General features: G+C 37.5%; 1 protein-coding gene and 1 non-coding gene across 2 annotated transcripts; one reads left to right on the forward strand and one right to left on the reverse strand.

Moving 5' to 3' along the window:
- Nucleotides 1-142,685: 142,685 nt before the first annotated feature.
- Aff2 (AF4/FMR2 family member 2) lies at nt 142,686-463,900 on the reverse strand. Its single transcript, XM_042680414.1, has 21 exons — nt 463,869-463,900; nt 463,441-463,561; nt 452,475-453,338; nt 327,898-327,942; nt 298,345-298,431; nt 290,174-290,210; nt 289,870-289,903; nt 244,573-244,669; nt 231,765-231,802; nt 183,123-183,282; nt 180,343-181,347; nt 178,631-178,752; nt 174,492-174,711; nt 169,321-169,610; nt 168,703-168,766; nt 164,621-164,757; nt 159,486-159,557; nt 159,064-159,157; nt 156,833-156,885; nt 147,587-147,777; nt 142,686-143,110 (listed from the first exon to the last, which is right to left on the reverse strand). Exons 1-21 carry the CDS (start codon nt 463,898-463,900, stop codon nt 142,989-142,991), a joined length of 3,885 nt encoding a protein of 1,294 aa, XP_042536348.1. The 3' UTR covers nt 142,686-142,988.
- LOC122108495 lies at nt 360,976-361,107 on the forward strand. The gene has a single exon (XR_006147580.1). It is a non-coding gene; the product is annotated as a small nucleolar RNA SNORA68 (small nucleolar RNA).
- Nucleotides 463,901-576,716: the final 112,816 nt, after the last annotated feature.

Raw genomic sequence — 576,716 nt, forward strand, 5'->3', positions numbered from 1 at the left:
ATAGAATTCCATTGTGTATATATACCACATTTTCTTGATCCATTCATCTACTGAGGGGCATCTGGGTTGGATCCCTATCTTAGGTATGGTAAATAATGCTGCAATAAACATAGTCGTGCTGGTAGATTTAGTGTGGCCGTGTTTGTGATCATTTGGGTAAATGCCCAAAAGTGGGATTGCTGGGTCATAGGGGAGCTCTATGTGGAGTCTTTTGAGGAACCTCCATACTGCTTTCCAAAGTGGTTGAACAAGTTTACACTCCCACCAACAATACAATAAGGTTCCCTTCTGTCCACATCCCCTCCAGGAATTGTTGTTATTAGAGTTCTTGATTATAGCCATTCTAACTGGGGTGAGGTGGTATATCTCAATGTGGTTTTGAGTTGCATTTCTTTTATGGCTAGAGAGGTTGAGCATTTCTTCATGTGTCTATTGGTCATCCTTCTTTCCTCTTCAGAGAAGTTTCTCTTTAAGTCTTTAGCCCACTTATTTATTGGGCAGTTGTTTCTTTGAGGATTTGTTGTTGGGGGATTTAATTTTTTGAGTTCCAGGTATATTTTAGATATGAGATCCTTGTCCATTGTATGGCTAGTGAAGATCTTCTTCCAATCCACAGGCTTTCTATTGATCTTGCTAGCTATGTCCTTTGCCATGCAGAAGCTCTGCAATTTCATGCGATCCCATTTGTCCAACATTTCTTTGATTTTTTTGTGTTTCTGGGTCTCTATTAAGAAAATTTCAGCCTGTGCCAAGGAGACCTTGGGTTTCTCCTATTCCATCCTGTCATGTTTTCAGTGTCTGCTTTGACTCCGAGGTCTCTGATCCATTTGGAGTTGATTCTGCTGCAGGGTGATATATAAGGATCTAGCTTTAGTTTTCTACAAGTGATTAACCAATTTTACCAGCACCATTTACTGAAGAGGCTGTCTTTCTTCCATTCTATTTCTTTTAGCTCCCTTATCAAAGGTTAGATGGCTATAGGTCTGTGGGTTCATTTCTGGGTTTTCAATTCTATTCCATTGGTCCTGAGGTCTGTTCTTGTGCCAGTACCAAGCTGTTTTGATTACTATGGCTTTATAATAGAGTTTGAAATTTAGTATTGATATTCCTCCAACACTGTTCTTTCTGTTAAGGATTGTTTTTGCTATTCAGGGTCTTTTATTGTTCCATATGAATTTTTGGATTGCCTCTTCTATTTCCTTGAAGAATGAGATTGGAATATTGATAGGTATCACATTGAATTTGTAGACAGCCTTGGAAGTATTGCCATTTTCACGATGTTGATCTTTCTAATCCAGGAGCATGGGAGTGTTTGCCACTTTCTAAGTTCTGTTTTGAATTCCTTTTTCAGGTTTTTAAAGTTTTCATCATAGAGTTCCTTCACTTCTTTGATTAAGTTAAGTTAAGGTATTTTATTTTTTGTGGGGCTATTACAAATGGAGTTCTGATTTTCCTGTGGCTTGATTGGTTACTTAAGTCAGTTTGTTTGAGCAGGCAGAAAAATGCTCTGCTTTACCCAGGATTTTGTAATCCTCTTCCCAGGCTAGTTCAGTGGGAGGGAGATCTGCTTTGAGTATCACAAAAGAGGGAGTTGGCTGTTTCCTCTAGTTTGGAGATGCTGTGATGAGGCTAGGTTCTGGGTAGAGTTGAGGCCTTTCAGCAAACAGTAGCTTTTCCCTGAGGGGCTAGCTTTGGAGACACTCACAGAGCCCAGCCTGGAGCCTTTCTCAGGGTTTATGTTTACTGAATTTCAATTGATTGTCTAGGCTGCTGTAGGGAGGGGCAGCTTCTGGCTCTGTTTACCCAGTGAAGAAAGCCACTCCTCTGCCTGGGCTGGGGGACTATTCCCTGGGTGGAGCTGAGCCTGGCAGGTCAGGTTAGGTTCCTGTGACCTGCTAAATGAATCTTATTTTCTTCCAAGGTCTATGTTGGAGCTAGCTGCTCATCCAGGCCTTTGTCAGTATCAAAGATGAAGATCTCTGGTAGTGGGGGGGGGGGAGGGGGTGGCCTTCCCTCCTCTGCTCCCTGAGAAGGAGTGAGGATGTCAGGCTTCTACTCATGCTGCCAGAATGTTGGTTCCTGGGTCATCTCTGGTCTGCGATCTGCAGGATGAAGATGTCTGCTCCTTGTCAGTTCTTGCTGGTGTTGACTAGAATCTGCTCCCCCGCTGGGTCTGGCGCCTTTGTCCTGGACTCTCTGTGTTGTAGGTATGGAGGCTAAGGCCGCTGCCTCCACTGCAATTGCAGCCATGGATACTGGCAAGTGCTCAGATCTGTCTCCTTGCCTGGATTTTCCCTCTCTGGCCTAACTCTCTGTAATGTGATGGCCCACTTGGTGTAATTCTCTGGCCTAGGACTGTTCACTGGAACACTAAAACTGCTTTCTACGTGAGAGCTTGTTTAGCCTCCAGCTTGTCCTCTATCATCTTCCTGGAACTTGTAATCTAACTTTCAAAAGGCAAAAGCATGTTAATTTAAAAGCAGGAAGAGAAAAGCAACTTGTCATATATTAGAACATTCCCTTAGAAAAAAATGTATTTCTCAGCAAAAACAGTACAAATCACAAGAAATTGGAAAGAAGAAAAAGTCCTACTCCTAAAAAAAATAGTGATCAGCCAAAATTATCCTAAGAAAAATATAGTAGCCAGGTGTTGGTGGCTTCTGCCTAGAATCCTAGGTTCCCTGTGAGACTAGGCAGCTAAGATTGTGAGTCTCAATTCCAATTAAAAACCCAAACATCAGGAAGTGGAGTTGTGCCTCAAGCATCAGACTTGAAGAAAGTATCTCAGGGACAGTGCCCAGGCCCTGAGTTCAAGCCCCAGTACAGGCACCAAAAAAATGTTGAAGTCAGATATATACACGGCTATAATTCCAGCACTGAAAGGACTAAAGCAGTAGAATCCCATATTTGATGCCAACTTGGGAAACTTATCAAGATCTTGTCTCAAAGCAAAGCAAATAAAGACTGAGGATGTTAGCTGTAAAGTGTTTAGCATGTTCAGGACCTCAGGTTTAATACTCAGTAGCAAAATTATGAATTATTTTTTATGAAAGTAACTATTTAGAGTAGTACAGAATCTTGTAACTATATAATTTATCCAAGTACAGAAAGCAAAAGGAAAAAGCACAAGTAACTACAATTATAAAACTGTTAATAGATATAAAATCTAAAATTATATAAGTTGATGTCAGGTCTTCATCAGTCCCATGAAAGATGGATGGGGTCCAAGGAAAGGTAAGTGTGGCAGCTCGCCCATTCCCCAGCCTCCCTTAGCCCAGGAGACAATCAGATGCAGCCGGGAGTCAAGTCAAGCAGGAAAACTCATTTATTAACACAGAGCAAGCACTTTTTAAAGCAAAAGACTGCGTGGGAGGGGAGGAAATGGAACCAACCAATCACTGTAAAGGCCACACCCTATCATGCACCTAAGCTTCCACGAGTTGTTTACACACTGAACCTAAACAAATCAAGCTCTGCCCCCTCAACTTCCTCTCATGGCCATCTTTGCTGCCTGTGTGCCCCACAATTTGACATTGATAATATAAGGTGGGAGGGGACCTTAAAAAAGTACATTTACTGTATGTATATGCTGTCAAATCATTAGCAACTAAAAATAAATTAGTACTCTTTATGTAATCCTCATGTTAACCCAAAAGAGCACACTTGTAGGAAATAGATAAAAGAAAATAAGAAAGAATCCAGTGCAAGTCACTATAAAAAAATAAATGAAAGCCAGCAAACTATAAAACTCACAGAAAACAAAATAGTAACTCTTCCCTCCTGTCAGGCACTCTAAATGTAAATGAATTAAAATCTCTGTTATGGACTGAATTTTATCCCTTCTCTACATTCATATGTATTTGGGGAGGTAATGTGTATTTTAGGGAAGTAATGAAGGTCCTATTAGGTGATAAGGGTGAACTCTTAATCCAAAAGGACCATGGATTTCTAACCTTCATAACACTGGAAAAAGAATTTAGGTTGTTTTCTCTTGTGGTATGTTATAGCAGCACTTAGTAGAGTAATGCATTTCTCAATGAAAATATGCAGATTGCCTAAATAGATTAAAAAATAAGATTAAAAATAAAAATATAAAATAATGTAAAATAATCTATTGCTGTCTATAGAAGACTAATTTTAGATGTAAGATATGCATAAACTTATAAGGATGGAAAGAATATTCTGTATATTATGCAAAAGAGAAAATGTTGAGTTATAGTTGTATCAAGTCTTTCTATAAGAGATAAAGACAAAATGATTAGCTCAGCAAGAAGATACAATGGTATTGATAAGTTCTTCTAGAAACAAACATTGAGAAGAGATAGCTTGTGTGGGTAAGGATTTAGGGGAAATAGGAATTTTAGACACTTAGAGGAAAAGCAAACAGCACAGCCATTATGTGAAACAATATGAAATTTCCTAGAAAAATAAGAAAGGAACTACTATAGTCTAACAATCCTGCTGCTGGGTATACATGCAAAAGAAACTGATTCAGTCTATCAAAGACATATAGGTACCCACAGGTTTATTTCCACTTCTATTCACAATAATCAAGCAATGGAGATAACTTAAATGTCCATCAACTGGTGAATGAATAAAGAAATAAAGAAAATGTGATACAAGCACACAATGGACATGTACCCATAACATTTAACCATATAACATTTAACCACAAAAAGAAGAAATTCTGTGGTTTCTTTTGGACAACATGGATGAATTTGGAGATTATAACATTTTTTTAAGCCAGATACATAAAATCAAGTAGTTCTTGACCCCGGATATGTGTGGTATTTTTAAAAAGTTGATCTCAAGAGAGTAGAATAGTGGTTAACAGAGCCTGAGAGTGTAGGGTAAAGGAGGAGAAGGATAGGTTAATCAATGGATATGAAGCTAATTGTTGGAAGGGGAAAAATCATCCCCTGATACCACAAAGCTGTCACTGAGATTTGAATGTCCTCTTGTTGAATATAAATAATTTCACAGCACATCAACATTGCACAAGACTATCAGTAGCCATAGTGCATCAAGACAAGAACCAAAGGAAGGTACTCATATTCAAGTCTGAGTACAGGCAAAACAAAAAAACGTTGCCCAAACCACAAAACTGACCAAGCATTCTATTCTCCTGGCTAGTATCAATGAGTACCTAACAGATTTGTTTTTATTTGTAACGTAGTACAGCCTTATTCTATTGTTCTCATATTCTATATAACAATGAAGATATCAAAATATTAGAATACCTATATACCTCGAGAGCATTAAATCCACTGCAAAGAGCTTCACTTCCAGGAAATCTCCCTGTCCCATAATGCAACTCCAAATCCCTATATGATGTTGCTATACACCTGTTCTTGTAACACCAATCCATTTCCTCTAGTATGTTATTACCTCCATTGTAATGAATCAATAACCTTGATGCTCCTGATGGTTGCTGGCTTGAGGAAATTGACAGTGTAGTTCCTGCCAGATAGAGCTTGGTATCTAATGTTGCCCTTAGAAACAGTGATGGCATCTAGAGTCAGCCCTGTAGTAAGAGTGTACACATCTCCTCCTTCTGGATTTTCTCAGTGGGAGACAGTTCCTGACTTCCTTGTACTTAAAGTGCATTTCTTTTTAAATTTGGATTTCATTGTAAAGGTGCTGTACAGTGGGGTTACAGTTACATAAATCAGGCCATAAGTACATTTCTTTTTTGAGCAGTGTGACCTCCTTTAAAGTGCATTTCATTACAACCCTAGTCTTCCTCTCCCTGAAGCAAATATGGTAGATAGCAGAGGTGAATAGGGAAGGTATCAGCCCCAGAGTTATAGGGCTGTGGGTTTGAATCTCAAAACTTTCCATTCAGAGCTGTATAGTTTTAGGTAAGTTACTATGAAATGTTCTTTTTATCCCTAAAGAGTTTTAGACTTCATGTTGATTTTAAAAACAGAACAAGAGAATGGAAATCCCAGATCATGTTTAAGTCCTGTCTAGGTTGATCTAGGGCTGTGGAGGCTGTCCTTTCTACAATAACAATCAGCCTGGATTATTCCTGAACTCCATACCACAGTGCTACAAGCAGTTTCCCTGTTCGTGCAACACACATAGTCTTGGCTGACCTTGGCTTTAGTGTGGGATAATAGCAAGGTCAAAATACACTGATTTAGGTCTTAATTTTGCTGAAACTTCTTTTGGTTCTTCCCACGCATCGTCATGAGTCTTAGCTTCTTCTCAGCCCTTTACATCCCTTTTCTTCCCAAATGGATTGGGTAGAATGTTATGTGAGTTATCATGACCGGGGAGAGCTAACTGTTATGTACAATGGTAGATGGATTATGTTCTCAAAATTATTCACACAAATTGCCATAGGAGTGGCCAGACAAGTGCAGGGTTTAAGGGTTCGTGAAAACTGCGCAGAGAAAGCCTTCAACAATAGGACAGATGAACAGAAAAGACCCCAGACTGGAGTCCTGGAGATCCTTTAGAAGGCTCCTCAGATAGTCAAGTTGAAAAGTACTGTGACACTCATTTAGGAAAGGGAGCATAGGCAAAAAAATGAAGGGATGAGTATGAAAGATGTGCCACACAAAATCCATTGAAATCTCTCTGTCTCTGTCTCTGTCTGTCTGTCTGTCTCTCTCTCTCTCTCTCTGTCCCCCTCTTCTCCCTCCCTCTCCCTCTCCCTCCCTCTCCCTCTCCCTCCCTCTCTTCCTCTCTCTGTCTCTCTGTCTCTCTTTCTCTCTCTCTCAATATATATCTCATGTGCATGGGAGTACAGAGCGTATAAATCAGCTCAGATCTGATGCCTGTGGATCTGTACCTTTATATCCTTGGTGCTTGTAAGCATGTCACTTCCCTTTGCCTCAGTTTACTATTAAAGTTAGTGGTGACAATAACAATAGACAATATCTATCAGTCCCTTTAAAGTGCTATGGTAATGATGAAATGGCAAGCCATTTCTTTTGATTTGATAAAATAATTCTGTAACCTTGCAAATATTAGCAGGAGACAAAGCTAATGTGAGAATTGGAGACTGCAATAGTCAAAACATTTGGCCCACTTGGAGGTATATCTTCCAATTTTTTCAGTACCATTCTGGGCATTTTGTACTCAATATGTTGTTGTTGTATTTAATGTACTATGCAATTTTCTTTTGTTTCTTTGTATGTTTTTCCCCTTATGGTATATCCCCTGTTGTCACTGTATTTAATTTTGGTACCCTGCATATTGTATATACATTTATCTAATTTGGGGAGGGGAAAGGGAATAACAAAATGCTGAAACAAGGACATAGGATGACCCACTGCAACAATGATACTCACAAGAAACTATGTTGGAAATAAAATTTACAACTTTGAGGGGGGGGAAGAGTGAAAAAGGTGAGGGAGATGGGGAGGGAAGGGATAGTAGGAGAAAAATAAAGGAGGAAGTAACAATGCTACACAAGAAATGTATTCATTACCTTACTCATTTAACTGCATCTTTACAATAAAATTTTAAAAAGAGTAGAATGTTCTTTCCTTGGTGAGAGATCTTTACCTTCCTAGAGCATGCTCATCTGAGAGCAATGGTAAAACTAAAAGACTTGGTGGGGAACTCCTTGCTATGTGGCCATAGCAAAAGTGAGGCCTGAAATTTCATTAACAGCCCTTTATCACAACAGCCATGTTATAGCAACATCCCAGATGCCCAACAATAGACAGTGGATAAAAAATGTGGTACTTATACACAATGGAATTGCACTCATTAGAAGGAATAAGATTGTATCATTTGCAGGGAAATGGATGAACCTAGAACAAATCATGTTAAGTGAAGTAAGCCAAGCTCAGAGACAAATGGCACATGTATTTTCTCATATGTGGAAGGAACATCTAAAATACAACTGGACATGGTAACATCCACACAACTCTAGGCATTCACACACAGTTAGACCAAAAGAGGAGACCAGTTGGGGAGGAACTCAAAAGAATAACTCTCCTGAATATGTAAAATACTGTTTGTTAAAATGAATTCCTGGAATTGGAAACAGGGATAATTTATGTTGTTGTTGGGTATGTTTTTTCTTTTTCTCTTCCTGCTTCTTGGGCAGGATATGAGGGGTACAAAATGGGAAGGAGGAAGAGTGAATAAATGAGATCATGGTATTTAGTGTACACTATGTGGAAAAGAAACTATAGAACTTGTGGGCAGGTTTGGGAGGGGCAAAAGAAGAAGGGAAAAGAAGGGGTGCCATTGTTCAAGAAAGAAATGTATGAATTACCTAAATTGAATTGTAACACCTCTGGACAACAACTTAATAATAACAATGAAATTACATTTGCAAAAATCAGGCGTTCAGTCTGCCCTCTCCTTTGTGTTTGGAATTCATGGGGGAAGTTGATTTTCCTATGGACTTGTGAGGGAGTTTCCTCACAAATCTCTCTTCAATCTCTTTGATTTTTTTTTTTTTTTGTCAGTCGTGGGGCTTGACTCTGTGCCTGGGCACTGTCCCTCAGCTCTTCAGCTCAAGGTGAGCACTCTACCACTTGAGCCACAGTGCCACTTCCTTCTTTGACTTCTTAAGGAAAGCATTCACACATAGCACTGAAAAATTACCCTTGTAGCTAGTTCATAATGGGCAAGGCATATGTCTGCTTTATTTTGTGTTCCTTTTGCTTCCTAATTGGAACTGGAGGGCAGCATTTGGGCACCACACATATTTCATCTACTATAGGGATTTCTGCTCTCCTGAGAACATTTCCCGGGCATAAAAAGGAGAAATGTGAAAAACATCATTAGCAACTACTTATCGGTTCCTTTTAGCATGTCAGCATGGTAAAGCATGTGCTAGAAGTTTAAAATGGGATTAAAAAAGGTTTTTTTTTGTAAATTGCTATGACCTGGGGGTTTTAACTTCTTCAACATTGTATTGAATATATCACAATATAATTCTTCAACAATTAATACAAATAACTCACCACACACACCTTATGAAATAGAACATTATCAGTAACTTAGGAGATATCTATATTCTTTCTGCCTCTCCTTTCTCAACCCCAGTGAAGATCTTATCCCCTGATCAGTTCTTTTTCCTTCTGTTCAGTTTTAGTACACACATCCCAGAGTAGTGTAGTGTGTAGTTTTGTCACTTTTTGTGGTATATACAATGAATTCTTTTTTATTTATTTTTTTTGCCAGTCATGAAGCTTGAACTAAGGGCCTGAGCACTGTCCCTGAACTTCTTTTGCTCAAGGCTAGCACTCTACCTATTGAGCCTCAGTGCCACTTCTGGCTTTTTTTCTGTTTATGTGGTACTGAGGAATTGAACCCAGGGCTTCATACATGCCAGGCAAGCACTCTACCACTAAGCCACATTCCCAGCATCTACCTGCCGTCTCCTCCCTACACCCTTCATTTGTCTAACCTTCTTCCCTTAGCCCCTCCTCTTGCATGTACTTATTTCCTGATATGGATTTTTGTTGCACTTTGACCTAGTCTTTCTAAAAGATTATAGTATTTGAACTTTCAATTGAGTCAGTTAATTCATTTGTAACCACTTGCATACCACCCAACGTGTTTACTTACAGATTTATATAACAAAAATGATGGAAACTATGCAACCTTTGTTTCTCTGGGGTCTGGCTTACTTTACTTAATATAAGTCTTCCAAGTCCTTTCTTATAGTAAAATACCATTCTTTCTAATGGCTGAGTAGAATTCCATAGTGTGTGTGTGTGTGTGTGTGTGTGTGTGTGTGTGTGTGTGTGTGTGTGTGTGTGTGTGTATGCATATCATATTTTCTTGATCCATTTGTCCATTGAGGGGCATCTGGGCTGATACCATATCTTGACTTTATTTCTTTTAATAAAGAGAATCAATCTATCTCTGGGACTCAGATATTCTAGAAGAGCATTCTATCACTTAGCTACATTTCAAGATCCACCGATATGTATTCTGACACTATTCACAACACCAAAGTTATGGTATCAATTTAGGTGCCCATCAACAGATGAATGGGTAAATAAAATGCAATATTTATGCACAATGAGGTATATTTAACCATGAAGCAGAATTATATCCTTTGTAGGAGAACGGATAGACCTAGTGATTATCATGTTTAGTAAAATAAGTCAGAAACAAAGACAAGTATCACATATCCTCCCTAATATGTAGAAAAATATTTTTTAAATCACTGAAAGTAAGAATGACATTGCTCCATTTGTTAGGAAATGGAAAGACTTGGAAAATTATATTAAGTGAAGTAAGCCAAGCCCAAAGAAACATAGGTCCCATGGTTTCTCTTATTTGCAATAACTAGTATATGTCTGAATCAAGCAGAAAAGGTCAGATATATTGATGTTAGGGAAATGAACCCTAAGATACGTATTCAAATGTTTTTTTTTCTTTCATACGATTGTTTCTAACACATTTATAAGATTATTTCTTTGTTGCTTTGTATGTCCCTCCCCCACAGTATGACCCCTGCTTTCACTGTATTTGATGTCGGTATAATTTGTGGAAGGGAAGGGAAAAAAACAAATCGCTTAAATAAGGATAGAGGTGGACCCATTGCAACAATGAGAAGTACAAGTCGTTATGTCGAAAACGAACTTTACAACTTTGGTGGGAGGGGGGAGAGGAATCGGTGGGGGGAGGAGGGTGGGAAAGGATGGTAAGGGGAAACAAAGGAGGAGGCTACAATGCTTGATAAGAAATGTGCTCATTATCTTGCCCATGTAATTGTAACCCCTCTGTACAGTATTTTCACAATTAAAAAAAATAATCCCTGAAAGTACAAATAGAACTATTAGGGACTGAGAAGGGGTTGTGGGAGAAGAGGAAGCAGTGAATACAGGGAAGAGGGGTTAGAAGAAAGATGGTTGGACATAATCAATGGGCAATAGATGCCTGTACACATATGTAGTGCGAATCATCAATTTGTATGACAAATGCATTTTAATTGTAATATGTTTATTTATTTTGGTGACACTGGGTTAAAACATCGGGGTCAGGTACTTCCTAGGCAGGTGTTCATTCACTTGAGCCTTATTTCTTGTTTTGTTTATTTATGACAGAATAAAAGCAATTTGCTATAATGAAAACATTGTTTTATGAAAAATAATATATTTTCCAAGATTAAACAATTTAATCACAAGAATTGCATTGTTTTCAAGTTTTACTTGTCTCTTTAATATGTGATTTAATGAAAAATAGAGTCTCATATTTGCTTTTTTTATTCAGTCTATTGCATTCCAGTGTTTGGATTGAAGTAGATGAAGTAAATCTGGCCTCGTATAGAGAAATAGTACATGAGGTGTACTGTAATAGAATTTGTATGTAATTGTGGATGTTTTTCTTAATATTACACCAAAGCCAAAAAATATTAGTTTCAGGGCTGGGAAGGTGGCTCAGTGGTAGAGCGCTTGCCTTGCATGCATGAGGCCCTGGGTTTGATTCCTCAGCACCCATAAGCAAAAAAATAAAAGCCAGGGGACTCTGTGGCTCAAGTGGTAGAGCGCTAGCCTTGAGCTGAAGAGCTGAGGGGCAGTACCCAGGCTCAGAGTTCAGGCCCACGTCCAGACCCCCCCAAAAAATTAGTTTCTTTAAAATTAGAACTGTATAATAAATATTTCATAATCAGTTAGATTTAAATATATTGGTCTTGCTTCAAAAAGATCTTTCTTCATGATTTTTTTTAATATTGTAAGAGGCTATTTTGGTAAAAATACTGGTTAATGAGATATAAATTTCAATGAGTTGATAAATTTCAATGTGCAATGTCATAAATTGGCATGTATTAATATCACTACTCAAAACATTAGGAACATTCTTTATAAAACAAATTGCCAAGTTTACTGTGACAGATTCAAATTTCTCAAAAATTCAATTTTCACCTAATAGCTGGAATTTTTCATAAGTAAAAATATTGTAAGTTTGCAATTGTCTTGTGCTCATTTTCAAGGCCATCTTTACTGAATACCAAAATCTGAGTAACCACAGTGTGTCTCTTAAGTTATTCCATGAGTCAAATAGCTGGTTCATTTTACATTAGGTTCAGATACCCATTGGACTTGCAGCCCAAGTACTTTCATATTTACTTGTCATTTTGAAAAATAGCATGTTGTGAAAGATATATATTCAGGGGTTAAGACAATACAATTAATTTTTAATGATTCACCATGGATATTCTTAAGTGAAATTGACTTTTTCTTACTGTAACTATGTCACAGGGAAAAAATGCAATGGCTATGTTAAGTTCACTAAAATTACCCTAAAACACTATAAAAAGTGGTATTTTGAAATTAAAATTTCAGATAAAGATATATTCAGGAAATTAGTCTGCCCCGACTTTTATGTCACAAAGTATGATATAAAACAAAACTCCATTGTGCATTAAGTTTCAATGAAAGAAACATTTTGCTTGGCACACATATGGCAAGTAAGAGGGAATCGGACTTCCCTTCAGTCTGTTGTTCAAAAGCACTATTGCATATAGTCCAGTATTGTCTAATTTCTTGCCCTGTTGTTTTTTCTAATGATTTTCAGTTCTACAACCTTTTCAAATTATTTTTTAAGTACTTGTACAAATGGGTTACCATTCAACAGGTCAATTTATGAATACAGTGCATGTTGATTGGTATCACCCCTTCCAACATTTTCCCTCATCTTTCCCAAACCCACATCTTCCCTCAAATTTTCTAATTTCATAGGATATACATTGATATTTGTAAAGGCAATGTGAGTATAGTTTGACCATAAACCCCGCCTAAAAATCAGCAATGAAAATAGATGAAGAGAATGTATAAAGAAGAACACACAGAAACGTTAGGACAAAGGGTAAACCAACTCAGCAGTATTACTCACTGGACACTATGTTGGAAATGAACTATATAACTTGTGGGTGGGGAAGGGAGTCTGGAGGAGAAAAACTGGGAGCGAATTAGGAAGGGGATGACACAGTTCAACCAAAATATACTCATTACCTGACATGTACTGTATATCACATTTACAATAACATTTTAAAAAAGAAGTAAAGAACAGTATAATCAATCTTTATTACTTTGATTTATGTTCAAGCTATATGTTCATATTATTTAGCTCCTACATTTTATTTATACACACTTGTTTCACTGCTTAATTTTATTATTCAATCTCTGTGATAATTTAGGGTATCTTGGATTGGGATGAATTTATAATATTTTTTATCATTAACATTAACGAGCCTTAGTCTAGAGCACATTCTTAATTTGCTCAAGGCCCTGAATGTAATCTCTAGCACCAAAAGTATTTAAAACTTAGAAAATAAATTTAATGGCAAAAATTGCTTTTCACTTATAGCAGGACTTCAGGGGAAAAAATTAAATTTATGAAGTTGGGGATGCCTGTGTTCATTCTAGTATTTTAACTATGTTCATCAGGAATATCATCCAGGATATTTAATACATGGTTTTACTGGAAACAAAAATCTCCTAAATTTTCTTTAGACAAAAGCGATCACTTGATACATCAATGTAAGGGAGACCGTATATTAATTGTAATCTTATTGCTCATCATAAAGTTTCATCCTCACATGGTGATCAATCCTTCCTGACATGGACATACACAAGGTTTACCCTTATGGATTCCCAAAAGATTTTCAAGAAGATTACAATGACTTTATCTATAACACTAAATAAAAGTCTACCTGGAAAATCACAATAACTCAGTAAATGTTTTCTGTTACTCAGCCAGGCTGGAGGTATATTTCTACAGCAAGCAAAATACATTAGGCCACATATAAAATTTTCTAAGAATCTAAATTAATAAAAGTTAGAGTTAAATTGCACAAGCTTCTCTAATTGCAACACTTCCATTTTAAAGTTTTGCCATATTCTTACATATAGGATTTACCAAGTATCTGACACTATTCTAAGTGATTTACAACCACAAATTCACTTAATCTGCATGCTAACAGGGTCAAGTACTACAAATTTCCTTCATATTTTTAGAGATGAGGAAATTAAATCACATTCTTTTTTAAGTCGAATATTTTTTATTGTCATTGTGATGTACAGAGGGGTTTCAGTTACATAAGTAAGGTAATGAGTACATTTCTTGTCAACAAATTCTTTTTTTTTTTAATTGTGAAAATACCATACAGCGGGGTTACAATTACATGGTGAAGGTAGTGAGTACATTTCTTATCCAGCATTGTTGCCTCCTCCTTTGTTTCCCCTTCCAGTCCCTTCCCATCTCCCCCCACTCCACTTCCCCCACTCCCTCCTGCCCCCCACGCCAAAGTTGTAAAATTCGGTTTTTGACATAACATCTCGTATATTTCGTTGTTGCAATGGGTCCACCTGTATCCCTATTTAAACAATTTGTTTTTTCCCTTCCCCTCCACAAAGCATACCAACATCAAATACAGTGAAAACAGGGGTTATATCGTGGGGAGGGACATACAAAACAACAAAGAAATAGCTTATAAAGATGTTAGAAACAATAGCAAGCAAGAAAAAACCATTTGAGTCTTATCTTGGGGTTCATTTCACCTAACATCAACTTATCTAACCGTTTCTGCTTGTCTCAGACATACTAGTTATTGCCAATAAGGGAAATCATGGGACCTATGTTTCTTTGGGCTGGGCTTACTTCACTTAATATAATTTTTTCCAAGTCTTTCCATTTCCTAACCAATGGGGCAATGTCATTCTTTCTGATGGAGGCATAGAATTCCATTGTGTATATATCCCACATTTTCTTGATCCATTCATCTACTGAGGGGCATCTGGGTTGGTTCCATATCTTAGGTATGGTAAATAATGCTGCAATAAACATGGTTGTCCTGGTAACTTTAATATGGTCTTGTTTGTGATCATTTGGGTAAATGCCCAAAAGTGGGATGCTGGGTCATATGGGAGCTCTATGTTGAGTCTTTTGAGGAACCTCCATATTACTTTCCAAAGTGGTTGAATAAATTTACACTCCCATCAACAATGCAGTAGGGTTCCCTTCTGTCCACATCCCCTCCAGGAATTGTTATTAGAGTTCTTGATTATAGCCATTCTAACTGGGATGAGGTGTAATTTCAATGTTGTTTTGATTTGCATTTCTTTTATGGCTAGAGAGGTTGAACATTTCTTCACGTGTCTATTGGCCATCCTTCTTTCCTCTTCAGAGAAGTTTTCTTTAAGTGTTTAGCCACTTATTTATTGGGCAGTTGTTTCTTTGAGGATTTGTTGTTGGGGGATTTAATTTTTTGACCCTACATATGGTAACATAGTCTACAAGTAACAACTAAGGATTGAATTCCAGCAGTAAGTCTTTAAAGCTATACCACAACCCTGATGTTATGCTGTTATCTGGACAAATATTTCATTGAGATTCTGCAGTTCCACAACCTAAATAAACTTTGAAGTTATCTTTATCTACAATGCTTGATAAGAAATGTACTCATTACCTTGCCCATGTAATTGTAACCCCTCTGTACAGTATTTTCACAATAAAAAAAGAATTTCAGAGTGGTTTTTCTTATAACCATAGAAGATACTTATCCCTGGATTTTCCTCCCTAGATAGGTTGGTTGTTAAATATAGCCAGGATAAACTGACATTGATCAGTGACCTTCTGAATGTTTCAACGACTCAGTGAATGTATAGAAGGTCTATTAGGTTCTATATTTTAGTTCTGACTAGATTCCCTTGCATCTGAACATCTCTCAAATTAAGAAAAGGTGTATAATACTGCTATTTCATCTCCCCAAAAAAGGAAATTAACAATCCTGCTAATATAAAAAAAACCTATAGGAATATTTTTGACAAAACATGTGAAACCAATTTGGGGAATATTGTTCTCTTAACAGGATTAAATCTTCCGATTGTTTAATTTGAGATATCTTTGCATTTACTAAGTTCTTTATTTTTTATGCCTGTGTTGTCAGATGTTTTTATGTTGATGACTCTCCAAACTTATATCTGGCTTGAATTTTCTCCACTCAATTGCAATGCTGCTATTCAATGTTCATGGCCTTAAGCCTCATGTGTAGTACATGTGTAGTACATCCTGAACGATATGGTTTGCCCAGTATTGATTGCAGGCTTCACGGAGGCAGAAAGCCTGGCGCAGGACGTGGCCTGGGAATCACTGTTATAGTGCTATGTGGGGCTAAATATAGAAGCCTCATATCCTCTGGCTTCACTCACAGCCCCATGGACCCCTTTAGTCAACTAGAAGAGCTGTCGAACCACCCAAAGAGCAAGATGCAAGTAAATATTTGCTAAATAAACAAATACATAAATACATTAATAGTGATGTTTGGCAAAGTCAAATATTGTTCTTAGTTAATGAAACTCACACTGCTAAATAAAGTACTATAATTTTTATTACTCTAGCTAGCACAATGTTTCTCTTTTTTTTTTTTTTAGTAATTTTTTTTTTTTTTTTTGTGAAAATACCCTGTGGCGGGGTTACAATTACATGAGCTCAAGGCTAGCACTGTACCACTTGAGCCCTGCTTTGGGCTTTTTTGATAGTTAATTGGAGATACATGGACTTTCTTCCTTGGGCTGCTTTCAAAACCCACTCCTCAGATCTCAGCCTCCAGAGTAGCTAGGATTATAGGCATGCCACCAGTGCCCAACTTGTTTTTGTATTTTAGAAAGTAAAATCATATAACATGCACTTTTACACAAATGAAATTTTGGGCAGTGCTAGAATTTGAGCTCAGAGACTTGAGTGTTGTACCACTTGAGCCACATATACCATCCCTTTTGCTTAAATTTATATTTTTTAGCTAAGGCTTCATATTTTGACTAAAGTCAGCCTGAAACCATGATCTTTTTATAACTTTTACTTAGCTGGAATTACAGCTGTTTACTACTGTGCCTGGATTGTTCGTTGACATTGGATCTTGCTAACTTTTTTTTTTTTTAATTTTATTTGAGAACATACTGTACAGAGGGGTTACAATTACATGGGCAGGATAATGCATACATTTCTTACCAAGCATTGCAGCCTCCTCCTTTGTTTACCCTTCACCTCCCTTCCCAGCCTCCCCCCTCCCCCCCACCCAATCCTACCCCCCCTCCTCCCCCCACACCGACATTGTAAAGCTCGTTTTTGACATGACATTTTGTACTTCTCATTGTTGCAACAGGTCCACCTGAATCCTTAAACGACTTGTTTGTCCCCATCTCCTCCACAAGTTATACTGACATCAAATATAGTGAAAGCGGGGGTTACACTGTGGGGGAGGGACATACAAAGCAACAAAGAAATAATCTTATAAATGCGTTAGAAACACATGCATGAAAGAAAAAAAAACATTAAAATACATATTTAAGGGATCGTTTTCCTAACATCACATTATCTGACCTTTTCCGCTTGACTCATACATATACTAGATATTGCATACAAGGGAAACCATGGGACCTATGTTTCTTTGGGCCTGGCTTACTTCACTTAATATAATTTTTTCCAAGCCTTTCCATTTCCTAACAAATGGGGAAATGTCATTCTTTCTGATGGAAGCATAGAATTCCATTGTGTATATATACCACATTTTCTTGATCCATTCATCTACTGAGGGGCATCTGGGTTGGTTCCATATCTTAGCTATGGTAAATAATGCTGCAATAAACATAGTTGTGCTGGTAGCTTTAGTGTGGTCTTGTTTGTAAACATTTGGGTAAATGCCCAAAAGTGGGATTGCTGGGTCATAGGGGAGTTCTATGTGTAGTCTTTTGAGGAACCTCCATACTGCTTTCCAAAGTGGTTGAACAAGTTTACATTCCCACCAACAATGAAGTAAGGTTCCTTTCTGTCCACATCCCCGCCAGCATCTGTTGTTTTTAGAGTTCTTGATTTTTGCCGTTCTAACTGGAGTGAGGTGATATCTCAATGTTGTTTTGATTTGCATTTCTTTTATGGCTAGGGATGTTGAACATTTCTTCATGTGTCTATTGGCCATCCTTCTTTCTTCTTCAGAGAAGTTTCTCTTTAAGTCTTTCGCCCACTTATTTATTGGGCAGTTGTTTCTTTGAGGATTTGTTGTTGGGGGGTTTAATTTTTTGAGTTCCAAGTATATTTTAGATATGAGACCCTTGTCCGTTGTATGGCTAGTAAAGATCTTCTCCCAATCCGTGGGCTTTCTATTGATCTTGCTAGCTATGTCATTTGCCCTGCAGAAGCTCTGCAACTTTATGCAATCCCATTTGTCCAACCTTTCTTTGATTTGTTGTGTTTCCGGGTCTCTATTCAAAAAATTTCGGCCTGAGCCAAGGAGACCTAGGGATTCTCCTATTCCATCCTGTAATGTTTTCAGAGTGTCTGTTTTGAGTTCAAGGTCTTTGGATCTTGCTAACTTTTAACCCTTGCTAGTCTTGAACGCCAATCCTTCTATTGCCTCAGTACCTGGGAATACCAATATGAGATACTATGCCCAGTCATATCTGACTTCTTTCAGTAAATATTTATATTTGCAAGATTCATCTCTGTTTTTGAATCAGCTTGTAATTTGTTCATTCTCATTATTGTATAAAAGTGTTTATGTAACTTACCAGTTTATTTGTTCATCCTACTATTGATGGACATTTTGATAATTTTCAATTTGTACTTGTGACAAATAGTGTTATGAACATTCTAGTATTTGTCTAAAAATAACAAGTTGGTTATGAACAATAAATGTTGATGTTCTATAACATACCAGGGGTAAATGATTGCAAAATTTGGTTGACTATTTTATAATAGCTAATACAATACTTTTAAATGATTCCAACAAAAAGAAATGAGGTGATAAATATCACCAATTACCCTACTCAGATGGTTACATATCATATACATGTGGTGGAATGTCACACTGTACTCATGAATATGTACAAATATTATGTATGTGTCAGTTAAAAATAATACATTGAGGCATAAATATTTTAAAGCACATTGTAGGAATGTATGGAAATAGTAAAATAAAACTTCCCCCTACTATAAATGTATGTTAACTCAAAAATAGAAAGTACTAAAAATAAATATAAACTTCTTCATTGATAGCAGGATTATATAGCAGTTGTAAATTTTTCTCAAGAGTTAGAATGCTTAAGTAAAATAAAATACAGGTAAACCAGCTTCAGAAGTGTGTGTATTGTTTACAATTTGGAATGTTCTATATAAGAAATATATTATTTCTCTAGTAATTATTTACCAATTATGTACAAATTGAATTAGAAAGATGAATAATCTTTCTAATGGCTCAACTTACGTCACGCTGTGTGTGTGAAATAGATATTTCAAGAGGATTAGTAGAAGTAGTGCCTTATAGAGTTGGCTGTGAACATGGAATAAGATACATTTCATAGTGTTAGTATTGTATTATTGTTTAAATCAAAGGTAATTGGCACGGGGTTATCACTACTTCAACTCTCTAAGGATAGTTTTTGTCCTGTAACCTAAATATACCTGTTTTTGAGTATAAACTGAAAAGATTGTAGCAATTAAAATATTTCAATTTAATCACTGCTCATATAGGTCAGCTCTGAGCACTGGAGTTATTTCTGATATTTGGTATTTGTAATTTACTTTTATCCTGAAGGTCAGATTTTCCAAATTTTTTGTCATCCACACTATGAAAAAGGCAAATTTTCAGAACTAATTTCATGCAATCTTGACTCTAAAGAAAAAATTGCTATTGCTTAAATAGACATTTTATACTCTTTTAAAATTAATTTATGCTTTAAAGTGTTTTCTCTCCATTTTTTTTAGAACTTTTTAGTTGAGAACTTTAGTTTTTTTTTCAGAAGTTCTTAGCCTGAATGATGCATAGGATAATAGCAGGTGAAACATTGAATTAAGTTATATCTCTCTTGTCCATTTGTGGAATTTGTGTTGTAGGATAGGTTGACTTACCCATTTGCAAATGGAACGTAGTATTTGTGTAACTGAGCACTACATTTAATCTGTGAAGGTTTTCACTTCTAAGATACCATCATCAGACTAGTGTATTCAGCATTGGTAGTAAGACATGAGAGAAGTTAAGTTGGTATTTGACTAGACCATATTGATAAAGCAAGATCAAACTTAAATCTTTCTACCATAAAAGCAAATACACCTTCAGAGAACAGAAGCACTATTTAACCAGCAAATATCTTCTGGATTATATAATGGCTGTCCCAGTGTGTACTCTGAAAAATCATTGCTCTATCAGGAATTTCTGGAATTGTCTTTCTTTTATAGTTATAGTAAATTGTGGCATCTTTGGCAGAGAAAGAAATCACTTCTATCACACATAGTTTTAGCAAATGTAAGGTTTTGATAGTTGACCATGTTAAAATTTTTTGGAAATATTAAATTATTTTAGCATGGTAAACTTTTGCTCTAGGTCTTGAACTGAATTCCTTACTTCATTCATCTGTCTGATGGTCATTGAGGTCATTTTGAATGATCCTTGTTTTGTTTTTAAATGATATCAGTCATTTTGACTGAGATTTTTACTAAAAAAATACAAAGGGAAACATCAGCTATTCCCATAGTAATGTTAAACAATAAGGATATATTAGAAATACAAAAATTATTAAGGTTAAATATTAAAATTATATCACAAAAAGGAAGAAAAGAGAAAAAGAAAAGCAAATTAGGAAAGAAATAAAAGTGTGTGGAATGAAGTTATAGACAATAATAGAATAATGTTGAGAAATGACAGAATAAAATAAGTACAAAACCACCAGTCAAGTAAAAGGTGGTAAATTTCCATACCATAGTCTTGTCTAGCAATCTGTTTCATGGGAAGGCATCTTTTTTTTCTCTCTCTGAATTCCAAATGTAAGATCAAGCGTATTTGTAAACTAAGTCCTACCCTGTTGTCTGTACTATCCAGTGAACTCTCCAGCCTTCTGGAAGTGTACAAAACAACCAAATCAAATCAGTTTGTACTGGATGGGAAAGGCTTTGGAGACTCTAACTGATCCTGAGTGGTCTACTGTGACCCATCTGAATCTGAGCACTTCTGTCAGTATTCATACACCTTTGTCTTCTCTCCTTTTAGCAGAATTCAGTACCCTTTCTCAGTGTTTTCATTCTTCGATTAAGTGCTGGGTCCACACTGAATGTCAGGGTGGACCCTTGCGTGGCACTGAGGGGAAGTCTTTGGGGTTTGGAAATATGTAAAAGCAGAGTTTTCTTAGCTTCCCAGCTGAAAGACTTGATGAAATTTTCTAGGATTAATCACCTCCACTTCACCAGTAAATGATCTAGGAAGTGTAAGAGCTTCTTCACTGGTGCTTGCTATATGGTGTGTAATCTCTTGTCTTTCACTTTATTTTTCTTTCAGATTCACAGAGGTAGCAGGAAAGGTGGGTATCAGGAATCTGCCATCTACAATGAAGACATTTCTTTGAACTAGAGGGAAGAGCTAGGATAATTTCTTAAAGACATGGAAACCAGCTTCTGAAGAAAAGTAGGTGAGAGTAAGATTAAAATGGGTAATGATTAGAGAGAACTGAAGGCAAGCAATGCTTGAGAGTAAAGGAATGTCTGTGTGTGTGTGTGTGTGTGTGTGTGTGTGTGTGTGTGTGTGCTCACACATACATACTTTCATGGAAAGTAACATAGAAGTAGAAGATGATTTTCTTTTAATGTGGACAAGGGTATGATCACAGGAGACATTAAACATTTACTTTATGTATCTTTGGATACTTTCACTTACTCTGACAAATTTGTATGATATTTATGATAAAATACGTACTTGTGAAATTGTTTATTTAAACTCCATAAGCCCAAAGAAAGAGCATAGAAGTGAGGAAGCCTAGGCCCTAGGAGGGGGTGGGATGGAGGAGGTGGGAAGGGATGGTAAGGGGAAACAAAGGAGGAGGCAACAATGCTTGATAAGAAATATACTCATTATCTTGCCCATGTAATTGTAACCCCTCTGTACAGTATTTTCACAGTTAAAAAAAAAAAGAAAAAGCATGGGGCCAGATTGTGGAAATGCCAGAAGAGTACCTGGTTTTCTCTACCTGGGATTGAAGGTATTTTCATCTGGGATGTTTTGATTGAGCATCTCAAGTAAACTCTCCCATCTGGTTTCTTGATATTGAAATTCAACTTTTGAATAAGGGTTTTATTTTTAGTAAGTCCTGGTGCTGATTCAACTCAGGGCCTTAAGATTACCATTCTACCACTTTGAACCACAGCACCACTTCCTGTTTTTGAGTAGTTAATTGGAGATCAGAGTTTCATGGGCACTTTTCTGCTTGGGTTGGCTTTGAACCATGATCCTCAAATCTCAGCCTTCTGAGTAGTTAGGATTACAGGTGTGAGCCACCAGCACCTGGCTTGAATGAGTTGTTCACATGTTGCCACATCCATCAGACTTCAAGGTATGTGAAGACAGGGATTATGCCATTTTTATTCCTGAAGTACCTTCCAACTTCTTACTACTGCCTCAGGGTCTAACTAAGAGGAGCTGACTTTTATGACAGATGTTGTGTACTTCATTCATGGAACCATTTCTTTCCCTTAGCCTATAAATTTAGGAAGGTAGACTCTACAGTTATGATTACTTCTTAACTTGTGAAAATGTAGGAAAATTACCAATATTACCTGTAAGCAGCAGCCTTCTAAGTTATAATGATAATATAAATGCAATGATTTGTCATCCTACAAGCCATTCCCACAGCCATGGAGGCCTTCTTAGAATTCTGATCTTGCTCTAAAACCCACAGAGAAGGGGTCTAAGCCTATATTAGAATGCTCTAGTGTAACTTCAACTTCATCAGTTATGATTTTAAAGCCTCTTATCTATTAACATAATTTAATTGTACATAAGTTTATTGTGATAGATACATAAATATAATGTAATTGAATGAAATTTACCTATCCATATTGTAATTTTTCTCCATCTCCCCCCCACCTGCCCACTAAGTTTTTAGTAGATTTCATTATTCTGTTTTCATGTATATATAAATCTATATGATACAGCCCTATAACCTTTTCCTTGGCCCTTCTCCAAACCTGTTGGCACCCCCTCCAAGTAATCCCCCTTTCATAATCATGGAATTATTATTATTATTTTAATGTGTAGACTGCATATAAATGGAAATATGTGATATTTGTCTTTCTGAGCTTGGATTATCTCACTATATTATCTGAATATAATCTCTAGTTCTATCTGTTTTCCTCCAAGTGGCAATTTCATTCTTTGTCTGAATAATACTCTATAGGTATATGTACCACATTTTCTTTATTCAGTCATCAGTTATTGGGCAACTAGGCTGGTTACAAATCTTGGCTATTGCAAATAGTGCTGCTATAAATATGGGTGCTCAGGTGTCACTCTTGGATAGTCAGCGTACAGGCACAAAGGAGACAAAGCCTAATCTGCAACTGAAACTTTTTCAGAATTAAGTAGTGTTTGTTCTCAAATGTCTATTGTCCAATAGTCATCCTAATTCTCAAAGTATTAATGTGAATTATTGTTAATGATACTCCTATTAGAATCTGTCATTTTTCAGATCAACATGTTTGAAAGCTTAGTGAGCCATTGTCCTGGATCTGAATTTCACCAGGCATTTTGGGGGGATGAATTAAACATGGACGATTTTTAAGCCAGGAACTTTTCCCTCCACAATGCCAGTTGTGATATTTCACAGACTGTGTGGTCAAATCCATTTATCAACAGATGTCTAATGATCTTGACAGCCACTTGCTCTGCTAAGCATAAGGAAGCTGTGTGTGACGATGTACCGAGGGAAATAATGAATGTCTCCAAATGAGGCCTTTGTATTTTTGCAACCTAGGGATCTTCAGGCAAATTCTGTCTTTGTTAATAGTCATATATTGGCAATTTTTATGTGGAAGGCGCTGTGCACACACTATGCAATATGCCTGGCTCTTTGATTAGTTAGAAAAGAACCCAAAGCTAGGGTTTCAACATGGTAATGGTGTTTCCTCCTGTGTCAACAACACCCCTGGCAGGTGATCCAGAGCATTGATTGGAGCAAATGGGGAATCAAGACATTGGTTTCCATTTCTCTAGGAGGAGAAAAACTATTACATGCCAAGCTAAAGGAGAGCCACTTTACACGAATTATTCAATAAAACTCTTACAATGACATACAAGATGTGCATATATGTATACATATATATATTTCTATTTACTGACTTTAAAACAATAAACAATTATCACATCAATATACTAAAGAAAAATATGTAATTACATGAATAGATACAGAAAATGAATTTGACATAACTCAATCCTCATTTATGGTTTAAAAAACTTGGCATACTAAGAATAAAGAACTCACTAAACTTAAGAATATCTACAAAATGGGGCTGGGAAGGTGGCTCAGTGGTAGAGCGCCTACCTTGCATGCATGAGGCCCTGGGTTCGATTCCTCAGCACCACATAAGCAAAAAAAAAGCCGGAAGTGGTGCTGTGGCTCAAGTGGTAGAGCACTAGCCTTGAGCTGAAGAGCTGAGGGACAGCACCCAGGCCCAGAGTTCAGGCCCCACAACTGGACCCCCCCCCCAAAAAAAAAGAATATCTACAAAATGCCTATAACTAACATCGTACTTAGTGCTGAGAAATTTCAAACTTTTGCATTAAAATCAGGAAGAAGGATGTCTTTTCTTACTGCATCTTTTGAACATTGTACTAGAAGTGTGAGCTAATGCAATAAAGTAGGGCAAAAAAGTAAACTATATATTTACAGAGAAGGAAGCAGTAAACTTTCTTCACAAAGGGCATAATTATCTATATGCTAAAAGAATTGGTCAAAATGACTGTAACTAATAAGCAGCCTCAATAAGGATACAAAATTTCTATCAATAATGAAGAGTGGAATTTGATATTAAAGTACATCGCTGTTCACTGTAACATGCATAATGAAATAGTTATACATAAATCTAATTAATCATATGTAATATGTTCTTTATTAGGAAAACTACAGAATTCAGGTAGAAGAAATAAAAGAACTAAATAAATAGATATTTTATGAATAGGACAACAGTATTGTTAAATATAAATTTCTCCCAATGTTGGTGATTTAGCATGATCTTAATAAAATTCCAATGAGTTATTTTGTGGATATCAACTTATTAACTCTAAATTTTCTATGGAGGGACAAAACTCACAGGATAATATAAATAGACAATATTGACCATTGGAATCAAAGATCCAGAAATAAACTCATGCTGTTATGGCATCTGACTTTTTACAACTGAGCTCAAATTAGACATTGACAAATAGACAGTTTTCTTAAAATATTATTTAACTATTCTTTGGATTCAATTATTACTTTCAGAGGTTACTTTGCTCATTTTATTTTTTTGCCTTTTTTCTTGTATTATTTATTTCACTGAACTACAACATGAAGAAATTCAAAAGTAACTACATTAAAAGATTTTTCTTGAATATATATAAAACTCAATGTTGCTATATTTTACCTGTCTGCATGAAAGCTTATTTGACTGACAATTAGACTGTAGGCTCCAAATAATTTTCATTTTCTCTGTCTCATTATTTTTGGGAACATCTAATATGAATCTGTATGCAATCTGTTTGTATATTTTTGTTACCTTTGGAGTTCTAAAATTCCACATGAAATGTGTGTGTGTGTGTGTGTGTGTGTGTGTGTGTGTGTGTGTGTGTGTATGGTTGGTTGGTTGGTTGGTTGGTTGATTCATTGCTGTTAGCTCTTAGTAGCCCCCTGCAACCAAAAGGTCATGTGTTTGTCACTACCAACTTTTTCTTCTATTATTATTTTTTACTTTTTTAAACTTTTTTTATTGTGAAAATGCTATACAGAGGGGTTACAATTACATGAGCAAGGTAATGAGTACATTTCTTATCAAGCATTGTTGCCTCCTCCTTTGTTTCCCCTTACCATCCTTTCCTATCTCCCCCCACCCCCAGCTCCACGCCAAAGTTGTAAAGTTCATTTTTTGACATAACGTCTTGTACATCTCATTGTTGCAATGGGTCCACCTATATCCCTATTTAAACAATTGATTTTTCCCTTCCCCTCCCCAAATTATACCAACATCAAATACAGTGAAAACAGGGGTTATACCTTGGGGGAGGGACATACAAAGCAACAAAGAAATCATCTTATAAATGTGTTAGAAACAATCACAAGAAAGAAAAGCCATTTGACTCCTTATCTTGGGGTTCATTTCGCCTAACATCAACTTATCTGACCATTTCTGCTTGACTCAGACGTATACTAGTTATTTCAAATAAGGGAAACCATGGGACCTATGTTTCTTTGGGCCTGGCTTACTTCACTTAATATAATTTTTTCCAAGTCTTTCCATTTCCTAACAAATGGGGTGATGTCATTCTTTCTGATGGAGGCATAGAATTCCATTGGTACTGGCACAAGAACAGACCTCAGGACCAATGGAATAGAATTGAAAACCCAGAAATGAACCCACAGACCTATAGCCATCTAACCTTTGATAAGGGAGCTAAAAGAAATAGAATGGAAGAAAGACAGCCTCTTCAGTAAATGGTGCTGGCAAATTGGTTAATCACTTGTAGAAAACTAAAGCTAGATCCTTAGATATCACCCTGTACCAGAATCAACTCCAAATGGATCAAAGACCTTGGAGTCAAAGCAGACACCCTGAAAACATTACAGAACGAAATAGGAGAAACCCTAGGTCTCCTTGGCACAGGCCGAAATTTTTTTAATAGAGACCCAGAAATATAAAAAATCAAAGAAAGGTTGGACAAATGGGATTGAATGAAATTGCAGAGCTTCTGTATGACAAAGGACATAGCTAGCAAGATGAATAGAAAGCCCATGGATTGAGAGAAGATCTGCACTAGCCATACAACAGACAAGGGTCTCATATCTAAAATATGCCTGGAACTCAAAAAATTAAATCCCCCAACAACAAATCCTCAAAGAAACAATTGCCCAATAAATAAGTGGGCTAAAGACTTAAAGAGAAACTTCTCTGAAGAGGAAAGAAAGATGGCCAATAGACACATGAAGAAACGCTCAACCTCTCTAGCCATAAAAGAAATGCAAATCAAAACAACATTGAGATACCACCTCACCCCAGTTAGAATGGCTATAATCAAGAACTCTAATAACAACAGATACTGGAAGGGATGTGGACAGAATGGAACCTTACTACATTGTTGGTGGGAGCGTAAACTTGTTCAACCACTTTGAAAGTAGTATGGAGTTTCCTCAAACGTCTCCACATAGACCTCCCCTATGACCCTGTAATCCCACTTTTGTGCATTTACCCGAATGATCACAAACAAGACCATACTAAAGCTACCAGCACAACTGTGTTTATTGCTGCATTATTTAGCATAGCTAGGATATGGAACCAATCCAGTTGCCCCTCAGTAGATGAATTGATCAAGAAAATGTGGAATATATCTTCTATTATTTTTAAAATATTTTCTCCTCTTCTCATCATCCCCCTGTCTTTTTCTACAATGTCTATTGGAAAGAGTTCTGCAATTAATTATCTAATTATTTTTCTGGAGTCCTTGAAGCCACTTGTACCTTTCCCTCATAAGCTTGAAGAGATCTTTCAAGGTCCAATGTAATCTGTTTTCTGTTTTCCTATTTTGTCCAGGAATGCTAAATAATTCTGAAAAGTAACAACATTCCTGGTTTCCTGATAATAATCTTCCTTTAAAAAAATCAGTACTGCTTTACATTTTCCTTTCCTCTAAAACATACGTTTCTGTTTTTTTTTGTTGTTGTTGTTTTTTTTAATGATGTCGGTCTGAGAGGGTTGAAGATATATGTTCTTAATATGCTATCTTGAGCCAAGTTTCCACATTTATTTTTGCCTTGCAGTAGAGTACATCATTTATTTTGCCTCCCAATCTTTGTGGAACAATTCCAGCTAAAGATAACTAATGCATCCACATAAATTAACATCACAGAAATTATCAAGCTACCACCCATTCATTTTCATGCAAATATTTACCACAAATTCTGTAATTGTGAAAGCAACTGATAATGTGTTATTTTGCAGTAAGCTGGAGAATTTTGTCCTAAACCCTAATAGCTCCAAGGGAAGAAATGTAGTGGGAACAGTACATCCCAGGTCTCTCACACCCACAAGTGAGAGGAGGAGGTAGATTGTAAGGACTGCGTATTCAGGGACAATATTAATTTCTGTCAATTACTCTCTTCCTTGTGACAAGCTATATATGAATATTAATAAATGGATGTGAATAAAGGACTTATTGCCCAGTAAGGTGCAGCTTTTGCTCTCAAGCTTTACCTATTATATAGATGGCAGTGTATGATTTTAGCCACCGGCGCTGTGTGGATTCAATTTTAACTTCATTATTGCTTAAGAATATTCCCTTTACCTGTCAACCCAAACAGAAACTAATAGTCAGTTACTCTACCATTCTTGGAAGTGCTTAACAATTATAATCTCCTTTCATCTTGAACACAACAGAAAAGAAACTGAAGCTTAGAAGCATTAAGTTGTTCAAATTCATATAACTGCTTATAATAGAGCTAGAATTTGAACCCAGGATCCTAAGGTTCACCTGTTGAACCACTATGGCTCAATATTTCCATGCTGCCTCTTTTTTGACAGACTCTATAGTATCTTTTTTTAAAAAAATATATCTTGAAGCCTTTTTCTGAAGAGCAGCAAGTTGATTCCAGAGTTCTTTGGAGACATGGATTTTAACTTTGTTATCCTGATCTTTTCTCAGCCAGACCCATGAAGTCAGATCTAGGCCAACGCTTTCTGGCTCAAAACTCTGTTTGCTCCAGTAAAGGTGTATTGCGTGAAACATTATATGGATTTGGTTGTAAATTCTCCCCATAAAAATCTGTAATGGGTAGAAGCAATTTCTGAAGTTAATATCATTAGTAAGGAAATAGTCCTTTAACCGATACTGTACTGTCCTTTCGAAATGATATGGCTACCTTTATATATTGATTTATGGACCACACATTTATGCATTAACTATTTTTAACTCTGTCACACACCTCATAAAATGAGCAGGACCAATTCACAAATGATGTAACAGTTCCCTTCTCTTCCCAGAGGGGTCTTTTCCTGCTTAAGACACGCAGTGCCTTAAATCTAGCAGCCAGACTTTTACACATTCATTTTTTGGTTTTGACCATTTTTCCAGGTTACATTCAAAGATTTTAGCCCTGTTTCGAGGAAATGAAGTATTATACTAACCAATGGGTTGATGCAATGTTTATAAATGATACATTCATTGCCTGTTTAGCTTCATTTTGCCATGTTTTGGCCAGGTACACATATGTCAATGGCAGACACTTGAAGTTTTCTACGTTTCATGCTGATTTTATGCTAGTTCATTTTTCTTTCCGTTTTTGTGGATCCTTCTACTTGAGTGTCTTTAACACTTTAAAATAGCAGTATTATATGCTCTAAGAAGTAGTGAATAATCTCATAGGCAAGTCTTTTTTAAATTTAACAAAAATTTACTCTGTGTCTGTGTGTGTGTGTGTGTGTGTGTGTGTGTGTGTGTGTGTGTGTGTGTGTGTGTGTGTGTGTGTGATCAGCGAAGGAAGACGGAACCCTGTAAATAAGGTCATCATCTTGGTCAAGATTGAATGAAAATACAATCACCTTTATACTTTAATAATCTGAAGATGACTATCCCTGTGCATTTTTTATATTTATATACTTTGCAGTATATAGTCCTTGCCTGGAAAAGTTTAAAATAGATTTGTAACCAAAGGAATATGTCCACAACTCTTTTTCCCCTCTGAGACTTAAATAAACTGCAAAAATCCTGCCTTTCACTTAAACGGATTGAGTCCAGGTTTTTCTCTTTTTTAAAAAAGAAATTGGAGACCTTCACCTCAAATAGCAAAGGTCTCTTATATTGAGCCCTGTGTAGGTGGGATCAGGTTTCTCTACTTACAAACAAGATTGAATTGGAAACCAGCCTGAACTGATCTCCCATTCCCACTCCACTCCCCTACCCCCTGCCTCAAACCTGGAACTGACCCAAAGTAGTAATTTCAATGTCTCAAACCTTAAGTGTAACCAAAGTACAATAACCTTCCCCCAACCAGACAAAAGCAGGGTACTTCTAATACTTTTCAAAACAGAACTAGGTAAAATTATCTTGGATCTATATTTGTTCGATCTAAATAGAAGGAAGATTGTATCATTTTCAACTCAAAAGAAAATTTTGCATGTGGATTGCTTGGGTGTATTTTTTTAAATCTATCTGGAGCCGACTAAAAACAATTCAAATTTTAAAACAAGTATAAACTTTCTTCAGCCCAGTGGGGTAAGAAAACTTACTCTAAATGAAATCTACATGATATATGTGTACGTGTGTGTTGAGGAAATGATGTATATAGAAGAGCATAATGTGATTTGTGATCTGTGTTAAGTCTCTCAAAATAATGCTAAAATTGACAACAAGATAATGTGTCACTCAGCTTTTAATTCCAGCAGAAACTAATTATACAGTGGATGGTCTTGGTCTATTGTGTCTTACTGTCCTCACTGTACAAACTCTGCATTTTAAAACCTTCCGAGCCAACACAAAATCTTCATCTATGTAGCACTCATAGCCACTGCAAAAACCACTCTGGTGAGAAATTTCCTGAGGGACACTCATTCCCCTCCTCCCAGCAGACATCATAGTTACTGCTTCATGTTCTCGGCATCTGGAAGGCACATGAGGAATTTCCAAGATGAAACAAGCCTTGGGATTTTGGTACAATACGTGAATTGCTAAGTGACTTTCCTTGTTCAATCCAAATAACTAAGATGTAGATATAATAAATACAATTGTCTGCCAAGTGAGACTCTACTGCTACCTACCTATTGCTCTTAGTAACTTCAGGGTGGCCATGGGTGTTGTTGAGAATAGAGATCTGTTCTTATTTCCAATTTTTATTAATCTGCCTTCAAAAGCTTGGGATTTCTTTTACAGAGGGTAGAAGTCTTAGCAAGAGAAGTACAAAAGGCAATGGATAGATAAATGCATGCTTCTGCCGTACAGAACAAAAGGATTCAGGTTGAGAATGAGAAAAAAATTGAATCCCATTTGAAAGCAGAATTTGCAATACTAGGTAGCAGCTGCCTGCGAATGTCTGTGGGGAATTTAGTTCCTACAAGTTACAAATTAAAAAAGGGTTCTTGGGATAAAGAAAGGTTTGAGGGAAAACAAACTCAAACTGCCATAAATCCGAGACAAAAATATTCTGTGTAGTAATGAGAGACATTTGGATGTAATAGCATTATATGCCTCCTGAGTGATTGCTTGATTTTTAAGGAAACAATCCTTTCTCTTTTATTTTTCCTCAAAGAAAAACCTTTTGAACTTTTAGAACTCCATTCATTTGTGTTGATCCAATTCTCTTTTCAAAGCTGAAATGTCTGTGTGGGCGAAATTGACACCCATTTGTAGGCGTATGTGATATGTCATAATCAGATTACTGTTTTCCTGATTCCTTTCCACTGTTCTTCCTCACTGATGAGTCATTGCATGGTTGCGGGTTGCCACCTCAGGTTACCAAAGGAGGTCTCTAGACATCATTATGGCTTGAATCTGTCACTTTTGAGTGGCCCTTGTTTTGAAGCCAGGGATCTAGTGTTAGGGTAGTGGGCACCCCTTGACCTTCCTGGTGTAACTCCTTGCACACACTGCTTGTATAGCTTTTAGAGCCTTCAGGTTGATTAGTCAGAGTGATTAAATCTCCCGGATATGTTCACTTACATTTAATGTTCTTGGACATTAATTTTAATGCCCACTAAATGACTTGGCTTGATAAGGTGTTAAGTGATCTAAATGGATAGAAAACAGCTCAGGGACCTCCAACAGGTTTTCCCCCATCTGGGTGAGGGGGATGTGGAATTGTCATCATACTATCAGCTGCTAACCACTTGATTCTTGGAGAGGCCACAGCGACAGCTGAATGTGCAAGTATCATTCACAGTGGCACCCTCAGAAATTATTAGGAGAAACATTTTGTTTCTGAAAATAAATCTGGTTTAGCTCCTAAAGTACAAAAGCAATCCCCCAAAGCAAAGCAATTCCATACATGACTATTTTCATAACTAGCCCCAAAGAAAGCAATAGACCACTTTTACTCTCCAAAAAGGGTCTGAGTTGTGTGACTTGCCTTTCAGAATCAGGTATTTCCCATTCAGCTCATGACCGTTACCCAGTTAGAGCTGAAAATCACATCGCAAGATGAACATGTCATTTGACCTTTGGCAATTGGCATTAGGGGAAAATGATTTTTAATCTGTGGTGGCCCTGCTGCCTGTGGTACTCATCAGAATTCTATCAATACACATTAAAATGTATGCTAAAATAAAGATTATCAGGACGATATTTTAATTCCTATTTAATGATAGTTAGATCGTACACATATGATTGAGTAATGAGTGGTGGTGTGGTCTAACTAATGACATCTTTACTAATTTAAAAGATCTTAGAGAAGCATTCCTAGCTAATGATGATGGACTTTCTTTCTCTTCATAAGTAAAACTGTTTTCAGGGGAAAAAAAAGTCCCTGGAGCACTCCTGTTTTCCAGTTACAGTCATCTATTTGATCTGTGAACACATTTTAAGGTTTTTAAAAATCTTACATTAAATAAAATGACATTTGGCCTTGTTAGGGTGGGTATTAGATAAAAACATGGGAACAACATGTGATTATCTAGGAGGCTGACACATGTAGCAATCATGCTAATTATAATTTTATAAGATGCAGTGAATGAATGTAATTATAGAAGTGCACACAGGGTTATAAGAGACTAGTGGTTGAAGCAACTCATTCTATGGTAAAGGTGACATTAGAGCTTGGTACAGACTGTAGTATTACAATGTCAGGGGGCCAAGATGATGAAGAGAGGTACAGAAGTGACCACGTTGAACAAAGACTTGAAAGATGAAAGCTGATGAGTGTATTTGGAATAAATGAGATAGTCCAGTGCAACCCACACACCAAAGGGGTGCTGTAAGCAAGGCTGGAAAAGCTGTTTGGAAGCCACTTTCAGGACAAACCTGAATTTCCAACTAAGATGAAAGTTGACTGTAATTCTTCCAGAGACTCCTCAAGCTATAGTCAAATATTATAACCTAGAGTTAAGGAAAGTAATAGGTCTGGAAGACTAAATTCTCTAATGTGCCTTTTTAGAATATTAATTGTATGAAGAGGTTCATTGTGATAGTTCCAGACATGTGTATAATAGTCTTTGATTAAACTTGCCCTCTCTGTTATTCTTTCTCACCCTCTTGTGTCCCTTTTAAGGTATCTTAACAAGTACAAGTTTTATTATTCTAGTTTCATACACACACAAAATATTTTGAGCATATTTACCCCTTCATCTTTTCCTTTTATCCTCCCCCCCATTCCTAATGGACTAACTTTAAGAGAGTCCCTATTTTATATTCCTGTCACGAATGTCCATTTGTGAGGTAGACGTGAAGGGGAACTAAGGTTACTAAGGTCGGAGACAGCCTGCAAAGCAACTCTGTGAATTTTCTAGTTACTATCTAACACAAGTAGATCTGTTCCTAAAACACGTTTCTGCTTTGGGTTATATTGTGTAGGAAAGACGGAAATTATGATTAGTTTATTATTAGTCTATAAGAAAAAATAGTGGCCAAGGGAGAGAGAGTTGAATTTTTTCATAGTAAACAATATACCATATACATAGTATACATAGTATAAAATATTCACTCAATCTAGGGGGTTACTCCATGCTTTATTTGCTAGGCACTGGGATAAAAGCTACAGATAGAGAGAGTAGTAAAAAGCATGTCTTTGTCCTTGGTACATCACAGAGCTGAGGTTAAGTGATGAGCAATTCATTCTACCTGAAGTGTCAGTGTAGTGAGGCTCCAGGGTAATAACAAGGTGGCAGTAGGAAAGCAAAGGACAAAAATCTGTTTGGGTTAGGCCAGGAAATCTCCCAAGGGAAGAGAAGTGTCAGCTAAACAATTTTCTGTGAAGAACAGTGCTTTGTCAAAGATAGGAGTTTGAAAAATCTTGAAGTTGTCATGGTGAGAAAGCCTAAGGTAACTGTCCAGCACCACTCAGTAAAGATGTAGGTAGTAAGAAGAGAACTAGATATTAATGAGTGCTTTTCTGAGGGTTGGGAGCAAAAGATCATGGAAGGCCATGCTTATTGACAGCACTGTTAAATGGGTTTCAAATAGACATCAACTTCCTCAACTACTGCTAAAAGCTCTGTAGAAGAATAGAAAAAGTGACTCATTTCTTAGCTCATGGTGCATGTGACTGCAGAAGAAGACCTAACATCTGAGAAACCCATAGAAATGGTCAGAGGAGGTATTCTGAATGTAACATACTTCCCATTTCCCTTTTTCAATCCACCCATCAGAGCTATCAGACTCCATGTATTCTATTTCTCTAACCAGGTTTCTGCAGCCCTCCCTATGGGAACTCCTGCCGGTGCCTGTTCAGTGTTTGCCTACAGTTCTAACTAATTGCAACTGGCAGTGCTGAGATTGGGTCTTGATTGCCCAGAAACACATAGGTTATTTGATGAAGCAGGTAGAATTAAGTGTTGGGCATCTGTGACATAGTCCACAGGGATGTTTGTAAGGACAGGCCTTGTATCTGTTGGTGAGAGAAGTCACAACGCTTTGGTTCTTGGAGCAGCTGCTATTGACCTAGATTAAAGATGGGGCAGCAATTAGCGCCATTTACAGCCCTACTGAAGTGAACTTTTACAGGTTGGGACTGAGGCTTGCTGATATAAAAAAAAAGGAGGTAATCTCCAAGATGTCAAACAAACCTAAGAACATAGGAAGGGTCACTGTGTTGTTTATTCAGGTGTCACCCTGAAAACACAGTTTGGAAATAACAATGTTTGTCTGTGAAATGGAATTAAAACATTTTCCTTGAAAATTAATAAGTATGATTGCATACTAAATCAAATATACAAATCAGTTTGTTGTAGGGTTATAGTTCAGTGCCAACTTCTGAATTGAAGTAAGCATACACTACTCAATCAAAACACTTTAAACGGTTTAAATCATCAGTAAAGAAGTTGCTCAAACAACTTGATCTTTGTAGTAGAGGATGCAAGGTATGTACCATGTGACTCATATTCATCCAACACCTACTAAGTTTACATAGCTCTGCATGATTTCATTTAATTATCCCAACAGCATTTCAAGGTCGGCATTATCTTTCTATTTTCACTACGGGGGAAAAATGAGAAAGCCAGTGATATAACTTCTCTGTAGTCACGCTGCCAGGAATTCAACTTCCCACTCTATGCCTGGCTATGCTTTTCCTCGTAGCCTTATTGCAGTGTGGCCAGAGAAAGAGACCAACCTGGCAGTTATACATGGTTCTATATATTGCTTCCAGTGTTAGTTGCCTTCTAGAAGTCTCATGCCTTCTTGATCTGGCTTTTTAGTAAAATTAAGCTTTACTCAAGGAAAAAGCAGTGGAAGTAGACCTTAAAACATTTTGGAATCCAGGCAATGTTTTATTTCTTGACCTAAGTAGAATTTCAAGGGCGGGGTGGTGGGGAGGTGGGGGACGGAGGGGAGGGTGGTGGTGATAGTGGGAGAGTTTCACTTTGAAAAATCATTAGTTTTTATACTTTCCTGTATGTATGATCTATTTTTTAAAAGATCACACCCTGTTTGGCCCTGATCTCTGTCTTTATTATCTATTTCCACTTTTAATCAATAATTCAGTCTCCTGGTAACTGGCTGGAAGAAAAAGACCTCTGAAAAGTAAGCTGAAGTCCAGACAGGATGAAAGGACCAAACTATCCACCCATAGAAAAATCTGGAACCTTTAGTATATTGAGCACTGTGCAGTGGCCAATTGCTGTAAATCAGTCTAGTGACCACAAAGACACTCTTTCACAAATTTGTCTTTTGCATCAAACAATGATTATTTTTACCTCCAAATGATTGGTTCCCATCCTTGTATGTGCTCTGGGCAGAGCTATGGGCAAAGCAGGATCAGAGATTAAATGCCTTACCGTTTGTGGGAAGCTGCTTTTGAAAAATAAAACTGACTCATCAGGGTATCTCTGAGCACATCTTATTTAGAAAAGGTCAGAAAACAGTTTGCTCCATTGATCTGTCCTAGAACAGAGGTCAGGTAAAAGTTGATGATAGTGGTAGGGGTATTTGTTTTCTCATGCCCTAAAGCCAGGGAATGTCCAGAGAACATAAGTAAAAGGTAACTTGTGATGTTTGTTAAATACTTCATTTGTGAACACATTGTCCTTGTAATGTTAGCTAAATGAAATTAAAGTTTATGAGAGGCCACAGCTTTGGCTTTGGACTAGCCTCCAACACTAAGCCCCAGAAGATCTGATCAAACCAAAATGGAGCAACTCATGCTAACTGCTAAAAGGGAAACATAAACAAATTTGAATTTGTATAAATTTGTAATATAAATGAATTTCATTGTAATTTTTCCACACATGCCCACTTTGAACAAAAATGCATATTCTACTCTCTGTAGCATACTCCCATTCTTTCTCTCCATGCTGTCCCTATTTCAAACAGCAATTAATGAGATTCTTTCTTCTGTATTCATGTGTGTGTTTGTGTGTGTGTTTATAACATCTTTCCACCCACTTCCCCTCACTCTTTCCTTCCCCTTTCCCATTGACCCCTACCTGACAGATTTACCTACATCTTCCAGCATTTCCCTGATATTTCCTGTCATAATTTAAAGTTTCAGGTCTTTAGAGTTGATTTTTGTAGAAGGTAGTGGATAGGGGTCTAATTATAGTCTTCTGCCTATATATAACCATTTATCTAGCGCTATTTGTTACAGGGGCTATATTGTTGACTATACATACTTTTGGCATGTTTGTCAAAGGTCAAATGGCTGGATTTGTTCCATTATCATTCTATTTTTATTATTAATACTTGGTAAGAGAATTGCAAATCTAGTATTGTGATATTTCCAGTTTTAGCTCATAATCGTTTTTGCTTTCTAGGGTCTTTTACACTTTTATACCAATTTTGGTATTGATTTTTCTTTTTTTATATACAAAGATTTAATTTCTACTTAATTAATTTCTGTTTATTATTACCTTTGTGCAAAAGAGTTGCCATTTAGTAAAGCAATTTATGTATATATCCTTTTTAATTTTTATTTTATTATAAAGGTGATGTACAGAAGGGTTACAATTGCATAACTAATGTAATGAGAGTACATTTCTTTTCGAACAGTGTTATCCCCTCCCTCATCTTCTCCTGCTTTCCCTCCCCCCAACTCTCCTCCCACTGAAGTCTTAAGGTTCATTTCCAACAAGTTTCTAGTGAGTATCTCTGGTGCATTTGTCCCACTGTTTCTGTGATTTTTTTTCTATTTATGTGAAGAATAACAATGGAATTTTGGTGGAGATTCCATTAAATCTATAAAGTTTTAGCATGATGATCATTTTCATGAACATAGGTTATCTTCCTATTTCTTGATATCTTCTTCATTTTATTCCTTCAGTATTTTATGGTTTTTATGGTAGAGGTCTTTTCCCTCATTGGTTGAGTTTATACCTAAGTATATGTTTTTAGAGGTTATTCTAAATGGGATTGTTTTCCCATCTCTTTTTTAGCTTGTTTATGGTTAGTGTACAGAAAAGCTACTGATAATGTATGTTTATTTTATATCCTGCTATGTTATTGAAAGTGTCCATCAGATCAAGGAATTTTTTTATGGAATCTTGGGGCATTTTAACTATAGGTTTATATGACCTATAAATACAGATAATTTGACTTCTTTTGGATTCCTTTTATTTCTTTCTCTTGTCTTATTGGTCTGGTTACAATTTCCAGTATTATATTGATTAACAGCAGAAAGTGGACACTGTTGTCTTGTTGCAGACATTAGAAGAAACGATTTCCCAATTTTCTCCCAGTTTTGGCTGCAGGTTTGTGGTATACAGCCTTTATTATATAAAGATACTTTTTATTCCAAACTTCAGAACTTTTGTCATAAGAGGATATAATTTTGTCAAAGGCTTTTTTTGCATCAATTGAGATACTATGATAAACCAGAACTTTAATAAAGTAGTTAGATCCTTAGATAGACCAGTTATTTCTCTGAAAATGAGATTCACAACAATTAGTCAAAAAAGAGATCCCTTTACTAAATCCGTATAATTAATTTTCCTCTACTTTAACCCAAGAATGTAAGTGGCCTGTAGTAACGTCATCTTAACCAAACTGCTTTTTAATTTATTTATTTCCCTGTTCCCACCTTCCCAAAAACATTCTGTTATATTCAGAAAAACTCATTTTATTTTGAACTATGTGTTATCATCTGAATATAGAATTGTGAATAAAACCAATTATATCTGTAAACTAAATATGTTGTAATTTTGGTTGAGTAAACATAATTATGACTACTTTACAGACCAGAACTGTGAAGACAAAAACATAGAAGTGATTTGCCAAGAACATAAAGTTGAGGATGGCAGAATATAGGTTATAGAATATAGGTTACATAGAAAATAGGTTATGACCTTCTATTATCTTAAAATATCTGTGTACCCAAACCACTGCACTTTGTTTGTACTTTGGTTGAAACAACCCAGACACATAGATTGGATGGAGTTTCAGAAATGTACAGACTCTCCATTTATTATATATTCCTACCCTAGGTAAGGAGGTGCTCAGTGGGGGTAGTTACAGAGAGAAAGAACAAGATTCAAATGTCTGTAAGAAAAAGGTAATAGGGCAGTAACTGAAAAGCATGGAGAAACAGAAAGGCTACACAGAGAAAAGTAGGATACAATCCTCAGCAACAGTTTTGGATTCCCTGTGGAAAGAGAAGGCTGAGCCACAACACAAGTTAAGCTAGCCAGTCCTGGTGGCAACAGGCTGGCAGTCCTACCTACAGGATATGCCCACAGGTCTTTCCAGCCTTAAATTCAGTTTATGAGTACTATATGCATTTTGAATGTGTGTTGAGTGTGTGTTGGTGTGGCAGTCATTCTTCATGTGTGGTAGGCCAGCACTGGAGAACAAATCCATCTTGTTGCGCCCCATATCACAGAATGCTACAACAAGGTGCCATGTTGTAAAGAAAGAAATTGTTGAAATTGTTTGAGATACACCTATTATGGGGATGTGCAAACAAAGAACAAGTGTGACTCAGGTAGCTGGCAGCCTCCGTGCCGCAATGTGGGTTGAAAACAGCCATAAGAGGCAGTCTGGGGTGGGGGAAGACCACTGAAATGTTTAAGCAGCATGGATTTGGAGCTATGGAGAGTACAGTGGTTGATATGTTTGCATTGTGTAAGAAACACTGAGCTCTAATACCTGTGGATTACTCCAGATTCTGAGAGGTCCAAGCTCAAGGCCATTTGTGATTACCAGGCCTCCAGAGAAGCAGCCTGGCAATCATAAATAGGCTGGTGCCCAGTGTGACTAACAGCTCTTAGCCCTGAGCAAGGAGACTGCTGGGTTTCTCTTATCTACTTGCCGCTGCAGGGTGATTTCTTACTGGAAATGTTATAAAGATGTTGAGCTAGAGTGCCAATTCCCTCAGTCCACCTGCTTGAGTGCACAACTCAATGTCCTGCTTGTATCTCCCACTCTCTGATTCACTTGGAGAATACTCAGGATTCAATGTTTGAAGCCTCTATTGTATAAGCTGAGGATGTGTGTGGAGAAAGTAAAACTTGCCCAGCCTACAGGCCACAGAGCTCAGTGAGGCCATCAGTGGCTCTTGGTACACAAAGAAAATAGAGCTGAGGGCTAAACCTGGAATGGTCTGACCCTTAACCTACACACAGTTGCAGCCTGGACAGTAGAAAGTATAAGAGACACAAGATAAGATTCAGTGATGTCATTCCTTGCAAATTCCAATATTAGAAGAGTGAAAAATTCCTTCATTTCTTACTTTTCTTTTTAATATAATTGTTAACTTATTTTATTTAAAAAAAGTCTTTCATCAAAGACTTGGAAAAATTATAGTAAGTGAAGTAAGCCAGGCCCAAAGAAACATAGGTCCCATGATTTCCCTTATTTGCTAGTATACACCTAGGATAATCTTATCAGACAAGCAGAAAAGGTCAAAAGCTATGTACATATGACCATATAAGATGAGGTTAAGCGAAATGAACCCCAGGATAGGGACACAAGTGTTTTGTTCCTTCCTTGCTATGGTTTTTAACGTATTTATAATGTACTATGTGATTTTTTTTTTGTTTCTTTTGTATGTTCTAACGCCTGTTGTCAATGTATTTGATTCTGGTGCCCTGCATCTTGTATATACATTTTTCTAATATGGGGAGGGTAAGGGAAATAACAAAATGCTGAAACAAGAATACAGGTTGACCCATTGTAACAATGACATGTAAAGACAGTATGTTGAAAATGAACTTTACAATTTCAGCAGAGGAAAGGGAGGAATTGGGGAGTGGGGGAGGGAAGGGATGGTAGGGGAAAACAGAGTAATGGGCAACAAGGCTCAAGAGGAAATGTGCTCATTACCTTATTCATATAACTGTAACCCGTCTGTATGGTATCTTTACAATAAAAATATATATTAAAATCTTTCATCATATTTTTATTATTCCTCATATTTTTCTAATTTTATTCACATTTCTTAATTTTCTAAAGACTTTTTTATCTTGCTTCTTCTTCCTCAGAGTCTTTTCTGGTTTTCTTCTTCCTGTCTGATTTTGTTTCTGCTAAGTAGTTCATTTACACCTCACTAAATTGTACTGGGGACTGAGCTCTCAAGAGAAGAATCCCAGATAAAACTAAGAAATATCCATCACCACAAATGTGCATATCACAACTTAGAAACACAAGAAATATGAAAAGCCAATGCATCATGACTTTCCAGAAGTTAACCACCTCTGAATAATTGAATCCAAGAGTAATGGTTGAAATTTGAAACAAACAATTCAAAAGTCTAATTTTAGTAATGATCCCTGACATTAAAGAAGATTCAAATGAAAGGATGAATGAAGTAAATAAGTCAATTCAAGAGCTAGATATGAAGTTCAACCATTTGGATGACAAATTCAGCAAAGACAGTAATATTGATTAAAACAGGAATCAGTTGGCTCATTGAGAAATTCAATAAATCAAATTAGAATCTCAATGGTAAAGCTTGGCATCAGTGGCTCACACCTGTAACTCTAGCTACTCATGAGGCTGACATCTAAGAATCACTGTTCAAAGTCAGCCTCGTCAGACAAACTGTGAGACTCCTATCACCAATTAGCCAGTAAAAAGCCAGAAATGGGGGTGTGATTCAAGTGGTACAGCACAACCTATGAGTGAGTCAGCATACAATACACACACTTGTACACTCATGTTCATTATAGCATTGTTTGTAATAACCAAGTTATAGAACAAGCCTAGGTACTCATCAGTAGGAGAATGGTTAACGAAAATGAGTTATAAATCCACAATGAGATTGTTTTTCAGCAGCAATGGAGATAAAATTTATGTCGTTTGCAGGGAAATGAGTGGAACTGGAGAACATGTTAAGTAAAAGAAACCAGATTCGGAAAAATAAATATTACATGTTTTCTCTCATATGCTCACAGTTTCTGTTTGAAATGGTGCTGTGTTTTGATTGTGGTCCTAAAATTTGATGTTCTACCTGGCTCTTTTCTCCCATGGATTTCTCACCATTCAAACATGATAGATTTGGTGAAATACTGGTCACATTGAGTCTAGCCTGTACTTAGTTACCTTTGGATGTTCCCTATGATCATGGAGTTTTGTTTTGGCTGTTGTTTGCTTTTCTTAGCTTTTAAAAATGATCATTAAGCGATGTTTATGAAGTGAGTGAGTACTTTGGACTGTGTCACTCACAAGCTACCTAGACTGAAAATGCACTTCCTTACATAGCTGAGTCAGTATTGTCTTTTGGGTCCTTGGCTGAAAAAGTAGAATAAAGTCTCAAATAGTACCTTTTAACCTGTATACTTTAGCATTCAACATATAGTGTAGGATTGTATCTAATATAAACTATCTTTTGCCTACTTTATAATACAAAATAGTGACTTTGTCAGAGCTCTTTTTAATAATGTTACTTTAGAATGTTTCTTTTGGGATGATGATTAGAAGCTAACAAAAATAGTCTCAGCGACAATAATTTTTACCTTTTAAAATGAAATATATGTGCTGGATATAATTTTGTTAAGATGGCTGAAGAATCTGTGTGTGTGTGTGTGTGTGTGTGTGTATTGAATTTTTGGGAAACAAGTCGTGCTATCAGCTAAAAACTTTTCAGTTTATTCTGTCTATGTGGCATTGTACAGAAGTTAAAAGCCACATCAGACTAGAAACATTACACTTACTTTTTTCCCTTTGGACTGACATAATTCATTGTATTAAGCATGGAAAGTCTTACCTGTATGATTTGATTAGAAGAACCAATTTTTAATAAGCTTTTTATTGTGAAAATACTGTACAGAGGGGTTACAGTTACATGAGCAAGGTAATGAGTACATTTCATCTTAAGTATGCTCTAAATAGTAAAATAAGTCTGTAAGACAGAGGGGCATGTGGCTGTAGCAACTGAAGAAAACACAGAACAAGGAAGAATGAGGCAAATATCCTTTGAAGGCTTCGGCCTATAGAAAGGGCAAAGTAATAATGGAGTAGAACACAAATGACCTTCGCCACTCATGAGAGTAGTGCTAGTATCTAGAGTATTGGCTTTCTCAAGTGTGGATCCTGGCTATGTCTGCTTGCAGTACTTCATGGGGACAAGTAGACAGCTATTCAAGCTTGGGTTGAATGAAGTCACGGAGGAAGGATAGGTCATCTTTCATTTGGCTGCTAATAATATTATAGACTAATAGAGTTCCAATAATACATTTGCCTCTCCACAATCCCAAAGTTGTTTCAGCACCGGTAATATTTTAAGTAGCATGCACAATAGGCAATTTCTCTCTGGATTTAAGAGGCTATGAATCTGCTTCTGTATCTTTAAATGAACATGAAGCATTTACTCAGACCTCTGGCCTTGTCTTGGTCCTATTGTTAATAGGCTAGACTCAGCCAAATGCTATCAGAGCAGTATGATTTATACATGAAAGATATTGTCAGAAACGGTTGAGGCAAATGTATGAAGGACAGGGGCATTTCATTTGTCTTCATGTAACACTTTAAAACCAGTGAGAGCAGAGAGATGACTGTATTCTTCAATAAACCTTTGATAAGGCATTAGGAGGCTGACATGGTGTCTCTGTATCGGCCATTACTATCTGCTTTGGATGCCAAGGACTTTCATCCAGGGCAGAAGTATATTAATGAGGCAGGAAAGGCGTATCTGGGAAATAAAATCATCATCTAAGCATGGCTTTTCTTCTTTGCTAATCATCTCTTCTTTTCTTTTTTTCTCCTTTGCATTTCAAAAGGTGGTCTGGGTACAGTGAAGCCTGCTGGGGTTTTAGGAATAAGAAACACACGCTATTGGCTCCCACTGGGTTTCACTGATTTTTTTTCCCCTAACACATGCAGGGTGCAGGCATTTTGATGTTTGCTCCTGGGCGGCTTTTCCCAGGTGCTTTCCTCCCTCCAATTTCCCCTTTTTGCTGCGCTTCAAAGGGGTAAATGAGGAGTCAGTGGCCACATTTAGTAGTTGAAATAGAAACAATGGCTTTTCAAAGGGGTGCCACAGAGGCGGAGGTTTAAAAGGTGGCTCCAGTGGCATTTCTGGTAGCAAGGAGAGTTCAGCAGTGCGTGGCAAGTTGTTTCGTTCAACAGAGCTTTGCTGCATTCAGAAGACTTTTAACTCCAAGCTTCTGCATTTATTTTATTTTAAAGGGGCAAGAAAAGAAATGAGGAGCATTCTTCAGATGCGAGTCACTAGGAACCCTGCCTGTCTTCTGCACGGAAGCCTGTGTTAATCCGTAAAAAATTGATTTATGTCACTGCCAGTTATGTGCTCGTGTGGAGACAAGAGCAGGCCCCATGGAGATGAAGGGACGCCCTGCATGCCATATTCCTATGAGAACTTAGCAACAGAATTGCCCTCATCTTTTCCCTGGCTCTCTTCTTCTGGGAGAGACAGATTCTGGGTGTGTTCAAGAATAGTGTTTGCTTAATGATGCACTTAATGAAAGTCCTTGATCAATGATAATTTGTGCCTTTCGAGTAGGGGAGGCTTGAAAAGCACAATCATTTAGCTAGTAACTATTTTCTCAGGCAAAAGGGGGGAAATCGATGCTTCATGTCTGGCAATCTGCAAGAATATTGCAGAAAGATGTGGATGGCTAAATACTAGATAGACAAAAGCTGCAGATGAGGCTGGGAGAGAGGGTGTAAAGCAAAGTGATAATTGGTGAAGTGGAGATGAAAAGTGGTGAGAGAAAGCAGCCGTATCTGGGGAAATGAGAGATGAACTCAAGAGAGGATTGTGCAGGAAGGACATGTTTGCCGGAATCAACAAGTTGGGAGACCACAAAGGAAAAGGAGCAATATAGAGATCAAAACCAAAATTAAATTATCTATAAAGGAAACCAGAGGAAACAAGGGAAATGGTTGATAACTAGTCAGCCACTAGACATGTAGTAGGCAGTAATTGAATTGTTAATTGAATCAAGGAGAGGACTTGCTGCAGCAGAAGCCCCCATCTACAACGACAGACAGGACTGAAGAACAGAACAGTAATAGCAGGTAACCCAGGAAGGGCTCCCTAGGGTCATGGGGAACTATGATGCTTAGTTAGGAACCTTGCCTGGCACTGCTGCTCACTTAGTAGAGGTAGAACATCTCTGCTTCTCAATCCCTATGGTAAACAGATAGTGACCTACCTCTATTGTTCCAACAATTGTACTAACTCCACCGTTGCATTTATGGTGTCTGATCTGAGAGGGCTACCTTCAGTTTTCATTCTGAAGTTTGCAACATAAAAACCACCCTTTCCTTTCTTTTCTTTGAAATACAAAATAATATTCAAAGACCCTGGTCAAATTATATAGAGTTAGAGATTCTGATACATTTCCACTTTGACAAATGTTACACCCCATCTGAGAATGACTGACTTAGCTTATCGTTAAAAGGATAGTAAAAGGTAATTAATGTGAGTCCTTATAAGCAGATTTAAAAATTATATTTAATTAATATAATATCTTTATTTGTTTATAAGTCACAGTGTGACATCTTATCACATGTAAACAATGTTTAACAATGGTCAGTATCAACATTGTCAGTATACCTATTACCTCAAACATTTAGTCATGCTGGGAACTCTCAAACCTCTTTACTAGTTTTTTAAAATATACAATTAAGTATTGTCAGCCATAGTTATCTTATTGTGCTATAGGACATCAATGGTTCTTTTCGTTATCTAATTGATTTTTTATACATATCTTATCGTTTTCTATACATTATTAAAAATTAGCTTTAAAAAAATAGTACAAAACAGTTGCCATTTAATAAATCAGCTTATTAATACAATGTATCTTGATCAGTGTCAACCCTTTCAATATTTTCATCTCCCATTTATTCTTTTTTTTTTTTTTTGTCGGTTGTGGGTCCTGAACTCTGGGCCTGGGTGCCATCTTTCAGCTCTTCAGTTCAAGGCTAGCGCTCTACCACTTGAGCCATAATGCCTTTTCTGCTTATGCGGTGCTGAGGAATCAAACCCAGGGCCTCATGCATGCAAGGTAAGCACTCTACCATCCAGCCACCTTCCCAGCCCCTCCCATTGATTCTTAAAGCCATCAGTCCCCTAGTCTAATTCATTCCTTTAAAAATGGAGAAACTACGGATACAGGTGGACCCATTGCAACAATGAGATGTACAAGTTGTTATGTTGAAAAAAACTTTACAACTTTGGTGGGAGGGAAGTGGGGGGATGGGAAGGGATGGGAAGGGGAAACAAAGGAGGAGGCAACAATGCTTGATAAGAAATGTACTCATTACCTTGCCCATGTAATTGTAACCCTTCTGTACGGTATTTTCACAATTAAAAAATGTAAAAAAGTGTGAAAAATGGTGAAACTGAGGCTCTGAAAGAGGAGAAAGGAGATGACTAATGTGAAATTTAGAGTTCAAGAATGATCAGTGTGTCTTGATTTTCGATGCAGTGCTGTTTAGGCATCTCTCTCTCTCTCTCTCTCTCTCTCTTTTTTATGGTTGGTCATGGCGCTTGAACTCTGGGCCTGAACATTGTCCCTCAGCTCTTCAAGGCGAGCGCTCTAATGCTTGAGCCATAGCACCACTTCTGGTTTTCTAGTGGTTAATTGGAGATAAAAGTCTCACAGACTTTCTTTGCCCGGGCTGGCTTTGAACTATGATCCTCAGATCTCAGCCTCCTGAGTAGCTAAGATTACAGGCGTGAGCCACTGGCACCTGGCTAGGCATCTCTTTATTCATTGCTAATTTGACTTGGTCCATGTGGAAATATTGTTAGACTTGATCTGGAAATCAAATGCTGCGTACAAGAAGTTTATCACCCAAATTCTAAAATATGATGTTCTATTTGTCTAAGTGCTTGGGAGCAACATGAGGGCAAGAATTAAGTTCTAGCAAAAAAAAAACCTGGCACATCATTAGTTCAGAAGCCATTTGTTGAATAAATAAATTAATGTGTAAATTAAAAAAATGATCATGCCAAGTTCAGTGCCTCTTGGGTGAACTTGAGTTTTGAAATCTGTTGAAGAAGGGTAATGAAGCTCACTGTCTTAAGTAATCTTTGTGAGGTTCAAACATATACCAATGTGATTTGTAAGCAGAGAAATGCAAATATTATACAGAAAAGCCTGTGAATTGGTTTGATAAGAAGCCCTAAGCATGGAGATAAACTTCCCAAAGAAAAAACAGAATTATACAAATCCTTTCCCCACTGTGAGATTCCCCTAAGCAGAATTCTTGCGCATGTAGCTTTATCTCTGTATACTTGGCCAGAAACAAATCCCCATGTGAGTATATGTGAGTCGATCCTGATAGGGATAATTAGAGAAGGAAGGAGTTGAGGTAGATAAGGGGCGAAGAGTTGAGTCAATGTTCAAGCAGGAATGGAGAGTTTAAAGTAGTGAAGAGGGCCTGTAGAGGAGATGGAAAGCTACAAACCACAGCAAACATTTCTAAAAAGCAATGCAAAATATAAGGGACAAATGATAAATCACAATGCCTTAGCTTTCTGATAATACCACGCACGTGTGCGCGCACACACACACACACACACACACACACACACACACATTTATATTTTTGGGGGTCCTGGGGCTTGAACTTGGGGCCTGGTTGCTGTCCCTGAGTTAGCATTCTACCACTTGAACCACAGCTCCACTTCTGGCTTTTTGGGTCGTTAATTGGAGATAAGAATGTTATAGACTTTGCTGCCTGGGCATTCTTTGAACCACGATCCTCAGATTTCGGCCTCCTCAGTAGCTAGGATTACAGGTGTGAGCCATCAGAGCCCAGTCATACCTTGTATATTTACATGGTAATTAAAAAAAACCCACCAGAGTTAGTTCTATTGAATATTAAAAGCAAGGACTAGCAGAGTGGTTCAAGGGGTAGAGCAATGTCTAGAAGCTGTGTGGTCCTAAGTTCAAAACCCAGTATTATAAAAATAAATACAAATACATGCATGAGTGAATAAATAAGCAATAAAGTAAAAAGGAAGAAGAACCTTTAGGAAATCAAGCAAAATGAAGCCGACAAGATTCTCAGAAAATAATATGGAATATGAGTGAATGATTTGTTTTTTCTTCCTTTAGCTCAGATATATTTATTTTAATTACATGCATACATATATACTAACATGTTGGTTGTGGCATTTGCAGTTCAATATCCAGTATTGTAGTTTTATTCTATTCTATTTTATTCTATAGCTTTATTCCATTATAGTTTTATTTTTATTATAGTTTTATTCTATGATAGAGTTATACATATGAAAACAAGAAACTTGGAGGGGAGCGACCAGAAATTAACATGTGACTTGAGGTGAATTTCTGGATGTTTGGGAGAGATCCAGAAGGTAGGAATTTACCACAGGACTATAAAATTGCAATGGCTTTCAATAAAGAAGCAGACACAGAAAAATAAAATAGTCCTTTCCTTATATCATGTGTAACAACGTAAAAACAATATGTAAAACCTCTCATTGAGATTAATGATGTTATGAGTTTCAGGGAAGTTTCTACTCAATAAAAGTTTGTATGATCAGTGAATTGGAAAAATTCTGTGATATATAAAATGTAATTAAAATGTATATTTAATGTTGGCATACTATTTTTGTGCAAGTAGAAGGAATTTGTGTTTTAAATGGTTAACTTCATCCCATGAAGTTATTTTGGGTGTAAGAGTTCTGATTTCAAGCATGTGTGCGCACACACACATACACACACACACACACACACACACACACACACACACAATCTATGATAGTTAATTTTATGTGGTGTCTTGAGTGCAAGAAAGGATGACCAGAAGAAAGGAAAAATATTATCTCTGTTGTGTCTGAGTGTTAGCAGAAGAGATTAATCTGAGCCAGTAAATTGAGTAGTAAGATAACCCTTTTCAATATTGGTGGGTACCCTCAAATCCATAGAGGTCTTACATAGAACACTATACATGTGCAGAAAATAAGAATTTGTATTTACTTGAGCTGGAGCATCTAAGTTTTTGTAACCTTAGATATCAGAGGTTGAGGATCTTAGTTCTTTGTAATCAAATCAACTTTAGCATCTCCTCTCCAATTTTTGAAATTTTCATGGGATTATGACTATACCATCAATTTTCCTGAGCCAATAACTTTCAGACAGCAAATTATGGAACATCTCAGGTTCTGTAATTGCATTAGCTAATCTCTCATAAGAGATCTTTATTATTTCTCAGTCTCTCTATATTTATATATCTTAGTGTTGTTTCTCTGAGTTCTCTAATGTGCATATCATAATAATGTGTTGATTGAGCAACATGCTTACATGGTAAGAAACATGTATCAGTAATGTCAAAAAAAGTAGGTCAAGAGTGATATGTATATAATTATAATATATAATTAATAATATATATGCCTTACATTATATATGTCATATTATAGGTCTCATATATATGTATATATATATATATGTATATATATATATAATTTGAGAGACTGAATTAAAGTCGATCATCCAGTGTTAGTACATTATTAGGGATGAAATAATTTATGATACATTAAAAGCCTGGAATCAGTTGAGGTAAAGTTTGAAGCAAGACTTAAAGAATAACAGTCATACCAAAAGTTCATCAAATTACTATAATTTTGAGAAGGGGTCTATTATCCTGATGATGATAATAGGCACTTGAGTGTTGTTTTATCCAAATGTATGAATTTACAGGAAGTTATTGAAGTAATAAAAATTCATACAATTTTATCTTTCTGGATAGAACTTCCTGGAGTTGTAAGACCATGTTATTAATCTAATTAAGCTGTGCTGCTGTATATTGTTTCAATCCTCAGGTCAGAAAATTGAGGCTGAGTATCTATGCCTCAATTTTTTTTCTCTCTGTATGTTCCTTTCTTATACTGAATGTAGCTAGAAAATTTACACAGAATATATAGGGGGACATATTCGATGATTTCAAAAAGTAAATTGTAGCAAAGAAAAACACCAGAATTCAGTGTACTTGTCTTTCTGATAAGTATTCTCTTTAAGTCATTAAGGTCATTGGTTATTGTTTCTTTGAGAGTTTATTTTTTGGGTGTTAAGTGGTTTGAGCTGTAAGCATATCTTGGATATTAAGCCTTTGTCTGGAATGGCCAATAGACACACAGAACAGAGAATGTTCAATCTCTCTAGCCATAAAGGAATGCAAATAAAAACAATACTGAGATTTCAGTTCACCCCCGTTAGAATGGCCATTATCAAGAAAACAAACAATAACAAATGGTGGTAAGGATGTGACCAAAACTGTTAAGCTGTTGGTAGGAAGGTAAGCTCCTTCACCCACTCTGGAAAGCAGCATGGAGATTCCTCAAAAATCTCAACATAGAAGTCCCTATGGACCAGCAATCTCTCTTAAGCATTTAACCAATAGACCACAAACAAGGCTACAGTAAAGTCACTAGCAGAGCTATGTTACTTGTAGTATTATTTACCATAGCTAAGATATAGACTAGTCCCAGATGCCTCTCAATGGATGAATGGATGAAATAACACACACACACACACACACACACACACACACACACAAATGGAATACTATGCATCTATCAGTAAGAATGATATTGTGACAGTCTTAAGGCAGCCCAGAATCCAGGCTTAGCCTCCAGAAACCAGGTTCTGCCTGAAGATAATTGCAAAGTTGCAGTGGTTGTAACAATATCACTGATGGCAACAAGGCCTCCAGGTGTTGAAAACTATAATAAAAGGGAATCCATTTATCTTAAAAGAGAGGATGGGGTTATCTGTGTCCAATAAATGGAAGAAAAAATATGATTCAGGTAAACTCCGAGGACATTATGGTGAAAAAAGGCATAAACCTACAGAAAGTATAGACCTATAGATCTGAGAAACTCAGTAAGATCTATGCAAGTTTAAACCAAGGCAATTTATATCCAGATGTCTCATAACAAAACTACTTAAAAACTCAACTTGGTGGGAGTGTAAACTTGTTCAACCACTTTGGAAAGTAGTATGGCAGTTCCTCAAAAGACTCCACATTGAGCTCCCCTATGACCCAGCAATCCTACTTTTGGGCATTTACCCAAATGATCACAAAGAAGACAATACTAAAGCTACCAGGACAACCATGTTTATTGCAGCATTATTCACCATACCTAAGATATGGAACCAACCCAGATGCCCCTCAGTAGATAAATGGATCAAGAAAATGTGGTATATATACACAATGGAATTCTATGCCTCCATCAGAAAGAATGACATTGCACCATTTGTTAAAAAATGGAAAGACTTGGAAAAAATTATATTAAGTGAATTAAGCCAGGCCTAAAGAAACATAGGTCCCATGGTTTCCCTTATTTGCAGTTATTAGTATATGTCTGAGACAAGCATAAGCGGTTAGATAAGTTGATGTTAGGCAAAGTGAACCCCAAGATAAGGATTCAAAATGTTTTTTCTTTCTTGCGATTGTTTCTAACACATTTATAAGATGATTTCTGTGTTGCTTTGTATGTCCCTCCCCTCCCTCATGGTATAACCCCTGTTTTCACTGTATTTGATATTGGTATACTTTGTGGAGGGGAAAGTAAAAAACAAATGTTTAAATAGGGATACAGGTGGACCCATTGCAACAATGAGATGTACAAGACATTATGTCAAAAAACGAACTTTACAACTTGGGAGGGGGGGGATGGGAAGGGATGGTAAGGGGAAACAAAGGAGGAGGCAACAATGCTTGATAAGAAATCTACTCATTACCTTGTCCATATAATTGTAACCCCTATGTAAGGTATTTTCACAATAAAAATTAAAAAAGAAATGGAAACAAATAAACAGAAAATGTTTTTCTCAAAAAAATAATAAATAGGGATACAGATGGACCCATTGTAACAATGAGATGTACAAGACATTATATCGAAAAATGAACTTTGCAACTTTGGGGGAGGGAACCAGGGAGGATGGAGGGGTGGAGGGGGGAATGGGGGGACGGGGAGATGAAAGGGATGGGAAGGGGAAACAAAGGAGAAGGCTCCAATGCTTGATAAGAAATGTACTCATTATCTTGCCCATGTAATTGTAACCCCTCTGTACAGTATTTTCACAATTAAAATAATAATAATAATAATAAAAGAAAAATCTTGACTATAGCCCTCCCTCATAAGGCAACAATCAGAGTAACATCATCACTCTGTCACTTTGCATATATTCACCTAGATCACACAAGCAAGTTTAAGCCATAGCTTGACTTAAGCTTTGTCTTAGGTTCTTTATTATCTGTAGGCCAAGGTCACACACCAGTTCCCAGGGTAGAACCCCAGTTAGTGGGGTTGTGGGGCCCTTTTGAGACAGGACGTAACTACCGATCTCTTCCCCCACCTCTATCTACAGCCTGACTTAAAACCTCCTGCACAACAACCTGTTAATAGACTTTAATGGCAGGCATTACTTGCTTAGAGGAGAAATAAAAAGAATCACTTACAGCTAATTTTAAGGCAAATTAATAATATCAGCAATAACAATTAGTAATATGCACCACTATCCTTTTAACTCAAATTATATGTTGCTATAAACCAGAGCTAAAATATGACTTTCTCGCCTAGTGAAAGTCTTAATTAAAATGATGCATTTTAACATACTTTTGCTACATGACATAAATTATTTCTCAGTCCCTCAGTTTTTGTATTCTTCTCTTTAATAATCTTTCCTGTGCAGTGTTAAAGAAGAAAATTGATTAATAAAAGAGTGAACAGGTGGCTACATTTCTTCTAAAAGATCAGCAGGGTAATAATTTCTTAATTATTATTATACCATGTAAGGGTTTTTAAACACTTGATGATATATTTCCATCTTCTAGTTGTGGCACCCTGTAGCTAGTGGCATTATATTTCATTTTGGATCATAATGAATGAGAAATGAGGTATCTCTATACATTTTATTCCTCCTGTTTTACTGTTTTAGTCTCTTAAGTAACTATCCTGTCACATTTGTTATGCAAATGATGCAGGAGCCCTGCATGTAATTTCAGCAATATGGGAGACTGCCTCCCTCTCCGAATGCCTCCAAGTGCTTTTTTGGAATTAACATTTTTATTCCTGAAAGCAGAATTTTCCATATGCCTTTGAAAGAAGCAGATGAAAGCTGCATAATTGCTCTGTTTGCATCCAGGTGAAGAACCAATGAAATCTTAAAAGTACCAGACAATGGAGGAAAAATAAGCTTGTCTTTCCTCTGGCACACTGGTGTCTGTGAAAGGGTGCTAAATGTACAATTAGACATAGAGTACCTGCCATCTCCTTAATAACCACCCACTTGGTGGGATAAGTACCCTGCCTGTCCAGATAAGGCCTGTGTTTGATTAAGGGAAATCATTCAATGTAAATGCTGGCCTCTGTAGCCAATCAAAGGCAGAGTCAGTCTGTCTATTATGGATCTGTCAGTCTTGTCTGTTTGCTTATTAAAGTTTCTTTAGGAAGCCCAGTGGCTTCCCTTTGGTATGCTAAGCAGGCCGAAACCTTGCTAACGTTTGAAGAGTGAAGTCACCGGCCTTTGAATGACTCTGGGAGAGTCCACAGGCCTTCCCTAATTTACCAATGCATTTTGTTCCAAAAGTTTGTAAATCAGTTGTTTGGAACTTGAGAAGCATTTTTCCCATGGACACAATGTTACAAATGGTGGGAAGGTTCCCAGAGCAGTCCACAAAAGCCTATTTAACGGAGACTATGGCTGGACTATAGGCCTGTGGCACTAGGGAGCCCGCAGCCATTAAGATGATTGTTTCTATGGGAAAATGTGCTCCCAGGCTAATTGTGGATGCCAGGAGCAATTCCCCAGACCTGCCTAGCCTCTGGTGGCTGGATCCTGGCCGCCCTAGGTCCTTCTTTGCTTCAGTCTCGGGAGATGGGGCGGTAGCAAGTCCTGGAGGAATCACAGTTTCGGGCATAGGAGGTGTGTGGGGGTCGCAGGTTAGGATGGCAGGAGAGGTTTGGTAGGGATCGGGTGGCCAGATTAACGAAAGTATGGAGTAGCTACTTAGAGTAAATGTTCAGAGAATCCCTGAGTATTTTTTTAACAAATGTTCCATGTAATTTTTGGACTATAGCCCTTGAAAAGTATACGCTGGTTTTCTGAAATACTAATTTCACTAGCATCCTGAACTGTGCTTTATCTCAGCACCCTACATAGGGACTGCAGGTTTGGTGGGTTGCCATGGTTACAGGGCATTTGGAGCAGAAAGGCAGGGGTTTCAGAAGGAGGGATGGACTCTTCATAGGTCCTAGAATGCCTCTTCAGGGAGGCAGCAGAACACTGCTGTTCCATATAATGAAACATTTCAGATCACTAAAGTTTCTAGCCTTCAGCTCAACACTGTCTTTCATTCAATGTCCTTCATGGAGAAATCTTTCTCAGACATAGTTTGCTTTCCATTACTTTGTTCTTTGGCCTCTTTCAAGAGTAAATTTAATATTCAATGCATATCCTATGCAATTAAGAAAATAAAAGGGCAGGGTTGAGTTGGGAGGGATGGGGGAAAATGACAAAAGGGCTAACATTGATCAAGATACATTGTACTTAACTGGGGTGAGGTGGAATCTCAATGTTGTTTTGATTTGCATTTCTTTTATGGCTAGAGAAGTTGAGCATTTCTTCATGTGTCTATTGGCCATTCTTATTTCTTCTTCTCTTTAAGTCTTTAGCCCACTGATTAATTGGGTTGTTATTTCTTTGAGGATTTGTTTTTTGGGGGGATTTTTTTGTGCTCTGAGTATATTTTAGATACAAGGCCTTTGTCTGATGTATAGCTAGCAAAGATCTTCTCCCAATCTGTGTACTATCTATTTATCTTGCTAGCTATGTCCTTTGTCACACAGAAATTCTTCACTTTGATGTGATCCCATTTATCCAGTCTTTCTTTATTTGTTGTGATTACTTAAGAAGTTTTGACCCATGCCAAAGAGCCCTAGTGTTTCCATTATCCCTTCCTGTAACATTTGCAGGGTATCTTACAATGAGGTCTTTGATCCATTTGGAATTGATTCTGGTTCAGGGTGATATATACAGATCTAACTTCAGCTTTCTACATGTGTATTGCCAATTCTGCCAGCACCATTTGTCGAAGAGGCTGTCTTTCTTCTATCCTGTGTTTTTGTTTCCTTATCAAATATTAGGTGGCTATAAGTCTGTGGGTTCATTTCTGGAAACAACAACCCCATTAATAAGTGAGCTAAAGATTTAAAGAGACTACTTGGAAGAATAAGAATGGCCAATAGAAATGTTCAACATCTCTGGACATAAAAGAAATGCAAATCAAAACAATATTGAGATTCTACTTCACCCTAGTTAGAATGACCATTGTCAAGAAAGCTAACACTAACAAATGCTGGTGAGGATGTGGCCAAAAGGGAAAGTTACTACACTGTTGGGGAGAATGTAAGCTGGTTCAACCACTCTGGAAAGCAGTATGGAGGTTCCTCAGAAGACTAAACCTAGAGCTCCCCTATGACGCAGCAATCCCACTCCTGGGCATTTATCCAAATGATCACAAACAAGACCACACTAAAGCCACCAGCACAACGATGCTCATTGTTTACCCTAGCTGTAGATATGGAATCAACCCAGATGCCCCTCAGTGGATGAATGGATCAAGATAATGTGATATATATATATATCACATTATCTTGATATATATATATATATGTATATATATATATATATATATATATATATTCAATGGAATTCTATGCTTCCATCAGAAAAAATGACATTGCCCCATTCGTAAGGAAATGGAAATACTTGGAAAAATTCATATTAAGTGAAGTAAACCAGACCCAATAGTTTCCCTCATTTGTAATCACTAGAATATGTCTATAAATCTACAAGTTAATCCAATGGATAGTAAAAGACAAATAATTACATTTGGATATGATTAATTAAGCAGTCCTCATTAAAAGAAGTTTTTTTTTATTGTACTGTTTTCATTCATTTTTTCTTTTTTTCCTTTGGTTTATTCCTTTTTGCCAATGTTTTTGAATTCTCTACCGTTTGTCTTGCATATGTTTATCTGTTTTGGGGAGGGAAAGGGAAACCACAGAAACAGTGGGACAAAGGGTGAACCAATTCTTCAGTGATACTCACTAGACACTATGTTGGAGATCCCACTCACTTCAAGAGAAGTGGGATAGGGAGGGAAAAAAGTGGGAGAAAATGAGGGAGGGAGTTACGGTATTTAAAAAAAATGTATTCATTACCTGATGTCACTGTAACGCCTCTGAACATCACCTTCACAATAAAATTTAAAACAAAATGAAAACTGAAAGATGATTTGCATTAAGAGGAAAATAATGTGATACATGATTTGTTGTATCATTAAAAAGTAAAATAAATAAATACATTATACTTATAAGCTGAGTTTTGAATGGTAAACCATTTGTGCAGTACTTAAAGATAATAAACACATAATTTTAAAGACTAAATTAGTTCATTTTCATGTTATAAAAATGTCATTATGAACTTGAATAAACAAACTCAGTGCCACAATTTCCTTTTCTATAAATGAGCATAATAATATTACCTTCCTTGTAAAGGAAGAATGTAAAATTGCTTGGCTTGCAGTAACTGTTTCATAGTCTCTGTTTTATTGTTAATGTCATTTTGTTGTCTTCTATTGTATCTATACTCTCAAGAACAATGAGTACTGTGTAATTTCTCACCCCAACACTAAGTGGCCTCAAATACTTTTATCTTCCTCCTCTTCCTTGCCTTCATATATTCTCTTTGCCTGTGTATCTCAATATTTCTAATGTGATGTCTGTTTCATATAATGGATCACACAAAAAAACCCTGAAGCCAGTTATGTCAGTGTCCCAGAGTGTAGAACACATACTCAGATATCTGGATACATTGTGTGTGTGTGTGTGTGTGTGTGTGTGTGTGTGTGTGTGTGTGTGTGTGTGTTATGTATGTATTCAATTTTGCCAATATTTTATAATAAAATCCCATAGCAGATTCCCTTTTTTTCAGGTAGTACCTATCATTTACATCTATCAAACAATATGGTAGAAGCACTAAGGTTGTCCCTTCAAGGTCAGCCTGCAGAAAAGGTGACTTTCCTCTTGTAGCACTCTCATTTTGACACTAGCTCACTCTGAGGAAAGGTAGCTATCATGTTTTGAACCTCCCTTTGGGGAGATGTATATGGCAAAAAACCAAAGAAGGCCTCTGGCCAACAGCCTAGAAGAAATTGAATCCTTTCAATAACCTCTTGATTGAAGGTAGAATGAATCTACCTTCAGTCAAGCTTTAAAATGACTGCAGCACTAGTGATATCTTGATTTTACCTTGTGACAGACGAAGATGGAAAATACAGTTAAACTATGCCCAGATTTTGACCCACAGAAACTCTAAGGTTATGAGTGTGTGCTGTTTGAAGGCAATTAACTTTTGGAGTTATTTGTTATCTAGCAACATATAATTCATCTTCATATACTTAAATTCTACAATTAAGTTTTTATTATACTTACTCTCATCACCATTCCTTTTATCTATTCATCTTTTCATTGTATTCATAATTCAATCCAGGCTATTTGTTACTGTTTATGACTGTGTTTTTCCTTTTTAACTCCTTGATTGATGGCTATGCTAGAGTTTTCTGAGAGCACTAGAACACTGGTCTTTGGATAATTAAATTGATAGGATTATTCTTTCCAAAGTATGGATCAAATACTAATAATCTTTTTGCCCAGGAGCATTATTCAATAATATAACACTGAAAACTGAGACTGTTATCTTCAAGTCATTCTTCTTCCTCTGTTTTGTGAGTCCTTTTGTAGGACATTTATCTATCTTTAATTTTTTAATATTAAGATGTTACTAACTTACACTGCTTTGGGGAAATGTTTCATTTGATCATCCTTTTCCATTTACTATCATGAGATAATAAATCCCCCTAAACTTACTTTTAATAAAACAAAAACTATCAGTGATCCTCAAAGTTTTGTGGATCAAAAAATTAAATAGGGCATGGTGGGGATTATTTCATGTATTCTGGGACCTGAACTGGGAAAATATATGACTAGGGTGACTTGAAAAACCTATGACTCTAATTATCTTCAGTATTCTTAATTCATATATCACAGGTAAACAGACATGTCTTGTAAATGTTTTAGCTGGGACTACTGACCTGTGTGTCTACATGTGGACTTGGGCCTCTTAGCATATATGACAACTATCTTCTGAAGAGAATGGCCCAAGAAATCCAGGCAGAATCTAACTGTCCTTTTATAATTTAGCCTTAACATTCATAGTGTCAACGTTGTCATACCATAATTTTCAAAGTAGTTGTAACCCACCCAGATGCCACAGAAGGGGCATGGACCTGATCTCTCATTGAGAGGAATGTGAGGTTATTTTCAGCCATGTTTTATAATCAAAATCCATCTTAATATCTCTTACTGTTTCTGTGCCTTCTAAAGATGTACAACATATTGGAAATAAGCTGTCAAATTTCTCATATTAGTGTGTTCCAGGAAATGATGTCAATATTATAAGTTTCAGACTGTATGTGTTATACAATAGTTGAGAAAAATGACATAAATACCAATGACTAATTTGCAAATTTTGGAATGATAGGTTATTAGCATTCCAAATGATGTGCATATTTCACTATTTCAGAAGCAAAGGAAGTTACAACTTAGAGACAGAAAATTGCCCCTTCCCAATCACAATTCTATAGGGACTTATGCATATATGAAATAATCTCACTGTCTTTCCCATTTTTTGAATTCATAAATCTGCTCATTTAATGGCTTGAACCACATCTACTCACTCAAATAACTGCTTCTGAAACATTTGCTAATGAATTATTAAATTAACTAGTCAATGATTTTTGTACACCTGAAAAAAATAGTAGACTATAGTTAAGATCTGAAAAGGTGGAATTTCTACCAGATATGAGAAGAAAATCCTGGATTAAAATTTTTATGTCTTTTTGATTTGCATTTCTTTTATGGCCAGAAATGACAAACATCTATCTCTTCATGTGTCAATTGACCATTCTTATTTCTTCTTTGTAGAAGTCTTTCTTTTTTTTCTTCTGTTTTCATATCCTGGAGTTCATTTCCATAAATACTATTTTATATGATCAGAGGCACATAGATATTGCACCTTTTTGTTCCTCCCCCAAGAAGATCCTCCTCTAGTCTCATATGTATAAATGCCTAGAGAGTCCTGTATAAGTTGCTATGTCCTGGTGTATTTGTTTTTTATTGTGAGAATACCGTACAGAGGAGTTACAATTACATGGGCAATATAACGAGTTCATTTCTTATCAAGCATTGTTGCCTCCTCTTTGTTTCCCCTTCCCATCCCTTCCCATACTCCCTCCACCTCCCCCCTACCCAGTCCTCCCCCCCCCCCCCACCAGAGTTGTAAAGTTCATTTTTCGACATAACGACTTGTACATCTCATTGTTGCAATGGGTCAATCTGTATCCCTAGTTAAACGATTTGTTTTTTCCCTTCCTCTGCACAAATTATACCAACATCAAATACAGTGAAAGCAGGGGTTATACCATGGGGGAGAGACATACAAAGCAACATAGAAATCATCTTATAAATATGGTAGAAACAATTTCATGAAAGAAAAAAAATCATTTGAATACTTATCTTGGGGTTCATTCCCCTAACATCAACTTATCAGACCTTTTCTGCTTGACTCAGGAATATACTAGTTATTGCAAATAAGGGAAACCATGGGACCTATGTTTCTTTGGGCCTGGCTTACTTCAATTAATATAATTTTTTCCAAGTCTTTCCATTTCCTAACAAATGGGGCAATACCATTCTTTCTGATGGAGGCATAGAATTCCATTGTGTATATATATCACGTTTCCTTGATCCATTCATCTACTGAGGGGCATCTGGGTTGGTTCCATATCTTAGCTATGGTAAATAATGCTGCAAGAAACATAGTTGTGCTGATAGCTTTAGTATGGCCTTGTTTGTGATTATTTGGGTAAATGTCCCCAAGTGGGATGGCGGATCATAGGGGAGTTCTGTGTGGAGCCTTTTGAGGAACCTCCACGCTGCTTTCCAAAGTGATTGAAAAAGTTTACACTCCCACCAACAATGCAATAGGGTTCCCTTCAGTCCACATCCCCTCCAGCATCTGTTGTTATTAGAGTTCTTCATTATAGCCATTCTAACTGGGGTGAGGTGGTATCTCAATGTGGTTTTGATTTGCATTTCTTTTATGGCTAGGGAGGTTGAGCATTTCTTCATGTGTCTATTGGCCATCCTTCTTTCCTCTTCAGAGAAGTTTCTCTTTAAGTCTTTAGCCCACTTATTTATTGGGCAGTTGTTTCTTTGAAGGTTTTTTGAGTTCCAGGTATATTTTAGATATGAGACCCTTGTCCTTTGAATGGCTAGTGAAGATATTCTCCCAATCTGTGGGCTTTCTATTGTTCTTGCTAGCTATGTCCTTTGCCATGCAGAAGCTCTGCAAGTTCATGCAATCCCATTTGTCCAACCTTTCTTTGATTTGTTGTGTTTCTGGGTCTCTTTTAAGAAAATTTCAGCCTGTGCCAAGGAGACCTAGGGTTTCTCCTATTCCATCCTGTCATGTTTTCAGAGTGTCTGCTTTGACTCCGAGGTCTTTGATCCATTTGGAGTTGATTCTGGTGCAGGGTGATATCTAAGGATCTAGCTTAAGTTTTCTACAAGTGATTAACCAATTTTGCCAGCACCATTTACTGAAGAGTCTGTCTTTCTTCCATTCTATTTTTTTTAGCTCCCTTATCGAAGGTTAGATGGCTATAGGACTGTGGGTTCATTCCTGGGTTTTCAATTCTATTCCATTGGTCCTGAGGTCTGTTCTTGTGCCAGTACCAAGTGTTTTGATTACTATGGCTTTGTAGTAGAGTTTGAAATTTGGTATTGATATTCCTCCCACACTGTTCTTTCTGTTAAGGATCGTTTTTGCTATTCGGGATCTTTTATTGTTCCATATGAATTTTGAGATTGCCTCTTCTATTTCCTTGAAGAAAGAGGTTGGAATATTGATAGGTATCGTATTGAATTTGTAGATAGTCTTGAGAAGTATTGCCATTTTCACAATGTTGATCATTGGGACCATGTTGACATGGGAGTTTTTGCCACTTTCTAAGTTCTGTTTTGATTTCCTTTTTCAGGTTTTTAAAGTTTTCATCATAGAGGTCCTTCACTTTTTTGGCTAAGTTAATTCCTAAGAATTTTATTTTTTGTGGGGCTGTTACGAATGGAGTTGCTTTCCTAATTTCAGCCACACTTTTCTCATTGTTGGCATACAGAAAAGCCATCGATTTTTGAGGGTTAATTTTATACCCTGCTACTTTGTCAAAGTTTTGAATCAGCTTGAGTAATTTGGGAGTGGAGTCTGGGATTCTTTAAATACAAGATCATGTCATCTGTAAAGAGGGAGTTTTATTTCCTCTTTCCCTATTTGGATCCCCTTTATGTTTGCATCTTGTCTTATTACTGTAGCTAAGCATTCTAATACTAGATTGAAGAGCAGTGAGAGAGTGGACATCTTTGTCTTGTTCCTGAGTTAAGAGGGAATGGCTTTAGTTTTTCACCATTAAGTATAATGCTGGCTGTAGGTTTGTCATATACAGCCTTTATTGTATTGAGGAATGTTCCCTGGATTCCTAGTTTTTCCAGAACCTTCATCATAAAGGGGTGTTGGATCTTGTCAAATGCTTTTTCTGCATCTATTTAGATAACCATGTGGTTCTTATCCTTGCTCTTGTTGATGTGATGAATTATGTTAATTGATTTGCGTATATTGAAACAGATTTGCATCCCTGAAATGAATCCTGTTTGATCGTGGTGTATAATTTTTTGGATGAATTGTTGAAGTCGATTGGCCAAAATTTTGTTGAGAAGTTTTGCATCAATGTTCATCAAAGAAATGGGTCTATAGTTCTCTTTCATTGATTAGTCCCTACCTGGTTTTGTGATGAGGGCTATTATGGCTTCATAGAATGAGCTCGGTAGTGAACTTTCTCTTTCAATTTCATTGAAGTGTTGAAGGAGTATTGGTGTGAGCTCTTCTTTGAAGGCCTTGTAGAATTCCGCTGTAAAACCATCTGGTCCTGGGCTTTTCTTAGATGGGAGGTCTCTTATTGCTGTTTCTATTTCAATGCTTGATATGGGCCTGTTAACTCATCTTGGTTTAGTTTCAGCATGCCAATATTTGCTAGGAGAAGGTCTACTTCTGCCAAGTTCTCAAACTTATTAGCATAAAGGTTTGAGAAGTATTCCCTTATAATGTTCTTAATCTTGGTTGTTTCCGTGGTGATGTTTCCATTCGCATTTCTGAGTTTATTTATTTGGGTATATTCTCTTCTTTTTCTGATAAGATTTGCTAAGGGCCTGTCAATTTTGTTAATTTTTTCGAAGAACCAACTCTTTGTTTTGTTCATTCTTTCTATGTTTTTTTTTGTATTCTAATTCATTTAATTCTGATTTAATTTTAATTATTTGTTCCTATCTACTGGATTGGGGTTTATCTTGCTGCTCTTTTTCAAAGAGGCTCAGATGTCTCATTAAATTGTTGGTTTCAGATCTCTCCAATTTGTTGATGTAGGAATTCACAGCCTCTGAGTACTGCCTTTGCTGTGTCCCAGAGGAGCTGGTAATTTTTGTGTTCATTTTTGTTGAATATCATGAACATTTGAATTTCCTTTCTAATTTCTTCCATGACCCACTGGTGATTCAACAGTTGTTCAGCCTCCATGTGTTACAAGACTTTCTTTGGTGGCTTTTGGTGTTGAGTTCTAATTTTATTCCCTTGTGTTCTGAGAGGATGCAAAGTATAATTTCAATGCTTCTGAATTTGGACAAGTTTGCTTTGTGACCTAAAATATGGTCTATTTTGGAAAATGTTTCATGTGCTGCTGAGAATAAACGTGTATTCTGATGCTGCTGGGTGAAATATTCAGTAGATGTATGTTAAATCTAGTTGATCTATGCAGTTGTTTAGATCTGCGGGTTCTCAGTTGAGTTTTTGCTGAGTTGATCTATCTAGTGGGAATGGTGGTGTGTTAAAGTCCCCAACAATTAATGTCTTTGGAGCTATGTGAGATTTGAGAGAAAGTAGTGTTTCTTGGGTAAATTTGGGTGCTCCATTGTTTGGTGAATAGAGATTTAGAATTGTAATATCCTCCTGAAGGAGAGATCCCTTAATTAGTATGTAGGGATCTTCTTTATCTCTTCTAATTTTAATTTGAAGTCTATTTTATCAGATATTAGGATTGCAACTCCTGCCTGTTTATGGGTGCTGTTTGCTTGGTAGATTTTGTTCCAGCCTTTCACATTGAAAATATATTTGTTTTTATGGGCAAGTTGTGACTCCTGAAGGCAGCAGATAAAGTATCTTGCTTTTTTAATCCAACTGGACAGTCTATGTCACTTAATTGAAGAGTTAAGTTCATTAATGTTGAGAGTTAGAACTGAGAAGTGTTTGGGAGTTCCTGCCATGTTATCCACCTTCTTAGGGGCTGCAGCAGCAGGGCTCTTCATACGATTCTTGGATTCTCAGTTTGGGTGCAGTTTCTTGGCCTTTATTGTGGTCTTGTTGGTTTTCTATGTGTAGGACATCTTTGCGAATCTTTTGTAGGGCTGGTTTGGTGGAGATAAGTTGTTTCAATTTTTCTTTGTTATGGAAGGATTTTATTTGACCTTCAGTTATTAAGGAGAGTTTAGCTGGGTACGGTATTCTTGGTTGATAGTTGTTTGTCTTTACGGCATGGCATACATCATTCCAGGCTCTTCTTGCTTTAATTGTCTCTGCTGAGAAATCTGAGGTGATTCTAATTGGTTTCCCTTTATAGGTGATTGATCTTTTCTCCTTGACAGCTTTAAGGATCTTTTCCTTGGTCTGAATTGATCCTGTGTGGATTATAATGTGACGGTGGGATGTCCTGTTCTGGTCTGGTCTATTTAGAGTTCTGAAAGCTTCTTGTATCTGAATAGGCCTATCTTTTTGCATGTTTGGGAAGTTCTCTGCTAGGATCCTGTTAAACAAATTTCTTAGACCATTAACTTCTGTCTGTAGGTGCTCCTCTACACCCATTATCCTCGGATTAGGCCTTCTGATGGTGTCTTCCATGTGTTGAATAGATCTATCATATTTCTTGGATTTGTCTTGGATGGTTGTATGTTCTTTCTCTATAGTATCTAGGCTGTCTTCAATCCCCGAGATTCAATCTTCTACATGATCTAACCTACTGTCAAGACTTTCTACTTTGTTTTTTATTTCTTTTCTTTCTAATTGGTCGGCTTTAATGGCTTCAGATTCTTTCTTGGAGCTTTGTTTTAGATCTTATATGAAGTTCTTTACTTCCTTAATTTGGTGTTCAGTGTTTTTTCTCAAATCACTTATTTGATTGGTTATAGTTTCCTTGGACTGCCATTCCTTCTGTTGGGCTCCATTCAGCATTCCCTTCATGGTCTCCTTTACTTCTTTCAGCTGTTTATGGATTCCATGAATGCCTCTATTGATCTTTGTCTATTATCATCCTGCTCTCTCAATTCCTGTATTACTCTTTGATTAGCTTCCTCACGTTCACGCAATTCCTGTAGTTCTCTTTGAGTATTCTTAGCCTGCTCACACCATTCCTAACTTTCTCTTTGTCTGTTCTCAGCCAGCTCAAGCAATTCCTGTCTATCTCTTTGACTGATCTCAACCTACTCACGTAATTCCTTTATTTCTTTTTGAGTGTTCTCAATCTGCTCACACAATTCCTGTATCAATCTTTGAGTAGCTTCCTCACGCTCATGAGATTCCTGTATTGATCTTTGGTTTGCCTCCTCTCTCTCCCTATCACGCGCACACTGAGACCCTTGCAGGTTTTCACTCTTTTCATTTACTATGTTTGCCTGTAGTGTTTTTTGAGCTTTCTGGGAACTCTCCTCTGGATTATTCATTATCTGTTCTGTCCCTTGATTGTCATGAGTGGGAGTTGAGACCCTTGGACTTGCCATTTTTCTTGTGTTTTTCTGGCTTGTTCTGTCCATTTTGGATGAGAATAACACCAGTTTTGTGGTAGAACACTATTTTAAGGCTAGCATCAAACAAAGTCCATAGTTGCACAGTCAAAAGTGCAGATACAATCTGGTTCAAGAGATATAATCTATTCAACATCGAACAACTATGTCTTAATGGCTTAAGAATAGCAAAGGAGAATTTGGCAACCAAAAATTATTAGATTGAGGGAAAATGTGGGGAAAAATAGGATTAAAGGGCTGTGGAAAGGTGAGGGGAGAGTGGAATTAACCAAGTCCTAATCTCAAAGAGGGAAATTGATTGGCCAGAATGATAGCAGAGAGAGAAAAAAGAAGAAGAAAAAGAAAAAAAAGAGACAAGGAAAAAATGGAGAAACAAAAATTTAACATTAGAAAATGAAACACTTAAAAACTGCAAGTTTGAAGAAGTAGTATTCAGAGAAGAATGAGGATGGGATGAGAGGAGGGGAGGGATAGAAAGAAGACATGTAAAACTAAAAAATAAAAATGTTTAAAATATTATATGGTATAAAGAGGTAATACTGCTATTAAGGAATTTAAGTCTAAGAGATTTTGAATTGAGTAATAAATTTCTGGATTAAGTGTGTACACAATGGGGGATAAGATCTAATAATCGAAGACGGGTATATCTGAGGATGAGCAGAACAGCAATTAAGTCACGCAAAAAATACTGAAGAGAAGAAAAAGTGAAAAGAATGAGAGAGAGAGAAAGAAAGAGAGAAAAAAGAAAGAAAGGAAGGATGAAAAGGTCAGTAGAGATAAAAAAAAGCACACACATATACACCTAAAATAAAAATTATAGGAGGAAGAAAAGAAAAAAATAGAAAACAAATTTCATTTTTATTTTTTAAATTTTTTTATTTATTTTTATTTTGAAAATACTGTACAGAGGGGTTACAATTACATGGGCAAGATAATGAGTACATTTCTTATCAAGCATTGTACCCTCCTTTGTTTCCCCTTCCCATCCCTTCCATCCTCTCCTGGTCGCCCCACCCAATCCTCCCTGCCCCCCCTGCACCAAAGTTGTAAAGTTCGTTTTCGACATAACGACTTGTACATCTCATTGTTGCAATGGGTCCACCTGTATCCCTATTAATGATTTGTTTTTCCCCTTCCCCTCCACAAATTATAACGACATCAAATACAGTGAACTTGCTATGGTTTTTAATGTATTTGTAATGTACTATGTGATTTTTTTTGTGTGTTTCTTTTGTATGTTCTAACCCCTGTTGCAATGTATTTGATTCTGGTGCCCTGCATCTTGTATATACATTTTTCTAAAACAAATTTTAAAAAAATTAAAAATTTAAAAAAGTTAAAAATAAGGTACAAAACAAAAACAACAACAAAAAAAGTTCTTTGATTTTTTTTTGGGGGGGGGGGGTGGATGGGAAGATCCTGTATCTCCCTTGTGTCTGTAACCAGTCTCTTGTTGGAGTCTCTAGTCTGCTTGTGGTGTTTGATTTTCCTGTGGCTTGGTTGGTTTCTTAAGTCAGTTTGTTTGAGCAGGCAGAAAAATGTTGTGCTCTGCCCAGGATTTTGTGATCCTCCTCCCAGGCTAGTTCAGTGGGAGGGAGATCTGCTTTGAGTATCACAAAAGAGGGAGATGGCTTTTCCTCTAGTTTGGAGATGCTGTGATGAGGCTAGGTTCTGGGTAGAGTTGAGGCCTTTCAGCAAACAGTAGCTTTTCCCTGAGGGGCTAGCTTCTGAGACATTCACAGAGCCCAGCCTGGAGCCTTTCTCAGGGTTTATGTTTACTGAATTTCAATTGATTGCCTAGGCTGCTGTAGGGAGGGGCAGCCTCTGGCTCTGTTTACCCAGTGAAGAAAGCCACTCCTGCTCTGCCTGGGCTGGGTGACTTTTTCCTGGGTGGAGTTGAGCCTGACAGGTCTGGGCAGGTTCCTGTGACCTGCTGAGTGACTCTTTTGTTTTCTCCCAAGGCCTGAGTTGGAGCTAGCTGCTCATCCAGGCCTTTCAGTATCAAAGGTGGAGATCTCAGGTAGTGGGGTGGGGGATGGATGGCCTTCCCTCCTCTGTTCCCTGAGAAGGAGTGAGGATGTCAGGCTTCTACTCATGCTGCCAGAGTGTTGGTTCCTGGGTTGTCTCAGGTCTGCGATCTGCAGGATGAAGATATCTGCTCCTGGTCAGTTCTTGCTGTTGTTGAGTAGAATCTGCTCCCCCGCTGGGTCTGGCACCTTTGTCCTGGACTCTCTGTGTTGTATGTATGGAGGCTAAGGCCGCTGCCTCCACTGCAATTGCAGCCATGGATACTGGCAAGTGCTCAGATCTGTCTCCTTGCCTGGATTTTCCCTCTCTGGCCTAACTCTCTGTACTGTGATGGCACACTTGGTGTAATTCTCTGGCCTAGGACTGTTCACTGGAACACTAAAACTGCTTTCTATGTGAGAGCTTGTTTAGCCTCTATTTTCTCCTCCTCCCTCTTCCAGGAACTCTCCCTCGGAAGTCTTTCTTTAAGTCTTTAGCCCATTTAATAATTGGGTTTTTGTTTCTTTGAGGCTTTGTTTTTGAGAGGTTTAATTCTTTGATCTTTGTATTTTAGATACAGGACCCTTCTCTGATACCTAGCTAGTAAAGATCTCCCATTCTGTGAGCTTTTTTTTTTTTTTTTATTGTGGTAGCTATGTCCTTCTCCATGCAGAAACTCTTCAGTTTGATGTGATCCCATTTATCCAGTCTTTCTTTGATTTGTTGTGATTCTATATCTTTACTTAGGAAGTTTTGACCCGTGCCAAGGAGCCTTAATTTTTCCACTATCCCTTCCTGTAATATTTTCAATGTATCTGGTCTTATACTGAGGAACTTGATCCATGTGGAATTTATTCTGGTGCAGGATGATATATAAAAAATGCAAATCAAAACAGCATTAAGATTCTACGTCACCCTGGTTAGAATAGTCATTATCAAGAAAACTAACAGTAACAGATGCTGGTGGGGATATGGCCAAATGGGAACTCTATTATACTGTTGGTGGGAATGTAAACTTGTTCAACACTCTGGAAAGTGGTATAGAGTTTCCTCAAAAGACTAAACATAGAACTTGCCTAAGAACCAGCAATCCCATTCCCGGGCATCTATCCAATTGACCACAAACAAGGCCATATTAAAGCTATGAGCACAACCATGTTCATTGCAGCATTATATATCATAGCTAAGATATGGAATCAATCTAGATGCCACTCAATAGATAAATGATCAAGAAAATTTGATATATATACACAATGGAAATCTACACTTCTGTCAGAAAGAATGACATTGTCCCATTTTTAAGGAAATTGAAAAACTTGGAAAAAATTCTAAGTGAAGTAAGCCAGACCCAAAGAAACATAGGCTACCTGGTTTCCCTCATTTGTAGTAATCAGAATGTGACTATAAAACTACAAATAAACCCAATGGATAGTAAAAGTTAATTACATCTGGACATGGTTACTTAAACAGGACTCTAAACATTCACACAGGCAAACAAAGGAGGATATTCTTAGGAGAGGATCACAAGGCTTCAATAGTTAAGAGCATATGATCATATAAAATGATGTTTATCTAAATGAACTCAAAGAAATTGAAGCAAGATTTGTGTGTGTGTGTGTGTGTGTACAGCTTGGGATTCTATTTTTTCCCTTTTTCTTTTCTTCTTTCTTTTTTTCCCCTTTGGTTTATTCCCTCTGTTACTGTTTATGATTTCTTTATCCTTTGTCTTGTATATAAGTTTATCTGATTTGGAGAGGGGAAGGGGAAGCACAGAAATGGTGGTACAAAGGCGTACCTAATTCAACAGTGAAGCCCACTATACACTATGTTGTGAATGAACTATGCAACTTTGGGAGTAGAAAATCATGAGGGGAAAAAGTGGTAGAGAATGAGGGAGGGGTGACACTGTTCAAAAGGAAATGTGCTCATTACTTGACTCATGTAACTGTAATCCCTCTGTATATCACGTTTACAATAAAATCATTTTTTAAAAACGATTACTATATTATTAGCCCATCTATCCATCCATCCTCCATCCATCCATCCATCCATTCATCCCACTACCTTATAAAATATCTCCCCTTATAGCTACCTGCTTGAGATCAATCTGTTTTTTAAAAATATTTTTATTGTAATATTTTTATTGTACAGAGGGGTTACAGTTACATGAGTAAGGCAATGAGTACATTTACTTTTGAGTATTGTTGCCCCCTCCCTTATTTCTCCCCTACTATCCCTTCCCTCCCCACCTCCCCAACACTTCCCTCCCCCCAAAAGTTATTAAGTTCGTTTTCAACATAGTGTCTTGTGCATCTCATTGTTACAATGTTTCAGCATTTTGTTATTTTCTCTCCCATCTCCAAATTAGAAAAATATATATGCAAAATGCAGGGAACCAGAATCAAATACTGTGACAACAGGGATTGTATCATAGGGGAAGAGCACACAAAAGAAACAAAAAAATCACATAGTACATTATAAATACATTAAAAACAACAGCAACAAAGATAATACCTCTATCTTGGGGTTTATTTTACTTAGCATCATCTTATATGGTCCTATGTGTATAGCTTTTGACTTTTTCCGCTTGTCTGGTAACATTATTCTAGATGTATACTAGTTATTGCAACTAAGGGAAACCATGGGACCTATGTTTCTTTGGGCCTGGCTAACAAATGGGCAATGTCATTCTTTCTGATGGAGTCATAGAATTCCATTGTGTGTGTGTGTGTGTGTGTGTGTGTGTGACATTTTGTTGATCCATTCATCTACTGAGGGGCTAAAATATGGTTCCATATCTTAACTATGGTGAATAATGCTGTGAGATCAATCTGTTTTTTTAAATATAGGTATTAATAGCAACAAATTCCTCTTAATAATGCCTTTGTATGTTCCTGTGGTTGTACTGTATTCATTAGAATCTCGGAACTTCTGAATTTATCTCCAATTTCTTCAGTGACTCACCTGCATCATTCAATAATGTGTTGTTTAGTCTCCATATTTTTTAATTTTTTTCTGTAATCTTTTGCTGTTTACTTACATTATTGTATGTGAGGATACCAGGGTTACTTTAGTTCTTCTAAGACTATTTGCTATGATTTACTGTATGTCCTAAAACATGTGATAGTTGGAGAAAGTTCCATGAGCTACTTGAAGAAAGTGTATTATTCAGATGCTGTATGAGATACTCAGCAGATGTCTGTCAAATCCATTAGGTCTATTCTTCCCTCATTATTTAATGGAGCATTAGTGTTCGTTCTTCCTAGAAAGTTTGCAAGAAGTGGGACATGAATCTGTCAGGTCCTGGACTTTTCTTTGCTTAACCTTATTGCTTATTATAGTTCCCCTTGAGTGGTTTATATCCTCTTGGTTACTTTTGGTAGGGAAAGTACGTATGTACTTTATTTATGAATTTTTTCCCTAGAAAGTTCAGTTGATTTGTGCACAGGTTTTCAAATTTTTGCTAGAGCAAAAAATTTAAGCTGAGATAGTACTCCAACAAATGTCTCATCTGAATTCCAAAGGAAATACTGAGATTGTCCTTTAGATTTGTCCCAAATTGTGGCTAAGAAGGCGAATGGGGAGAGTTGTATGATCCTGAAGAGGCATCCCTTTCCAGCTTAATACAATTTCCAGTGAGCTAACTGAAAGCTATGAGCCTGGAGAATATATCCTCCAAATCTTCAAAGCAGATTTAGGTAATGCAGCTTAAGAACTACTTGAATCTGCTTGTTCACATAAATTCTGAGAAGCATCTCCAGAAATCTGGTAGACCTTTTGGTTAGAGGAAATTTGTTGAGAAGAAAGGTTAATAGGACAAATTATAACCTCTACCAGTAGCTAGTCTTAAATGCTCAATGAACCTGACACATTTTTTTTTCCTATCTAGCCTTTCTTTTGCTTCTTCTCCTCTAGTAGTCTTGCTGGCTTACCTGGTGACATGACTGAGGTCTTTGTCTTTGAAATTTCTGATTTCTAGTCACCATTCCTTTTTCAGATTATAAATGCTAATTTTCTATACTTAAATTCCCAATTAGGTGAGCACTTGGGTCACCTAAGTTCCACATATATCTTCCCTAGGTCTGTCTTACAGTAGCATCCCTCTCTTCTTCTGATGATCAGGATCAATTACCCCTGGTATAATGATTACCTCTTGACTGCTTATCTCAAATCACAACATGGATGACATGTCTAGACCGCAACCGGAAGTTACAGGTCAATTGAACTCTTCCTGTGTCCTTAGAGGAAGTGGTTCGCTTTTATTTTATTTAATATTTGCTCATTTATTCATTCATTCCTTCACTCATTCACGTTAGACAGAGCATCTTTATGTATCCTGGGCTGGCCAAGAACTCACTATGTATCCCTATTATTTGATCTGCATCTATATATTGAACTAAATTATCTGTGAGTATTCCTCCTGCCCTTTCTTCCCTCATCAACTGGCTTTATAATGGATTACTGTTGGGATCATTTGACTTTATGACTTAATGAGTCTACCAAGGTTGAGTAGCATACCAGGGACTACTTTAGAAAAGTCTCATGGTTTTCCATCCTAGCTAGTTCAACCTGGCTCTACAAAATAGAATTCTTTGTAGTAACTCTTCTGTTTCTTCTGTGTGGGCTTGCCAAAAACTCAAGATAAAACTGGTTTCCATTTGACCTTTCCCATGAAGATACCTTTTTTACCACAGGCCAAAGAATCAATGCAGATCAGTTGTGTTGACTCCCAAGATATGTCCATTGCAATCAAACCCTTACAGTTGCAATATTGAAAATAGGCCAGAGATTACAAAATTTTGCTGTGCATTGGAATCTCCTGGGGAATCAATCAAACAAATTGATAACTCATGTTCAGACTTGAGTAACATGGCCATGGGAGTTTTAGAAGCAGAGGGAAACATTTTTGTGCAGGCCTGATATTTAAGGAATAGAGATTTAACAACAACAATAATTTAGGAGTCCATAAATCATAATCTTGTTTTCCAAGGAACCTCCAGCCCTCAGAGCCTATACCCCTTCACCTCCCAGTCTGTATGTAAGTGTGGAATCATGAACTCACAAGAGAGTGGTCCACTAGGACCTCAATCTGTTCCTAACTTCTTCTCTCAGTATACACCATGTCACAAAATCCAGGACACTTTGACCATAAGTAAAGAGGGATCCTGGTGACTGAAGGTGTCCTTGGCTCTGTGTGGGGAAAGGGAGTGTTTTAAACAGAGGAAGCTTGAGCCATGCCAGTGGTTTCTGATGCTTCTACATATGCATGCACAACTAACCCTACAAGCTGTACAATGTCACCTTGTAATAAGCATTTGCCATGGTTACAATGGCTAAGTCACCTGCTAATTTTTGTGCTTAGCTTCTCTACAAAAGGTTTTACTTAAACTTATTTTAAGTGATACATAAAATGAACCAATTGTAGGTATTTATTTGGTACCATGTGATGTTTTGATACAAACACACACACACACACACACACACACACATTGTATGATGCTTAAAACATTAAACACAGCTGAGTGCCGGTGGCTCACACCTTTAATCCTAGCTACTCAAGAGGCTGAGATCTGAGGATCATAGTTCAAAGCCATCCTGGATAGGAAAGTCTATGAGACTCTTACCTCCAATTAACCACCAGAAAACCAGAAGTGGTGCTGTGGTTCAAGTGATAGAGCACTAACCTTGAGCTAAAGGACAGCGCCCAAGCCGAGTTCAAGCCCCACAACTTACAGAGCAAAACAAAATAACTCCACAAAAAAATTAACACATGACCCCTCAAACATTTATCATTTCTTTATCACAAAAACTTTCCAAATCATCTTTCTTCTGACATATTGAAATGTATAGTCTGCTGTTATTACTATCTATAGTCATCTTACAGTGCCATAACACAACATAACTCTTAATAGCTAACCATAACTTAAATCATTGGTCAACCTTCTCCCACCTACCTCTTCCTCTACTCTGTGTCCTCTATCATTCTACCTTGAATCTTTGAGCATACCGTGTAATAGTTTTTTGGGGGGAGGGGTCCGGTCGTGGGGCCTGAACTCTGGGCCTGGGCGCTGTCCCTCAGCTCTTCAGATCAAGGCTAGCGCTCTACCACTTGAGCTACATTGCCACTTCCGGCTTTTTTTCTTTTTGCTTATGTGGTGCTGAGGAATTGAACCCAGGGCCTCAGGCATGCAAGGCAAGCATTCTACCACTGAGCCAACTTCCCAGCCCTACTTGTAATAGTTTTATGTGTGAACTTGAGGGGGCCCAACAATTAGCCAGATAGTCTGTCAAACATAATTCTGTGTCTGGTTTTTTTTTTTTTTTTTTTTTTGTGGGTTTAATGTTGGAATCACAGATTAAAACTGGTTGCCCTCCATAAGATGAATGGGTGAGATTCATTGAATCAATTACACATATAAATAGAGAACAAAAAGAATGGTCTCCCCTGAGCAAGAGAGAATTCTCCAAAAGAATACCCTTGGACTTCATCTACAATACCAGTTTTCTGATCTTACTGCCTTCAGACTGAAAAATGGCTGTCAATTCCCCCAGGTCTTTAGCCTGCCCATGTTTGGAATTGCCATCATCTATAGTTGTGTGTAGCAGTTCCTTCTAATACATATCTTTCTGTATAATTACCTATACACATCCTGTTAGTTCTATTTCTCTGGAGAACCTGTGCCTTATAGAGAGAATTAGAGGAAGAATTTTTTATCCTGACAAGAATAAATTATTGCTCTATTGAGAGCATTGATGTCCCCGTTGTAAATGCATACTCTAGGGCAGAATGCATAGGTTCAAATACTAAACTCACCATCTCATGGCTATGAGAACTGAGACAGGCTGCTTAAGGCTAGCAACTTAACTACTCTGGGCTTCAGCTTCCTCATCTTTACCATAGGTTAAAAGTCGAACTTGGTGCTTGCTTGCTAGATTTTAAGCTGATGGTACATTCTTCTGCAGAAGCAAACTTGGCCTTGTGGCATTCCTTTCGAGTTGGTATCTTTATTCTTACATGACCCCTCAACATCTTGAGCTATTTCAAACAGTTGTTATCAGAGTGTTGGAGGAAATGGATGCCAGAGACTTACGCCTCTGATCCTAGCTACTCAGCAGGCTCAGATCTGAGATTCAAAGTTCAAAGCTACCCTGGGCAGACAAACCTGAGAGACTCATCTCCAACTGAGCAGCAAAACAGTGAGAAGTAAAGGTTGGCTCTGACTCTCAGATGGTAGAGCACCAGCTTTGAGCAGAAAGGTGTGTGTATATGCATGCACACACATGGTTGTGGGTCATCATAGTTCATAAATATATTATTAAAACATATTTTAGTAATAGGGCTTTAGAGAATTGTTTAGAAAGAAAATTTGTTTTAAAGCATTAAAAAGACACCCAAAGAAATTCAGTGACTGCTATTTCAATTTTCATTGGGGGTCACAACATGAATAAAACTTTGTAAAAAAAAAAAACCAAACAAACAGTAGAACTGACACATAGGGTTCCATGAGGATTGAATGAATAAATATCTATGTGGTGCTAAGGAATCGAACCCAGGGTCTCAGGCATGCAAGGCAAGTGCTCTACCACTGAGCCAACTTCCCAGCCCTAGTACACAGTAGGTACTATGCAACTGTGAGCTTTGCAGTTAGGTAATACACTATACCACCTAGGGTGGAGGCTTGGGAATTACCTGAATAGGTTCACATCCTAGTTTACTGCCAGACTTTGAAATCTTTTGCCAATTATGAATAGGTACTAATTAAAACAGAAGTTATAAATAAAAAAATGTTTAAAAAAAACCTTCCTAGATAGTTCTAATGCCCAGCAAAATTTGGAAAGCCATAGCAAAGAGACCAAAGCAGAAGCTACAAGATCAATCAAGGAGGCTGTGCTAGGAACTCAGGCAAAAAATAGTGACAACCTAGTGAAAGAGGGTAGAATAGTTGTGGGTGGTACAAGCCATGTCTTGTCTCTTTCTGAGCTCTTCTCCTACCTTTCTCTTACCCCACACTCCCATGGTGTTTTTACTATAGTTCATTTATGTGTCAAAGTCCTTACACTTGTGTGCCATCTTTCTGGAATCCTTGCCTAGAACTTGGCAAGGCTGGCTGCCTTGCTACCTGCCCTCTCCACGGAAAAGCCACCTCCTCAGGGGCGCTTCTCTTAACCGCTCTCTTAAAAGAGCACTCCTAGCCTTAGCCTTACTCTGTTTCTCTTATACCCTTACTCTGATTCATTTTCCTTCACAGTCATTATCACTGCCTGATATTGTTTGCTCTCATGTTTGTATCTCTCTTCCCCACTAGACTGCAAACCCTACAAGGGAAGGATCTTTATCCAACTTATTCACTCCCATTTTCTCTGTGCCAGGTTGGGGGATGTGTGACCATCTGCTTGGCAGCTCATAGCACATGTCACCCTGATCCCTGATGTTGTGAGGATTTATCATCATTACTGCAGTGCTCTTTATGCCTACACACAATGCCATGTAAACCACAGGGATGAGATTACAAATGAGTGTGTCATGTCTGGGGTTAATTGATGTTCCTGGTCTGCCTCCATCCATCCTCCCATCCTTCATCTCAGTACTCAGAGCCCTGTTCCTCCTCCCTTTGGCCTTGGGGCCTAAATGTTTACCTAAAGGATATTGATATAGATTAGAGCCCCATTCAGAGCCATATTCAAACTAAATGTTGACACCCAACCTGATTAAATGCTGAGCCCCTTAGTATTTCTAGGCTATAGCCTCTCCTTTTAGCCAGTGTTGGCATGTGCTAGTTCTTTTCCGCAAAGGATAGCAACAGCCTCTGGCTAAAATCTGCTTTCTGGAATCTAATTTTTATATCTTGCTTGAAGAGGTCAGAGTACATGTCATCTCTTGTGAGGAAAATGGAATCATATGTGATTTCTCCTATTTACAGAATCAAGTACGTTACATAGCAGTTTATCAATTACCATTTCATGAGTTAGAAGAAAGTGAATATTTGTTGAGCATCTTCTCTGTGACAGTGACTGTACTAAATGTTTTCATGTGTTATTCATTGAATTTTCCAAAGCAAGTTACATGCCCATTTTATGGGTAAAGGAAATGAAGTTGAGGGAACTGAGATAACTGAGTATAAGCTTCATAACTATGAAGTGGTATTTCACTTTGAACCTTGAAAAAGTACATACTTATGTCTCTAGAATGTTTGTCAAAGAAGTAGAGATGGAATGAAGAGCTGATCTCAGCCAGTCCCTTATGTCAGACTGTGTCCACATAGGGAGATGGCTGAACAGCATCAGGGTAATGGGACAATAGCATGAAGGACTGAGAAAGAGAGAAATAACATGTTTTCTATCATATATGTAGAAGCTAGATGTAAAATATGAATATCACAAGAGTAACACAGGGGGAGTACTTAGAGGTGAGTCTTACAGTGACTGAGGATGGTGGTAAAAGAGTGAATATGAATAACTACTTCCACTGTATGTATGAAAATAAAGTATAAAACCTGGTGCTGCTGCCTCATGCCTGCTAGCTATTCAGGAGGCTGAGATTTGAGGATTGCAGTTCAAAGCCAGCCCAGGCATGAGAAGCCATTAGACTCATCTCCATTTCAGCCAAAAGTGAAGCTGTGGCTCAAAGTGATACAGCACTTATCTTGAGCAAAACAGCTCAGAGACGGTGCTCAGGCTGTGAGTTCAAGTCCCACAACTGAAAAAAATAAAGCAACAAAACCTGTATAAAACAAGAGGGGAACAATCACATGAAAGAAAAAACAGTTGCTTTGTATGTCCCTCCTCCACGGTATAACCCCTGCTTTCACTGTATTTGATGTTGGTATAATTTGTGGAGGGGAAGGGAAAAAACAAATCGTTTAAATAGAGATACAGGTAGACCCATTGAAACAATGAGATATACAAGATGTTATGTCGAAAAATGAACTTTACAACTTTGTGGGAGAGAGGATTGGGTAGGGGGTTGGGGGGGATGGGAAGGGATGGGAAGGGGAAACAAAGGAGGAGGCTACAATGCTTGATAAGAAATGTACTTATTATCTTGCCCATGTAATTGTAACCCTCTGTACAGTATTTTCACAATAAAAAAAAAAAGAATGAGTTCAAAAAAACAAGAGGGGATAAGAGGAATAGAGAAAGTAAATTTGATTACAATACATCGCTTACATATATGGAAATATCATGTATGTATAATGAACCTCTTTTGAGAAAGTATGATAGAAACTTCATTGTTCAATGTGGGCAATAAATATATGCATGTCCATGTTTGAAACTTTCCATAAATTATTTCTATTCAGAAAAAAGTAATAAAAGTAGAATTAAGGATGCTTTTGTACATATTGTACAAATCAATTAACAACATTTTGCATCAGTTAATTGAAAAAACATGCAGAATGACAAGTTAAAATGGGTTTATTTTAATATATTTATAGTTCATTAATTATAGTAGTATCTACAGACCTTTGAAAAATTGTAGCATTCATGTAATAGTGATCAAATATTTTTGTGCCTCACAAATATTAATCCTTGGGTAAATAGTATTTATTCCCATTATATAGTTGAGAAAAAGTAAAAAAAACTTCATGTCTCCGAACTGGGATTTAAAAAATAATTATTTTGTTGTAAAGGTGATGTACAGAGAGGTTATAGTATCATTAAGTAAGGTAATGAGTACATTTCTTGTTGAATAGTGTTACCACCTCCCTCATTTTCCCCCACATTCCCTCCCTCCTCCCAACTCTCCTACCCACCCCTCACTCAAGCAGACTCATTTTTGGGTCCCTGTTCTTGACCAGTGCATCCTAGTATCTCTATGAAGCACCTTTACTATTTCTTCAATCCAGTCTATGGGCTGATTTCTATGTTGAATGCTTCACATGAATCACAAACCCCTATCCATTATTTTGTACTTTGGAAAGTATTGGTCTTCAGCCCAACTTAATGGATCTCCTTCTCCTGTGCCCCCTTGACCACCTGCTGTAACCACCTCAGAGTAGTATCAGACATGCAAGAATTATGCAAATGTTTGTAAGATGAATGACTAAGTACAAAAGGGACAGAGTTACTAATTCAGATCAATGTGTGTGTTCTTGTCTGACACGCTGGGCTTTACCTTGGAAAGTATCTGCAGCTCTGGGTACTGGGTGTCCTGACAATTGCCATCCCAGAATCAGCAGAACTTATAGTCTACAAGAACCATTGGTGAAGCTCATGGTGCATTGCACTGATTATCTGGCTAGTCCTAATGCATATGTTGACATTCTCTCACCCCTAGGTAAGGGTACTTAAGTCAGGAGAATGGAATCCTCCGGCTATGGATAAATGATTTCCCTGAAAACCACCTCACTCTTTTCTGTCCTGTGAAGATGCAACAAAGAAGACAGTGTTCTGTGACTCAGGTGACACCCTCTCCTCCATTTGACTCTGTTATCACTGATCTCAGACTAGCAAGTCTAGAACTCTGAGAAATGCAATTCTGCTGTTCATAAGCCACTCTGTCTATGGAATTCTGCTATGGTAATTCAAGTGGACAAAGACATCCTGGGTTCACACTTTGCTCCTCAACTTTTCCAGCTTCAACAGTTGTAGATATCATGTGGAAGCAAGACAAGCACATTGTAGCAGCCACTTGCAGCTACTCTTGATACCTATGAAAATAAATAGCTATCTTTTTATTTTTTATTTTTTGGTCCATTGTGAGGCTTGAACTCTGGGCCTGGCCTCTGTCCCTCAGCTCTTCAGCTCAAGGCAAGTGCTCAACCACTTGAGCCACAGCGCCACTTCTGGTTTTCTGATGGATAATTGGAGAAAAGATTCTCACAGACTTTCCTGCCTGGGCTGGCTTTGAACTGTGATCCTCAGATCTCAGCCTCCTGAGTAGCTAGGATTACAGATGTGAGCCAACAGTGCCCAGCTATGCCTATCTTTTTATTGTGAAATAAAACACATAATATGAAATCAACCATCCTAGAAAATTTTACATGCATTGTACAGTATTGACATTACAGTACAGTATATGTATATTGCTATAGAGATGATTTGGGGAACTATATTATCTTTGATTACATTTTATTTTATTACAAAGGTGATGTACAGAGGGGTTACAGTTACATAAGTAAGGGAATGAATACCTTTCTTTTCAAACAGTGATACCTCTCTTCTCATTTTCTCCTGCTTTCCTTCCCCACAACTCCCCTCCCTCCCAAGTTGTAAGGTTCATTTCCAACATAGCGTCTAGTGAGTATGGCTGTTGCATTGGTTCACCCATAATGATCCTTTTTCATTATTGTTTTAAAAGTTATGTATTATAATCTTTCAGCAGCAGTACAAAGGAGTTACCATTCAACAAATAAGCTTATGAATACAATGCATTTTGATTGGTGTCACCCCTTTTATCATTCTCCTCCATCTCTCCCAACCCAACTTTACCCTTAATTTTATGTTTCATAAGCTATGCATTAACTATTACGGCTGTATTCTCCCTTTCTCTCATCATTTGTTTGCTCCCTCCTCTTGATCCTCTGACCTTTCAAGTGCCACTTTCTTGGTATTCATTTTCTTGGACTGTGAGTTAGTTTTTCTAAGGAATTAACACCATTTGAGTACTTCCCTACAAGTATAATACATTTGTGTGCACTTGTATAGCCCCCCATATATGTTTATTTGTCCATTTATTAATTAGATCTAGATTTCACATATGACATAGGACATGTGTCCTTTGTCTCTCTGGGCCTGACTTACTTCTCTTAATAATTTTTCCAGGTCTTCCATTTCTTTACAAATAATGTGATATTATTCTTTCTAATGGCTGAGCACAATTTCATTGTATATATACCATTTTTCTTTGATCTATCATCCATTGAGGGACATCTGGGCTGTTTCCATAACTTGGCTATAATGAATAGTGCAGCAATGGACATGGCTGTGCTGGTGGTTTCACTGTATTTTAATATGAAATCTTTTGGATAAATGCCAGAGTGGAATTGATGGATCATAGGGTAGTTTGACATGTGGTTATTTAAAAAATATCTATACTGCTTTCCAGTGTTTGAACAAGTTTATATTACTATCAATAATGTATTAGTGTTCCTTTGCCCTACCATCCACACTAGCATCTGCTGTTGTTTGTATTCTTTTTGTTGTTGTTGTTGGTTGTGAGTCTTGAATTAAGGTCCTGAGCACTGTGCCTGAGCTCTTCTCAAGACTAATAATCTACCACTTTTAGCGACAGTGCCACTTCTGGTTTTCTTGGTGGTTAATTAGAGATAAGAGTCTCTCATGGACTTTCCTGCTTGGCTAGCTTTGAACTGTGATCCTCAGATCTCAGCCTACTGAGTAGCTAGGATTATGGGCATGAGCCATCAGCTCCCAGATTGTTGTAATCTTGATGATAGCCATTCTAACAGGGGTAAGGACGAATCTCAATGTGTTTTTGATTTGCATTTCCTTTATGGCCAGAGATGTTTAACATTTCTTCCTGTGTCTATTGGCTATTTTTAAAATTTCTTCTGAGAAGTGTCTATTGAGCTCAAAATCTAAACCCTCAAAGAATCAGCAACCCAATTTAAAAATGGATCTTCATTATCTTTTTTTTTTTTTTTTTTTTTTGGTCCAGTCATGGGCCTGAACTCTGGGCCTGGACGCTGTCCCTCAGCTCTTCAGCTCAAGGTTAGCGCTCTACCACTTGAGCTACAGTGCCACTTCCAGCTTTTTTCTTTTTGGTTATGTGGTGCTGAGGAATCGAACCCAGGGCCTCAAGCATGCAAGGCAAGCGCTCTACCACTGAGCCACCTTCCCAGCCCCTTCATTATCTTTTGAACAACTAAAAAACTATTCTTATGTTTCCTTCACTCAAGCCCCTGACACCCCCTCATTCTTTTTGTTTCAATGACTTAAGTTGCTTCATTTCACTAATCATTCATGTTGTAACATATGACAAAATTTCCTTTCTTAAGGTTGAATAACATTCATGACATTCTTCTTATCCATTTATTCATCTGTTGATAAACACTTAGACTATTTTCACCTTTTGGCTATTGTGAATAACGCTGCAATGAACATCAGACTGCAAATATTTCTCCAGCACAACAATTGTCTATGTTTTTGAATGAATACATGGAAGTAGGATACATGGAGCATATAGTAATTTTGTTCAATTTTAGGAGACCCCTTATTCTATGTTCCACAATAGCTTCACCAGTATATATTCCCACTAATAGTGTACAAGGTTTTTTTTTAATTCCCATTTTTAGCAGCAGCTGCTGTTTTCTATTTTAGTTTTGATAACATTCTTCTTAATAGGTATGTGAAGGATTATCTTTTTAAATACTTTTTTCATGTTGCATTTTTGCACATTGCAGAAATAAGGCAAGATTTTTATGAGTAAGTGACACAAAGCATCAGTATGGACACTGCAGGATATAGAAGCTCTGTCTTTGGAAGACAATTGTGTTTGCCTTTCTCCTTTCTCAGTTTGAAGCATATTTATTTGTTGAGACCAAATATGTTTACTTATTCCTTATTAGAATCTGTTGCATTCTAGAGATTCATATAGTTCTGCAAGCTAGTCTCTCCAGTGACACTAAACTGGGATGAGGCTCAGAAAAGCTATTGGTCATATGGGATCATTGAACAGTCTTTCCAACTTAAGGGTTTGCTTCTGTAGGTAGTAAATATGGAAATCTCTGGTTCACCAACTATACAAAGAAAAAGTAAATCATAAGGGTCTAATTGGTTAAATAACCCCAAAATGAGCTCTTTCATCCCTATTATGTTGGTAGACCAGCTGGTACTGTATTGGCAAAATATGCTTATAGGGACCTTTCTCACTATATGCTATAGATAAAGGATCAGCCAGTGCTCCCAAGAGCACTGACACAAGTAAGAATGCAAGTGCCAACTTAGATGTAAATTATAACTATATATGAAAACATATACATATATGTACAAACATATTAACTACTGTATACACAGGAGAGGACTCCATTGGATAACTTCTTTGACCAAGTAATTTACAGTTTAATAAAATGAATACCAAGAAACTCAAACATGTTTTGCAAGAGGTGGTAAGATTCAAGGGAGGAGGGGCAGTTAAATGGAAAGAGAAAGGATGGGAGATCGTAAATTGAACCTGGTAAATTGAAGGGATGGATAAGATTAGATAGATGGGAAGGGAATCATGGAAGGCATAATATTGGTCAACATGCACTGTACTCATGAACTGACACATTCATTTGAACTCCATTGTACAACTACTTAAAGATAATAATTTTTAGAAGAATTTAAGTGTGTGTCATAACACAAATCCTAGCAGAGTCAAGCCCACTATTTTTAAGATGTCTCAGCTGTAAACACTGAGTAGACAAAGCCCATTATCTGCTAAATGTCAGAAGTTTCTGTTGAGCCATTTAAAACAATACCAAACTGTAAGAGAATGCTCCTATGGTTTGGAGTTGTAATGCCGCAAGCCCATAGCCATCCTCCTGCTTAAAGAAGTTTAGCAGAGGAAATGGTGTGGAAGGAACTCCTTCTGGGTAAATTCCTGGCACGTGCAAAATGCCCTTTCCTGTAGTTAGGTCGCTTTCAACTCAGAGCAACTATAAAAGAAATAGATGATATGGTTTACATTCTACATGACAGACAAGAGCTCTGATTTTTTGCTAGCAACTTACAAAAGGAAGGGATGAAAGGAGCAGCTTGTGGTGCCCTGAATGTAACCATCCTTCAGACTATATGGTTATCCGTGTTTGAAATCAGCTCTCTCGTATCTTCATGGCAGTTGAAGTAGATAGGGGAAAAAACAGAGTTTCCTAAAAGGACAAAGCACTTTCATTCTCCTTGAACCACACATGGGTAAGACAAGCTACATTTCATGTGAAATCCTCCCTCTCCTCTGCTATATATTTGCTCATCACCTTTTCCTCATTTTAGACTTTGTGAACGCTTGAGGCAAAATCTCATCCAGATGTTATTGAACCCTTTACAATTATAAAAGGTCAGAAGGGCCTTTTGATGTCCTGGAAACCTACAAAGTCTCTGCCAGTTACTTTCTTCTAATTCAGAGGCAAAGAACAGCAACAGGCTCCAGCAGGTCATGGCCTTATTTTGGAATTTAGAAGTCAAGAGCATTCAAAGATTTCAATTCCAGCAGGCAGCCTGTATTACATACTAGTAGGGCTACTTTGGTACTTAAGGTATATGGGCTCACTTGGTAAATGAAGGAACAAATTCCATATGAGATTTCCAGATTTGGACAGAAAGCTCAGTGGCTGATGTCTCAGTTTCACATACATGTCTGTGAGATTTGGGAACCTGCTGCAAGGAATGTCCTGAGAAACTTATACAATGTCTTTATGTGTCTCCCATGTGAAATAGAAGACCAGAGTCACAAAACTGTCTAAAACTGGAAAGTAAGAGTATAGTGGGGTGCAAATTTAAAAATTCTAGAGAAAGCTCTAAAAATGTATAGCTCTTACCAAAGACAACCTGGTATCAGATGCCTGAGGATGGTGAGAAAATCCACTATAGAATTTGCAAGGCTAGTGGTCAGTTACAAATTTCAAGATTCCTGCAGTGGAGTACTAAGTCAAGTTTGTGGAGGCCTTCTAGACTTGGGACCTTCTGCTGTATATGGATTACAGGCTCATGAAATCAGCTCTATAACAAGCTTCCAGTTCCTAGAATAAGAGGCACTATGATCAAGTCCTATCTAAATGACAGATGAGGTAGAGTTTCTCTCATTTATGTTCATGGACCCAGAGAGAGGGCCTGGTTGCATACTTCCCAGGCCTTATGTTCCCAATAGTAGGTTTAGCAAGCTTGTGGTCCTCATCTAACCACACAAACATTTGAGCTTTCCAGGGTATCTTTTGCAGCATAGCATTCACTTCTTGGTATCTACTGATTGCTTACTCACCCAAGATAAATCATATTTCTTAGAATTAAAGATAAACAGCATAAAATGAATTAAAAATCTAAAAAAACTGATGAAGATATTTGTAGCCTAGAGGGCTAAAGAATATTTATAGTATAGAGGGGCTAATATCCTTAATTTGGAAGGATTTTGTAATGGTTTTGAATGGAGGATTCTAACCCTCATAGAAAATTGTGCAAGTTGAGTGTGATGGTTCATACTTGCAATCCTAGCTACTAAGGAAGCATAGACAGGAGGATTGTGATTCTAGTCCATCTTGGGGGAAGAAAAGTAAGTGACTTACTATTCCAAAGAATCATCTAGTGTGGTGGGATACATCTCTAATTCCATCTATGAGGGAGCATAAGTAGGAATATCATAGTCCATGCTTCAGTAGTAGGACAAGGTAATAATAGTGCAAGGCCATGAATTCAAATACCAGTCCTACCAAAGAGAGAAAGAGAGAGAGAGAGACAGAGACACAGAGAGACAGAGAGGAAATCGGGAAAAGAACTCAATAGTTTTCATAAGAAAGATATAGAACTAATTATAAATTGTATTAAAGCTACTTACCCTCACTAATGTAAGTGCAGTAGAATATTTGTGCTCCTCTCAAAGATGGAATTCTAATACTTAACATGATGGTATTAGGAAATAGGGCCTATGGGAAGTGATTACGTTGTGAGAGTAGAACCCTTATGAGAGTGATTGGGTACCCTGATAAAAGAGGCCCCAAAGAGATCTATTACCCCTTGAAGCATGTGAGAATACTCTGAATGACACTGCTTATTAACTAAGAGGCTGGTCTTTGACACATCAAATATGCTACTCACTTGATCTTGGCCTACCTAGAATCTAGAAATATGTGAAATAAATTTTTGCTGTATATTAGCTTACTAGTTGATGACATTTTGTTAGTGTAGCCTAAGATGATTGAAGACAAATCATTTCCTAAAAATTAGTTTCAGATTAAAAGTATCTATTAAAAACTTTCTTGAGGAACAGAAACTGACCTAAAATAGAAATATTTAGAATTGGATAAAATAGTGATTGTACAAACCTTCTATATGTTGAAATGGTTTTGTAGGATTATATAAAAAATAGAAAACACCCAATTTGTAATAATATAGTGTAACAGAGGCATTTTGTAGGATTAACAATAAACTACACACAGCAGACAAAAAAGTTTAAACATGGGAGCATCAATACATGCCATGTAGAATGAATCAGAATTCATCAACTTATGCTGTGTATGGTAAACCTTGATGAGAAGTTCATTCAAGGAATGCAGAGTAGATTAAACATATGAAAATCAATAAATAGAATTCACATTATCAACCAGTGGCAGAAGAAAAAAGAATGAAGTTTTGACAGAATTCAGTAGATTTCCTTGTAAGAAGGCTTAAGTAATCTAGGAATATAAGGAAAATTCCTTATATAAAACAAAGCAAAGGAAAAATGGACTGGATATTAGAGCTCAATACCAGAAGACTTTAGGCAATAAGATGACTCTCATTAGCAAACATAGTATATTCCATACTAGAAATGAGTATTTTTTAACATACTCAAATAGAAAAAATGTTCTGCAATATCTACAAATGAACTAATAATTCTCAGAAATCAAATGCACTTTGACTTCTTTCATTTATCCTGTAAATAATTATGACTGTAAGATGAGATACAATTTAAACAGATACACTGAACAAAATTCTTTGATTCATAGTACAGCCTGAAAACAATTTACAAAAATTGTATTTTAACTTTCAACAATACTGTTCAAGATGAAATACTTTGTGTCCCATGAAATTTTGGACTTCACAAACAAAACTTTCCTGTTCAGAGGTCACTTTTTCACTGATTGAGACATAAATAAAAAAACATTTTAATCCACTGTTGCCTTTCTCTGTAATGTTTGTGTTGACATTGCTTACTTAGAATCTAGTGCTCAAACATAACTTCTACAGACTCCAGATTGGAACTGTGCAGATGAGCTCACAAAATTCCAGTCATGAAGACAAATGCAGAAGAGCTAGAAAACTGTGTAACATATTGCTCCACAGATTCATTCCCTTAGGCATTCAAACAGTTGGTATTGTGAAACTCATTTATTCATAACTGTATAGGTGATGCATATATATATAAACAATGTAAGTCACATTAACACTGATAACTTAGACAAACAAGACTCTTGAAGGGAAGAGTATTTAATCATTGACATCATTCATTATTTAAAAACTATTGTGTATAAAAGGGCTAAAAGGACGATCAAGCTTTATTTTTTATTTTTGCAGGAAAACTGAAGATAACAGTTTTCACATGCAGATAACTCCCATTGTTTCTCTCTAGTTAAGCTACTGATCCACTCCAAACTTCATAGCCACAGAGGCCCAGTGAATTTTGTGGTTTTCTCAAACAGCACTATTTGTGTTTTGGATAAATTTTTAGAAGAATGGGGTATTTAGTTGTTCTGTTTAGTTGCTTACACATCACCTCTCACCATCTTGGCATCCCACCAGCCCCTTTCTTTCTCATCTAAGCAGAGTTATTAAACCTTTTTCTTCTATGAAATAACACATTAGGTAGGGGGTGGGGGGTAATTTGACTTTAATGATACAGCCCTGACACAATCTTTGTCCCTCATGTCTGGTTCACTATGGACCTGTCCCCCTAACCTCCTCCCTCAGGGCTCATCTCTCTCTCACACAACACATCCATTTCTTCCCTCCCCTTGTCCGTCTCCAGTCCATCACAGAGCAAACAAATCACATGAGAGGTAGATTTTATTTCCATCATCATTTTGCAAAAGCTGGTATGAATGATGTTTACAAAGTTGATCACTGGACAGCAGTTTAATCTCTTGAGGATCTCACACAGCTCTCAGTCTTTGACCTATCCTAGGTCCTCACAGCAGTTGGGAGTTCTCCGTGCTCTTCTGACCTTTGTCACTTTTCCACGGAGCTTCTTGTTCAGCTTGTGATAATGGTGGTGCAGTGATTGTCCTCTCTCTTTCTTCTTAGGTTTGATTAACATCCTAGTAGTGGCTTTTTTCTTTGATCTTCCATGATGGGCTCTAGTTGCTTTCATTCTTTTATTGGGCAGCTGGAAGGATAACAGGAGATTACAGATTGTTTTGCCCTTCCCCTCCCCAAATTATACCAACAACAAATACAGTGAAAACAGGGGTCTTACTGGTGGGGAGGAACATACAAAGCAACAAAAAAAATTACGTGGTACCTTATAAATACAACAAATTGTTTAAATAGGGATACAGGTTGACCCGTTGTAACAATGAGATGTAGAAGACACTATGTTGAAAAATGAACTTTACAATTTAGGTGAGGAGGGAGGGGAAGGGATAGGGGGTAGTGTAGTTGTGGAGGTGGGTAGGAAGGGATGATAGTGGAAAAACAAAAGAGGCAACAATGCTTGATAAGAAATGTACTCATTACCTTGCTCATGTAACTGTAACCCCTCTGTTCAGTATTTCCACAATAAAAAACTTATCTTTAAAAAAATGAAAGAAAAATATTGGCCCAGTGCCAGTGGCTCACGCCTGTAATCCTAGCTACTCAGGAGGCTGAAATCTGAGGATCGAAGTTCAAAGCCAGCCCGGGCAGGAAAGTCTATGAAACTTTTTTTTTTTTTGGAATATATATATATTTATTGCAAAGATACTGTATAGAGAGGTTATGGTTACATGAGTAAGGTAATGAGTACATTTCCTATGGAACATTGTTACTCCCTTCTTTGTTTTTCCCCTACTATCCCTTCCCTCTTCACCTCCCCAACTCCTCCCTCCCTCGCCCTTCTTCCCTCCCCCCTCCCCCCCCCCCCCCCCCCCCCCCCCCCCCGCTGTCCACTCTTATCTCCAATTAACCACCAGAAACTAGAAGTGGTGCTGTGGCTCAAGTGGTAGAGCACTTGCCTAGAGCAAAACAGCTCAGGGACAGTGCCCAGGGTTCAAGCCCACGACCGAAAAAAAAAATATTGGTTTGGTGAAGAGGGTGGAGGGCCCGTGGGAACCCTGGTTCATGGGAAGGACTATGTGTGGTCTCCTGAGTCAGGACAGCTGAGAAAAGGGCAGGAATCCTGGGAGGGAGAACCTAGGAAAGAAATATGAATGGATCAGCTCACCTTACGTTTGTGTCCGCGTTGTGAAATACCTCTAGTCTTTCCTTTGTTCTTCTCTTCTGTGGGAATTTCGATGTCTGAGCATGGTGTTGGTTGTTTTCTACCCATATTTCCCATGTCAGTGTCTTCTAGTGATCCTCTCCTAACCTCCTGGCTGCCCTGAACTTAACCGACTGCCCTGAACTCAGCTCCGCCCCATAGATAAAGCGTGGCCCCGCCCTTACGCATTGTACGCTCACTAAGCCCCGCCCCGCCCCGCCCAGGGGCGGGACTCAGGTGTCACAAAGCACCGCGGCCCAGACCACTCAGGGAGGGGAGGCCAAGGTGTCCCAGCAAGGGGGCCTTTGCTCTAGCACGCCCAAACATCCTTCCAAATCTCCTGCCACCCTCCCCTCCTCACCGCCCGTGTCCATTCCCAGACACGCCCTCCCAACTGCACCTTCTCTCCTCTGCACAATTCGTCATTGCCCAGGGGGCATGGTGCCATGGTCACGTGACCACAGTTCATCTCGTGGACACGTGATCATCCCGCTTGCCTCCGATAAATTTCTCTCCAACGTCTTAAGGACACACTTCCTGGTGACCAGCAGGAAACTTTCACAACCCACCCTCTCCCTCTCTTGGGGTCTACAGCTGACCCTTGGGATTTCTTTTCCAAACTAAAATGAAGCTAAGATTTGAGTATTCACAGGAAAGAGTTTGCCTTAACCAGAGCTCTTTGAATCTAAGTTGCAAAAATCTTTTCAACACATGGTGGTGCAAACCAGATTCTTTTGTCAACTTACCTCACTGGTGACACTGTTAGCACTCTTTGTTGGAGCCTATCCCACTGTTAAGACACTAGTGCAATTCATTTTTACAAATACCTCTAACAATATTCCAGCTTCTTACATGAGAAACTGTAATAATGTCTTATCCACATATCGGCTTAGGGAGGAGATCTTCTATTGATATTTTTAAATTTTATTTATTTATTTATTTTGTTAGTTCTGAGCTTGAACTCTGGGCCTGGGCACTGTCCTTGAGGTCTTCAGCATCACTTGAGCCACTGTGCCACTTCCGATTTTCTGGTACTTCATTAGAGATAAGACTTTCATAGACTTTCCTACCCTGGCTGGCTTTGAACCATGGTCCTCAGATCTCAGCCTCCTGAGTACCTAGGATTACAGGAGTGAGCCACCAGTGTCTGGCACACAGATTTTTGATCCTGAAAGACACGTGTTTACTGCTTAGGATCCTCAGCAAGAGATTAAAAAAAAAAAATGTTTGACTTAGTGATCTCATTTCTTGCTGTCCACTGGTTGTTTTACTATTTAGGATATATTCTATTGAAATTAAATGGCAAAAATTTCAATACATAGCCTAAAAATTAAGAAAAGTAAGAAGAGAGGTGGATTGAGACAGGTGGATGAGAATGTTGAAAGGGGTGATATTCATAAACTGCTTTGATGAATGGTAACTCCTTTGCACAACTATTTAAAGATAAAAATATTCAAAAAATTAAAATGAAGAAAAAAATAGTGTAAGCAAATTCGACACACTGGGAAAATATGTAGACTCTAATACCACTAACCTGTAAGAACTCAAATTCATCAGAAAAATGGACACAAAATGACAGACATAAAATGAGGGAACAGGCAATTTACAAGAATGCTACAGAACTATCCTTTAATTATATTGAAAGATGTTTGACCTCATTAAATGAGAAAAATATCAAATCAAATTGCAGTGAAAATCCAAATCTGATCCAGAATTTGTATGTTTTAGAATTAGTAGACATTAAATAGTTATAGTAATAATTATACTTTGTGAGGCCTCCAAAATGGAGATGTGGAAACTAGGAATCGATTCAAAATGATCTATTTAATCATAAAATTATGGTACAAATACAAGCGGATGGAATTACCTTACACACCTGTGGAATTATGGCAACAAATCTTAGTGTGTTATAAATTTATACTTATAAAAATTTCTTCAACCCTCACGACCCATAAAAAAAATTTCTTAAGGAAAAGAAGAAGAAAGAATATGGAATGTTTTTATCACAGTGTTTTAAAATATATAGGAAGATATGTTTATCTTGGTATAAAAATTGTGTAACATATGCATGTATATAAAATATAATATGACTCATATTTAAATATGTTTAAAGGGGCTGGGAAGGAGGCTCAGTGGTAGAGCGCTTGCTTTGCATGCACGAGGCCCTGGGTTCGATTCCTTAGCACCACATAAGCAAAAAGAAAAAATCCAGAAGTGGCGCTGTGGCTCAAGTGGTAGAGCGCTAGCCTTGAGCTGAAGAGCTGAGGGACAGCGCGCCCAGGCCCAGAGTTCAGGCCCCCACGACCGGACCCTCCCCCCTCCCCAAAAATAAATAAGTATGTTTAAATAAACATTTTAAATAGCTGGAATGGTGGAAATTGGAATCACTTAAAACTAGAGAACATAGAGAGTGAAAAACATAAATGAAGAAAAACATGAAAGAAATTAGTAAAAAAAAAAATCACAAAAATGTAGACCAATAACCATTGTAAATGTGAATTGCCTAAACAAACAAGTTAAAGAAAGAAATTGTCAGAATGGAGTTTCAAAATGAAAATGAAAGCTGATCCTCTCTATAAAGAACCCATTTATCTATAGAGATTGAAACAGAGTACAGGCAAAAATAGAATGTTAGCATGATGTCAATACTAACCAAAATAAAGCTAGTGTCACTATAGTCATTGTAGATAAGGCAGATTTCTGAGTAAAGTTTTTTTAAAGGGATAAAGAGAAAAATTTCACAATGTTTTTGTTTTCCAAGAACATACAACAATAATTTATTTTTATGCACCTAGAAACAAAGCATCAAAATATATCAAACAAAATCTGACAGAAGTGAAATTAGAAATGAACAGTCCACCATTATGTCTTTTTATCATTAATTGATGTACCCAGGCAGCTGCCAATCAGTAAATGCACAAATGATCCACATGGTATTATCAATCAACCAAATTTAAGTAACATTTGTAGTATATTCTATCTAATACACACTCTTCTGTAATGCTTATTACACAAGGCAGACCACATTATATAGCATAAACATACCTTAAAAACTAAAAGATTGGATATCAAATAAAACATTTCCTTTGCCAAAAATGTAATTAATGAGTGAATGATAGAAAAACAATTGAAAATGTTTGACATATTTGGCAATGAAACCCCACATTTCCAAATATGTAGTGAGTCAAAAAGTTTCAAGAGAAAGTTAAAATTACATTCAACTCAATGAAGATGAAAATATAACTTAGCAAATTTCTGAGATACAGCTACAAGAATAATTAAATGAACAGTTGTAGGATTTTTTTCAGCTATGTGAAAATAAAAATGATTTAAAACCAGTAACAATATTACTTAAACTTTGCAAGCAAAAGAAAAGAAATAAATTAGAAAGCTAGGAAATAAAAATAGGAATTTCAATAATTAGGAAATTCAGCATCCTATCCTGGAGGCTGAAATTGGGAGAAACATGGGTCTAAGCCACTGTAAGTCCAGAAGACACCATCTTGGTGTACAGATACTGAATATAGGGGAATGTAAATGCTATTATAGCTGAGGCAAGACCCTATCTCTAAAATAGCCAGTGTTGCTTGGAGCTTCAGGACTCACAGCTGTAATCCTAGCTACTCAGAAGGCTGAGACATGTGAATCTTGGTTCAAAGCCAGTCTAGGAAGAAAAATTTGCAAGAAAGAAAAAACCACTTGTGTCCCTATCTTAGGGTTCATTTCACTTAACATCATCTTATCTGGTCATATGTACATAGCTTTTAACCTTTTCTGCTTGTCCTAGACATATACTAGTTATTGTAAATAAGGGAAACCATGGAACCTATGTTTCTTTGGGCCTGGCTTACTTCACTTAATATAATTTTTCCACGTCTTTCCATTTCATAACAAATGGGGCAGTGCCATTCTTTGTGATGGAGGCATAGAATTTCATTTTATATATATATATATATATATATATATATATATATATATATATATATACCACATTTTCTTGATCCATTCATCTAGTGAGGGGCATCTGGGTTGGTTCCATATCTTAGCTATGGTAAATAATGCTGCAAGAAACATAGTTGTGGTAGCTTTAGTATGGCCTTGTTTGTGATCATTTGGGTAAATGTCCCCAAGTGGGATTGCTGGGTCATGGGGAGCTCTATGTGGAGCCTTTTGAGGAACCTTCACACTGCTTTCCAAAGTGGTTGAACAAATTTACACTCCCACCAACAATGCAGTAGGGTTCCCTTCTGTCCACATCCCCTCTAGCATCTGTTGTTATTAGAGTTCTTGATTATAGCCATGGGGTGAGGTTGAACCTCAATGTTGTTTTGATTATAATGTACCATATGATTTTTTTGTTTCTTTGTATATTCCTTTCCCACCCCCACAGTATAACCCCTATTTTTACTGTATTTGATGTTGGTGCCCTGCATCTTGTATATACACTTCTCTACCTTGGGGAGGGGAAGGCAAAAAACAAAATGCTTAAATAGGGATACAGGTTGACCCATTGTCACAATGAGATGTACAAGACACGATGTTGAAAAACAAACTTTATAAGTTAGGTGGGGAGGGGTAGAGGGGGAGGAGTACAGTTGTGGAGGTAGGTGGGAGGGAAGGGATGGTAGGGGGAAAACAAAGGACGAGGTAACAGTGCTTGATAGAAAATGTACACATTACCTTGCTCATGTAACTGTAACCCCTCTGTACAGTATTTTTACAATAAAAAACGTATTTAAAAATAAAAAAAAAGTTTGCAAGATTCTGTCTCTAACTAGCAAAAAATTATGTCTTATGACATAAAGTACAGTCCTAACCAATAAAACCAAGCAAGCACATGAGACCCCCAAATTTAATCCCTATTACACACACACACACACACACACACACACATGCAGTCACTCTCTCTCTCATACACACTCACAAACACACGCACATATGTGCATGCATACATGCACACACACATGCACAGAGACACACAAATAGTGCAAAACAGGAGTAGAGGCATGGCTTAGCAGCACAGCACTTGCCTAGTAGAGATGAGATCCAAAATACAATCCCTACTATAGCAAAAAATAAAATAAAATAAAATCCACACTACCCTCTGTGGAAAGATGCCACTTTTGGACTGGTGATGTGTCTTAAGTGGTAGAGACATCCTGAGGCCCTGAGTGCAAACCAAAGTACCTAAGTGCCACCAAAAAGACCAGTGTGTTCCATTCTCATGCTATAAGAGCAGAATCTATAGATGTGCTCAGGCCAAACAGAATCAGTAGTTGAAAAAGTTCTGAATTGCTGCTGTCTATATATGCTTAGACATTCAGTAAGTATTGATCACTTTAAAAGTAGTGATAGATTAGTTATTGAATGAACCCAGAACAAAACAGTAAAGATGTACCATATACAGAGCTTATGGTCAGACTAGCTCATATATGAGCTTTTCCTGCCACATTGAGATGATAGGGAAAATGATCAAATTGATATTAAGCCAGAAAAGAGGCTGCACCAAAGAAGTTCCCAGAAGAAAGTGAAGAAACAAAAATTTAGGGCCTGCGAATAAATTGAACAGAAACTAAATGCAAATACAAATTTAAACCACCACAAAAAAAAGCTGTTACAATGTCTATTTAATATGTTCAAAAGTGGCTAAAATACCTAAAATCTTCGTCTCAGAAATGAGAGAACCCAAGTTTTCATCCCCATGTTAGAAGTGAGACAACTAAAGTTTTCAGATGTAAAGTGGAGAGTGTAATATACACATTTGTACATGACGAGCCAGGGACTCAAACCCTCTTCCCATCGATTTCATAGCCCATGATTTACTCTGTGTGAATTAGAGGAAACCATGGTAATAAAGAAATGCTACTATACAGTAATCTGTATATTACATGTTTACGTTATGGAATAGATGGTTTTGCAAAAGCAGTCTCAGAGCTCTTGACCATTCATTATGTGTTCTCAAGAGTTCTAATATGCTTTCTTTGGTGTGTTTTTGTTGTAAAAGTACTGTACAGAGGGGTTACATTACATGAGCAAGGTAATGAGTACATTTCCTATTGAGTATTGTTGCCTCCTCCTTTGTTTTTCCCCTACCATCCCTTCCCTCCCATCTCCACAACTACTCCCCCCACCTTCTGAAGTTGTAAAGTTCATTTTCAACATAGTGTCTTGTATATTTCATTGTTACAATGGGTCAACCTGTATCCCTATTTAAGCACAATATGCTTACCATGCCTTTCTCCCCTCCAGTCCCTTAGTAGGGTGAGTTGGCATGGGATGGACAATTGAGAAAGGTGTAGTGATTCTCTAGGGAAGTGATTCAACAGACTTACCATCTACTTCCTTCTCTCATAAAGCTCAGCGGACTCATCCACCATTTGTTGGATTCCTGGTGTCATTCCTGTTCATACTTCCTATGGAGCTCATAGTAGGGCACCTTTCAATTACTCTCCCAGAAGAATGCAGGCAAGAGTCCAATTTATATCCTACCTAATTAAGAATAGTAAGGGAAGGAGTAGGTTGGGAGGGATGAGTGAGAATCTTGAAAGAGATGACATTGATCAACATATATTGTATTCACAAACTCCTTTATTAAATGGCACCTCCTTTGTATAACTCCTTAAAGATAACAAAAGTTTTAAGTTTACAGATGAAGAAGCTGATAGGCAAACAGGTTAATGGCTTTTCCTACAGAGAGAGAATTAAAAATAGAATTAAAAATAGGCCAGAGTACATAGTAGCATGTAGGAAGGGGAAATTTTTTGCCCCTTGGCCTCCATTTGTTCAGTGAAATACAGACACAAGTCTAGTTGTATCTGGAGTTGAAGGCTGAGAGTTAGTGGGTAGGCAGGAGAGCTACTTAATTTTTTTTTTTTTTTTTTTTTTTGTCGGTTGTGGGGCTTGAACTCTGGGCCTGGGCGCTGTCCCTCAGTTCTTCAGCTCAAGGCAAGCGCTCTACCACTTGAGCTACAACGCCACTTCCGGTTTTCTGGTGGTTTATTGGAGATAAGAGTCTCACGGTCTCTCCTGCCCGGGCTGGCTTTGAACCGCGATCCTCAGATCTCAGCCTCCTGAGTAGCTAGGATTACAGGCGTGAGCCACCAGCGCCCGGCGCTACTTAATTTTTGTTGTTATTGTTGTTTGTCACGGAGCTTGAACTCTGGGCCTGGGCGCTGTCCCTTAGCTCTTCAGCTCAAGGCAAGTGCCCTACCACTTGAGCCACAGTGCCACTTCTGGTATTTTCTGCTTATGTGGTGCTGAGGAATCGAACCCAGGGCCTCGTGCCTTCAAGGCAAGCACTCTACCACTGAGCCACCTTCCCAGCCCAAGAGAGAGCTATTTAAAATACCAGCTATCCATGGTATTCTTCAGTGTCCTTGTCAGCATCTCTCAAAGTAATAGACTCTACCAGGCCATGAATGTCCCCCCAGTTCAAAACAGGCAAGGAGGAAATGATTTAAATCACTTATTTGCAAAAGCCAACAGTTGCTGGCCTGATACTTTGCTCTTTTCAGGTGACTGTATTGGCACTTGTGTAGACGGCCTGAGGCCAGGCCCCCAGGCCTGTAATTATCCAGGCAACTAAGTCAGTGTTTCCCTTAATTATACAGGAAATGAAAGGGAGAAAGGGATTGTTTATTTTTTCAGGCGGAATTATACAGCCTGAACTGCTCAACTTTACGAGACCTTGCCAAAGCTCTGGCCTTGGCAGCGTGGACTTGTCTGGGTGAGTCGTGGCTCCGCCATTAACTCCCCCACAGAACCTAACTGGGAGTCCCTGCCTCCCTTCCTCTAACGAGCCAATCTGTATTGTGAAATATTTTATTTCATAAACACCTTGGGGTGGGTGGGTGGGGGCAAGCACATTACTTTCTTATACTGGAAAATGTAATGAAGCTACTCACCATCAGCCACCTACATTTGTTTTCACTCGTGATTTAATCAGAATCCAGTAATTTGACTTCAAAGGTGATTATAGCATCTCAGTGGAGTTTTGCATGCCCTTCACTCTGCCGTTCACACAGCTTTTTACAGGGCACGTAAATGGAAAAGGATGTTTATCTGATGAGGACAAAAGCAAGTTCTGTGCTAATTTGGCAAAGGAAAATATGGTTTTCATGTTCAATGCCTACATACTTATATACCTGTAAACAGCAGACAAGAAGAATAAAATTCATAGAGGCTAAAATGGTCACCCTTGAAGAAATAATTTGGCATTTCGAGAAGAAAAAGTCACTGAGTAGCTGGGTTGTGCCATGGACAATGAACACCAAAGATAGGTGTTTGGTGACTGAATGAAATTTTCCCTTTCCTAATAGACAATTGGCATTGCTATTGTTACCATGATGGCTGAGCCTGGAGGTCCTTTTTCAAGTTTCTTGAATTCAGTGGACTATGTACTTCTTTTTGGAGACAATAGGAAAGGGGAAGTCTTCCAACGTGGACAAAATGAATTAGTGAATAAGTAAATAGCTACTATCTTGTCTTCTGCTATAGTTAACATTATAAACAAATTACACCATGTCCAGTGTAGACCTTGAGCCATGATCCTCCTATCTCTGCTTTACATTGCTGGGATTATAGGCATGTCCTACCACACCAGGCAAGTTTCTGGGTTTTGGTGGGGTTTCTTTGCTTTTTTTTGAATTTAAAATTATTTTATTTTATTTCATTTTTGTATATTTTTATTATAAAAATACTGTAAAGAAGGGGTTACAGTTACATGAGCAAGATAATGAGTACATTTCTTATCAAGCATTGTTGCCTCCTCCTTTGTTTTTCCCCTACCATCCCTTCCCTCCCACCTCCACAACTTCCCCCCAAGGTGTAAAGTTCGTTTTCAACATAGTGTCTTGTACATCTCATTGTTACAGGTTTCTGTCGTTTTACGCAACTAAATTTGTGTCAAATTATTATAGCAGCAATGTAAAAACAACAGGTTAGTTTGATCAACAAATATCTGCACATTAAAGTTATTTTCTCTATGAGAAGACAATTGTAGCTTAAAGGACTAGAGTTTGTGTTTTTCTAACAAGTGAGAATAGATTGTTGAATAGGGTAAATAGGAGTTCAGTTCGGTAAGCAAGATTTTGTAGTGGGGGGGAATACCAAAGTGCTCTGGATGGTCTGTCCCAATTCTAGTGGACTATTTTGGCATTGGGTCACCAGAACAACACAACTTTCCAAGCTTCATTGGTGCCTTGCCCATGGGCAAGAAAGGACATTTCAGATAGCAAGAGGAATAGAGAAAATAGAGTGAGAACGCATTGCCAAATGTTTTTGGCCACGCTCAGAACATCTGAGTTTGAAATGCCCTTTACCCATTAATTTCAGAGTTTTAGTGATTTAATCCTAAAGACCAGTCTCCGAGGATAGATCATTTGTTCTTTAGAATGCCTTCAAATAACCTTAATTTCAAACTGCTACCCCAAATGGTTGATGCATACAAACACAAATACGTACATGCTTTTGTGCCAAATTGCTAAAAGGTGATTTTGGTCTTCATTTTGAAAAGAACAGAATAGAAACCCAAGAAGTCACCTAGAAATAGGGGCTTAATGGATTCTGTCACTTTCTCAAATTTTACCCAAATGTGGTTTCCGTTTATTTATTTATTTTTTTAAAAAGCAAGTTAGAATCTCTTGTCAGATGTTTATGTATGTGTGGTTGGACTATTCATTTTCCCTTTACAGAGCTGTCCTAATCTAATATGTAAGAAGAATCTAACTGCTAATCAATAATGGAACACAGATCCGCCTGTGGAAGAATCCGTGCCTCCTCAGAGAGGAAGCTGCACAAGAGAGCAAGCCTCCAAGGGCAGTTCCAACTTTATATTTATTTTATGATGATTCAACTCTATGTGTAATTCTTTGTATTGTCACTTCCAATTATTTTTGGAACAAAAACACCAGGGAAATGAGTTACTCATTTCAAAAAGTACATTCATATTTGATAAATAGCTTACAGATTAGAGTGAAGATATTTACTGAAGCCAGGATTCAAAGCTCTTTCCTGGGGATCAGACTAAACCATTAGATTAAGGATGACAAATCTGCCTTGCACAGATTGTCTGAAGCTAATAGTGTAGGGCTGGGCCAAGTTGCCTGTGAAGGCACTTCCCTGGGAAATAACATTAAGACGAAGCTTTCAGTGCACTTTTGGCCAGATGCAAGTCCCAGGGAAGCCTGCAGTGATCTCCTTAAATCCGTGCAATAGCACAGGGGCACACAAAGGGTGGGCAAGGTCCTCTTCTGACTAGAGGCAAGAGCCAACTTCTACCTTTTACCATCGTGGATGTATGCAATACCTAGCTGTTCCCAGAATGGTTAGGTACCTGGGTGTTATACTTGAGCTGTTCCTATGCTATCAGTTCTCTTCCTACTTCTACTCTGGTTAAAAAATCCTCAAATTATTTCTCTTTGTCCTAGGCTGCAGGTTCTGCAAGATAGAGGTATAATCTCTTTTGATTGGTGTGGTTTGGTTTTTTAATTAGCCGTTTCATAATGTTTCATAATCCATTCATTCACTTACTGCACACATTGTGTCTCGGTTGTGTATTACCAGCTTCCAAGATTTCAGATCACTTGCATTACTCTTTTCAAAAGTAATATTTCCTCTGTTTCCGTTAGGTATCTTAACCTTGATTGCCCTCAGTTTACAGCTAGAAAGTAATGTGTTTGGACAGGGGCGGTGGCTGCACAGCAGCATTCCTTATATGAGTATTATTTTTATTCTTTTTTGAGGGATTGTTGTGCTATGAATGTTTGTCTCTTCCAAAACTGATGTTGAAATTTAATTGCCTTTCTAACAGCATTAGGAGCTGTGATTCCACTTCCATGAATGGATTGCTACCAAAACTGGGAAGGGGTGGGTTGAAGGGGTGGAGCTGAAAATGCTGAAGGGTGTGACACAAGTCAAAACGCATTCTATTCATAAACTGTTTCATTATATGTCAACAATTCATTACATACCCTACAAAATTAAGAAAAGTGAGGTAAGGGATGGGTTGGGAGGGGTGGGTGGGAATGGGGAAAGGGGAGACATTGATTTAAATGCATTGGATTAATAAACTGCTCTGTTGAATGGCAACTCCTTTGTACAACTACTTGAAGATGATGAAAATATATTAAAAATAATGGAAGTTGTGTTACTCTAGAGATCAAGTCCTGTCTCTTCTCTTCACCCTCTCCTCCCCTCTTTCTCCCTCCTTCCCTCCTCTCCTTCCCCCTCCACTCCCCTCTCTTCTCCTCCTCCCTTTTTCTCTCCTTTCCCCTTCCTTCCCCTCCCCTCCTTGCCTCCCTTCCCCTCTTCTTCTCTCCTCCCTTATTTCTGTTTCCTATCCCCTCCTATCCCCTTCTCCCCTCCTCCTTCTCCTCCTCTTTCTCCTTGTCCAACTCCTCCTCCTTCCTTCCTCCTTCTCCTCTCTTTCCCCTCTCTCCCCCTCTTCAGTCTTTCATCTTACATGGAATGAATGACCTTTACCAGATAATAGTGCCTCAATTTTGGACATTCAGCTTTCTTTCTGTTCATTACAAACTACTTAGTCTCTGGTAGTCTGTTATAGAAGCAAACAAAGTAAGGGATTCTCTGAATATCTACATTATAAGGTTGTTATCTTAAATAAGCAGATACATGTAAACTGTTTAGAACTGTGTCTTTCAGGTGATAATCAAAGAATGAAAGATACTAGCTACAGTACTAGAAATAATTAACATTCAAATTATTTCAGGTACAGCATTTATTTCTGCTAGCAATGGCTTTGTTTTGATCACTATCATATTACAATAGCTTTTAAAAATTAGTGAAAACAACATACCATACCATAAAATTCTTCACCATTTTTGCAGTTCATTGTGTTAATTCTACTCACATTATCTACAGCTACTCCATGACTTTCTCATCCTGCAAAAGTGATGCTCTAGATCCTGTAAGCAAAAAATTGCCCTCTCCATAATACGTAAAAATAATCATTCTCTTTTCTGTTTCTATTGATTTGACTGCTCCTAGGGCTTTATCAATTAGGATCTTACTGTATCTGTCCTTTTTTTTGCCGGCTTCTTTCACTTAGTACAATGTCCTCAAGATGATCCCCACTGTAACATGTGAAAAAATTCCTTCTTTTTGAATAAACTATGTTTCATCTATTTACCAATAGACAGTTGGGTTGCTTATCATCTCTTGGATGCCTAAATAATGGAGCCACATGGATATTCAAATGCCTTTTGACGTACTCATTTTGTTTCTTTTGGGTGTATAACCAGGATGAAATGGCTAGATCATATATTAGCTTTTGAGGAGTCTCCACCCAGTCTTCCACAATGTTTCTACCATTTTACATTCTCACTCACAATGCATAGAGGCTTCAATTTCTCCATATCCTTTCTAATACTTGATATGTTTTATTGATAGTAGCCATCCTAATGGATGTAATTATTTGCATCTATATGTAAATATTTGTGTTTAAAAATTGTGTCACTGCACAAATAAAATAAAATAAATAAATAAAAACAATTGGGAGTTAATTGAAAAAAAAATTGTGTCACTGTACCCTGAAAACATTACAGGACAGAATAGGAGAAACCCTAGATCTCTTGGAACTGGCTGAAATTTTCTTAATAGAGACCCAGAAACACAACAAATCAAAGAAAGGCTGGACAAATGGGATTGCATGAAATTGCAGAGCTTCTGCATGGCAAAGGACATAGCTAGCAAGACCAATAGAAGCCCACGGATTGGGAGAAGATCTTCTCTAGCCGAACAACGGAAAAGGGTCTCATATCTAAAATATACATGGAACTCAAAAAATTAAATCTCCCAACAACAAATCCTCAAAGAAACAACTGCCCAATAAATAAGTGGGCTAAAAACTTATAGAGAAACTTCTCTGAAGAGGAAAGAAGGATGGCCAATAGACACATGAAGAAATGCTCTACCTCTCTAGCCATATAAGAAATGCAAATCAAAACCACATTGAGATACCACCTCACCCCAGTTAGAATGGCTATAATCAAGAACTCTAATAACAACAGATGCTGGAGGGGATATGGACAGAAGGGAACCCTACTGCATTGTTGGTGGGAGTGTAAACTTGTTCAACCACTTTGGAAAGCAGTATGGAGTTTCCTCAAAAGGCTCCACACAGAGCTCCCCTATGATCCAGCAATCCCACTTTTGGGCATTTACCCAAATGATCACAAACAAGACCATACTAAAGCTACCAGCACAACTATGTTTCTTGCAGTATTATTTACCCTAGCTAAGATATGGAACCAACCCAGATGCCACTCAGGAGATGAATGGATCAAGAAAATGTGGAATATATACACAATGGAATTCTATGCCTCCATCAGAAAGAATGACATTGCCCCATTTGTTAGGAAATGGAAAGACTTGGAAAAAATTGTATTAAGTGAAGTAAGCCAGGCCCAAAGAAACATAGGTGCCATGGTTTCCCTTATTTGTAATAACTAGAATATGTCTGGGTCAAGCAGAAAAGGTCAAATAAGATGATATTAAGTGAAATGAACCCCAAGATAGGGACACAAGTGGTTTTTCCTGTCTTGCTATTGTTTCTAACATATTTATAAGGTACCATGTGCGTTTTTGTTGCTTTGTATTCCCCCCTCCCAGTATAACTCCTGTTTTCACTGTATTTGATGTTGGTATAATTTGGGGAGGAAAAGGGAAAAAACAAATTGTTTAAATAGGGATATAGGTTGTCCCATTGCAACAATGAGATGTACAAGCACTATGTTGAAAAATGAATTTTACAGTTTAGGCAGGGGTAGTTGTTGGGGGAGGGGAGTGTAGCTGAGGAGGTGGGAGGGAAGGGATGGCAGGGGAAAAACAAAGGAGGAAGCAACAATGCTTCATAAGAAATGTACTCAGTACAGTAACCTCTCTGTACAGTATTTTTACAATAAAAAACTTATTTAAAAAATTCTGTCATTGCTGTGCCATAATTTAGTGTATACTGTGCATATCAAATGAAGCTTACCATTATAATTTCATGAAAACAATAGTGAGCAACATACCTGGTGTGCCCCAAAGCAGTTTTTTCTGATATACAAGGCAAACGTCCTCAAGGAGCCTCTTGGAGTCGTTGATTTCAATCTTAACAACTAATTCCAAACTCCTCCCTCCTTGACACATTCTTTAAGCGCTCCAAAGGAAGTAGCAACTGGCATCTCTGTGTGCATGGCATTATATTATTATTTCTCTGCATGTGTGCCTCCTCTCATCTGAAAGAAGCCTGAAAGAATTTCTGATGTACTAATTCAGTCAATGGCTATTTTTCTAGCACCTGCTAGCTCTTAGCCCATTGTCTAATGTTGAGGAGTGCTCTAATTTATCTCAGGGCCTACTTAGCTTTGGGCTCACTCTGGATGTCTGTCACAGCAGTGTATCAGTTACATATGCAGTTCTGCAGTCAGACTGATGGGTTTGGATCTCTACCATGCTAAAATTTGCTTTGTGTCCTCGAACAAGTTATTTTCCTCCTCTCTGGGCTTTAATTTTTCTCTCTGATAAATGAAGATGATAGCATAAATGTCACAACCCTGTGTTCTTCCTTTACTATCAAGGATCATCCCAGGCTTACAAGAACACTAATAACTTGTTTAGTTAGTAATCATTAAGACCATTGAGTTATAAATGATCATTTTAACTTTCAATTACTCCTTTTTCACTACTTTTCTTATCTTTCATTCTGTATGCAGCCTCTAAACCGTCATTCAGATGAGCTCTTCAAATAGTCATTTGGGTATTAAAAGGGTATAGACTGCTTACATTTGCATAAAGTACACAACATGATGGTCAGAACATAATAATTGTCCCAGATAACATTTCTTGAGGCCCCGGTATGTGTCAAATATAATTTTCACAACAACCTTATATGGCATTCAAATATTACTATTATTAACATTTTGCAAATGAGGAAATCGAGGTAGGAAAAGCTTAAGCAACCAGTTCTAATTTCTTCAGCACCACACGCTATTACACCTTAATAATAGGTAGTATTATCTAATTGCTGAATATTACCCTCACTACAAATTTTAGAGTAGGATATAGAAAGTGAAGGCCTTTGACGAGGACACTTTGAAACCCTTCTCTAATGGAGAAACTGAGACCCAGAAAACACATTGTGGGTGATAATTGACCCTGGGACTGAGGGGTAGAGCCAAGATATCATACTCAGGGCTCTTGACTCTCAGATGGTTAATTGAATTTTCCAACCCCCTTGACTGACTCGGGGATAATGATGTTTAAGGATTCATCAAGGGTTAGAAAATACATCTCTAAGCTCCTTTGCAAGACTACTAAAATAACCTGGTCAGGAAATTGTTTTATTTTATTTTTTTGTCGGTTGTGAGGCTTGAACTCAAGTTATGGGGACTGTCCCTGAGCCTCTTGATAAGAGTCTCACGGGGACTATTTCTGCCTTGGCTGGCTTCAAATTGAGATCCTCACATCTCAGCCTCCTGAGTAGCTAGGATTACAGGCGTGAGCCATCGGCTACCAGCTCAGGAAATTTTTAGAAATGAAAATGGAAAAGATTTTTTTCATTCACTGTTCTGTGAAGGAGTAAAATGAGGGCCTTTGCTAAGGTCTTACAACAAAGATTTAGCAATTCATTCATTTTCAAAGAGCCTTTCAAGTTCTGAGTTTGCAGATTCCTTTCCCCCCTCTCCTGACTGTGGGCTCTCTCATTTTAACGGAATGCAGTTTTTTACTCCCAGTCTCCTTTGGGAAGAGCTGCTTCTGTGTCTTGTGAGAAGAGGCTGACCTTGTGTGGGCTCAGGAGGAAGAACTGGGGGCCTCTTATGGAAGAGCAGAGGTGCTTCTGGGACCTGTTGACAATCAGAAGTGATAGAGATGAAGAAGGCAAGAGCAGTTTACCCTTCACAAATATGGATAATTACATAGAACACAAAACTGTGGAGAGATTAAGAAAGTTCAGCGGGCATCTTGGGAGCTTTCCGAACTTTTGAGGATTTATCCAAAATGAACCTTTACCCTTTTGCAGTTCATCCTCAGCTAATGAAAAGAAATCAATTGCAGTTATAATCCTGATGAGTTCTCCAAGAAGGAAGCCATTAGAGAGGACGAATCCTGAGAGGTGTCTGTCCTTGGACAACTAAGTGTAAATGCAAACACTCATTCACTTCAGACATTGCTCTCCTGACATGCTGCTGCATTCCTATTGGCAACACATGCAAATGCACCATGTTTACAAGGTGGTGAGATCTCTCTCATCATAGATGAGGAAAAGGCACTGTTGACATGCGCTTTGAAGGTCAGCCTTCAGAGTGGGTTTCAAGTTGTTAGTCAGTTGCAGAGATCTATCAGTGGTACAGGTGAGGAAACATTTTTTGGAGCCAAGGTTGCACCAAAATGACAACAGTCCATGGAAGATGAATTCAGCTGAAGCAGTGAAGATTTGAGTATCCATGTGACACTTTTTGCTTCCTGGGTGTACTATCTAAATTCTGATTGCCCCCCCCCCACATTTCTTTCTTGTAAGAAGAGCCTTCAACTACTAAAAACAATCCTTATTAAGAAGACTCAAAATAACCAAAAGACAATTAAAGACTAGTCACTTTTCTCCTGTGTTATTTATTATAGTATCCTTGTACTTCTGGAAGAAAGGTAATGCTACATTGACTCATACAAATTTGCAATATTTAACCATTTTATATTGTTTGATTTGCTATGGCAAGGGGTGGTGGAAGATCAGTTGAACCTCTCAGGCATCCAGTCTCATTTTACGGAAGAGAAAACTAAGGCACACAACAGAAGTAGGAAGAAGTAATAACTGCCTCATAAGGCCATCATAAGGATTAAACATGGAACCCCAGTACAGTGTGTAGCCAGAGCACTGGATTGTATATAATTACCACCAAATGTTTACTGAGTTGAGAGCTGGCTTCACAATTTTCAAAATCTAGTGCTAAATGAAAATAAAGGCTCCTTTTTAAAAAAGATCAGAAGGAAAGTGCTGTTAAGCTTATAAAAATATAAAACACCTTTTTCTTTCTTTCATCATCTCTCTCTGGATATATCCTAGTGATTTTTATGTGCTATTAATGTCACATTTGCATGAGCACAGAAATACTTGCAATGAGAGTACAGAACCTCAAAGGTGCTTAGAGGGTCCCATGAGGAACACTGGCTGCCAGATTCCTTCCCTTCCAGCTCTCACATGTACACACAGTACCCTAGCTGAGTTCTTAGGGAGGAAGAAATCAAGGCAGGAATCTCTATTTTCTACCAGGCAGCTACCTAAACCACAGCACACCTGATTCCTCCAAAGACCCGCTTCAGCACACCCCTGCTACCTGGCTGACAAATAGTTGATAATAGATGGAGAGAATAGATCCTTGTCTGGTTACTGAGTGTACTATGATGCCATGTCTCAATCTGAGGCTCCACAGCAGCTATCTTTGATGCTTGAGCCCTTACTAGAGATGGAGAACAGCTGTAGACTCTGAGATATAGTGTAGAAGACACCTGGCAGTGCCTAGGATATTGGGGTCAGCTGAATATATATAAGACTCCATTTCAGAGTCACAGGGGTAGTGGGAAGTGTTCTCACCTTTATTGTGCCACACTATTTCACATACAAAATACAAGTGAAAAGATCACATTATGGCCTAGTTCCACATCCAAAATATGGGCAAGAGAAACCCAATAAAAAGAATGCTGTGGAATTGAGCTAGTTAATACAGTTAAAGTACTTGGAAGATAAAATATGCAACATTAATTCTACATTCCATTATTGTAATAAAGACTCAACCTTCGCACATTGTAATATTCAGAAAGGGACATTTGATTCATGATGAGTCAAGAGTGATTTAAAATGTTGACCCTAGCTCTAAGCATTGCCAGAGTTTTATGTGTGTCATATAATGCAACAATTGCTATGGTTACCACTCATTTATATTAATTAGAGGAGTAAATAGAGTTCTGTAATACATATTCCTGACTAATGCCTAGAGCATAAGTAAGATCTCCCCATTGAAAGGTTTAATTGATGCACTTGCCTTGTAGGAAAATTTACTTTTTTTTCTTCACAGGTATATTTAGTCTATTTAAAGCAATTTTCTTTTATTCTTCCTTTCCCTTCTGCCTTGCACTGCCTCTGGGATTCTAAGGTAATTAGCCATTTGTGTGGAGGAAAAGGGGATCTTAATGTGAAGCAATCCTGAGGATTTTTTTTTTCCTTCTTGAGTATGAGACATTTTATGACTAAATAAGAGCAACAGATCCTTGTGACGCCTCCAGTTACTGGAATGAATCGCCTCTGCATAAAGTGTTAAAAGTTAAAGGTGAAGTCATCAGGTGATTTTAAGCTTATCATTTGAAAGATATTAGGAGATAAGTAGTTTGGGTTCATTGGGTTCTCAAATTTGTCAGGGAAAAAATGAGAAATGTTAGCAATGATATGATATCATGTGGACAGACCTTTCCAGATTTTCTAATCGTTAATTACAGACTGGAGAAGATCCACAAGTACATGTCATCTGTCTTCCGTAATGTTTCAGAAACTTAGATTTTTATGCCTTTAGGCAGAGACATTCTAAGTCCCTATTACAGGTTTCTTGATTAGCACACATTTCTTGTGTTACCTGCCTGGTTCCAAAAGACACGAGAGTTAATGGCCAGAGGCCACCCCAGTCACCTCACAGATGGGGATAAAGAGAAGCCAAAGCACTTTTCCAAGGTAGCATCATCAATCAGTGACAAATCTGGGCCTATAGCCTGTGTCTCCTGGTTCCAGAGCCAGTGTTGTTTGTTCTATATGAAATCTTTCTTGTAACATTGGATAGAACCATGTATCTTTCTACTTCTGTTAGCCTCGTTCTTCCATGAAGACATACCATTTGATTTATGCTACCTCATCTCTGTCTGCCCCCTAAAGTAGCTTGTTATTGTCACCCACATTCTTTATTTATTCTATGCCATTTTGATGAGTGTTATCCAATGTTCTTTCTAAGTATCCTAGTCTACTTGAATTACTCTAATAAATTACCTCCAAGTTGGAAAACTTTTTAAGGAAAAGGCATTTATTTAGCTCATACTTCTAAGGATTCAAAGTCATATCTGGTGATGGCAAGGGCCTCAGGGTATTCTGGGGCATATTATGGCAAAAGACAGCAAGTCCATGTATGTGTCTTGTCCAAACAGGACTATCTAATCCTAGTCATATCCTAAAAGTATAATAGATTAAGTTTCCTCTCTTTTATTATTTTGACAGTTGTGGGGCTTGAACTGTGGGCCTGGGTGCTGTCCCTTAACTCTTCAGCTCAAGGTAAGTGTTCTACCACTTGAGCCACAGGGCCACTTCTGGTTTTCTGGTGGTTAATTGGAGATAAGAGTCTCATGGACTTTCCTGCCCAGGCTGGCTTTGAACCGCAATCTTCAGATCTAAGCCTCCTGAGTAGCTAGGATTACAGGCGTGAGCCACCTGTGCCCAGCTCCACTCTCTTAATACTATATGATTAAGATTAAATTTTATGACACAACCCCTTAGGGTATATAGTGACATAATATCCAAGTTAAATTGTTTATAAGGATGGTGGTCCCTAAGTGATATCTAAGACATGGTGCAAGGTTGAATCCTTAGCCACAACTTATGGGCAAGGGTAGAGTATTTTTTTCTTCTCTATTAGTTTCAAGATGGCTGTCCTATGAGAAATGTCTAAGAAAAATTGTGAAGGCTCAGGCTTGCTACATCATCAAACTTTATTTTTGTCAGCATCCTCTTTTGGCTACTGTCAGGTAAGTTATCTCTAGTCACTGTAAGTAGATGAAAACAAATCACTTTGAAGCTCTTTAGTGTCAGGACCGAGAGAGGAACACATACGGCTCTTGATATGATTCACCCAGACCCCAAAGGAAAGTGTATTTGTGACTACTCTCTGCTGCAGTAACAACTCTGAAATCTCAATGGTGCAAGGTCTGTTTTGCCATCTTGCTGCATGTTCAACATGGGTTAGTCAGCAAAGGGACTTTGCTCATTGCAGCCACTTAGAGATGGAAGCTAATGGAAGTTCCAGCCCCCCATGTGATTCCATGATTCTTAGGAAGTAGAACACAATGCAGTAAATGAAATCCAGAAGTGATGATGATATTTCCTAAGAACATCAAGTCATATGAGCAAAATAAACTTCAAAGAAGAGTGAAGTTCAATCTTACCATGACCCAGAAGATGAGATCAAGGAATATGGGTGAGCAGCATGAATGACTCCTATAGCAAGGAATATAGTCCTGTGCAATTGTAAACTGATATGGGGGAGGGTAGGAAGCGCTGATTATGATATTCTACTATGTTGTATGGAATCCTCCATTCCCAAATCACTCTGACAAACTTTCAGGACTAAAAGAAAGATAAATATGTTTTTATTAATTTGTTTTGAAAAGATATGTAGTCCAGCATAAGGTTCCCCAATCCTTTATGTTACAGGGAATATCACAGACTTTACCACAGGGTATCAGTAGCTTTGTTAGACAGTTTTATAAGTACTTTTGTGTACTTTGTCCCATATACCTAGATGTGCAGTAATGTTTTATGTAAGCATCTGCCAAAGTGAAGTCATCAGCATCTGCTTTCAACTTCCTTTCATATTGGGGAAGCCTCAAGACGTGCACATAGCAAGACTTGCTTATTTTCTCATATTGTGTAACACATTCCTGTGTCCAATTAAACCTTAGAAACTAAACACTTCTGATTATTTTTTAAACCAGTGCCCTATGAACTCTTCTGGACATTTCCTGCTGTGTTTTGCTTTTGATCTGGGGCATTTTAAGTCTACTGATAATATTCTGTTTTGGATGAAGGCTACATTTGCTTGTTTGCTCTATCATTCTTCTGACAGTGATATGTGGAAATCGAGAGTGGAAATCTAATGATATGTTAGTCTTTTTATGATGTGACAAAGACCTGAGAGGAAGTGTTTAAAGGAGGAATCACTTATTTTGGCTCACAGTTTCAGAGAGTTCAGTGCATAGTCACTGGCTCTTGTGTTTCCGACACGTAATAAAGCAGAATATCATAGCTGAGGAAGCCTGCTAATCCTATGGTGGCCAGGAAGTAGAGAGAAATACATAAGAAGGGTCCAGGGAAGCTATTTCTGGCAAAGGCATGCCTCTATTGACCTACTTCCTCCAACAACACCCTACTTCCTTAAAAAGCCCATTGATAAGATGAAGACTCATGACCCAATCACCTTTCAGTAATACCACCAGCTGGGGACCACACTTTCAACACAAGAGCTTTATATGGAGTTACATTGTATATAGTCTACACTACTGAAGAAAGACTAAAGAATGATATGGCAGAACATCAATGAAAGGATGAATGAAGTGTCATCTTTTTTTTTTCACTTTTATTGGTAGAAATTGAACCCAGAGCCTTGGATTTGCTGGGTAAGTATTCTACCCTTGAGCTATACCCCAAGCCCTACAATGCCATTGTGTTAGAAGTCTCCAATTATTGCTTTGTAAAAATATTCTCACATTATTATTTTTGTATAAATACTAATATTATGCTATGTAATTTTTTGTCACCTGTTATTTCGAACTTTCCTACATGCCTGCAAATATTATTCTGTAGCTGCTCACTTCTGTTCATACTGATCAAGCTGCATCTCAGTTTCCTACATGTTGTTTCCACTGTTGTATGTGTTGAATGTAAAACTAGAATTTTCTCTTTCTCTATTCCCAGGATCCAGGACAGAGTAGGCTTCAGGAAATAAATGTGTTTTAATTAATGAGACAATGTGTAAATAACCTTTAGTTTGTACTAAGTAACCACAGACTTACTGTGCAACTGCATGGAAGGACATATAAAAATGAGTAGCTGACAACATTTCAAGCTCTCATGGGAATTAGAGATATATTTACAAGCTGATCTAAGTGATGATAAACACGCTGCTTTTAATATTGCCTCTATCTCTGTCCTGTACATATAACTCTGTCACTTAGAAGTGCAGTATTTCTTGGGCTCCGATAACTGGGTAACCACAAAGGAAGAGATCAAAATTTGCTGGAAACTCCTAGGCTTGGAGGAAAGCCAAGGCATTTCCTATTGAGATGGTTTCTTGTATTCAAGCAGCTAAAACAGAACTACACTTTCTATTGTTTTCTAAGTTATGATCTCTGTGGTTGGAAATCCTAAAGTTAATACACAGAGCCCAATTTAATAATTACCTTCAGATGGAAATTTGAGATTTCTTGAAAATTCCCATGCTAATTGAGAATTATAAATGATCTTCACTGTATTTTCTCCTCTTGTAAGCCTGCATCCTGTAAATCTGGAAGCAGCTCAGTATGTATTTTGTTAACCAGTAAAAATGTCAATATGTTTTAAATAAGTACTGTTGCATCTAATAAAAATCTGTTCTTTGTGAAAATCCCCCATTATGTCGATATCATCCATTATTAGTGTTCTATATGATATATTTCATAGAACAATGATGACTGTGAAGGGCTGGGAAATTATGTAGTCAATCAATCAAAGTTCTGTCTAACAAATTCAGGGAACGCAAATCTCTCTCTCTCCTTCTCTCTCTCTCTCTCTCCCTCTCTCTCTCTCTCCTTCTCCCTCTCCCTCTCCCTCTTTCTCTACCTCCCCCCTCTCTCTCTCCCTCTCCTCCCTCACTAAACTACCACTATCCTAGATTTCCTGTTTTTTACTTGTTCCAAGAGAGCTGAGACTCAGCTGTCAGAACCTATAAAAGAAGGGTTCGTTTTTGGTGTTTTTAATCAGCCTTTTTTCCCATGGGATTTCAATCTGTGCCAGTGTTAATGAGCTTGCTGGTAATTGGCTGTTAGAAAATACATTTGAGGCTGGGTATTAGTGGCTCATGCCTGTAATTCTAGCTGTGCAGGATGCTAAGATTTGAGTACTGTGGTTCAAAACCAGCTGAGGCAGGAAAGTCTGGGAAACTGTTTTCCAACCAACCAACAGAAAAGTGGAAGTGTACTTTGATTTACCTCTTTTTATAAAAAATTTTTATTGTAAAAATACTTTACAGAGGGGTTACAGTTACATGAGCAAGGTAATGAGTACATTTCTTATGAAGCATTGTTGCCTCCGCCTTTGTTTTTCCCCTACCATCCCTTCCCTCCCAAGTACACTCCCCCTGTCTTCCCCCCCTAAATTGTAAAGTGCATTTTTCAACATAGCATCTTGTACATCTCACTGTTACAATGGGTCAACCTGTATCTCTCTTTAAACATTTTGTTTTTTCCCTTCCCCTCCCCAAATTAGACTGACATCAAATACAGTGAAAATAGGGGTTATACCATAGGGGAGGGACATACAAAGCAACAACAAAAAATCACCTGGTACCTTATAAATATTCCAGAAACAATAGCAAGAAAGAAAAAACCACTTGTGTCCCCTCTTGTTGATAAAAAAATCCCTTAAGTTCATCTAAACTCAGAGCTTAGAAAAAAGTTTCTGGCTGAAAAACTACTATGAGGCCTCAGCAAGTGTGTCTTCTGTCCCAGTGCCAATTTTTCTGGGGCTTCCAGATTTGGAATGCTTTCTAAGACCCCCATCTGGTGCCTATATTACCTTCCAATGATAAGAGGCAGACAGAATTCCAGTGTCAGCAGGAACAACGAGTCACATAGGACTTAGTCCCCATTTCCCTTCTCTGAGTACTTACTAAATATGGAGTCCTCCTTCCTGACTGTGTGGTCAATCAGTACCTTAGGAGCTCAGAGGCTCATTCCTACAGAGTGCTGTGTGTCATTCCCTTCATGACATGTTCCTTTATGCCAAAGCAGTGATGAAGGTTGACTGGTTTGACTTTCATTCCTGACTAATACACAATGAGTTCAGCTCTGTCACCCCATATCAACCTTTGACCTTCAGTTGCATGTACAAGTTTGTTCATGGGCATGCTAACAACATACAATTACCAGCCAATATCCCTTGATGAGGTGGCGATAGCAGGATTCATTGACCAGATGTGTACCTCTTATGTAGGCACCCAGGATTCCATACTTTCTATGACTTTGTGACATTTGTCAAGCTTCCAGATGGAATTGATAGTTCTGAAAGTGCCTGAATCTGCTGCTTTAATTCTCAAATTGAATAAGTGTCCTATTTGGTTGTGATCATGCAATGATGTTATTTCGTTCCTTATCCTCATCCATCCTCTTTTCTTGTGGTCGTAGTGCAGTGATGTACTGAAGGGCTCTCTTGAAACCCCATGATAGGAATAAAATGACTATGGCTCAGAGAGTTCAAGAGAATATGGATAGACGATGTATGATGGGATTGCAGACATGTGCCAGCATACCAGGTTGGATGTGTTGGTTGATATGAAGCTAGCAATGCCAAACCAGTACATTGAAAGTGACTAGAAAATGATTTATTTCAGTTTTCATGTATTCTCTGGGGAAGAGGTGCATGTGTGATCAACATTTTCAAGGCAGAGTAATCACATCTCAGAGGGTCAAATGGAAACCCATGTTCACAGGTGACCTAATGGTAGCATCGTGAGTGATGATGTGGTCAGCATGGGGTTAGTGACATTGTGATGTGAAGAGGCAGGAAGACCTTTGCTCCAGTGTCAGTTGGTTCTGAAAAGCCATTGCAGTATGACAAGAGTAACAAATCCTGATCCTATGGGTAGAAGATTGTAAGTTAGCCATCTATGGAGCACTGGATAGTAAAGACCATGAAGAGACACTTCCTGACCTGAACAAGAAGCCATCGAGCCGGAAGCTTGTAGATTCCGCACAGGCACGAAGGGAACAACAAATACTCAGTACCTCCTCTCCTATCATGATCTTTCACAAGCCTCTGCACTTGACAGGCGTATGGAATCTTTAAAATACATGTTTATTCAGAGAAGTGCTTTCAAAATTATTTGTTTAGATAGGAAGGGATGGGAAGGGGAAACAAAGGAGACTACAATGCTTGATAAGAAATGTACTCATTACCTTGCCCATGTAATTGTAACCCCTCTGTACAGTATTTTCACAATAAAAAAAGAAAAAAATTATTTGTTTGGGATCTCTGAACACCCTATGGGTAGCTCAGTGTGTCTAGAATAATGCAGCACAGGGCTGGGAAGGCAGCTCAGTGGTAGAGTGCTTGCCTTGCATTCATGAGGCCCTTAGCACCATATAATGAGAAAAAGCCAGATGTGGCACTGTGGCTCAAGTGGTAGAACCCTAGCCTTGAACTGAAGAGCAGAGGGACAGCGCCCAGGCCCAGAATTCAGGCCCCATGACCGACAAAAAAAAATAAAAATAAAAAATAGAATAAGGCAGCACAACATTATTTTCCACCGTGAAAGGGAGAGCTTAGCTTGTTTCTGGACTGTTATCTAAGGCTACCTATGCCAGGGCAGTTGGAGTCAGGGCCTGGGCACATCAGTTCATGGAAAGCATTGAAATCTGAGGAAAGCAGAACCCACTAGCAATGTAAGTAAAGAGGGGTGATGTGATGTAATATAATGTGCTCTCCAGGTTATATAGCTCTTGACTTTCATTCATTCATTCATTCATTCATCCATTCAATCAGTGGGTCAAATTCTACCCTTGGTGAGGCACTGGGGGTGGCCACAGTGAATGTGATAGAAGGGTCTTTTTATGGTTGTGATCACTGCACTCACACACATGCAGCTCAGAACAGGAGAAAACCTGTGGACTAGTGTCACTGTCACATAGTTCCTTTGAGATGTGGGATCTGTTTTACAATTGTGGCCTTCTTATCTAAGGCTCTGTATAGAGGGGCTGAGAATAGCTATTTGCTCTGCCTCATTGTGGTTCACTTCAACCTGCCCTTTAGGCATAGCCTTGTCACCCTGAGCAGCCTCCTGCTGCCATTTTTTTCTGTCAATAGACTTCATTAGGCTGGCATCATCAGTATCTTGAAATGAAAAATAAAATGGCTTTTTAAGAAAACGTGGAAGTTTCATTTCTCCCACCATGCTCTCACTTAGTGAGCAATTTGAAGACATCTGAAAATACTCCCTGCAGAGGGATCTCTGTAAATGTAGCTTTTGTTCATGTCTGAAAGCATCATTCTTCCATGCGAGACACAATCTACTCTTACATATACAGAGATGTGGAAGATGGAAAAATAGGCTAGAGAGCAGATTGCCACCTCTTTGTGAACCTTGCACAAATGTTAAATGATGGCCTACCATGAACCAGACACTGCTAGGGGGTGGAGAGATATAATGAGCAGAACCCTAGCCTCACAAAGTTTTCAGATAGCAGGGGTTATAGATGTAGGGCAGATATAATGTCATATGTCTAAGAGTCTGGGGAGTTTAGTCACCTATTTTTAAAGTAGCCATAAGAAGATGAAGTAGAACAGTAATTCTTGAAGTGTGATCCTTCGATTAATAGGTACCCGAAGACTCTTAAGGAATCTGTGATATCAAAACAATGTTTTTTATTTACATTTTTCTCAGAGTTGACATATGCCCTGATGGTACAAAAGTCATAATGAGCAAACCTTCTGGAACCTGAGTACATATTACACCACACACATCACACTGTTCTGACGGGTTTTATCTTCTTGCCAGGTTCTGTTAGAAATGTATTTGACAAACTAGAAAAATAAATATTAGCTGCAACAAATATCAAACCTTCAATCTTTGTGTTTTTAATATTCTGAGGGTTAAAATGGCAACACTAGGTAAAGCATTTACTATAGACTGTAGCCTGAGAACAAACCATCAGTACATCTTACATCTTAAAAGAGAATGTGCAATTAGGTTGTAAGATGAACTGGTTGTGCTTGTTTTTACCCATAGAAACCTATTTTGACTTGAGGGAATGACATGGGGGTTTAGACTTGTATATGTGCTGTTGACATTTTCTCAAATGAATGAAGTTTTCCTGCCAACTGAAGGAAAACTATTGAAAATAATTTCTTTCCAATGATAAAAAGTCACCTTTGAAGTGAAAACAATTTGGATAACTTGGATCTATCACTGTAAGCTTGACAGCTACCCTCATATTTAAGGTCTTTCCTTGTCACATCAGTGATGACATCAACAAATATGACTAGGGTATTTCATAACAAAGGGTACCATTGTTTGGGAGACAGAGGCAACAAAGAACACCAATTTGTTGCATATGACCAATGTCATATGAGCCATGTCTTATGACTGCTTGAGAAATCCATTCAAAGTGAGAAAGACAAACAGACTTTAATAGAGAAGAAAAATGTCATTTACATGGTTTTATGCCCTGACTGGTACGATTCTTTTACAATTTTTTTTTGTTAAATTTTATGCTTTATCAAAGAAGAATACACCCAAATGTTAAAAAGTTAGACTGAATTGACTTAAAGTAGTTTAATCCAATATGAATCTGGATCTAGTGAAGGTAAATGATGAGAAGGTACGTAATGACTGAGGCCAGTTTCTTTCAGCTACACCCACTTTCTCTCAGGCTGATACAGTTTTCTCAGCTAAGACACAGATACCTTGGAGGAGATTGCTCCAAGAAGAAGAAATCTCAACTGATAACTTTTAGAATCACTTGATTCAATGGGAAATGTGCATTATCACAGCTGTTGCCTCCATACAAACAAGGATTAATCTGATAGTAAAACAAGGGAAAGTTTGTGTCTACATACCTGTGAGTAGAACACTTATTTAGTCTTTACACTGGGCAGAGCATGACTTAATCCCTTCTGGCTTGAATTTACATGTACTATACTCATCCTGTAGTGGTCATATTAGGGACTACCAGGTCAAACTTCTGGGAAAATCTTTTGCATAGTAAACTCAACTTCCATGTAAATACAGATTGGCAACTGAAGTGGAAAGGGCTTTAGTGGTTCTGTAAGGATAGAAGTCTAGAACCCCTGAAAGTGGGAATTTTCTGATTAAACTCACATGACTGTCCCAGTAGGCTTTAATATTAATACAGAGCCACAGAAACTTTGGTGCACTTGGGATTCAGATTCTTGTTTGATAGAGGCAGCAGTAGAAGACTGACGCCCATAGGAATTTGAGCAATTGACAAATATGCCCTCAGCTTTCTGTACCATGGAGCACTGCCAGATCAGCCCTATTCCTGCACATTCTTTCAATTGACTGTTTCCAAATTAGCACAAGTGTGTGATTTTTAATATCCTCCTCACCATGAACTTCCTGCTTTATAATCTTAATGTCTTCCATATGAGGGAGATATTCATTTTTTCCGCCCCTCATCTTGGACTAACAGGGTCCTAACAAAGTTCCCCAAATCCTCACAGCAGATCAGCTTTCTGCCTTGTCCTTGTACGATTCATAAAACTTTCCTCCTGACATGAACTACAATATTGGCTATTGTCTTTTTTGTCTAGGAGGATCTTGATTGCTTTCCCATGCCATGTTGTAGTATCCTAGGAAAGTATGGAAAGGTCTAGAACTTCAGATATACTAATTTTGGCTGAGACCTTCAGGATTTATCATGACTGACAGATTAATTCTGAATTCCCTATGCTTCCTCCAAGGAAGATTTGGGGTGCTAAATGGCCAGAGGGGTTTTCTCCAAAATAAGACATGACAATCTGTTGACTTAGAAAGCTTCATGGGAAGGTTTCATTTTCTCCTTTTACACATGGATGGTAACATGAGTCTAGGGCAAGAAGCATTACCTAGGTAAAGGAAGAGGTAGACCAACTCAAGTTATCATTCACTTTAGGAATGCTTATCTCCAACAAAGATTTATGATGATTTTGAAGATTTATTTTTGAGGGACACACAAAAAATTCTGCTTTTGCTATGAAAAGAAGATATTTCAAATGAATTCTCATTATTTGGTTGTACCATTCACAAGGAAATGGAAAGATTTGGAAAAAAATTATATTAAGTGAAGTAAGCCAAATCCAGAGAAACACAAGGTTGCATGGTTTCCATCATTTGGGGCAGCTAGAATGTGCCTATAAATCTACATGTAAACACACTAGATGATTAAAAATAAACCTAATAGGACATAATAAATTATACAGGACTCTAGGCATTCACACACAATGAGACGAAAGGAGGATACTCTTAAGAGAGGAGCAGAAAGGCACAATACCTATGTACATCTGATCATACAAAATAATATTTATTGACATAAATGCCAGGAAATGGAAAAAGGATTTTGTTGTTGCTGTTTTTGTTTTCTTTTCTCTGTGCCTTGCTTGTTCGTATATTTGTCTTTGGAAGGGTAAGGGGGCACAGAAGTGGTGGGATAAAAGGTGAAGAAATGTAACAGTGATATTCACTAGACACTGTTGAAAATGAACTATACAACTTGTGGGTGGGGATGGAAGGGAAAACCTGGGAGAGAGTGAGGGAGGGGGTGACACTGTTCAAAAAAGAAATGTACTCATGACCTGACTTATGTAACTGTAAGGCCTCTGTAATCACCTTTATAATAAAATATAATTTTTTTTAAAAAAGAGTCATTGCAAGTAAAGGGAGCAGTGTGGACAAAGGTATGTTGGGGAAAATGCAAAGTTATCCACTGGAGAGTCGTATGCGCGTTTGTTGAGAGGTAGATTGAGTGAAACCAGCAAGGGCTAATAGTGAGAAACTCACCTGAATCAAGGAGTTTCTTGTTTCTGGCATTTACCTTCTATGTAGGATTTCCTGAACAATGTTTCCTGGAACATTGGAACATTTAATTCCAAGATGTGTGTATGTGTGTGTGTGTGTGTGTGTGTGTGTGTGTGTTGAACAGTGTGTGTCAATGGATGGTGAAGAGTGTGTATTTCTATGTAGGACAAATCTTCCTACACTCTTTCATTTGATGATCTCCCCAGTGTCCTCTTGACCTACTTTAGCAGCACTTACTACCTGATGTTGTAGATATGTGGATTTATTTTGCATAATGTTCATCTTCTTCATTGGGCCTTAAGCTCTACAGGAGCAAGGAGTTTTGGCTTTTTGTTTTGATGATGTTTCTTCAACAACTAAACAATTCAGACTATAATGAAAGCATTCAAAATAGTTGATGAGTTAATGATGTTAATCATGTTCCAAAAAGTCAAACATACTTGGTTAGTTGGGGGTTAGCTATATGCCACAAAGCTTCCTTTTTCCAGGGTGACCTTTGAGAATCTTTATTAATGTGAAAGGGACTGACCTGGACTAGAGATAGACAAAGTGGAAAGAAGGAAAAAGCTAATGGATCTATTTCAAAGGTAAAGCTAACAGGACTTCCTGATGTATTGGACATAAATGATCAGGGAAAGGAGAAAAGCAGAGATGACTTTGTGTGTGCACATGCATGTTAATGTGTACCTGTGTTTTCTTGTGCATGCTTTTGAACATGCTGGCCCATTCACTGATACTGCAGTGTCTGTAACTGGTTGAAGGCCAAGTGAGAGGACAGCTAGAGAACCTGCAGAAGCCCAGTAGCCCATCTCTCATTCTTCACATTCCCTCTTGCCTAGGCCTTGAATTATAACAGACTTTTACACATTTATATGGGATGTGTGAATATGAACACACACTGGATCTTATATGTAGCAACAATTCCTGGAACTGAGCCTTAGCAATATTATGACAGACACCCATTTGCCAAAATAGTTTCCACTGTCACTGGCTATGACAGGACAATGGGTTTGCATGGCCAGCTAGGCTCATCACTCACTTTGGTTCAAATTTCCATTGCTGCCTTTTATTCAAGGTCTAGTTTCACATTGCTGTAGCTCTAAACATCACAGCCTATGAACAATGCGAAGCCCACTCTATTGGAACAGACTATGGAAGATGGAAACAGTGGACACGGCCAGTCAAGGCCATCACTAAATTTAGCTATTTGAATTGAGGACTGTGTAAAGGTATGGAGACAATGTTTCAACTACATTAATGTTCAGATAGTGGCCATTGGCTAGATGTTGGGACTAAGTAGATGTACACATAGTGTGGATTTCAAGACTGAAAGGCTGGAGGAACATTTAATGAACACCTATTCTTTCATCTGTAAGCCGAGAAATGAAAGTATAAAGAGAGCAATGCATTACTCAGACCAATGTGCAGTTAGACTCTATAACATCATGAGGAAGTAGGACAATCTGTATACCTCATTACAGTAGCTTTGTTTCAAATTCCCCAGCTCTCCTATCTCCACATCTGAGTAATGCAGGAACTTGGGTTCACATTTAAATACATAGTTTGAGGTTCCTAATTCAGATTCATCTGAAAAGTGCAAAGGTCCTCCCATCTGACTTTACCACCATCTCCTCTATGGACAAGACTTAGATTTCAAGGACACTTTTAGACCATCTCCTGCATAATTCTGCATTGCAGAAAGGCCATCAGAGAAAATCAGCCAGATCTTGGTTACTGGAATTCAATCAGGTGAACAAAAAATATCCCTATGTGCTCCAGAAGTTTACACCTGAGCAAAAATAAAATTTTATCCAAACAGCAAACCTGCTAGGTAGCAAGTTTAATAAGCTATTAAATGGCACTATCTGAAACCTGCAATCAAAGCAAAAACACTGTAAAAATAAATCAAGAGAGATAAGGAAAGATCTCACATTGTTAAAAGTTTATGCTATTTCTGACTTCCCGAAATGTTACCATTAACCTGGGAGTTAATCAGAGTTTTTCATTTACTCCGTTGTTCAGAGCCATAATGAGCACTTTAACTGGGTAAATAAAAAGATCTAAAGAAGCAATAAACGCGAATGTCACAAGTGGCAATCATCTACCTTGCGAAGCTGATGCTGTACAAAGCATCGCACAGCTGGAAACAAATGATTCCACAGAACACTGTAAATAACCTCCAAGCCCACTCCTAATTAAAGTGAACCCCACTTTCTCATGGGCATTGAATATATGAACCAATTAAGGAAATATCATTTCTTTTCTAGAAGGCCTGCTCTCTCACTCTTTCTCTCTCTCTCGTCTCTATCTCAATCTCTTCCTTCTCTTTTGTTATCCTCCCCTCTCCTTTCTCGTGTTCCTCTCCTTCCTCCAAAGAATTTCCACCAAAGAACTGCCCCCAAGTTCCCGAGCTGCAATAATGAGACATCCCTGCTTTAAGCAAATTTTGCACCTGTAACCTGCAGAAATATAGCCGTAGCATTTGAAAAATTACCTCCATGCTGCACGGTGCCATGAAAATTTATCTTTGAGATGATTTTATTGCATGGTTACCCTAGGCAATTAAATCAATAAATCTTAACTGTCAGGAAGGTTGGCCACGTGCCAGAAATAAATGAAATGCGCAAAATCAGTAAATAAAAGGTTCCTGACAACTCATTCCAGAAATTATTTAGCAGTTGCACTGGTGGGAGGATTTTGTGTTTTACTCCTGAGCCTTTATTGACATACTTTTCTGAGAAATGATTATGCTAACAAACACAATGGCTTCACTACAAAAAGAGTAAGAGTTTGCCAAGCTTTAAATTAAAGTCCTTAAAAATCAGGAGCGAAACCCAGCCACACGATCAGAGATGGTAGGCCAAGACTACTTGCATTAGAAACAAGTCTAGAAATCAGCCCCATTAGGCCCCATAGAAGGATCTTAGCAGGCCGTTTTCCCCTTAGCTACTTCAGCCTCAGCCCTATGGCCTTTGCTCTAATGTGCCTTAATGTGCCCTAAGTGGCTTTTCCTCAGAGGGCCCACTTCCTTGCTTTACATTAATAGTAGTACTAATTGAGTATTTCTCTGGTGGTGTATTTATCCTTTACACAGCTTCAGCCCTAGAATATGGGTTTTCTTATCCCCATTTACAGATGAGAAAATTATTGCCGAGAAAGAGTAAGTGGCAGGTTTGAGATGGCTTGACTAGATCAAGCAGCCTAGTGAAAATGGAAGCCAGGGATCAATACACGGCACCTATGCTGTGCTATGTTGTGCATTTAGGGGGATTCAGGAAGTGCACAACTGAAGGTTGTGATGTCACAGATTTGTTTTCACTTTCTTTCTCATGTGAATTCTTCCCCTCCAGAAAACCCTGGTGGTGGATGCCCGCTTATGGTGAGGTCTTTGTGCAAGCCCTCCCGCTACTCACAATGCCTGAATGGCACTGATGTATGGGCCCTGAGAGCACTGGGTCAGTTGTAAGATCAGTGTCAATAGACTGGTTCTTGCTGGGGACTGTAAGGAAAAGCTCTTGTCCAGGCCTAGGCTCTAGTCCAGGCCTCTTTCATTGGCTTGTGGATAGCCATCTTCTGGTTCACATTATGTTTACCCTGCATGTGAATCAGTCTTCAAATGTCCCATTTGTAACCTCACTGGTTATGTTAGAGTAGGGCCATCCTAATGACCCACATTTAACTTTTGTGAAGACAAGACCCTATTTCTAAATACTGAGGTAGTGGGCTAGAGCTCTAATATGAATTTTGGGGGACATATAATTAAACCTATACCTAGAGGCATCTAACTACAGGGGTGAAATTTCTCAGAGTTTTCCATGGAGCGCATTGAGAACTGCTTTCCATTGCAGAGATTAGAAGAATGGCTAGTCCGGTCGCTGCCTGCTCCTACAACTCTTCCCATGTCAATCTACTCAAACTGTCCCTGGGAGGATCTCAGATGAGCTGCAGGGCCCTATCATCGATGGTTGCCTGAGAGTCTCTTGTGGCTCATGAGGAGGGCTGGACTAACCTGAAGGCATGGAGCAGCTGGGGATTGGCCCTTTGCCTGCAGAGTGACTGAGGATCCACATTAGCCTTGGATGAGAGTAGACATGAGGATTCAGCTCAGGTGTCTTTAGGGGAAGGTCTGCCATCCTTTTAGTGGTCATGCACTGAATGCTTTTTCCTGAAGTTAAGCTTGTTCTTTACTCACCATAGGTCAACAGCCAAGGCTGGGCAAGGTGGGACAAGGTCTGGCTGATAGATTGGGGGCTCCTGTCAAGCAGAATAGATTTAGGGGCACTCCCTAAGGCTACAGAAAGGAAGGGCTTCCTGATGTTTGTGGAGCCTAGTTTCCCTGTGAAAGAACACAAGGCACCAGCTGTAGGAAGTATGTGCAGCTCAAGGACTAGAAGTGGACCAGGCTAAAGGAAAAGACTCAGTGAAATGAAGCTTGATTTCTTGGACATAGTACTGCTTCAGGAGCACAGATCAGGTCTTCCGGGAGGGCTTAGGCACCGGAGCCCAGAAAAGGAAGTTGTCATTGTCTGGTCCCGGGGCAGGAAACCCCAAATCACCTTGAGACTGCAGCCAGAAGGACAGAGCCATTATGATGTCCTCTGCCCAGAGGACTCTTTGGGCCCCTTGGGAATCTGAAAGGTGCTGGGAGCCAGCCCATAGCTATCCACCAATCCCTGAAGAGTAAAGAGATGTAAATAGTTGGGACAATGTACTCCCTGCTTTCTCATTGGTTCACCTCTTTCAGCTTCAGCTAATGTACTTAAAAAATAACTCTTGTAGCTGGGCACTGGTGGCTCACGCCTGTAATCCCAGCTACTCAGGAGGCTGAGATCTGAGGATCACAGTTCAAAGGCAGCCTGGGCAGGACAGTCCGTGAGGCTCTTATCTCCAATAAACCACTAAAACATCACAAGTGGCACTGTGGCTCAAGCTGTGGAGCGCAGCCTTGAGTTGAAGAGCACAGGAACAGTACCCAAGCCCAGAGTTCAAGCCCCACAACTGACAAAACAAATCTTGCTAGCAAGTTACTGGGCAGATAATCCTCTAGCAGCCCCAAGGTGGTTATTTTCAAATGAAAGGTTTGAAGCAAAATGCAAGCATTGTCATTGAATCAGAGGCTGATAGATGGAAAAGGCGCTGAGTCTAATAATTAAGGGCAAACTTCGGAATGACAGCCACAAGATTCCAAAATCATAATAATTTACATTTCTCCAGTACCTTTCATCTGACTAATAAGCTCAACTTAATTAAGATATTAATTTATTATGCCCCCCCTAAATAACACACAAATGAAGACTGTGTGAATCATTTTGAACTTGGAGAAATTAAGGCAGGGAGGAAAGGACTTCATTGGTGGTAGGGCCTCCTCCATTCAAGAAGCTATAGGTTCACCGCTGCAGGGCAGCATCTGCGGAAGCCACAAGGCGAAAGCACACATTGCAAGTTTCCTGTCCCTGATACCACATCCTGCTTAAGCCTCTTAAGTGTGGGCACGTTGTATGAATAGGATGAATGTCACTTATTTGATTAGGTGACATTATATGGAATAAGTGAAGGAATTTCCAGAAGTAACTGAGACTCCTAATCAATTTAATTTGGATTCATCAAAATGGAGATTATTTGAGGTGAGCCTAGCCTAATTAGGTGAGTGCTTTGACAGAAGGGCTAGGCGACACAATCAATTTCTTCCTGGCATAAAGAAGCCCGGTAACATGAGATACACAGTTGCAAGGAAATGAACTCTTGTCAATTACCTGGGAGAGCTGGAAGAGAACAGAAAGCTGGAAGAGAGCAGGTGAGATCACAGTTCTGACATGTCAATGCAGCCCTGGGAGACTGAGAGAAAGATACAGCTAATGGGTGCCCAGACCTCTGACCCACGGAAGCTTTGAGATAATAAATGCATGTGATGCTTTATGACATGATGTTTGTGACACTTTGTTATCCAACAACCGAAACCACATTCGAGGCATTGCACATACCTTTCAGATGTAAGGTTTTGTCTCCTGAGCTGCCTCAAATTTAAAGTTATGATCGAAGGAGGCACTAACTTATCTTAATTCATAATGAAGTGTAATTTGTATTTAATATCTGGGTTAATAAAGATTATAATTATTTTTTGGCTGACTACTTGTATCAGTAACAAATTTCAAAGATACTTTTAATGTGTCCACAGATCGAAACAGTACCCTATGGAGTTTAGATACAGATTTTCAAATCGAAATATAGAGGAGCTTTTGAATGACCTTTTGTTAGCAAAAGGTAGGCTATGTGTTTACAAACTCAGCTATACAGTGAGTCCAACCTACCGATGTCCAATCCCTCAACTGTCTGACAGATAAATGAGATGAGGATGGAGTGATATGAGCTACAGCCCCAACAAGAGGGGCTTTGGCTAGAAAATCAATTCTTAATTCTAATCTCAGATTAGAATCACTTAGAATACTTAAAAAATACCCATTTAGAACTGAGTATGGTGGTTTACATATATAATTCCAGCACTCAAGAGGCAGAGGCAGTAGGATCACCACAAGTTAGAGGACACTCTTTTCTACATAGTAAGTTCCAGGGCAGCCCAGGCTATATGTAAAGATATTCCCTTTCTTAAAAAAAAGCAAAGCCCTACAAACTCAGCTAGGAGTGGCTTGTGGTTCACGCCTGTAATCCTAGTTATTCAGGAAGCTGAGATCTCTAGATCCTGGTTCAAAATCAGCCCAGGTAAGAAAGTCTGTGGGACTCTTATCTCCAATGAACCAGCAGAAAACCAGAAGAATGGCTGTCACTCAAAGTTGTAAAGTGCTATCCTGGAGCAAAATTGGTTAGGGACAGTACCCAGGCCATGAGTTCAATCCCCACAGTCACCACCATCACCACCACCACCAACAAAAAAACACGGGCTGGGAAGGTGGCTCAGTGGTAGAGTGCTTGCCTTGCATGCCTCAGGTCCTGGGTTCGATTCCCCAGCACCACATAAGCAAAAAAGAAAAAAGCCGGAAGTGGCGCTGTGGCTCAAGTGGTAGAGCGCTAGCCTTGAGCTGAAGAGCTGAGGGACAGCAGCCAGGCCCAGAGTTCAGGCCCCATGACCGGACCCCCCTCCCCCCAAAAAAGAGAGTTCAGTTTAAAGAAAAACACAAAAAAGAACAGACATATACTAGTTATTGCAAATCAAGGAAACCATGGGACCTATGATTCTTTGGGCCTGGCTTACTTCACTTAATATAATTTTTTCCAATTCTTTCCATTTCCTAACAGATGGGGCAATGTCATTCTTTCTGATATATATATCTATATGTAGATATATATATAGATATAGATATAGATAGATAGATAGATATAGGTATATATATATATATATATAAAATATCACATTTTCTTGGTCAGAGAAACTCAACAAGAACGAAAAACATTTAGGAAGGCTGAGAATTGTGCCTAAGCCAACCTCATTTCTGAAGTGGTAGGCTGTAAGAATCAACAAGCTTTTACACTCAGCCAAGACAGGTTTTCTGTGTCAGTGTGCTGAGGTGAGTTCTAAGTCCCAAGTATTGGCAAAGGATCTGTGGTAGTATGGAGGCATCTGGTAGGAAAGTAGCTTGGCCTGAGAGTTCATGGGTGCGTGTCTTATTTGGGGTTATACATTAAAAGATGTACTTAGCAGATGTAGAATTGCTCAGGAAATTCAGGTCAGGTCTTGCTACTTTTCAGGGTGGCCTGGGTACTTAGGGACTTCTAAGAGGAGATCCTAGATAAAGATGATCAGTCAACTCTGCCAGTTGACCCTCAGGGTCTTTTGTTGTCACGTGTGTGAGAAACTTAGAGTCTAATCAAACAAAAAGATAGTCATGAAGTGGGAATAGCATCCACCAGGTTTTATCTGGGCAGCACTTTTAGCTGTTTGTATGTAGGGGTAGGGAAGTTCTTTGAATGATGAAACTTTACAAATAATAGAACTGGGAGGCTATCACACAGGAGAGGAGAACAAGGGAATTCGAGGGAGAAAGTGGCCAAGGCATAGGCTTACATTCTTAGATGATGTCATTCTACAGCAACACTTTGAATTGGTGTTTTGCTAGCTCCACCATCTTTTGTGTTTGTGACAGAAGCTTCTTCCCAGCTCCCTAGGTCATTGCTGTATCCTCAAAATTGAGAAATCTGTGAGAATCCCAGATCACCACCAACACTCTCTGCTCAGGTCCAGCCAGTCCTAAGAGAATGGCTCCAGAGAGATGCATCACTCTTCATGGATTTCCCTTCACTTCTCTGGACTACTTCAAGGAGTCTCTTCTTTGAGAAATAAAAATATATTCAGGGGAATTGTTATTGGAGCCTAGAGGAGAATTCTTGGAGAATTGCAAAAGCATGAAATCCTTTCCCAAGAGAAGACTACCCTGAGCTGGGATTCCCTTGGGAGGATTTCCCTAGAGTGCTAGAAGCACCAGGGTTTCCTGCTGCACTCAGAGGTGTTGGAGGAATGAGCAACTGCACTCTGTACTTAATAAACTTTCTCATCCCGCGTTCAAGTAAGAATCAACAAGGAAGCCTTAAAAGATACTGATGTCAGGGACCTTTAACCCCACTTCTGGGAGCAGTTTCTATTGGATGAGGCTGACATTTGCATTTTCGAAAGCCCCCTACCCCTCTTGCCCTATTTCCTCAGGGCAAAGAGTCACAGGGCCAGACAGATGGATTGAAAGTCATTTCCTGCCATTCACTTGCCTCTTTAGTTCACATTCTAGGTTGTGTGACCTTTAATACCAACACTGTCCCCTCTTAAGCTTATGACCTGCATAATTGGGTAGTGCCTTTACCATGTGTCAATTTTAAATGAACGTACCTGAAATTACTAGCAGCCTACTTGCTTACCAAATTACATAGATCACTCATCCCATAGCTGGAGTTTTACTATTTGGTTTCCTTTTTTAGAAAACACAGAAGAAGGAAGACAAAATATCCTACTGAAGCCAAAATATTTCTCCTAAAGAAATCCACAAAATTAAATATGTTCTCTAATGTATGAGGCTCAATGTACTTCAAGCCCTCTACGTGATACATACACCCATCATCTACCCACTGTGGTATAGGCTGTACTATCCTCATAGCCTTGAACTTGCACTCACACTCACAGAGGATTGAGACTGTTGGTCTTGGGTGTCAGGGAAAAGGCTGATGTGAAGTTCGTTTTGTTGGAGGAAAAAAGTGGTACACAGAAAGGTTAGTGTCTTACTTAAATCATGCAGTGAGAATCTACTGTAAAATCCTGTTTGGAAAACCCCAAATGCTGCCTCCTTTCACTGGACAAGAATTTAAGTCAAGAACAGGACTACCTTCCAAGTGAACAGATATTAAAGCTTTAACAATACACAGAGTAAATAACCATTATCCCAGCCAGACTGACCAGCTAGAAAGGAAATGTTACCTTTTCTTCTATTTGCTACTTAAAAGCTTTGTCTGAGATGACCGTTTCTCTTGTGTGTTGGTCACAAAACTCATGGAAGAAAGCATTTATAGAAGGTTAGCCCATTGCTTTTCCTATAAAACCATCTGGAAAATGTAAGAGCATAACATTTCCTGAAAAGTCCAGTCCCTGTTACTTTTCTTTCTAAAGTGAATATGCTACTGTCTCAAAGTATTATTAACAATAGAAAGAAGTCCTACAGGATAGTGGGGCAGATCACATTCATAAGAAAGTATAAAAGACACCTAATAGCCAAAGTTATCCTGAACAAAAAGCCCTGAGCTGGAAGTATCACAACAATTGACTTCAAATTATGTTACAGAGACATAGTAACAAAAACTTTATGGTTCTGGCACAGAAACAAACACAAAGACCAATTGCAATAGAACAGATGGCTCAGAAATAAGCGCACACAGTTATAGCCAGTTAATTTTTATGAAGATCTTAGAAACATAGGGTGGAGAAAAGATTATCTTTTCAACAAATAGTGCAGGGAACATTGGATATCCACATGTCAAAATCTGTATCTAGATCCTTGTCTTTTTCCTTGTACTAATATTGAAGTAGAGATGGTAGATCTGACCAGTGCCATTTTGGCCACATGGAGAATGGTAAGGAGCTGATTCTAGCCAGGGACATCTTGTCTTCATGGTGGAGGAAGGGAAGGCCCACCTCTGAATTCCTAGAGATAGGGCAGGGACTTGGACAATAAGTTGCTGGACCTGCCAGCAACTTATTGGGTAGTGAACTTTCAAGCTCCTTGTAACTCTCTGCCCCCTGACCTGACCCTATTTAGGCCTGGACCAGCTCATGTGCCATTATGCCACACCATGTGTCTTGGTGTTCCTGTCTCCTGGCTCTACTCCAGTCAACATGGCATTTGTCATCCCACTTCAGGTCCTTATTGGTGTTGATCTGATTTGTTGGTATTTTATTTTCTGTTCTTTCTTTCCTCTAGGGCTTTCATGGCTCAGTTTTCTAACAGTGGTAAGTATATTTGCTGGGCTACAGATCTTTTTGACAGGAGTCCATTTGCAGACCATCAGCACTCTAATAAAAGTGGCAAAGTCAACCTTTCAAAATGTGGCTTCTGTGTTTTCTTGTACAACAATACAGGATCAAGTAGATCATACTTTAAGACCTGACACTTTGAAACTGCTTCAGGAAGACTATAGTCATAGGCAAACTTTCTAAACAGAATTCCAATAACTTATCAAATAAGATTGAGGACTGATGAATGGGATGCATCAAACCAAAAAGCTTCTGGAAAGCCTAAAGAAGGAGAGAAAATCTTGGCACATGTACATCTGTTAAGGTATTAATAATCAGAAAACATAGAAACCTCAATAAACTTAACCCCCAAAGAACCAACACCCCATTTGATAAATGAGCAAATGAAGTGAACAATTTTCCAAAGAAGAAGTATAAATGTTTAGTGCATGTGTGAAGAATTTCTCAACATCTCGGTCCATAAAAGAAATACAAATTGAAATGACATTGAGATCTCATCTCATTCCATTCAGAATCACCATCATCAAAAGCACAAATAACAGTAAATGCAGAGGAAGCTGCAGGGAAAAAGAAACACTGTTGGTGGGAATGGAAATCAGTGCAACAATTAGGGGAAAGCAATACAGAGGTGCCTCTGAAAACTTAAATAGAACTGCCATGTGATAAAGTGATATTACATATATATTACATATATCTCAAGGAGGATGCCAAGAAGGCACTGGCCCATGCATGTTCATTGCAGCAGTGTTCACAATAGCCAAGCTATGGAAATAGTCCATATGCCCTACAACTGATAAATGGGTAATGTAGTATCTACACATGATGCCATAAAAAAGACAGAGATTATGTCATTTTAATGAAAATGGATAGGACTGGATATTTATTATGCTTATTGTTTAATGGAGATCATCATCTTAAGTGAAGCAAGACAGGTTCAGAAGGACACAGGTCACATGCATTCTCTTATATGTAGAATGAAGGTTTAAAAGATGTATACATAGATATATACAACAGATATACAAATATATGGAGATAACATGATTATGATTGTGAGACTGTTTTGGAGGAGGAGGAGAAGAGGGAAAAGAATGATGGAAGATGAATAATAACCAAATACAGTGCATGCTTGAAAAAGTGCATGCATGCTTGACATACCACAGTGATACCCTGTGTACTACCAATATACACTAAAAAGTAAATGAGAAAAATGTAAAACAGGTTCTGTTAGGAGGATGGTATCAGTGAGAGGAAGAGGATGAACAGAGTGTCAATGAGGGTGAACATGGTCTCATTGTTATGTATACATGTATGAATATAGAACAATGAAAGCTGTTGAAATTGTTTTAGGAAGAAGGATGGGGAATGATGTAAAGTGATAGAGGGGACACCAAGGGACATGTATGGAAATGTCATAATGAAATCCTGAACAACTCATATGTTAGTAAAAATGTTTTCTACGAAGAGACTATAAGATGGGAGAAAATGTTCACTATTCATTGGAGAAAGGACTAATATCTATAACATATGAAGAGTTAAAACATAAACACGAAAAGACCAAATTAACAACTGGGCAAACAAATTGTACACTTCAGGATATCCATCTAATAGAACACAACCAAGGCCACACTAAAGCTACTAGCACAACCATGTTCATTGCAGCATTATTTACCAAAGTCAGCATATGGAATTAACCCAGATGTCCCTCAAACAAATGAATGGATCAAGAAAATATGGTAAGTATACACAATGGAATTCTATGCATCCCTCAAAAAGAATGATATTGTATCATTCATAAGGAAATTCAAAGACTTGGAAAAATTCCATTGTGAAAAATTCAGACCCAGAAAAACATAGGTTGCTTGCTTTCCCTTGTTTATGGGAGCTAGAATGTGCCTATAAATCTACAAGTAAACACACTAGATAATATGCAAGGATTTACAAATGAATTAACTGAAGTAAAATAGACTATGAAGAGCACAAATAGTATAATTCTTTAAAAAGACTAAGTCAAAGCCCAAGAAAATAAGTACCAGGAAATGGGCTTTCAAGAAGGGAGGGTTGGGCCAAGGGGAGAGAAGAAAGAAAAGGAAGTGGGGGATTGCAGGCATGTATTCTTTATATATGCCACAGAATTGAGAAAGGGAAGGGGTGGGTCGAAGAGTGGTGAAGATGTTGACATAATGGCACAGATCAAGCTTCAGTGTATATATAAACTGCTTTGGCAAATGGCAAAAACATGCAATACATAAGCTTAAAAGTAAGAAAAGTGAAAGAGTGAGTTGGGAGGGATGAGAAAATTGAAAGGGCTGACATTAAGATGTACTGTATTCACGAGTTATTTCAGTGAATGAAAATTGCTTTGTACAGCTACTTAAAGATAATAGAAACATTCAAAAAACAAATAGTTCTCAAAAGAAGTCCAAATGGCAAATAAATATATGAAGAAATTTTGATATCCTTAGCCATAAAGGAAATTCAGATCAAAATTACACTGGAATTCTACCTTACTTCTGTCAGCATGTCTGCCATCAAATAAACAATTTTTGGGGAGGATGCGTAGGGTGAGGAGGTGAGAATAGTGGTGATAGGGTAAAGAAACATATACTGTTGGTGTGAATGTAGATTAATGTTGCCACTATGGAAATCACTATGGATGTTTTTCAATGAACTAAAAATAAATCTAAGACACAGTCCTGGTGTACTGCTTCTGGGTATATACCTGAAGGGATGTAAGTCAGCATATAGTCGAGATACCTGCACATCCATGTTTACAGCAGCACTAGTCATAATAGCCAAACTATGAAATAAGTGTAGGTGCCCAAGAACCACCGAAACGATAAAGAAAATATGGTACATATGGAGATGGATTAGTATTCAGCAATAAAGAAGGATAAAATTATGTTATTTTCATGGAAATGAATGGAAATAGGAATTTTCATGTTTAGTGAGGTAAGACATGAACAGTAGAGGAATATTACATTTGCACTGTCACACAGAATGTAGAACTAAATGATAATAAAAAAACTACATGATTATAAAAGGAGGATTGTCTGAGGGGAAACTAGAAGTAGCAGAGAGGGGAAAGAAGAGGGTGAGAGGGTTCAATAGGATTGAAGTATGTATTAGAATAATGAAACTCACTACGAACTATTAAAAGGGGAAAGGGAGAAGCAGATTAAGAGTAATAGAGTAAATTAGATCAAAGTATATTATATGCATATATGTAAATGTCACAATGAAATTTCTTTGCACAGTAATTTTGTGCTAATTAAAATAAGATAAATAGGCTGGGTGCTGGTGGCTCACGCCTATATTCGCAGCTACTCAGGAGACTGAGATCTGAGGATTACAGTTCAAAAACAGCTCAGGCAGAGAAATCCCCATGTGACTCATCCCTAATTAATTACTCAAAAAACTGAATTGGAACTGCGGTCCAAAAAGGTAGAACACTAGCCTTGAGTAAAGAGCTCAAGGACAGTGTCCAGGCCTTGAGTTCAAGCCCCTTCATTGACAAAAAAATCAAATAATAATAAATAAATACACAGAGGAGGGAAAAATAGATCATGGCTTAAGTGGTAGCATACCATCCTAACCAGCAAGTACAAAACTCTGAGTGCAAAGTCCAGTATTGGAAAAAAGTGAAAGTTTTATAACAGAGTATGGCTAGGTCATTAGTTCAAGCACTCTGAGCCTTACCAGTGCTTATAAGTATGCCTGTGTAATGTCATAAATTCACATAATCTCAGAAATCGAATTTTTTAAAACTGAATTTTGCATGCATGAATACTTTTATGGGTGCCATCATCCTTTATGGCATCTAGTATTTGTGAAACAATTTGGGTGCTTGAGAATAAATTTATAAAATAAATTTATAGGGCTGGGAAGGTGGCTCAGTGGTAGAGTGCTTGCCTTGCATGCATGAGGCCCTGGGTTTGATTCCTCAGCACCACATAAACAGAAAAAGCCAGAAGTGGTGTTGTGGCTCAAGTGGTAGAGCACTAGCCTTGAGCTGAAGAGCTGAGGGACAGCAGCCAGGCCCAGAGTTTAAGCCCCATGACCGACAAAAATCAATCAATCAAATAAATTTATATAAACAATATTCCCTCATTTTCTTTTCTTTTTTTTTTTTTTTTTTGTCGGTCGTGGGGCTTGAACTCTGGGCCCGGGCGCTGTCCCTCAGCTCTTCAGCTCAAGGCGAGCGCTCTACCACTTGAGCCACAGCGCCACTTCCGGTTTTCTGGTGGTTTATTGGAGATAGGAGTCTCACGGTCTTTCCTGCCCGGGCTGGCTTTGAACCACGATCCTCAGATCTCAGCCTCCTGAGTAGCTAGGATTACAGGCGTGAGCCACCAGCGCCCGGCTCCCTCATTTTCTTAAAAGAAAGATATTTCATATTTGTAGATATAGTGTGATTCAAGTTTTGGAAAGGAATTGGAATTCTAATGTAATGTTATATCACTTTTAACCATATTCAGATATATCCATGTTCTCACTAGTAGGATGATTATTATTTCATTATCTCCAAGTGTCTGGTTATGTCAAAAGTAGTTCACTTATTCCCATGAAACTCAGCTGATGGTTGAGGTGTTTATTGACAAGTGTTTTGTGCTGTATGGTCTTAGAATTGAAATTCTGCATGTCAGATACTATGCCAGATACTATGTTCTATACAAATGAAATTTCTAGAAATCTGAAATGTGCTCTTTAACTGTTTGGGAAATGTTTAACATTTTGATGGAAATAGTCTAAAATATATGATATGGCATTAGTTGGAAAAAAGAGCATGCTTAAAATAACCTTTTCCTGGTGACTTTAAATCCTTATTATGACCTGAACTCACTGCTGAAGCTACCCACCCAGTGATGGCATGCTACTGCAGTAAATGGCTGTCATTTGAGCTTTCAAGTTTTTAGGCTAGTTTTATCATTTCCTCTGTGTTTTCTTTCAGCAACAAATAGAGATATGACCTTATACCTTCCAAGCGTTTTTTGTTCCGTATACTAGGAATCAAAGAAACCAAGCATTTGACAATTTTCTCTTTAATGGGCTTTGAATGTGGGCTGCAAAGGTCTATCTCTCTTATAAAATGAACTGGTTTTGAGAGAGTTATTTTCTTCTTCAGAGCCCTCAGTTTTATGGCTATTGAGCAAGCAGGGACACTAGTTCTGTATTATAATGCAAAAGAGGTTGTGGAGGATCCTTTATACTGAGAACATCTATAAGCAGAATAATGGACTTTTCTACAATGAGGTTTTTATAATTTTTTTGAATTTTAAATAATTCAATGCATTAAACGATGTAGTTAGTGCCTCTATGGGAGAAATGGACACACTAGCTTAGTCAATATCATTTTTACAGTCATTTTATCAGAAAACAAGAAAACCATTTTAAAGTATTTGTACAGTTACTGCACTGAGAACAAATCACCAAGAATACTTGTGTGCCACAAACTGGAAACACAAAGCCACAGATATACAGACACACTTTCGTCTACATAAAGTATATGAAACCAGTTTTTAAAACTAGGTAGTATTGTATTAATTGTTTGATGTTAAACAGTTAGTTGGGCCTATACATACACCATTGTAATTGACAAGATGAACATGAACATGAACAGTGATAATAGTTATGTTGACAATGAGTATGAACTTGGAAATGTGAAACCAAGGAAACGTGGTTCAATGGACTTATTAGAACATATCAAAGGCAAAGTGGCATTTTTTCTTTTATTCTTTTTCTTTTTGTTGGTCATGGGGTTTAAACTCTGGGCCTGGGTGCTGTCCCTCAGCTCTTCAGCTCAAGGCTAGCACACAACCACTTGAGCCACAGTGCCATTTCTGGCTTTTTCTGCTTATGCGGTGCTAAGGAATTGAACCTAGGGCCTTATGCATGCAAGGTAAGCCCTCTACCACGGAGCCACCTTTCCAGCTCATAAGGGGGCATTTTCTAAAGGATTAATTTATTTTAGTAACCACCTTGTATGCAACTAGTGTGGAAAAGAGCTCTCCTGGTAGCACGGGCTCACCAGTGTTTTTTATTTTTCTTTTTGTAAAAGCCAGGCCAAGGTGTTTCTGATGATTTTTCTCCTGTGCTCACTTGGATTGAACACATACCAAGCATGGCCCAGTGTTTGAGTGACAGCTCAGAGTGAGCCTACTCCAACCATCAGGGTTCATCTCAGCTCATGTTGCTGTAATTAACATAGCCATCATCATCCCTCCCATGCATCTTGACCTATAATTTTCTCTTGGAAAGTTGGTTGCAGTGGAACAGAAGCCATTGCTTCAAAAAGGTCAATGGTATAATGCAATCCTATTGATTTTGCCATGATATTACGGGATAAACTTCCAAGAAGAATGGAATTGTTGTTTCTAATTGCAGTTTTCCTATTGAAACATGTTCTCCTAGAACTTCAAAAGAATGCTTTTATGGGAAAGGAACGAAAAAATCCTCTTCAGGACAGCAAGCTGGAAATGTGGCACAGGCATACAAACATGTATACACACATATGCACACAGATAATTTATGCAATTATGGCTTGACACAATAGCCTAACAACATGTTTTGAGCATTCCCCCATCTACGTACATAAAGCATGTGTTGACAATAAATTCTCAATTATGTACTGGCTACTCAAAAACATTTTCCACGACACTTAAATATATAAGATTTCTGTCTGAACTATGCATGGTAATATGGTGGGCTTTTTACCCAATCACATAAGTTTACAGAATTGTATATTTGATTCCAGCATGTTAAGATTAACTTTCCAGCTATTATTTTTAGGTTAATAGGAATATTAAGAACTACTTCAATTGACCACACAGGAAGTAAATCACACACACACACACACACACACACACACACACACACACACACGAACAGCCAGAGAACATTCTTCTGGAAAGTCTCAGGAATACTTTGTACATCTCAAGTTATTTATTTATTATTTGCCAGTCTTAGGGCTTAAACTTAGGGCCTGGGCGCTGTCTCTGTACCACTTGAGCCACAGCTCCATTTCCAATTTGAGTGCTTAATTGGAGTTAAGTATCTCCTGGACTTTTCTGCCTTCTGGGCTGGCTTCAAACTGTGATTCTCAGATCTCAGCTTCCTAAATACCTAGGATGACAGACATGAGTCACCAGTACCCAGGTCAATTTAGTTATTGTAAAAGAAGTGGAGTCATTTGATAAACTGCATTAAGTCCCGGAGGAAATTACATTAATGCCCCTTTGTAAAAACTGTTTGTGTCTTTCTGCAATTTGTTACCTTGGCAGGTAAAGGAACCGTGATCATGAATGTACATTGGAAATCCATTAGTGATGGCTTACATTGCATTTCTGACTGATCTATAGCCTGGTCCAATGCAGATTTAACAATGATTCCACATTTTGTTATTTTAAGAGAGCAGGAGGAAGAAGAACAGAGGTATATGCCATTGCAATTACAGTATTTTTTCAAATAATAATAACATTCTCCCTTGAAAAAAAAGAAAAAGAAGAAAGGAAAACAAAAGTTAATAAACCTAAAATTTCTTGACTGAAATATTCTGGTAAAGTTTCTAAATAAGGATTCATATTCATAATGGTTAGAGCAGCATTCAAAACATATTTGCTCTTTTCATACTCCTAAATAAGGTACATTAAAAACTTCTGATATAGCATCATCTTATGTGCCTGCAAGCACTCTACTTGCTCCAAAATTGTTAACAAAGATCAAAACACTTCTCCATACAGTTATGCAATTAGATAAATGAAATGGATACTTTGGTATCTGTACTGTGATATAATAACTTAGTCATATTATCATAATTTTGGAATGTAGCATGCCTTTCCAAAATACCATGTTTTAAATCAGGACACAGCAATTTAATTTAATAAGTCTTAAAAGTATAAACAAATGCATTTCAGAAGCCCACATTGAATACAAATATTCACTTATTTAGAGAAAAAAGAACATCAGTAGGAAAGCAAAAGCCAGAGTGAGAAAGAGACACATAAAGAGAAAGGACAGGAAACACAGCCACAGACACCACCACCACCACAAGAATACAAACAACACCAGTCTCCTTTTCGGAAAATCCTAAGAATATGTCACTCATCTAATGAAATGTGCAAAGTGGGAGGATTTGAAGAATCTTCTGATTCTGAGCCATTTCTAAGCAAGGTATCTCAATGAGGCTCACTTGTGACATATTGTTATTAATATTATTTGTTGTTGGTCATGGGGCTTGAACTCTAGGCCTGGGTGCTGTCCCTGAGCTCTTCAGCTCAAGGCTAGTGTTCTACCTCTTGAGCCACAGCGCCACTTCCAGTTTTGTGGTAGTTTATTGGAGAGAAGGGTGCCATGTACTTTTCTGCACCTGCTGGCTTTGAACCACGATCCTCAGATCTCAGCCTCCTGAGTAGCTAGGATTACAGGCGTGAGCCACTGGTGCTTGGCTGACATATTAATTTTACAGAAGACAACACAAAATCAATCTTTAGAACCACTATTGTGGCAAAAATAGGAATACAATTGTAATTTGTAGAGTTAAATAAGTGCAAGGGATTCCATCTTATCCTTTTCACTTTCTAAAATAGCCAAAGACTAGAACCATCCAAGAATAAAATGACAGTTTTGAAACTGATTCAGTTTCATTTATAATATTCATGGGTGAATATGATTAACAAGGATAGATTTGCAATTGGAGTGCATCAGATGATGGTAAAACACATTTTTAGCTTTTTGTAGCCATGAAAACTGGTCCATTGCCTGGGGTCAGGGAGAAATGAAGATTCCCTGTGAAGCATAATGCCAATTCAACTGAACTCAGATATTGCCATTTTCCAGGAGGGGCCAAAGTTGTAGAAATAATAAGGGACATTACTCTTTTTTTTGTCTGTCATGGGGCCTGACCTTTGGGCCTGGGCACTGTCCCTGAGCTCTTCAGCTCAAGGCTAGCGCTCTACCACTTGGGCCTCAGTGCCACTTCTGGGACATTACTCTTAACACTGGTATTGTACTAGCCACAGGGAAGTAGACCCACAAAGAACATGGAACTATTTAAAGAAGTGCAGGATTGGAGTGTGAGTTCTTCAACTTTTCAATATACAAACCTCTATTTACTGCAGAAGATATACAGGACTAGGAGAATGGCTTCTTTGAGATTTTCTATTTTACTCTCAACTAATTTAATGAGAAATCTGATTTAAAAAGTTGTATATTTGTGTGTGTGTGTGTGTGTGTGTGTGTGTTTAATGGGAGCTTAATTCCCTTAGAAAAAATATAGGTTATGACTTCTGATTAGTGACTATTTTCCTTTATCTTTGGTTAAAAGTGAATAGTTTTGGCTGAGATGATTACTTCTGAATATTGAATATAAAATTGATCCAGGAGACATTTTAGTTTGGGTTCAGATCAAGAACAGTGGGGAGGTGGGAAGGGAAGGGATAGTAGGGGAAAAACAAAGGAGGAGGTAACAATGTGTGATAGGAAATGTACTCATTACCTTACTCATGTAACTGTAACGTCTGTCTACAGTATTCTTACAATAAAATATATATACCAAAAAAAAGAAACATTCAATACTTAAAAAAACAATGAGTAACTTTTTTTCTTTTCTTTTTTTGTCAGTCGTGGGGCATGAACTCTGGGCCTGGGCACTGCCCCTCAGCTCTTCAGATCAAGGCTAATGCCCTACCACTTGAGCCACAGTTCCACTTCTGGCTTTTTTTCTGCTTATGTGGTGCTGAGGAATCGAACCCAGGGCCTCATGCATGCAAGGCAAGCACTCTACCACTGAGCCACATTCCCAGCCCAACAGTGAGTACTTTTAAGGAGAAACAAATATTAACAATAATAAGATCCTTAATAACTAAAGGGATAAACCTTATGAAAAGCAATATGGAGGTGGGGGAAGGGAAATTACTGGGTTTCTATACTATAAGAAAAATAATGGTAAATTTTGGACTGCTCTTTTCCACAGAGGCCCTGTAACCACTTTATCCAAGTTATACTTAAATGTTAAAATGATCTTTTGGAAATTAAAAAATAAAACATTAGTAGTAATAAGAAAACATATATATACACACATATATCTTTTATATGATCAATCACACGATATTTCTGAGTGCTTATCTACTTCCATTTTACCTGTGAGATACGGTATATCAGTATCCAGAGCTGATTCATCTGTCCTCTCAGCTATAGAGGTTTTCATTCTTTCCAGCTATCTCCTGCTCCCAGAATATCCCATTCTTTCAAGCCCTCATCATACACTATGTACATTCACTGAAGATTCATTCATATTTTAGAACAAGGTAACAGTTTTACTCACTGAAGTGGGTGTGGGTGTGTGTGGCTGCACATGAGCATATGTGTGCAATCTCAACATTCTTTGGCTGCCTCCAGTATTGTTTTGGTCCTGCCTTGTCCAGGCTCACAAGAGCAGATGGTGTGCCTCTGCTCCCAAACTTGTGTTCAGCGATGTCTCAGTTGGTAGCTTGAAATCAGCCATGATGACAAGAGCTAATTTTATATCATGGAAGTAGATAGGTGGTACAAATGAGTTGCTTTGTTTTACCTGGTCGCCAAATTTCTTCCCAGCATAGTACAGAAGAGTTTAAGCATCAGGGCGGGGAGGGGAGGAAGGGGAGGTATTTAGTCATGGTTGCCACACCAGGCTCTTCTCTCAGAGATATTTCTACTTGGTAGCCACACAAGTGATACTGGACAGAACCAAATAGTAAATCATCTGAAATTATCTCCAGGATAGGGTAGCTGGCTTCCTCCGGTGGACACTGGAGAATGGTGAGTCCCCTATAGGTACGAGGTATCTCCTAGTCACTTGGTCATTCTTCAGGAAGTGTCCCACCGCTGTTGTGCTCGGTGCTCACTGCTCACTGCTCACTGCTTGCAGCCACGGGCCTACTAAGCAGCTTCCTTCGCTTCCACCTTCCCTCCTCACATTTTGATACAATCAAAGAGCCAACAAAATTGAGGTCACTGGCAAAAGAGTTTGAACTTTTGAATGATTTTTATTAAACACCATTAGTCTACACTGCACAGTTAATGAAACAGCAAAGCTCCAATTTCAGAATGATTGAGCATGGATCTGAAGAGCAGTTCAGGGTCCCCTAAGCCAATGTGAGCACTATGAGTGATTCGTTAACACTTCATTTCCGAAGCAGGAAGGGGTATGAACTGCAGTCTGGCCTCCCGGGGCTTCCCCACCCCCCCACCCCCAACCCCCACCCCCCTGTGTCCTCCCCACAATGCAGTATTCTTTATTTGTTGAAAGATTACAGAGAAAATGCGATGGACTTGGTAAAGAGGATTCTGGATTTGTGAGGAGGAGAATGGAAAGGGAGCTAATACTTTTTCTTTTGCTGGAAATATCAGATGGTAGGACTAATATCTGAGACCAGCTTGTCTGCTGAGTCTCTTGCCAGAGTAAATGTTGATTACCAATACACAGATGCCATTTCTGTTGTTGGAGTTTGCTAACACCAAAGAGAAAATGAATCTGAGTTTAATTATGAGAATAAGGCTGGCTGTGCGAGTGGAAATGAGAAACAACAACAGCAACAACAAGAACGACGACGACAAAGAATTTAGTCTGCCAGTCGTAACACAACACAGACAACTGGCTCAAGTATTTTCCCCCAACAGAATAGAATTTGAGGGCACTGAACGGACCCATCTGTTGGACATTGTGTAGCTATCTCACCTTGCCACACATTTTTCTCAATGGGGCTAGTGCTGCTCTACGCAAGCAGTTCATTCTTTACTGAGTATCATACCCAGTGATCCAGTTTGGTTTTGCCACCTGCTAAACCATGCAGGTGAATTTTCTCATGTCTGTTGAGAAGTAAGATGGGGGCTGCCCTCTCACAACTCTCAAGTATGCCTTCAGAAATACTTTCCAGCTTCCAACTCCAACTTGAGCTTCTGGGATGCGAATTTGGATGAAACAAGTTCTGATTCAGGAACGATATGATAGAACAAGAATCTTTCCGATGTAGACCAAATCCCGTACATTTTGCGATGCCAAGTCCAAATGGAAGTCCATCCATTTGGAAATGCAACAAAACACATCTTAACCTACGGTTTCTACCTTTTACAACTTGTTCTGAAAATATGTGTACAAGGCATCCCAAGTTCAAGTCTTTTAAAAGGAGCAATAGCTAATCTGCTTTTCCAATTTTGTCCTCTGAAAAATCTACTAGTACGTTCCCAATGAGATTATTATTAACAGTCTATGGGCTGGCTAACAACATGCTTACAGCTAAATTCTACCCCAAGGACCACACTAGTAAACTCTTTTCAAATTAACCCTACCTACCAAACTCAGATAGTAATATGACGAAACCACTAAAAAATCCAAAACTAATTAAAAACACAAAGCCAAGCCAACATTATAACACAAACTTGTCAGACTCTTTGCGGTTGGAGCTTGAGTGACAAATGAAGGCATAGTGGTGGCCCAATCTGGGTCACATGGCAGGGCGAAGAGTATTCCTTAACTTTGCTCAAATAGAACTGCTTGTTACTCTGCCCATTCCCTTACCTTCACATGTTTTTAAGACGTGTCTCTCCAAGCCTCCACCAAGGTCTAGAGGCACAATCTTTCACTACCATCCGCCTGTCTTTTTTTCCTTCCCACAAACTGGCACACTGAAGAGATTCACTTAACAAAACATCTCAATCCCTCAACCTCTCAAATAGCTGCACACTACGGATGCACATCAGCCTGTACAAGGTAATTAACAGAGTGCCTAAAAAACAGCAACATTCCTTGGTCATGAAACAAATGATGCCTCATTTCCAGGAATAGGAAAGGTAATGCTTCCTCCATGTTTAATTGGTGTCTAAGCCGCATTTAAAATGGGTCTACTAAGTAATCAGGTGAAATTCCAGAGCTCAACTGTCAGATTTGATATAATCATGCTGCTGATTTGGCACACACTCAGCCATCACAGATGACAGCGAATCCTCTTGCCTCCCTGTTGTATGTATGTAGATACAACACGCTGTTGAAACTGGAGCTATCAATCTTTTATCCATGGGGCAATGTATTTGTTTCTCTGGAAACTGCCCCTAGTCTTTTAATTTGTCGTTACGGGAGATTGGATTTCAAGGAGAATCTATTCCTAAGTCTATGATGGTCTAAGATCATGGTCGAGATTGAACTTACAAGTCAAGCCAGTAGTCTTCATTAGAAAGTAATAGCCAGGTAGTGTACCTGGCAAGCCATGGATAATAGAGAACTTGAGTCACTGCAAAGTCATCAGCTTAGTTTTGATATGTGAAACCCACTTCGGGGGTTTAGAGTCTCTCATAGTTTCCTTTTCCTCATTTAGGAGGCTGAGCAAAGATTCAGCTTTCACTTGTATGTGAGTACATGTGTCTGGGTGCATGTATGTGCAAGTGTAAGGATTGTTGTTGAGACTGTAAACAAAAAAGCTCAACCATGTTGGGAGCGTTAAAAGTGCAGGGTTCAGCTGCTGGGATGCTCCCATCAGCCACATTAGCAACATGGCATTTGCCATTGAAGTATAACTTTTACCACCTTATACAACAAAGGGCTTTAGACTCAAAGATGACCAGAACAGAGCTCACATCTGGCTCTTTTGCAACTGGGAATATATCTAACCTTGACAATGATTGTGCAGTGATCACCTGCTGCTCCCATCACAGATCTGCATGACTTGCTTTAGAAATCATACAAGTTTGCATCTTTCATGTGCATATCTATTATTCATCTGGTCATAACTCAGTGAACAGAATTCAACAACTCAGTAGATTAAAGGCTACATGGAATTATATGCCAGCAGGTAATTATAAGTAACTAATGCATGGCTAGTGTTTACTACAGTGTGGGATTCTTCTGATGGGCTGGAACACCAAAGATGATATTTACATGGTGATGTTTAGGGGCATAAGATGCACGGAGAGGATCATAAGGAGGGAATATATTTATAATTTTAAAAAGAAATGGCCCAAATTAGGTGAACAGGTCTCAATAATCAGAGTTCTTTCTAAGCAAAGCACTCCAGGGTAAAGCACGACCCCAACTCAGTTTTTTAACGTTAGTAACTACTTACAGAGTTTGGAGTTTTCTTTGGACTTTTCATGGGAATTATTCACTCAAAAAATCAGTGGTTGTATTTCATTCAAAAGCTAATGAGCTAAAAAAAAAAAAAAGGGAAAAGAAAAAAGATGAAAGAAAAGTGTAGAAAAAATAACCTCCTAAAATAGAAAATGTGGATAATTATTGAGGAAGTTAGGTTCAGTTCTGAAACTTCTACGAATCAAATTATATATTATGACTTCTAGGTAGTAGTAGTAGTAATTGATTCTTGTTTGTAGACATATGAGCAAAACACACTTTAAAATCCTGCCTCCTGACTGCAAAGGAGGCAGAGGTGCGAAATCCGTGTCAGATGTTTTCCAGTCCTGTCGCATCTCCCAACTTAAGATAAATGTAGCATTTTGGCTACTAAGGCATGCATCCACCAAGCTGCTCCTGAGGAGGACAGTTTGGCACAAAGGGATTCCAGGTGAGGATATAAGCTTCAAAAATATTTGCAGTATGTGAAGTTCAAAAATATTTGTGCCAGCTGATGCTTAAAGTAGTCTAAATAAATGTTGCACTTCCTTTCCATCATTAAAATCTTTTCTTCAAAAATAAGGAATTAGAAATAGGATGCTAACCAAAGCCCTCTGTGAGGCATAGCATCATTTCAGGAGTATCATTACTGTGTTCTTTTTTTTCCCCTTGATATGCTGCTTGATTTTATGATGTTGCTATAACATCTAACTGGAGGTGGGATTAACAACAAAAATTCTCACCTGAAGGTGTAATATGTGGGAACCACAGAAGTTGAACAGTGGATTCTGAAATACATTCTTATTTGGATATAATGCTATAGTTTGGGGGGCATAGCTACTGCTGAAAATCTTTGCAAGGTCCCTCTTGTACAAGTTTTCATTGGCATATCAAATGACTTGTTCCAATGCTCAGGGACCCATTATTGTCACAATTGCTTCCCATTCATTGTGTTGGGCAGTGTGGCCTTAAAATGATATTGTAGGGACTATCGTTTCCATAAAGATGTCAGGATCTGAGAGATGCATATCAAAAACTCAAAGGTAATAAAACATAACAAGGCTTTCAAGTTGTAGTGTCCACTTACAATGACTTCAGTTTTTCACAGATATCAAAAGAAACATTAAAAAAAAACAAACACAACCAAAGAGAACTATCCCAGATGCTTGAGGTTCCACCAGTGACCATCAGTACGCTGGTAGAGGTAGAGTGATGGGCAGTGATGCTAGACAGAGGAGAGCACCCACTACAACAAATGGGCATCAATGCGCAGCCAACACAGTCCCTGGCGAACGTAGCGGACAAGATTGGTCATGCTGCTGTGCTGGGTCAGGGGCCCCATCAATGTATCCAGATCGCCAAAGAATTCTGAAAAGCAGAGCAATCCTGGGTGAGTAGTTCAAATAACACCTTGGAAATATGCACCAAGTGAAGAAACTGTCTTTACATCACACCACAATAATATGCACAGTGGAAAAGGTATCCACTTGTTAATCCATCTGTTCATTCATTCAACAAAAATTAATAGAGTGCTTTCTAAGGGAGCAAAATTCCACATGCATGTCAAGCACTATTATGTTAATCTTTATGGAGCTCCAAAGAACTCAGAAGCATGAATAGTATTTGTATTGTTGTGATTAATTAAACAAAATCTCTTTAAATCTGTTAATTCATTGTAAGTTTTACAAAATCATTACATATTTCATGGGTTATATATTTTTACACTATATATTTTATAGCATATTCCTAAAGTACATTATAATCCTGTGGAAGTTTGTTTTATATACATCCATATATATAAAATATATAAGTATTTGCCTGCATAAGTTTATATATAACATGTTATTTACATATTGAAATGCATGCATCATTTACACCTTTAAATGTATTCAAATATATTTTATATTGTATAATGAGCACATATCCTACAAATTTATATTTAGAAACCAGACCATATACACAAAAAGACCCGTTGAGATATCACATAGCATTTAATATCTGATATCAACTGTGTTTCCTTCTATGTACTATAAAAATACATTTTCCTCTTGTTTAAATGAACTGAGTCTACTGATTTTTCTTGGCATGATGCAGATGAAGCCAGTGACTCTGAACAGCAAATATAGTCACCAACATACAACCAAATAACTCTTGGAAGAATCTGATATAAAAAGTCTTACAACCGATTACTTTAGGGATGGAAAATGACCTACAAGTATCTTGTACCTAGCAAGTCCCTCCACCTCTCTAGATAGGAATGTTAAGTATGTCCAGCTAGCCGGGTTCCTGTGGCTCATGCCTGTAATCCTAGCTACTCAGGAGGCTGAGATCTGAGGATTGTAGTTTGAAGCCAGCCTAGGCAGAAAAGTCACCGTGGGACTCTTATTTCCAATTAACCATGTAAAAACTGGAAGTGGTTCTGTGGCTCAAAATGGTAAAGGACTAGCCTTGAGCAAAAGTGCCCAGGGACAGTGCCCAGGCCCCGAGTTCAAGCCCCACAATGGAAAAAAAATGAATGCCCAGCGGATTTCTACTGGATGACTGGGGAAAGGTACAGTCATGAGAGGCTACCTACTGGTTGTGTAGAACATTACAATGTGTATCTTGGGTGAGATGCATATATGGGAAATCTCTGTGATGTTTAAGAAGTAGCTAGGAATCTCTCATACTTGAGTTTGCTTGTCTTATATTTGGTTATGAGTGGTCTCTGTAGCTGGAGTCTTCTTTGTTAGCTTCCCCCAAAGAGAGAGTCTGGGGCAGATGAAAGATGGAAATATAGTGTGTCCTAGATTGGTTGGTATATATGCTCTGGCCTTCTTAGAAAGCAATTTCCATGCATGGTTTATATATGCCTGATTGCTTGGCAGATGGTATTTCAGTAAAACAATGCATTTATTCTTCCTGCTATGTGTAACATATGGGCTCCTTCAGGAGGTATCAACTTCATTTGATTATGGCATACTTTTTAACCTGTGCTATGCAATAAAAGTAATTTTTGCTAAAAGGACTATATTGTTTCTGGCATCTAAAATATTTCCTTAGGTAATATAATAGCAAGGAAAATATTAAAGGACCTAGTCCGTGTTGGATAGATGTTAGCTTCATAGAAAGTCTGAATACTTTCTGGGAGTTCTGTGAGGTTTTTTTGACATCCTTATCTAGACACTCAGGTCACCATTTTAGTGATGTCTTCCAGAAATAGGATGTGTAGCTGTAGAAAGTAGAGAGCAAGGCTGCTACACCAAAGATCAAAGGACAGCATTAGCCCCATTGGACAATTTTGACACCACAATTTTCTGCAATTGCTATCTGGAACTGCATGGGTGGGCAGGCATGAGGCAAGGGTATTGGTCCTTTACTGAGGGACTACATCTAATCCATCTCCATGACACAATTGTGTAGAAAAAAGTACAAGGACACAGTTGTCTACCGTGGGATATAGGGCTCCTACCAAAGAGAAACTCCTTAGTTCTGAGATTTCTATCTGCACAAACCAGATGTGAGAAGAATCCTCAAATCTAAGCAGATCAGAAATAACCTGTGTGGGAAACTCAGGCCATGAGGAGAATATTTCAAACTAGAAGCTTTTTCTAGTCCACTGAAAACCCAGTGTCAGCATTAGTGGGATGAATCCTCTATGTTGTAGAATAATGAAGTTGTTTTGATTCAACATTAGGCAGAGAATTTAGCAAGTCCTTGACAGGCTGTGCTAATGACAAGATTAGCATCATTTCACCCTAACATCAGCACAACCACAATGTCACTTCTGAAAAGGCATGCAGTTAATTTAGAATGAATTACCTTAACAGGTTTGAAAATGGATGCAATTATAAAGAAAATCCATAAATATCGAATGACCCTCAAGTTACCAATAGAAAATATGACAAAGTGGCGCCAAAATAGCTAGATAAATCTTAACATGCCTATGTCTTTGCCTGAAATTTTAGAACTCTTGGATGGGCTTGATTGTGTGGGTCAGTTTCCTCTGAGTTTTCAGATGTCTATGAAGACAGACAAGGCAAAATTGCCCTTGCTGAGATAATTGAATTCAAGATCCTACCAAAGAGCTCAGAGGATCTGCTTCTAATCTTGCTTCCTAGATGTGCAATGCACCCTATTGGTAAAGAGTTGAGAATGTAGAATCAGGAATTTCTACATTCAGTTCCTGCTTCTAGCAAACACTGAAAGCTCTGCTATCATAGGCGAGTTTCTTAACCTCATAGAAACTCAGTTTCTTCATCTATACAATAGGGAAAAATGAATAAGAGATGTCAAAGAAGAAAGCTAATAGTTTAGTTCCTAAGAGACAAACAGATGTAACCAATATATGTACACATTCCCAGAGTCTGTATAAGTTTGAGGCTAGGTTCTGGATCAAAGTCTCAAATTTTGCGATGTGCTTTAATATATATTATGTACACCTAATAGTACAGAGCAAAGAAAGAGGGCAGTTATTTGTAGGATCTTGCAGGCAATATTTTACGCCACATGCTTTACATATTTCATCCATCTCTATTACCCTTTGTGGTGGTTTCACCATCATCTTTCTCATGATCATCTATATTATATTTATTATATAAGTGAAAAACTAGGAAGTAATTCTTGGATTGTAGTAAGTTATAAAGTTAGTTACAAAATGGTGCATGACTCGGGCACAGTTCCAACTTAAATTAGTATGAAGTCTGCATCCTTCCTTCCTATTCTAATGGGATTCTTTTCCCAGATGTTCTTTGGCACAGTGGCAAGGAGAAGGGGTTGGGAAGTCTGTGCTTCATGGTATAAGCCATGCATTGCGGGAAGCACTCCTAAGACTTAGAGCGTACAGTTTGAGGTGAGAAGAGGAATAATCTGAAATGCTGGTGCATTTGTGGCTAGAGAAGGGACTGGCTTTGCAATGAGGACACTGCAGCTTAGGAGGACAATTGGGCCAGGAGGCCCATCAATTTCTTCTTGTTCAAATCCCTAGGAACTTTCATCTTCACATATGTGGCTTACATCCTCCACCTAGTCCCCAAGTTCATTTCATGAAGCTCAAACCAGAGAGGAAGCTAGTATCTCCACATTACTATGCACGTATTTCTACCACTATAGCTTGCTTGTCATGTTTTTGGACTCTGATCTAGAAAAGCCTACATCTGTCCCCACATTGACAGTCTATGACTGCTGGGCTAGAAGCAGTCATGTCCAGTGACTGTGTACAACTATACAAAAGTGTGGTTTTGTAATAGCTTCAATAGCTAAGGTCTCAGATGGAAGCATGAGTCACTAATGATTATTGACTAAATTTCTGGTGAAGCAGAGCCCCCTTTGCATTTGTTCTGTGACAAACCTCCCATGTTTCCTTTATCCAGCTTCCTACACACATGAAATAGTAGCTGAGCTTTGCTCCTTATTGCAAGTGGAAGCTACAACATCATGTATTCAAGTGCAGTTGATCATGGTAATGGAGACAGATGACCTCAGATCCACCTTACTTCTCAACAACAAAAAAAGAGAGAAATTCATTTCATAGAAGCCACCAGCATCTTCATGTGCCAACCATATTTCTTGCATTTGCTTCTATTTCTCTGTGTTGATCTTTGGCACAAAGTGAAATGCAGAAATATTTGCCAAAACATCACTGTTCCGATTACTTAAAACTGTATAAAGGAACAAAATTTCCAGCTTTCATTTTCACTCTCTCAGTACAAATAGGTCACTGTGTCAGCCCTGAGCTCAACTCCTCTCATCTAAGACCTGGAAATGAGACTACAAGATAAAAGACTACCAAGAATAACTCAACTCTTCCAAGCCCAGGTAACTCCATGTCCGTCTGTGAGCAGTGGGGAGAGCAGATGAGCATACCTTTGTTCTCTCTTGTCAGTTTGTCAGCCATGTCCCAGTGTTCATAGCCCCGCAGCACATTGCTTGTGATGTTGACATGGCTAGCAGCCATGTGGTGAATGCGCTGGGGAATGGTAACAGGGCCGTTGTTGCAGTTCCCCATTGCGTTGATCGGAGAGACGTTGTGGAGAGACACAGGGGATGGCGTGTTCCTGAAGGAGGGAAAGAGGTGGGGCTTGTTAGATTGGCAGGGAAGAGGGCCAGCAAGCTTCCAGGCCTCCCTCATCACACTGGGATCTCCTCAGACTACCACTTGTCAAAGTGATCCCAGTATGGGAGATGTAACTGGTGGAGAGCAGCTGTTCCCCAATTCCAATGTTGCTGTCCACAATATATCCTAGACTTTTCTCCAGAGGCTCTGGTATAGAAATAGATGATCATTATAACAGACCCACCTCATCAATGTTAGACTGGAGAATGAGCCCATTCTCATTTTCTAACCTGAAACACTAAAATCCTCACTGCCTCTGACAATCATGGAGGGCTCCATACACAGTGTTGTATTTGCTCCCAAATACCAGGAAAAGCCATCTGGATCTTTCACTGTCATTACGTTGGTTCACATGTGTAACCTTTATGTTGAATATATCTGACAAGTGACAGTGTTTTCGAGAGAGAAACAAATCTGAGCTCTGATTTCTCTACCTGCTCCTAGAACAACAACTGGTAGTTAGAAAACACTTGATGTGCAATACTGTTTTGTGGAAACAAATGTGACAGTATTTTTTTCATTATTTTTTGGATTAGGTCTGGTATTTTGGGGGGAGGCAACCTCAGACCACAATCCTGCTACTTACCACCAAGTAGCTGCCTGGTTTTCTTTTCTTTTTATTGTAAAGATACTGTACAGAGGGGTTACAGTTACATGAGTAAGGTAATGAGTACATTTCCTATTGAGCATTGTTACCCCCTCTTTTGTTTTTCCCCTACCATCCCTTCCCTCCCACCTCCCCAACTCCTCCCTCCCCCTCCCTCTGAAGTTGTAAAGTTAGTTTTCAACATAATGTCTTGTACATCTCATTGTTACAATGGGTCCACCTGTATCCTTGTTGCAACATTTGAATACAATTACAATGACCAAAATATAGTTCCTAAAGCCCTCCAGGACAAGAGGCAGTATTAGGGAAGCAGGGGGGGAATGCAGGAAGCTGAATCTCTTTAGATATGGCACAGATGTGTGCTGTTAATTGGTGACTGTTTATCTGCACGCTGCTTTGTAAAGAGAAGCCTTCAGAGTTCCTACTTTATGCAGTAAATCTTTTTGGACATGGGTTTTTTTTTTTTTTTACTTGGGATATGTTTTTATTTCAGAAGTTCAGTGTTCAATGGAACATTGTTTTTAACAGAGAAAATGGTATAAGACAAGTACTCTCATTTTTGGCATTTCCATCCATGGGTTTTTATTAAATTCTTCAACATCGATCATGAGGAGGTTACCTGCTGGCTGCACACAGTGTGGAGATAAATTTTCTCCCAAGGTCTGGGTTTAGGTTGCCTGCTGCAGGCCCTTCTAGGAACATTCTTGAATGTCTGGGTGACTTCCTGTGCACAGGAGCAACATCTATGTGTCTCTCATTTACTTTCCTCCTCAGTCACACGTCAAATGATTTTTAGGGCACTTTACCCATTTTATCAGGAAGACAAACACTTTAAGGATGTGAAAAATGGGGAGTCAGGTGTTATAATATACACCTGTAATCTCAGCTACTTGAACGGGAAGATTCCCTGAGCTAGGAGTGTGACGTCATCCTGAGCAACACAGTGAGACCCTGTCTCTAAATCAAGAGGAGTAAATAAGCAATAAAAATGGTGAAAAACTTTATCTAGGACTCCTAGAATCTGTATGATAGAAAGAAACTCTTCTCTACCCCAGCACATTAACAAGGAGCCCTAGTTCATTCCTGCTCTCACCGTCCCCTTACCAGTTGCTGTGTTGGCAGCCCTATATTTGCAGAGTTGTGACTGTGCTTCTACACCTGCTCACAGAATGACTGTACACCCTGTTGGGTAACACATCCATTTGATTTGAGGGAATAGCAATCACATGTGCTAAAATGCTGAAGTGCTGCTCACTGGCTCCAAGAGCAGTGGGAACAATTACCACTGAAATCCTCTCCTGCAGATTAGCACAGACTGTGCCCACAGCCACAGGGAACATTTGTGCCAATGGTATGTATGTTCTGGCATGCTCTGGTGTGAGAGGGAAGATGGAGTGTCACACTATCTCTGTACTTCTGTGGCTTAGGAGTAGAATAGTGAGAATATTAGTGAGAATATTCTTGTTCTGTTTTTAATGTGGAGGTATTTTTAACTGGAAATTGTTATCTTTAAGTAGTTGTACAAAGGAGGTGCCATTTAACAAAGACGTTTATTGATACAATGCATCTTGATCGGTACTGTCATCTCCTTCAACATTCTCACCTCTCTTTGAGCCACCTGTTCCCTTACTTTTTCTTTATTATGAAGTATACGTTACAATTTTTTACTTCTTGATAAAATGATGGATTCTCAAGGCAGGACTGAGTGGGGGAGAAATCTAAGTTAAGGGACTACAGTACAGAAAGGGTAGTTGAGAGCAACCCCCCCCCCCAAATCAAACAAACAGTGAATGCTGTTTTGTTTGTATGATGGGTTGTAAATACTATTTTCGAGTCCTTTGTCCCAGTAGTGGTCATTAAGTTCTGTCAATTTATGTAAGAGAGGAATATGTTCTCATTTGTAATGTCTAGAAAAAGGGACAAAGCTGTCAAGGGCCACAAATGTTGAAAAAAGGTCCACACAGTTGTTTAATCCCAAGAGACTTGGCTTCCAGCTCCAGTCCTGCCCCCAAATTGCTGTGTGCCACCATGCATGTCCCTTCTTCTTGTTCAGTGTTACATTCTTACCTTGAATTAAAAGATTGATTTCATAACTTCCAATCATGTCCATAGGATCCAAGTGGTGACATTGATCAAGATATATTGTATCTATAAACTGACATGTTGAATTCAAAATGCTTTCTACCAGTACTTAATGTAAAAAAGAAGAAACTAATGGAAAACCAATATTGTCTCTACCTCACTATCTTAAAATGCTTTTTTGCACTTACATATGGAAGCTAAAACAACTGTTCATGTTCTTATACTAAATTCTATGATTTGATGCTGATAAGTTGATCTATCTATCACATTGTGCTAATGAAAGGGAAATATTAAAGATTCATAAGAAATAATGATTGTGGAAAAGACAGAGGGTAAGAGCAGAGTTCACTTGTCTTGGTATATTCATTCACTCGGCCCACACCAGAGCTCAGTAGGCATGTCCATTGATAGGTATTGTCCTTTCCTCCACACTTCCAAGGTACACAGCAATGAGCATGCACATAGTAGCACATGCTTCCCACCACTTCCACTTGATCATCCTCATCCAATCTGCTATCCTGCTCACCTTATAACTATGATCGGTCTCTTGTTTTACTTTGAACTTATCTGCCAATCCTTGTCCTCTTCTCTCTCTAGGAATATATATCCCCCAAATACTTGCATGGCTTGTTCCACATTGTCCTTCTCTAATAAACCTGTTCACGACTCTATCACTGTTCTTTCTCCTCTCTCCATTAGACCTTGTTGTTCCCTTTATTTCTAGTCCATTCCTATCACTAACCATCATCTAGTATGTGTGTGTGTGGTGTGGGGGGGGGGCAATCCTGGGGCTTGAACTCAAAGCCTAGGTGCTGTCCCTGAACGTTTTTTGCCTAAGGCTATCGCACTACCACTTGAGCCACATCTTCACTTCCAGCTTTTTGTTGGTTAATTGGAGATGAGTCTCACAGAGTTTCCTTCCCAGGCTGGTTTTGAAGTATGATCCTCAGATCTCAGCCTCCTGAGTAGCTAGGAAGCACGAGCCACCATATGTTTCCATATCATGGAGTTTTCTTTTTGTTACTCCAACAGAATATAACCTCAGTGGAGTCAGGGATTTCTTTTCTTTTTCTTTTTCTTTTTTATTGTGAAAATACTGTACAGAGGGTTACAATTACATAGGCAAGTTAATGAGTACATTTCTTATCAAGCATTGTTGCTTCCTCCTTAAACAAGGAATTTTTTAAAATATTCTATTCTGTGCTATGCTATACCATGGCATCTAGAAAAGTGCTTATTATATATTTTGCATTCAGTAAGTACAAGTGGACTACGTGAATGATTTGTCAATACTACTTAGCATTATTTCATAAAATGTGCTCCACAAGGTAAAAAGAGAAGAATCTATGTAACACAAGCATGAGGACTGTAAAGGGCCTGGCACTGTGTCTCATATGAAGTAGACACAGTAAACATTTGATGATTGAAATGGTGGATGACCCGCCATTTGAAATAGAACACACAGTTTAATAAAGGATAAAAGCCCACTACTTTCTGGTATTTTATAGTAAATATCAAGAGATGCATAGATCAAGAGCTTTAAGAGTTCTGGATGTAGGATCCTTATGTTTTCCACTAAAAAAGAAAATGTCACTAATAGCTGTAGCCACCATTTGCTGATAACCTACTATGCAGAATGCATAGCTTTCATCCATCCATCAGCATTATGTCTAATCTTCCCCACAAGGAAAATTCTCAAGGAAATTTCTGCTGCCTATTGTCTCATATATGATAAAAATGGCCTCAGAAAAGCAGTTCAGCTCTTTCCTAGGTGTCACACAGAACATCAGCCAAAGAACCAGGATTTGACAGCCTATCTGTTTCTCTCCAAAACCTATCCTCCTTCCACTGTACTATGTTACTCCATCTTATTATCCACTCGACTAAAGATTTCACTTGAGTTGTATTCATCTTCACCTTTGTGTCCACATCCACCCTGGTTCTTTTCTAGTACTCTCTCAGGTTTGTGTATGTCATCTGTGTCCCCACCAGCAACAGTCCTCTATAAGTATGTTGTGCATGTGGGTGTTTTTTTTTTTAACTTATTTATATTTTCATGGTACTGGCATCCACGTTTGAGACTTACTTGGTAAGCTGGCATTCTAACACTTGAACCACACCTCTTTTTTGCTGGTTTAGCTGCTCCTCTAATGTAATAGGGGATTATGAGCTTTCCTTGCTCAGGCTAGCCACAAAACATCAGCCTTCCACTCCCAGCCCCCAAGAAATTAAGTTTACAATGTGAGCCACTGGTGCCTAAGGTAGGAGATGTTTTCCTTTTTACTTAACCTGAATGATCCCTCCAGTGACTTTCATACTTTTCATTCTTTGGACTGGTCAGTGTCTCCAAAGTGTGGAGGTATCCCTTCTTACACCTTCAATACAGTACTGATAGTTTTCTGTTTACTAAAATAGCTCTTCTGAAGGCCTCAAACGGCCTCTTTGTTTCCAACATCAGTTGCCTTCATTGCTTTATTTCTTTCTATTGTCTCTTCATGACACTGGAGATTTTTGTCCAGGGTTTTTAAATTCTCTATATCATGCCTTTCTGCTTTCAACACTATGGATCTGTAAATTCAGGTCATCCCCTATTCCTATATGGCTTCTGAGCTACAGATAGTTGGAGAAGTAAATTTGCAACATATTTGATGAGAATGATAATTAAATTTGAACTCTAATTAAGAAAACATATTTAAAAAAGAATTCCATTCTATGCATTAATAAGCTTGCTTTTCAAAAATGTACTTAACTAATTTTATTTTTATTTTTTAATTTTTATTGTAAAGGTGATGTACAGAGGGGTTATATTTATATAAGATAATGGGTGCATTTCTTTTTGAATAGTGTTACTCACCCTCATTTCTCCCACTTCCCCCTGACTCCTTTCTCCCCCAAGTTGTAAAGTTCATTTCCAACATAGTGTCTAGTTGGTTCACTCTTTATCTCACCGTTTCTGTGATTCTCCTTCCCTTCCTTAAATCAGCTAAACTTATATACAAGACAAAGTGTACAGAAATTTAAAAAAAAAACCAATGACAATAGGGTATAAACCAAAAGAAAAAAGAAAGAGTAAAGAAATAACTGCAAGTAGTACGTTATAAAAATCTGTTCCCATTTCTTGGAATTCATTTTGATAAAGTTCAACAACCCCATTAATAAGTGGGCTAAAGACTTAAAGAGAAACTTCTCTAAAGAAATACAAATGGCTAATAGATACATGAAGAAATGTTCAACATCTCTGGCCATCAAAGAAATGCAAATCAAAACAGCATTGAGATTCTACCTCACCCAAGTTAGAATGGCCAATATCAAAACTAATAATCACAGATACTGGTGGGGATATAGTCAAAAGGGAACGGTACTATACTGTTGATGGGAATATAAACTTGTTCAACCACTTTGGAATGCAGTATGGAGGGTCCTCAAAAAACTAAACCTAGAGCTTCCTATTACACAGCAATCTCATGCCTGGGCATTTACCCAAATAAGACCACATAAAAGCTACCAGCACAACTATGCTCATTACAGCATTATTTACCATAGCTAACATAAGGAATCAACCCAGATGCTCCCAGTAAATGACTGGAAAAAGAAAATGTGGTCTGTATACACAATGAAATTCCATCAGAAAGAATGACATTGCCCCATTTGTAAGGAAATAGGAAGATTCGGAAGAAAAAAATCATTAAGCGAAGCAAGCCAGACCTAAAGAAACACAGGTTATGTGGCTTCCCTCATTTGTAGTAATTAGAATGTGTCTATGATGTTCTTAGCAGAGGATCACAATGGCTCAATAGTTAGGTGTATATGACCACAGAAAATGAAGCTTATCAAAATGTATTTCAAGAAATGGAAACACAAGATTTTTATAATATGCTGTTAATTAAATTTATAGTTTGAATTTCATCAATAATGATGCTGCGATTTTTTTCTTAAATCCTTCTAGATATTAGCCTTGCTTATAGCTTTGATCCCACAAAGCTCAAAATATGAAATGTGTAGTTTCTTTTTTAATAAGTGTTTTACTGTGAAAATACCGTACAGAGGGGTTACAATTACATGAGCAAGAAATGTACATGAGTACATTTCTTATCAAGCATTGTTGCCTCCTCCTTTTTTTTCCACTGACATCCCTCCCTTCCCATTTCCACGACTATATCCCCCCCCCCCCACTAAAGTTGTAAGGTTCATTTTTCGACATAGCATCTTATACATTTCATTGTTGCAATGGATCCACCTGTATCCCTATTTAAACACTTTGTTTTTTCCCTTCCCCTCCCCAAATTATACCAACATCAAATACTGTGAAAGCAGGGGTTATACCGTGGGGGAGGGACATACAAAACAACAAAGAAATCACCTTACAAATACGTTAGAAACAATAGCAAGCAAGAAAAAACCACTTGTACTTTCTTAATCCCTGACCTATACAAAGGAAATTTTCCTTCTCTTTCATACTAGTTTTCTGGACTGTCTTCTTCCAGTTGTGTTAGAGAGTAGATCCTGAGAGTCTATTCTCAACCCTTTTCTTATCTCTCCACATATTGTCCTGTGTTCTAGTTCATGAATAAGATGGCCAGGATCACCTTTACTCATGAACAATTGGCTTTCCAATCACGAGCCTGCCAAGAAGAAGGTGTTGTGAAAGATCTTTGATGGGGCCTCCCATCCTCATTCACTGGTAAGCTAGACTTGTTTACAGACAAGGAGACTTCTCAGGTCTTGCAGGAAGGCCTGACCTATTCCTTTGTGCTTCCACAGCATGCTTATTTACACTGGTAGCCTCCCTTCACAGACTGTGCTCTTCTGTGCTCAATTCTGTCTTCCTACTTGTCATATGGGGCCTGGTACAGAGCAGTTGTACATGAAGCATTAGTTGAATGAATAGAGTAGACCTTTTGGAATTGTCCCATTCTAAGATCAATATCTTACCGAAGAGTCTACTTTCTTTAGACAGAAACTGCTTTGAAACATCATTTCATGGGGCTTTTAATGTGAGTTTACAAGTTTAGAATGTATTTAAGTTCTATTATTTTTGAACTAAAACATATTTTTTTTCTAAGTGGCCCTTTAATAATTGTTTACCTGACCTTTCCTTTGCTTCATTCTACGCTTAGACAGAATGGCTCTCCCTTAGCTTTCAATGGTTATTTTTGTTCTCTGAACTTCTACAGAGAAGTGTTCTTTCCCATTTTTCACCAATATAAGTGCTTCCTTTCAATACAGTATTTGAATTAATGTGTAGTTTTAATGGCTCATTTTAGGATCTCAAAGTATACTTCACTGTCACACTGCTTTTGGAGTATGCTTTGTATCTATTTAGAAAGTATTTTACTCTTGAAGAAAGTGTTTTGATCACAGATGCAAAGATTTTGAGATGATGAAATATTGAAAAAATCAGCTTGGAATCGTAAAACAAGCTATTAGTGAACTTGTATTGGTCACAGACATCTAATTTCTCTTCCTACTACTTGTGGGAAGGGAGCTTGGAGATTTGGGAATCAGACAAGACACAGGCAAGTTAGCCAACAAATCAAGATACCTTGATGGATTGTGGTGGTGACAGAGGTGGGATTCATCTCCTTAGTATGCTTCGTCTCTTTGGTAGGCCATACAAGGTCTACTTCCTTCATTTCAGAGATAGAAAAACAATCCTAGAGGACAAAGTGCTACATAGCTTCTCTTGTGGATTTAGGGCAATCTTGGGTTCAAATCAGTGTTTCCTCCTAACTTCCACTGCATTGCTGTGGAGCCTGGCTGAGGCTCACAGATTGCTGCAAGCCTGGGAGAGTTCACAGAGTCTTAGATTGACATTAGAATAGATGCTTTCATATTTCAGGTCAGGGTATTTTAGTATTAATATAAAAATCACCACAAAGGCTCAGATAATTGGTGGACTAAGTGGCTTCACATTTTCAGTTCTATTATGCCTTTGGTTTTATTAAACAGCACTTACTATATATCAATGAATATTTCATTGGTCTTTCATTACTGAGTGAATCATTGACAAATCACTGCAGTGGAATTAACTTTACCCAGCCTCCCTGAAATGCTTGGCGCTTGCCATCTCATTAACACATATTTTTATGGCCATAATTTGGCTTAAAGATCAAATAGTGAGAGAATGTGGAGCCACATTATTTTAAACTTTTCTGTCTTCCCCTCATCTGAAACCTGGCTAGAATTCTAAGTGTGCAAGAATAAATATAGTCTTGGAATTGACCTTCATTATTAAATTGTCAATGCAAAATATTTGGGGCTTATTCAGTTATTTTCATGAAAAAGAAATTGTTTGAAAGATACTTACTTTCCATTGCCTACCCATGGAGACTGTATCTGAGCAACTTTTGAAGCATTTTGCTGAAAGAAAAAGAAAAAGGGAAATAAGGACATCTATTTTGTGTTTTTATTAATTCAGAAACAGATGGAAGTGTGATTTCGAGTACATTAATATTGATTGCAGCATTTTGGGATGTAGAGCTGAGATGTATATGCACGTCAGCACACCACGACACACACTCGATGAAAATAGCTGGTTAGGATAATTAGTGGGCTCCAATCAGGACCATGAAAGTCACTTGATGAAAGATCTTATATACTAAAAGGCCCAGTGAAATCAGACTCGGTTTTCCAAGAAGTGGTTTAATTATCCTCATCTAAAATTTATTCTGCAAAACAAGCTCTTCAAAGTATAAGTAAGCTTTTCACCTTTAACTCCAGTTGCAAACTTTCTTTCTGGGCTACAAGTTAAGCTGTGATTTCTCATATCCTAGCAATGTGTCAGAACGGAACCATACTTTTTGTTCATGTGTTTGTTTTCAGTAATCATCTTGATTTGCTACCTTAGTGTGCAGATTTTTATGACTGACAATTTTCCCTGTGTAGCATTGCAACAGATCCAGAAGTCCATTGCATTGGAACATGGGATGGTAAACATTTTTCTCTTCCTCTGATAGAACTGGGTTGGTTTAAAAAGATTGTCTTCTCGTAATTGTATAGCCATACACTGACATTTAGACAAGACAGGGAATGGGCTGATTGCCACAGCCTCATGATAGACAAGATAGGGATTAGTTTTATTGCAACAGCCTCATGATGCAGGAGGTCAAGCGGTACAGATGGCCAGGATACCCATGGCACTGGGCTAGTTAGGCCTGCTTATGGCATTCATGGCCAGCTGATGCACTCCAACTGTCTCTTAGCCTCTAGGTGACTAGTTGAGCCCCATTTTCCCAAGAAGTATTAAAGAGACTCAGCATTTTTAGGAGTCAAGTATGAATGCAATACTTCTCTGGAATAACATGCATTCTACAGTCTCTCATTTGAATCTTAAAGAATCTCAACACACAGGTCTTTTGTCATGCCTGAAAGTTACACAGGACATGCTATCAGGCACAGAAGCTAGCTCTATGGCTACCATATTGGGAATGTAAGAGAAGCAGCAGTATCACATGGGAACATTCTAGCAGTACACATTCTTCTCAGGTCCTGCTCGGGTAATCACATTCTTCCACATGGAGCCCGGTACTTCGGTTACAAAAGTCCTCTTGGGCATTGTATTGCCCAGTGAAGATTATCAAACACCTCCTTGCTACAGCACAAATAAAGAGCAGAAAGATGAAGGGATGGGAAGCTGTTGTAGGTGACTCCTTTTACGCACGTGATCAGTAGCTATATGGCATTATGCCTATATCACACAGTAGCTGGGAATGTGGGTCATCTGTCCAATTGAGTCACAGTGCTGTCACAAGAGTTGCGCACTGCTACACTTTGAATATTTCATAAAAGGCCAGGCTTTACTTCATTCCAAACAACTGCATTGGTCCAAGTTAGCCAAGAGGTCTTATGTACTTGGCAACAGGCATCATTTTCTTTTGAGATATGGCCAAAAAACGGGAGAAGTGAACCTCCCAACTCTAAATGATGGCTCGTGTTGGAAGAAAAAAGCAGTGTTGGAAGGTGCTGTGGATAAGCTTAGCACCAAACTACTGCTTGCCATTTTGATCTGAGTCCACTCTCAATTTATATATATATATATATATATATAAATTTGTAAACTAAAATACTAGCTCCTGGAAGATGGCTTTATATGTCTGTCCATTTATTTTGGTGAACAAGACAATCAACTGTCTGAAATCACAAAACACTACACGGTAAGATTGTTCATGGAGAAAAGTCTTTTAGGGGTGTAGCTGTCCATCTCCAGCCAGGATGGCCACAGCAACTCCCCTCAATGCTGAAGAATTCCTGGGCTGTCCTCTTCTTTAGGAAGATGGGGTATACCCACAGCCACTACTTCTGCCCACTTTGAAGGGAGGAGCACAGAACATCGCCTGCCTACAACCAAGAGGTTACTGAGTGCCATATGGTCAATCCATGAAATCGTCAAAGGATTGCTGAGCCCCAGAACAGAGATGCAATGACCTTAGCAGCAACGACCACGTGCTAATCATCTGACATTTAATAATATTCCTGACGTATTAATTAGGGATTTTTAAAATTACTTTGTGCCTACAAATCATACCAAAGAAGGATTACCTTAAAATACTCCATCAGTGATCTGGAGTACTTCATAGCATGGTCCTTCTTCAGTTTAAACATCCTTAAGTAGAGAAGTGATAAACATCGGTAGCTGTGGGAGATGAAGAAAGGATCATGTGAATGCCAGGATCTAAAGAAACGTAGAAACTAGAAAGAGTAAGTCATATTTCACAATAACTCACCTATGGTTAGATTAAGAAACCCAAGTAAATAAAGAAAACATTTTTAAAGTAAGGGTGAATTGTTCAACTCCTATTTTGATAAATAAATGAGAAGACTAAATTTGAATGAGCAACTGAAAAAGCCCATTAGTTATCCCATAAAAGGTCAGTTGAAAACCAGAATTGTGGTCTTCTATAAGCAACTAAAGCTGATGGGGAATTTCCACATCCTCCCATGGCATTTCAACCAGGACTTACCATAACACTGCTAGCTTTTTGTCCCCATCAGAAGCCAAGGGGCTTGCAAAGTTCTTCAGCCTCATTGCATACCTTTAAAGATAAAAGAAAATCTCACATGGAATCTGGATTACCCTTCTGCAATTCTGATGTCCCGAGTTGGTTATTCCCACTTTTACTTCAAGGCAGAAGGTTTTACTGGTAGTTTTCCTGAAACCTATGCAAATGGATAGTGTATACCACACAATAGCATGGATGTAATGGAATGCTGGAGAAGCCAGCTGCATTACCAGCCTGTATCCTACAACAAGATACTGAAATGTCTGTGTGAATAAATGCCAGCAAATACTCTTTCAGGAACATTGAAGCTAAGGAACATTATTGGCTTTCAATGAGAGGTGGAAACAATGCCAGCCTTGGTTCAGTTTATGACAGGTGAAGTAACTAATAAAAATCATGAAATAGTCTGTCTGGCATGGGCATCAGAGATCTCATCCACAGGTCTTTCCTAATGGCTTGTATTTTGAATATCCTCTTGTGGAAAGAGGTGTGCTTTTTTCTTTAAAGGAAGGTCGATTTCACAGCATTTTAAAGTCTAAGCACCCTACGTTTATGGTGCTTGTATATTTTGTCCTTCCATTCTTTTTAATTGTTACTCTTCCACATTACGGTGATAAAAGGTTGAGTAGTTTCTTTTCTTCCCATTTTAGCCTAGTACATTCCATTCTGGGCATTTAGACTCTTGAAAATTAATTCATTGCATAAAATCATTGTGTGAGCTGTAATGCAATTTCAGAGGTACTCGTGGGAGAATAAGTAATAGAGTTCAGTGTGGCAGAAGAAGCTTTGAATTGTGCAATCAGGCAGTCTAGGCTAGATTTCATTTACAAGAAGGCAACTGAAGGCTTGTAGTGCATTGGGCTTGCCTGTCCAATGCCTAATTTTCTTATTTCTTATTCAGTTGTTTTTGGGGAGCATTACTGGGGTTAGAACTCAGGGCCTTTGCCTTGCTAGGCAATGCATTCTAACCCTAGTAGGCTAGGCAATGCCACTTCAGTCAAGACCCCGGGCCATTTTGCTTTGGGCTATTCAGTTTCTCAGGTCCTCACACTTGTTAGGCTAGTATGAATCACCACTCCACACGTTGTTTCTTCACTATCTATTTTAGGATAGAGTCTCACTTCCTGATTGGGTACACTGCACTACTTCAACATATTATTGCACTACTAAATCAACATTCATGTATTAGTCACCTTCTAATTGCAAGTACATCTGAAATGACTTGACAGTGGAGTTAGAATTGTATAAGTGGTTCACAAGGCCTAGTGAGCTTTTACTTATTTAACTTCCATCAGAAGGTTCCCTTATTATATATATATATATATATATATATCCCTCATTATATATATATATATAACATATACATATATATAACTAAGAGAATATATAAAAGATAAAAATTCACAACTAATTTCATATACAACTGAACTAAGTAAATTGCAAATAAAAATACATGTTGAATTCTGATGTGCATATATTTTTTCCAGTGGACAATGGAACTGTCTGCACCTGTGCCTATAACTGCACATGAATATACAATTACCTCAAAATAAACATTGAAAATATTGATTCTAAATGAATAACAACAATTTATCTATTGATTTCTATCAGGTTCTATGGAACTACCCTTCCATGATAATACAATGAGAAAAAAATCATGTTTAAGGTAACAGAAATATTTGGAAATAATTAAGAAAAATAAATCTTTCCTAATGGAGATAAGTACTACTTAATGAGTCATGTCACATTGGGACTATGAAATAGAAATTGCTATTTTGTTTTTTAATATTTTAAAGATATCATATCTTTCCATTAAAATAACTTAATGAGAAAGAAAACATATGGAAACAGGGAAAACACCCATAAGGTCACCTCTATACATTTATGATCTCACTGCCCTTCTGCTTTGAACCAGATGCACACATTTTTTTCAAAGCTGTTATTGTAGTGTGCATATAACTCTATAGCTTAATTTTACTTTATTCTGCAGTACTTTGGATCAAATCCAGGGCCTCCCACCACATGCTAGTCAAGCACCGATCATTGAACTACACTCCAAGCTTTGATTTTACTTCGCCATTATTTTATAAACATTTTTATGTGGCTCCTTAATATTGATCACTATTGTATTTCAATGGTCTCAAAAACATGGTGGAATATTCTAGGATGTGATTAATTATTCCTCTATTATTGATTTATTTGATTTGCTTTTCTTTGTGTATTATAGGATATGTAACAGCAGATTGAACAACATACAGATAACATGGTTTACTCTTCTAGTTACTTCCTTCAGTAAAGGAAAATGAAATTTCTAGAAGCTGAGTACTGTGTTAAATATTATAAATGCTTGCTTGTCTGGCTTTTCTCATACAATTCTAAATTGCCCTCAATTTCCAATGATAAATTTTAGTTCCCATCAGCAGTATAAGAGGACTCTAGTTCAACACTATTTTACTTTTCCTTTTCATGCTGCTGTTAACTACTAACATTGCTAAAATTTTCTTTTTAATTTAACCTATGCCATGTTTTAATTTGCATTTTTGAATGACGAGAGAACATGAATCTTCTACATGTTTGTTTACTGTTTTCCTCAATTTTTAATCATTATAATTTCTGACAGAATGTTCATCTTGTGCAACTTTGAAAATTACAGGTATCTTTGACTATGCTAAGAAATCGATTTCCCCTTGAAAGCTACCAAGTGATAGTAGAGGTGTCAGATTTCACATTGCAGGAAGTGGGCTCCCTTAAAGGATACAGGCACTTCTTGAGCGCCCCTATCTAGGAGAGGCTCCAAGAGAAAAAATGACTAGTTGATTAGTCAGGCAATGATGCAGCTTTCCTTGTAATCATCCTGAATTTATCCCTCTAAATAAACTTTGGTACTATAGTTTGAAACCAGGGCCTGTACTCTCTTCAGCTTTTTTCATTCATGGCTGGTGCTCTAGTATTTGAACCATGCCTTCAATACAACTTTTTGCTAGTTACTTGCCTAGGCTGAGTTCATACCATGTTTTTGCAGGTTTCTGCCTCCTGAGTAGCTAGGAATACAGGCATGCACCATTGGTGCTGGGCATAAACTTCTGATTCCACTTGAGTGGAGTTGATTTTCATAATAGTTATACTTTGTACCTTTGGAAACACTTTCCTAGGAAAATATATATAATAAATCTGTCCACTGTCTGTCCAATTGACTCGATACAAAGACCTCAGATTTATTCATTTATGCAGGTACAAGCATGAGAGTAAAAAGAACCTATCAACTTGGTGTTGACAGCCCACATTTGTAGCTAGTCAGTAGGCTGAGATACAGAATCATGATATGAAGCTAGCCTATGAGACTCTTATCTCCAATTAACAAGCAAATAGCTGGAAGCAGAGGTATAGCTCCAGTAGTAGAGTGCCAGCTTTAAGCAAAAAAGTCAAGGGATAATTTAAGGCCCTGAGTTCAAGTCCTAGTAACAGCACACACATAAAAGGACCCATAAGGTAAAGAAGTGTCCACATTGTCAAAGTGATTTTGTGAGTATGTGTGTGCACATGTGCTGATTCTGGGGCTTGAACTCAGGCACTGTCCCTGAGATTTTTTTGCTCAAGGCTAGCAATGTACCAACTGAATTCATGTCTATTTCTGATTTTTGGTGATTAATTGGGGATAAGAGTCTCACAATACTCAGAATCCAAAATCAAATACAGTGCAAATAAGGGATAAACCATAGGGTGAAGAACACACAAAGGACACAAGAAAGCACTTAGTACATTAAAAACAACAACAGGGAAGAAAAAGCTCTCAATGTCCATGTCTTGGAGTTCATTTCACTTAGCATCATCTTATATACTCATATGTACATAGCTATTGAGCTATTCTGCTCATCTTCTAAAATTATCCTAGATATATATCTGAATTAGGGAAGGGAAGGGAACAACAAAATGGTGAGAAAAAGGACAAGGAAAGAACCTATGCAATAGTGATACTCATAAGACACTATGTTGGAAATGATCTGTACAACTTGGGGGGAGGGGATGGGAGAGGGAAAGTAGGAGAATGTTGAAGTAAGGGGTAACAAGTTCGACAAGAAATGAACTTATTACCTTACTTACCTAACTGTAACCCCTGTGTACATCACTTTTGACAAACAGTCACACATACTTTCTAGTCTGAACTGACATTCCTCCTGAATAGCTACTATTACAAGTATAAGCCAGTGGATCTTAAGAGAAGTGATTACTTTCAAAGATGTAGATAAAGTTAAATGGTAGAGTTATTGACTTGCAGCAAGCAGAATACACTGGATCCATCCTCAGCACCAAAATAACTAACTGGAGAAATAAATCTGATTAGTCCATCCACTGAAGGGCAATGCTTAGCTTCTATTTCAGAATACATTAAATCCTTCTATTAATATTTCCAAATGTTGAAAATCAAAAGTATATTTCTTCCTTTCCACCTCTTGCTGTTCTTCTAGGGCTTTTGTTTTGTTAATTTTCTATAAATTGTATTCCACAAAGACCACTAGGTGAGAACATTTCATTTAAAATGTCATTGTTTCAAAGCAGTAATATATACAGCTAACAGACTCTTCTGCTATTATCTTCTCATTTCTACCCACACCCTGGCAACCACTCTGATTTTCTTTTTTCCAGATACTTGGAATCTTGAGACACACCTGCAGACTTAGACATCAACTCTATGTTGGAACAATGCTCCCCCACTTATTAATAACCAACATAGAAAGTCAGAGAAAATATGGCTTGCAATAGAAATCCTGAGAGTACCACTTTATTTTTGAATTACAAACCAACCTTTGAAAAGACAAGGCAATGCCAAATGGCAAAAGGATTGTATTTGACTTGAACCTGCTCCATTTCCATTTTAATTTTATGAATATTACAATTTATAAGTCTCACATTATAACCTCTGTAGGGGCTAATTTATCAAACAATGTCAATCAATTATAAATTTTCCATGGCCTTAATAGAATGGCAAGAACTAATTATGATGACTTCTAAGAAGATGCCTTGGACACCTCATTAATATGCAGCTTCTGATTCTGAGTGAAATGAGCTTAGGGAGATGAAGTAGAAAGGTCATTTACCTGAGGAGCTCCACTGTCTCGGAATACATAGTATACGGGGACTTGGCTTCCAGAGGGTCACGTTCCATGGCATTGCCGCATTCGGTGAAGGACAGAGCGGCATCAGCATAATTCACAGCTTTGCCAAATTTCTCAAACTGAAACAGGAAGACAACTTGTCAAACGATTCTCTCATTTATCCTTTCTTTTTTCTTTTTTTTTTTTTAAGGCAGTCCTGGAGCTTGAACTCTGGGCCTGGGCACTGTCCCTCAGCTCTTCAGATCAAGGCTAGGGGCCCTACCACTTGAGACAGAGCAGCGCCACTTCTGGCTTTTTCTGCTTATGTGGTGCTGAGGAATCGAACCCAGGGCCTCAGGCATGCAAGGCAAGCACTCTACCATTGAGCCACCTTCCCAGCCCCTCATTTATCCTTTATATAAAGGAATAGCTCACTATGGAAAGGAACATTGTCCTTTACCCCTTTGCTTCACACCCCCCCCAAGGGAAAAAAAAAAAAAACAAAACATTTGGCAATGCCTGGAGATATTTTGGAATGTCATGTCAGGGGAAAGAGAACATCTAGCAGGCAGAGATGCTGCTAAACAAACTGCAATGCACAAAACAGCCTCTGTAATGGAGCATTCGCTGTCGCTCATGCCCTGCTTCAGAAGGCTTGTGTGAGAGATGATGGATATACTGGTATCTATGATGAAAGAGCTAGCTTATGGTCCTATTGTCATGATACTGAAGCTGGCTGAAAAGAGAAAAATATAATCCTTACATTCTATGGGTGGTGTGGCATTATTGTTGTTATCTGTTGGGTGAATGACAAACCAAATCAATGCTTTGAGTAGTTGCTAATCACTAAATTCATTCAACAGACTGGTCTTGGATGTGTCCATTATGCAGCGCTTGCAAGTAAGCTGTGCTTCTGTTAACATTCATGGACAACAAACACATCCAACTCTTCCTTTAGAACTGTTCACAGGCACATCAAGCCCAGTCCCAGGAGGAGTGTTACAGATTGATACTACTGTCATAAAAAATGTGAGGCTGGAGTCTGACTGTTGACAGCAACCACATCATTTTCATCATAAATGATAGGCTGAAATCAGGTGTCAAAGAGACTAAAAATATAGCACTACTAAATAGTTTAGTAAAATTTTATTGCAAAAGATTTTAGCCTTGATAATGGTCATGATTAAACTGACTTAGACATATTGATTTCTTTTTTATGTGTAATGAATATTATATATAACAATTTTATAGTATTTTATAAGAGAATTTAACATTTTCAATTTTTGATAGCTGGATGTAAGAAATCCACTAATATAGTATTTTATGGAAAAGAACAAATGGATTACAGATTTGGCTATTTTAATTTTCTTGTATATGTTTTATCAAAATATTTTGTATGCAACTGTGAAAATTTTCATTTTCAAGATGTCAGAGTAACTGTCTCTGGAAAATGAGTAGGTACAACTATAAAGTGATTAGTTATGGGTCCCACAGACTCTCTTATTGCAGATGACTTTTACAATAAATGTTCTTCAGCTTTTATGTGCTGAAGGAATTCTGTAGTTCTTTTCTGTATGCTACTGTAAAGAAATAACAGTCTCAAGAAAATTCAAAATGATTTTATGAAAATCTATGTCTGTGCATGCAAATAAATTCCTCTTGTCTTCCAAAGTAATCTTTACATCTTGATTTTTGAAAAGTGAGATGTCCTTTACAGTTCCATAGCTGGAAATATCCTTAAAGGTCATGTAGTCTCCACCCCTCCTTATCTACAAGGAGGAGAAATTGAAGTCCACAGAGAAAATTCATAGTTACAGTGTCAATTAGTGGCTAAATCATACCTATTTCTGAGTCTCAACTTCCCAATCCACATCTTGAGGGGGTGTGGATGGCAAAGATGTTTCCATAGATATTGTTGGATCCCAGCTATTATAATTGTATTATATTATAATGAGCTGCAATGCTTTCAAGGGCCACAGTATGTGAATAATGAATATATTTGGAGTTCTAAATTTTCATTACAGGTACAAGGACAATACCTTTTAAAAGCTCTGTTTTGTATGGTACTGGATATTAATGAACCTGGAGCGTTGCACCTGCTAGGCAAGCATTTTGCCACTGTACTAGAGTTGGGGAGGAGGGGAGTGGTAATAAATGAGGGAGGGGGTAAAACTCTTCAAAAAGACATGTACTCTTTGCCATACTTACATAAATGTAACCCCTCTGTATCTCACCTTTACAATAAAATTTAAATAAAAAAACACTCTGGGGTTTGGTTATAATGAAAGAAAAAGGTTGAGATACTCTCAAAGGAAGGCTATTTTCCACCTTATCTCAAGGATCAATTTTTGCCCTCTTGGAGGCAGTCCTCCCAATGAAGAGCAAGGTTAACTCTTACTCATATGTGTACATGTCTGTGGCTTTGAGTTTTCTCAATTCTTCAAATATTTTACCTACGTGGTCTCATACATGCTTCACAATCTTCACCAGCGACTGTCACAACTTGTCAAAGGAACATCTATGTATTCCTTACCCTGACTTTGACAAGAGGGCTAGCTTCAGAGCACTGAGTTGAAGACATTTTGGGAGACTCTATACTTTTCTAATCAGGTGCTTCTACCCAGTGTCTTTCTAATATCTCTCCACCTATCTGATGTCACAAGCACTATCTGCTTGGAGATTCCAGTGGAGTTGGTCTGTCTGCAGTCTTGCTTTTTTATTTTGTCAGTACTAGGGTTTGAACTCAGGGTATTGCATTTGCTTAAGTTTCTTTCTCAGCTGGTGTTCAATACTTGAACCATGCCTTTAGTCCTATTTTTTGATGGCTAGGTGAAAGATGGAGTCTCATGAACTTCTGTCTGGGGCTGGCTTTGAACTACAGTCTTGTGGATCTCAGCTTCCTGAGTAGCTAGGATCACAGACATGAGCCACTAGGCCTAGGTCTGCCTTGTTATCTCTGTCTGTAGGAGTGGTGTATATGTGTATGTAATCATTTCCAGGGAACAATTCATACAACAAAAAGATTGGTTACTTGAAATGCCTAAGCAATATCAACCACTGTAAAAACTGACAGGAGGTAAAAGAAGTAGCAGATGCAAGGGCTGTGAATGGTTGGTGGATGTAGGTCACATGATATTTATAATGCAGAATGTGGAGCTATTCTACCACAGGTTCCCCAATCAGTGCCAGGCACAGCTAAGGCCTGGGCAGACCTGGTACAGAGATGGAGGATAGTATTTTTTTTCTCACAATGAGGTTGAACTGGTATTTCCAATTGTTCTGGGATATACTTAATCATGAGGAGAATTACATTAGGATCTTCTCCATGACAGTGTTCTCAAATGGCCATATTTGGGGATTTCTTGTAGTAACCATGCAACAGGGGCTCAGTCCCAGAAATTCTGATTCATTGGTGTAGTGTGTAGTCTTAACTTAACCAAGTAATTGTAAAATTGTTAAGACTCATTATTAGGAAGATCAATTAAGCCAAACAAGTCAACATGCAGAGATCATCTCTGCTGTAGGTGACCAAGATCTTTGGGGAGAAGCTGGATAAAATATGACAGGAGACCCAGATGACAGTATTTCCTTTCTCTGCTCTAGATCACAGTCTGATTGTGGTTATCACTTGGGGAACATGTAATCAAATTCAAGAAGGCGAGCTTTTTCTATAGACCCAAGTTTCCCGAGGTCAATTAGATAGCTTTTAATAATTTCTCCTGCACTAGTGTTGTATTGCTGGACCCAAGAGCTCCAATCCTTTCTAGGGTAGCTTCAAAAGTCATTTCAAATTCTCTTAAAAGATAATGACAATGGAATGTGTGACTGAGACTTTGAAGTTGGGGCAAAGGGAGAAACAGTTGGAAGAGAACAATGACAAGAGAACTGAGCTTGAAGTACTCTGGGAATTTTGGTTCTAAGGAATTACCTAGCTCTAATGTCCCTATGTCAGAGCAGCAATACATTGCAAAGAAGGTTTGTGATGTAGTACTAAAAGTTTGACTCGTTTTCAAAGTGCCTTCTTTGTATTGTTACAAAGCCTTATAACTTACTGGGAGCAAAGCAATAAGAGGAAGAAAACCTACCAGTGCATCAGCCTTATGCTTCAGCTTCTTAGCTTCTTGCATGTAATAGTCAGCATTGTGAACCCTAAACAAACAAAACAAGCTCATTTTGAAAACCAATGTTTTGTCTTTTCATGAAGAAACTGAGTAGTTACATACATTTTTACTATAAACTCATTCCTGCATAAAGCCTTAGAAAAGGCAGCGTAGTGCTGTCATTCATACCATACACAAACTGGAAATAATACTACAAATTAAATCTGAAGTATATAATGGCCTATTGGGATACATAAACACATCCCCTAAACTCAGTCATTATAATTTCCCAAAGAGATCACATAAAACCTAGCTATCAATATATGTCTGTCTGAGGACATGAAGAAGAAAAGATAAAAAATAATAATCTAGGAGTAAGCACCCATCTTTGGAAGTAATAACAAACCCCAGAATGAAAACAGGCAAAGATATTTGTTGGAGACAGAAATGCATGTAGAGGAGGATATACTTTGAAAGTTATATAGCTGATGGTAGGGTTGTATGTGAGGAGACACGTACATGCATAGAGCTGGCAAAGCCACTTTGCCCCACCCCAAGTCATCATTCCCAATCTGTGTCTATAATAAGGTAAGGACAACATACGAGTCATCAAAAGTGAGCTTGGGTCTCCGGACATTAGTACTGCTGCTGGATAGGAGGGGCAGGGCTGCCCAGGACGTCATCTCCAGGTGACTGCTATCCATAAGGCCAGTAGTGATAGTAGAGGTGATGGTGGAAATAGTGGTGGTGGTAGTTGTGGTGGTGGATGTGGCAGTGGCGGTAGCAGTAGCAGTGACAGTGGCAGTGACAATGGCAGTAGCAGTAACAGTGGCAATAGCAGTATTGGTGACAGTAACGGTGGCAGAGGCAGCCTTTTTTGGAGTGTCTATCTCCTGGGGAAAAAGAGGGACAAGAAGCTTCTATTAGGTCCAGTTGTTTAGAACATCTCTTCCAAAAACACTTTGAATGTCAAGTATAGTACCAAGCAAGACAAGAAAATTATTTATTTATTTAATTAATTTTCTTTTTGGTTGGTCGTCAGGCTTGAACTCTGGGCTTGGGCGATGGTCCCTCAGCTCTTCAACTCAAGGCAAGCGCTCTACCACTCGAGCCATAGAGTCAGGTCTGGTTTTCTGAGTGGTTTATTAGAGATAAGAGTCTCATGGACTTTCCTGCCTGGGCTGGCTTTGAACCTCGATCCTCAGATTCCAGCCTCCTGAGTAGCTAGGATTACAGGCAGTAGTCACTGAAGCCTGGCTAAGAAAAGAAATTTAAAACAAAATAATACACAGCACTAGAGGCTGAATGCAGTAAATGAGCAGCTTTTGTTCTATGATAACATGAAACACCAAATCAGTCAGGTGCCAGGATTACATTGACCTATTGTTACATTTAGACAACAATAATGTCAAAGGTATTAATCTAGAAGAAAATGTCAGTGGACAGAGAAAAAGAATATAAAGAAGAGGAGAGAAGGAGGAAGAGGATGAGGAGATAAATAGTAGTAGTAGACAGAAACATAGATGATAGGTAGGTAGGTAGGTAGATAGGTAGATAGATAGATAGATAGAGATAGATAGATAGATAAAACAGATAGATGGATCGATAGACAGAGACACTTTATAATTCTATTGTACATATTTTTGTAAGAGAACAAGGCTAGAAACTTTCTCTAGGATAAAGCAAGTTCCCAAAGCACTCAAATGTGGGCCATGAAAATACCAGAACACCAGGTATCAGTACCCTAGTGGACAGGCGGCTGAAACAACCCTTTTGTTCCTATGAACCCCTTGATTGATTTCTGGAAAACTGAATGATACATAACTGTGTCTCCTTTTGAAGACTTGGGATGTTAAAACCTCAATTTCCCCAGGAAAGTTGAAGTTGATAACAAACTCATGAGGACTTCACTTTGAACTGTCATTGCCACAGAGAGAGTGGGATCCATGAGAGGTAGGTAATAAGATATGCAATTTATGTGGCAATATCTTGTTACAGATCACATGACATGCTCCCATGACAGACTCTGCCTTCCTCAACTGGCAACTGTGCAACAACCTGACAATATTTCCCATGGTGCCTTTTTTTTCTGCTCTTCTAAGTTGCTATCTCCCTAAGACTGGTATGCTCCAATGTTCATTCCTCAGATTTCTTCTTTCCTGTGTTTGTCAATCCTGTATATACTGCCATAGATTCAACAACAGGCAAAAAAGTCACATATAGAATTTTGACATTTGCATTCTCCATGAACCTTTGAACCCGCAGCAAGCACTTCTGAATCATTCTACCAAGATGTCCATATTTTTCTAGAACAAACTTGAGAGTTAAAACAGTACCATTTTTCTGTTGATTGTCACTCCTGTCACCCCTGTCAGCAAGCCTGGTTTCCTCTATGTGACTAACGAGTTACCAATTATGTTTGGCATGATGCCACAGAGAACTACTATTGATCCCAGACTAGGGCATGCTTGGTAAGTAAGGACTTTCTACCCTATCTTCTGTCTGGACTACCTACCAGCCTGAGCTTCCTAAACAAAGCTGTGTGTCACTCTAATTAAGGAATCAGTGTATATTCAAGTGTATACTCAAGGCTGAGCACCTGTACTACCCTCTCTAACATGGTTTTAGCTTCTTACATAAACTCTAACTTCTCCCTTCCACAGATCTTGATTTCAACGAAAATGACTATCCTCCTGCTTTCTTCACTTTCTTGATTTGGTTCATGAAGACTCTTAGATCCAAAAGCCTTGCCTTCATTTCTTTGTATTTTGTATTACTGCATTGTAATAATTTGCTCCATTATTTTTATTTATAAAGTATTAAAATTGTGGTAAATAAACAATATCACAAAATTTTCCATGTCAGTCAGTTGTAACTGCACAGTAAAGAAGTTTTAAGCACATTGTTATTGTTGTCCTACCAATCCCCCAAAGTCTTTTGCAACTTGCAAAAGTGTGTATGCATTAAAGAACAGCTCTCCTTTCCCCACTTAGCCCTAAACAACCTGTCGACTTCCTGTCTTTATAAATGTGAGAACTCTTGGGATCTTAGCGAGTTTTAATACCAATATTTGTCTTTTGATGTCTGGCTTATTTTACTGTGCATGTTGTAGTGTAGCTGATGTTAGGATTTCCTTGCGTTTTAAGATTGTATAATGTTCCATCATGTGAATTAACCACATTGTGTTTATCCACTTCCCTTCATATCTATTAAGGCTTAGCTTAACAAATGATGATTCCAATAAAAACATCTGCTTTCCTACATATTAAAATGTTCTTTAATTCTCCTTGTGCTATTCACAGACCTATCTCTATTCCTTTCCTAAGACACCTTATACTCTAGTACTTTGAGCACCTCAGGTTGGTAACTGTCTCTGAATTAGGGCTTGCCCCTCCACCCATTGTCCACTGCTCTTAGCATATACTAGATGCCTTTGGACTCACAGACACACAGGCACAGACACAGACACAGACATAGACACACAGACACAGACACACACACACACACACACACACATACACACACACATACATATGAACACTTGCCTTAGTCAAAGAATCACTTTAAAGGAATACTTCTCTATTTTTATAGTATTGGAGATTGAACTCCAAGCTTCAAGTTGGGTATGCAAGTACTCTAGTATGTGAGCCATGTCCCAAGCTTTATTGCATTTGGTTTGTTTTTCAGATAGGGTATTATACAAAGTTTTTCTGGGCTGGCCTCAACCCACAAGGCAACTCTTACTTCTGTTCTCCAAATAGTTGAGATAACAGATGTGTATGACCATGCCTGCCTGTCCTGACAGAGAATTGGTATTTTTCCACTTGATCTTCAACTTTATGAAAATAATTCTTACTGCCTAGATCATACTAAGATAATTGTGCAAAGAGGGCTTACATGCACAGATTATTGTAATGAATATGGAGAAAACAGTTTAAAGATCATCATAGATTTTATTCAATCTAAACATGTAGGGTAATGAGAACCATAAAAAAACTCACGCAGGCTCCTTGTGTCTACTCTCAGAGACACAGTGGGCTAACCCTACTATTTAGTATAAGCCCTAACTCAGTGCGACGTCTATTTATAACCAGGATATGTGATAGGAACCTTGAAATACCACATTGTTCATAGACATTATATTGAGGTTGGCTTTGAAAGATCTGTTTGTAAATGCCTACATATAGTCTAGAAAATTATAAAAACTGCCTTCATTTTACACACACACACACACACACACACACACACACACACACACACACACACACACAAAAGTTAATGAGCAAGCGTAGTCATATTTATCACATTTCCCCAGTTAACTTTTAGCTCTTGTGTAATTGACTACAAATTCTTGTCAGCAGTATTATTGTCATAATAACAACCTGTATTATTTAAGGACATTTAATTATCTGTAGTAAAATACTAGTCATTATTATTTATAATATGTAACTCTTTGTGACAATATGATAGGCACTATTCAAAAAGAATTTCTGACCTGCATTACATACCCCCAAAAAACTGGTAGCAGAAGTGCGCATCAATTAGGGCTCATAATATTAATTATATTCACTATTAAAAATAAGATATGCAGTGCAATTACTGTTTAGAATAAGAAGGTTCATAATTTCCAACATTATGGAGTCAACATCTCTAAATGTGTGTGAAAATATGGAAAATTATAGCTCTGTACTAGCTTTTTATATTGGTAATGAAATTTACCTCAATGTGTATGTCATCTCAGATGATGGAGGACTATGTATACTGGTGTTTTAAAATACATACAAAGACTTTCATAAATGGTTAAATGAGCACTTTTGATTTAGAAACTAAAATATTAATACCAGAACTGTGAAAACTTACTGATATTTACTCTTATTACATTTAAAGAAGTCTAAGTGTACATGCAGAAACACACACATGCACACATCTACACACCTACATTTACATTGAAAGATGACATACACAAGTATATAGACACATACCTTTATAATGGAAAATACATATATTCTTCACTGACATTATTACTTATCGTTTCAACAGTTCATGTACATAGATACCTCAGAGGAGTTAAAAGTCATTGCATGTGGGGTGTGAAAAATAACAACTTTCAGTGATCTATGCGAACTAACTACTAGTGTACAAAGTCCAAAGGACTATGTAGTCTTTTAGGTGAGGTTGGAATCATTGCTGTGTGTTTTGAGAAACGGATTTCACTGTTTAAATTCTATTCTGTTTAGTAACTACGTTTAAAAACACAATTCAGTTTGGCAAAGGTAAATTGTAGAACACCAAAACTTGGAGTTCTTACTCAAGTTCAATGACGTTGAGAAATCCCATTCCACCTATTTCCAGTCACTAAATGACTGGTCCCTACTACAGCCCAGAGGCTAAACTCTATTATGGAAGTGTCTTTTCCACTCCTAAGGTATGAAGATATTATACCAAACACATCCAAGAAAAATATAAAAAATAATATGGAATAAAATATTTAAACTTAATTGGAATAATTAAAATTTGAAGTGCATATGTTTACACACACACACACACACACACACACATGCACACACTTTTTTCCCCCTTTTGCCGTTTTCTCCCTGACCCTTTCCACATTTCCTATGATAAAGGTAGAGAAGCTGAGTTAATTTAATTCTTTCTGAAAGTTATTTTTTTTATGTGGTTGCTAGAGTTTGGACCTCTTACTTGCTAGGCAAGTGCTTGAACCATGCCGCCAGCTCCGCTACTTGACGATTATAATATGTGCTCCAAACACTTACATTTACAGATATTCCTTTGAAAGTAGCACAGAATTTGCCTTCATTTCGCTTAGGTTTTGTAGAGGTGATCTGTCCAGTCATGGAGATGTTTTTGTCTAGACTGAAGAGACCATTATTGCCACTGACATTTCTCCGACGTGGAGGGTCCTCTGGCAGTGGGGAAAGTGGAGGAGGGAAAAGCTTTTCTTCTTTTCTTCTATTTGCTCTTCTAGAATTATTTCTGTGGAAACAAAATGTGCAGGGTGTTGTGAAGTCTCTTTATTCAGTTTGTGTGCTAGTCCCAGGGCTTGAACTCAGGGCCTAGGCTTGTTCCTGAGCATTTGTTTTTTTGCTCAAAGCTAGCACTCTACCACTTGAGCTCTACTTCCTTATCTTGCTTTATTTTGATTTTTTTCTCATGAGGCTAGTATTTTCAGCTGAAGTGATTTGTTAAATTGATTATCCTTTACCTATGAGAGGTATATAAATATTCATTGATAGTTAGATAGATGCATATACCTGTATCCAAGAATAAACACATGTCTTGGAAGCAGAATTCTATGACAAATGGGAATGTCTAATGGAGTGTGCTACAGTGTGATATTTGCAACCTATCAACATTACTGTTAATTAGATTTTTATAGAAAATACAATGCAGACTTCAATCCCATCATTTTTCACGATGTTTCCTACTTTATTTTTCTCTAGGACCTAACTGAAGAAGAACGTGATAAATGGTACAGTGAACAATAAATGGAAGGGTATTTTATTAAATATTATACAACTCGTGGGTGGAGATGGGAGGGAGGGAACCGGGAGAGAGTGAGGGAACAGATGACACTGTATGAAAGGAAATGTGCTCATTACATGAATCATGTAATTGTAATCCCTCTGTACACCACCTCGATAACAACAATAAGGTAAATTAATAAAAAGAAATATTATGCTTGCATACTACTTAAAATAAATTGCACTCTAAACACTACTGTAAACATTGAAAAATATGTGTATATAAGGTTATATCTGCATAATGAAATCCAATGAAAGCTGCAGAGGGAAAGGAAGAATGGGGGAAACAAAGTACTGGAAGGGCTTAATCAAGTGCAATGTATACACCTGTGAAATGCCATGGGAAAAAAACTTCTTCGTACAATTAATACATGCTAGATAAATAAGGAAATAAATGTAGCTCTACCCTAATGCCAAGGAATAATGAGTTCTTTTATAAAACTTTACTTAAATATATTCTTTGGATACATTGACATAAAACATTTATGATCTTAAATGTACACCCATGTTTTCAAATTAATTTATTTGCCCATTAGATGGGCACCATCAAATACACTGAGATTTCTAATAATACAGTACAACTAAGATCTTACGCAAACTGCTTAACATGGTAATTGGGTCATAGATTTTTATTTTAGTTACTGTCTTAGACTAATCAATGAAGACAACTTGGATTTTAATCTTGTTTTCGACAGCTAATATTGCACTGTGCAGCCATTTACTCTCCATGATTATTGACTACGATTTTCAATAGCCAATTAAGTCAACAAGAATTTATGTTTTCCTCTTGGTCAATTTCAGTCATTGCATAGATATATAGATTTACCATATCTCAAAGCAACAAATCAAAGATGAACAAGCATTCAAGTGGTCCGATTTCCTAAAAAAGATGTCATTTCAGTTTCCTTGTTCCACTTCTACTGTGATCCACAAATTTGCCAACTGTACTAGTCTGTGTCATCTTCTCCAACCTTTGTTTCATTAAAGTGCCTCTGTGTTATTTTATTGTCATGATACAAAATGTTACCAAACAATTCAGTGTTTTTAATTGATCAAAATTGGAATCAAATACTTTCCAAGTGTTTTCAAATCGTTTTAAAATGAGAACATTTCAAAACCGTACTGATGCCTGATAAAAAATGATACTAAATACACACACACACACACACACACACACACACAGTCTCCTGACCTTTGGGGATTTATATACACACATGCTGATCGTTGTCATGACAGTAGGTGCATGGGTTCATTCTTTATAACCATTCCTCCACAACTTGAGCTAGCTCAAGTAGAAGGTAATAGGACCTTCCACAGCAATTGACTTACTATGTGCTCCTACAGTCACAGCTTTTCCATCTGTCACTGACCTGACCAATGGGGCCCTAGTGCATTCTGTGCAGTAGGTATCAATGTTTTAGTTCCCTTATCATCTGCTTGATAATGACCTGGAACTCTGGAGTCTCTCAGGACTTCTTTGACAAAAGACACACAAGGAGAATATTCTAGAGAGCACTCTCACTATTATAGATTCCAACTACAAGAACACCTTTTATATGTGTGTATGTCTTTAAATATGACAGAGGAACACATCTGAGAAATACTTTACCAATGCCAGTAAGCCCCTTATAGGTTCTACTGTTTGGTCAAGCCACAAAGAAGTGGAGAAACTCAGCACAGCTTTTCAGCTGGACAATGGGAACCTTCAGCTGTCAATTAAGTATAGCATCTTTGCTAGATTTAGAATATTCGTTTAGAAAAGTGAGTTAGCTCATAGCAATTTCTAATAATTTTGTGTGAAGGGCACAAAGGAGAAGACAAAATTTGAGGAGAACAGCCCCTAGAGAATTCTCCTAAGAGATTAGTCTGATTCATTTGTCCTCAATTCCAGAGATTTGAATGTTTTTGATAAGCACAAGAATATGTTGCAGATTCTTCCTGAATGACAAATGTTCCTAGGAAAACACTACTTTTATACCTCTTAGAAGGTAGGAAATCTGCATGAGTGTGCCTTATAATTGCCCTTTCATGAAGCCGACTACATTAACCAGATAATGACTTACATCTTTGATCATTTCTCTTCCATAAGATGGAGGAAGAATCAAATCACTGGACTGTTTAGCAAGGAGACTAGCAGTGTGACTGATGGTCACTGCCCCATTGCCCTGAACTTTTCCTTTCCATTTCTAAGAACTTTAACTATATGAATTGAATGTTTCAAAGCCAGAGACTACAGATGTGCATTAAAAAAAAACTGCTGTACTTCAGGGTAAGGGCACCCCAAGTCTTCAATCTTCTAAAGATGGATCTATTTGTAATTTGTCTTGTTTCTACTTGCATATAAAAACAAGTACCTGGATCACTGTAATCTGATCACTTATGTCTGCCATCTGAGCTGTGGCAGATTGATGCCATATCACTGATATTAAATAGTAATCTGTGAAATCGGTTGTTAGCAGAAGTTAGCCAGATTGCCTCTATGCTCTGGACTGCTAATAGACTCCAAAACTGGGCTTTGATGAGAATAATCTTTAATGTTATATGAATTTATACCAAGAGAGAATGGTTCAAGTCATTGACATGATTGGCAGTTAAGTGACATATATATGTATATATGTATATATATATGTGTGTATAATATATATATATATATATATATTTATATAAACATGACAAAAAGAACTTAATTGCAATGCTTGGTAGGAAGAGAGGACAGAACTTCTTTGGGTAAGACTGAAGCTATTTAAATGGGGAGAAAATGAGAAGCTTTTTGTCTGACTCTGGAACCTTTCATATAGAGAGAGGAGGGAGAGGATGTGCCAGCTCATGTGAGTAACATACTCCTCCCTAACAAGCTTCGCTTCATACAGAACTGCCCCAGAGGGAGCAGAATCGCACACAGCTCATTCCCCCCATGGAGGTAAGAATGCAGTTACAGTCCTCAAGCTTTGCATTGACATTAGGTAATGACGTCCAAGCAGCAGCTGTATGATCCTCATGCTCAAAAGAAAGTTTTTAATGATGATCAGAAGAGAACCTTGGTTCTTAGAAGTCAGAACAAGCCATGCACCAGTGGATCATGCCTGTAATCCTAGCTACTTAGGAGGCTGAGATCTGATGATTGAGGCTGAAAGCCAGTCTAGGCAGGAAAGTCCATGAGACTCTTATCTCTAATTAACCACCAAAAATCCAGAAGTGGAGCTGTGGCTAAAGTAACAGAGATCTAGCCTTGAGAAAAACAAAAATCAAAAAACAAATTCCTTTGAGGGACAGAGCCCAGGCCCCTGAGTTCAAGCACAGGAATGGTTACACATATATGTAAAAAGTCAGAACACTCTTAGAGAAATCATATAAAGGCAGGGCAAACTCACTCTCTAGCATGGGGAGGCTTGTGGGGTGGGGCTGGTGAGATGCAGGGGGGGAGCAGGCAGATAGTAGTGGTGTCCTCCAGGCGTTGCTTCTTCTCAGGGATTTTCTCCGCAACTTCTGCTGGCTTTGACAGGAAAACACATTCACAGAGCTTAAAATACTTGGCACATCCAGACAAGAATGTTTCACACATTAATGACATCAACAAAAGAGATCATTTGCTTCTGTTTTAACTTCTACCTTAGCTAGAGGAGTTAAATATGCACCTTTGATCAGACAGGAAACCAGTCAGCATTGCCTAGTCTAGTCTTATCAGAAAGTTGGTGTTTAAGAATGTTGAACTCATGTGAACCTCTCATTGAAGGTGGAGTGGCAAGGGAATCTCAAAACCAAAGTAAAGCTGTAATTTTCAGACACTTCTCTCATCAACAGTGTTCTTACAAATGAACAGTTTAAAACCTAACACAACTCCTAACCTGGTGTCATCCCTGTCTACACAGCATAGGGTTTACGGGGGAATATATAAACTTTTTTTTCCAAAATCAACAGCATGGATGGAAATGAACCACGTGCAAAAAGCATGTCTCTAGCTATATGCATGTATTGGTTCTGAAGACACACTTTTGTAAATCCCTGGTTGTAACGTGAACCAGTCGCAGTGCAAGGATGCCAGATCCCTTGCTCTCTATTTTAAAATCTTGGTCCACAACTCAGAGATAATACTAGTATGCTCCTTTGTCTTAGTGTACCCATGTTAGTGGACTTGCTTCCTGTTTTCTAGCACTCTCCTGTCGCATAGCACTCTCTAGTTGCCTAGTCCTATATTAAAACTAAATGAAGACAAATCATTCTTGTAGTATCTTAATAGGTCAGTATAGGGTTTAGGTGAGTTGCTCTTAGCTGAGAAACCGAGCCATTTCTAGCCATACTCAATTGTCCCCTGGAAAGAAGAAACAGAGAAAGGATTAGGAATTGCCTGTGTACCACCATGACCACTACTGAGGATAAGATTACCTGAATGCCACTACGAAACAATGTTCTTCTAAAAATAAAATAAACCTACCCAAAGGTCTAGAAATAAATCAGAATGATCATTTGCCATAAACTGATTTCTCTGGACGTATTCAATAGAAAGGGCTATTATTATTTTTTTCCTTCTGCCTTTACCTCTTAGCTCTGGAATTCAGCCCAAACTGTGTATAGGTAAGATTTTAACCAGGCATTTCAATCATAAAAATCATGGATTCTAGAAGACCTGATAGAATCCAAGACACTCTAAGGAAAGCTGGTTTCTAAGTGTGTTAACATTAGTGTAGAGAAATGAATAGGCCTAAAGAAACACGGCACATTGTGGGCACAAAGGTGAGTGACTACAGTACAATGATACACAATTCCGTGATGGCAGGAGCAGCTTAAGGAAATAATTCCAGGGGATTCACGTCATAGTCATATTCTTATTTCCTATTGATTGTTCCTAGCCTTTTATATATGGTTTTATATCTATCTATCTATCTATCTATCTATCTATCTATCTATCTATCTATCTATCTATCTATCTATCTACATTACTGCACTTCTTGTGGTAAACATCATTTCTTTCACTAAGGTCTAAAATCCACTGCCTCTTGCCTCATTGAAATGAGACTCAAGGTCAAGTTAGACAGAAAACAGCAACTGTTCATAATCCCTTGGTAAGTCCCAATGGACAACTTACCTTGTGCTTACGCTTGCCCTTAATGGCAGGTTTGTCCACAGCTGTGGCGGCTGTTTGACGCTTGGGTTTCGAGGCAGTCTCCTTGTGGTCTGGCTTGGTGGGTGTTGCTGAGAGTGAGTTGTGGCCAGGTACTCTAGAAAGTAAGTCAAGGTCAATTTTCACCCAGAGGTTTTTCAGGTTCTCATGATCTCGAAGAGGGGACAGAAGCTCAGTTTGCATGGCCGGAATGGGCGAGAAAGCTGGCTCTTCATTATTGATGGATGGGTTGTTGTTGCTGCTGCTGATCAAGCTGCTGAGAGATAGGTTGGCAGCAGAGCTCTCCTTGGATTTGGCATTATTAGTTGCAGGAATGATGCAGGGAGGCAGGACTTTGATCTGCAGGGTTTCTTCTTGGTCTGTGTTGGAATCAGATGTAGACGAATCTGATTCAATGAATTCCCGGGACTTTGGCACGATCTTGCTTGGCCCTCTATACTTCTTCTTCTCAGCAGCCAAGGGGATGTGAGCCCTTGGTTCTTTCCTCGGGACTGGTTTGTGGGCAGTGGCTTTGTTACGGCTTCTGGGCGGATCAGGAAGTTCCACGCTCTCTTTTTCTTTGGGAGTGCTGCTGGTAATATTTGGTTTCGGCCAGGTAAACTCCTCGATGCTGGTGTTTTTCTCAACCTTTTTGGGCTGTTTCTTCCCAATTGTCCTTTGAGAAGCTGTGTCAATAGTGGTCGATAACTTATGCTTCAGAGCTTTTGATTCTGGAGTTTTCTGGGTGGGCCGTGGACGGGCTTTCTCCCTAATGAGACTGAGGAGAGGCCGTTCTTTGGGTTCAGGCAAGACCTGGCGGGGGTTTGACTTCCCTTTGATCTGGACTTCCATTGGTTGTATGATTGGAGGTGGCAGGGAAATAGTCTCCATGGGTGTTTCATTTTGGCCACAAATAAATGACTTGTTCTGGGATGTTACTTTGTTAAGCCATTTATCCAGCTGCCACTTGTTGGTCGAGGGTGGTTCAGGCTACAGATTGAGAAACAGCCACAACAATTAATTTCACACTTGGGAAGAATATACAAGTATTCTCAATACACAGACTATTAGCTAATAAAATCTTTAGGTGTGAACTAACCATATTACACATAGATAACCACCAGTGCTCAGACACATGTACCCTACTTACAACGAAATTATTGAATTGATCTTCACTGGTATCTTGGCAGACACAAACCAGCCAGACACAAAGCAATTGATATAAACTAATTTCCCATCTTTCTATGAAAATATTTTCCACTCTGGCTAAGAAGCAAATAAGTATTCATAGAGAGTTGTTTCAGAGAGCAGACAGCAATGCTGCAAAGAAACCTTGTTCTCCAAATCCTTTGAAACATCATCACTCAACCTCTCACCACGAGGCACTGGCAATGTTCTCTGATCCTGAAAAGAAATCTAAGTGTGCCTCAAGTATAATTCAAAGGGAAAGAGCCAAAGTACCAGTAGTTTCTGTTGGATGCTGTAATTCAATGAAAACAGGACAAGTTCTTTGTGTTTTTACTGAAGGATGAAAAGGTTTGACTCCTGCTGCCCCAACCCACAGCATTTTCCACACCATACAGGAATAACCAATTTATGGAGACATGCATGCAGACCATCAGTATCCATTGTTAAGCCATGGAAATGACACCTCCAATTCTCCTTCTTGATTCTCAACTCTGAATTCTGCCATTTGAACTAAAAGAGCCATCATTTTTATTAGAAATGCTCTTCCTTTAAAGGCCATCAGCTAAAGCTTATGGCACCAACCAATAGAGAATGAGAGAATTTTAAACACTTGAGTAGATGTGAGATTCTAACTTGCACAGGGAAATGGCAGATAAGAAGCAAAGAAATCATATTAGCTACAACACAAGGACCTGAGTTTCAGTGCTGACTCTACTATGATGTCTCTGTGACATGTTGAGGAATTTTTTTAAGCTTCTCAGAAATGTATATTCTTGATCTATGAAGTAGAGACCATATTAACCAGTACCTTACAGGTCTGTTATAAAGAAGAAATGAGAAAAATGCAAGCCAAGAGCCTAACATAGTGCTTGCATATGGACTTTGTTCAGTAACTGGTATTATTAATGGTGATAATATTATTACTGTCCCCTTTTTGATGATGGAAAACAAGAGTGTAAAGTCCCATAGGCGATGGATGGACTTTCTTGCTGTCAAATTTGTAGCATTACAGGACCAGAGCAGAGAACCTGAACTCAAAGGGGAGGGGAAGGGAAAAACGATCCTTTGATTTCAGCATTATTGTTTTGGTATTTGGGAGACTGGGTTAAATGTTTTCATGAATGATCAGCAAACACGTTTGTTACAAACTAAAATAATAACATGTCATCTCGTCACTATTCCAAGTCTTTCTTGCCTAGTTTTGATGAATTACCTTAATAATGTTAACCTAAACTTAAGGATTGATATCCCCTTGGTCAAGAGTGAATCCTGCCAGTTTTTCTTTCCGGTTCTTACAAGAGAGGCTGCTCATTCAGTCATTACTAGTTAGTGTTAGAGGTGAAGAGGCTCAGAGTGAGTTCTATAGCAAATCAGACACACAGAAGAAAACAGACATATGTAAAAGCCTATGCAAATATGTCTTAGAGAACAAAAAAATGCTATCAAATACCCAGAGATATTTCCAACATAGTTTTTTTGTTCTGAAGTAGTGACTGTGCGAAAAAGGATATGTATGTTTGTGGGTGCTGTGTAAGGCACAGAAAGATGGAGGTTGGGGCTCTGGCAACTCTACCTACCTCCGGAGTGGCCACACGAGGTGCCTCGTTGGATTCACTGTCAGTGGTGCTGCTTTCAGTGTCAGAGTCTGATTCAGAGCTGCTCTCTGACTCACTGGAGCTGCCGGACCCCCCATTGGCTGGCACTGTGGGCGGGGGCTGGAGTGTGGTCAAGGGTGGACTGGAAGAAAAATGGACACCATTTATTATGTCCTTCAAGCTCAACCTAGACAGCACAACTAGTTTAGTATAAGGGTCTAAGATGTTTGAGCTTCAAACTGAGGGGACTGCACTGGCCATTTTATGGGTGGAAATTGGAGGATCCAGAGGCCCAATTGCTTGGCCCAATGTCAAACATTGGATTAGAATCAGACAGACTTGTTACCCTCACTCTACATGAAAGCTATAAAGTGAGGTAGCAGGCCACCTTTATGATACAGATTAGAAACAGATTCTGAGTTGTTATTTGTTCCTTTTGCATATTTCAGTTAAGATCCTTCCATTTTCTGTTACGATTTTGTTCCAAGTCTACAGGTCTTTAAAGAGCCCGGGGGTGGGGGGTGGGTGGGTGGGAGATGGGAAGGGATGGGAAGGGGAAACAAAGGAGGAGGCAACAATGCTTGATAAGAAATGTACTCATTATCTTGCCCATGTAATTGTAACCCCTCTGTACGGTATTTTCACAATAAAAAAAAGAGCCTGTGATTTCAGTTAAACCTGACATAGTCTCATTTCCAAAAATGAATGAGCACAACCCTCATTGTGATTGGAAGAAAGGAAGGCCCAGAGAGGAGGAGGACTTGCCTCAGCCGATCAGATAGTTGGAAAACCCAAGCTAGTACCTAGTGGGTGGCCCAGGGTTCTCAAAGGACAGAGGCTGGGCTGAATACTTCACTGCCAAGATTCCAGTATTCACTAAGGGGATAAGCTGGTCCTCCATTGCTTTCAGTGAGAGGGTGTACTTCTTTGCCTACTCCACCATATTAAACTCTTGGTAAAACTCTGACCAAGGAAGTATGATCCTAAGGGACAAGACACCTCTAATGATTGATTTTAAATTTGCAAAGCTGACCAAGCAAAGCATTTGCAAAGTGACACCATTTGCTACTCTGCCTTTATAGAGAATCAATACTCCTCCTTACCAATCATTTGTACTCTGCCCTGTAGCAAATCAACCTTGGCTAGCTTAGAGCATGCTGGGGTATAGTATTGTCTTTCTGTCCTTTTGCTGATTGTCTCTTTGGACCGAGCTCTTCTTTGTTTTCTCTCAGAAATAGGGCTCAATTTTTCAGTTTTTCATACACTATGGTGATTTGTTTTGCTCGCTCATATTACATGTCCAGAATCAAGGGCAGAAGTTTAGACAGGAGACTCAGCCCTGGCCCTGTAGGTCACCTAGTCCTATGGTTTCATCTCTAAACCTAAGACAGAGGGTCGTAAAGTAACCCCTCCATATGATTCTGGAAGCATCCATTCCCATACCTCACTTAAATCCATATAAGTTCATGCCATTATTCTATGCCCTCAACAGGGTCTCTTCTACAATATTACAGTGCTTACCAGCTAGCATGAAGTTGTATCAGCTGCTGCTTGGGAAGGAATGAAATCCCTTTGAGGTCACCATTCAGCACAGAGAGCCTTTCCATTACTTATGCTTTCCATTCTTAAAGACTGGACTTTAACATCCCAGCTAGGGATTTTCTTTTCTTTTCTTTTCTTTTTTCTTGTCCTTACTTTCCTTTTCTTCTTTTATTTTTGTCATGGTCCAGGGGCTTGAACTCAGGGCCTGGGCACTGTCACTCAGTATTTTTGCTCAAGGCTAACACTCTATAACTTGAACTCAGCTCTACTGCCAGCTTCTTTCGGTGGTTAAGCAGAGATAAGAATCTTACAGACTTTCCTGTCTAGGCTAGCTTTGAGACATGAGACTCCTGTGATCCTCTTGTGATCCTCTGATCTCAGCCTCCTTAGTAGCTAGGATTACAGTTACAAGCCCCCCACCTCTAATTTTGGCATTTTCTTTACAGAGTCAAGGCTCATTTAAAAATGTCAGCTAAGTAAATACAATCTGCTAGTACATTCCTATACCAAATGCATCAAGTGATTATAGGAAGGCACAAGAAATAGAGAACTAGCTCTCCTGGAAACTGTGTGTGTGTGTATTTCTTCAACAATAAGGAAAGGGGAAACCTAAAATTTTTCCTTCTCTGTCTTCCATTGTAGATCTCTGTTTCAATTGCAGTAATGACTCCATATTTATGCAAAGTACCCTCTAAATCAAATCAATTGTTTTTTATCTTTAGTTACTGAAAAAAAGACTGAGAAAATATATCTAAGACTAATGCAGAGCGATCAGGCCTTCCTTAATTCCTTTGCCTTAATTCTGCCCAAACATCTGCAATACTGAAAATGCTGGGTGGTTGATTGAGGAATAAGAACTAATTTGGATCCAAATTTCTCATGTTTCAAGTATAGGCTGTTTCCTAGTATTTATGCATATCTGTGTATTAATTTCTGGCTATTGTAAGAAGCTAGGAATCCTGACCTTATCAAATTAAAATAGACTCTGGATAGATTTGGAGGTATTTATGGATAGAGATTCAGTTTACTAGATTATTTTGGAGTCATCTCCATGAGAAACTAAAAGAAATCATTGAGGCAATTCTCTCAAAACAAAATCCATGGGGGGGGTGATAAACATAAATCACAGATGTTTACATTACTAATTCCTAAGCTAAATCTAAACAAAAGCTTCACCGATTTTAGTGGAGAATTGTATGTGTGTGTGTATGAGAGGGAGGGAGAGAGAGAGAGAGAGAGAGAGAGAGAGAGAGAGAGAGAGAGAGAGAATGAGAGAGAATGTAAGTGTTGTTTACTTAAAGTCCATCTGAGGACAAATCTGTTTTGCTATTCATATTTTTAATGTGAAAATTGATATAGTGAATGTATATATGATCTAGGAACACACTGGTAGGATCTGAGATACACCCCTCAATGAAACTTGTTAATGTTATTCCAGTAACCTTCACACTAAGAAAAATACTTAAAGCAGATATCTCATATCTGTTTTGGTCATGTTTGTCATCAAATGAATCTGATGCAAACTCAGAACCAACAGTTTTCAGGAATGTTTGAATGGTTCCATTGTATTGAAGAGATGATAGGTGTAAACAGAAACAACTGCATCCAGTCTGATGCAGAATGGAAGCTACATGACCAAATCTAGGCTTGCTTCATTTGGAGGCACTTTGTGCCCACCTAAGACTATTTCCAGACACAAACATGAATACAACACTGAAACACTGTCTTAACAAACAGGATAGACACTGATAACAGAGCAGTTGTCCAACGGTCATTTTCTTGTCTGGAATCCACTATGGAACTTGAATTGGCAGAGCACCACAATATTTCACTTTTAGTTTGTTGAACATTCTTAGCTGCTCAGATAGTTCAAGTCCAACTTTTGCTACATTTATTTCACATGTCATCAATTTATGTTTCAAATATATATTAAAGCAGCGGCTAGTGAAGCCATTCCACATGATACTTGATTCTGCTTAGTTAAAAAATAATGTGAAATTTACATGTTCTCTGCTCACCAAAACTGTACTAAAAATTACTTCCCACTCATCATGTACTCTCACGGTTTAATAAACTTAATCTAAAGGAACACTAGTGTTAAGATCAAAGATAATGAATAATACTATATATATGTATATCTACTTTACTATTTTTATCTACTTTAAAGTCCAAACTATTAAAAGTCTACTCTATGACTTCACATCTAATGCAATGAAACTTCTTAAAGGACCTATATTTTAGTGATGTCAAAGTCAATTGCTCAACCTTTACAAGATCTACTTTGTTACTGTATTCATCAAAATGAGCCATCTTTGCTGAATGGAGTAAAGCCTCATACTAATTCCAATTCATTAAGTCTTCATGGCTATGAGCCAAACTAAAGGCAAAGAAGCTGGCTTAACAGGATAATGGCCTTAGGAGGAACTCAAGGCTGTGGAAGGACGTGGAGTCAGGTCACTGGGAAAGAAACTTGGGAGGCATTTAAGGTGCCTTCTGTGGACAGATTTGGCCTTCCTGTAGGGAGGTTGAGACTACTAGAGGAAAACAATCAACTTCAAGAGACAGTACAGGGCATGATAGGCTCTAGACATGATTACCTCTGTACTTATATTGACAATTGGCCAAGCCTCTCTAGATACAACAGATCAACCTGATCCCACAATTAATGAGTAGATGCAAAAAGAAGTCTGGAAAAATATATTGAAGAAACTGGATATACTGACAAAACAAGATTTTAGAGTAGGGAGGGGTGATTATATAATAATAATGTTCAAACAATCAGAAACTCTGTCTAAGGGAAAAGGGAGGGGTCTATTCCTAATACCTTCTGAGGTAATATGTAAACCCATTAACTTAGAGACTTAGGAAGATTCTACCTCAATATTAGAGAAAAACTACTTTCTACTATTAGTTTTAAATAGCTGTCCATGGGGGGCGTTCTTTTTTACTTTAAACATTTATTTTTTATGATCTTTCGTTGAGCAAAGAAGTTTCAAGTTGATGTCAATTTATGAGTATAAAGCCTTCTAATCAGAATCATCCCTTCCATTGTTATTCTTCTCTCATCTATCCTATCATTATATTCACCTACCATTCCTCTGCATTCATCTGCTCTCCTCCATTAAACTCCACCCCTCACCCCCAGTCAGGACATGCTTCAGCTTCCTGATACTCATTTGGTTAAACTGTCTGTAGTTGTCCAAATTGTGCACTCATACTTGTGTATAACATACTTTAATCATGCGTGTACGTATATGGACCTGTATTTGATTCAGGGGAAAACTTTAAAATGTCCACATGTGATCACAGAAAGAATGTTACTCTGTATCTCAATAAGCTTTATTTCCTTAGATGACCATGTAGCCAACTGGCCATAAGGAATGTGATAGAGGAATCGAGGAATTCATACTCTGTGTCTGAAGTCTACTCCTTAAAGTAAACCTTTTTCAGTAATTTATCAGAGTCAGAACTATGATAGAATTCTTAAAGGATTAAAATTGCATTTATGTGGACATATTTTATGTAAGACTCTTTATTAATTCAAGTTAAGAGCCTCCAGTAAGTCAAATATCTACATTGGTGCTGTTTGAAATCAATCCTAATTTAACTGTAGATTTCTTTCTCAAGAGTTAAGCAGGCACAATAAATTGGCCATTTTTTTCAATCAAGTTCTGTGGCATTAGAAAGAAAATTCTAGAATGAGTAATAACTTTATAGTGGGAAATGGCCATGGGAAGATTTGACAAGCAAGTCTATGGAGTATTGATCGTGGTGACAACTTTTTAAAGGCCCAGAACTTGCCAAAGATGTGCAGCTCATGGGAGAACCCTGCCTTTATTTGAGACGTACACAAATTTCAGTATGATCCTTCCTCACTTTCATTGGGATCACATATCACTCTTTCTACCAGATAATTCATAACAGGTTTACATTTGAGTTCATTATTAAGTTGTAAAGGAATGGCACTCTGGTAAAAGTAATCAGCAGACTGCAGAATTAGAGAAATATGTCTGTCTCACCATATCACTAGGTGCAGTCATTCTGAACCCTGGACCTATCCTAGCCAGGACATAGAAATTATATTTTTGTCTTTGTCAGCAGTTTGGCATCTTCTGGTATTTCTTCCATTCCCCAGAATCCAGGGGACCCATTTGTTCAGCAAAAAGTTTGTCAAGCAATAGAAAGTAATAGCGAGTTGAAGCATAAACATAAGAAATAGATGAAAGCAGAATTTCTGTGGTAGGAACAAATGATGACACAGACAGGGAACCAGTATCCCCACAACCTTGCTCTCCTTCCTAGGATGGCCCTTGAACAGACTTAGAAAGTAAGGTACTTTACATCCCAATATTATCAAAAGCAAGTCAAAACCAAGGATGCTCCTTGGAAATGATCTGATGCTGCTGATGAGCAAGTGGGCAATTATTGTCCACACCCTGACATAGCTACAAAAAGATCATTCTTTGTCAAATATGCACATATTGTATGTTTGACAAGTCCTCAGCTCTGGTGTTTGAAATGGTGTCTGGTCAATTTATTTCCAAGGGAAGATGAAGAGATCTATGCCGAGCCACTCAAATTCATTTTCATGGGCAAGTTCCTGTACATGGCGCTGTGTAAAAGTCCTGAATGACTGAAGATATTTGTGGTTGACAGAATGATGACTGACTCAAAGTTATCCACCTCTTTGGAACCTGAGGCTATGTACCCTTACACAGCAATAGAAATTTTGCATCCATCAATAAGACAAGTATTTTTCATTGATTTTTAGTGTATAGTAATTGCATAGAATAATGGGCTGCATTATGGCATTTTTATACACGTATATAATGTATTTCTATTACATTCATATATAACTCCTCCAATTTGTCTCTCTTTCTTGTCCTTCTTTCCCTTTGGTTCAATTCATCTTTCTATATACTCCTAAATGAGTCCTTACAAAGGAAAGTGGAAGTAGAAAAGAAAATTGAACACGATATAGTGTAAGATGGCTTTGACCTGCCCTGCAGGCTTTCAAGAAAAAGGAAGAAGAAGCTGGGCGCTGGTGGCTCATGCCTATAATCCTAGCTACTCAGGAGGCTGAGGTCTGAGGATCGTGGTTCAAAGCCAGCCCGAGCTGGAAAGACCTTGAGACTCCTATCTCCAATAAACCACCAGAAAACCGGAAGTGGCGCTGTAGCTCAAGTGGTAGAGTGCTCACCTTGAGCTGAAGAGCTGAGGGACAGCGCCCAGGCCCAGAGTTCAAGCCCCATGACCGACAAAAAAAAAAAAAAGAAAAAGGAAGAAGACTCAAAGCCAAGGAATATAGGCTGTATTTTACAGGCAGTAAGAAAATGGGAGAGTTGGTTCACAAAACCATATGGGATTGAGGTCTGTGGAAATTCAAATGACAGGGAAACTCATCTTTAGAGCTTTAAAGATGAATATAGCTCATTCCATGATTGGAGGCTGGTTAGACTCATGTCTGACTTCTGACCTACAAAATTCTAAAATAACAAATTCTTGTTGTTTTAAACTGCAAAGTTAGAGGTGATTTGTTATGGTTGAAATCACTATGTTTGAGGTAATTTGTTATGGCAGCAATAAAAAGTGAATACAAGACTTAATTAAATTTGAGCACAGCAGCTTATACCTGAACACAATTTTCCTTGTTTGTAAATTTTAGTTTTCCTTCTGAGACATCCAAAACTACAAGGCCACTCTGGAAAAGGAAGCTTCTTGGCCAAAGAATTGTTGGGAATCAGAGCTCAGAGTCTGGAAGAAGCTAATACATTATCGTTTGCCATGGAAGGGGGTAAATTTGTCAGAGCAGCTGTAAACCAACCTTTTAGAACTTTCACGATAACTGGGATTGATTGGCTTCTCATTCTTTTTGATCCCCAACTGGTAGTGCCTACTCCTTTTCACTAACCTGATGCCTACATCATTTCTGGGGCGATAATAATGAATTATTCTGGCAATGGCTTTTCATAACATTTGACCTACAACCGATCAGCCAAGAAGCTCCAGTTCTTGGTTTCTTCTCTTCCTGCCTGTACCCATTTTAAAGCCATTTCTTGTATGCAATTAGCTATACTTCCCCTACTGCTTTTAAGCTGATTGTAGTAATATAAAGAGAAGGGCATTGGATTGGAAATAAGAGCATCTGATCTAGTTTTGAATGTCACCTTGGCTATTTGACCATTATATGACCTTAGGTTAGTCACTTAATAGGTAGGCTTTCACTTTTCTAATCTGTAAAATAGGGATAATGCATTATATAAAACTTTAAGAGGACAGGATTAGGTTCATTCAGGTGAGGTAACTATTAATAAGTATTCCTCAGACTTCACTATGCACAGGAATCACTAGAGATCTTATTACTGTGCCAAGTCTAATTAAGTAGGCCTGGAGCAGAGGCTAAGTCTTGCATTTCTAATACAATCACAATGATAAAGTGTTCCTGGAGACCATTTTGAGAGTAGTAAGTCTAAATGTACACATAGTGTTATGATACAAGCTGTTGGAAGAAAAAGAAGTTGGTGAGCTATCTTTTTGAACCTTTGAAAGCTTAATCACGATTTTGGCTTCAACAGTGGAGTTTATTTTTTCATAATTATTTAGTCTTCCTTTAGTAATATATAAAGATAACTGCCTGTTCCATTTGTAATTTGACATAGTAAAACTTAAGCTTTCATTAAGCAATGCTTCCTGAAGAACTCTTATTATATACATACTGGTAAGCAGGGACTTTGGCTTACAACTTTTCTAATGCTATTTGTCTATACTAGTAATTTACCACATGCATGCTTCTTTGCTGCTCGGTAGGTTCAATGGATCACAGATGGGGTTCAAAAAGTACATTGTCATAGTACAATGCCAGGATCAGAGTGGTAACAGGTATGGCAGTAAAAAAAAAAACATGATAGAGGATAAATGTGACAAATTACATTGTATGTATGTATGAAAATAAAATAATGAAATCCAATGAAATTGTTAAGAAAGAGGTAGATAAAAAGAGTAATATAAAATATATTAAACTTTGTTCACATATAAATTGGATCAAAGTACATTATATGCATGTATGGAAATGTCACAAAAATGAGACTCCTTTGTACAAATACATTATTCCAACAAACAGGAAAAGATAATTTGCACAGAGGAGAATGAACTGATATTTTTCATATTTTAATTTCTCTACATAATTTTAAATCCCACAATTATTTTTCTGCAATCAGACAGGGACCATAAACTTAAAAAGCTAAATATGTGTGTGTGTGTTGGTGGGGGGGGAAATCGCCTTTAAAATTCTTTCTTAACGCTAGCAGCAAGGGAAGCAGTGACCACTGAACCCATGGGACATGTCCTCTACCAAGCAGAAAATGAGTGAATGATTGATAGTTTGCACTTATAAAGAACCCAAAGAGGACCAGCCACTAAGAGTCTATAAAATCAAAGCTTCCCTTAAAGAACTGTATCAACCACAAGTGCTAGGTTGAGCAGGTATATACTTCAACTGGTGACTTAAATGCAGGAATCTCTCAGTATGTTTCCTGAATTGGTTTCGGTGACAGGATTCAGCTGCTTGTCAGGACAGCCCATGAAGTCACTAGGCTGAATTCCCTCAGAAACAAGAATTCCTGGCAATAGGCTCTGAGTAGCTCAGTACAACAACTTCCGTCTTCCCTGATGGATGTCTTCTTTCCTGTCGTGCATCATGATCATGCTTTGGACTTGCTGCTGCATTTGGCATCCCTCTTCCAGTTTCTCCGTAGACTACATTTCTTCCAGGATGTCTCTGAATGCCAAGCTCCTTATCAGTATTGTCTGCTCCCTTCATGTCTGATCTGTTGCCTAATATATCACAGACACTTGATTTAGAACGTAAGCTTCTAAGGCCTGAGGCTTTTATCCACCACATACTGTGCAAAATGCTTGGCGTGCTTAAGATACTCAAGAGTAAAGCCATAAAGAAGTCTTCTTTGTAGATCTCAGGAAGAACTGTCCCCAGAAGCATCCTCTTCTGACTAGGCATTTAACCTTCCTATTGTCCTAAGCACAATGGTTCTAATAGAATGCTATCCTCTTTGAATCAAGAAGCTTAAGATATATTTTTAAAAATGAAGTTTAGGGTACTCGATACGTTTCTAACAATTTCACTCCAAGACCCTTTTTCCATTTGTGACACAGAATTTGATCACCACCAAAACAGTAGAAAATATTTTTTCTTTCTTGCTATTGTTTCTAAAGTATTTATAATGTATCATGTGATTTTTTTTTTGTTTCTTTGTATGTTCCTTCCCCATGGTATAATCCCTGTTTTCACTGTATTTGATGTTGGTGCTCTGCATCTTGTATATACACATTTGTAATTCGGGGAAGGGAAGGGAAAAAACAAAATGCTTAAATAGGGATACAGGTTGGCCCATTGTAACAATGAGATGTACAAGACACTATGTTGAAAACGAACTTTACAACTTCGGTGGGTTGGGTATTTGTAGAGGTGGGGAGGGAAGGGATGTTAGGAAAAAAACAAAGGAGGAGGCAACAATGCTCGATAGGAAATGCACTCATTTCTTTGCTCATGTAACTGTAACCCTCTGTACAGTATTTTTACAATAAAAAACATACAAAATGAAAATAGAAGGAGCAGATATCCACCTGTTTTGCCAATGAAACTCTAGGTCTTCTTAGCCAAGATCATGTGGGTGAGATGTTATTTGTGTGTCTGTGGAGTGGAGAGGTTCCCTAAGGTATTGCGACATTTGCCTAAGTACCAAGTGCAGTAGGAGGCAATGAAAAGAATAAGAAGTCAATGGCAAAAGCTATCCTTTTAATCATATCAACAGGAAATAGGGAGTTAAAGGTAGTGGCAAATATTTTCTTCAAGTAACCTAATGAAAAAGGTTGGAAGAACAGTGAAAGGCACTAAGCATGACTGCTTCAAAAACTCTTGTTGCAATTTGCTTATTCCAATTCTCACAATTTCTCAAATAAAGCTCATACTTTTGTGACTGAAAGTGTCTTAGTTCATAATCCGGTCTAAAATATGCTATAGACATGAGTGATGAAAAATTTAAAGTACATCACAAAAGGTAAAGTTGACATTTCTGTGTCTATCCCTCACAAAAGGAAGTTATAACAACACAATATGTTGGCACGAGAAGTAGATGGTACACACACCAAGTTTTGTGGAGGGCTGGTATTCATAGGTAGCCAAAATTCATAATCAAGAAAATGATGCTGAATGTCCAGTGCCATGAAATTGCTTACAGATGTGATCAACACTTGCTGGTTCTACTTCCTCACCTCTGAAGCATGCCTGGATCCACAATTAGGTTTTGGAACTCTTGCTGTACCAAAACTACTGTTTAATGGAACCAACAACCCCAAGCTGTGTTGACTCTCCATTTCAAATAGAATGTTTCTCTTCTATTCTTGGATACACTTCATGTTGGACTAAAGCTTTAGCTTTTGTCCTTAACCTCTATGACAGTCTACTGCATCATGAGGTCTTGATACAGGAATTCACAATAACTTCCTGGAAGAAAGATGCACTCTTCCCTCAAGATTTCCACAGAGCTAGCTCCATCACCACTCAACCTTAGTGACTCTGTAATGTCCATTTGTTCCCAACATATCTGCCATTTTTATCTCTTCCCTGTTCCAACAGTACCTCCATAATTTTGTGTGTCCTGATGGATTTGTCTCGAGTGAAGTTTCCTCTTCTCTTCTGCTTGATTATTTTTTCAACCTCAAATGCAAATGGCATGAGATCTTTTCCAATGACTTCAGTTTTCAAAGTAGCTTTATCTTAGTCAACCACTCAACTATTTTCAAATTGTTTTACTTCATTATGCCAACCTGAGTAATTAAATTGTACATTCCTTGATGGTAAGGACCTGTTTGTAAAGTCATTTTGTGTATCCAAGGGAGACTAGCATAATAATTTGTTTGTAATTTTCTTGTTATAATGTATTCTCCAAATGGCCTTATAATGTATTGAAATGCCACACAAATAAAGCCACCTGGAAAAGAACAATACTTACCTATAAAATGTCAAAACATTGCTGAGTACCAGAAGAACTCAGTACTTTAGCTAGCCTATTGAACATTGAAAAATTCTGAAGCCTAAGTAAATTTAATGTAAGTGGTTTGGCAAATGTGTTGCCTGATGATGTATGGATGGATGCTAGTCCAACTCATTTAGATTCACTTCCATTCAAAATGCAACTTTTTTGGATGGATATTCTTACTGTAACTGGGATTTACAGCAATAACCACTGATAATAAACTGAATATACACACATGTATATATATGAGAATAAATGGTGGGCCCTTACTGAAACTGAATGCCACATACAAATAGGTCTATTTTTAATTTAAATAATAATTACACTCTTCAAATTTGCGTAGATATTAGGAACTCTGGTTATTGTTTGATACATTAAATAGCCCAGGCTATACGGTGCCTGACATTAACTCCCTCTCGAGGAGATAATAATTAAATAATTAATGTTAGAAAAAGTATTCAATCAATTTTGGATTAAATATGAGGTTTAAAGTCTTTCACAAAACATGGAACCTAACCCACAAGCAGTGCTAATTATGACAGCACACATTCAATACGAGATGATCCCTTCCTATGATAAATAGACCTGAAAGTTCTCACTAGAATTTTACTATGAATCACAAAGGCCATTAATAGGCAGGCAGAACAAAATGACAGTTTCTACAAGAATTTATTTCCTTTCTTTGACTAAGAGTATCAGCATTGTAGTTAAAGTTGACATCTTAAATCTTCTTCATGAAAGCCCTCTGTGTCAAACAAACCCCAGCAATTTTAGACAGCTTCTTATACTTTTCTTTTTGAATGACAGCAAAAGAAATAGTAGATCTTTAGTCCCTTGTCACTATCTGCCTGAAAATCTTCCCTTCCTGCTATTACAATTTCCTCTCATCAATGTTAAATTGAAAAAGGTCAAGGGCAAATGGAAGAAGAGAGTACCATACTTTCCCCATACTTGGAGAGCTGTTTGATTACGTACCAAAGCTTTTTTCTTTTATATCAAGAGCTACTAAAAGCCATCAGCAATAAAACATCTACAGAGCCCCAGCCTTTAATGATTAGTGCTTATGTGGAATGGCAGAACTAACAAGTGAATATACAACAATGGTAACAAGAATGGTAAGACTGTTAGAAATGAACCCCAAGACAATTTAGAGCTGATATAGGAAGAAACTAAAATAAACTTAGGTATTTGACCAAGAGCGAGTAGAAAGTGTCATCGTGACAGCAAGCTAGTAGTAATAAGGTCAAGTTGTTTAGTTTTCCTTTTTGTAGGTTTTTTTTATTGTAAAAATGCTGTACAGAGGGGTTATAGTTACATGAGCAAGGTAATGAGTACATTTCCTATTGAGCATTGTTGCCTCCTCCTTTGTTTTACCCTTACCATCCCTTCTCTCCCACCTCCACAACTACCCCCCCCCCCCTGCTGATAAAAAGTTCGTTTTACAACCTAGTGTCTTGTACATCTCACTGTTACAATGGGTCGATCTGTATCCTTATTTAAGCATTTTGTTTTTTCCTTTCCCCTCCCCGAATTAGAAAAGTGTATATACAAGATGTAGGGCACTCACATCAAATACAATGAAAACAGGGTTTATACTGTGGGGGAGGAACACACAAAGCAACAAAAAAATCATATGGTACATTTATAAATACATTAGAAACAATAGCAAGAAAGAAAAAAAGATATTTGTGTCCCTCTCGTGGGGTTCATTTCGCTTAATATCATCTTATCTGGTCCTATGTACATAGCTTTTGGCCTTTTCTGCTTGTCCTACACATATGTTAGTTATTACAAATAAGGAAAACCATGGGACCTATGTTTCTTTGGGCCTGGCTTACTTCACTTAATATAATTTTTTCCAAGTCTTTCCATTTTTCTAACAAATGGGGCAATGTCATTCTTTCTGAAGGAGGCATAAAAGTCCATTGTGTATGTATGTGTGTGTGTGTGTGTGTGTGTGTGTGTGTGTGTATACACAACACATTTTCTTGATCCATTTATCTATTGAGGGGTATCTGGGTTGGTTCCATATCTTAGCTATGGTAAATAATGCTGCAATAAACATAGTTGTGCTGGTAGCCTTAGTATGGCTTGTTTGTGATCATTTGAGTAAATGCCCAAAAATGGCATTGCTGGGTCATAGGGGAGGTCTATGTGGAGCTTTTTGAGGAACCTCCGTACTGCTTTCCAAAGTGGTTGAACAAATTAAGAGGGGCCCTCATGCATGTGAATTCACTGAGAGGAATACTGTAAATATAAGTAGACAACCTTGACAGTATGATTAGCAAAAACTAATTGTCTAGAGACAGAGATGTTGAATTCTATAGCAAATATTGGCCAGTTAATCATTTTACAAAGATCATATTTTTGTCCATTGATGTTTACCTTAACCTCCTATTTACAGAGTAGCCATGTAACTCACTAAGATGTGTGTTCATGTATGAGTCAACTATAACTGACATTTTTACCATATGTACAAAGAATTGGGTTAAAATAAGCAATATTGAGGCAAAAATGTCTGAAAGAGCTGAAAAGGTGCTTGGTTTTCTATTTGTTGTTGACAATTCACTCAGTATTGACTTTCACTGCTGCAGTTAACCATGGAGCTCAGGAAAACTGGCAGGCTCCCATTGGGTTAAGAGGACAATGTAGAATTAACCTATTTTTCTAGTAGGATGGATGATTTAGTACAGATAAACTCTTTATTCTATTCAATAATGTTTTTATCTTCTCAAGGAAAACCACAAAGGACAGAAGTACTTTCCTTTCTTCTTTCCCCTTCCACCCTTCTCCTCCTTCTCTTCTTCCTATCCCTCCGCCTCTCCCTCCCCCTCCTCCTACTTCTCTTCCTCTTTCCCCTCATTCTCCTCCTTATCTTTCTCCTTTTCCATTTGTTCCAGGTATATTACTTATAAGAGTCTCATCATTCATTATAATATTGTCTTTTTAGTGGTCTTTTTATCTGAGTGGCAATACAAAACAAATTTGGAAGGTCCATTTTTAGAGTTGTTTCCCACTGTTTTAATTATTGGAATCATTATGAAGGGATAATTTTTTTTCCTTCCCATCTCTTCTGCATCTCTTATGTGCCTGTAACAGGATATTTTTTGAAAAAAAATATAATTACCGGACGTCAGTATTTGAAGGCTTTTAATGTCTGTACTTGCAATAGTGCTTAGTTAACTGCATTTGCATGTTATTAATGTTGTAATAGAAGATGAAGCAAGATCACAGTAATGACTGAAGCAGAAAGATATTTAACCACACGCTCCCCTTGCCATCCCTCTCTCAGAGACTTCATCTTTGGGACATTATCTGCATTAATTGTGTTCCCAAATTTTGCATGGATCTGAAAGGAGACCAAAGCAACTTTTACTCTGTGATTTTATTTTCCATTAATATGAAGTTTATGCACTGTGGTTTATTCATTTATTGGTCTAATGGTTTTTATGAGTCATGCTTCAACATAGTTTCTTTTCTAGTATCGTGTTTTATAAAGACACGGGAAATGTAGTAGAAATCGGATACAATTATGGTTGTGTGCCATGCAAGATAATACTGTAAATATAAGTAGAGTCTGAAAAGCTGCTTAGCAAAATGATCTTAATATACACAGCAGTGTGAAAGTGTAAGAGGAATCTATAATGACAACGAAGATTAGCCATTTGCTCTCTAACCTTATTTACAGAAGCAATCAGAGGTATTCAGGTCGAGTTAATGACCCTGTCTCCAATTAATTCAATTGTCTACAAACAACATGAGTGCAGTGGCTGTCTCAAAGTCTGTCTCACAGCCTCAGAGGGAATACATAAGACTCCATTAAAAGTGACAATAATAATGCATTTATTACTGAAGTGCTATTGTATTATAAATAAATTCCTCATGTTAAATTATGCTCCACGCTTTAACAGAAATTCAATTACTGAAATAATAAAAAGATGGCGTATTTGCCAAGTGCTTGGACTATAATTTGGCTGCTTAGTTACCCACGGTTGGCTGTTTTTTTTTGAATCTTCATAGACTATTTCTTTTGAATAAATGCCAGACTTTTTCATACAAATTTTATGAACAAGTTGCAAAATGAAATTTTGAGCTTTTCAATCCAATTATGAAAGACATAACTAAATCTATTATTGAAAAAAATTCTAGTAAGCCCTTTCTGCCGTTGTTCAGAACTGTCTCGTAATTGAGGTAAGCACAGGTGCTGCTCATTATGGACCATTGTGTACCATCTGAATTCTGGGAACTGTGGAATTCAGATGGTTTAAACTCTGTTTGTGTGAATAACAAACAGGCCTGATTCTGCGCTTGTTTGTACAAGCTTGTACACAGCTCATTTGGGACTTAGAAGACACCTGCTTACCCTTTTGAAGCCAAAACAGTATCATTTATGTTCTGGCTATCCTTTCGATGACAATTTTGCAAAAGCAACATATTTTAATGCTTTCTTTTTTTGCCCACCATGTCTTCTACCATGCAGTTACTCCAACACATTCTTGTCTTTGGTGATAGGAAAATTTGTTGAGTAAATCTACTGCAATTATCCAATGACAAGAGAAGACAGAAGTTATAAAACAGAGGCAGGGGCAATACAAACCCAATTCCTCCCATGGAATGATGGCAATGACTAACCCATGGCTGAGGTTATGGAGTTCTAGGCTTAGGACTAGTTTTATTTATTCATCATTCTCATAGTCATTAGATGGGTCATTTGAAAACAGAAAACTAGGTAACTTCAGGGGTTGAGTGAGATTGGGAGAGATGGGGGACCATGATGGGAGAAGTGACACTGATCAAGATGCATTGCACTCATAAATTGATATGTTGGATTTATTCCCTTTTGTACAGCTACTTGAAGATAACAAAAATTAAAAAGAACCCACATAGTTCATCTTTGAAAAATGAAACAAGGCAGGTGCCAGTGGCTCATGCCTGTAATCCTAGCTACTCAGGAGGCTGAGATCTGAGGATTATGGTTCAAAGCCAGCCCAGGCAGAAAAGTCCCTGTGAGACTCTTTTCTCCAATTAATCACTCAAAAAGTGGAAAGTGGAGCTGTGGCTCAAGGTGGTGGAGCACTAGCCTTGAGCAAAAGAGCACAGGCCCATGCCCTGAGTTCAAGCCCTAAGACTGACAATAAATAAATGAATAAACAAATAAATGTAAAGTAAAACTTTTAAATAGCATAGACCTCGTTCCTGTTTTCTGAATGCTAAGTAAAAACTATTTATAATTTTGGCCTCTTCTCCCAATCGCCAAGGCTAATAGCCATCAATTGAGCTGGCTTGATAGAGGGTGCTGGGCAACTTCAGTCCTGAGCTGTTGTTGTCACACATTAACAGGGATATCTCACCTCTGAATGAACTTCCTGATGTTGCCACAAACTTTAATTAGTCAATAACTTTTACTTTTCTCTTTTCTTTTTAAACTGGTGGTATTGTCTACTGTAAAGAAAATACCCAGACCCTCATTACAGTATCTTTACAATAAAAAAAAATGAAAAGAAAATACCTAGAAAATATGTAGTAATGAAATAGTAATTCTTTTGCAAAACAAAACTTTAGATTATTCCTTCATGCAACTGTGAGTTTGAGTGTTCCAAATGCAGCCTTGGCTCCTCAGCGACTACATGAGAGGTGCTACTTTTAATTATTAATAAGTTTTTTTTCCTATTTTTAAATCCTGCATTTGTGAAGGCTTATGTTTGAATTGGTTTTCATGTGGATTCAGGAAAGAAGGTAGAGATGTATGGAGTGATCAAAGTAGCAGAGGTATCTAGAGATCTAGTGCTGTTGCCTTGAAACTCCTATGATGAAATGCCACAATCCACATTAATTCTTTCAATTTAGCAAGTGTTTGTACTGCAAGGTCTTAAAGACGTCTCATAGTGAGGCTAAGGAAGTAAGCCATGCCTGTCTACAAGAGCTCAATTCAGTATCACCCATTACACTGTTTATTTGATACTTGGTTACACTTCTGTTTGTCTCTTCCATCAAATACGTTCACAACTCCTAACAAATCCACGTAAAGTGGAAATCAGTCAAAGTAAGTTTCTGGATGTCAGATAATAAATACCACTAATATGGATTGACAGTGCTCCATAAGTATACTGGAATTTTACCTTCTCCCTTATCATTATCACAGAAAGTGCAAGGTAAAGCTTTGCAGGAATATAAATAATTTGGCAGCCCTTATAGACAATATTCTACTGTGTGTCTCATTTGCACTTTAAAAAAGCTGGCCTACAGACCTTATGTATTTTAAGATTTATCCAAAAGATACATGAAGAAGACTTCCAGCCAAAAATGTACATATTTAATGGAATTAGCTCTCTAGGCAAGAGAATGTCAAAAGAAAAGGCAAAATATTAAAGTGAATCTGAAGTGCTCTTTTCCACAGCTTCCTTGCTTTGATAAATATCTTCTGGGATGTCATTTACTAGAAAATCATGATTTTACAAAATGAAAAAAAAAAAACCTAGAGAATAAAATATATTCTTTTTATGGCTGAAGCAACTTGCTCTTTTCACACTTCTTACTGGATTCTGTTTTTGTCAGCCGGGGACCTTGATATTTGCTTTTGGATCTGTCTTTTTATCATTCTTATCAAAAACATGGCAATTATTGTGAAATACACAAGTTGCAGAGAGGAAAGAGCTAGAGAGTGGCACTTGCTTTAAGCTCCTTCTATCTCGAGACTCTACAAGGGATGATTTCAAATGAGACCAAAGGCCAGGGAGGAAGAGGGCTACTGAGAGAGCAGAGAGGTCTCGAATGTGGCCTGCAGATGTGCACCTGTGGATGTGCACTCGAATATGGCAAGTATTGATAGTTCATTGATAATAAGCTATTATCACAGAGGGTGGTAATTGTATAATAATGTCCAAATTGTGGAATCATATCCAAATTCATGTGTATGTGCATATGTGTATATACATGCATGTGTATATGGTTGTATATATATATGTGTGTGTGTGCATATAATATATATATATGTTTACATATAGCCATCAATCTATATATAATCTCTATCTAGGTATAGCAATATAATTAAGATTACTGTCAACAACCTCTAACTTATAAAGAGAAATGCTTATGTAGACCTACTTTCCAATAATGTTCCTATCTCCTCTAAGTTTTTTGTCTGAGTTTTAACATGTAATAACTTAAAATTTTTTTTTTACAATGACCATACAAAGTTTAATTATAGTCAAAGTTTGTGGTTTTTTAAATTTTTTTAAATTTAATTTAATTTTATTTGTGAACATACTGTACAGAGGGGTTACAATTACATGGGCAGGATAATGCGTACATTTCTTACCAAGCATTGCAGTCTCCTCCTTTGGTTTACCCTTCACATCCCTTCCCAGCCTCCCCCCTCCCCCCCAATCCCAATCCTTCTCCTTCCCCCCCTTACCCCCCCCCGCACCAACGTTGTAAAGCTCATAACTTAAGATTTTATATGCATGAATTTTAATTTTCCAATGTGTCTATTATTATCATTTATATTATGTAATATAAATATTAATACTACTTCATTTTCTTGAGTTCTTAATATGTGCTATAATTTCCCAAAGTCTTTCAGCCAATCAGTGGATAGAAAGAAAGACACACTTTTCAGTTGTTTTTGTTTATTTTCTATAATTTGTGAAATTCTGCACTACTGCAGCCAATTGCCAATCCATATGTGTATTTTCAGACAGATCTATTGAGGAACAAGTGTTAAAAATTTTTAAACATATGTTTTCATAAAATTATTTGCAGACTTTTCTGAACCCTTCTATAACAATTGAAAATGCATTGCTTACTAATTTTTCTTCAGTTAATAATAATAGTGATGATAATGAGAGCTACAGCTTATATATAGGCTCACACTTTGACCAGAAACTGCACAACTTTTCCTAGAAGCTCATTCAACCCTCCCCATAGCCTCTAGTTAACTGAGGGTTAATAAAACACCCACACCCACATGCTCACACATTTACACACAGGCACACACGTGCACACATGCATGCACACACGCATCATTCTTCATCCACCCTTAACCATTCCTGCCACCAATGTCTTGCTGAAAGTCACCATTTTCTCACTTGGTTTATGCAATAGATTCCTTAGTATTTTATATCCTTTCATCTATTCTCATGTCTTTTATTTTTATCAAAAAGGAGATTTTTATTCAACAAAATTATTATCAGTAAGTGGCTCTGTCTGACCTTTCTACCCAGTTCTCATATTTACACTGTACAAGCTTAAAAAGCTAGATGATATCTATATTTGTGCATGCCTTTGTAGTTGGCAAAACTCTTCTCCTCTAAGAGAATAATTAAAACCCAGAGAATCTGCACAGTTTCTCTATGGTCATGTACCTCGTCTGGGATGAAGCCAAAATCAGGCTCCCTGATTGTGCATGACAAAGCTGCACAGGACTATTCATAGAGACCACATGGAGGTTGAAGGAGAGGGAGATCAATGCAGCCACCCTTTAATGCTCAGCCCTTTATCTTCCCAAATGCTTAATAATTAGCTCATGTATTCAGTAGTAATTTGGGTAACAGCTACAGCCATTTCCATTTAAGATTAAGAAATGAAGACTTACATAGTTTTAGCCATTTGGTTAAGATTAGGATATGGATCTCGGCTTTTTAATCGAAACCCAGGGCTCTAATCTTCTACTTTGTAATTACTTAAGAGACATCAAAGCCAGAGGCCCTCACATGGATGTTTATCTCAGGCAGAATTCAGAGAAAACTCAGGAGCAATAAAATCATTCACAGCAGCCAGAAATCAGGAGGTTTTGATAAGTATAGTGTGATCCTATTATGACATAAGTGAGATCATAGTTTTCCTCTGCTCAAAGATCTCTGATGGCTTGCACCTGAGTGAAAGCCAAAGTCTTTCTAATAACTCACCAGCTCCTATACAAGCTGATTCTCAGAAAGCTTTCTGGCTTCCCCTCCTAACTTTCTTTGGATTTTTTTTGGTGTTCTTTTCTTTTCAATTTTTATTGTAAAGGTGATGTGCAGAGGAGTTGCAGTTGTGTAAGTCAGGTATTGAGTACATTTCTTTTTGAACAGTGCCATCCCTTCCCTCATTTTCTCCAGGTTTCCCCTCTCAGCTCCCCTCCTTCATCAGTTGTATAGCTCATTTCCAAAATAGTGTCTAGTGAGTATCAGTGCTGTATTAGTTCATACTTTGTCCCACCAATTTTGTGCTTACCCTTTCCCTCCCAAATCAGATGAACTTACATACAAGAAAAAAGTTACAGAAATCAAAAACAGTGACATAAGGGAAAAACAAAAAATGTAAAAAGTAAAATGAAAAATCTCATGTTTCCATTTCTTGGATTTCTTTTCAATAAGCATCATTTTATAGGATCAAAAGAATAAACACATTTCTTTTATGGCCAGAAAAGTTGAACATTTTGTCATGTGTCTATTGGCCATTCCTATTTCCTCTTCAGGGAAGTCTATAAGTCTCTAGCCCACTTATTAATCAGGTGGTTGTTTCTTTGAGGATTTGTTATTGGGGGATTTAATTTTTTGAGTTCTAAGAATATTTTAGATATGAGACCCTTGTCCGTTGTATGGCTAGTGAAGATCTTCTCCCAATCTGTAGGCTTTCTATTGATCTTGCTAGCTATGCCCTTTGCCATGCAGAAGCTATGGAGCTTCATGCAATCCCATTTGTCCAACCTTTCTTTGATTTGTTGTGTTTCTGGGTCTCTATTAAGAAAATTTTGACCTATGCCAAGAAGACCTAGGGTTTCTCCTATTCCATCCTGTAATGTTTTCACAGTGTCTGTTTTAACTCCGAGGTCTTGGATCCATTTGGAGTTGATTCTGGTGCAGGGTGATATATAAGGATCTAGCTTTAGTTTTCTACAGGTGTTTAATCAATTTTGCCAGTACCATTTACTGAAGAGGCTGTCTTTCTTCCATTCTATTTTTTTTAGCTCCCTTGTCAAAGATTAGGGGGCTATAGGTCTGTGGGTTCATTTCTGGATCTTCAGTTCTATTCCATTGGTCCTCAGTTCTGTTCTTGTACCAGTTCCTTGAGATTCCACCTCATCCCAGTTAGAATGGCTATAATCAAGAAATCTAATAACAACCAATATTGGAGGGGATGTGGTCAAAAGGTAACCCTACTGCATTGTTGGTAGGAGTGTAAACTTGTTCAACCACTCTGGAAAGCAGTATGGAGGTTCCTCAAAAGACTCCACATAGAGGTCCCCTATGACCCAGCAATGCCACTTTGGGGCATTTACTCAAATGATCACAAACAAGACCACACTAAAGCTACCAGCACAACTATGTTTATCACAGTGTTATTTTCCATAGCTAAGATTTGGAACCAACCCAGATGCCCCTCAGTAGATGAATGGATCAAGAAAATGTGGCAGACACACACACACATATGTATACATATATATGTATACATATATATATATATATATATATTCAGAATTCTATGCCTCCATCAGGAAGAATGACACCACCCCAATTGTTAGAAAATGGAAAAGACTTGGAAAAAATTATACTAAGTGGAGAAGGGCAAAAACAAATTGTTTAAATAGGGATACAGGTGGACCCATTGCAACAATGAGATGTACAATTCATTATGTTGATAAAAGAACTTTACAACTTTGGCGGGGGGGGGGGGTTGGGTTGGAAAGGGAAGGGAAGGGGAAACAAAGGAGGAGGGAACAATGCTTGATAAGAAATGTACTCATTATCTTGCCCATGTAATTGTAACCCCTCTGTACAGTATTTTCACAATTTAAAAAAAAAGATGCCGGGCTCCGAAAAAAAAAAATTATACTAAGCGAAGTAAGTGAAGTAAGCCAGACCCTAAGAAACAGATCTCAGGGTTTCCTTTATTTGCAACAACTAGTATATGTCTAGAATAATCATATCAGACAGGGAGAAAAGGTTAAAAGCTATGCACATATGACCATATAAGATGATGCTAAGCGAAATGAACCCCAAGATAGGGACACAAGAGGTTTTATCTTTATTAATATTGTTTTTAATATACCTATAATGTACTATGTGATTTCTTTTGTTTCTTTCATATGTTCTTCCCCCATGCTATAGCCCTGATTCTGGTACCCTGCATCTTATATACATTTTTTTCTAATTTGGGGAGGGGAATGGAAATAACAAAATGCTGAAACAAGGATACAATGAGACATACTAGATACTCTGTTAAAAACGATCTTTACAACTTTGCAATCAGTGGAAGGGAGAAGTTGGGGAGGTGAGGAGGGAAGGTATGGCTGTGGAAAAACGAAGGAAAGGGTAACAATGCTCAAGAGGAAATGTACTCACTACCTTACTCATGTAACTGTAACCCCTCTGTAGAGTATCTTTCCAATAAAAATATAATAAAAGGAGACTAAATACAGAACCTCCCTCAACTTTACTTTTTTTAGGGCATGCCAGGTATATTTTTGCCATAGGTTCTTTGTACATGTTGTTCATCTTCCAGAATACTTTTCTCATACATCATTGCAAGACCCATTTCTTTAGTTAAGTCACTGCTCAGATGCCAGTCCTCAAAAGAGTTTTCTCTCCATCTCAAACTGCAAGTCATTCCAGTCTTGTATAGCATTTCCCCACACTGATTCTTTCTTCTCAATAAAACATCACTTTCAAATATAATTTTTCCTTATATATCCATGTTGTTTAACATCTGTCTCCACCCAAGAAAAAATAAACTCTGCTAGGGCAGAGCTATGTTTCCTTGCTGAATCTCTAGCTCTTTAGGAGAACGCTTGATACTTAGTAAGCACTTAGTACATATTTAATATATGAATTAATGAATGTGAATAAATATAAAGTGTGATTTTATAAAATTGTGACATAGTTTGTGCATTCAATGATTAGCAAACTAGACCACTAGCAATAGATAATAAAAGTTTTCATTTATTGAGCAACTATTCTCAGCTAGAGACTGCATACTGGACAAAACTTACCTCAAGCCTCACCATTAGTTGTTGGAATAGAAGGGAATTGTTCTAGCACCTACTTTAAACAAATTCAGAGAGAAATGTACCATGAATCTGATGTTGCAAGGCAAGCAATAAAGCCTCCTGAGCATGTATTTATATAATGGTTCCAAGACTCTATGGCTCAGGTCATATAACTTTGACTAAGATCATTGGTTGGTGTGACCCTAAATAATTTTGTATTATGTGGAAAGGGATAAAAATAGAGTGCTAGAAACTCAAGTACCCTGTTCATTCCAAACTCAAAGAACAGCAGTGACCTCTGTGTAAATCTGTAGTTTACTATGAAGCCCCAAGAAACCAAGATTCCCCTTCTCTTCTTTGGTAATTTGAAAATTTGGGGGGAGATTAAGTTGCCCCAAACTGTGGCTAATCCTGAAATATGTAAAATTCTAGACCCAGAGTTACAAATAATGCCTTAGAGGCAGATTTGGTGAGAAGATGTCAGTCTTCTCCTTCCCAATGGATGCAATCCATATTCTTCATACTGAGGATGACATTTGTCTAAGAAATGTTTCCTCATTCCAGCAGTAACAATAATGCAAATAAAAGGGAAATAATGGCCCAGGTTAATGGAAGTTACAAGCGAACGGCACAAATGGTTGAATTCATGGCAGAACAGATTGCTTACCCCTCTTTTCTAATTGGTGTAAGTATTTTCCATAATGATCTTCTAAATTAGTTGCCAGTATTCAGTCTGTCAAAAGACAGGACTTCATAATGAGACTCCCATCCCTACTCTTACTATGATACAGTATCCACTGCAGGATAAAAATATGCATCTTAGATTTTCCTTATTAACAATCAAAAGAGAAAAGATGTTTTCCTTTGTCTGAGTTAAAGTAATAAATTTATTTCAACAATGTACTCATTATAGATAGTAAAAATTATGCCAGACATGCAAATTAGAAGATGCTACTTGGTTTGATTTGTGTTTGTGTAATGACTAAGGCTATTAATTAATTGAAGAAGTGCTATTTGTAACTGTACTAACTCAGATAAATGGGTTATCATCCGTATTATCCTTTGTTTGTTTTACTGTAAGATTCAGAAATGTTATCTAAAATATCGATGCACTGCAATGGACAGCTACTGTGAAATAACTCAGGGTGGAGAATGCAAATCATAAACATGGCGTGCCTATGAATTTCTAAATGCCCATCTTAGCATAGCCATGTGGAAAATGTATGATGTAGTCTTTGATCAAATGAATGGAGACCATTTCTCAGAGGCATTTGCAATTAAAAAAATATTACACACCCCACAACTCCTAAACTGAAGTCAGCGTGCAGCAGCTGTTGAAATAGCACTGCCACAGTAGTCTCAGGACCAGGCTCTACGTGTTATATAAGCCTCCATCATCTGCAAGTCAGTGATTAGCAATGGGATAAGCTTCCTTTCTAGGTCCAGTATTGAAAGGCTTCAGAGAGTCTTTGCTTTATTTGTCCTGAGTAGAAATATTGGAGCTCAACACAATTGAAATTCACAGGTTCGAATGTCAGTAACGAGGAAGAATGGAAGACAGCATCGGAGATGTGGAGGCTTGTGGATAAAGGCAGTGCTGGCTATTTGAAATGTACATTGCTTTCCAGGATGGGGAGGTGAAGCCAGGATAGTGGATAGCACACAGTTCAAAATAGAGTACCTCTAAATGGAACTCTAGAGTTCAGTTCCAGCACAGAAATGGACATAGCCTACCTTTCAGATTCGATTAGGGCCCTCATTTCCACTTTGAGCTGATGTCCTTCTGGTGAAAGATTATGGAAATTCACAGGATCCCCTGTAGTGTCTACTCTGGTCAGAGCAGGTTAATACCTGACATTTTACATTCCCCTTTGATTAATATGTGGTACGAATCATAGCATGGTAGCTTATAAGTTTTCAGTTTATTCACCATGTGGGCAAAAAAATGATCATTTTTTGCTTCTTTTGGAGGGAGCTGTGCAGTCTATGATCTCCCATTTACCCCGCCCCATTTGCTAGTGGTGGGTGGGGGGAACCATGGCACTGTACGAAACCTGACGAGGCCACAAAACTATAACTCAGCAGGGTCAAGATGGCACAGGTCTGTGTGACACCTGGCTTTTGATGTCACAGCTGTGCTTGAGAATGGGATCTTGTGTGACACAAAGGCAACGTGTGTTCCAACCACCGGATGCCCACCTACCTCTCACCAGGGTGCCACTAAATTTATAGGGTCTGTTAGAAGCTTCCAGTAGGCCTTGGGGACTTCCAGAACTCTTCTGGCCCACTTATGATTCAGAGTTTAATTTCATCTTTGATTGTGGATGCCAAGAAGGGGAATGACACCCACTGAGCCTTGGGTTCTGGGCTGGCCTCCAGTTATACTGAGACTATTGAGCCATCTGCAGAAAGCCCCCTTCAGGCATAGATTTGCCAGGTGAGTAGGGATTCTGTGAACATAGAAAGAGACATTTCTGCCTTTGTCTCAGGAAGGCTATGGAGACAAAAGCACCTGGTACAATCTGTTTTGCCATATGAAGAAAGTACTTGAGTGAATCACAACCACTGCTGAAAATACTAGGACTCTTGTCTCTGCTACAGTACAAGCTAAAGGCAATTATGAGATGTCAGGTTTTCTAATGATATTAAAAGAGGCAGTATTACTTTTCATTTGTTTGAAGAAATCAGATTGAGTATATAGCATCAATGGAATTTCATTTCATATATCTTCATTAATGGAATGCTGCTGTTTAAAGAGAAATGTTAACTGAAGGGTAACCAGAAACTACTTTTATTGCTCTGATGGAAATGAAGACCAGGGTAGATTGATTGTGAAGTAGCTTGTAATCAACATTGAAGAATAACGATTCATGTTAAAAGACTTGCAATAGTAATCTAATTAGTTTTCTTACAGTTTGGTGAGATTAATTTAGAGCCAGGGAATATGTCAGTTCATGTCTCCAGTTGGGAAGAATATAAAGACTAAATCTCAATTTGATAATGCCAAGTATGACCCACATAAGGCACATGGCTTTACCATCAACTGACTCATCAAGAAGAAGATAGGCCTGGCAAGATCCCAGGTGGGGAAATGACACAATCCTGGCTTTCGTTCTCTACTTCTACTAATTAAACTTTTTGAGCCTCAGTTGGTGGTTTTTTTTTTTTTTTTCTGTAAAAAATAGACCTTTCAGAGCTGCTAACCTGGCCAGGTCTACAACATGCATGTTGACAGATTTCAGGATATAGCAAGAAAGGCCTGCTTCTGTGTATAATCATGGAGTATCTATAGGTTCCTAAAAGTAGACCTACTCTTTTGCCTACTCTATTTCCTATCTATCCATCAGTCACTTGGACAACTATTTGGAAAATGAAAATGAAATATTCTGGGATGATTCTCCAATTTGTTACTGACAAATGGAGTTGGGCTGAACCTTCCTATCACGTGGCTACATGAACCTAAGAAACCCTAATTATTTTGAAGTTAATAAAGACTTGATTGGCTTCAAATAATTGGTGTTTGTTTGGCTGTTGTGATTATAGTTATCATGGTCTCTCTGTACATAATGTAAGTTGGCAGAAGTTTCTACCTTTTACAAGTTTTAAATCCCAATAGAATTGACAGCAAAAGCCATAACCACAAATTGGTTTGCAATTTTCCTCTTTCTTCCCAGCAAGTCCTGTATGGTTATATTATGAACCTTGCTTCACACAAACTGCTTGTGACTTTTATGGCCCTTTTGTGTTCTAAATGGCTAACTCATAAGATATTCCACGGCAGCTTCTTTTTCAATTGCTTTTACTGTGAAATGCCCTAGTGGAGAGTTCTGAGGACCATTTCACACTCTTACAGTATTGATTTGCTAAAGCTGATGATAGGTTTATATTTAAGATACAGTATTGTATATGAACAGAGTGAGAAGCTTAGGAAAAACAGAGCCAAAGCTTCTATTGCTCCATTAAAGAGAGGTTGAGTATCATTTATATGTTCAAAAATACCATAAGACTCTCCAACTTAAAAAAATAAAAAAAAGTCTCCAACTTTATATTCACTTCAGTCAGCACATTGAAATACCACTGAAATGGACAGTTTGGTCTACTTATTAATTTCTTCCCAAACTTTGCCCAGTTTAAGTAGTATAATTCAACACTGAATATGTAAAAACAATATAATATCTTTCGTTAGTTTCTCCAGGGAGATTGGCAGTGCTTTTTGTTGTTCTTGTTGTTTTGTTGGTCGTGGGGCTTGAACTCTGGGCCTGGGCGCTGTCCTTCAGCTCTTCAGCTCAAGGCTAGCACTCTACCACTTGAGCCACAGTGCCATTTCCTTTTTTTTTTACAAGCACTTTTCATGACCTTTCATAAGGGAATTCAACATCTAGCTAGAATTTGAAATACCAGGTATTTCTTTGCATGTGACTGCACTGATATTTGGTGTGCAAAATAAAAGCCATTGCAAGACAGAAGTTGGAAACCTCTTTCTCCTAATCCACTTCTCCAGGCTTTCGTTCTAGAGATTACAGTAAACTGAGGACTGGGTTGAATAAGAGCCTTTATGAGTACAGGATGACAATGAAAGACAGAAAATGAAGGGAAAGGGAAGAAATGATGTAAACAGATTTAAAAAAAAGGGCAGAAGGTATGCATATGTAGGACAGAAATAGAAGTAGGGATACAGATGGACTCATTGCAACAATGAGATGTACAAGATATTATGTTGAAAAATGAACTTTACAACTTTTGGGGGGGGTGGGAGGAAAGGGATTGTAAGGGGAAACAAAGGAGGAGGCAACAATGCTTGATAAGAAATGTACTATTACCTTGCTCATGTAATTGTAACCCCTCTGTATGGTATTTTCACAATTAAAAAAAACCTTATAAATAAAAAAATAAAACAAAAAATAAAGGTATTGAAAATAAAGTTGAATGAGAAGAATAAAGACATGCTACAAAAGGGTTTTTTTCCATATAAATAGGAGAATTATGAATCTTGTCATTCCGGCTATAGTAAGGGTTTATTATTTTTGTTTGTTTGTTTTTTGTTGGTTGTGGATCTTGAACTCTGGGCCTGGGCACTGTCCCTGAGCACTTCACCTCAAGGTGAGCAATCTACCACTTAAGCCCCAGTGACACTTATGGTTTTCTGATGGCTTATAGGAGATGAGTCTCACAGACTTTCTTGCCCAGGCTGACTCTGAACCACAATCCTCGGGATCTTAGCCTACTGAATAGCTAGGATTACAGGCTTGAGCCACTGGTGCCTGGCTACAGTATGGTTTTTGCTAATTCCCATTGCCTGCCTTCAACTCTTCTTCATCCATGATACTTTTCTCTATTCACTAACCATACCGTTGGTAGTAGCTAACAAATATCTATGTTCAAAGCCCCTATTTATCTTATTTATAGAATCTGTTATCTGGAAATATTGAGAAATATAAAGTCTCAAGCAGATGGTAAAAAATGATAGCACTATTCAAAGTGTCACTGATACAAATTCATCAAGAAACTGCTCCACCACTGGAGAAAGTGAAGTATTAAGTCTCAAAGAATTTCAAAATATCTGGGAAGAAACAGGGCTGTGAGAAGGATACCAGATGAATGCTTTGTGTGCTTTTCAATTAGAGCATTAGGGAAGAATTCATAAGCTGTGCTTTCCAGATGACATTGAGGCTTTTATTTAAAGAGGTCACCCATTAGATCCATGAATAAGCTTCCATTTGAGTGACAAAAATCAATGGATATGGATTGAGGTGGTGGCAAGGTTCAATCGCCAGGAAAATGGAGACGAGGTCACTGCAATCTGGCAACACTATGATGTGGGAAGCAAGAGATTGTTGTGCATGCCAAGCAAGATGGACGTTGCTGTATCTTCTCTACAATTATGAACTATAAATTCCCCTGTGTTCTCCATATGCTACATCTTCATTTAGAATCCTTGGCATTCATGGCTACTTCCATTTCAGCCATGCAATGGAACTGATTTCCCATAGATCCTCAATAAGAGTGATGTCTTCCTTTTCTACTTTGCACAGGAAAAGGGGATATGATGGAGGCCGATAGGTCTATTGTCACCAATGGGGACCTCTTGCTATCAATGTGATGCAGAGGGCAGGGATTTCTACTCAGTCTTTTGATCTCAGAAAACATCCTACAACTGTCAGTATGTGAGATGTGGTAAGGTTGTTTTGGGTAAAAAACACTAATGGATAGTTAATTTCTTTTAGGGCATAGTGAGCTTTGAACAAAAATGGAACTTCTAGTTCAGCACAGGTGCTTCCCCATCTCTGGAATTACTCTCTATATAATGCAGAGAACATGTAAAGTAGAACTACAAGACCAGACAAAGAAAGTACCAGGATATGCACACTCTATAGGATAGCGTCATTAAAATTTAGAAGAAAACAACAAGATATTCTCAGGTTTCTCCCCTGGCTTTTCACTGAGATGAATCATACTTCAATGGACATAGATTCACAGATTAGGCAGTGTTAGAGCAATGAGGAACATTAGGACTCATTCAGTTCCTCTGTTCTTTTCATTTAGAAAGGAAAGAAGTAAATCTTCCTTTCTGATTGCCTGTCTGTCTGTCTCTCTTTCTTGTGCTAGCTTCAGGACTTGAACTCAGAGTCTTATACCCTCACTCAAATTTCTTGTTCACATCTGGGTCGCACTACCACTTGAACCATACATCCAATACAGTAATTTTTTCCATGGTTAGCTGGAACCTTTGCTGTGGACTTAGATGACACTGAAACATTATGGTGAAAGGGCATGGTAGAGGAAAGCTGCTCATGTTGTGGCAGCCATAAAGCTGACAAACAGAAAAGCCAGTGACAATATACCCTTCAAAGGCATGTCCCCACTTTCTAATTTTTTTTTCTGCTCTTGGGGCTTGAACTCAGGGCCTAGGTGCTGTCCCTGAGCCTTGTACCCAAGGCTAGAATTCTACCACTTGAGCCGCAGCACTACTTCTGGCTTTTTCTGAGTAGTTTATAGGATATAAGAGTCTCATAGACTTTCCCACCTGGGCTGGCTTTGAACCATGATCCTCATATCTCAGCCTCCTGAGTAGCTAGGATAACAGACATGAGCCACCGGTGTCATGCCTGGCTTACTTTCTAATTTTCAGCACCTCTAAACAATGCCATCCAAGTAGGAATCCATATGTGGATTGACCCATTGATTAGAGCAGAACTTTGATGGTCTAATCATTTATCAATGATTGGACCTCTCTGCTAGGGACCAAGCCGTCAACACCTGAGCCTTTTGAGGGGACATTTCATATCCCTGTCATTCCTCAAGTCATTATGTTTGTTGATAGAACTGAAGTTTTAAAATATATATTTAGGTCTTTTTTATCTGCTGGCAAATACTGAAGTTGAAGCTGTAGCTTCATCTTACACATTCTGCTTTTCCTGCAACATATAAATTATCCTAGAAATATCCCCAGAACTTCCCTTTTCTGTAACAAGAATAATCAGTTTTCTTCCTCGTAGGATGTTCCTCAGCTTCATGAAGCACATTCAATCAGATAAGCTTTTGATTGGATTTACAAAGTGATTTGAGATTATGTAGGAGGGAATATTTGGTACACTGTGAATTTCCATGCAGAGAATAACACCCTCCCAATGCAAAGACCATATATATACTATATAGTAAGCAGCCATGTGTTTTCTTAGGAGTTAAAGTACTTTGTCAATTTTCTCTGCTAGATCTGTGGGACCTTGTTTAGCTATGCTCATATACACTGTGATTTAAACCATCCATCTGTATTTGTAACATGCTTTATTTTTACTTACTAATGAGCTAGATATGACTTGGTATGTTTCTGCTTTTTAATTTCTGCAAATAGTAGTCAAGTCTAATACTCATACACTTTGTCCTCACATCATATAGCTGACCTTATTGTCAATATGGTCAGATGACTTTATTAGAGAAATTATCTGTTATTGATTTAAAGGATTAAGCCCTTTGTGCCAGGCATATGAGGTACAAATGTAAACTGTCTTATGTCCAAAACCATCTACTATTATATATGTAATGCTGTATTATGATCCACCAAAGTATGTACATATCACATAGACTATAATGCTCTATTATATATGTAATATAGATCATCAAAGTATAGGTTCTGTGTATGTTATATATGAATTAGAGGCAAAAGCTTCCCATAATTTCTGGCATGCAAATGATATAATGTGTTTTATTATCTTAGAAATGTCTACATATATCATATGTGGTACCTGTATAACCATGAACACAACAGTGGTCAAAAGACATTTTAACATCTGAATAGTGGCACTTATTGCTTGCTCCAGCTTCAAAATCTGTCAGTGAAATCTGGCCGTCATGTGCCTTCCATAATAAACATGTTCCTCCTCTCTTGGCTGTTGAACTCCCCACAAGCCAGTGAACTGCTCCAAGTTTGAAGCAAGAGAATATACCTTGGCAAAGAGGAAGCATTGGAATGAATAATGAGTGCCATTTCCTCTTTGCTGGCAGGGAGGGGCTTTTCATAGGTGACTGATTGTGTCAGGCAGAAGTAGAATTAATCGCTCTTGTTTTGCTGAGACCACCCTAATAACTTGGAAGAGAGCAAGGATGTACAAGTATCTGTTACTAAACAGCACCATGGTATCTAAAACTTCTTGGCAAAATCATTCTAATATCTTAAAAATAAATGATACCTAAAAGAAGATCCTTAGATATTAACTGCTTTGCATATAAGAGAGCAAGATGAAGCAGGTTTGTTGAATTTCCAGAAGCCAAAACTGTATTCCACAAGGACCAAATGGTGTTGCATTTGAATTATTTTTTAGCCACAAATTAACACTTCTTAAGAGCTTCATGTTTTTGAGCCACCGATTTTTGCTAAATCCTGATTGGCAAATGTGAGAACAGATGTAGATGTGCCAGATGGTTTTTCCCAGACAGACTCGGGTCTAACTGCCAAACTTTGAGATGGCTAAAGCTGAGAAAATAAAGAAATAATTTATTCTTTTTCTCCTGACTCTTGGGAAGCTGCTCTCTGTGCCCACTAGTTCTACACTGTGTACAGGGACACTTATTTGAAGGAGAATCACTCATTTATTATCTAGACCGAAAGGAATACACCAAGGGAGGAAAAACAAGAGAATAGTTTCAAAAAAGAAAAAGAATATGTTGGGAAACAGGCAAAATACCCATTATCAGTTGCCCAAGATTTTGTGAGGAAATGCTTGAATTCTTTGAGCCAACTGTGTTTACAGTTGCAGCAATGAAAATTCTAATTTTGTGCTCTAATGAACACAAAACAATCCATATCCATCCTTGGAAAAGCTTATAATGACTGTGTAATTTCATATGACTTTGCCATATTAAATGTTTTGTAGAACAACAGGAACCTGCTAAGATATACACATATGGATTGGTATGCCTGAAATAAGTGACTTCATAGCCACAAGACCCTCTAGTCTGCAAGTAGGGTGGGCAGTCAACAGAATTGAATTAATATAATTTATACTTAACACCTGCTCACTAAAAACCAATCCACAAGATGTTAGGTGCTTTTGAGAAGGACCCATACAAAATACAGTCATTTCATTTTCAGCATTGCAATGTATCAAGTTATGATCTATTTTTTCAATACTTCTCAATATCCTTAAAACGCTATCACATTCCTCTCGACTACGTAGTTGGAATGTAAGCAAGGGCAAGTTTTTTTAACCTGGTGAGATTTTCTAGTTAGAATCAGTTAGTAGTTCTTACTCATGCTAAAATATGACATGAGCGAAAGAAGCCAGGCAGACCCAAAGGATCACCAAGATTCTAGTTTGTGAAGTATCCAGAAGAAGCAAATCCCATTAGTAGGAATTGCTGGAGGGAGAAATGGGAAGTGACTGTTTAATGGGTAACTGGTTCCCTTTGGGGGTGATGTGTTTTAAAAATTAATTGTGGTGATAGTTGCAACAACCTGAATATACTGCAAGCCAATGGATTGTAAGCTTTAAAACAGTGAATTGTAGGGCAAGTGAGTTATACCTTAAGATGTTTAAAAATGTGTAGTCATTTCAAGAACCCCACTTTTTACATTGGAAGATCGGGATAAACATTAGGGACAGGAATGCTGAATATACAATGCAGATATGTATATTCACCTAATTCATTGAACCATAACTCTGATTTTCTAGTTCACACCTGCTTACAATGAGACTATGGTTTCATGACTCTCTGATTAAGATCACTTTTCAGTTTAATGGCTCCCTTGGTAGGCTGCTGAACTTTCTAGAGTCTAGCCTAGTGGCTCCAATACCACAGGCTCATGCTAAAGAAATGTTTGTTTTGAGCTCAGTGAAGTAGCCTCACATGATAATTACTTGACCTACCCTCCTGATGACTCAAAATAAGACAAAATCCAGTTCTGTTTCTCCTCGAAGGTCTCAAAATACATTCTGATATCTCATAGACATAAAAGTTTCTGTGCTCAAACATATGTGAAACACTAGAAATATACAATGTGCACAAGTATACATGCAAACACATTTGTTTGCTCTTCTCTACAGCACCATGCTTCTGGAAATACTATCTATAAATTTGGTTGAAAGAAGAGAGAACAATGACTTTAAAGCTTCTACTGTCTGAGTACTTTACCTTGCATAACAAAATTCTAATCCTAATAAAATGATCACGGATGTGCAATGACAAATTCCTTCGGCTAGTGTTTCCTAATCTTTATACAGCTTGGGACAGATCGGGGAGGAGTGGAGGAAGAGTGTGCCAGGATAACCAAGCTGAGATACAGTCAAGAGGATTCACATGTCCTAGGACTTGTCATCTAAAGAGCTGCAAATGTCAGTAAACCAGCACTTCTGCAGTATGAGCCATAAAAAGCCTTGGGGAAGTTCTCTCAAGAGTCAATTTCAAAACCACCCTGACTTAGCTATCTTCATGGGGAGCGATTTAACAGCAGACTAACAAATCATGGAAAGGAAGCAGACACTTTTGGGACTGAGATTGAATGTGATTTTATGTATTTAGAACGTTTGAGCCAAGATCAGTGCAAAAAAACCTAAATGACAACTATTCACCTTGACATTCATTTATAGTTTTCCTGATTATTAAAGAGGGGTTGGATTGTGTATCCCATTGTTTATTCTTAAGGGTATTTGTTATCTTAGAACTCCTGAAAAAGCATTCTCTCCACATTTGGTCATTACAGTAATCAATGTATTTTGATTAACCAGAGCACTTCTTTCTTGACACTTGTGAAATCTCAAAGATAGAAACATATATACACACACACACACACACACACACACACACACACATATGTGTGTATACATATGTATGCATATATAATCACATGTATGTGATTTCTCTAGTAGAAAAAATATTTCAAGGATCAAATTTCAGGTTTTACATTATGCTTTCACTTGAAAGAAAAATCCAATTCAACACAGAGTTTCATTATGAAGAAACTGTTACATGCGGTGACACTGGTTATTGAAAATTGAAATGAAGTGAGAGGAAGCTAGCACCAATGTGTATAAGAGTCCTTTTGCTTTGAATGACAGAAAGAACTCAATCTATCTAATCATCTCTGTTATGCCCACTGGGAACTGAGCTACAGTTATATTCTTCTTGATTGCTAGAAACTCAAGTATTAAGACATATGTCACTTATATCAGCAGTTAAAAAGCTTTGTGTGACTGCTGAATCCTGGGAATTGTTTTACTTTCCCTGTTGGCTAAAGTAAATAATAATGATAGCTGAACACAATATTCAAAAGGAAGAACACCAGTTAGTTTTTGACTTTGATATTAATAAGTGAATTACTATAAACTTAGAATTAGACATTAGGTACATCACCTCTGAATATGTTTCTCTCCCCCCACACTCTCTCTCTGTTCTCACAAATGGCCTAAGCAAAGAAACATTTTTCTTGCACTAGTCCTGGGCCTTGAACTTACGGCTTGGGGGCTGTCCCTGATATTCTTTTTTTTTTTTTCAAGGCTAGTTACCACTTAAGCCACAGTGCCAATTTTGGCTTTTTCTGAGTAGTTTATTGGAGATAAGAGTCTCATAGACTTTCCTGCCAGGACTGGCTTTCAATGACAATCCTCAGATCTCAGTAGGCACCTGGTTCCAAAGAGACTTTTAAAAGGAACACAATATGGGCCTTTTCTGTCCTTGTTGTAGCTTATCGAAGAAGTTTGAGTGCTAGATGCACTATGAGCTTTGTTGTGCTTTTCTTTTTGTAAACCTATCCTATCCATTCTCCCCAACATATAACTCGCACACCATTGTAAATAAAATTGGTTTTTACTAGCCTTCACCTGATAAAGTTACCATCACCCCTGTTACCAGTGCTCCCAATGCATGATGTCTTTCTGTATTAGTGCATATTAACTGTATAAAGTGAGAGGCTTCACTGTTATAATTTTATATATATACACATAGATAGATAGATAGAAAGATAGATAGATAGATAGATAGATAGCTATAGGTCATATGCATAATTTTTATCTTATTTGCCTCTTCTTCCTCTCTTAATTATCAGTTTCCTCCTCACTTTTCCTTCCTTTCTTCTAGGGTCTCAATGTGTTCCTCTATTATAGTCTGTGTTTCCCCTTGGTGGTATTCAGGATCTGGGGTACATTTCTGAATTAGAGTGTCTTAGTTGATTATGCTGCACTATGATGTCATGATACCACTAGATTCCTTTTATCATTAAACAAATTGAGTGAGCAGGATATAATTGATGGACTAGCCATGCCTACAAAGGTAGAATGAAACGTTTACTACTCAGCACAGCTATTCCCTCTACTCCCAGTCAGCCTTCCCTAATACTTCACTGTGTTCATTCATGGTTTTGAGACTACTAGATAATTACGCCAAGTAATTTTAAACATGTGGCACAAAAATTAGAGGGAATCTTACCATAACTAGCCAATATTTTATGGGCATGAGTCACAGTTTCATTATTGACATGTTATGTAATAAGTTCTCAAAATAATTCAGAGAAAGTTTCCCTCATATGTCTAGCTAGTCTACCCAATCTGAAGGGTTGCTAATGTCTGAACTGTCTGAATGAACAAAAATTTTTGGGATTCAGAGTGCGTGTCTGTATAACACGCTGCTGGTACCAGAAATCACTTCGTCCTTATGCAGTTTCCTCTGGAATATGTTCCTTGTGCACAGGTGATTTTCCAGTAAAACCTTTTTTGGTTATTGAAAGCACAGAGGCAACCCTTGTGGGAGGTGATTGGGCAATTCAATTCCACAAAACAGTATATGAAGCAAAATTAACCTTGAAGCAGTGTTATTTCCTAAAACACGGCATTGTTTTTAGTTTTGTTTGTATATATCAGTAGTGAGTGAAGGATTTTTTTTGGACCCCTTGAACTGAGGTGTGACTAAAGGTTAATTACTCTTACACATTCATGAAATAATGAAATTAAAGAAAGCTTATTTAGTTGTACGGTTGTGCAGTTATTGCCTGGAACACTGTAGCTAGTAAAAGTCTGTGTGAAGACTTAATAGAAGATCCCTGTGTACTGGCCAGTTGCAACCTTCAAAGTCCTATGACTTTCAGCCAATGACAATAGCTACCAAATGCTTCTTTACATTGTGATAGTAAACTAAGACAGGAAGGAGGTAGTGCAGATCAGAGACAGCTCAGATTTGCCACCTCCAGGGAAGAAGGCAAGTCCACATGTGTTGGCCTTGGCCACTCCTATCTCGATTCTCTTCTGAGAATCAACATGGCCTGTCAGAAGTGCTTAATAGCACGTTTTCAGGTGAAACAGTAACCTTTATGTTTCTTTGTCTAATGTGGCAAAGGAGGCATGTGAGTCCCATGCGCCATTCTTGAAAATGCATAATGACATCAAACACAAGTGTCCATTAATAAGCCCCACCCACAGTGAGGCTGCCATCTTTGCCATTGTGTCTTGCCTTTCCAGTGAATAATGACAATACATCCTGGGTAAGGCACAAGAGTCACTTACTTGTGGGGTAATATTCTAGCTCTTGGAGAAAGTAAAACTAACTACATAATGCCTGAGAGAAAAAAAAGGTTATGAAATAGAATCTATTTTGTTCTTTTCTATGAAAACTAATAACTCACATGACAGCTGGTAGTTAATTCAAATTTGATTATTCCAATGGGGATACACAAGTCATATCTTGAGATGCCTATACCCATTCAGTCTGAGTCTCAAGGTAAGACTCTTATGTCTAATTAATCAGCAAAAAGTCATGCTGGATGTGTGGCTCAACTAATATAGTGTTCATAGTGAGTAAGAAAACTTAATGAGAGAGCAAGACTATTATCCACAGAAGCAAAAGATTATATACATAGGTAAATTGATACATAGTCAGAAAGACACACAGACAGATAGAAATAAACAGGTTGATGAGTGTGATAGTCCAATGCTCTTGCTCTTGTTCAAGATTCTTATAAAATTTCTCTTCAGGGGATTCATTCTTGACAAGAGAAAAATCCTTGATATGTTAAGTCAATAACCATATTATTCACCTTGCCCACATTTTTCAACAGTTATGCCCCTAAGCCACTATATTGGACTAGTTTTCCAAAGTTAAAACTACATTCTAAAACCTCTCATCTACTATTAAGGACTAGTAAGATAGACTCAGACTATACTCTCCATGGTGCTCTCTCAGCAGACTCTGCAACATAACATAACAAGATTGTGGGAACGATACAGCTATACTCTATCGTTGCAGGTCAACCTTCGTGTGGGTGTTAATTGAAAAAAACAGAGCATTTTCTGGTTCTATCACATTATATTACAGATGCTTCAGCAGTGTGTGGAAATAATAGATTCTACTTGTTTAAACATTCTCCTCAATAATCTTTTTTTAAAAATCATGTCATATCAATTTTTGAAGTAATGGAAATGATACACATATCCAGCTACTGGGAGAGAGAAGAAGGAAGTATCTTTTTACATTGAGATGCTATTATTAAAAGACTCCCAGCTAGGCACTGGTGACTTATGCCTGGCAATCCTAGCTACTCAAGAGGCTGAGATCTAAGGGTCATAGTTTGAAGCTACAATGGGCAAGAAAGTCCTTAAGACACTTATCTACAATTAAGTAACTCCCCCCAAAGAGACAGAAGTAGAGCTGTGGCTCAAATGGTAGAGCACTAGCATTAAGCAAAAAAAGCTCAGGCATAGAGCCCAGATGTTGATTTCAAGCCCAGGGGCTGTGTTAAAAAAAAAAGAGAGAGTTCCAACAACCCATGCCCACTGTTTGATCATGCAAAGGTGGATGAATATAAATGAGATACTTGATTAGTCTTTCATGGAGGAACATGGAAGAATGTAACTCCATGAAGCTCAAAAATAAGCAAGCAGTCACAACAATTTTCAGAGATATTCTGCCTCTGTATATGGAAGTGAGTTCCTCAAAGAGGAGGAATGGAGTCAAAATATTGGTAGGATGTGAGTAGAAGGAAATTTGAGAACTTCTTTTAGTTATGGCTGTTTCTGTGTGCCACATCACCAGCAATAACTCTGTCTTGGATGTTTTACCAGGGATTAGGAAAACATATCATTGTAGAGTATACAGACACATCTGCATATAAACACTGGATTGTAATGATATGTCATCTACTAGCATGTTGTAAATTCTACAAATAGAAACTTTCTCCTGTATAAGAATGGTTTATATTTTTTTCAAATGTTGGTTTTCTAGATAACTGCTATTGGGTTAGACCAGAGCTTTGAACTATTTGTTTCCTATTTCAGTCTCTGGCCAAAATGAGTCATGTCTGTAGTTTCAAGTCCCCCAGAGAACACACTCTGTGGTGGATGGAAGACTGATTTAGTGTTTGGAGCACTGCATATAGCTACCATGGGGGGCACACATCATTTCCCTAGGAATAAAAATAGTCCTACTGTGCATGTGTTATTGGCTGATAAAAAATGCATTCAGAAAAGCATATGCATCCATGTAATAAATTAAGAATGTGGAGCTAAAATAATAGTGTTATGTGTCATGCCTAAAATACTACATCTTAGCCTAGATGTTTGACTAACATGACAGGAACTCTGAAAAGAAAAAAAATATGTAATTTTTTAAGAAAAAAAAACAATAGTCCACAAAGCCACAGGGGAATATTTGGGTGCTTAGAAGCACTCTACATGAGCTGAGATTTACATTAAAGTCTACAGAGAAGGATTAGCCAAATATAATGAAAAAGGATTTGATGTCTACTTCCTTGTAAGTAGGTTAAAAGGAGACCCATACAATGGTTGAATGGATCAAGAAAATGTTACACACACACACACACACACACACACACACACACACATACACATTCTACAATGGGATTTTGCTCATCTATCAGAAAGAATGTTATGTCTTTTACAGGGAATTGGATGGATCTAGAAAAAAATTATGTTATATGAAGTAAGTTAGGGTCAGAGAGACCAATGGCACATATATTCTTTCATATATAGAAATTAGATATCAAATATAAGCATATGTTTAAACATATACAGAATTATATGCATACATATGCAAACAAATTGACTAAAGAATGATATACTGGGGGGAGGTTTCCAATTGTTTAATTCCTCTGTACAACTAATGAACAGTTTAACAAAATGAATACCAGGAAGCTGAAACATGAGCTGTTTGGGGGACAGACAAATGGAGAGAGGAAAGTTGTGTAATAGTGTTATTGTATTCAACGTACATATATGAAAATGGAGCCATGTAACTCGAGGGGTATGCATGGGATTGGAAAAGACAGGGGAGAACAGTAGGAAAAGTGACATTAATCAAGATTCGTTGTACTCATAAACTGATTTGTTGAATCAAAACCTCTTTGAATACATAAAATAAAATAAAAATGATGTCTTATAATTCTTCCCTTGCTCTAACCTATAACCTCATAGAATAAAAGACTCTTTTCCAATATTTTGTTAGTTGCATCCCCTTAGAGAATACTTAGCGTCTCTCCTCTTAACTGCCCAAAGGAGGCTCCAAGTCCTTGGCAGTATGAAGCCTTAGGTATACTGGTCCATGTAACTACCTTTCCCTTTTTTTTTCCCCTTTTCTTTCTTCCAACACCCAAGCAGTATTTTCTGCCACTGTGAAAAGTAGCCATCTTCTATGCTGCCTGTAAGTGCCAGACATTGCTCATAACACAGCATCTGCTTTCTTCTCTTAGTGCCTTTTGAAAGTATTGTTCTGCTCTCTTGAATGGCCTGCCTCCCACTGTTTACTGTGTCTCCTGCTGAGACCGGGAGAGCCAGCTCCAAGCACTGGCTCAGTCCTTCATCTGCACCCCACAGGACACTCCATGAAGTTCAATCACAAAACCAACCTGTCTAAATTGTAGTAGAATGACTTGTCAATTTCCCTATCAGAGTGAGAAAGTTTTCTGGGATGTCATCTTCATCTTATTCATCCTCCTAACAACTGAGTCTGGCACATAATAGGTACATAATTAATGTTTGTTAAAAGAGGAAATGTATGTGGCTTGATTGAATTTCTTGCAAATCAGCTATGTCGTTCTAAGGATTGTTGTTTGTTTTTATAACAGCTTTCTGGAAGATCATGAAAAGCAATATTAAAATGAATTCCAGATTTAACTCATAGACATTAAAACGTGAGCTGATTTGTGTACGTACATTAAACAGTGTTGTCCATTCTTGTCTGAGCAGAGACAACTACGAATCATAGACTTAGAAACCATTATGTGGATTAGAAGCTATTATAATAGAGGAGAAACCTAAATAATCCTCTAACTTCACTTACTTTTAGTTGACTTTAGAAATATTACCAATTCTGAAGGTCCTAAAGCTGAACAATGCATTAGTAGTCCCCTACTAGCTTGGCTGTAGAAAGCAACTCTGACATGTGGCTCATAATGGTAATGGTTGCCTGTATCCTTTACAGGGACTTAAAAGCCACTCCTGCTGAAAGCAGAGACTCTTTACTTTGGCTGGTGGAAATGTTCAATTGATAATTAAAGCAGGGTAGAAAAGCTTGCCATGTCTGCTTTCACATCACATCTACAGCCTTTGCTACCTAAACTTTTAGGTCAAAGTGTTTCCACTCAGCCTCATATATAGATGTATTAGTCATTTAGGGGATGTTTACCTGGAACTAATACTATTAGCTTGATATGTCCAAATTTTCCCTAATATTCTCCTCCTCCTTTGTGGCTGAAACTGGAAAGATAAGAGTAAGATATTTTTCAAGATTTACAGGGGCATCATGATGAAAATATTACCAACCACCAAGTTGTACAGCATCCCATTCCAAACCACTGAAGAGTTGCCTAGAAGGGTTGTCCTCAATCCTAATCATTCTTTCCATCTTGCCTAAGAATGAAATGAACTTGAAACTTGTGCTGAGGTAAAATGGTCTCCTGAGTAACTGCAGCTGTATTTCTTCTTCATACTGCTGTCTTCCTAATTTTGTTTTTTTGTGAAAAGAAAATAAACGTTGCTGTTTAACAAAAAATGATGGTGATTTTGGCTACTAGTTTACCATTTTCTAGTATCTAAATAATCCTTTTATTTTCCCTAATAATGAATGTAGATTCATTGGTCCTTTATCAAATGGCTATAATAAATGGACCTCGGAAAGATAGAGAATACTAAAAGGAGTGACACTGATCCAGATGCATTGTATTTACAAGCTGACATGCTGAACTGAAATCCCTTTCTACAACTACTTCAAGATAATCAAAATAAAAATTATAGAACAATTTAGTCTTTTGTTTCATAATACCATCTTATAATTGTTGTTGCCACCAAAAAGTGGTGTTTCTTTCAAGTGTTTTGATTTTCCTTTTGTTGATTTACTTTCTATCTCTCTGATTCAGCAATAAATGGATGCTTTCTTTTCTCCTTTCATCTCAAGGTTACCAAGATATTAATTTGTGACCTAACAGGAAATGTTCCCATAAAGTTTGTGAAATGGTGAGCAGTAATATGGCATGGTAACAGCTTTAAAACAACTTTTTTTTATAGAGAGAAACCTAATATAATTGAAGGTGATAGAATTGATAAAGTGCCTTTAAATTTGATCATTCATTACTATTTGATGAATTTGACACTAGGCTCTAAGAAAATGAGCAATTACAGAAAGTTAGATATTGTGACGAAAACTAAGATCCCAATTTACTTAATGCAGTTGTTTAGAAAGAGGCTTTCTTGCTATCTATCCAACAATTGACCTTAAGCTGGCCAGAGCTTATTACACTGAGTAGAGATTAAGGAAGCACGTTGGTGTCATGACATGAACTTGCCTGTTTGTTGAGGTGTACTAGGGACCATGAGGCTTCGCCTATCAAATTCAGAGGTACACACTCTTAAATTCTCCTTATCCTCATTAGAGATTCCATCTGAGGATGTTTACAATTTATAAAAGTAATTTAGAATTGAGACACTAGAAGAAACACAGGAGATATTTTTGCGATATCACATTTGGGGGATTTTTTTTGATGAGGACTACTTAAATGAGGTATGTACTTCAAATATTTTCACTAGTGACTATATGATTTAGTACGACACTGATTTTGGAAATCACTTATGGAGGGAGTACCTATGTGTGTTCATTTTATATCTTATGGTTTTGACCATTCATTTCTGTTTTCCATGAAGTTTTTGTCCACTGGATAAAGGTGTCCTTTGACCAAACACATTTGGGTAACCTTAAGTAAGATAGAATATAACTGAATCTCATTCTACATGACTTCTCTGAGCTCATGTTACATGAATGTTCACATTGATTCTTCATGACAAAAATGTGGTGGTATAGGTTGAACATCTATGATGGCAGAACCTTTTCTGTATGAAAGGAGACAGCCCCATAAGACTAATGTTTAGCAGAACACAGTCCAGAATTCAGTACCTTCTAATTCTGCTGTGATTCTGCATGTGTATGATGTACTTATGTCCAAGAGTACTGGATAAGACATGGTTTCTGGCTGCAAAATGACATAATGGGTTATTTCAAAAGGCTCTAAAATACTTGAAGCTACAGTTATCTTCTACCTCACATCTTTTAAAAACTCTAATAGTGTGTCTTTCTCTTCTCCATTGAACCAATACAGAAGGCAGAAATGATGAGGAAAGTCATTATGTGTATCCATGTGTGCATGAATGTGTGTAGAAAAATCACAAATTATATTTGTAACGTTTATAGTGCATGTATATACATGACTCTACATCAAATTAGGTAAATGATCTAAAATGAGTGCAATTTTAAAATAAGTTTATAAGCTTTTGCTGTCTTAAAAATTAGAGGTACCTCTGTAGCCGCCCATATCCAATTTCATACTACAAGGTAATGTAAGACTCAATACTCCACCCAGTTCTATTAACACTTTATGTTGAATCATGGTGCGACCAAATGTGTATGTAGCTCATTTATTTCATCTGGATAAGAGCTCAGGGCCTTAAGTCATCATTTTCTTCTTGGCCACCATTTCCAGCTAGCCCATACATCATCAGGTAGCCTGGACTCCAGCACCACCCTGTCATACCTTATAATTGGGACTTATACCAGCAGTCTTGAATGTATTAATGCAAATTTCTCCTCTTCCCTCTTTCTGTTCTCATCTCCAATAATGCTAAGCTCTCTCTCCCTAGAAATCCTCTCCTACTTTATCTGTTCTTCACTTGACCAACCACTCTATCTTTATTTCTTTACAAAAATGTTTCTTTTCTCTCCTATTGGACTCTACACTCATCGAGGATAATAACCTTTATCAGATTGACTTTTTTCAGGTTTATTTTTAATTCCCTAGCCTATTGCAGTTCCAAGAATGCTGTACATATTAAGTAAATATTCGTTGGATGAATAAACGAATAATGTGTTAACATCGTGGTCAGAAATATCTTTCTGGCCATTTGTCATTTTCAATAATGAAACCATGATATCTCCAAGATAGATTGGCTCTTAAATAAAATAGTAAGCTCCTAAGCTGAGTAGATTCAGATCCAAATTTGTGAAAGACAACCACCACATTTATAATGTTAACATGTTAAAGGAAGTATTTTGAGTTTCACAACTGGACTCTCTCTCTCTCTCTCTCTCTCTCTCTCTCTCTGTTTCTCTCTTTCATCTCTCTCTCTCCCTTCTCAGTAACAGATGTCAACCTTGGTTAGATTCATCTCAATTTATTAGTGCATGGCTTTTCGCCAAAAGCAATTCTCATTTTTAGAAGTGTACTATCACATGTGTCTTAATAACATAAATGTGTTTTTTTAATGTATGTGATACGTCACATATGGTAGGAGAAATTTGTATCTCTCTTAGGTCTTGCTGTCACAATTAAATCTTAGATATGATTACTACAGAAATTTAACATACAAGTAGAAAAGGCTCTCCTTCCAACACATTACAGTTTTGTGGTTTTTAATATCATAATTAAGCTTTGTTGCCAGTGTGGTTCTAGTATATTGAGAAATCTGCCAGACATAATATGCCAGACATCTCTTGTCCCAATCATCTTAAGAACACTGACTTTTGAATCTTAACCTGAGGTAATATTTAATATTCAGCATAATGTTATTAGTGTATCCAGGTACATTATGTGCTTACTTTCCTGAGGTATATATTTAGTTTCTCTCTAATATGGAGTATAATTAATATGTACCATAGATTTCCTTTGGTGAGGAAAGAAGCTTATAACCAGGAAGGTATTAAAAATGAGTTGAACAAGAAGTTGAGGGGCACTAGAGAAGGGGAGGTAAAACTTTAAAGAGGAAAACATACAAACTAAATGGATATTGGAGGTGATTTGCCCTTACCCCAATTGAAAAGTACTTAGTCTTACAACTGAAAGTAACAGAATTTCAGAAAATGCATATGCTTCTTGTAATCTATCCATCTATACACAATTGGGAAGCCTAGTGGCATGCTCAACATAGATTTTTACTGGTTTCTAAGGCATCCTGGCCATCAATGGATCATATATCTATTGGATGTTTTAGGAAGCTAGTAAAAAGTTAACGTGTCTGCTCAGAATGAGAATGAGGTAAAATAACATCATAAGAAAAGTCCTGAATAGACAATAAGGGCTCACTGCAAATGTATCCATTGTTTTGATGGCAAAAAAGAGAAAGTGTTGATTAGTTTAACCTTTAGTGTCATGAAAAGGCTTAGTGCCTTTTCAACCTGACTTGATAGACCAGTAGCCAGCAAACTTTCCTTACAAGGGGCCAGATGGTAAATGTGTTTGCTTCTGCATACTACAAAAATCTCCACGGCAAACATTCCACTTAGCCATTATACCATAAAAGCAGCCACAGATAAATGGAAGTAAGTGAGTATAGCTGAGTTACATTAAAAATTTCTGTATACATACTGACATGTAATATTCTTATTTTGATTTCCAACCATTTGCCAAAATCTACACCAAACGAATATATAAAATCACAGTAATGAACATCTTCACTAATCTATGTTCAGGCTTGAATTATTAGTGATGCCACCAGAACTTGATTTTTTTTTTTTAGTGAGTTGTGCAAACTTTCCATTACAGACTCCAAATGGAAACAACGTTAATTCTTTTAAGAACTAGGTTAGAAGCAAAGCAGATGGAAAGAACTAGAGCAACGTAGAAACATTTTTATGCAAGATGTAAGTAAAAAAAAGAAAGAAACAGATACTTGTTGATATGGGCATTTTAAACACACAATGTGACAGTTTATTAGTAAAGTAGAACTACCAATGCTATTAAGCCTCCAGGTCATTTTTCTAGGACTTTTTATGCAACATGTATCTGATAAGCTTGTGTTCATTCATTCAGAAAACATGGATTGATCCTTTGCATTATTAGGAGATCTCAGCACAGTGCATGTAACCAAAATTTTCTGGCAGGTTATCAGAAATGACAAGAAGATCATTACAAATAAAACTTTCAAAAATCTTTGTCTATTCTGTCAGACAGTTTTAATGGTGTAGAGTTTCTGTTCCAGAGCTGAGGTTATAGGGAAGCCTTTCTTAAAATGCTGTACAAGCTGGGTGCTGGTGGCTTATACCTGTAATTCTAGCTATTCAGGAGGCTGAGATCTGAGGATCATGGTTCAAAGCCAGCCTGGGCGGGAAAGTCCAGGAGATTCTAATCTCCAATTAACCACCAGAAAACCGGAATTGGTGCTGTGGTTCAAGTGGTAGAGCACTTGCCTTGAGCTGTAGAGCTGAGGGATAATGCCCAAGTCTAGAGTTCAAGCCCCATGACTGACAAAAAAGAAAAAAAAATGCTGCACAAGTTGGTTCACTACTGTAAGTACAAATGGAGCAGTATAGGAAAACTAACACTTAGAACACTACCTTCAATAACTGGAAGACAATTCTAAATAGTTACCACTTAGTTATGATTTACCGTTATCACTAAGCAGCCTATCAAATGTATTTCAACGTAGAAAGCTTCATAACCCTTTGACTCTTTCAGTCTTCCTGTCTTCTTTTTAAAACATCCCTTAACATGTTAGAGATTAGATAGACACTGCAGTACAAATTAAAAATATTAGACGCTGCAGTACAAATTAACAAGAACTTATATGAAGTACAATGATAAGATTATAGGCTCAAATGCTCACAAAGGAACAAAAATAGAGAACTGGTCCCGCTTCTGATGCATCAGAGCCCAGTGTTGATGGGTTTTCCTGTGCAGGCAAAGAGGGAATTTGGGTTTTACTTCCTATTAGGTGAGTTTAAACATGGATCCATTTGTCCCACTGACAATCTAGATTCACGTCCCCTCAGCCCCTGCCCCACCCTATTGTGACCTGAGGCACTTATTGGCATGCAGACAGACTGGAAGGAAGAAGTGCAGTTGTGCAGAAGGAAGATCATTAATGGCCCACCCAGGGACTAAAGCCCTGGCCCTGGCTTCATTAACACTGCTCTCTAATCCAACAGCTCTCTAGCTACACACTCATAGTGGAGGAGCCTTCAGGGCATAAGGACATAAAAAAAAAAAAAGAAATCAGGCTGTAGAGAAAATTCAACCCCAAGCAAATAATCCAATGAAAACTTCCTGGTAAAAAATATTTCCATAGGAACACTACATCACATACTTTCAAACTGCAGATGCACCTCCCAAGGCTACAGAGACTTGATAGAGGATATGAAATGACCTAAGAAAAACTAAAGTCAAATAAGAAGTGCATAATACCCTTTAGAAAAATCTGTTAGGGCTTGGATTTAATATTGTGCTCAATACTACACGCATGCCATGAAAAAATTCTTTCTTGCACCCACCACAAGCAGCTTTCTTAGTTTTCGGCATTATTTGATCCTTTCTCTCAGAAACTTAAAAAAAATCAATATAGTCTCCCTTTCAGCATTTGATATCATACATAATGATAGTTGATTAGCAAAAAATCACATATGCCTCTCAGATATGTAATATTACTCAACCTATAATAAGCCAGCAAATAGAGCAAGTCTATCATTGGTCACATGTGACAAAACAGTGTTCCTTCTTAACTTGAAAGTCTCCCTCCTGGAAGAGACAGAATGTGTCAGATGCTTATTTATAATTTAAGATTATTTCATAAAATGCCTTAGAATTAGCCCTTAGTTAGCTGACAAATGCTCAGTTAAATATATTTTTATGAGCTTTTCATGAACAGAGTAGTGAAGCATGGTGCCAAGGTGAAAAATCTCCCCATGCGGGAGGAGATCACTTGGCATACTTTTAGCCATTTACATGTCTGTCATAGGTCCAAGGTTTGCAATTAAAAATGTAATCTGTTTAGCATGTGCAAAACCCAATGGCTTCAAGTAGTATTCATTGAAAATGAGTCTAATAGTATTTGGCAGCTATTTGTGGAGGGCACATATTAATTTATGTAAACTGGGTGCAACTTGGGGCACTATCTCATTGGGGACACAGGGAAATACACAAGTTGGTCTTTGCTCACTAGGGGGTGGGTTTTCTTTTGCTTGGTTTGTTGTTGAACTAAATTGTCATGAACTGAGATCATGTCAAAATTGAAGTCTCTTCTGTGACTTTATTTTTTTATATGCACACAGCTCACTAAAATTAACAATTTCAGCTAATAAAAATGTACTTACTTCACAGGATTAGTCTTAGGTTTTGCCTTTTCAACAGCCTGTGAATAGAAGAAAAACATGCAATTAGACAACATTAGCCAAGCATAATTTTTGCAACTACTAACCAAAATAATCAACAGTATAAAATGCTCTTCAGAAATACAAAGAGCTAACTGAAGAAGGCTACTGTAGATAAGCAGAGTGGAAACCTAGAAAGAGCAATGGTCTTTTCCCAGAGAACGGGGTTACCTGTGTTAGTGAAGCTTTCAAACATAGACAAGCATTGTCAGGACTTCTGACAAAGTCCAGCAGGGGGTATTCAAGTGGTCCCTTGAGTGCTCAAGTTGATTCTCCCTGCCTACCTTCCACTTTTACCTCACACAACTTGAGTCTGACTGAGTTGGAACGACAATGTGGGATGGCAAGTGCGTAGGAATGGTGTAGTCCTATCCCAGACTTCAGTGTGCATTTCCCAAATCACTTGTACTAGCAGACACACAAAAGGATAAGGAACCACCTAATACTGAGAGCAACTTTCTCCTATGGAATCTTTAAGAAAACACACACCAGATCTTGAAATGAGGAAATATCTGGGCTCTCAGCTTGCGTCACCTTAGCCATGAAGTCTGGTTCCAGTTTCTTGTTGAACCCATTGATCTGTGTACAGTCCATTTATCATTCATGAAAAGAGCTAGTGATCTTCACAGTATATTAGAAGAAACAACTCAGATCATCTGTCAACAGCCCTCTTATTTCTGTTTCCCTCTCCACAGGGATTTCATCTCCTTCGATTCTTGTGGAATTAAAATGTTGCTAAGCAACACAGCTGGGGGCGCTGATGGCAGAATGGCTACAGTCTATCAAACTGTTTAAGCACCTGGAGGGTTTAGTGATGATTTTTTTTCATATTTCTCAAGCATAATTATGTAATCAGAACCAAACTTGTATTCCCCTAGACTTTTTCAGGCTATAGAAATAACATTTAATATGGAGAGCATTGAAGCAGTTTGACAACCTCACACTTGTTTAGTACCTTTAAAAATATGGATGAAGTGATTTTACATTGTGAATTTTGGAGGTAGTGGAGGTACGTATGAGCTAAGGGGAGGGGAATACAGACATAAATAAGAATGTAAAGGTAACTGCCTCAACACAGAAAATACATAAGCATACACTATGCATCATCTTACAAGTGCTAAGAGATTCAGCATTCTGAATCCCTCTGTTCGTACCAACCCCATGAACTTAATAGCAATAAAAGGATGATACATTTCCCAAGTTTACACATTGGAGTCAGAAATGTAAGTTTTTCTGATTTATTAAGTCTCAGGTTCTGTTGCTAGATAAATAGCTATTAATATTTGGGCACTTTCTTTGGCTTGGTAGAAAGGAATCATTTTCTCACCATCTGTGTGCGAGGTTGAATTTTGGCAAGTGTTAGAATAAGAAGAAAGCTGGGGAATGAGGGAACAGATGAAAATGAGTAAACAAGAAATGTGTATCTGGCTGCTTTAAATCACCTGTCATCTATATGTACAACATGAAAGCTAGTCTATGTAGAGGATGCTACCACCACTCTCTATATCGATTCTGCCAGATTACATGGAGAAAGGAAGAGGTTGATGCTTACCAGAATCAGCTTACCTGGAGTACTGCTGCTCAATCTACACAGGCACACATACTCACATCTGCCTTTTATTACCATGTTTTCTCCCCCAAATTTGAGTGTTTTAGAATAAGAATCAGTATGGATTTTGGACACATCACTGTCAAAATGATATAAATTTACTTTTTCTTTCAATCTCCCGAAATTCAAACAAATATTTTCTAGAAGACTGAGGTTATCATAAAATAATGGGGAGCATGTTCAAGTACTTTCCCTTTAAAGTATGCTGGATATGATGAGCATGGTTCTGGCAGAAGATGGGAGGAGAGAAATTAAAGTGACATTGCTTAACCTAGCTTTGATTCAGACACATGCTTTTCGAAAATGACCTCTCCATATTTTAGACCTATTAGACCCAGTTCTTTTTCTGTGATCAGGAAGAACATTATTATGTTTGAACCTAGTTTCTGAGAAACATTTCTCTTTTTATACAGCTATCATAGGAAAATAAGTTCAAATTATTTTTTTCTAGGTTGCTTGGCTATTGATTAAAGCTGTCTATGCAGATAAGTTTACTTTTCTTTGGAAATTAACTCACAATCATTCTGACATCATCACAGCTGTAGTCAGCTCTACTAATGTCATCCTCCTGCATGCTTATAACCATGAATTTCCTGACTAAATGGTGACAGGAAGCTTCAGTTAGATGAGACACAGGTTACGATTTATCTTCTTCACTTCTACCACAATTATATATTATTGTATTCAGAGACTTTGAAAAAATAAAGTTTTGGGTATAAATGATATATGCCTTTAAGGAATAAAAGAAGCAGTCTACAAATTATACAAGAAGCAAAATTCCCACCCCCTTTGGAAGAAGGGACTTGAGAATATAATCCTGTTTCAGATACATTTGGCCCAATCTGAGACCACACACCAAATGAGGCAAATTAAAAGGGAATGAAATGGTGTAACTTGAAAAGCATTAAGAAAGTAATATATTGAGATTATACCTACATTCAAGTTGAAAAATCATACAATAAAGTAATTTAAAAGAATTGAAAAGTGGAGACCAGAGAGTTTACAGTTATACTACTCTAATTTATTATGTCTATATGCTTTGAAAAGCCTGTTTTGTGCCCTGCTTACTAACATGATTCTTATCTCAACATGGAGGTACTGCTCATGTAAGGAAGGATGATGATAGAAATTACAATGTGAAAAAACACATTTTAACAGGTCGTGATGAGAGTCACTACTAGGCTGTAGTAGAAGATGCCATATTTAAATGTATAAAACCTGAGGTCAAGTCCCAGTTTTACCACTTATGGCACTGGCAAAGTGCTAACACTTCTGAATCTAATGGAGGGGTGCATATGATCAAGGTCTATTGTATGCATGGATGGAAATGTCATAAGGAAAGTCTTTCTTATTTTCAGTTAATAACATCAGTATCAAAGATAAAATACAAGCCAGGCGTTGGTGGTTCATGCCTGTAATCCTAGCTACTCGGGAGGCTGAGATCTGAGGATTGCAATTCAAAGGCAGCCCGGGCAAGAAAGTCTGTGAGACTCTGATCTACAATTAACTACCAGAAAACCAGAAGTGACACTGTGGCTCAGGTGGCAGAGTGCTAACCTTGAACGGAAGAATCCAGGCCCAGAGTTCAAGCCCATGACCAACCAAAATAAAATACAAAAGAATAAATAAAATAATAACATAAATTAATAAGCATGAAGACAATCATTCCTGTAATTTCTATATCAAGGGTAATTGTTTGTACTCAACATTGATGCCTGATTTGAAAACTGCAGGATGTTATGCAAATACCATATACCTCTATTATGACTGTCTCCTGACAAGATGTTGGCATAAGGGATTTTTACAGTATGATTGTGGGGGAAGGATAGGAAACCTCTTTTGCCAAGGGCAATTTGGATATTTATATCAATATTCACAGGTTATATACAACTATCAACACAGGCAAATAGCTGTGGACAGCTGATGAGACACTTAGCAGGAACATACATGTTTAGCATACATGTCTATCCCATCATGAACCAAATGATTTCATGGGCTGAATAAATTTGTGCATCCCCTACCCTTGGATGGGTTTACTGACTGTGGCTAGGTTACATACAATATCAAACCTACATAGTTTTTGCAATGCAATTTAGAGGTATTGATATGATCTTCTCTTCCTATCAGGAGTAGTTCTAGACAGAAGCAGAATTTATGGAGGATTTTAATGTGCAGAAACACACTTAAAATGCTTATAGGCCAGCAGCAGAGAGTCCTAAAGAATTAAAAAGGCTTATTCTATTAATGCTTTTGGAGGTTGGTGGTAGAGGAGTAAGGAACCTGAGATGGGGGTGCGGTGCACAAGCACATGTGTATACACTAACATTTTCTTTCTTCCTTTCTCCCTTCCTTCCTTCATTTATTCAACCTTCCCACCTTCCCTCCCTCCCTCCTTCCTTTCTTTCTTTTCTTTTCTCTTTCCTTGTTTCCTTTTTCCTTTCTTTCTTTCCTTCCTCCATCTCTCCCCTTTTTCCACCCTCCCTTCCTCATTCCTTCTCTCCTTCCCTTCCCCTTCCTCTCTCTTTGTCCTCCCTCCCCTTTTTTTCTCAAAAGAAGTATAGAATGATTAATTCATATTTTCCATGGATCCCTCCTTTAGGAGCTCCTCCTCCCAGATTTACTTTACACTAATATTTATCCTTGAGGATGAAGAGGTCTTGAGAATCCTATTCTGGGCAAGCTCCTTTCATGACGGGACATCTTGAGAAACTGCATGCCAGGAAGAAAGTTCTTCTCTGATACTAAGGAGTGTTTATGAGCTGGTTCCACGCTCATTACCAGCACTGTACTGTTCAAGATATCCTGCTAAGCAGCAAATTTATTTCCACAAGAGGGACGATAAGGCTAAGGACAGACTCATAGTTGCTCATTCATTAAATCTATCTTGCTAGAAATAAGAACTTTTTCTTTTATAAAGACAATCCTTGTGCTGAACTGAAGCTAAAGTGGCTCATCAATCATACTGTATTATAAGAATGGCATAAGTAACACTATCATCAAAAACAAGAAGGAAAGGAGGAATGTAAGTGGCTATCTACTGAGTTTTATCATCAGAACATACATGAGACTTTAACAGGAAAAAATGCTTCACTACACATTTTGTGTGTAATGATCAAACTTTACAAGGCTTTAGCAAGGTAATTCTGAGTGATGGTATGTCACTAATTGAACAGACTTGTATACTACACTTACAGAAAATTTAAGAATCTTTTTTGCTTCTCAGAAACAAGTACTGAATAGTTATATCCAGATTTATTGCTATGTTCTCCTCCTGAAATTTACAAGAAACAAACTTGGTGAAATGTGGTTCCTGTATGCTAAACTTGTCAAAGTGAGGAGTTCAATGGCCTAGAAATATTACACAACTAAACTCACTTTACAAGGCTAAGTATAAGATACTGTGTTTTCCCTTAATTAATAATCACGCTGTCAGTGGAGCCTAAAAATGTGACTTTTTAAAATTTAGTTTTATCATCAAGTTGATGTATAGAGGTGTTACAGTTATGTACATAAGGTAGTGAGTACATTACTTGTTGAACTTGTTACCTCTCTCCCTCACTTTTCTCCCACTTTATTAGTATTGCTTTACATAGTTTTTACATTTGCCTACCAGCAAAAATATATAAGTTGAGTTCCTACAGTAAGTTTCTTGACAAAAAGGAAAAAAAAAGTCAGTCATACAGATAATTTCAGATGATTAAATGTTAGGTAATATCAAACTAAGACAAAAAAATAATGAATTTCATTTGCTTTGTTTTGTTCTAAACTTTCACATGGTGGTGGTATGAGCCCAGTTATATACTAATTTAGTCTAATGTATTGGTAAATTTCATTGATTACCTAAACTCAAAAGAGATACTCCTCCATTAATAAATGAACTCATCATTAGGGTATTCAGAATGTCTAAAATCAGAATATCTAAAATCAGAATGTCTAAAATCAGAATGTCTAAAATCAATAGCCACAGATTTGGTCAAATCAATTAAAGAGACATATGCTAAGTACAGTTGCCCAAATATAAAAATGAATTGCTTAATAATTACAGTATTCAAATAGTTATCATTGGAATGACTATAATAAGAGAGACGAAGGCTGTGGCAGTAAGCACACACAAGACAGGATAGCAGATTAGAAGGAGAAAATATTAGTCAATATTTTGTAACAACTGGATGCCAGTTTGCATATCTGACTTTACAATCTTTATGAAAACAACATTCAAAATTGTGTTTTTTAAAACCCTTATGCTTAGAATACATAGAAATAGGCCTATACTATATCTAAAGGAGACAGGAAGAGAATTTTGGAAGAGATTAGGACTAGGAGTTTGCTCCAGGTAGAAGAAACTGTCTTGTATCAATAGTCATTCAATAAACATGTACTAGATAATCAAATCAGAAATGACGGGACAGTCTGAGAGACCTGAACACTGCATACCATGTATGAAAAATGCCTTGGAGGACTCACGGTCCAAACAAATGGAATTAAAAGTCTCTGATAGAAGACTTGAGCTGCAGGCTCACATGTTTTTGGATCCAGCCTGTCACTCAACATGAGACTCTATTCATGATGCAAACATGAGGCAGTCTGTAGTGTTATTCCCTGAGTCCATTTCCAATCCTGCTTGCTTGCAAAAAGTATCCTTTTGGGTCTGGGAAGGTGACTCAGTGGTAGAGCGCTTGCCTTGCATGCATGAGGCCCTGGGTTCAATTCCTCAGCACCACATAAGCAAACAGAAAAAAGCCGGAAGTGGCACTGTGGCTCAAGTGGTAGAGCGCTAGCCTTGAGCTGAAGAGCTGAGGGACAGCGCCCAGGCCCAGAGTTCAGGCCCCATGACCGGAGCCCCCCCCCAAAAAAAACAAAACAAAACAAAACAAAAAAACTATCCTTTCTAAGTCTTCCTATAGCTACTGCCTAGTTTGGTGCTCATTACTCCTTGCCACTTCTCTATTGTGCCTAGTTTTATTTCTTTCTGTGCTCTGTTGTAAGGTGAGAATCTCTTTGAGGATCCAGTTAGATCACATTCCTCCTTTTTAGGATTTGAGCTGGAGTGTAGCTCAGAGCAAGACCCTGAATTTGAATCTCAAAAAAATTCACTAGCTTCCTTTTACTAATTAAAACCTATTCTAACCTCACTCACCGTACCATTTAAGAGCCTGCCATAGCCATAGATGATTGAATAGCCACTATATAGCAGGTCCTATTTACCCCTGCATGAATACTTCACTAACATGGCAGCCAGTTTCTAGCATTTGGCTCAAAATGATATGACACCAGGATTCAGAAATGATGTTTCCCATAATGGCTTCATGGTGGCTGTTGTGGTACACAAAAAGTCCTTCACCAAGATCCATCTGTCAACTAGCAATTTCTTTTATAACTAAACTTTGGACTTTAACTAAGTGAAAATTTACCATCTTTAGTACACAAACATATTCCACTCATCAAAGTCAGCTGTCAACACCAATTATCCTCTAAATGGAGTGAAAGGTGATGAGATATGGCCTGAACCTGTATATTTCCTCCATTACAGAGGGCGACATAAGTGGAATTTGCTCATTGTTTCCTTGGGGTTTGTGGATTTGAAAATTCACTTTTCTTTCCCCCAACCATTCTCTTGCATGTGATGATAGAAGAACACTTATTGTCACTTCAAAAACTGAGGAGTTTTCATAGTGCCTAGTAGATATTCAATGATGTGAGTATTCAAAACATACATGGGAGCACCTGATGTGAATGTGACTTTACCACTAGTATACTACTATATCCAGCCTTTTGTTCTTCTGAAGCACATTATACGCTGGGTAAAGAGGCTACATCAATTATTCTCCATATGCCAAGTACTAAATGACTGTTTTGTATCTCTTTCTTTATTGGCAAAATTAGAAAACTGGAGTAAAGATTTTTTTGTGGTCATTTAAATGTCTGGTATGCTATACTTTAATACAAATAAGAAATAATTCACAAGCACATATATGGTTCAGGGCTAAACAGTAATCCTGATGCTATTTCCATTAGCAAAAAATAAAATAAGCTTTTGCAAACTTGTTAATTTTGGGGCAAATGTTCTTAAGCCTTTTATGAAAAATGTACTATGTGTAAGATGAGTTATAGGGTTCTACATACTCTGGAAATTTTTCTTGTGCTGATATTGAGACCTGAACTCAGGACCTCGAGTTCTCACTGGACATTTTTGCCCAAGGTTGGTGCTTTACCACTTGAGCCATATGTCCACTTGCTTTTCACTGGTTAATTGCAGTGAAAAGTGTCACAGACTTTTGTGCCTGAATTGTCTTTGAGCCTTAATCCTCAGATCTAAGCCTTCTTAGTATCTAGGATTATAGGTGTGAGCCATCAGAGCCCAACAAGTTCTGCTATTATTTGCTTATCCACTTCTGTTCTGAATGGCAATCCTAGACTGATAGTTAATCTCAAATTTGCACAGCTTGTCTGTTTACTTACAAAGCTTACTCTCTTTGCTCTTGATATATGAATAGAAAAGTAAATGTGACTGTTTAAGAATGAGGCAAATTCTGCTTCCATTCAGAACAAGATCTTTGGTGTTTAAAGCCTGTCTGGTGGCTTTTCACACTGACGGTAGATATTTAGGGCAGGGGGACCAAGGCAAGCATGACACCTAAACCAAAACATCAGGAAATTTTTCAAAGAAAGTATATAAATTCCAAAATTCATGCATTTTTAATTTAGAAAAGTGTTTTATTGCACAGCATTTACTGGAGATGTGCATATTTCCGTAAGTATATTTTAGAATGCTGATTAAACTTGAAAGATTAGAAGCTTCCAATAAACTTAGGCACACATGGTATATTTTTCCAAAGCTTGCTTACTAATGACTCTAAAAGGCAACGTCCAGATTTAAACCGTGTATGAAAATCAATAGTAAGGAACTGAAGAGGTCTACAAAAAGAAAACGAGGATTGGATCAAGCAGAGTACAGTGAGACTAGAGAGAGGATCATGTGTAGCTATTTCTTCCAGCTCAAGGTCAGTGTAAAGGGCAACAAGGTAATGCTTCTTCTTTCTGGCAGTTGAGTTCAAATGAGAATGTAGAGAGACATCCCTTAGTTCCTCCAGGTGGCTGATACTGCTACTACTGTCATCTTCAAAAAGGCAAATATATGCTGTGTTCACATCGTGAATGAAAAGAGTGTGGTCATCCCTGTCATATGTGAGACTTATCTATTCAGACATAATGGATCACGCCCATTCTTGTTTCTCTTTATACACCTTCACTGCTATCTGATAAGGTCCTGGGGAGAAAAGGGCTAAGCCAAGCAAAAGAGTCCATGGCTTTACAAAATCAAAATACTCACAGATGGATGATTCCTAAAGTGTGGTGGACATTAGCCAGTATTTGGACATTACTATGAGATAAACACAGCACATAAAAACATTTAGGCTTCTATGCATCTTGGTATGCTATGCTCAAGGCATTCTATTATATAGAGATTACAAGTCAAACTATTTGGTAGTAAAAGCAGAAGACGTAATTCAGCATGTGGACTTCTGAATAGTCACAGACTTGCTGCAAGATTATTAAAAATCCCATTGTACAAGCCTGAAGCAGTATCTTATTAATACGGACTCTATGCTAATACAGCCAAATGGAAAACACAGTCTTGGGAATATGGAGGCCAATGTTATTCTATTAACCTTATATGTTATCCTATTTACTTCTGTCTTTAATGAATAAATTAAAATATCCTCTCATCCTCTAATTACTGGGCAGTTTGAGTATGACAATGTATGGATTTTGTTCAGTTACATTCTGGAATCTTAACAGCTCCAACGCTATCATTTTGTTGGGGTTTTCAATGAAAGCCATGACAGATAAACTGTTTACATTAAAAGACTCTATCAAAGATGTTTTGCCCCCGCTTTCATCCTAATCCATCTGCTGTTTCTCTAGCTCTGACAGGCTGACCTCTCTTGCTGTGTGTGCCGAATTGATGTCATTACTGAAGAGGCCTTCCCTAGCTTTTCTGCTGATAACAAAGTAAATGGAAATGTGGCGAAACCTTGGGGAAGTAACAACTTGTTTGGCGTGATGAGGGAGAATGGTAGCTACAAAATAGGAACCTTTACAGCAGGGGAGGGTATCTGTAGTCACAACTAATATATTCACTACAAGATAGCAACTCGAAAAGAGTCACCTTATATGCAGCCAAATAATGAATTGCATTTTTTTTCATGAGAAAACTTTCAACTATCAATTAAGCTTGTCTAATGAATTGAAAGTCCAATGTGTCTCATAGGTGTAAGGATTACATCTCAAACCTTCCAGAATATTCAGGTGTTCAGCTGTTTTGTAACACAGATCAGTCGCTGGCCTGACAAAAAGGACAGCAACAGCAGCAACAACAATCAACCAACCAGCAACACTAAAAACCCCACAGTTGTTTCATGTATAAAACCAAAGCCCAAAATCTGGATTAAAATGTGTTTTGTGAGGTAGTTAAAGATCTACAGACAATAAAAATGAAATAAAACAGTGAAGAGGAAGAACTAGAAGGCAATGTTTTTTCTTTAAATGGAACATGGTTCAGTTGTATGGCTCAGCCACCAGCCTCCAGTTGGAAATCTCTAGTAGTATGCTTTGAATTAAGTGCACATTTCAGAGTATCAGGATAATAGGCCGCTAAATAAATTTGGATACAACGAAGCTACAGCTACATACCGTCATATCCAGAACAAAACATTAGAACGCTTTTGTACTAAAACTTTGAATTGCTTGACTTTGGTTTTAAAGCAATGAATTACCACGCCAAGCTTTATCTAAATTCCTTTGGCTAACCTTGGTTACTAATTGAACATTTCCAGTCATACAAAAGATTTTCTCAACTTCTGAATGGCGAAATTAAATCATCTCTGGTTTTACTCTAATTCATATTAATACAAAGGTGTTTTTAATATTAACATGCCATAATGGTAGTTTCAAGTATTATCTATGTTTTTTGTGACCTTTCTCTTTCTAAGCTCCCTGCTTTTAATGTCAATCTGAAATGACTAGGGCACGAGAGAGCCATGCTCTTATCTGACTGGGCGTTCACACCTGCGCACTGCAAACCATCTTCTGCTCGGAGCTGTGTAAATCTAATATTATGATCTCATTCAATGAAACATTTAAGCAGATTTCTACCTGGTCATATGAAAATTTGCTGGAAGGGAGTTTTACAGTTTGGACACTACATATGTGAGAAGTCTTTTGAACAAGTCCAATTTTAGATAGCTCAAAACTTTAAAGACAACAATTTTAATAAATCTGTCAATACAATTTCTTTGTTTAAAAAAACATTTGAGACTGATTAGGCTACATATATTGAAAGAAAAGCACAAGGTCTATATCTTTAGATCTTTTATTGAACTGCAAGCACAGCATCAATAACTGCTTCTCAGCTATAAATGAAAATTGATTCCAGGTTTAACTCCCCATTTTTAGGGGTTCCTTTAATCTCAAGAAACATAACAAGAAAAATTTCACCAAAAGAAAAACATAAGGTTCAGTGTTATAAGATAGGTGTATTCAGAGAATGCAACATTTCCCACTCCCAAGAAGCCCCACCCCCTGAATCCAGCCACTCTTTAGCCAAAACGTCAGTGTAGTCATCACAATACAACTGCCTGACTTGGAAGACTTCCTTGAAAATGACCATTCATTAAATGTTGCATAGAAAAGATCAGGGGTGGATTTACGTTTCTATGATGCCTGCAACAATGGCAGATAAAAAGTAAAAATTCAATCATATGTTAATGAATATCATGTGATCCTACCATATTCCAGTCAGGCCATTAATATCCATTATGTTTTTCAGAAGAAAATCATTGCATTCTCTTTTTATTATTAATATATATATGCATTTGTTATTGTAAAGATACTGTACAGAGGGGTTACAGTTACATGAGCAAGGTAATGAGACCATTTCCTGTTGAGCATTGTTACCCCCTCCCACCATTACATTCTTTATGTTTACACCTACTTAATGGTAAACATTTTGTCTGATTCCTACACTATTCAGTAAGTTGTAATGTCCAACATTAGCTTCAAATAATTATTGCTTTCCTATTTATGACTTGCACATTAAGGAGAAACAAGGGTAGGAGAGTACCACCAAAGTGCCTTTAAAGTTTTTTCCAGGGTAGAACAGGAGGTAAAAAGGAGAAAGGAAGGACTCCAACCAGTGTATATGAGTTAATTGTGCACCAATATGAATCCTTTGGCTGAATTCTTTTAGCGACCTGTAATAACAATTCCTAGAGGAGTTGGTGCAATGTCACTGACAACTCAAGTAAAAAGTGGGCTGCTCATTTTCAGCAAGCACACACAGCAAGTCCCTAGGAAACAATTGCAAAATTGGCTTAGCCTAGCACAGTACAGTCTGCACTCACACTATGTTTGACATTAATACAGCATCCAACTTGCAAAAAGTGCAAGTTTTTACTATTACCAAAAAATGCAAGCAATTCTTTATTCTTTTTCTGAAGGTCTAAGTACACCTAGAAGGATCCTACATTTGAGAATGCTTTTCATAGAGAAAATACACAGGTATCATTGATACTGCATGCTGCCTTTCATAATCAAGAAGCTCAGTCTCAGTCCTGCCATAGGATTTGGTAGGAAATACTGGAAATACTTATAATGAAAGACAGAAGAAGACAAAGGCAACAGAAAGTTCATGTGAGCTGCAAGATGTAGGTTATTCATTTTCAGCGCTGCTGTGAAGTGGTACATCTGGGAAAAGTGAATGGAACAGTCACATTTACATCTACATTAATGAATATGGGTTCTAAGCCTTACACTGGAGCCAGCAAGTGACATTTAACCCAATGACAGTAAGTAGTACAAGAGGGAAAGAAAGAAAATCTCTCTTGCTTATAGATGGCCAGTGTTTGTATATGGCCTGCAGAGTGGCAGGGAAGTGGTTGAAAGCACTTCTAAAGAGCTCCACTTCTTATTTCTAATGAAACTGGGGTCTTATTTGACTGTTCCAGAATACCCATCTTTGCCTCTTCCCTTCTCTTATACAGAAACAAAGAAGAGAGGAGACTTGTCAAAATCAGTCCAGTCCCTTTTGCATAGCGCTCCCCCCCACCCCAGGCCCAAATCCAGCCTCTAAGCTCCTCCTACCTGGTACAGCTCAGTGGCTGTGCACTGTGTGGTCAAGGTCTTCACAGGCTCAAGGTCATCCTCATCACTGCTCAGCTTCAGGTCATCCTCAAGCATCCTGCAGAGAAATCAGAGTGGCATTCACATTAAAAAGCATCTTTTCTAAATCATGCTCAGATACATCTTGCAACGAGCATAAAATATTGCAGCTACAATCTGACAGCTGCAATTCTGTCAAAGGTGCACAAGGAACCAAGATTCTTTCAGCTAATTAGATATTTGAGCTCATATTTATGTCATACTCTGCACATATCTTCCCTCTCTATGTTCCCTTAAATCAAGGAAAGAAAGACTATTTCAGCATCTCCAGAGATGACTGGAGTCTATATATTTTGGCTACTAAAAGTACAATAAATGTACTGATCAATCACAGTGTCAGTGGGATGTGACATTGGGTCTCCTCGGGACAAGTGCTTTGAGTCTCTCAGGCAAGAACAGGAACGTGTCTTGGGTTGTAGTGGCTGTTGCTGAAGGCTGCTGTGGACCTCTGGATGATAGAGGCAAAAAGTCTAGTGAACTTCCATTGTCTCTTAATGCCCTCAGGTGCTGGGCAGTTCGGTGGCCACCAAATTGCTACGTGAGAAAGAGCTCCACATTACCCTCTTGATATATGACTCATCTCTTCCAATAAAATTTGATCCAAGAGATGTAAACCTATGGTATGGGTAAGAAATGTTTCTTTCCTAAGGTAAGGTACCTGAAAAATATGAGTAATCTGGATTTTTTGTGATGAACTAGCACTTTTAAAATTGTTTATTGGCAACCAAAGCCTTTTGCTTTGACAAAGGTATTAACTTCACCTGACATTCATTCCAAGTTTTAGCTAGAGCAGAAAGAGTACTTACTATGATCAAATTCCAGGCATACAGTTTTCAAAGAGCAATTAGTGTTTATAACTTAATTTATTAAATACAACAGGTCTCAGCCTCTCTGGATCAATTCCCAATTCTCAACACATCCTATTTTTTTTTTCCTAGACTGAGCATTACACTGAATTTTTGGCCTAGAATTCCATTCATCGACTTGGAAATCCCATTTTTCTTTTGTACACCTCAGTAAGATCCCATCCTCCACAGAGCTGGCTATTTCAGAAAGAATATATATTTCCTTTGTTCACTAACTGACGATACAGTGTCTTTTTTCTTTCCCTACAAGTCCCACATTCCCATGTGGGTAATAGGCACAACTTAGTCACCTATGTCTTCTTCACAGCATCTTTCCCGAAAGGAAAGGCAAGTCCATGAGCCTCATTTTATAGACAATGAAGGAAAAATTCAGAGAGCTGAACTGTTTTGCTCAAGGTCACACACCTTATTAGTACTATAACTACTCCTAAGTCTCCATTTCTGTATTCTCATCTGTGTACTTTATCCAGAAGAGGAAAATCAGAAGGAAAAAAATGGAGTGTTTAATTTGATTTAGATGGAAACATTATTTTAGAGGTTATGTCCAAATGTCAGAAAGAGATTTGCCTCAGAATAGCTATAGAATAACTCTCTAAAGAAGGCATAGCTCCCCCACTTACATGCTCAGTTCCATATGACCAAGATGTGCTCACTCATGTCTGAAAAACAAAAAAACTGGTCTAAAGAATGATTGGTGGGAAATACAACTGTTAGAGTTGGTTTCAGATAAACTAAATGCAGGATTTATGACTGGCCTTCAAGAGACTAATGGATATTTTGAAGATCATAGAGAAGAAAAAGAAATGTATCTTGGTATTTGGAAGTTTCAGGTGTATAACTTCAGATAGTTGTTTACAACACATTTTTGGAAATGAAGACTATCATTCCTAAAAGCTATAGAACTAAAATGATTTTTTTCAGAACTACCTTACTTGTCATTACATTAATATTTGTTTTTCTTAGGTATGTTGTCTCAATACATGTATGGAATGTCTACATGTTAATTTGTAGCTACATGATCTCCAACTGTAGGCAAGGTATGGAATCAGCCAAGATGCCCCTCAGTGGATGAATGGATCAAGAAAATGTAGTATATGTACACAATGGAATTTTGCTCATCCATTAGGAAGAATGTTATTGTACCATTGTAAAGAAATGGGAAACCTGGAAAAAATTAAGTGAAGTAAGTCAGGCCCAAAGAGACAAAGACTGCTTGTTTTCTCTTCTATGTGGAAGCTAGATAGATAGGTAAACCTATCAATGAATACATTGAGTGGTATGTAAACATATTTCCTGAAATAAGGTAGATTCAAGAGAGAACTCAAATAGTGTAGTTTCCTAGAAAAGCAGTCAAAGTTTGGCAAAACAAAACACTAAGAAGTAGGTACTTGAAAGGGTGGATAGTGTCAAGGGAAAAGAAGTAGACAATGAAGAGAAGAAGAGACGGAGAATTCTGTCAAAACACTACTAGTGTATATGCTATGACATTAAGGAGAGTGAGGAGAGGTGTGGGTAGGGGAGGGAGGGGTGAGAGTGTTGAAAGGGGGGACCTTGATCAATAGATATTCACCAGCTGCTTTGTGAAATGGTAACTCCTTTGCATAAATACTTAAAGGTAATTGAAAAATTGAAAAAATAATAAACTATTCATACAATTAGTGGTCAATAGGAAGTTCAATAGGAAGTATCATAGGAAGTGCTAAGCGTTCAATCACAAACACAAAACTTAACCCTGACAATGAATCTATGACTGAGTTCTGCTGCTAGTCCATACTTCCCAGATGGGGAAAGCCTTAGGGAGCCTGTCTTTAAGGCTTAAAAGTTACAGACTATAGGGGGAAGTGACGGAGAATGCAGTCAAGAAACCACTGTATATACTACAAAATTAAGAAAAGTAATTTGTGGAGGGGAAGGGGAAAAACAAGTCGCTTACATAGGGATACAGGTGGACCTATTGCAAAATGAGACTTACAAGTCGTTATGTTGAAATCGAACTTTACAACTTTGGTGGGGGGGGGGGAGGGTTGGGTGGGGAGCTGGGAGGAGGATGGGAAGGGATGGGAAGGGGAAACAAAGGAGGAGGTTACAATGCTTGATAAGAAATGTACTCATTATCTTGCCCATGTAATTGTAACCCCTCTGTACAGTATTTTCACAATAAAAAAAAAGAAAAGTAAGGGAAGAGGTGGATTGAGTGAAAAGTATTGAAAGGGGCGAACACCAATAAAGGTGCACTGCGTTTATAAACTGCTTTGTTAAGTCCAACTATTTGAAGATAACTAATTATATACACAGGATGCTCATGACCATATAGCTAGAAAATCAGGGAGACAAACAGGGAAACTATAAGCATCTCCAATTAGGACTTGAGAGTATTTAATATTTTCTTACAAGTTACAAACTATATAAAAGAACAGTATAGCAAGTAAAATCAGCACTAACAACCAAAACCCCACAAACCATATTGACATGGAGTAATAAACTGTGATATCTTGGGCAAGTCATTCATGAGCTCTGAGACTGACTGGTATAGTTTATTTGTTCAATGGGACAATGCTTTGGTTGTTTTACAGGAAGGCAGTATTGAGCATGAGAAGAACTAATACTTGTGAAAGTGTTTTATGAAAGCACAACATGAATGCAAGTGCTATTCTTGGTTTGAAAAGATATCATCTTAGTTGGAGAAATAATTGAGATCAAATAATCACAAGGGGAAATCTCAAAGTATCTTTATCCCTCTCATTTTAGTTTGCTGAGCAATCTGAAGGTAAGCTATAGTGACTCAGGAAATGTCTAATAAAAGCTCAAGGTTGTATAGCTAAAAAGGAGCTCATGGTCTGTAGGTTACTCTTCCTTAGGTAAAATGAAAACATCAAGAGCCATAGTATCGAGTTCCCAACTCTATAGCTACTGTATGTGCCAATCACCTCCTGATTTTTAACATGGAAATGAAATTCCTTTTAATGTATGATTCTACACACTGATGAACATTATCCCCATCTTCCCATGCAACAAGTTTGCTGTAGCAAAGGAAATTTTGATTAATATATTCAGGTCCTAGTACAAACAAGTTGAGGAAATAACTAGGGAAGACCAAGACTATGTAGTTACCTTTAGAGTATTAGACATTCATTTCACTCACCTTCTTCCCTGACCTGTTAATCTTTATGATTAAATATACATATACTTGTTTGCATTTTTATCCTTGGATAATGCTGAACATCACTCTAGGGAAAGTACAGGATTATGAAAGCCTGTAAATTTAATTATTATAGCATTCATACTAGCGCATTTAAGATTGTCTCAGCAGAAAATGATAATCTCTTTTCATGTGCTTGTATTTTGTAGACAAATTCATCATACATTGGACATTCCAAAATGTAAAAACCATGCTCATATAAATATATCTCTTTGTGTGAATTATTTTTCTTTTTAAAAAAAAATATATATAGTAAAGATTTGTATGAAATCTTAAAAGCAACAATTCCTTTTCAATTGTTCAATTAGATGAAAAAGAACTAAATGGGCCTCCCCAGTGATTTCAGATAATTGTTTAGGTCTACAATGCTTCTCTATCTGTCAAGACTGTATTTATTATTTCTACAGGTTATACATTTCATTGAGAGTTTTGTGAGTTTTTTAGTATATGTTCCGGAATTGGGGCCTTCAACTCAGAGCCTCATGTTCTTCCTCAGATTTTCAGCTCAAGGCTGGTGTTCTGCCACCTGAATCACAGTTCCACATCCAAGAACCATAGGCTCTGGCCCAAGTAGTTGGGGATCTTCTGGTTATTAACTTTATCATTGTCATCCTGAGTACTCAAAGCTAATAGCAAGCAGAGATATGTTCCAATGGCTTTAAATGTGTTACACAGCTGGGCTTGGGTATATATTATAGCACAACCCAGAAAAAGACTTTTGCCTTTTTATCAGAATCTTAATGTGAGTCATACTGTAGAATAGTAATTTGGTTCTCTTGACTCCTTTAAGGGGCATTCTCCTAAAAAAAAGTAACCTGAAAGGAATTGAACATAACTACCTTAGAATTCCTCAGGGAATGATGTATTTTTCCACATAGTGCTCTGTACTCTTTGTAGCATCCAGTCATTTGTTGGAGTAAGATAGAAGGTGATATTTTTCAGACCATCTGTCCTGTTCTCCTGAGGTAAAAGTCCTCAGACATTTTTTTTCCTCTCAGGAGAACTCATAGAAACTTAAAAATGTTTCTGATTCAATGATGACTTCAGAATATAGTGATAATCTCAATATGGGAGCAATGGCAGTGACAGTTTGAAAATCTGTACTACAGTCTATAGGGATGAATCTCCAAGATTCATCCAGTGTGTTCTTAAGGCCCAGTGCTGCCCATTGGGCTCACAGCCCAGACCTGGTCCATATTGCACAATCTAACATGGAAATGCAGACCTGGGAAAGAGTGTCTTTTTTCAGCTGATGGCTTCTTAGAGGTTTCAGGAAATAGAATCAGATCACTACGGTGCCTTATCATGAGAACTGAAAGATCACTTAGTAATTATCTGGTCTAGGGATAGGGAAACTACACAAACTCCTCTGTCTCTCCATGGTCTAGAATCTAGGAATTTTGTTTTTGTTTTTGTTGGTTAGGGACTTGAACTCTGGGACTGGGCGCTATCCTTTAAGTTCTTCAGCTCAAGGTGAGCACTCTACCAATTGAGCCACAGCACCACTTCTGGTTTTCTGGTGGTTCATTGGAGATAAGAGTCTCATGGGAGCTGGGCACCTATGGCTCACACCTGTAATTCTAGCTACTTAGGAGGCTGATATCTGAGGATCACGGTTCAAAGCCAGCCTGGGGAAGGAAAGTCGTGAGACTGCTATCTCCAATAAACCACTAGAAAACTGGAAGTGGCACTGTAGCTCAAGTGGTAGAGTGCTCGCCTTGAGCTGAAGAGCTGAGGGACAGTGCCCAGGCCCAGAGTTCAAGCCCCAGCACCCACAAAAAAGTCTCATGGGCATTCCTTCCTGAGCTGGCTTTGAACCACAACCCTCAGATTTCAGTCTCCCGAATAGCTAGGATTACAGGAGTGAACCACTGGTGCTCAGCCCTAGGAATTTTTTTTTTAATGATTGAAAAAGCTAGGCACCAGTGGTCCATGTTTATAATATTAGCTACTCAAGAGAGTAATAACTATAAGTCTCCAAGAGATCCCATCTCCAAATGACCAGCAAACATCATGGCTGCTCTTGTGGTTCAAGTGGTAGAGTGTTAAATATGACAAAAAAAATCCTATTGAGCACAAGCCCCTGAGTTCAAGATCTAGTACCATCAGAAAAAGATACTTAAAAGAATATTTCATGATGTGAAAATCAGATTTCATTTTTCATAAGTAAATGTTTATTGGAAAATAATTAATTGTATGTTGGCTAATGCTGTACATGTGGTACAATGGTCAGGTTGAGCAGCCACAAGAGATCGAACTCTGAAATATTCACTACTTGGTTCTTTACAGAAAAAAAAAGGCTATGAGCACTATTTGAAGCCAATAGTGTACAGAAATCTAAAGTCAAAATCCTTTTCCATGCTAAATGAAATCCCACAAGAAATCTAAAATAAAAATAGATTCCAAGATGACCAACGTACATTGTATACCTATGAGGACATGTCAAAATGAAACCCAGCTATACAACTATTTGATGCTAATAAAAAAAAAAGAAAGAAAAAAATATACCAAAGTACTGCTGCTTTAGGAAGCTCATGCGATTAGAGCAACAGTATAAAACCAACTCATAAAAGTCTTCTTTTATGGAAGCAATTGTGGACCAATGGATATTGCATAGGATTTAATCTGAGAAATTAAGTATAAATCACTTTTCCTCTCAAAATCTCAGTTTATTCATCTGTGCAATGGGAATAAGAGTATCTACCTGTGAATCTAGATAACAACCAGTAAAAAATCTCAGGAATTCAGTTAACAATGAACAGTCTAGGGCTGAGTAATTGAGAAGCAGTAGTAGGAAGAAACAGTAACCATCTTTTTTCTTGACATATGTGTAGCACATATGAGTTGGCATGTATACTGCATATAGAAGCCACAACTAGTAATTAGAACCCTGATGAATATGACTACTGCCTTGAATCAAACTGGTAGCTAATCGCCCTGGGGCTTCTTCAGAATGGATTACATTTCAGCACAATTAAATTCTCTGCTCTATGGTCATTATTTTGATTCTGACTTCCTACTTCTTGGTATTTTTCTCTAGCTTGTATAATTTTCTCCCAACCTGGAAACTGAAGTCGTCATTCAAATGACAAACTGTCAAATAGAATTCAGGCAGTTTTCAAGATGTTACACACATAAAACACTGGTGGATTTTTTTCCAATTGTGTGTGTGTGTGTGTGTGTGTGTGTGTGTGTGTGTGTGTGTGTGTGTGTGTGTGAAAACTTTAACTCGGTCAGTTTAGCTGTAGAAAAAATGCTAGGATAATTCTAGAAAGGAAAAGAGAACCTTTGAACTTAAAATATCCAAGATCTTGATCACTGAGGTTTTATTCTTCAGTAGAATATATATTATCTTGAAAAAAACTTTTGAATCATATGAAGAAATATAAAAATTCACCCAAGTGGCACAGTAAGCATCAATTCATTCATTTAATGGACCTGGTATTTGTGTGCAAGTTTTCTAGCAGCAAAGAATATAGGAAGCAATAATGGCATACCAAGGTAGCAGTGCAGATAGCAGAGGAAACAGTAAAGATGGGGAAGCTATGAGAAATTTCAAAATTTGAGACAATTGAAGTTGGACATTGATAGTCCAGATATCCAAAACTCAGCCATTCTGAAGGCACTAAATTTATATCAGGAATTCAGCTAAAGGCCAAAACATTCTCTCACACGAGGCTGCCTCTCTTTATCTTCTGGGGATCATATGCCTAGTCTAAGATCTTTCATATCTGTGTTTCCACTACTCAAACTTTTTCTTTGGAGACAGACTTGACTAGCTCTATTCTCAGTTGATGTGGAAAGAAAAATTTCATGCTAAGACAAGAAGCCTTTATCTTGTGATTGTCCTTCTCAGCTTTCTTTCATTTCCTTAGAACAACTATAGTTAAGAGAGGAGAAACTTTTGTTTCTGAAGGACCTCACAATCACAGAGGGTACTTCATTACACATCTCTCCACAATAGCTCCAAATTGTTGAAAGTATTAAGTAAAGAACTCCTTTATGGAGCGGATCCATTAATTCCAGCTAAGAAAATCCTCAAAACAACTTATTAACTTCCTGTTAAGAGCACTACAGTTGATGCCTGCTGAAAGCTATTGTCCCTTACATTAGACTCAATATGGGCACTGCAAATCCTCAGCTGCTGATAACAGTGTCAAACTATTTCGAAGTATTCAAACTATTTCTTGAACTCATTTCCACAGAAAGGTTGTCAAATAGGGCTATTTACCTGCACTCACATAGCAGACAGTATTTCCTTTATACTGGTATATAAAGAATTCACATTTTATTTCAGATTGTTTAAGCAAAATATCCAAACAATCATTTAGGCCCAACTAAAATGTTGACAGCACTCTGGCTCAGTCATTTATAAAAATGCCACATGATTTGTAGGCTCAGTTCTTTCTACTTTGCCATTGACCCTCTATACCTTAAGGCAGAAGGAAGTTGATTGTCTGATAATATATACTGACAGTGTTTCAACTCCATATAATCCATACTTTACAACCTCATGACCATACCAGCAGCAAGCATAGGCACTACCATTTCTGTACAAATATACAAGAGAGGGCAACGCCAAGGCCTGGCTGATTCAACTGGTAGAGAATCAAATATCTACTTTTACATTTAGATACTTTAATACTTACATAATGAAATATAGGAGGAATATCTACATGTGTAGGTTCCTTTTTGTTTCTTGGTCCCACACACCACAAGGGAAACATCATCAACATCATCATCATCATCATCATCATCATCATCATCATCATTATCATCATCATATAAAAAGGGTCCAAAGATCACAGATTGAGTTATCAGATACTCTGCCATTGGGGAACTCAGTCTGGACATCAGCTTAGCAGTTTTATATGCTGCAGTTCTATTCTGAGTGAGTGGGACAATAAGCTATATATCTCCTCAGAAACTAGAAGACAATGAGAAACTATCTCATGGTAGCTTCCCACAGGAGATAGGAAGGCAAATGGGAGATGGTCTTAAAGTACACATCACAATCTTTCTTCCCTCTCATGTGTAGGGAACATCATTAGATATTCCATTAAGACTCAGATTCGGTGTAGTTGTGACCTATTTGGACTCTGGTAGTGTCTACATGGTTCCATGGTAGAATTGTTTCCCTATACCACCAAACATCCTAATTCATAGATAAGCACTCATTTCAAGATCTGTCAAGATACAGTGCTGAAGCGAATTTACACATTTCTTAACATGCTATTGCGAATTTGATGCTCATATTTGATTTACAATAAGGCTGGGGAAGTCATTATTGTAAGTAAAATGATAGCTAATGGAGATTTTGTTTTCTGCTAGGAGTGGTACACACATGAACTAAGGCAGCCACTGCCCATTATGCAATACCATCAGTACATCAGCAGGGACTAGCCAGCTAGCCACTACTAGTTCTTGAACAATAGTAACTTTCCTCTTTTTACTTTTTTGTGCCAGTTCTCAGGGCCTGGACATTGTTCCTAAGCTTATGTGTTCAAGGTTAGTATTCTAGCACTTAAGCCATAGCTCCACTTCTGGACTTTTTGGGTAATTAATTGGAGATAAGAATCTCACAGACTTTCCTACCTGGGCTGACTTCAAACCTCGATCCTCAGATCTCAACACCCTTAGTAGCTAGGATTATAGGTGTGAGCCACCAGCACCTGGAGTAACTTTTCTCTTTAGAAAACTAATTTAGTTGTACAGCAGGAGAGGGGAGGGTGAAAAAAGGGAGAAGGTGACGGGGTGAAATATATATGTGTGTGTATACATATATATATATGTATATATATATATATAATGTGTGTGCGTATGAAAAGAGCAAAAGTAATCTCCTACAAAACTGCTAAATTGGAGAAATGGAGGAAGTAGAGAAAGGTTAAGAAAGTGTAATAGAAATGGATGTATTTGACTAAAGCAGATTATATGTATGCATATAAAGATCACAATGAAATTCTTATGTAAAATTAATTTACATTTAATAGTCCCTTACTATATGGAACCCCCAAAGCGTTAATATTTGTTGAGATTGTTGGCTTTACAATAGTTCGGCCTAAATTACTCCCAAGACATCAAATACACTTTTATATTTAGAAGCCAAAAATAGAAAAATGTGTTCTTTTGTTAAAGCAAAAGCTAAATGAGTGATAATAACTATTTTTTTACAGAACTAGTGTTGTATACTAGAAAAAAAATAGGCAACTTTCAGTACAAGCAGAATATTAATATTACTATCAACTGTTTCATATCTATGCAATCCAATTCCCTGTGAAATGTAACCAGAATGGACACATAAAATACCAGATTCCAACAGTATCAAAGTTTGACAAGTCTATGAGCATTGCATATACATAATCAACAAAAAAAATCATGAAAACTATATACTATCAATAGATGCCAAAAGTACAATTGGTAAAATTTCATGCCCATTCCAGATCTCGACATCTTAGAGGAAGTACAGCATATTCTCTGCCTCAATAGGAATATGTACTAGTAAGCCATCTATCTAAAGGTAAGTTAGGGTAAGTATGAAAGTCTAGATCAATGTTTGAGTATATCCTTTGAAACAAAAATGCTATCACAGATGACTGTCTCAAATGTTTTTAAAAGTCGGCATGAATGTTGATTCATTGGGTAGATGGAACACAAACAGACTAATATCATCCAATGACACCATTTGTTCTGATAATTCCTCCAGTTTAAACAGTGCTAAGGCATCACATATGGCTTCCACAAGGAACTCTTTACATGAAGGTAAAGCAGAAATAGAATATAACATGACAACCCTGTTTCTACTTCCATGTTTCATTAATGATTAATCATTTGAAAATACATCACCATTCTGATGTTCATAAACTCTTTAAATGGACTAGGTCTTATACATTAGGAGATAACTTGGTTATCTGACTGAAAATATGATGCTGTTAGTTTTACCAAAATGAACCTTGTTTGAGAAGCAGCTCTACAATGTCTGAGCATATATTTTTCTAAGTAACAGCATGAGGCATGCATTTCCCCAGAGAAATCACCATGCATGTTAGACACTTGATTGCAGGGCCAGTCCTGCACTGGCTCTAATACAGAGGAATTTTCAGATCATTTTGAAGAATGGGACTGAAATAATTTAATAGCTCCTTCTGTGCATATTAAATTAGTTGCATGTTATATTTAGCTTCTTCAGAAAACCTATTTACACTATAAAGTGTAGCACATGCCATGATCACATTGATTTGGAAAGCCAAGCTATGCTGAGTCACTCTGGCCAGCTCTCTCCTAATTTCAAGTCTCTATACATGAATTCTTTCCAGCTCAGCAACATACCACAGGGGTTCCTTAACCCTATGACCCAAGAGAGCACATGTGATTTTATTATCTAACAAGAAGGCTGAAACAAGTCATTTCTGATAAGGGGCATTCTCAAGATAACTTATGCGTAGTTACAGACTGCTGTGAATTGTCATTTGTTACTGGATTAGAAGGGAATGTCGTTCTAGTTCTGAGACACTGAAATGACCCTGGTCATGACCAGGCCTAATGATCAAGGGGCGCAGGTGAATACAATTTCCTAGGGAGTGACAATATGCAAAAGAAAGGTAAGAGTTGGCAGTCAGGTGGGTTAAGGATCTAGGTTAGAACTTTGCCCGCACTTACTAGCTGTGCATGTTTAGCACAACTAATTGACCTCTCTGAGCCATCATTTTTATTTCTAAAATGAAGGTTCTTCTAACTGTGTACTCTGTAAGGTTGTTATGATGAGCAACTGAAACATCTGAAAGGATCCACTCTATTTAATAAATAGAGTAAATCAATGAGTAGTACTAATAGTAGTTCTCCTATGTTTGATGTTATAACAAATGTGGGCCTAGTATCACTACAGGGGGAGGTCTCAGATCTCAGATTGAAGAAAGTAGCAGGAAAAGAGTAGGCTTTATAGGTTTTCCATAACGTAGTTTAACATCTGTGAAACTGGAGACCTATTTTTTCCTGGTTTAGCTTCAGATAAGGCGATTTCAAATGTAAATACCACCCAGGCAGGACGCTACTTCATCACTTATCCATAGATGCGCATTCTTGCTATGTCTAGAGAAAATGTAGAGAACTATAAATACAGATTATATTGAGTAAAATTCCCAATCCTGGCCAATTGTTATCACCAAATGTCTAGATGCATAAAATCTACTCAGAGAAACATCATCACTCCAGGCATTCTAGGAATAACATGTTAACAAAATCAAAGCACTTTGAACTTCTCACATCATACCTGTCAGATGTATATTTATGACTTAGAAGTTTACATCTTGCTTCTGTCTCACAGCAAATCGAAATCAGCCAACACTAGCTAATAATAGCATTGACTTGTTAAGGTAAGCATCACAGATGCCAAACATTCACATCTTTAAGTGCTCTGATGGGCCCTCTCATTGACTCTTCTGAAGGAATATGGGAAATTCTACCTGCATGCTCTATTTTCAAGGGAAGAAATTCAGGCTGAAAAAAAATTAAAGAAGACAAGTCACAAATAGGAGAAAATACCTGCAAGTCATATATCTGGTAAGGGTCTAGCAAATGGAAATAGCAATAACTCTTGAAAAACAACAAGAAAATGATCTAGAATTCAATTAAAGAGCTAGACAAAGGTGTGTGTACATTTTTTCACAGAACATATCATTACGTAGTTATGGTATCCATGCCCTCCAATACTCATACATTGAAATCTTGATGGGCATTTGAACTGTGATTAGATTGTAAGGTCCCCTCATGATGAGATTAGATAGTGCCTTTATAAGAAGAGATGCTACACAGCTCATTTCCTTTTGCTTTCTGTCATATGAGGAAACTGGAAAGAGGGCCCTCATCAGAACCCAACTTTACTGAATTTCTTATTTTGAACTCCTTACCTCCAGAATTGTTTGATACAGATATTTATTGTTTAAGCCACTCAGTCTTTTATAACATATTGAACTAGGACCAAAAGGTAAATAGCATGTAAACAGATGGGAAGATGGTCAGCATCCTTTGACATGAGGGATTAAAAAGTGCAAAGCAACAGAAAAGTCCATCATGTTGTTTCTGAGCGGTAAGCATCATGTCGTCTGTCCATACACTGGAAAGTTATTCAGGTAGGAAAGAGAGTGAAGGAGGCATATATGCTACAACAGGAATGAACTCCAAAAGTATTATTTACCCCTTTGAGCAATTAATATGTGCTAAAAAACTGAAGGACAGACAAGTGAAACAGGTATTGCTGAGTTTATCAGTGGGAAGTTGGCAGGATATTCAAAGTGCATGAAGGCGAATATGGTTGAGATGCTTTATATGAATGTATACAAATAGAACAATGAGCCTGTTGAAATTGTTTTAAGAACGGGGAGTGGGTATAAGGGAGAGAATGGAAAGGGTGGTTTTGATTGGGAACTATATATATATATATATATATATATATATATATATATATATATATTTGTATGTGTGTGTATGTATACATATATTATATATGGGGAACTATATATATATACATATGTGTGTGCATATATATGTGTATTTGCATATATATGCACACACATATATATAATACTGAAACTTCTTTGCTAAAAAAAATCCTTAGAGAAACATGCTAAGTTAACTACAGGCTCATACCTGTAGTCCTAGCTACTCAGAAGTCTGACATCTTGAGGATCATGCTTCAAAGCTAGCATGGGTAGGAAAGTCCATGAGATTTTTTTTTTAATTTTTATTTATTTTTTATTGTGAAAATATTGTACAGAGGGTTACAACTACATGTGCAAGATAATGAGTACATTTCTTATTAAGCATTGTAGCCTCCTCCTTTGTTTCCCCTTCCCATCCCTTCCCATCCTCCCCCGCCCCCACCCCATCCTCCCCTCGCCCTCCTCCCCGTACGAAAGTTGTAAAGTTCATTTTCAACATAATGACTTGTACATCTCATTGTTGCAATGGGTCCACCTGTATCCTTATTTAAACAACTTGTTTTTCCCCTTCCCCTCCACATATTATACCGACATCAAATACAGTGAAAGCAGGGATTACACTGAGGGGGAGGGACATACAAAGCATCAAAGAAATAATCTTATAAATGCGTTAGAAACAATCGCATGAAAGAAAAAAAAACATTTGAATACATATCTTAGGGTTCATTTCCCTAACATCACCTTATCTGACCTTTTCTGCTTGACTCAGATATATACTAGATATTGCAAATAAGGGAAACCATGGGAGTCCATGAGATTCTTATCTCCAATTAATCACCAAAAAGCCAGAAGTAAAGCTGTGGCTGAAGTGGTAGAGCACTAGCTTTGAGCACCCAGACCCTGAGTCCAAGCCTTAGGACTAAAGCACACACACATATGCACACACACACACACACACACACACACACACACACACACACACAGGCAAGTAAAAGAAGCCAGTCACTAAAACATACTATAATACTGAGTAGAAACATTTAATTTTAATATCTATAAAATATATTGTTTATGTATTATTTTATACATTATATATAATTTATATATTTATATATACTGAAAGGACAGACAGAAATATACCTGCTTACCAGAAATTGAGGGCCCAGGAAATGGGGAGAAGCTATTCATGTTAGAGGGATTGTTTTGGGGTGGTGAAAATATTTGGGAATTAGTGGTAATGATTATACAACTGTGAATTAATAACCACTGTATTTTACACTTTAAAATGGTGAGTTTTATGGTACTTGCATCTCACAAAAGCTATTACTAAGATATAGATTCATGGCTGCCTCGGATGGGGGAGGTGAACAAGGATAGCATTTTCCTGATGGCAAAGACAGCAAAGCCTGTGTCCCTAATCACTCCGCTTACTTCTGGCGTGACACAGATTGTCAGGTGGCCTCCGACACATTCTTACTCACATGTACAGAGGAAAAGAGAAAAAGAAAGCTATTTTTCTCACTTAATCCTTTTCTCTCTTCATTTTTTTTTGTATATTGAAACTGAAATTGATACAGTCAGCAGAAGCCTCACCAAGGGAAAATGGCTTTGTCTTTTCTAGGAGAGACAAAGCCTTCTATTAAAGGAACAACTGTCTGGATAGGGTGGATACTGAGCCACATTTTTAAAAAATGTATTGTTATTGTAAAGGTGATGCACAGAGGGGTTACAGTCACATAGGCCAGTTACTGAGTACATTTCTTTTTGAACAGTGTCACTTCTTCCCTGGTTTTCTTCCAATTTTTACCCTCACGAACCCGCTCCCCCGCAAGTTTTAAAGTTCATTTTCAACATAATATCTAGTGAGTATCACTGCTATATTTGTTCACCCTTTGTCCCACCATGTCTATGTTTCCTCTTGCCCTCCCCCAAACAGAGAAACTCACATGTGAGACAAAATGCAGAGAAATAAAAAACAGCAACAAACAGACTTCAGAATTTCCAGAACCAGGGCTAGTAAGAAAAGAAAACTGAGTAGGAGCTCCTTCTATTTTTTGGGGGGCTGGGGGGGTGGGAGGTCCGGTTGTGGGGCCTGAACTCTGGGCCTGGGCACTGTCTCTCAGCTCTTCAGCTCAAGGCTAGCGCTCTACCACTTGAGCCACAGCGCCACTTCTGGCTTTTTTCTTTTTGCTTATGTGGTGCTGAGGAATCGAACCCAGGGCCTCAGGCATGCAAGGCAAGTACTCTACCACTGAGCCACCTTCCCAGCCCTACATGCTATATTTGTTTTTGTTTTTGGGTCCGGTTGTGGGGCCTGAACTGTAGGCCTGGGAGCTGTCCCTCAGCTCTTCAGCTCAAGGCTAGTGTTCTACCACTTGAGCCACCGCCACTTCCGGCTTTTTTCTTTTTGCTTATGTGGTGCTGAGGAATCGAACCCAGTGCCTCATGCATGCAAGGCAAGCACTCTACCACTGAGCCACCTTCCCAGCCCCAGGAGCTCCTTCTAAACAGTAGGACATTCCTACCCCTACCTAAATAAAAGCCCAAAGGCAGGCACCTGTTTCATATGGGCTGACAGTGTAGGTGTGTTGCTCTAATTGAACGCTAAGGCTGATGGAAGAAGACTTGATCATTAGCAGTTAAAGAAGAAGTGGAGGTGAGGATACAGATGTGGAACCCAACTGACAGTTTTATATGGGAATTCACTATGCCCAGGTAAAAGTCTTCTGGTGCTATTTCAACAAAGGGAAAGGCTTCTTGCCACTGTGATGTGTGCCCACTCAGGCTTCAGTACTTTCTCCTCTGCTGAGTTTATGCCAGGCCTGGTCTTCCACAGGCTAATCGATTTTCTGGACGGTGACACCTGGGATTAGGTAGTGGGATTCCCTTCACAGCCCAGCACTAGTGTGTAGCTTCTACACTAATGCAAATGTTAGATCACAAATCCAATTTAAATTGGGGTTCCCTTGAGCTGAGAGGTAATTTTCCTTTAATCCTCTTCTGATTGTCGATTGTCTAACTTTCCCAATCTTAGATACAGCACTAGAAAAATGTCCAGGCTACTCTTTTCCATTTACAGGGAACCCCTCAAACACACACCCCCCCCACACACACACAAACACAAACACACATACTGCATACAAAGGTGTCATAAGTAACTGCTTGCTTTCAATCATTATGAGCATTAGAAACTCTTTGGCTGTCTCATAGCTGGGCAGAGACCTTGCTGCCATATCCCCCATTGTGACCTGGCATTCCTAGCCCTGGTCAAAGGAAACACGGTGGATTCCTCATAGGGAGGGTGTCATGCTCCCATGCCTGCTCTCAGTGAGAATATGAAGCTCGCACTGCTTTCAAGCTTAAGGCAAGTGACGAATATCCAGTTGCCCTGTTAGTTTTTGGACCATGAAGTAACTAAACTGTTCCTATTTCATCTTTCTTGCCTTTGGTTATTTTTAATTGCCCACCTATCAAGACCAAATTGTCTTGTAACTGTCTGCAGAGCTTGAATCTGACAGAGATAGCTGCTATTGTTAATAGGAGCCTTCACTTCAGCCCATTTAACTTGCCTCAGTCTGACAGCTTCACAATAACCACCTTCTCTTGAAAGAAAGCTGTGATTTAGTTGAGAGAGAATGTGGGACAACAGCATGATCTGCCTGTTGGTCCCCAGCGGGAATCATGTCTTACCACAAAGCTAGAGGAGAAACTACCATAGGCAAACAAGATGGTCAGAAGCTCAGTTTGGTTAAAGACCCTGGGAAAATCCATACTGCACATCTGCTTACAAAAAGTGTGCAAGCTGCTTTCTACAATATCTTTTCTCTATAGGAAAAAGTAAACCTGCTTTTTCAAATATGTCATCAATTGCCCGAGTAGTGCTTAGGCGGGCTTTTCTGAACTTGGTAATTGCAGTCACAATCTTATGTAGAAACGATGGCTCAGAGTGCTTTCTGGGTAAACTCCAAGTCTGTCATTCTGAGCAAGTGAAGAAGAAAGCTCAAGGATGATTTGGGGCAGAGGGTGCAATTAGATGGAAGATGAAGATCGAAGATGGAAGACATTAGTCACTACTGCAATATGACGACCATTAGAATCACTGCCATTCCATTCTGTAATGTTTTCACAGTGTTTACTTTGACTCCGAGTTCTTTGATCCATTTGGAGTTGATTCTGGTGTATGGTGATATATAAGGATATAGCTTTAGTTTTTTACAGGTAGTTAACCAATTTTGCCAGCACCATTTACTGAAGAGGCTGTCTTTCTTCTATTCTATTTTTTTTTTGCTCCCTTATCAAAGATTACATGGGTATAGGTCTGTGGGTTCATTTTTGGGTTTTCAATTCTATTCCATTGGTCCTGAGGTCTGTTCTTGTGCCAGTACCAAGGTGTTTTGATTATTATGGCTTTGTAGTAGAGTTTGAAGTTTAGTAATGATATTCCTCCAGCACTGTTCTTTCTGTTAAGGATTGTTTTTGCTATTCAGGGTCTTTTATTGCTCGATATGAATTTTGGATTGCCTCTTCTATTTCTTTGAAGAAAGAGGTTGGAATATTGATAGGTATCACATTGAATTTGTAGATAGCCTTGGGAAGTATTGCTTAAAAGAGACCCAGAAACACAGCAAATCAAAGAAAGGTTGGACAAATGGGATTGCATGAAATTGCAAAGCTTCTTGAATGTCAATTGACATAGCTAGCAAGATCAATAGAAAGCCCATGGATTGGGAAAGATCTTCACTAGCCATACAATGGACAAGGGTTTCATATCTAAAATATATCAAGAACTCAAAAAATTAAATCCCCCAAAAACAAATCCTCAAAGAAACAACTGCCCAATAAATAAGTGGGCTAAAGACTTACAGAGAAACTTCTCTGAAGAGGAAAGAAGGATGGCTAATAGACACGTGAAGAAATGCTCAACTTCCCTAGCCATCAAAGAAATGCAAATCAAAACCACATTGAGATACCACCTCACCCCAGTTAGAATGGCTATAATCAAGAACTCTAATAACAACAGATGCTGGAGGGGATGTGGACAGAAGGGAACCTTACTGCATTATTGGTAGGAGTGTAAACTTGTTCAACCACTTTGGAAAGTAGTATGGAGGTTCCTCAAAAGACTCCACATAGAGCTCCCCTATGACTCAGCAATCCCACTTTTGGGCATTTACCCAAATGGTCACAAACAAGACCATACTAAAGCTACCAGCACGACTATGTTTACTGCAGCATTTACCATAACTAAGATATGGAACCAACCCAGATGCCCCTCAGTAGATGAATGGATCAAGAAAATGTGGTCTATATACACAATGGAATTCTATGCCTCCATCAGAAAGAATGACATTGCCCCATTTGTTAGGAAATGGAAAGACTTGGAAAAAATTATATTAAGTGAAGTAAGTCAGGCCTAAAGAAACTTAGGTCCCATGGTTTCCCTTATTTGCAATAAATAGTATATGTCTGAGATAAGCAGAAACGGTCAGATAAGTTGATGTTAGGCGAAATGAACCCCAAGATAAGGAGTCAAATGGTTTTTCTTTCTTGTGATTGTTTCTAACACATTTATAAGATGATTTCTTTGTTGCTTTGTATGTCCCTCCCCCAAGGTATAACCCCTGTTTTCACTGTATTTGATGTTGGTATAATTTGTGGAGGCGAAGGGAAAAAAACAAATTGTTTAACTAGGGATACAGGTGGACCCATGGCAACAGTGAGATATATAAGACGTTACGCCAACTGGGGCGGGGGAGAGGGGAGGTGGGGTGTGGGGGGAGATGGGAAGGGATGGTAAGGGGAAACAAAGGAGGAGGCAACAATGCTTGATAATAAATGCACTCATTACCTTGCCCATGTAATTGTAACCCCTCTGTACAGTATTTTCACAATTAAAAAAAGAAGAATCATCACTGCTATTTAAAAAGAGGCAAATTTAAATTCAGGAAATGGGCCTGTTATGGTTTGAGTCATGCCCCTAGAACCAATTCATACACTGAAATCCTAACCCTCAGTAACTTACAGTACGACATTTATGGAGACAAGAGGTTGAAGGCATTAGGCTAGCCTCTAAAGCAACAGGACAAATAGGCACAGATTGAGGGAAGAAGACAATAAGGAGGCATTTGGAGAAGGCAGTCATCTATACAAGCCCAGGGCAGTTGTTTTCAGAACAACCTTCCATCCAAAGGGGGTCTGCTAATGCTGTATGCTTTACACTTCTAGACTGTAGAAATCTGAAACAATACATTTCTACTGTCTTAAGTCTCCCAGTCTGTGGTGCTTTTTGTTGTGGTGGTGGTAGTAGTGGTGGTGGTGGTTACAATGACTTCAGGAAAAGAATACTGACCCTTATCCAATTCCTGACTTCAAATTCCCAAAGTATATGTGTTGGGGCAATGTCTTGTGTCTCCTAATAGCTATCATTCATGTATTTGCCTCTCCCTATCATCTCATACAAAAAGACACATTTAAGTGTATGACAGAAATATGTTTGCTAAGAGAAAAATAAAACACTACCAAAGTGGGAGGTATGTAGATAAGTGAAAATTTTGCCGGGAAACGAATTTCTAGAGCAGAAGACAGAGGAATCTCTAAAGTTGAATTAGCATCATCAAGCTCAAATTCAACCAAGCTGAGTCACTATTCTCCTTCTTGAGAGAATGTCTCATTTTTAAGATAGAAAATGTTAAGCTTTATTTCCCTTTTGTTCTTAATTCTTAATAAAGATGAATGTTGGGTCTAGTTGCTTCTACCAATGCCATCTCAGGGTAGATTCCATATCTTATAGATGTGACATATTTTTGGACATAAGCATTCATGGGTCATATTTTGTGTGTGTATCACAGAGAGCTTAATGTGTCAGCCTTCTGGCACTCCCTAGGTAGAAGACCTGAAAATAAGGGGCATGTCATACTATTAAGGGGCTAGATGCAAGGGAGAACTGGAAGAAAGGAAAAGTCCAGAATATAAGATACTCACTGATGTTGGAAGCATACTCGGTTACTGGGCCTTTTGTCGCCCAACCAAAAGAGAGAGAGAAAGCGAAGACAGATACCATTGTGAATTCCATTTCCTGAGTGCGCTAGGGAAGGCCTCTTCCCTGCTTTCCCTCCCTTACCTCCACAGCTTCATGCATATGCTTCTCCACTCTCTTGGGATAGGGTCCACTGTTCTGATTCCTGCTGCTCCATATGCAGCCCAGAAGATTCTTCTGAGCTCCAGGCTTTAATACTAGTTCTACCAAAATGTCCCACAAATGTTAAAAGCCTGCAAAAAAACATAACTAAACTCTAAAATTAGAATAAAATAAATTTCCCTGTAAAGATTATCCTAGCTGAGGTACTTGGTTATATCTAAAGTGCCATCATCCATTCTAATTTCCCAGAAAGATAGCCTATAGTCATTTAAAATTTCCCATTTTCTCTTTCCCTTCCCATAGTTCATCAGTTATTCCATCCCATCAATGGAAATGTCTACATCCCATCCTTCTCTCATCTGTGCTCTCTCTCTCCTCCTCCTCTCTTTTCTCGCTCTCTCTGTCTGTCTGTCTCTCTTTCTCTCTCTCTCTCTCTTTCTCTTTCTCTCTCTCCACCTCAGTTCAGGCTTCCATTATCTCTTACACAGACCAAAATAATCTTTCAAAGAATAAGTCTGGGCAGGTAATTCCTCTGTTTAAGATTACTGAAGAACAACAGAGATGAGAGTGTCTGTAAATCATAGCTGGGATATCTTGAATCTGAATAGTAGTTTGGCCTTGAGGCAGTAGAGTATGAAGCATGTGAAAGAGATTGTTTTAAAGGTCTGGAAAAGAATTGCTCCAGAGTTGGGTGGCATCATAATATATCAGAACTATGGTGGACAGATGTTTTAAGATGCCTTCATCTGGAATCTATGTTCGTGTGTAATCCTGATAAGATAGGGACTTTAAAGTTCTTTAGCGAACAGGTATGACCAGTGAAGTACATGAAAGTGTGAAAGGCATGGATAAGAATTCCCATTTGTATAGTATATGAACACCTATGAACACAAGTTAGCATCGTGTGTCTTCTTCTACATAAAATTGGATGTTTCACATTCTTAAAAGTACATATTGATCAGTTATGTATATGCTGTTGATACATGGTAGAGAACTATTTTAGAAAAAATACTCAAGGACGAACTTATGGCTTCACACATTTGTGGGTTTTGGCAGGGATTCTTTGGGTCTATTAATTTTGAAGATCTAATCTCTTGGTTTTCCTGAGAGAAAAAAAGTGAGAACTTAATCTAGATTTAAGACCCTCTCTAATTCTTCAGAACTAGAAATCAACATGTTGCAGCATAAGAAAATCTGTCACATTGCTAAAAATGACTTTAATCCATTCTCTGAGTTCCTTATTAGCAGTAAATTGAATACATGCAAAATAACCACTTTTGCATAATTCTCAAGCTTACAATTATAGAAAGAGGAGAATTTTCAGACATTTCAAATACATTTCCCCATAGCTTTGTTAAATATTTATTCTGATAAGTAGCCATGGGCTCCTTCTTTGTCAGATAATCATTCTGATGATCACATATCTTAGAGCACCCCTATTCTTGTAAAATGCCATTACTCCAAAACATCTAAGTTCTTTGTAGACTGTGGTGTTCTTACAAGGCCAGTGCTATGTGCCCATTTTCTACATGGAGGGGATAATAAACCAAGCACTGAAAACATCGCACAGCAGATTTGAAAGATTTGTGCCAGTACAAAACATCCTCAATGCTCTCTGGTAGTGTTAACATCCAGAATGTGCTGAGATCGTTTTTCTTAACCTTAATACAGTGTTTTTTTTTTCTCTCCTCTGGGCTTCTGGTTCTTTCAGCAGAGACAAACAAACTAATATAAAAGGGCCTGTCATTCTACCGTATTGTTTCCTACTAATTACACATTATTTAATTAAAAATAAAAGCCAATGTATATCCTAGGCAAAGACTCTTACTAAGTAGACAGCTTAGAAATGTGAGGGCTCTCTTTGTTTAGGGGCACAAGTAATCTTTGAAGACTAAGAATGTAAGTTTACCTACATTGCTCTCCCCTTGTCCTGGAAAGAACAGCTCTGGGAGTCAGCAGGGGTGATGCCAAAGAAATAACCTTGTCAATCCCTCCCTGCCAACAAGGGTGCTAATTAGTGCCAATTAAGAGTCTTGGGCTTTTTTGTTTTTTTGTCTGCAGAACATCTGTCCATAGAAATGGAACTCAAACCCCCAACTCATTTTTCCAAGGCCCCAAATATCAGCAATTCATTTTGGTCCCTGCTAATGGAGCTTGATTTTAAACTTGCAAAAAGTTCTAAATCTCTGCTTTTCTCAGTCTGCCTCGGTGACAATAGTCCTGCCTACACTAATCGTCATTCATTGTTATCTTATTTTGACAAATATATGCTTTCCTAAAGGTCTGAGGCATTCTGAGAAAGAAATGGCAAAGATAAAACTATGGAGATGCAGGCTTCTTTCTTACACTATATTCTGCACTGTGCTTCGTTTTTGTTTTTTTTTTTTAAAGTAATGCATTGTTTCTCAGATAAATGTTCTTTGTTTTGTCTTAAAAAAAAATCCAGGAGGTGGAAAGGGCAGTGGAAAATGGGTGCCATTTAATTGAACCTATTCTGTGTACACAGTGTGTCTATAAAAGCTCCTGCATCATTAGTGTTTGGTAATGCAAATGAAGGTGGCCCTGCTGTTTCTTTCTCCCTTTATAAAGTGCCCTTTCAATTGGTGTTTGGGACAGGACAAGACCCTGTCGACTCCCAGCTTGTTTAATTCTGTGTGGCCTGGAGAAGACTTCATTCATTTCAGGGCAGCTTTATAATGACATTATCTCAGAAAGAACCTATGCTGTTCTGTCTACTGCAAAGTAATTTGGGATATTTTCTGAACTCATCATGGTCTAGGAAAGTCACTTTATCTGGCAAACCTTCCTTTAATTTGGGTATTTCACTTCAAGGTACACAAATATACACATTGATCTTTAGAGGGCTATCAAATTTTACTATAAAACACATTATGGCCATATCATTTTTTTTCCAGTTCTCTAATAAAGTTATTTCACATTATTCCATTTGTGACCTGCCTTCTGCAATGAAATGTCATGAGTCTTCTCAGAGTGAGTTAGAGTCTCACAAGTAGTCGAAAAATAAATTTATTTAAAACATGATGGAGTCCTGGCGGGCTAACACATTATAAATTGCTCTATTTTAAATGTCTGAACCAGGCACTTACAATACAAGGGCATATTTCATTAGCATTCATGCAGTTTTTCAGTTGACTTTTTCCAGTGTTTCACTCATCAGAGGCGAGAGAGCTTGTCAGGAGAAATTATAGTTAATGGTGGTTAATGGCGGCTAAATTCAATGAAGTTGTTTCTATTTTTTGTTACACTCCCTGGAAATAATGAAAGGATTACATGAACAATCCTTATACTGCTTGCAAAAAATGTGTCCAGTTCCAATAGTAACTAATATAAAGCTTTATCTGATTTATACAACAATCTATGTAAACCTATTTCTGTTTTATTTCATTTTAGCTATTAGCCTGAGCTAGGAAATAATTCTCAAATATATCTCACAGCAGCAATTTGCTATAGTATGCCAAATTAATCTGCATAAAACTATACTGCTTTCGAAGCCACTGATGGCTCATGAAAAAGAAATTTACTTCTTATACTGTTGTGTTGTTAGAATTTTGGGGAAAGTCAAGCCACTGGGCTTCTCCCCAAATAACAATGCTCACCTACCCCAGAGGAAACAGTGCCATCGATATTAAGCATGCCAGCAACAATACTACTCGTTTTCAACTGTGAAACCAGAAGGAACATGTAGAGAGGCCTTTCTATCCTTTGGCTGATGTGAAGTCAGTGAGCTGCATCTTCCATCAGTTGGATGTGGATGTTGTTTTGAAAAACTCAGATCAGTTGTCTATTTGAAGCCCATCCACTCTCACCTTTTAAGGTAGGCCAAGTGGCAGAATCAAATTCAATGATTCCCCACTTTCTTCTCTTTGAGCTAAAATAACCCTCACTGGCTAAGCACCAAATGATAAAGATCTGCTTCCAGTGCATCCAGGCCTTAACAAAGGACTCACAGTGAAACAACAGCATATCTTGGAAGCCCTAGTTTGCTACTGGTTACCGGTGATCTTATTTTTCTCTGGCTTTCATCTAAACTAAGCTACAGTGAGAGGATAACAAAATTAGGACCATATACTTCAAGACAAAGTGAGCTGATTTCCCAGCAAAACTTTTATCTTACGGGAAGCATAAGAATTTCTCTTTGTAGATGAAAAAAAAATCATTCTCTCTCGAATAGCTACCATGTTTCCAGATTTATTCCCTCTCCCTACAATATTATGACTTCTACTATTCAAGAAAAGTGTGGTATCTGGATTTACTCTCAGATATTTCCCCAAAGAATAATAATTCAACTATATTTAAATGCTCATGAAAAAGTAACTTTTGCTATGGAATGATTAAATTTCGATACAAGTTTTCTAAGCCTTAGTGAAAATCTATCACATTTTGCAATCACCCAACACACTTAGTAGGCAAACTTTCTCATCTACTCTCGAAGACAATGGAAAGATGAGCCTGGTGTGGGTGTGGACAGTGAGGTTAGTGAGATTAGTTATGTGATTGTTAGCACTTTTCCTCAGGAATTTCAAACCTTGAGGAGGGAGAATACTGTACAGTCTTATAAAGCTTATAAAGTCTTATAAGCTTTTCAGTGTTTTACAGTTTCACCTTTGTTGTGATCATTCTTTTATTGTCACCTTTCTTTTACTTAGTTTTTGGTGGTACTGGGGTTTGAATTTACCACCTTATGATTGCTAGAAGAGCATTCTTCCACATGAAACATGCCTTTCGAACATTTTGTTTCATAGATTTTCAACTTGTTTGTCAATGTCTGATGTATTCCCTTGGGCTAGCTTCAAAGACTGCAATTCTCATACCTCCTATTCATATATCTAGGAATACTAACCCAATATAGGCCACCATGTCCACCTAGCTTGTTTCTGAGATACAGTTTTCAAATTCTTGCCTGGGCTAATCTTGAGCCATGATCCTCCTATCTCTGCCTCCAAAATAGCCTAACTATTGCCAACTTTCTTGGAAATTTGCAGAGAAAAAGAATGCTATTTTCCAAAACATCTCTAACACATATACGTAAAATCAGTAATGATAATGATTACTGAAATATTTAAAATTAAAAAGTTGGTGCCAGTAAAAAAAAATTTTAATATTTGTGCTCTTCCATTTTATGAAGTAGTAGTTAAGATTCAGTCTGAATGCTATAACTAAACCTTTTCTTTCTCTACACACCTGGAAAATGCATATTACCAACATTGAATACACACTGCATTAATACAAAAAATAATATGTGATTGGTGAGGTAAGAAAAAAAGTCAAGTGGTGAGAATCCAACTCCTCTACCACCAGTATTTTATGTGTTTTTATATTCAACTAACCAAATATCTACTATCAATATCAGATAATAAAAATGTGGTAAGATATAATGAAAATTATGAAGCTCTTATATATTATGTGTTCAATATCAATGTTTAAGTCAATAAAGCAATGAAAATGATAATTAAATCTAGTTATATGTACACAGAAACATCTTTGCCCTAAATGTGTAGAACAGAATATTAGAAATGTTAGTTTCTTGAACTCCAAGAAAGGGGGAAAAAAAGAGGCTTTTTGTTATTTTGTTTCTGGTTTTTCTCATTTGTCAGTGTCTTTATGTGCTTTTTGCCTTGTATGAAATTTCTCTGAGTTGGGGAAGGTTAGGGGGAGCACAGACATGCAGGGACAAAGGGTGAACAAATGTAGCAATGGTACTCACTGGATACTATGTTGAAAATGAACTAGACAACTTGTAGGTGGGGACAGGAGGGAAAAACTGGAAGAGAGAGGGAAGGAGTGACACTGTTCAAAAAGTAATACATTCATTACCTGACTTATGTAACTGTAACCCCTCTGTTCATCACTTTTACAATAAAATAAAAAAAAAAGGAAATTTTAGTTTCTGCCAGTTAAACTACTTTATAAGTGTTCACAGGGATAGAAGATCAGTAATCTAAAAAAAAGTAAATAAAGAGCACATTTTTTTTACCTTGATGAAATATGACACAGCTTTTTAGGGGGGATAACATTATCTCTGGATTACTTGTGCTGATAGAGTCAATCACACACAGAAAACTGGAGAAAACTGGGAAATTCTTTGCCTTTATTCTGTGAGTTGAGTGTGATATATTTTTTTCTCAGTCTAATTTTATGAGTGTTTCAATTCCGGAAGCAAATTCCCACAAAAGTGAAGAGAAGATAGACTTGAGAAGGGCTGGGTGACTGTTTAGGCTAGCTGGAGAAGTCATAATTAGAAGTGAACTATCTACAGGTGTAGATTCATGAGCTGACTTCATTACTGCATTGTCCCCTAATATTAGAATGGTCTCTGAAAATCACATGGATAATAGAACTATTATTACTCTTGGCCATATCTAATGCAAAGCTTGTAAACATATTCCATTTTATGAAACCATAGCAAATTATTAATAAAGAATATTCAACTAACCATCATTTCTCCCTAAAGCGAGAGAAGACATTCAAAGCCGAAGCACCGAAGATAATAACAGTTGCAGGTAGTCTCATAAAACAAACCAACAAAAGACTTCTCCAAAAGGAAATCTCTTCGGTCAAAGATTGTGGGAATTTGGATCACCTTCCATATTATCAACATAAAAACAAAGCCCCAGGGATTCTGGATTACAAACTACTTTTGATTTGTCTAGGCTGTCTAAAAGAGATATTTCATTTCAAATACATTTTCTGATTTAGTAGGGCAACTAGAAGAAACATGGAGTGAGGGTGGCAATATATAATATAATGAATACCTATACTTCAGGTACATCCTGAGACTGATTCTGCATGTGCACAGAGAACATTGAAATTATGCAGATCCTTAAACTGGCGCATCCCAAGTATTCCACTTGATGTTGGATGGGATTTGGGGAAACAAATTTCCATGGCCAAGTCAGGTTGGGAAACACTTCATTTACTGCTCCCCTCTTGTAAAACACAGTGAACAACTGCATATTAAAAGCTCAAAGAATTCCTACAGAGAAAAAAATTGGTTTTTTAACCCAATTATTTCAAGGTATATTTAATAATAAATTTCCTATTTTGAGGGATCACAGGCTGAAAACTGATATTTCAAGGTAATTATTTCATGCCAAAACCTTTAGCAAAAGTGAGTCTAGATATTTTATATCTAAAATAATTTCCATTACACATCTAGATAATTGACTGGGAAATGAGCTTATTTTCTTTCTATCTGATTTTATTGGTCTTGATTATTTACATCATTAATATGGTATAAATAAAACTATACAAGCACAACCTTTCTAGGAAAGCTTCTCATATGAACAAGAAATGTGTTCAAAATCACAGTACAACTTTTATTTTCTATTAAGAGCTGAGTGTCAATGTACTCAAATTCGTTAAATAATCACCCAGTGATACAGACATAAAATCAGCCTGCTGACATGCTTGGTAGCCACAATCTTTTTAAACTTAAGTAGCTGAATTTGCTCTTCAAAATTAACTGAGACAAGTGCATATAAAGTTGAAATCACTATGCAATAAATTAAACTCAGTGTAATCTGTTTGGATTTGGCACAATTTCAAAGCTGAATTTCATATGGAAGTTTAAAAATGTGGTTAGTCAAGGTATTGGGGTGAGGACCTTAAATGCTTTCAATTATTTTAGGGGTTATTGATCTTTGCACAGAAAGAGGTGAGTTTCCTAAATAAAGCGTCAAGGAAGAGTAGAAAACCTCCATAGTGAAGCTTAGCAGTGCTCCACATATTCCCAAGTTGTTTGACCCTCTTTCCAACCAAGGCGAAATGCATTTATTTTAACAAGCATTGCTACCCCTCACTTTATTTAAAGTATTATTGTGAAAGAAGAAGGTGCATCTGCACTCAGGTTGTAAGTAGAGTTCTCAGGCACAGAGATACCATATGATGCTCTCCAGCTCAGGCCTGGCCTTTTTCCAATGGTATTTTGCTGTATTCAAAATGATACTAGGTGGATTCTAGGATTCTTTAGAGAAGCTGTGTGTCAGATGTTACATCCCATGTCCAGAGTAGTGAGCTGTGATCTATCTATTTCATGTTAGCTGTGGTATTCTGCACACCCCAAATTGCATTCTATCTCCAATGGTAGTCCTAGAAACTGCTCTAAGTTTCTCACTAATTTATTGTTCAACTTTCAGCTCATGGAATGTGCCTGTAAACCAGGCAAACTTAAGGAGAAAGAGAGGACTGTAGGATTAGGTTCCCATGAGAATTTGAACAAGGCTGTCTTTGATTGACTGCTGCTGAAATACAGCATTTTGCTAATTATGAATGAGCATTATGGAAGTACCTCTGAGGCAGCCTGTGGCATCTCCTTCTCCACTTGTACAACAAAAGCTGCTGAGCTATAAATAATTAATATTTATGATGAACAAACTCTATAAACTATGGACTCTAAATTTTCAAAAACAATTTTAGCTTTTTTTTATTCTCCACAAGGAAGCATAACTTTGCACAATAGATTTGTTTCTGAACATGCATGTAAATTGATGTTTAGAAAATCAAATCATATCACAGATGTATGAGACGCATTTATGACTTAGAGGGAACCTGCGATGAATCATTTTGAAAGTGAAAGACTCCTTTTAAGGGTGAAAATTTATGTTTCTATCTATTTGGAAATATATGCTGGAATTTTTGTGACAGGTTGTGTCAAGTGGGAAAACATTTATATAAGTCTTTTCTTCTTTTATTCCGTGTAAAGTTGTGTGTTAGAATCATTCAGTAATAACAGTCACGTCCCTGTAGTAGGATGGATACATGGCTATTTTCTAAGAGTATATGGTTATCAGATTATCATGGTTCACCTACTTTATTGCTTGATTTCTTTATGAAAGTAGTAAATAAAATTCTACTCACAGGAAACTGCTTTGAAACTTTTCAATATATGCACCATTTGCATTCTTGGAGTTAAACTAAGAAAAGTGGTTTTACCACAATTTCAAATTTAGGAAATTAATGACTTCAAACCAGAAATATTTTAATTGCTCCAAAATCAATTGTCTCATTAGTTATCTCTCTCCCTTTCCAATCATATCTTGTCCAACTTCTATATGAAATTAAATGACACAAACCTGAGTTGAAATTGATTCTTTAAAAAATTAAGTTCCTTTGTTCAGCTCTAAAAATATTCAGAGCAATGGAGAGATTCATACTTAGAAACATCTACTCGTCTGTAAGTTTTGAACAGAACTTCTAGAAGTGAAACACACAATTTGTCTAGAACATAGAAATATCTTTACTTGCATTGATATACTTATTTTACCTAGTATTTTATACTTTTACAATAAAGGTTCTAGTACTGAATATGATATGTGCAAAGTTATACCAAAGATTAGAAAGCTATAAATGACCATCTTTTGATTCCATTTTATAAAGTTAATTTATATCATATTCAGAATCCAATTGCTAAAAACAAATATTTCTTGGTTTAAATTATTAGCTTCCAAAAGTGTTTTAGACCCTTTATTAACGTGCCACTTAACTAAATTCCTTATAGTATACTTTCTCTCTTGAGGGAAGAAAAACACATTCTATTGGGCCTGAAAAAAAACTGTACTAAAAAAGAAAATCTAAAACACAAATATTTTTAAACAATGCATATCTAGTTTATGGCAATAGTATCTTAAGTCAGTGCTTAGGAATAAGGAAATAGCACCTTGGTGGGTTATTTTTCATAGTTAACTTAGTAATATGTTTACTCAGTCACGATTATGATTATATACTGATATACAGCATATTCTATGTGTGTCTTCTGAGATCCAATTCTTTTGAAGCCTACTTAAATGTTATTTTATCTTCCTTTCTAGCAAAAATATTCTTATTTCTCAAAGGATTCATAGCCTAACAATAATTAAAGTCAGAGTCTGAAATATCTTTTTAGACCAATGAGACAAAAGCATGGATGTGGAATGTGGAACGATATGCCCAGGCAAGGAAATTGATTATTTCACAGAATGGCAAGGGCTACTCTATGCAATTTTATTCAAAAGCTTTCTAATTCACATAATTTCTCTATGCATACAAAGATGCTGTGATAATCTCCAAGAACAAGAAGAATGTCTCCAGCACCAAAGGGGATGCATTCAAGAAATTCTAGCCATTCTTCATTTTCATACTTGAACACTAGAAATGCCATGAAATAGCATGCAAAAGACTCAGTAATAATGCTTCTATTTACCATAAGCATAAGTAATGACAATAGCTAATGCTTACTGAGACTTTTAAGGTTCAGGCACCATGATATAATACAGGAAACATTTACTACTGCTATGACATAGGTATTGTCATGATTTCCATTTTGTAGATTAGAAACTAAGTAATAGGGAAGTAAAGTAACTTTTCTAAAATTACATGGCTACATGATGAAACCTAGATTTGAGCCCAGGCATTTGGACTTAAAAATATCTGAACTTCAGTTTCTACAGTGTATTCTTTTTAGGCATATACAATGCATGTACATATATTTCTTTGTGTGATACAACCTTTTCAATATATTCAGGAATGTAGGGATAAAGTCTATCAATACAGTATTACTCCAAAATAGTTGACGCATTCCAAATCATTCTTTCACTGCCTACCACATACTCGATAATATTTTCTGATTATTTCATATGTCCTGTACCACTTGTTGAGGCAACAGGCAAATGGATTCCATCCCTTCCCCCGATGAACTCACAAATTTGATATAGTATTAACTAACTTAGGTTTTGCAGTGCTTATACTTAGCTAACTTGTGGCATTTGTTGGAATCACTATCATAGCCTTCTTTGTATCTGAACTGAGCAAGCTTGGATGAAGAGGCTCTCAAGTAAGGTGAGAAGCAATTCTACCTCACTGTTTAAACAGAACTACTTTTATTAAGATACTCCTACATCAGCTGAAGATGAGCATTGAAATGGCTCCAATATCTCATCCCAAGTTCTTGATATTGCCATTTGGCTTTGGAATTTCAAATCTGTTATGAGTGAAAGAGAAGGAAAGAACCATTTTTATATATGTGCCACTAGAAACACACACCAAAATCTTGTCTTGAGCATATCATAAAGGAATAAGAGAACAGAAGAAAGGGAAGGGAAGAGAAAGGAAGATGAAAAGAGGGGAGAGAAGAAGAGAGGAGGGAGATGGTGAGGAAGAGGGAGAAGAAGGGAGAGAAAGAGAAAGAGTGAGGGAAAAGGCAATGGAGGAGAGGGCAAGAGAAAGGCCTAACCAAACAAAAACTATGCTGCCATGGAACCACAGACATAGTCACAACTAATTATCAAGCCAAACCCACCACAATATGCTTGCCTTTGCAGAGAGAAATTCACTGCATGAAAGAATCCTAGAGTTACCAATGTGTCATCTTTCATCTTCCTGAAAGGCAAGACACTATATTTCTTGTTTCATTTCCTGGCTTTAAGAGCCCCCATGTGATTTCAGCTCTTTATGCCACTAGGCAAATCAGTGACCACTTGTCTTCTTGATCAGAAACTCTGTCATGCTGCTGTTCTGCATTTTCCAAGTGCCAGAGGCCTGGATATAGCAATGTATGCTTTGAAAGTGGCTGCCATTCAGATCCTGAGGCTAAAGGGGGTTGTCTGGCATAGACCAACCCCCAGCAGTATCTTCTCTGAGTGTCTTTACATCTTTACTGTGCATCTTGGCTTCCTGCCACCATGAATACTGAATATCACAGTTCTTTCTGAATAGCATACATTGAGCTGAAGTTGATTTAAATTTCATGCAGCAAACAGCTTTGCTTAAAACCACAGCTATTTCTTATATTAAAAAAATCCATCAGGATATAATCTCTTTGTCTCCCTTCCCCAAGACACACAAACTCTTTCTAGCAGACAGACAGGCAGATTATTTCAATTAAGAGGCTGTCGCTGACAATTGTAAGCAACCTTTCTTCAAAGTTCATGGCAGCGCTGCACTTCTAAATATCTTAGTGACTCTGTCAGGATCTAATTTTCAAGGTATGGTTACCATAGTAGCAACTTGGAATTTTAATCCAGTAGTAAAAGGCAAGACAGGTCACTAGTTTTAGGTCCTCTTCAATCTCAGAAGAAAAAAAAAATGCTGCAAAAAAAAGCATGAAGATAAAAGAGGGAACCTAAGCCCAAATTCCATTCTGTAAAACAGAGATTGTCAAAAAGTATGTGATTTTACTAAAGTTTTCAATTTGTCTACAAATGCTCAAAGTATCACTGATGCGAATACTGATTCTTTTGCTGTGAGTGAGTGGGAAAAATTCACTCTTTGTAACATGGTAAAACATGGTGGGACTCTCTAAGAGAGGAATGACACATGTGATTATTGATTTCAGTCTATTGCCCTCGAACAGCATTGGCAGTTGATCATTTCATGAGCACAACACTTGGGAAAAATGATCCTATTACTAAAAAGAACAGTCAATTAGGAGTCAAGAAGCCTAGGACTGAGGAAGGACAACAGTGTTGGCTGTGCAAACTTGGGACCTCCTACTTCAGCAACACTAACGGGATTTTCCTCACTTTGAACAAGGATAGAGCCCCTTCATGAGCTCATCCAATGACAGCAGAATTCCCTAAGGATTTTGAAGACTATTTCAGTTCTGTTTTTATTATATGGAGGAACAAAGGCTCAGAAAAATAACAAGTGGATTCATCAAGTTACATGACAAAGAACTGGGAGAGGTGAGATTTGAGCTCTCTGCCCTGGAAATAGAGACCACAGCTGTGGTCATTCTAGGGCTTCTGACCCATGCCTCCTCTCATAAAGAACTGAAGACAAATGTAAAGGAAAAAAAGAAAAAAACATATATGTGGAAAATATATAGTAGCAAAAACTAGAAAGTACTATGAGTATTATTTTGTGACATCCCTGTAGACTTCATAATACATAATTTAATTGATAAGGAAGCTAGAATGTACCATAAGATGTTTAAGTTCTGAATTGAAAAAGTCTTGAATGAAATTCTAGCTCCTTCAACAACTAGCTCTCTGATCTTAAGAAAGTTATTTCATTACTTCTATATGAATTCTCTATAAAATTGGCTTCATCATATCTAGCTTTCAGAGTTGTGAGTCTACAACATGTAAACCAGTGAAATGGTAGAATACAAAGAACACAGGCAGACTTTGACAGTTAGCAATAGCATTGATCGTGTGCCCACAAATATTCATTCAGTACAATGCCAGAATGTTTTAGAGGACAATCATGGAAAATAGTGATATGGAGATGATAATATCAATATCCATCTCATAGGGCTATGTGGAAATAACAAGCTGGTGGTTATAAAATGCTTGAGTGCCTACAAGTGGCAAGCTATAATGACCATGATCCCAGTATAATTTATTTTCTTTCTTTTTAATCATATGTTCTATGAATATCATTTTGAAGAAACTTAGAATGACTTTTTCATGTCTACATAGTCTATAGACAATTTCTAGATATTGTGTACCTTGCAAAATGATTTCTCCCTGAAAGCCTAAGACTATTCAATATGAAGATCATATTCAATATGGAGTCTTTTTTACACTGGGAAACTTTTTTTCATAACATCTCCAAAATATTAAACAGTATAGCTGGCAGAGGTATAGGATATGAATCACTGAATTTCATTCTTTTGCAGGTATCTGTCTCTCTGCCATCATACTCTAAGTCACTTTGGGAACTTGCCCAAGGACAAAACAATGTACTAAAGGGATCTTCTGGTCTATCTAGGGAGTCAGTATCCTACTAGATAGCAAATTAAATACATTTTATCCATTTGGTTTTCAGAAGGCATACAGCAAACCTACCTAAGTCCATTTGGTCTAATCTATCGAAAGCTTGGCAGTATATTTGGAGATGCCAATCAACTAGCTTTGAGACTGTTTCCTTTTCTGGTTTTGCTCATTAAATGTAGATGGACGAACCACTAAGAAAGGCATTTGCCACATTTTTCAAGTGATTTTACAGCTATAATTGTGCATGCATTTGTGATACTCCACCAACACTGTTTCCAACTCATCAGTAAAATGGAAGGGCTTTTAGCTGCTCTCAGAAGGTGTCAAGAACGGACCATTTAAACAAAAACATTCCCAGTAACATAATTGTGATGGAGAAACTGAGTGTTTTTGAGCTGCTTGATAGGATGCAAAAATAAAAGGAATAGTTGAGGAGCAAGATGGCTATTTCTTGTCATCTACTCTGATCTTAGTTGTTTATGTTTTCATTCTTTTCTCTTACAAATTTCTCAGAAATGTCCATGAGGCATGCTGACACTGTTGGTATAATTGTTTTTCACTGTAGCCTGGAAGACTTATCAGGGCTCTGACTGATGAGTTCTAGCCCTGTAGCTATCTGGGGAATTTGAGAACAGAACAGCATGTTTGAAGAAACATGTAACACCCTCAATTCTAGTCATAGATCTGCCATTCGCTAGCTTAAAGACTTTGTGCAACAATCTCTCCCTCCCTAGGCCTGGTTTCTTCTTACCTGATCCCTAATATGATTACTCACATGTTCACATGAGACTTTAAAATGTTTAATCACTATGAATATGAAAAGTATATGTAAGGATAGCATTTTATAGTCTAATAACTTATGAAAGACTGTGCACCTACACATATGCATGTCGTTAGACAGGACAACATTAGAGTGATCAAATATTCTGGAACAGAAAATGTGTGTGTGTGTGTGTGTGTGTGTGTGTGTGTGTGTGTGTGTGTGTGTGTGTGTGTGTATGAGCACATGCATGTACTTGTATGTGCATTATTACAACACTAAATTCAATTTCATGACTGAAGATTTTTAAGATCTAGTATCTTGTTCATTAATTCCAGTATTATTTGCTTTCCTTTCAAAATATTTCTGAGTTTTCCTCAAAACTCAAATACATCCCTGTGGTCATGATAACAGATGGGAATATTTTTCAAAAATTATTCCAAAATGAGGATATAGACACTTTGCAATGATCAAACAAATTATAAATGTCTCATGAAACCAACTCAAATATCAGACTTTCTTTCTTCTTTTTGCTTTAACATGGGAAATTGGAGATTTTGAAGTGAGAATTGTTGTTTCCATCACATGCAACCACAATCAATCTTGTATGGATTTTTCAGCATGGTACGAAGTCCTTGCAGGCACGCATCCTTCAGACTCCCTTGGAGGGATCATCGTATGCTCTGACTACAAACGATATATACTATGCATCTGACTATAAACCCTGAGGTGAGGATGAATATGACTGTAGAGCAACTGTATTCGTATATGGAGTGTATACATTACATGCAGTGTATATATTATCACTGAAGACAGTGATAATATTTGGATCTCTGGCTTAAATCAAATGACAGGTACCACTTGGGTCTGAATTGCCCAAATGCCTGGGAAAGATCACAACTGACTTCAAAGCAGTAAGACATTTGCAAAGTACCCTACTTGAGGGTGGGACACAGGAATGGAATAATAGCATCTGTACCTGCTCTGCTTGCAGTCAGTCCTGGCTTCACTCTTTGCTACTGTGGCACTTTGAGCAGTTTACAGAATGCTTCTCTGTTTTTTAATGATGATGAACTCCATGGACTTATTATAAAGAGACTGCATGGGAAGTACGTGGTACTTTAGTTGAGTCCCTGCTGTTGTTGGTAAACCTGTAAGCTGCCTCACACTGCGACCTTGACAAGAGATGTACAGTATTTTCCTCTGATTACCAGTGTCTGGTCCATAGTCTTACATGTGATAGTGGCCAAATGTATATTTGTTGAAATGAATGAAAGTGTAAATGAATGAATGAATGAAGGCAGATATAGATGGAATGCATTGTACTGACAAACGAACATTTCAAATTGAAAACCCTTTGTATAACTACTGAAGGATAATTTTACAAATAAATAAAACTAAATAAAAATAGAAATATTCAATTTTTCCCCGAGAGAGGAAAAGAGAGAAAGACATCTTTTTCTCCAATTATAAAGGTGATTCCAAATCTATCTGATGCACACAAATCCTACCATAAATTGGTCCCATGAAAAATCACTGCAAAAATCAAATCTGTTCTTTCAACTACACTAGCTGAGTACCAACATTTATGTTTTCCATTTTTGTAATGGAAGTGGCAATCTACCGCTCCCTTTCCAAGAGCTCCAGGTTTCAGTCTTGGCACCCATCAAGCTACAGCAGCACATCAGTGCTCCTTGATGTGAACATCCAAATGCCAATATTGCTTGTTGTCACATTAGCCAATATACAATCCTCAACACAAAATCCTCTTGATGTCTGATTACTCTTCTTAAGGACCTCATGCTGATTCATTTCAAACTGTGAATTACCTTTAATTCACAGCTTGAACAGGCTGCCAAATTTTGTTTGCTCTGCTCCCAGGTGGCTGTCCCTGATGCAGTGGAGAACTTCCAAAAATATATTAAGTACTTGGGAAAAGTTGGCAAGCTCTGAGACATGGGGCATACAATTCAGGTTAAAAGCAAGAATTGGCATACTTTTTTGGCTTAAAAACCAGAATGGCTGCAACCAGTGCATGTCAGAGATTACCACTTTATGGACAGAGTTACGTTAGCTTTTGCAAGCTTCAAACTGATTATCAATATTTCTACATTCCAACTACCAAATCACATATTCAGATTAGAAGTAATCTGATTAAGAAATAACAGTCATTTTTTTCCCCTGCCACATTACACAGTCACTTTGCTCCTGAAATTGCATGTAAGTAGCAGACCAAACATCCACTTAGGGAAGAATATATGAAATTGCTAGAGAGTGGGTTATTGCTCTACAATACAGCACAACAGTTCCTTAATCTCAAATCAAATTCACAAAGGAAATAGTTTCAGCGATTAAAGTTTTGGCAGTAGGATGGCCATGGTTATAATGAACGTGAAGGGTTTTTTTTTCAAGTTTAAAAATGATAATTCATCTAAGAAATAATGCAATGTTTATATCAGTTTTAGCAAACTGGAAAAAATCTCATAAGCTTTATATTCTCTAGAGTAATAAAAATCTTCATAATATTTAGAGGAAAGTTTAGAAGTAATGATATTTTAGTTAAATTAAGAAATTTTGATTCAGTTCTGTATCTTCTATAGCAGTGAGGTGCACTTTTTGGGGGGGAGCTGATCCCCATTAATTGGCTCTACAAGTCTCCATAAAGTTAGCATCCAGGTCCCAAAGAGCAAATGTGGTGTGCCAAGTCCCTGAACCTATCAATTCTCATAGGGAAGGATAGCTCAAAAGAAAAAGATGAACTTTACAACTTCGGTGGGGGAGGAGGAGGGTTGGTGGGGGGGCGAGGGGTGGATGGGATGGTAAGGGGAAACAAAGGAGGAGGCTACAATGCTTGATAAGAAATGTACTCATTATCTTGCCCATGTAACTGTAACCCCTCTGTATAGTATTTTCACAATAAAAAAAGAAAAAAGAAAAAGAGGGGCCTTTGAATTCACTGAATCTTCAGCCTTCATGAAAACTGTCCCACCAAAAGGCAGCATTACTAACATGGTCTTATACATGTTTGTAATCAAAATGTCCATTTGAGATGAGTGAACATAGGTAGTTTTTCTACAGATTTTAAATGGATGAGGACTGGGTTCTATTTTTGCTTTTCTCATTTGCACCGTGGAAATAATGTGTAGTACCTCCAGTTTGGCTGGTAAAGTTAACAGGATAATGTACTTAATAAGAACCTCATAGCTGTGTTCAGAAGCATAATGGTTGTTATTTGAGACTTCTGCCATTCCTGAGATGGGATAACTTCCTTTTCCTCTACCTACACTACATTCAAGCATTTGTTCATGAAGCATGCATATCAACATCTCACAGGTATACTGAGGCTGGTCAAAACTAGTTTGGATCCATATGGCCTTTCATTAGCTCTCTACATCCATGGTTGGCTGTTTTCAAATCTATAGTTAGTACTATAAGTAAATGGGCTGGTTTTATGGCATGGAAAAACAGCATTATGGCTACATCTGTCTTTATATTGGGGCTTTTATGGAAACTATCCAGGTATTCTTGACAGCATGGCTTAAAACGTAAGAGCTGTTTGGTTAAAAGGGGGTCTGGATGGTTTCCAATTGGACCAAGTCCAATTGCTAATGACCAAGTTTAGAAAGGAACTTGATATTTGTTGTTGCCATCTTCTCAGTAGTAATCACAAAACTAACTGAATTCAAAAGCTGACTGGCTGGGCAAACATGTGCTCATGGAAGTTATCTGTGAATTCTTCTCAGGACACCTGTGTACATGTTCTTAGTTCCTATTTATGATGGATCCAAAACCCCAAAAGATCATAGGTTTATGTGTAAAGATACTATATGGGCAAGTGATTGACAAGAATCTCTAATTGGCTAATAAAGAAATAAAACTCAACTAAGAAAAACCAACTTCTTTTTTTCTTTTCTTCCTTTTGCTTTTTAATAGCTCCATTAAAAAGTACACAGTTAACACAATATCTGATGCAACCACTGAGGCCTGAATCTGTTCATCAAAATGGGTACATCTATTAGATAGGATAATTTCCTATCTAAAATAAAAGATGTACCACATTACTATATAAATGTATAATTCTAAAACTCTGAGAAATACAAATTGATCTCCATAAGCTTATGTCTCAGTCTCTTTCCTGGTGGACACAGCATTTTTAGAGGCTCAGAATGCCACTGAATTTAGAAGAGTTGGGGAAGGATTTTCCTATTATTTCTTTTTATTTGGTGGTACCAGAACTTGAACCCATGGCCTTGAGATTGGTTTACAGGTGAGCTACCACTTGAACCATATCTTTTAGCCCTCTTGCTTTATTTTTCAGGTAAAACTAACCCATGGTTTTCATACTCATACTTCTTACATAACTGAGATGAAAGACATATTTCATGGCATGTAGCTTTTTGGTTGAGATAGGGTCTCACTAACTTTTTGTTAGGTCTGGACTGAATCTGTGATTCTCCCCTTCTCCTATTTAAGAGTAGCTAGCATTATCCAGCATATGGTCACTGAGTAAGGCTTTTTCAGAGGTAGAGACTGAGGGAATGTAGTCAGGGTGAATGACAGGTCTTATATTACCTATAAATTATTACTAATATTATTTTGTGGAAGTACTAGGGCTTGAGTCCAGGGTCTTATGCCTGCTAGGTAGCTGATCTACTACTTGAGCTACTCCACTAATCCCATTTTGGATTTATTATTTTCAGATAAGGTCTTATTTTGTGCCAGGAACATCCAGGACCATTATCTGTTTCCCTTTTGGCCAACTGGATGACAGTCATGGACTACTACACCTAGTTGTTGGTCAAGATGCAGCCTCAGGAATGTTTCTGTCCAGGCTGTCCTTGAACCCATGATTCCTCAATGTCTGCCTCCTGAACAACAAGTTTCACACAATTAAACCACCATGCCTGGATAACTCCTAGAAATTATTAAGAATTAAATGTAAATGTGTTTTAATGTTGTTACATGTAATTACTCAACAGTTTGCTTACTCTTGAATTCTTACAAATACTTGTGTATACCCATATGGATACACTCATTAATTTCCCTTAAAGAACTTTATCTGTAACATTTTAAATAAAGATATGTTGCCCTGTGATTTAAACTCATACCTTCTACATCTGAGGTAGGTTAGTGTTCTCCCCCACAATTACAAAAGCCACAGAATGAGTCTCAAATCCAGTTTCTCAACTTTCCTTTTCCAGTGTTTTTGCCTTACAGGCATTTAAAGTACTACTTGGAGGATATAGGATATAGATTATGCACACCCAATAGAAAGCTATGTATGTTAGCATAGCAAAGTAGACTAAATAGGAAAACATGCAGTTCTCCCAAAGGCCAGGTCAGGCTCAGAGGAAGAGACAAGTGTCAAAAATAAAATAAAGAAGGATCCTGTGCAGTTGATGCCTGTACTCAGTCACTGGGGCCAGTATTTTCACCTGGGTGTTCATGCATGCAGTCCTTATAAACAATCACACTGAAATAGGAGTTCTGCATTTCGTCAGCCAAAGCAAAAATGCCATGATGAGGAAAATGCATAGACTGTCCCAGCAATTAAGGGATTCTGTTTTACAAGACTCTAATCTCTCTCCAGTTCACTAAGCAGCAGGGAGCATGCCACACGCATTTGCTGGCCTTGGGTGAGCTGCCTTGCTGAATTGGGGGCAGCTTCCCACCAAGCTCCAGGCTCAGCAGTCTTTCTGCAGTCAGAGTGCTCTTAATTACCTGGTAGATTACCCTGTCAAATGGAAACTTCTAGGAGTTGACTTCAAAGCACATTGTGTTGAAGGATGGGAGAGTAAGAGTGAGTTGATAATTATTTAGAAGCTAAAAATAAAAACTTTATTACAACCAATCTATCCTATGTTAAATCCATACCCTACCATAAGAAGAGAACTTATTCCACCCCAAATCTAATGGACAGTGGTTGGACTTTAGAACAAGCAGCCCAAATTGGAGAAAGCCATTCATAAAATAGACTCAGTGCCTTTTAGTTCTACCAACACTTCCTATAGACAATTTAAGTCTTATTGACTGTACTATATACTGCAGTGCTATAAAGTGCTGTTTTCTGAAATGTAGCCTCTAACTATAAAACACCATTGACGAGTTTATTTCTGTTAGTTATAAACTACTGAAAATTGCATGCTATAGTGTATGTGGAAAGTAGCATATTTCACACTGGGAGCCTGATATTCATTCATGCTTTAGCAGCAAAACCATTTTACAACTGGAAAATATAATTTTATACTTTTTAGTGTTTGCAAACATATATTGATTTTCTAAATGTGTGAATATTTGCACACAGGCATTTTTGTTTTCTTTTGTTTTAAATGGAGGTAAAATGAGGTAGAATTGGAGGCAAGGAGACACTATAAAAGAATAATAAAGCACCTGGCTCCAGTGACTCACAGAGTCACTCCTAGGAGTAGCTTCTAGCTACTCAGGAGGCTGAGATCTGAGGATCATGGTTCAAAGCCAGCCCAGGCAGGAAAGTCTGTGAGACACTTATCTCCAGTTAACCACCAGAAAACCAGAAGTGGCATTGTAGCTCGAGTGGTATAACACTCTCCTTGAGCTGAAGAACTCAGGGACAACACCCAGGCCCAGACTTCAAATCCCATGACTGAAAAAAAAAAGAATAATAAACCATGGGAGAAAAACAAGGGAGGTGGTAACAATGTTTGACAATTTATGTACTTCTTATCTTAAGTATATAATTGTAACCCCTCTGTACATCACCTTGACAAAATTAAATTAAAAAAGAATAATGAACCACTTATTAGAATAACAAGTGGTAGGGTCAGTTCATTTATATGATTAATGGAAAATCCAAATTGAAGAATTCCAAACATGTTTCCAATTTATCCCCTTTTCTTGTTTTCTCTTGAGTTTTTTAAAAAATTAAATATATATATTTATTGTAAAGATACTGTACAGAGGGGCTATAGTTACATGAGTAAGGTGATGAGCACATTTCTTTCTTACTGAGCATTGTTACCTCCTCCTTTATTTATCCCCTACCACTCTTCTCTCCCTGACCAAATCCTCCCCCCATCCCCTGAAGTTGTAAAGTTCATTTTCAACATAGTGTCTTGCATATCTCATTGCTACAATGGGTCAACCTGTATCCTTATTTTAGCATTTTGTTATTTCCCTTCCCCTCCCTAAATTAGAAAAATGTATCTACAAGATGCAGTGCACCAGAATCAAATACAGTGAAAACAAGGGTTTTACCATGGGGGAAGAACATACAAAAAATCATATAGTACATTATAAGTATATTAAAAACAATAGCAAGAAAGATAAACCTCTTATGTCCCTATCTTGGGGTTCAATTTGCTTAGCATCATCTTATATGGACATATGTACACAGCTTTTGACTTTTTGGGATTGTCCTAGACATACAGACCCCGAATAGCAAAAACAATCCTTAGCAGAAAGAACAGTGCTGGAGGAATATCAATACCAAACTTCAAACTCTACTACAAAGCCATAGTAATCAAAACAGCTTGGTACTGGCACAAGAATAGACCTCAGGACCTGTGGAATAGAACTGAAGAACCAGAAATAAACCCACAGACCTATAGCCACCTAATCTTTGATAAGGGAGCTAAAAAATAGAATGGAAGAAAGATAGCCTCTTCAGTAAATGGTGCTGGCAAAATTGGTTAATCACCTGTAGAAAACTAAAGCTAGATCCTTATATATCACCCTGCAACAGAATCAACTCCAAATGGATGAAAAACCTCGAAGTAAAAGCAGACATTCTGAAAACATTACAGGAAGGAATAGGAGAAACTAGGGATCCTTGGCAAAGGCCAAATTTTTCTTAATAAAGATCCAGAAACCCAACAAATCAAAGCAAGGTTGGACAAATGGGATTGCATGAAATTGCAGAGCTTCTGCATGACAAAGAACATAGCTAGCAAGATCAGTAGAAAGCCCACGGACTGGGAAATCCTTACTAGCCACACAAGGGTCTCATATCTAAAATATATTTAGAACTCAAAAAGTTAAATCCTCCAAAAACAAATCCTCAAAGAAACAACCACCCAATTAATAAGTGAGCTAAAGATTAAAGAGAGACTTCTCTCAAGAGGAAATAAGAATGGCCAATAGACACATGAAGAAATGCTCAACTTGTCTAACCATAAAAGAAATACAAATCAAAACAACATTGAGATTCCACCTCACCCCAGTTATAATCAAGAACTCTAATAACAATAGAAGCTGGAGGGGATGTGGCCAAAAGAGAACCCTTTTGCATTGTTGGCGGGAGTGTTAAACTTGTTCAGTCACTCTGGAAAGTAGTATGGAGGTTCATCAAAAGACTCCACATAGAGCTCCCCTATGACCCAGCAATCCCACTTTTGGGCATTTACCCAAATGATCACAAACAAGACCATACTAAAGTTACCAGCACAACTATGTTTATTGCACTATTATTCACCATAGCTAAGATTTGGAACCAACCCAGATGCCCCTCAGTAGATAAATGGATCAAGAAAATGTGATATATATATATATATATACATATATATATATATATATATATGGGATATATATATATATATATATATGGGATATATATGTATAATGGAATTCTATGCCTCCATAAGAAAGAATGATACTGCTTCATTTGTTGGGAAATGGAAAGACTTAGAAAAAATTATATTAAGTGAAGTAAGCCAGGTCCAAAGAAACATAGGTCCCATGGTTTCCATTACTTGCAATAACTAGTATATGTCTTGAGGTGTTTTTTTTAACTTGAGGATTTTTGATGGTTGAAGTTGAAATTTGAATTAGAAGGCACAGATTAAGCCTTGGGTCTGGTGATGGGGTGAGGATTGTGGGCCTTTAATTCAGCACTACAACAAAATATATAGTAGAAACATCATTGGTTTTCACAGAATCTCAGGCTATTTGAGAGACATTCCCACTTGTCTTATGCAATTATTCGTGATCTTCCAAAAGGTGAGCAATTTGCTTCGAGTGTGCCATTAAGCTACTTGAGTGTCATAAATTATTTCATTTTGAAAATTTTCAAGTATGTACTATTGCTCATACAGAAAAGTCAACTTCCATTTTCTATTATCAGGAATGAAAGAAGTCATGAGAGAAAGACTCCCCTGGTACACTCTTGGGCAAATGGATATTAAGAAATCTACAATAGTTAATCTGAGGAAATTAGTTTCTGCAAATTCCTCCTTCACTTAACATTAATAAAAAAATAGAGACACTGCTGAGTGAAATACAAGTCCCTGTTTTTTTAATTTCAACCTAGATTACCATGTAATGTTTTCTTTTATCTCTTAAATATACAGATGCCATATGACCTACAAATAATAGGGCGTTAGGTTCCTTAGTTATACCAGGAAATACAACATTTCATGTTCAATAGGAACATGGCTAGGAACATTTTATGTTCCTAGTCAAAAGTAGATGACTATATACAGATGTCTGTTTCTAAAGTTATATGATGATAAGTAACTTGTCAAAAGGTAGAAAACAAACTGTATAGATAGATATTTTTCCTAACATAATGATTGGTTTACTATTCTAGGTGTTGACCCAACCAGTGTCTACATCACAGTGCCTCATGATGAAAACTATTATGCTAAAATTGTCAACCCAAGGTGATAATATTTAAAGGAAGGCCTTTTTGGAGCCAAGCACATCATGAGGATGGAATCTTCATGGGGATTAGTACTTAAAAATAAAGTCCCAGAGAGATCTTTTGTCATTCTACTTTGTAAGGTTTGAGTGAGAATATGCTGTCTATGATGAAGTGAGTCCTCACCAAATACCATTTCTACTGGTGCCTTGATCTCTAATATCCCAGCTTTAATATCTGTAAGAAATATATTTTGGCGGTTTATAAGTTACCCAGTTTGTGGTATTTTGTTATGGCAGCCAAAAGAGATTATGAGAATAGGAAATCTAATTATTCCTGTTAACCAAAGTACACACTACAATGATTGTCCATATTCTCAAGGAACAGGAAAGAACAATAGGGAACAAGCTCAACATTGAGATATTATTTCCTTTGCAAGTATCCCTAAAGAGGTGTGGTTTAGAAACCCAAGTACTCACAACTCAAATGATACTGACTTCGTCGAAGCTCTGCTAGTTGGGTCACTCCACTCTGAAAAGAACAGACACCATTACTGCCCATGCTTCCACCGTCAAATTATTATTCAGTATTAAATTCATTTCAAAACATGTAGCCCTTCAAGTTCATTTCCTGGTTTCCTGATATAACAGATTTAAAAAGGAAGTAGATGGATATATCAAAATATCAATTTTGCCCTCATTCTTTCATACTTTAATTATATTAAGTAGGAAAGAGGGAAAAGTAAAGGAGGAGAGAATATGGATGCCTGAACTAAAAAGTAATTAAAAAAACAGTACTTACTTTGTAAGGTGAATCCTGGGGTCAGATGTTGAGATTCCTATAAGAGAGAACATATGACATTAAACATGAGTGAAATGGTAGAAAGGGGGACAAAAGGTGTAACTGTTATTTCTGCAGATGTAATTTGACTATTCTTTGTAAACAGGAAATGACTGTTTATAATTCCATAAATTACACCCTATGACTCTACTTGAAGAACAAATATTTGTTAGTCAAAGTTGCTGCCACAGCATTGTAATGGCCATTTTATTCATGTTATAGGGAAGACTGGTATCTATTTGGGAAGAATGACTAACATATATGATCTCTTGGTGTGTAACTTCTTAACTAGGCAATGATGCTTCTGAGGAAGTTCAAACAAACAATGATCATGGCTTTTGTAAAATCGTAACTAAAACTATAATTAAGAGATATTGTTCCAGAATCATAACACATAAAAGAACAAGTGGATAAATGGGATTGTATCAAATTGAAGAGTTTCTACATGGCAAAGGACATAGCTAGCAAGATAAATAGAAAGCCCATAAAATAGGAAAAGACTTTTACCAGCTATGCATTAGACAAGGACCTCATATCTAAAATATACATAGAGCTCAAAAAATGAAACCTCCCAAAAACTTATCGTCAAAGAAACAACAACTCAATTAATAAATTGGCTAAAGCCTTAAAGAGAGACTTCTCTGAAGAAGAAATAAGAATGGCCAATAGACACATAAAGAGATGTTCAATATCTCTGGCCATAAAAGAAATGCAAATCACATCATTGAGATTCCTCCTCACCCCAGTAAATGGCCATTATCAAGAAAATTAAAAATAATAGATGTTTGAGGGGATGTGGCCAAAAGGGAATGCTGCTATACCATTGGTGGGAATGTACACTTGTTCAAACACTCTGGAAAGCAGTATGGATGTTCCTCAAAAGATACCTATAGAGCTTCCTATGATCCAGCAATCCCACTCATGGGCATTTATCCAAATGACCACAAACCAAACCACCCTAAAGCCACCAGCATAACCATGTTCATTGCAGCATTGTTTACCATATCTAAGATATGGAATCAATACAGATGCTCCTCAGTGAACGAATGGATCAAGAAAATGTAGTCTTATATACAATGGAATTCTATGCTTCCATCAGAGAAGAATGATATTGTCCCGTTCATAAGGAAATGAAAAGACTTAGAAAAAATTATACTAAATGAAGTAATCCAGACCCAAACAAACATAGGCTGCATGGTTTTTCTCATTTGTAATAATTAGAATTAGTGCTTATAAATCTACAAGTAAACCCAACGGATACTAAAAGACAAATAATTACACTTGGACATGATTAAAGCACAGGGAGAACACAGGAGGATATTCTTAGGAGAGGATCACAAGGGCTCAAAAGCTATGTGCATATGATCATATAAAATGATGGTGATTGAAATGAATTCCAAGAAATTGAAACAAGAGGATTTTATTTTATTGTTTGTGGTTCTTCTTTTCCTGTTTCCCCTCTTTTGTCATGGTTTTTTATTTCTGTACCTTCTGCTTTGTATGTAAGTTTATCTGATTTGGGGCAAGAGAGGGAAAGTACAGAAATGATGGGTCAAAAGGTGAACTAAGTATACTAAAAAAATAAAAAATTAAAAAAATTAAAACAGGTAAACTAATTCAGCAGTTAGAATCACTAGATACTATGTTGGAAATGGACTATATACAACTTGGGAGGGAGGGATGTTGGGAGGGGAAAACAAGAAGAGAATAAGGAGGGGGTAACACTGCTCAAAAGGAAATTTATTCATTACCTTACTTATGTAACTGCAAATTTAAAATTTAAAAAGCGATACTGTTTTCCCCTTTTATAGAAACCACTCCAACATTCTATCATAAGTATAACTCTTTTTTTTGGGGGGGGGGTCCAGTTGTGGGGCCTGAACTCTGGGCCTGGGCGCTGTCCCTCAGCTCTTCAGCTCAAGGCTAGCGCTCTACCACTTGAGCCACAGCGCCATTTCTGGCTTTTTTCTTTTTGCTTATGTGGTGCTGAGGAATTGAACCCAGGGCCTCAGGCATGCAAGGCAAGCGCTCTACCACTGAGCCACCTTCCCAGCCCCCATAAGCATAACTCTTATGAAGGGGCTGTACCTCATCTTGTAAAGAAACTGTTCTTTGCACTTCATTACAAATCTGCTGAAGTACAAAAACAATTTGAAATATGTTTTAGTATGTTATTTAAGGGGATTCGCATTTGACTTGAGAGTTATTCTTTGTACAATGTATTCAGTATTTTGAGAAAACTAGACTTACATTCATACTGCTTCCTGAGATTTTGGCACAACTGTGCAACAGAGGCACTATAGTGATGTTCAGGTTACATTAAGTATTGTATAAGTCCAATAAAAATTTGTATGGATTTCAGGGTAAGCTTTCTAAAATTGGAGACAATTAATTGAAGTCATAGCCTGGGGAGATAGCTTTTGCCTCCCATATACAAGGCACTGGGACTTATCCCCAGAAGTCTCCCCAAACACTAAGTAGAATTATTTATATCATTTATTGCCTCAAATAATCTATTCATGAAGTTTAAGATTGTTACTCCCTAATATAAACACAGCATGCTTTGTCTCAAAAATAAAATAAACTTTGCAATTGTGTTTTAATCAGAATTGAACTGTTCAATCTACTGTGCATAACTGTGCTTCCCAACAGATTTGTGTTGTGAGATGATCACTACTCCATCAAATAAATAACAGGTAAGAAAAGCCTTTTTAGCTTAAGAGCTTCCATTGAGCCCATGCACTTTGCTGTTCAAAAGCTTTTGTACCATCACTGATAGAAAACCGTCTTTTGATAAAGAACTCTAAAAACCTGGGCCATCCAATTTCTACCCTTTAGAAAATAACAGATGGAAGGGAAGGGGAAATATTTTCAGTAGTATAACTATAGGGAAGAAATAGAGTTGTAAAATCTTATAGTATAGGTGTCCATGGAAAATGATACAAGTTAAAACTTAAAAAGTGTAAAGTCAGTGGTATTTACCATAAAAGTAAACAATCTACTTATCTTCTAAGCCTCTAAGGGCATAATTACAACATAACATAATAGTACAGCATGGTTTAATACTTGATGCTGATACTTGTAAAATTGTTATCAAAAGCCAACAAATGTATAAAGAGAATATTATATATATGTATATATAAATAATGTATATATGTATATATATAAATAATGGATATATAAATAATGGATATATACATGTATATATATAAATAATGTATATATATATATATGTATATATGTATATATAAAAATAATGGATGTATATGTATATATATACATGTATATGTATATATATACATATACATCCATTATATATGTATATATATACATCCATATATATACATATACATCCATTATATATGTATATATATACATGTATATATATAAATAATGGATTATTATTCAGCTAGAATAAAAATGAGATTTTTTTCATTTGCAGAAAAATAGATGGAATTAGAGAAAACTATGTTGACTTAGATAAGCCAAGCTGACCCAAATATGGTATGTTCTTGCTTACTTGTACAATATAAACTAAAATGATAATGATAATAATAGTAATGGTACATGAACATAAACTGGGCAGGAAACCAGCAAGAATAGAGAAAAGAAACATACAGTGAGTGAAGAGGGTTGATTGACTTTATACACACACACACACACACACACACACATATATACACACACACATATATATGTATATATATATCCACACATATACACATCTGTGATGTTATATCATACACATCTATGAAATATATATACATGAGTGTGCATATCTATCTATCTATCAATAACTATCTATCTATCTCTCTATATATCCATATATGTATATCCACACTAAATAGGGGAGAGGTGAAGGAGAGGAATGAAAGTAGGATGAAAGGGATCAATTGCATATTGCTAATGTATGCCAATGTAACATTTTTAAAAGAACGGTTAAATCATATATAAAAGTCAGAAAAGAATTACTCTTCAAAATAGTGTCTCTACATGGTTTCTATGAATAACAAAGACATGACATGTTTGGACTTATATGCCTTTAGGAAATAGAAAGGCAAATTCTAAAGTCAATAAAACTCAGTGTGTGATCAGCGAGTGAAACAGTTTTTCTACTGGTCTTGGAATTCCGCTTTTAAAAATCTTTATACAGGTATTTTTGACTTTGGATTCAAAAAATTGGCTGTTGCATGGCATTAAGGCAATGATGTTTGAAGCCAACAGAAAGTTTACATTAGTCACTGATTTTAAGTAATTGATGTTATATATTCATGATATGGTTTTTAATATTAAGCTAAGTAACTTAAATCTGAAATCCAAACAAATGACACATCTCTTTGTGTCACCAATGTAATATTCCAAAATAACTAGCCCCGAGGAGATATACTCTATTCATACACCTGAATTGTTCATAAAGTATGTATTAATGCATGTAGTACATTTTTTTAAGTCTGACTTCAATCTGTGCATCCCAAGAAATCTTGTTTTATGGGCACTGAAATTTAAATTCTATATTTATTCTCACATTATTCAGATGAACACATTTTTTTTCTTTTGAAAAATTTGAGGCTTTAGAAATATAAAAATCATCTGGGTGATGGTGGCTCACACTGTAGTCCTAGCTACTTGGGATGTTGACATCTGAGGTTTTCAGTTCAAAGCCAGCCCAAGCAGGAAAAGTCAAAAGTCTGTGACATGCCTATCTCCAATTAATCACCAAAAAGCTGAAAGTGGAGTTGTGGCTCATGTAGTATAGCACCAGCTTGAAGCAAAAAAAAAAAAAGCTCACAGATAGTGCCCAAGCTCTGAACTCAAGCCCCAGGACTGGCACAAAAACAAACAATATATGGGCCACTATTTGATAATCTCTGCTCCAAGAGTTGTTTCCTTTTAATTTCCCCAGGTGCATTATTGTTCCCTTAATTGTGTTCAACCTTAGTTCACTCTCTTCCTTGTGGGAATTTCCATTCTCTACGAGCAAATACAGTATTTTCAGTTAGTAAGAGAACATCCATTCATAATTATTCAATTGCATTTGTTATTGTAAATTTACAAAATCATGGAATATTTCACATGCAAATTCCACTGGGATTATAAAGTCCTTCTATCCCCAACAATCAAATCCAGTATATAGAAGAAAAAATGAAGTATCTGTAACAAGATTAAAATGCATCCTGTCTGCAGGCCTTTTCCCCATTTGACAAGCTGTGTTGTGTCTACAAGAAAATCAACAATATCCACAAAGTTAGTGATATCCAGTATAGGTACAAGCTTGTAGGAAGTGGCAATTATCCATGTTACACATATATAATGGAGAAAGTAATGTTTTGACAGAAATTCTATGTAAATTTGTGCAAAAAAAGACACAATGAGGGCTGGGAATGTGGCTCAGTGGTAGAGTGCTTGCTTTGCATGCATGAGGCCCTGGGTTCGATTCCTCAGCACCACATAAGCAAAAAGAAAAAAAGCCAGAAGTGGCGCTGTGGCTCAAGTGGTAGAGCGCTAGCCTTGAGCTGAAGAGCTGAGGGACAGCGCCCAGGCTGAGTTCAGGCCCCACGACAGGACCCCCTCCCCCCCAAAAAAGACACAATGAGCTACAGTATGGCTATTGGTGTTTGAACACCTGGCTCTCAATACAAACATTCTTCATTTATTAACCCGAGGATCTCAAGCACATTACTTAATTACTATGTGACTCTGTATCTTCCTCTGTATAGCAGAGGTAATCAAATTCCCTTTTTGGTTGTAGTGAGGCTTGAGTTTACTGTAGATGAAGCATTTAGAGTGGAATGAGACATATGGTATCATTGCACCTGTTACTATGTACTTAATATGCATTTAATATGCATGGTCATCCTTGTTTCACCAATTTATTCCACTTGTTTCTTTCTACCTTTGTCATGGAGTGGAAGGTAACATCGATAAATGGAAGAAAACACAAGTCATGTCTAATTTTAAATGATATACAGACTGCAAAATCCCATTTGGACAACCAGTTCTACTGTACCTACTTAAAAGTCAAAATTGCAACTTGCAGAAACCATCTTTACATTTCTAAAATGTAGCCGAAAACACTGCAGTTGACATATAAGTGTTAGAATCAATGATTGAAATGGATGCTTTTCTTTCTTTGCTGAAGATGCTAAAAAATAAAATTGAAAATATGGATACCAAGCGCAGGTACCTTAAGGAGGGACAATGGGGATGAAAGTAGGAATGACACACAGTGTGTCACTGACTGTGAGAGTAAAGGTTGTCTTTAGTTCTGATTCTTCCCAAAGGAGAGGGGGATAGTTGAATACAGTTTCAATAAGAGTTATTATTACAATGGTGTTCAGAAGAAATAACAGATCTGATTGGGTATTTCTCCTTTCATAAAATCCAAACTCTGTGAGTACCTTCCAGGGTCTTTCACAGCAAGATAGTCACTTATCTAGAGTTTCTCTCTCTCCACTAGTCCTACAGAAAAAGTCTAATCCAGCCACTTGGAACCTCATACTTACAAAGGATCATACCATAATTCCTTATCTACTGTGCTAGTCTTCTACATGAAGTGTTCTTGTCATGGGTCCTTATCTACCTGTTAGAAACTCCTTATTCTTGCAATGTAACCACCTCCATGCTTCATGGTGAGCATATCATCAACTCTGCAGGGGTGGGTCATATAGTTCTTTGAGATTTGTGTATTCTCTAGGAAATCCCTTATAATGTATATTGTTTTGTTCTTCATCTGCTTTTTCCATTCTTAACTGTATGTGCATTTTATTTCTTCAGCAAATGCATTCTGAATATATAGATGAAAGGAAGGAAAGAATTATTTTTTCTTTAAAATTTTGTTATTAAAATAGACATTAGTCTTCAAGCTGGTTAGAACCTGCTGCACCTGTGGAATTACTACAATAAAACTCCTTCATAGGGCTGAGAAGGTGGGAGAGTGCTTGCCTAGCAAGCATGAAAGCCTGGATAGGATTCCTCAGTACCATATAAACAGAAAAAACAGAAGTGGTACCATGGCTCAAATGGTAGAGTGTTAGCCTTGAGCAAAAGGAGCTCAGGGACAGAGCTCAGGCCCTGAGTTCAAGACCCAGCAATGGCAAAAAAAACTCCTTCATATTATTAATGAATGTGAATTGAAAAATAAGAAAACTAATGGTGATAAATGATCACTGGAAGCTAGAGAAGGAAAAGCTATATACAAGAGCTATCAGTAGAAAAAACTATTGAAGATATAGCGGACAGAAAATTTTCTATCCATAGGGTACCTTGGCTTGTAACCATCTGTTTGCTTTGGAGCAGACCTCACTCTCCAGTAATTGATCTAGCAGAGCCAGGACCACAATTTTTCTCAATGTCAAGCTTGTGGGTATATTTAGTCTTCCATACAACATTTATGTAAAGGTTTTCTTACAAAGGCGGAGGGAACAATGCTTGATAAGAAATGTACTCATTATCTTGCCCATGTAATTGTAACCCTCTATAGGTATTTTCAAAACAAACAAACAAATAAATAAATAAATGCCCCCCCAAAAGACTCCTTTAATTTAAAAAGTATATCTCTAGTACCATCTTTTGGGTAAGAGAAAAATGTGGATTTTTATCTAGAAATCTCTCAACCTTATCTAGATCTTATCTAAATCTATCTAGATTTTTATCTAGATATTCTCTGGATATTTACCTAGATTTTTTCATGTAGGTCTTTCTCTGAATATTTATCTAGATTTCTATCTAGATTGTATACTGAATCTTCTCTAGATTTTTGTCTGGATCTTCTCTGGATATTTATCTAGATTTTTATCTAGATCTTATCTGGATCTTGTCTAGATTTGTAACCTAGACCTTATCTAGATTTATCCAGATATCTAGCTAGATATCTATCTAGATTTATCTAGACCTTGCCAGAATCTTATCTAGATTTTGAATCTAGATCTTATCTAGATTTATCCAGATATTTATTTAGATACTTATCTAGCTATCAACTTAGATAGATTTGTATTTTTAATCCAAATTTTAATCTGAATTTTTCTCTATATTTTCTCTAGAATACCCAAGCCCTATTTTTTCCCCATTTTGAATCAAATGAGAAGTGTGGCATAATGCAGGTAAAGAAGAATGGAGGAGAAAGGAGAACTGACCTGTCCTGGGATGGAAAACGTGTTCTGCTCAGAGTGTCCAGGAGTGTGCATGGCAGTGAGCGGAGCAGGCCAGGAATGGGTCATCTCCTGGTGAGGAAAAACAGAGCACTTAGAAAACCAAACCCTTTCTTCGTACTAAATAGAGTAGACCTTTATAAGTACTTATGTGTTGATTTAATAGGCCTAGTTTTTTGTTGTTGTTCAGGAACTTAGGTCCAATTCTTGTCCCACACCAGTTCTTGAAGTGTATCTGCAATATGAAGAGCCATGCCTTTTTTTGGCTTCTGGCCAGGGATACAGAGCTCATTACTGGCTAAAGCAGCCAATCTCAACCTATAAAGATAGTTGGATCAGACTATTATGCCTGGTTGTGAAGCTAATGCCTACCTGCCAGGATCTTCTATCTACACATCATACTGTGGCATTGTATGGAATGTTCCTCTTCTTCTTTTGGCTTGAAAAGCCTTTGGCTTCAGAAAACAGCAACTCTACCTTTTTTCTTTTCTTTATTTTTTTTTTAAATTTTATTGTCAATGTGATATACAGAGGGGTTACATAAGTAAGGTAGTGATTGTATTTACTGTCTAACTTGTTACTCCCTCCTTCATTTTTCTCCCTCTTTCCCTCTCTCCCAATCCCCTTCCCCAAGTTGTACAGGTCATTTCCAAATATTGTCTTGGGAGTATCACTGTTCCATAGGTTCTCCCTTTGTCCTGGGAATCGTCTCACCATTTTGTTGTTCCCTAGTTCAGATAAATATATATACGATAACCCAGAGTACCAAAAGTGAGTACAGTGACAACAGTGGATATACCATGGTGGGGGGGGGAGGGGGACAAAAAGGAAAAAAGAAATCACATAGTACATTGAGAACAACAACAAAGAAAACCCTCTGGTGTCCACATGTTGGAGTTCATTTTGGTTAGCATCAAGGTGCTATCTTTTCTACAGGCTGACATATACTTAGCTTGTTCATTCCTTTAGTAGAAATTTCCAACTTGCCTTCCAGTTCTCCATTCTGTCACTATGTTATGGTCTCTTGAGAGGGACTCCTGATTACCTAGGCTCTTCTAACTTCTGGTATTGTGATCCAGATGTGATCTGCCAGCTCCAGGGAGTGCAGCACTGACCATCACTTTCAGTTTGGATACACTGATACTCACCTTCCCTTGATGTGGCCTAACTGTTGTGAGGAGATTAAGCACATGCTGTTTTTCTATGCACAAATGAGGTAGCTGAGCAGGATTTTTCCTTGGTTGCTATATGGTTGCTAGCTTGGTGCTACCAAGTATATTTGTGAGTCAACATTTGTGCACAGAAAAGGCTGTCCAGGCTCCTCCTCCCCATTATTAGCTCTTTCAATTTGTTGAAGAAGAAGCAATGCTGAAATCTTGCTCAACTCTTAGGACACATGGCCAACGTGCGTTACCCAAAAATTAAGGATAATTAAATCATATGATCAAAATCCTTATAACAGACAAGTTGTCAATTTTGTGAAGCACGATGGAATCAGAATGTGTCACAGTCATCAAGCATTTTTGAGCATAAACATTGTAACTAAAAATCAATGTAATGATGGAAATAAAGGGCAGCTTTGAGGAGGGATAGAAAGGGTCAAAGTTTGTGAAAGTCTTTTTTAATGAGTGAGTTACATAAATACTTTCCCCCCAATCCTTACAGGTAACATAATTAGTCATTTCAAAGGTAATATTAATAAGAACTCTCAGGTAGCACTAAAATATGGCTTTTTTCCCCTTTTATAATTACCTAGTTCAAAAAGAGTCTTTGATGTATGAAGAGCTGTAATGCAAAGAGATACTTCACAGCTTCATTCACCCTGGCACTACTGAAGCAGAATTTGTAAGTATTATTCAGACATGCTCTGACACAGATTGAATTTTCCCCAGCACTATTAAAAAGGAGGTGGTAAGTATATTAAAATGCAGACAAGACTTAGAGGGGATGCTTAACCTACTTAAGAGATAGACTATTTCCAAGTGTTTTTGAGTTGCTCATTTGTATCCAGTTGATAAAGATTCATAATGAATGCGACAATGTGTTCATCAAAACTAACCCAAAGTAACTCTGTGACAACTGTTAACAACAGAATTCCAATTACTTCCTGTCTTTAAAATGATCTGAACTTTTCTTTCTTAATTTAGGTTTTTTTTTCCTTGATTAAAGTTGTCCTCCAAAATTTGGTAGATCATTTAAAATATGTGACTAGAGTAAATCAGGAGTTGATGGTCAAATTGCTTACACTTTCAGTTAAGGAGGAATAAATTCTGGAGGTCTAAGGCATTGCAGGATGTCTAGAGTTCATAATACACTGAATATTTAAAATTACTAAGGGAGTAGCTTTTAAATCTTTTCACCATAGAAATGTAAGATATGTGAGATGAGGGATGCATTGATTTAGTTTACTCATTCCAAGATGTAAACATTGCACACTGTCACATTTTACTCCATAATTATATTCTCCAAAGTTAATTTAATTAACTTAAGTAACTAAATTTAAGTAACAAGTAATTTAAGTAACTAAAATGTAATCAATATTTCACCAAAGTTGACCAAGGGATAGTAAGTTCTTTGCTTGGAAATGAGTGTTCCCTCTTTTCAGCAATCAGAAATGTGTCTGAAACAATGAAAGGCCTCATTATAGCTCCTCTCATGGCTACTTCTCTAGCTGTGCCTCTGGCTGCTTCACACAATGGCAAAAATGAAATCATTCCGAAAGCCCTACTTCTCCCCCTAGGTCTTCTGTGTTTGCTCCATGGCAGATCTGATTACATTGAATTAGCAGTGGAGTGCACCACCCTGCTGGCCAATCCACATGAAACTACCTACTCGTTTGTATTTTCAATCACGACTGATTCTCTGTATTCGAACATGTGTGAATTCATGAAACAGCTCACTAAGTCTGCATTACTCCTAACAGATGCACTAGATTATGCTAAGGATGGTTGAAAGGAATATAATTTCCTGAAGGGGTATTTTCAGCAACTAACTTTGGAGCAAGCTCTTTCTCTTCTCCAAATGACTTAGACCTATAAAGTGTGGCAAGCTCACAATGGATTCTCCATTGTTATTTTCATTAGCACTTGAAAGGTGTGAATCTATTTTTTGTCTATTCTTGCTATTCCCAAGATAAGAACAGTTCTGTGCCCTTGTCCAAATGAACTAATCTTCCACCCATTCATTAGGGAGAAATGGACACCTGCTTCAAAGGCCTTCTCAAGGCTTTTGCAACTCATTCCCATTGGGGGTATTTGCACTCAACACCATGCATCACTTCTTTCATAACAAAAATTAGATAAACACATTTAAATTGGGCCTAAACCTCCACAAAAAAGCCTTCATTTATATCTGGACTACTATTATCTTTCTGGAAAGACTTGCAAAGCAGTGATTCTTATCCCTACTGGACAACTAAGGTAACACATTCTAAGAGATGAGGTTGCTTACACATAATATCATATTTAGCTGGAAATAAATGCTGGTGACTAGTTCAAAGTGCATAATTCCCCTATACCAAATGTGTCTTCCCTTTGTCTGACAAACTAATACACATGTTAGTAGAGAAAAGACTAAGCAACTCTATTTTATCATCTAGTATGTGACAAAGAATTGACAGATTCTTAATATGATGTCAGGACTCTAAGGTCAATCCTGAGAAATGCACACAAAAGCCCAGTTTTCTACCATATTATCCATATCATATTTTGTGGCTTGGATTCTACAAAATCCTAACAACTTGTGGCTATCTCTGCTTTGCTCTTTTGACACATAGGAACTACATGATAGGCAGTGGCACAAGACCGTCAAGTTTCTATTCTAGGCTCTGCTGTCCTCAAATTCATGTCAGGCTCATCTGAATGGGTTGTATCTCAAGTAACTAGCATCTCATCACAAGCTTTGCCTTCAATTTTGAATCTACTGTGCTTAATATGCAGTTTGCTTGGTCCTTTGCTATTACACATCACTAAGACAGGGATTAACATCACCCCTATTTGACCATGGAGGATTCAGAAACACAAACAGGCATAATAACTTGTCCTTGGCCACACTGGAGATGGTGGCATCTCTTTGTCATACTCTTCCACTTTGTTCTGCTAACTTATTTGGAATACCCGTTATGTGCCAGTCACTGGATTGCAGAAATGATCAAATCAAGTTCATATTTCTTGGCATGCTAATGATATTGAGAGAAGAATAAGCAAAGGTGTAGGAAATGCAGTGATTGACAACATTTGAGAAAGGCTTCCTAGCAGATGTGAGAGAAGCAAACTATGTGTCTCTGTGTGTGCATGTACATACATATTTCATTCAAAGGCTTTTGTAATGAAAGGAAATGATGGTGGTGCCTCCTATATTTAAGTTTTATGCTTGTTGTTAATATGGTCAGGAGTCCTGAATGGTTCCTGGGCTAAGAGTATGATAAGAAGAGTTTAACGAAGGTCTGTGCTTTGCTGAAAGCTTCCTGAATGATTCTGGTCAAGTTACTTACTATAAGGCTCAATTTTATCACCTATAACATGTTGGGTATGGCTTGAATGATCTCTTGGTTTTTCCCAGTTATCAGTGTGGTTAGTCTGTGACTCTTTCTTCTGTGTCTATGCTATAAGCTATGTATAAGGGGAAGCAAGCTAACACCCATGTGATGGGTTTGGATATGGTACGGTGTTGTACACACTCAAGCCCCATGATTGTGGCTATTGTATTGTCAATATGAGTTTGCATGGATCTGCTCAGCAAACAGGCAACTTAGGTTTTTCCCAGTGCTCAAGAGAAGAGGGACTGCACATACCTCTTTCTTTTCTATTGATATGCCAAGAATATAAGCAACACAATTTGGGAAATATTTGCACATTTCTGCAATTAAGAATAGCACATGCAGTTGGGTGCTAGTGGCTCATGCCTGTAACACTAAATAAGTGAGATCTGAGAATCATAGTTCAAAGGCCAGGCCAAAAAGTCCATGAGACTCTTATCTCCAATTAATCAGCAAAACTTCAAAAGTGGGTCTGTGACTCATGTGTACAGTGCCATCCAGCATTAAATGAAAAGACAAAGACACAATGAATGTTGAGGCCCTGAATTCAAGCCTGAGTACTAGAAAGGTGGGGGGGGGTGAAGAAGGGAGGAGAGGGAGAGAGGGGGGGGATAGTAAATATAAACAGTTGAGCAATTTCAAATGCAAGGAGAATAATTCCACACAATCAGGGTAGAACTTCTTTTCAAGGGAACTTAGAGCCAATTAACTCTCATGACTCTGACTTCCTTTGGGTGAGGGAATCTAAGTTTTACTTTTTCTTCCAAGAGAGTCTCCTCACAAAAATGCTGTGAAAATAGAATTATAAGTGTATACACTGGCAGTTGAATAAGCCACCACAGCCTAGATATGCAGGGACATCAGCATCTTCCCTTCTCCAGAACTAATTTAAACTTCAAAACATTGAATCCACATGTCCCTTGTATGTAAATGAAGTCTTTGCTTTAGACTGTCAGATCTGCTTCTTTAATTAAAGCCCCTCATCCCTCAAGCCTCCAGAGAAAAACTCACATGCGTTGGGGAGAAGGTGCTCTTACCTGAGAATCTAATCTTGAAAAATGATTTTGGACCTTTGGATCCATGGACCTGATAGATCTCAGAGGAATCGGAATAGGGGATGTAGCAGTTAGAACTACCAGGGTCAAGGGTCCTTTGAGGTATCCAGGTGGTACTGTCAGAGACTCACACTTAGAAGGGCAACAGTTAAATCCTTGCTAACCCTCTATCTGCTATCAGTTGCTTCCTGGCCCATTGGAATCTGTTCCTCCTTGATAGAGGAGAGAAGCAAGGTATGAGTATTAGCATGGTATGTCTAGTCTCCATTGGGCTATTCAGAGAAAATGGACAAAAGGAGTTAGAGCTAGGTTGTGAGGAGTCCACGAGGGAGGGAGCCAAGTAGTAATTTGGGAGAGGATTTATGGCCTGCTGTGGTGTTCTCAGGCTGCTACTCCCAGGGTGATGTCCTAGGAAAGTACCACATTTCCATGCAGGCACAACAAAACACATGAACCTGTCTGCTTTTCCCTGTAGGTCTTTTTCAAACAGGTTTTGACAGGACAAGGGTCATAGGCTGGAGTCCTTTAGCCAGGTCTAGGGAATGGAATGCTCCATGGAAAATTCCTTTTGGTGGAAGATGGTATTGGTCTCTTTCTTCCCTGGTTCCTCTCAGGAAAGACATCGCATTTCCCAGAACAAGAATGCTTTACCCGAAAGATATTCAGACAACAGATGTTTTCTATGTAGGACATAAGGGCTTTTTAAACTTTGCTCAAACCACAACAACATGGAACACTGCTACTGCCTGGGAAATGAGATACTACTTGGTAGAGTTGGGAAGTGCCATGGTGATAGTACATCTTGCTTTAGCAAACCTTGTATACAACCCTTGCTATTCAGGATGGAGATATGAAGAGTCCATTCACAGGCACTGCGATACAATAATCTCACAAAAGTCTTTTAGTGAGCAAGGTCAACCTAGAAGACAACTCTTCACAGGGTTCTATTGTTGCCATGCTCCAAGTTAACTAATTCATTTATTACAATTTTTGTAATCTTAAGTAGTTGTGCAAAGCAGTTGTCAATCAATAGTTGATGGATACAATGCCTCTTGACCCCTCCCTGCGGTCTCCCTCCCATCACTTTTCTTAAATTTTAGGTCATGTATTGAATTTTTGCCATTTAACAAAGAAATGTGGGCATACAATGCAACATGATCTGTCATCTCTTTCAACATCTTTACCTCGCTTCCACCCACCCCTTCCTTTATTTTTCTGTTCTGTGGCATATACAATGCAGGCTTGCCTGCATTCTACTCTTTTCCCCCACTCATTCTTCTACCCCTCACCTCTTGCTGAAGTACCCATTTCCTAGTACTCATGTTTTTGGGCTTTGACTTAGTTTTTCTAAAAAATTATGCTATTTGTGTTCTACATAGATTCTATTATACTTCAGTAAATTCATGTATAACCACTTAGGTACCCCAGTGTACTTACTTGTAGATTTATAGGCACATTCTAGTTCCCACTAATGAGGGAAACCATGTAACCTGTGTTTCTCGGGGTCTGGCTTACTTCGCTTAGCATCATCCTCACCAATTTTTCCATTTCCTTATGAATGCTCCAATGTCATTCTTTCTGATGGGTGAGTAAAATTCCATTATTAGCCATAATATTTCTAATGTCTTACTTACTTACTTTTTTTATTTAGTCAGTCGTGGGGCTTAAACTCTGGGCCTGGGTGCCATCCCTGAGCTCGTCAGCTCAAGGTAAGTGCTCTTCCACTTGAGCCACAGCACTACTTCCAGTTTTCTGGTGGCTAATTGGAGATAAAAGTCTCACAGACTTGCCTGCCCAGCCTGGCTTTGAACCACATTCCTCAGATCTCAGCCTCCTGAGTAGCTAGGATTACAGGCATGAACCACCAGTGCCCTTACTTTTAAAAGGAGCTCTTTGATTACAAAAATGATTCCTAAAGTATTATTTCATTCTATTAACAAGTTAATCAAACATATAGATTGTCAAAATTATAGTTGACATTAAGCTATGGATAATCAAAACTCATACAGGTCTTTTAACAGTGGCCTCAAGCCAGTAAGATGTTTACTGGGAACAAAGTAAAAACTTCAATTTATGTGTTGTTTTTGTTGTGTGTGTTTGTGTGTGTGTCTGTATGTCTGTGTGTCTGTAAGTATATGTGTGCAAGCCAATACTAGGGCTTGACCTCAGATTTTGGGCTTAAATATTTTTCTCAAGACCACTTGAGCCATAATTCCACTTATGGCTTTTTGGCTTAAAAGTCTAACAAATTTTTTGTCTTGACTGGCTTCAAATCATGGTCCTCAGATCTTAGGATCCTGAGTAGCCACAATTACAGGGGTAAGTCACCAGTGACTGACTTCCAACAATTATAATTAACAAATCAATTTTGAACACATAAGAAAATATACTTATTACCTTGCTCATGAAACTGTAACCCCTCTGTACAACATTTTTACAATCAAAAAACATGCAAAAAAGGATTTTTATACATAATGGTCAAGTAGAATCAGTGTTAAAAAAAAAAAAAAGAAGATCACCTAAGTTACCTAGAATTAATGGGCCAAAACTGCAGCGATTTTAGTTGAGCATGCCTGAGTAAAGTTGGGAAGTTTGGGCAGTTAAAAGAACCAAAGCCAACTGGGGCACCATTAAATGAAATATGATGTCTAGAATGTGGGATGTAATAGTTCTGTTGGACTTTGCATCGAAAAGACCCTATTAGCAACAGAGGGGGCAATCCTGGATGCTCTATTTTGTCAGGGACACAGAAACATTGAAATCTTTTCCTGACAAGAAGAGTGAAATTTAGTCTATAGAAAAGAGAGACTGCAGGTGGACTCATTGCAACAATGAGATGTACAAGTCATTATGTCGAAAACGAACTTTACAACTTTGGTGCGGGAGGGGGGGGGAGGGATGATTGGGTGGGTGAGAGGTGGGGGAGGATGGGAAGGGATGGGAAAGGGAAACAAAGGAGGCTACAATGCTTGATAAGAAATGTACTCATTATCTTGCCCATGTAATTGTAACCCCTCTGTACAGTATTTTCACAATTAAAAAAAAGTAGAAAAAAAAGATTAAAAAAAAAGAAAAGAGAGACTGAGGAGGAGGTCTGAAGAAGATCTTCAAATTAATGAAAAGCTTGTATATAGATGGCATTTGGGACTTGCTTTGTGGACTAAGAAGTTAGGACAAGTAGTTCTATGTATCAAAGTTATTAGTAAATGAAAATATTCTGTTTAGCCCCAGGACTGTACATGTAAAAGATCCAGCTCATAGTGGTTACATTTACCCTGGAAGCCACCAAACCAAGCTTCCACTGGAAGAGAGCTGTGATTGGTACTCTGAGGCTTTCTTTGTGTAGTCAATCAATTCATTTTGCTGCCAGAGGCAATCAATTCTATTTTACTTGCTGGATGTAATGGAGGCATGTGTGGCCAGGTGTAGAGTTGATCTCTGAAACTTCTTTTAGACCATTTTGAACTCCTTAGACATTTAACCATCAGACATTTCAAAGAAAATGCCTTTGGCATGGCCTAGGAAATATTATATACCATAATCATGTACTAGGCATAATTTAATTGTTCCCATTCATTTTTGTACAGTTTGGGCAGCAGCAACCTGAGCTCACAGGGCTTCATTCTCTCAATGGATGATGGCCTAATACATTTCAATCCTTATCAGGACACTTCTATACATTATATCGAACCACTTAGACCAGAAGCCTGAGATTGTTAGATTGGTTGAACTGGATTGCATGGCTTCTGTGGTAAAGACTAAATTAGCACAAGTTCAAGGTTCTAACCAAATGACACCTGAGAAAATATTTTTGCTCATTGCCCCAGTTTAGTTCAAGGATTCAGAGGTTTCTTGATGCTTTAGTTCTTACTAAGTTCTAACCTCTGAACTTGTCTTTCATTCTTCAGCTAAATTTGAAACCAGAGCCCTGGCACTTTTTCAAAAGTGATTTTTAAGTTCACTAATGTGTTGTCAGGTCCTCTGTTTCAAATTATTTGGCCATAGACTATAGCCAGTGACCATCCCTTTAAATACATAAACTTAAGGCATTTCCCAAGCTTCTATAATATTATAGCTGTGTTTTGTTAATGTCATTTTCCTGGATAAAATTTTATGCTATATCCTCAGAACATGAGATCTTTCTTTTTCGATGGTTTTCATTGTGAAAACACTGTACAGAGGGGTTACAATTACATGGACAAGGTAATGAGTACATTTCTTATCAAGCATTGTGGCCTCCTCCTTTGTTTTCCCCTTCCCATCCCTTCCCTCCCATCTCCACAACTACACTCCATTCTCCCACCTCCACCTAAATTGTAAAGTTCATTTTTCAACATAGTGCCTTGTACATCTCATTGTTACAATGGGTCAACCTGTATCCCTATTTAAACGTTTTGGGTTTTTTTGTTCTTCTTACCATATATTAGACAAAGAGTTTTCACCATGGTATTTCATACATGTGTATAATGTACATTGATCAGATTAAGCCCTCAATTGCTCTAATTTTCCCTGCATTTTTGTATTAACCACAATGGTTACAATGCAGGTTTTGACACATGAATTATATGCATACTATGGGCCCTGATTTATTGCTCTATCTTTACAATTACCCTCTAGTTGGCTCCTTTACCTCCAGTTCAGGCAAACCAACTGAAGGATATTCACTCATATTTATTTGGTCATCTCCACACGTCACGTTAAACAATCTATATTTAACTTCATTCATTTAAAGTCATTTATTGAGTATATACTCTGTGCAAGGCATTCAAGAGTCAAGAGGTAGGACTGGATCCAAGCACAGATTCCAGCTTTGCTTTGGGTGGTTAAAGTCCTCATAAACCAAATCCGTGTAAGATAATGAACGTCAATACTTATCATTCTACATAGAACTCAAATAAACATGTCTGGGTTGTTTCTTTCCTAAGAGAGCAACATACACATTGTTTTCGTGTTCCAACAATTAGCAAAATGTTTTGTGGCTCTGCTATTGCTAGAGAGAGACAGGGGGAAGAGGCAGTGTCTTTCAATCCTTTAGGAAGCTTGCACTATAAGAAAAAGTCACTAGAGAAAGACAACTCCAGGCCAAGGAGGGCAGAAGGATACATTTCAAGAATTCCCTACTTTAAGCCTTTCCAAAGCATTACACAAGGCGTTGGTATACCATTTCTTTCTTTTTTTTTTTTTTTCTCATTTTTTTTTTTTATTGTGAAAATACCTTACAGAGGAGTTACAATTACATGGGCAAAATAATGAGTACATTTCTTTTTTTTTTTAAATTTTATTTTATTTTATTTGAGAACATACTGTACAGAGGGGTTACAATTACATGGGCAGGATAATGCATACATTTCTTACCAAGCATTGCATCCTCCTCCTTTGTTTACCCTTCACCTCCCTTCCCAGCCTCCCCCCTCCCTCCCACCCAATCATACCCCCCCCTCCCCCCCCCCCACCGACATTGTAAAGCTGGTTTTGACATGACATTTTGTACTTCTCATTGTTGCAACAGGTCCACCTGAATCCTTAAACGACTTGTTTGTCCCCGTCTCCTCCACATGTTATTTCTAAGAGCTACCGTAGCTTTTCAAAAATGATAGCTTTCTTGTAGTTTACACTTCTCACATTAAGAAAAATGGTAATGAGGAGTTCATGACAACTGCCTTTAGAAGGAACAAAGGCTCAATTGCTGTGGAAAAAGAAGTAATATCTATTTTCATGGAAAGAGGCCTCCAGTGAACAATTTTGCTACAGCATTGCTCTCTCATTATTTCTGAGCTCAGTAAAGATAAGCCACCAGGTCACTAATACAGCTGAAATTCCATCCAATATGATTTGCATGGAATTGTCTTTCCTCTAAAACAGCTATTTCAATCTTCAAATCACAGACTCACAGGACTAAGGGGATAAAAGAGAACTGTTTTGTCCTATTCACATGAAATTAGTGAGGAAATTCATCACAAGATGTCAGTCTACTGAACACCCAGCCCTCCACCTGCCTACAGACACTTTCCAATAAAATAAAAAGAAACCAACAGAGGCATTAAACTCCTTCCAATAGCCTGAATTCAATACCCAAATCACTCCTCACCCCCAGTGAAATTGCTTCAGAAAGCTTTCTCTGAGTATTTGAAGTCCCTAACAGGCCAAGTGTTCCTGAATCTTGGGGCAGTCCCTCCTGTCTTCAGATTCACTTTACTCTGAAATGATTCCAAATCATGGGAAACAAATAGCATCTGTATTCCATATTAAGAGTGGCAAAGAAGTAACACAAGAGAGTTACATCTTTTTCTAAAAAGTTGTTTGACTGATAGAGAAAGAGAACGTTCTGAAATCAATGTGAACACTCTAGGGGACAGCAGTGTAGATGGAAAATGTGGGCCCATAGGCAAATTATGGGGCTTCAACACCACTCTAAAGTTAGGAAGGCAGGGCTCTCTCACTTTGCTGAAAATAACCACTTGTCAAATAGCACAAAACCAGGAGCACCTGATTGCAACACTGTCATTGGAAATCATAACTGTGGAAGACACAATGTGCTAAGTGTTTGTTCACCATCAACTCAGTATCATCCTCAAATTTCAACACTGAGTGATTGTTTCTTATAACTTCCTCTTTTGTTTTCTGGAACTCAGAATTGAGCCCTGTACATGCTAGGGAAGTGTTGTACTACTGAGTTATACCCACAGACTCTGAGTAAAGTTTTAAATAAAAATATAATTACATATGGTTCCTATTATCCAAATGCTTATCATTAATAGTTACCACTGGTGACTTTGATGACAGCACATTAATACAGTGAAGCATTCACTCAATCTTGAAGAAGGAAAGAAATCCAACTGACTCCTCTCATCTCACCAAAGCTTCCTAATAACCTTGTGTGAATCCATTGCCCATGGCTGTCTCTAAATCCTCTTTAAACATCCATCTGTTTGCAGCCTATACTATCTCTAGGGTAACCAGATCGATACTTTTACACTCCCAGCTATAAATTTAGTACAGGCCCAAATAGAAGATTCTAAAGGAACAATGTCAAACCCTTTGCTGAGAAGGTTCTAGTGGGCAATTGTAATACTAGTTTTGAGGTAAATAAATAGCTCATAGAGGCCTCTTTGCCTCCACATAAACCTGTCTGCCTCTCTCAAGTCTGGGATTCAGATTGCTGTTTGTAATCACTTTGTAACTCTTGTCCAGAAGCCACTGTCAACCCACTGGTTTAATATTGCTCTGTAACCACATCTTTCTTCCCACTGTCACAGTACCTTGTCCCTCTACCCCCACCACTGTGTCTTGTTCCTACTGTCTTTCCTTTTGCTATGAAGATGGATAAAAATTACAAAATAATTTTTTTAAAAATCCTGGAAAGGGATTTGCAAGCTTCCCACTGAGACTGTTATACAACTGGCAAAACCAGCATGGCAAGGTCTTCAGGCTAATTAAACAAATGTGACAATTGGAAAAGCTGCAAAATGCCTTCTGAACTACAGAATGGTCAAAAATGAAAGTGCAAAAATAGACTATGCACTGCATTAAAGATGTGAAAATGGTTTATACATTTCATAATTAAGAATATCATAGGGTCAATTTAAACTGCTTCACAAAACCAAATTGAGAATCCATGATGAATTGAAATATGGAATTCAAAATCACACTTTGAAAAATTTCGAAGTGTTGAGCAGCCAAAAGAAAAGTCAGAATAAGAATTCAGTATAAGCATGCAGTATGTGAAGGCTACAATTCCCTGAATGTCTCATTTATATTACTGCTTTTAATCCATTCAAAAATTCACATTTTCTTTTTATCAATTCAACATGTCAATTTATGTATATAACGTATCTTGATCAATGTCACCCCTTTCACCATTCACTCCCATCTCTCCCAATCCAAGCCATCCCCTCAATTTCCCACATATATACATTCAATATTATGACTAAATTTCCTCACCCTTTATTCATCTATCATCCTCCCCTTAACTTCACCTCTTTAGCACCCATGTTCCAGCTTCCTGGTATTCATTTTGTTAGACTGTCAGTTGTTCAAAGTAGTTAGACCATTTAAATCTTTCCTTGATTACACCACACTTTAGGAAGTATGTTGTGGATCTGTGCCATGACTCTGTATATGCTTGCATATATATTTATGAATTACAAATAATGTTATAACTGTCATTTGTCTCTCTGGATCTGACTTATGACACATAACATAATGTTTAAGGTCCATCCATTTCTTTGCAAATGATGTAACATCACTTTTCCTAACAGATGGATAAATAATGTGTGTGTGTGTGTGTGTGTGTGTGTGTGTAAATTCACATTTTCTTGATTCATCCATTGAAGGGCATCTGGGCTGTTTCTATACCTTGACTATGGTGAATGTACAGCAATGAACATGATTGTGCAAGTGGCTTTACTGTATCCTGACTTCGGATGGTATTGCTGAATTATAGGACAGATTTATGTTTCATTTGTAAGAAAGTAGATTTCCTATTTTATATATCAAATAACTGGGCCTTAAGGATGGGCAGATTATGTCGTTATTGAGAGAAGACAGTCTTATTGCTTTCATAGATGTTGACCATAGCTTGATGATTTTAAGAGCTACTTCACAATTGTTTTGAAGTCCCTATTCTTAAACTTAGTAATTTCTCAATTCACTGTCAAGTTTATACTTCCACGTTGAGGGCTAGATATATTAAATTTGCCTTATCATCTGGTGATTGGCGTAGGTATAAATGATTAAATTGTTTATGTAGCTATGGCATGCAATATGATGTTTTCATATATGTAGACATAATAAAATGATTATTCAAATCAAGCCAATTAATATATCCATTACTTCACACAGCTATCTTTTTGTTCTTCTAACAACATTTAAGATCTATTGTCTTAGCACATTTCAACTATACAGTACAATATGATTAATATACTCATCATGCTGCTGGTAAGCATTCATCAAGTTTAATTGAAACTTTGTAAACTCAGTGGGTTTTCTTAAGGACTTCATCTATTTTAGGGTTATTTATCCAGATTTGGTTTTCATGTAATAACTCAAGATAAGCAACTTCGTCTTACAAAGCATAGTATCCTCTAAAGCCAGTGTATCTAAATGACAGACCTTAGATGAATTTCTGAAGAGAAGGAAAAAGATGGAGTAGTAAGACACACTGAGAAGGGAAGAGAGAGGTATGAATCAAGACATGACTTTTATAAAAAATATTTCTCTGTAACAAGAAACCTGCAAATTCTCATGTATATGCTAATTCCTGAAGCTTGAGATTAAGCCATTGCTTCTTGATGAATAGAAGAAAAGGAAGCTTCCTAAGGTTTACACCAGAGGTAAGTCTACACATCAAACCAGATTCATGCCCAAATTTCCCTCATTATGGTTCTTCCTTCTATGCAAAGGGCAGTGCTCAGAGCTACAGTAGTATTGTATTTCTATGTTCATACATAGTATCAGTGTAAATAAACCATCTAAAGTGTTGTAAACATAGTTCGTATCCATAGGCTTTGAAAAGATAAAACGAGGTTTGGTCTTATTTAATGATAAAACTCAAGCTGAAGATCTAGAAAAGATCTGAAGAAATCATTTAGAAGCAGTTCTGTTCAGTGTATCTTGGTAAGTAGTAAAAATATTGCATTTTGTATTGCCTACTATTATAACCCACACCCCCTCACTCTTTGTACTGAATACCGGAAACATGTCATTGAATTTAACTTAAGCTAGCTACCAGAGGCTGATGTTGCTGTACTGGACAGTGCAAAATAGCACTGAGGAACAGATGAGCCAAGGGTCACAGAAAATGTAATGACACGGGCAGGACTTGCTGAATTCCCTTGAGGTCCATTTCAGTGCCACTGGCATGTTTCTGTTTTCAGAATCGCACTTCTTCCAACAATGAATGTTGTTCTCTACCACAGGACAGCAGCAAGATGGGCTCTGACAACATCTGGACAGATGCTCCAGACCTCATACCTGCCACTCATATTTGTAGTAAAAAGCAGCAGGGTCCTGCTGGAGACTGCAAAGCTCTAACATGGACATATATTCAGCTTTCCTCCAAATCCTGACAAGTAAGTCTTGAGAACTAGGAAGAAAGCTGGGTAGAATACTGTCAGAAGCCTAGACAATGAAGATGACTTCACTTCTTCTTCCATTTAGATTGGTTCTTAATGTTTTGTAGCTAGTTCTTAGTTATCTGTAATTTCCAATTAAGTTGAGTCTGTTCACATGAGTGTGCTTATCCCAATATTAAAGGACTTTGGGTTCGGGTAGAGGGCATTTAATGAAGCAATGCATAGGCTCCTAGACACAAATGCCTCTGAAAAAAATCACTGAGGGGAAGAAGGTATCACATGGAAGTTGCTTTATTACAATCATAAAGATAACAAACAGTGAATAGTATGGAAGCATTATTTGAGAGAATTGTGTCTCCCATTGTAGTAGCATATGGCATCCTGCCTTTAGTCATTGCTTGTTTAAAAGGACAATATTAGCATTATCGAGTAAAAGCAGGCTGTAGAAATGGTATTAAATAACAGTTGAGGGAAATGAGACTACAAAATGTCACCTCACTGATGGTTAAGGTTGAGTCAGTTGGTTTGTTGGGCTCGGTAATGTCTCTTCCTCCATCATTGATCCATGTGTGTCCAACTCAAAGCTCTGCACTTAACCATTTTGTTTAAAGGATGATCTTCGATGAGAAAAACCAATCTTTAGACAAGGGTATACAAGTAGCTGTGCTGCACTGATAGGGTCTCCATTAACGTTATCAAAGCCCATTTGTAGGAATGAACCTAAAGGATCTGTAAGACTGGCTCCAAGGGAGGAAGAGGTAGCAGGTAAAGGGCAAAAATGGCTCCAGGAAAAAGCCCAATCATCTATGTGAAAAAATGACTGAAACAAAAGGCCTGGGAGACTGGTTCTAGCAAGTACACAGATCTGAGTGCATATTCTAGTTCCTAAAACATAAAAGACTCATGTCTAGGAGAATACAGAATAGAAAAGTTTCCAAGAATCCAGACCCATTCAAAGGATGAGCTGCTGGGGCAGTCTGGCTTTCACTGAAAACAGACAAACAAACCTGGAAAATGAAAACCTTTGCACAAAATGTTGACCTAAATGTATCATTTTGGGAAAATAAGAAACAGAGTCATCATAATGACTGATAGTTGTGCAACTGTTCAATTCACTAAAAACAATTATCTGTTTATTAACTTAGAATATTTTTTGTGGAAAATTCAATCATTATTGGTGGAAATACTATCGTAAGCTCATTTTCCCTTACCATTATTCTACAAATTCAAGTCATCCAAGGTGTTTACCTTGTATCCACACTATGCATTTTATACAGCTAGTTGTCACATTCGTATGTGTGAATGTATGGCAAGGGACTTTTGATTTAGGCCAAAAGGCAAAATAAATTCAACCTATACCAAGACCTAATGGACTTCTGCCATGAGAGATAACCTTTCTTTCACATAAAGACAAAATTCCTGGGGGCATCCCAAAGACATATAGATAAATTAATTAATTTAATATAAACAATTTCAGTGCTTCCTCTTAAATTGTGTGGACAGGTAGTGACCAGGAAAGGAATGTGTGGGGTTCCACGTAGAGGAAGCAGCCAACACAAAGGTAGTGGGGGGGGGGGGGGTGGAACAGTTGGGCAAAGAAAGAAACATGGGGAAGATGGATCATCAATGGACACACAGGAGGTGAGGTGTGGCAAGTCATGAAGTTGGCAGGATTGGTGCCAACTTGTCCTTACTGACAAGACAAAGCAGATGAGGAGGAGGGGTGGGTGAATGCCATTACAATATTTAACACACATATATGAAAATGAAACCAAGAAAATTGAGGGGATGGGTGAGGTTGAAAGAGATTGAGGAGGGATGATGGAAGTGGTGATGTTGATCAGGATGCATTATACTCACAAACTGACATGTTGAGTTGATACCCTTCTGTACAATGACTTAAATATAATAATAATAATTTTTAAAATGTTCTGGAGTTTTGATATTCCAGATTCTGGGTAACTTAAACCATATATAGTGACAAAGTCCTCCTCAGATGAACCCATATTGAGAACATGGGTAAAAAAGAAGGATCTGATATTTGCAGTGTTCTAAATAGTATTCTAGGAGCTTCATATGCATCGTATCAGTGAATCCTTCCAATGATCCTAATATTAGACAATACAATCACAATTTTGTATATAAGATAGCAAAATAATCAGTTATCAAGAATATTATTCACATGAGAAAAGACAGACTTTGCTAGCTTAACAATGATGTATGCCTAGATAATTCTTCCTTTGTCCTTTTACTATCCCTCCGTAACTTCTCTCCTGGACTTGGGTGGTTTGATATGCCACTATTGAGGCCTCCTAGATCAAATTTATCCTCTGCTAGTGATCTGAATATGTCATCAGAAAAGAATCACATATGGAAAATAAGTTCATGAAAAGATGTTTAACTTCCTTAGTCTTTTAAGAAATGCAATGCAATTGAAGACTACAATAATAAACCACTGCAGACCTATTGGAAAGGCTTAAATAAAAATAGAAATCAGACAGTATTCAGCCACTGAGCTTTTAATATATTGCTTGTTGAGGTCAAAGTGGGAAGCAACTTAGCCGTTAAATAAAGTTAAACATATACTAACCATACAACTTAGCAATCAAACTCCTAGTTATATATGGAAGATAAATGAAAATACATTTTGAAGAAAAAATCTATATGAGATGTTTAATACCAACAATATTTATAATTATCATGACCCAGAAATAACTTAAGTACCTTTCAATAAATGAATGGATAAATATATGTTGGTATATGATACAATGGAATGTTACTTAGGAACAGACTGGAAAGAATTATTAATATGAGCAATAAGTTAAGTGAATTTCAAAGTCATTATGCTGAGTGAAAGAATCTATTTCATCAAGGTTGCACACTGCATCATGGCAATGATATATACTTACCGGAATAGGCAAAACTATAGTGGCAGAGACAAGGTGAGTGATTTCTTAAGGATTAAGGGATGCATACCTCACTGCGAAAGGGTCATATGAGATAATCCTTTGGAATTGAATTGTAACCTATTCCAGGAGGTGATTTCAGGAATCTATACAAATGTTAAAACTCATAGGAGTATAACAAAACAAAGGAAAAATGTTCCTGAATTAAAAAAAAATTAGCTGCCTAGAAATCAAAAACACATTGCAAGTGTGGTCTTAGTTCTACATGTCAAAGTTAGAGATCAACCAACTATCTCCCACAGGCCAAATGTGGCCCATTGCCTGCCTTTTAAATAAACTTTTAATGCAACATAGTCATATGCATTCCTTACATGTTGACAATGGATGCTTTCATATATGGAAACAAAGATGAATAGCTGAGACAAAGACGAGTTGCCCTACAGAGCCAGAAACACTATCTGGCTCTTCACTGGAAAAGTTTGTGAACTTCTGCTCTATGTACTTGTCTTCCATTAAAACACTATTTCAGGGCTGGGAAGGTGGTTCAGTGGTAGAGTGCTTGCTTTGCATGCATGAGGTCCTTGGTTCGATTCCTCAGTACCATATAAGCAGAAAAAGCCAGAAGTGGCGCTGTGGCTCAAGTGTCTGTAGAGTGCTAGCCTTGAGCTGAAGAGCTGAGGGACAGTGCCCAGGCCCACAGTTCAGGCCCCATGACTGACAAAAACAAAACAAAATTAAAAAAAAAACCCCAACAATTTCAGAGTAGTGTATAAAATGCTGCTTAAGTTTTTCTCCTGTATTTTAAATACTACCAGTATATTTTTATAGAGTTAGCACTACTGTGAGACTGAAATTTTTAAGATTTGGTCCACCTATTTTGGAATTATTAGCAGTAATTCCTAGTTTCACTGTTATCCACTGAGCCAGAAGGTGAGCCTAGCAATACTTATTTAAAACCTATTCCTTCAGCCCTGGTGAAGGGCAGAATGCAAAATGGCTAAGAACATATTCTAGCCAGGCACTGATGGGTCAGGCCTATAATCCTAGTTACTCAGGAGGCTGAGAATTGAGGATTATGGTTCGAAGCCAGCCCAGGTAAGAAAATTTGTGAGACTCTTATGTCAATTAACCAGCAAAAGGCCAGAGGTAGAGCAGTGACTCAACTGGTAGAATGGCAGCCTTGGGCAAAAGAGTCAAAGTCAATGCCCAGGTGCTGAGTTCAAACCCCAAGTCTGACACAAACTAAATAATTAAACTAAAATATAATAATGTTATAAAAACATGCTCTGATTAGGTTGAAATACTGGCTCTGCCACTGGTTAGTTATTGAATTGGGAAATAACTTGAACTTAAAAGTGCTTCAGTCTTATTATTTGTAACGGGGAGGGGATAAGAGCACTTGTTTCCTGACATCAGTGATCATCACTACTTACTATATGGGCAATCTTTACAACGATGCCAGGTAAAAACATAATGCTAAGTAAATGAACAGTATCATTGTTAGTGTGTATTTGGGATTCCAGCCAACACAAGGTTCAATTCTGTGTCAACTGTCTAGTTATTATATGATTGATGATTATGTAATTTGGGACAACTTATTCAATGTCTTTGAGACCTTTGAGCTGTCATTGACCCATTCATCAGTGGCCTCTGAATCTATAGCACCTTTGAAAATTATACAACCTACAGATTGGAACCTGTAAAAATATAGTGTCGATGGTATCACTCGGAGATCTCTAGTCTCAAACCTGTTAACTTTACCTCTTTGCCTCCTTCCCCTACTGTCTCATTCAGAAACTTAGGCTGAAATGAAAACAAAAAGTTCTTGATCCATTTGTCCATTGAGTGGCCTCTGGGATGATTGCATACCTTGGCTATGGTAAATAAAGCTGCAATGGTCGTTGTGGTGGCTTTAATGTAATCTCAAGAAAAATTAGGTATATTTACACAATGGAATTTTACTTGTCCATTAGAGAGAATGACATTGAACCATTCGTAAGGGAATGGAGCGACTTGGAAAGGATTACGTTAAGTGAAGTAAATCAGACAGAGAGAAGCACAGAAAAGCATGATTTCCCTCATTAGTGGGAAATAGAATGAATGTATAAATATACAAATAAAAACATTGGGTAACACCCAAGTGGTTATAAATGACTTAACTGAACCATAATAGAATCTATGGAGAATGCAAAGAGTATAATTATTTAGAAAGGCTAAGTGAATGCCCAACATAATGACTACTAGGAAATGGGTACTTGCAAGGGGGAGTAGTCAAGAGGAAAAGGGTAGAAGAATGAATGAGGGCAGGGAGTAGAATGCAAGCAACAATGCATTGTTTATGCCACAGAACTAAGAAAAATAAGGAAAAGGGTGGATGGGTGGGTAGAAGTGGGGGGTGAAGATGCTGAAGAGATGAAACAGATGAAGATACATAATCTATCTAGCTATCTATATATAAAATAAAAATTAAGAAAAGTGAGGGAAGGTCTAGGATGGGAGAGATGGGTGAGAATATTGGAAGGGGTGATATTGATCAACAGGCATTGTATTCATGAAGTGCTCAGATGAATGGCAACTCTTTAGTACAACTCCCTAAAGAAAAGAAAATAAATTTAAAATGTCTTATATTTATGTGTAATATTTTATCCTTTTTTGTTCAATTCTATGCGGTTTTATATTGGTCATATCTATAATTTTTTTCACAGACACTATGTGTGTGTGTGTGTGTGTGTGTGTGAGAGAGAGAGAGAGAGAGAGAGAGAGAGAGAGAGAGAGAGAGAAACTTCCCTCAGGCCCTCAGGGGTCTCAAAGAATTCCAGACCAGCAGGAATTCTCATTAGTACATATAAGTGTGTGACTGAGTGCCTTTGGCCTTTATTTCTCTCTGATCAACCAAAATTGGCTCTGCAGCCTATTTGCAATGCAGAATCTTGTTCCGCCTTTTTTTTTTTTTTTTTTTTTTGGCCACTAAAGTGCTTTACGCAAATATGGATTGATTACTTGTGGAATTTCTCATATAATCTTCAAATTTAGTCCTTGTAAGCTCCTATCTCAAATCTTTATACCCAAGGATCCAACGTAGCTTTTGCTTTTTTCATAAAAATCATTTCTTGGTTCCTTCCCTGTTTGATCATCATGAACGCATATAGCTCTGGCTTGTAGATGTCTTCTAGTGAGATCGACTATGGAGTTAAAACTTATTTCTCTCTGAAATTAGCCTTGTTTCATTACTCTCTTTTTACATTTCACAACTGGAAGATGCCTACCAAATTGGCTCAGAGACTGCTTTCTCGATGCATTTTCTAGACACTGGTTGTACTTTCACAGAGATGCAAATGAATGTTTCACATCCTTGTATTACTTCTTCCTCTTCCAGCCCTATTCCACTAGCATAGCAGGCTGTCAAATGACAGTTGGAAGCTATTACTTCTTTTAGATAAGCCTAGCATGCTTTTTTGCCAAACCAATACATTGTTTCATTACCCTCTCTGTATATACAAGATACAGAAAGCAGGTGTAAATTCTGCACGTGCCTTAAATTCTCACCTGCTTTCACTCAATTCTATAGGAAATAATAACTCACCATATTCACAAAAAGAAACAGGTTGACAGAAGACAGACTTATTTTATAGCTTACCTAAGATATATAGGGACTCATATCTACTCAGCTACTTTAAAGAGACTACTCTTGCTCCTTCCCTGGGTAGACAAATGCTGGGTTGCTAACTTACTGATATTTGACATCATCTCTTCCCTGACATCTCTCCATGTTTGAAAGGTTCCCAATATTCACTGGGTCAGTCACCTTGTTACTCACGTTACTCATTTTCCCAATGACTTCTGTGAAACCATTTAAAATTCACCTCAGCCTGAAAACCTCCAGATTCCAAATGAAAATATTTAAACTGCTGGACAGAATCTAAGTGCATTTGGAAGCACACTGGATGGCTTACCTACATTGTTCACATAATAGTTGTTATAATTAAATTTAGCATCTTTCTTCTGCATTGGTTTGTGCTTGACAAAAGAGGAAATGAGTACTGGGAGGCAAATAATGGGTCATATTCTTTTATGGGCTAATTTGCTTCAATAAATAGCTCACCTCACATATGCATGGTACATATTAAGTCCATTAGTGCTTTGGATTAGCTTCAGAAAAGGTAATTCTTCACATAATTTACCCAGTCAAGGGCATTTTCACCTGCTGACAAACTTACTTATTTCTCTGTGTCATTAGGTAAGAACTAGTCATCGAATTAGCAGAGGGCACATCATTAGTTAGTCTACTTATTTGACTGCATCTATGGTAACATTCATTATACTCTAAATTACATGTAGTGATGGTTTTCTTTCTTAGATGGAACACTATACTAGTATCTTTTTTTTTTTTTAATTTAATTTAATTTTATTTGTGAACATACTGTACAGAGGAGTTACAGTTACATGGGCAGGATAATGTGTACATTTCTTACCAAGCATTGCAGCCTCCTCCTTTGTTTACCCTTCACATCCCTTCCCAGCCTCCCCCCTCCCCCCCTAATCCCAATCCTTCTCCTTCCACCCCCCCCCCAGCCCCCCCCCCCCCCCGCACCAATGTTGTAAAGTTCGTTTTGGACATGACAACTTGTACTTCTCATTGTTGCAACAGGTCCACCTGTATCCTTAAACAACTGGTTTTTCCCCATCTCCTCCACAAGTAATACTGACATCAAATATAGTGAAAGCAAGAGTTATACTGTGGGGGAGGGACATACAAAGCAACAAAGAGATAATCTTATAAATGTGTTAGAAACACATGCATGAAAGAAAAAAACATTAAAATACACATCTAAGGGTTCATTTTCCTGACATCACATTATCTGACCTTTTCCGCTTGACTCATACATATACTAGATATTACAAATAAGGGAAACCATGGGACCTACGTTTCTTTGGGCCTGGCTTATTTCACTTAATATAATTTTTTCCAAGTTTTTCCATTTCCTAACAAATGGGGCAATGTCATTCTTTCTGATGGAGGCATAGAATTCCATTGTTATACTAGTATCTTAAGAAACTAGAATTTCAAAAGTCCATGCCAGAATAAGATAGATATGAGTAGAAACATTCCAGAAGGATTCGTATTATGGAGAGTTATATAGAAAACTGTATGCATGATTTCAATTTGAGCATTATTTATACCTTAATTTGAAAGGATATAAAATCAATTGCCTAATTATTGGTTAAATTTATAAAAGAAATTTTACTGAAAGATGCTTGATTATGCTGCACAGTTATGTTAATATAATCAAATTTCCTTTCAGACATAATTGACTGACCAATTTTGTTCCCTGATCCAGTTTTTTTTTTCCCTCACTCCTAAGATGGGCCTTCTCATTTGTTTCCCTGTTAAAAAGAAAAACAATAATAGCAAGTAAATGTTTGCCCTGTCATTATTGGTAGGCTCATTCTATGGTAAAATTAACATAAAACACAAACCTAATAAGCAGAATTGCCATAATTTCAAATTCTGTAAACACAGATCACGTTGTAATAAAAAAGAGGTGCCCATGTAGGTGTTTACCAACCTGATCCATATGGCAAGGGAAATTGTAAGAAGATACAGTTTATCAAATGAAGTTCCTAAATCCTAGCTAGCACATTCAGCATCCTTCATAAATGGTGAATTGCCCTTACAGATGTTTGCCTATGAAATTACCAACGACAGAAGGTACTTTGCTAGGAAACACAATCTGTTCAAGATCAAATCTAAGAGATGCGTGCTATCCGCATTTTTGATTCTAGAAAGGATTTAATTGAATATTTGTTGATATTTTAAGAAAATTCTTATGAGGATCCAATTATTTTATTGAAGAATAAAATAATTACTGAACAACTAACATTAGCTAGCAGCATTTAGAGAATGCTATACTCCTTGTTTCACTCTTCCAGAAATGATACTGGGATCCATAAAACCTCATGCTCAGAAAGGAAGCTGCTAGTGCTACCCATATTATTTCCTATGAGCAGACTCAGAATCCCTTGTATGATAGATGAATTGCAAGAGCAAAATGCCATCACTGGGGCCAGAGCTATTATTAATTTTTATTTCTGCTGGCACTTGAGAGTAGCTTGACACTAGAGTAAATGACATGCCGACAGCAGCAAGCACACAAGCGGGGCTGTGCCACACAGATTGCTGCCTTTAAGTTTCTGATTTGCAAAATGTATAATCAGCAATAATATGCTTGGCAAGTAGCAGAGGCATCTGAGTTTTCCCCGTGTGTTGTGTGGGAGGTCAACTTGATGGAAAAGGTCTCAGAGGCTGGTAAGTTTGGGTTTATTGGGGAGAAAAACATACTTGAAATTACATTGGCATGACTGAATTTGTACAAATCGAGGAAATAACTACAACTGAAATGAATTATTTCTTGATTCAATTAAAATACTAATTATGAAATGGCTAGAACCTGTTAAATAAGGTTAGATTCCAGTTAGGCAATAGAACCAGAAGCAATGAATAGCGTAATGTTTTTCAGAGACGTGGGGACCAGTGACCTGGGGCGAATTGCTTCAGTGCTCTAGCTTTCACTCCATGTGCAAAGTATGACTGACTATACAGTCACTGAGACTGTGGAAAAGATTCAAGGACATATATGATGACATAGTTATATCTGAAATACAGCAGGTGGCACATTACGATTATCTATTATTTCTTCTGTCATTTGTACTGAATTTACTGTTGATGTCTTTAGATTTTAAATGAGACTTGAAAGTATGAAAACATGGCAAGGAAAGGAAAATAAAATTATTAGTAACACCTGCTTCAATTATGTTGGCCTGTTAGTTTTCTTCAAGTTGCTAGAAATGTCAGCCGTTGTCTGAATCAAATGGTATAAATCAAGCAATTCTCAATGTGGGTTTTGGGTAGGCTGATTGACAGCTGAGTATTGTGCAAAGTCTCTCAGACTTAGAAAACAAAGCCCATGTCCTATTCTACATCTGCACGTGCTAGCTCTACTCTTGTTTGAAAAGCATTTAACTTCTCTGGACCTTGATAAGCTGAACTAATAAAATAGTTATCTCAGTTCTTATAATTAAAATAATACAATGATGGTGAGATGCTGAGAATAATCACCTGCTCTAGGAAAATGAAAATAAGGCTTCCTATTAGATCAAGTTAGCTTATTGTAGTGTGATTGAGCTTGCAAAGGCATGAAGACAGGAAGCAACTGCTGAAGGAAGAGGCCAGGTGAGCACCAGTATATTTCAAGAGCCCGGATCAGAGAGAAGAAGTGAAGTCCTGGGCAGAAGTGGAGTTGTTGAGAGGCACCATCAATGAAAGCCAACTGGTAAGAATTTGAATGGCATATTTGAGAAATAGAACCCAAATAACATACATGAGACCAAATTATTTCCATTGGAGGATGGAGGGACTGGCAGTAGAGGCTATACAATTCATGTTGTACTTGGTTAATAATAATCTGTCCCAGGGTATGATGAAGTGCGTTTGCATGTGCTTGTCTGGCAAGAACAGTTGGAGGGAACAGGGTTGGAAAGTTGGGAGGCAAACAGTAGTTAAGATTTCCATGTATATGTGTATATGCAAATAATATATACAGTTCAAAGATTCCTTTACCAGAGGTAGAGAATGTGCTATGGGTCTGGGGAAAGGTAAGCAGGCCTTGGTTTTTAGAGGAAAAGACTTAACAACCACACTGCTAGAAGTTAGTTCATTTCAGAAGCCAGATCTTTCTCTCTCCCCAGAGCTCCCTGTCAGTGAGGAGTGGGGATTGTGCTTGAGAATCTGCTGGGAGAAATGCACTTAGGAGCTTAGAGGGAGGAAAAGCAAAAGAGAAAAAGGACTTTCCTCTAAAAGGAGGCAAATAGGAAATGATTAATGGACATACTTTTCAACTGTCCCCAGTCCTCCAAGGCCTTCAAACTCACAGACATAAGCATGTGATTAAAAAGCAGGGAGGAAACCATGGGACCTATGTTTCTTTGGGCCAGGCTTACTCCACTTAATATAATTTTTTCAAAGTCTTTCCATTTCTTAACAAATGGGGTAGTATCACTCTTTCTGATAGAGGCATAGAATTCCATTGTGTGTGTGTGTGTGTGTGTGTGTGTGTGTGTGTGTGTGTGTGTGTGTGTGTATGTATGTATATATATATATATGCACACATATATCATATTTTCTTGATCCATTCATCTACTAAGGGGCATCTGGGTTGGTTCCGTATCTTAGCTATGGTAAATAATGCTGCAATCAACATAGTTGTACTGGTAGCTTTACTATGGTCTTGTTTGTGATCATTTGGGTAAATGCCCAAAAGTGGGATTGCTGGGTCAAGGGGAGGCCTATGTGGAGTCTTTTGAGGAACCTCCATACTACTTTCCAGAGTGACTGAACAAGTTTACACTCCCACCAACAATGTAAAAGGGTTCTCTTTTGGCCACATCCCCTCCAGCATCTGTTGTTATTAGAGTTCTTGACTATAGGCATTCTAACTGGGGTGTGGTAGAATAACTAGTATATGTCTAGGACCAGCAGAAAAGGTAAAAAATTATGTACATATGACCATATAAGATGATGTTAAGCAAAATGAACCCCAACATAAAGACACAAGCGAGTTTTTCTTTCTTGCTATTGTTTTTAACGTATTTACACTATCCTATGTGATTTTTTTGTTTCTTTGTATGTTCCCCCTCACCCCACGGTATAACCCCTGTTTTCACTGTATTTGATTCCAGTGCCCTGCATCTTGAATATACATTTTTCTAATTTGGGGAAGGGAAAGGAAATAACAAAATGCTTAAATAGGGATACAGGTTGGCCCATTGTAACAATAAGATATACAAGCACTATGCTGAAAACGAACTTTACAACTTTGGTGGGCGGAAGGAGTTGGGGAGGTTGGGGAAAAACAAAGGAGGAGGTAACAATGCTCGATAGGAAATGTACTCATTACCTTGCTCATGTAACTGTAATCCCTCTGTACAGCATTTTTACAATAAAAAAATCATTTAAAAAAGACAAAAAAAAGCAGGCAGGAGACGCCAATAAGAGGACTCCATTGTGACATGGAATACACTCTACAAAAATTGGAGAATTCATCATAAATTTGGGGACAGAAACTCCAGACAGCTTATTTTATTCCACGTATATACAAGGAATACAACAGAAACATTCTATTCTCCAACAAAGAAAAGCCCATTCATCAAAAGAATTTATACTATCTATAACCCTTCCCCCCAAACGACATTTCCTTAGGTTCTTTCTCTTCTGAAGCCAGCAAAAGTACTTTCGTTCCTTTCTCAAGGGTACTATCTTTTCTGAACTAACTAAGGCAACCTGCCTTTCCATGTTTAAGTGAAAATTGGTTTTCTCTACGTGGCCAGCCTCGGACATGTGTTCACTGTCCTTCTCCCACAGTCACTGTGTGAACCACCTAGGAAGTCGTGAGGGGAGGCTGCTCTTCAGTAGAGAACTCAATTGTGAGAAGATTGGTATGGTACAGTCCTTTGAAAGTTATGAAAAAGACTTGACTGACTGACTTCTTTTATGCCTGTGACCCAGGGGAGAGAGTGGGAAAACAAGGTTACTGTCTAGACTAGAGTAAGACATTTCTTTCAAGGTTTCTCGCCTTTAAATGGTGGCTGACAGGAAGCAAGAATTCAGCATATTTTTTCCTGAGTGCCCTCAAGAGGAGGGAGCAAGTGGCTGAGTTCCTAGGGTGCATCACACTTGTGCAGAGTTCACAACTGCTGCCTTATCTCCATTCAGAACTCACAGCCCTGGGGACAGATCACTAAAGGATTGCTGGACTCTTATCTTACAAAACATGGCCAGCATTGCCTTAATCCATAGAGTCTCATCGCTGAGTAGACGTGGATGATTCAGCTCTCTGATGGCCAGTAGCAAGGTCCTTGGGCAGGGACAGTCATGAGGGGGAATTCCAGGCTACCTTGATTGTAAACAGCTTTCTGCTGTTTTCTATTCTCTTTTGGCTGCATTTTCACTGGGCTTGCTTGAAACACTGGGTTGCTGAAGAGGCTTTTCCCTAGGGGCAGGAACTCTAAGAGGAGTTGGAGTGGCTTTGGTGTATGAAGAAAGGGGTTGCTGAATTTTCACTGGCACACAGATTGTTTTCTTGTCCAAATGGAAAAGCCTGCATGCTTTCCACATGGTTACACTGGCCATCATTTATCATAATAACAAGTATTTATATACTACTTGGCAGCTTATACAAGAATTAGAGTATTAGAATCTTCTTTCACAGACAAGTGAACTAGAGTCAGACCGTTGGACTCATCTGCACAAAGTCACAGAAGTGACAAATGGTAAAGAGAGGACAGGAACTTAACTCCTATGACTCCTCTTTCTGAGATACCCTGTTGCCTTCTGATACCAATTGCCAGGCATAGTAAGTGTAAACATTTTCTTTGCTTGCTCCTGCTTTTTAATTTTGTTTTTTTTTTCCCACCATATCATTCCCACTCTTATAAGTAGCATTGCCCATAACATGCCACGACTTGCCAGTCTTTCTTGCTTCCATTTCTTCTCATCTCCCACATTCCACCCCTCATCAGAGGTGACAATCTCCATAACCACATCTCATCCACAGGGAGTGTCCAGAGTGGCAGCAGTAAGGGTCCACTGCCATCCCAGAAAGCAGAAAGGTAAAGATTTAGGGTATAATGCTTGAATGGGGAAGGTTTCCTAAGGAAACCTTTGTCCACATCTCTAAAGGAATACGTAGATGTATGCAGAAATGCACAGAATTTTCACTAACACTAGATAGAGCCTGGAGAGACGACAGGTAAGTAATGAGACAGGTAGTATAATCAGAAGGGTGCTGAAGTGGAATGCCGAGATTCCTTATCATAATACTCCTTGAAACCGAACAGTAATTGCTTTCAACAGCTTAACCAGATAGATTGCTTCATTATTAAAAGGCATGAAAATAAAAGTTTAAACTCACCCGCAAGATTTCCTCAACACAGCTTGGATCACTGGGAAGGCTTACCTAAAATAAACAGAAAAAATACATATAATTTAGGCATTTTCAGCAAAATTTACTACATAATAGTTTACTCTGTAGGAGACAAATTGTAAATCAAGAAAAAAACTAGGTACCACATTTTTTCCTAATAATACGAAACAGCAAGATTTGTAAATGGCCAATTTTGTTTTATTTTAATGAAGCATTGCAAGGTACAGAAAGTTCTGTCACTGATTTGCTGTGGGACATTGAGCCATCCTTTCTCCCTCCAGGCTTCTTTTTGCTCATTTACCCAAAGAGAGAGCTTGATCAGATGATTCTTAATGTATTTGCAACCCTCAGACATGGGATTATATATTGTGCGTCTTAATGATGAGGCCTATATAAAACACCTCTACTGTTAAATTGATTCCTCCCTGAAGTTGAGAATCTAACCTGATGCCTGACATTTTTTTCCAAAACACAAAGGCTGACCTGTATGAACTGCAGGCTTGTTTTGGCACTTAGAATCTCAGACATACACCATGTGAATACCATGAGCTCTCTTTCCCTGTGTGACACTTTGGTAATCAATCAAAATTCAAGTCACTAGGAGAAACACACTGAGAGCTTACCCCATGTCAAATACATGACCCTTTTAATGTAGGGGCTCCAGTATTAGTGAAAGCAAGAAACCAAAAACCAATGTAAGTACCAGATATACCACAGTGTATGATGCGCTTGGGAGTAGGACAATTGCCTGGAGTAATGTCTACTGATTGCTGTGTTACTTGTGCAGGTTAGGCTCATCCTCTAGCCATTCCTAGCTCTCCCTTTCACACGTTCACTCTCTTCAGGGTTATATTCTGATCACTTGTTTCCCTTTTCATTTGCCAAGGATTACAGTGGGTCTCACTCATTTAGGGCTTTGGGAGATGAAAGGTCAGTCCTGCAAGCTACATGCTCTACATGTCCCTAGCATCATGTAAAGGAAATTTAGTACAGTAAGGTAGGACTTGGATCTCACTCAATAACATTTGATGAAATGAATAATGATAGACTATGGCATCAGATTTCCTCAATCTTAAAATTGGATTAAAATGCAGCAAGTTTCAACTCTCAATATCACTATTGTAGATATATTAATTTCAAAGAGCACTTGTTGGATTGCCTCTACATAAGTAAGAGTCCCTACTCCAGGAAGCACAAAATCCCAAGTAAGAGTAACAGGCTAAGCCATTGTCACCAAGAACAAGGGGCGATCCATCCTGGATTATGCAGTAAAATATCAGGTTATACTTATTATCATGATGTAATTATTAATAACACCCATTTCATCTTCAGAAATATCTTAACATGCATAACAATAATTTTAGAGTCACCCTTCTAGTAACAATAATCCTCTAATACAGGGTAGAAGAAACAATATAAGAATAAGCTGAAAAATGGCTGGAAACACATTGTAAAGAATCTAAAATCACAGGTTTCAGATCGGGAACACAGATGGGTTCGCCTAGCACAATTCAACTCATTCTCTTAACAAATATTTTTGAAGGCTCAGTGCTATGAACTAAGTTGGAAGTATGTAGAGATACATTGGGAAACAAAAAGGGATACAATTTCTGCCAAAATGCTACTTTGGTAAGTGCTACAAAGGAAATCATCTCATGTATACTATCTGTGCCAAATGAAAGGGTGTATGTCCAAATAAATGTGGGAAATGCTGCAATCCACATCCCCCTTTATGACCTACAATTCAAATCAAAGGTTATTACACACCTGCCTCATTCTAACATGACCACATTCCTAGTTTATTTCATCCTTGCATTCTTGCATTTTTCTTTTAGGGGTTTTCAATGAACTATTGCTATTCCATAGGATGTCTGTTTGTAGGACACACACCAAGAAATGCTGGCTTAACATGTTACAGGGTCATAGAACTCAACTGGTAATTCTTTTTTTTTTTAACTGTATTTTTTTCGACTTTTCTTTTTTGGTACTGGGGATCGAACCCAGGACGTTGCAGTTGCTAGGTAAGCGCTTTGCCACTGAGCTACATCCCAGCCCTCAACTGGTAATTCTTAACAGCAATGGAAATCTCATTCCATTGCTCACAGCTCTCATAAATGGATTTTCCAAGACAAATCTTGAACTTCTAACAAATACCTTTCCCAGACACAAAGGTCAAAATCCTCAATATCCTTGTTGTTTTAGTGTAGAGTATCTAGGCTAACTATTTCTACATATAAACTGACCGATATTAATTTTGAAATTAAAGAGGAAAAAGTATGAACAATATTCACAAACACCAAAACCATTTGTGTCTGGGTCAAAAGACTTGAATGGGAGTCTTTACCATTTGGGAAAAGATTTTTGCAACTTTATCCCCTCAGAGTTCCAGTCTTTCCAACCGTAAAATAAAACATAATAAAATAATAATCCCTTGCAAATATCATGGGGTTTCTATGATCATCAAAATGAAATAAGAGATATTAATGTGCTTTGTAATCCACAAAACCCCACATGAATCAAGTTTTTTGCCCTTGGCCTGCTATTCTTTTTACCTCTATTATTAAAAGTCAACTCTTCTGGTCCTTACCAACCGTAAATATCATCCCTACACCTGGAAGTACAAATATCCATTTCTTTATGGGAGGAAATACTGTGCAACAAGAAAAAGTTGTGGACTTGGAGGGTTTGTAGTAAATGTAATAATAAAGCTCAGGGTTGGTAATGCGCAGGTCTCAAAAACAAAAGCAGATGCATCAACATGTATCTACACCCAATGTTGGGATATTTTTCTTTCCTTTGTTTTTTAAGGCAATTACTGGAGCCTAACATTCTCACAAAGGCACTAGTTCCATAAATTCATGTAGCCTAGTCCTACAGCTGGTTTCTCTGCAGACAACTCAATTGGAGCTGCAAGTGCTTCTTAATTAACCAGCAAACATTTCCTACATGACTAGAACAGTGCTGGACATGGGGGTTGGTAAGACAAATAAGTAGGAGACTTGGCCTCTTTCTCTCCAAGTTAAATGTCTAGATGGGACAGGAAAACAAACAATTAGAGTCCCACTGGGACACACATTGTAAGGTAGTCCTGACAAGGGTAATAGGATCTTATTCATTCACAGTCTGCCTATTCATCAGATCTCCCCTTTACTTCTTCAGACAACAAACCCTGATTGAGCTCCCACTGTGCTCAGGACGGTGCCGAGGGGGGGCGGGAGAGGATTTACCGACTGAAGACAGCATCCCTCCTGCCTTGAAGACTCCCAGAAAATGGAGGAGACAACATTCATAAGGCAAACAGACAATAAGGAACATGGCATCTCATTTAAAGGCCAGGGAAAAGGTACCTACCAGGTCCACAGACAGAATCTCCCAGCCGCTGGGGTCTTCACTGTAATCCCCACTCCACAGGGGAGTGAGAGGCTAGGAATCTGACGTGGCTGAGAAGTGGTGGGCCCACCTGAGGCCACTTAATCTCTGAGCCCCTTGGCGATGGTGGGGCCACCTGAGGCCACTTCAGTCTCCCAGCGCCTGGAAGCACCACTCCAGGGCTTTGCAAACTGAAGCAAACTTAAGCCCAGGGCTGCATTTTGTCCTCTTGCACTCCCCACCCCCCTTTCCAGTCATTCTGCAGGACTCACTCACACGGCGGGGGGAGGGTGGGTACAAGAAAGACGGACTGAAAGAATTAGAGGTCGCACTAGGATTAGAACTGATACCTGTCGAGTTACCATACTGCTGATTAGTTCCAGAGCCACCTCCTCTGCTTTGTAAATCCACCCTACAAGATTCAGATAGTCCACAAAACCTAAGTTCGCCAACTCAGAGCTGCAGCGTCTTTTCACACTTTCCCTCTCCTCCCCCTTTTCTGAGAGCAGAAGGCAATCTATACAAGGATGAAGCACAGGAGAGACTCTTCCCACTCCTGGCCCCGGGGAAGTCCTCTTGTGCTAGGCACGGATGTAGTCCTCTGAGGGCCAGCGAAGGGAGGTGGACATAATGGGACAGGTGCTGAGTTGGTGTGGAGTGCTCACAAGTGCCTGCTCTATGCATCTGACAGCACAGGCTGCCGTCCCATGTAGTGGCAGAGACACCATGCACAGATCATCTGCCTGGTGATGACTATGTAGCTTATCACATAACCAGAGCACCTTTAAATCATCAAATATTCAATTAACTACAGCAACAATCAATGGATGGCATAGGCTATTTTAATAATTCTGGTATGTATCCCTTTAGATCATACTTCTTGGTGATCAGGATAATATAAGCCATCAAAAACACTCTGTGGTATTGAGAAACATAAGCAGCAGTCAGAACTGATAGAAAACATGGAGATTAATGTAATATTGAAAAGAGTAATGATCATCATATGATTAACCTAGTGGAGTTCAATGCATGCCTGAGTACCTTATATCTAGGGGGCTATGATGGAAGAGAGGTCATTGTTGTCCGGAAAATCGTATCGAGGTTGTGCATATTGCACCTTGGCAAAGATGTTCAAAGTAAAATTTAACAATTACAAGTTTAATTCCAAATTAAACAGTTGGGCCAATTAAACAGTATCCACAACTGACACTGATGGCAGCTTCCAAATTAATTCTACTTGATTTTCATTAACAAATCATCACACTGATTCCCTGAAATAGATTTATGAGCTATTGTGCTCCCTGATATGGTATGGTATTACTAATGAAAGGAAAGCTTAGGTTATAATATTGTACTACCAAATGCATTTTCAGAATTTTCAAAATTTTAATCTCTATCATTGATCATTTGTAAACATGGGGAACAGCAGACCCTTCAGTTCTTATTTGCATGTGTTCTGATACCCTTTTGCTCCCAATACAGGAAGTCCCAATTTTCAAAACAAACTTGGAAAGATACAAACTCAGTTCACATTAGGATCTGTCTGTCCCTTGCTTCCTGGCTCATCTTAACCTGTCCCCAGTCTAGTTTGTATTCATGAGTCTATGATTAAATGAGAATATTTAATATTTCATAACCTGTAGACAGAATTCCTTAGGTAATATGGTAATATAACTTTAATCAAAACAAAAAATATTTCACAACAGTTACCAAGTACTGGCAAAGCAACTCATCTTCCAATTTCATTTTAATACAGCAAAAGTCTTGGGTGTCCAAAGAGTGTTTATCACTTTTAGCCAACCTTTAAGGAAACCACAAGACCAAACTACCCCATGTAAGACCATGGAATATTCACTATTCCCCCTAAGGAAGAAAGGACAAAAAGCAGAACTTGAACCTCAAAGGAATTCAACAGTAGCCATTTAAGATCAATACAGAAAATGGCCCTTTGTCTACAACCATACATGGCAATTAAACTAAAATGGAGGAGATACCAATGAACTTTTATTGGAACAAATAAATGAGTCAATTTACTCTATTTTATGGAGTCTCCAAGGGGTTTTTGAACTTCAGCAGAAATGTATTCAAATTCTAGCTCTGAAACTTAACTGGCTTTTGTAATCTTTTATTTTATTTTTTTTTTTTTGGCCAGTCCTGGGGCTTGAACTCAGGGCCCCGGGCACTATCCTTGAGCTGCTTTTGCACAAGGCTAGCGCTCTACCACTTGAGCCACAGCACCATTTCCAGCTTTTTCTGTTTATGTGGTGCTGAGGAATCAAACCCAGGGCCACATGCATGAGAGGCAAGCACTCTGTCACTGAGCCACTTTCTCATCCTGGCTTTTGTAATCTTGAGCAAACAACTTGTATGAATTCTAATTTTTAAAAAAATCTATCTCTATGACTTATGTGGGGTTGAAACAAAGTGAAGTATATCAGAGTATTGACTTTATCCAGTAGTAGGTATATACAAATTCTCCATCAACACCTTCTATTCTAAATCCCTTTAAAGGCCATTGCAAAGTCATTAGCATCCTGAACCTGGTGACTACTGAGAAGACAGTTTGTTCACCTTGGAAACTGGCTCCTGTGACAGCAAAGGATGTGTTAATTGTTAAATCCTCTGCAGATACCCTGTGTATTGAGTTTCATACTGCTGCTCCATCTTCTGGCTCTCACTGAAGGTGAAAAAGAAGGTTGGAGATAGGACTTGAGGAGGTGTGACAATAGAGAATCTGGAAGTAGGGGAGAGACTGGCAGGAAGGGTACATGCTTCATTATGAGGACATCTCTTCACTGATTACATTACATATGGGCAAGGGTGGAATGCATATGCACAAAGGCCCATCATCAGCTGAGAGTTCATAATGGCAGATGGTATTTCCAGTGAAGAGTACTTAATTCTGTGGATTCTGAATAGCCATTAGCTCACTGTTGATTTATTTGGTGTAATAACTAGTTTCTATAGAAGTATGAGTTATAATCAGGAGGGTGTGTGTGTGTGTGTGTGTGTGTGTGTTACACACTTCAAAGAAAACAGGGCATACATCTGAGAATATTACTATAACAAACTAAGAGCCCATCTAAAAGTACTTGCTTGCTATTTCACATTCCTCCAAGGTTGTGCTGCCTCTGTTCAACTGGTCTGGCTACTTCACTTACCCGTGTTTGCTGCTACTGCTCCTGCCTGAGCTCACGTCCCAGCTTTAGTTCCTCAGGCTCAGCACCCCAGGGACAGACTTCCCATCTCCTCATCTTTTTTTCTTGGCTTAGAATTGAGCAGTCTTCTTTTTATCTTTGCCAGCCTCCCGGACAGTTATGAATTTCTTGCCACTTCCTTTCTATGCTCTTCTTGAATTTCTGTCTACTACTGGGGCCTATCCTAAAACCCACAGGCCTACTAGCCATGTTCTCATTCTTTTCATATTTTTTGTTATGCATCTCACACATCAGAGCACAAGGGATATCCACTTCTGACTTGCCCAAGCCCTAGTACTGAGATCATTTAGGATTAAAATCTGCATTCTAACTTTAATAGCTATCTCATGCTCAGGCCTATAATTCTTCTAGTAAAAGAAGAGAATACAAAAATGCAGATGTACAAATTGGCATTTTCAGAACTAATACATAATGTAAATATACAAAAAAAAGTTGTATCAGGAAGTAAGCTCACTTTTGAATCCTGTCAATGAGAAAGTAGTGTATTTAGAATTGTCATATGTTCCTAAACTCTCCAATATCATGATACATTCTAATGGTATAAAGGAACTAATCAATTGCAAATTACTACTTTGTGATAATTGCAAATATTTTAATGAGATAATAGAAAAAGGTATTTGTTTTGTTTGTTTTAAGGTAGCTTATAAAGTAGTTAAAAGAAAAGCACACTGCCAATTTGGAAATCACAGCTTCTTGTCCAAAGTAATCACTAATTAGCTGTGTGATTTGCTAAAAATCAGTCTGCATCATATACAGTGAAGCTATGGGAATGTATTACAAGTTTCCAGTGCTTTGTATATCATATAACCACACAAATATAATATAAAAACCTTATGGAAGGAAAACAACTACTGTTACTATTTTGTTTTGTTTTTGTTTTTTACAGATTAAAACATCCAAATGGATATAATTTCAGAATAAAGGACAGTTTCTTCATAATATTGGTCAGGTAGCCACCTTTTACCAACATAAAATACACAAATGCATGCACAGAAAGAACATTTCCTATTTTGACAAAATAAAATAAAATCTTCCCCTTGGACTGGTGGCCAGGGAAGATGATCTTCCTTATGCAAACCCAATTTAGTGTTGAGGAAGAATAGAAATGGAGACAGTGAGTGAACAATTTCCACAGTGCAAATGAGTAGAGAAATGGGATAATAGGAAATGGTTATGTTATGTTTTATTTTAAGAAGCATGATATGAAAGGGGTACTTTTATACCAATGGGTATAAAGAACTCTGTTCTTAGGGGGAAGTGTTGCAGAAGAGAAAATGGATATTTATAAAAATAAACAAAAGTCTTTGAGGAGGAGAAAATGGATCAAGAAGAAGCGGTGCTGTGGCTCAAGTGGTAGAGTGCTCACCTTGAGCTAAAGAGCTCAGGGACAGTGCCCAAGCCCAGAGTTCAAGCCCTACAACTGACCAAAAGCAAAACAAAAATAAAACAAAACACAAAAAGAAAATCCATCAAGACACAACTGGAAAGGGAGACTTTAAAGAGGAACATGGCTACTCCTTCCATTATATCAGGAAGACGGTGTCTTAGAGAATAGGAATATAAAGCAAGGATTGCTAAAGACTCAAAATACACTAATCTGGCATCACTGAAAGTAGATAGAGGTACAGTATGAACCCCAGAGTACTCTATATACTTGGTGTAAGGAGAGAAAGGAAGAAGAGGTGGGAGAAATAAGGGAGTTAGAGGTCTGGGAGTGATAGTAGTTTTCTAACCATTCTCATCTATAAAATGCTTCATTTAGAATGGGAAAAGCAGAAATCCCATGAATAGAATAAAAGATTTGCTGGGACCCCCAGTGGTAAATCTAATTGTATTACCCAGAAGGCCATATGAAATTAAGCCTACAGCCAAATGTAGCCCCAAGGCTTGAGAATGGCCTCTGGGGCAAAATGAACTCAACCTCTAGGGAAGTTTAGAGAACTCCATTAGCTCATACCCTCCTGGGAGAGAGAATTCCTATACAACATTGGAAGGAATTACTGGATCATTCAACAAGAGCTCTTCTCTGTCATTTAGATATTTTACGTGTACACAACACTTTTTAAAACCATTATATTGTATGGCTAGTGAAGATCTTCTCCCAATCTGTGGGCTTTCTACTGGTCTTGCTAGCTATGTCCTTTGCCATGCAGAAGCTCTGCAACTTCATGCAATCCCATTTGTCCAACCTTTCTTTGATTTGTTGAGTTTCTGGGTCTCTATTAAGAAAATTTTGGCCTGTACCAAGGAGACCTAAGGTTTCTCCTATTCTGTCCTGTAATGTTTTCAGGGTGTCTGCTTTGACTCCAAGGTCTTTGATCCATTTGGAGTTGATTCTGGTGCAGGGTGATATATAGGATCTAGTTTTAGTTTTCTACAAGTGATAATCAATTTTGCTAGCACCATTTACTAAAGAGGCTGTCTTTCTTCCATTCTATTTTTTTTTAGCTCCCTTATTGAAGATTAGATGACTATACGTCTGTGGGTTCATTTCTGGGTTTTCAATTCTATTCCATTGGGTCTGAGGTCTCAGGGTCTCATATCTAAAATGTACCTAGAACTCAAAAAAATCAAATCCCCCAACAACAAATCCTCAAAGAAACAACTGTCCGATAAAGAGGTGGGCTAAAGACTTAAAGAGAAACTTCTCTGAAGAGGAAATAAGAATGGCCAATAGACACATGAAGAAATGCTCAACCTCTCTAGCCATAAAAGAAATGCAACTCAAAACCACATTGAGATACCACCTCAGCCCAGTTAGAATGGAGGGGATGTGGCCAGAAGGGAACTCTACTGCATTGTTGGTGGGAGTGTAAACTTGTTCAGCCTCTTTAGAAAGCAGTATGAAGGTTCCTCAAAAGACTCCACATAGAGCTCCCCTAGGACCCAGCAATCCCACTTTTGGGTACTTATCCAAATGATCACAAACAAGACCATATTAAAGCTACCAGCACAACTATGTTTATTGCAGCATTATTTACCCTAGCTAAGATATGGAACCAACCCAGATGCCCCTCAGTAGATGAATGGATCAAGAAAATATGGAATATATATACAATGGAATTCTATGCCTCCATTGGAAAGAATGACATTGCCCCATTTGTTAGGAAATGGAACAATTTGGAAAAAAATAATATTAAGTTAAGTAAGCCAGGCCCAAAGAAACATAGGTCCCATGGTTTCTCTTATTTGCAATAACTAGTATATACCTGAGACAAGCAGAAAAGGTCAGAAAAGATGATGTTAAGCAAAATGAACCCCAAGATAAGGACAGAAGTGTTTTTTTTCCTTTCTTGCTATTGTTTTTAACGTATTTATAAAGTACCATGTGATTTTTTTGTTGCTTTGTTATGTCCCTCCCCCATGGTATAACCCCTGATTTCACTGTATTTGATATTGGTATAATTTGGAGAATGGAAGGAAAAAAACAAATTGTGTAAATAGGGATACAGGTGGACCCCTTGCAACAATGAGATATACAAGGTGCTATGTCAAAAAACAAACTTTTTAATTTAGGCGGGGTGGTGGGGAAGTGTAGTTGTGGAGATGGGAGGGAAGGGATGGTAGGGGAAAAACAAAGGAGGAGGCAACAATGCTTGATAAGAAATGTACTCATTACCTTGCTCATGTGATTGTAACCCCTCTGTACAGTATTTTCACAATAAAAATCTTATTTAAAAAACACCAAAAACCCATTACATTTACCATAATTGTTAGCAGTGAACATTTTAACATATGATCATATTATAATACATATTGGTTTACAATGGCATTTACAGTCCTAAGAAACAAGACTTCTTCATTACAAAGAGTGAAGCAGGAGTTCAAATCTGGAAGTTTCTGAAAATATTGTCTCCGATATTTAATGAGGTATCAAAATTAAGTGCTGTTACCCCACTTAGAAAAGAAATTTGAAAATATGTGTCATGAGCTCTTATAGTAAAAGAAATAAACAAACCTCTTAGAAAAGAAAGGTCTTTCTTTGAAATCATAATCCCTTATCTTAATAAAAAGTCACTACATATTCTTCTAAATACATAGCTAATCATTTCAATGTCTATTATAAAATGAGGGACCCAGACCGTTGTTTGATATTCTTTTAGTTAAATTTCCCTTGGAGCCATAGAAGTGGATTAGATTTTAAAAATTGTACCCATACATGCCCTCAATAAAAATGTGACAACAGAATGCACTTGATAGAAAGTTGCTCCCCTTTTTCGAGTAACCCCTAAGGAACTTGGCGCCTTATTGACTCTACCAGCCCTGCACTTAAGGTTGTCTTAATTGCCAGAGGATGACATGGATCCTACAGAAACAGGGTTACAATTGCTCTACTTTGACAGTGATGATCTTAAAGAACAAGCCATGTGTATGGGAACTGAAACCTAGCCAGCTTCCCTATTATTTATAGCCCTAATTAAAACATTTTTTATCTATTAATGCCAAGTGACACTGCTAAATATATTCTGGGCAGTTCACATTTTCTTCTATACTTCTAAACTCTCTTAGATCTGTGCCCAGTTAAACACATGGTTTAACTGCTCAGGAAAATGAAACGATAGCTAAGAATAACTGACTTCCATTGGATTTATAAATCTCATTAATTAATTCTACATCTCCAATGGTGTAAAAACGAAACTCAAATGCAAGATCTAATTAAAGAGAAGTTAAAAATTGTTAAGAAACAACACTGAGATAGAACACAGAAGTAACTGTTTAGCCTCAAATTAATGAGGCGCTATGCTAAGCAAGCATGTCCATTAATCCCTAATGAGGATTTTAAACACATTAAAACTTACTAATACAAAATGTTTGCCTTCCTTTTATCCAATAACAAATAAGCCAATAATTTTCTGGCTCTAAATGACACTATTAACTGTCACGGCATGTTTTATTTGACAAACCCTCCATTCAAATACTGTAAAACCAATTAATTTGCCTGCTGTGAAATGTGTTTCTTGATAGCTGTTTTGTGATTTTTTTCCTTCTCAAAGAAATGTAAATAGGAGGTCAATGTAGGTGCTTGATTTTGTTTTAAAAAATATGCCATCGTAGCTATAGCTTGTCAACTTTGTTTGCATTGCAAATGAAAGACAATCTCCATTTTCAGGTCATCAATCATAGATTGGTCTCCCAATAAGTAAACTGCAACAGTGTAATAGTTTGATTACCATGAAGATAGTCTCACATTTGAGAAGGGAGCATTGGAAAAAAATCATACTTTGTTCAGTTATAGATAATGATTTGCAACTCTGGTTCTTCCTGCTTTGTTGAATGACCTAAGGCTTTGTCACCTAGCCTCTATTACAGTAATATGGAGTCTCTCCCCAAATGCAAGAAATCAGTTTGAAAAACGAGTTTAATCCTGATGCTTTGATTTCAAAACACATTTTGTTACACACGTTTCCGCACTAGCAGAAAAATCAATAGAACACATATAAGAAGTTCCTGTGTCTTCACCTTCCCATGGGCCTTTCTTAGTACCTTTTACTAGCTTGAGAGACTGTCTCCAGGGTTTATCTGCTCGATATTGATAGGACACTTTGAATGTGTGGACTCATTGGAAAGGCATGGCACTTTTCCAGAAAAAAAACAATCACTCTGTATAGAATAGCTCTTTTACACCATGAGTGTCAAAAGTAAAGGCATGTGATATTAATTATGAGTCAGCATTGTGGAGCATTGCATTAGACCCTGAAGGCCACAGAAAGAGCGAGATATGATATATCATGGCTTATGGAGCCTAATAGCTCATGTACTCATGATCCTAGTTTGTCTCAGGTATTGATTATTCTGGGTGTAAGAATAATAAGTAGACCTTTGTCAGGCATTCATTATTGCTGGTTTAAGCATGTTGCATTACTGACACAAGGAAAGCAAACACCATTAAATAAGCAAACTCATTCCTGAACAGCATCAACGTATTGGATACCTCTAAGCATTGTATGGAAAAGTTGTTTATGTTATAGAAATTATCCCAGGGAGGTGAAAAATATGCTTTGTGCATTGAGCTAATAATGGTTATGGAAAATTCAGTAGATGATATACCATGGATTTCCATAAAGTGTACTATTATATTGGTATTGTATTATTCTCAAAATCTCATGTTGAGGGGCTAGCCCTCGTTCTGTCCCTGGGGATATGGATCAGTGGAAGTGCATTTGCCTAGCAGGCATGATGAGGTCCTGGTCCTGGGTTTTATTCCCAGCATCACACATTCACATGCACACACACAAACATACACACACACACACACACACACACACACACACACAGAGTAAGATAAACAAAAATGAAGAACCTCATTTGAAATCGAATTGCCATTGTTAAAGAGTTAAAACAATTAACTAGATCATATGGGTTCTGTATAGTATAGATATTATAGTGTAGGTTTGCTATTCCTGGAGTTGAATTCCTTATAAAAAGTTGATTTCTGCCATCTAATCCTTTCCTACCTTCTCTTCTACCATGTGATACATTCCACCATGTTATCACAAACAATGAGGCCCTGAATAGATGTCTGGACCTTGATGTTGGACTTTCAACCTCCGTCATCATGAGCAAATAGATTTGTGTTCAACATGAACAGCACAGCCTTGGTTTTCTGCTACAGCCACACAAAGCACAGCACACAATGTGGAGGACACAGGGCCCACACACCTCCAACAAGCAATACTAATGCAATTGACAATAATGTTTTTGATCTATGAATCAGGCACATCAGTAAAAGATTTGCCTTTGTGTTTCAGGAACAATTTGCATTGAATTGATTAGTTGGCTAAATATGAGAATGAAGTAATGATGAAAATGAAAAGGATTAACCAAAATCTGAACTATCCTAGAAATCCCAAATGTGTGGTGATATTTTTTTGGTGGTCAGGGAGCTAGAATTCTGGGCCTGGACACTGTTCTTGAGCTCTTCAGCTCAAGTCAACCAGTCTACCACTTGAGCCATAGCACCAGTTTCAGTTTTCTGGTGGTTTATTGGAGATGAGTCTGACAGACTTTCCTGCCCAGGCTTGGTTTTGAACCGTGATCCTCACATCTCAGCCTCCTGACTAGCTAGGATTAAAGGTATGAGCCACCAGTGCCCAGATTGTGTGGTGATCTTAATATGAATCAGTTGCATGACTGAGAGTACCTGGAAGAGGAAGTTACAGAAGGAAAACTGACAGTATGAGCAGAATATTTCATTTCTGTAATTTCTGATATTTGGGAGGTAGAGGTAGGAGGATCACGGTTGGAGGCCAGACTTGGGCACAGCATGAGAATTTATCTGAAAAATCAATTCAAAAGCGAAAGGAATAAGGGCAAGGCCTAAGTAGTGGAGTATTTGCCCAGCAAGTACCAGGCCCTGAGTTCAAACTCTAGTACAGAACTTAAAAAGCCCTTTCCACTGATCTAGGACCATGAATAGATGTGAGACGTGAACTTAACCTCCAGTAAGGGAACAGTTGAAGCAATTGAGGTAAGAAGTTAACTAACAGTCTGACATAAAGAAACAATGATTCCCAAAGTGCCTTAGTTATAGCATAGTTTTATAAAACACTCTGTCAGCTCTCACAATTCCTTTAGTATATCATGAGATCTTAGTTAACTTTCTTTACACAACTGCCTTGAAGAATATGTCAGTTCACTGACAAAATCTATAACCTTGAGTCAAGTCACAGTCTCTCCAGATGTAAAACAAAAGAGTTGGTCTGGACTCCTAGCTGTAAGGTGATCACCATCGGTTTAAAGGAAGCTACCAATCTGTGATTACAAAGAAGATTAATTTTAAGGCTTCATCTTGTCCTACCTGAACTTTAATTAGTAAAGGCCTCCAAATTAAAATTAAAAGCTACAAGCCAAGCACCCATGGATCATGTCTAGACTCCTACCTACACAGTATGGTATGATCTGAAGGATCACAGTTCAGAGCCAACATGGGACAAAAAGACTGTGAGAAGCCACCTTCAAAACAACCAGCAAATATTAGCTTGGAGTCAAAGCTCAAATGGTAGAGTACCAGTTGAAGAAGTAAGCAAGGATCAGGCTCTCAGTTCAAACTCCACTACTGGCAAAAAATAAAATAAAAAGCACAATTAAATACACAAAATTAAAAGCTACATATTTCCTAGGCACATGATCTATCAAAATATGTCAAGCAAGTTTTTTTTTCCATAATGGGAAAGGACAGCTTGCCTTAGAACTACAGTAGGAGCATTAAAATGTAGAGAGTTGAATTTTAACACCAAGAAGAGCACAGTGATAATTAGATATCATTTTGAAAAGTACTATGTGAACTTCATAGCCTGAGTGTCTAGTTATGAGACAGGTTCTCATAGAGCTATATGCTATTACTAAGAGATAGTAAAATATTGTTAAGCTAGTAAAATTGAAGCCAAATCATGTAAAAAAATCTCTAGTTAAAGAAATATATTTTGAAGAAAGCCCATAATTATCTCCAAACCTTCCATTTTAATCAAGAGTTGGGAATATGATGACACCACCAGGCATCAAGTGTGCTTGCGACCTTTTCAACTGTCAGACCAGACAGATTTTTACTTTATGCGAATCAACCCAAGGCCTCAAAAGTGCAGAGGCAGAGCACAAATCCATTTCACTAGACAGCCATTGAAAGTAGAATTCAAAGTTCAACTCACTTTTGCATTTTCTACTGCCATAGTTTTGGCAGTCCAGGGCAGAAAGTGAAAACCTAGTTTCCAATGGAGATCATTTCTAGTGGTTTCTGAAAATTGGCAGCAAAAATGACTCCTTGTCAAAGAGATCAGTAGATGCTAGATTTCATTGTTACTTTGAATGACTGTTGCTTACTCTTCAAAAGACTCTCTTTACCTAAGGATGTTGAACCTGTTCTTGGAGCCCATCAGAAAGAGACACAAAGAGACACTGATATATCAGGAGATTGGGAAACTCCCAGCAGTGGCCTTCATGGCTTCACCAACTTCCATTTATTCTTACTGATGTCACAAATACACTGACACACACAAAACAAGACTGCTGGTGAAGACATATAACTGGAATCTATAAAATCTCCCAACTTGCAATAATTAAACTATATATACTATAGTACTAAGGATTATTTGAAGATTTTTAGAATTAAAGACTTCACAAAAAATGGATTATCATAAGGAAGTGAGCCTTTTAGTGATACTAGGGATGAAACCCAGGGCCTTGTGAATCCTAGGCAAGCATTCTGCAGTCGAGTTGCATCCCTAGGTGTAACTAGTAACACCTAGCACATTTTTAAAGTATCCAAAAGGCTCTGTGATAAGCATAATATAAGTAAATCCATGAGTACAGTTACTTTGAAATTATGTGACCTAGTACATAGATCCACTCGTGTGTTTCCTTGATTTCTAAATGCTTTGCCTTTGCTTTACAGTGTTCCAAAGGGAAGCACAACAACTTATCAAGACACTGCAATGTTTTAGAGAGTCATCCGACATTATTGGTATGTAATAATCATTCCAATGAACATTTTCTAGATTCCTGGTTTCTCTTCTTTATAAATGATCATCTAAGTCCAAAAGCAATCTCCTAAATCTCTGATGTGAGGCCAGTAAACCCTTGAAGTCAAAACTCCTAAGAACAGCACCTTGGTGGCAAATGAAAGCAAAAGGGAACAAGGGCATCTGTAGGTAATATTAAGAATATCTTCTGCTATTACTACAATGACCAGTTGGGAAGAAGATTCCCTATCGTGTAAGTAATGTGACATTTCCCATCCTCTCCATCCCTCAAACCCATCCCACTATCCTTTCTTGCTGATAACAACTCTCTAAAGTAGACAAACTGGGGCTGGGAAGGTGGCTCAGTGGTAGAGCACTTGCCTTGCAAGCCTGAGGCCCTGGGTTCGATTCCTCAGCACCACATAAGAAAAAAGAAAAAAGCCAGAAGTGACGTTGTGGCTCAAGCACTAGAGTGCTAGCCTTGAGCTGAAGAGCTGAGGGACAGTGCCCAGGCCCAGAGTTCACCCCACGACCAGACCAAAAAAAAAGAAAAGTAGACAAACTAGGTAGAATTAATTTAATTTTTATGATAAAAAAAACAACAGAGGCAGCCAGGCGCCAGTGGTTCACGCCTGTCATCCTAGCTACTCAGGAAGCTGAGATCTGAGGATCACAGTTCAAAGCCAGACCAGGCAGGAATGTCCATGAGACTCTTAACCACCAGAAAACTGGAAGGGATGCTGTGGTCAAGTGGTAGAGGGCTCCAAACGTTTATGCTCTTTGCTATCTTTCTTATTTTTGTCTACCTAGTTTCACAAACACAGTCCTGATGTTCAACCTTTAAATGTTGGGGACACACTATGGGGAAAATGATCTTTCTCACTGTGTTATAAGTCAACATCCAAATCAAGGCCTACTAGTTATCTCTAGATATGCCCAGTCCATTTAGAATAATGAGCAACTGGTGGAGGATACCTTCAAAGCGCATATAATTCTACATGAAAACCATCACAACACTGGCATTTTACATAACTCTTTGGACAGCTGAATGTTTAACAGCAGAATGAATGAAAGGTAAGGCACAGAGTGAAATCTATTTAGTGCAAAAGGCCCATTGTCATAATAGCTTCTGTGTTAAGGCTTTCAGGTAAATGACTATTATATGTGAATATTATATGCAGATATTGAGCACTTGCATTGTAACAGTCCTGCCCTTCATTTTAACTACCCTGTAATATAGGCTATTATCATGCCCAGTATATAGATGATAGAAGTGAGGTCTATAGAAGTTCAGTAATTTGCCCAAAGTTACACAGTTCCTATGTGAAAAAGTCACGATCAAAACCATGTTTATATGATATCAAGCCCATAGTAAAACTAGTAGCTGCTATTAGATGTACAAGCTGTATTGCACCCTTTCATTTTGCAAAACTTCTTTCTTGCAGCTATATATCATAATATATTGGACATGACAATACAAAATGTCGTTCAGTAAGCTCAATTTGTCCATTGTTCTGATGAGCATAAATGATATCTATCTAGCTCTTTAGGATAAACATGATAGCATGATTATTTCCTTGCATTAATAAGCACTACAGCTAAATACAATATCTTCAAATAAACCCATACAAAATGAAAATGTCGAGTTCAATGAGCTATGCGAGAAAATCTCAGTGAGACTGAAATAGCCATGAGAGCACTTGGTGCCATTTTCCTTTGCATATAGCAAATTAAATGAAATTAGAAGGCAAGATTATGCTGAGGCTATTGAATAATGACAAGCAATTTAAGAAAAAAATGTTTAAAAATTTTAATTGGCCTACTGTGGATTTCTATATTTGAAACTTTGGTGTTTCTCCTATCAAATATAAGATGTGTATGTCTGTGTGTGTGTGTGTGTGTGTGTGTGTGTGTGTGTGTGTGTGTGTGTGTGTGTGTGTGTGTGTGTGTGTGTGTATCCGTGTGTATCACATACAAATTGACCCACCATTGAGCATTTCCTATCAGAAATTTCAAAGCATGAGGTTTCAAAGGCTGGATTTCTCTTAAGTTCTAATAGGTTCATGACTAGTTGGTTTTGGATCTGTTTGGTTCTAATGAGAGTAAAAACCTCTTCCCAGAGCTACCATCACTCCTTTTTCAAAAGGCTTTCAAATGCAGTTTGGGATCCAGTTCTATTTAAAGTGTTTCTTCAACCAAGTCAGCCCTTTAACAACCAGACCCACTATCTGGGAAATTCAGCACATCAACAGACTGTTGTAAGAACTCTAGGTTGGACAATGAATCTTATTATGAGATTATAATATAACAGTAATAGGGATGGAAAATGAAAAATGAGGTCCTACTTCCCTTTTTCTAGATACTTCTTAGGTTGTTTCTCTGTTTCTTTAACTCTCTGTCCCTCCCTCCCTCTCCCCCTCTCTCTCCACTTCCCTTCTTTCTCCTTCCCTCCTTCTCTCCAGATCATTCATGTATTAAATGAATTGTGGAGAAACAGGTATCGTACATACTGCACATTTTCCAAAAATGTAGGAGTGTTACTGATGATGAAATGAATTGATTGGACTGGTAAATCAAAGCTAAGAGTAAGCAAGTGTATAATACTCTACAGTTGATTTCTCCAGTTTTGAGGATGTGTTATTGTCACATTCAGAACTGGATTGTCAGATGTTCTTCATTTCATCAAGGCATTGTTTCGGTGGATTTTTTGAGCCAAGGCTTATCTTTGTAGCCCAGTCTGATCTTGAACTCATAATCCTCCCGCCTAAGCATTCCAAGTGCTGGAATTTCATGTATTTTCTGATTCCCACAAAATACATCATGTGAGCCATTACTTTCTCTTTATTCTGGGGCTCATTTTTCATCAACTTCCATTAATTCACTGTGATGTGACTGGTAAAATGTCTCGGCTCTCTGGGCTAAAATCTCCTCACTGTGAAATGAATGGATCTAATTCTCTCAATGATTCTTGTGATTATAATATTGTATGCACCTATAACTGTTTCTTAAGGTCTTAGGAAGTTTTCTGGTGATATCATCACCTTTGGCAATAACTACTATTTTGTCCATTCAAAGAACAGAGATTCTATTAGAATGTGGGTATAATAAGCTAGCAGGAAAACAAATGGAGCTAAAGAAAACTCTGTCTCATCACCTTTTGACTACATCAAGTTCCCATTAATTTCCAAGGGTCTAGATAAGGATTGTGAGATGAGATTCTTAATTGACTAAGATAAGGAATGAGCACATACTTTATTAAATTGACGAACTGCATCTCTGTAGAGGCAACATGTTCTTAGGTACAATTTAAAGCAATTTGAAACCAAATGGCAATCATTCTAGGAGAAGACAGAAAATAATATTCTTCAGCAGTTCTGGTGGGAAATACACCATCCCAGCTAGTGAATTCATAAAGAAATTAATGCCTTTCATGAGTATCATTTCTCTTTAGAATGTAGTCAAGTGGGCATCACTAACTTAGTTCATCCACTTTTGAATATACACTGTAACTTGTGTAAATGGGCACAGTAATTGAGCCAAACATACCCATACCACATAAGCATCCAGTGCTCATGGTTTTCATGCAATAAAAAAAAGCTAGAGTAAATCTAACAGCTTAAAATCTGAAACTGATGTAAATCAGTTTTTACCAACCAAACCAAGTAATAGGCGAGCTGTTTTCTCTGAGAGGTCTCTGTATACTATCGAAATGGCCATAGCCCTGAGAATGCAGAAGCTGATGGGAGTTACTGAAAGCAGTGTAGCAGCTGAAACAAAGAGGGCCTCATTACCATGCGAAGCACAGCATCCTTCAGATGTGATGAGAAACGTGACTGCATGACAAACCAGTCCTGGGGAAATTTCAAAATATGACCACCCAAGCATAAAGGAGAGTGTGGTGAGAACAGGGGCAGGACACTGGGAAGGTGGGTCGACTGCACATAGGCCACACATACAAAAAGCAATGGCCTTCTGACCTACAGTCATGCCAGCTTTATCTTATAAGGGATCCACACAGACACAGCTCTGTGGAACTGTGGCAAAGAGAAGACTTAATGGAGGCACAATATTCATGCTTCATTTTTATTGCATTAAGTCATTTAGTATGCATTTTTACTCACAGTTCTGCACTACTTTAGTATATGAAACCAATTGCAGCCTGGGGATAATTCTGGGGGAAAAAAGATATACAGACTCTAAAGTTCCCTCTCCCCCAGAATGATTTGTCCATGATGTCTAAACCAGTTACATGTGCTGCCAAAGGCACTGGCGCTGCAGTTAGCAGGGAGATATCCATCAACTTTGAGATAACATGAATGACAATTTAGCCATCCACTGAAAAGGCTCACATTAGGACTTGAAAATGAGCAAAGTACCTTTAATTGAAATATAGACCTTCTTCTCCTACTAAATATACTACTATATCTTTTACAGTTCTGGAGGGACAAGACGACTGAGAAAGTGTTTGCAAATTCCTATGCTCAGATCAATACAATTCCCTAGCTCCAGAGTCTCTTTATTGATGACAATCTCTTTCATTGTTGTGATTAGAGATTCAACATCTTTTAACCACCTTCAACATGACAACAACATGTATCTATATCTCTGTGATTTACAGCAATTGACACTGAGTGAAAATCAGTGATTATGAGATTGGCTTTTTTGGTGTTACTGATTTTTCAATCTACGTCAAGCAAGTAGCAGATAATGTATGTCAAGCTACTGCTACAGTAGTAAAACAATCAGGCAAGAGGAAAGCTGAATTTCATATTGACACTCATGCTAATGAACTGAAATTCTAATGAAGAAGGATACCAATGTGATTTTTTTCTTTTACTTATTATTGTTAACTAGTTGTTTAAGGGAGTTTCCTTTTAAGAAACTACCCCTTTCCCCTTGACACCCCCTCCCACTTTGAGTATAATTCCTTATAAAAGCAAAATCAAAGCTGAGGAATATAAAACACCAATATGGATTTAAAACTATCCTAGCTTCTCGATAGGTATCTATTTACTGTTTCCCAAGCACTGGACATTGTGTTTTACCTATGATACACTTGTCATTGGGAGCTTTAATTCCCTTAAAAAATCTCATATATGTCTAAAAATTCCATTTGGACTAATCAACCAGCTTTGCCACCCATAAATTAAATATGACAACTCCAGGAGGCAACTTGGAGTTTTAAACATACACACAGCCATAATATGGATTGTTGTTAAAAATTAATACAAAAATGTGGCTAAATTTTTTATACCATCCCAAGTCCATGCACATGGTCTGGATACAAAACTATGAAATGAAATGAAAATGTGGTTAATAAACAAAAACAGTAAAAACGAATATTTAGACAACAGTTTGAACTAGTCACTTACATTTTAAACAATCCTCTACATATTTTTCATCCATTATCCAAAATTCTTGAGTAATAATTATCCTTTACTGAGTATCCCTTTCTGTTCAGATATTTTGCATATATAATCGGTAGTATTCATAACTACCATGAAAGAAGTATTCAGTAACCTTGTATTTAGATGGGAACTTAGACTTGGACTACCAAAATTGTCATGGGAAAAGAGAAATGAGATTGGAACCCAGGTCTATTGGCTTTCACATCAGGTCCACTGCCTTTTCTGCTATAGTTGTAGTACTGATCTAGACAACACCACAGGTGATTCAAAAATAAAGCATAAATTATCCTGTTAATAGTCATCAGTGGGAGTTTATCTGTATCCCCTCTCAGTTCATATGCTGGAGATTAAACGAGTTCAATTATATACCATAAATGGAAATTCCTTCATATACATTGTATAGCATAACATACTTGCAGCGTTAGGAGCTGAAGCATTTGTGGAAATAATTCATAATCTTGGATTCCTGGAGGGGGTTACAGGGGGTCTGAAATCACATGAGTATTTTGCATGCTTCTCTATGTATCTATGTGCATTCTCTGGCAAGAGAAGTCAGCATTTTGATCAAAATCTTAAGTATACTGGGGTCCATCAACAAAGGAGGAGGCAACAATGCTTGATAAGAAATGTACTCATTATCTTGCCCATGTAATTGTAACCCCTCTATATGGTATTTTCACAATAAAGATAAATTAAAGAAAGGAAGAAAGGAAGAAAGAAAGGAAGAAAGAAAGAAAGAAAGAAAGAAAGAAAGAAAGCAAGCAAGCAAGCAAGCAAGCAAGCAAGCAAGCAAGCAAGCAAGCAAGCAAGCAAGCAAGCAAGCAAGCAAGAAAGAAAGAAAGAAAGAAAGAAAGAAAGAAAGAAAGAAAGAAAGAAAGAAAGAAAGAAAGAAAGACTTTGAGCTGATCTGGGCAATTGGTCACAATTGTTGAAATTAGACTAATCTTGAAAAGTTTTTATGTGTTTTTTCTTCTCTTTAATTGTACAAAAGTGTTTCAACTCAATATATCAATTTCCAGGTACAATCCATCCTGATCAATGTCAACCCTTCCTGAAAACTTAAGGATGTATGTTTCATAGCATGAGAGATACATCCAGCTCCTGACCCATGGATATAGTCAACTTCAGCAATGATCCCTCTTGTAGCTAGGATGGCTGTTTACATGCCTTATAGAAAACTTCAGCTGAAAGGAAACTGAACTGGGTAAACAGACGTGGGAAAACTAAGACATGAACCGGTAGCCACAGTCCCTATACTAATCTCATCACCATAAACCATAACAATGTTCCAGAAGTCACCTAAATTTCACCTTCCAGCCTGCTTATTATCATAGCAATTGGCTAAATGCCCTGATCTGTATGTTGATGAATGAGATTCCTGAAAACCACACTGGCAACAATAATAAAATCCCTGACAAAACCTAACATCTCTAGGTGTGGAATTATCAATGCAAAGATGACCAGAGCTGCCATAAACACTAGTTCCTGAGATATTCTTGGGGTGACTGAATGTGTATGCTCATGTGCTGATTCATACACACACACACATTCACATTCTGCCTAGAAGGGATGGGAGAGTTCAAGAGATGCAAAAGCATAAACAGCTGAATTCAGTCAAAGACCTGATTGTTTTGAAATGTATGTGTGCTTCCCAAGTGAAAGTCTCTGCCAGATGGAACCCCCACTGGTGGCCTATGGCTTTGTGTGTGTCACCCACTTACGCCTGTCTCCGAGAGGGGCGGCCCTTGCATAGAGACACTGGGCCTTTCGGGAGCTGCGTCTGCATATGTAATTAGTCACGGTGCACCTGTACCTAACTGCATTAACAATTAACACAATTACACACACAATTGTGGAATTGCCCCCACTATTTGAATAATTAGTGAGCTAACAACATGATTTGCAGGTGCAATTGAGCAATTATGTATAGTTCCAAAGTGGAATATGCATATTTAGAGGCTTGGATGAGGCCCATTACTAGATCTTGTTCCAAATGGTCAAATTAATTTTATTATTGGAAGGAATTGTACTCAGCAAGAACTATCGAATCCTTAAGTACCCTCACATTAGGTACTAGGAAATGGTTCATCTCATCAAGGTTTTTAGTTCCAGAGCTGAGCCAACACAGGCAACCGGATTGCTATTGGCCTACAAGGCTGCATACTTTTGGTTGCCTTCCTACATACAAAGTGTCTTCACAACTTGCTCTTGCCTCTCTTCCCCAATGCTGCTGAAAATGTGTGTGATTCCTGGCTCCTTGAAATTCTTCCTAATGAAGACTTTTTTCTCTTTCATCCTAGGTCTACCAACAAAAGATAGGAGCATCTGGGGCTGCAAAGAGGAGGCCCAATAGGCAATGACAGTGACCAGATTCTGCGGAGCAGAATTCAGTGGGTACGGGGAGAGCAAAGTCTCAAGCCCCAGCACTGTTGATTAGGAATAGCATTGTCTCACACACTTTCCTAGTTATCTGGCATTCAAGAGGTTTTCTTAAGATATGCTGCATTTTTGTCACCTCCCAGGCTATGACTGTGTTCTCTACCACTGGTAAGAACAGTTGCTGAAGATTAAGTTTCAAATGTACACAGCCGACAAACCAAATGGCCTGTGAGACACTTGCTCCCTAGAGAATATTTATGCAGAGGGAAAGAGGCTTGATTTGTTCAGGAAGAACTGGAGACAGGTAGGGCTGCTCCCACTACCTGGTGTGGTACCCACTCACTCCAAAAAGACCTAAGGCAACATCAGTGTCCTAGTGCACCTAAGATGCCACAGGCCCAAGGAAGAGAAACATCCAGTCTCTGTCAAATCTGTTTTCATTTCTACAAATCAGCCCTCATGTTGCAGCTATCTGAAAAAATACTGAGGAAGAAGTCACCTATGGTTGTAATTAGAATAATGACAGCTTCCTCCAAAGACCAAGGTTATTCTTACTTCGAGACAAGCCAAAAAAAAAATCACATCTAGGGATCATTATTATATTCCGGAATGAACTCCGGTCATGTTATGTCATCCATTTAGTTATGTCTGGGAGACTGTGCTATGCATACTAAGTGGCAGAGTTCAGAGAAATGAGAGGTGTGAGTGCATATCATGTGAGGCAGAGTTTAGACAATATATAACGGAAGCCTGCTCTTCAGACTCTAGTTTCACCACTCAATACCACAGAGAGGGGTTGGGCAACATTTTGTTGTTGTGCATGTGGATTCTTAATGGCAATTGTTTATTTTTTCATTACACCACTGAAGGGACAATGACAACAACTTTTTGTCTTTTAACCAATAAAACCCAAATAGAGAGGCACAAAGATCAACCAGGATACAATTTTATTATTCTTTTCCTTTTTAATGTTATTTGCTCCCTAACATAACAAACCAGAAATCCCTATATTAGAAGGCTGATAATAAGGATTAGTAACAGATTCTAGTATGCTTACAAGTATCGATCCTTTTTTCCTAATTTGTATTTTGGTTAATTCTGACAAACTAGGAAAATGATGAGAGGAAAAAGGAAAGCTCTCTGCACCTTTCTAATAAGACTCAATGAAACCATTATTTTGGAATATTTTCATTTTCAGCCACCTTTGTGCTATGTGTTTTTACTATTCAGCTGCACAAAAAACTACCTAACTTGCTGAAATAGATTTCTTGACCCACGTATAGCTACATTAAATAGTATAATTTAATGCAATCTAACTAAATTAGCACCAATTAGATAGGCTAAATTAAAGGGCATGTCACTAATAAATTTTATGCTAAACATATTACTGATAATATGCTCACTAAAATACATAATGAAACACAATATTCTTCTTAGCCTAGTTTAATCTAAATCATACCCAAAAGACTTTAAAATCAAATACACAAAGAAAAACCCTTATTTTCTTATCAAGAATTGGGGAAATGTTTGTTCTTGTGTTACTATGATTACTTTTTTTCAGATTTTATTTTATTATAAAGATGCTGTACAGAGAGGTTATAATTACATGAGTAAGGTAGTGAGTATATTTCTTGTTGAACATTGTTACCCCCTCTGTTGTTTTTAAATAAAAGTTTCAAAATATCTACTCTCTTAGGAACTCAGTTTCCTAACCTCTAAAAGGTACAAGTAGCACTGAATGATCTCCAAATTCATGCTAGACTTGAGGTAAGATATAGTTTACTACAGTATTAGAAATATCACAGCTGTTCATATCAAGATACCCTGATGCCAGTCACTGTCATTTCTGTCCGTTATTGGTTGAATAACTATTTTGGTCGACAAAAAAATGACCACCAAAAGGTATGCTTAGGAAAATTCTATGGACTTTGAATATTAAATTACATGTAAAAAGAGTGGCTACTACTTTATATGTTCAAAGACATTGTTAAGTTGAAGATCTTGAGAAAATAACCTTTTTCTGGATTATATGAGTGGTTCTAAATATTATTACACATATTATTATATATAAAATAACAGGTGGGCAGCATTAAGTACCCACATACAAAAAGAGTACATAAACAAAGGATACATTTCTGTGAAGACAGAGTCAGAGGCTGGAAAGATGCTGCTGCTGTAAATCAAAAAGGGATGGTATCGTGTTCACCCTATATAGAATTTATATGTATAACTTAATAGAAGTTATAAACCAGAAGAAATGCATGACTCTTTGCTGGCCATCTAATGAAACATATCTGCATGAAGAGAGGACTGACTAGACATTTCTGTAGGGCTTTTCACTAGAGGCATATCCATTTGCATTAATAACCATTCAAAATAAGGATGTGTTGATTGTGCAGAATTATAATGAATAAAGTAAAAGAGCCGAACTATACAATTAATGAAATATTACTGGAACTCTTAGGTTCCAGTCCAATAAAGTTTACCTCATTTGTTTTGGTCACTCTAAAGACCCCAAAAGTTCATTACATGATGAAGCTTTCACTGAGTTTTACACCTGCCATTCAGCTGACAAAGAGCAATGTCATTGGGGTCTGCAGTTAGTTATTGATCAACATGTTTATAAAAACATGAGTGAAAAGGAGGAAATTCTGGAAGATTTATGCGTTGCTCTTAGGCTCTTTGTCATCTGTTTGTTCATTCTAGTACTGGGGCCTAAACTCAGGCCATCTAATTATTGTTTGATATTTTTGCTCAAGGATGGTACTCTACCATGTGACACATGACTCCATTACAGCTCTTATTTCTTCTTAATTGGAGGTATAGTCTCCTGGGCTTTTCTGTCCAATCTGGCTTTGAACTGAAATCCTCAGATCTCAGCCCCCTGAGTAGTCAGGATTACAGACGTAAGTCACTGGTACCCAGCTGGATATTTTTAAAACACTAATCATATTACAATAGTAGTAATTAAATTATTTAAATCTTGTGGGAAATATGGAGAAAGAACTATAAATAAAAGTTCAATGTATAACATGAGGTAAGTAAAATGGGAAGGAAGAGATAGGATTACTAAAATATCTCTTCATACACAATGGAAAACATGTGGATCAATAGGAGTCTAAATATAAACCATTCTGGATTTTTCTTCCGTGTCAGTCTTTGCCTATACAAGAAGAATATGGCATCTATCTCATGTTAAAAATATAATTACTAGAATTGAAGTGAGAGGTAAGTTGCAGATGGTGATGGTATGCGAGATTTCTATTATGTCTCTTTTCTAAATAATTCTATAACTTGGTATTATTACTAAAAATTGCCCTTGCTAATACACTATTAATTTTAATTTTTTTGATTGATTTGACTGACTCTTGGGAAAAGATGCAATATTAACAAATAATGGTGAGTTTAAAAATGACAGGCTGTATGGGTGGTAACGTGGCACTGCCATTTCTGGCCATTATGTGCTGCTGGTTGTCTTCACAGTTATTCACGATGATCACAAATTCTTCATTCAGAGACAGCTCTCAGAAATGATAGTGATTTCTCAAAAGCTCAAGAATGGCTATGTGCTTTAACTTATCAGAGTCTGGTGGTAATACATTTCCAACCCAACACAAACTGACTAGCTTCTATTTCTGATTTTTTAATGAAAGGGCCATTTTCTTATGCACGCAGACTCTTCTTTACAGCCTTCTATTTGTAGTACTGTGAGGAGAGCCACTGGATGCCCCAAATATCTGTTCTATATTGTAATTATTTCACTGTTTTTAGGACTCCTGAAATTAGTTCTAGTTTCACCAACCATTTGGCCATGGTTTTAAACAGCAATTTTCACTTTTTGTAGCATATTCATCATTTGCATTTTTCACTGGGATTCTCTCTTCAATTTTCCATATTTCTAAGACGAATCTCATTTACTACTCAGGGGGCTATGTTCTTTACAAGTCCTTATGAAATTACTTTGCTCCCCAACTTTGCTAAAACAAGGTAGTCATTAAGTGTTGGGAACAGTCTTCATAAGAGTGTTATTTTGTCCTCATAAAGATTTGCGGGAAATAATGTAAATATAATCAAATGTGTAGTCACTCTTACTTTAATCATGGACTTTCATATTGTTACTTTTACAAAGACATACTTTTATCTTATAGTAAAAATGTTCATTATGATAATTTAAAGTTTAAGAAATACAGATTTTGAAAAAGAGAAGATTCCATGGCTCTAACTAGAAATTTGTTGATTTAACATCTTGTTATATGCATATGCTACATGTTACATGCACATGCAGTTTAAAAAATAAGTGGATTTTACAATCCATCAACAGTCGCTTCTTGATCAATGGATAGATGGTTAGTTATCATAGTTTTCCCACTACTTTTTGGTTTTGATCCTACAGTGTTGTAACTCTATGACAACGTAAATCATACAGTATTTATTTTCTCCATCCCAATTCTAGGCTAAATATCATTTTTCTTTACTTCTTCTATTTGGAAATTTGTAATAGGTCATCACGTGATTTTCATCTAGAGAGTAAAAGGATTATGTCTTAAAAAGAATTTTAGACTTTTTAAAACTGAAAATTAAAAGGAATCCAATATCATACTTGGTTGTAGAAACTTGTAAGCCACACATCTATAATAATCACAGGGTGCTTTGTACAGACGGACTTCAACTCATCAAAAAATACCATTTTGCCATTCTTTCCTGTTGGGTTCTAAATTTCAAATAACCAGGCTGCCTTCAGATGCTTCTATTATCCTTTCTTCATGGCTGCACACTGTGATGCATAAAGGAGGAGAAATCAAAGTTGTCAGCCATATGAGAATTTTAATGTATCAAACATCAGTTCTAAATACATTTCTATTGCATTTCAAAAACAAAACATGAGTGATTTGGTCTAAAAAGTCAGTCTGGTTCATTAACCTATAACTGTACAAAAGCAAGAGTCAATTACATTGCCACATCAGATGTGCGTTGAGATAATTACCCTGAAAAGAAGATGTAAGTATGCCCATAAAGGCAGTGAAATGTGACCTATTAAATCAGGCTGTAACCTATTATGGGTCAAAAACCACATTTGTAGGGCCAGCAGTCTCCTGCCTATATCCACTCTTGCATGAATTCTGCAGGTGTCTTTCATAAGTATATTTTCTATCTGTCTTTTATTTCAATTTGGAGTCCCGTCTGCCTATCTTTTCTACTCCTAGCTATCAGGAATGCATATACACACTTCACAGAATTCATTTCCTACTTAAAATTACATCCTTTGAAATCTATTGGCAAGACTGGACATAACAACAGGCAAGACCAGGCTGTATTAAATCAGCAGAGAGCCATTTGGGTTCAGTTTCCTGTTATTTCTCATCTTGTTAATACTCTTGTAACATTGATTTCTATCTCCAAATGCAACATCTGTTATGGTGAGAAATCAAATGAGTCAATGATCAAACTGATCATAGATTTCCTAGTGTGAGAGGGGGAAAATATTTACTGTTGTCTTTATAGTGCAGCCAGTGACAACACAGATAAGATGGTGGGCTGGCCAAATCATGGCTGCCCTTTTAGGAATTGGGTGCATTGAAGGATGCTCATTACTGGATAGCTCAATGTAGAAATAAATGATATTTTTTTTCACATGTCAAGATGGAAATGAGAAGGATACTCTTATGAAGAGGATATGCAGGCCAGGTTTCTGCTTCTAAAAATTAGAAGGCTTTTCTAAAACTGGATATGTTGCATTTGAAGACACACTATCTTTTCTCAGATAACACAAAGAAGATAGTCTGAGGTATACATTAGTCTTATTTGGCAGGAACCAAAAAGATGCTTGAAAGTTTGAAAAACTACTAGAAAGACTCCTAAAACTCGATACACAGTTCACTCATGTATAAGGCTTATGATAGACAAGAGAATCACGGGAAAAGACAGGCATCTCTATGTTGTATGTACAAAGAGCATTAGTATAATACAGCAATCTTTTCATAAAGGAATGTATTCAAATCAAGGTCCCAAAGGGCAGCTAAAGGATGATCTTGCAAGAAGACTTTTCAACAAACTACCACAATTTCAACCTGGCAATATTAACTCTTTTTTTGCACAAATACAGCTGCCATGAAATACATCTTTGCTTTATTAAACTGAAAATCATATCAGCATGTAATTGAAAATGAATCAAACAAGTCAAGAAAACTTTGTTTAAACATATTTATGATCTATGTGGAAGTACAAGAGGCTTTCTCCATTCAGGCTCTTTCATGTTCTTTCCAACACTTCTTGGCAAACCTTTCTGATTGTAGATTCCTCAGCAATACCTTTTTGCGTCTCAGTAGAGCTTGGATTGCTTTGCAACATCACTTGTGACATAATTTAAATGTTTGTCCATTTATTTATTATATTCTCTTTTTGAGCAATTTCTTCTCTTATAAGCATACATCCAAACACATAAATATGACCCAAAATTCAAAATTTAACTCAAATATCATCTTTTGTTTTCCTAATAACGTTTACTGGAATGAATCTCTAGCTCTCAGGCCAGTATCTTGCTATCTCTATCATACAACACACGTAATACTTTTCTCTCCAAATCTAAAAGCCACGTGACGAGCAAGACTAGTCCAATCATAATGGAATTTGGTACTCTTTATGTGTCCTTTGTCACACACTACTGATATCTAGTACAGTGCTTGGACATGGTAGGCACTGGTGAAATGTATGTCAGATGGATAGATGGGTGAATAATATACAAAGGTATTGAGTAGGCACCTGAGAATTGTGCTCAAAATGGTCATACATAACAAAAGGGTTTGCACACTTTCCAAGAAAGGTCTGTTGGCAGAGCATGGATCACAATGTTACAGCGCCATTTTACTTTGCAAAATTCAATTCTTTGTTCATAATTTCACACGTAGGTAGAAATATGGCAGTCTTTCCTGGGAGAAAATCATATTTAATATCAAGTCAATGAGAAGAAGGTGTGGGTTTGGAATATGTTTCATTTAGAAATCATTGATGGTTTAAATAGGAGCCTCCTCCCTCCAACACAAAGCTCATCTGTTTGGGTCTTAGTTGACAGCTGGTTGTCTTTAGAGGACTGAGAGACTCCTGAGGGCTGGGCCTTCATCGGTGGTTTAACCCTTTCACAGATAAACGATAGCACGTGATGAGTGGGAGAAGTTGGAAGCCTTCAGAAATGGCCTCTTACGTGGAGGAACTATGTCACTGGAGACGTGTTTTGGTAACTATACTTTGTCCCTGTCCTCCTACTCTTGTCTCCGTCTGCTTTCTGTCTTTGAAGAGGAGAGCTGCTTTTGCTCTTCCACATTCTCTGTGCCATAATGAGCCAAATATAAATCTTTCTTCCTCTACAATTGTTTCTCTCAAGTATTTGTCACAGTGAAGAAATGCCTGACAATCCCAAGTCCTGAGTGTAAAGAGGATCATTTTTCACTTTGCCCCAACAATTCTGGCTCTGTCCCAAAAGGTTCAGAATGTCTCTGAGGGATTCACACTGAAGTGAAAGCCAGCAGGGGGAAACAGAGACAAACTGCAAGGTAGAAGGGCAGGACCAAGGTCTTACTCTTCTATGAACTAAGAAATCGCTCAGTATTTCTAACTGAGCTACTCAATGACATACTTAGAGGAACATAAAGCACAGTGCATTCTAAAACTGTTCAACAGTTTATCAATAGGGAACAAAAATACATCACTGTCAGTGCTGCCTGTTACCCTGTCACCTTCGTTTCTTCTGTCACAGGATTGCATTCTAGCCATTTGTGAAAACCACTCACACTTCATGCTTTTCTGGCAGCCTTCATGCTGCTGTAGCTGCCTTTCATCCAACATATTCAAAATAGCCCCTTCACACGGAAGGCACATTTTGCTTTTCACAAAGCAAGTCCAATTGTAAAGACTTCTGTAGTAAGCATATTACAATAAAAATTCAAATATATCTACTTTGTAATATGATTTTTTTCATCTATCAAGCTTCCCTTCACCAGGATCACCCTCCATTCTGTTGGGAGAAATGACAGGCCACCCAGAGCCTGGGGGCTATTTCCAATACACATATATGTATACACACAAACATATACATACATATATATTTATATATATTAACAGTAGAAATGCTAAGCTTCTTGGCTTCCTATTGTTTTCACTTGTAAATGGGAGAGAATATTATCTACTTCAAAAGGCTATAGAAGCAAATTAAGGGAGAAATTCAGAGATAAAAAATAAATGGTATGGCAACAAAACCTGATTATTGATCATGATTTTGATTTTCTCTTGAACTTGATCTTGAACTATGGACTTTATGACATCCAAGGGGCAGATGTTAGTTGGCTAAGGGGAACCATATGCCACTTAATCGTCAGTTGCATAACAAAATAAATAGGCCTCCATAACTTTCTGCCACCACAAATATATCTTACAAACATGACATGTAACATCTGCTCTATCATATAATTTTCCTTTGGAATTTATTCTTGATGTGATACCTATCAAAAAGACTTTCTGTAGCCCAAGTCATTACTTCTTTGAAATGGAACGGTCCTACAGACCACAGTAACTTACAAATGTGTATGACTATGTGTGTGGGCACTCACGCATGCGCATGTGTCCACTTCTGGTCTCATTTGAAAGAAAATCCCTAAAATCGACTACAAAATTGTCAGCAAAGGCAACAAGAGTGGAAAACAGCATGCTTGCACCTTTGTAAACCTGGAAAGAAGTGTAAACTACATCTAATTTTATGTCCTCTTAAAATTAGCTCTCATTTGTGGAGGAGAGAAATCAGTTGGAAGTAACCTAGAAGCAAGTCTAAGATGCAGAAGCCACCAGGGTCACTGTTCTACTATGGGAAGTACATGTGACCAGATCACAGAATGATAGAGTGATAGATGATTTAATAAATCATAGGAATGGAGGAACGTGGGACTGGGAAGAGAACTGACAGCTGTGGGTAGTATTGGAAGGGAGCTGGGCAGAGGACTGAAAAGTGAGTAACTTCCAGAGGGAGTACTAGTTTGAGCAGGCCCTTACAAGCCAAGAAAGTGGGGACATTCAAGTATTCCAAGGAGCACAAAGAAATACCAAGGAGACAGAATGAGTCCCAGGGTAGCCATTAGTTTATAAGAATTCACCTGGTCTCCCAAGTCTTCTCACATTGAAGCCACATATTACTATTCCTTCTTTGCAATGTCCTGACCTACTTCACAGAAATGTGAGAAGGAAAAAGGAGAAAACACTCATCAACCTAATAGTCATAGTTTCGCTAGCAGTGCTTTAAGCAGAAGTACACACAACAAATGGATCTCATTGCTTTCTAAGGGTTGTGACTGTGCCCCTTAAAGTGAATTTTGAGGATCTTGGGGCCCAGTGGGGCCTGTCACTTTGGGCAGTTGCTAGGCTTGATGGTGCCTTACCTGTTTCTAAAGACCAGGACATGGGCACAATGATCTCACCCTCTCCATCTAGATCATGATGTGGAGGAAATTCAGGCAAGCCTATCTTGTTGGCTGGCTTTCAAGCAGTTCTAGGACTCCAAAATTCAAGTACTGTTGTCCTACCATGTCCTGTATTACCAGCACAAGCTATGCTTCATCACCAAGAAGAGAGATTTCTGACTCTCCTGGGATGGCCAATCAATTTACAGCAAAAATAGAAAGAAAAGAAAGACAATGGATTTCAATGATATATGTAAATATAAATTGGTATAGAATTGCATATTACTCATTAAAAAACATTAAATATCCTTTACCTATATTACCAGCCAAGTTGTGAAAATGAAGCTGTCATATGTTCATTAAAGATAACCAACCAAGTTGACAATGCCAATAATCACCCTCTATCAGGATAGTGTAATTTGTTTGTCGGCACTTTTAAGTTCTTAGCAAATTCATTTGTTCAGCATGTGGTTGCAGGGATATTATGAAGTCATAATATCCTATGTGCTAAGACTAGCTTTAGGTTGCTGGTTAAGGGTAAACATCCCAACAAACCCCACAGTTAGGTGGAAGTAAATTAGCTTGTATAACAAAAGTTTTCAACTGGCAACTGTCTTCTGAGTCCATCACTGGGGATGTGTTTTTGGCCTCTTTTTTCTTTTTCTTGTGCCAGTATTGAAGCTTGAACTCAGGGCTTTATACTCTGAGCCACATTTGAACTTCTCTGGCTTTTTGCTGGTTAATCGGAGAGAAGAATCTCATGGATTTTTCTGCCTAAGCTAGTTTTGAAACTAAATTCCCCAGATTTCAGCCTCCTTAGTAGCTAGGATTACAAGCATGAGGCACCAGTGACCAGCTTTGTTGGCTTCTTAAAACTAGAAATCTTCTCAAAATGGTCATATTGACAATTGCCCATCAGGTCACAATCGTAATACCTTCCATGATGTCATAGTCTCATATCAGCCCTTTTGCTTAAGATGTACTAATGTTTAGCATTTTACAGTCACTTAACTATAATCATTTAAACTACATCCTTCAACCACATTAATACTAAAATTGATTTTATGGTAACTTAGCAAATTTGTCTGGCATTGAGCATCTTCTTTCCCTTCAGAATGCCCTTCTTTAACATGACACAATAGAGGAGCCCCTAGTTTTATAATTCATGCTAGTAATAGAACCATGCAAGAAATTAGTTTCACATAATATTTCAAGTATATTAGGCTAGTCCTTACACTTTAATACTAGTTCTTTTCTCCTTTTAGACCAAAACCTACCAACCAGACTCATAAAGTGAAATGTGAAGGATGAAGAAAGCTACCACCATCCACATTGAAAAAACAATTCTCACTTTAGTACTTCCTTTGGCATTTCTGAGCCCAGAGAAATTTTGAGAGAACACTAAGCCACAAGCTGATTAGGATCATAGAATTAAAGAAACCTCAGGCAACACTACCTTAAATAATCCTTGACAGATCAGAATCTTCCATGTTTATAAATACTTTCATGGAAACGACACGCACAACTTCTCTTAGTAAATTTTTGGAACATTTTAAAGAGCCCCATATGGTAAACCATTCAATGCTACCTAAACAGAAGTCCTACATTCTCTGCCACTGTTACATTTTTATGTAGAGAAAAACTCTACTCACAATCAAGAAATAAAGACTTACTACATAAATTTCTAGCAGCCCGTATGTTTCTATCAAAGATGGAATTAGGAGTTTCATAATCCACAATAATGTGCGTCACTTTCGAATGGAATTAATTTAATGGTAAATGATAAAATTGTTCTATGGAGCTTATGGGGTTTTACTTGAACAGCTAGACCTGTTACTCTTACTGAGGAAACCAAAAGTTTCACCTTCGAAGAAGTAAAGGGGAACAAGTAAAGAGAAGATAAGAAATAGAATACTAGAGAAGACATCAAGAAAAGCAAGGAATACAGTGGAGAAGCATCTATTACATAGTGATGAAACCTGAAGCCCTATTAAAAGTCTAGAATGCTAGCTAATACCTTTCCCTGCTGCTCTCAACAGTCAAATTTGCTGGTAACGTCAAACTTGCTGGTAACGTCGTCACTCACTCTAAGTGACTGATTCTAGTGAAGAATTCAGGAAAAAACAGATCAAAAGAATCTATCAACAGGAAGCAGAATTTCCCTTTGAGTATGATCATTCAGAAACAGCAAATTTAATCTCCAAGGTGAAATAATAGAAGTATACAACAAAGTCTTCTGATATCTGTATTTCTAAAACCACCAGAAACACTTTATATTATGCCAAGTGTACAACTAGGTCCTGTGTTGTTATTTTTTTTTATTGTGAAAATACCGTAGAGAGGGGTTACAATTACATGGGCAAGGTAATGAGTACATTTCTTATCAAGCATTGTTGCCTCCTCCTTTGTTTCCCCTTCCCATCCCTTCCCATCTCCCCCCTCCTCACCCTCCCACCCCGCACCAAAGTTGTAAAGTTCATTTTCAACACAACATCCTGTACATCTCATTGTTGCAATGGGTCCACCTGTATCCCTATTTAAACAATTTGTTTTTTCTCTTCTCAAAAAATTATACCAACATCAAATACAGTGAGAACAGGGGTTATAAGTCATGCGAGTATGTAAGAAAACTGACAGAGATACTGAAGAAGGAAATGAATAGAACATTTAAGAATAAAATCAGATTCTCAAAAGAAGAACATAGCAAATCCAACAGAATTATAATAGCTATTGACAAAAGAAATTAATAGCATTCTTATTGTTGATATTATAAAACTTTTACCCTGTTCCTAAACTCATTTACTGTTCTGGTCTTGAACAAACAAGCAAACAAATTTCCATGCCCACAGTTTAATTATTTAAACAACTTATTTTATGGTAAACCCCAGAATTCATCAGAAGTGGCATGTTTTAATGCTAATTCTAATTAGAACAAGCATTGCATTTTGTATGCTTTCCAATTATGCATGAGAAAAGTCAGCATAAGTGTCCTCTCTTATCATAATTATCTGATTCTAATTTCAATTTTGGCTATGACTTTGCACTCAGTGATGTAAATGTAACTGTTCCTGTCAGATGAAGATTAATTTGATTTAAGGCCTCTTTGTTCTAATTATATATTCTATTTCTGCTCACTATGCAAGTTTCTTTCCAAGGCACATCTGTATTTTATCACAACAATAAGGAAATTCTTTGGTATTTAAAAAGCCACTATAAAATTCTTTTTGGCACCATTAGGACAATTTTCATTATGACTACGCCAAATGGTTTACTATTTCAGCTGAATAATCTACAGGTTAATGTAATTATTATTCATCTATTTAATGCATGAATTAAAAAATGAAGCCTCGAAAAGGTAATGCTTTAATTACTCTAACTCCCTCTATTCCCAAGAAATATTCTCATTTTTAGTTTATTCCCTGAGAAAGTATTTTCTTGGGTGACACCTTGTATGCTCCCTTTCCAACTGGCATCAGTATGATAGGCAGTAGTAAGAATAAAAATTAATCAGCTGGGGATGGAACCATTATCTATCCAAAGGTCCAGAAGTTGAGTGCTCAATTGTTCTTCTTACTATCCTAGCCTGCTGTTTTGTAAAAAGCAGTAGATGGAAAGAAGTGAAATGTTGCAAATTTACCTTTTTAATGATCTCTCCTCATCCATTCAAAATAAAAAGTGTTTAGGATATAACACCACAGATACATATTGGTCTAGGACCCAATGTGCGAAGCCATGTTAATGTTTAACATTTGATAACCATGATTGACATATGTGTAGTAGATGAAGATATTTTCATTGTGATTTGTAATCCCCTGCAAAAGTCTAGGAAGTAAAAAATATGGAGTAGAATTCAATTCAGCCAACATGTTCTATGTGCCCAACACAATTCCAAGTAGTAATTTTCTTTGAGAGGACTATGTTCAAGTTTAGATGTCTTTAGCCTATAAAATGTACTGAGAGTTTCAATACTAATTTTTAATCAATATATGTTGTTTTGACAATAGTCATAATACATTTCTTTTTACATATAAAATAACTCAGCAAAGCACACATGGAGTTTAATAAGTTAGTTGACATGGAAACCCTTATCAGTTAAGCCACAAAGGTCAGTGACTTTGTTCCAACTGCACTTTCATTTGTATATTTTACATGATCAATACTGTTCTGTCACAAAACATATGTGAGGCAGCTTATAGAAATAAACACAGTGTAATGACATCCTAATGGAAGAAATGAGGATGGTGAGATTAGGCTTGGATTAAGTAGCACAAGTGCTTTTTTCGAAAATCCTGGATGCTTAGTCCAGGAAAATCACATAGAAAGCATTTAGTTTCCCAAGGGCCAGAGCAAGAAGGTAGCTTTTGAGAGCTTATCAGATATAAGTGAAGTAATGAATCAGAATGAGTAGGAGTTGTTAAGTTGAAAAGCACTGTTCCTCAGTCAGAGATCTGAAGGATCTTGGCCTTCTTGATCTTCATAGTGGGATGCTACTTGACAGGATGGATTATATCCAAGCTGTATCATGATAGCGTAAGTGACATTCATGATAGCATATAGTGACATTCATAATAGGCAGAGAATGGCGCTTGGAGCTAATGAAGTCAAAATTTGCAGAGAACTGTTCTTGTTCACTTTCTCCGTAATACATTAATCCATGCGACCATTCAATATCACCTGATACTGCACAAAAAAATCTGTTTTGTAGAAGACACTATGTTAGGCTGTGGGGTACCCACAGTGGACGAGACAGACTCAAATGTCACGGGAGCAGGGGCAGTGTGTTCTTCCTGAACTGCTATGTGACCTGCATCCAGATTCATTGCTGGCACAGTCAGGATTCTGCAAGTGCGCATTGAATAAATAAATGAATAAAACTGTGGTCTAAGGAGTCCATTTCTTGTAGGTAATGAACTCAATGTCAGGGCTTAAAGTGCACAGGAAGTAGAAGTGGACTGGATTTTAATGAATTTATTTGGAACGATAATCCAGCTACTTTTTTTTTTAATTCTGAAGGACAATTGAGTGATATATACTCACAATCACTCAGTTTTAACATATTTTGCCTTGTTTTTGGCAGTACAGTGGTATGAATTCAGAGCCACCTCATTTCCTGGGGTACTTGAACCACAGTTCCAGTGCTTATTATATTCAGATATTGTATTGTACTTTTAATATGCTTTTAAAAATACTGTACAGAAGGGTTACAGTTACATGAGTAAGGTAATGAGTCCATTTCCTATCGAAATGGATAGGAAATGTTAGCTACTCCTTTGTTTTTCCCATTTCATCCCTTCCCTCCTCACCGCCCCAACTCTTCCCTCCTTCCCCCGCCCCAAAATTATAAAGTTTGTTTTCAACGTAGTGTCTTATACATCTCATTGTTACAATGGGTCAATCTGCATCCTTATTTCAGCATTTTGTTATTTCCCTTCCCCTCCCCAAGGCCAAAGAAACATAGGTCTCATGGTTGCCCTTATTTGCAATAACTAGTATATGTCTAGGACAAGTCGAAAAAGTCAAAAGCTATGTACATATGACCATATTAGATGATGTTGAGCGAAATGAACCCCAAGATAGGGACACAAGTGGTTTTGTCTTGCTTGTTATTGTTTTTAATGCATTTATAAGGTATTATGTGATTGTTTTTTGTTTTTTCTTTTGTTTCCCCCATGGTATAACCCCTGTTTTCACTGTATTTGATTCTGGTGCCCTGCATCTTGTGTTGTACTTTTTGTTTGGGGCTGCCCTCATATTAAAATCTTCCCACTCTTCCCCTTCAAAGTAACTAGGATTGCTGGGTGCTTGTGGCTCATGCCTGTAATCCTAGCTACTCAGGAGGTTGAGATCTGAGGATGGCGGTTCAAAGCCAGCCCAGGTAGGAAAGCCTGTGAGACTTTTATCTCTAATTAACTACCAAAAAACTGGGACTAGTGCTGTGGCTAAGTGGTAGACCACTCCCCTTGAGCTGATAGCTCAGGGCCAGTGAGCAGGCCCAGAGATCAAGTCCCATGACCAACAACAAAACAAAAAAAGTAACTAGGATTATAGTGGTATGTCACCTAACTCAACTATTCTGTTTTTTACATGATCTCCATCATATATATATACACAGGATATAAGTGTACAAATTTTATTCCTCAAATTACTGTCTGTAAAATATCAAATAATTCAAAGTATTTTAAAATTATTTTATAGATGAGTTCTACATAACTATTTTAACTGTAGTCTACCTACAGTTTTATTCAGCTGAAAAAATATTGCCCTTGATAGTCAAACCAAATCCACAAAGGAAAAGGAAGACACTAAGTTCATTTAACATATAAGGAAAACAAGAAAGAACAGTATTCTTAAAAATGACTGTTTATATCACAAATTTTTTCTGAGGACAAATAAAATGGGCAAGGTAACATGGGAAAAGTATTATGCAAAAGACTTACACTTGGGCTGGGAAGGTGGCTCAGTGGTAGAGCGCTTGCCTTGCAATGCATAAGGCCCTGGGTTCGATTCCCCAGCACCACATAAGCAAAAAAGAAAAAAAAAAAGCCGGAAGTGGTGCTGTGGCTCAAGTGGTAGAGCGCTAGCCTTGAGCTGAAGAGCTGAGGGATAGCACCCAGGCCCAGAGTTCAGGCCCCACAACCGGACCCAAAAAAAAAAAAAAAAAAAAAAAAAAGACTTACACTTAAATCTCTTGACAAATAGTGTTTTTATTTTAATTTTATTATTTATATTCATTATTTTTATATTATTTGTTATGCTTTTATTTTATATACTTGCAGAATTAGCATTCAATGCCAGTTTAATACAGGGATTTTTTAAATTTAATTTTATTGTCAAGGTGATGTCAGAGGGGTTACAACAACATACGTGAGGAAATGAGTATATTTCTTGTCGAATATTGTTACCCCATCCCTTGTTTTTCTTCCCCCCTTCCTCCCCCCAACTCTCCCCCTCAAGGTGTAAAGTTCATTTCTAGCATATTGTGAGTATCGTTGTTGCATTGTTTCACCCTTTGTCCTTTGTCTTACCATTTTGTTATTTCGTTTCACTTCCCCAAATCAGATAAATGTATATACAAGACACAGGGCACCAAAATCAAATACAGTGACAACAGGGGATAAGCCAAAGAAAAAAGAAAGAAAGAAAACAACAAAGAACTTCACATAGTGCATTAAAAACAAGACCAACAAAGAACAACCTTGTTTCCATACTTGGAAGTTCATTTTGTTTATCATCATCTTACATAGTCAGAAGTAGATAGCTATTGAGCTATTGTGATGCTCTACAGGGATATTTTAAAGTTCTACCTGCTTATATATTCTGAAAAAAAATGGCCTCATATTTCAGTAAAGGCTGAATATATAGCTTACTATACTAACAAACTAGTCAATAACTCCTTATAGAAGGCATTGTGGAAGTAAGTGCTCTAAGTTGTCAAGATGGAAGATACAAACTCTAAGCATGCACTTCTCTATTTCTGAGTACTTGTTCTTTTACATGCAGAAAAGTTCCAATTTAGTTTTAGTGACTTTGCTTCTTCTCAATAAAGCTAACAGCTTGCCCTTTCATTGTCTCATAATGCATCGAGTCAGTCCAGTTTTGAGCATGCACTTGGCATTATAATTTTTTAAAAGCCCTTTTCCCTGTAGATGTTTGACAATGCCTGGAGGCCATCTTTTACTCTTGAAGAGCCACTGACAATGAAACTGCTGGAAGCTGGTGGCAATTTTTGTGGATTCTGTCAGGAAAGAAGGAAGATAGGTGACATCTCATATTCATCTCTTTCACTGCTTTCTGTAATCAGGGAATATAGACAGGAATTACACACAGTGCTTTGGAAAGAAAGCCCATAGAAAACAGCACTCGGACTTCTTTTTGGCATTCTTATTCAGTGCTGCTCTTACCCTTTGAGAGTTGTGTCACTGTTCCACTCGGAACCCTACTATGGATGAATTTGCAGCTTGGGTATTAAACATGGTATTTTAGTATTAGGATTGGAGTGATTGCTTTCTTGAACCTGATGAAAATCTAAGTGTGGTATATTAGAACAAAGAAAATAACAAATGACTTTCTTTCAATGTTGTTTTCAACTTTAAAATATTATTTATTATTATGAAAAGGGTAACACAATAGCTGTGGGGCAGATATGTTCATTAGAAAAATGACTAAGCTACTTCAGGTAAAATTTCCACTCCGTACTCTGTGATTCAAAGCAAAAGTGTCAAGAATGCCTATTTAATAAATACAGAGAGTGCCACGACTTCCCGTACTTCAATGTTTCTTCCCCCATGGTGCCTGTGAAGTTGATAACATTACTGAATTCCCTTCATGGGAAAATGATTTTTCATCTCAGCCTGAGTGTGACTTGGATTTATCAGATGCAGTTCAAACATTTCATAACCACAGCATCTTAGTAAAGAGAAGTGAGTCCCCCAAATAATGTCCCTAAATTATTGAAATCTGTTTAGACCGGATCTAGGGCAATCAGAAGCGTTGCCATTGCCAAATTCTCCCTAGGATAAAATGATGCTCCTTCCACTATCAAAATATAATGAAAGATGTCTCCATCACCTATTTTCCCTACTGTGATTTGGAATCAACACTTATCTTCTCACAGTGCATTCTGTGGTTACAATAATGTGAGCTGTTTAACTATATCAGAAAAGGTCCATTTCTGAAGCACTTTGCTTTTCTGAATACACTGGGCTCTTGTTGCCATGTTGCACTCATAACTTCTTAGGAACAATTCTAGAACATGCTTCACAAGTTTTTGATTTTTTTGAGCAGCAAAACCCTCATTCCTTATCATTTTTAGATAGATCTTTTAGAAAGAAATCATATATTCCAGAAGCCATAAAGTCATACAACTAATTAAATCTACTACAGTAACATTTTCGAAACTATAAAAGAATGGTTTATGATTTTGTAAATATTTTCAAGGAACATATGAACCAAATGAATGGCTCTTTCACAGAAATGTAGCTTTCTGTTAAGACTCCCCCAAATTCCAAGCTTAATGTTTGACATTGCCCAGACTCAAGTTCCATGTGGAGGTGATACAAATCAAAGTAGCATGAGCCCATTTCCCAAACCTCCAGTATGACAGTGCAAGAATGGGACTGAGCATCTCACTACCTAGAATTCTCTTTCCCTGGCAGTGATGGCTGAAAATTTATTAACTGGATCTTGCTTCCAGAAGCAAGAATAGACTGCAAAATTACTGTCCCACTTTTGAGGCTTTTCCCACAAAACCTTCCAGAAGGGAAGACAGGCAGGCTTCTGTTTCATAACATTTCTCGGTATCTCAGTGATAACCAATAGAGAGTTAAAGGAAAATGTTTCATAATGAACATTTCAAAATGCCACATTTAAACTTTTATAAAAGCAAATGTTTAGAAGTGATGTTGCATAGTACCATCCAGAAAGAGGGGGGCATATCAGCACTCTCTCTTCATGCTAGAATATTGTCACAAAATGGCACTGCCTTTCTGGAGGATAGTTGGGAAATATGTATCAATATTCTTCAAAATGTTCATACCTTCTGATCAAATAATTCTACTTCTAGGATGTTATCATAAAGAAAAAGATCTAGAAATATATGAAATGATTAATGCAAAGCAATGCTTAATGCAGCTCTTTTAAAAGTGACTAGATGGAATGTCTAAATCTTCAAAAAAGGAGAACTCAGATACGATCATAATGCATAAAATTATATTATGACACTAAAACAAAGTTTTAAAATAAATGATAAGTGAAAAGGTTCAAAAAACCACGTCAGAAAATTTTATTCCCAGTGTGACTTTCTTTCTTTTTTTAAAATTGTGAATATACTGTACAGAGAGGTTACAATTACATGGGCAAGATAATGAGTACATTTCATATCAAGCATTGTAGCCTCCTCCTTTGTTTCCCCTTTCCATCCCTTCCCATCCTCCTCCGGCTCTCCCACCCAATTCTCCCCCCCCCCCCCCGCCCCCCGCACCAAAGTTGTAAAGTTCGTTTTCGACATAACGACTTGTACATCTCATTGTTGCATTGACTTCTTTTGATGAGACAAATGACCAGATCTAGAAGCAGATATCACTGCCTCAACTTTCTACAATCAGCTTCTATCTCTTCTAAAATACAAGTTATTGGAAATTTCTAGCTTTAGGATTAATTCCAAAACCAAGCATAAAGTTCACAAAAACAGTTGTTAAATTTTGACAGAGTTATGTGTTAAGAATAATGCTGATTCAAATAACTTGATCTTTATATTGAGTGAAATTATTCTCTGAGTATGTTTGGGCTAACATTTAGCCTTTGAAAATATTGTCATATACATTAGTCTCAAGAGCCACCCACCCTGCTTCTTTGTATTCTTCCCCTACCACCTTGGCCTTTGATCAAATATAAAAAACTGGGATCAAGCGCCTGGTTCAATATTAGGCTTTGATCTACAAAATCATATTAATAATACCAATATGTACTTTTAAATGATAGGCATCCAAATCTCCAATGGGTTAGCCAGATAGTTACAAGTATTGACTGATCTCAACTAAGTATATGCATTTCAAAAAAGCAGTTGAGTGCAGACTTTTGGTGACCAAAACTGTTTGTTCCCATTCCAGCCTATAAATAGATGCATGAAAGCTTAAATTTTTAATTATGTTTGTATGAAGTGTAAGGTTTTAGACTTCACAGATCAGTTTATAAGTACAACATTCTCCCCCAACCCTTCCAATCCAACTCATTCTCTCAATTTTCCTAGTTTCATAATATATGCATTGAATATTACAAGACTGAAAGATTACCTTCAAAAATAATTAAATAAAAGGAAAAAGAATGTAGGAGAGAAATATTTTTTAGATGGCAGTACTGAGTTAAGAACTCAGAGCTTCACACTTAATATGTCCAGTTTTGCTCTGGGTACTTTTGAGATAGAATCTTGGTTTTTGCTTGGCTTAGGTCATGATCCTTGCATGTATACATCCTACCTTAGCTGGGATGTCAGTATATGCGGGCATTTCTGTTGAGATGGAATATCTAGTGGTCTGGAAGTTCAGTCCTCCTACTCTCAGCTTTCCACATACTTGGGATGACAGGTGTAAGCTGCCAGAACTACTTACAGAATTTTTAAGCATTATTAAGTTAAAGGCTGTGTTCACTTTGGGTAAATGGTAAAGTTTGTAGGCAATTTTCATTTTCCCCAAGAGACATCTTTCACTCTTTAGTTACTTTATGGTAAGAATTAATGTTTCAAAATTAACTCATCTCGTTAAATATTTTTCATAATGAAATGAAACAACTATTCGATGGGTTAAAGGCATAATTGTAGAGTATTATTTTCTAAAGATTATTATTTGATTCATCTATCCTATATTGCTCCTCAGTAATATAGGTTGGGTGGGTCTCTCTTTCTCTCTCTTATCAAATCTAGCCTATAATGCTGTAATAAAACCCAAAAATTATAAGCACTTAAAATATTCAAAGTTTTAACTTCAGCAATTCTGCCTCACTGCTTTCCCTTCAAATGGTTCAGGTAGCCACCAACATGTTTGTTTCAGAAAAGTATTTGGATGTTCCAAGCAAAATTCTGAAAGCCTCTCAAATGATCACTTGGTATAATGAAGAAAAGATAGATATATAAATAGATTGATTGACTGATTGACAGATAAAAATTGTCATTGGAAATGCTATGATATGAAAATTTCAATGTTTGTATAGTTATAATCCAATGTTTTGGATTAGTTATAAAATTATATATATATATATATGTATATATATATATATATATAATTTCCCGTGTCTGGAGCATAAGAAATTGCCATAATAGTGCTGTGATCAAATTTCAAAGTCTCTGGACATGTAAAGTGACCTCCTTTTTTTTCACTCGTGTCCAAATTTGGTGTATACACACAAAAATCTAACACTATGCCATTTTAACATACTGGTAAACCTGTCACCCTTCATGAGGTTTTGTGAGTTAGTGTAATTTGAACAGGGACTACTCTGAGGTTTTCTTGAGCAGTAAATATGAACTTATCTATACCTAACAGGTCAGACCAAAGGATTCAATTAAGGAAGATTGCAAAAATAAGAAATCTTTTCTAAAATTGAATATCATAATTAAACAAAATGATGAATTGTTTCAGTAGCACAATAATTTCAAACCAAAATCTTGATCAACCCCGATCAAGATAGGGATGGTTGTATCCAATGGAAATAACTGATCAGAGCTAGAAGTTGCTGGTGTGAGCGCATGGGAACTAATAACTTGATACCAAGACAATAAGCGAGCAAGATGAAAAGGAAGTTTCTAACAGTAATCCATATTGAACTCTGACTATCACTATGACAATTAGAAAACCTAATCCCTGCTGTAACCAATATGAAAAAGGCCACTCATGTGAGCATTAACCCAGTCTACAGATGCATGCCTCTACCCATCTTTCCAGGAGTCCATAATGATGCTGTGGGAAAGAGTCCTGCTGTTTATTCATTGTAATTCTTCGTATATTTCCCTTACCCTCTTTCATAGATTTTGTGCTTTGAGAGTACAGGAGTTGTGTGGATTATTCATCTTATATTAATAGTACATTTGAATTAAGTAGTCTTTCAACAGAAAAAAAGGACACTGAATCACAAGAAGTCCCTATTTCTCAGCACTTTATACCTCTCCTTTCAACAATAGACAATTGTTTCTTCAACAATGTACAATCAACACCTGAACAGTGAGATTCTATTTCAAGGCTCTATCCTGCTAGAATGGGGAGAGACATTGGGGTCACCAATAAAAGAACAAGTAAAAAAGGACTCATACCTCTAGTTGTGATTAAGAAAGGTCAGAGGCCTGGATTCTTAAAAGAAGCCCTCCAAAGCCCCAGGGCCCTCAAGTCAAAGAAATAAATTTCCTTCCCCCTTGTCAAACCATTTTACTCTACCACAATCATTTGACATTTTATGATATATGGTTTCTCTCCAAGATATTCCTGATTCTGTCTAAAGGGTGTTAGTTTCTTTTATTGTGTTGGGATTGAGTGAAAATTTTAAAAAAATGAGTAAAAAAAATAAGGACCACGATTTCCTATATTTATGTTATGGATTTCCTTGTGGGATTTCCAAGTGTGTAAATTATTTACTGGCTATTTCTGAAGAATGAGTACACATATCAGTACACCCAAAGCCAAAGGCATAATCATGAAAATCTTTGCTACAGGGAAATAAACTGACCAAAAAGGTTAATCAATTCACATTTCCCAGGGGGGGAAAAACGCTTTTTAAAAAAGACATGTGGAAGCCTAAATCAATCCTCCAAAGTTTCTTAGGATTCTAAGGAGCTAAACACACTTATCAGTAATTAGATATTGAATTAGTGCTCATTAGAGCTAGCATAGTAGGTTAGTAATAATGAAAACTGCTACTTTGTGTGGTTCCTGTGTGTTACATATTATGCATAACATGTGTTGCATCATATGTTAGTGCTTCTATACAGTACTGATGAATAAACACAGGGTCTCCTTGCTAGACAAATATTCTACCACTGGAATCATGCCCCCCCAAGCCTTTTGTGTTTAATGTGTTTCCCAGGCAGTGTGTCATACTTACTTTACCTAGGTGGCCTTGTACTGTCAGCTCCAACCCGTGTTTCCCAAGTAGTTGGGCCCACAAACCTTGCCATCACCCTTGGCTAGATTTTGAGACAGAAATATAATAACACTTTCCCTGGCTGGACTTGAACCACAATCCTCCTGTCTGTGCCTTCACAGTAACTAGGATTACAGATCTGGATAGTGCCCAGGATAGTGTTCTTTTAATACCACTGAAAATATTGTTTTACTAGGTTTGGTGATTTAGAAATCTTATAATGTATCTTCTGATTTCCTGGTGTATGGCTGCTTATCATAGCTATAATTATTCCATAACAACATCTTGCTCACAAACAAATCATATCTTATTATGTTTTCCCATCATATGCAAAAGAAGACTGTACAAATATGAGGATATTCTGGATTTTATATTATGCACATCTTAGCTAGACACATGTAGTAACACTGAGAACTATGACTTAGCCAGAAGGAGAGAGAGATTTGGAAGCCAGGACAATAGACCAAGTAGAAGTGACTTTGTGTGATATGGAACTAAACTGAGTAGAAGAGATAGCCAAATTCTATCTTCTGTTGGTATCTATAGTAAACTTTCCCAGTAAAGAAATTGGCTAGCATCTTAGCATCAACCTGTCATGTCAAACTCAACTATGACAAGTTTCCCTCTGCCACTGAGTAAGGTATAAGATATAAATCAGAGCAACGGGAGACCAAAACAAAGTCTTCTTCAAGCATTATCTTTCCTTAAAAGATGCAATATTGATGTTTTATCAGTAAAGAGATCAGAAAATCTATTACATAAAACATGTGTCAGAAGAAGTTTAATACGATTAATGAGGCTGTGACAAAGCATATAAGACTGGCTGCATACGTTTTGGAATCAGCTGGGCTACATTACCATAAGGTTGTACCATAAGCCCATTTATGCTATTGCCTCAATAGTTTCCTCCAGTGATATATAATTGGTCTTAAATTTTACTCTATGGTGTATAATTTTCTCAGCAAAACACAAAGTTAAAAATAGCTGCAGAACTATCAGAGCTGTTACAATTCACAGATTCTATTGAAGAATTTAAACTAGTATTATCAACACCCAGAGGCAGCTATTTTTCTAAAACAAGAAATAAAGAACATCTTTCATGACTTCCAGAAAAAAAAGTAGATTATGCATACTATAAAAATGTGGAGTTGAGTGATTCTGGTATGGTTTCATTTCATTTAATTTCCTCCCCCACAGACAAACAGCTACATCATCATAGCCTCCCCAAGGTCTTAGAGCTTAAAAAGAAGTGAGCTTTACAAATGGCTGCTCAATTTCTCCCTACCTTAACCCTCCGCATTTATGCATCATGGGATGCATGAGAATGGAGGAGGAAAAGCTACCATGTGACTGGTAAGAAAGGAGGACTTTAATAGTAAAATGCAGTTTTAAGAAATATAGTTAATATCTCAAATTCCTCTGCTTAATGAAGAAATCATTGAGAAGTTCCTGGAAGAATGTCAAATAGTGCATTTAAAAAGAGAATTAAAACAGTACAATGCAAAAGCTATAATTAGAAACATATCTGGGCAAGAACCATAGTATTTTTCTTCCATGCCCTTAAAAGAAAACATGACTTTCTGCCAACATTTATTAGAGTCTTCTCTAGATATTACTACTTTATTGAGGAGATGTTATTAGCTGCCACAAAGGTTAAATTAAAAAACAGTAATGGCCCAAAAGGGATATGTTCTTACATCACTACTCAGATTTTCACATAACGTAATTAAATCAGGGACGTGCTGTGGCTCGTTCAATACTAATGTGACCATGACATTCTCTCACTTGAAATCCAATTTTTTTAATTGGGATGCTATTCAGAAATAAAACTAGATGTGCAAATTCCATAGTTGGATTATTAACAAGGTATTTGGTTCCCCAGTGATTTGGGTAACTTGCTACCTTCTTCTTATCTTCAATTCCTCCATTCTCCCTATAAGCATTAAGAGCTTATGGTAGCTTCATGACATTCTGCTGAGTACTGAATATATAGAAGCAGGAGGAAAGCGTGGCAGGAGATAAGACATAAGGACTTAACAGAGTTCATATTGTAACTTGATTGCTCTGTTTGCAGGGGTAGAGATAGCTATTAATTAGCAGTGAAAAGGAGCACCATATAAAGACAAAATGAGAAGGCTCCATCTTGAAAAAGGAAGTTGACTGTCATTGCCAGCATCTTAATATTCGACTTTGTAGCCTCCAGAACTGTGACAAATAAATTCCATTGTTTAAATGCCCCCCTCTAGGGTATTTTGTTATTAAAAATCCAAAAGGACTGACTTATATGGAGAATGAAAGAGGTCTATCTTTAATATGGCAAAGAAGCCACCTAGATTAACTAGGCAGAATCCAAGAGTGCTTAGTTAAGACATTTTTGTCAAAACTATCAGGTTTATGCACTTTCTATTTGGCCACTCAAGAAAATATGGGGTCCCTCATTAGAAAATCCCTATGTCTACTGTCTGTCATACATGAAACACAGGACAGGCTTCTCCAGGGGATACACTCTGTATACTACCAGGGTTACTGAACACTGCTTATGCTCTCATGTGCTTTTTTCTCCAACAATGCCACATGTTCTCTGCTACAGTCAGCAGCATATCATGAAAATTGTATAAAATAATTTTCCCTAATCCTGAAATCTCAGACACACTCTCATTTCCAAGGTCAGTCTCTCAATTTGGAAAACAATCCCATGGAATAGACAGAATGATATGTCTCTTACATACATCAGAATGAAACTACTGGCTAAGATGAAAATTTGGAAGTTACAATAATTGGTATATTTAGCTCTTGGATTGAAAACTAACTACTATAAATGCTTGCCATCAAATGAGGTGTCAAGAGTGTGCCTTCATATGTGTTTGATTTGTGTGTGATTCTTTCACTTTGATGCTGCTATATTTTGAACTGAGGGTATCATGATTTTTGGACAGTTGCTCTACTGCTGAGCCACACCTCCTGGCCAAGATTATATCATTCCACTCATCATATTGATATATGGATGTCTATAGCTTCAAGTCTTTCATGGAGACAAGATATGAGCATTAAGAAAGTCAATGCATTATGAAATAGTGAACCCTCTACAACATCTTAATAGTAATAATAAAATTATTATATAACAATGCAATGTAGCTTGGGTCATGTGACCTAAATAATAAGTGCTAATAATAACAGCTCCTATTCCTTAGTGCTTTTTATGTAGCAAACCTCTACTATTTCATTTTTAAATGCATATATATTCCCAGTATATGCATGAGAAAACACTGGCTTAGAAATTTTCATTGGTTTTCTCAAGTTTACACAGTAAGTAATTTCTAGAATCCAAATATAAACAAATTCTGGAGGAGGGGAAAGTGAAAATGACTAGAAGTGCAAGAGAGAATTCTGGAAAAGCTGACATAGGTAGAAATAAGTAGTCAAGAGATAATAGCTTTGAGAATGAATAAATATGATGGCCGATGGGGCTCAAAGTTTAAAAAAATATGATCTTTTATGCTGTGGGGTGGAAGACAAAGACAGCAAGTGACAGATTAGGAGGCTGTTTTGAGAACTGGTAGAATATACTGTCATGGAAAGAGTGTTCAAAAGGATTTAGAATATTATTAAGTGCAATCCCTTTATTCCCTAATAACACATAATAAATACTAAGAGTTGATGAAGGTTTAGTGGAGAAAGTATGGGTAATGTAAGGAGAGAAGGGAAGAAATGGAAATACCATGGGTCAAATTCCATAGGAACTCTGAATTGCTACGCTATTGCTTAACGGTCTTGAGCCTCCACTTATTCATTTGTAATGGCAGATAACCTTGAAGGTACTGTGAAGACTGGAGAGAGAAACATGCTGCACTTGGGTCAGTTCAAGTGGAATTTCAGTGCCGTGTAGACACTTCTAGCTAAGTGGCTCAGGTGCTCCAGAACTCTCTGTGTATACTTGCTATCATCAATGTATAGGAAGTCACTTGGCCCAAAGCATAGTTCAGTAGTTAGCAGATACAAGTATTATAATGAGTGAAAGTTAGATCCTGTTGATTAAAGTCTACTCTAAAATAGGATCAAGAAAATACACAATAAAACAGGCAAGCTAGGAAGGCAACATGAATTTCACGAGTTTGGATTATTCTCAATGAACACAGTGCCTCTAGTGTACATAATTTCAAACACAAAAAAGGCAATCCAGAAGCAAATCTAGGGTGACAAGGAAACGAAGATGTATTTGTATCTGAGCTATGTACTAGGATTTTCCCCTTTTGAAGTCCTATGAAGTACAGCTTTTACCGTTCCTCTGACAATTACAACAAAAATGAGAGAAACTTTTCCCAAGCTTAAAGGATATTATTCTTGGCAATGAAGAATCATGAAATTAATGAACTGTCTCCTAGACATCTACCATTAAAAATGTGTATGAGAAAAGTGGCCTATGCAAACTCTGTTTTCTCAATCAGTAAACGCTACCTTGGGAATTAACTCAGCACTGACAAAAGTTCCATTAACTCTTGCAAACCACCCTCATCTCAGTCAGCTGTGAAAGATGCATTTGTGCCTTCTATTCCCTGCTATGGCCCAACATAGAATTTCTCACCGGAATGTGCACTGTTGTTCTCATTTGCTCAAGTCGCTATTCTTTGTGTCCTCAAGTCAAGGCAGCTCCTCCCTCCACCAAGAACCAGCATCCATTCTTTGCAGAAGATGACTAAGGACCCATGATTCATGGTGCACTAACTGCTTACATTGGAAAATGAGGAAATGCTAATGAAATTGCTTTTATGGGCTGACATTCATGGATAGCAGAAAGGGCCATTAGAGAATGAGTCTGGTATTTGCTCTTCAGGAGTATTTAAGCTCCCAGCAAAAGCTCAGTGGCAAAATGCACACATGGGTACACCCACTAAGGCATCCATGCCTGTATACAACCTGGAAAGGTCACTCAGCACTTGTTAACCTTAAAAGGGGGATAGGAAAACCTCAGTATTTCCCCCAACAACACCTCAAGCCTCTGGAAAAATCATATTCATATACTTAAGCATTAATTTACATCGTTAATTTCGGATGGGCTGACAACCACCACCGTTCTACCCTCTCAATGTAAAGTGAGAACTCACTTGTTATTCAGTGTATCCGTTACAGTGGTAGTGCCACTAACTGTATTTTATATAATGTGCTATCTGCAGAAAGGCAGATAAGAATTTGATTTAACATCCAATTAAAAGCCGTCATTGAAAAATTACTTCAAATAAGCCTTTTATTTTCTTTAATCAGTCTTCAATTCAAGCCTTCCTTGGACCTACTGAACCAAGCATCAGGACTCATGAATTTTGATTAAAAAATTTGAGCCCATTTCTAACTTAAGCAGATTTTTTTTGTTGCACTGTTTGATAGAAATTTAATAAATCTATGAATCCTAGCCAGCATCATTTATCATCTTTTTTTCCGCAAGACTGGCCTATTATACCTAGGCAGTAAATTATGAGGGAACCAGCAAACCAAAACTTTTCAGCCCGTTACTGAAGAAGAGATATAATCACTTGCATTGAACCATATAATTACAGTAGAATATGAAGCCCTGAAACATTAGGTCCTGTTTTGAATATGTAATGCCCATGCTTTGAGAGACTAAAAGATTTCTAGCTGATCTAATATAGCTCAGTTTAGCATCGTATTAAAGTATTTGTTAGTAATGAAAATAACAGAAAATACTTTGTAAACAACAAACTAGTCCCAGGCAGAATCTTTTCTTTGGAAAGTGACCCTGGCTTCTGAAAGTCAAATGGTGAACTAAAAGCTTTCAAATTCCTGATGGGGGAGTAAAATTCCATGTATATACAATATAAATATGGAGATAAACATATACATACACAAGCATATTACCTACCATATGGTCTTTGCAGGGGAGGATTGCAATGGGGTAACTCCTTTGAACAAATAACTTACAGTTTAATGTAATAGATACCAGGAAGATGAAGTATGTGTTGTCAGGGGTGAAGAGTAGTCAAGGCAAGGGGGAGCTAATGGGTGAAAAGAGGAAGGGAAGTCATACAAAGCTCTAACAGTCAATGTACCTGTGCAAAAATGGAACCAGGTAATGTCGGAATTGTTGGGGTTGACTTGGGAGAGATGGAGGGAGGATGATAGAAGGGTGACATTGATCAAAGTGCACTTTACCCAAAAACCGATATGTTGAATTACAACCCCTTTGTAAAAGTACGTAAAGAAAAGAAAATTTAAAAAGCTTTGCACATATATATTACATACCAATATATGTATGTATATATACTATAGATATACTATATGTAGTATATCTATAGTATAACATATATATATTAATATTATATGTGTATAAAATATATACCCTAAAGCTTTCAACTTGATGCATTACTCTGTCAAATGCCTCATCCAAAGGTTCAGACTGTGTTGTTTTCATTTACTCCTCAGCTAAAATTTTCTATAGCATACATGATTAAGATTGTACTGGTTTCCTTTATAATATTTAATGGGTACAATATAATTCCTTCTTTCCATTCAAAAATTACTTCTCAGACTCTTAGGGGATGAGCACTACAATGGACCTTGAAACAGGGTCATTTAAGCTAGGTATTGAAGGGTGAGTAGGAATTTGTGAAGAGTACCCTATGTTCCAGTGACTAAGGCCTTTATTGATACCTCTGTCTTAGGGGTGTGATTCAGAAGTGTTTCGATACTGCACCATGTACTTGAAGATTTATAATTTCCAGAGAAGTAGTATGATGTCCGGTGCTTCTCTTGTGTCTATGAGGCCTATGTTCAATCCTTCTACATCTTTGCCTACACATGTAAGACTCTTAGTTTGCAAAGTGGGACTGTCCAAATCTCATTTCTATGCTTTGGAACTGTCAGTTCCTACCTCCTGTGATGCCATTCCCAATCAGTGGCCTTAAATCTTCAAGAAGACAATTCATTTAAAAAAGCCTGATCTGCTGGAGTGTGCTCCTCTGGCTCAAGTTCCCACAGCATCCTGGTCACTCTTCTATTCGCATATTATTGTCACTTACTTTTCTCTTTCCTCCAGAATCCAGGAAGGAGCAAGTAAAGTTGAATAACTGAGTTAGTGAATGAAACCCCTTATGTGAGCTTAATTTGTATGGTTGTGGGAGTCCTTTTCTGGAAGAGAAAATACTGACTCAAATCCTTTAGACAGGAGTTTATTGTATTCCAACAGAGATAAACAATATTGATCCTCTTTATAAAACTCAACACTCTGATTGATAAAATAAACATAAGAGGAAGGATTCTACCTAGATTTACAACCCATTTTTTCTTATTTATAGTGTTCCAAAACACTGAGTATAAAAGGAAGGCAAATGATGTTATGAAATAGTCATTGTTATAAATCTTGAGAGACAAAAGATTAGGTCATAGCTAGAAAAGAGCTAGGTAGTATCTTTCAAATAAGGGCTGGTATTCAAAGGAGAGCAAAATGAATGTTCAATGAAAAGCCTGTTAAGGGTTCAAGGTTAATTAAGAATAGATAATGAGTGGAAGATTACTGTTCCTTGTTTACTTACATAATTGTGAAATGCTACTAACAAAATCAGTAGTTCTACTGATGTTTCCTTCTTTGGCCTTGGCTAATATTATTTTAATTCACAAACTACAGCTTGCTTGCTTATGCATACTTTTTCATTCCCTTCAAATAATGCAGTGTAATTGTCAGTTTATACCTATTGGTCCTTTCTTGGTGTGAGTGTAATTGCAGTAGGCACTGCAGACCTTGGGATTTAAAGAGACTGGAATAATAATCATCACATTTCAGGTACAGGCACAGGAAGTCTGGGTTACATTTCAAGATACTTCATAAACATTTGTTTCATTTATAAACCAATGCATATTTCAAGTAAAATAAAGTCCATATGTTGCTGATTCATTTGAAATGAACTCATCTAAATATAGTTTTGTGAGAAGTACTTGGCTTTAAAGGAAGTCCTAAGGTGAGTAGAAGGGGGAAAGGTTCATGGATCTTTACACTGTTTTCCACTTTCCTGTGACTGCCTGTGGAGCTGGGCTAGAAGGCTCATGTATAATCCATTTGCTGAACAGAATATGAGAGATGTGTACCAGTTTTGGACTTTGTAGGATCCAACTTCTTCATGCTAGAGATGAAGTCCCAGTGAGTGGCTTAGAGTCATACAGTTGGGAGAACTGAAGTAACATGGGAACTGGGGAGCACTGGGCACCAGTTAATTTACTAAATTAATAGAAGAGGATGTTTACGGTAGCAGTAAATCACCAAGTCCACCAAAGGAAAATAGGGAAACAGGCACAAAAGTCTGCCAGCATACTTGCTGACATAGCTAGTTTATTCTCATGTCATTGGTCAAAGTTCTATATATTAAGGTATCCTGAATTTTTTCCTCAAAGGTATAGGGTGTTTCAACTTTATACAGAAGAAATCACAGGAACAAGATCAGACAAGTTTAGGGTTAAAAACAGAAGCGGTGTTAGCTTTAAAACCTGATAGCTGTAGATGACATTGTTTCAATATTATCTGTCTTTGGACCTGAACACACACATACACAAACACACACACACACACACAGAGAGAGAGAGAGAGAGAACCAAAACAAAAAACTCTACTATGACCCCTTCCTGTGATAATAAAGTTGCTTCCAAAGGCTTTAAGCCCTGATGGCATCATGTTGGTATTTTTGCACTTTCACTAATTATGAATGAAATGTTTGAAAGGATTTGACATCAGCCAAATGAAAGGCACTGAGAGATTAAATTATAATTTTGAACATCTTCCAATGGTATGTAAAAAGTCCTTGCATAAGATTTGTACTGACAATCTCATTTCTTGTATTTCACCCACACATGCCTGTGTGAGCAAAGCTAAAGGCTAGTAATACATGTTTCTGGTTGTTGATTTGTCTTAACTTCTGCATTCTCCGTCATATGTTTATATACATGCAAGATTTTCAGCTAAATTATCATTAAAGAATCATAAAATTGTGTTAAAAATAAATGGGATTATTTGGTTATGAGTTAATCTTTGAAACCCAGCCCTACTTCTTACTGATGAGTTAACCATGGCCTTTCTCCTCCAGGGCTATGACATTCATGACTGAGATGAGGTAGAAAGGAGCAAATTTAAACAGATATATTAAATCTCGCCTTCCCGGGTTCTCAGCACTAATGTTTCACCTTTATTTGGGCACAAATGATGCAGAAATTGGGGGAAATTATTTCTAATGCAGTTCTCATACAGAAATTATAACAGTGAAAATAAGAACACATATGCACTTATTCAGTTTTTTCTGTATACATCACACATAAAGATTTACTTATGTTTCTAGCGCTTCTTTTAAAATCCTTTCAAGCAAATAATGTATAATTGACAGTTTTCTCCATTCATTACCACTACACCATACCGTAATCAATTAAAAATCTATTTTCGATGGAAGCCCTTAAGGACTTCATTTTAAATCTAATAACTACTTTACCCTACTCGGATCCCCAGACTCCTTTTTACAGACCTCATTAGAGCTCTTACCTTTTCTATTCACCCAGTTCTGCTATCATTATTCCTTACTGTTTGGTGAAGTACATGTTAAGTTTTAGCACATTCCAGTAAAATGTAAGAAGAAAGAGAAAGAAGACAAGATCATTATGTGCAGGCACCCACCATCAGGATACCCACACTCACAAACATACTCATTCTTCACCTAGAGTTACAATCATTGCTGAATAGCAGATTTATTGTTTGCCAAGTCACAACAAAAGATCTATACACTTAACAAAAAGATATTTGTGTACTGGCTGAGTATTAGTTCTTTTTCTATATTGAACATGCATAAGCACTGTTCCTCTTAGCATTAAGACTTTGAGCTAAAACATCCTCATTTTCATGTTGTTATAATTCAAGGACATTGTTGACAAATATTACTACTCCTTGCAGAAAACAACTCATTCATGCAACACTTGTTCACACTGCACCATTATAATACCATTTGTTCCTCTCAAGTTCATAAAGCAATAAGTAGCATAAAAACTATATGGGCCAGACAAAAGAAAAATATTAGTTGCAGGTTATATTTTGAAAGAAGAGTTGGATGTGAGTGTTTGGCCTAAAAGAACTCGCTAGAAGTAAAAATGTATACTAATGAAGAGAACCTCTGCCAACAAACACAAGATAGCTGGAAATCTTTGTATGTCTCTCCCCCACGGTATAACCTCTGTTCTCACAGTATTTGATGTAGGTATAATTTATGGAGGGGAAGGTGGCCCCATTGCAACAATGAGATGTACAAGACGTTATTTCAAAAAACGAACTTTACAACTTTGGTGCAGGGATGTGGGGGGGAGATGGGAAGGGATGGTAAGGGGAAACAAAGGAGGAGGCAACAATGCTCGATAAGAAATGTACTCATTGTGGCTGGGAAGGTGGCTCAGTGGTAGATCGCTTGCCTTGCATGCATGAGGCTCTGGGTTCGATTCCTCAGCACCACATAAGCAAAAAGAAAAAAGCCGGAAGTGGCGCTGTGGCTCAAGTAGTAGAGCGCTAGCCTTGAGCTGAAGAGCTGAGGGACAGCGCCCAGGCCCAGAGTTCAAGCCCCATGACCGGACCCCCCCCCCAAAAAAGAAATGTACTCATTACCTTGCTCATGTAATTGTCACCCTTCTGTATGGTATTTTCACAATAAAGAAAAAGAAAGAAAAAAAAAGTGAAAAAACAAATTTGGAAGAGAAAATATGTTTTGAATAAGTGAATAACTAATGGAAGTATGGATTAGAACAACATCCAAATAAAAGGTTTGAAGTCAAGAGAAGAAACATGGATAACACATACAAACTTGTACATGTAATTGCTCATGAAGGAAGTGGCAAGTGGTAAATGTGGAAATAGAGAACATGAGCCACTTGTATTTAGTAACTGGTCAATCTATTCCTGAAGAATGACTCTAAACCCATATTTTTGCAGTTTATAATAGTTCTTAATTTCCCTACTTGAAAAACAGACACACGTTCTGCAATGGCATAATGTGGGAATTGCAAATATTGTAAAAATAATTTATTCCTATTTCATCCTATGGAAAAAACCCAGAGGGTCTATGGATTCAGGCCCTAGTGTCCTGACATAGTATATACTCCACGAAACAGATAATGAAGTGCTTATGCTAATTTTGGAAGTATTCATTACTAACTTAGTTTTCATTCACTAGCTAAGTTTTCATTTTCTAACTTAAAATACATGATTTATAAGTCTTACAAATTCATACAAAATAGAGTATTTGAAACTTAAATCTTACTTTTTCCTCCCCCATTTTAACAACATTCGTGAAGTATGAGGTTGAGAAGGACATGGCCAATCAAGCATAATTCCTATCCAGAAATCAGTAACAGATCTGTTACAGAATATTGTCTTGTAAACAAAATTGAACATTCACTTCTGTAACAATTTTTCAAAGGTTGATAGCACAAGTCCTGACTTTAGTGATTTAAAAGGTATGAAGATAGTAATTGATCATACAGACTACTAGATATTTACTTGTATTGCTCATTTCTTTTTACAATAAAAAATCCAAATGAGACCACATTAATTTCTTCATATGGGGAAAGAATTGACAGAGAGAATAACTGAAGAAGGCAATTTGTGTGCAGAGACCCTCCAACAGAATGGTGCATAAAACACTATGAAAGAACATATTTGCATCCCTTCTTAGATGAATGAATATTTTCCAACTTCAAAGATGGCATGGTATCTCTTGCTTTAATGCTTATACTACACGTAATTTCCATGCAAGTCATTTTGCCTTTCTCTCAAACCTGTAAAAACCTTAGATGTCTTTTGGTATCTGAATTATTGCTTAATGACTTGAGGTGATCTAATTGACAGATGTAAGCACACAACATTTTCTCCAGGCTAAAGTTCTAGTGTTTTAAATTGCTTGGTATTATTTTTTTTTGTGGTTCCATTATTGAGGCTTGAACTCAGATCCTGTAGATGGTGTACCTCAGTGCTTTTGCTCAAGGGTATCGTATCGTGAGCCATACCTACACTTCCAACACACACACACAAACACACACACACACTGTATATAGATGTGTGTATATATATATATATATATATATATGTATATATACATATATATATGACTAGCTTTGTTGAAAGAAATAAGAATATCTACCAATAAATTTATTGATGAATTAATAAATGTAAAAATACATATAAAGAAGAACATATTAGGCTTAAGTAAATATAAATATTTTCATGAATAAATAACTGACATTTTTGTCCATCGATAACAGAAGGTTTTTAACAGATAACATGCAGGCAGTATGCTGCTTCAGTAGTCAAAATTAACTAATTTTGATTACTACATTCTTAACAGTTCATTCATAGGCAAAGATAGTGAACCTCACCTCTAGATAAAATCTTGTAGGTAAAATGCTAATTATTATAACTGTCTCAGATCAATCACAGTCAGTGACAGAAAGTTAATTGTATCTCTAAACCAGACACAGTGATAATCTTTTGACCAAGTATTAAAATATTTCAAAGCTAATATGATTTATACACAAGAAAAAATTCACAGATACATCATTGAATGTTGTTGGGGAAAAAAAGGGGTTGTAATATTGTTATTGAATTCTTCTTACCTCTTATGACAGATAATTAATATGAACAAACATGGACCCTTTGCTGGTAGTGCATTCCTTATCCCAAACAGAAAGTTCCAAAAAAAGTGGCCCTTTATAGTTTTCAGAGAATGAGTATATGTCGCATCTCTTACAGCTCTTAAAGAATGCTTACAAGTCAGGGAGCAGGTACTAGAAAGTTTCATTACATATGAAAAGAGGCAAGCTTGGGGCTGGGAAGGTGGCTCAGTGATAGAGCACATGCCTTGCATGCATGAGGCCCTGGGTTCGATTCCCCAGCACCACATAAGCAAAAAGGGAAAAAGCTGGAAGTGGTGCTGTGGCTCAAGTGGTAGAGCGCTAGCCTTGAGCTGAAGAGCTGAGGGACAGCACCCAGGCCCAGAGTTCAGGCCCACGACCAGACCCCCAAAAAAAAAAAAAAAAAGAAAAGAAAAGAGGTAGGCTTCAGTGACATGAAATCACAGAAAAATTTTAAAATGGCAGAATTTTCTCCTTAGTTCTATGTCATTTAAAATTTACTTTTTCATATATATATATATATATATATATGTATATATATATATCAATCTTTGAAAAGAAATGATCAATATGTTTTTTATTTTTATTATCTTTCAGTAGTTTTATAAAGGAGCAGCCATTTGACAAGACAGTTTATGAATCTAAGGTATCTTGATCAATGTCACTCCTTTCAACCTTCTCAACCATTCCCTCACCTACTCACCGCTTGCTTCTTTATTCTTAATTTGTAGGCTATATGTTAGAATTTTTGTGATTTATCAAATCAGTTTATGTATACAATGCATATTGTTCTGTGTCATCCTGTCAACATTTTCACTATCCTTCCATCCACCCTTTCCCTTATTTTAAATTTTGTGGTATATACAATAATTTTGTCTGCATTTCCTCCCTCCCCTGCTTCATTCTTGTACCCTCTTCCCTTGGCCCCTTTCCCCCTCTTGAAACTACCCATTTCCTGGAACTTATTTTATGATTTGACTTATTCTTTATAAAGAATTTTACTCTTTGAAAAATGTTCAACAAGGCCGGGTGCTGTTGGCTCATGCCTGTAATCCTAGCTACTCAAGAATCTGAGATTGGAGGATCATGGTTCAAAGCCAGCCTGGGCAGGAAAAGTCTGTGAGACTCTGATCTCCTATTAATCACCAGAAAACCAGAAGTGTTGCTGTGGCTCAAGTGGTAGAGTGTATACCCTGACCTGAAGAACTCAGGGACAGTGCCCAAGTCCAGAGTTGAAGCCCCATGCCCTCCCTCCCCCGCTAAACTAAAATGTTCAACATCTCTGATCATAAAGGAAAGGCAAATGATAAGAACACTGAAATTCCACCTTACCCCAGTTAGAATGGCCATTATCAAGAAAACTAACAATAACCAATGTTGGCTTACTTCAGTTAATATAAATTTTTCCAAGTCTTTCCATTTCCTTAAGAATGGGCAATGTCATTCTTTCTGATAGAAGCATAGAATTCCATTGAGTGTTTATATATATATATATATAGATAGATATCTATATATATATATATATATATATACATACATACACACACATATCACATTTTCTTGATCCGTTCATCCACTGAGGGGCATCTGGGTTGGTTCTATTTTTAGCTGTGGTAAACAATGCTGCAATGAATGCGGCTGTTTTGGTGAAGTAGGACAGAGCCAACAAAACACAGGTTTCATAGTTTCCCTCATTTGTACTAATGAGAATGTGCTTATAAATCTACAAGGAAACCCAATGGATAGTAAAAGATAAAAAAAAATTACACTTGGACATGATTAATTAAACAGGACGCTAGACATTCACACAGTGAGACCAAAGGAAGATATTCACAGGAGATGGATGCCATGGGCTTAACAGCTATGATCATATACAATGATGCATATCCAAATAGACTACAAAAAATGGAAACAAGAGATGTTTTTTTTTCTTTTTGTTCCCTTTTTGTCACTGTTTCTTATTTCTGACCCGTTTATCTGGCACGTAAATTTATCTGACTTTGGGAGGCTTAGGGAAACCCATGTCTGCCTTTACACTTCTTAATTTTTAAGTATACATTGGATTCTTGACTGAATTCTCCCCCTCTTCTACTCTTCATGTAGCTTCCCCTCTCCCCTTGACCCTACCCCAGCCTTTTCAAGTACTGGTTGCCTGGTGTTTTATTTTCCTAAACTTTGATTTTGCCTCTGTAAGGAATTAAACTATTTGAGATCTTCCATGAATCTACAGGATTTCAGTTAATAGTTTTTTACATTTCTTTAGCCAAAGTAAATCCTGTAGCCACACTTATGTCAGTGGGATGGCAATAGCCACTTTCTCGGGGTAAATTCCAAGGAGCAGAATTACTGCGTCACAGGTAAGAGGGCTCACGCAACAGGCATTTTTAATCTAAAATATATATGTTATAACTTTGAGTTCCAAAGATACAAGCTGTTCTAAAAGCACGGGTATTTTGCCTAGAATGCTTGCTTTCTTCTGTGACTTCTGAGAAAATATAGAGCTTGCTCTTGGAATGAAAATTGCTGGTTCCCAGAAGCTAGAGGACAGTACATGAAGGTATACTCTGGAGGTAGGTATTATAGTCTCTCTAATCCTAAAAAAAAAGCAGCCCATTTAAAGCCATTCAAATATGAACATCTTGGTTTAGCTTTTTGGGACTGATCCTTCTCCAAGACTGCCTGATATATAGAATGCATAGAGCTTGGTTTAGGACTGCAAATCTGAGCATCTGTGCGCACACGTTCATGTAAGCACCCATGCACGCATGCATGCACGTGCGCACGTGTGCGCACACACACACACACACAGAGTGAAGCTGTTCTCTATATGTGGAACTAAAACATCCAGTGAAGTAGACATGAAAATTCTTTAGGATCTTTTGGAGTTGAATCAGCATTGTTGATTTACGCCACTCGAGGAACTGCGTTTTATTCCTTGACATGCTCTCACCAAAATGATTTCTAAGAAAGCTGACCTGAGACAGAGACCTGGGGAGTCATGTGTGTGTAAAGTCCTCTGGGCCACTAACCTTGTCATCTGGGAATAAAGTATTTCAATATCTGGTCTGTTAGTAGCCTCAGCCAAGCATCTCTGTTTGGCTGCTTGGCTTCCTAAGGCCATATAACAATCAGAAAGCCAGAGTCCTTGGCAATGGAAAATTTCCAAGTGAACTGAAGTTTCTGGAGAAGTGGCTTGAGGCCCCAGAAATGATTTCACTTCTTTGCTTGCTAGTGGCAGTATTGACATGGCTTGTTGGACTTGGGCTCTTTGTTTTGTTTTGCTTTGTTTTGTAAGCAGTACTAATAGTAGCCAACTAACCCCAGATGCTTTACGAACCATAATTCTCACCACATCAATGTATCATAACACATGTGTATCTCAGGAATGTGTACTTTTATTTCTTTTGGTTATGGGAATGAAAGGAATATACTGGCTTCCCCAGAGAAAACGGCATGTAAATCTTCTAATTCAGCCAAGTAAGTTTCTTCATTCTGTACAATAGCCTGAGGTGAGGTCAGCAAAAACATTTTGTTTCTCGAAGTTTCCATTGCCATTCAGAAAAATAACTAAGCATCTTTCTGCCACTGGGCCCTTGGGCATGGATAAATACTCTGCCTAATTTAAACATTATCGTTATCCATTATCATTGATAGACAGACAGGTAAAGTGTTCATCAAGGAAGTCTTTGTGGTGGGAACAACATTGGAGCTGGTAGAAGGCTGATTCAGATCTTTTGTGAAAAGCCTGGAAAGGTGTGTTTTTTTTATTTTTTATTTGTTTTATTATAAAGGTGATTGATGTACAAAGGGGTAAGTTAAACAAGTCAGATATAGAGTACATGTCTTTTTGAACAGTGTCACCTCTTCCCTCATTTTCTCCCAGTTTTTTTAAAAGGGGGTTTTAGTAGCATATATTAGTTGTGCAAAGGAGCTTCCTAATGACATTTCCATATACAGATACAATGTAGCTCAATTGAATTCATCCCTTCCAGCACTCTCCTACCCCCCCCCCTTTAGAATAATTTCGACAGTTTTCAATGTCCTGTTTTTATATATGTATGTAAGTATCTGGAACATATCGAGTGACATCTATTCTCTCCACTGGCCCTCACCCTTCCTTACTGGTACCTACTCCCTGATAGAGCCTGTGTTACTTTCCTGTCATGTTTTTTTTTGGGGGAGGGGGGTGTCCAGTCGTGGGGCCTGAACTGTGGGCCTGGGCGCTGTCCCTCAGCTCTTCAGCTCAAGGCTAGCGCTCTACCACTTGAGCCATAGCACCACTTCTGGCTTATTTTTGCTGCTTATGTGGTGCTGAGGAATGGAACCCAGGGCCTCATGCATGCAAGGCAAGCGCTCTACCACTGAGCCACCTTCCCAGCCCCTATTTATTTTTTAGCATATATTAATTATACAAAGAGGTTTCACCACATTAATTTACATGAGGATATATTATAATTATTTAGATTAACCTCATCTATTGATATCTTTCTGCATCTCTCCTATCTGCATTTTTTATTCAGTAGCTTTCAGTGAGTTGCTTTATCCTATTTCCTTGAATATATGCCTTACAATTCAATGCTATTTATCCTCCAAATGCTATTCAATGCTATTTATCCTATTTATTGTCTCCCTCACAATCTCCAAACCGTCCCAAGGCTGTATTAATGTTACAAATGTAAGGCTGTATATATGTATATCTTTTAGATCTGGGTTTAAATCCTCTGTACCACAAACACAGAAAAAGCTGGAATTGGTGCTGTGGCTCAAGTGGTAGAGTGTTAGCCTTGAGCAAAAGAAGCTTAGAGACAGTGCGCAGGCCCTGAGTTCAAGTCCCAGGACTGGCAAAAAAAAATCATGAAGATCCAGATTTAAAAATCAGTGAAAATATGTAACATTTGCCTCATCATTCCCAATATAATGATGTCCAGTTCCATCTACTGTCCTGAAAATAACATGTTTCTATGGCTAATAGTGCATGGCATACATGTGTCTATTTCTATATTTGTTTCTATCTCTCTATTTGTATCTATATATACATGTTTGTGTGTACACATACATACGACGAGGTATACCTATATATGTATATATGCCATTCACAGATATATATAGTTCATTATATACACAATTTATATATGGTACAGTATATATAATATGGTATGTGTATATTCGTGGGTATGTAGGTATGTCTCTTGTGTGTTGGGTATATGTAGAATAATGGTATGGTAGATCATAACATAAATCTATTTTTAGTTCATCTGAAAAAAATTTAAGAGATTTTGCATTTGTCTTAAATAAAGACGGAGCAGGGAAGATTTGCACGTGATATTGAGTTCATCAGAGATTATTGCATAACCACATGGTGTCACCCCTTTATACTATCAATACTTCCTTGTATTTAAACTATTAGCATTTGGGAATGTTGACTTCTCAGAAGATGTTGAGTATGCTAGAAGTATTAGAAAACTCATTAATATTTCATGCCAAGAATATGCTATCACTTAGATGAAAGTGCAAAACATTGCTATGAGGCAATTACTATTGGTGGCAAGAATTATTATTATTATTATTATTATTATTATCCCAATGTTATAGCTGCTGAAAAGGAAACCTAGACATACTAAGTAATGTGTCCAAACCATATAATAGCTGTGACATAGACAAAGTACAGCGGAAAGTTGAAACCATTATAACCAAATCAAGCCAATAGAAACAAGTGATTGCCACTCAAGTATATGCCGCCCATCAGCCTACATTAGCCAGTTTACTCGCTGTACTGATTAAATTTACTATACAATTGTTTTAATATCCCTTTCAAGCTCATGTCATTCCTCACCTGAATTATTGTGATAGCTCCTACTCTGTCTCCCTGACCCTACCATACTTTCTATACTTGCCAGCAGAATTACAAGGCCTAAATATGCTATTTTCCTTTACAAGCTCAACAGAAGGTGAATACAGTCAGTCCTCATCTCATGAACTTAAACAGAAAAGAAAATAATGTCTAGAGTATGACATTTAGACTTTCCATTATCTGCTCCATCTACCCTCACTTTTTTGACATTCCTACTGATAGTTGTCTTTTTTTCTTTGGTCTTTGTTATTATTTCTTCAGCGAGTGAGAAATGCTATTTCTCCATACCCTGTGAATGAATGTCATTTTCACACTTCAAGGCCTACCTCAAATACTTCATTTTTCCATCATTCTTTGGTTGCCCTAGTCAGAATATACAGCAGGCTTTGTGCTAACCCTAGATTTCCCTTAAAACTCTGTTTTACCTAAGGAAATTCTGTGTTGTTTACTTGTTCTTCTTGGTCTTCTTGACTGGCCAAGACAGTGTTTAAGCCATCATAGTGTTTCACACACAGCCCAGTAGCTACTGTGAAGCCTTGAAAACAAGAAACACACAAGTACTATGCACATAGACATGGTGAGAAAGAGGCAGTCAGACAGACAGACAGACAGATAAGAGATAGAGACAGACAGAGACACACAGAGAGATGATACAAGTATACTCAGAATGGCCCTGAAGTCTAAAGTCACTAGATCTGACTTTGTTTTGCAATCTAAAAACTTCCTAGTAAAACAGTCTTTCTTGTTTTGTCTGTTTTATCTCCCAAGGAAAAAAAAGAAATAACGCCTGCACATTGTGTTTTGAATTTTATAATATCAGCTCATTCCCAAATAAGTCGTTTAGTTAGACAAATTTATCAGATTTCTAGACCTGCATGGAACTAGGCTTAAAGGTACTTTGGAATAAGGTGCTTATAAGTAACTGTCAAAAGCATTTCACAATCGGCCCTACATTTTGTAAGCACATTGAAAATATGCTTTAATGTGACTAGAGCATTTTCAAACAGCTGGCCTATTCATCTGAAAAAAATAATTAGTTTTTAATAAAAGTTCCTTTTTATTACTCAGGAAAAGTTCTCCGGTGACTTTTAAGGATCTGCCAAGTAAAATTTCAAAATGAAAATAGAGTATCCCTGCTGGCTGCTGGCCAAGGAGGAATGAAAGACAAACATACAAATCTGTGCCAAGTCCTAGACATGCTGTGCAGAGGTAAAGTACAGCAGAAGTACCCACGTGGGTTTAAAGTTACATGAGCAATCCAAGTGTCCTCTCTAGCCCTGAAGAAAACTGTCCACTTGGGGCCTATGGCCTATAGATTGCACTACTTTTATCCTCTCTTGTCTTGCTGGCAGGAAATGAAAATGGGATCAGGGGAAGGAAGAGATTCCTTTAAGAAGCCAGTTCCAGGGAAGGCAAAAGCCTAGAGAGTTGTTAAATAGCCTGAGAGAAAGAAAACTGGAGAGTGAAGCTGATAAGGCTGTGAGAGCAGTTGTATGTAGAATGGAACTGCTTGGTACTTTCACCCTTAGCTAGTTCTGTACTGCCAAGTGATTAACTACTTAGACTCTGTGAAGAGCATTTGGTAAGTGTTCCAAGGTTTATGGCTTAAATCTCTTTGCTGTTCCAGTAGCTCTTCTGAATGACTCACCTGCCAAAAATAGTAATACCCTTGATTCCTCAACATATGCAACATATCCTTCCTTAAAAAAATAAGAATCTAATTATCCTTGAATGAAAGAATTAAGGACTGTCTGCAAAAGAAAAATTAGCTTTGAGACACATAAGCTGCAAAAGATGCTAGCAACTCTGCACAAAGGTTTTCCCGAATGTCAGAAGCATGTTCATGCTGAAACAAGGTAAGTGGTTGAGGGTCAATGGTAACAGTGGAACAAGTACTCAGTGTACAGTCAACATATCTGTGATTGAGTCCATACTTTGCTACTTGGTTCTTCACAGTGATTTCAGCATATTTCCATGCTCCTTCATGCGTTTACTAACTCGATTTTGTTTACTTGTTTTTGGCTCCTGAAGTGAGAATAGAAATTGTAGCTTCAGAGGACAATCAAGAGAATCAGTGGAACCAAGTTTTGTAAACTGTAGTCTTGTAGAACATCAGTGATGGCTTTTTTCCTTCTCCCCATGTAACTTTATTGCCAAAAGTTTTGTTTTAAAAGCAAATTTCTCATTTAAGAGAGTGCAGCTTAGCCTTAAAAGTCATTTGGATCAGAAATGATCAAATATCCAAATGTTATCGTGAGAATTACGTGTGCATAACTGGTAAACAAAGGCTCATCTGAACCAGTGCACCTGCTCCCCAGATGGTTAGATGGTCATTTTACAGGGCCATTTGTCTACCGATATCTTTTTATTGTTAAGTAGATTTTTGAAGTTTGCTAAATATTTGTGTTTGATGTTGAGGGCAAATAAGTTCAACTCTTGGGGGATGAATTTAATGAAAATAAAGATGTTTCTCCATCCCAACTTGCAAGCTATTGCCAGTTAAGTAATTCTAGTCTGCAGTTAGGTAATTCCAGTCAGACAATTTCAGAGAGAAAGAAGCAAATCTCCATTTTATTATACTTAAGATCAACGATCCTATGTCGTTATTAATTTTAAACAAATAACTGTAAAATCAAACATCTCAACCTGACTAGGAATTGTTATTTCTGTTTTTGTTTTTTGTTTTTGTTTTTAGCACATGCCTGCCACATTTTTAAGCAGAAGACCACACTTGGGGCTCAAACTCTACTGATTAGGGTGTCCTAACAATTAAAAACTCTGGGTTTCCTAGACAACCAGGAGGGAGTACCCTGGCTGTCACAATGCTACCTCAGTATGGAAGGTTTCCAGAGCAGCTGCTAACACATGGCCACAGATGTGTTATGCCGAATGTGATGCCCTTCCTGGCCCAGTTTAAAAAAAGATTCACACAGAAACTAAAGAAGGACATTACCTGGCTTTTATACATAGACTGTTATATGGATGTGGTTTTGTTTTTTCCTACATGGCAGTACTGACTGGGAATTGAAATGGGCGCCTCTACCATATGAACCATACCACTAGTCCTTTTGCTTATTAGATTGTTTTTAGATAGGTTCCAATACTTTGCTTTGTCTGGTCTCAACTGTGATATTCTTACTTCCACCTCACAAGTATATGGGATTACAGGCATATGTCATCATGTCAGACTATATAATTGTTTTGCTTGGTACATATTAACTATAAAGAATAACAGATATCATTGTGGTACTTTTCTTTTGGCCAGTCATGGGGCTTGAACTCTGGGATTGGGCCCTGTCCCTGCACTCTTCAGCTCAAGGTGAGTGCTCTACCCCTTGAACCACAGCACCACTTCCAGTTTTCAAGTGGTTTATTGGAGATAAGAGTCTCATGGACTTTCCTGCATGGGCTGGCTTTGAACCGCAATCCTCAGATCTCAGCCTCCTGATAGCTAGGATTACAGGTGTGAGCCATCATTGTGGTATTTTTATGTCTACATATAATGTACTTGGATCATATCAACTCCCCTATTACACTGTCTAACCCTCCTCTCCCTTCTCTTCCATCTTTTTTGTGATAGTCTCCCTTCTACCATCATGTCATCTTTCTTTGTCCCTAGATTGTACATGTGTGGTAAAATGCAATGTATCTCTTTCTGAGCCAAACTTATTTTTTCTAACATGATAATCTCCAGGTCCATCCTTTCTCCTACAACTGGTATGAATGATTGGACTTGTTTTAAGCAGCTAAATCTAGGACGTCTAAAAGACATTATTGAAACTATCCTGCAGGTTAGTCTTACCAGGCCAAATGGGTTCCAATAGTGATTTTACAAAGATGCTCTGACCAAGAGACAAAGGAATAGAGTGTGCAAAAGAATGAACAAAGCAGAGTTTGAAACTTTCTCTAAATAATCAGGTTGACTTGCCCATGCTGGATCCTGAATGTGGGCTCTGCCCTAGCAATTGGAAGCACTCATAGTTTCTAGGCATATGTGGCCTTTCTAAGTAGACCTTAGTATATGTCCTAGACATATACTAGTTGTTGCCAATAAGGGAAACCATGGGACCTATGGTTTCTTTGGGTTTGGCTTACTTCACTTAATATGATTTTTTTCCTAAGCTTTTCCATTTCTTAACAAATGGGAGAGATGTCATTCTTCCTGATGGAAGCATAGAATTCCATTGTGTGTGTGTGTGTGTGTGTGTGTGTGTGTGTGTGTGTGTGTGTATGTGTGTGTGTGTGTGTGTGTCTTATCAGATAGATGAGCAGAAAAGTTCAAAAGCTATGTACATATGATCATATAAGATGATGTTAAGTGAAATGAATTCCAAGATATGGACACAAGAGGTATTTCTTTGTTGTTGTTTTTAATGGACTATGTGATTTTTTTGTTCCTTTTGGATGTTCTTCCCCTTATGTATATTCCCTGTTGTCACTGTATTTGATTTTGGTACCCTGCATCTTGGGGAGGGGAAGAGGAATAACAAAATGCTGAAACAAGGACACAGGATGACCCATTGAAACAAGGAGAGTCACAAGACACTATGTTGGAAAGGAACTTTACAACTTTGTGGAGGAGAGCTGGGAAGGTGGGAGAAAGAAGGGATGGTAGGAGAAAAACAAAGGAAGGGGTAACAATGCTTGACAAGAAATATACTCATCACCTTACTCATATAACTCTAACCCCTCTGTACAGTATTTACAAGAAAATAAAAATTTTTTAAATGCTGGGTGCTAGGTCTCAAAGGGGCTTTCTTGGGCAGAAATATGTCCCATCGATTTCATTTTTGGCAGTCAAAGGGATAGCATGTTGTTTGACACCTCATGGCAGGGAAAGGAAGCCTGAACATTGATTCCTTCACACTCACCTACTGTGTCTATGTACCTTATGTTCTGCAACTATGTACCTTTACTCATCTATCCTTGATGTTTTTCTGTAGAAAGTTTAACCACCAAGCCCTATGACGTAATTCCTATGAATTCTTCTAGTGGGATAATAAATTCTAGATGGTCTTAGAAGTCCCTGAGATGACCTCTATGTAGACATTACTAAGGAGAATGGGCCAATAACCTTCTATAAACTGTTTTTGAAATATCATTTTTCTAAAAAGACAAATTCATCCTGATTTGCTGCTAGCTTTTCAAAATTTGCCATCCTAAAACCTCAATGATGCCAACTAAAGTGTTCCTGATACTCGGTGCAGAGAAGTTTCACAACCTTGAGTTAGTTACATTTATAACCAATTGCCTTTCAGAGAAAAATCAATTAGAGTTCAAAGATGTGTAGATTTATCTCTTTAAATATCTCAAAGACAGAAAGAACTATGGAAATGCAATCATTGGTTACTTCTAGAGAGTAGAAAAAAATGAGAAAAAGAACAAAACAGACAAATGAACACATATATTGAATGTTCTTTAAGAAAAGGATGATATTATGTCAGTGAATTAAAAATGTTTTTCAGAACCTAGATATTTCTTAGTAAGTCCATTTCTGCTTTCTACATGGTCTAAGCCCAGCCTTTACTCTTTATGCAGGAAAACTCTGCTGGATTGAGTGCATCTGGTTGTACAGAGTTGAGCTGGTATGAGGAAGAAATCATGAGGGGGCAATAGTGTTCCCAGGCTCCCTGGAGTAGAGCTTTGAAACATGCTTCTCCCATCTTCACTCTGCCTCGGAGGGATTCTATAGAAACTGATAGAATCTTTGATAGGTGGGTAGAATACCTTCTTTGAGATCGTTTGGAAAAGTCCAATGACAACCCTGGACTCAGAAACTTTACCTGACATTATGTTGTCCTAACTTAAGCTTCTGGCTATTAGCTTATGCTACTTTGTCATATAATTCATTAAAAACTACCTCAGTGCCTATCTTTATGATGCTTAATGGTAACTTGGATACAACATGGCTAACAATAAGAGTTTTACCTGGAGGACCTGAGTCTGAGCTCAGTATTTCACACTTACTTAATCATATGACAGGTACACTACAACTAATCCATACCACCAGTCGTTTATGTTCTGGTTACTTTTGAGATAGGGTCTTGCTTTCAGCCTAAGGCCAACCAAGACTCATCTTCCTATTTAATTTCTCACCATACCTGGATGACATTGGGTAGAGCTACTACACTCAGATTTATCTGTGGAGATGCAGATCCCATGAATGCTTTGCTTGGCCTGGCCTGAAACTGTGAGAGTCCCCAACTCTGTCTCCTGAGACTTAGGATAGAGCAGTAAGCCACCAGTGCCTGGCAACACTATTAAAAATTGAAATGATACATCAATTATTACCCCTACTGTTGTCCTGTACCTCCTATTACTTTCCACTATTAGTATTCAGACTGATATGAGATTTTCCTGTTCTAATAGCAATTGTACACCTTAATCCTGAATTACATGTCATGGTAAAGGATAGTATTTTCCTTTCCTGGTAATACTCATCTTTATAGTTTGGAATGTATCAATTTTGTAGACTTCAATAAGTATTACATGTTTTTGTAACTCATTGCTTTCATTTGAACAATGGGGTTGAAAAATCCATCAGGGAATTCTAATATAAAGACTAAGAAACTATAGGTAATGTACCTAGCTAAATACTAAACACTAAGAGATAAAGGAAATACAGCATGCTTGCTTGTAATCCTAACTCCTCAGCGCTGAAGGTCTAGAGGATCATGGTTTAAGGCTAACTCAAGCAAAAAGTTCATGAGTCTTCCCACAACAACAAATAAAAAAAGTTGTGCATATTGATACACACCTGTCATTTCAGCTACAACAGAAGTGTTAATAGGACAAGGATATTAGACCCTATTTGAACAATAAAGCAAAAAGGACTGACAATGTGTCTCAAGCAGAAGAGAGCATGATCAAGCAAACACAAGGCTCTGTTCAACCAAAATAATAAAAACGTAGTATATATACAAAATGAAATATTTGTCTCTGTCTATATTCCAGGATGATTTACAGTCAATCTTTTGTTTGCATAAAGAATAAAACTATGCAATTTTGAAAAATCATGGATGGAACTAGAGATCATTATGTTAAATAAATAAGCCAGGTTCAGAAATACAAATACTACACGCTTCTTCCCATATTTGGAGTCTAAACTAAAAGGACATGGAATCGAAGGGGGACTACTAAGGAAGAGAAAAGGGAGTTGAGAAACAGGAATGGTATAAAGTAAGAGAAGGGAGTAGAAAACTGAATATAGCTGAAGAACATTATATGCATGTATGAATCAAGGTATACACCTTGACCGAGCTTATCTGTTAGCAAGGCTTAAAAATGGGGAGAACTCCGTTTTGAAGTCTAACACACTACAGAATAGAGAGAAGACATTCTAGTCGAAGTGTCTCTCTAAAAAATTGTCTCTCTTAGATGGTGCTATGTGCATTAAATTCCATGGAAATCATGAGCACTTGAGATAATTTTGTTTGCCTCTGTGCATATTCCAGGATGACTTGTAGTTAGTCCTTTGTTTGCAAAGGAAAAAAAAGGATGTGAAGATGTGGCAACCTTGGTAGTGACTTGCTCTACCTTCTCAGGTATATTCTTGCTAATTAGCACGGCTGTATAATTAACATGAATAACATCAGCCCTTTGCCCCAACCACTATCACCCCCCCCCACCCCCCAGAAAAAGGTTTTCACACCTGAATACAGTTTTGGTTACAGAACAATAAAGGACAGGTGACAGGCCCAGCTGGAAAGCCTCTTTTTCATTTTCCTGTGGCCACAAATCAGACATCTTGGGCTCACAGCAGGACAGGCTCCACTGGCAGTAATTGGCACCATCTGTAGCTGTCAGAACACTGGCTGGCATTCCAGCATTTCATCTTTCCAGTCAAGGCATTCATCACTAGTCCAAAACTCAGCCAGCTGACACTGAAAGATTAACTTGCATTGATTTGCTTGGCTAAACTCACCCGAGCTTTAGTTGGTACTGAACGTTCCTGTTTAATAGCTGTCTCCATCACAAGATGTTTACAAGGTGATTGTCCACTGATTTTTTTCCCATTTTCCATCTAGTGTACACTCAATAATTAGACTTTGGAAAATGTTGAATAAAAACAGAGAAAAGTGAATCTTCTTTATGATTTTCTCAAATTCTTGTTACATTCTGGGACTATGGGCTACACAAGCAGAAAATTTCTCACCTTATCTCTTGGTTGCATTCAATTCCTCCCTTGTCTTAGTGTTTATATGTGGTAAAGGTAGTATATTGATGTTTTTGCCAGAGGACATTTATGGGCCAGTAATCTATGGGTAATTCCCACTTGTCCTGTCAGGCTTTTTACTCTCCAAACTAGGACCATGCCTTGGCCTTTGGCCCTGAGCCAGACCCTACACTCAGAAAGGGGCTGTAGATAAGCATAAGATTTCTCAAGCACTCAAGTGGAAAACAGTTAATCAGTGATTGTGGCACACAGCACTATATGACAGGGTTGACAATTAATCCTAGTTCTATACTCATGAAGCATGAGAAAGATGAGTACCTATCTTAGTCAGAACAGAAAGTGGATTTGGCTTCTTGAAGGAGGTAGTATTTGATTCTGTAGTGAAGGTGAGAATGAACTAACAAAAGATTGAAAGGAAATGTCAAAGACATTTTGATCTACCCTACACTCAGTAAGAGAAATTTCCTGTACATGAATTTTAAGACATAATCCCAAGAGGCAGGTGGACAGACATGTTGCAAACTCTGGTAAGTTGGAATCAACTCAGCTTCTTAAAGCAAGGAAAATATCACAGGGTACAGAGAGAAGTGCCATATCTTATAGCCAGCCAGCTAGATAGATAATTATATAGGCATATGCTATTTCCTTCTGAGCATACTTGAAAGCATACATTTCAAAAGAATGATCCGAGATCTAGTTTTAAAAAATGCAACTCCCAGGACTTGCCTTGGAAAGCAAAGCAAGTGATAAATTGCAGGTCCCACTTAGATTGCCACCTTATTACTTGACAATGTAAATAAAATGTTCTTGTGTGAATGAAGATGTAGGAGTCAGAATAGCATGACAAATAGCTGTTTATATAGTTATTATCAAAATATTACTAACAAATATGCTTCCACCATCTTTTTTGATAGTAATTAATAGAAACATTAAGTTTAATTTCATACATTAGATAAAAAGCACTGAAGGATAGCACATGTGTCAGACTTTTTACTACTATCCTCATTGTTACTTGAAATATGAAGTGTCAAAAATAATCATAAATACTTCTAAGTCCAAGGAACAAAAATCAAGAAACAACCGAAAAGATCTACAAACAAAAGATTAAATGTATGTGGGTGAATGAATATGGAAAGATATTTGATGAAAGAAATGAGAAAAGGAAAGAAGAAAGAAAAAAAGTAAGAAAGGAAGGAGAAAAATAGATGATAGATGATAGATAGATAGATAGATAGATAGATACATGGATACATAGATACATAGATGATAGATAAATAGTCTCTTAAATGTTTCTAGAAAACAAGAGCTAAATTTCTAAAAGTTATCCAGAAACTTCCTCCTATGAAAATATGAAAAAAGAAAACAAAAAACAAAAACAACAAAGAAACAACTTCCTTCAAAGTAGAACTCAGTAGTCACTTCAGCTAGGACGACTATTGTGCCTGAAGTGTAATTTTTTTACCACTCATCGTTTTATGAAACAAGGGACAAAGACAGAGGAGAAAAGATAAAAGTTGAAGAAAACAATTAGAGAAAGACTAAGGCAAACACTGAAAGGATAGACAAAAACAAGAGTGTGAGAAGAAAATGTGATAAATGGAGGCCATGATACAACTTCCCTAAGTGTGAAAACAAGTAGAAAATAATCCTTGTGATTGCCCTGCGCTTCTCACCTTTCAATGACCATGTGCCTGAGCTTTGGTGGGACTTTTCTTCTGGCATGTTTGGTTGTTACCATTGTTGCTATTTAGAAAGAAACAGATTAAGATGATAATAAGGAAGCTAAGCATGAGCTGAAGCCCAAATCAAAGGTTGCTTGACTGCTTTATCAACTGTGAGACCCATGAAGTTTTCAAAGAGAAGGCAAAGGAATGCTTTGATTTTGTTTTTTATTTGGATCCCCAAACATTAATAAGGTAGGCATGCTATTCTTATTTGGCAGATGACAAAACAGGTGATTCTACAGCGAAATCTCAGAATAACATTACTCTCCTTCTGTCCATTCTCTAAATTAAAGATTTCAGATAACCATCAGTTATATTCTCATTTGCCTTAATTCCGTAAGAGACAGTATAGTGTTATGTTCTAGAAATGAGTGCGGACCAAAAGTCTCATGTATGGAAGACTCGGTTCATAATGTAGCAGTGTTAAATGTTGCACATTGGGAAGTGGTAGGGACATGAGTATTCAGATCAAATTAATGGGTTAGTTCATTGATAATTCATAATTTAATGGCATAGCAGGATATGGTAGAAATGAATAGGTAAAGCCTAGTTAGAGGAAGTAGGTCATGTGGATGCGTTTGGCCCCTTCCAGAGACTCTGATTTCTATTTGCCATATGGTGAGCAGTGGTAATGTATCATACCCTGTAGCCATGATGCTCTGCCTCACCACAGGTCCAGAAACAACAGTGCCAGCTGATCATGGAATGAAGCCTATGAAACTGTGAGTCAAAATAAATCTTCCCTTCCTTATTGATTTTCTTAATAGCAAAAACAGCAGACACAACATGCTTACCATCCTAAGGCCTATATTTGACTGGTACTTTGCTCACTTTTCCTTCCTTAATGAGGAGGGGTTTCACAAAATTTCATTTGGGAAGAAGTAAATTGTAACTAGTAATTGGGCACCTTTATGCCAAAGAAAAAACTTAATTATGACCAATGACTCATTATCTGCACTGGGTAATTGTTGGCTTCTTATAGTCTACTCACACCGACCATGAAGAGGCACTTTTTCTATCTATGAAAAAGTAATGCATCACTGAAACTTTATCTGAATTGATACAAATAAAACTTCATAGTAACGCCCTAGGTTGTCTACCTTTATTGTACCTGAGGCTTGACGTAGATTTACCAATAGCTTTGTTGTAGGACATGATAAAGAAGTAAATTATGATATTCCCTTAATTCCAATCCCATTTTATTAGCTTCCTCCATCCATTCTTAAACACTTGACTCCTTTCCAAGTCCTAATTACATGGTGCCTGGGTCAATCCTTGGACAATGTAAATGACTGGATGAAGCTCGTTTGAGCTAGGCACTGTGACACTAACTTGTAGTCCAGACAATTGGAGTCTAAATCAGTAGGATTACAAGTTCCAAGTGAGAAACAAAGAAAAGTACTATTAGTTGATTTATCTGTTTACTCCACTAAGCTTGACTGTGTGAAAACCGCTCTGTTTAGAGCTAGAGACACAGAGATGAAGAAACTATAAACGTATTTATAAATATGTAAACACACACTGATTCCATACCAATAAAGGATAGAGGATATTAAGTTTACTGAATAACAGTTTTTCTATTTAGTGACTAATAGTAATATTTTCTGTTTATGTAACTCTATTTTACTGTTCTAAGTATTTTTACTTCTTTGATTCACAAGAATCTGATCAGGTGCCAATGAGATGGGTAGTAGTGTCATCTTCTTGCTTGAACAGAAAAACCCTGCAACTGTGAGGTAAAAGGCCTCACCCAAAGATATGCAGACAGTGAAGTATTGGCCCTGTATTCCATCCTTCTTCCTAGGTCCACCAGTTTCCTATTGTTTCATTTAGTTCTCTAAGCATTTCTGTACAGGAAACAATGACACTTTATTTGGGGGGGGGGTGGAGGCAACTACAGAACACAATAGATGATGATAATCTATAATTATGTTTTCTAGCAAAGTATCAGAGAACAGAGGGACATGATCTCTCTCAAAATAGACCATGGTGTATCCCTTCTGTAGAATTAATATACACTAAGAAAATGAATGAATGGAATGTAAAACATGTTCTGTTGGGAAGTGGGTATCAGCAGGAGAGGAGAGGGCAAATGGAAAGGGTGAATAAAAAAGATTATGGTCAAAGTTCTTTATATAGATATATGAAAACAGAACAATGAAAAAGGCCTGTTACATAGCTAGGAATAAAAAATTAAGGAATCAGATAATTTCTTCTTGTACTGGTTAGCACTCATTCTATAAAGGAAATTTGTTAAAATTTAAGATTTGGGTCAGAAGTAACTCTTTGGGATTCTTTCAAGGAAGGCACTAACAGCGCTGTTGAAATGCAATAACTGCAGCATTGTTTCCAAGAAGAAAAAAAACTGGAAATAACTTGTGTCCATCAATGTGAGGTTGTCCCAGTAAATGGAGCATTATAATAGTAAGGGATTCTGAGTTCTGTGCAGCTGTTTGACAGACTTAGAGCTAACCAACTAATACCACATGTCATTACCTGAGGAACATGATTTATTGGAGTTTAATATACATATATTTTAAGCATATGTAATTATTAAAATAAAATGCATTCAGGCAAACTAGGTTTCTTATGGATACACACACATGCACACACACACAAGCATGCACAAATAGAGGGAGAGAAACAATGTCAGACAAAGAAATATGATACCTGGAAGACACCAAATTCATTGCCATTTTTACCTACAAAAGCAGAAAGATGAGAAGTCCAGACAGAAATTAAAAGGCATCTGAGCTTACCTGTGGTGCACGTTAAGGAATATCTTCCCATATTCTCTGAGTAATCGAAGTATTTTTAAATGTATGGATTCATCATTTCTTATGGGAGAATCAGAAAGGGAATTGCATTCCAACTTCTGGAGGCCTAGAAATACAGACTTCAAAGTAGTTGCATTTGAAGTAGCATGTTTGCTTGAATTGTTCAGAATTTTCTTCTGGACATCTATTACTGCTCCAAATTGCTAGGTGTCTTGGTGTTTAGAAAGATTTGTGTTCAAGAAGAAAATGAATCTATCACTGAGATTAGATGATTATTGTAAAGTTAAAAATAAGTGAAGAGGTGTTGAGGCCTGTTTCAGTAGTAGACTACCTGCATAGAAAATACAAAGCCTTCCATACATAACCCAGCCCAGCAAAACCAACACAAAATCAACTGGCATGGTGAAGTTCACTTTTCTTCTGATGAACTTTGTAGTGGTTTTTCTTTCTTCACTCTGAAACTCAGATGCCACAGCTATAAAATAGGAAGAGACTCTACCTCAATGGGTTTGGCCAGCAAGATTAGTGTCATGAGGATGGTTTAAAGTATTACAAGGTATTTTATCTATTACTCACAAGATAGGTGCTGCAAAAGCAGCTCATGCCTATTATCCTAGCTACTCAGGAAGCTGCAATCTGAGGATCAGAGTTTGGTGCCAGCCTAGGTAGGAAAGGGCATGAGACTCTTATTACCCATTAACCACCAAAAACCAGGAGTGGTGCTGTGTCTCACCTTGATCTGAGAGAAAAAGCTCAGGGACAGCACCCAGGCCCTAAGTTCAAGCTTCATGACTGGAAAAAAAAAGAAAACAAACAAAAGACCTATCCATACTAGCCAATAGCCTAAAATACATGTGATTCCACATGTATTTTAGAAAACTGCAACTGTAAAATCCAAGCAGCATGGTACATGTGTATTGGGGTGGTTAACCTAGCTGATGAGCCCTTATATTAGTGATGTTGCCACATAGTGTATTGTGGTTCCTAGAGAGATGATGAAGTAATTTCACACATAGGTTATTAAGTAGTGAACTTCTCCATTTGTGTCATAAATATATATATATATATATATATAGCGAGAGAGAGAGAGAGAGAGAATGTATATATATATAGAATGTTTCTCAACACAATTAAAACGTCATAGGTTCTCTTTGAGGCCATGCTATAAACTAAGAATTATTTCTCATCTTCCTTGTGTCGTAGCCTCAGGATAAGCAGGTTCATTTTGAAGATTCTTCATGATTTCCAATCACAAGAGCAGGCCCTCTAGTCACTCAGTCTGACAGAATGGAACTGAGCAAGCATATTTTTTTAAAATTAAACTCAACTGTGTCAAAGCACCAAAAATAAACATGATGACTGAATTTCACAATTTTCTGTCTTAAAAAGTATAATAAATGAAACCTACAAAATCGAAATTACTTTGAGAGAGAAAACAAAATCCAATGTTGTATTTTAAATAACTTGAGAATAATTCATTATGCGTAATGAATATATACATTGAGAATCTTACGTGGAAGAGCAGTGGTCCATATTCTTTTTTTTTCCCTAGTACTACAGCGAGTCATCAAACATTTACATACTTCTTCAGTCCATATAGAACATGTCAATAACTGCCATCAAATGTATCCTAGGAATGGAACGCTCTTGAGGAAAGTTTCATGAACCCTCATATAATTTACAGAACTCAAAACATTGCTGGGAGATTTTTTTATATCACTGAAACAAGGACTCTAGGGAAGCCTTGGCCCACTTGAAATTGTTTCACAAGTGCTGATATCATATATCGGTTACACTCTGGTCATTTAAAAGACACTTCCCTGAATGTGCTCATCCAAGAGTCCCTTCTTCACATTTTCATACCCTGAAAGAATCATACCTCAATTTCTTTAACACACTAAGATGAATACCTTTCCCTCAATCCGTTCCCTCCAAGAGATATTACCAGGAAATATGTCCCCATAAGACTATGAAAATCCCTTTCTGCATTTCTGAGGAAGTTAAATTTTCAGTCTACTCTCTATTCTTCTTAATGTCTATTTGAGAACCAACTACCTGACATTGATTTTTGGACTCAAGAGTCAATACCTGGACAGCTATTTCTGGTATCCCTGCCATAAGCAAAAGAGATGCTTGAGATAACTATAAGTAGGCTGTTTGCAAGTGGTCTAGAAGCATAATTTGTTCTTAGAAACTTTGTTTATTGGGTAGGATTGGAAGCACTAGAAATTCTATACTGGAACTATGTCTTATACAATCTATTGTTGGGTAAACTGTGCATCTTTCACCGCAAAGGCAGATTCTTCCATTACTAAAAGTGCTAGGCCTAGGACATCTGGTTTTTATGAAATCCTATTAACATAATTTATGTTATCATATCAAGGGAAAGGATTAAATGTGATACATTTTTGTATGCACCACAATGTCATGCAAGAGTATCGTGCTCATTGGCTCAAAATTGTCCAAAGAAAGCTGGATGCTGGTGGCTCACACCTGTAATCCTAGCTACTCAAATGGCTGAGATCTGAGGATTGTGCTTCAAAGCCAGCCTGGGTAGGAAAGTCTATGAGACTCTTATCTCCAATTAGCCACCAGAAAACCAGAGTGACACTGTGGCTCAAAGTGGTAGAGCTCTGGCCTTGAACAAAAGTGCTCAGGGCCCAAGTTCAAACCCTATGACCAACAAAAACAAAAACAAATAAATAAAACTGTCCAAAGACTCTCCATCTTACCCTTACTCAGAGTAAAAGCTAGTGTTCTGCAAATGCCCTGGAAGCTGTTCCAGACCCACACTTGTCACTCAAACCAAGTTAACCTTCACCTTCCTGTCTTATCTCCTGTTATTCCCCCCCTCCCCCCCCCCCCGCCTGCTCCAATGCTCTGCTCTAGCCTCCTTGGTCTGCTTTATACTTCTGACATTCTTTGTACATACTATTGCCCTTGCGTAAAAAGCTCTTCCCACATAGTCCCTAGCTTCCTAGCTTCCTAGCTTCCTCAAGTCTCTTTTTAAATGTCATTTCCCTGGGGTTTCCTCTAACTACTTTTTTAGAAATTGAGCCCCTCAGTGATGCCATTCTCCTGCCCTTCTTCCCTCTTTTCTATAGCATTTACCATCACCCTATATATTCTATAATTTATGTAACTTATTGTATTTTCTGTTGCCTATCTCCCCTACTCTAAGGAATTTAAGATTAATGAAGACAGTCTTGACTTTTGTTTTCAATAATATGTCTCTAATACCTATAAAAGACAGAGTACTTTGTGCCACCTAGTAACCATTGTTTAATAAAGGTTGTTTAATAAGTGAATAAATGAATAAATATAAATGCACAATAGTTACTGTCTTTAAATGGGACATTTCACTATGTATTTATTAATTTATTCATTAAAAAGAACATTACAGATGATTCATTCTTTCTTTTCAATTGAGGGCAGGATTGTTCCTTCTACTCTGACTATTGGGGAACTTTCAGAGAAAACATCCAAACAAAAAAAGGCTGCATAGATAAACATGCATTCTGTGACCTGTTAAGATTTATGCTATCTTTGTTCCTAGGAAAAGTGATGTCTTACATTGTCTTGTTTTGTGTGTGTGTGCTGGTACTGGCACTTCAGTTTAGTGCCTTGTGTTCTCACTTAGCTTTTTGCTCAAAACTAGCAGTCTATTACTTGAGCCACATCTCCAATTCCATTATTTTGCTGGTTAAATGGAGATAAGAATCACATGGGCTTCCCTGCCCAGGCTGGCTTCAAACTGTGATCCTCATATCTCAGCCTCCTGAATGGGACTAATACCCAGCTACGTTCACTCTTTTAAGGATTACAAATTCTTATTTAAGGATGCTTGCTCTCGATAAGAACCCAGTCCACATTTCTAATTCCTATTACATCAGAAAGCTGAAAACCTACTGTAGCTCAGTGCTGAGCTAGGCAATCACCACTGTAATAACCATAAAATTCCCAAGGTATACAAGGGTTGGGGAGTAAGGAGAAAAAAACACATACAAGAGCAAATTGCATAAAATCCTTGAACTACTACCACAACTATATTCATAAGGCAATATACTACACATTTCTCTTTCAAGAGGCATGTGTTAAATGACACAACTGGACCCTAGCTGTGCTACAGTTTGTGTAGTAGTAGTAGTAGTAGTAGTAGTAGTAGTAGTAGAATCTCAGTATAATTGATGCAATACTTTCCATTTAAAGTTACTAATTGGGATAATGGCTTGAAATAAAAAAGGATATACTGGTTAAAATGGAAAGCGGAACTATATTGTCTTCATTAGCATAAAATCTTCCAGGTTTCTCACTATACTTTCCAAGGGGAATGGGAAAATGCCTTAATTTTAACCAAGTTTTTATAGTTTTATAGCAACCATGGTTATGCATGAATTTCAGAATACATTTACTTGAAAATTCATTATATGAAACATTTATCCCATGAATAAATTAGAGACTCTGAAATACAGGGCAATAAAACTTTTGCTGCTAGAAGAATTTTTATGGGTGGAATAATGTGAAAATTAGTAACATCAAATATGATTCCCCTTAACCTAGACTAGTCCCACACACAATTATTTTGACATGGTCTATCATACATAATAATGTCAATTTTCAAATAATGCTACAGAAAAGACTTGTAACAATTCTTATCAGAATTCAGAAATATATTGTGAATTACTGGGTATGGAAAATGGTAGTTTATGCATTTTACAAAATGATTTTTTCCAGCACTGAATGAAGACTTTGTTCTGCCTTAGAAAAAAGCAACTATCTCATATTCAGGCAAAGAAAAAAAACTGTTTTATGTAGTGAAAACATCTTCATCCCTTATTTACTCAATTGCTCTTGACTATGCTGTCTATACTCGGCAAATTAAACATTTCAATGATGTTATTTGACTATAGCTGGCACATTTAAACACCCAATAATGCTAGTAATTTCATCAGGTGTGCTTCATTACAGAGAAAAAAGAGGTTTCTAAACAATTAAACAACATATAAAAATAGCAATTGGTGTGAAGAGTACTAAAATGAGTCTAGTCATTATTTTTAAGATAGATCATTATTATAGGTCACCCTGCCAATTGACCTGAAGCTATGACTCATCCCCTTGTATAGAACTATTACAATTTTGCCCATGCAAATATGTGAAACTTGCCTCCAAGGGATATGACATGAACCTAGAACAAATGAAATTATTGTTTACATTTAATTTAACAAGAGAAAGTAAATACACAGCACAAATTGTCTATGAGGAGATAATTTACTATTGAAATATGATTGCCCAAACATCAAGATGAAGTCCATTTCCCTGAATGTTATGTGTACAAATTTTCTGTTTTAGTTGATAAAATAGTTTGGGAAATAAGCAATAGTTATATACCACTTTCTATGTAGTTAGTGCTACTGAATTGTACGCTAATAAACAGCTAATATGGTAAGCTTGATGAGTTTTGAGAACAAGAAAAAATTAATGCCATGTTATTTATAAAATCCTAAGAATTTAAATGTTTCCATTTGTTTCAGCAGGAAGATAGAGAAGCAGCCTAGAAGAGTTATAAATGTTTCTATCAGATCTATTTTGCCTATATGATGAATGAGAACTCCTATTTAGAGAGGCAGAGAAGAAATGTACAAAGAACCATCCATTTTGAAAGATATTCATTTTATCACAGCATTTGTCTTCAGTTCTGCTGGGCTATTTTTTAATCCAAATCAGCGATGCAATGAGAATATCTTGATCAAGCTCATCACCAGTTGAATGCCTAATTTCTAATTGGAATCTTCCCTTTAGAAATTGTGATTGGCCTTGGACAATTAGTTTAATTGAGTCTACATGTCCAAGTCTACCAAATGAAATATTCTTCCACTGTTAATAGTCCATAAGTATTCTAGGATCTCTGATAATCACCACAAAGCATGATTTTTAGAATAAGTGTTCATAGATCACAAACACTTTCTCATCTCAAGATGCCTTCATTTATGTTAGGTTTATGATGAATTCAAATTAATTTACTACTTCAGAAAATAACTCTTTAAAATGGTTTGTTTTAAAAGCATGCTTTAAAGCAGGTCAAGCATTGTAGGTACCAAGGCAAGGATGGCTTCCTGGAGCCAGAGAGAGAATCTCTTCTATGTTACTCTTCCTACTACAACATACTGCCTCTCTGTCTATCTGTCTATCTCTCTCCCACTTTGTCTTTCCCTCTCTCTCTTGTATATGTATATGTTGAACTTTACAGTGTCAACAACAAAATATCACGTGTAAAAGGTAATTCTTCTACTATGTATTTTATACTTTAATATTTGTTAACTGATTGTAATTTGCCATATGTTATTCAAAGGATTTCATGATTATATAATTTTATCCTTGTATCATGCGTCTATGAGATAGACACAATTCCCATGGTACAGGTAGCACATAATGTAATGTTTTCCCATGGCATAAGCTCGCATTAATAAAACTAATTCGTAATTCAATAAACACATACTTCCTCAATGCTAGCCACTCTTCTCGGTGCCAAGGATATATAAAAGACATGTCTGAAAAAATATTCATGCTAATTCTGTCTTTTTCATTCAAATTAAAAGTGGTCAGAGAGGCAGTTCAGTGATCAATGAGGCTAGCCTATTTGGCTAAGGAAGTTAACTCAATTCAAAATTTGATTAACCTAAATTTAACTAAAGAAGTTACATCATGAAATCTTGGTCTAAAGTGATCCATTTAATATTATCACATTTCTATTCAACTTGTTCAGAACAAAGTAGCTGAAACATTTGCATTTGGATTAAAGGTAAGGAAAAGAATTGATATCTTGGAGACTTTTTTATTGCCTGTGTAGTTTCAACTGATTTCAGCTGATCACAAATTGTGGGAAGAAAGCTATTAGTTATAGAATTCACTTTTTGCTTAATCCACATAGTATAGGTGCTGGGTTTTCTAAAAGTAGCATAAGGCAGCCTAGATCTTCAATTTAACACCATTTTTTACATGGCATAACTTTAAAGGAAGGCTTGAATAGCTCTCTATGTGTTGGTTGAAGTATACAGTGCATAGTCTCATCCATAAAACATATAAATGAACTCATCTGTAATATTCTGAAATTTTCAAACAGATCTAATTGCTAGAATATTTAATGCATGAGTACACTTAAACAACCAAAAAAGCAAGAGTAATAACAATGATAAGCCAATAATCACGCTTACCATTTAAAGCAGTTAAAAAACTCATGGTTGACTGCACATTGGTGGCTCACACCTGAAATCCTACCTACACAGGAAGCTGAAGTCTGAGATAGTGGTTCTCTTCACTTCCTTCTTAAAGCCTCAGTACTTGCCTGCATTTCGTCCTGATTTATTCCATTTCAGCTCTCAGTAAAAATTCCATGGTACTATCTTAAAATGATATGGACACCCAATGTACTTTTGTAAGGTACTATACTTCCTGCTGGCTAAGAACCTGTTTACTACTTTGATTATCATGTCCCATGATAAATGCTATATGAGGTCATGCCTGCTAGATCTGATTCTTGTGTGTAAGTATTATCACGGTCTCACCTGATTCTAGCTGATTTGACTTACAGACATTTCTAATGTACTCACTATATGGTAAATGCTACCTTAGGCATCAAGGATACCACCAGGTACATGACAAAGCACTTTCATGGAATACACATTGTAGAAGGAACGTACACGTTCTATGCAATGCTTAGGGCATTGCCAAGGTTCAAAGTGTAAAGCACCATAAATTCTGCTTGAGAAAGGGGATGGGGAGGAGAAACGAAGAAGGAAGAAGGCTTATAAATGACCATAAGAAAGAAAAGTGTTCTCATGGGAAGTTATGCCAGTGGGTGGAAATCTATGACCAAGTACAGAGGAGGGAAAGCATTTTCTGTGCACCAGGTAGGGCATGGGTTCATTGGGCAAATAGAGCGGGCAAGTAATGAGCAATGAGGCTTATGGCTGAGAGTTGTGAGGAAATGTTCTGCAAGAATTTCCATATGAGCAAGAATTTGAACAGAAAAATAATACGATTAGATGAGCATTTTTGAAAAAAATCAAGTAAGGACCATGGAAAAATGAGTTAGATGAAACAGAACAGAGAGCTCACCATTCCACTAGTGTAACAGGCTCTTGCAATTACTAGGGCAAGCATGAGGAAGACCTGCCCTCATAACATATGGATAGGTGTTGTGTAATTGATTGTTGGGGTAGGAAATTGTACCTAGGTTCCTGAGTAAAGAAAATTATAGGGCAAGATGGAATTTTACATATCTGACTTATTTAGGATTACATTAAAAGCTAAACTAATTCTTAAGTGAGCTGAGCACCGGTAGCTCAAACTTGTAATCCTAGCTGTTCAGGAAGCTAAGATCTGAGGAGTGTGGTTTGAAGCCAGCCTGGCCAGGAAAGTCTTTGAGGCTCTTACCTCCAGTTAACCACTAAAAATCTAGAAGTAGAGCTGTGCTTCCAATGGTAGAGTACTAGGTTTATGCACAAAAGCCCAAGAACAGTGTCCAGACCCAGAGTGAAACATCCAGATCAAGACAGAAAATGCCATTGGAAAGTTGAGAGCAGATGGGAGAAGATTTGGGAGTGATCGGTAAAGGTAACAGGGACATGGTGGAGAAAAAGTTTGAGAACCTTATTGTTAACCCTATGAAATTCAGCTACCTTACATTCAAACATTGGCATGCTGCCTGTTTGACAAAAGCTAACTTCAAATTATTTGACCCACCTAGAATAAACCTACTGTTTTAATTTCCAAGTTTAATATATCCTGGGGGCTCTAGGCAAATCATGAGAACCATTTTCCTGCTACATCTGGTACTGATAAGATTTTAAAGGAATCATTGGGCATGACACATTTTGTCTTCAAGAATGAGAGGATTGAGTACAAGAAAACAAAATGCTTGGGTCCAAGCTTTGCATTATTTCATCTTCAAGACCTTGCGATATAAAAAGAATTTTTGTATATAACTCACTCCTAGCCTGAGGGATTACAGTCAATATTTAGAGTGGAAAAGTTCCACATTGTTAAAGGCAACAGAAAAGGCAAACAGAAGGCTATAGAAGTCTTGCCTTGATTACTTTCTTGGGTCTTTTAGTCTGTTCTAGTTCATACTCTGTTTTCCCCTTGACTGTTTTTATTATATGATAAAACAATTGAATCAAATACTCTATACAAATATTGGCAGGTTTTGGTTTGCTTTTCTTTCTTAGCCTAATAGGCAAAGAGCTTTTCCCAGTGAGTCTGTGGGGGCTTGTTTATCTGAGATCGAATCTCATTCAAACAGTTCACTGTGGTTCTGCAAACAAGCTAAAATTATGACCTTATGCTCTTGTTCTTCAGTGATCCAAAGATGTGATCCAGATTGCAGTTTCCACCATAATTGGGTATGAAGTCACTTTTCTTTAAAATGCCTAAGGAAGATGCACCACTGATGGAGTGAGTTTGAAGTATAATGTTAGGTGATTCTACTGTTTAGATTTCTGTTAAGCATGGAAGTAACTCATAGGAATTGCCACTATCAAATGATAAATTTGGCTGGTTTGGAAATTTAGGAAAGCCTTCCATGTGACACTTTGACAATGCTAAACTCATTCTCTCAGTGAAAAGAACTGCCTGCTCCTGGTTGAAGTGCCAAAAACAAAACCCATAAAATTAAGAAAAATAAAAATATGTCACATGCTGGTGGCTCATGTCTGTAATTCTATGTACTCAAGGTTCTAAGCCTGCTCAGGCAGACAAACCCTACTCTGCAGCCTTTGATAGATAATTTCAATTGCATAAACAATTAACTTGAAAATGTTTTCTTTTCTATCTTTGCAAATGTTCCTTTAAAATTATTTTTTAGTTTGCATCCCATTTGACTCGTTATCCAAGCTTGTCGCTATGCTAGGGGAGCTGCTATTATACAATATTTACCAACAGGACCAAGTAAAATTTCCTATTTTCTTTTTTTTTGGGGGGGAGGAAGTCCGGCCGTGGGGTCTGAACTCTGGGCCTGGGCGCTGTCTCTCAGCTCTTCACTTCAAGGCTAGCGCTCTACCACTTGAGCTACAGCGCCATTTCCGGCTTTTTTATTTTTGCTTATGTGGTGCTGAGGAATCGAACCCAGGGCCTTACGCATGCACGGCAAGCACTCTACCACTGAGCCACTTTCCCAGCCCCAAAATTTCCTATTTTCAAGGCACACTGTTCCATGGGTGTAAGTATGAGAAAATTTAGTTAGAGGTTTTGGTGATAAATATTGAACTTCAAGCTGGGCATCAATGGCTCACACATGTATTCCTATCTAATCAGGAAGCTGAAATATAATGACCAAGGTTCAAAGTCTGGGAGCCCAGGAAGGAAAGTCCAAGAGACTCTTAGCTCCAATTAACCACCAAAAAGCTGGAAGTGGAAGTATAGCACAAGTGGCAGAGTGCTAGCCTTGAGATAAAGTTCAGGGACAGTACCCAGGCCCTGTGTTCAAGTCCCAGTACGATCACAAGACAAAAAAATACCAATTATGGGAGACTCCATTAACCAATTCTAAATTAAATTGGAATTGAAAGAAAATCATAGTAGAAGCTGTATAAAAGAACATGTGACATCTACATGGATACCAAATGAATCCATTATACTAAGTATCTTTCCTGTAATAGCAAATGAATTCATAATGATGGCACACTTAAGATCAAATGAAACCTAAAAATATAAATGTCAAAATATCTATATATGGTTCACACTTGTAAGTTACCTTCTTATTGCACAGCAAATACAATGTCAAAATGCTTCACTGTGGAGGATTTTCGTCTAACATTTTTCACTTGTGAATTAAGTTTGATGATTATAAATGGAGTTTTATGTAAATCAGAGAGACAGATGATAAATTTCATGGGTTGGTCATGGCAAAGATGACAAATTTCACAGTAAGTCACAGGCTAATGTACAGACACACAACCACAAATAAAATCAATTTAACTGCTAAACAAATTACACTTCAGTGTTAAAAATGATTGTATGAGTACACCACAGGATTTTCACAGCAAGATGCAATAAAACTACATTCTAAAGCAATGAGTCTAGAAAAATTCCTTTTTCAGGAAGATGGTGCTATTCTTGATAACAGTCAAATAATTTCAAAATATTGCTACTTTTGAAGCTGTAAAATAATAGGTAATAGTTGAAAATAATGTGTTATATTCACATTTAGAGTCTGAGTTAGCTTTCATCACTGGTATTTTCTATGAATTTCCCAACATTTGTGTCATTCATTGTGGATATGTTATAAAATAAGGATTATTTTTTCTTACCCATGATGGAATGAATGTCAGAACAGATGGAGGGTCCTATATGATTTTTAAAAGTTTCCTGAAGAAAGAGCATCTTAAATGTTAACACTCGTGAATGCTCAACCAGGCACTGAAAGAAAGGTCGAACATTTTCCACACAGAAGCTAATGTTCATCAAAATGCTTCCTAGAACATCACTTAGAACAAAATTTGCCCATTTAAAGACCACTTTTTCTAAGCCTAGAGGTCTATTTCAATATTAGAGACATGATATAATTACTCCTGCCAGCATTACAGATTTTTGCACAGCTGAGTGAAATCCATCAAGGTAATTTACCATAATGGTGTGGGCACATGTGCACAAGAACACAACACAACACACACACACACACACACACACACACACACACGTCTTATGTAAAAAGTAAAGCTTCTGGCAGAATCCAAAGGCCATAAATAACAAAGTGAAATTTTATTAGGTGAGGTCTACTTAATTGTGATCTTCACAATCTCGTAAGAGCTAGAAAGATTTCTAGCCACAGGAAGCATTTTGACAGAACAATTCCTGGCCAAGGAAAGCCTCAGGAGTACAGCAACAAAGTAGGTCTAAATACAGATAACATAATTTGGCCTGTTGTTCGCGTGGAAGTAAATTAGAATCTTGAAAAATAATTTACGTCTACAGATGTTCTTTCTAACCAAAAATGTCAATGCTTTTGGCATCTATATATACGAACATCTTTTATTAGCTTCCTCATCCCAGAAGCACCAGTAAAAGGCAGAGGACAAAATAGTTTATTGGAACGAATATATGAAAAAGGGTAGTTTGTAGAGGGGGGCACTTTTCAATGTCAAGGTCCAGGCTCTTTGGAGAGCATGGTGGACAGGTCAAATGGCAATCACTCCCCACCTCAGCCTCCCTCTCTTCCTTTGGATCAAATACTCCCTTGGGTAACTGCACCACTTCGAGTGGCTGGCACATTTAATTAAGCTAAGTAGAACGAGAGCCTGTCCTGGGATTTTGCCTGCTCTGTTGGCCCTGTTGCAAAGAAGGCTGGTTTGAACAGAGCATCAGGAAGTAGAGATTTGGCAACTTTTCAGTTCATCTGTTCAATGAAACTGGCCAAGGTAGATTATTTTTTTTGTCAGAATTATCAAGTTGGGCTGTCTATGTTGATGAAATGACCCAGATAATTGCCAAATCTCCATTTCACCAGGCTCCACAACCCAAATATGTCACCAATCTTGTGAGAATCACATCACTTACCCTGACACTTTACCCATTTGTTAAATAAAATGAAGAGTGCCTGACATCCCATTTAGAGAGCAATATGTAACCTTCAGGTGAAATAAAATTATTGTATACTTGAATATTAACAGAAAATACCCAATATAAATAAATTTAATATCAAAGAGTTGACTTTATATTGGATAGAATTGGACTTTATTTTGGCTTTTCCTGGAATTATTCTCTGATGTAAAAAATACTTGTAATATGTTGCTCTCCAAAAGAAACATATGGCAAGAGGAAAATTCAAATACAGAGATCCACCAGTTTTCTTGTTTGGGTATCTATTCTGGCAGCTTGTCCAAGGACAAGTGGTTTTAGCTGAGCATATTTCTCCAAGCCAATATTCTTCCTTTAAAGATTTATTCATGAACCTTAGAATGAAAGTTTATCATTGTCTCCTGAGTGCTGCTTTCTCCTATTATATGAACTTTCTCACTTTGTTGTGGTATCACTTGGCCTCCCTAAAGGTGTATTTCAAGCTTTTCCAAATATCAGTACCACCCAGCTGGCATTTCTAGATGCCTTTTTCCAAACCCCCACGCATACATTTTTCTTGACTGCTCTATACACTATTAGTCATTATTGTTGTAGCTAACGCTAAGCCAAAGTATATAAACGTATCTGGAACCCAACTGACAGGCGTGTCATAAAACATTGCAGATTGTGTATGTGTGTGGACATGGGCACACTCATAAATGTATGTGTGTTCACACACGGTGAATATATACAAACACACTCATTGGCTTGGTAGCTCTCTGGGGAGGAGTAAAAATATTTTTCCCATGATAAAAAGCTAGCATTGAATGCCATCAATCAAGGGCTGAATATCACCATCCATCTCTACCCACAGTGTGGTCTGTGACACACAAGATCCAGTCAGCATAGCTATGACACGATTATATGAACCATGGCACAGCTACCTCAATTGAAACAGTAGCATTGTATTGAGCTGAGTGGTGGCATATCCAAAGTTCAGAATCCAATTACTTAAACAGTCTTACATAAACTAGAGAAAGGATGTTTCCTACACTTCCTTTCATTTCTAGCAAATGTTTATTTTCTACTTACAGTAAAATTAATTACAAGACTTCATAAAACACACATATGTGCTTACGCTATTAAACAAGCTCAGCCCTACGTGAGGTACAAAATCTAGGCTAACATAAAATACAGAAGCAAAACTAGAATTCAGGTGATCCAGGGCTTTAGCAGTACATTTCACTTATTTATATCCTAAGAGGGGACATAACTGTTAACATTTTCAAAGTTTAAGGCACGACATAGAGGGACTGGCTGTATTATTATCTATTCAGAGCACGCAGTTTAACATTTGTTTATGCAAACCATATAATTGGAAACTCTGTCCGTTTTCTGCTTGTGCTAAGTATTCTGTGTATAAATGCTTTTTCATAGTAGATAAATAGGGTTTTTATTTTGGTCTTATCACCTTCATATTACATATTCATTGATTTCTAAACTGCCTTAAACAGCTCTGTAGCTAGGAAACATTATGAATTCAGCTTTGGCACCTTGGTATTAAATTTGCATAGCAGGTCACGCGCCGCTTGACATACATGCAAAATTGCAGTGCGGCTATTTTATTACAAGCCACAAAAGATATTCAGAAACTGCATACAGCATCAAAAATAAATTAAAATAGATCAAAGACCCAATAGGAAGCCACTTTTTTATTGTTTTGTGATGCCTACAGCCATTTAGATGTTCTAGTCAATAAACAAAAGTTAAACTAACAATTTTTAGTGTTCACAGTTTTATATTCTAATTACCAAAGGTTAACACAATTTTTCTTTATCACATTGGGTCTGACTTTGGTCATAGTTACGAGTCCAATATTAAATCCACTGTACTCTGACATCTCCCATGACGTGTACTCTAGACGCACACGTGTATGTTTGTTGCCATAATAAAATTAGGCTTTGTTGCAAACACACTCAGCATTTGCTCTTCTGAGAGAATCTGGCACTTATTAAAAGTATATCAACACCCCATTATAAATTACCTGTCTTGATATCTTACGTTCAAATGCATTAACAAAATATTAACAGGCATTTTCTAGGCTAAATGTCTGACATGCATTACAAATGAGCTCTTTTCAAATCAGTTCTAGATGCATTGAAATTATATTCAGTCTACAAATAGCTCAGGGCCCTGAGCTACACAGCCCATTCACAACATCACATACACACTCTTGCCTCCAGTTCTTAAGACCGTAGCCTCTAAGATGAACAGGAACAAAAATGATTCTTAAAATCACCAAAGTTAAGAATTACAGATTTACCTGAATTTGGTTCCATTTTTATAACAGAAACTCAAAATAAGATGAATTCTCTCTCCTTTTAGAGATGGGGAATAATTTTTAAACTGAAGAGAGTAAAGGGCATTATGAACAAGGTGAAAATAGTATGAACAATGACTGAGGGAAATCCATGTGCTTCAGCAGCTGCGGGGAAGGGAGATCAGTGAATGACCCAATGTGTCCATTGTAGATGTAGTACCAGTGCATAAAGATCAACTTTGATTACCAATACAGGACAGCAGTAACTCTCAGCTTTAAATGATGATAATCTCTAGTAAGGAGCTTTCAACTGAAATTGATTTCAGTCCTCATTTGGTCATTGAGTCAAATGATTTTACGTACATGGGATATCACCGCATGTCTTACATTGAAAATATATATCTTCTAAAAATGGAAATTCATCCATAGATGGTTTAACATAAAGCCAAAGCCTTTCATCACTGATCACTGATTGGATTCCCATAATTTATTTCTCACAGAAATCACACATGTAATAATGCATGATCTAGGGACGTTCACTTGAGGCTTTAGCTTGTTTTGCTTTGAGATTTTTCTTTTTGCCAGGGAAATGGGGAGTATAAAGTCAAGGTACTCAGGAATTTAAAGTCAAGGCCTTGAACTCTGGACTTTTCTTGGTGAAAAATGGTGTTGCATCACTTGAGCCACACCTCCACTCCAGCATTTTATTGCTTAATTTCTCCCTGGCCTGGCTTCTAACCATGATCCTCTAGTTCTCAGCCTCCTAAGAAGCTAGGATTATAAATGTCAGTCACTGGTACCTTGCTCACAAGACTTCTGAAAGTAAACCAGGAACTTAGATAGAGAGATAACTCAAGTACAGATTGTTTTATTTTATTTTATAAGTTTCTAGTAAAGGCGATGAACAAGGGGATTGCAGTAAGATTAGTAAGGTAATGATTATATTTGTTTTTATTCTTTTTATTTATTTTTTTTAGCATACAAAGACACTATTACCCCCCTCATTTTCTCCTGCTTACCACTCCCCACTATTTTTTTAAAAATTTGCCCCCCTTTTTGTCATGGGACCTGAACTCTGGGCCTGGGCACTGTCCCTCAAGTCTTCAGTTCAAGGCTAGCACTCTACCACTTGAACCACAGTGCCACTTCCAGCCTTTTCTGCTTATGTGGTCCTGAGGAATCGAACCCAGGGCCTCATGCATGCAAGGCAAGCACTCTACCACTGAGCCACCTTCCCAACCCTAATTTGCTTTTTTGAATCAACTAAACTTTACTAATATAAAGGCTAAGAATTTCAATTATGTTGGGGTGGAATAAATGTATTTTGTATTTGGGATAGGAATACTCTTTGGGAGACAGTATGAATTGTGATGAAGGATACAATACCCTCTCTAGAGTTGTACATACCCTAAGTTTCTAATTTGCTAAATAAATTACTGTACTTGGAAATATTAACTTGAGGATGTGATTGAAGTTTAGGATCTTGAGATAGGGAGATTTTTTTCCTGGATTATCCAAGCCTATATAATCACAAGTCCTCAGTGAAGAAGGCAAGAAATTCAGTGAAAGTAAAGGCAATGTAACAACAGAGGCAAAGATGGAATGGGATTTGGGTTAATAGAAGCAGACACCACACAGAGAGACGTTTAAACATGCTCCACTGGCTTTGATAATACAGGAAGGGATCATAAGCCAAGGAATACAGGTGGTCCGTCTCTAGAAGCCTGAAAAAGCAAGAAATAAATTCTTCCTCTAGAGCTTCCAGAAGGAGCACAGTTGTGTTGTCTCCCTAACTTAGCCATGCAATTGTCATTTCAGGTCCCTGACTTTATGTACAGAAAGTGGAAAAATTGTTTTAACCCACCAAGTTTGAAATAATTAGTTATACTCATTGTAGAAAAGCAAGTGAATTTTTCCAAATCACTCAACTTCATTTCATAAGAATAATAATTATCTTTTGCAAATTCATTTCTAGGCTTATTCAATACTGAATTAAACAGCATAATTACAGCAATAAGCATTTCAGGGTTGAGAACCATCACAACTAACTCCCACTAGTCATACGATATAACTGGTAGCAGCAGAAATACAAATGTATCTGCAAGATGTCCATTTCATGGGCAGATGTTGGTTGATGTGTCACAGGGTTTGAGTGCTGGTTAACTCTGAAAAGTCACAATAGGGTAAAAATGCATTAGGAGAGTTCCTACCTTACCCAGAATTAGAGGAAAGCTTCTCCCCATAACTTGCTTTTCTAAATAAAAACATAATTTTGACATTGAACACAAGTATACTATAGATAGGAATGTGAATTTTTAAACTATGTTTTTACTTTTTCATTTTTTCCCAAAAGTTGAAGTGACTAGTGGTATCACTGAATAAGAATTAGAAATCTAATGGATTTCTACCACTTCTGGAATGGTGCACTTTTTGGATTTACCCTTAGCTATACTTATGAAGACAAATGGAAACACAGACCATAAGGTCATGTGAAAATACTCATGAGACCTGGGCTGTTGGGCTGAAATAGAAGTTGCCACCATCTCATCATTCCAAAGTGATATGGTGGCTTTCTCATGGATATGTTTAAAGACTCATTATTATAACTCTACTAAGGCAAAACAGGGGTACCTCCTCAAGAAAGCACTGCCGGTTCTTAAAAAAGATTCATTTGTCTGTGGAAGGAAACTTTGTATATTTCTTTTTAAATTTTTAAAATTATTATTATAAAGGTGATATGCCGAGGGATTACAGCTATATAAGTCAGGTAATGAGCAGAATTCTTTTTGAACAGTGTCATCTCTTCCCTCATTTTCTGCCAGTTTTTCCCTCCTGATCCCCCTCTCTTATAAGTTATATAGTTCATTTTCAACATAGTGTCTAGTGAGTAACACTTCTTGAATTACTCTTTTCCCCACCATTTCTGTGCTATTCCTTTCCCTTCTTAAAGCATACGAGACAAAAAGTACAGAAATTTAAAAACAGTTACAAAGGAGAAAAAAGCAAACTAACAAAAAAAAGCTCTTGTTTCCATTTCTTGGAATTTATTTCAAAAACCATCAGTTTATATGATCATATGTACATACATATTGAGCCTTTGTGATCCTCTCCTAAAAATATCGTCCTTTGGTCTCACTGTGTGAATACCTAAAGTCCTGTATAATTGATCGTGTTCTGTATATTTTTGTCTTTCTGATTGAGGTTCTTACTTAATGAACCTAGTAAGGGATAAAATAATGCTATGCTAGATTTAGCTCTTGACATAGTCACATTAGTGTTTATGATATTTTTACTGGCTATGTTCAGGACTTTGAGCTCTAAGGATCATGTTGGAAGTCAAGTGGACTAGGGAATCTGTAAGCCTCTCATCTCCAATTAGTCTTATCTCCAATTGACCACCTAGAAACTGGAAGGGGAGCCGTGGCTTAAAGTGGTAGAGCACTAGTTTTGAGTGAAAAAGCTCAGGGATAGTGCCCAGGCCCTGACCAAAAAAAAAAGAAAGAAAGAAAAAAAGAAAAGAAAAAAGAAAAAAGAAAAAAAAAAGAAGAAGCAAGTGCCTGATGAGATCGCTTACATCTCGCTTTGTCTTGGCTTTTCAGAGATCACCGAAGGTAATGATTTGAAACCAGAATCACTTCCTCTAGAGTATACATTTTAAAAGAAACAAATTAATTCAAAGCATTTTTATAGACCACCATGTGAAATTCCCACATTCTTAGCAGTTTGAAAAATGTTTAATTTATGTTTATGTATTCTTATTCACAATGTTAGTTAACAGCCTGTAGGGACCCAATAATAAGACCTTTTTTCTTTTTTATGTTTATTAGCTACATTAATGACTGTTTCTGCAATTCTACTGCAAAGACTTTCGTTAATGAACGCCAATTAATTCTGAAATGATTTTAAACAAAGGGTGATGAGAATAACCAATCAACCATGACAGTGTAAAGAGCAAGCAAGCTGTTGTGGCCTAAATTTTCTGTGTTGATTATTTGCTGTCAGATGGTATTGTTATTTATCAGGCCTGTGTTCAGATTCCATATACAAGTTAGACTGGCATTATCTCAGATATACTTAGGACCATATCTCCAATGGCACACTGCTTGATATTTATCAGATACTCAGTAGATTATCTGTAACATTTTAATGAAATTAGAAGTAAATGCAAGTCCACACAAATGATAAGTGAGTGGACACGTTAGATGGTAGCCCACCACAAAAGAGAGCAGCAGGGACTTGGGTTAAGAAAGAATAATATAGATGGGATGAAATTTGTCATAGTACATTATAGGCATGTTGTAAATATCACAATGAAACTCCTTTGTACAATTAATGCACACAATAAAAATGTAAAAGAATGGTCTTTATGATACCCCATTTATAGTTCTTAACTGATAATTAGTTCAAATTTAAAAAGTAAGAACACATTTACAAATCCTTGCCTATAATTGGTTAATCAAATACTATTCCTAAATGTACTCATTAAAATTAAGTGAAAATAACAGTGCTTTATATGTACAGAACTATAGAAATAAAAGTAAAACAAATGGGACTTTAACTTGCCAGAAATTCACAATATATAATTATTTGAAATTATACAAAACTCACCAAAACCAAGTTGGGCCACTTAAAGACTAGATGACCTTTTTAACAGGAACATCTTCCTTTGAAACAAGGCCATTAATATTAAAATGCCACATAGAAAGGCAGCAAAAGTTTTCTAGGAAATGCTGTGAACTTTGTAGACCTGATACAAATCCAATCCTGATCAATACATAGTGTCCTAATTGCTCACATATCAAAACAGACAATAATCCTACTTTCTTTTCTTTGGATTTGTAAAAAAGAAACATCTAAGTAATCCTTTCATAAAAGCAGATATGTTTCTAAAACTTTCTAGGCCAAGATTTCAACAGCTATGATACGATGGTATTATGTGAACATTTCAATATTTTTAAGTATCCAGTGCATTCAGATAAACATATAAGGACACTTTTGTCTTCTATTTTTCAAGAAACTCTCATAAATCCAAATTACTACATCTGGTTGAATAATTCTAAGAGATGTTTCTATCACATATACAAATCTGGCAAGGAAGAAAAAATTAAAAACTAAAAAGTATATAATTTTAAAGTATTAATCTCCCAAATAGTTTTTTTAGGTGAATGAATGTTTCTGGGCATTTAATTCATTAATAATTGTCATGGTCTACAGTTGAGACAGAGGCTAACCTCAGTTGAGTAGTGCTGGCTGTTTGAAAGGCCATGCTGAGATGGATTCTGAAGTCTTTATCATTATCAGTGGGTATGAGCGCTGTAATCCATTCATAATGTCTCCCCTCCAACATTAGTCAATTTTAAGTTACAGAATATAAGTCTAACCATTTGCACATGGCACAAAATGTTCACTCATCACATGTATCTCAGGCTCCAGCTATACCAAAGTACAGTGAGTTCACCTGTCACCAAGTTCTTTCATATTCATTATACAATAGGAGTAAATTTTCCTAACATTTGACTAATTGGCAATTTAAGCTTATATCTCATGATTTAATTCCTCTTAGGTCAAATCTCCTAGATCAAACTAGAACTTTTAGCCATTCCCCACTCATACCTCTTTCATTCCACTTACTTTGTAATTATGTGCCTCTCCTCTCTAGTATGTTTGTAAATATTTATTCTAAATAAATAGATGGATACAAAATAAATATTTGTTAAACAGGTGAAGGAAGTAAAAAAATGTATTTCTTTTTCAACACACTGCATTTCATGTATTTCATTTCATACACTTGGGGGCAAGACCTAGAATATATTTTCAGTGTTACCCAATAATCAATGTCGTTTTTATAACAGTGCAAATTGAATCACAATTTCTTTTTCATGCTGTTTACTTTTCAGGGACATTATCTAGATTCATCTCTTTAAGCAAACTTGTTTTTATCATTCAAAGCTCTCTGTACAGGGTTCAATTGTTCAAATTATATCAATATATTTAGAGTAGCTTGATTTAACAAATGTCATTTTTAAAATTGAAGTAAATTTTATCAGTTTAACAGTCCAATTTAAAGGGCTTTATATCCTGTTTTTGTTAGCTTATACATCCATTGGAAATCAGGGTTATAGTCTTCTTTTTTTTCTGGTCATGGGGCTTGAACTCTGGGCTTCAGTGCTGTCTCTGCACTCTTGAGCTCAAGGCGAGCACTCTACCGCTTGAGCCACAGCACCACTTTCAGCTTTCTATTTGTTTCTTGGAGATAAGAGTTATGGACTTTCTTGCCTGGGCTGGCTTTGAGCCATAATGCTCAGATCTCAGCCTCCTGGGTAGCTAGGATTATAGATGTGAGCCACCGGCGCCCGGAAGGATTTCATTCTTGGTGTGTCTGTATATTTAATAACAAGCAGCTTCAAAACTACTCTAAAGCTAAGCACATTAAGGTTTCTTGAGGAGTAACCATATACTAAATACTACCCTCATGTTATTCTACGTTGAATGAAGTCATTTATACTTAGACAACCAGAAGGGCTAGGGACATTGTTACAGGATAAATTATGTGCCCCCATAAATGTTCCTAATTCCTGGTATCTCAGAAAGTGACTAAATTTAAGTATATGATCTATAAAGAGGTAATTTAGATTAAAGGAGAACATTGGACCAGACCCTAATTCACTTTGACAGGTGTCCTCATTACAGAATATTCAAACAGACACACAAAAGTAAAGACTATATGAAGACAGTAGAGGAAAATAGCCATGTACATACCAAAGGGAAAGGTACTCAGAAGACAGGAACCCCACTCCTAGCTTGTTATTGAACATTTAGCCTCCAAAGTTGTGAGAAAATAAATTTCTCTGGTTTAAGCTACCAGGTCTATAGATCTTTGTTATGGAGCTCTAACAAACCCATTCATATAGGAAGTGCGTTGCAAAATGTTATGGAGCTAGTATGTGGTTCAAACCCAAGCAGTTTGGTCCTTAGGGTATGCTCTTAACCACTACACTCTATTAAGTTCCAACTTAAATGATAAGTTACAATGCCTCTAAATGGTGGCATGGCTGGCAGTGTCATTATCTCTGTTGAGCCTCACTTTTCCCAAATGTGTAAAGGAGATGTTAAGACCAGATGGGCCTGTGGTAACTTGTTGTCTCATTATCTGTGGCTCTATGATGCTATAATTCAAACTACCAGCAAGCTTGTTGTGACTGATTAGTGAATTGAAAAACTCAAAGCTTTTTGCTGGATTACTAAATTACCCTTGACTGGCCATCAAATGATTATATCTTCTGACAGATTGAGTAATCTTCTTTCTCAAGTATTTGATACAGCAACTAAATTTATCAAGTCCCCCCTTTCTGACAAAACCTTTTGGAAAACTATAGTGTGAGAAAGCAGCCGCTTTCCTCTGGAAGATCTACAGGCCTGGACAATTCATTTCCCCTGACCCAAGCAGTCTGGGGCTGCTGACATCTGGGCCCATCCATTCAAACAAGCCTTCTATTAGATGATCTGTTAGGCCTGGCTGGAAAAATAAAACTGAGTCTTTTGGTAATATTTTAATTTCATATTTCAACTGCACATTAGTCTAGGAGTTTGTGTATATAAGAAATACTTAGAGACTATAAACAATTGCAGCCTATCAAACACACTAGGGAGAGAATAGTCTGTTGGTAAGTTACATACTTCTGGATAAGCAAATAACTCATGGACTCCATTCATTTGTAAGGTGACAAATGTACCATGGACAGCCAAATACTTTTCTGAACATCTAAATTTGCCTTATAGTAGTGAATTCACACAGATGAGCTAAGGATAAAAGTTTCCAAAAATGCTTGCTCAAAATAGATGACTGTATTCTATCACATAAACATGAGATTCTAGTAACATCCAGGCATTAAGCAGCTATCATATCTCTGGGTGCTGAAAGTGAAGGAAATGGGCAGAATCTGTCATAACAAAGGATGTTTCCTCTCTAGTTTCTGAAGACCTTATTAACAATACTGCTGAAGCAATAAGACTAATTGAATTCACAAACTAATAAAAGAAAAATTCTGTGACCCAAAGTGTTCTAGGGAGCATGTACACATAAAAGCCCAAGGACTCACTGATACTCCACAGGCTAGTGTTAGAATTCCACAGCAGTCTTTTCTATCCATCCATAGTAAACAAAGTCTTAAGAAGGACAATGATCTACTACAGTGCAACCACAAATATGTAAAAGACAAGTGCTGTAGGCTGAATTGTGTGCCATCAGTTTGTATGTTGAAATCTTAACCCTTCAGTCCTCAGAATATGACTCGTTTTGGAAACAGGGTGTCAATGATATTACAATGAGTTACAATGAGATCACTAGGATAACCTCTATTCCATTGTGAGCAGTATCCTTGTAAGAAGAGATATGGTTTAAATAGGGATACAGGTCGACCTATTGTAACAATGAGATGTACAAGACACTATGTTGAAAAGGAACCTTACAATTTAGGCGGGGTGCTGGGGGAGTGTAGTTGTGGAGATGGGAGGGAAGGGGTGGTAGGGGAAAAACAAAGGAGGAGGCAACAATGCTTGATCAGAAGTGGACTCATTACCTTGCTCATGTAACTGTAACCCCTCTGTATAGTATTTTCATAATAAAAAAACTTGTTTAAAAAAAGAAGAGAAGATTTGACAGAAGCTGGTGGTTCATGCCTATATTCCTAGCTATTCAAGAGGCAGCAGTGTGGAGAAATGCAGTTTGAGTCCAGCCCTGGCAGATAAATTCACTAGATTCTAAAATAACCAGCAAACAGCTCGTCTGGGAGTATTAGTATAGTACCAGCTTAGCAAACACGAGGCCTGAGTTCAAATCCCAGTACCTCCAAAACAAAAGAGGATAAGGAGATGGTCACACACAAAAAGCCCATGTAACTACACAGGGAGAAGTCCATCTACAAGCCAAGAAAAGAGCCTCTGTGCAAATAACCACCTTCATACCCTTGATCACTCACATCTGAAAACTGGACTGTAAGAGAACACATGTCTCTTATTCAAGTCCCCCATTCTGTGGTCCTTAGCAAACTAACGTAGCAAGAAATGCCACCGATGTTTACTGGGCTTCTTCCCAAGTGCTATGTACTTTTGTGAGGTGCTGGAGATATCACAGTAAATGAACTCAGCTACACATTTTGCCAGAAGAATTTCCAGGCTACTAGGGAAGAGACTGGGCCTATTTCTTTGGGAACTTAAAGAACAAAAGATCAGCCTGGCTATGACATGGAAAAGGCATTGGGCAAGTTGGAGATGAGGTTGGGAAGGACCAGAGGTAAGAAAACCAGGTACAGAAGCCAAGGGAATTGTGGTTTCCTCGATAGAGGTAATGACTGAAAGCGTTAGAACTATGGCTTTCGAGTGAAGTCAATGAGGAAGGTAGGACTTGATGTTGATGGGTAATAAAGGAAGGATGCTAAGTGGTTCCAGAACCCTGGAAACTGATACTGCCATCCAAGGTTCACTGTTGCCTTTGGGGGTATTCAAGAAATTAGTTTCATTTATATATGCCCAGCATATAACAGGTACTCAATGCAGTGAGAAGTGGAAGATAGAGAAAGAAATGAAAGGAGTTACTACAGGAAAGGCCAAATTCTTTTGTTGTTTTGTTGAAGGGTTTAGCAAGAGGCTTTAGTATAACAAGATTAAAGTGAAGAGGGACAAACATTTCCTGGGTTCCTGGGAAGGAAATGGGAGTTAAAGATGACTCTCAAATTCTTTAATAGTGACTATTCTTTAACATTTTTAAATGTTTAAACATCAATGTCTATTAAAATAAAGGCATACCTCCCTGTATCCTTGGTAGGGCCTAAAGGAAAAACATAGTTGAGAAAGAGATTAGGAAGTAGAGAATCACAAGCTGCTGGTTTTATAGAATGAACTGGCAGAAGGAAAACCAGAGACTTAAGATAATGAGCTCTTACTTAAGTACCAATATCATCTGAAGGAGCAAATGAAATACGTAGAAAATGCTAAATATCATCAACTAAATTATATTTGAAAGTATGCCTTTGAACATTTTTCTAATATGAAATGTGCTGAATTTTCAGCTGCTAACCAATCAACATGCTGATACACATCTAATTGATGTCAATTAAAAATAAAGAAGAGAGGCCACTTTCATAAACTAACAAGATTTTTATAATCTCCATAAGTTAATTTTTAAGCACATCAAAAATCAAACACATCTCAAAGTGGACAAAATTACAGGATTTAACAGTAATTCTTACCAAGAATTTTTAATAATTTATAGTGAAAGTAGGTAATTTGGTCTACTTTTAAGAAAACTGGAAACCGTATAATCTTGCCCGGGCATATAAAACAGTATACAAAGAGATACCAATGCACCCCTATTTATAGCAGTACTCTTTACATGAATCAAGCTGCAAGATCCTCATTGGTGCCCAACAACTAATAAGTGTATAAGGAAAATATGCTCTATCTACTCAGCCATAAAGAAGAATAAAACAATGTCATTTACAGGAAAATGGATGTATTTAGAGATGTTCGTGTTGACAGAGACAAGCCAAGATTGAAAAGACAAATATATGTCTTTCCTAATATGTAGAGTATAATATTAATAATAATAATTTTATGAGAGGACTATTTGGACAGGAACCAGCAAGTGTGGAGAACAGGAAAGGAGAGGGTGATGGATTATGAATACAATGTACATTATGTGTACATATGTATATGAAAATTGCACAGTGAATCCAGTAAGAACTGCAAAAGAAAGGGCAAAGAGTGAAGGGGCTTAAGAAAGAATAACAGAGGGGTGATTTTAATCAAAGTATATTATATGATGCAAGTCTATATCACAATGAAACTTCTTTATACAACTATTTCATGCAAATGAAAATGTTTAAAAAGCTGCAAACCTTCTGGTATAGAAATAATTACTTGTCTTTCCTCCCTTTCTATGATGATGCCAATGCAACTCAGAAAACAGCACTGATGATTCACACAGGTGAACGGAGTCAGGGGAAACCCCACAGCCACAAGCCACTGCTTAAGCATTCAATTTGTGTCTTTCAGAAACCACTGAAAATATTGAAGCTGCATGGATTCTCAGTTTTTCATTTAACATGCTGTTTTATTTTACCTGTGCATTTTTCTATACTCATCATTTGATTTAAAAAAAAAAAAAAGAGCCAAGGACAAAGGCCATTGATACTGTGGACATTTATGTGGGATTTGGAAGAGCTGTGGCATCTCTCCTTTCCTAGGCATTTCACTCAGCACATGTAAGAGGAAACGATTTTATCCCACTCCTCAATTTCTAGATTGCTTCAAATATATAGGAAATTGTCAGGAACTCTTCAGAATAGAAACCATTACAGAAATCCACCGGTTTATTATCATTTTTATTAGTTTTCACTGACTCATTTAGATTTTGCTAAAAGACTTCAAAATTTCCACTGCTAATATACTACTGAATTCCATTTCAGTCATTTCTAAAATAGAAAAAAAACACGCAATTTTAGCTTCAAATCTCCTGAGAAGAAAGCATGTATGTGTGTGTATATGTGTGCACACAAGCACACGTATACACACCTGTGTGCTCACATGTATAGCATTGGAGAAAGAGGGGACAAGCTTTCCACTTCAACACATTAAAGTGCTGAAAGTTTACAAAAGGATTAAATAGACTTGTAGTTCAAAAAATAAAAATTAAGTAATATTTTGGTAGACAGTTGGGAAGGAACTGTACAGAAATAGGGAGACAGTTGGCAATTTTTTAGCATGCATTCAATATATTTAAAAACAACTATATGTCTGATAGACATAACCTCTCATTTGAAAATTTAAGCCTTTTATTTAGTTATTTATAACACTAACTATCCTATACCATATTTAAAAATCAAATGTAGGAAACAATATGAGTATGCAAGCTAATTTGTACTAGTCAGGGTTGAACCTTCACATCTCTACACTATTGCTTTAGATGGCCCTTTAGCATCCGTGCCTGGAGATGGGTATGGACTAGCTTGAAAGTGTTTCTGTTGTTGTTTAAACAATACAAAAACTACCCAGCATTCACATCCATGGTCTATGTTCTTTTATCATCTCTTCCCCAAACAGACTACATCAAGATCTGAGCTAGCCACGGACCTAGCAGACTACTTCTTATTGCCCAGGTCTGTGGTTCAGAGTACACTGCCTCATACTAGGTTTGCCACTAAATTTAGTACAGTTAATTTACCCTTAAGTGCCTACAAAGATGTGTTACAGTCAGAGTTGCCTAACCTGGAAGGCTAAATTATGCTACAGAAACTTTAAAGCAAGTACATGCTTATTTCCACTTACCAACTGGAGTCTGAGAACTATTTTAGTCCCCAAATTAAATATATAGAGATATAGATAGATAGGTATCTATATAATATCTATAGATACAGAGATATAGATAGATAGGTATCTATCTATATCTATAGATACCTATCTATCTATATCTCTATATATATTTATATATAATATATATTATATAGATAGCTATCTATATCTCTATATAATATATATTATATAGAGATATAGATAGATATAGTCTATCTATCTATATCTATATATTTGCTCCTGGCAAAACAGGTTATCACAAACCCAAGTTTAAAAGATGGCAATGTTGTTCACAATGAAGATAATTCTCTTTTGAGCTTTTGTTGTTGTTGTTGTTCAATATTGTGCAACTGCAATAATCTAACATCCATTTCATCACATAGTTTACCAATGGAGCTATGAGAGCACATGTTCTACAAATTGGTACTTGAATGCTGAGGTCGTTTTTCAAATTTTGGAGCTCTACCCTACCATTTAGAAAATCAAATAGGTGTGCAAGCGGCCAGTGGTATATTTGTTCTAAGTGTGTAATGCTATTTTGAGTCAAGAGCCCAGGTTACAAATTGGGCTTATGTTTCATTAACTTACTTATGATTCCTGTTTCAATCGAACGTATAATATTACCTTTTCAAATTGTGTTGTAGAAGTATATTTCGTCTCTCAGAAAATGTACTGAGGCTCTCATATGGTAGTGCATAAGTATGCTGAATTTGAAACTGAAGGTAGATTTTAAGGGTCAAAAAGAGCGCTATTTACATTTAAAACTTCTAGATATTATTGAAATTTAAAGAAGTTGAAATTTGAAAGACTGCTTAATTTTTAGAGAAGGCCAGCAATGCCTACTAATTTATAATGGTAATAATCATACTCATTAAAATATTCTCCATAGCTCCCTCTCCAAGGATGATGCTTTCCAAATTTTTGGTGTCTTTTTGAACTAGAATGTACAATAGCCTATCTTCAATTAAAAATATTTGCAAAGGCCCTCACACAAAGAAATTTCTGAAAAATTAGGAGTGGATAAGATTAATGTCTATCAGACACAAATTCATGTTAATGGTGAAAAGTCAAATGAGAGCAAGATTCTGTTTGGTAAAGTTACCTCATAAGAAGTGCTCTACATTGTTCTCCAAGTCTGAGAAGACAAGAGAAGTTAGTGATTTAAGCAAAGCAGTCTTCTGATAAGCACAAAGTGAACTGTAACTGTCTCACTAGGAGGGAAAATCTTAAATATCAACCTTAACCAGGAATACGTAAGGTATTACTAACTGGGTTTTATCAGGAGACAGGGTGAGTCAGATGAAGAACTTTGAAATGCTTATAAACAAAATGGCCCTCAGAATGAATTGATTTAGAGGTGAGAAGTAGGCCCTAAGTATTTATACTTAAAAAGATGGCCTATCACCTAATACTAAAAAGTTAGATGCATGTTGGCAGAATTAGAATAACAGTAATCCGACACAACTCCAGACCTTCTCACTCATAAGAAAACAAAGCAGAAAAGGAAAACTCCCCACTGGAAAATACACAATTTCATACACATCCAAAGTAGAGCTCAAAACATGTTATTTCAATATGATATTTCAGCTTAGAATCATAAGCTACTCAGTGATCAAACACCATGTAGATTGATACATTCATGTTTACAACCACAGCAACTGAAAATAATATATATTCACATGCACATGCATACTTACACATATATTACATACACACACACATATAATTCTGATCAGACAGAAAACAACATGTGGGAAGATGTTTGAAGGTATATGAAATTTTCATCAGACATGCACTAAACATTTTCTGCTTGCATAGTACTTGCATATTCAAAGCCTGGTAGATTTTCATGTGTCCTTGCAAAGAAAGTAAGGCAGGCATTACTTTTCCTCTACTACAACTCACATTTACTTGGCTCAGAGCATACATGTGATTTGCTCAATGTATATGCAACCAGCACAAGACTCAAACAAACCAGCTAAATAATGGTGAAACTCTCTGCTCAGTCCAGCATGAGTGTGGTATAGCAGCCCATATAAGAGCTCCTGGACTCTTTGTCCTTCTAAGAACAAGAATATGCATAAGGATGAGACTGAGAATCTACCATCTGTAGATCTCCTCTGTAGCGCAGATCTCTGATACTCTACCAAACACTTGAGGCTCAGCAATTTGGAGAGATAGTTCTCTCCAAATCATCAACTTCTTTAAATACTCAAGCACAAAAGCAAAACAACTAACCAAAATAATAGCTTAGGACTTTTTAAATATAAATTGTGACAAAATATCTATGATTTTTACTCTTGGTAAACCAAATCACAAGTTTCTTGTTCTGAAGAAGAGATTGCTTTTTCATGCAAGTGAATAAGCGTTGCCACTGATCCACATTCTAATCCTGCTGTATCTTTAAGCTTCCTTGAAATACCCTCATCCACCCATCTCTTCATCCACCCTTCTTGCCATTGAATACCTACTTGGTGTCTAGCTGTAGGTAGTACTTCATTGCGTTCTCTAGTTCCTGCATTGGCGCATCTGTCTTGGGAGCAGGTTGCTCTGAACTCCTCTCTTTTCTATGCAATCTATGATTCTCCAGTTCACAAAACACATGCCCATAACTTGTGGCCTATGGCAGCAGGGGTTCTTTGGCACTTCCATTCAAAGGACTGTGATGTCAGAAACAGGCTTAGCCCACATGCTATGTGTGCTAAAAGTACTTTCAAATAATTACTCATTTTATTTGAAGAAAACAATTACAAAGCAATGAAAGGCTGAATGGAATGGCTACTGTGATTGTAATGAGTATTTATTCTCCCTGTTTTATTAAAATTAGGATTATATATTTTAAGCCCTGCAATGAAAATGCTCACAGTACACAAAGCCAACCTGAATAACCTGTACAACAACCAGCTGAGTATCTTTTGATTCGAAACCAAACCACCCACCATCTCTCTCCTTTTATTTCTTCACCAAATCTCATGTTTGTAAAAGCCACATTATATGTCTATAGGACAACTATAGTATGTATTACCTGCTACCTCTCTACTGTTGTTATACTTGATAGTGTGCATGCCCATATGTGTGTTTGAATGAGTATGCATACTCATATCAAAATCCTGAGGTATCTACAGTACATCAAAACAAAGCATAGGAAGATACAGATGGCTCAGGTACACCTGTGGAGTGGGACTGTGCAAACTATTCTACTTGGGACACTGAAGTAAACACACAAGTATATTTTAACCCAATATAATCAACAATGTTGTAATTAAACATTTGGGCTCGTTTTCTGATTCATTTATCCTAAGAGTTCAGTGTGGGATTATATTTGTCAGCTAATTTTGCCCCATGTACTCATAATGTTAGCATCTAGAGGATTATTTCTAAACATAAATCATCTGTTGTTTGGTAGGAAAGCATGAAGAAATGCCAGCACAGGATACCATTTTTCTCAAGGACAATACTGGAAAAGAAAATGCTTGGTGACTGGCAATATGATCACATGGTTTCATTTAACCTATTCTATGCCAAAGCCCTCTGAAGAAAGTTATTGTTATTGTTTCATGGCTGAAGAAATGAAGACTCTTAAGGACTTAAGAGTCTTGCCCAAACCAAGTAGCTAGATGAAGTGACTTTTATTTTAAATATGGGTCTATCCTTTTCCTAAGTTAGTTTTTCTCTAGTTTAACAAACGTTTCGACAGTGGATATGTGGACTCTGAGAAAGCACATAATTATACAAAATCTTGTTTGAATACTTCTATTACCCATTATTCTGAAGAAGGGAGGTAGAGATTTGTCAGTTTCTCTAAGAGTTCAAAGACTAGAAAGATTCCAAATGACTGCAACCTGGTCTCAGTGCTCTGTCGGGCTCAATGGTTTGTGGAGCTGGATGCAGATGACAACATGTCTCTGAGTCATCCTGGATATGGCTACCAGTTTGTGTCCTCACTCTTTTTGGCTCCCATGGTGTTTGGTGCTCTTCTGTAACCCCAATAATTTACCCTACTGTCTTATCTCTCTGGATATACCTTAGTCTCCCTGCTAGATATACATTTACTAATAAGAGCGTACAGTAGGTTCCTACATTGTCTCTTTTGAGGTCCTACCACAAATTCTCCATATAACAGGAGCTTGACAAAGATTATAGGGTGTTGATTTATTCATTTAGTGAGTACTTACTAATTCGCAAAATAGTGCTTTCTCCTACTCTTAAGTACCTTATTCCTCCCATTAATTGTCACATGACATTCTGGTCATTGTGTATCTTCGTCTTCAAGACAGTACTGTACATACCACAGCTTCATGATTGTTATCACATAACTCCATTACCATTTTCTTGTGATAATTATCGGATATCTTCAGATACATTATGAAATCTTCAGTTCTCCCAGAGATACATTTACATATTCAGCACATGTTTAATGAACATCTACTCTATGCTCCTTACTATGATTGAAACTGGAAAAAAAATCTAATCATCTCTTCTAATATTTTTGGATCCCTCATAAAGATTAAAACTACATTATGCATGTAGATGTGTTCAATACATAATAAATGAATGAATAACTATCAACCTTTCCAGGAGATAGCTTTTGTTCCTCATAATGACTCAAATAGGCTAGTTTTATTCTTTTTCCTGGAGAAAAGGGCATGCATGCAGAATTATACACTAGCTTCAAATTTATTTCTATATTAAATAAACTAATCACCTGCATATTGAAACCAGATGTCATACTAGAGGCAGTGAGAATTTATAAGCACACTTTCTTCCCTGGTGAATGAAAGTGTCAAACCTGGCAGTTCATACAGCCAGTCAAACCTGGAAGTTCATATAACCATGGGTTTTTGGAAGCCCAGGAATGAAAGGGTGGGGGGGATAGGTACAATGATGGAAGCTTATCTTTAGGAGAATCAGGAGCAAGTACTGCTCTAACAGAACTATAGTTATATTGTCATGGGAAAATAGGTAGTGGAGCTTCCCTTTGGCATAATGAATGTCTATGCAGTCCAGGATATGACTATCCAATTGAAAAACCCAGATCATTCATCTGGAAAGTTATCCCATCAGTGGTCTTCCATTCAAGGTATTTTTCAAATATTGCATGAATGAATAATTAAAAAGGCAATCAAAGTAAATATTAAGACTTTTCCTCAAGCAAGTCTCAATGCGTTTTTATCCCATTTAAAATTTAAAGGTAATTATATTGCCTACTGCCAAAAAAGTTAACAGTAATTATTGGAATAAATAATGCCATTTGAATTAAATCAGGATGCAAAACAAAAATGCAAAACAGGAAGCAGAACACTGTTATTTCTAGCTCTAAGTACTATATCCTCTTGATTTATGAAGATGTAATTTTAACCATCTATCAGTGAAACCTTCTTGCCTATATAATTTTGACTTTACTATCAGATTGCCATTACAAAGTAACAATAATCTTTTCTCATCAATAAAGAAATATGTTTTTGCGTGTTATATTATATAGCTTTCATATGTATATCGTTCTCTGATATGTAAAGAAATATATTTATGGCTACTTGTGCAAATAATGTAATGAATCATGTTGCAATTAAAACCCACAAACTAAATCTTATAATTCTTCAGTTATTCATTCCCAGTGTAATATGTCTTTGAATGTTCCAAAGTATTGCTATATAAGGCAGGAAAAGTGTCACCATGGGTTTTGACCACCTCTGTTTCACAGTTAAATTAATACTGACTGACATGAACATAGAATTGCTTTTGTGTGTGTGTGGTTGGAAGGTGATACCCTTCAATCTTATCTTCCTAAACCATTGAGACTAATTTCCTGAAAGCTAAATAAAATCATCAATTACAATTTTTTCTCCCCCATTCTTCAAAGGCAAACTGAAATAGTAGGGAGGTCTTTCCTTCATAAGTCAAAATACAGATATTATTAGATGGTGCTATTTATCATATGGCTAATATGTTTTCTAGAGTGTACCAAATAAGGTATCGTTTTGTGCATCATTAAGTTGTGGAAAGTGGCCAAGTTCCATATTACACTTGACTGATTTTGAGGAAAGTGTTCTTCTTTGTAACTTTCACCTGTGGTATTTTTAAGGGCTTTTCTAAATGAGGTATTCAGACTAAAAGCAGTTTAATGTATCTCTTCCAACGAGCCAGTTGGATGGAATCAATTTTCAGAGTTGTTTAGGCATCAAAATTTTCTAAGTCCTTAAACAGAATCACTATTTCACAAGGCTTTCCATCACACTTCAGTATACACTCAAAGAAAATAATGCCTTAGCTTTGTCAGAATACATTTTCTAGACATGTGTATGAATGGAATACACAATGTTCTCTTTACCAGGCTCATTTTTTATAACCTACTTCCGTGATAGTAACTAAATGGAGAGTTCTAGGCTTGGCTCTGTAATTGGCTGTAGTGAGATCTATTCCTACCTGACTTCTAGATTCTATATTTCAAAAAGTGAAACTTTTAACTACAAAAGTCTCTGCATTTTTTTCAAAACAAGAAAGCACAGAGGTGTTGCGGAGAGAAATTCAAATAGTGGAGAATGGAGAAGAACAGATAAAGTTAAGTTGGTGTATTATTATTAATCTCACATTGGAAAAACACAACTGCAGCCCTAAGAAGTATAGAGCTCACAAATGTACACTTCATTCCTGTCTTTTCTCCAGCTTGCACTACCAGAAAGTTATTGATGTTAACTCAAAGGTAATGGCAACGTACATCAAATAAAAGTAATAGAGGTGAGCCAAATAGTTTTTCAGATGACCAAAGGTCAAAGGGTGGAGTTGGGGCTGGGCCAGCAAAGCCACACCCACTCTCCATTGCACACATAATGCCTTTGCACATAGCTCAGTCTCAAGGAGAGAAAAATCCTTTTTGGATCATAGACTCTAAAGCTTTCATTCCAAGAGAAACTCAACTACAAATGTGTTTATTGATCTCTAAGAATTATAAACTACAAAGCACTTTAGTAAGCTAGATAACTAACAGAAAATGGTCACCTCAATTCTTATGATTTCTAATATTCAACATATTTCCCTATAATCTCTAAACTGCTCTAAAACCTTTCCAAAATAAGATATTAATATTTGAGTGGTGACCAAAAAGGCCATTTACACAAAATAAATCATTCAATGAAATATAGGAAAATAATCATGTGATTTTTGCACAAAGTTTAACATAAGAAGCACTGTGCAAACAATAATCAAATCTCATGACATTCAAATTCTATAGTATCATGACAGAATGACAATAAAAGGGATTAAAGGGAAAACTTACCAGCTTTGTATAGATCTGAGTATCAAAGAGATGGATCTTTTTCAATGATGCCACCATGCACCACTTGCCTAAGCTAGAAATCTCCCTGTCATTTTAGATTTTTTTCCCATAAATTCCTTCTTGCATGGTCTATCAAATTAACCGCAAGATCTCATCAAAAGCAGTCCTATTTTGATTAGCTAGCATTTAAGGACTTGGAATATTTCAACAGCTTTCTTAATGATTTTTCTGCCTCCATTCTTAGCAACTCTTCCACAATTATTGCATCCTTTAATAACTACCCTACCTATATTTCCTGGCTAATGTGACTTTTCTCACGTATCCTCTGCCACGGTTATGCTTTATACATTTTAGTGGCTTAAAGGACTCTCTATCACCAGGAGCGGACTCTATTACCCTTCCCAACCTTTCCAACCAACTGTCCTCATAACCCCTCGAACATGATTCCAGTAGCCTTTAGGTTCACTTTCCTTTTCATGTTGGTTTATATCATGGGAAATTACATATTACGTCTTCAACAAGCAGAACCTAGATGTTTCCCTAAATTATGGGCAAAACCTTTAGAAAGAACTAAGAAAGCCATGGTTCTCTAGCCTTCACCACCTCAAAGGCCATTGGCTTTGATTGGCACCTCAAAGAAAAACATGCATACCTGACACGTATATGAGAGCACACAGACACAAACAACCATGCATAGCTGTTATCAAGGGCCTGGAAGGATCTCTATAGTTCAACACATTTACCCCCATTAAGCCCAAATCTCAGGCTATCCAAGAGGATTTGCTATTGCTAGAATTTCAGATATTTCAGCTCTTTTTCTCTCAATGAAATTATTACTTTCTTACATTTAATGTTTATCTTCATGATCACCTTCTAACATCCTGTGATTCTGAGCTAGGCAGGGAGATATTCCTGCCATAGTAGTTCAGATTCTTCAAAATTCTAAGACAAAAGGACCATCACTCCCTAAACCAATAAGGAAAAGATCTCCTGACTAGAGGATATGAATTATGCTATTGAAGAATATTTCTTTTTTTTGACAAATTTCAAACATGCATATTGGGCTCATTAGAAAACTGTGCCTGCCTGTTTCTAATTTCTCCTCTGTGTGAGACAAAGAGATCATAGTTGAATGATAAGGGATTAGAATAATTTTCTCTCAGTAGATCAGGCAGAAATTTCAGTCAACATTTTTCTTCATAATATTACTCCAAGAAGTCATAGGACATTGCTTTTTTATTTTGTACCTATTGTTTTGTATAAAAATTTATCTGATTTGGGAAAGAGAATGGGAATCACAGCAATGATGGGACAAAGTTTGAACTAATGCAGCAGCAATACTCACTAGACACTATGTTGGAAATGAACTTTACACTTTGGGGGGGAAGGGGAATCATGGAGGAAAGTAGGAGAAAATGAGGGAGGGTGTAACACTGTTCAAAAAGAAATCTACTTATTACCTTACATAACTGTAACCCCTTTGCACATCACTTTTATAATAAAAAATTAAAAGACTAGGTTTTGTGGAATATATGAAGTAGACATGACAATGTACATAGCACCAACTAAAGAATTTTAAAACTTGTTGCAAATGATTTTCAGTATAAAAATTTTAATCATTAAAATGAAGTGAATTGCCAGTAGACTATATAAAACTAACGTACAGAAGCATTAACATCATCTCCTTGATTTTAGAGTAGACGTAACTGAGTTAGAGAATCTCAAGTCACTTTTCCAAGATAAAGAATATTTCTAACATTGGCTGCAAAACACTTTCCTGTACCTGCCCATAGGTCAGGAAAAGCCTCTCCTCCATTGGCCAGTTGTCTCTTTTTTTTTCATTTTATTTTATTTTATTTGGCCAGTTGTCTCTTAACTAGAGATGTCTCTCATAGTCCTGGGATTCTGCTCTCTATAAGCTACAAGACTCAGCTTTCTTCAATCTCTTCTCAATTATCTACCTGTTGATAACAGTCACAAACAAGCCAAATGTATTTCACTGCCTAAAACGTGGTCTAGAGCCAGGCAACATGGTTAAAGTCTGTAATCTGAGCTACTGAAGAGGCAATGGTCAAGGCATTGTTATGTGAAGCCAATCTGGGGAAAATAAGTTCATGAAAGCCAATCTTGACCAATGACTGGGTGCTGTGGTTTGCATCATCATCCCAGCAATATGAGGAAGTACAAGGAAGCAGATCATAGTCCAGGCTAGCCTATATATAAAGTGAGACCATATCTTGAAAATAAGCAATATCCAAAGTGGTTGGCAGAGTGGCTCAAGTGGCAGAGTATCTATGTAGCAGCCATGAGGCCTAGAGTTCAAACAGAAGTACCACTATCACCATCACCAAAATTTCTGTCTATATTATTTAGCTCAGGAGTCAGGAGGAAAGTAAGTTAGTCTGTTTTTGTATGGGTTGCAGGTTAGGAATGTGTTTACACTGTAACAAGGTTAAAAAAGTTAAGAGCAATATTTCATGACCCATGGAAATATGGGATATCCAACTTTCAGTAACCATATATTAAGTTATATTGGGGAACAGCTACATCTATTTGTTTACATACTGTCTATGATTGTTTCCATGCTACGAACAATATCAGAGTTGAGTACTTATACAGACCAAATAGCCCACACAGTGGAAAAGTTATTTTGAAGAAAATACTTTTGTAGCTCATAATCAAGAGAATACAGCAATAACATCTTTTTTTCTCAACCATTTCATTAGCAACTTCATGCTACTTGCTGCAATAAAAAGTTTTCAAAATTCAATTTTGCATACTTTTCTATAAACAGTTTGTTCACAGACAACTGTCTTTCCTATACGCCACTTCCAACCAACAGATTCCAAGGTGAAAAAAATGCCCATGTGGTAATAGCTTATATTTAACAATTTTAATATTAAGTAATAATCCAATACCACCATGGGACAAGGAATGGATTAAGCAACAGAAATGATGAAACCATAGATCACACCTCCAACTGGCACTTTTATAGGCTCAAATTGGCCTTCAGCTTTCTTAAGGGAATCATGGGAAAATAAACAAAAAAAGCACATCCAGAACGGGAGAAAGCAAGAAGCCAGGAAGTATGAAGAAATCACTGAGATAAGTATTACTGTCTTTTTTGACGAGATTATTGCAGGATGTCGCTCACACAGACAACCAGAATTTTCCAATGGTATCATTCACACATCAGTGAAGTCTCCTGCATACAGTTACAATCTCCACAGGGCTCTAGGGTTCCCACACACACTGGCATGGCCATGTTAATGAGCTTAACAGGGCACTTGGAAATTGGCTCAGTGGTATAGTGCTTGCCTCACATCCATGAGGCCCTGGGTTTCATTCCTCAGCACCATATAAGCAGAAAATCCAGAACTGGTGATATGGCTCAAGTGGTAGAGAGCTAGCCTTGAGCTGAAGAGCTGAGGGACAGCGCTCAGGCTCAGAGTTCAGGCCCCACAACCCACAAAAAAAAAAAAAAAAAAAAAAGAGCTTAACATGATTTTGGCTCCAAACCATTATAAACTAAACCTGGTGTCAGTTCTAAGCTGGAGTGTATCAGCTCCATTGTAAATACTAATTCAACCTATTCAAAATGGACATTGTCTAGATTGGCTCCATTGTCATACTTTACATGAAATGTGGACGAATTGTCCCCTTTGAAAGTGAGTTGCAGTGTTGCCTCAATATTTATGGATTTATGGTTATGTAGAACCTCAGAATGTGCCCTTATTTGACAAATGCAATCTTTGCAAATGAAATTAGTGAAGGACTTAAACATCAAATCATCTAGGATGCAGTATATCTTAATTCCTTAGAAAAAGAAGACACAGGGAACGTTGTTTTTTAGGTGTGTTTAGCCTCAGACTTTTCAAATATGAGACCTGCACGGGAATTTAACTTAAGATGGACTCAACTCATTATTCTCTTGCCCTTTATGGAATAATAGAGAAGTTATTTTTCAAAAATTACCATATATATACCTGTATGTATGTGTGTATACATACATACACACATACATAGTAGCATGCTTTATATCACATCAGAAAGTCATGTGAAGACTTAGGCAGATTGTAGTAATGCCTGTCATATGAAATGTGACATGAAATGCCTGGATCTTCCAGAAACTGTTTAAAGGCAAAGAAAGAAAAATTGGCCTCTAATATATTTGGAAAGAGCACTTGGTCCTGACAACATCTTTTTTTATGCATGGTTTGCATCACCAAGAGAGAATAAATGTATGCTATTTTGTTATTGCAGCTGTAGGAAACTAATACATGTCACATTTTCAAAGACTGTTCACAGCTACTTAGTGCTCGTATTTGCACAGTAACTTTCAGTGGATCACACGTATTTCTTGGCTTAGGTACAGTAAGTGACACTCATCACTTCATATCCGGCCTGTTTTTTGCATACTTTTATGGTTATCTGACAATCCTAAACACTTTGGAAACTAATCAACTTTGAGGACTCCAACATTTTGAGTGAAGTCTTACATTTCTGTATTGCAATTGTTTCCATGCCCACTTTTTGTTTACCTAGAATTTAAATCTAAAACATATCTTGAGTGTGGTTAGGTTTCAGCCACAGAAATTCTGACTTAGAGCTGTGTTGTCTGAGTTGTCTGTTAAAGTCATCCTACTAAGGAGATTAAAAACTCAGAAACCTTATGAACCAAGAAAAGGTCCCCTAACATGTTGTCTCATATGTTACTCATTTAGAAATATTGTAAGACCCCTACTTCTCACCATATTTGTAAATGAAAAGCATGTGATTAGAACCTGTAATACCAGAAGAAAAATTGCTCTTTTGGTCTGTTCCACCACACACTTTTGAAATATAAATGTAGAAAGAGAATTTTAACTTAAGCTGGACTCAGCTTAGTGTTTTTGCCCCTTATCAGCCAGTAGAGATGGCATTTTTAGAAAATTAACTGATACATACACACTAGCATGCTTCACAGTACATGTCAGCATGTAAATGAAACTGAACATCTGGGTTTTAGCACCAGAATGGCTATGACATGGTCATGTGCTTTTCAGCACTTGACCCTTGGTGTCCTTGAGAATAAGTTACTCCAGTTATGAGAGCAAATAATAATAATCTAATAAGAATTGCATAAGAATAAAATGCATATGAAAAATGTGTAAACTATAAAGTATATGGGTCAGCTGGGCACCAGTGGCTCACTCCTGTAATCCTAGCTACTCAGGAGGCTGAGATCTGAGGATCGTGGTTCAAAGCCAGCCTGGGCAGAAAATCAGTGAAACTCTTATCTCCAATAAACCATCAGAAAACCAGAAGTGGCATTGTAGCTCAAGTGGTAGAGCGCTAGCCTTGAGCTGAGGGACAGCGCTCAGGCCCAGAGTTCAAGCCCCACGACGAACAAAAAAAGTATACAGGTCATAGTTTTGGGTTATTGTCATCTATATCATAAGCTCAGTTTGATAATCAAAGCATAATAATTATAAGTAATGGTTAATTAATGACTTTTTGCTTTCATGCCAATTAAAAATATGAAAGACATTTACACACACCAATAGTTTTCAACTCATTTCTAAAGCCCTTTGCATTTACTGTTTGGGTGGAATCAATATAGTTCTCTACTTGTCAATTTTTCTTTTTCTTTAATGAAGAATGAGAGCATTCTTTTTTTATAACGGTCTTAGACAGTACTAAGCTAATCGATAAATACAATGATAAAGGGATGATTTGGAACACACAGAACAATAAGCTTATCACTTTACCCCATACTGAATCTGTCAAAATATTTTCCTAGAAAAAATGTGAAAATAGAAGTTCTCTATCTCCCATTATTTTAGTGTGTGATGACGAAAGGATTAGAAGGCTATTTGATGAGTCCACAGCTTGGTACTTTCACATGTAATGTGGCATACAGCTGTTATAAAAAAAGAAATTGAAGTATAATAATGCTCTAGGTTGACTTTCCAGGCAATCTCTAAAAATAGCCAATTGTAGTTTACCCATATTTACCTAGTCTTAACAATTCCATGTTGCTGTGAAAGGTGGTAATGAGAGGCGTGTGAAAGGTGGTAATGAGATTTGTGCAGGCAGGTTCCAAGCCCTCCATACTGCTCTAATGTGGATTCTGCTGTGCTGGGCTTAACTGTGTGGGAGAAACACACCCTTAGAGATTTAGAGGTGGGGAAAAAACCCTCTCTGGTGAGCCAGTTTGATCTTTTCTTGTGACACAGAAGCCTAAAAAGGTGAGATTGCTCTCTTAAGTTCACAAACCTAGTGCAAATCAGCTGAAAGCCACCTGCTTGCTAGTATAGCTCATCCAATTTATATGTGCCAAATTCTACATGTTCGCTCACATAAAGATTCACATTAGCTATCCCATGGAGTCACAAACATTGAAATATAATGCTGCTTTAAGTTGTATCATTAATAATGATAACTTAAATTCATATAATGTAATAATCAAGGATAATTAATTAATTTCTTTTTGGCAAAAAATGTTAAAAGTGATGGTGGATTTAAACACCCAACACCAAGACAGATAGAAATCAAATGTCCCACTAGATTTTTAAAAATGAGATGTTGAAATTGCTGATATTGCTTCAGAATGCTGGTGGCTTCAATCATTTGTGTTCAGCCTTAGAAGAAGCAAGAAGATATATGTGAAAGAATGGTAGTTGAAGAAACAGGAAGAGAGAAAACCCACCAGACAGTTGCATAGCTGAGATAATGTTGAGATCTATTGCTGAGCTTGAGAGACAGATATGCATACAAAAAGACAGCATGGTATAGATCAGGCATTTCAACAGTTTAAAAAAGAGCCCTTAGGAAATCCTGCAAGGAAATGATGGTATCTGTAGAAGAAGAAATAAAATATGCTTTCTTGTAAGAGAGGAGGAGAAAAACCCAGGGACACTCAAAATTTACTGTCTAACTTGGTGAGGTCAATTGGCTTGTAAGAATTCCTATCTCACTTAGGTCTTACAAACACTTAGCTTCGGACAAACTAGCCTTTCTCCAGAATATATCTGACATGTGTCTCATTTCCCTTTTGGTATATCCCATTTTATCTATCCATCACTGCTATACACATGAAATTTGGTCCAGAATTATTAATTCTACTGAGTATTCAAGGCCCAGTTCAGAATCTATCTCTCATGCATTCTCTGTAAAACCTTTGCAGGCTACTCTTGTATACCAATGTCTTGTAAATAAATCCCACTCCAGCATTTTCTCCTTATGGAAGCTTCTCTAATCACTGAAATATGAAGATCTTAACTGAGTCCCTTCCTAGCATCCCTGACCTCTCCATCACACAGAACATAAAGTGTTTCCCTAGCATTATGACCATTTCGAATGCTTAAGTGATGCTGCTTCACTTAGTATAAGGAGAAACTGAAGTTGGGGGAGGGATGAAAGACATAATATGGACAATGCATGTTGATAACAATAAAACAACCAGGGGATGTTGATTTATAATGGAGTGGGTACAAAGTATTCTAGATTCTACACATCCAAAGCACAAATGCTAAGATGAAATCTTTCCTGGCACTCTGCAAGTGCGCATATTGAAAAGTGTCTCCCTTCTTGGTGTGGTTGAAATCAGGCAAGTTATAGCCTGGAACTGAGTACAATTTTACTTCCATAAGACTAAATAATAGACCTGCACACACACACACACACACACACACACATATGTATATATACACAAACACACATACACACACACACACACATATATATATATATGCAGGTCTATTATTTAGTCTATACATACATACTTATTTATGTATATACATATAGATATATATGCTTATGCTTAGCATGAATTACATATAGCAGCTGGATGTTGTTCTCCTCTTTAAAGTTGCTGTCTGGATCAGTTCTGTGTAACTGCACAGACATCCAGAATACCAGTGATAACATCCCAGTGATAAGATTCCAATATTCACTACAGTTCTCACACAAGGGATTTAAGGTTATTATTTACTTCAGAATAAATGAAGCTAATTATACTCACAGTATATAAAACACAACAGGCAGTTACAGTTGTGACTGTTTGTGAGTCATACTTTTCAACTGGTTGACAAAGCTAGCCACTAAAATAAGCTATAACAATCCTATATCACTACCACTAAACTGGTTTTGAGGCTGCTGAAGCCTCAGATAGCCTCAGATAACAGGCAAGAGCAACCTGAACATCAAATCACCCAGCGCAGTGATGACACTTCACACATTAGTACTGGCCTTATTGTTGAGACATCTAAGCAATTATTTTACTTGCCAAACACCACCAATATCAAATTGCACCAAAAAGGAAAGCTATCTATATCAGCAGATTTTTATACTACAATGAAAATAAACAACAAAATGTGTAACAAAACCATGTCTAAAGCTCCATTTATTAATAATAAATTAAAACACCATCTGCAAGCAACCTTCAGGTTTAACCTGATATAAATAGGCTTTTTATTCTTTTCAGATGCAGTTCTCAGAAAAATCTTCCAAGCCTAACCAACCATAGACTACATTAGCCTGTTTTATTTAAAGTTGTATAAAATGTAATAAATTCTTCAGCATAAAGTTTTTAGCAAATTATTTAGTTAAGTAAGATGCCCCATATGAAAAGCTTCTGGCACATTGCAAAAATGCTGGTTAAAATGTTAACATTCCTATTGTGATAATGACATTTTAAGAAGTATGCAAATATGTCAAGAATAAGAAATTAAAATGTCTCCACTACATAAGTATAGACATATAAACATATTTTAATAAGCATAAATCAATATATTTTAATAATGCTTTGTAATCCCTCAGTACACAAACATAATATTATCTTCATTTGGGGTGAAAGGGAACAGGGATTGTTGAATGCCCCAAAAAGGTTCTGTGAAATTCACTAACACAACAGGTCAGCTTCCTGTCTGTCACCAGAACCTGGGACCAGTTGTGAGTGCTCTGAGAAATACTGCTATAGCTCCATGGCTAAAAGATCTTTAGCAATAATTCTAAGTAATTTTGCCACTCATCAAAGATGACTATATGGAGTAAGCACCCGGAATTCAGTGCTTGGAATTCTTGGCGCCAGGATCTGGGGCTGGATTCTAACACTAAGTGCTTTTGAAGAGTGCATCAAGATTTAATAGGGTAAATTTTCAGACATGGTCAGAGTTTTAGCCACATAAATTCCATTAGGTTCAAAGCTCCATAGTGCTCCATCCTGTCTATATTTATGCCCACATTTTAATCTACATCTTTCTAAGCTCTCTCTGTTGGACTTCTTAACCTCTCATTTTCTTTCCTCCCCTTTTTGGTTTTAAATTACCTCTAAATTCTGTCTATGCCTCTGGCTTTAGAGCTCTAATCTTCCTTCTCCCCCTCTTTACAAATCCTTTCTTGAAGTCTGTGTTTTGAAATAAACTCTCTTTACTTATTCCTTACCTTGCACCTGATCCATTTTTTTTTCTCCAAAACTCTACTAGCACTAAGGGCTGCATATGCATAAACCATTCCTTGCATAATCATCTCCAGAGCTGAAGACAACTCAGACTCTTTGAAAATGTGCCAGAGCATTGAGGGAAAGCGTGAAGTCATTTCTGAATCTGGGTCAGCCATTTTGTGAATAAATAAGTGAGAGGATTACAATGGAATAGGTTTCACCGAGTCTGCGACCTGTCACTCCACTAATACAGGAAAACATGATAGCAAGGTGATTTGCAGAACAGTCCTGTCCAATGGCTCTACTGTGGACAGAGAGGACAACAGGAGATGCCAGGACAAAGAAGAGACAAGAATGATAGGCCAAGCTGCATATTATTCAACTCAGGTTTCTTTGGGGTTTTAAAGTATTAAAACCCACTATTAAGTTATCCAGTCAAAATTAAGATTAGGATTTGTTAATCTCTATTACACAGAGGTAGAGTGAGATACTGACAAACAGGAAATGATTCAAGAAACATAGCTGAAGACAAATTTTTTTGGCCTTTTTATCTTTCATCATGTTACTTGCTTAACATTATAGCTGTGAAATGTACTCCAGTAACCATTTTGAAATTCATTCAACAAACATTTATTGAAAATCTATTGGGTGCCAGGTGATTGGAAGGCACTCGGGATACAGCGAAAAATGAGATATTGCTTGCCATACAGCGAAAAATGAGATATTGCTTGCCCCCAAGGAGCTTCCAGTCTACTAGAGGAGATGGATACATAGACAGCAACTATAATACAATGAAATAAGTGCTGGGCAAGGTATTAATAACAAAGCATTAGAGGAGTCAGAGAAAACACTTAGTAATTGAGCGTGGAGGTTCTGGGAAGCCTTCACAGATAGGGTGACAACTGAGCAGACCTGAAGGAGAAACAGGACTTTAATAGACAGGGAGGTGGTGAGCAACACCCAGGTTGAGGGGACTGAGTGTAGACAAAATAATAAAGTAATGATAGGAAATAAAAGCATGATATGCATGAATGCATGATATGACAGGGAATTCCAGGTAGTTCTACATGAATGGAATTTCATCTAAGTTTGGAGTAGTAGTGAAATATGAAGCCAGAAATGGAATATGAAACCAGAGAGTAAGGAGCCTTATATGTGTGGCTAACAAAGCTAGATGTTTTTTTTGGAAGTAATGAGAAAATACTGAAAAGCAAAAGCAAGGACTTACATGGTCAGATCTGACTGTAAGATCAGTGTGTAAGGAAGAGACTAGAGGCCAATGAGATGAGTTAGGAAGGTCAGTTAAAAGGGCTCACACAGCATTCTGGGTGTGAGATGCTTACAGGTGGTTAAAAGGAAGCAACAATGAAGAAAAACAGACAGATCAGAGAGAGAGAGAGAATGAGGAGGAAAGCTTGACAAGATTTGATGAATGATGAGACAATAAGCAAAATTCTTCCACAAAAAAAACCAAACAATATTGAAACATACATCTAGAACAACCTACAGCCCTGGGTCTGCTATCATCCTCTTAAATCACCATATCTACTGTGCATGAATTCAAGATGAGCTATAGGGTTCGCGTAGTCTGACTTCTCTAATTCACACATCACTAACTTGGAAACTGTAACAATTCAGACTAACTGCCTGTCACTCCTATTGAGTAAGAATATTAACCTATTTTCCTCCTCTTTTCAAGCCTTTAGTCACCCATAAAAGGAATCCAATGTAAGGCCATGACTTCTGCCAATCAAATGCTTGAGGCAGAGTGGGCAGCCTCTTACATGGAGGTGTCTAAGAAACATGCCCACCACCTACGTGCCACAGTGTCTACAATACAACAGTTAGGGAATCATTCCTTTGGGAGACACTTTGGCATCTCTTTGGTTTCTCTTTTACAAGGCAACAGCTCCTGAAAGAGGCAGAGTATTTTAGTGAAATTTGGTTGTTCATATTGTGCTTTGCTGTGAAACAAGGGTCAAAGGTAGAATCAGAGGGATATACAGGTATTTGTCTGGGGAAGAATGTGATGCGGGAAAGAAGACTGAAGATCACTGAAATGATATTAACATCTCACCAACACTGCCCTCTAGACACTTAGGAAACTGAGATCCTTAAGGAAGTCCTTCCACTTCAGGATGCCCAGTTTTCAAACTTGTACTTCTTGTACCTTAAGGAACTTGTGTTTTCTATTTGTAATACGCCATTTAGTAGCTTGTGTACACCTATGGTGTTCATATTTTTTCAAGAGCTTTATATGACTTATAGACCAGTTAAAATCTCAACTCTTACTCATTTGTACATAATATTACTACAAATGTACTTTTTAAAACTATTTTATAGAGATGTTTCATTCACATAAACAGACCTTGTATTTTTTATATTCCAAGTTACGCAGATTTAACTGGACTTGCACTACTCAGTTATGTCACCGGTGACAGAACATCAAGAATCAAACTGACCTTGAAGGTTTCCATATACAGCTCAATAACTTTAAGAGCTTCTAAGGCATACTTGGAATAGAAGTTAGAAAAGCCAACTAAAAAAAAATGAAACAAAATTTTAAAAATTACTTACTTCACTTGTTTGGAGAATGGTGAACTTGGGTAGTTTAGTCTTTGAACTGGCTGTACTGGGTTTTCCATCCAAGAGGGACCCAAAAGACAGATTCCCAAAGCTGTTTTCAAATTCAATGGAAGGTTTCAGTGTCGGAGAGATGTCTGGTGTCTGCTCCTGGCCATCCATGGGTCTTACATAGGCAGTCGGCTTTTGCTGGCCCATGCTTGTTTTGCAGTAAAGCCCTGGTGGGAAGTTCTGAATGGAAAGGCCACTGCTGGGAGCTAGCAAAGATGAGGCAACTAGGGGAGAGCCAGGTGTTTGCACTGTAAATTCAGATTCTTCAGGTGAGTTGGATTGAAAGATTTCTTTGAAAGCCTCTTCTCCACTAGACTTGGTGTTTCTGTCTTCCTTGGCAGATGGGTTTGACTCTTCAACTGCACCAGTTTGGGGCTGCTCAGCCGGATAGACAAAGAAGTCTTCCAATCTGGCTTGAGGCTGGTCCTGTGTGGAAGTCTGTATCTTGTTTGGCTGACTGCTGGCCTGGCTTGCTGGTCCAGTGCTTGTATTTTGACTATCTCGTGACCACTCAGGTTTCGGTTTTCTGTTGCTATGTATTAGAGTGGAATTCAGGATCACGACAGAGGGTGGAGGCATTGGTGCCGAGGAGGAATGGGTATTATCTTGATGTGGTGGGATCATTCGGTTCTTTTGTTCTGGAAAAAAGCTCGATTCATTTTTGTTGATGGGTGTCTGGGGCACAGAATTCTTTGGGATCCCCACTAGATGATTGTGATTAGAATGGCTAGTTAGCAAATCCTTCATTTCATCATAGTTTCCAAGCGTGTTCTGGACCCGGTTGGCAAGGGCATCACCTTTGTTTGTCTAAAATAACAAAAAGATGGGGGTGGGAGGAGAGAGAATGAATAGGTTTTTGTTTCCTAATGTTAATGTTTCAAACAGATGCCTTACGTAGGCTCGCAGAAAGGGTTCTTTAAAATAGCCATGCTGCAATATAATTCCATACTTTTTACAGGCTATTTAAAAAAAATCAATAATGCTATTGAAACAGCTTCTTGGTAGGAGCAGGTATGATTAACAGTTGCTATCCTGCCTGGCCTGTCCTTAAGCTTGTAATGAGCAAGTTGTAAAATTATGTCATTTATAAAATAACTTCTTTTAGGTCAGATGAGCTGAATCGTTGGATTATATATTATAATTAACAACTTTCATTTGCTTATTATTAGAATGATAATAGTATGTACAACTTATATATTTTGGAACAATTAGCCTTTGTACTGCATTAGACCATAAAAAAGATTTAGCCCATTAGATAAAAAATTCAGTTAACTGGCGCTATCCTGACTACACAAATTTGAGAATAGGCATGTGAATAAACAGCATCTGATTGTGCTAACTTATGACTAAAGGGAATCCAATTCCTTTGAATCCAAGAATGGTATAAATTACTGGTGTCTGCCTACATACTCTGGGGCGACTGTTTCTACACATTGATGATTCATACTCGTTTACTTTGAAATGATGCAATTGTTCATCAACAGTGACTCAAACTCTCCTGTGTCTTTGCAATGATTTAGAAAATATTTACGAATTTAAACTGTTGCTTAAGTAAATCAAAACAAAGACATCTTTTCAAAGTGATGCTAGCTGAATGTGTAGGAGTAACTGAGGTAAGCAAATCAATTTATGGACAATCAACAGACCAGCTACATCATCCCCTGAAGGGTATGCTAATCTTTGAAAATGAATGTAATTGTTTTAAAAATAATTAAGTTCCTGTATGCGCAAAGCTTTTATGACTAGCACATGGTGGGTAGCTGTTTATTTGGGAATTAATTTGAACAAAGTTCAGTTGTTCACTCTCAAAAATGAGTTTTATTATTCTATTTATATATCATAAAGGTTATCAAAATGAACTATTCAATTCCGAAGGGCAAAGGACATCTTTATGCTTAGGCTGCACTGTTTAGGCCCAAGATACTGCAAGGAAAGAAGATACGGCAAGGAAAGACTAAGGTTATCCTTAAAGCCATCTGGCTCCTGGGCCATTAAAAAAGTAAGGAGATACCTCATATGGCCATTAGGTCCCAGAAGTCTATGCACAGAAGGCAGTGATCATCTCCAATTTGGCAGTTTTCCATTGAAGATAGATGTTTCATGTTTGATATGTTCCGCATGTCCTCAACTTAGTCAGATTGCCTGGTATATACAGGGAATAAACTTATCCAAGTCTAAAATCGAGTCCAAACCTAAGTTGTATGACTGTACTGTTCACTGTATGTGAAGACTGGAGAATATGTAGGTGGAGGGATGGTGAAGTTCCAGAAATGGATGAAATCACCCAGGGAAAGAAAATGTTGTGAGAAGATCAGGCTCAGGAAGAACCCTGGGATACATCAACCTTTAAGAGACTGGGGAAACAGGAGCCGCCATCAAAGGATACCAAGAAGGAGCAATCACAGACAAAAGCAAACCAGAAACCTTGGCCTCATTATTCCCATGATCTGCATGTATTTATGAAATCTGTAAACCATAGCACGTGTTCAATCACAAGACTCTTGCAAAGAAATGAGAGCAGTTAGAGAAATGTGTATATAGAAGATGAAAAAATGCATGCGAAAGGAGTTGTGGGAGAGGATGAGGATCTTTAGAAGTTGAATAAACATTCCACTTTAAGAGTGCTTATCCTCAAAGACATCTTGTGTTGGTTCATGCAACCTTGGTGCGGAAGTTGCGATTCAGTGATTAACACTGTATAAAATTCTCTGCTGAATAAGTTCTCCCTTTTCAGAAACACATTTGAAAGGTATAGTTGAAAGACAAAGATGGGTAGAAATCACTTTTATTTCATAAAACTCCCTAGGTTTTTCATTTTTAATGGCAAAAGTGTTGCATTTTCAACAGAAGATTCTTGCAAAGGCAACAATCAACTCTTCCTATGTAGCAGTTTCCTTCAACTAAGCTGTGCAATGGTCCATTTGGGCAACAGCCAAACCAAATCAAGTCTCTCTTCAATCCCTAAATGTCACTGTGCAGATGGCCCAAAAAGGATTTTCTGTAGGCTTGAAACCTGTTTTAGGGTTGTTCTAGCCCCACACACAGACTACCTCTTAAGTCAGATGACTGAATGTCTAACACTGAACACTGGCTATGTTTCAGGATCTGACACTCACAGGGGAACAATGCTATTTAATTTCCCATTTCAAATACCTTCATTTTACTGTTATTGAAATGGGGAGCTATAGAATTAGATCATTTTTTCTGTGGCCTATCAGCACCACATGTCATAGCCGTAAGAAGTCATTCCCTTCTCCATGTCTATCATCAACACCCCAGAAATTCATTTCTCATTTGCTGTTAAGCAAGTTTATTGCATGCTATCTATGAGTGTGAGTGTGAGTGAGTGTGTGTGTGGGGCGTGTGTATTGGTCTTGGGGGCTTGAGGCTCAAACTCAGAGCCTGGATGCTGTCCCTGAGCCTTTATGTTGAAGGCTAGCACTCTACCACTTGACTCACAGCTCCACTTCAAGTGTTTTGGTGGTTCATTGGAGATAAAAGTCTCTCAGAGTTTCCTGCTCAAGCTTCAAACCGTGATCCTCAGATCTCAGCCTGCTGAATACCTAAGATTACAGGCATGAGCCACCCATCCTATTCTTATTTCAGTGTCTTGTTCTCAATGAGAAAAAGCATGTGTAGGTTTTAATGTCTTTTCTTTTGTGTTTACTGTTCTCCTGGTCAAGGTTTCTAAGGTATGCCAATACATTTTTAATATCTATGTTTTAAACTATACTTGAAATTAGGAGAGCTTCTAAAACAATGCACATTACTTAAGGTAAGGGGAAATTACAATTTCTCTAAGTCTTAGGAAAATCAATCTCCTATTATGTAGTATATACAACATACCTATAATTTCTACCCTTGAATAAATTTATAGCTTTTCAAAATCAGAGAGCAATGTTAGTCATCTTCATGTCACCAAGACTTTGCACTATGTCTAGTGCACAGTAAGTATTCAATATTGATATAAATTGAACAGAACTGAATTCTACTCCGGTATCTCCCTATGTCACAATAAATGATATATAATGGCTTTGAGTAAAACATACAATAGTAGAAAGGCAAAAGTAATGCTAACTTAGCTTCTTTGAACAATAAACTGAAATTTCTGAGGTTCTTGGTATATAAGGTTAAAAGACAAGGTTCCTAGGGACACACTTATCTTTATCTGATGAAAGAAAGCAAATTTTTAATTCCAGTATTGGAACTTAAACTCAGGACCAGGGAATTGTTCATTAGCCTTCAGGTGATAGCTATTGTTTTACCACTTTACCCATACCGCTACTTCTGGCTTTTTGCTGGCTAATTGAACACAGCAATCTCTTTTGCTGTTTGTGTGTGTGTGTGTGTGTGTGTGTGTGTGTGAGAGAGAGAGAGAGAGAGAGAGAGAGAGAGAGAGAGAGAGAGAGAGAGAGTTATGGGGCTTGAACTCTGGACCTGGGCACTGTCCCTGAGCTCTTCAGCTCAAGGCTAGTACTCTACTACTTGAGCAACAGCACCACTTCTGGTGTCTATTGGAGATAAGAGTCTCATGGACTTTCCTCCGCAGGCTGGCTTTGAACCATGCTCCTCAGATCTCAGCCTCCTGAGTAGCTACCCATGCCTGGCTCACTTTTGCTTTTTTGTCAAAGCTACCTTCAAACCTGGATGCTCAGATCTCAGCTTCCTAAGTAGCTAGGGTTATAGGTGTGAACCACTGGTGCTTCTTCTAACAAGCCTGAAGGCAAATCTAAAATAGGACAAATTATTGTCTAGCATTCAAATACGAAAAATAAATTTTTTTATTGGTTTAATTTTCTTAAGATTTTTAAAGCAATAATATAAATCGTTTTCACCATCCATTTTCCAAAAGGTGCCAAGATGTTCCTAATGTGGAATTTTTTTTCTTTTTTCTTTTGTCAGTCATGGGGCTTGAACTCAGGGCCTGGGTGCTGTGCCTGAGTTCTTCAGCTCAAGGCAAGCACTCTACCCCTTGAACCACAGTGCCACTTCTGGTTTTCTGGTGGTTAATTGGAGATAAGTGTCTCATGGACTTTCTTGCCCAGGCTGGCTTTGAACCACGATCCTCAGATCTCAGTCTCCTGAGCAGCTAGGATTATAAGCATAAGCCACCAGCACCTGGCTCTGGAATATTTTCTTTTGGTGACTAAAAAAAAAACAAAACAAGAGAATGGCATTGAAGTCTAACTCAGTGATAGAATGGCTATATGTCAGATTAGGGGTTTCAGCTGACAGGATCAAGAAGTGTTAGCTTTCTTGTGCACTTATTCATAGGAATTAAGCTGTGATAACCTGTAGAAATGGAGGGCTGTCATCTGTCTTTAGACTAGTTTCCTCAGAGAACAACTGTCTCAGAACTCCTTGGAACCGAAGCTGCATAGCACATAGTTCAAGTTTGAGTTCATTCATGACACTGAGTTTCTGTGTTGCCGAAGGAAGGAAGGTTCATATGCTTTGGTAGGAATTACTGTGGTCATTTTCATGACAGATACTGATGATTTCAAAATGCTCATGAAGCAGGATTGGGAACAGGGGACACAAAGCACAGAGCCTCTAAAAGTCCACCATGTAATAAACACCAAATAACAGTCCAATACAAGTTGCCGGAGTTGTCTTCCCTCCAATTTAGATAGGCAATTGCTATCCAGTCTTTTAAATGTGTCAGAATATCTATATGAGAGCCCCTGGATAGAAAACCCAGTCGAGACTGAAAGCCATTTGTGTATACCAATACCCGTCATTATATACTGTATATGTGTATATCATACCCTTCATTATATACTGTAGCAACTTCTGATTCACACTAAATTTTCTATTTGTCCTCTAGACTTGTAACAATCTTATTAAGGAGCCAGGTATTTTTGGCAGTCTTGATCACATCTTATACATATGGCAAAGATGAAATTTAGTTATTTCCATCAATTATAGGATTTTTTTTTCAATTTGGCAAATTCTTTAATTCCCATTCTAGATAATTGGCTGATTCCTTAAAGGTGACCTCTGTAGCTATTATTTTCTAAGTAATCACAATTTCACTGTCATCAAATAAATGCATTTTCCAAGTATTTTCAGGCATAAATTAAATGTCTGGTTTGTGGATCATGACTAACAGCACTCCTTCATTTAAGCTTTTTTTTTTTGCCTCTCATTACTTCAGGAAATGCAAACTTCCCACAGTTTGCTTCTAATGCTTTCTACAAATCATCAATAATTTCATTACCAGGCTAATGTGCTACTTTTTAATAAAAGAAGAAAAATGACTAAAAGTCTGAGGTTCATTTTTACTTTTTTATTGTGGCTAAAGTAGGTGATTTAATAATTCTTTTTTTCTAACTCTATAGTTAATCTCTCTAAACTGTAAGTTGCCATTTCTCTCCTTGCTTATAATAAGGAAAATAGCCTGAATTTTCAGAGAACTTTCCAGATTTGAAAGCATGGCTTTTCTGGTTGTTTCATTTGATCATTACAACTACCATGGGTCAGAGTATGAATAGCTTTAGCCTTCATTTCTTATTTAGTTGTCTCTACCACACCATAAATGACCTTGGGAAAGCCACTTGGATTTCTCTGCATCTCAGTTTCCTCATTCTTACTGAGCTATGACAAGTTGTAAATTAGTAGTAGCAGTAGTAGTAGTAGTAGTAGTAGCTATGATTCACTTTAGAAAGCAGTAAACTAGGGATCAGAGAAATGAAATTTCTTCCCCATAGTTTCTAAATAGGAAACCTTAGCAAGTTTTTTAAAGTATTGTGAGAAGATAAACAACTTGTTACACATACAGAATAGCACAGAACTGGATACAAAGTCTAAATCAAGGGCTGGGAAGGTGGCTCAGTGGTAGAGCGCTTGCCTTGCATGCATGAGGCCCTGGGTTCGATTCCTCAGCACTACATAATCAAAAAGAAAAAAGCCAGAAGTGGTGCTGTGGCTCAAGTGGTAGAGCGCTAGCCTTGTGCTGAAGAGCTGAGGGACAGCGCCCAGGCCCAGAGTTCAGGCCCCACAACCGGACCCCACAAAAAAACAAAATCTAAATCAATCATGTACAAAACTATGAAGTTTCAAAGAAGCCACCTAACTTCTCTGAGTTAAAATTCTCTAAACAAGGTGAAAGGTGTATTCCACTTTTTTTAAGAAGTAAACATGCACATATATTATGTCTCAGCACACCGAAGGTACATTCATTCCTTTTCCTCACTAATCTAATTAAGCTAAACAGGCCAAAAGACTTTATACTTCTCTAGGCACTTTTGAGGTTATCCTCTCAACTGCATAGCACAGTCTGTAATTTGAAAGATAGAAGCTACCCCAGACAGAAATTCATCCCCATTAATGGAATATGGGGGAGAGCAAGATTCTTTCCATACTGACTTTGGCAAAAGCGAACCAAAGAAGGAATAACAAATCATCCAAGCACACGAGAGATCACTGCCTCATTTTGCCAGTAAGTAGGGCAGTAGGTAGTAGAGTTGGTTGCTCACAGTGGCTTGTTTATGATCTATTGAAGTTATTGGACAAGGAATCACCATGTTTTAGACTGGACTGTGATGTTACTAGAAGCTTCCTGAAGGTCCTGATTTATCAGCAGGAATTTTTATTTTCAATTTGTAAAGTTTTATCATTACAACTCTAAGGAAGACTTACGGTAAGGCCTTTCTAGCAGAAGAATGTGTACCTACTTTACGATTTCTACTGCTATGGACATATCCAGATATGTCAAAGGTATCTACTACAGGCTTGGCCTAGAAAGGCCACTGGAAGTACAAGTCAGTTTTCATGTTATTGTATGATGTGAAAATAGGAATATTCCTCAGTGGTCTTCCAGGGAAAACTGAGCATGGACATAGCATGTGATAGCAACTGATCATCAAAGCAAGAATGAAAGAAAGGGGAATTACCACATCATAAACTATTAGTGTGATTCCTTCCCTTCTTTTTGATTTGGGAACAAAGGCTCTTCCCCATGAACAAGCACAAAGGTAGTAAATGACTGGCCACATTAGGCTAAATATTCCCATTTTTGTCTGTACCTAACATAGACATGAATATGAAGACAGATCACTTTCAGAAGCTGTTAGCCATGTTGATAACAGGGATGTTCTCTGTCTTCTCAAAGTTACACTACTAACATATAAAAATAAATGTGTCTGTTTCATAGTCCTGCCTGGTTAAGAGGTATGAAGATCATTACTTTAAAATTATGAAAAATAAACCAATTATTCTCCACCTCCTAATAGTGTTAAGGACTTTAAGAGTAAGTTCCTTGACTAGAGTTCATTTTTTAATCGATCTAAAGGTAGGATGTAAAACTCATCTGTTTGTTCTGCCTCTACCTAAAAAAATGGACAAGATGTACATTATGTTTTAAGATCCCCACCAAAAACAGAGGCTATTTCTTACTTTATCCCCAATATTTCTTTCATTCCCCCTATTTTGTTGTCACTCTAACATTCCATCCACATCTTCTTCTTTTCAATGGCTTGTGAATCTTAACCATCTCTCCATCTTGTATATCATTAAATCTCCTTTGGGTCCTTGCACTACTCTGAATCAGCTCTCCTTCCTACCTCCATTGACATTGGATCTTTCCCATAAATCTCTAAATATGCTCATGTTTCTCTCACTTAAAAACAAAGGAGGAGGCTACAATGCTTGATAAGAAATGTACTCGTTATCTTGCTCATGTAATTGTAACCCCTCTGTATGGTATACTCAAAATAAAAAAAAAACCCAAAGCCAAAACTCCCCTGTATATAATTTCTCACCTTACTTTCTAACTTATCTTATTTCCTTCCTCCAAACCAAACCTCTCTGCAATATCAAGTTGACACTGAGTACTATTCTTTGGTTTTTCCATTCCATTCTTCTAACCATAGCACTTGACTTTCCACAATGATGACCATGATCAACAAATAAAATGCCTCAGCCTGGGGTCACTGATTTCCTCATAGCTTCCAAATCCACCACCCATCATATAGTCTTTCCCTTTTCTGACCTCTCTAAATCATACAACTAGCAAATCTTTGTTACCTAAAATCCCTGGCTGACTGGGTAGGTTTCTATTAAACTTTTCTTAACTTCTCTGCCTACAAATCCAAGCATCCCTTTTTTGGTCTTCTTTCTCAGTTGTTCTTTTCATCACCTCCTTTATCTTAGATATCAATCTCCAGAATCGTTTTTCCTTCTTGCTTTGTTGTCTGACTTTGTGGTATTTAGCTCATATCTTCATAGGTAGTTGCTACATAATCAAAACAGAAAAATGCCTCTTTTGACTACTCCCATGAGTGATCATATATCTAAGGTTTACTTAATGTCTTTTCCAGTGACTACTGGCTATTCAAGTTCAACATGCTCAAAGCTGGGTTAATATTAATTACTTAACTACTTATGATTAATCAAGCAAGCTAAATATACACATCCAAAAGCAGTATATAAATTAGATCACTTGAGCTTGGAAAAAATATCTTTTTAGAAATTATACTAGTAGTAGTGACAGTTTGAAAACTGGCAGCTTAGTTAAGAGACATAAGTCTCTTTTCAGGGTAACAAAACTTGGAAGGTACTCACATGTCTCAGTCAAGACTAGTTATTCTGAACAAGGTAGCAAAAATCTGGCCTCAGTAGTCATCAATTCAAACAACTGGCTCTCTACCCCAAAGCCATCTGAAGACCAACTCTGTCCTCATTAAGAACTTTTCCTGAATTTGCTCTCTCTCATTAAATAATGACTTATTAATCTCAATTCACAAAAATTTTCTCCATTGTTTTATTTCTTATATGCATGCTTTCATTGAAGAAAGTATATTACTACTAGATTTCTATTATACAACCAGAGAACCGGGTGCTAGTGACTCATGCCTGGAATCCTAACTACTTTAGGAGGCTGAGATTTGAGGATCATGGTTGGAAGCTAGCTCAAGCAACAAAGTTCATAAAATTCTTTTCTCCAATTATTCACCAAAAAACCAGAAGTGGATGATGTGGCTCAAGTGGTAGAATGCTAGCCTTGAGTAAAATGCTCAGAGACAGTGTTCAGGTCCTGAGTTTAAGCCTAGCACTGACACAAAAAGAACAACCAGGCTAAACCAAACCAAAAACAAAAAAAAGCAGAACTTCCTTTATAATGTCTTCACAATCATGCCTTAACTTCACCCCAATAGATAGATAGATAGATAGATAGACAGACAGACAGACAGACAGACAGACAGACAGACAGACAGACAGACAGACAGACAGACAGATAGATAGATAGATAGATAGATAGATAGATAGATAGATAGATAGATAGATAGATACAGTTTCTCAGTTGGTATTGGAGCTACACAATAGATAGCCAGGATAAGACTAGAAAATCAACCTAGTTATATTTCATCCTCTGGTCAAGCCAAGCTTCTAACCCATGATTGGAAGTCGCCAGTAAAAATGATTAGCTTTCTCCTGTATCTTAAGACACTGATTCTCAAATAGCACTCAAAACATTGAACAATTGCTAACAACGTAATACGGAAAAGGAAATCTTTGGTCACGCAATGGTTGTAACACACTGGGAAGAGAAATATGCATACGCATTGACAGTCTGATGAAGTCTTCAGGGCTGACAAACCACAGCACTGAAAGCATAGAGGGGACATTCCTTGCTGGAGCAAGGGTAGGGTAGTAAAGGCTCCCTGAAGACAGAAGTGTCACATGCTTCCTTTGATCTTACTGAGCTTCTCCAAGAAAATGGATTTTATCACTGAAGACTTTCTCAGAAACCTGCAATTGTCTCAAGTTTGACATATGTATATTTTTCATTTGATTCTCCTAGAAATGATTTAGGTGCTTTAAAAATAAATTAAATGTTGATTCATGAGTTCAAAACGATAACAAGCAAGCCTTTTGAGAAATATAAATTACATACATATTCAGCTACCTTGTACGGCTCCCCAAAAAGATCAAAGCCTGAAGAAAAGAGACCATCTTCTTGCTGAACTTCTTGATTCCTCCGTTCCCATTCCCTTTTCTTAAGTGCACTACGATCTTGTTCATAGTGACTGACATGTAAAGGAAGAGACAAAAAGAGAAACAAAGATTCATTAGTCATGTAAGTCATTTAGATCTCTCATATTGTTAACTAAGAAGAAAAATGCAAGTCAGTACTACTCAAGTTCATATTTCATAGAGGACAGAGAATGCTTTTTACTCCTACTGAATTCAAGATCCTGACTAGTTCTTTACAATAAAGAAACAATGAAAATGTTTTTCTTGTAAGTGTTAAAATTGTCTTTAAGGAGCTGTTTATAGGGGCTTCAGCTCAACATGTCCCTTGTTGAGTGCAATGCATCTTGACCATTTGATTACTTGATCTTCATCTTGACCACTCCCTTCATCATTGTCCCCCATCTCTCCCAAACTCATCCATCAGCTCAATTTATCTATTTCCATTTGTATACATGCACATTGAATATTATGACAGCATTTTCCCACCTTTCCTCTCTCCATTTTTCTACCCTCCTTCCCTTCACCTCACCCTCTCCTGGTAACACATATTTCAGCTTCCTGGAATTCAATTTCTTGAAATGTAAGTTAATTGTTTGAAGGAGGTATGCCATTGCCACCATCCTTGTGTATACAATATTTACCCAATGCTTCTGTATATATGCACATGAGTCTATGTATGTTTCATATATATTCATAATTGAGATACTTCCACTTATGAGAGATAACATTGGCCCTTTGTCTCTCTGACCTGACTTACTTTATTTAATGTAATTTAGAAAACAAAAATTTTAAAGTAAAAATTGTACTCATTAACAGGCAAGTATGATGTAATTCTCTTCCCTTGCCATTTTCTGATTATTACAAGCAAATACACATTCCTCAAAAGTCAGTCTGCCATGCAGAGAAAGACTGAATTAAAGGTATATTGTGTGCCAACTACCTATGGCTCAGAATCTACAAATGTCCCAAAGTTCCAAGGGAGAGGAATTATTAAAGCATTGAAGCACATGGAATTCTGTGCTAAGCCTCTCCTCTCTCAATAAATTAAGTCATAGGAGATTTTAATGACCTTTAACTCTTTTGTGAAATGGCACACATAGAGAGACACTGTTTAGTGTCCACCCCATTTTTGTTTAGTTGTTATTTCAGTTTTTCGATACTTTGCCTTAGAAATGACTTTAAAAAAACTTGTGGGGAAACACTTCATAGAGGAAAGTCCCTGGCTGAAATGCTTTCCTAGTAATGAAAGAAAGGATGAATCAGAAGCCTTGAACGATGTCAATGCCCAAATGTTACATAAAAATCAACTCTGTGATGTTCATTGAGTTTCAGGCTTTCTCCTTGGAGGATTAAAACCTTCCAAGATGGAACACTTCTTTATTAAGAAAAAATATTTTAATCACATAAAACTATACATTAAAACACGATTTTGAAGCATTTTCCCACGTTTTATTAGCATCAATTAGTTGTACATATCTAGGCACATAATGCACCTCAATTGGCTCAGCTTCCCCATCGGTCACCCTCATTCTCCTTAATAGCTTCTAAAAGTCATCCCAAGTTTCACTGTTCCATTTTATTCATGTACATAAAGTATTTTGACCATATTCTTCCTTCACCGTTTCTTTGCTCTTTCTCTATCACTAGTAGGTCCACACACCCCTTACAGGATCTATTTCATATTCCTGTCTTTCATTGTTTTTCAGTTCATCCTAATTGTTCAAAGAGTTTTAGTAGAGTATTTCATACATGCATGTGTAGCTTTTTAATCCAACTGATCACCTTGCTTCCTCTCACTTTCCCCATCCCTTCTACTCCTAATATTCAACAGCTTTCATTTAATCTATAGATCTTAGAGTACAGGTTGAGCATCACTAATTTGAAAATCTGAAACTCAAAATAACCTTAAACTTTTTCACATGATGCCACAAGTTGAAAAATTCAATTTCCCATCTGACATCCTATGACCAGATCACAGTCAAAATGAAGACACACATATAGCTATTATATAAAATTGCTTTCAAGTGCTAAGGATTATATGCAACAGAAATAGATTTCCTGCTTAGAATTGCGCTCATCCCCCAAAATGGTTCACTCTGTAATTGTAACTATTCTGAAATAAAAAAAACAATGTGACGTCAAAACTACTTCTGCTTCCAAACATTTCAAATAAGAGATATTCAACTAGTACTGTATTTCACTGAGGATTTTGGGGGCTACACTCTTGATGTTAGCCTTATCTAAAGTTAGTATGTGCATGTGTATATGTATGTGTATGTGCTGAGAAAAAATTTTTAATTTTATTTTTATCTTTAAGGAATTCTGCAAAGGAGTTGCCATTCAACAAGAGAAAATTTAAATTCTATATGAATATAATATGCTTAGCAGTCGTCAATTCAGTTTTCCTTCTTTTTGCTATTATTACCACATTGATACTTGATTCAATAATTAATATGCAAATAACAATAGCAGCTAAAGGAGTTACAGGAAGTAGATATAAAAGTAAAGTTGGTAGAATTTGTATATATCAGAAACTATCATTGATAGACTAATTTGCTCCTGAGTATCATGGCTTTACAAGACTATAAACTATCTACACATATGTAAGACATTGATATATGAGGAATATGTGCTGTCACAACACTTAACCATCTTCTCTCCTCAAGGGAAATCCTTGAACTATCAAATTTAAAATTACTTTGAGAGTCAGATCTTTTAAACAAAACCACACATTCCACCATTTCAAAATAGCCACCACATTTATAGGGTGCTTCAGTGAACATTATACTTTCAGAATACAAAGAATGCCAGGCCTGTAAGGGTTCACACTCAAGTATATGTTCAGAAAATGATATTTCTCTATGAGGAAAGTAGAGAAATCCTCAGACTCCTCTTCAAAGCCCCAGCACTATATTATGATTCTGCCTGGTCAAAAAAGATGTCATTCAAAATAATGGAATCTAGTCTATTATATGGTATCTAAGAAGCTCCCCACTGGTATTATATTTAGTGGTATCACATTTCATTTTGATGCTCAGGTTGACATCAGAGTTCCACAAAGAGGTCATGTGCCTTCTGGTTTTCTACTAGGGGCTGATGTAGAAACAAGCAGGTATAGTAATGTCTTCAGTCCATTAACCATGCAGCATGAATTTGTACCTCAATATCACCTATCAGCCACAGGTAATCCAAGCCTATCCATTTGTCTCCATGTTAGAAAGACAGAGTTATCAGAGGGGTGGGGACAGAGTAACAAGTTCGTACAGTATTAGGAAGGAGAATGTGTTACAAAGGAGAAGCACATGTAATTTCTTTGGCTTCCTTAGGAGATGATTTTCAACAGGTAGACAAGAACCCTGGTCTGCTGCTTCCAAGTACAGTGAACACGTGTCAGTTTTCTAGCTCTCTAGTCATTTCATGCACCTGACAGCTCATAATGACAGGCCTATAGATCACATTTAATTTGCCCATGAAGAGAACTCAACTGCTTTGGTCGCTTGTCTTTGCAAAGTACCTTCCTTCTCCTCTGTCAGAAAGATATAATTAAAACCCTGAAGGAAAAAATAAAGAAGAAGAAGAAAAGCAAGCATGCTTTGACTTGTATGACAACCCTTCAAGCAGCCAGCAGGAAGGGCATTTCAGAGCTTTCGACCTAGCTTTGATTTGTCCAGAGGCTCTTGGCTACATTTTGCATCAGTTCATTACCTAGGAAATTCCAGACAGAAATTTAAATAGCAGATTGAATGTGCACACGGATGCTATCTGTTGCAAGCAAAAGTGCCTGCTACATTTTTTTAACACATCTAACAAAGAACAGTTAATTCTCATATCTCTGGTGAGAATGGCTTTACTCTTCATAGAGTTCCACTGCTCTTGGAAGGTAATCACATAGTTCCAACTTTTTCCTTTCTTGTTCAGCATGGCATTGTAACAAAAGCTTCACACAGTGAGGTTTAATGAGGAATGAACTACATGGTGATGAGGCTTTCAATGTGCAACATCACTGCTTTCTGACTGAAACCAACATTACTAATTTGAAGCCCCAGCTAATTGAAACTACAGTTATGTATTTAGCCTCTTGTTATACCTACTGCCATTTATAATTATGAGGACCTCTTTGTATACTCAATTAAAGTTCTTATTATTCAGGCAGTTTCTGTTTGAACCCATGAGTCCTGCAGAGGCTACAGGAAAGTGTATTCTGTCCCCTGATGATTTAATGGATTTTGTACCTTCCTGAGCTTGTTTTTATAAGGAAACAATGGCACATGGCCCACAAGCAAATGCCCAAGCCAGGACCTGGATTAATCGTTATATTTTTGGTCTGAAGAATTGGAGTTTTACTCAAAATGATGAGGACACAATGGTCCTATTGGCATGAAATTCCATCTTTTCATTGAAAAGTTCAGCCCCAAAGAGAAACTCAAGGACTCATTACTATCAGCAAGTTAGGATGATTTTTCAAATTGCTTTTTCTCCTGCATGTAATGACAATCGTCACACCATGCTAATATAAAAACTGTTGCTCTTTCAAAACCAGTCACTGGTGAATTACCCAAAGGTTCTAGGGTTTTTGTGCCTACATCTTTTTTTTTTTTTTTGCCATTCGCTATACTCACTGTTCGGAAAAGACAGTAACTATTCTGTGAAGTACCTTGTTCAACCAAGTTGTGATGACAGGAAGCTTCTCTATCAAAAGATATTATGCTGGCTGTGATCTCATTCCCCTGTGTGAATCTTTGTCCTCCAATTACAGAGAAAATGCCCTCACTCACATAGGAGGAAACTAACACAATCCTAAAATGAGTGGAGCTGTCCCAAGCCCTCATCCAGCCTGTGACAAAGGAAGATTTGAACGTGTGTTGCTGTTGTTTTTTCCTATCTTCAGAGTGGAATTATTTCTTTGTAGTCTCTTCTTATAGTCCCCTATTAGAGTCCTCAATCCTGATCTTGTATATAGGGAACTCTTGTGTTTGCACATTAGAAGCCCCAGGTACATTTGTAGGGCAATCAAATTCAGGGCCCAGGTAGATTCACTGAGGTCTAGAAAGTTCAATTATGCCATTTTCATTAGCTCACAGTGGTAGCTCACTTGGCTGACAATGCAGGCTTGTCTTTCAGAACAGAATCTGTGAAAGCAAGGAGACACTTCAGCAATCATCTAGCTGTGGGGTCCTCATTTTATAGATGAGCAAATTGAACTAGAAAACGTAATGGGCCTCACAGCAATTCTTTGGCAGAAGGAAGAGGCTAAAGCCCAGCTTTTCCTCTGCCAAAACTACCTCTCCACCCAATATCTAAGACTTGACTCCCTGGTCTCTTGTATTTTCATCATCCTCCAGAATATGAGTCTCACTGGTACCCATTGGTCAAGTTTTCTTAGCGTTACATTTTAATAGAAATTGCCAGTAGGAAAAAATTTTAGGGATTTAATTCGGATTCAAGTATAGAAATAAAACACATTCGTTTCCTTACGTCAAAATGTATAGGTCCTAAAGGGATTATAAAATTAACTTATCTGTGGGACAGATACTGGGTTAGGGAGGAAAAAACCAGTTTAAGTCCATTTGGATTAATATTTCATGAAGCTTACTAATCATTGTTTATATTATTTGGTTATTTTACAAAGCTACTTGGGGAAACATGACAAAAACAAAACACTGATGTTTTAAAGTGATGAGTTTCTTGAAAAATACTGCTAACTAATATAGAATATTACTGTGTTATGGTCCAACTGGAATAAACAACTCCATTCTGGCTACTATCTTTGTAAAAGCAGAACATACGTATTTAATTCAACCAAGAGACAAACAAGTGGTAACTCACTCTTTGTGGTTCTCCTGAATGAATTTCTGCCCTGTATAAAATTTGTGGAATTTTTTTTATACTTAATGTTTCAGAGTCCCAAATAGTACCTCCTAAAATAACAAGTCTGAATTTGTGTTTGAAACTTTCATTGAATCTTTATATATCTAATGTTGAAACAACAAAAAAATCTGAACTGGAAACTTGTGGCTCCTGCTTAAAATTCTAGCTACTCAGGAGGATATGGGTTCCAGGATAAATTAGGAAACAAAATAACCAAGAGACCCAGTGTAACCATTAGATAGGCACAGTTGTGTGCTCCTTGGGAGGCTCCAGCTATTGTGGGAAGTATAAAAATAGGAGAATTGTGATTCAGGATGGCCTGGGCAATAAAGCAAGATATAAATAACAAGAGCAAAAAGGTCTAGAGGCATGAATCAAGTGGTAAAGCATCTATCTAGCAAGTGTGATGCCCTAAAGTTAAACACCATTATACACACATTACACACACACACACACACACAGAGAGAGAGAGAGAGAGAGAGAGAGAGAGAGAGAGAGAGAGAGAGAGAGATTACAGTAAATATCTTCAAAATCAAATCCAACTTTATATTATTTTGTCTAATACATGTGAAATGTTAACTCTAAAACGATAGAAAAAGTTAAAGCAGGCCATCTTATTTTACAAGTATGGGGGAAATGCATGAGACTCTTGGATCTGAAGATGTCAAACATAGAATAATATACAATCAGGCCTGCATTCATGGTTCATTGGTATTGCCAGCCTTGCGTATCAAATTTGAAACCCTAGGGGTTAGGAAGGTGGCTCAGTGGTAGAGTGCTTGCCTTGCATGCATGAGGCCCTGGGTCCAATTCCTCAGCACCACATAAACAGAAAAAGCCAGAAGTGGTGCTGTGACTCAAGTGGTAGAGCGCTAGCCTTGAGCTAAAGAGCTCAGGAACAGCACCCAGGCCTAGAGTTCAAGCCCCACAACAGACCAAAAAACATTTTTTTTTGAAGCCCTGAGTTCAAACCCCAGTGCTACCATCACCAAAAAATCTGGCCATTGTAGTTTCAGCAGGCCAAGTGCTGATTCCCCTAGTTCCCTTAAACATGTATTTTGTAAAATGATGTTTGTACCAATACTTTCATAAATTCTTATTTAAAAAAAGCTTAAGATTACAGTATGGGGGCAACTTCTGAAAATGATACCAAAGGTTCAACTCATCCAGAAAACTTTAGTCTTTATTCTCAGTTCTGTCTCACCTTCTCCACTTCACTAGTTTTCTGTTATATGAGAACAGTTTTACTGAGATACAATTCATATCCCATACAATTTCACCCATCCTATGTGTACAATTCAATGTATGATTACATTGTATACTCACTATGCATCTATCATCATTACAGTATTTTCACCCATCTAGAAAGAAGCCTTGTACCTCTCAGGGATCACTCTGACTTCACATCTTCCCTGCCATCTAGCGAAGCCTAGGCACACACCAATCTACTGCCACTGAACAAATGTAACCATTTGGGATTCTTCATATATGTGTAATGATACAACATGTGACTTCCTGAACTGAGCCTCATGTTTTCAAAGCCTATCTATGTTGCTCCAATCATTTCTTCTTAGGGCTGAATAATATTCCCCTGAATAGATATGTCTGGTCCACACTCATGAACACAGATCAATATTTGTCTTCCTAACGATTTACCTCGGACTGTTTATCTTTCGCTCCTTATGATCAAAGGTTCCTTCTAACTTTTATTTGTATTATCCTTTTTCTTTTAGTTTCTTTTTATTATTATCTTTGAGTAGTTGTGCAAAGAAGTTGCCATTTAGCAGAAGAGATTATGAATACAATGTATCTTGATCAATGTCACTCCTTTCCACAAAGCATACCCATCCCTTGTCTATGTACTCCTTCCTTCACTTAATTTGTAGGTTACACACTGGATTCTTGACTGCATTCTCCCCCTCTTCTCCTCTTCATTCACATACCCCTTAATCCCACCTCACCCTTTCCAAGGACCTACTTTCTGGCGCTTTATTTCGCTGAACTTTGATTTTGCCTTTATAAGGAATTACACCGCATGACTGTTTTGGCCAACCTCCCAAACTCCCAAACTTGTAGAGATTATATAGCTCTATAAATGTAATTATACAAATACCAATTAGTCAAGCTGAAAAGATGGTTTCATACATCTAGGAATGGTGAAAAACGTAGGGAAACAACATAACAATGTCATACCAAGGGAAGAAGTTTATTTTGTTTTTTTCTAGTATATAAGCTTTAAATAATTCTATCAAGTGTCCAGAAATGATATTGTTCAGGTTCAGAAGATGTGGGATGGACTCTCTTTCACGTTCAGTCTGTCTGATCAGTAATCACTCATTTTATGTTCATAAGCTTTGGTTTTATCATGCATAAAATAAGAAGAATATTTACATTTCCTCTTTGGTTAGTATAAATGTTAAATATGACAATGCATGAGAAAAGGCTTTTATAAACTACCAATGGCTGTTCAGTGTTCATGGATAGGGTCACTGGGACTTTCCTACTTTAAAAATCAACACTTTTTATCACATATTCACTTGGTGAAACCTGGGAAGTTGCTAAATCTGAGATAACTATCACTGTTTATACATGCAAAACTGAGGCAGCCTACAGTGGCACAGGAATCCGAGATCCGATCCATGTGACCTCACTATATGGCTAGCCCCTGGCAAAGAATGAAGGACTCTCTATAAAAATAACTAAAGCATGAAAAGTAATGAATCCAGAGGTAGAGCACCTGCCCAACAAGAACAATGCTTTCAATTCAAACCCCAGTATTTCCAATAAGTAAATAAATAGAAATAGTAAATAATAATTTAAACTGAGCTTGGTATGATGGTTCACACCAATAACTCGAGCACTGAGGAAGTAGAGAGAGGAGTCTGTGATTTCAAGGCTATCATAGGCTACAGAGTGAGTTTCAGGTCAATGTGGATTATATAGTGAGATATTGCCTCCAAAAACCAAAACCAAGTTACATAAAGAAAATGAAGGTTCATAAAAATACAGACTCTGCAGTGAAATACCGTCTTGAAGAGAAAGGCACCTAGTTGACCAGTAGACAAAATTAATTTCCAAATAAATATTCACCTGAATTTCAAAACAATACCATTTTTTTTTACTTAAAATACTTCTAAATTATGTTAGAAAGCCCCAAAGTAATTCACAGGAATCCCATATATACAAAAACTTCAGTCTTTGCATATGAGGCAATTATTCATAGATACATTTCTTTATTTGACTGATTTGGGAGTGCCTCAATTTGCTAGAATTAACCTGAAGCAATGATTCTTTTACAGGGAGGTAAATCAAAGACCGGGCATGTTTAGGGAACAGATGTATTCTATTATGCAAAAATCTACATTGCTAATAGATATGGGGAGAAGCACCAGTAAGGTGAAACAGAATAGATTTGTCACACACAGCAATGTCAAGGATAATATTAATCAAATCCAGAGGCCACCCTTTGAGTCAGAAGAAGATTCTAGTCTTCCTCACAGAAAGTAAGAGCACTTATACACAGGCACATCTATACTTTGTTTACACAACAAGCATGGTACAATTGATTGAAGGGCATTCTGAACACCTTGCGGAATATCTTAGCATATGAATGACTTTTAGAGTATGGTCTGTTCTCTAAAATCAAGCACAAATGGACACTCATACAGATATTGATTATGAAAAATATTATTGGACCAAAATAAAATTCCATTTTTAACATTAATGTAATGCTTACTTTATTTTTATTTCAATTTTATTTTCAATGTCACGTACAGAGGGGTTGCAGTTACAAAAGTGAGGTAATGAGTACATTTGTTTTTCAACAGTATTACCTTCTCCCTCATTTTCTCCTAATTTTCTCCCCCAGCCCCCACCTCCCCAAACTGTAAAGTTCATTTCCAACATAGTGTCTTGTGAGCATCACTGTAGAATTGTTTCACCCTTTGTCCCACTGTTCAAATTCCAATTTAAAGCATTCTAGTTTAATAGATATGTCATTTTCCCGTGGAAGAAACAATTAGTCTAATAACTCAAAGGTACCGTGAGTCCTACAGAAGTACTCAGAACATAAACATTTTCTAGAAGTCTTCAGAACACACTCTAAATGCAGTCTCTCTAGTGAAAACAGATTTTTTTTTTTTTTGGCTGCATGCATTAAAACTGTTGGCTAAGAGATGTGGTCTAATATTCCCCATTGCTTGATAGGGTTTCTGTTCCTCCCACAAGTGTTACTTCCTTCCTCTCCTAGGCACCTCAGGATCTGTCAGATACTCATTTACAGGTCTGTGACCTTCTGCTTTCTTCTCCTTTAACTTTATGTTAAGTGTTGTTCTTGCTTTTCTGTATGAATGTATCCTATTCATAGATGGCTCCATTCTACAATAGACAGTGGAGTTCCTTTACTGTTCTTGTAAGATATTGTTAGGTTAGTAATCTGACTTCCCCTTATATAAAAATTCATTCAAAACTTACTTGATTTCTGACCTGTTCTTTAATATGTCTTTACTATTACTCCTAAAGGTTCACTGAGCCATCAGTCCCGGAAATAAAAGCCTCGCAAGTGCCTTACTTCAGGCATCCCAAGCCACAAGACCCCCCCAAACAAATGTATGATCCAAGATCTCACAAACCTGCTTCTCAGACCCAAGTAAGGGCATTGAATGGACACCACAAAGCAAAACAAAAATACATTGATAGACGATACAGTAAACACACTCATCTATGTATTTGTAGTTCTTCATTCTGTTCAAAATCCAAAGTATACAAAAATCAAACTCTATGTAACCTGCCTGCCTCCAGTGTTGGCATTATCCACCCTGCTCCTCATTGTTAATCCAAAGTAAGAGTTTTTTACTTTTTTATTCCGTCATGTTTTCCCCAGTATTTCTTCATGCACTCCTTTGTGTCAAGTTGCAGTTATCTCATTTATAATTCTGTCTCTAAATTAATCAGAAGTGACAGTAATGCTGAGCATTAAAGAGCTGCTAGTTCTAAATCTTGATTTACTTCAAGGAAATGTGAATATGCTTTCCATAATCAAAAATAGGTACACACATTCCTGAGAGAGAGGGCATAAAGGAGGTAGTGACAGGCTTTGAATGCTTGTGACGGCTCCAAAGTACTCTGTGGCTCTTTATTGAAATTCTGGCTCTAGGAGAGATTCAGTTTGTGGAACCCATGGTGCAGCTCAGGCATTGTTGTCTTCATAGTTGTCCTTGTCATTGCTTCACCCTCTTCCACTTTTTCTCTTAACTTTGGCTTGTCTTTCTATGGCCTATCTTACCCTACCTGCTCTTGGGAAGGGAGGGAGTAAGTAGTGTTATGTTCAGGTGCCCAAGGCTGTTGTAGGACCCCTGACCTTGTCCTGACCCATTATGTCCTGGCTTTATCCCACATATACATACTAAAAGCCAGACCAGTTGCATCTGCAGCCCAGCTACAAAGAATCATTCTATCTTGTACATTAGGAAAATGTCACTATTTCTTGTGTATGCTTGTTATGTATGGAGAATTCTTTTCCAAGTTCAAGTCTTAATATAACCTCCTGGCTTCTCATAAATGACACTTTTAAAAGGTGTTTTATTTTCAGTCAACTATAAGCATGGCAATTTCAATAACTACTTAATTTAAAACAATATTTTCCCAGAAATAGTATTCTTAATTACTTTTAAACAAAGGAAATTAATGCCCTTAAGGAGCAGTTTATAATTGACAATTTTAAGCTCAGTCTGTTTTTGTGTCTCACAAAACCCTTTGATCCATGTGCACTCACTAATTTTACCCCCTACAGGCTTAACCTTTTGGCCTCTGCCTTTTTCCATGCTGCATGCCCACAGAGCTCTGGCCTGAGCGAGGAAGCCGGACAGCAAAGATCTCCAGGCAAAGCCTGCTTCCCCTGCTCCTGCCACTCATCATGACTCCACGCTTGTTTTTTCACAGAACCCTATGAGTGTGAGTGTGAGCTTCCCTTGTCTTATAGTTTTCTTCTTCCTTCCAGAAGATGCCTGACTAGAATCAGATTAAAAATACATGTAAACATATGTACACAAATGTATGCACTTAAGTATGGTATATGCCGGGGAGAATTCCAATGGCATAGCTTCTTTGAATTAACTTCTGGTCTAACAAAATGATAGCAGGAAGCTGGTACTTAAATGATCAGGGACTGCAGAGGGCAAGGGGAGTGGGGGCAGATGAAGAAGGTCAGGAGAATATAGTCATAACATTCAATAGACATTTGGAAAAATGAAACCTGGAAAACTGAAGGGATGTTTGGTGATGAGGGAGACGGAGGAAAAAATGACAAAAAGGCATAAAACTGATCAAAATGCATTGTTCTTAGAAAGTGACATATTGAATTGTAACTCTGTTCTACAACTAGTTAAAGACAATAAAATATAATTTTAAAAGTCCATTGCCTAACTAGCATATGTCTAGGACAAGCAGAAGAGGTCAAAAGCTATGTACATAGGACCGTATAACTTGATGCTAAGCGAAATGAACTCCAAGATAGGGACACAAGAGGTTTTATGTTTGTTGCTGTTCTTTTTAATGTACTTATAATATACTATGTGATTTTTTTTTGTTTCTTTGTATGTTCTTCCCCCATGGTAAAACCCCCGTTGTCACTGTATTTGATTCCCGTGTCCTGCATCTTGTATATACGTTGTTCTAAAAATTTGAGGGAGGGAAGGGAAATAACAAAATGCTGAAATAAGGACACAGGTTGACCCATTGTAACAATGAGATGTATAAGATCGTCAGTTAAAAATGAACTTACTTTGTGGAGGGGAGGGAAGGGGGGAAAGCAAGGGATGGTAGGGGAAAAATAAAGGAGGGTGTAACAATGCTCTATAGGAAATAGACTCAATACCTTGCTCACATAATTGTAACCTCCCTCTTGCTCTCTCTCTGTCTCTCTCTCTGTCTCTCTCTGTCTCTCTGTCTGTCTGTCTGTCTGTCTCTCTCTCTAGATATATATATATGTACATATATATATCTATATATATATATATATAGATATATATATATAGATAAAGAAAAAAGTCAATAAGGCCATCTTCTGGGCCTGTATAGGGGAAAAAAGTCCATTGCCAATTGTGACATCCTGTGCCTCAGATGGTAAGCTTATTTTGAAACAGGATGGTTACAAGTGTTCACTAGTTAAGAAACAGTCATAGAAAACTTAAGCTAGATCCTTATATATCACCCTGCACCAGAATCAACACCAAATGGATCAAAGACCTTGAACTCAAAGCAGACACTCTGAAAACATTACAGGATGGAATAGGAGAAACCCTGGGTCTCCTTGGCTCAGGCAGAAATTTTCTGAATAGAGACCCGGAAACACAACACATCAAAGAAAGGTTGGACAAATGGGATTGCATAAAGTTGCAGAGCTTCTGCAGGGCAAATGACATAGCTAGCAAGATCAATAGAAAGCCCGCGGATTGGGAGAAGATCTTTACTAGCCATACAACGGACAAGGGTCTCATATCTAAAATATACTTGGAACTCAAAAAATTAAACCCCCCAACAACAAATCCTCAAAGAAACAACTGCCCAATAAATAAGTGGGCGAAAGACTTAAAGAGAAACTTCTCTGAAGAAGAAAGAAGGATGGCCAATAGACACATGAAGAAATGTTCAACATCCCTAGCCATAAAAGAAATGCAAAGCAAAACAACATTGAGATATCACCTCACTCCAGTTAGAATGGCAAAAATCAAGAACTCTAACAACAACAGATGCTGGAGGGGATGTGGACAGAAAGGAACCTTACTTCATTGTTGGTGGGAATGTAAACTTGTTCAAACACTTTGGAAAGCAGTATGGAGGTTCCTCAAAAGACTTCACATAGAGCTCCCCTATGACCCAGCAATCCCACTTTTGGGCATTTACCCTAATGTTTACAAACAAGACCACACTAAAGCTACCAGCACAACTATGTTTATTGCAGCATTATTTACCATAGCTGAGATATGGAACCAACCCAGATGCCCCTCAATAGATGAATGGATCAAGAAAATGTGGTATATATACACAATGGAATTCTATGCGTCCATCAGAAAGAATGACATTTCCCCATTTGTTAGGAAATGGAAAAACTTGGAAAAAATTATATTAAGTGAAGTAAGCCAGGCCCAAAGAAACGTAGGTCCCATGGTTTCCCTTATTTGTAATATCTAGTATATGTATGAGTCAGGCGGAAAAAGTCAGATAATGTGATGTCAGGAAAATGAACCCTTAGATGTGTATTTTAATGTTTTTTTCTTTCATGCATGTGTTTCTAACACATTTATAAAATTATGTCTTTGTTGCTTTGTATGTCCCTCCCCGACAGTATAACCCCTGCTTTCACTATATTTGATGTCAGTATAACTTGTGGAGGAGACGGGGAAAAACCAGTTGTTTAAGGATACAGGTGGACCTGTTGCAACAATGAGAAGTACAAGTTGTCATGTCCAAAACGAGCTTTACAACGTTGGTGCGGGGGGGGGGGGGGGGGAGGAGAAGGATTGGGATTAGGGGGGGAGGGGGGAGGCTGGGAAGGGATGTGAAGGGTAAACAAAGGAGGAGGCTGCAATGCTTGGTAAGAAATGTACGCATTATCCTGCCCATGTAACTGTAACTCCTCTGTACAGTATGTTCACAAATAAAATTAAATTAAATTAAAAAAAAAAAAAGAAACAGTCATGCTAGAGTAGGATTGCCCCTTAATTCTCAATGGCTGATATCCTTATAATATGGGGAAGGATGATAACAAAGACACAAGGAGAAGGTGAAGACAGAGGTCAGGGTGATGTTGCTAAAAGCCAAGGCATGCTAAAGATGGCCAACAAATCAGCATAAACTGAAATACAACAGATTCTCCCTCTCAGCCATCAAAAGCAACCAACCTGCCAACACCTTGATTTCACAATTCCAGCCTCCAGAACTGTGAGACAACAAATATCGACTACTTGATGCCTCCCAGTTAGGGTATTTTTTTGTTATAGCCACCCTATTGAATGAATACACCCGTTTAGGAGTACTTTCCTGTGTTACCTCTTAATGAGAACTTTGGTCTCAGGGTGAACGTAGATAATTAACCATTAGGATATTGTTACCACACAGTGCAGGTTTTCTATTCCTGATATTTCTACTCTATCACAGCTCCCCTTGGGACTTCCAACTTCTTTCTTTTCTGATTTGCATGAAAGAACTTGTTGGTGTTAAAGGAAACTGTCACCAAGGAAAATGAATGCAAGTCTGCTTTCTCTTTATCTGGAAATGTGCCAAGCTCAGTGTGTAGCTCCTAATAATTTTTTTGACTAAATGAATGAACAAGTAAAAGGCAAACATATTTTCCTGCCCAAGTCCAGTGACAAATGATAACAAAGATATTCATTAATGTATTAATTAATCTGTTTAATCAATAAACATTTCCCAGATGTCAATGTCATGCCAGGTTCTGTACTTGGTGCCCAGAAAAAAATAAGACAAAATATAAGCTTTTAAGAAATTCATAGCCTCGAAAGGAAGGCAAATCTATTGCCAAACACTTCAAATGTAGAGTAATAAATGAATAAATTGACATGGGAACATTCTTCGATTGATTTGGGATGGGAAGCAAAATCAGGCAGTTGTGTTCCAATTGGGCCTTGAGCCATGGAAGAGGTGATATTCTGCACTTGGGGAGTTCAAATATACACGAACCAAGTGGCACTAAGGACAATCCCATGGAACATGCATGGAAGAGTGAACAACCTCAGTCCCATGGCTTGTTCATGGGATGTTTGGCAAAACTGGTCTATGAAACTGGCAGGAAAACACTCAGACGTCTGCTCTTCGGAAAACCTGGGAAAGAAGAATCGGATTTACACAAATGTCTGTATCCTAAGGTACAATTCTAGCTTCACTCGAGAGGAAGATCCTTGCAGAAAGAAATGGACGACAGAGAGAAGTATGCGAATGCTAAGCTCATAAAGAATAGATGAGATTTTCAAAGGGAAGCATTTATTGTTTCTTGTATTATAGCGCATTGTCTCTTGATATGATTAGTTATCAGTCTCAGTTATCCAAAACTGGTATGAAATAAAGCGTTTACGCAGTTATGCTTCATTGATGTCAGCTAGGGGAGCATGAAAATCTCCATGAAGGTGGGTAATTGATGTGTAAATCAGAACTCAATCACTCTGTAATAGAAATAGTCCCACTGAAAATATGCTTGTTGAACACAGTCACATAGACGCCAAAAGGAGGAAGGGAGAGCAAAAAGAAAGAGAGAGAGGGGAATGAAGGTTTATTTATTAAAAATGATAATAAATAACAATTTTTACCATTTTCAATAGTGATGTTGTCAGAAATACTCTCAAGAAAGTTGTGACCAATATATTCCAATAGATTCCTTCTGTTCTGAGGAGTTGTTCCTGCATTATTGAAAGGCATGAAGCCTCTATAGTGATGGTAATTTAAATTCTTTGATTGTTGTTGGTCGTGGGGCTTGAACTATAGGTCTGGGCATTGTCTCAGCTCTTCTGTCCAAGGCTAGCACTCCACCTCTTGAGCCACAGCACCACTTCTGGCTTTTTCTGCTTATGTGGTGCTGAGGAATTGAACCCAGGGCCTCATGCATGCAAAGCAAGCACTCTTCCATTGAGCTACCTTCCCAGCCCTATAGTGATGCTTAAAGAACAATTTTAAACAAGTTCCTCTTTTGAAACATGACACATGGAAATCATCTCAGTGATAGTGATTTGGTTAACAATGCTTTTTCTAACATACTTGCTATATTGATTAAAATTCTTTTGTCATTCTGAATTTGCTCTCTGAAAAGCAGTGAATAAAAATGGACAATGCCTTACAATTTAATATTTTAGAATTTCATATTTTAAATCAAGTTAACTTTATTCACAGAGAAAAAAGTGCCTATTTCTATCAACATCATAATCATTGGCATTAGCTCTTCTTTAGATGTCACTGGAATGTCTAGAGGCTAATTTTTCTTCCCCTGTACTACTGTCATTGAATAAGAGAAAATGCTTTACATGAAATATTGCCACAATACTTTTAATAGCCAACATTTCTGCCAAGTAATTTGAAAAATGAACAATATATGCATCTTATCTTTCTTCTTTTTGATTCAGTAAGAGATCCAGAGTTTTCTTATTCATTTAGCAGGATTTACCCACCAGTGCATAAGCTATTCTGGAGGTTTTGCATTATATCCACACCCCCGCCATGCACACACACACACACACACACACACACACACACACACATCTTTAAACACATTTTGTATGTGACAGCAAAGGAGCAAATATACTGCACCGGGGAGATGATATACTTCTGTTGACCCCAGGTCACCAGCTCAGCCTTGTATTCAACAGTGTCTGCATGCTGACTGGTTTCCTCCTGTGCAGCTGGGCTGCAATCCACACAGTCTCACCTTGACGACTGTACCAAGAAGAGTGGCAGCATATATTTAAGCAGGGATGCATGGGACAATGGGGATTCGTTGAAGAAGGGCAGTAACCTCTCTGTAATGCTTACTTATTTTTTTGAATGTGAGTAAATCACATCCTTTTCAATAAAACCTCAACTAACAGATGAAACCAAAGCATCCAAGGATTTAAAACTGTTACTTTGGAGAAGCAATAGACACTTACATTTGTATGATCTTCTCACATTATAGTATGATTTAATAGGAAATTTGAGATAGTCCTGAAAAAGAAGCCCGAAGGGAACTCTCTGTCTTCAGATTTCACTGATGAAGCCACTGAAACTCAGAGGGTTAACTGTGTGGTTCTGTCAGTCAGGTAAGAAGGACCAAAACCAGAATAAGAAGACAACTTGTCCAAAGCTAAGAGGAGTTTTCTTTTCTACTCATAGTACTCTCTGTCATAACTAAAAAGTGTTTTCTAATTCTGTTAATCAAGATCATGAGGAGATTCCCTTAATGTTAAGAGTAAAGAAGCTTTTTTAAGAGTTTAGGCGAAGAACTTTTTGTTGGTTATCATTATTAAATGGCTAACAGATAAATCATGGTTTTTGACTTTCTAGCAAGCAATGAAATAGAAGGCTGCAGGGAGGACGAATGTTTGGAAGAGGATTGTATGGTAGAAAAACTCAGAGATTTATAGATTATGGTGCCCATCAGAAGCTATGTACATATGACCATATAAGATGATGTTAATTAAGTGAAATGAACCCCAAGGTAGGGACACAAGTGTTTTTTTTCTTGCTTGCTATTGTTCCTAATGTATTTAGAATGTACCATGTGATTTTTAACAAGTTTTTTTATTGTGAAAATACTGTACAGAGGGGTTATAGTTACATGAGCCAGGTAATGAGTATATTTCTTATCCAGCATTGTTGCTTCCTCCTTTGTTCTTCCCCTACCAGCCCTTCCCTCCCACCTCCACAACTACACTCCCCGCTTATGTGCCTCCCCCACGGTATAACCTCTTTTTTCACTGTATTTGACGTGGATGACTGTATTTGATGTTGGCGCCCTGCATCTTGTATATACACCTCTCTAGCTTGGGGTGGGGAAGGGAAAAAACAAAATGCTTAAACACAGATACAGGTGGGCCCATTGTAACAATGAGATGTACAAAACACTATGTTGAAAAACAAACTTTACAATTTAAGCAGGGAGGGGAGTGTAGTTGTGGAGGTGGGATGGGAAGGGATGGTAGGGGCAAAACAAAGGAGGACGTAACAATGCTTGATAAGAAATGTACTCATTACCTTGCCCATGTAATTGTAACCCCTCTGTACGGTATTTTCACAATAAAAAACGTATTTAAAAAATAAAATTAAAGAAGTACTTAGACCACATTGAGATTCCATCTCCCAGAGTTTACATTCTTGCATCTATTTTCTTAACCTTCCAAATAAACACTCAAAGAAGCACACAGTAAAAAACGATGAGAGAATAAAATGGTAAGAAAATAATCTAAAATGGCATTGTCTATCAGGGTGGCCACTAGTCAATCACAATGCTTGAAAAGTGACTCCTCTAAATTGAGAAGTGCTGTACGAATAAACTGCCCTTAGGAAAATTGTGAAAAACAGAATTAAGGATTTTATTCAAGATTTTATTCAAGATTAAAAATAATATTTTGTAAAAGTAATGTTTAACAGTGATAAATATCACCTGTTATCATTCCTTTGCTTTTATGTCCTTTTTTCTTTTTCCTTTTTCTGGAGTTTGAACTCATTGTCCCATGCTGGCTAGACAGATACTATCTATTACCTCATTCCTTTTTGCTTTACTTATTTTTTCAGGTAGGGTCTTACGATCTTGCCTCCTATTTATGCCTCCTGCATAGCTGAGATGAGAACATGTATTACTATGAGCACTTTATTGATTTAGATGTGGGTCTCACCAACACTTGCCTAGGTTGGCCTCAAACTGTGATCTGTGATACCCACTTCCTGAGTAGTTGGGATTGCACAAATATATACATATGCATATGTATATGTGTATAAATATATATTTATATTTATATATATATATATATTCTGTTTTTCTACTGTGGCCAAGAGAAAACTTAAGCATACATGACTTACATTTCTATTCAGTAGAGGTAGTCTAAAAAAAGAGATTTTTCTAGGTCTTCTTATGAAGCCACTTGGAACTTAAACAATATTGGTTTCAGTGTTCTGCCTGTAGATAATTATAAATTTTGTGCCTTTGGGTTTATTGCAATAAACTAAAGTATGTGGTTCTGTTTTAATAGCTCTTTTTCTCTGTTCTTCTTTGTACCAATTTCATCAAACTCAATTTCATATGCTAGTGTTCACTTTCATGACTGCTATATTGTCTAATTGGCAGCTTGCTGATCAATAGTATGTGAAGAATTAAACTCAGTGTCATAAGTTGAGTATGCATTCACCCAGTGTACCATATGGAGGTACATTGTATATTATGGACATATTAATGCTAAGGCTCAATTGAGTTTCATTGGTGCATAAGAAACTACTAAAACAAAATTATGCCAAGTGCTTGCTGAACATCACAGTCCCTCATATTTTCATGGGCATGACGCATAGTATGGTGGTGTATATAAGCTACTGCATGCCCTCCTCTGAAATAACCAAAGATTCTAAGCAATATTCCAGTGAATATCATGACCTTTTATATGATGGAGTCATTTTTCAGGCAAAGAGAATTAAATAACCGGTGGGACAATTCAAAACAGCCTGTTTAAGTGAAAACTTTGCATTTGTGAAGCCTTTTTGCTGTCTGTTTGTTCCCAAGGTGCTTATAGTAGCTGGAAATAATTTGATTAATTTGATTCACATAAGCCATTGGCAATGTTTTTCTACCTGTCTCACATCTATTTCACACATTACTTGTAGAACTCCTCAGTTTACTGATATTTTCTCGAAAAATTGCCAGCCAATCTGTAGCAAAATGAAACCATGCCTTTTTTGGTGTAAAATAATCATTGATTAACACATACTGTTGAAGCCAGATGAATCAGCAGCCTGCGAGGAGGGTTGATACCATTTGCACGTTCTGATAGATGCATGTGCTGGTGGGTACCTCTACATATGAGAGCACAGGCCCTTACTCTGCAGCACTTCACACCATTGTTTCCCAACACACAGTGTACTCACCAACAAGAATGTAGTCAACTGAACAAGTTACCATGATTGGTTTACTTTTATTTGCTAATTACATATTCAAGAAAGCCTGAAGGCTAAAGCTTTTTGAGTATCATATTCCTATTGATCTATATAGCTATTTGCATGCTCAATTAATTTATTGTGACACAGAGCACAGGTCAAATAGATTACACTCCAGTTAGAGATAGCATTGTTATTGAGTCTCTCTATAATTGCTCCAGTTTATCATGTGTGATATAGTGCAGACTGGGAAGAAAGGAGATAATCTACCTCAGCTATTTCAAATTCCATAGTATATCCCTACATTGAACATTATGCTGAAGTTTATGCTGCATTACACTAGACAGATCTAAGACAGTTATATGTATCCACTGATATATATTGCATATATACATTTCATCCAGATTATAATTAATGGCCACCCAACAGGCTTGCTTGCCTCAATGTAAGGACATGGAAAGATCCTGTCCACTTCTGGCCAGAGTAGAGAATTATCAGGCATGGTGGGGCTTCGGTTACTTTTCTCCCTGCTTCAATGTAGATGGAAACTTCACAATATTTTTATTCATTTCCTTCTGGAGTGGCCCTAACCTAAGCATAGGTACATAGAGAAAAATTGCTAGTTCCTGCAATTCCCAAACACCTATGACTCATCTTCTTTGTCATCTCTTTGAGAAAACCTGCACTCCAATAAGGGATGACATTGTCACTGAATCTACCAATCCACTCTACAACTCTTTCTCAACCTTACTTATTCCATTTTGGGGGAAGTGTTTACTTGCTTTCCTTCCATACAGATGACTAATTTATTTTGAGACATAGTATATCAGTTTCCTAGAGGTGCTGCAAAAGTTATTCAAAACATGATCTTCAATTCAGAAGATTGGAAGTCTGTAATGATTCTCACTAAGGTAAAGATCAAGGTGTTAGCAAAACTGTTAGCAGAACTGTGTTAGTGAACAGCTGATCCACAGGCCATAGAAGGCCCACAAATTGATTTTGTGTGTGGGACAAGCGTGCATGCTTCTCATATGTTTCTCATCAGCTGCTTGTGACCATCTGCCTATATTAATTTTGTAATAATGTCACAAATATCTGAATGGACTTTGTTGAATAAGAAGTTCCAAATTTCTGCAGCAGCTCTATGGGAGAATCCATTTCTCTTGCTGTTTTTCAGCTTCTAAAAAAGATTTACTTGGCTGGTGGCCGTATCACTTCACCTTCAAGTCTTTTCTCTTATTTATTAGGGTAGTGTTCGCTCTCAGTTCCTTCCATTCTTCCCACTTCCTCCCTCCCTCCCACTTCTTCCCACTTCTTTCCTCACCCCTGTCTTACTTCTACTTCTGTTCTCAAACTCCCTTCTCTGACTGACTCCCTTGTCTTCTTTCATTAAGATACTTGTTACTACACTGGGCCCATCAAGACAATCTAGGATAATCAATTCAGCTCGAGATCGTTAACTTAATCACATCTAGGAAGTCCCCTTTGCCTTGTAAGTTAATATAGTTACAAGCGTTAAGAAGGAGACAAAGACATCATTGAAGGAGGCATTGTTTTGCCCCAAATAGGCCTAGTATAGTATATTCACTATTATTCTAGTGCCTAAAACCATGGCATGGGATATTGTAGCTTCAAAATTCTAAAGTGAATGAAAGATGGTCTCTTGAAGCTTTTAAATATCTATTTAGAGAAGAACTTCACATGAATACGGCGCAATGGGTTGATCTTTGGCAGAGCCTGAGGACCTGTGGCAATCCATACATACCTGCCCTGTTACTTAATGCCATGAGACTAAAAGGAACTGTTCAAAGCTGACTTTCCTCAACAGGAAATATATGTGGGGATTCTTGTGACCCTCAAATAAGATAATGTGTAGGAAAATATCTGTTAAAGATAAATTACTTGTATAAAAAGATAAATTACTTGTATAAAGTAATTTATACAAGTAATTTATTCTTAACATTGCTAGTACAAAGAGAAGAAACAATAAATCTTTGAGAAGGAGCAGGAAAAGGTTCCACTTAGTAATGAGGTATTATCACTTTGAAAACTAAATAAAAATAACCATCCAAAAGTGACCCTCATCACATGTTTTCCATTCATATTCTAGTTGCTAAAGAGACTGACACAAGACATTTAAATTACGTCAAATAACTAGATGCTCAATTGCTCAAGATAAATGGAGCCACACTTGCCCTCTTACATTTTCCTTGAACATAACAATCAAAGAGGGATTCATCATGTTTACTTATTACAGTAGTATGAAATCTGTGGTTACTCAATTTATAAAGCCCTACACATTAACCCATCCATTTTATTGATTAATAAGGTGGTTCAGTGACATTACAACAATAGAGATGGCAATACATCTTCCAACAAAAGCAGAATTATCTAGAAAGGTGCCACACATCTGCAAAACACTTTATTATAGTTCAACCCAAGAATGTGAAAATAGGAGAAAATTGAATAGGAAACAGGCTTCAATCAAAGGGTCTTTAGAAGGTACTGAGCCCAGAGCTGTCATTTTGTATTACAGAGAAGATAGAGTACAAAAAGGGGAAGGGCTGCCCAACATTATCCACCTAGTCGATGGCATGTCTTGGACCAGAGCCCAGGTCACATGACTGTTAATTTAGTGCTTTTCCTCTCCGTATCAACATTTGTGTTTCCTGACCCCTGTCTAATGCTTATAGCTTTATGTTCCATGAGACAAATGGAAGGTGAAAGAGGAAGTGAAAATGCATTATTCTACTCTTGTGTTTTAAACAGGATGTTGAACAGATACAAGGAGTTTGAAAAGTTTCCTTTAACATACTCATGAATCACCAAAAACCAAACAAGGCTTAGCGTCTGCAAGCAATCCACTCTATGTGAAAAAGCTGTCATATTCCAGACTGTGCAGAATGAGTTTAGGAAAGAAATAACTTGGAAGTTCTCCAAGGAAAGCCTATGGCTTGGCACAAGGCAGAGAAAGTTATTAAATAAAGAAGGTTGAAGAAACGAAATGGCCTCATGATTGACAGAGAGCTTTCTTTGTAGCTGGTAGTCACCATGCTACCTTGTAAACCTGAAGCTATCAAACCAATGATATTGCAGAATATTGAGATGTGCTGAATGCTAACAGGGATATAGTATGCATGCGAATATGCAGCTGCAATATCAGGATGTGACAGATTTATATTAGAATACCACAGAGTAGAGGAGAGCACAGGAAACATGCAGTTAAATTATCCAGCCCTTCATTCAGTATGTAAAAATCTTCTTTCTGACAACTAGTAACATTAATATCAGAGTGCTCACTACCCTCACAAGTTGGCCCAATAATTCTTTTGTACTGAGCTATGACTGAGTAACAAAGGACTTAATATTGAGAGCCTTCTCCCTTTGTTTAGACGTGATCATTGATAGTGCTCAGACTTGTATTTGCTGCTTTTTTGTTTGGTTGTTTTTTTTTAAGTAGATACAGTTACTTAAGTACACTTCTTGTCAACCTTTTATCCCTTCCCTCATTTTTCTCCCACTTTCCTTCCCCCAACCCTCCCCCAAGATGTACAGATTATTTCGAACACATTGTCTTGTTGAGAATCACTGTTGCATTGATTCCCCCTTGGTCTTTATCTCATTATTCTGTTGTTCCCCTTCAATTCCCTAATTCAGATAAACATATATACAATACCAGGGTATCAACACCAAATACAGTAACAAACGGGGATAAACCATAGGGGAAGAACACACAAAAGAAAAAAGAATTCACATAGTACATTTAAAATAACAATAACAAAGTAAAACCTCTTGTGTCCATGTCTTGGACTCCATTTCGCTTAGCATCATCTTTTATGGTCATATGTATGTAGCTATTGAGCTATTCTGCTCATCTGCTAAGATTATCCCAGTTGTAAACTATTTCTTTTTTTTTTTTTTTTTTGGTCGGTCGTGGGCGCTGTCCCTCAGCTCTTCAACTCAAGGCTAGCGCTCCACCACTTGAACCACACCACCACTTCTGGCTTTTTTCTGCTTATGTTGTGCTGAGGAATCAAACCCAGGGCCTCATGCATGCGAGGCAAGCACTCTACCACTGAGCCACCTTCTCAGCCCCTTGTATGCTATTTCTTGTAAATAAGGGAAACCATGGGACCTACATTTCTTTGGGTCTGACTTAGTTCACTTAATATGATTTTTTCCAAGTCTTTCCATTTCCTTACAAATGAGGTGGTGTCATTCTTTCTGATGGAGGCATAGAATTCTAGTGTATATGTGTGTGTGTATGTGTGTTTATCTATGTGTGTGTATCACATTTTCTTGATCCATTCATCTGCTGAGGGGCATCTGGGTTGGTTCCATATCTTCGCTATGGTAAATAATGCTGTGATAAACATAGTTGTGCTGGAAGCTTTAGTATGGCCTTGTTTGTGATCATTGTGGTAAATTCCCAGAAGTGGGATTGCTGGGTCATAGGGGAGCTCTATGTGGATTCTTTTGAGGAACCTCCACACTGCTTTCCAGAGTGCTTGAACAAGTTTACACTCCCACCAACAATGCAGTAGGGTTCTTATTTGTCCACAACTCCTCCAGCATCTGTTGTTTAATTAGAGTTCTTGATTATAGCCATTCTAACTGGGGTCAAATGGAATCTCAATGTTGCTTTGATTTGCACTTCTTTTATGCTCAGAGATGTTGAGCATTTCTTTTACTCTGAGAACCCTGATACCGAGGATTCTGAAATGAATTCAAATATTCAATTGTACTGTTCTGTCAAACTGACTCAGAAATGCCCTTTACAATAGCATTGCTAAAGAATCAAGGGATGTCAGATTCATGAGTTTTTCCATATATATCTGCAGCTGGATAAACCCCAGGTACATCATCTCTAGAGTACTCTCTAGGGATAGTAAAGCCTTCTGGATTGTACTTGAAGATGTGGCTTTTGTGAAAGAAATGTAACAATTTATCAGAATCAAGATGCAGTTGCTTCAGTCAACACTAACAGAAATCAACAAGTTGAGGAGGTTATATAATGCTGAGAACAGGATTCTTAAGACACAACTGCTGATAGTAACTGCTACAAAATATATTGCCAGAACCACAGCCTTGTGCATGATACAGCAAACATATACTAAAAGTACTTCTCCAGGGATTTCTACTCAGAAATTATTTGTTCATCCTCAGAGTGACACTGCACTTATTAATTACTGAGGCCCAAAATTATTGTTTGAAATTTTGTGATGAAATTATTTTTATTTTTGCCTTTATAGACATCCTCTATCTCATCAGCTCCTTTGAAAATGTCCTTAGTTAATTATGGCACATATACTGCCATTGCAATTCTATTCTGAATAAATATCCTAACTCTTTGGACAATGTCTCTGTTACTTGACTGTAAGTAAATTGTACAAAATCATGTGCATCACTGTGATATATTTTTTACAAATAAGGTTGATTAGTATATATTCATCTCCCATTACCTTTCATGTTCTCCTCCTACTTCCTTGAGTCCTTTTTTATCCCTAAACAGTTTATCTTCTACTTTCATGTCCCCCTCTACCTCCTAGATTTTACTTATGAGAAAAAAATATGTCTTTCTGAGTCTACCTTGTTGTGCTTTCTCTGTTTATAGACTGACAATTTCCCATCCCAAATCTATTACAAACTAGTTCAGTAACCTCAAGCAAATCAATTACACCCCATGAGATTCAGTTTCTTCACATGGAAATCTTGGAGTTTGTACATTAGAGAATTTCCAGAGTTCTCATGAACTGTTACTTGATTGGATTCTATTATATTCATTGTTTTCCAACTTCTTCTCCCATCTGACCCTGAGCTGGCATAGCTCCTGGAATGTTCAGAGCAGGTCACTGCCAATGTTATTGATTTTATTATTATCTAAGATAATAGAATTTGGGTTATACAAATCAGTTTTATCCTAAGTATCTCACTAATGGTGAAACTGATAATAAACCAATATGTAAAACGTATGTGCCACGAAGTCCAACATATCCAACATAGTCACTTAAGCAGTGACTTTTTCTCTACATTGATTGGTTGGAGTGGCCCAGTATTACTAGTAGATAAACACCCAGTTCTCAGGATAGAATGACTACCATACTGCAATTCTAAGTCAAAGTGTATCCTATTTTGAATTCTACATTCCCAATCTGCTGCTTAGTATAAATATTATACTATATGATGTGTAAATATTAAAATTTAACTTTGACAAGTTGAGTCACAGTCATTGGAATTCTGCCAAGAATTCTAACACTTTTTCATTATTTCCCAAGAAAGACCAATTTAAGAAATGCAAACCAGTTCCAATTCACTTCAAAATTTGGCTTAACGTCAAAGAAATTTTAATGAAATTCTGCTTAAGCATTAAACATGAAGGTATTTATTTCATTATTAAGTTAACATTCAAATCCAATAGAAATTAGTTTAAGGTCTCTAATAACTGGGTTCAAAGGGTAATGAAATTCAAACTGATGGCTACATTTAGATGGAATCCCTTTTCTCATGACATAAGGTTTTATAGACGCTAAGAGGCAACATTATTAATCTGTGCCTTGCCTGATCTCTCCTTATTTAGGGGCATACCTCTGGCATGTTGCTGGGGTGACCTTGCATATGTCTGCATAGGGAAAACCTAAACCATAGCTGATCTAAGCATTGGTGGAATGCTTTGTGGTCTCCAGAAACACAGAAGGAGGCCAGTCTTGTGAAAAGCTACTCTAAGACCAACTCAAACTTACCTCTCTATTACCATTACCTCTAAAAGACTATAATGAGGTAGACTGTCATTAATTCTTAGAAGCTGGCCTACCTACTCCCCCCCCCCCCCCGCCATGTACTCCTTTGACCTTAGAAATGGTGTTGTGAGCAGAATTGAAGTCCTTAGCAATGGAAACAACTTCACAAATGGGTGTAAAGTCGTCCAGTTCCTTTACTTGTTTTTGACACCAGGCCCACTGTGTGGTACCCTGTTTGCATTATTCTTCTTTGCATCATTCCCATAAGTACTGAATTATTTGAATCTAAAAGGGTCTTGCTGTATTGCCCTTGGATATAGTTGATAGCCTCTGTCTGAAAACTCCCTTAAAGCAATGTTGCATAAAAATGGGAGGCATCATTTTCATGGATATAATCAGGAAAAAAAATTCAACAATAAAATCTCATTATGTTCTTAGGGTGAGTAGAGTTTTGATTCACTCAGAGTATATGTTTCGTAGTGGTGATTATTTGGGTAAACAGAATTCCACAAAACCTTGAATCTCAACATACAAACAAAAGAATCAATGAGATGTACAAGACACTATGTTGAAAATGAACTTTACAACTTGGGGTGGGGGAGAGAGGTGTTGGGGAGGTGGGGTGGGAAGGGATGGTAGGGGAAAAACAAAGGTGCAGGTAACAATGCTCAATAAGAAATGGACTTATTTCCTTATTCATGTAACTGTAACCCTTCTGTACAGTATTTTTACAATAAAAACATAAAAAAACACAAAAGAATCCTAGTGTTCTTAGTAGAAACTTGTGTCAACTTGGGAAGGCGCCAAGATGTGCCATCCTTTGATAGAGAATGACAAAAGATCTAGAGATTCACAGATAGTTGGTAACATTATGAGCCTTTGTGACAAGTGAAAGGAGGAAAGATTATGAAACCCATGCCAAAATGGTCAAATGTCCTTGAAAAAGAATAACAAGGTAAAATCACATCTCTTCTCATCTCCTGATGTGTGGGAAGAACCTCAGTTCTTCTAGAAAGAGGTCGGGCTGAACCAAAGTTGCTCTTCAGCAGTGGGAAAGGGCCATTAAAGTTATCAGAGATAACTACTCTGGAATCCTTTTTCCTAGTAGCCTTTCTTGTCTTTTTAGTTGTGTGAAAAAATCATACATGAAGGTTGGCTGTCTGCCTGGAGACAAAAAAATAAAAACAACAAAACATGTCATAGGAATGGTAGGAAAGGTCATGTGTCCGCAGTAGAAGGAAGTGTCCAAGAGAAATGTCTGAACCTTGCTATGCTTGGGAGGTGGTAGTACTGGTGGAGAGAGCAAGTTGTCCTGCCACTCAGAAACACCCACTGGAGTCTGCACCCAGACGAATTTCGTGAAGAGAATCTTTGAGGAAAACATAAAAGGAGTTCCATAGATACTCTGCTTTACAATTACATGACAAAGGCACGCGTTTTTCTGTTTTTCTGTTGTATCTCCCTAGTCACTGTTCCCTCAATTTATCAGGGAGGCCACGGCAACTGTCTTGGGCCATGTCTGTACTCTCAGAGAAACTCAGAAATATGCCACGTGTCAGCTTCAAGGGAAACAGAGTGTGCTCACGATGCAGTTAAGTAGGCACTAGAAAAAGCTGGTGACATTTTTGTCCTTACAACAGATAAGAACTGGGACATGAAAACTCCTTCACTTTCTTCAGGGATGTCTAATGATGACAGAGCAGGAAGTGTACTGGAGAGAAGGGCCAAAGCGGGAGAGATCCACTCGATCCAAAAGCTCCACAGGTGATTCAACTACAAATTATGAGAGTGGTACCAGGACTGAGTAATCCTGGGAACTTTCTCACATCTGAATTTCTGATTTTCAGACTTGAGTAGGACAGTGTGAGCCATTTTCCCTTGTAGGAGTTCCCACATACTCCATGAACAGTTTCCCTACTATTTTAAGAGGTTCTACTAGTTGGGCCATAGGTGCAGCTCTCCCTATGCAAAAAGTCTGGTAATTCATCATCACATTTGTAATGATGCAAATCGTATTGTCTAAGCATCAAATTCTATATCAATATGCCTTTTATCTTAAAAAATACATGAGGAGATTTTAATTAATTTCCAAATTTACATATTACCAACTGGAAATTAAATAAACACTTTGTTACAATCAGTTAATAGGAACAGATTAATGATGCAATTAATCAAATATTTGACTTTTTAAAGTTTTGATTCATTAAAACAAACTAACAATTTGGCACTCAACAGCATATAAATGTTTAGCTCAAATTTTAAAAATGTCAATTGCTGTTCTGCTGTATTCACCATTTTATAACAAGCACACAATATTTATAGTTGTAAGTCCTATTAGTGGCTAATAATCCCCCTCATTTTACACATAATCACCTTTTTCTTTTTACTCTTCCAAATCCTCCTCATACACATCCAGAAAACTCTCACCACACATTTTTGGGTACCAGTACTGGGGCTTGAATTCATGGCCTCGTGCTCTTATTTGACAGTTTTGCTCAAGGCTGTCACTCTTCCACTTTAGCCACACCTTTATTTCTGGGTTTTTGCTAGGTAATTGGGGATGAGAGTCTCAGCTCTGGTCTTGCTTCTTCTTCGTTGCCTCTTCTCCTGACACCATCTGATCCTATTCCCTAAATGAGACAGTCCTTAGGGTTTTTTGTGCTTGTTTTCTTTCTAGCATGATAACCTTACCTTGGCCACCTCAGCTAATCCTAGGGTCTTGAAAGGTACTCTGGACTCTACATGGCAAACCTTTAGTTCATGATGCTTCCCTAATTTTACCAGGCTGAAGGTCATTTTTATATAACCTTCCAATGTCGCCAAATTTGTATTATGTACATGTATTTTATACTTGGAGTACCTCCATTTATGCTTCTCATTTATTTATTTGATTTCACATAATCTTGCTATTGAAGTTTAACCTCTGCTTGCATTCCTCACTTGCTCTTTTCCCCACTACTTACTTTATCTATGCTATATAAACATTTTCTGAGCATTTTACCTTAGAAATCATATGCATCACATCAGTTTCCACTGCTATGGCCTTAATTCAAGTTTCCATTACCTTTCATTTATGAGTAATTCCACAGACTCTTCTCTGATTTTACGCTTCTTTCCTAGGGGGATGGTCATGATATAACACCTATTCATGTTCCTAAACTTACCTCCCTCTTCTATGCTAAAAACCTCACACCTGTCCCAGTCTTTCTAATGTCTTGTTTCTGCCCTCATAATATTCTTTCAGCATGAAAAGACTTCCCTTCTATATGACTAAATTTAAATGCAACTGCTTCTACTAAGTCTACTCATTTATCCAGCCTGGTATTTGCTATCTGGACCATGTTGAAAAGTGATCCTCCAAAGGTATGTCCACATTGAACCTTTGAATGTGAGCTCGCCTGGAAATAGGTTATTTGTAGTACAGATGTGATCAGTTCACAATCTTGAGATGAAACCAACCTAAATTTAGGGCAGACCATAAACACATGATGTGTCACCTTATAAAAGAAATTTAGAGAGAGATTGGAAACACACAAAAATCACATGGGAATGGAGGTGTCCAGTAGACCAATGCAACCCATGAGAGAAGGACAATGTGACAGTACAAGAAACTGACAAAAAGAAGAAATGATTCTCCCTTATTGCTCTCAGGGGTTGCATGAACCTAGACAGTTTGACTTGAGACTTTTTACCTTCACAGTGGTGAAAGAGAAAAATACACATTATTTAATACATCAGTTTTGTAGCAATTTGTTATAGCTTTCCTGGGGAGCTAATTCATGCCCCCTCTATCTCAGAAATATCACCACTGAACATCCTTGGTATTTATTTCAGTTATACATCCATGTTGTTCACTACCATGGAACATGGTAGATGCTCAGTTGGCAACAATGAATAAGGGTATGGGGAGAAAAGGAAGGTAAAATGATATTTAGGCCTGCCAGAACAGAGTGAAGTGAATTGGGTACAAGTTATAAAGCAGCCTGCTCTGAGAACAAGTAACCCATAAAGACTAATTATCACAGAACTGATGCTCTAAAACAATATCACCTGATAGCAACATCTCAGTTTAATATGTCTGGGATTAGAAATGAATAACATTAGAAAAGAGCCTGCAAAAATGGTTGGCTTGTCTCAGCACTACCAATATTTCCACATGTGTATTTTCCTAAAATTAATAAAAAAAAACAACTCTTGCATACTTCAATCCACTTTTTTTCTTGAACTAATATTATAAAATAAAATAATCAGAGCTCATTAATATAACCCATGCACCTCTGTTTTTTTTTTCAAGTTATAACAGCAATAATTACCTGTGGACAGTTTTCCCGAGGAATTAAATGACTGATAGGGGTTAATGGCTCTCTGGTTTTGCTGTGGGTCATCAGTTCCCCTGAGTCTGTCATTAATCTCCATGATATGCCCTGCTTAAACAAGTCACTGATGATAATGGTCTCCGGTGTTTAAACTGAACGAATACATTCTCTTTTGTCCTTCTAAGTAAGTCAGCAGGCTAAGAATCTTCCACCTTTAGAAACAAAGACTTTCTTCTGACATAGAAAAGAAAATGGATTTTTTTTCTTTCACACACACACTAATACTAGAGAAATGAAAGAAAGGCAACTAGCATCTGGAATCTTTGAAGTCCACTCACAGGAGGAAAGATCAGGCAGCACTAGATCACTAAATGAAGTGTCTTCCAATTGATGGGAGCCCAGATGTGACTGATAATGAGACTGATTGAGGTACATGTTCTTTCCAATTGGAAAGGGTAACCACTCTCCTTGTCCTTTCAAGTTTTCTTTGCCTCCACTAACCGTGTTTTTTTGTGAAGGGGCTTATGGGTAAAAGTCAGCACACAAAGTATATCGGTCACTGACAAGATATCAACTCTACAAGCCACATTAGTCTCAGAACATGGCAGCATGATAAACAAGCAATAAACACATCAATTCTATACCGCTGGAAGATCATTCAGCCAAATGCCTAGGTCAGAATTCACAGTTCATGCAGAGCTTGGCTCCTGGGCTTAGAGGGCCAAGTTAGTGTTCCTGTCTTTGGAATAGTCTATCTCTGCAGACAAGCAAAACATGCAAGGATCACAAATGACTAAGACAAAGGAAGTGAGGAGTGACAAGTCCCTCCTAAATGCAAGGAAGTAGCACAGAGAAATCCTGTAGAGATTGATGTACCACAAGAGACATTGCATCCAATTTGCATGCAAAGAGTGAGAACAATGGAGAAAATGGAGCTCATAATCAGAGATTCAAAATGTTGGGAGTAGTTTTCTTACGTTCACTTTTACTTTGCTGTGGGCTGAGTAGAGACAAAATTTCAGACATCCTCAGGCAGTTATAATTCCATTTTTAGGCACATCAGCATTTCTGAACACAATTTTAAGACACAGATAATTTCTAAATATAAAAAGGACTGCCATCATATTGGGGGAAATTGGATATGTGACAGAAATTTCAGTTCCTGTCTGGATTTAGTCTGTCTTTAGGCAAGAGTCAATATCTTGTATGAAAAAGTAACTGAATATTTGGCCATTGTAAATGTTACTTATGTTTAAGCAATGAGTAAAGAAAATTGAATAATAATAATAATAATATCTACTTTGAACAATCTAGTCTTATTTTCTTCTGGTCATAATGTTTCTTCTATTTTTTTTCTTTTTGGCAGTACTAGTTTTCAACTCAGGACCTTGCATGCTCTCTCACTTGAGTATGCACCTTAGCCCTTGATCATTCTTCTATAGTAAGTATAACTACATGTAAATGAAAAATATATAAATCAGTTGGAACTTGTCCTCATATGATAACTATTATCTGCAGTTTACGCAGGGCTATAAAGTCAAATAATGTTGATAACATTACTTTAAAAGGAGAGAAAACTTCTAGGCCTCCACATTTAAAAACAGATAAAGTAAGAGAAATACTTTTTTCTGGCATTTTATCTGTGTGCCCTATATGCACCCCCATTAAAATGCACAGTTAATATATATCAATAAAAATTGGGTTATTTTAGAAAATAATAAAAAAACATTGTAATCAATTTTATTTTAAGTAGATCATTTTAGTTTTGTGGGTACAAGTTGAAAAAGTTAGGTGTTAAAGAAGATGATGGAAATCATGCTGGTGAGAAGCTTAAGGGTGGTGATAGGGAAGGGAATGTAGCTCACAAAATCTCTGATGATTAGAAAAATCTTCACTGGTGAGAGATGCATTACTCAGCACTTTAAAATTGTCTACCAAATCAGAAATTTTAAAGATGGTCCTTTTAACAAAAATAAGCTCATGCTATGTTACTTATCATTAACTTGCAATGTCTAGAGCTACTGGTTCAGAAACATCTTAAGAATTAAATTAAGTGTGTGGAATTTGTCAAATGGCACTTACAAAATCACTTTGTGAATATAAAACTGTCAGCTTATCACAGACCTTCTTTTCACCCTGTAAGCTTCAATGGCACTCAAGTTGAACTAGTTATAAAGCTTCATAGTCAAAGTAGTAGAGGTTTCCAAAGAAGCTGGGTAGATAAGAGATGTTCACACTTGGGATGTGGAACTGTTACATATTTAGCCTGAAGTCCTTATTCTAGACCTACTTAGAAAATAAGACTGTACTCAAACACATAAAATTCATCATTCTCTGCTTTGTTTGCTTACACTAGCAGCTGAGCCATTTGCAAGGAAGTCAGTAACCCCTGGGGAGGAATCACAAAGGACAAATGTCAAGGTTTTTATGATAAGCTATAGGAGATTGTATACAGGGCTATTTGTGGAAATCTCTAAGACACCCAGGTTGTGGGATTTTTGAAGAGTAAAAGCATCATAGTAAGAAAAAACCAAATTTAAGAATGTATGGAAGGGCCTGGGAAGGTGGCTCAGTGGTAGAGTGCTTGTCTTGCATGCCTGAGGCCCTGGGTTCGATTCCTCAGCACCACATAAGCAAAAAGAAAAAAAAAGCCGGAAGTGGCGCTGTGGCTCAAGCAGTAGAGCTCTAGCCTTGAGCTGAAGAGCTGAGGGACAGTGCCCAGGCCCAGAGTTCAGGCCCAACGACTGACAAAAAAAAGAAAAAAGAAAAGAAAAGAAACAAGAATGTATGGAAGAACAAGAAGACAAAATATCAAAATATTAGTGTCAATTGTCCCTGAGTCCTTGGGTATATCACTATAACATTCTTTGACCTCTGATAGGTTGAGGCATGACCTTACTCAGTGAGTTGTCATTGGAGCATTGGCAGGTCTTTAATCCTGCTATACATCAGACAATGGATTTAGGACCAGAAATAAGACACAAGGTGCAACAAAGTTTCAATCACCAACGTTAAAAGAGACATAGAAGGTTAAGAAAGAGAAAAGTTAAGAAAGAGGAAGTTTTCTTGCTTCTACCTTCCATGAGCTAAAAAAATTGTTATGTTTTCTCCTTTCATGATGAAAAGCAATGTAAAACAACAATTTGAAATTGCAAACCTTTACATCATAAGTCAGAAGAACTTTGTTTTATTTCTTCCGGTAGCTAATGTTTTTAATAATCAAATATGATGATAAATTGCAGATAAATAATTTTGTGTATGGGTCTTTAATGCTACTTTTATTGGGAAATTATGCATATGAAGTATTTTATAAGAGTAAATGTAAGAAGACTAAATCACAGAAATATTTTGAAAATAGAAGGCCTTTGAAAATGTTGAAATCATCTCAAAGCATGCTAGTTGATAACAATAGACACATTTATATAATAATATTTATTGAGACTTAATTTTTCTACAAAGTAGAGCCAAAAGAATTACCAGAACTTTAGCTGGACCCTGGGTAGTTAACGCCTGTGACCCTAGCTAACCAAGAGGTTGAGATCTGAGGATTATAGTTCAAAGCAAGTCCTGGCAGAGAAAGCCATGAGAGCCTTATGTCTAATCAAACAGCAAAAAGTGAAAAGTGGAGTGTAGCTCCAGTGATAAGAGTGTCAGCCTGGCGCAAAAAAAAAAAAAAAAGGTAACTATGGGAGTAAGGTCATGAATTCAAGCTCCAGTACTGGCATACCAAAAAAAAAAAAAAAATCACATAGCTTTGAGATGCAATGAAGTTTTGCTCACAGTAACATCTCAATACTTACCTAGGCTCTATTCAACTCAGTAGTTGAAAGAAACCATATCCCAAGAGAAGCTTAATGAGTTCCCCCAAATCACACAGCCATTAAGTTGTGCAAGTAGGAGTACAGTCTAGGTCATCTGACTTGGCCATAAATGATTTGTTAATGAATCAACCTCATCACTGTAACAGACATAATAGAATTTTAGCAAGACACCTCAGGTTGTTATGATCCAGAGGGACAAAGGAGGCAAAGGTAGACAAGGAAGAGAAGAACAAGGTAGTCACGTTCCCTTCTGTTTGTGGATTTGTATACCTAGCAATAAGAAATTAGATTCATAGACGGGTTTTCTGCTGCCAGACATCTGGATGAAAATGGAAAGTTAGTATACAAAACCCTAGATATTTACAAATACATGTTTTCATCTCAATATTGGATCCATAGACAGAGCCTTAATGTAGGTAAGTGGAAAACATAAAATTACAAATCTCCATGATTGGGTGAATTATTGCCTTTGGTTGGGGAGGGAACAAGGGTAGTATGTTCAGTATGCATGAAGCATTTTGAAATATTTGCTGTGATGGATATTTTAAAAACTCTTTTTAGACATACACAGAATGCAGAAATTAACACAAGAATGTCTTAATTGGGCCTATTTTATATACAAAAGAATAATGGGCTAAATGGGTTGGGATGAATGCCATATTTATCCTTCAAGAGAGGAAAGACATGATGATTCACAGACAACGAAGCCAAGAGCACTGGGCCCTCTCATGAGTAGAATAAATATATCTCCTTTCATAATATTCTGCCTTCTAGTCCTAAAAAGCCCCCTATAGGCACAACTGAAAAAGAAATGGGAAATTATTTTCATTTCATATACAGCCATTTTCTTTAGGGATTATGATGTAAAATCACAATAATGGTTTGAGAAGGCTATATAAATTTTAAACTACCCAGAAATAATATTGACAATGGCAAGTTCCATTAGAAACCTTCCCAACTTAAAAAAAGAAAGAAAGCCAGCGCCAGTGGCTCATGCCTGTAATCCTAGCTACTCAGGAGGCTGAGATCTGAGGATTGTAGTTTGAAGCCAGCCTAGGCAGGAAACTCTGTGAGACTCTCATCTCCAATAAACCACTAAGAAAACTTGAAGTGGCACTGTGGCTCAAGTGGTAGAGTGCTAGCCTTGAGCTGAAGAGCTGAGGGACAGCGCTCAGGCCCAGAGTTCAAGAAGAAAAAGAAATCTTCTTAACTTCTGACATAACTCCTATGTGCAAGGAGGCCATTGGCTAGCTGGGCCCAAATGGCTCACATCTGTGATCGACCCAGATGGCTGAGGTCTGAGAATCAATATTTGAAGCCAACTTCAGGCAAGAAAGTCTGTGAGACTCTGGTCTCCAATTAACTAACATAAGGTCAGCAGCACGGCTGTGATTCAAGTACTAGAGTACCAGCCTTAAGCAATAAAGCTAAGGGGCAGTGCCCAGGTCCTAAGTTGGAGCCCCAGTATCAGCCCACACCAAAAGAGGCCAGTGGAAAAAAGATTCTTCCAAATGGTGCATTTGCTGTAGAGAGTTGGCTCTTGGCTTCTTAGTGCATGATTGCATTTTGTGATTCCAACTGTTTTATATTTACTCTCTTAACTTTGCTTTGCTTAGGCTAAAATTGGCTTAAATTTCTCAGAATGGTAATTTTAGGAGTAAGGAGCAGGAATGAATTGTGCTGGGTGACAAAGGACATATCCATTTGCTGAAGACATTCAGAAATTAGGAGCCTAGAATACTTGGAACTGAACAAAAGAAATACACTAACTGACAGAAATACTTTCAGTTTGGGAGTAAAGGAAGAAGTATGGGAATGATATAAAGGAATTGTGCATATCCCCCTTCTCTCTTGCAAAGAGCAACCATTATGAAAAAGTAATCAGTCCATTTATTTGCCAAAGAAAGGTAAGAATTAATTTTGTTTTGGCAAAAATATGAAAAAGTGAAGGACAATGGAAGGGAAAGAAGAGAAAAGGGGGTGAAGGGAGGGGAAGGGAAGAAAGGGGAGAGAAGAGAATAAGCAAGATACAGTCTGCCACAGTAGTTTAGATTCTGCTGACACTGAAGGATGAATGGTCTTTCCAATTCCTACTGGCATAAAAAAGTGTACCTCATCAATGCTTCCTTTCCAAGCAGGGATCACTCCTCTGGAGGGGTGAAAAATGGAATATTATATCTAATTTCTTTAACCTGCCCTCTAGCAGTAGATTCATAAGTGGAATTAACAGACTGCTCTCACTCAAAAGGCCCATTCAGTTTTTCATCAACTTCAACCATATTCTCATATTCCTCATATTATGAGGAATTTCAGAAAGTCACAGGGAGCTAAAAGCAGTGTAACTATAGGTGCATTGCATTGTATATCATGCTATGTTTTCCAGAATTGTGTGCAAATTAAACTATCATCAATCCATGCACACACTTTCTTATTGAGAGCATAGTTATAAAATGATTTGTCTTCATTTCCAGTTGATCATCAATTGGTAATTCATCCTAAAAATTCAGTTGTCTGTCTCTGACGACCATCCAGCCTATTTATTAACTGTTAATAAATCGCCAGCACATACATATCTATTTAAAGGACTATATTCAGATTTCCTTATATCAATATTACTGAGTTAATGCATCAGTGCCAAAGCACAGGACTAGGTTTTATAGGAATACACAAAAGAGGAATATATAAATTACTGAAATTAAAATGTAAGTGCTAAAATGGAGGTAGAAAACCAGGAAGGAAGGTAGCACACAAAGATTTTAATTTTGGCTAAAGGATTTGGCCCAGTTTGTTCGAAGAGTTAAGGGCTGAGCTCTTGACAGAGAAGGTATACAGAACAGGAGAGGTATTTCAGGGAAAAATTATCATGAAGCTGTGCAGTAGAAAACAAAGATTAAATTCTAAGTTCAAACCCTTGACCCTTGATTTTGAATGGGATGCGGTGACATAGAACGCTACACCATTATTGAATTCCTGTAGGCAGAGTGCCCTTCTAAATGCCATTCCCACTGTGTCTTGAGTATTCCATTGAAAAATTAGGGTGAAAGGTCTCTTTTGCCTAGTCAAAGAAGATGCCAATCTTTATACAAGAATTTTATATTCATTTTCACCCACTTTGGCAGTTCTTTCTAGGGATGGCATCTGTGTCCCCTCACAAACTGTGCACCCTAGTGCATAACAAGGAATCCATTTCTTAAGACTATTCCCACCAAGGCCTCCCATGAATGCCTTCAAGTTTTTGCACCTGCATTTGGCTAATTGCCAACACAATAGGCCACTTGAGCCTTCAGAATTAGAGATTTAACCATGAGTATGGTACTGCAATGATAAAGGAAAGGCTGAATTCACACTTCTGATTTCTATGGCTTAATATATTAGAGGAGATAAAATGGAGGCAGGCTATAATGCAGCCTTAAAACAATCCGTATGGTCATCAATGAGTCTCCTGGAAACAGCCTCTCCAGTTAAGAAACTGGAGAGAAAAACTGTCTTAAAATGTGCCATGGGATCATTCTTAGCGTCTCCAAGGGCAGCTTTGACATAATTACAGTGATTATTTTGTAACTTCTCTGAAAGATTGACCACCTTCTTTTTCCCTTCCCCTCCTCTAGAAGAGCCAATTAAAAGAGACAAAAGAACCAAACAATGATTCATGAAGGCCACATTTTCCAAGGTCTCTAAGTAACCTGGGAATTTTCACCCATTGACTCATACATATTTGTGCACTGGTTGTCTTCTCTTATTAATCAGAAAATTCCTTGGGACGAAATATCCTGCCCCACTTCAAGCTGCCTGTGTTTCTTTCAGTTACTGGGCTGCCATGAGAGAGGAACCAACTCACAGACTAAAACTCTCAGTTTTAAATAATCTACAAACCTATGACCAGTCAAGTGACCCTGTCTCTGTTTTACTTTGAAAGCCTCTAAAAATATTTCCCTATACATGCAGTCTCTATTTTTAGAAGCATCTTCATTTGCTAAGATAGCTGTATATACTTTCCAATTTGGCAAAAGCAATAGTAATAGCATCCAGTGGAAAATATCCTTTTGGGAAGGCAATGTCTTTCAATAGCTTTGGTAGAATACTCCTTTGAATTGAGAGCATCCTTGGAGGAAATTATAAAGACCCCCTTACAAATGCAGTGAACAAGGAGATTGTGCTTTGTTAAGTGGGAGGGGGTATCTCACTATAAATAGGATTCCTTTTTTAAAAGGCCCAGTTACACACATCCCCATTTTTACAACTATAAAAGGTGCCTAGCTTACCACAGAACTTGCATAAACTTCCGGCTGATTTCACAATCATAAAAAAGCAAGCCAGTACATCATTTTCTATGGCCGACAGAAGGGACTTCTATGTGCAAGCTAAGGAATTAAATGTCAATGCATTTAAATGGCATAAAGTGCCTGATTAATAGCACAGCAAAATAAATCCCAGAACAAAAGTCCTGCAAAATTAATCCCTATTCACACACATTGTTATCAAGAAATATGTATTTAAGGCTTACTGGGTGTTAAATGCTGAGTGGTGAGCATGACCGTGTGAAAGGTATGGACTCTGATTTTAAGATTATAATTATTTGGAGAAATAAGAACTATTGACATCTAAAAATAATTAACCAAATTAGTTACCCTGAAACAACTTACAGGTGGCACAAATTCTAACAGCTAGAGGGCTGAGAGGAGGAAACATGTAGACTACAGGTGGCAAGCAAGAATTTAGGGAGGGATGGAAAATGGAGCCTTGCAAGACACTATGTAAACACAGCCCCCCAGGACACAATGAGTGTTTGAATCTGACTCCAAAAAGAGTAACCTGAGGGAAGAAAAGGAAAATGAATACGGGGGAAAAAATAATTTGTATGTGCAAGGAGGGCATCTTGGAAGGTGTTAAGATAAAGGCTCAGGAGTTCAGACTTCTTCAAATAACTTAGTAAAGAAGGAGTTTATGCCAGACTGTGTTGAGATCCAACCACGGAATAGGATGCCAAATGGATTAAAGGATCATTAACAACAAAAAAAGGAAATGGTATTATTGTCTGTGATCAATGGAAGACAGTAAACGTGGAAGATACTAAGTAAATTAAAGGCCATTTAATAAAATAAGATGAGGTAAACTTCGGAGTTCCCTATACTGGTGTTTAAAATATGTTGGGGAAGATAGCTCAGTGGTAGAGTGCTTGCCTTGCATGCATGAGGCCCTGGGTTTGATTCCTTAGCACCACATAAGCAGCAAAGCCGGATGTGACGCTGTGGCTCAAGTGGTAGAGCGCTAGCCTTGATCTGAAGAGCTGAGGGACAGCGTTCAGGCCCAGAGTTCAAGCCCCATGACCCAGAAAAAAATATGTTGGGGAGAAAGGTTTTACTAAACCACGAGAATAAAAATATTAATGGGAATATAGAGAGATCTTTTAGCTTAGGATTTTGTAAATGGAGAAACTGAGTCACAAGAAGGTTAATCCTATGTAAGTCAAGCTGAATCAAATGCCCTCTTGGAAGACAGCCACATCCTACTGCCAAACACCAGTGGTTGTATTACAGCTATAATCAAGTAATGAATCTTGATATGAGGAGATTATCCTGGATTATGCTAGGTGGGCTCAATGTGATCACAAGTCCTTATCCAAAGAAGACAGAGGCATCAGAGCTAGGGAAAGAGATGGAGTAAAGATGAGAAAAACAGAAGGATGCAGAATCAATGGCCAAGAATTGCAGCTAGCTTCTAAAAGCTAGCATGTGAAGGAAGGGAATTCTCTCCTAGAGTCTCCTGAAGAAATGTAGTCTGCCAGACCAGTTTTAGTTTAACCTCTGGGATAGTAAGAGTAAATTTGTCTTGTATGAAGCCATTAAGTGTATGATGCTATGTTACAGCAGCCCACGGAAACCAGTGAGTCATGCATCTATACAAATGCAGTTTTCATGCTCCCAGGCTTACTACTCTGACCTCTAGACCATATTGCCTGAAGTCAATATTTAATTTTGACAAATTGCAAGCAATCAAACATTGAGAGCCATCCAGCAGCACCAGCAACAAGCCATCTTCCCTCCAATGGGGCATCTTCCAAAATCTACACACCCTCTGAAAGTGGTCACCTGCCAAAACCACACTACTCTTAAGCTGTCAATTTTAATCCATTGGAAAGCTGCAGTATAAGAACTTAACCACAAAAAAAGTATCACACTGTCTAATGCAACAACCACTTACCTAGAGCTTCTTTTACCTATGAGCACCTGACCCTGAATACAGGTGTCCCAGGGTGCAAATTGACATAAATAAAAATCTAGCCCAGTTTTGTGGCTGACCAAAGTTACATTATGCAGTTCATGAATGAGTTTGTTTCCTCTGTTCCCACTGGAACACTGAGGCAGAATAATATCTGGAAAGCGGTGGATTGTATACAAAGAATTACAAAACATTATTTTAATAATGTTTCCTCCCTCAATACTCACTAACATAATTCATTTCAAAGTGTTCTTTCCTCCTTACCTTTGTTTATAACAAGTATCCCGAATTACTTTTTAAGGGAAATTTATTGTTTCTGTGGAGAAATAAAGTATATGAAAGATATTTTTTATTTTAACTTTTACCAATACAATGAAGACATTTGAAAGGCTGTTATAACCAGATGAATCCAGTATCACTATGTGGAGATAAACGGATGCCATGTCCCAAAAGCCACATTGTACCAACAGCCTGGTCATCAAGCCCCATGTCTCTCCAGACACATTACCTACTAAAAGCACAGCTGGAATCACTGAAGTTCACTTGTATGAACAGATTCTCAGCTGACTCCATAAATCACTCATCTGATAGACCAACAAAAAGCAGGTACACAACTTTCAGTGAACACTTAAGTTCTGAAAAATAAAGGAGGGAAAACATAGGAATACAAATTCTTCTGCTCTTACTAGATGTATGTTATTTGAAGAGATGTTCATTTTGTTTTATTTAGCATTTTTCTATTGTTATTTTGAATGGAAATATATAGCCATCCAATATGAAGTATTGAGAAGGCAGAGAGCATTTTGATCAAGTAGGATAAAGTCTAAAATTGAGGAACGAATCCTAGATTCGGTTACTAGTGTGAACTTTAACATAAGTTGCTATTTTACCTTAGGTGACTCAATCATTTACAATGACGATTATCAATAGCAATAATAATAACAATGTAAATACACGCATGTTATGTACCAGGCATGGACATCTGCACTCTGATTACCACCCCCTCCCAGTATCTCCAATTATTACAACAATTTTATGAGGTTCAAATCATTCCATCATGAAGCTTAGGAAGTACTTAGAGAAAAAGTCAAAAAGCTTTCACAAGATGTACTTTATACACCCTCTATCTTTTCCAGAGAACAAGTTGGCTGTGGTGGGAACACAGGGCAGGACATGGAGCTCAGAGTAAAGTGTCACATCTGGGTCTAGAGGCCCCCTTTCTACCCACTTTCCGTACAAGCAGGCAAATATCAGATTGAGTGACAATCCCTGTCCTAGCCATTCTCAGGGTGGGAAATTTAGCCTTACTATGACAGTGTCAAAGGGAGCTCTTAGAAAGGATTGTGTTCTTTTCTTTTCTGGTCATAATGTGCATACGGACTTAGAAAGGCTACGTGGGAAAAAAGGGGAAGAGATAGCAACAGAAAAAACTTGGATGTTCTGCCTTTAAAAAGAGTTTTAAAGTTCAGGGAAAAAATAATGTTTCCCTAAGACTGCCAAATTAGACTTGGTGTTAGATTTTTAAAAAATTAAGTAAATAGTGAGAAACCTTTATAATCCAGCCAGTCACTACATACATAGATTCAGACAGAACACAAATCAAATAATACCCCAGAAATCTACCTACATACATTCAAAGCTTCATATAACCCATCTAGCATAGAAGTCAGGTGTTAACATTATTCCTCAAGCCACATTTCCGCAGCATTTCAAATATTTATAGCTTGTTATAAATTATACCAAGGCCACCTATCAAAGAATGAAAATCACCCATATTAAATTAATCAGAGATTTTAGAAAATTATACATTGCACATGGCTGAGTATAATCCATTTAATGTTTCAATGTCATGGAACATTTGCTTTATAAATAAAATGTGAAAGTGATTAAGCTCCCACAAACCCTCAGGAATATGGCAAATCTATATGAGAACACTCTAAGTCCTGGATTTGTACCTCTGGATTTTGGTTAGTGGAAAAAGTTGATTTTAGGAATCATACAACTGAACTTGATCTCACGAGTTGGTGATTCTCTAGAGGAAAGCCAAGTTTGGCATGACAACAGTGCAATACAATATCCTGGCTCCTAACACTCTGATAGTCTACAGACCAATTCAAATGTTACCATCAGCTCAGCAAGCTCACTTGCAACTATCCTTTAGTGGAAACTCCTATGTGATGTGTACTAAGGGCAGGTTTGGCTCCCTCTTTGTACTACACTAAGCACTCCTGTGAGAAGTACCTTGACCCATCCATGCCATTACATATTAGGATTGAATTTCAAGGCAAGAATATAAAATGTAGGCAGTGGAGACCTCTGCAGCACAATTCAATATATTCCAGAAAACTCCTACATAAGAAAGCATTAGGTTCCCTCAGTATTATGTGACTAGACAAAAGTCATCAGGTAAATAGAATTTCTCATAGACACTGTGCAATTTTATGTTTCTCAGATTTCATAGCACCCTTTCCATTCTTTTATTAAGGTAACACATAGTTGTCTGTGAGTATATGTGTATAAATGTTAATTTTGCATTGAAGACTTCTTGGTAGTTGTGTAACACTATCTGGGAAAATTTATACACCCTCTGACATGCAGCATATCAAAACGCTTAGTGAATCCTGGAAAATATTTTTCAACTGTATAATCGCATAAGAGACCTTGGCTTTGCTGTCTGCTTCTCTAGTCAAATATAAGAAGGACAGGAAGGCTATTACTGCTGACGGCATCGTACTCTTTCAGGCTATATTCTATTGTGGATCTCAGGAAAGTAATCAAGCCTAGATTGCAGCTGTGTATTGACCTATAGTGTCCATTTTTCAGTTGCCTCTTTACAGAGTATATTAAATAGTTCCTTACTGCAGCAGTTTGGAAGTGGAAAGGAATCATCAACTCCTCAGGTGACTTATTATTACTATTGACCAACTACATCTAGCAAATAGAAAACATTTGTAGTTCAAATCTGCTTTAGGCTTGATGAACTACCAAAGGCCTGTCAGGTACATTACCAACATACAGCTTGTCTAAGAAGAAATAAACTAAGATTTTAGTAGTATTTTAAAAAGAGATTTGTTCTCTTATCATTAAATACAAAATCAGATTTCTATGTCATAAGCTAATAGCTACTAATATTCAAACAGTGAGAGATAACAGTTTGTGCTTTGTCACACAAAAAATATGTACAGAGCGTCCTTCTGGGATTTATGAGAGCATGGTTCCTATCTCTATGTTGTGTTGTTGTGTAGACAAACCATGTTCTCAAACTATTCTGGACTCTCTTTCTAGAGATAAGTTATGATTGTTTCAAAGTGAAATTTGAGAGCTGAAAGATTTAAGTGAAATTCCATTTACTGCCTGTTTATCTGCTGAGAGTGTATAGGGAACAATTTCTCCCACAAAATTTGTTGTTTCGTTTTGGTATACTCAGTTCATAGTAGAATGCCAAAGTTCTTTTTCATCTTGATGTGTATGGTCCTAAACACGAAGCTTGGCACACAAAGCCAATTTCATATGATTGCCTTAGGGCAGCATTCCTGTTCAGAGTCCCTAAACAAGGTCAAGTGAGCTCAGAGTTAATACTTGTAAAAGAGAAAACAAATTATGTATTTCACTTGCCCTAACTCAGGCTTAAATGGAGAAGAAACTTGCTTATGTGGCATTGTCACAGACATCTCTTTTAATTGTCATTTTCTGTGCGTCTTTCATGCTGCAAAATGATAATTTGATGACTATAATCAGCGTGCAGAGGAACTGAAAAATTCTGAAATGGTTTCTCAACTCAAAGGTTTTATTACATCCAAATACTGGTTTTAGTGGTAAGCAATTGTTTGCAAACTGATAAACCCTATGTGATATAGGAACGGAAAAATCTGACATAGTGAGCTGCCACTCACTATGTATGCTTCATGGCTTGGGACATAATCAGAAAAACACAGTCCACAAAAATGCAGATTGGCTTATATGCAAAATGGATTTGGTGTTTAAAAAATACTTTTGAATTGGGTGTGGGTGGCTCATGCCTGTAATCCTAGGTGCTCAGGAGACTGAGATCTGAGAACTGTGGTTCAAAGCCAAGCTGGGCAGAAAAACCTGTGAGACTCTTACATCCAATTAATCACAAAAATAGCAACAAATGGATGTTTGGTTGAAATGATAGAGAGCTATCCTTGAGCAAAAAAGCTTAGGGACAGTGCCCAAACCTACAGTTCAAGCCCCAATGCCAATAAACACACACACACACACACACACACACACACACACACACACACACACACACACACACACACACACAGATAATAATTCTGATAAAATTTCAGACTTGAGAAAAAATTGTGACATAGTACAAAGAATTTCTGCATGTCATCTGTCCATCTGTCCTTAATGATTACAACTTATATAAGCTCAATATAATTACTTCTTGCTGGGTGCCCGTGGCCGATGTCTGTAATCCTAGCTACTAAGGGGGTTGAGATCTGAGGATCAAGGATTGAAGCCAGCCTGGAAAGGAAAGTCTGTGATACTCTTATCTCTAATAAACTACTCAGAAATGCCAGTAGTGACACTGTGGCTCAAGTGGTAGAGTGCCAGCCTTGAGCAAAACAAGCAGTGCAGGGACCACACCGAGGCCCAGAGTTCAAGCCCCAGGACCAGCAAAAACAAAAACAAAACAAAACAGGAGAAAGTCAACATTATTTAAACACAAGTAACTAAGAATATGATGCTTAAGCCAAACTTCTCCAGATTTTTCTCTTATATTTTTATGGTACAAAATCTCATTTAGTGTAAATTATAAGCTAACTTTGTCTTTTTTGTAATATAATGGATAACCTTGACAAATGTTAATACAAAAATCCTCAATAAAAGTCTTGCTAACATAACTCAAGAATTAGTCAATAAAAATTGTACACCACAATCAAGTGGGTTTAATTCCAGGTATGCCAGGTTGGTTTGATATACAAAAATCAATAAACTTAATATAGCACATAAACAATCAGAAACAACGATCATCTCAATTGATACAGAAAGGCCTTTGACAAACTTCAACATCCTCTTATTATAAAAGCTCTCAATAAATTACAAGTAAATGGGATGCACTTTAATATAATGAAGGCTCTGTTTTCTAATGTTGGTATAACTTGTGGAGGGGAAGGGAAAAAACAAATCGTTTAAATAGGGATACAGGTGGACCCATTGCAACAATGAGATGTACAAGTCGTTATGTAGGAAAACAAACTTTACAACTTTGGTGGATGGGGGGAGATCAGAAGGGACTGGAAGGGGAAACAAAGGAGAAAGCAACAATGCTTGGTAAGAAATGTACTCATTACCTTGCTCACATAATTGTAACCCCTCTGTATAGTATTTTCACAATTAAAAAACATAATGGAAATTATTTCCCCCCCAAACAGGAACAAGGCAAAGGCTTCTACTATCTTTTTTTTTTTTAATTATTGTCTTTGAGTAGTTGTACAAAGGAATTGGCATTTAACAATTCAATACATCTTGATAAATGTTATTCCCTTCAACATTTCATCATAATCTGTTGCATTGGTTCTTTGACTCAGCATTCTGTTGTTCCCCTTCCCTTCCCTAATTCAAATAAATGTATATACAATATCAGGGCAGCAAAATCAAATACAGTGACAACAGGGGATATACCATAGGTGGAAGAACACACAAAAGAAACAAAAAATCACATAGTACATTAAAAACAACAACAAAGAACAAGTTCTGGTGTCATTTCTTAGAGTTCATATCACTTAGCATCATCTTATATGGTCATATGTACATAGCTATTGAGCTATTCTTCTCATCTCTTAAGATTATCCTAGATGTATACTAGTTGTTGCAAATAAGGGAAACCATGGGACCTATGTTTCTTTGGGTCTGATTTTTTCCAAGTCTTTCCATTTCCTTACAAATGGGGCGATGTACTGAATCAGGTACTGCATATGGTAGTTGGCCTCATTTCTGTGTTAAAAATTTTACCTATATTAATTCTTAGATTCCATGTTTTTCCAAGTAGCTTATTATTCAACTTGTATAACCAAAGATAGTGAAACTACTCCATTCTAAAGTTGGAGGTCTTAAATACTCAGTATTTCCTATCTAGCTCTATTTCTTTCTCATTACATAATTCTGAGAGTCAATCAGAAATAATCTTTAGTGCCTTTGTCCATTGTCATGCCAGGCCCCACAATATCTGTTCCTGCCAATTTGTTTTCCTATCTCATGTTACTCTTCAACTTAATTACTCTCTTCATGCCAGTGTTAGTTGTTCTCTTCCTCAATTTGTTAAGCTCATTCACATCTTAGAGCCTTAGTATTTCCTGTACATTTAGCATAGAAGGCTTTCTCCCAGGCTCTTCTTACAATCTCACTTTAAATATGAGCACCCTATCAAATGCTGATATGATTTATGGCAGGAATGTATGTTTTGTCTTGCTGTTTGCTGTATTTTCACATACCTAATACATAGCAGTGACTAGACTGACATTTGTGGAATGAAGATTGAAAGATTACATACTGGTGATATTTTCCATCCAATAATGGAGACATAGGGGCTAGCAAAATATTCTGATGCTTCTCACAGTAGATGGCATGTAGAGTTTGTCATTGGCATATTGAAATATGGAAGTCAGTAAGGTATGTTAATAGTTTATGGAACTTGGATATTTCTTTAAAAATAAAAATCCTTGAAAATTCACAAGATATGTATTTTCAAGTTATTACTGTAACAATTTACTTCTTTGCTTGGAGGGGGAAAAGAGGCACCTGTAATGCTTCTACATGCAATTGATGTTGAATGCCAAAGGAAGGTCACAAAATGAACCAACTGCCAAGGGAATTTAGCAAGCTACAGAATACTTGAGGTAGATCCACAGAATTGATCTTGAAGTATGAGACAGAGCAGGAAAGCATTTTTATTGGATTTTTGTTTCTAAAAGGCAAAATTGAGGTAAAGCCATTGAAGATGTACAGATGCCAGACTCCCTTAAAGTAAAAATGCATCCTCAACTGTGTGGTCTTTCAAGGCACTTCACAAAAGGCTTACACTCTAACTTGGGTTCAATCTCAACATGGGAAGCAGTGCCCCTTGTGGTGGTCAACATGTCCCCTCAGTCTCTTAAGAGGCCTCATTCCCTAAAGGAAGAAATACCTTCACAATTTTGAGAATGAGTCATTAAATGTTCTATCTGTAAGTATAATTAGTCTTAAGTACCAAGGTTTTCCCACATAACAAAACAATGGCCAAAAAGAAAAAAAATCCTGAGAATATTCCCAAAGGGGTTTCTTTCCTTGTATTCTGCTTGTTTGTCTGCCATGCTTGCTTATTTGTTTGTTTGGTTTTTTTTGCCAGTCCTGGGGTGCGGTTATGTGGCTTGAACTCAAGTCCTAAGTGCTGTTTCTGGGCCTCTTTGTGTACAAGACTAGTGCTCCTACCACTTGGAGCCACAGCTCCACTTCCAGTTTGGGAGAGTCTCATGGACTTTCTTGCCCAGGGTGATTTCCAATCATGAGCCTCAGATCTCAGCCTCCTGAGTAGCTGAGATTACAGGTATGAGCCACTGGCACCTGGCTCTTTCTTGGTTTTAATGGTTCAGTCACTGCATGTGTGGTAGATGGCCACCATAACTCACTCTTTTCAGGTGTATGTGGATGGGTGAGTGTTGGCCTGGGACTTAGGGATGATGGAAGGAGGACATTCTCAGAAAAGGTAATTGAGGAATATGGAAGAGTCTGCTCCCTCCATGGGGAGAAAACAAGAGCTTGTCAACAAACACTGCCTACACCTGGTATCGTTTGTATGGTGAACTGCACATTTAATAAAGAAGCAGCTGCCACTACTGAATGATTAATCAATACTGGTAAGCTGACATCTTAAGAACTGCTGAACTGAAGCTTTTCTTTCACTCTTGCATTTACAAATAAAGTGCTCACTATTTGACTAAAGCCTGTCGACTTGACCGGAAAATATCAGAGTCCTATTTAAATGACATTTGCAGAGAATGAGATATTCTTCTGGCCACTGCTCCTTATCACTAATAATAACATCAGATTAGTGGATTTAGGCCGGTGGAGGAGCAATGCCTTTTCTGATCCCTTCTTTAAGCAGCCCTTTCCATCTGTCTAACCAAGCTGTCTCTCCACTTGTTTGGTTCAATGAGCAATTCTTAAGTGCCACTTCACTGATACCAGGGAGCTATCTAGCCAACCACCTATTGTGCTGCTCAGTTCCAAACCAGAGCACCAAGTTGGCTGAGCCTCACCTGGAATGTTTACAGGTACAACAGTCCCACCACATGTTCATGAGTCACAGGCATCAAAGTGAAAATGAATCCTAACCAACAGGTCAATGAAATTTTACCTGTCATCATTTCAACTGGCCAGATACAAAGAAGTGATGCATTTAAACAAGGCCTAAATTTATAACCATTGCCATGTTTGACGTGTGTGTAGGGGATATTCATGGGCAAACATCCACATGTGCATAAATGTTTACCAGGGAAAAATACATGTATTATTTTTATATCAATTGTGGAAATTTGAAGGCCACACAGGATTTAAAGCTTAAACGCCAGGTCTCTCAACAACAAATGTAAGTATTTCTAAAGCTCCATCATAAATAATCACATTTAATTTACATTTTCAGTTTTTGGCACTTTAAAAGCCCTTTTCTACTTCACAGCTATCCACTTAATGTTAATAACTGACATTTCCTCTTCGTAATGCATAATGTTAAACTTGGGTACTTCTGTGAACTTGAGATAAGCTGGAAAGACTATCAGACTTGGTGTGAATGTGGTATTTGAAGATCATACCAATTGCCGGTACCTCATGCCAGGTTTGAGTGTTAATAAAGTCTTGCCCATTGTTAATTCTGACCAAAATGGATTTCTTCATGGTATAGAAGCCCTTACTAGGCAGAGCCACACAAAGTGAAATAGAGTGAGTTGAATATTTCATGGTTAAAGTGAGACTTTTTAACCAGCACTTACCAATGCATAAAGGAAGTAAAACTACCCTAGGTTTGATATTCAATTGTTTGCCCAGAATATATATTAATGCATCACACTGTTAACCAAGTGACATTTAAAACACAATAAGAGAGATTGAAGGATGCTTTATCAAAAGGCTGCACTCAATTGTCAATTTGTGTATGTCATAAAGACAGTAATGTATCCTGCTAGGGAACACATTATCTTCATTTCCCAGGGTCACAATAAGTACAAGACTATATTTCCTTCAGGAAGTACACTGGTGCTGAAGTAGGAATCCTCATTTTGAAACAAACCATGGCAAATTTGGATGCACATCTTCAAAAATCAACAGTTTTTAATGTATTATTGTCCTAGAGTTAAAATTGAAAAGAAAAAACCTTAAATACTTTTGAGAAGGCCATGATTATTTTAGCTGCAGAGGAAGATATAGGAAATGAAAGAAATCTGGCCATTTTGGCATCTGACAAACACAGTGATTTTGATAGTGAAAAAAGATTACTTGTTCAAAATCATTAATGTTTACAAACTATCTCTTTCTAGTTGGTTGCGAACAAAATCATTATGAATATTAAATGCTCCAAAGGTCAGTGTATCACCTACTATGTTGTACCTATAATTCTTGCTTCCAAGTTAGCAGTGAAAGTGGTTTTTTTCCTTGTTTCTCTTCTTTTTCCTTTCCTTTTCTTTTTCCTCTCATTTCCCTGTTCTTTCTTCTCTCCTCTCTTTTTTTCATTTCTTTTGTGTCCCCTTTTGCCTAATCACATCATTGTTCCTAACTAGAGATGGACCTACATATGATAGGATAAAGTCAGGATTCTCCCAGGATGCATGTGCAAGCAAGGACAGATGAACTAGAATGCAGAACAGTGCACCCCTTAGGCATTTTCACCTGTCTACCAGCCCTGACTAAGGAAGAAGCCCATGGTCCACTTGCCTTTGTTCTTGTTCTTTTTTTTGAATAGGTTGATTATATTCCTTTCTCCACTGGAAGCAAGAGAGGACAACCATAGCTCAGATGCAGCCACATCATCACTTCCACAAAAATGGCCAAGAACCCTCACTGTCAGATGGCTCACTGGGTGGAGATTGAGGAAAACTTTCACATCGACTAGAAATGAGACTATGGCTGAGAGTCAACTGATGTATTATTTTTCTTTGTTTAAAACTTTGAAAGGAAGTTTATTATTTCATTTAAAGAACATCTACTACTTTAAAAGAAAGACGTTTCCAATTAGACCCAAAATTATTAGCTATACCACCCTCTGAAGATAGTTACATACTCAAGCTACCGCATATACATGCTTCTTCAAAGTGCAAACAATGAATTTAAACCCTATGCACCCTAGATAATGCTAGAACAGCATGATTGATTATTTAACTTTCCAAAGCACACATTCATGTTGTCACTATTAACAGATGAAGCCTTTATACTGTTGTGAGCCGTTTCCTATGATCGAAGACATTTTTCCTCGACTTATTTCTGTGTGAAATGGCAAGAGTTTCCGACTGGCAGTGAGGCCCTAGCAGGATGCCATGGTTATCTGAAGGTAATCGCAGCCCTGTGGGAGCAGAAGTATTCAACTGTACCTTTATCTTTGTGACTCCTCAGGGGGGTGATTATCTTATGATAATCATGTACCCCACCCCATTGTGCCTTATTGCTTAATTAGCTACCGCATGATATGTAGTTCTGTTTGCATCAACTTTATGTCTACTATAATTGCCCTGAGTTGCAGTTCCAAGATGAAAAAGTGGATCAAATAACTACATATATTTTGTTTGATTAATCATGAAAAAAATCATTAAGGGATTAAAGTGAAACCATTTTACTCCTGCTGATCATGTTCAGCAATTTGAAATTATTTTATGATCCTGATCAATGTAATTAATGAGAATGGCTGTTAATTAGTTACACTAGCAGGTGGGCCATGAAAAATGTATCCACTTAATAATACCATAGAACAACATACGATTAAGGACTTGTCTGCTAATTTTACCTGGTGCAGAGCGAGGAAGTCCGTGTCCATCTCCCCATACTCTTGAAGCTACCCTCATTCCCTTCATCCTCCTCTATTCCTCACCTCCCTGTCAGACTTTTCCTAGGGTAAAATGTGAAAACAGCTGGGCTTGAGGTTGTAAATGGTAGGAAATATTTTTCAGCTGAAAGGCTCTTTACTTTGTTACAGCACCACACAAGAAGAGTGTCCTGGAAAACTCCACTGAGACCATAGGCCATTTCAAATTGACTAACTGCAGCTTCACCATAGGAAACAAGGTAATTCAGCCACACTCATCAGCCTTATTTGATGGTTTAATCCCTCCTCTGGAGAGTCCGGCTCCATTCACTTCTGGGTGGCTGCTGGTGACAGACAGGAAGAATTAACATGGTCCACTGAGTCTTTCATTAGTGGTATGCTGAGACTTTATCAAGAAGTTTTTATTGTCACAAGATTCCTGAGGAGTCAGTCAATACATGCAGTAGTCTCCACAGATTTCTATCATACAATACAAACAGAGAAAGTACTAAGAGCTCTTTTCAATATTGTCCTCCTTAAATTAAGTAAAGGGCTACAAATATCTGTTAATATGATTTTCCTGTCCCAATGCTTGGATTTCATTTAAAGCCTGCTTACTGGCATTTATGATCTGCACCACTGTTCAGCACATCGCTATTTGGCCTCATTGAGAGAGCTGAAATACTAAATACTCAGGCTCATGTGAGATGCATGGAACAATCCAGATTCCTAATTGAGGAATCTATCTGTGGTGTAGACAGAGGATATGGGAACATAGTAGTCCCACTTTATGCTCTTTTCAGGCTGGATCTCAAGTATCCATTGTATGAAGTTAGCGCCATTGGATTTACAAGGAATTAAGGGGAGAGACCTTACTAAGTAAAGGGCCTTTTGTGCTGGAGGCATCTTGGCTGGACATTTTTCCCAATAAACACTAGAGGCGGTGAAGTGGTTTCTCATCCTTGAAGATTCCCTGTAGCCATTTCTTTGTTTTGTTTTCTTCATAATTAAGATTTCATGAAGGCTTTGCTTCTATACGGATGGACTTCTTCATTTTGTAATTATCACCTGCTTAGTATGAGTTTCTATCACTTCTTTTCTTCCTTTTTCATTTCATTGTCTGTCTCAGGGGTAAGGGAGGTTTTTCATGGTTCTGTTTGCCAAATGAGCAGTAGTACTCAGGGTTTTCTGTACATGTTGGGATTCCAAGAACCAGCTAGCTCTAACACTTTTTAAACCAACTTTGCAATCACTAGAACTTTGCTATACCACCATCTCTTTTTCTTTTGTTGATTCTTTGGGCATTCAGTCCCACTTTGCTAATAAACACAAACTAAATTGATATTCCTTGACATTCTTTTCTGTATTGAAGTATTACCTAATATGTTCCCTTTATAAGAGATGAACATTTCATCTTTAATATTTCACTTCAATTAAGTCATTATAGTTTTACATTTTATCATATACAATATTCAAACGAAGTCATGTACTAAATTATAATTCTCCTTTTCAGAACAATTCTTTGTGGTTAATCATCATAATTGGCTTTCATCAGTGTTTATCTTGCTTTTTAGGCATTGACCACTAATGTAACTTCAAATTTTCTAGCAATTGCATATAAAAGTGTTAATTCATTGAATTCATATCAGGTATTAGTTCTCTCTTCTTAATGAATTTCATTCGGAGCTTTCTCGTCTACTTTGCATTGTGCAATTTGTTGTCTTATGGATTTCCTTTCTTTGCCTCTCTCCTAGTTTGCAGCACAAGTTTTCTAGTAAAATTGTGAATAGTTATTTCACAATTTTTTGTCTTAATTTTTCATGGTTAGCAAATATATCCTTCTATAACTAGAATAGAGGGAGGTAAAACAAAATTTAAGATCTGGTGTCGGGACATACTGTATTCTCTCAGTTGATTAGTAACTTCGCTAGGTAGCAATCGTAGAGTGGAAAGTATTTCTTTCAGCATTGGCTTCTAGCTTCCAGTATTGCTATGAAGTCTAAAGCTGTTTGTCCTTTGTATGCTACCTATTCCCTCACTCCTGCCCTCTCCCCCTCTTCCCTTTACCATTTCTTTCCTCTTTCTGAAATCTTGTAGAATTTTTTTCTTTACTTTCTTTTTGCTGGAATGTCACTTTGACTCCTCACTGCCTGCGTTCTGGTATCTCTGCATTGAGCTAGTATTTGCATCATTCATTTACCATCCTTCACAAGAACAACTCTTGGTTTCCCCTCCTCTAGAGGATAAAACTTCCATTGTTTCGCAAAAGTAGAGAAGTGGAAAGTGTATGATGGACGGGAGAATGAAGGGGGGTCTACTTTCTTACATAGCTTTCTCAGTCCTCTATATTTAGAGCCTCATCACTCCTACTCCGACCAATTCCTGCATGATGTGAAGATTCACCAGTATAGACTAGACTGATTCTTCACTTTTAGTAGTACGACTTGGGATTTGGATTTCTACATCTGTTAAACCAGTTGCTATTTGTCTAAATGTTTTCCAGGTTTTCAACTCTTGTTATTTCCTCTCCCATAATCCCAGTCCCCTGTGTTTCTTCTTTGAAAAACTATTTTATTGTAGTTTTCTTGTGGTTTGGATGGAGGGATGTATGAAATTAGATGTGTGTGATCAATCCACCATTTAAAAAGTCAAAGAAGCTAATTCATATAAAACACAATGTCCTCTCTTTTTTAAAAAAACACTAATTATGTGCTTAATATTACACAGTTTGTAAGTACACTGAGAAAAGATCTGGAATTTAGCAGACATAAACATAAGGTAAAGAGGTCCTGACAGGGGGCATCCCAGATGTATTTCTGAATTGATTCCAGACCTCAGTAAATCCTGATGGATCAGACTATGTCGTTATAAGTGCTGACTTGTAATTCTAACCAAGGATAAAGAGCCCATGGATGTTAAGCCACATCTTTTTCAGTTCTACGTCCATCTTCGCAGCTCTTCAGCAGAGGTTGATATCTCTGAATCTGAAATACCTAGCTCATACTGTCATCATGACTCACCAACAACTTCTGTGTGTTAGAGCCATGTTCAGTTAACAGAGGACAACCCAAATTGATTCCTTAGTTCCGATCACTGCAAAAGGATGATCCTTATTGTCTAGAATCATGGTTGAGAGGTCAGCATTTGAGGTCATCAACTGCGTGAGAATCCTCTGCTTATACTGATTATTTTTAAGAAAAAGAATCCAATAACACTCATCCTAACTCTCCATTTGCATATTTGCAAAATATCAATAACTCTAGTAGTGGCATCTCCAGATTTCTGTGAAGATTGGAATAGAATGTACACAATGGCAGGTACACATGAAGCAGTAGTAGCTGCTACTCTGATTTTCACTTTACAGTTGAGGATTGTGAACTTGGGATATGTTCATTTATTCAAGTTCACAGCACTACTGAGGAACAGAGACAAGACAAGGCTCCACTTCCCATCTAGGTTCAAAACTTAATGCCATTTTTATTGCCAGTTGCTGTCACACTGGAATTACATGGAGTAAACCTTGAAAACAGACTCAAACCAAGATCTGCCTAAGATATTCTAATTTACATACTTGAGTGAAGATTGTGGAAATGAATATGCTTTCAAAGCTCCTTATATAATGCCAATGGTAGCCAACATCTTCAACTCAATGTTTTAGCATTGAACTATGCATTTTATCCTCATTCATTCCTAGATTCCTTGCGTGTCATAAAAAAATAGCTATGCACATATGACCACACAAAATGATATTAATTGAAATGAATTCCAAGACGTGGAAACAACAGATCTTTTTTTTTAGTTGTTGATCTTGTTGTTGCCAATGTACTGTGTTTACTCCTTTTTTAAAATTTTATTTCAGTTTTCCTTTCCATTGGTTTATCTCTGGCAATAACTGTCTTTGAGTCTCATACCCTGCATCTTTATGTATATTTATCTGATTTGGGGAAAGAAGGGAAATAACAAAATGCTGAAATAAGGACAAAGGATGACCCATTGCAAAAATGATACTCACAAGACACTATGTGGGAAATGAACTTTACAACTTGGGAGGGAAGGCGCCGGGGAAGGAATGGATATTGGGAGAAAAGCAAAGGCAAGGGTAACAAAGCTCGACAAGAAGTGTATTCATTCTTTTACTCATGTAACTGTAACTCCTCTGTAAGCATTTTTACAATTAAAAAAAGACGTTAAAATGTAATCATGGCCGGGTGGTGGTGGTAGCTCACTCCTGTAATACTAGCTACTCTACTCAGGAGGCTGAGATCTGAGGATTGAGGTTCAAAGCCAGCCCCGGCAGGAATGTCCATGAGACACTTATCTCTAATTAATCATCAGAAAACTGGAAGTGGCGCTGTGGCTCACATGGTAGAATGCGTGCCTTGAGCTGAAGAGCTGAGGGACAGCACGCAGGCTGAGTTCAATACCCATGACTGACCAAAAAAAATGTAATCATGGTATGCAAGTATTAAACTAATAAATACAAAAGTTGCTCCCCTCGCCTACTCATTTGACCACCATAGGAACCTGCTGATTCAGACAATTAATAGCTTGTCAGAAATGACTAGAAATATGCATGCTTACTTTCAGCTAGGGTCTTACCACGTTCTCCAAAATGAGTGGGAGATCACTCTGTGTTATTAGCTAATGGAGATATAGCTCAACTGGTAAGAGTAGCAGCCATGAGCATCTAAGCTAAGCTAGTATTAAGTCCCTGACTTCAAGTCCCAGTAATAGAAAAAAAAGGAAAGAGAAAAGAAAGGAACTGGAAGAGGAGAGAAGATGAGTGGAGGGGAAAGGAGAGAAAGGGAGGAAAAGCAAAGGAGGAAGGAGGAGAGGGGAGGAGCAGATAGGAGAGGAGGAGATGGGGAGGATAGGGAGTGAGAGAGGGGAGGAAGGGAAGGGAGAGGAAGAGAGGAGAGGTGGGAGAGTGGAAGGGGGAAGGGATGACATGGGAAAGGGAAGACAGGGGAGGGGAGAAGGAGAGAAGAGGAGTTAGGGGAGAGAAATAAAGGAGAGGTAGGAGAAGGAACAGGAAGAGAGGAAGGGGAAAGGGGACTAATGGGAATGGGGGAAGACAGGGAAGGGGAGGGTAGGTAGGGAGTAGGGGGAGGAGGAGAAATAAGGGAAGAAAGGGAGAGAACAGGAGAAGGGAAGAGACATGAAGAGAAGGGGGAGGAGAAGGGAGGGAAGCAGACGGAAAGGGAGAGGAATAGTTTGTTCCTATGAATAAGGAGACTAGAAGAGGACAAGGGTGTTTAAATCTCAGAACTTTCTGAGGCCAGTCCTCCTGCCCAAGTAAAGTTGAAACTACATGGAGCTGAAACTAAGATTACAGACTGGACCTCGCTACAAGGCATTTAGGGGGTTCTCTTCAGAGCCACATACCACAACACTTCACCCCATCCAGCTGGCTCACAGGAATAAGCTACTGGTGTAAGGAAGCCCAAGTCCCATCCCTTTCAGAACAGTCTGCCAGGCCCCAAATCACTTTTTATTTTCAGCATTGAGTGAATGCCAATACCGAATATTCACAGAAACTGCATGAAGGGACAGCCAGGATTTCATGTACCCCAGAAACAAATGTGTACCTTCCTTTTTGAAAATGCTATTTAGGAAAAATATTCTTTTTTGAGGAAAAAATGCCTTTTAGGAGGCTTTCCCCCCTTCTGCGAAAAATTACATGAATGAAAAAATGAAAATCAAAAGAAATTACAAAAATGAAAATCAAAAGAAGCCTCTGGCAGATGAATAGGAAAATGGCAAATATTTCCAAAATCAATTTTTTTCCAGAACATATTCCATGATAAATCAGAGTTAGTTTGCATGGTCTATATCTGCCTGCTGTGGGCTCAGGTTGACTCTCACCTGTCATCATAGAACCAAATCAGCTCTCTGGAGAGCAACGTAGTCTAGCCAGTGCTTAGGAGCCTCTTCATTAGGAGACAATTGGTATTGTCTGGCTCCTGAGCACATTTTCATAATCAGCCTGATCATGGGTTCACGGCAGCTGCTCGACTGATGGTGTTAGACAGGGAATAAAGAGAGATGCCAGGAGTGCCCTCAGATCTGACATAACGAGACAAACATCAGTCATTTGGCTAAAAAGCTCATAAAGGATCTATCAGCTGTGACACTGGAGTCTGTCTTAAGAGAAGCTAATGAGGAAATGTGGTGTGAGCACTTTCCTTCAGCAGAAAAAAGTTGAGTGTGCTGCATTTCTGTTTCAGAAAAACAGAAGGCTGCATGCATCCTAGATCTGATGAGAAATGATATAAACATGTCTTGAAAAAATTGTCTGAAAGGAGGTATGTGTGTGTGTGTATGCATACACACACACATACAGTGTTCCACTTCATTGGCTAAATGCTCAGGAACACGTAAAATTAGTACTTGAAAATGGTCACCTCTATTGAAGAAAACATTACACAAAATATATCCCTGGCTTTCTCACAAAAAGAAATTTTGTTGCTAATGATGCAGTAAATCTGATCCATGCCTTGAAAGAATAGGTCACCACTAGAAGCCATTAAATAAAGGATTTTTATAATATGTAAGTCATAAAACAGCCAGCATATGTACTATACTTTTTGTATTTAGGGTACTTATATATTATTTCATTTGATCCTTACTAACAAAAGCAGGGAAAACATGATTATTAGTTCTATTCTAGAAAAAGAGAGACCAGAAAAGACTATGGCTTTTGTAGACTAACCTAAGTCACAAACTAATCAGAAGTGAGCTAGTTCTACCAGTTCTCTTACCCACAGAATTCCAGAATTCCTGCCTGCAAAGTTTATCTGTAGGGTTGATTTTTAGATAAACTTCCATATATGCCAAAGTGTTTTATTCTCTCATTCCAACTTGCCCCTCAAAATTAGTACAAGCTAATTATGGTGACCTGTGTTCCCTCCTTCTAGTACCTTCTTTGATAGCACCCAGAAAGGACAATAAACTCACAAGGAAGCAAAGTTATACTGAATACTTTTGCATCAAGATTTTTAATATTTCAGCGAACATACAAGGTTATTTTTTCTAGGCATATCACCCAAACCAACTTGAACAAAAACAAAAACCATCACTTAAGGATATTAGAGACAAAACTCCCTGTTGAGTTGTTATGAACAAGTATTTTCTGAATGGAAAGATGACATGTAGCCTCTGGCGTTATACTTCAGTTATTTTGTGCGTATGGTGTCTTTTCCAATCTACATCTGCCCCTCGATGAAAACTGAATGAAAAGTACTCTTTTTACTGTGCCTTATGGATAGGAAACATCACTCCCCTCAAAATAAACAGAAGAAATGACATTTCTCATTTTCCAAATTAACAACTTCTGAGCTCCTTTTGAGCCTGCTCTCATGTCCTTGTAGGTAGGTATATACGTATTTTTGAGCCACTGCCTGATGTCTTTGCATCTTCAGTGACATATCAGGATTTGTTCCCATTTCCAATTATCTCATGGAAAATCACCAATTCATCAGAAGCACCAGAAGACAAGATGGGACAAAGTATGGAAGGCAAAAGTATATAGAGACCACGGATAGCTAAAGAACTTTCAGTTCTTAGTCTTTCAGGACTAAGCAAGTGTTCAGTCAGAGGCAGAAGAATAGTAGCATGCCTTGGTAAGTTCCTTTGGGCGATATGATCTTTAGACAAAAGAGAAGGGCTAATTACACACTGATGGATTTTCTTCTCTGTTTTGCTTTTTCTAATAGCCAATGATTGTCTTTGCTCTTCAAACAGCCAGAAAATCCAAGCATACATAACTTTGTGCTCTGAGTGCCAGCTCTGCTCTTTGTGGAAGGTAATGGATTTTAATTTCCTTCCAATTGTGAGTTTGGTGGTAATGATTAGCAGATGCCCATACTCAAGGGGAACTGGAACAGGGTCTTAATGTGGAGACTGCCTGGGTTCCAAATCCATTGGACACTAGGGTTTCAGTCTTGCTGAAAATCAGTGATATTGTTGGAGCATCTTTACTACACCTACTCTTATGTTTAGGTGAGTTTTCTCTTTCATATGGCCTTTTCAGTTTACAGTAATATAAATGAAACAGTATTGAGTGGGAACACTGACTTTTCCCTCCACTATCTGCCTTATGGCTGTACTACTTATGTTGACAATTTTTTTTGCCGTTTATTTCTTGTAACATATTTAGGGTAACAAGATTGCTATTTAGTATAATACATTAGGCTGGTGGAAGTGTGCCTACTCTCTAGGGAACTAGAGCAATGGATGACATACTAAATGGTAAACAATTACAGAGCTTCTGCAAAACCTACCTGTTAGCAGCTACATGGAGTACAGAGCATCGTGAAGAATCCCGTTGCACCAGGGAGTATATAGAATATAGTTGAAGCCATATTTCCAGCCTCTTAACATGCCAACAAATAACTCAATTCTCCCTTTCAAATGCCACCAGCCAGGTTATTTTGAGGCAGATTATTGCACTGTTTTTCCAAAAGGGTCAAGAAGCTAAATCCCTGTCCTTTGCACCCCATCTCATTGGCTTCCTATGTCATCTGTGCAAGTTCAGAACTTGTATGCCAAACACTGCATGTAGTAGCCCTTTGGGGATGGATATTAATGAAGAGATGTTCGCTTGCCAGAGCCTACTTTATCAGAGTATGAAAGGTACAGTCTGTTCAGAGCAGCCTTTTAATTTCTCATAATTAACCCTGCCAGAATTAACATCCATAGCATCAATGACAGCAAATTTAAAAAGTCACATCAGCACATTTAAATAGCTCTCACTAGCTCCATGCTCCACCCCTTCCATTGAAAGAGGAAAGTTCTCAAAGTTCATCACGATTGTCTTGTCACTGTGCTGAGACTTGCTGGGCTAGGTGTGCCTAATTGGAACACATTTCTAGCTCCCCTGATGTGAATGCTAACATAATTCAGTTCACAACTGACCATAGGCAAGGTGGATCCATGGCATGACTTCAGTTTCTCTTATTCAACGGCATACAATATTCCACCTGATCTCCACATGACCATGAACAAGTACAGTTTGAGTATGTCCTTGAATTCCTACAAGTTCCAATACTGACTCATCATTAGTGGAAAAACAAGTAACTCATCTGATCCTAGCCTTGCACTAACTCTCTTGAGGAATCCAGGAAAAATGCTTGCAAAAATTTAGAACGTGATCATCTAGGCAAATGACCAAATGAAAGTGATTGCCTTGATTAGAAAACACAGATTGCATTAATGTTTGGTTTTCTGGCTTTATCTAAAGCACTAACTTTTCACAGAGGGGAGAAAGCATACTAATTATCTGATCCCCATATTTTGAGGTTTAAAAAAAAACTGTTTGCTTGCAGCAAACATTAACATGTTCATTGTGAAAACAGTGAATCAGGAAAGAGTTCTACTAGAGCAATGTGATGTTAAGAATCCAAGAATCACAGAAAATATCCTTCTCAATCCTCTATAAATTATTTCCCTCTAGTTTGTCAGAGCTAACAACGTGGGGAATTGGTGAAAACTGAAAGCTGAAAACCTATAGGCTCTCGTTCTGAGTGATATCCTTAAAGCAACAATACTAATGACACCATTTGAAAGAGTGAGTTCAGCATATTCATATAATTATACCAGAAAGGTCTCTGTTTTACACATATGAAAATAATGCTTCTTAAGTACTATTGACTTTTTCCTCATTTTCATGGGTATGCTATATATTTGCAAACAAAAATATATGTGCTATATAAGAACCTATGCAAGAGAGAACAATAGAGTAGGCTCTTTTCTTTCTATTAAAAAATTCCACCAACAGCACACAAAAAGACCATTTTCCTGCCAAATGAAGCCACTATGGTTAAAAAGCATACTACTGCTCCCCAAAAAGGAATTTGAGGGGAAAAGCATAAACTCATGCAAAATCAATGTTACCAACAAGCTTTCCTGAGACATCTACTATGCATAAAGCATACACAGTCCAGGAAAGTATATAAGATCCGGGAAATAATAAAATGTGAATGCACAGGGAATGGACTAATGCTTAACAGGAAGCAGCTCTATAAGCAGGCCTGAAAAGCAAATATAATTCTAAGTCAATAAATCCACCTTTCCAAAAACAGTGCACAGGATTCTGGGTTTTATTTGTCCCGTTTGCAAAGGTATTTAGAGCAAGGCATACATGCAAAGAGATAAAGGTAACTTGAGTGTGATGTTTCCTTTTAAAGGCTCAACTTAACTTTTATTCTAAGCCTAAGTACTCTAAATGGTTATGCATTGGTGTGCATTTTCTAGGAGTTATTAGCCCTTAAAACCATGTTTTCATAATCACCTTTCTTTCTCAATTATAAAATTTATTACATATTTTATGCTGGATATTGCAAAATACTGAAGCTAATCACAGACATTTTGCTTAATGTAAAATATTTATACACTAAAATGCACGCTTTCTTATCTTGAGTAATATGTTGAAAAGTAATTTCCCATTGCTCATTCAAATTTGGACTGGTTGGCCCTTTTTGGCTATATACCTTTAGACTCAAGGTAAAACCAACAGTCTTTTCTGTAGATATGCCCCCAAATGTGCAAAGCAATGGCTATATAATGTAACAACCTTTTTTTGTTTAATGCAGAAACTATATCCTCTGTAGACTTTCTCAGCCATTGGCTCCCTAGCAGAGTAATCTAGTAGTGTTTAAGCTTTAGTCTAGAAACATCCACCATTAAGAATACCAGGCAGCCGGGCGCTGGTGGCTCATGGGTGTAATCCTAGCTATTCAGGAGGCTGAGATCTGAGGATCACGGTTCAAAGCCAGCCTGGGCAGAAAAGTCCATGAGACTCTTATCTCCAATAAACCACTAGAAAACCAGAAGTGGTGCTGTGGTTCAAGCGGTAGCGCACTCGCCTTGAGCTGAAGAGCACAAGGACAGCACCCACCCCAGAGTTCAAGCCCCACAACTGACAAAAAAAAAAATACTAGGCTATGGTTGTAAGGGAAAGAAACACTTTAACCTTGTCACTACTAGGTCCCTAAATACTGAGAATAGGCCCTAGCACATAGGCATCCAGTATACAAATAGTTGTTTGAAAAAAAAAAAAAGCATCAAGGAAAGAGGACAGATGAAGGAAGAAAAGGAGAGAGTAAGGAAGAAAGGGTCTATTAGGCTGTGACCTTGGGCAGGTAATTGACCCTTTGATCCAACCATTTGATCCAACAATTGAGTAATAAAAGAGAGTAGAGCAAAGACTTTCTAAAACTCCTGCCTGCTCTGTAAGGCTGAGATTCCATGACATGAATTGTGCATTAACACCAATAATAATACAGCTTATTAAAATATACTGGGCTGGGCTGGGAAGTTGACTCAGTGGTAGAGTGCTTGCCTTGCATGCCTGAGGCCCTGGGTTCGATTCCTCAGCACCACATAAGCAAAAAGAAAAAAGCCGAAAGTGGTGCTGTGGCTCAAGTGGTAGAGCGCTAGCCTTGAGCTGAAGACCTGAGGGACAGCGCCCAGGCCCAGAGTTCAGGCCCCATGACCGAATACCCAAAAAAATAAAAAATAAAATATACTGGGCTGAAAATGACATGTAGAAGTGCTCAGAACAGCATCCTTCTGAGTACAACATATGTCCCATTTGCTAAATCTTAAAAATTTCAAATATTTAAACTGTACTGTAAAATGGGCATATATTTGCTTAATTCCCAGACTGAGAAAGAGCTTAGATTTAGAAATGTTTTCATAGATCTACTAAAACACTTATCATTACACTAGTTCAACAATTTGGGTATTATCCTCTTATAATAACATATACTTATAAGGAGAAAGAAAGCTAATGTCACCTCAAATGAACACATATGGAATATCAATTTCTTTAAACTTTGAAAGACTAAAAATTATTTCCATCATAGTGTGGCTTAGATTATGTTCTGCTAATGCAAATGTTCCTGACACTAATTTCCCCACTTCTACCATTAATGTCTCCTGGAAAAACGGTAATGAAGTTTGTCCAAATATCTATAAAACCCTATAATTCAAGGCTCGTTAGTGCTGGGTACCTGCTGCACGAGCACTTACATTATAACCTGAAGACTATTTCTTCAACTACAAACTCACTGAATTTTTATCCAACAGATTAGGAAACTTGTAAAAGATAATCACATTTCCCCAGTTTGAAAAATTCTAAGATCACATATTATATCTACATGTATACATACTGAAACTAAATTCTTGATATTCACATAATTTAACAGTGAGACACATTCTTCATCATGACTGTGAGGGCTCTCTTTCTCTCTGTCTCTCTCTCTCTGTCTCTCTCTCTCCAATTAACAAGCTTAGTTGATTGAATAATTACTTAACTAAAGCAAGTACATATAAATATGCCTTCCATATCCATATAAACCCCATTGACTACAGAATAAAAGTCAAGTTCCTTAATTCTGTTCACAGAATTCTCCACTCAGAATGTTGATGACTATGGACAAGTTACTTAACCTCCCTGTGGCTTCCTTTGTCTCATCTGGAAACGGGTTAATAGTCATATCTAGGAACAGAAAGACAAGTGCATGGGTTCATACGTGTAAATGACACAGAGAAGTGCTCAGCTCTTAGTGATTATACTGCTAGTGTAATGCTTACTCCAAGTTCCCTTACTCCAAGATTCTACTAATCTATATGCTAATGGTAACCCTTTATGATGGAATCTCAACATATATTTTAGGCTTCACCTCCTGCTACTCATATCAGAAGATTTCTAGACTGATTCATTCACTCTTCTGAAACTGTATCTCATTCTCACCTTTGTTTTTGCACAATAAATAGTAAATTCTGAGAGCATACTACATGCTTTCGTAAACTTAACAACGGTGACTTGTTTAAGCATCAGAAGATCCCTACATGACAGATACCATTATCACTACATTTTACCAACTTAGGGAACCAATGTTTAGAAAAATTAGTTGAGCACAATTGTAGAAAAAATGAGTGAAGTAGAAATAGTGAAATCCAGACCACCTGGCTCTGGGCACTTCTCAAATGCAGTGGAAAGTTTTCCTTATGATGCTACCAACTAGCTGTTCTAAGATTCAAGAGTTGGCAACCTGGTTCCTTTTGCTGAAAAGCCCCATCAGATCCTGATTCATCTTCAGATGACTCTTGTCCAACCTAACTCTCAGAGCTTAGTATTTGGAAACTCTCAGAGTAATCTTGACCCCCTTGGAGGCTGGAACAATCCATTACTCAAGTAATTATCTAATTTTCTGGAATAGTGCCTTTATTTTCTTGAATACTGAGAGATTTGGATTTCTTTTCTTGTGCATTTGGCTTAATCCTCCAATTAAATATGATTTTTAAGGTCAGAGGTGAGGTGGACAAAATTTCATGTTTCTTTCATGTCCTAAGTAACACTTGGCACGAAGTATTTGGTTTTTAAAATGTGATTATTTGCCTTAACCCCAGGGACAAATAGCTAGGTCAAGCTGACCTCAGTTCCTCGCTTAGCGGCTGGGAAGCAGACATAATAAAGTCCATTTTTTTCAAAGCTTATCCTTAATTATTCAATTTCTATGTCAAGAATTTTCCTACATTTTCTCTTTTGGATGTTAATGTTTCCTTTAGATTCTCCGCTGCCACGTACAAAAGTTCTTCATACCTCAAAATGTGTAAATACATTTCAAAATACAATGTTTTTGATAAAAAAAATAAATACAACATGTGAGATTACTTTACTAGATATTTGTTTAATTAAAATAAGCTTAGACATGTAGGAATTAAGTTGAAGGAAAATATCTAGGATATATTTTTAAATGACAAAGTTTTTGTACCTGAAAGAATTTCTTTCACAATTATGTTTTAAGAGAAAAATAAAATCTCCGACAACATATAAAACCTAATTTGTCCAATGCAGTTTAAACTGAGTTAGCATTTGTGACCTTAAAATATATACTTTTGTTGTCCATACTTGCTAGAACAGCAACCATTGACCACAGGATTCTGTGTTTAACAATACTTAAATGTTCAGAGTACATCTATTCTTTTAGTAACTCATTTGTTCAATTTTATTTTAATAAGATTCTTGATAACAGTAATTCTAATCTTAAGACCAGAATAAGAATACTAACTCTATTATTTACATACCTTAACTTCTTTCTTGTCACCAGAAACAGAGATTACGAATTGATAATAGCTCTACTATGGTAAAACTACATATATATTCCTTCTTAGCATGGAACTGCAAGCATTTCTGGCAATTGTCAAATGGAAGAAATAAAACCATGGTTCTTTCCATGACATCATTGCTTAGCAAACTACTTTTTGTATATTCTAGAGCTGACCAAGTTAGATGTGATGAAAATATCAGATCCGGGTTTCTCAAAGCCAGAGAAGGGAGTAATTAAAATACAAACTCATGACTTTAATTTCTGCCTGTATCTATTGAATACTATTTGAAAAATTATGAAAATATATAATAGATACACATTTATATGTATATAACATATACATTTTCTATAAATAATCACAATATTATTACATCCAAATTATTTTATTAAATGTAATTTTCTACTAAAACAGTTCTTTGGAAAATCCTTCATTGATAGTTTGGATAGGAAAAATTCAAGACAAATTAGCAGAAAAAAATTATACTTAAAGTAAGGAAAGAATAAAAAGAAATTTTCAAAAAGACACTGGAAACCCTATGGACTCTCTCTGAGCAAATAATGAAAACTTTGAGCACTGAAATACATAACAGATTCCCAGGAGTGAGATTTCTGGGTAATAGGGAAGCTCTACGTTTAGACTTTTGAGGAACCTCCATACTGCTTTCCGGGGAGTGGCTGAACAAGTTTACACTCCCACCAACAGTATAGTAGTGTTCCCTTTGGCCTCATCCTCTTCAGCACCTGTTATTATTAGTTTTCCTGATAATAGCCCTTATAACTGGAGTGAAATGGAATCTCAATGTTGTTTTCATTTGCATTTCTTTTATGGCCAGAAATGAACACTTCTTCATGCGTATACTGGCCATTCTTTTCTCTTCCACTGAGAAGTCTCTCTTTAGATTTTTAGCCCATTTATTGATTGGGTTGTGTTTTTGAGGGTTTATTTGGGGGGATTACTCTTTTTTAGCTCTAAGTATATTTTGGATATGAGGCCTTTGCCTGATGTAAAGCTAGTGGAGATTTTCTCCCAATTTATGGGCTTTCTATTTATCTTGCTAGCTATGTCCTTTGCTAAGCAGGAGCTCTGCAGTTTTATATAATCCCATTTATCCAGTCTTTGTTTGATTTGTTATGATTCTGGATCTTTGTTTAGGAAGTTTTGCTCTGTGTCCAGAAGGCTTAGGGTTTCCCTTAGCTCTTCCTGTAGTGTTTTCACAGTATCTGGCCCTATCCAATGAACCACAAACCAGGCCAAACTAAAGCTACCAGCACAACCATGTTTATTGTAGCATTGTTTACCATAGCCAAAATATGGAATCAACCTAGATGTCCCTCAGTGGATGAATGGATCAAGAAAATGTGATACACACACACATACATACACATACACACACAATGCAAGTCTACTCATTCATCAGAAAGAATGATATCATACCATTTGTAAGGAAATGGAAAGACTTGGAAAATATGTTAAGCGAAGCAAGCCAGAACCAAAGAAACATAGGCTGCATGGTTTCCCCTCATTTGTGATAAGTAGAATGTGCCTATAAATCTACAAGTGAACACACTGAGTGACCAAAATAAATAAAACTGGGACATGATAAATTATAATCAGGACCCTAATCACTACCATACAGAGGCCAAAGGAGGCTAAGCATAGGAATAGTGTTCAAAGGCTCAATAGCTATGGACAGATGTTCATATAAACTAATATTCCATGAAATGAACTCCTAAAATAAAACCAAACAAAAGATATTCTTTAATTGGCATTGTTTCTGTTTTTGGTCTCTTCTGTTCTCTTGTTCGTTAGTATTTGGGAGGGTAAGGGAGGGCACATAAAGGATGGAACAAAGATGAACAAATACAACAGTGATACTCACCAGACACTATGTGGGAAATGAACTGGATATCTAATGGGTAGGATCAGGAGGGAAAGATTGGGAGAGAGCAAATGTTTCTAAAAGAATTGTACTGATTGTACCTGATTCATGTAACTGTAACCCTTCTGTATATCAACTACACAAAACAATTAAAAATAAAAAAGTAAAAATAAGTGAAAAATAAACTTGATTTTCAAATAAAAGAAATACATAATAAAGGTAAGGATTCATAAGCACTTAACATAAGAGAAGGGAGACTAGGAGAGCTTAGACAGAGGAAAGAAGGAAGACAGGGAAGGAGGAGGGAAAGAACTGAAGGAAAGAAGGAAGAAAGGAATGAAGGGAAGCAGGGAGTGAGGAAGAAGAGAAAGGAAAAGAGGACAGGAGAGCAGAAATAAGGAAGCAGGGGAAATTCCAGGGAAAGAGCAAGTTTATTTCACTGCAGAAAGCTTACTTTTCAAAGGAAATGTGGAATTTCCAAAAAATAAATGCAAGGGACTTTTTCAGAATACTGAACCTACTCTTTCTAATATTCTAAAGATAGATCCATGTCACTATGAGTATGTTTAGTCCCACAGAATCTACAACACCAAGCACGAGCACAAAGCGTGGGCTTTGAGTGATAAGGATATGTTTAGTAGAGGTTCAATTGTAACAATTACACCACTAAAATTGGAGCCGTTGATAATGGGGAGACTGCCTGTGTGAGGATAAGCAACGGCTGGGAAATCTCTGTACCCATGGCTAAATTTTGTTGTGAAACAAAAGTTCTCTCATTTTAGTAGTAGTTAAAAATTCCATTTGGCATCCACCGTAATAACAGATGGAATCAGCAATGAATACTAAAATTAGTGGTGGAAACCTTGTTTGTGTGACAGCTTTTACATTTATGTAATTCATATGGCACATAATTCACCATTTCAGGTGTGTAATTTACTGTGGTTTCAGTATATCAACAAGGTTATGCAATCAACACCATTAATTCTAGAACACATTTAATTACTTCATTAAGCATTTGTTCCTCATTCTGGATTCCTCCAGCACCATGCAACCATTAATCTACTTTCTAGTGGGGTATTCAATATAAATGGAATTTAACTATATAGCCCATCCAAATTAAAATATACATCAGCACACCATTAATTTCAATGGCTGGATAATATTCCATTGTACCAATAAATCACATTTAGTTTGTCTGAATGTTAGTTTATAAGTATTTGAGTTCTTTTTTTATCTTTTCACTTTTGTAATGAGTGCTGCAATACAAGGTACAATTTCGAACAGTTGGATAGTGGGAGTTGATAGCTCATATATGTACTAGCTACTCAAGTGCCTGAGAGCTGAGGGTCACAGTTCTAAGCCAGCCTAGGCAGAAAAAAAACCTCTGAGACATTTATTTCCAATTAGCCACCTCAGGATCAGAAGTGAAGATGTGGCTCAATTAGCAGACCACCAGCCTTCAGTGAAAAAAAAAAAACTAAAAGAAAGTTCCCCAATACCCTATGCACACAAAATAATGTCTCTTGTATATATTCTTTGGATGGAATTGCTAAATTAAATGGAAACCTGAATCTTTTCAGGAACAAATGTATACTTTACATTTCCATTAGCACTGTATTTGCATAAATACTTAGTAAAATGCCATTTTGAATATCAGCAACTTAGTGGATAAAAGGAAGTAGTTCCTCACAGTTTTGATTTTGAGATTTTAATCTGTATCTTTCTGAAGACTAATAGTGTTGACATCTTTCATGCACTTATTGGCCATTTGTACTTCTATTCCTATGCTCTGTTTATTTCTCACTTTGGGAGGAAAATATTTATGAGGAACAAGATAGCTTGCATAATCTCAAAGTAATTCCCCACAAGAGACTAATCACAAAATGAAAAACACTAATGTTTAGGGACAAATGTAGCAGACATTATTTTAAGTGAGTAATCAAAGTCACCACTGCCAATAATTAGATAAATAAACTCTACACACTTACTGATATGATACATTTAGAAGAACATAACATTTCTTTTGTGATGTTTCTGCCAACAATATATACCTGAATGTAATCATAAGAAAATAATAAATGAATCCAAAATTTCTACTAAAAGACTGCTCTGTGCTATTCAAGCATATAAGGGTCAGGGAATAAAAAACAGACAGGCTCTATTCCAAAGATTTTTTTAAAAGAGTAAAAAGACATAATGACCAAACAGACTGCATGATTCTGCATGCTCATTTGTTGCTCTAAAGGACATCACAGGGACAACTGAAAAATGTGTAAAAAAATCTTTAGTACCAATATTAGATATCTCATTTTCATTACTACATTGTACATATGTGAAAATGTCTTTGTTTGTAGGAAATACACATTAAACTATTTAGGGATAAAGTAATATCACAAATGTAACTTATTCTGTGTGTGAACATTTGCAGACATATTTATGAGAGAGACTGAGACAGTGCAAAGAAGACAGTAATGTGGTAAATGGTAATATAGAGGAATTTTGAGTGATGGTTATATGGGGATATTTTTGCATGAATCTTGCAACCATTCTTTATGTCAAAGACTGAAAAGAAAACTATAATGCTTGAAAAGGACTATAGAGTTAACCTTCCTTATTATTTACCTTACAAAGTAACGTTCTTTAATTGAAACCTCTTGATATAAGATATGTGATTGTGTGTGTGCATGTGTGTTTGTGTGTGTGTCTGTGTAGAGAGAGAGAGAGAGCTAATTTTTCCAATGGAGTGACTGACTTCAAGAGTAAGTGATTTAAAATCATTTCTTTTTGAAATGGCTAATAGATACACAAAGAACTGTTCATCATTCCTAACCATAAAGGAAATGAAACTTAAAACTACTGTAAGATTCTAGCTCACTCAAGTCAAAAGGGCAATCATCAAGGAAACAAAAAACAAACTCTGGTGAGGATGCTTGGGAAAATGAACCCTTACACACACTACTTTGGGGAATGTAAATTAGTGTAGTCATTATGAAAATCAGTATAGTTCTTCAGAAAACTGAAAATACACCAACCTCATGCCCCTACCATATTAGTCTTGTGGACATTGCCCATGGAGCATAAATTTGTATATGTGTGTATATAAGTATATATATATACACATATATATATATGTATATATATATATAAAATTACTCAGACACAAAGAAAAATTATGTTATTTGAAGGAAAATGGATGGAACTGGAGATCATCATGTTGAGATGGATAAGCCAACTTTAAACATCAAATATCATGTTTCCACTCCTTTTCTACAACATCATTTGAAACTAAACCATTATTTCATCAATATAAAGAAAATATTTTTCATTTTGTTGTCCCTATTTTTACCTTACAGAACTAGTCTGTGTACTGGGTTTCATATTTGGGAGATCTTTTTCAACAGGTGGATGAGATGGTTCCAAGAGTAAGCTCCTTAGGAGCTTCCCAAAAGCAGAGTTAAATTTGATAACCAAAGGCTTCATTGGCTCATAACCAGTAGCAACCATCTGGCAAACAGGAGGCACTAGGCCCAAAGCCCCTGGACACAAATAGGCAAAGGCATCCAGGCAAATACAGCACTTCTTGGAGAAGTTTCTTTGGTTATCAGGAGCAAAATATGTTCAGCTCAGTTTGCATATCTGAGCTCATACCAACTTGGCAGTAGGGAAGATAACAGTAGCTTAGCCTTGCACTGGAGAAAAAAAAAGTAAGGTCACATGTTATCACTAAATAGTGGTTCAGAGCCTGAGGGAAATTAGTTTTAATGAGACTACCAAACGCTGCCCTGCTTTCCCTGTTCACTCTCAGCACACCCCACAACTCCAGCCTGAATTCTGTCACTCCTTCATGTTATAAATTGACTTGGAAAAAATCTTCATATTTTACTCTGGGTCTTTGGCCACTTGGCACACTGAATGGAACAAAGCCCAGCTGTTAGGCTCATGACAAGCTTTCAAGGCCTAGTTCACAAACATCAAATTACTTGAACTTAGTTTGCACATGCTAGATGCAGTGTTTCTGAATTTTATTTTGTTCATTTCTCATGTAGGCATTGGAGCAGCAGTGAATGTTTGCTATTCTATTGTATTTAATAAAGCAGACATGAAACAGCATTTATGTGGGGGCATAAGTGACTAACAGCATCATTTAAATATATTAGTACAGCCAACTGTCTTTTCAGTATGGCAAATGACAGCAGCAATCACTTTTATTTTTCAAAACATGTATAGTGGTGATATACACAATGCTGATAAAAGTCTCTTATTCACCGAACTAAATTGTCTTTGGCCTTGCATTGAACTCAGAGCAAATTGTGTATGTGCATCTCAGGTAAATTCTAGCTGTGTATAGATGTATGTATACTCCAGTGTGTTTTACAGACAAGCTACAGCAGAGGCAATCTGGTAACAAATATAGTCAATATCTTTAACCATTTCAGATATCAGTTATAAAGATACCTGCATTTTTTTAGTTCAGCATATGGAAACTAACAATGACAGAGAGAGAAGGAAGGAGGTGAAGAACAGGAATATGGAGGAGGGGGTAAGTTTGTTTGTTCAATACAGATGTGCATGTAAACAAATTTCACAATGGAACTCCTCATATTACAACTGTATGCTAATTCAAAAACAGAATAAACATACAATTTTTAAATGCTTTAACTTCAAATTATTATTAGATTTTGTGTGTGGCAGACCACTCTAAGGATTCTTTCTGATCTTACAAGTATTTTCTGTAGCTTCACAAGAGCCCTGCTGCCTGATACTTCACAACAGCTTAGCTACTGCACTGCCAGAGATGGCTGAAGTGGGGCTGCCCACAAAACCTGTAAGGAAGAAAATAAACAGGCACAGACTAAAGGGGCTCCAGAACTCCTCTGCAGCGGGGGAGCATTTTTATTTCCGGTCGGTTTGGAAAACATTTGCCAAAAAGGGCATATTCGAATGCCCATGCCATTCACACTTTTGTTTTTCCTTAATGATTGTGTATCCTATCAATGAGCGATTGGAAAGCAGGTTAGCTTATTAAATCAGAGTTTCATTGTACATATTTAAACATCTTTGTTCTTCAAAGCACCGGTGAGGGGACAATTACAGTGTTGTACACTGGCTTTTTTTCTCTCTGAACAAAACATGTCTACAGACAACAAACATAATTCAAAGAAAAAAACAGGTCGACAATTTTTAGACAGTTCAACATGGAACTGACGTATTAAGGAATATGTTTGGCTACCTACGATGAGCTGGACACAGCACAAAGGGTCAGGAATGGAAAAATAAATACTGTAGATTCATTGTCCTGAAGGACCTCAAAGTTTTGGGGGCACTGGGGGCAAACATGGAAACAGAGCCTTCGAATACTTCTGCTGCTGTTAGAAGTGGGCAACACATGGGACACATCCCAAGAGAGCTTAGTGCCAGGAAGGGGTAAGATAGGACCTTAAATGGAGTTCTCCAAGTAATAAGGTAGAAAATTTGATGGGGAGCAAGAAGGAAAGCAAAGGGAGCAAGCTGGAAAACTCTGAAACTGACACCTTAGCCCTTAAAAAGTAACCCAAGAGAAGGTCAAAGAGACAGCCTAAAGGATAAAGCAGAGAGCTATAGCAATAGGTGAATGGCTCCAAGAAGCAGGTAAACTTTATAAGTACAGGATTGCAAATTTCCTAAGCCTTGGCATACACATAAGATAATATATGAAGGAATACTTCCAATTACAGGTATTTGGTATTTTCAGACAGAATCAGTTCCTGGGGAAAATTAAAGGACAAGAACTAAATTAAGTGTGACATGTGAGCAAGTAAATATGGTAAAATAATGCACCCACTGGAGGGCCGGAGAAAGAATCTGGGGCTTTTGCCGAACCATCAGTCCAGTGTTTGCCTGGTAATTCCAAAAAGCATCCCACAGTTGCTGTGGCTTATCAACAGATGGAGAGAAACAGGGCCAGTGATGCAGTCAGAATCCTAATGAAAGCACACACACAGCCTCAGAGGAGAAAGAGTAGGTGGGATCTGATGCTGACAAGACATAGGGACCCGGTCAGAAAGGAATTTTGAGGATGATAGAAAATCATTGAGTGTGTTTATTGAAGAAAGAATACACAAAAGAAGAGAATCAAGAGCTCTGAGGATACCCCCAGTCAGGACACACAGCAAGTGGGAATACACATCCATCATGAGATGCGAGATTTTTCAAATAATTCTTTCTTTGTACATTTTTTTATTGTAAAAATGCTGTACAGAGGGGTTACAGTTACATGAGCAAGGTAATGAGTCCATTTCCTATTGAGCATTGTTGCCTCCTCCTTTGTTTTCCCCCTACCATCCCTTCTCTCCCACCTCCACAACTACCCCATCCCCCCTGCCGCCAAAGTTGTAAAGTTCTTTTTTCAACATATTGTCTTGTGCATCTCATTCTTACAGTGGGTCAACCTGTACCTTTATTTAAGCATTTTGGTTTTTTCCCCTCCGCTCCCCGAATTAGAGCAGTATATATACAAGATGCAGAGCACCGACATCAAATACAGTGAAAACAGGGGTTATACCATGGGGGAAGAACATACAAGGGAACAACAAAAAAAATCACATAGTACATTATAAATATTTTGGAAACAATACCAAGAAAGAAAAAAGATATTTGTGTTCCTATCTTGGGGTTCATTTCACTTAACATCATCTTATGTGGTCCTATGTACATAGCTTTTGGCCTTTTCTGCTTGTCCTACACAGGTACTAGTTATTTCAAATAATTCTGTTTTAAATAGGCAGGACATTAAGAAGTTGTAACAAACATAAGCTTTTGCTTTCCTTTTGCCTTTTTCCCTCCTCATCCATTGTTTTTAAATGACATTATTAATCACCTTTCATCAGCATAGGAAGGGAGAGACTTGGGACCCTCACACTGCAGTTGTCAAGAATGAACCCGAGCAAATAACAGCATAACATGGTTTATGAAACCAGAGGGTTTCAACTCTATAAATAACTTCCAGTTCTTATTCTTTACACGTACACTATTACTGAAGACTGGATGATAGCTTTTTGCTATTGCCTGGTTGACTTCTCATACACACACAAACACACACACACACACACACAGACACACACACCTCCAAGGTAATGACAATATTGATTCTGAAGAGACACTTTTTGAGACAAATGAAATAGCCATAAAACTGGTCTAACAGAGCAGTTCTAGAAACTTCATGGGAATGCCTTAGTGTTTTTGGTGACTAACAATTGTCTAAATGCCCTGGGGAATCCTTCATTCTAATGCTATCAGAGATTTAAGTCAACATTCAAAAGGTGTGATACCTTAGAGATATCCAAGACAATGGATAGTCTATGCTATGTTATTGTAAATTAAGTTCTACATTTTCTCTTACATAAAAAAGTAATAACTTGTGACTGAAAAATACTATGTAAAGCATGAAAACATTAACTGGCATGCAAAAAAAAATCTCTATTAAGCACAGAATTCAAATAGAGAGCAAACGGAACCAATTAAGCAATTCAAATACAAGAGTATAAAAAACAATTTTATCATGAAGCATGGATTCACTTCTCTTTCTTACACAGACACACACAGACACAGACACACACACAGACACACAGACACACACACACACACACACACACACATACACAAACTCATATTCATTCCACTAAACTAGGGGAATTGGATAAGAATGCTTTTGTCTTTGGGGGATAGCCACCTCTTTTGGTTAAATGTAATATTCAAAATGTGCCTAGTTCTTATAATCCAAATATGTGACACTGCTTGGGTTTCCATGACTACTGCTCTAAAAAAACCCATTAATTATTCAAGAGGTCCATGCCATTCTCCCTGTGTGCCCTAAGGAATGCTGGGAAAGGCAACATGCCATTATAAAGGGAATAGCTGTTAAACAGACTGCATGACCAAATCTAAATAGAAAAGTTATTCCCTTGAAGTACTGCCATTGTCCTGGATAGCATTAAGCAACATTATTTCAACTACTCAGAACAAAATGCAAGTGTTTTGCTCACATTTAATATCTTCACAATCTTTGCAAGACCGTACATGTAATTGGAATCTCTGTTCATTCCAATGATAGGATCTTATTTTAAACCAAGTTGCCTGCCTTGCATATATCAGTGCTCACTCCAAGACACTTTTGCCCCAAAGGCTGCCGTTTAGAAATTGAAGACCTTGTAGTAAAATCAGAAAATCAAATTCTTAAGCCATATTGTGACAGGGCATCTGGGTGTTACATCCTCCAATGCTAGAGTACAATAATCATAATAATATATACAGCCTATGATCTTGCCTTCCCCGTAAATAATATTATCAAAGCACAGGGAGGGAGGTCTGTCTGTATTCAAGCAACATGTGCACTGTTACTGATTTCCCATCAGCCTAACTTGCAGTGTCAATCCATAGCAAAGTAACGAAAGGCATTATCAGCCCAATTACTCAGACAGGACGGAGGAAGGCTAGAGGATACATGCAACTGAGTGTCTGCAGGAGTCAGAGTTGTTTATTATCTATAATATCCGATAACAATTATACAACATATTATATTTTTATTATTATAGTTAGGTAATAGATGTTTGCACTTATGTATTTAAGTTTATTAGCAAAAGAAACTGGTTTTCAAAATAAAAAGCTATTGTAACAGGAGACAATTTGAGGTTTCCAAGTTCAAGTGTGGAGATCTCTAAATTTGAGACATTAGAGAAATGGACATCATTATTGGTTTTACTAATTTTGAATCTTTATTTAACATGCACTCACGGGGGTAGGAAACAAGGGTAAATTTTCCAGAAGCAAGGCTTATGTGAGAGAATTCAGGGTGATTTGAATACGTTGAATTCTGTACTGCATAATCTTGCAATCAAATTTGAAAATAATGTGATAAAAAATTATACCCTGTGGAAATGTAATCATCTACCACAAATGATAAAGAAATAAAATCAAATGATACATAACAATTATCTAAAAACATAATGAATACTCTCTGTGCTAATTAAAGGAAAAACATATCGTGTATTATAATTACTATTCAATATTAAATAATAGTATTTCTCTATAGTTATCTTATAATTCTTTTTGCGAAGTAAATCCTGATAGAAGGGAGTGAAGCAGTGATAAATGCTCACCCCACAGACAAACAACCTTTATTATTAATTATTCCTTCCATCTACCAATTACCACTCAAATTGTCACAAAGCTAATTACAGAAGGAAAGTCAACTTGCAAAATCTATTTAGTGAGATTTTAATTTAATTCACCACATTGAGCCAGTTAGGGATTGGCAAAATACTCAGTGCTGCGGAAGACAAAGGATGTATGCCTCTCATTTACTGAGGGCTTTACGTGTCCTGGGCATGAAGTTCAGTAACATGTCACACTTGTATACCCATACATACACACCCCAAATACTCTACCAGCACCGTGTATATAGTCATGAATCTGCACATTATCAAAGCAGGGGCAGATAATGATCCTTCTTTGATGGGATTCTCAGACTTCATTTCATAATCCCAAAAATAGAAATAAAAATGTGTACTTAGCATTTTCCAGAGGATCAAATGACAAGGTAAGTGAAAGTCCCAGTCCAGTACCCAGTGAAAGGTAGTTGCTCTTAGGAACTATTGATATTAACAGGTAGTTGACCACTAAGGCCAACACCACCTAGTGCTAAAGTACCAATTGCCTCCTGAAACACAATGGCAAGGAAAAATCACCCCAAATTCAATCCACCATCACCTCTCCCAGGATATACTATTCTCGTTACATCCTCTACCTTCAACAGTGTAATCCAAACAGGAATGAACAAGTTGCTGTACTACAGGATGAATCTGGGGCTAGTATTAAGAGAGTTTTTTAGGTCACTGAGTGGGATCAAAACAACCAGACCTATAACTTCTGCTGCCTACAGGAAGTCATGAATCATAATGAAGAATCCATTTTTCATCACCCACATCAAGTAGAGGACTATTCAGTGGGGATGAGAATAAAAATAATCTGTACATCAGATCATTGCTCATAGTAGGGAAACAACAGTGGAGAAAGAATGAAATATTGCAGATGGCTGATTAATTTCATGAACCATTAGTATAATATTGACAAGGGTTACCAATTTCCAGACTCAGATAACACTAAAATTTTCTTGTTACTATGTCCTAACTGAACACATTCATTCTCAGGATGACTCAGGTTCTCACAAGCTCTGATGCCATTGTGGGAAATATAGATTGGGTCGAATCTCTACCATACTCTGGCTGACATTTTATTTTTGTTCTAAAGGAGCAATGGGTTATCCATTGTGTGTTCCTTACCAAGAGAGGGTATACAATATTAAGGATGAAAATATTCCAGTGCATAAATTTTAGTTTAGAGTCTCAAACATAAAAATTTGCCACCATTTTTCATTCTATCACTTCAGAACATTAAAACTGATACTCTTTTTACTGTTAAATTAGAATTATTATTTCTTTCCCAATACCCAAAATATTCCATTTGTTCCATCATTAGATTCACTTTCCAGAGGATAAAATTGTATCTATATTACTTAAGCCAAACTTATTCATGTTGACCCATGCTGCAAAATATAATAACATAAATGAAATATTATATGACTGGTGTTAGCTTTAAATGGTTGTTCAAATTAAAGTTAACTTTCCTTCCAGATGATATTTTTTATTTTATTTTATTTTATGTTTTTGTCAGTCGTGGGACTTAAACTTTGGGCCTGGGCACTGTCCCTCAGCTCTTCAGCTCAAGGCTAGCGCTCTACCACTTGAGCCACAAGCCACTTATGGTTTTCTACTAGTTTGTTGGAAGTAAGAGTCTCATAGAATTTCTTGCCTGGACTGGCTTTGAACTGTGATCCTCAGGTCTCAGCCTCCTGAGTAGCTAGGATTACAGGCATGATCAACCAGCGCCAGGCACAGATAATTTTTAATACATGATTTAAAATAATCCTCATGTTGGAGAAAAAAGTCTTTTTGTGCAATGCTTAAGGATAAAAAATTGTATTTGTATCATGTTTAATGAATATAAGCTACGTTTTTACTATTGATTTCCATAATCCTACATGGCAACAGGAAAGTATTTGTCTCCCTAAAATTTCAAGTTCCTAACCATGCAGTATTTTTTTTATAAGATGGTAACAGAGATAGTCTGCATGGCTCGCACTGCACATGTACTGTGTTTCCTTACTTTCTAGTAGTGGAAGTGCTGGGGATGAGGGCCTCAAAGGCTCCAAGGATAAGTAGATGACTGAGCTGCCAACAGCAAAGCAGAGTGCTGATCTGCTGATCCTCTCTGCTGGCTGGACCTGTACTGAAAGCTTTCTGAGTATCTTTTTCAGGAAAAAAGATACTTCACTAAAATATCCATATATTCCAGCCTAAGTTCCTTAATGTTTTCAATACTTTATACTAACTATATAATGTAGGGTTTTATTGTTAGATTGTCAAGTATGTATATAACCTATTTGATTATATCCAACTTTTCTATTGGTCTTTCTGTCTGCTCTTTAGTATCACTATGCAATTGCATCTTTAAATGCCAGTGATAACATATCCCTTCCTAAAATAATTGTTTTAAATGATGGGTCTCATTGATGCTTCCATGAATCATCAGTGAATGCTAACACTAGGGAGTGAAACTTTATTTAACATCCTTACACATATGTAATAAATATGCAATAATGCATACCAGGCAAATTGTGTGATTCAGTAGTCTCATAAATGCACAGATGAACAGTTAATACATCTCCGTTTAATTCCTAAGAATCTTTAGTGCCCTATGAACAATCCTTTTATCTATTAGCAGTCTCTCACTATTTTTGGCTATAGATTTGTATAGTGAGTCTGGATACTTCATACAAATGAAACCACACAACATATAAGATATTGTGGACATTTTTTACATAGCATGTTTCCAGGTTTATCTATCCTGTAGCAGAGATCAACGTTTCAATTAATTTTTGTGCTTGGATAATATTCCATTGTATTTATTTATTCATTCATTCATTCATTGTATTTATTCATTTATTCATACAGTGAAATATCTTTTGGGGTTATCTCATTTTGGCAGTTGTAAACAATGCTGATATGAACACTACAGTATGTTTTAATGAGTACATAAATCTTTAATATTTTTGGATATATACTTAGTTGAATTCCCAGGTTGAGTAATAATGCTTAATTTAATGTTTTGAGGAACAATCAATGTTTTCCACACTGCCTTCTACAATTTATACTTCCAGGAGTTGCGGGTTCCAAATTCAAATTCTCTACATAATTACCAGGATTTGTTTGCGTGCGTGCATGCGTGTGTGTGTGTGTGTGTGTGTGTGTGTGTGTGTGTGTGTGTGTGCGTGTGTGTGTGTGTGTGTGTGTGTGTGTGTGTGTGTGGTGATGAAAAAGATAGCCATCTTAATGTGTAATAAGCTACTATGGTTCTGATTTGCATTGTTCTGATGAGTAAGATGTTAAGCATCTTTTCATGTATTTATTAGCATATAAATATTCTTTGAAGAAATATCTGTCCACTTTAAACTGAGTTATTTCTTATTTTAGACTGTAACTGTTCTTTTTCATAGATACTAGGACCTTACTGGATATATGATCTGCAAATATTTTCTTTCATTTGGTAAGATATCTCCTCACTTCCTGATTATGCCCTCTAAAGCTTCTATCAGACTTTAATCAAAATAATTACTAATGCTTGAGGCTGAATAATCTGCTCTTCATAATTTCTAGAAAGTGCTTCCTATAAGTATATGAACATAGATGTATTAGTCCTACTATCTATCATTAGCCCTCTGATTAGGTGTTCATTCTCAGATTGGGCAACATTTTATCCAGTCTCTATCTGTCCTTAGGATGAGACTCCTCAAGCACCTCAGAAGGCTTTTAACAGCTTTAAAATGATAATAGCACATGGTTAGTGCATGTTGTAAGTTGTAGCTTGGTAAATGCGTACTGTCTATAGTATATCAACCCAGTGAATTCAGCAGGTTTTTAAAACCAGGCATTATTTAGCTAGGAAGACTTGATTTAGCAGCTTTTCCCAGAAGAATAAAATTTAGCTGCAGGATTTTAGAATTCTGCTCTTTAACCAAAGTATTGGATAAATACAGCTCTGCCATATGTTTTCCACTTAAAATTTACCAAGAAGCTTAAATTTTATGTCTTTCATATCTACTTTAAAAAGCAACCTAGAGTAATCACAATGGAGAGAGAAAAGAATGAATGGTAATGCAAAATAGGGATAAATCCCAGTTTCAAAACAGCTGGAAAGTTATGGTATAACCATTAGGATATTGTCATCATAGGCATTAGAGTAGAAGTGTTCTCTTTAAGTATCCACAGAAGCAAAGTTTTATCCACACAAATGTCAGAGTTGTATGTAAAAATTACACAATTTGGGAAGAATACTTGTGGACTGAATTGTGTTCACCAAAAAAAAGGAAAAAATGTAAAGCTCTTCTTGATCCTAGCATCTTAAAATATAACTTTACTTTATGATAGGATCTTAAGAGGTAGTCAAGTTAACACGAGGTCATTAGGACGGGCCTTAACATAACAGGACCGGTGTGTTTATAAAAAGGAGACATTTGGACACAGAGACAATCAGTCACACAGAAAGAAAACAGCCATGTGAAATGAGAAAATTGAGAGTCGCATGCTTTCTTGTACCTTCTGCATTGTTTGCTTGTAACCATCTCCCCCCCCCCACCTGCAGAAATGAAAAACAGTATCTATATTGTTCTAAGGCACAAAAGGTTGTGGATTTTTGTGTTATCAGCCTTAGATCTCCAAGCATTATGCACAGGGAATATTTCCTGTGAGTTAGGTAGAAGAGTTGTCAAGATGTGAGTGGCTACTCCAAGTCACATTGACATGGCCAGATCATTATTAGCATTATCAGATGCACAGTCTTTTAGAAAGGTATAACGCAAAGTACACAACCCACACTTTTGATTGCATAAATATAAAGACTTCAAGACTTTGTCCAGTTGCATATATGATGTGCAATAAAGGAAGAGTTATATTTGCTTGGGTCAAGTTCATGAATTGATAAGCTAAATAAGCCAAGAAATCAACCACAACTGTCTCCTTCTCCCTGATTCAATCTTTATAAATATAAGGACAAGTTTGTTCAGTGATACGAAATTTCATCATGAACATATTGAGGATCTGTATCTATGCAGACATTGTGATGGCATGTTGATACTGGGGTTTAAATTGGGCTAGATGATGATGATGACAGGTTGGAGATTACAGATCAACACAAACATATGCTGAGCCCTTTGGGTAGGTACAAATTGAAAATAGCTTGCATCTCAATCCAACATTAAGTCAAATACTAATCAAATCATTTAAAGTAACCTGTCTGTCGGAAATACTGGCTATATGTCCGTATCAATCAAGCCACTGAAATGGAGACAGATTAATTCCATGCCACTGATGATTATGCTTTTGTCACATAACACAAATGTTCTGATATCTCACATGATTTGGTAGGAGAAGAGAATCATTGAAAATTTTTTTCAGATTTGATTGGTAAACAGTACCTATATTTAATTTTGTTTAATAATGTTTTCATTAATACCATAAATAATTATTCATAGATCCCTTCTTATTTGCTATATTCTCATCTAGGTACCTCCATGCATAGAAAGAATTTCCAAATACTAATGTCAAATAAACCATGACTTCACCCAGAGATCAAAACACACACACACACACACACACACACACACACACACACTCATACAGTTCTCAAAAATCCAGAAAGTCTATCATAAGATGCCCCTTAGAAGATGAATGGATAGAAAAATGTGGTATATATACACAATGGAATTCTATGCCTCCATTAGAAAGAATGACATTGCCCCATTTGTTAGGAAATGGAAAGACTTGAAAAAAATTGTATTAAGTGAAGTAAGCCAGGCCCAAAGAAACATAAGTCCCATGGTTTCCCTTATTTGCAATAACTAGTATATGTCTGAGACAAGCAGAAAAGGTCAGATAAGTTCATGTTAGGGAAATGAACCCCAAGATAAGTATTCAAATGATTTTCTTTCATGCGATTGTTTCTAACACATTTATAAGATGATTTCTTTGTTGCATTGTATGTCCCTCCCCCACAGTATAACCCCTGCTTTCACTGTATTTGATGTTGGTATAATTTGTGGAGGGGAAGGAAAAAAACAAATCGTTTAAATAGGGATACAGGTGGACCCATTGCAACAATGAGATGTACAAGTCGTTATGTTGAAAAACAAACTTTACAACTTTGGTGGGGAGGAGGATCGAATAGGGGGGTGGGGGTGTAGGAAGGGAAAGGAAGGGGAAACAAAGGAGGAGGCAACAATGCTTGATAATAAGAAATATACTCATTATCTTGCCCATGTAATTGTAACTCCTTTGTACAGTATTTTCACAAAAAAAAAGAAACCTCTAGATTTCTGAATCTTATAGAACTTTAAGATGTTTTGTTCTCCAAGGATAAAAATGTTGCAATACAGTACCTTGAGAAAATGTGTTCCTTGTATGCTTATCCACATTTAGGGAAGCCTCTTTCCTCTTCTGCCAAAGTATGTGTTAGCTCTCATTTAATAGGAGAGATGATAGGTGATAATTTGCTTTAACAATTGCTAAATATCAATATGGTTTATTCATAGGGAAAGGAGAGGGGTTCATAACTCATACTGCACACTTCATGTGCATGGGCTTTTCTACAATTTCCTTTTGTCCACCTAATAGCAACCGATGAGACATGGGAATCTTCACATTCTTCCCCCTTATCATAATCATAGCTATCAATTTCTTACTGATATAAAGAATTGGAAGTCAGAGAGGAGAAGTGATTTATCTGAGGACACACAGCAAGAAAGAGGCCACACCAAATGCTAACATATTGCACAATACTGCCTCCAAAAGACAGCTTGTGGGAAATCAAACAGCTTTTAGCATGTTGTCACCAAATGTCATCTGATACATTTGGGAGAGCATCTTATTAGGGGCTCTCTTCAGTTCCATAATAGTTATAATCTATAGACAACAAACTATATCCCTTTTGTTTAATCCACTCTCCTTGTGTCTTGTTTGTTCCTGTGATGTATTGTAAATTTGAGGAAGTTTGTATTTCAAAATGATTCATTCTTCTCTGCCAACTGCAAAGCAAGTCTGCAATAAATGTTCTCTTGTTGATCAAGTGTGTATTTCTGAAAAGGAAGAAATAGTCTGCATTCACATCATGCTTTGGACCACCACCAACTAATATGCCAATACACTGGATTGTTTACAGACAAAGTAAATGTCAAGCAATGGGAAAATTCTTTTGTTGGTTACAAGATATTCTTTTAACTTCTGGGAGATGTCAAATTGAAGCAAAACATGTCTGCTTCATTCTGTCATTACATTTGACCTGCACTTCATTTAAAAGATTAGAGAAATCATTTTAAAGCTGTAGTATTGATTAGGCTTTAGAAAAGTATTTGCCTTGGCAACTGATTGTAACTCTTGCTTAATGCTCACTAGTCAAGAATGTAGCAGCTCTACAAATTAAGCTAATAGCAGATATTTCACTCAGATTTCACTATAAACAGATTTTGTGCAAAGTAGACACATTGGAAGGTGAATATTTTGATATACCATCCAAGGGTTCAAATGCTTTACTGTTTTTTTCCAAACAGTTAACCAGTGCTGAGGTAGGAAACAAGCAGGCCACTCATTGTTCACAGGCAAGGAACAAGCTTCAAGGCGTGTAGACATTTGATATTGAGCTCTGCTGATGTTTATCTTTCCTTCCCCTTTTGGCAGGAGATTCCTGCTCAGAGCCTTTCTGGGTCTGTGATACTGGGGAACTGTGGATCGCAGCCCTACTGGGCTTGTGAGAAACCAGGGATTTCCACCCACATATCTGCCTCCCACCACCAATGAGATCAGACAGACACAGACAGAGGCTCTCCCCTAGCTATTGGGCCTTTTACTGTAGCCCTCCAGTATGCCAGGGCCTGTGGAGCTGGCCTTACTAATATGTGCACTTGAAAGAACACCTTGCTCCTCCTGATCAGTACTGGTTTCTATAGAAACAAGAAAGAATCTGTTCTTTTGCTAAAAATTTTCCCCTAAAGCTTTTTCTTTTCAAGCACTGTATAAAACATTTATTTATTTATTTATTTTTGCTATCACAGTCCTCCATTTACAGCATCATTTAACCGATCAAAGAACAACGGGCTGGGTAAAGATGAGTGCAAGCATCGTTTTAAGAAAGCAAATCCAACATGCTTGAAGCAGCATGCTCAATTCCTCATTTCTGGGTCATGTTGGGACTTCAGATTCGAGTATTTCAGTGTAAAATCTTTGAAACAATGGTCTATCAGAGAGCTAAAAGGGGTCAACAAGGTATTTACTCAACCATGAGCTGACTTTTTCATTTTGGAATACTTCGGCAGTTAGAGTATTTAAATGAACTCTGTTACATCAGTGTCACCATAAATTATCCTTGACAGCTCCCGGGCTACTGACCACAGGAACACAAGTCACACTCTTGATGCCTGTGTGGCTGTGCTTGACTATAACGGCTAGATTGCCCTGTTTTATTACTGTGTGCCCTTGTCCAGGGACCATATTTGCTCAGGAGTTGTTAAGGCTAGTAAATATTGTATCTGTCCTCTTGTAATCACCAAGCAAACAGACTTGCCCTCTGTCACATAAACCCTCAGAGCTGTTAGATCCTAAAAGAAGTATTTAGCTAGGACAGTGCTTAAAAAATTAAGAATGGGCATCTCTGTGGCAGAACTCAACACCAAATTCATGACATAGTTCATGCATCTAGTCTTGTGTTCCATTCATGTATTGTTCCTTCAATGAATATTTATTGACAGTCTACTATTTTCCTGCCACTGGAAAGCCACAGGCAATGTGGAGCACTGAACAATGCACACAGAGTTCCTGTGTGCCTGAAGTTTATATTCTAGCATGAGAGACAGGCACACACATATCACCACACAAGTGATTCATGAACTACAAAGAGTAAGAAATATTATGAAATATTAAGCATCACTCCTGCATAATAGGGATTTTAATGAAAAGCCACAGGATTAGTTTGCTTTAAGGTGAAATGGACTTGAAAGTTGTATATGCATTGCAAAAATCCTAAATCTATCAGACAACTTAAGAAGTCAGTAGGGTAGCTCTATCTGGAAAGTCTCCAGAATGAGGGCTTCACAGACTTCAGTGTTGGCTCATATGGTGCTGTAACACCTTCTAAGTTTGGAAATTCCTTCTTATCTACCATCATTTATACCATAACGTAATTAATTAACCAGTCGTTCAGGCTTCTATTGGGAGAAAAATGGGATGTGATTTACTCCATTATGCTGCATTTCCCTGCTCCTACTCAAAGAGAGAGCCAAAATCTGAGGGCTTACTTTCCTCCCACCCAGGATCACCAAAGCATGTGTCCAATAATACAGGTAGATAGAGAGTGCTCATGATTGCCACTTTGTAATATTAAGCAATCGTTGTCATACTTTCATTCTTTTGAGAACATTTTATTCTACTTTCCTCTCTCTTTTAAATTATCTTTAAGTAGTTGTATAAAGGGGGTTTAAATTCAACCTGTCACTTTATGAGTACAGTGTATCTTGATCAATTTCCCCCTTAAAACATCTGGATGGGGGGGGGGGGAGAAGCGATATTTGGTTAGACCAAAGATACTTCAGTGTTTATTAGACATACTTAGATTGACTGTGCCCTGTATTCACTCATAAATGTGAGCAAAAAAAATGGATATAAGGTCTCACTCTTCTTTAATTCATGGCATTGTTGCCATGTATTAAATGTTGCCAAGGATTAAATGAGATAACGCAGGTAAGCTGTTTAGCACAGGACTTAAGAAGAGATGAGCACTCAAGAAAATGAAAGCTACAAAATGTACACATAGGAGGCATCGATGGTTCATGCCTATAATCTTAGCTACTCAGGAGGCTGAGATCTGATGATCACAGTTCAAAGCCAGCCTAGGCAGGAAAGTCCATGAGAGTCTTATCTCCAATTAACCATCAGAAAACCGGAAGTGGTGCTGTGGCTCAAGTAGTAGATAGAGTATGATCACCTTTTGCTGAAGAGCTGAGGGACAGCACCCAGAACCAGAGTTTAAGCCCCACCGACTGATAATAAATAAATAAATAAATAAATGTACACATATTTGAAAATTTGCTTCCCATTTACATATACTTCTAATTATACATAACATACATATAATTACATAACCTTCTACCTTCTTGGTATACAAAACTTATGTACACACTTACACACACACACATAAAACAATTTTACTCATTTTTTTTTACCTGTAGTATTGCGCTCTAAACCCAACACCTATCTTCTGTGCAACACATGGCTGCTTGACAGGAAGGAAAAATAATAGTAAAACCAGAATATTTTATATACAAAGTATATGTATAAAGACATATTCAAGTGTACTATTCTAATGATTTTAGATACAATTTTTATGGTCATTGAGAGAAATTTTGCAGAGATGAAAATTATTGTGATCAACTGATACTCTCCATGCCATAAACTTATGAGAAAATAGAGCAGAGAGTACAATACAGTCACACTCCTAAACTTACTTATATACCTCACAATAAAAAAAGCTCATAAATATAAGATTTACTTTTATCCTCATTAATTTAAAATGGGAAATGATAACCATAGAAGGGAACCTATAAGCTAAACCTAATATATTTAAACAACTATGTATTTAAAACTATTATGGCTAATGACCTTAAAATCTTTCTAGCTCTGTTTCCTAGCAATAAAATCCAAATCCTCTCCAATAAAAATTTTCATAAATTTTTTTTATGAAAAAGGCTGCTAATGCCTTTGGGGGGGAATATTGAATAAAGTATGTGAAATGCATTTTTATCTAAGAAGATAGAATATAGGAAAATATAGTCTAATTTCTTATAAAAGTATATTTTAAAAAATCTAGACATGAATTAGATAATATCCCTCTAAGTGTAAATATACTGAGCTATTCCACTATATACTTTGGTTTGATCTTCAGTTGTTTTTACAAACCCAAACACTGCTAGGTCTGGGCTTGATGAGTTCAGTCAAGTCCAGAAAGGGAAAGAATCCCTGTTTTCCCTCATGCGGAAGCTTACAAATGCATAAGTAAATACGATGGGTGCTATGCAATCGGATACAAATATATTACCTTAAATATGGTATATTTAATGGAATTCACAAATAGTGTAATTCCTTAGAAAGATAAAGTCAAAATTCAACAAAATAAAACACCAGGAAGCAGGTACTTGAAAAGAGTGTGGTGGGCTATAGGCGAGAGGGGGAGATGGATGAAGAGGAGAAGAGGGGAAAATGCAGTCAAGAATCCTAAGTATATTCTACAAAATTAAGAAGAGTGAAGGAAAGGGTGGATTGGGAAGGATGGGTGAGAATGATAAAAGGGGTGACATTGGTCAAGAGGCATTGTATTCATAAACCTCTTTGTTCAATGGAAACACCTTTATCTAACCACTTCAAGATACTAAAAAAAAAAAGATTTTAAAAAGAATCCCGCCTTTAGCGTAACATTTCCCTCTCATGCTTATGTTACCATTCATAAAAACATTAGGTATTTTTGTCTTAATTTCAATTACATGTATGATAGAAAATCTTTCACTAATTTTGATGCACTGTAAAGAGTAGACTACAAAGCAAGCAACTCTTGGTATAGCCCCCTTTTGATGTATAGGAAGATGTAAGGGTTGATGATGCCACTCCAGTTGGGCATTCTATAATTTTTTAGTAAGTATTACTATGTGAAATGAACGATATCAAAACTGTAGAAAAATATACAGTATAGATACAGAAAAGTTCACTAAAAAGGCATATAACAGAAAGAGAAAATGAGGCAGAGTGTGCATGCAGTCTAGGTAAATCAGGAAAGACTAGAAGAGCTTGCTTCTGAGCTGAACATTGAAGGCTAATTCGGCTACTAAAAAATGAAGTGTGTGAGGGAGATGTATTCTGCTCACTGAAAGAACAAGATCAAAGGCACAAGACAGAGACAGAGACAGAAAGAGACAGAGCACAAGAATTTAAGACTTTAAGAATGGCAAGTGGCGGGGCACTGGTGGCTCACGCCTGTAATCCTAGCTACTCAGGAGGCTGAGATCTGAGGATCTTTGTTCAAAGCCAACTTGGGCAGGAAAGTCCATGAGACTCTTATCTCTAATTAACCACCAGAAAACCAGAAGTGGTGCTGTGGCTCACGTGGTAGAGCATTCATCTTGAGCTGAAGAGGTGAGAGACAGCACCCAGACCAAGAGTTCAAGCCCCACGACTGACAACAACAACAACAACAAAAAGAATGTGAAGTGCTGTAAAATGGCAGAGTGGAGGGTGAGGAGACGGGCAAGGACAAGTGACACAATGTCATGATAGCTCCACAAAGTTTCTAGTGGTATGGTTCCAGTAACTCAGGAGGCAGAGATTGAGAGGATTCCAGTTCAAAGCCAGACTCCAGTCTCGTTTTTTTTTTGTTGTTGTCGTTGTTGTTTTTGGGTCCGGTCGTGGGGCCTGAACTCTGGGCCTGGATGCTGTCCCTCAGCTCTTCAGCTCAAGGCTAGCGCTCTACCACTTGAGCCACAGCGCCACTTCCGGCTTTTTTCTTTTTGCTTATGTGGTGCTGAGGAATCGAACCCAGGGCCTCATGCTCGCAAGGCAAGCCCTCTACCACTGAGCCACCTTCCCAGCCCCTCCAGTCTAGTTATCAAGACTCCATCTCAAATATTAAGACAGACTGTGGTGAGAGGAGCCTGTAATTTGAACCAAAGTGGAGGCATGGGTAGAACTGTACTGTAGTCCAATGCTAAGTAAAACTGTGAGGTCCTAGCTGAAAAATGACTAAAGCACAAAAGGAATACAGGCCTAGATCAAGTGGTAGAGCCCCAGTAAAGCCAGTACAAAACGTTGGTTTCCAACCTTAGTATCACAAAAAATGCAAGTAACGTTGATTTGTTTTAACCCTAGAGAGCTCACTGTCTCTATTGCATTGACTTAATACAGCAGCTCCTCTGTAATTACATAGGCATTTTGAACCTATGTAATGCTGAATATATTAGATACAAGTAATATTTATATTTAAAGTATATCTAGGACTGACTTCAAATGGTTGAATTAAAATTCAATCCTAAGTTCTATGATATCACTAGATAGTAAGCAGCTCTAAAATGTATTGAATCTTTTCACAGCATGATGGAAAATGATTTACTAAGATTTGTTGTTGTTTTTTTTATCGTATTTTCACTTCTGGGTATGTACAAATTTTATTCACAATCTTATTGTATGCCCCTTTATATATACCTTCATTGGCAGGATGCACATGGGAAGTGAAAGATACAAAAGTTTTAGAAAAATGGCACTTATCTTTCCTCCTTTCTACTGAAAAAGCATTCACAAAGCATATGTCATAGGCTAGATGCTGACAGGGATGATATAAGAAGCAGGAGTAATGACAGTGTCCTGTTTACTACTTAGTAGTTCACAGTTTCCAAGGACATCCCACTTTCAAATGGAATCCCCAGCATTCAGAAATCTACAAGGGAAATGGAAAGTGAATGACTGCTACAAAGATTCCTATTTTATTGTATGATATCATTCTATTTTATCTCACTTCCTTTCCTTTCCCTTTATTGCTGTCTCACTCAAGAGAAACTTTTGGCAAAGAACCTTCTCCACAGACTCTCCACTTAAATAAATATAAGGTATAATAAATGATATCAAAAGCTGAGAAGGTGAAACACAGATTCTTTTCTTTTACTCAGCTCCCCATCCCCAGTATTGGTACACATAGAGATGTGATGCAAACATAATACCTATCAGAAACATCTTCCAACTCAGCTCTACACCTGTACTTCCATTCTCTTCCATGCTCCCTAGCTACCACCTTGGCTTCACCACTATAATAAGAGCCTCATGATTGACCTTTGTAGCTTTTCTCAGCCTCTCTGTGGTATGTTATACACAGAGAATGTGAGTGCTCTTTTAAAAGGTCCATCATAGTCACCCATTAAACTCCTGCAAAGACTTCTCATTTAAAGTAGAATAAAATTCCAATAGCTTACGTGGGCCTTCAAAGTTTCCACAGTCCCATAGCCTATCTTCCTGACTTCATGCTCTGTACTATCTCACTCCTTCAGAGGTCCCTCTCCTTCCTAGAATAATCACACATGCCCCTGCCTTAGAGCTTTATTTTTATTTTTATTTTTTTGGGTCCAGTCATGGGGCCTGAACTCTGGGCCTGGGCGCTGTCCCTCAGTTCTTCAGCTCAAGGCTAGTGCTCTACCACTTGAGCCACAGCACCACTTCCGGCTTTTTTCTTTTTGCTTATGTGGTGCTGAGGAATCAAACCCAGGGCCTCATGCATGCAAGGCAAGCGCTCTACCACTGAGCCACCTTCCCAGCCCCTGCCTTAGAGCTTTTTGTCCTTGTGTCCCTATCTCTGGAAAATGCCTCCCTGAGATCCTCACTTGAAGGGCATCTCCTCATTCAAGTCTCAACTCAAATTGGGCCTTCTCACACCACCCAAGCTAAATTCAGTGTCTTCTGCTTCCAGTTCCATAACCACATTTCAGGATCCTGTTTTATTTTCTTCAAATTACTTATCAAAATTTGAAAGTGGACTGTAACATTTATTGATATTTTCTTTTTTTTTCTTTTTTCTTTTTAGCAGTGAGAAGAACAGTTCTTCATTTTTATTAAAATACAAAAAGTGCGAAAATAAAATAAAATTAAAAAAAAAAAAGTGTGAACAGTGAAATACATGATTGGTGCCAAGGAGATTATTAAATGTGAATGTGAACACTGGATTCACAGTACAAGTGCCCCCGGTACAGACTAATGGGGCAAAAGATATTTTCTTGTGTTCTCACCACAGAAGAATGTAACCAAGCAGACACCAGGCTCCGGGCTCAAGCACTAGCTTTGCGCAGGACCCTTATGTAAGCGGGAAAGGCGAAAAAGGAAGAAGAAATAGGATGTGTTTTTAGTCCTGGGAATTAGGATAAAATAACTTTCAACCTGAATGCAGTTGTTTTCAGCTTCACTTGTTTTTAATGGCTCAATGACCTATGTCTGTGGTCTTCATGACCAGAGTACTTGGGGCAGGAAAGGAAGCCTACTTAGGCAGATTGTTTTCTTGACTCATAAGCCAGGGAATAGCACTAAGAACTGCTTATGGTTTGTGACCTATGAATATAAAGAAAATTTGGCATATTTTTTAGAGAAAACAACAGACCAAAGGAATATATGTGTAAGACACACAGTTTTGCCACTTGGCAAAACTGATCAGGCAGTGACTTTGATTATGTATCTCCATTCTTTCCTAGGGTTCATACTCTGGGAGTGCATGACATTTATGTACCACTCAGCAATGGCTTCTTAACACTAAATCAATACATAGGACAGCCCAGTCTATGTGTACATAAGGCCAAAACAACCTGACAATTGATTAAATGTGATTAAAAAAGTAATCACTCAGACTAGTCACTTGACATCAGGTGCACAGGGCCAAGCTGCCACTTACTAATATTACGTAAGTTTTGTTGTTTGTCTGTTTAAATTGCAAAAGCAATTAAGGCCAGATCACTAGTGAGTTATGGTCATAAAAACTGGAGAATGTGGCTTCCACTATAAAGAATGTATTCGCCCCCTTTAAATGCTTTCTACACTGAATACTCAGGCTTGATTCCCAAGGCATCTGGCGTACAGTATTTCTTGGTCCAGGCCAATAGAGAAGTCATCCCGTAGAGATTCTGGTTCAGTAGGGGTGAGATGGGAAATAGACATCCTTCTTGGACTTCTTGGAGTAAACCCGCCCCGGTTAGCCCAGTTCAGAGGCCAAGCCCTGGGGAAGGAAGCACCTTGACTCAGAAGCCACACAGACTGCACTGACCATCAAATGCTCACTATCACCTGACACAACACTGCCACTGTTTTCAGACTTTGCTTGACTGGGGCTGCATTTTTCTGGAATTTCCCCAGGTAAAGATGAAATCATAGAGCAGACTTTAGCATTTCCTCTCCAGTCAACAGAATTCCCTACTATGTGGGTGAAATGGAAAATACTCCACACCCAGTGCTCTCCGTGAGACTTCCATTTGCCAAATTGATGGAGCGAATGAACCCTCATGAGGTTACACTTAGAAACAATTATTGGAATGGCAACAATTCACTTTTAATTTGCTCACTTCATTCATTTTTCAGCATTCATTCATTTGTTGTCTTCAACAACCAACAAAAATGCTTTGAGCTTCCAGAGAACATCTCACTAGCATGATACATACAAAGCACAAACTACAAAAGACATAGTCGTTATTTTAAACAAGTGATGTTTTTATGAAAGAGGAAACTACTCCAAACATATAATTACGATTTCGCATGGCAATAGCTGTACGAAGATCTACAGAAAGTGCTGTGGAGGCCCAGAGGTAAAATCAATTCTCATTGAAATGGGGAGAGTGGGACAGAAAGAAAAGCAGTTATGCACCAGAGATGGCTAGGCTATGAAGGGGAGTATGAACTACTAGGACAAAAGTTCTCATTAAGATAAATACAGTTTAATTCAATATGTTAAAAAATAAAATTATTGGGTCATTTGAGGATCCTGAACCTCAAGATAGGGACTCAAGTGGTTTTTTTCTTTCTTGCTATTGTTTCTAGAATATTTATAAGGTATCATGTGATTTTTTTTGTTGCTTTGTATGTTCCTCCCCCATGGTATAACCCCTGTTTTCACTGATTTGATGTCAGTATAATTTGCGGAGGGGAAGGAAAAAAACAAATGCTTAAATAGGGATACAGGTGGACTCATTGTAACAATGAGATGTAGAAGACACTATGTTGAAAAATGAACTTTACAATTTAGGCGGGGGTGGAGGGGTGTAGTTGTGGAGGTGGGAGGGAAGGGATGGTAGAGGAAAAACAAAGGAGGAGGCAACAATGCTCGATAAGAAATGTACTCATTACCTTGCTCATGTAGCTATCACCCCTCTGTACAGTCTTTTCACAATAAAAATTTATTAAAAAAAAAAAGAGGAAGAAAGCAATTTAGCAATGAAAAAATAAAACAAAATTAATAGATTTTTATTTTTTCTTTTCCTGAGGCTCCTGCGTGGCTGAGAATTCTCCTGCTACAGCTCCTTCCTCTGCGTTAAAATTCCATCTTTTGTTCATGGTGTACTTTTCCTGTTGATTTGGAATGTTTTAAATACCACAGTAAGATTCCTGCTCATCCTGATTACTGGGTTCTTGACTTTTAAAACATGGTGTCCCTAGTTGTCACCTTTCCCTAAGCCAAGCAATCTGCTTGATGAGGGAATAGAAAATAAACCATTTGCCCACCCAGTCAACAAGAACAGACCAAGTTCTACTACTAACTTAGCTTTTCCCTTGGGGGTGAACTTGTCTCCTTGAAATTGGCCCCTCCTGCTTGTCTTCAACCATTTAGCATATTATAGATAGCCAGAATTAGAAAGAAACACACAGCACTCACGAGCCATCTTCGTGGCTCACAGCCCCTGTCTGGAACACCTGGTGTCTGCTAATGGGTTTCTGCTCAATGAATTTAGTATTCCTGAAAATGGCCATGCCCAGCCATCAGAAAGCTGAATGGTATCCATTGCTATTTTTTTTCTGGCTTTTACTAAATGATTGCATTTGGCACTAGTAAATTAGTTCTCTTTAGCTGAGTAAAGCTAAAGAGCTGGTACACCGGTCTTGGAGAAGGGGGTGGGGGTGTGGAACCACTTGCAAGAATTCTAAACTATAATTTTTACATTACAGTGTTATTACCAAGAGGTGGTTATGTTTGGCACATTCTCTTCTCTTCTTATATGTTTAAAGACAGACAGAGGGGCATATGTACTTCTGAAAAAGGAGAAGATGGGTGTTCGGGACCCAGCGTGGTAACTGACTGCTATGTGTAGGTCTGCAAAGTGAAATAAGAGAGAGCTAAATGTGGAATAACATCCAAGCCTCTGGCTTCGGACGACCAAGCTGCAATGTGTTAAGCATGGAAAACACTTATTCCCCCACCCCCCAAGTGGATTTCACTATTAGAGCTCAGAATCTCATTGATTTTAGTCTGGATTTATGGCATCATTTGTTCCTGATAAGAGCCACTCTCTTGCACGAGTCTACCAGGAAAAGGTAAAATATTACCTAGCAGGGCAAAATAGAAAGGGAAAAGAAAAATAAAACTGAGGACTTGAAAAATTCACTGCTTTTACCCTGATTCTTTTGTTCATTTAATAGAACTTGCTCTGTAAAATATGGCTGAACAGATCTTATTTTTACCTTCATCTACCAAGAGAACAGCTAGGCTGTTGGCAACAGTAAGCTGTGGCTGTATCTGTTAGGTGTGTTTCAAAGGTAAGAAAACATTAGCAAAATATACAGTCTGTGAGTCAGATCAACAGACTAATTCCTGCTCAGTATTTTATAAGCTATGTACAATATGCAACTCACTGAACCTCTCTGTAAATGTAATCTCTACCATTTGACATGACATGCAAACCTTTCCAAAGAATATAGTAGAAAATATTGCTTAACTCCACAGAAGTGCTCAATATAACTCTAGCTACAAATGATAGGTAGGTTTTGACAAACTGTTGACTAGCACAAATGCATTTTGAGAATGTTTACATGTATCTATATGTATGAAATTTAATAGATGTCAGTAAAATGTAGCAATTTTTATTACTTAGATTTTTTCTAATTTTTCATAGATATAAACTTAATTGATATGTAGCAGAACTAAAAAACAATAATACTTCATTTTATGAACTACCAGATATTTGACATTCAAACGAGTGCCAAGAATTCCTTCAGAAAACCACTCTGAGGAAACTCCACACAGGTTTCAAGGAGAATGGTGTTGCTCAATCAAGTTGGGAACTGCTCTGAGAGAACTACCTTGAATTGCAGTTATGAGCCGTGCATGAAAATGATTTTTGTATTTATTTTAGAGCCATAGCACTTTTAGGAAAATGTGCATTGAATCTTATCAGACTCTTTACTCACCAGATCTGCCTCAAAATTTCTTTTGGAAGTTCCACCAAAACAAAATAAAATACCATTGCTTTCACGAGATAATAATCTGAAGCCCATCGTGAATGCTACTGAATATGAAGCAGCCACAGCTTCCCAAGGCCACTCACAAAGGTAGATCTGTGAACTGTTCCCAGTCAAATCCAACAGCAGTGGTGGAATTCAGGCAGGGATCCACAAAGGCCCAAGTTGAATGGAGCCAGGACAAAATTGGATGGGTAACTTCAGGACTTGGCACTAAAATATTAGCCATTTTTTACTTTGTAGTCAATGTTATAGAGGTTTATAAAGCCATTCATAGTAAGCCAGTGTCCTAAGTAAACACTGCAACTGTCTCCACTTCTCAAAATTATTGTCTCATTTTAATATTCGACACACAAACAGCAATCCTAAAGACAATAATACTTCTGAAATTAAGTTTTAAAAGTCCCTGTAAACATTGGACATCTATTCTGTGTTTATTTAGCACTATGTTGAGCTCAAAAATATTCTGGAAGAAAAAATAGTCCACCAGAGGAGAAACTTGCTCCATACAGGGTTAATAACAAAAATGCTGATACGACCTTAAGTATGGTGGCGCCCGGAACCAGGGCTATAATTAATCTAAATGTACTGTAATTACACTAAATGTTACTTCTGTAGAATGGTTCCAAATCATGCGGCTTTTTTATGCTTAGATAACATGCAGTTTATTTCCAATCATGGATGTAGTCATGATTTGCTAAAAGAACATTAGGTCTGGAAGCAATATCTTAATCAAATCAGAATTTCTTCTGTAAAACAAATCTTTGGCCTTTGAAGAATTAGCAGCATCTAATGCCTGAGGGGAGAAATGTGAAACTGAGCTGCCTCCTGTCCCTGCCCGCTGGCTCCCCATCCTTTCAATGTATACATCCTTGTAGTCTGCTACCCACACACCTTCACATTCTGTGGTCAAAAAAGTGCCACAGCTACATCTAAATTACACCCTAAATACTGCGCGTTTGAAATCAGTTACGGGAAATTCACCTCGTGCGGTTTATTCATTTCTTTTGAACAGAAGGCTGGTTTCTTTCGGAAGGCACTCATTTAAACAAAACCTAATAGCGAGCGTCCATAAATTAGAGGGTTATTTGTATGTGCATAATCTGATGCATAAATCTGAATGAATATTCCAATGTTGAAACTGCAGACTCTTACATATGCAGCAAGACTTTTTATGATGATTTGGGCTTTGTACAGGAGGACTAAAATGAGCTGGGAAAGCTAGCATCATCGTTGGCTGTCAGTTTTCCCTGCTTGCTAGGTTACTTCTCCCAGCTCTTGTCCTCAATGCTGTCGGCTTAATCAGTAACTGTCCAAAAAAATGCCAATATCGCTGAGGGCCATGTCTTGACAAACTCAAGTGTAGCGCTCAAATCACTAGTAGAATGTGTTATAGATCAAAAAGGAGAGAGAAGCTGTCTTATCAGGGCAGGACTTAGAATCACTTTAGGTCAATACTAAGATGTATCTTTTAAATGCAGGTCAGCTGGGGGTTAATTCTTCCTCTTCATCACACACATCAATGATCAAGTGCTCAGTGGGTAGATGATGAAAAGACAGGGAAAAGAACAAAGAATTAAACACAGGTTCCAGCAGAGACCATAATCCTCTCACTGCCTCTTCACTACCCTTTGTAGCAACAATGGGATCAGACATCTCCACTGAAACTCTTGGCAATGTGCTCTGTTTTAATTGGTTTGAGTTCAGTTCCCCAAAGTGCAGGATAGTGTGAGTGCGTGTCCGGGGCTGAGAATGGAGAAAATGGACCTTGGGAGTTAGATAACCATGGAATATGAAATGTGAAGAGATCTTAGAAGTCATGGAGTCACAATTCAGGATTTTGCAGTTTGGACAACAGGCCTGAGAGAATTAAGTGATTTGATCATGATCACAAAGTAAAACAATGGCACAGATAGGGCTAGAATCTCAACACCCTGACTTGTACATAAGGGATTCTTCCATTAAGTGGACAAATATCTCGCCTCTTCTACATGTGTGGCCTATGGTAGACCTTGGGGTGAAACAGGCTGAATGTAGACATGGCAAATGTAAATTAAACAAAAATGTCTCCTATTATCCCCCAAACAAAATCCCAATTGTGGTTTCATTGAAAGACTTGAATCATCTCAAGTATTGGCATACATATTGAAGATTGCCACTATTTTCAGCAGGAATCAGACTGTGGATGGGGTTCATCATTTTACCCCTCCATTTTTATGTCCCTCCACTAGCCTTCAATCTATTCTCCCCTCAGACACAAGGAAACATGATACAAAGTGTTTCCCAAATGCACAAGGGCCTTTTTCACGTCACTCTCCACTCACAACAACTCCTGGTAACAACTACTGGGTAATTGAATGCCATATGTGGATATCAAGCTTTACAATAATACAAGTCATGTCTGACTCATTTGCTGTCATACTTCTACCAGCTATCCCAGTACCTGGTACTGGCAAAAGTTTTTTATTAATTTATTAAAGGAATGAATGAAGCAGTTATAGCAATAAATGCTTAATACTTTGTGTTTGAGTTTTGATAGCTCTAATAACTAGGTGCCATTTTGCCTGCCTTACAGATAATAGGGAGGCGGTACAGAGAGGTGAAGCCATTGGCTCATGGTAGCAAAGTCTATAAATGGTTTAGCTGTCTATCTGACTGGTATCCACAATCTATTCATGCTTAGTTCCTATTCTTTCCACTGGACCCATCTTTGCCTCATCAGTTTCTAACCATACTTCAAGGTTAGGCCTCATCTTTCAGAGAAGCTTTCTCTAACTGGAGGGCTGTTATTGTTTTCTGGAATAGCATATGGGAGTATGTTCTTCCACTGAGTATAGTAAGCTATCACAAGGATGGAACAGTATCATTATATTTAGATTGGGATGAGACTGTAGTATGTTCTGTACTTGGTAACCACTCAGCGATATAGGAAGGAAAGTATGAGACTGGGATCCGGAAGAAATGTACAATGAAATAATAGGTTAGGGAGAGAGATTGAGGCACAGGTATAGTCACAGTCATCATATCATGTTCCAGGAGAAGTCTACCCACTGCCACAAAGATCTAGAACCCAGTATTGTTAAAAAAAAAAAAAAAAAAGTAACTCTAAAAGAGTATATTCTTTGAGTTGCCTCTTTCTCAAACATAGCCTCAGTAATTCATATGCCTTCTAGAGACAGCCACAGAGAAATATATTCTGTGTGTTTTACCAGTTTGCAAAATATATTACATTTGAATTCAGATGTATTGTAATTATAAAGTATACATGGAATTTCAAAGACTTGTCCCAAAGAAAATGCAAATTTTCCGGTTACAATTTCTATATCAATTACATTTTGAAATGACATTGACTTCAATACACACCAGATCAAAACTACAGTGTAAAACTTGATTTTTACCTGTTTCTTTTTATTTCTGTAATGCACCCACTAGAATATTTAGAATTGGAGCTGTAGCCTCTTTCAATGGTAGTGTTATTGGACAAAATTGCTGTATATCTTATTTTGAGGGATGACTAACTCAGTGGGTGCAGTTGTAAAACCTCACTGAATGAAATGTTAAGAGCTGTACATTTATTTGGTATCAATTATAGTTTACTTTGAACAACTGTACACACACCTGAATACATACACACAGACACATACACAGAGACACACACTCACACACACACATCAATTAGAAGTCACAGAGGAATCTTCTAGTTGTCATCCTCAAAGAATGTGTTGGGAGTTGGGTGCGGGGAGTGGCAATGGTGGTTCATATCTGTAACAGCAGTACTTATGAGGGTGAGTTTGGGATCACCTTAAGCTACAGAAAGCAAACCTGTTTCAAAGAAGAAAAAGAATCAGATTCTGCATAGAAGAAGGGCCCTCTAGGTCACTGTTTGAATTTTTACTATAGGTTAGGCCTATAGTGCAATTTCTTATCTACCACCAGTGTTTTAATTACTAGGAGTTAACTTACTCTTACATTTTGGTTCCAGGAATTGTATACCTGGCTAACTTAGCAGTAATTATTATTACAGTGGCAGAAAGTAAACCATCTCTCCAATATCCATATCTACAAATAGAAAAGTTTTTAATAAAACATGTTAGACAAACACGAAGGACATCAAGCCCTTCCATTCATCTAGATTCTACATTTTAATTCACAAAAAGGCATCCGTGCCTTGAAGCTTAAAAGAAAAATGAGCAGACCAATAAGTTCAGCTACACTGCTCAGGATATGTTAAGACCCAAAGTCAATTGGAGGCCACACCCCTATCTTGATTACTTAGCCATGGACAGCCCAGCAAAGGCACCCACAAGGGCAACTCCAAGGGAAGAAGACACTGCCCAGCAGTCTCTTGAGGTACATAGTGGCCCAGATATATAGGGCAACTTGCCCCCAAACATGTCCTTGGGTTCTGACATGCGCTTGGCCTATGAAGGCACTGGGTACTGAAAAAATACAACAAGAAAAGGTCTCCTAAGTTTAGTGTCCAGGCTTTAATTGGTAGTCAATCATAGGCATGCAGCACCTAAATAACTGACCTTAGTCATTCAGTCCCCAGCCCTTACATTGGTCAACAGGAATGTGGATGGCTAATGGATTCTATTGTAATCCATTTTGTTTGCATAAACTATCTGCTGTGGCCCATGGCCTCGGGTTACAATGATACTCTTATCACCTAGAATGTACCAAAGGCTTGCAGGTTACTTCCCAGGAGTCAAAGACTATACTTTTCATTGAAATATGTAGGAACTGAATACTCAAATCCATAAGTGTTAACACCTTATTGCACAGGGGTTGCAGAAAGGAGAACAATTTGAATGGGATGTTTGCAATAGAGATGGTCTACAGAAGGAAGCTGACTTGGAATCCTCAGCAATAGAGACCCAGAGCCTGAATTTTTTTCCAGTTGTTTTTTCTTTTCTTTTTTTTGTAACTCTCAGTAGTCAGAAGAGAGTTTGCAGTAGAGAAGGACCAGGAGTCTGTTACTAATTCACTAAGAGGTTATTATTAAACATACATTAAGTATAATTCAATTAGTGAACATTGACGAAATCTCCATTGCCATATTGCTTATGTCTTCAGTTTCTCTAATAGGGAAGATGTTTCTGACGGCACCAGAAATCTCTACTGGGCTATTGTTCCAAGCTTGCACTCTACTGAGAAAGGGGAGAAATCAGAGCAGGAGAAGAAGCTTACTTCTAGTTATTGAAGTCTTAATTTTATCTCTACATGACTCAATGGTTCTTTGAAAAGAATTATTGCTTCTGTGTCTATAAGTAGCTTTCAATGGGAACTCATTTTGCCCTCCACACAGCATTTGGCAATATCTGAAGACATTTTTTGGTTGGCTAAGTGGGTAGAGGTCCCAAAGCTCAGGACTGTAGATCAGGTATTCAGCTGCAAATGTCAGTTTTGTCAACACTGAGAAACTTGCATTCACCTCTACATATTCTTCCAAGAAAAATTTGAAAATATAGAGAATGAAAAATAAATGAAATATCCCATTGATATCATTAATAATAAATCATGAATGCAATACATTTTTGGTGTATTTCCTTCTACTTTTTTCCTTGCATGTGCATGCGTACATGAATTTCTGATTTTACTTAATTGGGATCAATTAGGTACTTACATGAACACAGAGAAAAGTAACACAGGATCATTATGAAGCACAATTAAATATTTCAAACAAGTACAAAATGAAAAATGAATTATCCTCAATATATGGATGTTGCAAATTTAATATAATCCATCTGCTAATATTGGGCTTCACACTGTTTGCTAGTTCAGACTTGCTTTATGATTTAATCAACCTAATCTACAGAAAACCAATTCCCTGTCTGCATGAGGAAACTTGGATATTTAAACAATTATCCTCTGCAAATGTGTACTACAAAGGTCTTGATTCCTGAAATAGCTTTTATTCACAAAATTCACACAAAATGTCCTGGGTTAACATCCCATTTGTTCCCACTCTTTAACATTTTACCAACCCTGACGTACTTCACTAAACTAAATCTGAATTCTGTCAACTCTCATTGTAACAAAAATCCAGTCTTAGAGATAAGGAGTAACTGCAGCATTAGGGGTTCAACAATAGCAAATCAATATTTTCTAGCTAGAGGACAATCTCTGAGCCATAAAATTGTACAGAAGGTGAAATATTTCTCCAGTTCTTGGAGGAAGCTATTTGAAAATGAGTAATAAATGATTGGGCATATTGTTTTCAATCATCAAGAGTGAAAGGAGTGGCTTCCTTTTCTGATGCTGTGGAATCACAACTGTGAGTTCCAGGACTGGGGCCAGGGTGGGAAGAAGAATGGTCAACCAAGATTTTGAGAAATTAAAAAAAAAACACCACAAATCTGACAAAACCTGTATTGTCTCATGGTTTTCTTTATCTACTAATGAAGTCTATGATTATCATCATCCAGGTTTAGATACAAAATGTTCCCTAATCCCTCTGTAAATCTCACTTTGGCATATCTAGGCCTTGGCTCCCCAACACAGAAGATTATAATGTTCCTGTGGAACAGAGAGTCATAGAGACTTACAGCCTTCAAAATATGAATCTACGACGAAGGGTAGAGGAGGCTGTGATGACTGCACGAGAGGAAGAGTACACAGAGAAAAGAGTTACTAACTTCCTTCAAACATTGTGAGAAGAGTAACTAATTGAGGGAACTCATACTCTACAAACTAAGAAGAAACAGTTTGAAGCTGCAACACGTGAACATGCTAACATAAGATCAGCCTAGCCATATCAGAAAATTCCCTACTAAGTCTGTCTCTACAAATTACTTGCTAGCCAATTAGGTGTAATTCCAACAAAGACACCCTCACTCAGCAAGTATTTATTGAGCCTCTACTATTTCTGGGCAAGCTATGATGATATAGAGAAAAAAATCAATAAAACCTCACACTCAAGATTGTAGATTTTTTTTAGGACATCATTGGAAACAAATTATACTTCATTAGCTTAGAAAGCCTACTGCCTGGGGCTGGGAAAGTGGCTCAGTGGTAGAGCGCTTGCCTTGCATGCATGAAGCCCTGGGTTTGATTCCTCAGCGCCACATAAGCAGAAAAAAAAAGCCAGAAGTGGCGCTGTGGCTCAAGTGGTAGAGCGCTAGACTTGAGCTGAAGAGCTGAGGGACAGTGCCCAGGCCCAGAGTTCAGGCCCCACGACTGGACTCCCCCCCAAAAAAGAAAGAAAGGCTACTGCCTGTATTGTTAGAACAAATTAAATAAGCTCCAAAAGCCCTTCTAAGCTATATGGTCCTTAGTAATTAAGACCAAAAAAATCATCAAAAATAAATAGTATACCAGTGTAGTTATCCACATGACAGACACAAAAGTTGCATCCAGTCAGTGGGCATTATGAAAAGATTAAAATTTTTGTCCTTGTAATTCCATGAACCGGTTAGTCAGAATCCATTGTATTAAATGTATTCCTGTCATATGGAAATGTGTACATGGAGAATCTAGAAGATATGTTTTAATGGAAATGAGGAACAATGGCTTCGTTTGGATGTCCATGGTCAAGACAACTGCCATGCTTAGAGCATTGGGAAGTCGTGAATAAGAGTTAAGTATTTTTGCCAATATCCCCAGAAAGCCTGCGAGAACCTAGTAGGCACAGAAAACTGTTCAAGGTTGTGGGGTGGGAAAAGCAGCATTGATCTCATTTGTCCTCGTAGCCAAAATTGTGTCACATATGCAGCACAAAGCTAGGTGAAAGTATTTTAGGAAACCACAACCAACATGCAGTGGAGAAATGGCTGAGTGAAACTGTCCACACAGACTGGAGTGCCCTTCCTAGTTCACGACCTCTGCTAAGTCAGAAATAAATGTACAGGGTGAAAGAGTCGGGAGGTTAGAGAAATGGAGAGTGATCAGAAAAGAAAAAAGAGGAAATTTGACACATAGACAGGCCCAGAGAAGGGAACATGGTTAGCTGAAATAGAAAGGCAAAGCACTTTTTCCTTGTTTAAAGGTGGTTAACAATAGACACAGGAGGTTGACACTTCTTTCTTGAGAACTTCTGAATTGTGTAGGAAACTTGGGAGAGTACATAATCATGGAAATGGGTGGTTTTATTCTTTAATTCTCCTATGTATGCTTTAGAGGCTCTTCTCTGAATACTATTCACAGGCCCTAGCTTAAGGTGAGAATAAAAGCATTCTTTTCCTCAGACAAATTTTGAGGATCAAATAGACAAGGTGTTTAGGATGCCTAGTGTAATATATTCAATATAGAAAAGTTCTGACTGTTTTCATGTCGTACATTTCTCCTGCTGATCTGGAAGCAGATCACTTATGGCACAAATATGTACTCTTGTGTTTTCACAAAGGCCAGACAGTATTTTTCTTAAGTGTTGTAGGCATACAAGCACACCATTTGCCTAGATCGCCTGCCTTAGAGTAGTACTCGAATCTCCATGCTTCCCTTTTGCTCAACAGCATTTGAATTTCTATCAATAAAAAATCCTTAGGCACACTAGAGTTAGAGAATCAACTTACAGGATGCATTTTAGAGGAAACCTAAGCAACAATAAAGTCCTTATTCTCAATCTTTTATCTTTTACATTTATGTGTGCTATATAAGAATATTTGCATGCTAATTATAGTTCATACAATACTAGTCTGCTAACTATACTAATATAAATTCAAATAAAAGTATTCACTGAGGAGAAATGCTTCACACTAAAAACACTGCAGTCTTGCATAGAGTTGGCTGCTAAAAACTATTTCATGCATATTTTATTCCATATTTGGTTCCTAACTGGGATCTCTGACCTAGTCCCTCCAATCCTGGTTGAAGAACTCCATCATTCTAGATCACAGCACTTTGCATGACACCCCATGTCCACTTTCAATGGCTTTCAACGTGTGCAGAACACGTTTTCTATGCCCTGCCTGGAGGGTAAAACTGCCAACAGTAGGGCCAGAGTGCCATGTCATGCTCTTACCTTCTGCTGCTGCCCATCTTGCAGGCAGTCTAGTACTTCTTGCTCCCAATGGTCTGGCTTCCTATTGCGTTTCCTGTTCCAAAAAGATCTATGTTCTTTGGACATCGTTGTGTCTGTTTTTTCCCCATACCTCCCACTCAGATGTCCCTTCTCATCTCATCATGTACAAAATCAATCTGGATGCCACTTGTTGTCCCCTCACAGTAGAAAGGAAACAGTCTTTCCTTTGAATTCACATCATGGTCTCTAGTTCTCGTAACTCCAAGTCAAATGTATTTTGTGTGGTTTTTGTGGCTATGTATCATCTCTCTGTCAAGACTAAAAATTCCCGTGGAGCAATGTCAATGTTGTGGTCACATGTTGATTGCTCATAGCCCATTTCACTTAGTAGCTGGCCAATAAATACCTGCCTCATATCACCCAACCAAGATCTCATCAAGGGTAAATCAGCAAAATCCTTTTGTGCATGATACAACTATACTCACAAGCACAAAAGAATTTCACACGGTGCTCACTAAAATACTAAATATGGCTAAGCTAAGAAGCAACAGGTGAAGTACAAGGTCTACAAGTGTTGAATTTTTTATGCATTATATAATTAAATCCATGGACATATACCAGTTGAAGGAATTCTCCCCCTTGGAGACAAATAAGGAAATGTTTTCTCTTTATAACATCATTGAATCAGTAACAAAGGAATGAAGTTTTCGAGAAATGAAAATATGGAAATTGCAGTATTCAATCATACAACTGAGTTTCAACTTTAGCCCTTCTATTGTGTTGTGTTCTTCTTTGTTTTATTTATTTATTACTATCATTAAGTAGTGGTAAAGTGGGATTTAATCCAAAGTGTCAGTCTATGAGTACGCATCTTGATATATGCACTTTTCTTGAGACAGAGTTTCTTTATACAACCTGGACTGCCTCAAACTCTCGATATCCCTTTCTTGGCCTCCCATGTACTGGGATGACAGGCAACTATCACCACACCCAGCATTATGTTGTTCATGTATATATTTCTCTGCTGTAATAGGGTGAACCCGAAAGCATGAGGCAATCTCCTAAAAGCTGGCACATCGTTGATAAACAGTGACCTCTATCAAGATAAAGCTAAAATGGAAACCTTATCCTAAATTTCTTATCCTCACTGGTTGTCTAGCTACACTGTCTTTTTAATAGAAGGAACATATCATAAAGTCTGTTTATAACCTAAAATCTATTATATACAAAGGTTATTTACCCGGACCCTAGAAGAGGGCAGCTGTCAATCTGTCCCTTAAAGTACTGTTACAGAGAGTGGAAAAAGCTGGCTTTCCTAGAAGTTCTGTATATTTAAAAAAAAATTTAAAGTTAAGGTTAATGGAGATATGAAAAATCATAGAGGAGAAAAGTTTGCATGTTTACAGGTTATATTCAAATCAAAGGCTGCTACATCAGATACTACTTAAGACTATAAATGAATTTGGCCATATATTTCTGGTCCTGAGGCTTGAACTCAGGGCTAGAATACTGTCCCTGATATCTTTTCCTCAAGGCTGGAACCCTACCACTTGAGCCACAGGTCCACTTCCAGTTTATTTTGGTAGTTTATTTGAAACAAGACTTTCATGGACTTTCCTGCCTGGGCTGGTGTTGAACCACAATCCTCATATCTCAATCTCCTCAGTAGCTAGGATTATAGGCATGAGCCGATGGTGCCCAGCTAGTCTTGGTAATATTGAAGTCAGTTTTTTTGGGGGGGGGTGGGTCCAGTCGTGGGGTTTGAACTCTGGGCCTGGGTGCTGTCCCTCAGCTCTTCAGCTCAAGGGTAGTGCTCTACCACTTGAGCCACAGCGCCACTTCCAGCTTTTTTCTTTTTGCTTATGTGGTGCTGAGGAATTGAACCCAGGACCTCATGCATGCAAGGCAAGCGCTCTACCATTGAGCCACCTTCCCAGCCCTTGAAGTCAGTTTTTTTTAATACAGCATTATAATCAGCAATGCTATTATTAGTGTCTAACCTTTATATTGTCAATTACATCTCTATAAATAAAAGTTTCTTTCTCACTATATACAAGTAAATCATGTGATAGAACTGTTGAGCATTAGTGAGGTAGCAGGATGGGATGAGTTTGTTTTTATTTCATAACAAATATGGGAAATTTAATCCAATTTTGGACCTGAAATAGATACTATGTGGAACACCGAAAGCAGCTGATCCTGACTCCCAATTATCACTATATTGTAGAATTGATTAGGAAGAAAATGATTCAATAAGTTTGTAGAACCTCCATGTGACCTTGTCCTCAGAGGCGAGGTGAAGAAGCAGTGAAGTTTCTGTGGTGTTTGCCCATAAATCCCTTGTAATTCTCTCATTACGGGTTTACTGTGTGTTCCCACTAGAATGAATACATCATGCACATATATTAAAATATTGCATTGCACACATCTTCACACATATCTAGAGTTCCTAATGATATAAATCATTGAACTGATGAATAAAGGGAAAGACTAGATAGCTGCTGTTTATCGAAAAATTTCATTTAAGAAAAATTATTTTTTTTCTAAATGAACTCCCATAAATGGAAATGAGGGGGGTTTTATTCTTTTGCTTTCTGTTTTTTTTCTCCTTTGTCGCTCTTTTTCATTTTTATACCTTATGTTTTATATGTAAGTTTATCTGTTTGAGAAAGGGTAAGGGGGAGCACAGGAATGGTGGGACAAAAGATAAAGAGATGCAGAAGTGATAGTCATTAGGCCCTATGTTGAAAATAAACTATACATCATGTGGGGCAGAAGAGGCGGAAAAAACTGGGAGAACACAAGAGAAGAGGTGAATGTGTTGAAAAAGAAATTTATTCAATACCTGATTTGTGTGATTGTAATCCCTCTGTACATCACCTTTATAATAATTTTTAAAAAAGAAAGAGATGGTAGGAGTGAAAGTATATCACCATTAAAACATCAACATTCTAATTTTTGCATGTTACATCTACCTATGAGTACTAAAGTTAGTAGGTGAAACATTAAAAGCTTATGAGAGAATTGCTTTGCCTTACAATATCTGTTCCCAAGTAAATCATGAGTATAATGTTTGTAACTTAAGAAATCAAACCTGGGTTGGTAAGGTGGCTCAGTGGATGCATGAAGCCATGTGTTTGATTCCTCAGCACCACATAAGCAGAAAAAAAAAAGCCAGAAGTGTTGCTGTGGCTGAAGTGGTAGAGTGCTCCCCATGAGCTGAAGAGCTAAGGGACAGCCCCCAGGCCCAGAATTCAGGCCTCACCATCAACAAAAAAAAAAAAAAGGACGAAAGAAAGAAAAAGAAATCAAACCTGATTATTGCTGACCTGGTGGTCCAGGAAGAAGGAGGTCAGAAGATGCATCAAGGCCCATGCCTTGCCCTGTCCTAATCCCTAAAACTGAGACAAAATGGGATACAAATGTATACGCTCACACACATCGCCACACACAAACCATGATTGTTCTTCATTTGTCTGAATGAAGGTTAGCTACTTGTTTTCTTTACCTTATGGCACCAAGTTATTTGCTAACTGGGAAACTTTTAATAGTGATAAGTGTATATATAACGGAAGTTATGTAGGTAATCCAAATGGTGAATTCCCAAGTGTTTTGAACTTGATTATATTTTCCTTGGCATTTTACACAGAGATAATATATCTATTTAGTGAATTTAGGCAGGCTACAGAATGAAACAATGCTTCATGCACATGTGTGGCCCTGCTGGGGGCAGGGGACCTCCCTGTTCTAAGGCTGCGCTCAGTCCTTCACTCTGACCATTCATTGCAAGTTCAAAGTTCCCACCACATCTCACACTGGGGCAAATCACTAGCTTACACTGAAGTGACCTTTCCCATGTTCTCATCTTTTCAGCTTCCTCCCTGGGGAGGTAATTAGCTATTGTGGCTTAAAAGACTTCTGCCTTTGTGGAAGACATAGGGACAAAAATAAATAAGTGACAGGAATAGTAGCAGCAAAGGACTTGTTCACCTACTTCAACCCTGTTAGGAAAAAGGAAAAAGTAAGACTTACACCCAATGGAAGTATCTTAACTGAAATCACCTCCCAGCCCAGTGTTATTTTTCACAACATAAATAGCAGTTTTTGCTTCATGTTTATCAGGAGATGCTGAAGAACACTAAAAACAAAAATCTCATGATAGCAATAATGAAATTGTTTCTGGGCTCAGAAGAACAGGGACAGTCCAGTACCTCCATATCTGTTCTCTTTGTACCCTCCCAGTGGGCTATCGTGGGAAGGCTTTGAAATCACACCATCTGGGAGTTAGATCTCTGCTTGGACAATTACCCTGTGACCTTGTGCAAAGCATTCTGTCTTTCAGCCTTCAATTCCTTGTGTGTAAGATGAGGAAGACAATGCTCATCTTACAGAGTAGCTGTGCACAGATGTTATTACATGGCAAGTTAGTCGTACAGGGTAGCAGCTTAATCAAGATCAGTGCCCTTCCTCTTCTTTTGCCATAGTATAGCAGAAGAACATGATCTTTACTCCTTCAATAGAAGATTCATAGTGCAGTGACTGTGAAGCCTTGTCAACAGTGTCCAGTAACCAGCAAGGCTCTTATTCTTTATTGTGCATATTCACCCCATGGGGATCTTGTGATAATGCCAGCTCTGGGCTAGGATCTGAGATGGGGCATTTTCTAAGAAGCTACCTCCAAAGTGAGGCCATGAGCTCCAGTTTGAACGTCAAAATCTACAATTTAGGAGGTGCACATCATGACCCTGATTCTGCCTTCCAGATTCTGTCCATAGGAAGCGCTCACAGAACTGATCTAAGCCATGCAGTAACACCAAGGCCACTGATCTCTCACTCCCCACCGCCACTCTCCACACGTTGCCTGTCCTATGGCTTGAACTCAGGACCTAGGCACTGTCCCTGAGCTATTTCATTCAAGGCTGGTGTTCTACCACTTAAGCCACAGCTTCGCTTGGTGGTTAATTGGGGATAAAAGTCTCATGGACTTTCCTACCCAGGCAGGTGATCCTCAGCTCTCAGTCTCCTCAGTAGTTATGATTGCAGGCTTGAACCTCCACCTACTACAAACAGATAACTGTACGGCTCTCTCCCCCTGTGACAAGAGGACCTAGCTCCATCTCCATGGATAACTCCACAGAGTTCAAATATCCCTTTCCTTTGTCCACCTTTTTAAAAAAGCACAAATATGTAAAAAATTTTTCCTGTGCTCTGAACACTAGCACACCTGATCATATAGAAATAAGATAAGACATATTTTTGTTTTAGTTCCCATTCTACTTCTTTCTGCACTGTGTTTACCTCACTCCAACAGCCCTCCAGCCTATGGTCACATGTACACATGATTGGATGCTAAGCCAACTGGTCTACCCAATAACTAGCCTAGCCTCTATGGAAGCATCACAGGAGAAAATCATATTTGTATTTTCTGCCCATTCGGACACTGAAATATGTAACGAGTATGTGTGCACCATATGTAGTAGTCACAGTAGTATCCATTTGGGTATGTGCCATGAAGAGTGGAGGAAGGCACCATATGGAGGGAAGATTTCCTTTGGACATCAAGGGTTGCTCAGGCATGGGCTTGGCCTCACCACACCTCTGAAGGAGAAATTATATTTACTACTGCTTGTGAAATGTCGAGTTTTCTAAGGGCTATAACACCAAAGCGTGGGTCTTTGAGAATACTGTGCTTTGCCAAGAAGTAGACTTCACTCAACTTTAAACAGCTAAATACTTTTTGAGTGGACTGAAGCCACCCACTGAGCAGACACGCTTGCTTCCTGGTTCTGCTTAAGACATACATGACTTGCACAGCAATCAAGGCAGAAGCAGCACACTGTGCCCAACACAACAAACTGCTACTGTTAAACAAAGAAGCAAAAGCCTGATTAGCTTTGTCTAAACAGCTATTTAAAGAATGTTAGTATATATTCTGTGCAGAATATAACAGAACTTATGAACTTTCAAAAGAGTTATGTTCACTAGAGGTCAGTTCACTGGAAGCCAGGTACTGGTGGTCACACCTGTAATCATAGCTACTTAGGAGAGTGAGATCTAAGGATTGAGATACAAGCTAGTCTAGGCTGGAAAACATATGGGACTATGATCTCCAGTTGACCACCAAAAAGCAGAAGTCGAGCTGTATCTCAAGTGGTAGACTACCAGCTTGGAGCTGAAAATCTAAGTGACAGTGCCCATGCCCAGATTTCTATATGTGTGTGTATGTATTTGTATAATATATATAATACACATATATGTAAAACAGTTGACAATACAAAGTTCAAAGTGAGTCTTTCTAGCAGATGGATTATCTTCATTCCTCAGGTTGTTAAACTCAAGTAGCCTCAGCTTGCTCATCTGTTAAGTAGGGTCACCCAGTGCCATCTCCGTGTGTCTCTCGAACATGAAGGAGTTTTGTGGAACCCTAAAACATTCTCCAAATCGGAATTCTTTGTACCTCACAGAAGACAATGCCATCTGCTGTAATATGGTTTGTTTAAAATTAACCTTATGTGCTTCAACAATGAACACCGACACTGTCATAATGCTAATACTATGATAGGCTGGACTGATTAAAATTTCAACCAAGTCATCCACCCCCATCTCCTAGGAAAGTTAATGAATTAATGAATCTTTAAAGGACAGTCGGGGAGGCCTTAAAAAGAAGATGCCTTTTTGAGTAAGGAGAGAAAGTGGTGGATTACAACTTAATGGCTTTGGAATAATGGTAATTTCCCTATTTTCTTCACTTGCCTTAGCTCAGCTAATGGCTTCATTAACGGCCACACTCCCTAGCGAATAATAGAGGCCCTTGTCTCATCCATCATAGTCACGTCACAATAAAACCAGTTAAATACAATCTAGCTCCCTTTCCCAAGTCAGTCAGCATGGGGAAGCAGAAGTAGGCAAAGAGCCTACAGGAGAGCTTGTATGTTAAATTATTTGTAACAATGAGTACGCAACAGGCTACTGATAATGAAATGTTAACTGTATTGTACATCTCATGTTGAATAGATAACTATGGCAACAATCAAAAAGCTGAGAAGATGAGCTCCTCTTTATTACAAGTTGAACCACAATGTCTTTTTATTTCCTTCATTCTACTTTGATCAAAGTAGCATATTTTCTCACAATTAGCACAATCGTGTCAAACCTACAATGTCATATCATAATCTAAAATGTCACTTCATAAAAATCAGGCTGTTGGAATGAGTGAGCTGTTTCTTTTCAAAAGCATCTGGCATAGATGAAGATCGTCAATTTGTAGACATTTATTTTTTTCTCTCTCTCTTATCTTGGCTATGGGGGAGGAAAACTAGGAGTGAGTGGGAAGTTTTGCTTTTGCCAAGCATGTCAATGCTTTTCATTAAACAAAGTGCCAAGAATGGCTGCTTCCCTGCTTTGCACTTGACCTAACAGTATCTTGGAAGTTTCAGAAGCATTTTCCTGCATGCATTTTCCATTTTCCTGCATCACAAGCAACTTCTAGATATTTGGGTGT

The sequence above is a fragment of the Dipodomys spectabilis genome, unplaced genomic scaffold (assembly GCF_019054845.1).
Source record: "Dipodomys spectabilis isolate Male_0828 unplaced genomic scaffold, ASM1905484v1 ptg000060l, whole genome shotgun sequence".
Lineage (NCBI taxonomy): Eukaryota > Metazoa > Chordata > Mammalia > Rodentia > Heteromyidae > Dipodomys > Dipodomys spectabilis.

What these genes read in the sequence shown, in the direction of transcription:
- Aff2 (XM_042680414.1), bottom strand. Translation starts at nt 463,900, where the DNA reads ATGATGAAGGGAGTGGTCAAGATGAAGATCAA. An exon ending in CCTAAGACTAATCCTGTGAA is followed by an intron (nt 183,283 to 231,764) that starts GTAAGTACATTT and finishes TTTTTCTTCCAG; the next exon opens with TCCACCCTTGACCACACTCC. An exon ending in TCAAAGGAATATCTGTAAAT is followed by an intron (nt 169,611 to 174,491) that starts GTAAGTGTTTGG and finishes CTTTTTCCCCAG; the next exon opens with GAGATAGACACTCCAAAAAA.